Here is a 569,950-nt window from a genome sequence, read left to right on the forward strand (position 1 = left end):
CGAGGGGCGGGCCGCTGGCCGTGGGAGCAGTGAGGGAATGCAGCGCCCCTAGCGGCCACACGAAGGCACTCCCAAAGGCTAGTTCTCAAACCAGACAGTAAGTGAAGGGTTAGGGATCAGGACACTGGGGGAAGCTATGTCAATAACAGGTGATGATCCCTTTGCCCAGTTTTCAGACCCGGGAGCCGTCAACTAAAGGAGAGTCCAGGTCCCGTGAGGAAGAAACCGCAGCAGGCATAGATAATGACAAAACCCCCTCTCACTCCCCAAAGGCGCCTGTAGCCATTTACTCAGGTAGAACATCCAGACATCTCAAACCCAGGTCTAGACACCAGGTCTTTGGTACGACACCATCACAGTCTCCTGGGAGCGTAGCGGCAGCAGGCAGCCAGGTGCTCCAGGGAAGCCTGGCCCAGGCCTGGCTCATAGCAGACCCCAAGGGCCCATTCCCCTGGTTCCCAGGCATGTGAGTTGAAGGGGCATTCACTGCAGCCCAGAAAACCCCCACATTGGTCCCTCAACATGTGGGGGCTGTCTGTGTGCAGAAATCCAAGGTGAAGCCCCCCAAATTGCCCCCCATCCCTCAGCTAAGGTATTAAATCAAAAACCATATTGTACCCCAAGAAGGAGTACAAAGGTGTCCTTAAGGAGCCACCCTTAATGACCAAGGAGCAGGGGTGGTGGATGCTGTCATACTCCCACTTAGTTGGCCCGCCCAAAGCTCCCGGAACCAGACAGGCTCTGGGGGATGATGGTGGACCATCACAGACTCATGGAGTCCTCTCTAGAACCACAGTGGCCAGCCCGGATGCGGTTAAAAGGCTAACACAGCTCCAGTACATGGTACGCAGCCCTGGCTCCGGTAAATAAATGTGTTCTTCTCTGTCCCTGTCGAGAAAGAGCACTGGACGCAGCCTGTCTTCCCACGGACCGGCCAAGAATACAAATTTACGGTCTTGCCCTAGGGCGACGGTAACTCTCCCGCCCTTCTTCACAATATAGTCCGAAGAGGTCCAGACCAGCGGCATTCTGCGGAGGATCCCATGTATTTTTTTAAATATTTTATTTATTTTTAGAGAGAGGGGAAGGGAAGGAGAAAGAGTGGGAAAGAAACATCAATGTGTGGTTGCCTCCCATGCGTCCCCCACTGGGGACCTGACCTGCAACCCAGGCATGTGCCCTGACTGGGAATCGAACCGGCGACCCTTTGCTTACAGGCCTACACTCAATCCACTGAGCCACACCAGCCAGGGCAGATCCCATACATACACGGCAGCTATCACTACATCAAGGACATCACGTTAATCGAACTGGCTGAGCAAGAAGTGGCAAGGTTGCTGGAGGTCTTGAAGAGGCAGACACACAAGTGCCAGAAACTGGGAAAGTGACCTTGCAGAAATCCAGAGACGCTCGGCCTGGGCGAATTGTCAGGGGCTTGTGGTGCGAAGCATGCAAGAGCAGATACACCGTGGGAGGGGACGCCCCCCCCCCCGAAAAGGAAAGGGCAGCTGCTATGTTCTGAGACCCTGACAGTGAGCAGAATGCTGCGTCAAGGAAATGCATCCAACCACATGCCCACCCACCCACCCATCCATCCACCCACCCATCCATCCACCCACCCATGATCCATCCACCCACCGCCCCCCACCAAGAACTTGCTGAACACCCCTCTGCAATCTGCTCTGTGCTCGAGGCTGAGGTGGGGTGAGCTGGGAAATGCTGACGGTGTCATTGCAGGGGACCCAGGAACGCCTGGAGATCCTGCCTTTTACCACCACCACCCTCCCCACAGAGGAAACCAGAGGACACGGCAGAAGAAAACCACGGGGACCATTTCAGAAACAGCATCTCGGGCGACCCTTATAAAAGGCAGGGCACCCCAGACAAAGCCCCAAGGTCAAAGTAAGGCCACCTATCTCTGCTTCAAATCTTTCGGTTATCGCCTCCCTCCAGTGAACAGAGTGAACGTTCAATAAAAATCCAGACGGTCTGGAAGGGAAGAGGTTTTCCTGGGGTGGGGCAGGGAAGGGCATATTAATCAGGGGAGCTTACAGAGTCAGGCTGGGGTTTTCCCCCCCTGATTCACGGGTATTTTTGAAGTTGGTTTGTGGTGTGCACACACCCTGTCCTCTCAGGATACTTGGCCTCTGAGCGCTCCGCACCCGCTCCCTGAGTTCTGCCCAGTGGCTGAAACAACAGACACCCTCCTCTGGTACACAGTGAGCGAGAGAGGTGGGCCAGCTCTGACGGGCCTCTGCTGCTTCCAAAATTACCGGGCAAGCGAGCTGGCACCGGTTCACGTTCTTCCAGGTTTCAGCAGGGGCCAGAGGCTGAAAATTGGCCTCTTGAAGCACCCTTGGCTGAACTGTGTGAGTTCATGAAAAGAGAAAAAAAAAAACACCACGTGGAACAACTGCCCAAAAAAGATCCCCACTGGGCTGCAGTTGCGTCGTTGTATCTGACCTTTTCCGATGCAGGATAATCATCTTTATAGAATAAATTGCCCCGGAGCGAGGGCACACTGCATGGGGTCACGGAGAGTCCAGAGGCTATGGTATCAAAAGAAGCCAGATTCAAAGGCAGGCTTTGCTTCCGGGTGGTCTTTCAGCTGCCCCACAGAGCCCCTCAGAGCCTCGGTTTCCGCATCTGCAAAATGGGAATCCCAACTGGCTGCTCGCATGGATCAGAGGGGATAGAGGCTGTGCGGTGCCTGGCCCCCAGCACCGGCCCTTGGAATCCTTTTGCCGTAACTGGATCGGCTTTCACAGACTTCGAGTTTGTTGGGGTGAGAAAGGGCCAGAGGGAGCATCATGTCGAACTTGCACTTGAACGTGCAGTTCTTACAGCCCCGGGGCCCCATGGCCGATGGCTGACCTCACCCAACACGGGCACAGAGGCTTCGAGAAATCAAGACAGTCATTCTACTTAGAATGAAACACTGGAACATGTATCCCGCCACCCCAGTTTCTGACAGCTTGCTGCCTGCCACCTGTGGTGGCCGTGTGGGCCCGACCCATGGACTGTGGCAGTGGGGAGTGCAATGACAGGGGCTGGATGAGGCTGGTGCTTGGCAGCCAATCAGGAATCAGTGACCTCCCGCCCATGACGTCCCTGGGGCCCAGGGCACAGGCATCACTCAGGGACTGCCCCTGCAGGCGGGCCTGGAGGTGCCCCCAACAGGAAGCCCAGTGTGGAGGCCGGGGCTCTCCAGATCACTCAGGCACAGCTGGCTGCTGACACAAGGCAGGTGAATTGAGAGAACATATTGGCCCCTGCAACAGAGAAGTCCAGGGCAGGACAGTTTTTGGCAAAGCTCAGCTAGCAGCTCAGTGGAATATCCACACGCTTTTTCTCACCTCTGCTGCTGCCTTCTGCCCAAGTCTGCTTGAGTCAGGGCTGCCTCGCCTCCTGGCCACAAGGTGGCTGCCAGCAGCAGCGAGTGCATCTCAGTCCAGTGAGGAAAAAGAGCTCCTCCCACACAGCTTCTGTGAAAGGGGGAAAACAAGGCTTCCTTCCCCAATCACTGAGGTCAGGCTATTGAGCTGTGAACACGTGTTTCGGGCCGACCAGGATCCACTTCCCGGAGCTAGGACGTGGGCCTGCCCCGCCTCGAAAGACAAGAGCTACATGGGAGACAGCATCCAACTACCCCCACTGGGATGCCGACACCAAGATGAGGGCAGAGTGGGTGGTGGGCGGCTGAGAGCAGCAGGTACGCCCATCGCCTTCTACGCTTTGCCCGCCCCGTTCAACTCTTCCCGCCCCCCCCCCCCCCCCGTCTCTGCTCTCCTCTCTCGGGAAGGCAGACGAGCAGACCTGACTAGTTTGTGTCTCTGAGTGCAGATGGGGCTCCCTGACTGGCTGATGCTTTGGAGGAGGGGCCCAGGGCCGCCCAACAGCCTGCGCTTGGGGATGCAGGAGGGAAAATGGGTCAGGCTCTGGATTCCCTTCTACCTCAAGTTCAACATCGGACCCTGGTACCCCCTCAAAACAGGTCTCCGACACCCACTCATTTGCAGTCTTGACCCTGGTCTTCGACCCTAACCCCAGGTCCTATGCAAATGCCAAGCTGCCATCCAGAGGCCGGTCTCTTGCTCGTGAGCGACCTCAGTCCTCAGTCTGTGTCCCCGAGATTTGCCCCCCGTGTGGCCCTGAGCAGACCCCCAGCCTGTGTAGGTCACAGTGACACCGCCTTCACCGGGACGGTCAGCCCTGTCACTGAGCCAGCCTGGAACCAGCCTGCTTCCGCCATGTCCTACGCTGGGTGACCTTGGGGAGGTCACGTCACCTCTCTCAGCCTGAACTTTCCTCTCATTTAAATTGCAAGAACAACAAAACCAACCATTTATACCACCCAAATGCCACTTCCTGGGCATTGGGTTGACAGCTCCATTTGCAGAATCTCCCTTTTTCTGATCACTAATCACTGGAACCACTTGACCGGTTCAACACTAACGCTGACTGTGTCCAGGCTCCATGAGAGAGAAAGTTCTTTGTAAAGGGACTCAGAGGCCCCTAAAGACAACGCGTGCACTAAGCAGGCTGCGAGCGGCCCCGGGCTGGTTCCCCAGAGCTCCATAACTTTCTAGAGCCACTCCAAAGAGGATGCCGAAGCTGAGTCCCCATTCCAAAGCTGGGTCTGTTCACAAACCTGCCTGCCCCTCGGGACTGCTTTCCGCCACTGCTCCTGGCAGCAACCTTGAGCGCTGACTGTGAGGTGGACGCCCACAACTTTTCACTGCGGCTTCCACCCTCCTGCCTTGGAGCCCAGCTGCCGTGCTCAGCCAAGGCCCTGACAGTGAGCAGAAAGCTGCCTCGAGGAAATCCCTCCCTCCGTCCACCCACCCACCCACCCAACCTTGCTGGCGGTCACTCTGTGCAACCCGCTCCACGCCTAAGGCCAAGGAGAGCAGAACGGGGTGCTCTTTGAGGGTGTCGCTGCAAGGGATCCGGGAACACCACCACCCCGCTCTCCCTTGGCGGGAACCCAAGGAGCAAGGGCGGAAGAGAAACAGAGAAATCATTTCGGAAACAGCATCTCGGGTGACCCTTATAAAAGGCAGGGCAGGCTACGCAAAGGTCAGGGTCAAAGTCAGGCCCCCTGTCTCTACTCCAAATCTTAATCTTAATATCATCATAGCAACGCATGCTGAGAATAAGTACCAGAGAGAAGGGGAAAGATGGGGTGGGAGGGAGAGAAAGAGAACCACCAGGAGAGAGAACAAACCAGGCACCAGGGAAGGGCCTCGCGCAGGTATGGCGGCAGAAAGGAAGACAAGCAAGACTGTCCCCGATCCCTGGAGCCAGGCCGGGCTCACTCGGGAATGATGTGATAAGACTGACCAGGTGGGAGAGGCGGGAAGAGCCTCCCAGGACCCCAGCTCAGCATGTGCTGAGAGACAGAGGGTGCGGAGCATGTCCAGGGGGTGCGAGGGGTCTAGGGGGCTCTCGCAGAGATGCCAGGGAGAAGAGAGAAGTGAGGCGGCTGAGGGCTTCGGGGCCCAGGCAGCGGAGGGAGTATCCCCCAGCCCCACTGCGCCATGGCCCCGGGGCTCCCTTCCCTCTGGGGTTAATCAGGTGACCTGCTCTCACCTGCGGGTGCCAGCAGGCATGGGGGCAGCAGAGCCGAGAACTGTGCTTCCAGAATTAGGGCTGCGTTCCTGTCCCCCTGCCTTTCGCCATGAGAAGAACAAGCTTCAGGCGATTACTGACCCAAGCAGGAAAAGACATCTGGGACAGACCTGGGACTCGACGCACAGCCTGGAGGGGAACCTGTTCAGGCCCCGACAACAGCAGCCGCATCCCAGCCAACCCATGGATGCATGTGCAAGAATCGTTAACTGCTGCCCTGGCCAGGTGGCTCCGTCGTTTGGAGCATCGTCCTGTACACCAAAAGGTTGTTGGTTCGATTCCCAGTCAGGGCACATATGAGAGGCAGCTGCTTGATGTTTCTCTCTGACATTGATATTTCTCTCTCTCCCTTCTTCCCTCTCTAAAAGCAATAAACATACCCTAAGGTGAGGATTAAATAAGTAAATAAATAAATACCTATTGTGGTACGCCACTGAGATTTTTGTGGTTAGTTGTGATATGTAAGGCAAACACTGATTCAGCCTTGTATGCTTCAGTAAGACATGGGAACTTCTCCGGGGTGCAGAAGAAAATCATTTAACAGTGGTAGGCAGATGGTCCTCTCACAGCCTTCCCAGTTAACACCTGGGGTACAAGAGTCACTCGCTCCTCATCCCTGGAAGTGTTGGGCCCATGGGACCTGCATGCTGAATCCCTGGGAGGAGCCGACGGAATTGTGTGCTTTTGCTCAGGCTGGTTCCGCTGCCCGCCTGACACGCATTTTCACCTCCAGTGCCCTGTTCAGGCCTTCGGAGAGCCTTCCCCGAGCTGGACCGGGCGCTCCAGGTGGCATCACGCTGTTGATCTGGCTCCTCCTCCTCTGGACTGTGAGCCCCTTGAGGGCTGGGACAGTGTCTCTTTTCTCTTGGTCCCCCCAGTGCCGAAAGCAGGCCCTGGACAGAGTCCGTGCCTGCCAGATGTTGGCTGAATGAATGAACAAATGCACTTCCCGAGGGCTCCTAGCACGAAGCTAGGCCAGTGGCCCTCACACAACGAATACTCGGTGGCCGGGCTGCCAGCTTCTGTCCTCATTAACTCCCTCGCCTGCTATTTCCCTCTTCTCTCATCGGGCATCGCGCACGCCCTCCCGTGGGCTCCCCGGCCTCTGCTACAGTGGCCTCTTTATTCCCTTTCAACGATACCTAGACTACGGACAGAGTGACATAAAGGAAACCCGGGGAGTCAAAACATCCACGGGAGGAAAAATACAGGTGACCTACAAACCACTTCACCAACTTTCCCGAAGACTTTCCCCCGTTTGGACCTTATAAATCACGGGCGCCCGTCCCGCGCGGGCCGCCCATCTTTGAGAGGCCCGGAGACACAATGGCCTGTTGATGCCGCTTATTTACACAGAGTTTCCCACATCAATCTTGGGGTGAAAAGGGAGGTGATGTCATCCAGCGGCGAAACAACTGTCATGGGTGGGAAACGCCGCGCTGTCCCTGGGCCAGAGTCACGCCTGTTTACGTACTCGAAGGTGTGCGGACGGTAAGACGGATGGACGCCCAGGCTGGGCTACGAAGACCGGGAGCTTTGCCCAGGGTCATACCCTCCGACCCAGGAATTAGTCCCCTTCTAGGAATCTGTCCTAATAAAATCATCGGGGAGGGTGGGCAGGGAGTTACGGTCATGGTTTGGTTCCTGGGGTGGTACCCAGACAAGGAAACACACACACACACACACACACACACACACAACCTCTACTAAACGCAGCCGGAAGCGGGGAGGCAACTAGACTATGTCCACTTGGTGTCGTGGCTGGCAGCCATGAAGCATGATCATTAGGCCCTTTCCCCTTCCTTCCCCCTCCCCTTCCCTTCCCTTCCCTTCCTAGAGAAGTCTGTCTAGAGACCAGTAGGTGGGGCTGAGCAAGGCAGGTGCCTTCGGAACGGCTGGGTGGGGGGTTCCAGAGCTGAGTAAGGTGAAGAGTGTGTCTGTACAGGGTGGAGGCAGTGGCAGCGGCCCAGGTGTTGAAGCACAAGTGTCCAGGAAGGAAGGAGGGTGGCCTGGCACAAGGTATCTCACCGGGCAGGTCAGAAGGGGATCCCTGCCGGGAGGCGGCAGGGACAGCCTGGTGTGGGGGTTCAGACCCCGAAAAGGTGGAGGAGAGCAGCTGCCCATGGGCCAGCATGGGGTGGGGGAGCCTGCCTGGGGCGGGGAGGGCTTCCGTACGGGCAAAGGGAGAGGAGTCCTGGACATCAGGTCAGAACCCCAGTGCTTAGGAGGTCACTGTGTGAGGGAGGGCGAGGCGCGATGGCAGTGACGAGACTGCAGGAGCACTGGGCAAGTAAGTACGTCTGTTCTGGGTTCCTCATTGCCAGAGAAAAGCGTTATGGATATGAAAGGGCAGGAGACTAGAATGACGCTGTGGTGCGAGACTGGAGATATCGGTGTGAGTTCATGGAGACAGACAGAAGGACAGATAGGCATGTGCGTGTGTGTACACATATTTCCTAGCTCTCGTCTTCTGAGAGCATCTAAGAGCAACAACGGCCCAACAGCAATGAGCACACCTACCATGGGGTCATCTTGGTTTCTAAACACCGATCGCCACCGAAAGGAACCAGGGCTCTGTGGCGAAATGGCTGCTTGGAAGAGGCAGTTTGCTACAGGTCCGGGCACCCCTGTGCCTTCTTACTTGGCGTGCTAAGAAAGGCAGATGATTTTCATCAGTCACCCAACAGCCACTAACAACTCTTGTCTTCCCTGCTTTCCTCTTCTAGCAAAGCTAAAAACAATCCACCTTGCCAGCCTCCCTTGCAGCTAAGAGTGACCACGTAACCCAATTCTGGCCAATGGAATGTAAGGGAAATAATTGGGCTGGGCTTCCAGTGAGGCTTGTCAAGACACAGGCTCAGCTGACATCACGAAGGCGATTCAACTTTTTCTTTTAAAAAACATCAAAAATATTATGGACCAAGCTGCAGTTTCCTTTGACCATGCCTCAGCTCTAGCCTCACACCCTCCCCTCCCCTCCTCTCCTGTTATCCATTTGATGTACACCCTCCTGGCCCATCCTCATGCACCATGCACTTGAACGTACTTGTACTTGAACATATATGATACAGAATATCGTGTTAGGGGTTTGCATAAATGGTCTCATCGCGAGAGGATCATTCTGCAACTTGCTTTTTTCGTTCAGCAACACACAGCAGAGAGATTTTCATGCCTCGCTTATAGATATCCCTCATGCTCTTTACCCTCTTTGTGGTTTCCGTAGTGTGGATGCTCCACGATCTGTTAAGCCATTTTGAAAATGGACGAACATTTAGAATGTTTCCAATGTCACTTTACTCCTTGTTCGTAGGAATGATGCTGGAATGAACATGCTTGTCCACGGCCCCTCATGCACATGTGCGTGTATTTCTCTAGGGTAGACGCTCAAAAGTGTAATAGCTGGGTCATAGGCTAGGCACAGTTTTTATTTTTACGTCCTTTTAAAATTTTAATAGATCCTGCCAAATTTCCCTCCAAAGTGGCAGTACAAATTTATAGTCTCTCAGCCGTGCATGAGAATTCCCCACACTCTCACCAACTCCCCGCCCCCCACCCCCAGTCTGATGTGTAAGAAATGGCTTCTGGTTGTGTTGCCTTGCCGTTTTCTGGCGAGTGGTGAGTCTGGCTCCATTTTTCTGACTTCTGTCTCAGCAGGGCCTTGTCTGGGCCCCCGCCACCCAGCGGGTTTGCAGTCAAGGACTTGCACCACGTAGACCGAGGGTCTCTGGAGTGGGAACCGCCGGAGTGAGGTAACCCACAGAAGTGACGGAACCTCCCTAGTCCCGAAAGCGGAGTGGGGGGCTCAGTGAGATAATGCACAGAAGGGCGTTAGCCCAGGGCCTGGCACGACGACAGCCCCACAAACGCCAGCTATCCTCACCGGCCTCAACACTGGTGTTACGACGATCACCTCCCCTTTTCTGGGGTGCGACAGGCAGCTCTGACATGGCTCCCGGGGATCCCCCTGTGTCACCTGCTCTCCAGCCTGGGCTGGACCGAGTGACTTGCTTCTGCCCCGCTGGAGAGGCCCACGTGGTGAGAAACTGAGGGGCCCTCAGGCCCTGGGCCGGTGTGAAACTGGGGCAGACAGCCCACGGGGAACGGAACCCTGTCGACAACTGTGAGAGGGACCTTGAAGGCAGATCCCCCAGGAAGCCCTTCTGAGGACGACGGCCCCAGATGACACATGACGGGCCCTGAGCCAGGGGACCCAGCTGGGCTGTGCCTGGATCCCGGACCTACAGAAACTAAGAGAACGGATGCTGCTTTCTCTAGACACTACATTTTGGGGTAACTTGCAGCACAGAAACGGGTCCCGAATACCTGATGTAAGTCTCCTGAGGGGACAGGTTCCACGGGACAGCCTCCTCCATGAGGTACAGGAAATGCAGAATCTTCCCTAAGAACACGGCGATCAGCGTATTTGACTAAAAAGAAACCCATCGAATGGTCCCCTGGGAGAAGGGGATGCAGCGAGTTATTTCAAAGAAAAAGCTCCTGGGTATTTCTGTAGCCGTGAGCCTGACTGGCCATCCTGTGGTCACAGAGACGGACGTCCACGCAGAGAGGTGGGGGAGCAAGCACTTGACAGTCAGAAGGACTTCAACTTCAACTTCACCGCTTCCCACCGGGGCCACCTTGGGCATGTCACGTCTCCTCTCTGAGCCCTGTCCCCTCAACCATTAGGAGAAAGTGAGAAAAGAACACCACCACGCTGACTTCATCCAGTCCGGTGTGTGGACCCAGAGACACACGTGTGGCCTGCCCGCGCGCGCAGTAGGCACGCAATTATTACTCTCTTCTTCCAAGGCTGTTTTGGCCTTGACATTTCTGCACCTTTTACAGCCACGGAAAACACTAAAAACAACACCAAAAACCCACCCTTGTAATGGTGAGAAAGAAATACCAGCTGTGTCCACCTTGTACGAGTAGAAGGGAGGACCAGGGAGGGACGCTGTTGTAAGAGAACGTGATCGGAGTCACAGACGTTGGTCTTCTCTCCAGCCTTGGAGGGACAAAGAGAATCTGAGCGCTCCCTAAAAGGGTGAGTGTTGCCTGTTCTTTTAACTTCTCAGATCGTCTTTGCCACCACCTCCGAGGTCACCGAGGGCCGAGAAGTGCGAGTCTGCTGGCTGCGGAGGCACTTCTCTGGGCCGCTGTTCCTTCTTTTTTTTTTTCCAAAAGAAATCTCTCTCTAAAACCACAAGCCTGTGCCCATTTCTCTTGATGTCAGGACCCCCAAAATGATGTTTTTTTCAGTCAGCAGATACTCTTCTTTCTAACCTTGACCTGAGGCCAAAGCTTTACAGCTCAAAGACTCGTTTTCCCCTCACCCTCACCGCCCCCTCCCAGCACAAAAAGATAAGAAAGAGAAGAAAGCGTCCACCCTTTCTTACTTTTAGTCATGTTTCACTGTGAAAATTCAAGCTTTTCCTTCCGTGGAAGCGCGAAGCCTTTGAAAGCAAAGTGAGCGACAGCCCAGGCTGACCCTGGCTGTGACCCAGACAAGCGAGGCTGAGGGTGGCTCGGGGAAGATGGGCAGCGACGGCTCGGGTTTTAGCTCTGGCCAGCGCCCGCTTCTGCCTGCCCTCTGCCCGGCGAGGCCTCAGCCCGGTCTAGACAGGGTAAAGTCAGCCCAGTGATTATTTCCCCTCCGGCTCAGCTCCTTCCTCCACCTGCCCCTCGAGGGATGAGGGCTCATTGGTAGGGGCCTTTCAAAACGACCCCTGGGTTTTCTGCCTCCAGGGTGACCCCGTGGGGGAAGGGTGCGCAGGGGGCATCTTTGGCGCTGTGAAAAGTGGGCCCAGGAAAGGAGCTGGGGTGTGAGTCGGTCCTGCCACCCAGGCCCTCTCTGGGGAAAAGCAGCTACAAAAACAGTCAGGCAGGTGACTTTTGAAAAAGGGGGTGTTTTGAATCAACTGCAGTTGCTTTTCCCGGCGACTCTACGTCCAACAACACAATCAAGCCGGTCGCCCAAGGCTGGCGTTCTTACCGCAGAAATGGAACAAGCAATGCATCCGCCCACCGACCACAGGCAGAGCAGGGCCCTCTGGATAAAAAAAATGAAAACACAGGACTCCCCGTTAAATTGGAATAGCAGGTAAACAAGCATTTTTTCCTTCTAAAAACAATTTTTCAAAATCTGAGATTCAGGCTTCACTGGGAGTCCTGTGTTTTATCCAGCAATCCACCTGGTGGGGGGTTTGGCTCAGCAGCTGGTGTGAAAGGTACCATCACACCAGGCATGGTCTTCCCCCTGCCTCAGTTTCCCTCTTCCTGCCTAAGGCTCACCCTGCCCCCTTCCTCTTGATTCTCTAAGCTATCTGGGACTCATCCAAATTCCTTCCTTGCTTTTTTAAAAAAGATTTTATGTATGTACGTTTAGAGAAAAGGGAAGGGAGGGAGAGACACATCAGTGTGTGGTTGCCGCTCATGTGCCCTGCACTGGGGACTGGCCCACAACTCAGGCCTGTGCCCTGACAGGGAATCAAACCAGTGACCTACCTGTTCACAGGCCAGCCCTCAATCCACTGAGCCATACCAGCCAAGGCCTGATCACGCATTTTTTAATTGTAGTTGTCCCAAATGTAGATCCTTTCTCAATTAAAAAAACACGGCCTGGAAGATGTGCATGACCACTCCTGCTCCCAGTCCGTGCCCAGGGCAGTCGGCGCCCGGGCCCGCACTCCCAGCCCCTTCCTCACTCAGAGTCAGCACCGGGAGACATGGGCCATGCAGCACAAAGGCCCTGGTTGGCCGGGCCACCTCCTCCTTCGCTGTTCCTGGGTTCACGAGGAAAGAGGCCGTTTATGGGGTGGATTATAGTGCAACTGGGTGCTGCCATCCCAACACCAGCGCGTTTTATTCGCCTCCGAAGGCCGGTGCTGGCAGGGGCAGGGCGGGCTCTGCACTCCACCCTCTGCCTGTAAAGAGCCCCTCGGGTCCCCTTGTGACTAAGAACAGGTCGATCAAGCCACTTGCTAAAGAATTCAGTGGGGCACAGAGCAGCCGGGTCCAGCACCCGCCAAAAGTGAGGGGCCCCTCTCCTTGTGGCTCACGCTGGTGGCCGTGCCGCAGCTGGGGCTTGGGGATGGGGGGATGCAAATGCGAGTTTGAACATTGGCTGTGCTCCTCCATGGCAGTGTAACCTCAGTCACTGTCCCTCTCCGAGCCTCAGCNCGTTTAGAGAAAAGGGAAGGGAGGGAGAGACACATCAGTGTGTGGTTGCCTCTCACGTGCCCTGCACTGGGGACTGGCCCACAACTCAGGCCTGTGCCCTGACAGGGAATCAAACCAGTGACCTACCTGTTCACAGGCCAGCCCTCAATCCACTGAGCCATACCAGCCAAGGCCTGATCACGCATTTTTTAATTGTAGTTGTCCCAAATGTAGATCCTTTCTCAATTAAAAAAACACAGCCTGGAAGATGTGCATGACCACTCCTGCTGTCAGTCCGTGCCCAGGGCAGTCGGCGCCCGGGGCCCGCACCCCCAGCCCCTTCCTCACTCAGAGTCAGCACCGGGAGACATGGGCCATGCAGCATAAAGGCCCTGGTTGGCCGGGCCACCTCCTCCTTCGCTGTTCCTGGGTTCACGAGGAAAGAGGCCGTTTATGGGGTGGATTATAGTGCAACTGGGTGCTGCCATCCCAACACCAGCGCGTTTTATTCGCCTCCGAAGGCCGGTGCTGGCAGGGGCAGGGCGGGCTCTGCACTCCACCCTCTGCCTGTAAAGAGCCCCTCGGGTCCCCTTGTGACTAAGAACAGGTCGATCAAGCCACTTGCTAAAGAATTCAGTGGGGCACAGAGCAGCCGGGTCCAGCACCCGCCAAAAGTGAGGGGCCCCTCTCCTTGTGGCTCATGCTGGTGGCCGTGCCGCAGCTGGGGCTTGGGGATGGGGGATGCAAATGCGAGTTTGAACATTGGCTGTGCTCCTCCATGGCAGTGTAACCTCAGTCACTGTCCCTCTCCGAGCCTCGGCTTTTGCCTCCGTAAAACACGGGTGAGGAACGAATCCAGCCCCGGGGTGTGGGAAGGATGCAGCGAGATGACACACGCGAGGCGCTTCACCAGTGCCCAGGTCATGCCCTGGCCTCTGCCCGGGGCCTCGCTTGCGGAATCAGAACCGTAACCCATCCCAGCAGGCAGCTGGCTAAGGGATCCAGCCGAGCTGGTCTTGTTTTCCTCACTTGGACCACAGGCCCCGAGCCAAAAAAGCCTTAGGAGCCACACACAACAGTCAGCTGACACCGATGAGCATGAATTGCAATAATGAGGAGACTTGCCCCATTCATTTGGGGTCTTTGTGTCCCAGGAATTGCATCAGGGATTGAAATAAAACAAAACGACAAAACCCCTTGCCCTCAGGATGTTTACCTGCTTTATTTGAGCCTGTCCTCACTGTGGTTAAGTACAATTGCTATGCCCATTGTACAGACTAGGAAACTGAGCCTCAGGAAGGGGAAGTGACTTGCCCAAGGTCACACAGCTTGGAAAGCGAGTGAACTGAGATTCAAACCCAGACTCTACAGCCCACGCCTGCACTGCTGTTCAGTTTCCCTAAACCTCATGACAAGGCCAGGAGGTCAAGATCACCCGGCACCATGTGGCCAGTGGTGGGGATAAAAAAGGCTGAGCCAGGGTGAGTCACTCTCTCCAAGTCACCAGGCAGGCCAGGCCTGGAGCCCTGAGTGTACGTGGTGTGTCTGAATCCACAAGGCCACGGGGCCCTGATCTTACCGCCAGAAGGACCAGCTCACAACATCCCTAGAGCAGTGAGGCCTGGGGTGTAGCAGGGCCCTCAAAAACCCTCCTTTGCTGAAAGAGACCCCTCGATCCGGTGAGAATGGCAGAGATAAAAGCCAAGGGGAAGTCAGGGCATTCACAACCAAAGGAACTAGATGCTGAACACCCTGCTCACCCACTTCTGCCCTTCTCCCCGTTTCTGGGTGGCCGGTGGGGACCACCTCAGGCCCCCACCCCGCTCCACGAAGTCTCGGGAAGCCAGGCCCAGAGGAGTGTCCGTTCGGCGACTCCTGCCTGTCAGTGGCTGGAACAAAGCTCTGAGCCCTCGCGAAGCCTCTCCCAGGAGCACCTGCCCACCTGGGAAGCGGTACCTTGGGCTCCTTCTTCACAGCCCTTTTTGAAAGGATTTCTCCCCCTTTTGAAAGTCTTTTTGGACCCAGACTACCTTCTGCCTTTCACCTGCCCAACGCATTCAGAGTGCTGGGTAGAAGAGGCTTCCCCGGCTCCGCCCCGCTCGGCTGCGGAGACTCCTGTCCGCAGGGAAGGAGGCCAGCACCGACTAGGCTCTGCTTTGCCCGAGTCTGCCGCCTCTAGCTCTCGGAACTGGACAAACACTATCTTTGTGAGTTGCAATTTAATTACAGGCAGACTATATTTAATAGTTTACTAACTGGTTCCCCTGTGTACTGCTCAGGAATTTTAGGTGGAATAAGTAACAGAAATGCAACTCAACCAGTTTAAGAAAAAAAAGTGGGGAATGGGGCTTAGGTATTTACTGGCTCATAAAACTCAAGAGAACTCCAGAGTCCAGGAAAGTATTAGCTTCAGCTTCAGGCCCAGCTGGATCCAGGAGCTCAACTAAGTCAGGACACTGCGTCTCACTCTATGTATGTGTTTCCCTGTGTCAGCTTCTGTTACAGGCTGAATTGTGTGCCCACAATTCATCGGTTGCAGTCCTAATCCCCAGCATCGCAGAATGTGACTGTATTTGTGGCGGAGTCTTTAAAGAGGTCATTCAGGTACAATGAGGTCACATGGGTGAGCCCTAATCAGTGTCACTGGTGTTCTTATGAGAGGTTAGAACAGACACCAAGAGGGGTGAGCACGTGAAGAAACCGGAAGAAGACATCCATCTGTAAACCGAGAAGAGCAGCCTCGGAAGAAATCAATCTTGTTGGCCTTGGCCTCAGACGTCCAGCCTCCAGAACTGTGAGGAAATAAATTCCTGTAGTTTCAGCCGCCCAGCCGGAGGGGCTGTGTCATGGCCACGGAGGCCGACGGACACGGCTTCATTCTCAGGCAGACAGTGTGGCCCCTGCAGCTCCAGACACGCGTCCCAGCTCAGCAGCCTCAGTGGGAGGAGTCTCTCTTCCCTCACAAGTCTAACAAGAATCCCAGAGTTGCGTCTCATTGGCCTGGCCTGGGTCACGTGTACACTCCCGAGCCAATCCCTGTGGCCAGGGCAGTGGAAGAGGCCGACTGGCCAGACCTGAGTCATATGCCCACACTCTGGCCCCCTCCCTGGTCCGGCTGGAGTCCCCCAAACCACATGGCTTGCGAGTGAGGGTGGGCAGTGGTCCCTGGGGAAGAGCGGGGTGAACAGGTGAAACTTCAGGTGTCCATCCCACCCGATTCTAATCTGCCCCACCCACAATCCATTCTCCACTCAGCTGCCCGAGAGCTCCTTCTTCATTTAAAATCCGACCTCATCGCCCTCCTTCAATCCAGTTTCCTCATCCGGCCCCGCTGCCTCTCCACCCACCCCCCCAGAACACACTTGCCCTCTGCAGCTGCTGGCACGTGGCAGGCACCCTCCGCTCTGGGTGCCTCGTGGCGCCTCTTCCTCTCCTTCAAATGTCCCCCTACTTCCTCCAGACCAAGATTTTTAAAAGTCCTCTCTCTGGGACGCTTCCCCTTCCGAGGCAGGCCCACCCCACCTCCAAAGCCGAGCTGGGGAGCCCACAGTAACAGGTGAGACAGACCCTCTGATGTGGGTCCATTTGCTGTGTGGCCTCAGGCAAGGTGCTTGTATCTCTGTGCCTCCACTTTCCCAGGACCAGCTCCTAGCACTGAGGACAGAAATGAGTGGCTTCACTCCTGGGAAGTGCTTGGAGCAGCGTCTGAGGCATGGAAAATGCCTCATTAGCGAGAACCATTACTGCGTTGTGTTGTTTGGCCACGCCCCCGTGGGGATCCCTACACAGGCTGGGCTCTCCTGGGAAGGCGGCCATGCCTGCTCACCCCGCGGGTCCCCGAGACTCAGGGCGGGTGCTGTGTCCCCGGCACACAGAAGGTGTTCAGAATTTCGAAACCCTGAATGCAGATGTGGGTGAGGGAGCAGGTAAGCCAGCAGCGAGAGGACGCACACAGCGGAAGAGCCCCCAAGGTGAGATGGAACGACATCCCCCCTCCTTGCAAACCACCACCGCCGGCCCCTGGACTGGGGCTCCCCTCTGAGCCAACCCCACCCCTTTCTCCTCGAAGCCATTTTCACTCCTGCCCCCTCCTACTTCGTTCCGGCAAAGTTCAAGTGCAAACCACCAGGAAACCCCAAGGAACGTTCATCGGATAAATCACCCGATTACTAATCAAGTCCACCCGGTCCCCCACGCCCCTCAACTACTATTTTCCCTGTGAAAAGTCAACAGGCCTCCTCCCCACCGCCTGACAGCAAAGCCATTAAACCCAGGAAGGGTGGGGCTCCATGGCAGCCCAGAAACAACTTGAAAGTGGAAAAATACGGTGGATTCGGTGATTCAGTGGTCGTTAAGATAGCCAAAATGTTTGGTTTCAGCTTTGGCGGAACCAGTTCCTATCCCCTATTTTGTCTCTTCTCAGATCAGAGGGGCAGAGCCTGGGAAGACACCTGAACAGGTCTGATGCCCCTGTGTTCCCCTAGGTGGGCTTGGCCAGCCCTCCCGTTTCTTCTGGAATTGCCCCCTTCCCTTGGGACTGGGCCTGGAGGGGGCCGGAGGTGTTGACAAAGGCAGGTGAGCCTGACCAGCGCCCCCTGGAGGAAGCCAGAGAGGCCCTTGAGGAACCGGGGCCCCCAGCACTTGGGCGACACATTTGGCTCTGGCTCCTGGCAGCCGAGGCAGAAAGAGAAACACACTGGGTTGCATAGTTTTCATTTTCCGACAACAGAAAGCATGTTCAGACCTCGGCAGAGACAACATTTTTACTGGAACCAGGCTCCAGAAGGAATGTACTGGGTCGCTGCAGGGATAAAGGATGCTGGGTGACAAGGCGGGGGAGCCCGGCCATGGCGCTTTCACTGGTCTCCACATTGGGCCCTTCACTCTCAGCAGGAACACCTGCTGAGGCCGCCCACTGGGGCCCAGGGCCACAGAGAGGGCATGACATGACCCCCACCACCAGAGGCTTCGTGCTTTCTTGCTCCACCTTCAGCCCTGAGGGGGCCCAACTCCCAAGGTCACCTCCATCTACCCACCGGGAGGAGCCAGGACGGCCATTGCTTACTACTGTATGGGTTGGATCAGACTGCCTGCCTTGCTTCCAGGCTGTCCTTATTGGGAGCAAAGTAGTAGCCCACACCCCCAGGTGCTCCCCACCCCCCACACTTACTTCCTCTTTGCTAACAGAACCCCCATCTCAGAAGGAGGTGCCCAGCCCTAGGGGACATGCGGTGGACCTGAGAAGGCCAGGGTGCCCCCACTCCCCTCTGTTTCGTTAAACACTCCCTTTCCCATCCCCTGTAGCCAAGGCTGACTACGAACCCAGTTCTGGTCGGAGAGATGTCTGCCAAAGTCCTCTTCTCCCTAATACATGGAAAACCCCTACTTTCTGCCTTGAACATCCTGAAGACGTGATGCTCTGAGCTCTGGCAGCCACCTTGAGACCAGGAGGTAACAAGGCTGGAGTCTTAAAGGAATACACGGAGGACGGCGGAATAGAGAGAGTCCGTGGTGTTAACCACGGCTCACGGAGCGAACCTGGGGCCAGCGGCCTGCCTGCAGAGGTCTTCATCGCGCACAGTCCTGGCTGGGCTGGGTCTCCGCCAAGAAGGACCTCCCCTATGCCCTCCTAATCTCCGTGCTCCCCCAGAAACGCTCCCCTGTTTTCCCTCCCATCTCCACGCACAGTCCTGACCTCGATGAGTTCACTCTGTCCAGCTCCTGAGGCCATGCCCCTCCCCGGCCAGCCGCAGTTGCTGGTGCTTCTGTACCCTCCACAGGGCAGGGCCTGGAAGGGCCTCGCTGCCCGGTGAACATGGCCCTGAACTGGCACAAAGCTGCAGAGAGAGAAGTGGCAGCCTGCTTGCACACAGAGGGAACGTTTGGGGAAGAGTGTTTTTTAGACGTTGGGGGAAGGGAGCAGACTTGGGCCAGGCTGTGGGGAGGGGCCGCAGGAGGGAGAAGGGACCCGGTGGCCACTCCAGTCTGGGAGGGAGGAGTCCACCGGCCCCACCCGAGGAAGACAGGAAGCAGGCTTCGTGTTCTGGCTTTGAGCCAAAAGGAAAGGGTGAACACACCTGAGCACCCATTCACATTTCCTTATCCAAAAAGGGGGAGGATCCCTTTTTCCTGCCAAGGAGGAGGCCTCGCTGGCTTTTGGTAGAGAAATAATGACATCCAGTGGACGTCCACGTCATCCTCAGACTCGGCCGACGCCTTCCCCAGCCAGAAGGCCTCCCAGGGCTGGGACCGGCATCAGTGAACTGAACTCTGGGGAGGCAAGCTCTAACCCTGATTCTGCCTCCCAGCTGTGACCTTGGGTAAGTCACTTCCCCTCCCTGGGCCTCTGTTTCCTCCAGGAAAACGAGGGGATCCTGAAAGCCTTTTTTTGTGAGCTGTTAAGCATGTAAGGGTTCCCCTGCTCTCTGAACTTGAGTTTCTTGTAACAGTAGGTTCTAGGCACTACTACCAACAAGAAACAAGCATCAGAATTAGACAACCCTGAGTTCAAAGGCCAAACTCCTGAATGAATGATCTGAAGTGAGTTAACTATCTCCCTGAGCACTTAGTTCTGCAGAACGGGTTCCTGGCTGTTTCTGACCCCAGGGGTCATGGCCAGGGTGAAACCCTACTGTGGGTGCAGAGGCGACAGCACCTCTGGAATATGTGAGGCCACGGGTCCCCACCCCAGGGGCATAGGGAGGGCTATGCTGGTGGTCAGCACCCGAGAAAAGGGGGTAGAGGGTCAAGCCCCTGCAGCGCCTGGGCAGGCCCCGGCAGACCTCCAGCCACATCCAGCGGGTGCAGCCGAGATCCCAAAGGGCTCCAAGGTCAGCACTTGTTGGAGGGCAAGGATGCCATGCGGTAGAAGAGCCATCAGGCTGGAGAGAGGTGGGCAGAATCGGAGGGAGAGGTGGACCTTCTCCCGCCCACCGCCACCACCAGGAACCTGGCCGTGACTGATCTGTACACCCATCAAACAAGTCCGGGAGCGAGCCTGGAAAATGACTAGATTACGTGGTCTGCCTCCAGGCGCACGGGGGCGCTGGGCACCGGAGCGGTCAGCGTGCATTCAGGAAACAGAGCTGCATCATCGCATGCCTGAGTTAGAACCTCTGGAATGAATACGCTTCTCTTTTTTGTTCTTATCCTTACCCAAGGACATTTTTAAATCACTTTTATAAAGAAAAGAAGGGAGAGAGGAAAGGAGAGAGAGAAAGAAAAACATTGATGCGAGAGAGAAGCATCGACTGGTTGTCTCCCGCACACAAACCAAGCAGGTATCACACATGCCTGGACCAGCGATCGAAGCTGCAACCCAGGCATGTGCCCTGACTGGGAACTGAACCTGCAGCCTTTCGGTTTACGGGATGACGCTCCAATCAACTGAGCCACACTGGCCAGTGCAGAAATTAATCCCCTAAATGGAGGCAAAGCATGTGGACCTAGGTGGCTTGCCTCTCTCTTTCCTTCTTCCATTAAATTAGCTGCCGTTTGTGTAAAACCATCCCCCCTCCCCATCCCCCCAGCTACACAGGGCTGCAGGTGAGAATGGCTGAGGCCCCTCCCCCACTCAGCGATTTCCTGCAATAAGGGAAACAGGAGTGTAATCCGGACCCCTCAGAGTCTAACTCGGGCCTGGGCAAGAGACAAGTTCTCAGTACTAACAATGGCCTTCTCGAATGGCGCAGCCAACCCGCAAGGAGAATGTCACCCCTCAGTCCACCCAGGGTGGGGGGTTGTCCAAGTCACACAGGTAGGAAGCTGAGGGGCTAGCGTTCGAACCTGCCTCTGGCCATGGCCTCCCAGTAAGGCCTCAGGGCAGGGCTTCCTAGTGAGACAGAAAAGTCAAGCACTTACTCGACAAGCGTTACGCGCCATGCCCCACGCTCTACTGCGCTATGCCGTTCGCTCTTCCCTCTCCACACCTGTCTCCCATTTTGCAGATGAGGAAACTGGGGCTCGAGAAGGTTACCCGTGACTTACTAGGGGTCACTGAGCTGGTCAGCGGCAGGGCCAGGACTCAACCTGCCGACGGTGACGTCCCCAGGCTTAACCGCTCCGTGGTTCCAGGCGGGGTAGTGAGCGGTGACAGAGGATAGGTAACACCTTGCCCAGTGTCCGCACGCCAGGCCTTTCAGGCTGTCATCATCGTCACCATCCTGACATCTGGCACACTTGTATGCTTTGAACACGAGGAAGCATTTCTTTTCTCTTCCCTCCTCCGTTAGCTCTGTGACACTGAGCACAAGTGTCTACCTCTCTGAGCCTCGACATTGTCACCGCCTCACACGGGGCCAGTAGGTCCCATTTCCACACAAACAAGAGCTTCACGCACTTGTTTGTATCCCAAATCTCTCCCCTGCCTTAGCACACCTGTGAGGAGCCCTCTGCCCATCCCTCACCCCCAGAGCCTGGATTCCAACCACCAGCCCCTCCATCTTGGCCCTCAACGCGGGGCCCCTGCAACAGGCCAGGCCCTTTGCCTGAGAGTGCCCCAGAACCCTGTGCTGAGCCAGGGCCCCGCCAGCAAAGGGTTTAAACAAACNTTAGCTCTGTGACACTGAGCACAAGTGTCTACCTCTCTGAGCCTCGACATTGTCACCGCCTCACACGGGGCCAGTAGGTCCCATTTCCACACAAACAAGAGCTTCACGCACTTGTTTGTATCCCAAATCTCTCCCCTGCCTTAGCACACCTGTGAGGAGCCCTCTGCCCATCCCTCACCCCCAGAGCCTGGATTCCAACCACCAGCCCCTCCATCCTGGCCCTCAACGCGGGGCCCCTGCAACAGGCCAGGCCCTTTGCCTGAGAGTGCCCCAGAACCCTGTGCTGAGCCGGGGCCCCCGCCAGCAAAGGGTTTAAACAAACAGAGCCAGGCAGGACCAGAATGGGCTGTCAGCTGGAAAGGGCTGCGCCTCACGCTCTCGCGCTCTCGGGCTCGGGTTTCACGATAATCCTAGCAATGGCTCTCCTGAGGAGGGTTGGGAAGAAAACGGCACGGGGCTTGAGGGGAGGGGAAAAATGGCCATGTACCCAAGGCAAACACCACCAAGAAAGTGGGCCCTGAAGGTCAATAAACCGAAGTGGGGGGAGGAGGCGGTGAGTGGGGCGCTCACAAGAGGAAAGAAGTAGTGGGGCCCTCTCCAAGTCCTCCGGTGTCTTGGTCAGAGATCTCCCCACTGAGTCTGTGCAGAAAGACCACGAGCGGCCCTGTCCCACTGTGGGCAGAGCTGGGGGGCACCTTCTTGGGGAGATGGGGCAGCCAGATCCAATGCGCTCGGAGGCCACACACGGAAAGCACGAGAGAGGAGAGAAAACAGACCGCACACAGTGAGCCACGGCAATGACACTCGGCTTCGGTGGCAGGAAGGCAATAGGGAGTACTGGGGCCTGTGGCGCCGGGGACATCTGGGCCCGAGCTGCCAGCTCCTGCCAACCTCTGCCCAGCAGGAATGCAGGCCCAGTACTGCCGATCCCAGTTTGTTTGGTTGTTTTTTCAAGAGAAGTAGAATATAGCGGACTTTGTTCTTTAACGTGCAGTTTCCCAATTTTTAAACACGGCAACCAATACACACATATTTTGAAGGGCTATGTGGACCAAACAAAATATATCCGAACACCAAATCTGACTCACAGGCTGGAGGTTTGCTCATTACTGAAGTTCTGTGTCATGGTCGAGGCAGTGGGATGTGTCAGGATTCAAACCCCGCTTTGCCCATCTGTTGCAGGGTGGCCTAGCCTCTCCAAGTCTCAGTTGCTTCGTCTATAAAATGGGGGTAATAGTGGCACCTACTTGATATGATATGATTTTGGAGAAAATGATATAAAGTTGTGTCATGGACAGTCCTTGGAATAATGCCCAGCACATGTTAAATCCTGGAGAAATGTTAGTGCTTATTAGGAACGCACTCAGGGGGATGAGACAGGACAGCGGCAGCGAACAAAGGAAGAAGCCAGGGGAACAGAATGAGCGGGCGAAACAGGGTCCAGCCTGGAAAATACCAGTCACAGAGAAGGCAAGAGAGGGAGCAAGGTACTGCCTGTCTGCTGTGTCCGGATGGCCCTTAAGGGACTCTTGTCACAAACTGGCACCAAATTGATAAGAGTTTTGAATGGGTTGGACAGTCACCTGCAGAGTGATGGCCTCCCACTATCCCCCCACCTCCTTCCAGAATTATCACCCACGAGACCTTGCGAAAACTTCTAGATGGCTGCGGAGCGAAACGTGGTTAGGGAGGGTGCCCTGCAGGAGGCCAGGTGGCACCCCAGGTCTGTGGCTCAGAATCAGCCCAGCCGTGCGACCGTGCCACGTCTTCTGTCCCTGAGACCCCACATGCCCATCTGTAAAGTGGGTGACCACAGCCACCTCTCGGGATCCTTGCGGGAAACAGGAATAATGCAGCGTAGGGTCTGGTACGAAGCTCATGTTCAATAAGTGGGGCCCCATTAGTGGTTACTGTGGCTATAATCCGCATTATTCATGGGGCAGCCGAGGCGTCCGCCTGACCGGCAACCAGCGGCTTCTCCTCAAGTAACCGTCCCAATTTTCCTCTGGGGAGCCACCCCTGCCCCCTGAACGGTCCCACCCTAGGCTCCAGGGACAGGTGTGTGAATCGGGCACGACCAGGAGAACAGCTGAGTCTCCTGGACCAAGGGGGATCAGAGCCAGGATTTCCGTTCGAGCTGCGAGGGAAGAAAAGCTCTCCCATCGGGCCTACTGGAGCAATGACTAGGCAGGAGCGGCTGGCAAATATCTCACCCCGACATGGGAAGAGCGTAGGAATGAAGACAATATCAACAAAATCGGAGCAAAAACTGGGGGTGGGGGGGGATCTTCCTTCTTGACAACCTTGCTTAAGCACCTGGATCCAGCTATGCCTGAAGTTTACCCCATTCTAGACTATTCCATCACATGAGCCAAAAATTCCTCCTTTGCTTAGGCCGTTTTTGATCGGATTTTCTGGAACTGGAAACCAAGCCCCTCAACCGATACATAAGCCTTAAGGATGAGCGGTTGAGACGTGCCCCAAAGGGAGAGTGTAAGTGGTTAGCAGGTCTTACGGACTCACAGGCCATGCTCCCTGCACGGCAACACTCTTCTCCTCCTCCCCAGGGGACGGTAAGATACTCCAACAGCCTTTCGCACGTGCTAGTCAAGCTGTCCTCAAAGCCATGTTTCTCCACCTGGGGCTACTTTGCCCCCCAGAGGACACTGGGCAACGTCTGGCGAGATTTTTGGTCGACTGGGCGAGGGTGTCTACGCCAGCAGCATGAGGGAGGAGAGGCCAAGGATGCCGCCAAACGTCTCACAACGCACAGGACAGCCCCCCCTCTCCCCAACCGAAAATGACCCCATCCAAGCGTCAGCAAGGGAGGTTGAGAAACTCAGAAGGAACCCATCACCCAATATTGTACTCCTACCAGCCCCTCCCTTAGCAACCATGGCTTCCCGGGGGAAGGGGGCGGGTGAAAGTACCACACACACACACACACACACACACACACACACACACACAGTCGAAGGCAAAGCTGGGCTGGTGGGGGACTTCACACACTTTGTGGTGTTCTCTCGAAGCGGGCAATGCTGGGGCGCAGGCCCAGGTCAAAGCAGCAGCCCAGAGTTGAGAACAAGGCTTACACATGATCCCCTCTTGGGTCTGCAGCCCTCCCGTCACCATGACGACCACAGCCCGCCCCCTCCTAGACCCCCGAGGGGAGCAGGCCACCTCTCTGAAGATGAAGGGTCTCTCCCGTCCAGTGACACCTGTGTGTCCATCCAGCAGGGAGGGATCAGATAAGGAGGCAAATCGAACCGAGCTCACACACCCACTGAAGGGGGAGACGGCAGCTGGGAGAGAGCGGCATTCCTCGTGCCTTGCTCCTCAGAACGCTGGTCCCGCGAGACACTCGTGGGGGAAACAGCGACTCCCGGTTCAAACACAAACGCCTCCATGACCTCAGAGCAAAGGGTAGCACGTCAACGGCTCTGCTAAGTCCAGCAGTTCAAAAGAAAAAATCCCACTTCACTTTTTTAACAGGGTATTTCCCAAACTCACTTGGTCATAGACTCCTTTTCCACGTAGGATACTTTTTAAATATCCCATGGAACTATTGGCCTACAGGACATACATGGGGAAGCATTTCAGGGGAACCACAGAAAGATGAAACGGAAGATATTGATGAGATGTGAAAACTGACCCAGGGAAACCAGGTAATGTGGAGATAGACCGAGGCCCTTCAGCCTGAACTTGCCTTAAGCTTTTCGGAATGGCTCTTCCTGGTTTCCTCTGAGCACCCCCGCACTTACACGGCTTTTTCAAAAGCGACTCTCCAAGGTGGACCAGTGTCAGGCACTGGGATTGGGGGAACCTCAGATCCCTGCAGACCCTGCAGGGAGAGGCCAGACCTCGGGAGGCTGTGCGCGCAGAGAGAACACAGGCCCCTCTGGGAACACAGGCCCCTCCTGGAGAGCCATCTCGTGTGACAAAGAACAGGGCATTTATCCCTTCGATCTTAAGACCTCCAAGAAATTTCAGGAGCATGCAATTCCTACGGATCAGTCAGTCATATTGACCTTGTTAAAGTTTATGAAGGAGCTGGGCAGGGTTGGGAGCTGGGAGGAGCCACATGTAAGGGTCCTCCTAAGGGAAATGGCCCACCCAAGGCCACAGTGGAGGGAAATACCTTTAGGCTGTGCTTGAACGACGGACGGGCACGGATTGGACTGAAGATGGGCACCTGACCCAAGAGCACCATCCATTGGCTGATTGGTGACCCAGGCCAGAGCAAAAAAAAGTCCCGCCTAATAGTTTCAAGTAATTGAGCTGAGCAGCCTCGGTCCCTCTGGGATTTTTAAGTAGGTAAATTAGGACTAAATCAGCAAGCTGGTGGCAGAAGAAACAGAAGGTCATACTAGACAGACAGTGAGGATGGGTGACCTCCTGCTGTGAAGGGATCTATCAGCCAAAGCTGCCCAGGTCCTGACCTCAGAGCACTCACAGGCAGAGGCTGGAGTCCAGCCCAGGCTGGTGACCCAGCGACCCAGGGTCCCGGCTCCAAGGAGGAGGCCGGCACAGGGAGACTGGGATTCTGCTGTTCCGGCCTCAGCCGACCTTGCCCAGGGAAAGGCCGTTTGAAAGCCCACCGCCGTCAGGAGAGCAGGGACCGTGATGGTGACAGAGGTGTCCACATGGCAGCTGGGACGGGTCTGACCTCTGTCAGGAAGACCCTGGGCCTCTGAAGGCACCTTTGGAGTCTAGGGCCATTTGAACGTGAGTGTTCCTTCCTTCCCAAGAGAAAGTCTGCAGCCGTGACACAGGATGGCTGAAGTCACCCCAGAAGGCTGGCAGGACTGTCCCAGAAATCACACGGAGGGCATCGCAGAAACAATACATGAAACCTCGTTCCAAAAATAACGATGCTCTTGATGGCTGGGAGGCATTTGTGTTTCCATGGGGAGGGATGCTCAAGGTTATGCACTTGTCCTGAAAACGAAATTATGCTAACCACGACTCGGGAGAAAGGGGCCAAGGTCAACTTCACTTGCCTGAATTCTGCTTCGTAGCCAACAGGGAGCAGCAGCAGCAGCACCCCATCGCCTGCCCTTGGATTTTGCCCCAGGCTCGGGGACCTCAGCATCAGTGACCAGTGTCTTGGGCCAGGTGCGTGGGAGTCAGTTTGTTCGGCTGCCAGTAAGAGACAGAGGCAGCCAGGCCAGACCCCGTGGGCAGCAACGCAGGGAAGTGTGTCTTTGTCAGACCACCAGGCAAGACTCAGGCCGCGCCCCCACACGCATTGACCCCACCCCCACCCCGCATCACATACTGTCTTCGGCGCACTTGCACACCGGATCACGTCCGTGCTCTCACGGCAAACGAGTCTCTTGACACATATGAAAGTTATACAGTAAGGCTGCCTGCGAAGCCAGCATGGAGTGAAACTCACAGGCAATTTAAAATTCAGAATTTACCATTTTTGCTTCTCTCGTTTCCCCTCTCACCTTCCGAGAATCATTGAAAGCACAGAGTCAACTGAACGACCCAGTGTCTGCAGTGAGGCTTCCCCCCCTCGTCTCCCCTGACCAGCCGGGTGGTTCCCACGCCCTGAATGGGTGTCTGCACACGCTGTGTGTGCTCTACCCGGTGCACACGTCGGAGGGTCCGGGAGTCTCTGACTCTGTGGTGTTTCACTTGAAGCGCTCGCCTTGAACCTGACTGCCACGCAGGGCAGACCCCACGGTACCCGCACGACTCTGGAACCCGGGGGTCTGTCCGTTTGGCACACATCTGTCAGTACCTGTGGTGGGGCTGGTGGCACACCGATGGGCCAGATGGACCCTGGTGTGAAGGAAGCCCCCGGGAGCCCTGGCTGGGCTGGCTTCCTCTCACTGAAGGAGGCGCCTCGTCTGTGGTTACCCGACCAATGAAGTGCAGAAATGAGATGTGAACCCAAAGGCGGGCTCATTTACTCCCTCTTTCTGGGGCTCCTCAGATGTGCACATCGGGGGTGGGGCATGGGACAGCGCAGACAGCGGATTAGGGAGGAGGGGACATTCGAGCCGAAACCACAAGTCACATCCCATAGGGAAGTGGCATGCCTGGGGACAGGAACGGTGGACTCTGTGTGTTCCCAGCCCCCACCCCCCTCCTTGGTGGGCCTCTGCGCCCCGATCTTCCTTTGGGGATCCGCCTCCCTTCCCTTCTGATCTGCTTGGTGTGGGGTGGGTTCCCACCCTGGGGCTCCAGGGTGGCCATGTGGCCTGGACCTGGCCAATCAGAGCTGACACCTGGACAATGAGGAAGTGCCAGGAGAACAGCCAGGGCAATGCATGGCAAGCAGCAGGGGCAGCACATGCAAAGGTCTTGAGGCAGAAATAACAAAAACAGAAAGAAAGCGCGGTAGCTGGCGTGGGAGTCACAGAGGGAAGCGTGATACAAAATAGCCCCGGAGAGGCAGACGGAGGCTAGAGGGCTGCGAACAATTACAAGGAGTTTGAACTGGATTCTCTCACTAAGCACAACGGGCAACTACTGGAGAGTGCCAGGCAGGGCAGTGACCTACGTGTTCAAGAGATCTCTCCGTGCGCTCTGGAAAGACAATAACGCACAGCCTCTGGCACGTGAAGGTGTTCTGTAAACAAGAAGCCTCTTCTGCTACCCCATCCCCACCCGTGCAAAGGCCCGCCCTCCGTGCCAGGGTTCCCGGTCTGTGCCAGGCCGATAGAGGGGCTCAGACCGTCTCTCTCGCCCCCTCTGCGTACCATGAGGGGCCGAGGAAAGCCAGCAGACGAAGCTCCGGGGGAGGGGGGAAACCCTGTCCCCCTGACGACAGTTACCACCCAGGAGCGGAGATAAGGAGGGGCGGGCGGGGCTGGGAGCGGGAGCCTTCTGTGAAACGTGGAGTTGCTCCCAACACGCTTTTCAAACACACGTCTGCTCTTGCCCAGTCTCCTCCGTAAGAGACATGCTTTCGGATGTGTTTTGAAAAATATTCCATATGCTAATGGAATGTCACCATCTGCCAAAGAAGGCAGAGCTGTTTTTAAAGGAAAAACTATTACAGAACCGAGGTATTCACAGAGCGGCACTAAAGAGCCCGAATGTCTCTGACCCCAGCCTGACCTGGGCCGCCTCCTGTTACCAACATGAAAAGGGAGTGAGAAAATCTGAGGCCAATTACCTTCTCTCTCTCTCTCTCTCTCTTTCTCTCCTTCTCTCTCTCCCTCTCTCCACCCCCCCTCCCCACTTCCCCTCCCCTTCTTGGAGACATGATGAAATTTCCTGAAACAAAAACTCACAGCCTGTTCTATAAAATGCTTTCGCCTTTGGTGGGAAAAGCCCCGATGGTCCCTTTTATCTCCCCATTCCTGAGGCACAGACCTGGCCCCGGTCTGTTTGTGCAGATGGGCTGCAGGGAGCGCGCCCAAGGCCAGAGGGGCAGGGGTGGCGGCGGCGAGGGGGGTGCGGCGCTGGCTGGGAAGGGACGTGGGAGCGGGTGAGGTGGCCTGCGGCCTCCGATGAGTGGACAGGCATTGTTCCCCAGGAGGCCCCGACAGCCGAGGGATGGAGGGCTGGGGGGGCGGGGGGGCAAGTGTTTGGCAAGAGCGGTTTTCCAAGTCCAGGAGCGCCCCCCCTGGGCCCGCCAAGACCGTGGATTATCGCGTCCTTACCTTTCCAGCTGCGGTGGTGCCACCTCAGTCGCTGGCTGTAGTCCTGTGCCCTCTTCCTAAATTCGGTTGAGGTCCTTCTGGCCACAGTATCAGACCCCGTCAGCACCCCAGGCTATCTCTCCGGCACCTGCAACGTCCAAATCGAAATGCGTCACCGGCCACTGCCTCAACCTGCCCTCTTTCCCTTGGTGGGAGGTGGGGGGCTGTCCAAGCGCCCTCTGGCCACTCTGGTCCAGGGCATTCCCACTTCAAGGCCTTTGGGCCTCCCTGGCCTCTGCCTGGGACTGTCCCACTGGCTCCTGCTTGTCCTTGACACCTTGGCACAAATGTGCCCCAGGCAGCTGCCACCCACCACCTCGAGTCTCTGTTCACACCCTTACTTATCAAGACCCGTTTACCCCGTGGATCTGTGCGTGCCTGGACATGCTGGGTGTTACCTCTGTCCTCTGGAATGTAAGCTTCCTGAGAGCAGGGGCGGGCTCTCCTCCTCATCACAGCCCCCAACCCCACCCCACCCCACCCCCTAGTGGCGCCTGGGAGACACCCACTAAACTGTCCCTCGGAGCCCCTTGCCAAGTCCCATAGTTCCACGCTGAGGCAGCACTCCTCCAAACCACCCCGTGCTCCGCCTTCCCCAGACCTCCACGTTTCTCTCCCGCACCTCGACACTAGCTCCCTACCTGGCCACTTCCAGCGTAAGGCCCGCCAGTGGCTGCCCACAGCCACGGGACAGAGCCCTCACTCCTGGATCAGCAGGACGCACCGGGTGGCCCCAGGGACCCGNTGGCGCCTGGGAGACACCCACTAAACTGTCCCTCGGAGCCCCTTGCCAAGTCCCATAGTTCCACGCTGAGGCAGCACTCCTCCAAACCACCCCGTGCTCCGCCTTCCCCAGACCTCCACGTTTCTCTCCCGCACCTCGACACTAGCTCCCTACCTGGCCACTTCCAGCGTAAGGCCCGCCAGTGGCTGCCCACAGCCTCGGGACAGAGCCCTGACTCCTGGATCAGCAGGACGCACCGGGTGGCCCCAGGGACCCGGCCTGCCCAGCTCCTTGCGCGCCTTGTGCATTGCTGAAGGCACACCGTGTACATTTACGAATAACCAAAGAACATGCATGCAAGTGGGAGAAGACATGCAGAGGGTCTGCTAACGCAAGGGGGCCGGCCAGTAGGAGGCCTGGCTCCTCAGGGAACCCACTGGCATCTCTGTGCCCATGGAGCTTGGAGAGGTGGGGGTACCACCCTCTTTCCTGCACGTCCCTGGCCTGCAGCCTGCACACCCCCCCGAGGACTTGACAGTCTCTCCTGTCCACTCTGGAGACCTCCTTCTTCGAGGGTGATGGCAGACAGAGGTCTCAATCCCTTCCCAGAAACACACCCTGGGAGTATGAGAGGTTGACTGCTTTTAAAATTGAATTATTCTTAATAACAAATTAACCGAAATAACTTGGTATAAACACTGTTCACCTGGTCCATCTCCCTCCATCCCACTCCCTGAACAGCCCAGGTCCTGGTCTCGAACTTCCATCCTCCGGGACAGGCTCTCACTGGTGACCAGTGTCAGCTCCTGCCTGTCCCCTCAGCTCAGACAAGCCCCAGGCCACCTGAGCACAGTGAACATCGCACCTCACACCACCCTGGACCCTGCTAACCCTAGTAACGTTCTCTGGTCTGGCCATTTTGTTCCATCTGTTTCAACACCAGCGTTGAAGCTACCGAGTGCCTACTATGCACCAGGCACTGTAGGTTGTCATTCAAGCCCACCACCTCGGCGAGGAAGCTCGGGTTCAGGGTGAGGAACGCTGTCCCCCGTGGAGCCTGCTGCCTGTCTGGCGGCAGGATGCCAATCCGAGCTCGGTGTGCCAGCCCCGAGTCGTGCTCTTTCCCGCCATCCCGCAGACCAGGGACCCCCGTGGGGTGGTCTCCATCAGGACCTGACGGCTGCAGCGTTGTGAGAGCTTTCCTTCCCACCCCCCCCCCGAGCTGCAGGGTGTCTGGGAGTGAAACAGTCCTCCACAACGGAAGGGTCTGTTGGACTGAAGGAGGTGAAGGGCGGGGGGGGGGGGGGGGGGGGAGCTTACACTGCCCTCCCTGGAGGGCGTCAGAACAGCTTGAAGCTGTCCCTAAGGCGCGCCCGCTGCCGAGGACGGCTCTGGCTTCGTCCCTCCCAGTTTCCCCGAGCCCGACATTAACACACNGGCGGCAGGATGCCAATCCGAGCTCGGTGTGCCAGCCCCGAGTCGTGCTCTTTCCCGCCATCCCGCAGACCAGGGACCCCCGTGGGGTGGTCTCCATCAGGACCTGACGGCTGCAGCGTTGTGAGAGCTTTCCTTCCCACCCCCCCCCCGAGCTGCAGGGTGTCCGGGAGTGAAACAGTCCTCCACAACGGAAGGGTCTGTTGGACTGAAGGAGGTGAAGGGCGGGGGGTGGGGGGTGGGGGGAGCTTACACTGCCCTCCCTGGAGGGCGTCAGAACAGCTTGAAGCTGTCCCTAAGGCGCGCCCGCTGCCGAGAACGGCTCTGGCTTCGTCCTCCCAGTTTCCCCGAGCCCGACATTAACACACCTTCTCGGGTGTGCGGGGTGCCTCGTCGCACCTTCAGGCAGGTCAACACCTGGATGGTCACACACTCCGTCATCCCACAGACGTCGGTTGAGGTTTTCAACCCAGCTTTGAGCGAGAAAACCGAGCTGGAGCTCAGAGACCTAGGGGCTCCCAGAGTTCTCTGAGGCCGGAAGACCTCGTGATTTTAGGCCTAAATCCTGCCGAACGTGAAACCAATTCCAGCCCAATGAACAGCAGGCAGCTGGTTCGGGTGCCCAGTGATTGGAGACGGGCTCTTGGCCCCTCCTCCTGGCTTTTCAAACACCTTCCCCTTGCGGTCATTTTCACCAACCTGCTTTGATTGACTGACTGACATGCGCCGGTCCCTCTGTCCCAGGTGACAGAAATCACTGCTGGTCTTCAAGACTTCCGTCGCCAAACTCGGGCACCGTGCTTCCGTGGACCACTACTACAAATGGTTCAAATCACGTCAGTTCAGAGATGCAAGCTGGTGCCCTACAGTTTACTTAAAAAAAAAAAAGCCCTGGCTGGTGTAGCTCAGTGGAATGAGCACAGGCCTGTAAAGCAAAGGGTCACTGGTTCGATTCCCAGTCAGGGCACATGCCTGGGTTGCAGGCTAGGTCCCCAGTAGGGGACACACGAGAGGCAACCACACATTGATGTGTCTCTCCTACTCTTTCTCCTTCCCTCCCCCTCTCTAAAAAATTAAATAAATAAATTATTTTTAAAAACCCCAACACCCAACTTGTTCTAAAGTGGGTGTCTGCATAATGTGGGTCCCACCTTTCTAGAAAACGTGGACCTGCTGCCCCTGGTCTCCATTCCGCAAGGTGACACATCGCCTGGAGTTGGGGCATGTGCCCTCCACGACTTGAACGAGTGAAACCTTCTTTCACACACACAACTGCTGGGACCCCAAAAGGGGTGTGGTCACACAGCTAATGAGTAAGAGCCGGGCCGGTGGGCCCGACGGCCCAACTTCCTTTCTCCGTAATAGTGGGAAAATAAATAGGACGAAGGCAAAGCACCTGGCAAAGCACCCCTGGCCTCTGGTTGCAGATCCAAGTTCTCCAGAACCTCCATCATTATTGTGGGCTGCATTCAGAGCTGTTTGTAGTAATACCTCACCTATCCAGGAAGAAAACTGGTCTTTACCGAATAGCAGCTACACCAGGGTAGGAGGCGACCAGAGAGGCGCAGGAAGGTCCTCCCAGTCTGCAGCAAGGGGTCAGCCCGAGTCGCCACACTTACCTTGCCGAGCACGAGCAGGGACAGGAAGACCTGAGCAAAAGGAGAGTAAAAGGCAGGACGCCACCTAATTGTCCACCCTCAAGGAACTAGCTACATAACCTAACGGTGTAATCTTATAACCAAATACTAGGCAGCCATGGACAGAAATGACATCGAGGTACATGTACTGACGTGGCATGATCTCCTGAGGAGTATCAGATGAAAAAACACGGGACAGTAGGTGTGTACAGCACACTGCCATTAATGTTAAAAGGCGGGGGGGGGGGGCGCCACATATGTATACATATAGGTACATGCATAAACCCTATAGAGTATTGTCCATGGTAAGGTATGCAATGGTTAACACTGATTGGGAACTTGGGGTTACAGGAGAAAATCACTTTCACCCTTTTTTTGAAAGATTTTATTTATTTATCTTTAGAAGGGAAGGGAAGGAGAGAGGGAGAAATATCAATGTATAGTTGCCTCTCGTGGGTCCCCCGCTGGGAACTGGCTCGCAACCCAGGCATGTGCCCTGACTGGGAATCGAACCGTGATCATCCAGTTCCCAGGCCCGTGCCCAATCCACTGAGCCACACCGGCCAGGGCCACTTTCACCCTTTTTATGGTTTATACATTGATTTTCTTAACTAAATGCAAGTTTCATATTTTTAAAACATTTAACAATAACAAAAAATGGGTGGGGGCAATACTGTCTAGAAATACTTGAATTTCATCCCTGAAGTCCACAGCACTGAATCAGCAGACGAATGCGGGGCCACCTAGCTGTCCGGAAAACCCCAGCTCCCTCTCGGGCTGTGTGAGCAGAGCCCCCCAGACCTGCCGTGCTCCTTCTGACCTAGAACTCAAGCAGTGAGGTGTGAACCTGCAGACGTGAAGCAGCAAGCGGATCCAAGTCACACCTCCCCCCTCTCTGGTCAGGAACCAGAGATCGGCTCACGCCAGGGGCCACTGCCCTACATTTCCAGTGACTGGTGAAGAATCAAGGCAGTGCTCGTGGGAAGTGGGTTCCACCGGGGAGGAGCCCCGGGCCCCGGACCCCGGGCCCTGAGCCCCGAGCCAGCTTCCAGGAAAGCCCCCAGGGCACAGACTGTCGGCTGTCCTGCAAGTTCTCCCAGGCCAAAGGCAGTTCGCATTCAACCTCGTTTTATAGAGAAGATTTTTCAAGTCTATAAACTTTAACTGTATGTCACTGACTTACTAATAGCACACGACAGGGTTTTGTTTGTGTTTTGGTTTTTTGGAAAAATTTCTTAACAGAACATCGGGAGTATTGCAACACTTTATTTAAAGAGTATTGGCGTTGAATTAGTAGCTGAAGTAACAATTGCGTGAAGCCCGATTAGATGTACTGCATAATACTCATACTTGATTTATTGACATTACTTAGCAATTTATTGGACAAAGGTCAACTTTTGTTTTTTATTAAGCACATTCCACAGTACAAAGCTGTCATGAATAATATCTGTACAATTTAACAGCTTCAATAGCTGTTCAGACACAAATTTATTTCAAACAGATAATTGGCAAACATAATTAATTACAAGTTAGAATCAGACTATCCCAGTGCTTTAAAACATTAATATAGCAGTAATTTACACTTGCTCAATTATGGGTTAGCAAAATAAAGTCCAGAGTACGGCTGGGATTTACTACTACAATCCCAGAAGGTTGGAATTCCTTGGGTGCCCAACCCCACGCTGTAGTTGAAGTAGGCACGATTCAAAGGGTGTGTGCGCATTCGAAGGCCATGATCTCCCAAGGAACGAGAACTCTTGTATTAAACATGCAAAACACCAGGAAGTCCACTCGCCCAGAACTGCCCCCCCCCGCCCCCAGGCTCTCCTCGCTGGTCCGCCAGGACGGCTGCGAGGCGACGGGCGGGGGGAAGCCACACCAGTTTCACGACCGCTGTCCAGCTTACAGTGCCCACCGTACGAATGGAGGCCTAGCTTTTTACACTTCGAGGCTCAATTTCTCAAAAACAGAAATTCAGTCACGTGGGAGGGAAGGATGTAGTCAGAGAAGGGAAAAGCAAAGCCAACCCGATAAACAGATCACTCACACACACACACACAAACACACCCCGATCCCCACACCGTGCGTAGCGAGAGGCCCGGGCGAGCCGGGAGCCTGCCTGCGGCAGCAGAGTGTGCGTCCAGGGAAGAGGTGCATTGACAGGAGGTTCGCATTGGTCCTTTAACACGTCACCGACACCCCATGATCTTTGGAAACGATGGCGAGGGGCAAATCAACACCTGATATCGGACAAGGGAAAAGGGGTGCGGCTGCCGTCCTTTCCGTGCGTGGCTGGCACGGCAGCGCCACCCACACTCAGGCCGCAGACGGTCTGGAGTGCGGAGAACCTGCCGGGCCCACAGCAGCGAGGGACAGCAGAGACGGCGGGGTGGGATTTGTCAGTCTGAGGCTTCACCACATGCGGAGTCCCCTTCCACTCAAGACGTGCCCCTGAGCCAGCCTCGCCTGGCGCCTGGGCTGCCACGCGAGGCGGGGCCTGCTCTCGAGCTGAGGAGACCAGGGCGTGTGACTCTCAGGCCAGCGGGCACGGGCCTTCCTGTCTCCCCTCCCAGGGTCACTAACGCACAGAGTGATGGTTTCCACTGTGAAGCCAAGTGAACGCTATGGGAAGCGACCGCTAGGACTCGGGAGTACTTCTGAGGAAACGAAACGATGTTCAGGTGCCTCTCTACCGTATGTACTGCACAATGAGTTAAACGTTCTGTGTCAAACTTTAGAAATGACATTGTAAAACAGGAGTCCCATTAAAAACACACACCGCACGCACACAATGACAATGACAAAATAAAAACACCGTATGAATACTGCAGGAAGGTTCTAGGCAGTCCACACCAGCCCTGGCGCCGGGCCCTCGAGCCCAGCCCCCGGCTGCGTGCGAACACACTCTGAATTAGTGTCTCAGGCACGGGGCCCTGGCTCCAGCCACCTTGAGGTTAAACTGTTATGTACATTTTATCTACATGCAGATACAGGGTTTAAATTAGGAGGCGAGCACGTGTGTAAAGGTGTTACTCTACCAAATACCGGGAGATGGTTGGGGCCCAGAGAACAGTTAACGAAAGAGAGCTATGTTACCTGCTGGGAGGTAATACGACCTGGCTTACAGTCCTTTAAATTAAGAGAAATGGTACGGAAAGGAAGTGTAACCCCAAAATGTTACCAACACAACCCAGAGAAGCTTTCCCATAGTCCGCGCGGTCCTAACACAAGTCAGAACGCAGAGTGACGTGGACGGTGGAAAGGACCTCCTGCAAAGGAAAGCCCTGGACATTCTGGGCAGGTGTTTGGCACCCAAAATTTCACCAAAGGATGCTGTTTCTTAGTATCAGATCAAAGTGCAAAGCAACATAAATTAGAGGCCAAGTCTTCTCTTGACCGTCAATTTACTTCCGGAGAACAGCCTGCATGTTCCGTTCACACGGACTAGTTACACGGGAAGCGTTCGATTTTTTCACGGACGGGGAAGGAACGGGCTGCTGTCCTGCTGGAAGTCGGCGAGGCTAAGGTGTCCCTCCGGGGCGGAGGCCGAAGTCGGAGGTGGGGAAGGTCGCTGCGTGAGGAGTGGGCCGTTTGCATCTACCCAGCGTCTAGAACCAGCTCCGGCTTCGCGCCTCAGCCGTGAAGAACTCCCGCAGGCGTGTGGCAGCCATGTAGCCAGTAGTTCAAGACTAGGAGACCCTGGGGAAAAAACACCACGTGAGTACGACGGCCACGCTGGGCAGACAGGGAGCAGCACGCCACGGCCCACCCACGGGCACGCACTGCTGCGTGCGCGACCCAGGGCTGGCCTTCCCAGGGTCGGCGCCGGGATAGAGGCGGCAGCTGTTCTCTGTGTCCTGCAGGCCGGGTATCGTGTGTGCCTCGGCCCCATGGACACCCTGTCAGGGGCACACTCGTACAGCCACACCACCAAGCAGACCCCTAAGGCTCAGTTCAAGGCATGAGGGACGTTCATTGGTGAGAGGGGGGTTCAAAGAGATGCCGAGTCTATAACCTGCCGTCTCCCAGTGTGGTTGCCAAAAAGTGGGCCTCTCACAAAACATGCCTACTGTCACACTTTGTATTTAGCATCATCTTTTAGGACATTCAGAACCTACAAGTGCCTGTCCCATATCTTCCTACAGTGCTTACTATCGTTGCGGACAAAAATATGCAAAGCTAGTGAATGAAGTGACTGTCCTGCACAGAATGCTAATCATCAGAAACCACCTCCCTGTGAGATGAATCACTAATAAAAGGACAAGAAGGAAGACTGTCAAATGGTCCAGACATCTTGACCATGACCCTGAGTCAAGCACACATTTCAATCACGATCTTCACACTCGCCCACGTGTGTAAATATCATGCACACACCCCTAAGCAGAACACTCACGGAACGAGGCACATCACCGCGACACAGGCTGATGTTTTCCATTCAAAATTTCATCCAAGTCACGTTCCGTTAAAATGATTTCACAATCACTCACGCGTCACAACCCTTCCCAAATGCCGCACTGAACCACTGGTCTAGAAGATCTAAAAGTCACAGGTCCAAAATTCTATTGGGGGGCGGGGAATGGGAGCGAGGGGGAGAGAGAAGGGGGCAGAGATTGATTTTTTTAAGGGAAACTTTCCTAAAAGGTTGTCGGCTCTCATAGATATCAGGAATTCAAATAAGCTTTCTCAATGAGCTCAAGAAAGATTCAACTGCATTTGCCACTATTTCCCCAGGAGGGATCTTAAAGGCCCCGAAGGATTTCCGTCGCACACCCAGAGGTAAGAGGTGGGCCGGCTCACACGCTGTGGGCGGGAAGGCGCGCTGATTCAGCCCTTCCGGAGGACAACATGCCTCAGTGTGTCGGGAGTCTTCACATGTCTTATCTTTCCACCCAGATACTCAAGACAGTTCTAGAATTTTAACCAAAGGTAAAAGAGTTGGGCAAAGATTAAGCTAAAAAAAAAAAGCACACACACACAAAAAAATATCAGTAATGTGCTTTACAGCAGCTAAAAGCTGGATAGGGAGTCACCAAATATATAATAACAGGATATAGCCAAACACTCGAATGTTATTTTGCCATTAAAACGATAACTCAGGGAAACGCCAACGCGCAACAATTTCACAACAAAGAGAAACAAAAATATTTGAAAACCTGTGGTTATCAGCCGTATTTTTAAAAGCCTAAAAAGATATATATAGCAGAGTTAACAATGGTGAGCTGCAAATAGAATTTTATTTCCTTCTTTTGATTTATCTGGTTTTTTACCTTATTTTCTAAATGATCTTATATTGTCTGGTTATAAGAGAAATGAGAACTACCGTATCTGTAGCTCTTAGGAGCTAGAAATTTTTAGAACTGACTTGGCAAATACATCTGTGGCTAGGACTCCCGACAGAGAGGTGTTCTCACCTAACGTTCCGGGGGCGAGTGTTTTACTCCAAGGTTAAAGCACCATCAGGGCAGCGTTTCTCATGATGCACAAACCCTACAGCATCACATGGTAATAATTTTTTTCATGTTACAATAAATGAAAAGTATTTGGAAAAGAGCAATAAAAACCATGAAGTTAACTGCCAAGGTTGTCAAAAGTAATTTACTCTGAAGAGACAAACATGTTTGAGGTCTCACCGCTTGTGCTGCTTAAAAAGCAGATAAGGTTTTTCCACTGACTTGTAATCGTGGGTCATGACAAGGTGGCTGTTCCCTACACGGGACTGGGTGAAGGGCCTGGAAGAAGTGACACCGGGTTTCTTTCCACACGGCCGATGGCAGAAACAGCGCCGCTGATCACCATTGCATCCCTCAACCAAAGGCACCTGGAATCGGGGCCCTTTGACGTGACACGTACAAGCCGCCCAGCCTACGAACGTTCACTACGTGCGACGGTGAATGCGCTACAGCGCGTCACGTGCTCCCTGCACGGGGGACTCAAGCAGAGGCTACAGCTGAAGCGGGGAAAGAAACATATTGCTTATAGAAGAAACAATTAAGGATGGAATAAATTTCACAAAAGGTGTGCAAGACTTCGAGAAAACCTGTGCAAACCCTGCAGAAGAGACACTGAAGAAGAGAGGGGGGGCCGTGTTTACGGGCTGGGAGGCTCAGCAGGTGCTGAGACGAGACTCCTCCGCACAAAAGGGTTTAGCGCCAACACAGCCCTGACCCTCGCCCCGGCGGTCATCGTCCTGGATTTGACAGTCTGATTCAAAACTGAACGTGAAAACCTGAAGGGCCCTGAGCAGCTGAACAGCGCTGTTAAAGCCGGAAGACTCACTGCGTGGCCTGGCATTGGCGGAAGGAGGGCCACGTGGCCACTGGGCAGAGGAGAGTGGAGACGGAGCGGGACAGGTGAGGGGTCACCTGGATTCCGGCCGCGGTGCCGGAGCAAGTCAACGGGGCGAGGAGCGTCTCTCCGTCAGGCGGCACTGCAGTGGCCAGCCACCTGCACAAACACAGGCACAGCAGCGTCCTGACCCCGCGCCCCACGGAAATGAGCGCTGCGCGGAGCAGAGACCTGATGTGAAAGTGGAAACTCCCACAACGACACTGGTCCACCAACGGCCACTGGCTGCACTGCGCTGTCTAAATGTATGTTTAAGAAAAAGTACAATCAAATACAATCAAAAATCCAACTAATTTCAATTAAAATACAATGAAAATTTCAGTTCACAGGCGGCAGTGGCCGCATCGGGGGAGCTGCAGGGCCCCGGGCAGTCGGCGATGGTGCAGGGCACAGCGCGGCCCCGTGAAACGGAACCGAACCTGGTGGTGGGGCGCAAGGCGGGGTCTGCTGGGCCGGAGCGGGTCAGGCTGGGGCCACAAAGGCAACACAAGGGAACTTCTGGGGGCGACAGAAATGTTTCTATCCTGACTGTGCGGCAGTCGCCGGGATGGGTGCATTTGTAAAGACTTGTCGCCATGCAGCACACTTCCGGGGCAGTAAATCGGGGCAGTCTGCTTCACACACAAATCACGCCTCAATGAAATGGACTAGAAACACCTCGACAGGGGCCTGGCGGCGGTGAGGGGCAGGGCTGGGGGAGGAAGATTATATCCAGCAGCCGACTCGGCCGGTCTAGACACCTGGTTGGGAAGTCTCACTGAGTGACCTTTGTGTTTTGCAGTTTCACCTGTGCTTACGGAGGGACACAGGCCAGGGTGGCCCAGGAAAAAGGGCGCACATGCGGCCTGTTGGCCATGGGTGTCACCTGCCCAACAGACAGCAGTGAGAGCCTGGAGTACGGCAGACACTCCCCTCGGCACTGGGCTGCGGTGACGGGCGCCCCTGTGAGGGAGACGTGCCAGCAACAACCCCTAAATTAAGTCCCAGGAAGTGGAGGGGACGGCGGAGCACTGGGCGCATCTCCCCAGTGGGAGTGGCACAACAAGGGGTGGGGCGGGGTTGGGGGGGTCTGCACCACCCGGCTGTATGGGGAGAAATTCAACGGAGTTCCGTCGGGTGGGAACAGGTGAGTGCCGCGTGGCGGACAGCACGGGAGGGAGAGGAAGGCGCTGAACCCCGTCGGCCAGCTCTGCGGGGAAACCGCGGCCTGCAGACAGCAGGGCGCAGTGAGGCAGAGGGCAGCTGGTGGGAGTCGGGCTGGAGAGGAAAGAGCAGGAGGGAAATTCACTTTTCGTCTGGGTCTACCCCTCCTCCCATTTTCTCAGGCGTTTTGGGAAGGGAGGCTGAGACGGGAGGAGCAATCATTCAGTCACTTTCGCCTTCTTCCTCTGCAATTCCCCACGTCCAGTGAACGTAAGGACTGCACTCAGTAAATGTACAAGTCCCACCTAAGGGTTTTTCACCCGACTTAAGAATTTATCCAGAAAGTAGCTAGGGGTCTGGTCACGATCACAAGACACAGTGTGATCACACGTGAGACCAAGAAGAGTGATCATGCAAGTGGCTTACTGGTCACTACAGTGGCTGGCCTCCGCACCCAGGCAGGCACAGCCAACTCACTGTGGCACCGAGTCACCTGGGACCCACGTGGGTCCCCAAGTCCTTCCACAGGAAGCGCCCCACCAGCCACAACTGATCAGACTGAGCATGAAGAAAAGACTAATCTGCCATCCGGCTGCAGAACCCTTGGTTCGTCACTAGTGGATAGAACGGGGGCAAGGCCAGAGGTCAGCAAACGTTTTCTTAAAGGGCCAGATAAATATTTAGGATCGTCCAGGCCACCCTATGGTGTCTGTCGACAGTACTCAGCTGGGCCCCCGGAGCACGGGAAGTGCTACGGACAACACGTGAACAAGCAAGCACGCCTGTGCTCCATGCAACGTGGTTTACGGACACTGGGATCTAAACTTCATATAGTTTTCATGTGTTGTGAAATGGTCTTTTCATTTTTTCAAGTATTTGAAAGTGTAAAAAAACCTTCTCGGAGCTTGTTGTGGGGAGAAAAAAACCAATCAGGTGGTGGTTCCCCCCCTTCCCGTCAAAACATTCGCAACTCTGCACTTTGACTGTCCTTAGAGCTTAAGTAGGCAACGAACGGGCAGGAAAATTCGAGACTGTGAAAAGCGGCTAAGCATTAGGGAGTACCCCTCACTGAAAATGAATTGTGTTAATCACACACGCACGTACCTAGTACTACATGTACATACACATGCACACACGTATACACACTGCTACGCTTAGGTACATTTGATCCTACAACGGTAGCTATGCATGGAATTCACTGGCAGATTCTCAGAGTTTGGGGTACACCCCAACTAAGGGGGGTCGTCAGGCCCGAGGACACAGCCAAGTAAGGTTTCTCACTTGTCCGAGGCTGGACACCCTCTATTATCAAATGTGCCCCACCGCGGGCCCCTAAGTCTTCCCGGAGATGGGCGAAGGGCCTTGCTTCCGAGCACCATGTGGACGAGGAGTGAGCGGTGGGGGCCCTCGCACACACACCCTCTCTGAGGCCTCTCTTCTGGGGAACGGCGGGCGGGGTGGGGGGGTTGAAATGGCGGCGCGGGCAATTTTGAATGTTGGTTACGGTGTTTTCTTTTCTGATTTTAAATTAAAGACAGAAGTGAATGACAGGAAAGAGAAAAGGGAGATTCCTACACCCTAACGCAGAGGACTCTTCTGGTGTTAAGTTGGTGTGACAAGAGAAACCACTTAAAAAGTTTGCAGGAACAGGAGCAAACTTGTGTGTCAATACGAAAACCGACAACACACAGGATTCTGACACAGACTTCATTCAACGGGGCTGTAAAGACACAGCCTCGCCCTAGCCCTCTGTGAGGGGGCACCCGATACAGATGAACCACTGGGTCCCCATCACCGAGAGAAGAGCCTAACCACAGCCCCCCCCCAGAAGGTGACCCCCGACAGCGCCGTGGCACCGGCGCACTCACCTGGAGCGGGTGGGGCACAGACTGTTATCTGGAGATGTACGTGTACGTTCTGGAGGGCGAGCGGGTCTCACTCTGGGCGCTGGGAGGCACGTTTAAGAAATCCCAAATCAAAATAGTGTCATCGTGAGAGCTGCTGATGATCTGAAATTCATCAAACTGTAGCCGAAACACACGTCCAGAATGTTCCTGTGAGGCAGAACAGTGGGGTGAATGAAACGAGACCGCCAAAATCAGTCCCCCCGCTCTCACCACCAGGCGTGTGGCCCAGGTGGGAAACACAGTGATGTGTCCCGGCTCCCCGACCCTGAGTTTCCAGAGCTCACTGGGCCCTGTCCTTCGGCCCAGGGACCAAACACACTGCTTTTCCTTCTAGGTCTGATCCTGGCCCATTAACACCACAAAGAAAAACTGTGACTGTATCACAGAGGGTCTTAGAAAGGCAGACAACGCTTAATGCCCATCCTTGTTTGCTGTCAAAATGCCAGGACCGTGTCTCGACGTGACTGGGACTGTCTCCGACAACAGCCAGCACCGAAAGGAATGACGATGAAACATTAGACACGTGCCCGTTAAGACAGAGAAGAAAACAAGAACGGCCCTAACTGTAGTTCTGCACATTCTAGTCAATTCGAGAAGCAAACATACGGAAATAAAAGGTAAAACTATTAAAAACAAGAAAAATCTACCAATATTTTCAAGCAACCATCTCTCCAAAAGCACAACAAAAGCAAGCAGACTATTAGAAATGATGTGCTTGGCAAAGCTTCGACAGCAAGATTAACAGTTACAAACTAAGTTCTCCTGTACGTCAAAGCGGTAATCCACAGGACGCAGACTGAGGGGGAGTCGCACCGGCACAGCCCCGACATGTGCTGTCTGGGAAGTGCGCGGCACGACCAGATACCCGCATCAGGAATCCTCTGGAACCTGCGGGGAGGAAACCCTCTGCTTTCTGAGGATGTTGCCCCCGTCCCCCGTGAACGAGGAAGCCTGCTCTCACACCCCGCGTGGTGCAAACACTCCTCGGGGAGGGGCTCCCTGCAGGGGAGACGTGGAGAACTCCGAGTCTGGCTGAACGAAAGGACCACAGCAGTGCATTTCTCTGGGGACACAAGCTGCCGGTGACACACCCCGCGGGTCTGTGTGCAGGTGGCCACCCTGGCACAGGGAACCCCCCCGCCACCCACTGCCACAGGCCACTTACCACCAGTGTGCGCAGACACAGCGTGCTTGCTGGGGCCCGCGGGTCGAGAGCAGCTTGCAAGTCCCAAACTTTAATTTTCCTGGGAAGGACAGTGGAGCGCGATGAGCGGAACATTTTAAACACTGCTGAGCACGTCTGAACTGCCTATTATCAAGGTGAGTGGGGAGCTGTGTTCTTATCTTACAACCAAAAATGGTTCTTATCTTCAACCAACCAATTTTGAGAAAGATAAAGACCCGCACATTCTCTGACTTGCTGGAATTGTAAGGAAGCGTTTTAAGGCGGACGAGAAGACCGCTGCAGGTTATCTGAATTCAACCCTGACTTGATACTCCCCGTCACAAGTCCGTTCGCCAGGGCTCTCGGGGGCTGGGGCGGTGCTGCCGGCAGGAGTGAGGGCTGCCTCTGAACACCCATGGGTGCCTCCCTCCCAACGAGGCAGACGTCGAAGTCAGTAACAGGAGTGTGGGCAGGCCAACGAACCCGCTCGTGAAGTACACGCAAGGTCGTCTTGAAAGGTTTACACTTGCCATTTGCTCATTTAAGAAGCCACGAGGCTTTTAAAAGAGGTTGTTCGGTTCATCAAAAGGGGGAAGGAAATTTATCACTGAACTGGAGGGGAAAAGGGAAAAACCCACGCCTGGTTTAAGGCTCAAGGCAAAGAACTGACCTCCCGTACAACCCACCCCACGCCGCGTTCACATCGGTTAAAAGCACTCGTTTGGGGTCATGGAGGATGTCCCCGTGGGGTCCGGGGCCGAGCGGTGCAATGAGCTGGCCATCCGTCAGTCTCCGAAACCACCCAGCACAGGACCCGGCCACACACAGTGGCTCCATCCGCACACTTGCCCCTCTTGCTCTACGACAGCCGGGCACCTGCAAGGGGACACGCACCCGTCGTAGGCCCCACTGACGATCCTCTTGTTGTCGAAGCGGATGCACCGCACCAGTTCCTCGTGTCCCTCTAGGACTCTCAAGCAGGCGCCACACTCGATGTCCCAGAGCCTGGAATGCAAACAAATCTCTGTGAAACAGCCCCTTGCACGGACCCCACTGCCCCCGCATTCCTCACGTCTGTCCTTACGTGCTTCTCACTGCTCTGGAATTTACTTCCGTCCACACCACACATGTCTGTGTGGACACTCACACCGCTCGAGTGTTTTTAAGCACTCACTGGGGAGGAAGCCTTACATTTCATTTTATACATTTTGAAACTTTTAAAATCACATGTGCGTATTAGTAATTAAATAAGGTCAACAAGTTAGAGACTTCCACCCCAGGCACTTCTAGCCTGGAGTCCATGAGGCCCGGAACCAGCACGGCGGCCTCCCTCTCCTGAGGCGGCGTGGGGACGCCCCTTCTCAGACACAAGCAACGCGCTGGGCCACCAGGCTGCGCGGCTGGCGGGGCGGCTCATTAGGCACACGCAGTGTCTTAGGACCACAACCCCAGAATGCGCGCACACACCCCAGCCCTTTTCTTTGCATGGGATTTATATAACAATTCATTTATTTTAAAAACAAAATGTTTTCTGTTACTAGTAATTTTTCTACATTATTTACAAAAAGAAATCACAGCAACCTAACATGCACAGATGAAAGCCAGGGAGCAAATGCCGCAACGAACTCTCAGCCTCCCCACCAGCAGCCCCCAGCCCGCACGGACACTGCCCAGCACCACGCTGCCACTCTGTGAGGCCCCCGAGACCCAGTGAGGAAGCTGGGGGCTGTTCGCCGCGGAGACAGTAACACAGAGCACGATGAACACAACAGAACCGAGATCCCAGCACTAACGTGACTTTCATGATATCTTACACGAAAACTTAGAGCAGTCAGAGCCCCACCCTCCCTTTCTCAAATAATCCCGAGCCTAATCTTACTTTTTGCCCAAACACTAGGAGTTTGGTCATTTAAAAAAAGCTACCAGCACACACTGGGACAGGGTGACAATGACTCAGGATAGTTGAGCAGATATTTAAGGCAACTCTAATGAGATATGAAGTGTTTAAGGATGGCTATCTTGATCAGAAAGCAAGGACACTGAGTATTGGGAAGAAAAAGGGAACTCAAACCCACGACCAAGCAGGAAGAGATGACCCTGTAACCCAGGCCCGGGGGAGACAGAGAGAGCGGCCACGCCCCGCTCGCCCCCGCACTGGGTGGGAGGCAGGAGCTCCGGGTGTGGGAAAGCAGAGCCAGGCCAGACCGCGCGCCCTTCTGAGCTGCGCTGGTATCAGGGGATCCTGAGTAGAGCTAAGGTCATGGAACCTGTGTCCTGGGGGACTCCTGGCAGAATACACACTTTACCCACGTCAGAGCCAAACAGAGCCATCTGAAGTTCATCTGATGAGTTTCCTCATCTGAAGCTCCCCACAGACTGGGCTTCCAGGCATTAACAGTGGGAGGGGAGCAGACATCGTGGCAAAATCACCCTGCCGGCTCTATCGACGCCCCACCTCCACCTACCTGATGGTGTTGTCCGATGACCCGCTGACGACCAGCCGGTCCCTGTACTGCAGGCAGGCGATGCCTCGCTTGTGCCCGTTCAGAGTGCGGACGAACTCACAGGTGCTCGTGCTCCAGACCTGCAACAGACCATCAGCGTCCTATTTTATTTCGTTTCTTTAAGAGTTTGTTTATTTTTAGAGAGAGGGGAAGAGAAGAAGAGAGAAGAAACATCAATGTGTGATTGTCTCTCGCGCACCCCCTAGTGGGGACTTGGCCCATAACCCAGGCATGTGCCCTGCCTGGGAATTGAACCTCGACCCTTGGTTTGCAGGCTGGTGTTCAATGCACTGAGCCACACCAGCCAGGGCCATATCAGCAATATTTTAAAGAATGAATGCAGAGAAGTCCCCTCACAATGTACGTTAAAAACAAAAAGAAAACCAGAGCTTCTAGGAATGATCAAAATACTTGACTACGAGACACAGGCGGGCAGCTGGGGAACAGACTGGGCAGCAGACAAGTCTTGGCTGCTGAGCGGTCAGTAACACTGGGATGAAACCAGAGGGCGCTGTTGGGCTCCAGACCCTGCGCCCGCTGCAGAGAGAACACCTTCTGGGTGGTACAGACAGTCAGCTGCCCAGAGGGAGGAGTCTGGGCCAGGCTTCATGTTTTTTACCAGCTGACACGTCATGCCCAACGTAAGCGATGTGAGCGAGCGTCACCTTTCACACCTTCCTCTCTCCAGCAGTGTCTCGGACAGTTCTACTAACTCTGACACATCACCCCTGATACTGTCAATGTGGAATAAATAATCGCTCTTTCATGAAACCATCTGTGGGACACAGATGTGCACACACACACACAATGTGTAACCAGCCACATCAGGAGACGCAAAGCAACCGAAGTGGCCCATATTATTGTACCAGCTGCACTTGGTGGCTGAATGGAGAACTAGACGTCCACATGCAAAAGAACGATGGGAACCCCTACCTCACACTATGCACACAAATCTAATTCAAAATGGATCAAAGACTGGAACGTAAGAACTTAAACCGTAATGCTCTCAGAAGAAAACACGGGAGTAAGTCTTTGTGACACGGATGAGGCAATGGTTTCTTAGATGTGACAACACAGCAGCAAAAAGAATGAACTGTGAAAATGGACTTCATCAAAATTAAATTGTTCTGTGCTTCAAAGAAAGAACATTACAAAAAAGTAAAATAAAACTACAACACACAAGATGAAAGAAAACATTTGCAAATAATTATCTGATAAGGACCTTATAATCAGAACACATAAAGAACTTCATGTATGCAACTAAACAATAAAAAGACAAATAATTCAGTTCGTTAAATGAGCAAAGGACTTAAGAGTCTCTCCCACATAAAAATGGCCAATAAGCACATAAAAAGCACTCAACGTCATTAGTCACCGGGAGATGAAAAGCAAAATCACAGAAACACCACCACACACCCCGAGGATGGCTGCAACAGCAAAGACAGTAACAAGTGCTGACGAGGACATGGAAAAACCTTCCAGGCTGATAGGACGCCACAGCTCTTTAAGGCCCAGACCGTCTTGACTTCCAGGCACTGGCTGGTCTTGTACCAACTGGTGTGGCTGAGCGGTGAGTGGACTGTGACAAACACTAGCTGTTCAGCATCCAGGCCACCCAGTCTGTGCTGTCTGGGGTGACACACTAGAACGCCGCCTGGTGTGTCATAAAAAGGGTTTTGAGCCAAGTCCCAGCACTCATACACTGCTGGTGAGACTATGAACTGGCACAGCCACTTTGCAGAACAGTTTGGCAAAAGATGAAACACAGAGTTGCCATCCAGGAGAATTCCAAGTATGTGTCCACACAACGTTTACGGGAGCAGCATTCGTAACAGATACCGAGAGCGCCCACCAGAAGGCCCATCGGCTGATGAGAGGGCAAACACAACTCGGTGCATCCACCCACCCTGCTGCACGCAGTCACTGGGTGAAGTGAAGCCCTGCTCTCTGCTGCAGTGTCCATGGGTGGACCGCAAACAGAACACACTAAGTGAGAGGAGCCATCCCACAGGCTGCGTGATTCCATTTATACCCATTTATACCCAGAATGTCCAGAAGAAGCAAGTCCACAAACCGAAGGTAGATTAGGGACGGCCGGGGACCAGGGGAGGCAAACGGGCCAACTACTGATGGATAAGCTTTTTGGAGGGGGACTGAAAACGGGCTGGAGCTAGTTATGGGTGCGAGACACTGAGAACAGACTAAAAGCCACTGGACTGTGCGCTCTAAAATGCGGAATCTTAATGGTATGTGCAATATAAAGCTGCTATAAAAACTTAAGGAAGCCCGAAGTCTAAAAACTGAATGGATACTGGAATCAGAATGGCATTTACCGCACCCTGGGGGGTCATCCGAAGCTACAGACACGGCCAGCCACCTTGCTGCGGCTGGCCACGTGCGGAGTTTCTGAGAGACGGGAGGTAGGGTGCTGGGTGCCGCCTCTCTAGCCCAGGGTCTGTGGCCTGACAGGCTCTCAAAAACGAAGTGAACACATCGAATCTCAGCTCTGCCACTGGCGGGCGGCGAGGTCTCCAGTGCGGTTCTCCACTGTCTGAGCCACGCCCGTACACAGCGGGCAGGACCTACTCGACAGAGCGCCGGGGGGCGGGGGGAGGCACAAGGTGGCAACGGGGAAGCTCCAAGTGCACGGGACATGTTCAGTAGGTTAGTTCTCTTCCTCTTGCAAAGGCCGCCAACAGTGTCACTGCCTGAAACAGAGGACTGACCGCTCTGTGCCCCTGCCCAAGGCCCTTTCCTTCACCCGTGCCGTGACTCCAGAGCACGCAGAACGGCACGGCTTCAAGGGCTCCTAAGCGCGAATGGAGAAGCACCAGGTTGACAGAAACCTCTTCCGCTTTCTCTCCCTTCTAAGGGACANCTCTGCCACTGGCGGGCGGCGAGGTCTCCAGTGCGGTTCTCCACTGTCTGAGCCACGCCCGTACACAGCGGGCAGGACCTACTCGACAGAGCGCCGGGGGGCGGGGGGGAGGCACAAGGTGGCAACGGGGAAGCTCCAAGTGCACGGGACATGTTCAGTAGGTTAGTTCTCTTCCTCTTGCAAAGGCCGCCAACAGTGTCACCGCCTGAAACAGAGGACTGACCGCTCTGTGCCCCGCCCAAGGCCCTTTCCTTCACCCGTGCCGTGACTCCAGAGCACGCAGAACGGCACGGCTTCAAGGGCTCCTAAGCGCGAATGGAGAAGCACCAGGTTGGCAGAAACCTCTTCCGCTTTCTCTCCCTTCTAAGGGACAGGAGGAAGGAGACACACTCACCTTGATGGTCCTGTCACCAGAGGCAGACACGATGTACTTATCATCGAAGTCTACCACATTGACAGCAGCACGGTGGCCGACCAAGACGCGCCGCAAGGTGATGTCGGTGGCGGAAGCCATGTCCCACACGGCAATGGAGCGGTCCTTGGAACAGGTCACCATCAGGCCGTTGCTGAAGCGCAGGTGCAGGACGGCCTCGTTGTGGTGGATCAGCGTGTTCAGGACCTCGCCCGTGTTCACGTCCCAGACTCTGGAGAGCAGACAGCGCGACGCTGAGTTAGCGAGACAGAAGGAGAGCCCACGGTACCCATCTTTTCTTGGCCCTTTCTTTCTCTTGCTTGCCTATCGCACGCCCCCAGTTGCGAACCTGGCCAGCAACCCAGGAGCATGCCCTGACGGGGAACCAACCGGCGACCTTTTGGTTCACAGGCCGGGGCTCAGTCCACTGAGCCACCCCAGCCGGGGCTGGGCCCGTTCTTAGTGGTAGGCTGGCGAGGTGCGGACTTGACTTGCATCTGGTGACTGGGACCTGACACCTAGGTACAAGCTTTAAAGGAGCAATTTCTCTATTTGCTGAAAAGTGCTTCAAATAAGAAGGCCAAGTTTGGTTCTGGTTCAGGTTTATTTAACAGCCAGGTGTCCACGGACTGTGTTTGCAGGCTTTCATTTTTATTGGGAAAAAAAAGATTCTGTGAGTGAGTGGGCTTTGCAGTGGGTGTGAGATAACAGGGAAAAGGCGGCTTGGCGACTGGAGAACTGACAACAGCCNTGACTTGCATCTGGTGACTGGGACCTGACACCTAGGTACAAGCTTTAAAGGAGCAATTTCTCTATTTGCTGAAAAGTGCTTCAAATAAGAAGGCCAAGTTTGGTTCTGGTTCAGGTTTATTTAACAGCCAGGTGTCCACGGACTGTGTTTGCAGGCTTTCATTTTTATTGGAAAAAAAAAGATTCTGTGAGTGAGTGGGCTTTGCAGTGGGTGTGAGATAACGGGGAAAAGGCAGCTTGGCGACTGGAGAACTGACAACAGCCCCGAGCTTATGGTCCCTTTTCACCTTGGACAGGCCTCTGACTCCATGAAATACTAAGTCACAATGTCTCATCATTTCCCACACCCACCTATTCACCCGACTGCTTTGTGACGAAGCCAGTGTCTCCCAACTAGCTCACCCATGCGCCACAGGGTGCTTAGAGACAGTCCTTCATGTCACAGCTTTCCCGCAATCCAAGTCCCCTCCGAAAACAAGGTGACCCAGAGCATCGCCAAGGCGATGGAGAGGAGGAAAGACTCCAGCTCCTCAGGCTGAGACGTGATCTGGGCAGGAGGAGTGGCTGGGAAGTGCTGGGCCGGGGAGAGGACACTGGGCAGGCTGGTGACGCCTGTCCCCCAGGGGTGCCTGTGAACCTGTGGTCATTCTCCACCCCTTCCCCCTCCCCATACCAAGCTGTCCCTGAGCCCCCTGCAGTCCAGCTGAGGCATCGCCACACAACGCCCGGCTCTGACGCGCTCCTCTCCATGCCCAAACCAAAGCCAGCTGTGGGGGGCTGCGTCCTCGTCCCAGTGGTGTAGGCATGACGCCAGCCATGTTTCCTTCTCCTCTCCCGACTCCCACCCAGCAGGCACCGCTTCCCTCCCGCTAGGGAAGACCAGGGCCATTTCCCATGTCACCACTCTGTCCCAGGGTGGCGTCTGAAAACTAGTGTCTCCGTGACTGGAGAGGCTACGTAATACGAAGATAGTCTTGACTGATATAAACTCAGAGCTCAAAATTAACAATTTGAGCAAATTACTTACACTTTCTGCTCCTGTCTTACACCTATAACAAGGGAGATACTATCTCCCCACTTAGAAAGGCTGATGTGAGAATCCAATCAGAGAACATTCTGCAGAACACCCAGCACTCGGGGCCTCCGAAGGCTCCGCACACACTGCTCCTGATTCTTCCGTCTTTTCAGGGGACTGCCCACCGCACCTCACTGTGGAACACCCGGCCCTTCCTCCCTGCTCTGGAGGAGAGCACGTTGCCATCACCGTTCTGTACTGCAATGGGAATAGGTCCCACTGAACAGAACGAAGCTTTCCTACCTACTCGGCTCAGATGCACCCACACCCGCACCCGAAGTGGTTCTGAACTACAGCGTACAAAACCATCCGCAGAGAAGGTGGTGTGAATCTCACCTCCTCGTGGAAGGCCCCCAGTTCAGACCACCGAAGTCAGATCACTCACCTCACTGTTGAGTCTGAAGAGCCAGTCACAATGACGCGCTCGTCATACTGGAGACAGAGGACAGAGCCGGTGTGCCCCGTTAACACTTTCAAGCACTCCAAGCTGCTTTTGTCCCAAATCTGTTGAGACAAGACCAACCACGAACAGTGAGTTAGCATGTCGTGTCCCGATCAATGTTTCTGGCTCACCCCGTTTTCTGCATGGTAAGAGAAAGCCGACCTGCCACGGTGCTAGGAGAGTGAAACGTCAATCAGGTGGGGAAGGACAGGAGGGGAGAGGGAACAGGAATGACTTTCAGAACAGTTGTACTGTTCGGTTTACGGACTCGTACTCCACAGCCTTGCGAGGGGAATTTAAAAACAAACTCTGGGGAGAGTTGGCGCACCCTCTGGAAAACAACGTGACAATATCTATTAAGAGCCTTTAAAAAATGTGTACCCCTTACCCCTTTATGTTTGTTTACAAAAATATTCAAAATTTAGGAAAAAATTTCAATATAAACTATGAGGTTTTTAATGAGAAAATACTTTATTAGAGTTGTGTTTTTTAAAAATCACTATAGCCCTGGCTGGTGTGGACTGAGCACCAGCCTGTGAACCAAAGGGCTGCGGGTTCGATTCCCAGGCAGGACACATGCCTGGGTTGTGGGCCAGGCCCCCAGTAGGGGGCACATGAGAGGCAACCACACACTAATGTTTCTCTTTCTCCCTCTCTCGAAAAATAAATAAATAAAAGCAAGCTTTAAAAAAATCGTAATAAATTTGTCTATAACGACATAACCACTATGTAAGTTCAAAAAAAAACCCAATAAATTAAAAGCTAGTAAAATGTTAGTAAAAGCTGATTTTGTACCCTGAATACTCTTTTTCTCACTTCTTTTGGACAGTTAAAAAAACATTCTGTGGACCTGTCTCCTTCCTCATAAAACAGCATCACAGTTCGCAGCGTCCCTAAGGCTTGCTGCAAATGGCCACGATACTGCCAAGCGCTCTAGGTACTGAAGTGACTTTCAGTAAAATAGCAAGGCTAGCTTTCCTTTTTGGACCTAGCGGGACCACCGTGGTTTTGAAGAACTGATTAGTGATCAAGGCCCAACGCAGAATAAAGTACAAAGGTTTCCCACCGCTAGGACGACGGCTGGATCTAGAGACCTGGCCGACCCCTCCCGAGTACATTCCTGCTCTGCTGTTCTCTGTCTTACAAATCAAGCGTAAGCTGAATTTAAACATGGGTGTGCCTCTGCAAAGAGAATTCTTCAGAAACACATCCAGTGTAAATGCAATGCAAGCCCATGGCCAGCCCACACTCTGACGAGGTCCTTATGAGCCATTCCCATCCAGTTCTTCAAGGAGAACGGCCAAAACTAAACGGTAACCTTCCCAGAGCAGAGCCGTAGCCACGTGTTAGGGCAATCGACAACTGACAGAGACATCAGAGTTCTGCAGCCAATGCGTTTTGGAAGCCAGGAGACACGGGGTTCTCCGACATCGGCCTCCTCAGAGCCTCTCTATCCTGCACCCTGTGGGTTTCTAAGGAGCCATGCAGTGTTTTCTGGACTTTGAAGGGAATTACCCTTCAAATGAACGTTTGTTAGAGTCACAGTTACTGCCAAACCTAGGAAACAAGAGCAACACTCCCTTCACGTACTTTAATCCAGAGGGCTTTTTGCCCTTAGCCGTCTGATTTACTGTAATTCCACTTTTTTTGTATGTATGTATGTATGTATGTATGTATGTATGTATGTGTGTGTGTGTGTATATGAATGAAAAACAAACAAAAATACCCTTTAACTCACCCAAACTAAAACAATAAGGAGAACAGGGCCAAGATGGACAAAGCCTATTACAAACTATCTTCTCAGTTGATTATAACTAAAAACTTGAGAAAAAATACAAGGGCAACTAACTGGCTGAGGACGAGGGCAGGGGCAGGAGGAACGGAGCGTGTGGACCGAGGCCAGGAGCAAAAGCTTGAAAAGTGAGCCGTGCGGGGTGAGTCTGCCATTCTGTCTGCTTGTTTCTGCCTTTCTTTCTGTTGCGGCTTTGGCCCAAAGCTGGGTCCAGGTAGGGGCACTACGCAGGGAGCCAGCGGCTATTAAAATCCCGAGAGAAACCACTCTTTTGGGACAGAAGGCTGGCAAAGGGGATCCCTGGGGTCCAGAGAACACGGGAGGACCCCACGTCCCCACCCTCTTCTCGCCTGGCTACGACTCCAGGATGGGTCCCGGCCATGCAAACACACCACCGAAGAGCAGCAGCACGGGTGATGAGGTTCTAAGAAAAAAAAAAAACATTTTTCTGGCCAGAAGAAAAGGGAAAAAAGGATTCCCAAGGGCAGGAGAGACTTAGGAAAACCCAAGAGAAAAGACCTGGACAAAAAGGATCCCGTAATTCTGTGGAACGCCCACAACCACCGGATGCGAACTGTGCACACCCGGGCACACTGAGGCAGCGCGGCAGAGGCTACACACAGTGAACCGACATATAAGCTGCTGCTGAAGCCTCGGACCCAGCTCTGAAGCCTGCAAGCTCCAGACAGACCCAGAGTAGAAGGCGAAGGCTCTGAACAGCAGGGAAGAGACTGGAATCCCTCCCCAACTCCCTCTGCCGAAGTCACAACGGAACTTGTGTTCTGAACACAAGTAGATTAATCGCCCGCTTCAAAACATACCCACACATCTTGTCTAGGGAGTTACAACAGGTCCTTCGTCTTTACCGTGTAACACTCATAATGCCTGAGGTACAACCCAACCCTCCTGAACACCGAGATCAATTCTCAGGGGAAGAGACTCCTTAACACACAACAAGCTGGAGGTGAACCCGGCGTTGTCAAGGTCAAGGCTTCAGAGCAATTTCTGTGAATCCTCCTCAGGAAGTGCGGACAAACATGCTGGATGGGAATGAAGAGACTGTCTCAGCAAAGAAACAGAAGCTGTTGGTGAAGAAAAACTTTTTGAAAAAGTAAGCACCAGAAACGTCTGAAATTTGGTGACTGAAAGACATAAATTTACAGATTTAAAAGGCTCAGCAAGTCTTGGCTATGACATGAACATGATTTATTTTTTTAAAATTGAGACTTGATTTCACCAAAATTAAAGTCTACTATTAAGAAAATGGGACTTCCGCCAAGATGGAGGCGTAGGTGGAAACACTGTGCCTTCTCCCACAACCAAGTTTGAATACAACAAAGGTTTAGTAAACAAAGACGCAGCCAAAGAACAGAAAATTCAACTATACGGAAGTCCGACAACAACGAACCGTTCAAATGGGGCCAGTAAAAGGGGCGGAGCCAGCAGTGGAGCAGGGTCGGGCAGGAAAGATCCCCCGACCCAGGCAAGCAGGCAGCCGGGGTAGCAGCTCAGACCCAGTGAGGGTGTGGGGCAGGCTGACCGCGGTCACACATTCTCGCGCAGATAAACCAGCAGAGGAGTGCGCAGTGAGACGGACCGCGCAGGCCGCAGCGGGCGAACCCAGAGGCAAAGAGCTGACGGCGGTCGCACATTTGCGTACAGTGGGAGGGAACATGTGGGCTCCCGGTGACGGTGGCAGCTGCTGCAACAGCAGGAGGCAGCAGACAGGACCATCATTGCTCCTCTTTGACCCCGCCCCCACGTACAGCGTCACAACCCAGCAACTGAGTTGCCCTGCTCTGGTGAACACCTAGGGCTCCAATCCTGATACGTAACAGGCACGAACAGTCCAAAAGATGGCTCAAGAAGAACTCAAAGCCCCAGAGCCCATAACTCTAAGCGACCAGGAAATAGCGAACCTCTCAGATGCACAGTTCAAAACACTGGTCATCAGGATGCTCACAGAACTGGTTGATTATAGTCACAAATTAGAGGAACATATGGAGGCTAAACTAATTGAAATGAAGGGAGATGCACAGGAAACCAATAGTGATGGAAAGGAAATGGGGACTCAAATCAATGGAATGGACCAGAAGGAAGAACAAAACATCCAACCAGAAAAGAATGAAGAAAGAGGAATTCAAAAAAATGAGGAGAGGCTTAGGAACCTCCAGGACATCTTTAAACGTTCTAACATCCGAATTATAGGGGTACCAGAAGGGGAAGAGGAACAGCCATGAGTGGAAAACTTATTTGAACAAATAATAAAGGAGAACTTCCCCAGTCTGGCAAAGGAAATAGACTTCCAGGAAATCCAGGAAGCTCAGAGAGTGCCAAAGAAGTTGGACCCAAGAAGGAACACACCAAGGCACATCATAATTACATTCGCCAAGATGAAAATGAAGGAGAGAATCCTAGAAGCAGCAAGAGATAAGTGGACAGTCACCTACAGAGCAGTGCCCATCAGACTGTCAGCGGATTTCTCAAAAGAGACCTTACAGGCAAGAAGGGGCTGGAAAGAAGTATTCCAAGTCATGAAATCCAAAGACCTATATCCAAGATTGCTTTATCCAGCAAAGCTTTCATTTAGAATGGAAGGACAGATAAAGGTCAAGTTGAAGGAGTTCATCATCACCAAGCCCTCATTCTATGAAATGTTAAAGGGACTTATATAAGAAAAAGAAGATGAAAAATATGAACAGTGAAAGGACAGCAAACTCACAGTTATTAACAACCACGCCTAAAACAAAAGCAAACCAAGAGGACAGCTAGATCAGGAGTGGAACCATAGAAATGAAGATCACATGGAGGGTTAGCAACAGGGGAGTAGGAGGAGGAGAGAGGGGAGAAGGTACAGAAAATAGCATAGACAGTAGGTAGAAAATAGATAGGGGGGAGGGCAAGAATAGTAGGGGAAATATAGAATCTAAAGAACCTGAGACACGTGGTTATAAACTAAGGGGGGGAGAATGGTGGGGGAGGGAGTGTGCGGGTGGAGGGGAATGAAGGGGGGGAATAGAACAACTGTAATGGTATAATCAATAAAATATATATTAAAAAAAACAAAAGCAAACAAAAAAAGAAAATGAAAAGACAAGTCCCTGATTAGAAGAAAATATTTCCAAAACATATTTAACAAAGGACTTGCGTGTAGAATACATAAAGAACCCTCAAAACTCGATATGAAACTGAAAATCCCCTTCAAAAAACAGATAAAACATTTGAATAGAAACTTTACCGATGAATATGCTGATGGTGAGCAATGATGCCGCCGCTCTGGAAAACGAGTTTCTCGGCAAGTTCTGACGTACACTTACCCCACGAGTCCGTAATCTTACTCCTAGGTTTCTCCTCCAATGAAGCAAAAACTGACACCCTCACAGAAACATGCATGCATGTTTATAGTGACTTTATTCGTAACAGTGAAAAACAGGAAATACAAACGTCCTTCAGCAGTTAAGTGGACGAGCACACTGTGGGCACCCATAAAACGGACCATTACCCAGCAGTAAAAAGAATGGAATATTTGTAAATGCAGCAACACAGATGAAACGCAAATGCACTAATGTATGAGAAGCCAGACTCAAACGGTTCCATACCGTGGGAGTCCACTTTCCGGGTATTTTCAAAGCGGCAAAATCACAGGGACAGAAAAAAGCTCGGGGGTGGGAGGGCCCAGGCAAAAGGGCAGGAAGAGTGGGACACAAAGGCGCAGGACGAGGGGACTTCGGGGCACAGCCACACTCTTCTGCGTCCTGAGTACTGTCACAGTGACACGATTATTTGTGCTTGTCAAAACTCAAGCAAGCTTTTCACCAAAATAAGGACATTTTCCCATATGTAAATTATAATTTAAAAAAAACCCACCCTGCAGTGTTTTCTTAAATGAGAAAATAAGTTATAAACAAGGTAAAACAAAATCTGTCAGATCAGCTGCCAAGCATTAAGCACAGAAATAATCTAGTTGATCGACCACTGAAAAGCAATCTAAATTGCTCTTGCATTCTTTCATCTTGTCATCGGAGCCTTTCTCAGGAGCCCAAAAAGGTAATGACTTTGATTTACAGGCAAATCAGCAACACTTTCGCCAGCAAACAAAGTAACCATGATCCCACGGAGACACTTTTTCCTGGGCGCCCTGGATACAGAGTGTCAACACCAGCGGCTCAGAGAAGGGTAGGAAGTGGGACACGCCAGGGGCCTAGCGTCCGTGAAGGGAGCCACTCTGCCTCCGGCTCCTCAGAGCCATGCCGAGAGCCGCCCACCCCGGGAGGGACAGACAGAACGATCGGCGTCTGGCACGTGCACGGGCCGCTCACCTTGATGGAGTTGTCCCGCAGCCCACTGATGATTTTCTCGTCGTCATACTGCAGACAGTAGACGCCTTTACTGTTCTCCGAGCGGCACTGGATCCGCTGCAAGTTGTGCCGTCCGCACCGCCAGTTAGACTCTATGGTCTGGGGGAGGAAGGAGGCAACGAGTGAGTTTTCGGGAACCGACCTCAGACTCGGGCGGCTCGGCCCTGATGCCCCGTCTCCGTTTACCCAACGGTCTATGGGCGGGAACCACGCTCTCTCCAAGGAAGACGTTGGCCCATCGATGTTTCTCCTCAAACATCCCCGGCCCTTCTGGCAACCGCACAGGGTTTCCAATGAGTTTGGGTTGGGTTTGAGAAAAAATGGCCTAGACAGAACTCAGTTTGTTTCAAGAATGCCATTCGCATCCAAAAACATACAAATAAACAGTAACTCACTGGGTCACTCTAATGCCAATTAAAACATGCAGAAGACCCCCCCCAACAAAATTAAGCCTATACCGAGAATCTGTATACCCATCCAAAGTATTGTCTTGATCACTGAGAAACGGTACTGAACAATTACTAGAGGCCAAGTTCTATAGAAGAAAAATGTATTTGTTATCTGTTTTTCACCTCCCACCAGACTGGAGAGCCTTTGGAATAAGAACGCTGCCGTTCCGCCCTGGGTTCTTGTTCTCTTGTCACTCACACAACACCTGCCGACACGCTAGTGCCTCCCCAGGCCCTGGGCACGGACGAGTGACAGGACGCACGTTGCTCCCAGGGGCGCTGCTCCACTATCGGGCCACGGTGTCTAGGACTAGACATGCTCCAGACATGTTTATTTGGTTAAATGACCTTGGGAGGGAATTCTTATTACTTCCCTTTCTCAAACAAGGACGGAGTTTCATCTGCCTGAGCCCACAAAACCGGTACCCGGCGGGGCTGGAAGTCACACCCAGCTCTTCCCGACTCCGAGTCCACGCAGTTCCCACTGAGCTATGCAGCGTCTATAAAGAAGTGCAGTCTGAGCTGTCCAGGCAGCAAACACGAACCTGAGAAGACCAGCAACAATGCCAGACACAATTAAGTGCCAAATGAGTGTTCACAAAGTCGTCAGCGCTGCCGGCCTCGGGGAGCTGCAGGGCAGCAGGGTGCGAAAGCGGAGTGGCCACGCCCAGGGCACCGGAAGCCTAACCTCCGGTAGTGGGTAGAGGGGATTTTCAAGATCGAAAGACCACCAAGTCTCTACTAAGAGCAACTACAGTGCAAAGTCCTGATCCTTGACCATCAGGACCAGAATAACTGGTTATACCTGACTTCGGGATATAGTTTAAAAGATTAGCTCTCCGAAGTTAAGTATCTGAGCAGCTAAAAGTGTAATTAGCTGCTTTGCCAGAGAAAGGAGATAAATCTCACTTTCATTCACGGTAGGCACTAAAATACTGGCTCTGCTGACGTCTCACAAACCATGTTTCCTCTTCTTACGAAGGCAGCAGGCTTCCGTGCACTCCAGAGTGCTGATGGGCGCTGAGAGCCACGTGCTGGGGACTACTACGCTCCCATACCACCACGCTGCGCACTCTCCGTATCTTATAGCTAAATTCGAGCATCACAACTCTTGAAGCCAATCTACTGTTCTCATTTTACAGAAAAGGGAATGGAAGATCGGAGAGACCGATACACATACACCTGAAAAGGAAGATGTCTGACCCTTTGCGGCCTCAGTCCTTAGCACAGGCAGCCTTGAGAGAGGGCGGATCACCCATTTCCTGGGCCCAGCAGGTGCAAGGAGGTGCCACGGACATGCAAGGAGCAAGGAAGTGCTCGCCTGCCCACCTGCTACCAGGTCATCCCCTGGGCCAGCAGCGTCTCCGCAAGTGAGTCTGTGAAGTGTCAAAGCTAAGAGCACACGCCCAAACCACGTTCTTCCACCCGACCTCTGCCAGCGCTCCAGCGCAGGCTGGTTCACTTGTTAAACTGAACTCAGTGCCTGGAGTCAGAGAAACTGCATTTTCAGGTGTGACTGAGACTCAGGGTGCTGAAGCACACCGGAAGATGCTGACTCAGGAGGCAGGGGCGTTGGTAACAGGTCTCACTTGTGGCCAACGACTCTCGGCAATGGCCACCAGGGCCAGGCTGCACCTCCTGGGGCTCAGAGCTGCTGCGGGATGCACGTCTCCACAGAAACCCCAAACACTCCAAAGGTGCACATGTGACATGTCTGTCTGTCTGTCTCTCTCTCACACACACACACACACACACAGAGGGAGAAACACATACCAGGTGTTATTTTAAAATTCATATAGCCACTTAGTTTTAACACATACACAATTATTTTTACAATATTATTGAATTGGTAAGTAGCTGTTATTCTGTATGTCAATTAACAGAAAAGGCACATTTACCATCACATGGGAGTTTAAAAAAATTTTTAAGAGGGAGTAGAGGGCTCCTCGTGCCAAGAACCCCTACGTGTTATGCTCCCCTGCCCCGCATACCGTGTTCTCTAACCCTGGGTGACTTGGCTGTCCTTTACTGCAGCCAAGGCCACGCAGCTGAGGCGCCGGGGTGAGGCAGCACGGCCGGCCCACACCTGGGCAGGCGGCGCCCCCGGCTCGCACGGTGGAGCCCTGCCGCTCTCAGCCGGCACCGCAGAGCCCGACGCAGCCCCTCAGAAGCTCTGTAGGCAGCAGCCTTTCTTTCCAAGTCGAATGGGAGCCGGGAACGGCTTAGCTCCTTGGCACTTAGAACGGACCTAATTTTCTAACACACGTGTCTGAATTTTAAAAGAAGTTTGCCAAATAGAAGTTAGGAAGTTTGATGGATCATTACAGGAAGTCCCACTTAGGGCTGTTTCAGAAATTATTGGGTTTCCTAATCCCCAAACAAGTCTAGTTTGTTTCAACGCGCCAGGAAGACGACAGCAACCCAGACCAGGGAGCGGACTGCCTTGCGGCACACCGCCCCCGACTACTTCCTAACTCCCCTTCTCCATTCGCAAGGCCACCCACAGGACAAAGCGGCACTTCCTGCCATCGGCCCAAAGTACTACGTACCACCTCACTGGATGACCTCAACGCTTACTAGAATGCTCGTAAGCCAGGTCTTTTTTAGAAAAAATAGGCCCTTAAAAACGGAAGGCGGCCCATTGTGGTGGAAACACCCAGGTCAATGAGCAGCTCCGGCAAATGGCTTGGGCGCTGGAGCTGCAGTTTGTGCCTCTGGGAAAGTGGGGGAGGAAGACACACATACATCCTCACAACTGCGGATGGGATCGAACAGGGTGACGCAGGTAAGTGGCAGGTAAGCACGCGTCACAGTGCCTGCAAACGGCAGCAGTGACTCCTCACGTCCGTGCAGCACACTGGCCAAGAGGAGTCGGCTCCGACCCAAACCCCCCCATCAAACTGCGAGGAGTGGCTGTCTGGGCCAGGCTGACATTTAATGCTGGGAGCTCCTTGCCCCAGCCCCACCCCGGAAGGGGGCTCAGCCCTCTAAGGAGATCCATCTACTGTCTTAACTTCAGCAGCAGGCAGACAGGGGATGCACGGGCACACCTGGGCAGCGATGCAGGTCCCTGCCCTTTTGCCTGGACATCACGCCGTGCGGCTACTGTAGGGAGTACTTCGTGTTTTTGAGAACCTGTAAAATCCCCTTACCCTGTGCAAATTTTCAAAATACTGGGAAAGAGGCCACGATACACAGAGTACACAGCGGCATTTAAATTGGCGACAGAGTGAAAACAGATGTCTGAGTACGCAGGGATAACATTATTTTTAGAAGCCTAAACACAACCGGGTGGGTGGGCAAGTTTCAGTGTTCTCTGGTCGGGACAACGTTAATATCAAGTCTGCAAACCACGAAAAAGCTCCCCACTTTCCCCAAACAAAATGTGGTTTGCTGAAAGGTGCGACGCGACACGCCATGACTTCGCCAGTGGTCCCTTCCAAGGACAGCACCTCACAGGCTTCGCTCCATGAGAAACAGGAGGGAGAGGCTGTGGCACGGAAGGTCTGCCACTGCTCTGAGACAGCGACAGGGACAAATCCCTGCGCAGGACACCAGGACTCTGACAGGCTGAGAGACATTCGGTGGCCCGGCGCAGTGGAAAGAGCACGGGCCTTCGACTGGCCATCTCAGCTCTGACAGTTGGAGGATTAAATGACATCTCCGGGGCAAAGTACCTATTAGTAAGCTCACCATTAATAATAGCCCTGCTGATGATGAGCACCAATCATTACGGCTCTCGCTGGCAAAGGAAACGGAGCTGCTTCTTTAGGAACGGGCCTCGGGTTTCCCAGGAACGCCTCCTCCGTTCAGGGGCACCCCAACCCCCTCCCCACACCCTCTGTGGCAAGAACACCCCTGGGAGCAAAACCTTTGCTCTCAGAAAGCTAAGAATTCTTATTTATTCTCCCCAGGCTTCACTTCTCACATCCTTCTTTCCTGAATCATATGGGCTGGCCCACCTAGCCAGGTTCTCAATTTTCTCCTTAAAATTAGCTAGTTTCTGGTGGGTCAACATGGGAGTATAAGGGCAAGGTCATCCACTCGTGAAAACCAAACCTGGGAATGGCTGGAGGACAGAAGTCAGCACAAAAACCAGAACTGTCAAGGAAGAACAGGAGAGAAGGAAAACAGGTGTCACGAACTGGCAGCCTTGCGAAGCACACGGGGAAAAGGGACATTGTAGCTGTGGGGGGACACACGAGAGGGGCCCCAAATCCACTTGACATTCAGGGTACAATGCATCTTTCGGCAATGTGCTTCATTAACGTCCTTGAGAGCACTGCCCGTCCCGTAACTGAACTAAAGCCAGACCAACCACCTCCATCTTAACTCTCAGCCTCTTTACAACAGACAGTCAAGGACACTGAGCACTCTTGAGCCTGGAGAAAGATGGCTTCACCTTGAAGCTGTAGGACTACAACACCGCGCCCCTTTCTCCTTCACTTCTTGAGTTTTCCAGTTTAAAAACGACAATACTGAGCCCACGGCTTGCCAGACCTCAGTTAAAATCCCATCTCTCCTACAAAACTGTGTAGCAAATCCTGAAATTCTTAGTCTCGGTTTCGTTTTATTACAGAAGGGATCTGTCCCTTGTAGGAATTAAATGCAATCATCTTGTTACAAGTATAACAGTTACAAGTACTTTCAGTGCAAGGTACTTGTAACTGTTATATTCTGCTTAGGGGGGGGGGCGGGGGGCGGGGGGGGGCGGTTCCCATCGGCCACACGGACAAGAGCCAAGCCCCTGAGTCTCACTGGTTCAATCCAGGATCACTTGCCAGACTCTCGACCTGTGTGTCCACCCCAAACAGAACGAAACACCCTCCCAGAATAGGGGTCAAGGACACGGGTAGGAAGTGCAGAAGAGCTTAAGGTACACCGCAGACCCCGCTCCTCACTCACTAGCTGTGGAATCTTGGCCAAGCCACCGAACCTGGTGGAGCCCAGCTTCCTCGGCTTCAGTAAGAACACGACCCATCTTCCAGGGACTGTCCGGGGTGTTAAGTGAGAAAACACACCGTAAGTGCTTAACACCGTATGTAGCACAAGTCAACGCTCTGTACACACTCCATCACTTTTATTAGTATCACTAATGATACTAATCAGATCTAAGCAACAAACAGCACCCTTACCCCAAGAGGTCCCTCCCACTAAGATCTGGAGGGGACCCTGTGGCCGACTGGCGGGTTTCCAAACTGCACCTTAAGGACCCCTGGGCAGACCACCACGGTGTGGAGGTTTTGCGTCAAACAGAGTTTCCCCCCATGGCCCTATTTTCCCTCACATCCGCCTCCTCTGCTGCCTTACGAATGCTATTCCGGCCTGAGGAAACAGGTATGGCAGCTGGTGTCCCGCAGCGTCACACCACAGAATAGTAAGTTCACACTGTCAATCAGAACAGTGCTCACGGGGCTCGAATAAAGTAAGCCGAGTCACCAAACTGTCAACCCGATCAACGTCCTGCCAAAATTCCTGCTTATCAGCGACTGGTTTTAAACGTCATCTCTGTCATGGTAAAGGATTTACTTCATTATTCAAGGAAACTCAGAGCTACTTGGTAAAGAACGATGGGAGGGGCAGAAAGTCTCTGAGAGGAGTGGAGAAGCAGTGCCTGAGTGTAACTGACTGTCTAGGGTCACGAGTTGCCCTCCCCAAACACGCACCCACCGGGGATTCACATCAGCGCTCCGCCCCGGCCACTAGCGCTGCAGGAGCCTTTGTTCTAAGCGTCGCCAACGGGTCAATTAATTCCCACACTTGACGACTTGTCTGGCAGCAGTTCGAAATTATTTGAGCCTCCTTAACAGGTTACTGTAATAGCTCATTCTGGGGAGCCGGATGCTGAAGACAAGGGTTTGTGCTTCACATAACAATATTCCAGTCACACTCAGGTTTACTGGTAACCAAATGACTCCATTAGTTCACATCTGCCCCAGAGAGGGAGAGGGGGACTCTCCCAAAAGCACATGTTTCTCCATTAATGAATTTTGGCACAATAACTTTTACGTCCATCACCTGGGGGAGAGGATTACTTCACACGTGGGAAACCGAGTACAATTTTATGGGTGATACCGCACTGCCCAGAGAAGGCTGCATTTTTCTGCCAAGGAGGAAACAGTGGAGTAACCAGGCCCTGCCAGGAACACATGTGACAGAGTTAATGAGAAATGCCTGTGCGTGTCTTTCCTGGTTCGAGGCAAAGGCTAAACAGTGAAACGGCACCGATTAGAACACTCGGGCGGCATCAAACACCTCCGACGGCCTCGTCAAGTTTACAGAGTTTTTACTGGGTTGGTGCACTTACGCTCCCATCCAAAGTGGTCCAGAAGCGTAATTTGCTCTGTAAAACCCACTTAATTATTGCTTACAATCATAGTTGAGTCATTTTTATGAAAAAATATGGGAAATTTCCAGAGGAAGCTGAGACTGTGCCTTCTCTAGTCGTTAGACTCGGCTCAAAAACGTAAAACTATTTGCCTAAAACGCTGGGCCCTGGACTTGGGCGATTTTATCAAATTAGAGGGAAAGTTGGTTTTGGATGAAGGTTCTCGTTACGGCGGCCCCGCAGAAGCACTTCGTGACTGAGGAAAGTCGGGTCACTTTTCGCAGAAAGACATGATGTGTCCTGAAGAGCTTCGGTTATTCACTGATTGGGACACATTCGCTCCAAGAGTTCAACTTGGAAAAAAATTACTTTCCCCTGATTTCCGATCAACAGAACCCCGAGGCCATATAAGAAGGTGAGAACGAGACACAAAGAGCCCACAGAAAAGGATAAATCGTGAAGTTACCTCTATGTCCTGGATGATCTTTGGGTATAATGACCTATAAAATGAATTGGGGGGGCCGTCTGTAGGTCTGTTCTTAAACAGGTACTGGTCCCTGGCAAATGAAAACAAACACACGTTAGGTTTTTGCACAGAAAGGGGTGGATTCTATTTGAACAGGGCGCTCATGAGATGTCGTGTCCTTCAAGTCTTCTGACGTGCACGGAGCTGTGACTCGGAGCAGGTGAGAGGCAGGCTGTCTGCGTCTGAACACGTTGGACGCCAGTTCGCGCCGGTGCTCAGCCCCCTAACACAGTCCTGCCCTCTCCCCTCGGGAGCTCAGCGCACAATAACCCAGCCTTTCTTTCCTTCTCCAGTTTGATTAGAAAGTGCAACTGTGGCTCTGGGGAAAACCGGACTTAGTGCCACCAAACTCCCGTGCAGAAAACACAGCCCGCCCGCCACCGGTCTCCCGCCCGTGGCTCCTCCTCTGCGCTNATTAGAGGGAAAGTTGGTTTTGGATGAAGGTTCTCGTTACGGCGGCCCCGCAGAAGCACTTCGTGACTGAGGAAAGTCGGGTCACTTTTCGCAGAAAGACATGATGTGTCCTGAAGAGCTTCGGTTATTCACTGATTGGGACACATTCGCTCCAAGAGTTCAACTTGGAAAAAAATTACTTTCCCCTGATTTCCGATCAACAGAACCCCGAGGCCATATAAGAAGGTGAGAACGAGACACAAAGAGCCCACAGAAAAGGATAAATCGTGAAGTTACCTCTATGTCCTGGATGATCTTTGGGTATAATGACCTATAAAATGAATTGGGGGGGCCGTCTGTAGGTCTGTTCTTAAACAGGTACTGGTCCCTGGCAAATGAAAACAAACACACGTTAGGTTTTTGCACAGAAAGGGGTGGATTCTATTTGAACAGGGCGCTCATGAGATGTCGTGTCCTTCAAGTCTTCTGACGTGCACGGAGCTGTGACTCGGAGCAGGTGAGAGGCAGGCTGTCTGCGTCTGAACACGTTGGACGCCAGTTCGCGCCAGTGCTCAGCCCCCTAACACAGTCCTGCCCTCTCCCCTCGGGAGCTCAGCGCACAATAACCCAGCCTTTCTTTCCTTCTCCAGTTTGATTAGAAAGTGCAACTGTGGCTCTGGGGAAAACTGGACTTAGTGCCACCAAACTCCCGTGCAGAAAACACAGCCCGCCCGCCATCGGTCTCCCGCCCGTGGCTCCTCCTCTGCGCTGGCTGGGCCGGGCTGCTGACGAGTACACAGCCACAGAGCCCTGTTTAAGTTTGTGGGTTTTCTCTAAGACAAAAAAAAAAAAAAAAAGCCCGGCAAGCTGCCGGCTGTGCTACCCGCTACCCACTGCCTTCAACCAGCACAACCAGGAACAACCAGAGACAGGGCACTGTCTGCTTTTCTCCATCTCTTTCTTCTCACCTACCCCGTGGTGATGCTATTACCACTTAAGGAGAATGTGCAAGAAAAAGCGTGAAGGCACAGCTTTGAAAAGCCAAACCACTCACATGATACAATACTTCCTAGCATTTAATAAATATAGAGAAAACACACACTTCAGAAGGAAACATTCTTCCAGCTTTAACTCCACCCTCCCCTCCACCCGTTTTCTGCTCATTCAAAACAGGCCAACGCATTTGGCAAGTATAGCGGCCTCCTTGAGCCGTCCAAGTGACCCTAGGTCAAAGCCACCTCGTGACCCAGGGAACGAGCAGGCCCAGTACTCACCACCCTCTCCTTTCGGAAAGCCCCTTCCACAGGGGGTCTGTGCGCACCATCCGCTCGATGAGCTTCTTCCACAGCATCCCCTCGGAGATGACACGCTGCCATTCTTTGCACACCAGCTCCGCCGCGCACAGAGACCTGGCGTCCAGGTAGGAAAGAATGTTCTCTGCTATGTGGTCTAAGCCTTGCTCTGCAAAACAGAAAAGGCGGTGACGGGGCGGGAAGGGACACGACCTGTGCCAGTCACCAATCCTGAGACAAGAGGAATCAAGAGTCCTGAACCAGGCCACACACCTGAGTGACATCAGTCATTCTGCAGATACATGTGTGCCCATCAACATACGTACTTCATTTTGGTTCTGATTTTTTTTAAGATAAAGCAACTCACAGCAGCAGTTACTGGGTATAAAAGCTGATCCCAGACAATTCTGTATTTGTCAGCTATTATACTAAAATAATTTTACATAACTCAAATTTTTAAGCCACTATGAGGTACTGACTTCCCCAATTTTACAGATGGGGCACAGAGAAGTTCGGTGACACACCGAACCACAGAGCAGCGGGGCCAAGACCGGGACTCCAGTCTCCTCCTCCCAAGTCTGTGTTCTGTCCTCTCTGATTCGCTGTCTCTGGTAACAACCTGCCCCATTCCTCCCTGATCTGGGTGAATCCTTGGGGCCACAGAGACAAAAACATAAAACGCTGACATCTTTAAAGCTCAAAGTCAGGTGCACTTACACGTATTTTTGTCACTAATTTCTCCATCTCCTTCTTGTGGAGGTAAAGTTCTCAAAAGCAAGAGCCATGTGTTTACAAATTCCAGAACCTTAGGAGGTTTATCCCATACGATGCCAGGATCCCCTGAAAGGCAGGCAGGAGCCAGCCTCTGCCTGCCATCCGCAGCGTAAGCTCGCTGTGGCCAGCCCCGGGCTCTGCGGCTCCAAGGAGCACAGCTCATCCCCGGGTCTATGCTGTGTGGTGGTGGGAGCACTCAGCCTACAGGCAGCAAGGTCCAATTTCAGGTTCAACACATGGTAGTCCCATGACCGGAAACCACCACAGACACACCCTGCCCCTTGTCTCTTTCACCGCGGGGCAGGGTGATCACCAGTAACAACCGCCCTTTCCTTCTCCGTCTGTAGGAATCAAAGGAGTTTATGGAAAGATTCTGAAGACGACAAAGCACTGTACAAGCTTCATCTCTTCGCTTTTTCGAGAGGCGCAGCCGCAGTACAGCTCTGACCAGGCAGGGAGCACAGGAGAGGCACGAAACGTTCAGGGCCTCGCCCTCCTCGCCTGCATCAAGTGCGGGCAGCACTCCGCCCTGCATAAAAACTTCGGAACGAGATGATACATACACAAATGCCTTCAAACCAAGGCCCCCTTCGACTCTGCCATGACTGCGCACACGGCTGACCGTGGCGCACAGCCCTCCCCCCGTACCGGTGCACCCCCTGGACCAGCTCAAACACTCGGGTCCTGCCCCGGCAGTGAAGACCACGCCAGGCCCGCCGTCACTGCTCACACATGGCTACACTGCAGCGGACGCAGCGCCTTCATCTGGCAGCCCTGCCACAGCAGGCCCCTAAGGTGCAGTAAGCTAGAGTCTCCCCTCCAAAACATCCATTAAAACAACCCCCGAGTCCGTATTGGGTGGGTGGTTGAAGAGGTGGGGGTCGGCTTCGTGCAGGGGCTTGTAGCTCTCCTTACTCCAACCCCCCTCAACGCCGTAGCCGACAGCGCCACGCCGGCCTCCAGAGTTCTGGTCCTGCCATCCCCAGGAGTGGGTGCCCCACACCAGGCCTGCACGGTGGGCAAACGTAGGAAGTCTTCACCCCGAGTTCGTGGGCGAATGCTACACGGGTCAGAACCAAGGACAGCACCGTGATTCCAGGTACTTCCTCCAGGACACTCCCTGATCCACTGATGACGCACTCACAGGGGACCGACAGACACCGGTTCTGTGACCCTCCTCTGTACCGCTGTCCGTCTCTCTGTTCAGTCTCAGGGACGTTTGGAGAAACTGTCCCACGAGGACACTACCCCCTCCACCTCGTTTCTCTGAGACACCAGTGCGGTCGTCACTGTGCGTGGTCGTCACTGTGCGTGCTCCCTCATCGGGACTCACTGCACAGAGGCGGGCGCACTTTCCTCCTTACACGTCGGCACTGGCTGCTCTGTGTCCCTTTCTAACACACATGACCGTGTTCGTTACGGAACAGGAGGCGTTACACAGTGCAGAGGCCCTGCCACCCCCAAACCTCACCTCAGAGAAGACAGCTCTGACCATTCTGGGGACGCCCTTACACAAGCCTACGCAGTCTTCTCAGATGCCAATTCACTTTGAATAATCCATCTAATAATTCTGCTAGGGTGTGAGATCGAGTTCACCCACCAATACCCCCGACACACCTCCCACAGCTCTTACAACCAGCCAACCTGCTCCCTGGCCGGCCATCTCGGGTGCGGCCACGCACGGCCACCAAAGGCAGCCCACAGCTGCAAAGGGCACAGCTGGGCCTGCCCGCCGCCTGGTCCCAATGCCCCCCCCCCATCTGGAAACCCACTGCAGGCGCTGGCGCTGGCCTGAGTAGCACCGTCCCTCACCCTGCTTGTTGACAGGCGCTGGGTGTTTCCTAAGTGCCTTCCAAGCCTCCTGGGACTCGTGTTTCCCTCCCTCCTGGTGGCAAAACCACTCTTCTCAGTGGGAAAGAGCAACAGGTGAGTGAACGGGGAGTGAAAATCTGCCCCCTCTTGCCGCGATCACTGCATGCTGTCCCGAGGACACCGTCCCTCATCCTTCCAGCTGTGGCTCCCAGTACAGTTAATTTTCTGTGTTTGTCTCCCCCTGTCCCAGACCGCGTAACATGTTGGACAATCTCACATTATTCGGGGTTTTGCCTTCTTGGCACGTTCTCAAAGGTTCGGGCCACCTTTTCGTGTATCTCGGTGATTACGTGCCGCTCCCCTCCACCTTTCCGAGCTTGTTTACTCCTCGTCAGGGAAAGCCGTAGGTTACGATCGTGTGGGCTTCTCCCTGTGCTTCTCCGTTTCTGGGGCTGGCCGAGTACCGGTCAGAACTTCAGGTTTCAGAATCTCTCAGCCTGCTCTCATCATGTTTTAGAGCTCTGCCCATGGGCTGATAAACTTGGTTCTTCTCTGAGTCTCCCTCCTGCCAGAGTGCTTATCCATCTTCTAGTCCCACACTTGATGTTAGAACACAGCCACTTTGCAAGGTCTTTATTACTTCCCTGTCAACACCAGCTCCCCGCTGAGCCGTCCGCTCCGAGAGAGGAAGCACACACGAGGCCGGCAAGCATCTGCCGCTGCCTTCCCTGGCCAGAAGGGCTGCAACATCCCCAGTGCCCGCACAGCGTCCAAACCCCCCACCTGGCAGGGTGCTCTATGTGCAGGTTCTCAGAAGCCTGTGGGTTGTGGATGAATCACTCCGGGTTAGTGATTTTAAAAACCAGCAAGAACAGTGGTGACAAAAACCGAGTCCCAGACATTCTCCTGATCTACCCCTGAGTGAGCAGCCCCGGAGGGAGGCAGGAACCGGTGGTGAAGAGGAGCCCGCAGGCAATTCTGACGCGCTGGGAGCTGCTGCTGCTGTACAGCACTCACGCCGCTCGGGTCCTCCGTGACTGCCGCCTGCACTGGGGAGCTCGCGTGGGCTCCCAGTGAGTTCCTGCCCGAGAAGACCTCTTACTGACACACACTCCTCTCTCGGAGGCCGTCACTCCGACTCAGCAACAATCCGGTGATTCGGTGGCATTTACTCCCTTCGGATAATACTCTAAATTCACCCCATCCTTCAAGGAGGCAGCCTGGGCTGCAACAAATCAGTTCTCCTGTTCGGACTCGGTCTTCCATCCAACAGGCACGGTGTTAAACGCTCGCAACGGATCAGCCCCTGTAATGTGCCCACGCACCCCGTGAGAGAGGCGCTCTCAACAGCCTCGGTTTAGAGAAGGCACTTCCTAAGCCGGGCGGGGAGACTCACCCGAGGAGGTTGCTAAGGAGCCGGATACACACCAGGTCCTCTGTTAAGTGTCCGTCGCTTGCGCTTCCCTTGGTCCCAGTCCCCTAAGGCTGATACAGTTGATCAAGGACGCTAAGCAAGCAGCAGCGCTCCTTGCCCTTCCTTGTTATTTTCTGAGAGAAACATCACACACCTCCTCCAGCAAAGTGCTAACCCCTCTGACAGCTTGGTCGTAAGTCTCCGATTCCCTAAGTGCCTGAAACGAGCACTCACACAAACTCCCTCTGAGTGCCCGCGAGCAGCCGTCCCAGAAGCTGCGGCAGACTCACGAGGCTGTTTCAAGCCTATTTGGGATGAAGAAGTCACTGAATAAGGTGGTCCGTCGGCCCGGGTTAAAACGTGCTCTGAGGTGTTCCAACTAAGCATCCCGGTAAGTTCCAGTCCCTGGCTCTCACTTGCTCTGTGGTGCAGAGACTGCCCACCTCCCACCACCCCCACCCCAAGGCACCATGAGGACGCACTGCACCGTGGCCTCGGAAAGTACGGCAGAATCCTGCCCTCCCAGGGCTGAAGAAGGGCCGCTGTAGCTAATTACGGGCACCAGATGAAGGTCTGGAAACATTTCAACAATAAATTAAAACAATTAAAAGGCACGGATTTCAAAGCTCAATATGTAAATAACACTGTATCAAAATGAAACTCCAATGTGTAATGTCAGCCTGTGCCCGTGACTACAGCCAACTGTAACACAGCTGCTTCGCTCATACAATTACAGCAACTGTCACTGTTTCGGAGGCGCATTTCAAAGAGCAGCTGCAAAGAAGCTTCCTCCCCTCACCCCTGCTGTCCCTCCCCCCTTCCCAGTCTCGGAGATCTGTGCAGTTGTAAAATCTGAAGTGAGAAACCCAAACAAAACAAAACAAAAGGCAGTTGCTGACAGCAGTCCGTCAAGGCAGGCCTTGAACTTGGGATGTACGGGCCTCAGGAACCAGAGAGAAATGAAGTGACACGATGCCCGGGTCACAAAGTCCAACATCTTGTCGTGCCAACAACGCGACACACACACCTACCTCTATGACGTCAGGATGAATCAGTTCGGAAATTAGTGGGGGAATAATAAAAACTTCCTGGCAATAAATCTTATTACCTCTGGAGAAGCAGGTGTTTCCTGTCTCTCTGGGCTTTTTTCCCCCCAAGCTGCCATCCTCAGAATACCCACCCGATGCCAGGCATATTATAGACATTCTTTAATCTTCACAATATTCTTTGAGCTATTATTATTATTATTATTCCCACAAAGATAAGGGAACAGAGGGTCCGAAAAGTGGGCTCGCAGACCCACTTTTTTTTTCTGGGCTCGCAGGGGCCGGGGCTCGTGTTGAGGGCTGTCGAAATCCAACGAGCACCCCCGTGGGCTGGGCTGGGCCTCAGCCCTGCACCCTGCCTGGAGCCCTGGCCTCCCTCTAGTTCTCCCGCATGCCCGAGACCTCTGACCTAGTCCGTCATAGTTCTAGTCCATAACGATTTATCACCCTTACTCGGGGATATAACAACTGAGTGAACCATAGCCAAGAGGTGCAACGTTTCAAGATTCTTAATTGCTTGGACACCTCACCAAGTGGATCATCAACGCTTACCCTCCTTTTTAAAGCACAGCCCACCTCTACTTCAAACGGCATAAATTTCCCCTTTAACAACCGCCCTTACAAACCACAAACTTGGCCTGCAGAAACTGACATCGCAGACTAAACATTTACTACGACTTTTAGAAAACCGTATCATGATTATCACTTTCTCCACTGAACCAGAAGGAGCCAGAGACCACAGACATTCTTCCAGTCTCCCAACACTCCCAGGTACGCTGTTCGCCATAAGCATCCAACAGGCAAAGCCGTGGACAGTCTTTACAGAATTACTGGTTTTTACAACCAAAAGAGGTCTTGAGCTGTCCATTTCAGCAGAGTAAGAATTCAAACTCAAGATCATCTACCGCAAAAGTTAGCCATCAAAGCAGGACAGCGGCCAGTGAGCCGCTCCACACACGGTCCCGTCCACGCGTGGACGTGCGCTGGACCTGCTGCTGGGGCGTCTGGGTCTGTGCTCAGGAACTAGTGCTGGGTTCAATGCCAGTCTACTAGACACTAACTGACACCATCAACTTGGCCGGCTTGTCCCCAGCCATTGGGGTCCCGTGTATGATATACACTGACATATGTATATATGTTCAGATCAAACCCTGTTAAAACAAATCGCATTTTAACAAAAATATTTCCATGTCCCAACCAACGGTCCATTCCTTTCATGTAATACTTAATACCACAAAATTCCACTTTAACAGAGATACGGACAATATCTTTAAATTCGCCGTAATGAAAACTGGATTGTATGCGACTATACTAGCCATATTTATATACATAACACATGTTCATCTGTTCTGTCTCGTCTCCAAGACTGCACACTCCCAAGAAAAGGGGGTTGCCTCGGAACCATACTCTGCAAATCAAGGGAACCACAGTGCCACCTCGTGGATATTCCGTAAACATCAGGGGAGTTCCCTGGCCCTAAAATATTTGAGAAGCAAAATTCAGGGGAAAATAAAACAAGACCCCACCAGCAGAAAGCAAGCAACAACAACAAGACTCAGTGAACAGATCTGCTCAAGAACAATGGAGGCAGAGCTCTGTTTAGTTCAACGCTCTCACGAAGAACAAGCACAACTGCCAGAGTCAGAAGCTGCCCTGACTTTTCCTGGCGAGGTGCAGCCGGAGTGAGCGGGAAGGCCCCAACGACGGGCCTCCGGGTTCTGGCACTGCACACAGGAAGGCCTGTGTCCGTGAGCGCCCACCTTAATGCCACCTCCAGCTCTCCAAGCCCCTCCCTCTCACAATTACAAATAAACGTCACTGAACTGTGTTGCAAACCCCGTCTCTGTACTTAAGGCTGACGTGAGGAATTTTCCGAGTCATCTGACCCGTGGACAATTTCCGCCTCCGCACTGATTTTCGAACCGACCTGCAGTCACCACAGTGCCCCAGATGGAAACCCTGGGCATCTTACCCACGTTCTCTGATCCTCGGCTCCCTTGTCTACACCATGACAAAGAGAATCTGGTGACGGCTAAGATTCTTTGGGGCTATTAAATACTGTGATTCTTGAATGGCATTTCGCTTTTCTGGAAACACTAATGAACGAAATGGGACAAGCAGTGTATTTCGGCACAAAAACAACAACAGAGTCCAAGCACTCCGGGCTGCCTCTCGATATCCTTCAACACTGCCCTTGCCCTTGCAAGGACGGGCGGCGGGATCAGAAATCAGGAGCTGGGCTGTCAAGCTGCAGACCCAGGGTCTGGTCTGAGACCTCAGCCCAGGCCCTGTCCACTGTGGAAGCACCTAGAACACGCAGCCCTGCCACACTGCTGGTCCCAGAGAGGCTGTGTGAGGAGCTGCCCACCGAGCAGCTGCTCAGAAGCTCCGACGGGGGCAGGAGTGGTGGCAAGGGCCCCGGTCCCTCCCTGGCCATTTTGAGGCCAAGCCTGGCACGGCAGTTGTAAGCTCGGGACCACACTGGCGCTGGTAGAGGACACCGGCATTCTCCTCAGGAATGAAACCCTTCTAGCTTACCTAACCAGACAGAAATCAAAAATTTTTAAAAAAGAAAGGAAGAAAGAAAAACAAAAAGATGACGGAAAGCGATGGGAATAGAAAAAAAGAGAACAGAATGAATGAGTGATCGACAATCGTAGGGGGTGAACAGGCAGAAGACAGGATTCTCAGAGCAGGGAAACCCTCTGCAGGACACAGCAAGGGTACACACATGTCATTTACACATCTGCCAAAATCCGCCCAGTCAAAACACCCAAGGGAACCCTGAGGTCAGCACGGACTGTGGGGGACAGTGACGTGCCAGTGCAGGTCCGTGTGCGGTAGCGCATGTGCCACTGTGGTACTGAATGCTAATGGTGGGGAAGGCAGGGGTGACGACAGGAGGACTTTCTGCACACGACACTACTCTACCAAGTAGCCCATCTAACGACAACTCCAAGTAAACGAGCCAGAGGCGTGAGGGCGGGGACCGTGCGTGCAAGGAAGCAAGGAACCAAGGGAGGGCACAGACGTAATTTTGGAATGAGGACACGCTGTCAGTTTCCTGGCAGGTTTCTGCCATCCCTGTGGGTCACTTCAGACACCAATGACCACCCGAAACTTTCCAAGCACAAGGAGCAGAGGGAAAATGCTTCCACATTTTTTAAAAAATTAGTTATAAAGGCAAAATGCAGATTGCACATAGACTACATAAAAAAAACCGGCCGGCAATCACAGTCAGCCAGATCAAAAACGCAGCTCATCCCGTAATCAGAGAAACCCCCCGACTCCTAGATAGATGCTCCGTCAGAGCAGGCCCTCTGAGGCCGCTTGGCTCTGTCCCCATCCACTCTGCTCACAGACTCCGAGTCAGTGCCACCTGGGCCCTTGGGCTGGGCTCCCTCCGAGGCCTGGAAAGCCGAGCCGAGTTACCTGGTAAAGCGGTAATGAAGTCCCGCTGCAACATAGGCTTCAGGTAGGAGTTAATGTGTCCATGCTGGTAGTGACACATCCGGGAAATGAGGTGCTCCACAAACTCCACTTGATCAGACTCGGACCACTGGTCGAAATATTTAATACACAAGTCCTTTTCTTTTTGATAGTTTCCTTCTGACGGCCTCTTTCTGGAGACGATCACAGATGATGTTCCATTACTTATCTATTTTAGAAAAACAAAGAACTAATTAGTTTGACAAGCAAAAAAAGCTAGTGTGGTATTTCATTAGAAACATTGTTCACTCTGTGTATTTAATCTTAAAATGCCACTTTTACCCTAAAGCCACTCATTCCTTTAATAATTCATTCAAGAAGTAATTAAAAATGTATTCAGAGCTCATGTCCTCAATTTCGTCTCAGAAGTGAATGCCAAAGTTACCGCTCTTTCCCAAGCTCAATGATGTCTTACATCGTCCCTCTCCAGTGCGTGTTCCCAAACCACGCTGCTCCCAGAGGACTGGTGTGGGGGACGCCATCCACGAAAGCGGCCCGACTTGGCGAAGTGGCAACAGATGGTTCTACTTCCGCAAAGCCGAAAGGTAACGCTTTGCCTGGGCCAGTGGTTCTCGCACGTTAGGATTACAAAGGGCCTCTTCACACACTGATGAGCGGGCCCCACCAGAGATGCTCTGATTCTATGGGTCTGGAGTGGCGCCTGGGAATCTGCATTGCTAACGAGTTCCCAGTGATGCTGAGGCTGCAGACCACACTGAAAACCGCTGTCTCCCAAACAGAGACACCCGAAGGCAACTGCATCTAGAAAGCTTAATTTTACCCAACAGTCCTCATGGCCACCTCGTTGCCAGGGCTACAGAGTGCTGGCAGAACGCCGAGGCCTCTCAACCCCCTTCTCCTGCTCACCGACTCGGAAGGTGACCCAGCACACAACAAGGATGCCCGACAGCCCCTTCATTTATACGGGAGGTCTGCGCACACCCCACTCCTATGCTAACCACTTCTCTCATCAAATCTGCGTGGTCCACGTATAAAACCAGTATGTTTTTCAAAACTCTGAAACTACATTCGCTGCATCTGAACAGTAGCATCAACAAGGAAAAAATCTGCACCCTGGACCGAAACCACCAAGGCTACTGTCGCCACGAGGCTGGGCAACTCCCGTTACAAAATGAAGGCACCTTGACACTTGCCCCTAGCACTGGTCCAGCCACGTGGGCCGCCCTCTCTGACAGCCCCACACACGCGTCACACCAGAAGGAGTGACATGTCTGAGAGTTTTAAAAACTGCAGGGCTGTATCACACACACACACACACACAGCTCCACAAGGAGCCACTCTCCGAAGCTTCACACAGAAAAATCAAGAGCCCTGCCATCAGTCTGTCCCCTAACTGAAAGTGGGCCGAACCGGTCCGTTCCAGGAAGAGGACAGCCTTGGTAAATGCCTTCCTTGGCAAACTCCTGTAAGCCTTGCCTGTCGGAGGAAAGTTCTGATGTCCACATGGAGGGGAGAGAGCTGAGGGCATTTACCTCCCACCCCTTCTGTCTGACCCTGAACCACCACCACCGCCTTATATAGGATGGGTTTCGCCCTTGGAACAGGAGTGAGGTGGGTCCCACTGACACCGGGTACCACCAGAGGGCAGCACCAAACAGACGTTTTTAATGTTTATTCAGACCTCAAAAAAATCAATATTCCAAACCAGTCAGAGTACGCGAAAATTCTTCGCTGTGGTATCAACTGGGATAAGGAGCATCTTTGCTACTTTTACGCATAAGATCATTCATCATAATGTTTATAATAGAGAAAAATTAGAAATAACTGACCAATTACAGGCAACTGGTTAAAGCAACTTACAATAACACATCAACACAGTACTATAATACAGCCATTGAAATTAGGGTTATAAAAATAAGATTCAGTAACAAGAGAGCATGTTTATGAAATAACATGAAGAAACACAAGATGAGATTCAGGGTTTTATGCAGTCAGAGCACAAGCATCTGTGAAGGGGGCAGAGTTAAAAGTCCACACACACACACACGCGCGCGCGCGCACACACGCGTTCAAAGTGCCTAATCTGGAGAAAGAAAGCTATGCATGTTTTCCTCCCCTGCGTTTATTATGTTTTTTCATAATAACTTGCCAAAATACCACATAATTGTTTTCACAATGGGTTAGATAGAATGATGTAATAACAAAGTACATTTGCCTACTGCTTTATAATTTACAAAATACTTCCGTGGCCATCGGCTCATTTGATAAGCAAAAGGCTCCTACCCGTTCTGTTCGTCCACCCTGGGGCTGTGTGTACCATTAGCTAGCTGAATGAAGGACAGGGAGGAAAAACTGAAAGCCAGAGTGTTAATTAAGAACCACTGTGAACTGCAACATCCACAGTAAGTGAGGAGACTCCTGTAGCAAACACCAAATGGAAGGAGGAAAGGGAGGCGGTCTGCACACAGACCCCCAACCAGAGGCAAAGGCTGACTTCTAGAGCACATCTCCACTCCTCACCACCTGCCTGGCCCAGAAAGATATTCCCGGAACTGGTTTGCTTTGTTTCTTTTTTTAACTTTTATTTATTCATTTTTAGAAAGAGGGGAAGGGAAGAAGGAAGAGAGGGTGAGAAACACCAGTGTGTGGTTGCATCTTGCATGCCTGCTACTGGGGACCTGGCCTGCAACCCAGACATGTGCCCTGACCAGGAATTGAACCAGCGACCCCTTGGTTTGCAGGCCTGCGCTCGGTCCACTGAGCCACAGCAGCCAGGCCAAGCTTTGTTTCTTTTCATCTTAAATTTGTTTGGAATAATTCATTCTTGCTAACTAATCGACCCTTCTGTTTCAGATCAAACCTAGAGAATTTCACCATTCTTCTCTTCAGAGTTAGATGGTTCTACCTTCAAGTCGTCCCGAAGGGGAAAATGCTTTCTTTGCACCACAATGACTGACGACAACACCGAAGCACGACACTGTACATGCTCGTCCCCCCACCTCATAAAAACCTGGAGGGGGGGAGGAAAGTGGCGAGCTCAGAGAGCGCCAGGAGAGCAGAAAACCGAGTGGAAAAGGGCAAAGCCGCAGGAAGTGAGGAAGAAGGGTGGGACCGAGGAGAAGACTCATCGATGCACATATTCCGGTGCGTGGTATGACACCGTTCTGGTGACAAGAGACACCACCACTGTCCCTCTTTGGCTTAGACGGTGGACACAGAACAGTTTGGGCTGCAGGCACTGTGGAATCTTGGTGGCAATCCCAGTATCCATACTGCTCACAGCGACACCTCCCTAAGGTGCTGTAAGGTGAGGCCTCCAAAGTAGCTACGGCACCAACACCAACAACAACCACCTCCCCGACTGCTCGGCCCTTGCTCAGGCTGCTCCCACTGAGGTCGCGGCCGAGGGGCATCTGCTCTACAGGGAGGCAACTGCTATCTCGGCTGTGCGCGGTCGCTCCTACCTGCCAAAGAGTATTTTTCTTGGGGGACTCATCTTCATTTTGATCCTCCATAACTGAAGTGTTCTAAGGGGGGAAAAACAGGTTATTTGAATTATGCCAAGTTTTGCAAATCCTAAATAACTACATCAAAATATAGTTTTGAAAGCCCGCACTGGGGTGTACCAACACAGACCCGAGAGCTCATCTGGCCTATGGCGAACTCGTGCTATTTTGGGTCACAGAAGCTGTGCTCATCTGTCATAAATCCGCAGTCGGTGGTGGGACAGCAATCTTACTTCTCTGCAGGTGGGCCAACTGAGAAAACGGGCTGAACCAGGGCACTGGGGCTGGAGCTCCACCCCAGTTACCACCATTACTCTCTTACTTGTGGTAAGAGCCCCCGAGAGCGGCCAGTTCCCGGTGGCCGCACAACAGACCCACCAGCACGTCTGTGGTTCGGTGATCCAGCCCAGCTGGCCATCCGTCAGCAAGCAGGACAACAAAGCCCTAGAAGTGCCCCCGACCCCAGCCTTTCCCTCTCCCCCTTTGACGGGCCCGTTTTTCTGGACTGCCTTTGAGATCGCCCCTAGCAGGCATGGTGGGTGCCCCAGCCTTGTCCCTGGAGAGGAGGATGCTGCTGGCCAGTGACGATCTGGCTGGCCTTAGGGATGCATTAGCTTCTGAGTCTCTGTTTACCCACAAAGAGGCGCTGTGTACTTACTCTTCCTCGCAACCTAGTCGTTCAACAGACGCCCATTAACTGGAGGTTACACACGACTGGATTTTCCCTTCTCAGGCTCCTGTCTAGTAACTCCAGGGAAGCTCACTGAGCAGGGAAGTAGAGAAGAGCTGTGCCCAGGAAGGAGTGACAACTGTCTATGGTCGCAGTCCCTGCAGGACTCCTTCCCAAACCCCAACTCAGGAGCCTGGGGCAAAACGTTCAAACTGCAGCGCCTGTCCCACAGCACGGTTCAAAAGGACCCCCAGACCTCAGCTACCAGTGTTGACATGACCCTGTTACTGCCTGCTGGGGGGCAGCCTGCCTCCCAGACTGTGCCCATTTCTCCTCTATGTTCTTCAGGCCGTAATGTGCTGGGGCCCACGCAGCACTTCCAAACCACCGTCTGGAAATGCCCAGTGCAGGTGACGGCAGAAGGACCAGCACGAGCGCCAACGCTGATCAGGAGCGGGGTGTGGCGGAGAGGGAAGGCGGGACCCCGATCTGGTCACTCACTCACTCAGTGTGTGTGTGTGTGTGTGGGCGGGGCGGGGGTGCGGCGGTCCTGAGTGAGCTGTGTTGGGCACAGACAAATACAAACTGCACTGGGCTGAGGTGGGGACCGAGAACGCCTGGCGAGGTGCCGGTGTGTTTGTCGGCATCACACCCATTCACACTCCTTCGAAGATGCTCCTGCCCCGCGGTGGCCCCTTCTCACACTTCTCTGACCCCAGACTTTGAGGGGGTGGCTCCAGACGGCTGTCAACAGAGAAACCCCCTGCTTCCTCAATGGAACCTTGTAAACCCAGAGCACCCAGGTCTGCAACGGGGAGGGCAGGAGAGCGGGGCTGCCGCTGGGAGAACGAGCAATGAGCTAGTGAGGAAGGCAGTGCCCAGGTGTCCCGAGCAGTCCAGAGCGGCGGCAGCAGCGGGGGATCCTGAATGGGAAGGAGGGGAGAACAGGGAGATGGAGGCAGTGTTTGCCTCTCACTGCTGGCTGGAAAAACTCAAGGGATTCACGGGGCTGGCAGGTCTCACTGGGGGCATGAATCAAGTGGGAATGGTGACTCGGTGCGTCATCTCCTGCGCCTGACTGGTGGGCACAACTCCGTCCTTGCAATGTCATGGTGTCCTGGGTTCCACGAGAGTGGCAAGAAGAAACAACGACCACATGAAGAGCTGGGCGTGTGCAGCGGACGAGGGATGAGGAGTCCCTGCCTAGGTCCCCAGGCACCTGGTGCTGTATGAGAGGTGGGTGTGTGTGACCTTTTTGGCTAAGAACTCCTGAAATGCAGGAGCTGGACCACCTGGGCCACCTTGCTCACTCCCTCAGAGAGAGAACAAAAAAGGAAGTCCCTGCAGACCACACGAGAAACAACCGTCTTTGCGGTAAAAAACGCAGCTCCTCCTTCCATTCTTTCCACACCAGAGAAATGGTTTTCACTTAAGTAGTTGAGAGGGAAGCAACCCCTCTGACAAAAACAGCAACTATTTTCTCAAGGCTCGATAAAAGTGGACAAAGACACACCACTTAATAAAACTGTATTTCATGAAGCCCTGTGGGGGCTGGAGGAGTCCCTTACGTATTTTCTCAGCTTCTCCTACAAGCCTCCAGGAGGGGACGCCACGGGGAAGTGCTGCTCTCCAGCTGCACTGGCCAGAGGACCATGTCCACAGAGGGTTCCAGGCGACACCAGAGACGCTCGGAGAAAAAGGGGTCCCAGGGTCTAATGAGGTTTAACAAATGCCACTTGTGTGCCCCCCGTCACACACCCCCACAATATACTTTATTAACTCACTAAAGGTTCTGCAAGGCTCACAATTTAAAACCAGGATTTTAAATGGTGGCTGAGCCTAGCTTCCCCACATTTGTGGCGTATGGACACCCCCACTTCGCAATGACAGCTCGGCACATACTCGCAGACACTGGACCTCGGCAGCGAAGAGCACGGGGGTCCCCTCCCCCTCCCACTCCGCTGGACGAGCACCTCCGGAAACAAGGGCAGCTCTGCCCACTGCTGGCAAGTAAAATAGACGCCTTTTCTATCCCCATCATCTTTACCAAACTGCTAAGTGGGGTGGTGGGAGTAAAACCCCCTGATAAGGCCACAGTTTTTTAAATGCCTTTGGCATTTATTCTTGCAACACAGAGTATCACAGACAGAAAGCCACAGGTTCAAGAGTGAGGTAAGAGAAAGCAATGTGAACAAGGAGGTGGTTTCCTACATCCAAGCTGGCAGGCGGAAGCTCGAGGTGAGCTAATCTCAGACCTGAAATCCTCTTTAAACCCCAACACTTCTGGGAAAGGAAAGTTCTTTGAAATACCGAGCTGGCTTGTTCACTTCCTACCCATCTCATCATCGCCTCTTTCCTCCTACCCCTCTACCGAGAAGCATCACACGTAAGTAAAAATGCAGATCTCCGTATTCTTTTATCACTGCCGAAGAAAGATACAATCTAGGAGGCAGCAGCTCGACTCGGAGGCCGATCAGCCTCCGCACTGCTGACTCTGGGACCAGACCATTCTTTGCTGGGTGGGGCTGTCCCACGCGTTGTAGGATGCTCAGCAGCATCCCTGGCTTCTACCTACATGAAGCCAGTAGCATGACCCTCCCTTGCCTTAACGGTGACAACCAGAAGCGCCTGCAGATTGCCAAATGATGGGGGTCGGGGGGAATTGCCCCTTTTCCTTAAGAGCCATGCTCTAAGGGTGCCAGCTCCTAAACCTGCCACCTTGGGAAGAAACACGAAATGACCATCGTCTCAGGGCTGGCCGTGCTTCCTCTTCGGGCTTCTCTGGCCTGTGCCTGCATGCTACTTCTTCAAGTGTGGTACAGTCTGCTCTCCCCGTGGCCAAGCAATTCATGGAGTACACAGATGGCCAGACTCTGGGCTGACGTCCTGCTGGGCATGAAATTCCTATTTGGGGAAACCTAATTCAGGAGTTCTTGCTGGCTTAAGACCTATGGGCTTGGGGTGTGGATGAGGGCTGTTAAGTACCACGCGGCCAGGAACAAAAGTCAGTGCACGCGCATGCTTCCAGAGAGAAAATCCAGTGCTCTCATCAGGTTCTCAAAGGTGCCCCAAATGCAGGAAGACAGAAAACCGTGCCTTTGACCAAAAACCAGACCAGAGTGGATGGAGCCTAGCCGTATCTTTGGGGTTTTTTTAAGGTTCCCAGGAAATTTGTATCTGTTCTAAAATCACTGTTACAGCAAAACAGCGTCGTCTACGGGGTGGCACCACCCACAATAAGGCACCTGCATTGATACCATGACAACAGACTCCATCCAATGCACCATATCTAAGAACTACCCAAACCCACAAGCATGAGTAAGGCCTGCCCCTTCTCTTACAAAGCCTCCCGGTACTCTCCTGGAGGGGAGGCCACAGGGAAGTGCCCCTCTCAAGCTACACTGGTCAGAGGACCATCTCCACAGAGCCACTCCGAGGAAAAAGGGCCCCAGGGCCTAATGAAGTTTGACAAGTGCTGTGTACTGAGTGAGCGCTCTGCCCACCTCTGGCCACGCCCACGCCCACTCCCGCCCGTAATACTCTTCACTTAGACAGCAAGGGCTCTGGAACATCTCGAGACTTAAAGACCAGGTGAAGGAAGTTGAGCCTGCTTTCCCAAGTCTGGGGGATACAGACGCCCCCATTTTACAACATCTCTTCAGCACCTGCCAAACACCGGACCAGGGCAACGGCTCGGTGGAATTCCTCCCCTCTCCCACTTCCCCAAGCCAGTACACGCTTCTGGGGGGCAAAGGAGACAGCGCTCACTTCCGGGAAAGACAAGGTAAGCTTCCCTGTTCCCAGACTGCTCTGCGCGGTGGTGCGTGGGCAGGCAGAACAGGCTCTCCGCAGGGACCTCTCTCCGCCAGTGGGTGCCACCAACCGGCGCAAGCCACATCTCACTTAGGAAAGTGTGCACTTGAAGAGTTGTATGCGAGGAACAAATCCCTACTTTCAGTTTCACGATGAGAAATCCATGTACAAGTAAGATTTTCACACAAGAAGCACCTTTACTCCTGAGAGAAGGCAAAGGGAACCCCACACAGGGCCTGGAAAACAAGGAGGCATTCTGCCATTTTCTCTTGCATCTTTAAACTTTTGGATTTAAGGCATTAAGGATGACAGCTACATAATGCAAAAATGCTATTAGCTAACTTCCTTGAGTCTGTAGGAGGCGTGTTCACACATTGTCTTTTAATCTTCAGGAAAAAAAATAAACGTAGATATTCCAAACCTACAGAAGACACTGAGGATCAGAGAAGCAAGCAGTGATTAAGAGTCAGAGTTGGTGAACTTGACACTCAGATCTGAGTCGGTTCCACTCAGAGCTCAACGTACTTTCCATACTGAAAAATACATCTCAGGTGTTTTCCAACTGCCAGCTGCAGCCTAAGAAATCAACTTCATGGGCTGCGACCAGGTTTTTTAATAAAGCGAAATTGAATCTGGGCATTCCCCTGCCTGCGCTGATAAGCAACGATGAATCACACAAAAAAGGCTAAAAGGAATGAGTAAAAACATAACAGGAAAACTCAAATGAAAAGGACAGCAAGTCATCACTGCAAGGACAGCGATGTTCAAGTCAAACGACTGAACAGCCTAAAAGTTCTTTAAAGTCGATACAAGGCAAAATGTATAACGAGAATAGCATGTGCTGTATGTACTGAATAAAATGCCACAAAGTACACTGAGGAAAAACTGTCTTTCATTTTTTAAATACCTCTTCATATTTGACAGATCAAGTAGACCAAACCATCTGATTTCCATGGGCCATTTCAAAAAACCGACAGGGCTTCCTAGGACACATAAGAGATCTCAGATACAGTTAGAAATCAGGGAGAGATGTTGTACGTCCAACATCAGGCCAAGCAGAAAAGTCTAAGTCCGGTTTGCCAATTATGACTCGCCATAACTTCCAAAGGTAAGCACGCAGAGTAATGACTGGCGGAGGCAAGCCAACACCTTTGTTCGGTCACTGTTAATTCCACCAAGGCCCTGAACTCAGCCTAAAATTCTTTCTCCTTAAAATTAAACCTTACCAACACATCGCCAGGAAAAACGAGATCGCTAGAAAGCCAGAAACATTCGCTTTGAAAAAGAGACAAGCTTAGCCCCCAAAGCAGGCCCCGGTTCTCATACTAATCCTGCAACTCAGGGAAAAAGCCTTGAATATGCTGTGTACAGAGAGAGGACCTTTTAACACAGTGGCTCTGGCCACCATTAAAACACAGCTTAATCGGAAATTTCCTCTTCGCCTTCCTCCACATAAAATGTAGGGGAAAAAACAGCTGTTTACCTTCTATGATAACTAAAAACTAATACATTTTAAATCTACTGGGAGTTTGACTGAACTTGCTGCTACATGGTTTTTGTAACATAGTAAGTTTTCTCTAACTTAACTAACCTACAGTTCCACTCAAACTTCCAGCCCTGGCCCCTGGAATGTGGTGACGTAAGCAATCTTCATCTATCAAAAAAAAAAGACTCAAATGAACAAGTATAAAGGACACATGGACAATAACTAAGGTGGGGGACGGAGATGGGAGGGAGGTGGGGTGCACCTCGGGGGGCAGGGCTGAGAATGTAAGACAGAAAACTGTACTTGAACAAGAATTAAATAAAAATTTTAAAAAAAGAAAAGAAAATTCAGCGAATGGAAGAACCCCCACACATAAAAGAACAAAAGAGAGGATAAAGGAAAACAGTACCTCAAACCAGCCTTTCTTACCTGGAGCTCTGCAAGATGATTAAGAGGGATCCAGGAACTATTTCCTTCATTTTCCTAATGACAATACGTAGATACTATCATCCTGGTTACACATGAGAGAAGCTAACCTATGGTACACCACGCATGCCTTAGTGCGTCACAGCATCCTGCCCTTACGGAATCTGATCGAAAACGGTTATTCCCAGTGGAATTAAGCATGCTCAAGCATGCTTTCAATGTTATTTTGAAGTGCCTTGAATCAGATATTCAAAACTTAAGAACAGAAATATACCAAAAGCGGAAAGAAATGACAACACAAGGTTTAGCTCACACAAGAAATAAAAACAAGATTATAAAGGAAATGAAAATAAATTATAACGTCCAAGAAGGCTAAACGCAAATGAAATATACAATGAAGCACTGAAGAAAAGCAGGAAAAAAAGTGTCAGAGAATGAAAATGAGGTAAAGAAAGAGGCAAAAGGGGTCAGAGATAAAGTAGTTTGCATGAAAGACACAAAGATCCAACCTATGTATAACTGGAGCTTCTAAAGACGCACACACAAATAAAATCAAGGAAAAGAAATAACACTCAGAACTACAATCCAGGTGGTTACCAAGGGCTGAGTGAGAGGCAATGGGGAGTGACAGCCAAGTGTTTCATTTTGGGGTAATAAAATATTCTAAATTGATTGTAGTAACAGTTATACAATTCTGTGAACACAATAAAAATCAATGAATTGTATACTATGCCAAGTGTCCAAATTGTGTGATATGTAACTCACACCTCAATACAGCTGTACTTCTTAAAAAACTGCAATTCAAGAACACCTGCGAGAAAGAAAAGGAACTCAGACTGCATGGCAACAGGGCCTCTAGGTGTGGGGAGCACTGGCGACAGCACTAACCCAGGGACGTCAGGAACACGGTCAGGTTCTAAAGATAAAGAACACAGTCTCCAGTCCCAAGTAATTTAATTTCAAGAAGATCTCCAGGGAGTGAGCGAGCGTGTGAGGGGGAGGGGAGGGGTGGAGGAGGGAGGGGGAGAGAGGGAGAGGGGAGAGAGAGAATGCGTGCCCATTAGTTACACTGGCACCAAATGAGGTCCAAACGCTAGGGCATTTTTCAGAGCATTCTCCAGAAACTAGCAAAGAAAGTGTAAAGGAATGATTTTATAACCGAAGGCAGCAGAAAATAGTTTTAAATGAGTGACAAAGAAGGGAAGTTTGTATCCACCAGCCCTTCAAGAGTAACCAAGAGATGACTTGAAAAATTTGAGCAAAAAGATTAATGGTAAACATTTAGGATAATTACAAATCTAAGAATAGAGCAAAGACGAAAATGAAGGTAGAATAATATTTCATACATTTTGATAAAGTGCAAATAATGCAAATTAAAAATTGGAAGGAACCCTGACTGGTGTGGCTCAGGTCGCAGGCCAGATCCCCCACTGGGACTGTGAAAGAGGAAACTGATTAATGTATCTCTTACACATCAATGTTTCTTCCCCTCTCTTTAAAAATAAATACAATCTTTTAAAAAAATTCCTAAAAATTGTAAGGATAAAGGATCAGGAAGAGGAAAGAAAGATAAACTCTGATTATTGTTAATAGATGGGAGGTAAAGAATACCATTAAAGATAGGACACAGAATAAAGTTCAGAAGAATAAACACAAGCAAGCAGGTAGGCAAATCTTAGAAATGTCAAACTTGACACCATTAACTGAGACGAAACCTGCTTTTGAAGCCCATGTGAAAAATATATAAAATTGGTCATGTATTAGGTCACAAAGAAATAGGAAGTTCCATAAAGGAGAAGAATCAAATAATAGTCTCTGATCAAAAGACAATAAAACTAAAAATAATTCCTATAAAGAATTAAAAGTCTTCCTTTAAAAATCAATGCTATGGAACAATTTATGAAGCTTCCGGCCTGTATGTCCTTTGAAGATTTGGTGGCATTTCCCGGTGAAACCAAGTTGGTTTGATGTATTTTTGTGGATTAGTTAGTTCTTTGGTAAGTCTCTCTATTCTTTCCTTCATAACTTGTTCTTCACTAAGACAACGCCACATTATAAAAATGACAGTCTGCCCTGATTTGTAAGTTTAACACGTACCCAACAATCACACAAAAAGCTCCTTATGGAAAAAGACAAGTTGATACTCAAGTTCACACTGAAAAACAAACTTGTATACAGTACTCCGGAAAAAACACAGGGGAAAAAAAAGCTAGAAAGGGGATTAAGTCCTACAAGAAGAAAAAAATACAGTGAGATGCTCTAACTAAAAATGGGGTGCCTTTAGGGCACATATTTACACAATTACGTCAGTGCAGGGGTCAGCAAGCCTTCTCTGTCCAGAGTCAGAGGGAGAAGACTTCCAGCTCTGCAAGCCTCCCAGTTCTGGCCACAACCATCCACCCTCCTGCTGCAGCGCCCACTGAAGCAGCCATAGAGGATTTGCAAACGAGGGAGCCTGGATGCGCTCCAGCTCAACATCATTTACGAAAACAGGGCTGGGCCTGGCCAGGAGACCGCGGTTGGCCAAACCTGGTCCAACGGAACAGAATGTCCAGAAATAGACCCCAGTGCATATGGAAATGCAGCACACGACAAAAGTGGCATCTCGGATCACTGGGGAACTTTGTGACAGGAAGTGCTGGGGCAAATGGGGAGCCACTTGGAAAAAGATAAAATTAGATCCATACTTGATACAATATACTCAAATAGACTCCAAGTTGGTCAGAAATGTAAAGAGTGAAACCCTAAGTACTGCAAAAAGACACGTGAATTTCTTTAAAACTTGAACAAAGGGAAATGTTATTTAAATATGAGTCAATAAATTCAGATGCAATAAAAAATTGGGACAGATAAAAATGTTAGACTTTCACACACAGCAACATTTTTAAAAACACCATGAACAAAGCCATGAATGAAGAACTAGAAAAAATATTTGCAATACAGGTCACAGATAAAGAATATGTGTGCCTTAAAAACCTTCTTTTAAATTGAAGGAGGTAAAAATCACCAAACTCTCAATAGGAAAACAAGAAAAAGACATGAACCCTTTAGATATGAAAATGACCATTAAGTAAAAGCTGCTCAGATATATAAGTAAAGAGATGCAAATCAAAGCTAGACATCCCTCAGCCAGCCCAAGTCTCCAGAGGCACGACCACACCTCCTGTCTGTGAGTGGCCCTTTCACAGGGGAACCCGGCAACACACGACAGAACTACCCAAGCAGCTTTACGTTTTGGTGCGGCATTACCTTTGATCCGACGACCCCACTTCTGGGAACCTTCCCTGAAGATACACCATAATGAAACAATATGCAGATACATGTGTACACGGTTATTCACTAGAACGTTGTAATTTGTTTCACACACCACCCTGAAACAACCTACATGACCAGACATACGCTGCTGGCTGACTAAACGACGATATCAACACAACCCAGTGCTCCGTAGCCCGAGGCAAGAATAAGGAAGGCCACTGCTGGCTGAGACAGAGTGATTTCAGGGCTCATTTTTAGGTGAAAAAAGCAAAGTGCTAGAGAGCACACCTGTTCACAACGCATTAAAAAACTCAGGAAGGACAAAGCAGAAACTAATCAAACTGGTCATCAAGCAGAAGCTAGAAGGGAAGAATGAGAGAAGGGGAACATGACAGATGATAACTATGCCTTTTTGGGCTGCTTTAATTCTGAAATCTACGTTAAATGCTTAGTATACTCAAAAATGAAACCAATAAGGACTAGGGGAGAAAGACGGAATACGAGCAGAAACAAGCAGACCTAAGGATGTTTCCAGCGAAGACCAATCACACTTAACAGCAGAGGTGAACGTAGCCAAGTGACTGGAGCTCAGCAGTCACGCCACAGCCACCAACAGACACCTTTCAATTGGAAAGAAACAGGCAGCGTGGTCAGCACATTTACTTTCCAGTGACACGGGTGGGCAACTCTAAACTCACTTGATAGGTATCCTAGGACTGAACACACTGTGGAAACCAGGAGCTGGGTTCTCACTGTTAGAGAAGAGAGCTGGGGGTATGAAGGGTCCCCTTACAGAAGGCTGGACTGGAGATACCACCGTGAACTTGGTTGTTGGTACATCACCAAACGCAGTTTTTCATACAGAGAGACAGAATGAGACCACCAAACCGGACTAAGAGGGCCCAGTAGCAATGACACAGCAGGAGCACACCAGGCACACCTACCGCCCAGATCCCAGCACCTCTGTCCCTGGGAGAATGAGGCCTGCCGGAGAACCGCGTGACTCCAAGGCTGAGTATGGGGAACCGCGAGATGAGCCTGGAGCATTTCTGTTCACGCAGAAAGGAAGTGATTAAGGAATTGAGGACAGGCCCCAAGGATACAGGAGCCAGCTGAAAGGGCACCCAGTGGACAAACTGTGCCCATCAAAACAAATGATAAATACAAATTATGTCCCACTGAATAAAGTAGGAAACCACAAGTCTATGCTCACAGACCAAATGAATAAAATGACATTTTAGTGAAAAGAGAACATTTGCAGCTTCAACAGACCTCTCCACAAAACCAACCAACCACCTTAATCACAAAGGGAAAAAGCGTACCCTCACAGCTGAGACAGCTGCTGGACACCATGTAACTCAAGGAGTCGGAGGGACCACCATCAGCAACGAGACAAATCGAAATCACGCACCAGCAGTGAGAGCATGGCATTGCTTTCGTGACATTTCCATGAAGATGCGTAACCTAAATCTGATCACTCAGAAGATCTAGACAGACCTGACGGACAGGACACAAAATAACGGGTCTGTTGTCAGGTGTCTAGGCCACCAGAGATCAGCGAAGACTGAGAAACTGGTCCCGGTTGAAAGAAAGTACAGTATGACAGCTAAAGGCAACGCATCATTCCGAACTGGACACCTGTGCTACAAAGGACGCCCCTGGGACCTCCAACGGGACCGGACAGTCACTGTGGACTGGATGGAGGAAACCCAGAAATGGTCATTTACTACTGACTTGCTTCTCATCTTATCATTATGTAAAACACCCTCCTTTGTACACAATACATATTAAAACGCTGGAGGAAGCATCCAGTCCACTTTACATTCCAGTTATTTGGGAGTCAAATATTTCTTGGTATTGTACTTACAACTAGGCCTGAGACTGCCTCAAAATAAATAAAAAGCAATCTTTCAATGGCTGGTTCACATTAACAGCCAACACTTCCAACTGTGGGATCATATCCCCAGGAAAAAAATATGCTACAATCTTTTGCCCCCCTTTCCACCACCGCTGTCAGAGGGCCTCAGCGAACATCTCAAACTAGCGCTGACGGCTTTGTCTCCCCCAGGCCTCTCACTGCTCCTTGAAAATCAGGTTCATCCATCAACCCGCTTCCCGTGGACACTACCGGATCCCCTAGGCAACGCTGTTTCTGGCAAAGTCTTTTCGTTGTAAGTGACTAGGTAGATGACAGTTTCTCCTGCCTACCATTTCTCTAATCCTTACTCCTTCATTTCCTGTGGGCTTAAAGACGAAGGCTCTGACACTTGCCTTTTACTCCAAAGTAAATAACTAGAAAGCATCCTTTAATGTAGGAGATTTTACAAGGACTTCAGTAAGTGAAGCCTGGTTTTCTAAAGGGAGGACGGGGTAGAAAGAAGGTTCCTTGCAATAGGTGAATGATGGGTCTTTAGATACGATCCGCCTGCAGAGGTTGCCAGCTGGTTCTCTGTATCACCAGACCACGGCAGGGTGCACGGCACAGAGCTGGTGGTCAGTAAATATGTACACGATGTTCGAGTGAGTCTGTGCTTTAAGTAATCCTAAACAACCTCATTCTACCTGAATGATCTCGACTTTGAACTCTAGTCATGGCCCCAGGCAATTCAGCAGGGAGCACAGGCTGGCACCATCGCTGCTTGTCTCTGGAGCTCCTTCTGGCCACACAAGCCAGCAGGGCGAGATGGCTCCGCCCACACACCTCTCGGGGACAGCTGCCACTGGTAAAGAGGCTTGCGAATTCGCAATTACTGCTGCATCACGTATAAAAGGCTTGCCAGACTTTTCCAAAATAACAGTGTTCAACCCCAGTGAGTGTACAAACACTAATAACTGGACAAGATATACACAGTACATCTCCTCGAAATGTATCCTAAACAACTCAAAGAAGAGGCAGAGTCACACACAAAGACAGCGACTCATTTTTTTAACAATTAAAAACAAAGATTCCAATAACCCAGAAAAAGGACAAATTTGGGGATGTTCGAAAAATACACTATATAGTACTTTCACATGAGAAATTTTTAAGGATAGAAAATTATTAACTCAACCACCCTGAACAAGTGTACAAAGCGTATAAAGTAAAATCCAGGCCACACAACTGCAGTGGCCCTTGAATAACACAGGGGTTAGGGGCGCTGCCCCCCACACAGTTGAAGATCCATGTGTAACTCCTGACTCCCCCAAAACTTAATTGTGCCCGCATGGGATTGGCTCGAGGACCCCCACAAATCCCAAATTTGAGGATGATCAAGGCCCACGCAGAAAATGATGTGTGCGGATGAATGCGTACAGTTAGCCCCGGTGTATCTGTGAACCCCAAACCATGGAGAGAGCTGTACTGACTGGAAAACAATGCATGTATAAGGAGACCTGTCCGGTGGAAACCTGTGTTGTTCAAGGGTCAACAGTACATGTGCGTGAGTGTGTATATAAAATACATATGAAACACTCTCAGCTATGTAAAGCATATGCATAGATTAAAAACTAAAACTGTGCCAAAGTATTGAGTGGCAGTCCCTAAACAGAAAATTATTTCTCATTTTCCTTCCCATTCCTATCCAACATTCTACAATATACATACGTCATGTAATCGAAAAGAGTATCTTATAAGCAAAACGAAAACACAAGTTAGTCTTCAAAGCAAACTTAATTTTCACTCAAGGTGCTCTTCCAGCTCGCACGAATACTTGGACTCGGAGAACTCAGTCCAAAGTAGTTCTGGCTACGACAGCAAATACCGCCGCTCCCTTTAATCCTCACGAAGCTCAGACACGAGCCAGCCAGCCACTCCCTCCTCCTATTCCACTCCCCTACGCTTGCTTACTCAGGACCTTTTCTAGAAACAGGCGCATTTACCATGCATGGAACAACACGATCCCTTTCCTCGCGGAACTTGGATTCTGGGGGGGAGACAGACGAGGAAAACAAACACGCACGGGGTGCAGCCCCAGGCAGTGCCCAGTGCCATGAAGAAGAAAGCAAAGCCGGCTAAGGAACCGAGCGAAAAGGAGAAAGCTATTTTAGACCGGGTGGTTAGAGAAGGAAGGCCTCTGAAGAGATGTTTGATCGTGAGGCTACTGGCATAGTGACATGAATAGCATTCCTATTGCGTAATTGTCCTAAGACTTAGAAAACTCTGTTTACAACTTAAAATAATCATCTCTGTGAAAGTGAGTCTACTTTAAGAGGCAGCACGGCATCCTTGGCCTTGCCTCCCGGTAGGCATGTGCCCTCAGGCTGCCACAAGCTCTCCTCCCCCTCTGAATCCGAACTGCCTCTCGTGTAAAACAGAGGGGACAGCCACGAGGAGGCTGTTCGGATGCCGGGCGGGTAAGAAAGGCGAGGTATGGGAGAGAACCTCGCAGATGCGTCTGGCTCGGCCGTGCAGGACCTGCGCTCCTGGCTCCCCACACGAGTGCTCTGAACGAACAATGACCCCTCATGGAGGGTCACTGCTGCGAGCAGACAGACACACGTTCATCTTCTGACCACACCAGGGACTCCCGAGTCCAAATCACGTCTGTCTACACGCTTGTTAGACAATGGTGACATAAATGCTATCAGCCTGACAAGACTGGTATCAGCTTTACTAATGGCACACTCGCCTTTTCATCCTTCACTTGGTCATGAACTGCCTTTGACCCTATCTCTGAAGCCTAACTCCAAAGTCTGGCTGCCTCTATTCAGTCAACGACTGTGACGGCTGATTTTACGGGTCGGCCTGGCCAGTTGCTCAGTCGAGCACCAGCCTGGATGTCGCTGGGAGGGTACTCGTGATGAACGTCTACAGTTAGCACACCGGGGAAAGACCACCACCCTCCACCATGTGGGTGGGCCTCAAAAGTCAGTCCAAGGCTGCACCTCACACCCACAAGGCAGAAATCCTGAGTTTCCGGCCTGTGGACTTGCCCCAAATTCCAAACTAGCAGGTCCCCAGAATTGTGTGAGCCAATTCTCCAAAATGTTTCCCTACCTCCTACTTGGGGTTCTGTTTCTCCGGAGAGCTCTGATACCTGGTCAGCCTTCGGGCTGGTCCCCCTCCGTCGCTCTTCATTCTATCATCCTCACACTGCAAGACATCCTCCTGACCTGTTAGATGACCCCTCCCCCCGATTCTCTATGACGTCCCCACTTCATGAAAGCAAAACCCTCCAACTCGGCATGCCTTTGGTCCAGAGCACTTACTACCACCTGACAGATTATGTTATGTACTCATTACTCATTTTACTTCTATTTCCCCAAGAAAATTAGTTAAACAAAGACCGGTTTTCAATTTATTCTTTTGCCTTCCTGTTTTCTACACTGGGCATACATTTCTACTGTAATCATATATTGCTGAGCATAAACAATATAAATTAGAATAGCCTTTTTGACTGAATATTGGTCAAAGTTTAAAAGCCTTATTAAGAAAGTTCATGTCGCTCTGACCAGTGTGGGTCAGTTGGCCAGACATCACTTCGCAAACCCAAAGGTCGCTGGTCTAATTTTGGGTCAGAGCACATGCCTAGGCTGTAGATTGGGTCCCTGGTTGGGGTGCACATGAGAGGCAACCAATCCACGTTTCTCTCTTACATCGATGTTTCTTTCCCTCTCTTTCCCCTTTCCTTACCCTCTCTCTAAAAATAATAATAACAAATTTAAAAAATGGTTCATATCCTTTGCCTCAGAATTTTCCCAATGGATAAATATGACCTAACAAATTAATAAGCATACACGAAAATTTAATGACCTAAATAAACGTCTATCAATAAGAGACTGATCAAGTGACTGAATGCCCAGTTATCAAAAATGAAGGCGTAAGTTTACTAATGTGAACTACATTGATAAAAATTGGTTTCCAGTTCAGTATACAGAACATGAGCCTAAACTGAAACAAACACAAATATATATAATACATATGTAGAAATGTCAAGGAGAATGACAAAGAATGGACACTAAAATGAAGTGAGATTATAGCTGAATGGTTAATTTCTGTACTTCTTTCTGTCTAAAATTTTTATAATGAAAAAGTGTTACTCTAATCAACAAAATAATATAAATCAACAGAAATACCTAAAACCCACAAGCAACGCAACGAACACGGGTAGTACGAGCTATATCAACATCTTTGTTGAAAAAGGAAAGACTCCATCTTCTAATGTGGTGGGAACCCCATTTACCCACTTCCCTATCCTCAAATTACACCGTTGAACCTCATCCATCATACGGACTGCTCTGGAAACCGCCCACTGAGACTGTTGGTAACACCAGTCTTTGGTTTTCACTTTCCCACGGCTGAGCCCTCTTCCATGGGAAGGCGTGCGCTTTCCCGAGGGCCAGCCTGTACGTGAGGCGTGGTGCCGCCATCCGAGCTTTCAACAAGGTACGGGTTTACCTGCTGATCACGGAGTCTCCCTGTTTTCAGAATCTATGGCATAGGAATGATTAAGAACTTTTCCAATTCATACCAAGAACAAAAATCACTCTTTTAGAAAAATGTTACAACGAATCTCTGGCACTAACCTTTCAAAGCCTGTGGTCATTAATAAGACATTTTGACACCAGTGTTACAGGTAAGACAGCACAGCGTGGAGACCACAGGCCCTCAGAGGCTGCTGACCGACCCTGACACTAAGGAAAGCAAGGACAGCCAAAGCTTGAACGACACTCGGTGAGTGGGCATCACTGGACGCAGGGAGGTGAAATATGCGTGTGTGATAACGAGTCAATGGGATCACCGAGACACTGGATCACAAACCGTAAAAATTAAACGTAAAAAATAAAGCCATAAACCACCAGGGGAACGGCCAAGGAAAAGTAGTATGACTACAAAAGAGGTAAAATTCCTTCCAAAGCTTTCTTCAAGGCAAAAAGCCTTAGAAACCAAACCAAAATACAAATGTCAAACCAGAGAAAATATCTGCGATAAGAGTTCCTACAAATCATACTCTTAAAAAAAAAGCCATCAACAAAAAAATGGAAAAGAGGAATGAAGAGATGACTCATAAAACAAGAAATAGAAGTGGCCAATAAAGAAATATGCATGTACATTCCATCTCACTAGCTGGCAAATAAATGTATATTATGGCCTTATATTAATTTTACATTTTCATCCAACAAAACAGCAAAGAAATACAAGGTTAAAGTATCCGATGCCATCCAGGGCAAATGAAAGGGACTCTCCCCCACTGCTTTTAGAAGTGTAATTTGATCCAGCCTCTCAAAAGTACAAGTTAGCATGCTGCCTTCCGTTGGTTTTTCTTAATTTAAATCACCATCTGAGGATATGTTTATTGAACTGAGAGAGGAAGGGGTGTGTGTGTGTGTGTCTGTGTGTGTGTGTATAGAGCAGAGAAGTGGGGAGGGAGGGTGGGGGAGAGAGGGAGAGAGGTCAGTCGGTTGCCTCCCATCCGTATGTGCCCAGACTGGGGATCAAACCAGCAACCTAGGCATGTGCCCTGACTGGGAACTGAACCTGCAACCTGGTGGTGTTCAGGAGGACGTATTTCAACCACATGAGCCAACCAGCCAGGGGCCTTAAGTGTTTTAATCGTGCATACACGTTTATCTAAGGAAATAACCACAGAAGTACACAAAGACTTAGTTAAGTACAATAATGTTCTACTCAACATTACTTAAAATGTTTCAAAAATTAAAAGCAGTCTTTATATAGAAGGGAGAATTTCTTAAAATCAGTAATATAACTATTCAACAGAATGTGATGCAGTGATTTAAAATGATGGCAGAAGGTCTTAAGTCATCATGTTACTAAGTCACTTTTTATTAGTTTGGTTTTGAACAAGTTTTAGGATGCTTATTAATATTTTAAAAGTAAAATTTAACATCTGTAAGTGACATCCCGAGCTACGGCAATGCCTGGACTAAAGTGGCCTGCCCCCCATGAGGACGATTTAGCCATAACTAAGGCACTGCCCTATAATTGGTGTTAATCACTGAGCTACATACACTTATGATTTCTGCACTTTTCTTCACAAATGTTGTAATTCCAAAAAGAAAAGGAAAGGCCCTGGCTGGTGTAGCTCAGTGGATTGAGTGTGGACCTGCGAACCAAACAACAGCAGTTCGATTCCCAGTCGGGGCACATGCCTGGGTTGCAGGCCAGTTCCCAGCAGGGGACACACAAAAGGCAACCATACACTGATATTTCTCTCCCTCTCTCTTTCCCTTCCCCTCTAAAGATAAAATAAATAAAATCTTAAAAAAAAATAAAAAATAAAAAGATAGTGACTCCCTCACCCCTCCCAACCTACAAACGATCACAGACCCACTGGTGCGAGAGACAGACTTTACGAGTCTGGGGATACATGTGCAAAAACACAGCATGAAGTAAACAAAGGAAGTAGAGGGAGCTGCGGAGTGTTTTTTCTGGGCTGAGCTCAAAGCGGGGGGTCCCTGCGACTGCAGAGCCACACACCTTCCCGTGAACAGAGGAAAGTAACAAGCAGCGGTAGACAGCACACTGCTTACATCTCCTGCAGGCTGGGATGGGAGACTGGGCTTATCTGGACAGAGAACTGACGTAACTTGAAGCCCAACGTTCCCTGAACAGGGAACTAGCTATATTTTTTCAAAAAATGACAGTCCTATGATAGAATCCTGTTAAGTAGCTATAGAATAATAGGGTTTTAAATGCTGATATGGAAAAATGATCAATGTATATTATTAATCGAAGAAGTTACTGATTAAAAATAATATATATTTTAATACACATACAGTATGTATATTAAACAGTAATGTAGTAACAGTAACAACAGTTAATGATTAAAAATATATATTATTTTTAATATACAAACAGTATGGTTCTATTGGTTGTTTTTAAAACCCTTGTCTAAAATAGTGGGAAACCATTAGGAAAGACCTGGGGTCAAAGGAAACTATGTGTCTTTTATAACTTTCAGTACCGACCGTATGATTTTTAATTCTTTGAACCTTGTTTAAAGTTTTTAAATGCTAACACAAACTCCTTTTTTATTTAAGCCATCTTACATTTGCTTTAAAATGCCCCAGAAAAAAAAACAAAGTTGGAAGAGAAAGCTGACGTGAGAATAAGAATAGCATAATTTCAAAAACTGCTTGAGGTTGACTTGAATATTTTTCTCTTTAATCTTGTGTGTATATGAAAATGTTAACGAGAGTAAGAGTTCTATGTAAAAGATGCTAAGAGCGCTACTCCATAAAACAGACATGCGCAGAGCTGTACTGGGAGAGGTGGCGGTACGCTCAGCCCTCTGGTGACACCTGGGTCCAACTCAGTGACTCCCCAGGGCATTTAAACCACCACTGTTACAAAAATCACCGTCACCCAATAGCAGAGAGAACCTACACAATTTGGGGGTGCTTCCCTACCAAACAGGCAGGAAGAAGGCAGACCAAATGTCTCTCTGGGTGGCAGTGGGCAGATTACCAATGGTTTTTGGAGGTTTTTTTTTAAGATTTTATTTATTTACCTTTAGAGGGGAAGGGAAGGAGAGAGGGAGAGAAATATCAATGTATGGTTGCCTCTGGTGTGTCCCCTGCTGGGAACTGGCCTGCAACCCAGGCATGTGCCCTAACTGGGAATCGAACCTCGATCATGTGGCTCACAGGCCCACGCTCAATCCACTGAGCTACACCAGCCAGGGCCCAATGGGTGTTTTTTTTCCTGTAACTATATTTTGTGAAATTTCTTACAGAGAGAAAGTATGTACTTTTTAATATTCACAAAATATCACAGACTCCACCACTGAACAACCCAAAAGGACTCTCCAAGCCTTCCCATGACCAGACCCGAGTGCAGCAGGATAACCAACAAGAAACGACCAAACCCCAACGGCCAGCAGAGGAGACAGGAACAGCCGTGCAACCTGAAGCGGACAGGCCCTGAGGGATAAGAGAAGGGTCACCTGGCAGGAGGGGCCACGCCATTCGCACAGTCTTAATTGTCTTTTTTTAAAGTACTGACTTTGATTTACTGACTTATTGATTTTAGGGGGAAGAGAGAAAGATGGACTCGTTGCTCCACTTACCTGTGCACTCACTGGCTGCTTCTTACACGTGCCCTGACTAGGGATTGGACCTGCAACCTCGGTGTGTCAGGATGACCCCCTGACCACCACAGCCACCTGGCCAGAGCCACCGTCTTCATTTTCTTAGCCTCACCCTTCCCTGAAATCTAAGAATCTCAGACTGAAATTTCCTTTTCTTGAATAGAGTAGGAGCGAGCAATGGAAGAAGTGGATTTTTGTCCCCAAGAGTAGGCAGTCAGGAAGAGAGGTTGCTGTTACGGCCCTCTGCTTCACAAAACCCTTCAGGGCGGCTCAAACTACCTCCATTTTTTAGGATGAGGAGACTGAGGTTCCGGAGAGTAAAGTAACTCGCCTAGTGTCGGGGCTACAAAGTAGCAGGAACAAGACTATAACCGAAATCTCCAGAGCCGGGATTCTTCCCACCCAGCGACCTCCCTTCTCTAAAAAGCACCCTCTTATGTAAGGAGCCGTGGTAAGTTTTGACTGCACTGCTCTCAAACCACAGCGGCTCACTGTCCATATTGAAAGTAAGAAAAGAAACAAGAAAAGCAGCTGCCAAGAAGTTACACTGCTGTCCAGTTCTGTCTCGCCTGGAGCAAGGAAGGAGGCACTGAAACTTGATTCACATGACCTGCACTGTCCTTCCAAGTCATCAGTCCTGCCCTTGAAAAAACTATTACCGCTCTCCCCAGCGGGGAGCTGGCCGACTGCATTCCCTAGAAAAAACTGCCAGCCCACTCACACCGGACCTCTACACTGAAGAACACTAGCTTTAAGCTTTTAATACTAAAAATAAGGAGGAATTTGTTTCAGCCTAAAAATGGCAGTTGCCAAGGTGATGTCACTACAACGCGGTGACTAAAACACCGGCTCTGCAGTTACCCAGACCTCGATTCATACTCACTTCTGCCACTTGAAATAAATGCGGAACCTTAGGCAAGTCAATTCAACTTCACATATAAAACAGGTACGACAGACAGCTTCTCCACAAAGGGTTAATGAGAGAACCTCATGCCTGAAGCCTGACACACAGGAGGCGGAAAATAATGATCGATACTATTATGAACAGTGGTGCCACTCTTGTGCCTCAGCAGCCTCGGAGTCTTGGGAAACACCTGGTCTGAATGCTTGATCTGATGTTACCAGTCACCTGGCTGAACCTGGATATCTGAACCACCTGAAATACTGATCCAGTTTAGCTCGGTCCATGTACATCTAGATATTCCAGTTCAACTGTTCCAACAATGTGGAGGGTTTGCTCCTAGTTTAAAGTGGTTCACATTTTTTACAATGTACACACAGGTTTGGCTAACTTCAGAGTTTTATCATGCGTGCATGCACACGCGTGCACACCCCCTGCCCTGGACTTCGTGGTTCAGTCTGGATTTTTGCTCATGGGTCTGCTTACGACAACAGACTCCTTGAGAGCCGGTAACAAGTCTGTACTGTTCATTTTTATATGATCGGCAACAGCATAGGCCCTGGCACATACCAGCTGCTCAGGAAACGGCCAAGGAATTTAATCTACAGAAGAGCTACTGCGGAGTCTCACCAGCTTTAACATTCAGAAGGCTCATTTTGGCACAGGGAATACAGTCCCCCGCCCTCTCCCCCATAGGTATTTGGCAGGCAGTTCTTTTTTTAATTTTGAAATAAATAATGACTAAACAAGCTGTAGACCAGATTATCAACAGTAAAGATTTCACAAACAAAATAAAGATGGAAAACTCTAGAAATGGCAAAATTCCAGGGTAGAATTTTGGAATCAGGCAAATCCAGGGCTCATAGGCTAGCCCCACGACTGCACGACTAAGTAAATACTAACTTGGGTCCAATCACACACGTCACCTGAGACTCAACCTTCACATCTGAAAAATGGGGATAATAACGCCCACCAAACATGGTCATCACAAAACTCATGTATGTGAAGCACCAAGTACAGCTGGTGGTGAGTGTTTTTGTTTTTGTTTGCTTGTTTGTTTTTAACAACTTCATTGAGGTAAATGACTTTTATTTTTTAAGCCTTTTCCATTCTCACCAACAGCAGAAACTGGATGGATGTGGCAGTAGGCCTAAAGTTTTCCACATCTTTACTCCTGCTTTTCAGAAAGTACATTAATTCGGACATAGAAATAGGCTAACTGGCTAAAGTTGCAACTGTGGAGGGGGTCCAGGGTGATCATTTTAGAGGGACCCCTTCAGGCAACCCAAGAGCCGAAGCAAAGTTCAGTGGGCTCTTCAGTAGGCTGTTCCTGCTCACCTGGGGCCTGCTGAGAGGTGGATGCAGGTCAGGCAAGAGGAGTCTTTGTGATGAACCCAAGACACAGCATCTGAGGAACAGTCCTGCTTCGAAAGCTCAAACCCCAGTAAGTCACTGCATTTTAGCCCAGGTTAGAGAGAGGAGATGGAAAGGAGCTACACTGATGTTAAATAAAAAAACATATATATATAAAACCAATGAGAGGAGAGAAAGGAAGTCTCCCAGGTTCATTAATACATGTTTACTTTCCATTCACAAGTGGAACAAAACAGAGTAATGACTTTCTCATTTCAATCAACTTGGTACATATTTCATTTTACACACTAAAGAGGAAATAAAAAGCTAAGTACACAAAATTCCCTACACACCCCGAAAGACAATATTTGCTCTGTTCACATTACAGTATTTCACCTTATTTCAATCCAATCAAGGCAAAGTTTCCATTTTCTTCTCTTAAATGATTTTCTCTGGGAGAGATGAGTCAAAGACAAAATTTTAACACATGTGGGTTTCCATTTTCAACAAAGTAGGAACCCATACTTCCTCCCACTCACCTGACCTTGTGAATTCTCCACGCTGTTCAAAAACACATTGAGTGATGCCTTCCATCATCGGTCAATCACTCTAACCGGGTGCAATAAAAAGAGCCTGCGCTTCCAGACCTCAGTAACTACTAGCACCATTCTCCCCTACCTAAATTTCGGAGGGGTGCAGACAAACTGGGTCAGCCCACTAAACAAGCAACTGTAACATTCAAGTAACAAGCACTTTCAGAAAAATAGAGACAAAGATGTACACTATCACTATAATGCCAATATCCACTATTTAGCACCAAGGAGAGCACATGCAATAATGCCAGCCACTTCGAGAACATTCCTGTTAAAACTACATTGCATGCGGAGAAGCTGCTCTTCCAGAGACAAACACACACATGGCACTGGGGCCTCCCTAAAACCTCTGGGCCTGGGACTCCTCACCCACCTTTCCACACGGACTCTAAGACAACTGGATCCTTTCCTGAACTGACTCTCTAATTACGCTGGTGACATTACAGTACAATATCCTAGAGAAAGCAATGGGAATCAATAATCACACCAATGCTAATCAGAATGTTTGCCAACAAGTAAATAAAGTGCACAGTCCCAATGTGAAAGACATTTTCCTCCTTCCTGGCTGCCCAGCCCCGGTTAAAGACCGGAACATGAATAGAAAGATAACCTTGAAAACAGTGAAGTCACCCCTGACGTCAATGATATCCCTCTAACTCATTTCCTGATTTTTACTGTGTTTCCCTAGAACGGGGCAGCCTGGACAGGATGCCAGGGATTCAATAATGCTTTTTAAGGATATATCAAACTGTCTGGAATATGCAGCGATGGAACTGAATATTGCTACTGAAACCGTACTCAATTAAATACATGCTTTCTCCAAACACAGCTTCCCCCGTAAAGCCACGATGTCTTCTGCCTGGCACTCTTAGAATCTGCCCCAACCATTGAGATCGGTCCAGCTGTACTCCTGGTAACAATTTCTCATTTTTTTACCCCCCAGAGCAACCCCTCCCCACTCCCCCCCGAAACGTTTTACTTTTATCTGTGGAATTCTCTGCCGGCCTCGGCCTGGAAAGCTGGGTGGGCCCAGAGGACAGGTGTGCGCTCTGGCCTTTGGGAAGCGGCACGAACTGACAGTTGTTGGCAGCGTAAAGCTGTGATCTTTATAAACTTCAATTTGAAGCTTTCGACCATTAGCGATTCTCTCCCCCGCTCCTTTTTTGAAGGAGGGAGAGAAAGCAAGCCAAAAGGATGAGTTTCAAAATAGGAAAACAACCACTTTAATTATAAAACCCTCCCAACTCAACAAAGAACTGTTAAAAGTAGCCAAATGGAAAATGTCAGGGTTTTTTGGGCACATGCACAACTCTTAAACAGGAGAATCACAGCTTCAAGGTTGGGGGGGGGGGCGGGAGGATTAACAGCAGGAGCAGAAAAAGAGGAGCAGAACAGGGCCCAGCCGGAGGCCCATTTGCTCAGAAGGGCCCTTGGTACTAACGCCTCCACGTGGGGCACCCAGGCTGGAGGAAAGCAGAGGGTTACACAGAACATTTAGCAGACTTAACATTGGATTAAACACACTACTGCAAGTTTCAACAAATGTTCATGGCATACGTAAAAAACACATTTACAACAAGAAAGAAGAGAGGCACCTGGAGACATCTGACACTGGGCATGCTCTGCAGGCAACTCAGTGCGCACATGCTCTCTACCAGGTTGGCGCAGCCTAGCCACAAAGACCTTGGCACAGAACACTGCAGGATGACAAAAAGGAAGGAAGAGAAGAAGCAGTTAGAGGCCGCAACAAATCACTCCTTCACACAGGCAACTTGAATGTTAGTGGGGCAGGGGGTGCACCCTGGGCGGTCTGGAGGTCAGGGGTGGTGGTCGTGGACGACTACTGAAACCTTGGGAGAGGGCCCACTTTCTGTCCTAGTCAAAGGTTCCTGCTGCCAACCTCTAATCCTCCGGATACACAAACAGGATCAAGAGGGAGAGAAGAATGATTAAATGACAACCCACTAAAGGGAACTGTGAAAGTTTGTGTGCAAAACAAGATTAGCGGTGAGGCTGTGACTACAGCTTCATAAAGGGAGCTTCTGGTCCAGGTCACATAATTATAACTGCCATCAGTACATCGCCTGCTGTGTGCCAGGCACGTTAACTGTGTTCTCGAAACCCCACGCCAGTGACAGGAAGCGGAGGCTCAGAGGGTAAGTCATTCGCAAGGACACACAGCAGCCGGAGAGCCAGAATTTCAAACCTCGGTTTGTCTGCTATTAAAACCCACATTCACTCCACAAGACTGACACCTCCTTTGTAAAAACTTTGATCATCTGAATTTGTATCATGTGGTTACAGTTTTGCCCTCCCCTAAATAAAGTCACAGGAAACCTAGAGACACAAAGCAAAAGGAACAAGAAAGACGAGTGACAGATTGATAGATACAAGTAATAAAAAAAGAGCTGATTAAAAACATCTCGATTTCAGGGTCACCCACATCGTTGCTTTCCCAGAGGAAACACTTGGGAATAGACGATCTTCATGCTGGAAGATCTGTTGACAAAGTCCACTGGACGTGAGCAAGAACCAAAAGCTTGTTTCATTTACCTAGTCCCATTGCCTTTAAAAGCTTGCTGTTTCTCAGGGAATTGAAAAAGAAAAAAGCAAAATATAAAAATAAACACACATTATGGCTAGTATTTTAAACCATTAATTATCCATGGTATTATTCATAAGTACTTTTTCCGATCTAAGGCCAATTGACTGACTATGGCAAAATCAATAATCATGCAAAAAAACGTAAAGGTGGATGTCTGGGTTTAACCAAAATACTCCAGAAGTCTCCAACCCAACCCCATAAACTTGTTTATCCTTGTTATAATTAGCATGGTCAAGTCTGCTCATTTTCTTGGGAACATACAGGTTTACACTCATTGCTCCAGCATAACCTTCACTCCCAAAGTGCTCGGTTTGGTGGCCCAGTCCCATGCTCACGCCCACTGTGGCGGAGACGGGGCTGCTGCACTTGGCACCAGACGGCCCTGGCTTCCCACCCAGCACCTGCCGCTCCCCAGCTACACCCCACCTACAGAGTTATAGAATATCGAGATTATTTCGGAAAAGCAATCAAACAACACAAAACCAGAGGGATCAAATGGAGTAAGAGGAAAAAAGCCTACGCAGTTTTGGGGTTGTTTTTTTTTTTTTACAGGGGGCGGCAGGGGGGCAATGGAAAGTCCATACACTTCCGGTGAGTACCTCTACTCCAAAGCTAACTGTGGCCACTATGTGAGTGGACGCTCCGGGCACACGTATTCAGCCCCCCCAACACTTTCAGAGTGCGCCACAGAAGATGCTGAATAAATGTTTGCTAATGAAAATCGCTGCCATTTACCAAGCTCTTGTCGTGTGCTAGAGAGCTGGCACAGTAAACCCTCACGAGGCCCTCGAGGGGGCAGGTACTGCTCCATTTCACAGAGCAGGAGTCTGTGGGGGTCAGGAGAGGAGAGCCTGACTTGTTGACAGAGCAGCTCGTCACGGTGCAGAACGAGAGCGACCGCCGGCAGAACTAGGGCCGGAGGTTGACCCTGTCTGACTCTAAGCAGACTTGTCTTCTTCCCTCTACAACAAACTCTCTACCCAGAGGTATCTAGCAAACTCGCATGGAAAGAATACTGGCATTGGCATGTATGAGAAGGGGACGGGCAGAGAAAGGCCCCAGACAGCTCACGCAGGCACACACAGATCGCGCCAATCACGTGACTGCAACAACCCCTGCACCCTCGCAGTTCCGTTTCAATCTCTCTTTTGGATCTTTGCAGTTCTCCACAGAATCATTGGGGTCTAAGAACAGTTAGTTTAAGGGTCACAGGTGCGTTCGTCAACTAATTCCAAATTAACACCAGAGTTCACCTGCAAATCGAGTTTCATTTATTCAGTAAAAAAAAGCAGGTTCCCTCTGCCAGGTTCATATGTATTTGCCTCAGAGGCTAAAAACCACGAAGGCATGAAACTGCACCCTGACTAGACTCTGCTAATAACTGGGATCCAAAGCCTAAAAATAAAATTAAAAAAGACAAATCTTTACACTCAATAAATCAAAGAATCATGGACTACAAAAACTGGAAGACTATTTCCACCCCTGATTTTAGAAGCGAGGACGATAAAGTCCAAAGAAAAATAACAACCTCCCCGAGTTTCCCTAACCATCTAATGTCTGATCAATACTTATAGAAGTTTGGAAAGCAAATAAAATCCAGAAAATTTGGAGAATTTAAGGAAGTTCTAGGGAACTGGTCTCTATTGTTCGTATTTTACTTTCAAAATATGCACTGTTATGAGCGAAAATGTTAAGGACTTAGCTAAGGAAAACAATAGAGACCAGCGGCGTGCCTGGGCCGCGCCCCCCCCCCGCCGCCACGTGGACGCCCCCCAGCAGGGCCCCATGGACGCCCCCCAGCAGGGCCCCGTGGACGCTGCTGCACACCCAGCTCTGCGCTTCCTGGTTTTCACGCCAGCTCAAGACAGTGGGTCTGGCTCTCTCTCCTATCCTACCCATCTTTGCTTGCTTGCTCTTTCTTCCCTTAAGTGGTACATAAAATGTTGTCCAAAAATATATCTATATTAACCATTTTTAAATGTTTGGTATTGAACATCTATATTCAGGAAACAAAGTTTAAAGGACCTTTTGAGGGTCTAATTTCCAAGGATTTATCACTGGGCCGTCCGTGGAAAACGCCGAGGGGCGGAGGGAGCGGCGCCAGCGTTTACAAAAGGTACCGGCTCTGCCCTGACATCCACACTCCGTTACCTGGAGGCTAAGTGACCAACCACAGAGCTTAAAAACAGGCTTTTCAACAGAAAATGCCACTCTAGGAAATACACCCGTCTTTTAATACATGAGGCTATGCTGGGAGTCTAAATAAGGTTTCTCTTAGGTCTAACAGGCCAAGAGAAAGTAGACTGCATTTGAAAATAATAGGTAAAAATAAAAGCTTCACATTTATCACCTAAGAGCATTAAAATGCAGCTAGGAGCACAGAAGCAATTGATTCTTGAAGCTTCCAATTTTAAATTCAGGAACTAGTTGGAAACCCATGCTGACTATTGTGTAATAACTATTATCCATAATTCTTTAGCTGAATGATGTAAAGGTTCTTCATACTGGCCATATTCACAATGTAGACTGTCGTCTCTCTCTTTGTCTTTCTTTCTTTCTTAGCTAACTTTTAAGTCTACAGTGAAACTTCTAGAACACTATCTCATTGTTCAATGTGTCTGAAGAACTTACCCCAACACCCTGGGCACTTACCAATTTTAACAAATACTGCTTGACCTACTTATTAAGCTAAGAATACAAGCTAAGCCTCTTTCCTTTTGAGACTTCAGCTTTGGGCTCAAGAAGAACGCAGGGAGATCACAATGGAGACACTGAAGGGAGGCCTTCCACGGGCAGAACCCCCCAAGAGCTGCTTGTTCTATCTACGCATTTAGCTACTTGTAATGACCACTATTCTGACTTTGGAGTGTTTACAGAGCACAGGAAATGATTTACACAGGTTCACCTAACACCCAATCATACTGATCATATTGGTAGGTTCTATAGCCAAAGATTACAACACTAGTTAAGGAAACCAGCAGCTCATTAACTTTGTCATACCCGACTGTCTAACCGAAGTTCAAGATCAGGGCCACCGTGCTGAGAAATGCTGGGAGTCAGTACAGACAAGAGTAATAGCTTTTGGCATTTTTCAAAAGCAGAAAATTATTAAAAGAGGTAGGAGAGGAATACCCTGGGCTCTCTTCATATCGCCATAGGAACCACGAGTCAAAAGGCAAACCAGTTGCAGGCGACTTGTCTTCTGATTGGCTGGCTTGAAGAAGAACTCACAAAAGCTAACTTTGGTCTGTTTCTAGATGGAATTGTTCCGAATATTCTGCCCTGATTCCTTCTCAAAGAGTTAACCGAGTAAGTATTTTATATAAATTGTCCCTCCTATCATTCTGATTTAGAAATGTATTATTATATAGGTTTTCTTTCCATAAATCCCATATTTTAATTTGAACCACTTCCCACAGAATCCTTCAGCAGCTGCCTCATCTAACTCCTGCCATCAATGCCCGAGACCACCAAACTGAATGGCTTAAGTGCTATTTCCTCAACAAAAAATTTACCTGAACTCCTATCTATATGCAGACAGAAAAGTAAGACAGTGTCTCCATTCTCTGTCTCATCTAGCTCACAGGAGGGAATCTCGAGAATGCGCACTATAAACACACACACACACACACACACACACGCGCGCGTGCACACACCTAGACCCAACCACCCAAAGGAGGAGGGTGCCTGAACTAAGCCATGAAGGATGAGCAGGAGGCAACCAGGGGAAAAGGCAAGCAAGACATTCCAGGCAGAATACACAGCATTCGCAAAGCCAAAGAGCTGAGCAATGGCACGACCCATTCAAGGCCGCACACGATATTTAGCATGGCTAAGGTATTTAAAGGGGAGATTTCATTAACGTGTACAAATGCCCTCCCTGCAATTCAGCGGACACGCTGTTTGAACACCACCCATCAGAGGGAAGGAGGAGGTCCTGCACACCCTCGCAAGGGCAGAGGCGAGGTTCTTTGGCTAAGAGGCAGGGAGTAGAGGTACTCTCAAGCCAAAACCTTGCCAAGTTAAGCCAGCACCAAAGAAAGATGCCGTGTTTCCTAGGACACGTGGGGAACACCTGCCACATGCAAGGCAGAGAGAAAAGAAGTCTGCTCAACAGTAATGCAATAATAAAGCGAGGGAGTAAGCAGTACAAAACCATGTATTTCTATAGATATTGTGAAATAAAGTGTTTTGAACCTTTTAATTCCTTCAAGTGAGACACCAACAACATGAATATTCAAACCACTGCTAGAGGCAAAGATGAGACCACTATTAAACTGCTCGGAGCAGAGGAATGGCCCCCGGCAGCCTGAGCGACGCGCGGTGAGAGCTGTCTCTCCGCAGTCTCTCACTTGTGTCTGAGAGCCGAGGCGGGGTTCTTGCCGCTGGGCCACCAAGGGCAGGCAGGAGCACCAGCACTTACTTTCGGAAGCACACGTCCATAAGTAAGCAATTTGTAGCAATTTATATCCTCAGTCTAGGTTCTTTTTTCTGTCTGTCTTTTCTGTCAGCTAAACACTTTTACAGTGCCTACTGATCAGCTATAAAACAAAGATGCTGTGCCAGTGAAATGGGGGTGACCAAATGCAGAGGGGATAAAATAAAGGATCCCACTGGGCACTAACACCCTCTCCACGGGACTCTGTCTGGGAGTGGGGATTGGGGCCTGAAGAATCACACAGGAGGCGGGCTCAAGGACATGTCATGACCCCAGGCCTCCCAACCTAGGTGTGAAAGCTACAGAACACCCATCCGGTTTCTGTCAGGGGCTGTCCTCACCGCAAAGCTCACGAAGCAAGTGTTCAAGTTCATCCACGTCAGTTCATCCACCCTGTTGTGTCTGAATTCCCAGACTTGCTTTTCAAGAAGCAGCAGTAGCCGGACTGAAAATAGGGCCACAGAGCTTTAAAAAGATTCAGAACATGGGCTTCTGCTCTTTAAATGTTTGGTGGCAACCTATAAGAAATAGCTAACTCTCACCAAAATAGCTGTCTTGTTTTAAAAACGAATTGAGTTGTAGAATAAACGGATTGAGTTGTAGAATAAACGTCAATTCCCAATTTAAAAGCATTTTCCAAGACCTGTTAAAGAACTGAACAGTGGCCCTGTTTTAATGTAGAAACGACTTTCTCTTCTTTCCATGGTATTTTATTATAACAGTATTTAACAGTAACCACGTGACAGCATTTCTTAGTAACCACGTAACTAAGAAAGGGAACACACTTTAGTTCTTAGGGCCTGTATTGCAGAACAACATATTTGAAGACAATACACATAGGGTATTTTATTCAGGCTGGAATTTATGTTATGGGGAAAAAGGGTGTGGGGAGCAGGAAGCCATGGAAGGAGACAGAAAAAAGACTAAGAATGAAGAAAACTGGAGTTTGCTATCTGCCAAGTTTTAAGGACTCAAACACAGCCAAGTGGTAGTGAAAGCAGAACTCAGAGGCAGAGCCCAAACTTTCCTTAAACTCTACTATTTAAAGCAAAACAAAACTTTCAATGTGGGCACAATCATCTCATCTTGAATGATTATCTAAGATAAGACACCAGACCCCAAATGTTAACAAATGAAATCTTTGCAGAAGCTTATCTTTTTGGTAGAAGATGAAGGGTAATTTTTCTTTTTAAATTTTCACTCATCCCTATTACCTAATTTTTGTCAAATGAGCAATCTGGTACTTGTAGAGACATTTCAATACTACCTTGTGTAATTTTATGTGATGCTTAATTTTGTTTTATTATATAACTAATTATGTAAGTTGTTATAAGTCATAAATAGTAACAACAACTTAAATAAAAGCAGATTCTTTTCCCAAGAATTGAATTCACCTTAAACACTTATAATTTAAATGTGTTAAGACACTGGATACTAGCAGAATATTTTACCTAGTAACCCTCAGAAATGGCAGGAAAGATAAAAATACTACGGGTCCATTCGTGAGTAATTCCAAAAGGGCAGAAACGAAATCCTTGCCTGTTTCATGACTACCACCCATGAACCAAAAATGTCACCAGGTTAGAAGCTGGAGAGAGGAAGAATTAGATGTATCGGGGGAAGCGGAGTCTCTATTCTAAGAAACGTGGCAGAGAACAGAATGTCACAAAATAATCTATTTCTAGCACAGAGACAAAGCTCCTCAGTTGTACCAGGACCAGTCTGAGGTTCAGCTGCCAAGAAGAACAGCTTCCCCCAGCAACCTCCCGATCAGATCAGCTCAGACCCAGTTCCAGTGGGACTTACCCAAGCCCCACAAACCCTGAGACTGGAGAGAATTAAACAACAGTTCAATTAAGTACATCTGGGCCTTTGTCAGGTAACATCTGCGGCCCAATTAGGAAAGCAGTTCAGGACTAGGGGAGACCTGTCCATTTTAAGTTTCACCTCATTGTCAATGCAAATGATACACCTAAATGAAACTTTACAAAAAAGGAGGGGGCACAGACCGACCTTTTCCAAGCGCCTCCCAGGTGCCACACACTGTCCAGCTACGGTGACCTCATCAAGTGTCCCACCACCGCCTCTGGCCAGACAGGCACCCCTGTTTACAAAAAGGGGGCAACTGTGGACCACAGATGGCCTTAGGGGCCAGAGGTCAAAGGTGGCAGACTGGCAACCCTGCCTGATTCCACACCCCTGCACTCCTCCCTGCACTGCCCTGCCCGTCATCCCCTTCGCTGGACGTCAAACTCCCCAAAGCAGCAGCAATTCCCTCTGATTTATTTTCAAATTTCATCTCCTTGTCACTCAGCTATGCTGCCGACCGGAGTGGAATCAGGACAAGCTCCTGCACGCATCTCCTCAACACAGACTTGAGACTTGAAAAACATGTGCTTCGCTTGACTCAGCAACTTCATGTAGAAAATCAGACTAAGAGAATAACAGATACAGCCCAGAAATACAGCTAAGAAGATGTTTACCCCATCACTGTCATTAGAGCAACAGGGACTGGGAACATAAATTATCCAGAAGACGGAGTATTACATGTCCACCAAACAAAAAGCATGGCTGAGCACAGTTACTGACCCAGAGGAAGTGAACAGTGTATAAAAAGGGAGTTACAACACCCCGGGAATGTTCCAGAAACATTAAGTAAATAAAGGCTACAAATCAAGACATATTACAGTCCTACTTTTATTTAATTTTTAAAAACACACGCAAAATATCCAGAATTAAATACAAGTGATTTTTATTGATTCGTCTGTCCACTATATTTTTTTTCAGATGCAGCCAGTACAAAATTGACAATACAGTACCCAGATTTCTCAACCCTCCCTCCTTGGGGCCACCTCTGAGGAGAGTGCCCAGTGTTTCCACGCAGTCACTGGGGGATCTGGTCAGGGCGCCTTGCCCCTTGATTCGAAGCCATTTTCTTTCAATGTCATATAAAGTCTGGCTGCACCCTGGAGTGACAAAGATGCTACCCCAAATCCATTTTAATGCCCGTGGCTTCTAGGTAGCCAACTGAGGACACCTAGCCAGAAAGCTCTTAAGTAATGGTGCTGTGTCTAAGGAGCCTACAACTTCTAAATACCCGACACTCCCTACTCCATGCTGCACTGCACCTGAGAGCACTTCCAGGAGGCAACCCAAACAAAATGCTTCTTGTTTTCCAGATGCCATCTGAGAACTAGGAGACACCTGTCCCCATCACCCATCCGGGGCCCCCGAGGTGCTCCCACTTCCCTTTCTGTACCATTCCAGCACAGGTGCTGGCCACACCCCTCCCTACTCGACCCATTCTCACGAGCCAAAAGGATGTAATCGGAGAAATTCTGGAGGTGTCTGCACATGCTCTGACCGCCCTCTGATGCACGGAGCCAAAGCCACACCCCACTTCCATGAAGAGAGTACAAAGTTTACCAGGTTGTAAAAGGAGCAACAGAACACGGCGAAAACTTCTCTTCTGCCACATGGTGAAAACATTCTTGTTTTTTTTCTAGGAAGAGATATCATTTTCGGGAAAATGACTCGAGGAATATTATTGTATCTACTCTCTGTGGGTTTGACTCAATTAGAGTGAGATCACAGCTTCCTATTTTAAACTTTATCATTTTAAACTGCTTATTCTCTCAAAAATTTACTGAACATGTCAGTGTTCTAAATGTTTCCACAGATAACACAAGTTCTCAACACTAAATTTTCTGCATTAAAAATTGTTTCAGGAAATAAAGCTGTTGTTATTTCCTGGCTCACTCAAGGGAGTAAGATGACTAAATTCCCTAAAAAGTACAAAATCTTTTAAAGAATGTAGTTTCACTGTTTTCCAAAGTGTTAAAACTAAGCTCAACTAATGGTATTTTAAAAACCAACACCAGACCTCCAGAACGGCTGCTTTGTTAAGAACTCGGACAAGCACCTGCAGAAGGAGAACCAGTCCTGCTCCAGTCTCTCGGATTCCAACCTCACACCATTTAAACAGGCCCTCGACTATGTCGTAAACGCCGCTCACTTCTGAAATACATACTTGCTCTTTAAGTACATGACTGTCAAGAGCCAACCTACGACTCCCACAAAGACACCATAGGCCAGGAGGAAAGACCGGAGAGCTCTGGGAAATGAGTGACGGCTGGAAGGAGGCAGGGGAGGGCCGATGCGCGCTTACAGGAGCAGCGTGGATGGGACAGCGAACGCTCAGGTCGCCCTTTTCTTCTCAATCACCCCAAATACTGAGAATCTGCTGCTGCCCGCCTCGAACCTGGTGACCCTGCTGCTCCTGAGCCCAAGTTGCCACCTGCCACTCCTCAAACTAAGGTGACAGCCGGAGGAGCAGCCTCTAAAATAATCAGAAGAAATAATCCCCCAGGCAGGGATGAGAAAGTACGCAAGGCCTCTGCAGAGGCGGGGACAGAGTACAAGACACAGACAGACAAAATAACTGTGTGACCTTGAGCAAAAAAACAATCCCCCTCCAGTCTCCATTTCTGCACATGTTAAAATGTAGAAAATAAACCTGCCTTTGGAGGGTAGAGAGAAGGTTAAAAGGACTGGATGCGAACCTGGCACCACCGAGTGCTGGCCCCCTCCCTCCTTATTTTGGCGGGGTGAGAGGGGGCTCTTAAGGGAGTTGGGATGAAATGCGCAGAAACTGGAGAACAGCTCTCGGACTGTGTGGGCCTGGAACCAAAATCAAGGAGAGTAATTCCGGGGTTGCAAAGTTTTGGGAAATGCTGGGAAACACATTACTAAAGTGACAATTGTCAAGTGAATTTCCAAGAGAAGGAGATTACATGCAGCATCTACTAAATGTACTTGACTTAAGGAAGCACCATTCACGGGAACAGTGATCCTATTAATCACTGCCAGGCACAACACAAAAAGGAGAGGGAAAGACAGGGAGGAAGGGAGGGAGGGACAGGGAGGGAGGGAGGGAGGGAGGGAGGGAGGGGCAGGGAGAGGAAGAGAGATGGAGGGGAAAACAAAAGAAAGACAGCAGCTGGCAACCCCTTCCAAAGGACAGTGAAAGGGTTAGTGAGATAAGACAACCTGGACGGGTTTTAAATCTGGTTTACGGGCAGAGAGAAGGGATGTCTTTGATCTTCTGAAAGGAGTCTGATGCCAAAGCTTAATTTTCTGGATCAAGTCATTTTAAAATTAAGAGATGATACTGAGAAGCAGTACCAAGAGTTTAAGAAGTGAATGTGTCATTTTACAAGCACCAACAGACTTCTGAGACAAGATGGCAATTCTCATCTGCCTTCCCAAATTCATTCCCTCATTCAACTGGGCAACTGTGAGGCACATACCTACTATGCCAGACACTGAGAACACTACGAGCCGAGTAAGACATGACAGACATGATCTCTGTCCCCACGGGGGCTACCTTCTAATAAGGGATTACGCAATGTGTTTATCAATTAGAATCACATTGACAGCTGTGAAAATGAACTGAGTGCTATGAGAATATAACAAAGGAACCTAACCTGTGGGGGGATTTGGGGGGCCCAGACGCAACCCCTGAGGAATTCATACTTGAGCTCAGCTCTAAAGGACACGCAGAGGTTAACTGGGCAAGAAAGGAGGAAAAAGTGAAGCCACCCCAATATCAAGTAACGACAATGCTTGTTAGGTCCAGACAGAACGTGACGCACTGGAGGACAGCTGTGGGGAGCTGGGGTGGGGGGTGTGGATGGCTGAGACTGAGAGCAAAAGGCTAGGGTGGAAAAGAGCAAAAATTAATAAGACTCGGGAGGAAGACGGAGGTGTCAAGGTTGGGTTTCTGACTGGTGCCACTGAAATAACCAACAGAATATCAAAATACAGGCCGTCGACCCTGGCCCTGGAAACCTGGCGAGGGGGCCCTTCTGGAGGAGACAGGGCTCACTGCATGCGGACAAAGAACCGCCACCCTGCAAAGTGGGAGGGTTCCCAGCAGACCCTCACCGCCCAGCTCGAACGAGGCAACAGAGGCCAGGTGGAGTGAGGGTCCCTGCATCAGCCAGTGCGGCTGACCGGGCCTGAGCCTGAAGCGCTCCACCACGGGCGTGGGGAACCAGGGCCCAGCCCCAGCAGGGCTTCTGCCGCCTGCATGGTGTGCTGAGAGAAGCTGATGCTCTGCAGCTGGCCTCTGGCAGAAGTGACCACTTCAATCACAGAAGGGCGGCCCTGGGCCGGCCACAGCAAACTCGGAAGTTCCGTGCCCGGGGCGGGGGCGCTTCCTTTCACCACCCTCCCCAAATGCACCTGGACACAGGATCAGTAAAGCAGAACCACAGCTCATCTCAACATTTCCCTTTTTTCACAAAAGAAAGACAAATAACCACAAGCATAAGAGAAACGGGCCAAACACCACTAGTAATTAAACTGTTTTTTTTTTCATTTGTTTAGCCAAATTGGGATTTAAAAACTATTAATACCCTAAAATGGCATAAAGGTGGAGAAAACAAGCATCCTCATAAAGAGAACGTGGTCTGGCACGTCACCTTCATGAAGGTAACAGAAAGTGGGTGAAATCTTTGTATGAAATATGCACGCTCTTCAAAACGCACACACCCTCCAACCCAACCACTCCAACTCTTAGATCCCACCCCGAGGACGCACTCAAAGATTAAACTGCAAGAAGGAGCAGCCCAGCCACACAGTGCTGTCAGTCAGGTGACTTAAATGTCCAATAAAGGAGGGGTTTAGCTAGTTAGCCATTCACACGTTCATCGTATTAGACACCCCCTCAGAATATTATAAAGAAATATGTAATGGCTTAGGAAGATGTTACAAATATTGGTGAGTTTTAAAAGCAGTTAGCAAAACAACTGTAGGTAGAAAAACACAAGTATATATGAAACACACATAAAAACATACATGTATGAAGAAAGGGAAGTATGCCAAATAGTAAGTCACTAAGGGAAACTTATTCTTTTTGTTTATTATTTACATTATTTTTGTTTTCAATCTTCCTACCACATGAGGGAAAATAATCTTGATCCTTATCTCAACCATAAAAAACAATTTTTTTTCAAACGTTAAAATAAAGCTTCTAGGAGAAAACAGCATCTTCTAGACCTTGTAAGCAAAAAATTTCTTTAACAGGACACAAAAAAATAAGTAGGAAAATACTGATTAATCAGACTGATTAATCATACTGATTAATCAGTATGAAGACATTCTGTCCATCAAAACAATACAGAGATCTGATGAGCTCACTGCAGGAGGGGCCGCCTGAGGCAACGGGAGCCGGTCCAGGATGGGACTGGCTGAGACTGGGCTGCCTCTAGAGCGCATGGAATTATGGGCCAGAAGCCCCTGGGGAGCCAACAGGAGGCATCAATCCACACCCGTCTGAACAGCTGAGGTCGGGTGACAACACAGGTGCTGATGAGGACACAGAGCTACTGGAATGTCCATACACTGCAGAAGGAGCTGTAGGAATGTTCAACCGCTTGGGGAAATATCTGGTGGTTCTTTGAAAAAGTAAACATACATCTATGCTCTGTCCCAGTCCCCCTCCTAGGTACACCCAGGAGTCCAAACAAAAATCTGAACGCGCAATGTTCAAGCAGGCTTTGTTCCTCAATTAGCTGAACACTGGCAACAGCCCGAGGTCTCGTGAACAGGCGAACAGATAATCAAAACTGTCGTATGCGTGTGAAAAGGAACAACCAACCGACTGGACAAGGACGAACCTCAAAAATACTGTGCTGGGCAAAATAAGCCCAACACACTGAGTACATGCAGCACGTGCGTGCGGTACAATTCCATGTGTGTGAAGTTCTAGCACACGCACAACAAATCTGTAGTCACGGAAAGCAGGTTACTTGAGGCCAGGGATGGGGTGGGGGACTGCAAAGGCGAATGAGGGAAGTTTGGGGGAGGCAGAGATGTTCTACGCATTGATTGTGGTAGTGGCTATAGGAGCGTGTATAGTTCTCAAAACTCAAATGGTACATCTAAATGAGTGTGGTTTATTACAAGCTGGTTACATAAAAACAAACAAAACCACAATATAGACAGATGCTACTACACACCCACCAGGATGGCTAAAATTACAAGGACTGGGAAACAAGCGATGATAGAACCCTCTGAGTTAGAGGTACAAGCACTTGGAAAACAGCTTAGCAGCACCTACTGACGCTAAACATGCCTATCCCTCGACCCGGTAATTCCATTCTGGGTTTTATAACCAATGGAACGCACTGCTGACGTCACCTTGGTAGTGTTACTCATAACAGCAGCCAAAAATTGGAAACAACCCAACTAATTCATCAAAAGTAACATAAATAAACCACAGAGTCTACATACAGTGGGATCATTTACAGGGGAAAAACTAGTTAATGAAACAGACGAATTTCACAGATATAATAATGACAGGGGAGGGTCTACACGAGAGCACACGCTGCATGATTCCATTTCCACAAAACCCCGAAGAGCCCTAACTAACCTTCAGTGAAAGAGGCCAGAACAGACCTTTGGGAGGGTTTACTGAACAGGAAGGAGTGCATGGAGGCGAGGAGACCAGCGAGGGGCTCTGGGGACCAACGTTCCGCGCCTGAATCCGGTGGCAGGTACACAGTGTGGTGTGCACGTGGGTAAAAATTCACCAAGCTGTCCACTTAAGACTTGTGCTCTACACTCTCCGTAAGCTGTACACTACACAACACAAACACACACACACACACAAATACCCTGTTACCGACCCTGGTTCACCCCTCAACACTGGAAGCTTAGGTCTGACACAGCCAGGATACCCAGGAGTGCTTTCTGTCCCTGAGTCACTGGTGCTCCGTCCTTCACACCATCTTCGTGACTCAGACCGTCCGAGCCCGCAGCGCTACCGAGTCTCGGGGGTGAAGGCGCTGCCAGAGGGACTGGGTAAGTCATGCCCCAACCGGACGGGGCAGATCTGCAGAACGCCTATTAACAGTATGGACAGCCTTCCCACCAGTGTAACGTGAAGTGTGTGGGACAGCCCCTGTCCATTCACTATCCTTCTGACTGACTGCATAAAGAGACTGTGGGGACAATGATATACAAGCAGCCAGCTCTTTGAGATAGGTATATAGCTTCGCTAATACTTTGGCTGGAAAACATAACCCTATCATTACAGCCATGTGCCACTTAACAGTGGGGACACCTTTGGAGAGATGCGTCACTGGGCGATTTCATCACGGGGCAAAAGTCACAGAGGGTACTTGCACAAACCTAGACGGTCTGGTCTACACACACCTAAGCTGTGTGGGATAGCCGCCTGCTCTGCAGGGAGAAAAAGATCCTCCCTCCACCCTCCTGGTTCTTAGCCCGAGATGCCCCTACAATAAAAGACAGGTTAGCCAGAAAAACAAGCAGAAGAGGAACCAGTTGTACACTTCCCCACAGTTCCAGAGGCCCAGGAAGACCGCGAAACTTGTCAAAATGGCCAGAGTACCTCAGTGCCACCCGCAGCTGAAGACCGAAGGCCGGGGTGGGGGCGGTTCACCGGGGAGAGCACAGTGAGCAAAGGCAAGGGGGCCGAGAGGGCTGAAGTCCGCGTCCTCTGCACTGATGAGACTTCCTAGAGACGGAGTCCTCCTCACCTTCCAGGTACGGCCAGGGAGACACCCTTACCAATGTGTTTGACAAAAGGCAACTTCTATCTGGTGTTCGGAGCTTCCCCCACATCTGCAGTTTCTTAAAATTACCCAGCCCCAAATAACTTCATGCCAAACAGGCATATTTTGGGTGACATTCTGTGCCCCTGCAGTGCCTAGGCTGCAAACCCGCACGCACGGCTTGTTACCGCACTAAGTAGTTGTAACAGTAGCAGAGCGATACTCCGAGGTAATGGTAACACAGTGGTATTTGTGTCATGTGCGGCACTACATTATACTGGCTACAATGTCACTCAGTGACGGGAATTTTCCAGCTCCATTATAATCTGATAGGGCCATCTTCATATATGCGGTCATCGTTAATCGAAACATTGTTATACAGTGCATGACTATATAAGAAAAGTGATTTTCTGTAAAACAGTCACAATAAATTTTCACTTTACACACAACTTTCAGAAATGAAACCAGGCCAGAATCAGTCTTTTTGTCAAAGCATGTGATTTGCATATTGCAACACTAAATTCTGCACAATGATAACCACGAAACCATTCACCGTTTTCCAGGAGATTACAAAAACACGAAGTTAACGCCTAGAAACTTATTTCTGAATACAAAGCTTTTTCACACCAGAATTTCATGCTTCAGCGTAGTCTGATTTACATTATTGTCGATACACACACACACCCAGATCCATCAATACAATCCACCCACTCTATATTTAAGATGCCGCATTTCCTCCTCCTCGCGTCACCAGTCACCACCCTGTCACTTCTCCCCCGGGAGAGTCCAACGGTCCACTGACCAGGACTGGCCCCCCGCAGCAGCGTGCCCCCTCCAAACTAAAGGAAGCGCAGATCTCGCTCAAACTTCCCCAGTCACCCCTCTCCTCAAACCACACCCTCCACCTTCACCCCTCCTCCGGCCCCTGCACGGGTAGACGAGCTCAGCCAGTACAACCGCGAAGACAGCGGCGGGGCTACGCGGGCCCTGGTGACCAGGAAGGGCGGGCCCCGACTCACAAAGGCAGCTCCAACTGTCAGGTGAAACCAGAATTTAGTGTTTTTGCACAAAATGTCTCGATTTTTAAAATCTACCCAGACCAAAAAAAATACACTTGTGGAGTTCTATCTATCTACAGGTTGCTAGTTTGTAACTTATGACCTAAAGCACGAAGTCCAAGGTTTGGTTATAATCTTTTTTTTAATTTATCTACCTCAATGCCCTCACACAAGCTACCCCCCAACAATCTGAGATCTACTTAACCTGTCCCTCCTAAAAGACAATACCCTCCCCTGCCTGCCAGCCATCGTCCATGGGGTAACTAGGGAAAATCAAAAGGCTAACAAGTTCAGAAAAATACCCTGTGATATTACATTTGACTCAGAACTAACATGAACTGCTGGTTCTTTTTAGATGTACTTCATAGCTCTAACCGCTGAACGGGTTCTAGAAGCAACGACAGACAACCCAACAGCAATCGTTTCCATCGTTCTGCTTTCTAAGATACCATTCTCCACAAAAATGGAAGAAAGCTTCTTGGAGAAGCGGTTGATCCCTGTTACAAAGGGAAAGTAAAAAGCCAAGAGACACACACAGACTGATGAGCTCATGTCAAAAGGAAGCAGGAGCTGCCCCCCCGGGGGTCTCCCTAGCCACATCGGGACACCCTGAGCACCAACAGAGACTCTAACAGACTGGCGACACACTCAGTACACACACGTCCGGGGGAGTGGGGTGACGCAAACAGGAGGGAGAAAGGGTGTCGGGCTGTGTGAATGCCGGCTACAAACGTAGACGGAATGACGAACCACAATTTCGTAACTCCTATTGTAATGACTGATGTCGGAATCGGGATGACGAAACCACTGGGTGAAAGGTGACACTGGAACGGGGTATTTACAAGGTGCCCAAACACCCATGCGTGCGTTCCTTTTGCATGAGCTGCCTGCCAGGTGAAACTATGCCTTTGTAATGGGCATTGAGAGAACCTGTCGCCACCCGCCTCCGAGACTCAGTGCAAGGCACACTGCCCCCGTGATGGAGCATCCCAGCCAAAGTGTTTCACGGCTGCAGTCAGGCCTCTTCCAGCTTACAGGATGCGTGGGAGTTAGAGACACCAGTTCAACGACACAATGAGGAAATGAACAAGCGAAGACTGCTGCCCATCCTACAGGGCAACGAACCCAGCTGGCCTCCTCCCCAAAAATCAATGCCAGGAGAAGGGGGGAAAGGCAGAGGGGCTGTTCTAAACGAAAAGAAATTAAAGAACCGTAACCAAATTCAAAGGGTATATTTTGTTTGGTTCCTAGTGTTTTGTTTTTTTTCTTTTTTCTGCAGAGGAAGGAGACTTACTAGAAAAGACATTCTTGGGACAATTAAGAAAATTTAAATTTAACAGAATAGTTAATATTATACCATGCAATTAGGTTCATTTTCTTAGATGTAAAAACAGTATTGTGGTTTTGTATAAAAAATAGATGACTATAGCCCTGGCTGGTGTGGCTCAATGGATTGTTGGCCTGAGAGCTGGGGAAGTCACCAGGTGGATTCCCAGTCTAGGGCACAGGCCTGGGTTGTGGGCCAGGTTCCTGGTAAGGGGGGCTCATGAGAGGCAACCACATATTGATGTTTCTCTCCCTCTTTCTCCATCCCTTCCCCTCTCTAAAAATAAATAAATGAAATCTTTAAAACTACATGACTACAGCCCTGGCCAGGTGACTCAGTTGGTTGGAGTGTCGTTCCGTACACCAGAAGGTTTGTAGGTTCAATCCTCAGTCAGGGCACATGCCTGGGTTGTGGATTCGATCCCCAGTAAGGATTCATACAGGAGGCAACTGATGGATGTCTGTCTGTCTGTCTCTCCCAGATCAATGACAAAATATCCTTGGATGGGGGTTTTAAAAATGACTGTGTATAATAAGTGGTTATATAAAGACGTGTGTGTGTGCACACACAGAGCTCTGTGTCTGCGGTTTGAGAGAAAGGAACACACTGTCCTTATTCTCAGGAGATACATGCTGAAATGTTTAGAGGGTGAAGTAGCGTGTTTTCATCTTACTTTCACATTTTTGACAACAAAAGAGTATTATGTGGAGAAACACAGAAGAGGAAGAAGAGAAAGGAAGGGAAAATGGGAGTAAAAGAAGGGAAGGAAGGGGGGGAAGGAAGGGGGGAAGGAAGGAGGGAGAAGGGGAGAAAGATGGGAGGGGAGGGAGGGAAGGAGGAACTGTGGGGAGAAGAGAAATGATCCCAATATGCCAAAAATGTCAGTAATTGTTGAATCTAGGTGGAGGGTATATAGGGTTTGTTGTACTGGTTCCCCCCAACTCTTTAATATATATGAAATTTTTTAAAAGATATGGGGGATAAAAGAGAAGACCACTTAAAAAAGCAGTCAGCTGAAAACGCACGGAACACCCAAGAGCACTCTCCAACGGCCTGGGCGAGCAGGGACTGGACTGCCGAGGGGCGGTCGGTGGAGGGCCCTGTGGTGGTGTCCCCTGGAGTCTCCAACCCAGGGATGCTTACAGGTGGGAGTCTGTCCTGACCACCCCTCCATGGGACATGACATACACACTGAGCTACTCTTTACGGAATTAGGCATCATAGCAAAGACGGGAAAGAACCTACGCATGTGTGCACCGATCCACACTGCTTTCGCACACTGCTTTCGCACACTACAGCGCACGCATAGATCAGCGTGCACCTTGTCAATTTTTAAATCTGCTCAAAGACAAGAGAGCTCTTTGGGAACTGATATGAAAGATGGTCATGTCATATTTTACATTTTAAGAAAATCAAGGCTCAGAACAATGTGGTTGAGTAGCTGGAGCTACAAAGAAGGAAAGGGGCGCTTTATTTTCTGTGTACTTCTTTGGGTACCTTACGCAGTCTGACCACAGGCATATATAATGTATTCAAACAATTTTTTGTTAAGTATTGATCGACTGTAGCTGTAGTGAACTCTTCACATCTCCATGCTTTTTTTATTACCAAAACCTAATTACAGCGCCATTACAGCTCACCTGGGAATTGGGGGCTGAAGTCAGTGCGTACCGTGAAAGTAGCACATAGTAAAAATTGGCCCCGAAAATCCCTTAAATACGTGCCACTCTGGACCCACACCCCACCTCAGTAAGCCCAGCGCAGCTCATTTTCACTCCAGCACACGAATGCTGCACTGTTTCTTCAGCTGACTGGGGCCGAGGGGCGGGGGGCGGGGGGGGGGTGGGCAGTATCTGGTGGGCCTGGTGCGACGTTACAAACGCGTGTCTTTAAAACACCGCACTCACTCCCGTCACAGCGAGGTAAGAAGCACGCAGGACCCAAGACCCGCTCAGAGGAGCGGTTTCCATTTCTATCTCACACGTGACCCAGGACCTTCACTGTTTAGGTTTTTCCCTCGATTTTTGTCACCAGAGGAACTGAATTTGCATAAATGTACATAAAATGTATAGTGACAACACAGAGTTTTTAAAAAACATTTTGAAAAACGGTACCTGTGGTAATTAAACGAACCAGGACAGTGAGAAAGAAAACACTACCCAAGCGTCTCGGGCTAACTTGCAGGCTGGGACCCGGCTGAACTGAGGTCCCGGATCAAGACGGAAAGATGGAGCCGCAGGTTGTTCATCAGCATCACTCGTGACTCCCAAGGTCAGTGACCTTGGCCGCAGCTCGCTGCATCCCCATACACTGACAGGCAGAGTCCTCAACCCGCTCGCCGAGTCCCCTTCCACCCCCAGGTATCAGTGGCTACCACGGAGGCTAAATAAACACTCGAGAGTCTTCCTACCCCTGCTCTCTCTGGGGCGCTCTGGATCAACACTCCTAACCAGATTCTTCCCCTTGTAGAGGATTCAACTGTCAGGCAACTCAACTCAGATTCGAGATAAACTGAACTCATCCTTTCTCAGCCCCCCCCCCACCCCAGCCAATGTGCTCTTCTCGTATTCCAGACTAGAAAAAGCATCACTCCCGATGCCCAAGCCAAAATCTCAAAAGCACGCTACGATGCCTCGTGCCCTACCCCTACGAACAACCCCCAAGTTCTGCAGACGCTACCACCACGGGAGTGCACCCCCCCACGGCCACTGTCAGCACTCCGCTGTGCCTTCATCACTGACCTCCTGAACTAACTGGCCGCCCTGCCGTGGTCTCTTCAATCTATCTTGCACACACCTGAAAAGTCAACAGCCAAATACAAATCTAGTTACATTACTTTTTCTACCAGTATTTTAAAAACAGGAGAAGCAAGAACAAGCCCCAAAGTAATGACACAGTAAGCTAAAAACAAGCTCTTTTAATAGCATGATGTAATGCAAAGAGGATAGATCGCCAGGTGTATTTTTGATGAGTGTGTTCCTATTCTAACCCACCCTACACGGCCAAATTAAATAAGCGATTGTGTGTGTTTCGATAGAAAGAGGCCATAGGGAAGCCGGGAAAATTCAACTGCCTTCTTAGAGTTGAAAATGCACACAATGGAGCACAGCAGTGACAAAGTGACCTTGTGGAGAACAAAGGCTCCCAGACCTGGAAGGGCGCATTCAACCTGAATTCACCAGCACGTCTGAAAAACCAGTGCCTGATGGGAAAAGGATTTGGGAAGTGAAAGCAAGCAGAGGATGAAAGAAGGGGTTCTGTCCTAAGGAAAAGCCATCCGCCCCCAAAGTAGGCCGAATGAGGCTGCCTCAGTCCCAGCCCAGCAAACCCCTCAGTCCCCAGGTTGGGCCCACGCTAATGAAGGCGCCCTGGTGGGTCAGGTCCGCCTTTGTGAAGGGAGTATTCCACAGCCATTCGGCTTGAGTCTCGGGTTTCTTACTCGAAAAATTAAACTGGCATATTAATTAGAACCGAATAAGCAAATGTACTTATCAGAAAAGTTTGTATTAACCATGACAACAAGCACATATTATAAAACAATAAACTGGGATTCTGACTTCACACACCAGTCTCGCACAAACGTTAAGGTAGGCCCAACCCTGGGATAAGAGGTGCCTGGAACACGCTGATCAGGCCTGATTTCTAGGGGTGTTAAACCAAGGACCAGACCCAGGAAATTCTAAAACTGTATCTGTGGCTATTTGGATGTAAATTAAAATTAAAAATTTAGCGCCTCGTTTAGAGAAACACACTTCCAAACAGCCAGATGTGGCTGGCTAGCGGCTCCCACGTGGACCGGTCCAGACGCGGAGCCCGCCTACCATCGAGGCGAGTTCCACTAGCCAGCGCTGCTCTGGAAGGTGACCTTCAGTAACCCTGAGGGCAGGCCTCTCGGAAACGAGCTGACAGGAGGTCCTGGGTGGCTCACGGGGTCTGAGAGGTAGACCGTTTCTAAAGGAGGGAAGAGACGCTGAACAACTGTTTCCTTCGCCTATGCAGCGACTTCTCCAGGTCAGAGCGCACAGGCTGGTCTCCAGGGTCTGTGACCCTCTTTTTATCACGGGTGGTACTCTAAACTGGAAGTGGCAGGTAGCACGGAGGTTGGAGGCACCTTCTCTGAGGCCAGATTGCCTGGAAATGTGTCTCATCCTTGTCTCTTACTAGATGTGTGACCTCGAACATGTGATTTAGCGACTCTATGCTTCCCTTTCATCATCAATAAATAGAAATAATGGTGCCTCCCTCACTAGCTCACTGGGTTACTGTGAAAACGAGTTTTGACACAGAAAGTGCCTAGAACTGTGCTCAGTCCAGAGTCGGGCCCAGGAAGTAGTAACTGCTATTATTTCTGTCCCCACCACCATCCCGCCAGTTCTTCAGATGACAAGCACTGAAAATGCTCAACTAGGAGAGTCATTAGCAAATAGAAAGGAATTAAACTAAAAGGATCACAAAGTCAAACTATCAGTCTGTGATAAAAAGAACTTTTTAAAGATTTTGTTTATTTATTTTTAGAGAGAGGGAATGAGAGGAAGAAAGAGAGAGAAACATCAATGTGTGGTTGCCTCTTGCACACCCCCAACTGGGGACCTGATACAACCCAGGCATGTGCCCTGACTGGGAATCGAACCAGCGACCCTCTGGTTCACAGGCCGGCACTCAATTCACTGAGCCACAGCAGCCAGAGCGAAAAAGAACTTTTTAAAGATTAAAGGGAATGGGTAATCTGGAGAGAATATTAAATACCCCCCCAAAAGTCACATTTTCAAGACAACGTCCTACTAGTCACATTTTCAAGTTGCCTGACAACGTCCTACTTGTAAGGCTAACAACCCAGAGGTCAAAAGAAGTCTGCGCAACAAGCTACTGAGCTATTTAAATAACTAATAAAAATGCAGGAGGAACTGAAAAAAATAGAAGTTTGAGTTCACTAGACCAAACGGTACTTTACCGCGCAGACCATGTTTGGACCTTTAAATTCACTGCCCCTCCATGAACTGACTGAAGACCCCCTAGTCTTCTCACGGAGCTGGGAGAGCACCAGACGCAACGACCACGCCCTGCCGCACCGCGATCTACCGTGCGATCTACCGTGCGTTCTCCGAGAGAGCGGGAAGCCTGCTGTGGAACAGCACACCTTGCTCTGCAGAGAGGCCATGCCGAGAACCCGGGAGCTGAAGTGCACGCACAGTCCTGAGCTTAAAGCTCGGCTCTGCCATTTCCCTGCCGGGTGACCCTGGGCAACTCGCACTCGGTGCTCGCGAGCTTCACGCCACTGTCTGCAGAATGCGGTACAGCACGTGCCAGCTGAGCAGGAAGTGTGGGTAAAGAGCGAAGTCCCCGGCACCGAGCAGGTGCTCAATAAACAGCTGCTCTTAAGAAGACCTTCCGAGAGTCCCGAGAATAAAAGGCCACCACTTTAAATGGTAACTGCAAAACCTATTTTGAGGAGGTACTGACTATAAATCATGAGCTAGTATTAATACCTCAAAATCATCATTTGTTTTCCCTATTTTACAAGCTATTGCCCAAACCAAAGTCCCTGCTGGGCTATTCCCACAAACCGTCCAAGCCTTTAACAAAAATAACCGCGCCTCTTACACGGCAGCCCAGTGTTTGCCGGCCTGCTGCCCCGTCTGGGACCCGCGGCAGCCCACACCCACACAGGCACCGGAGTGAAGACACGCAGGTCTCCTCCAGAAGGCTGGGCTCCACCAAACAAACAAGACAGGTAGGGGCTTACCTGGGAGACAGCCTGTACTTCAGGTCCACCAATCCCGAATGAGTGGGGGCTCCCGCTCAGACTAGTCTGAGCAAAGACAGCGGCCAAGCAGCTTCCCAGGTGCTTTCCGTTTACCGAATCCAGCTTTCTTCAACAAAATCCCAAACATGCACTTCGGTAACTGTTGAAAGACAGAAAGCAGTCCATACACCCACCACGGCACCAGTGGCACAGGACAGCCATGGAGAAACGGAAGGAAGGGTCGGTGGGGAGGCGGATCTGAGGCACGGAGAGAGCGCTGCCACCGAGCGTGCCGTCTGCTCCGGACGGTCCCCGCAGCGTCCCCACCTCTGCCTGGAGAGGAGGGCGAGAAATTCCACATGGCAAAGGCTTACGTCCCTGATATTAGTATTTGCTAGGACGAATAACATGCAATTTCCAAACGAGAGCGGCTAAAAGCTTACACCATTATCCACACAAACTGTCCCGGACCATTCAGCAACAACCAACTCGCTTAGCCATTTTCTAAGACAGCCTTACAAAAAGGCTGTCAGCCACAGCCGAGGATGATGGGAGGGCTCCAATACCTCCCAATGAAGAAATTTATTTAAGCGCCCAACAAGGCATCTTTTGGTTTGCCACACATAAGACATCAAATCCGCACATTACCCAAACCTTCCCTCAGCTGAAGCACGGCCATTTTAAAACACACCACACTTTTAACAGTGTACTTTTGATTCAATAAAGGCCAGTCATTGAGTCAACTAAGGAAAGTAATACAGCACGCTAATAAATAATTTACTGGATGACGCCTCTAGTGACATAAGCCCAATCCACATTATATGAAAATTCTTTTACTACCATACCAACTTTTCTGTTCCATTGGAAATTCCAAACAAACTCTGAGAGAGAGAAAAAAGTATTCAACAGAGTGGCACAGATAAAAACTTCAAAGATTGTGACCTTTCTTGCACATAATTTTCTACTTCCTCACTGCCATGCTATTGCAAACACACCCCTGCAGCAATTAAAAAGTAATTAAAATGCCTACCTTGACTGAAGGGCCACTAATGGGCCAGGCCCTTTCCAGTCATTACTCACTTAATTCTCAAAAGTGATGAGAAGAAAGAACTTGCCAAAGTCCCCCACCTACCAGGTGGTACAGCCCCAAGCCCTTGACACAGAGCACAGTTGCGCCCAAGTTCAAGGATTTCAAAGGGCCAAAGATTCCAGGGGCAGAAGAAACCAAGCTCTACTCTCAAAGGTCCCCAAGCCCATCCACATGAATGGGGAATGGAAAAGAAAATACAGAAGAGTAAAGACTCCAGCCTGGCTGAACTGAAACACAACCAAGCCACATGAGCCATCCGCAAACAACTGCCTCCCTCCATCTCGCCACTTAAAAAGCATTTCGTTAATGAGGAGCCATGGAAGTCTACGGCCTACACAATGAATGTCACAACAAAACACAGTACGACGTTCCCCAACCAGTCTTTGTGTTTGTAAGCAAAGAGTGTCTCTGACGGGTGATCTCAGGTCTGGTTGAAACGGGGGGATTTTTAAATTCCAAGATATGTTAATAAATCATAGGCAATGACTAAAGATGCTCTGATTTTTCAAGCTGCAGGCAAAGCACCTTGAGTGAATGAAATAGCAGTTAGGGACCAGCCTCCCCAGAACAATCAGATGGAAGTATCTTAATGCCCAAAACAAGTAAAATCGCAAACCAAGCACTAGTGCCCACGTTTTCCCTATTAAGTGATATTACTCTGGAGCCTAAGAATAAATTAGAAGCCCAATTTCGATAAAAGCAGCTAAGGTGAGCTATGGCTGGTAGCTAACTAAAGCAATACAGCCTGTTCTTCAAAGCATACCTGACTGCTGTAATGAAAATGCGGAACAGTTAGAGCAAAACACAACCTCAACAACCCCACTGGTGAACTCATTTCTGAACCTCTTGAAATGTCAGGCCTCATCCCTGTATTACTGAGTCAATTTTCCCCTCTTCCCTCCAAATTGACACAGACTGAACGCCTCGCTGGTGGAAGGCCTTGCGCTAGAGACGCAGAGATGAACAGGTGCCAACCCATGAGTGTCAAGGTCGCAATCTCCCTGTCCTCGGTCCCTCTCTCTCTGGAAATCTCCCCAGCGATCATTTCGCAGAACCAAAATATGTTTGATTATGAGTTCTCATAAGTGGTTAAGTGTTCACAATGTAACTCTTAAAAAAAAGAAAAAGTACTCCAGTTCCCTTTTTCTCAGGAGCAGAGTGCTCACTTAGTTTTCCTTTCCCTTCTGTGCCCCAGAAGCCCGCCGTGAGAGAATGGTTTCCCGCACGCATTAGCATACTTATGTGTGCGCACCTCTCTACTCACAGGGACTTTTTTTCATGTTACATGTTCACGTCCACTGTTTCTACGTCACGGCTCTGTAATCAGTGAAGTCCTCCTGGTTAACTAACCCTGAGACGGAGTTTCCTAAAAACGCTTCCTGCTGACATCACACACAGAACTCCGCACTCTTTGAAGTTTGCTGAAACAATAGTAAGATCCAGTCAGAGATACCCCACTGGAGTGGCAGGTCTTCCTGGTTTGTCTCTCTCATTTGCCTACACAGACAAACTTCCTGTTGGGCAACTGTGATCAGCAGAAACTAACCGAGGGCGACTAGCTCACTCTGATCAACTGGTTTCCCCCTTTGTCAACTCTTCAATGAACAACTTGACTACAGCTCAAGAGGAAATCTTGTGTTGTGCTCACTGCTCATTCTGTTAAAGGTCAAAATCATCAGCTTTGCTAAAACAACCAGAAGTCAAAAATCCTAAACCAATCAAACATAAATCACAATGCTCAGTGTTAATACAACTAATTACCTGTCTCTTTCTACCAGGAAACCTCAAACGGGGCTGGGTGGGTTCCCTCTAGTTACAGTACAGTCTAATGAGGTCTAACTGGTAGTTCTTAGTCACCTGAACAGTACTTCCCAGATTTCCAAGACAATACTGTATGAGTTTGTCATTTTCCCCAAAGATCCCTAAATGAATGTATGCCTGAAAGCAAATGAACGATAGGTCTCTGTAAAGCTTCACCAATAAATACATACACAACTCAGGGGCAAAATTAAAACCTCTTCACACCATCTGTCTCGACTGTGCTTTCTTTACAAACGTGGTCCCTGAACTTGCGGGGAAAGTTAGTATGGCACGCAGGTGCTGAGAGACCAGCCTCGCAGCATGGCTAAGGCAACCCCTAATCCTCCCATGACTCGCAGCAGCAACTACATTTTCTTATCTTTCCAGATAATAAAATCCTTCGGCTGGCTTCCTTAAGTTCACACAGCTGGCCAGTGACAGAGCTGGGGACAAAATCCGGTGTTTCACTCTGTCACCCGTGCCCTTTCTGCTAAATCATGCTTCCGAAAGGCCGAGGGATCCTCAGAACTTACCGCCTGTCTGGCAAGTTCACATCAGCAGCCATAAAAGGAGCCTGGGTTTCCTCAGTACTTTGCCATCAACCGCACTCTGAGATAGATGCACAGAAGCCAGCCTGTATGTAAGTCAAGTTCTGTCCACACGCCGCCCTCCTCTTCCCCCTTACCAACCTTTCCTTCTCTATCCACGTCCACCCTTGTCGTGAAGTTGTCAAAAGGAACTCTTAAAACGGTTTCACGGCACGGGAGAAAACCCTAACATTAACTTAAATCAATAAATACCCACTGCACGCCTAAGTGCTCAGCATTAGGAAGGACCGATTCAAAAGACAATCGGACGCAGCCTCTGGAAGGGAAGCTTAGACGTGATCAGAAGGCTTTTGATATGCGGGGATTTCCAGAAAAGAGGGTCGGGTACAAGCAGACGGCAATAATGCATGCAACCAACCAACCGAAACTTCAACACGACATCTACCGAACACCTACTACAAGAAGACACTCGAGGAGCGTCTCATTTAACAGGGGACACAAACCGGAAACGGAGCCCTAGCCCAGAGCGTGTGGAGTGCCGTAAGACAAACCCCGAGGGCCAGAATGCGTTCGCTTCATTTGACAATGACGATCACGGAGGCGGTGCTACAGCCAGAAGTGCCACCTGCCACCCTAATACACGCTGACATCAAGAAGGGCACCTACATTGTTCTGAGGGAAGAGGACTTTTATCAGCACAGCTCAAAGAGAGAATTGCTGAGACCTGACCTAAGCTAATTTAGCCAGAGAGCCAACTATTATATTAGGTCCTTCCTGAAAATATGATTAGCCTTCAGTACATGGGCTCAGGTCAGTTCACACTGGTGCTGGCAAAAGAAACCGTGTGATCAGAATCAGGAGAAGCGGAGTCCTCCAAGCTCCAGCTGGGACATAGAAATGAGAAATGTGGGAAGCCAAGCCAGAAGGGAGGCTGGAACTGGAATTCCAGGACTTCAAATGCTTTCTTTCCCTCAGAAGTGTGACCATCACCAAGTAAAACCCAGGCCCCCAGGCACCTCACAGCACAGACGAGTTTGCTTCTAGAATTGGGAGGCTCAGACAGCTGGGCTCGGAGGGACACACGTGCTGTCCTGTGAGCCTGTGTGATGGGGTCCTGGGCCCACTCCCCATTTTCCAGGCACAGCAGTGGGGCCGAGACTGGTGTGCAGGATCACGTTCTCGTCCTCAGACCTGAGAGGACATCCAACCCACTCCGAAATCGGGGCCGAAACCGCTGTATTCCAGCCACAGGCTCTTGAGGCACGTCAATGAGCTCTATAAATATGTATACCGTTAATTCACTTGGACCCTATGTAAACCTTTCTCTATTTAATCTGTTCCTGGTAAGTCGGCACAGGGCCAGCCTTAGATGAGGCTAAGTGACAGCGACATCCAACTTTGCAAAGGAATCACTAAACAATCCCATTTGCGCCACTTTGGAAGCCAATGATAGAAAGGGGGCGGAAATCCAAAAAAAAAATGTTTTTCCCAGTATCTCCACTTGTTTCTTTCATCTCCGTGGCTTTGCGGCCTGCCTTTCTCCAATAGCTCCGAAAACAGCATTGATATCACACCTTCTTAATTGGGACCGATACACTTGACCTCATTACCGCATTCAACAGCGGGACAGCCACTTAGGCATAACACAGAAGGGAAATGGCTCACTTAAGGTCAGTTAGCAAAGAGGGGAACCATTCAACACATAACAATAGAGCACAAACTGCCCATTGGTTTTGAAAATGCGGGGAGAGGGATGAGTTCGCGCCCGTAGGGAAGGCAGGATTACCTTTCCTACACTTCTGCCACCAACTTCTGCCACCTTGTAACAGAAGGTTATCCATCTTTCTGCCCCAATCAGCAGCTCCGTGAGCGCTTTCTAGTAATGAGGGCCCGCATCCTAACTCGAGCCTTAATAAATATCATGTGATATACAATGCACGACTTTCTTTCCTTCCAGCGCAGTGCACCAGACACAGCCTGGAGAACGTGGTATAGTTAACATAGGTTACTGCTCTTATACCTCATTAATAATAACGAAGCTGATTTGCCGAAGGCAGAAGTCTGAAAATCAGTCCCACAAACAAGGTCTATATTGGACCAATATAAGGCCATAAAAGTCATTTGGCAGTTAAATTATTTACCATCAGCAATCGCGAGTACAATGATCTCAATCAAAAGTATCTAGTCCATACTAAGGACTGAATCCAATAAGGTTGCTCTGGTGGAGAAGCGCCCTTCGTGGACCCAGCCTCAGGCAGGAGTAAGAATCACAACATGGTTTTATTCTGGGAATTTTCATTGCTCTGTCGCCAGCTTTAATTGCTAGTAAACTAAAAAAAGTACAACAAAAAAGAAAAAGGAGGAAGAATCAAAATGAAAGAAAGTAAAAGAACGAAGACTAAGAAACTGGAGACACCCCAGAAGCCTGTTTCCTCTCTCTGATACAGCTCCGAAATACCAAGCACAAGTTAACCCTGCTGACCGCCAAGCACTGCGCTGGTACAGGCAGCACATCACAAATATTTGAGTACTCAATCTGACTCATAAACATCTAAAAATATTCCATGCTTTAGGCTTTCAAAACACCATCCGTTTAACCCCCTCCCGCTCCTTCCATCATTTCTGTTTTGAAACCAGTGTAAAATTTTATTTTTAATTTATTGATTTTGAGAGAGAGAGAGAGAGAGATGGCTTTTTGTTGTTCCACTTATGAATGCAGCCATTGGTTGATTCTTGTATGTGCCCTGACCCGGGATCAAACCCGCAACCTTGGTGTATCATGACAAAGCTCTAATCAACTGAGCAACTCGGCCGGGGCTGTAAAAATTATTTTTAACCTACTTCTGCACGCTGTAATGAAAATGCAGTGAACACAGGAAGCCACATGCAATCAGGTTTTAAAGCTTTATCATTCCTACATCTGATCCTGGATTTACTAAATCAGTTGTTAAGTATTTGTGCTATCTACTACACTAAAATACATATATGTTTATGAAACGGGTTGCCTAAGAGTCTTAACAGGTATCCCTTTGAAGGAATATCATAATCTGTATATAAAAAGCCACTTTAAAATTGATCTAAACAACTACTCAACTTTGTTAAATTTCCTAAGAGTCCAGTTTATAATGTCTTTAAAAGGCTGAAATATCTTTTGTGATCAATACAATCATGTAAAATCAAAACGTTTTTAAGTTATAAGGATAGAAAGCCAGTACATTTAGGCAAAAGATTTTTTTTACCACACACCCACACCCAGTGGATTACATTGTATTTCTTCTAATTCTTTGGGGAAAAAAGACATTTAGTTATTTTTTAAATGAATATGAGAGGAGCACAAAACAGCCAATGTCAGAGGCACCAAGATACAATTTTTCAATTATGAAGTACTCTTAAGTCTTAACTACATGTCCTGTAAGTGTGTCCATAAGAATAGATACATTTGCAATTCTAATTAAGGTATTTTACCAAAATAATCTACAAAAAGTTGCAGAGTGTCAAAGGCTTGACAAACTAAGAAGAAAAAATTTACTTCATAAATGAAAATGAAATAAAAACCCACTCGTGACACTATCCCTTAACAGGCAACCACACGTGCACAAACACACACACAAATTAGAAACTACTAAAGCTATTTTTTACGGGTCTCAAGAATGCTGGAGAAGTGTAGTTCTGCGGACTATGCAAAGGGCAGCAAATATTAACCTGCCTCCCTACTGTACTTCCATTTTTATAACATGTATCTCAACTCCCCAGATACCATCATCCACAGAAGCCATGCGGCTATCCAACAGACTTTCGGTGTCACCATTTATTATTTATAGCATTAAATGGGGGAAGTGGCTCTGATGTCACGGACCCTACCCAGTGGAATCACTGACTCAATAAGCATTTTCACACTGGAGAAAACCTGGCTAGGAAAACATTTCGCTGGGGGGAGTAGATTTTTTCACCTTCCCTCTGAATCCTGGGTAGAAGTTGTCACCTAGTTAGGAGAGATACAAAGAACCTGACGAGGTTTCTACAGGAAGACACCCTGGGCTTGTCCATTTGCTGAGGCAGTGACTTCCTCCACAGCCCACTCTGATTTTTCTAACGCTCAAACCGGCAGGTAACAGAGCTGCCGTATTTTCTTTCTCCCACCCAATCATCCACCCATTAGCAAATCCTACGAGCCGATCTCTCATGACCCTGTTTCTGAAAACCCCTGCTGGCTCCACGTCCTAAGGGGGCAAGGGGTTGGGGGTGTCTGCGGGGGCGAGGGAGTCTGGCCTGGCTGCCAGTGGTCTCTACCAGCAGAGTGACCGCTTCCCCAGGGGCTTAGGATTCTCCTTTTCCGTTTCTTTCCTTTATTTTATTTTATTTTTATTGTTTTGAGAAGAAAGAACTGGCGGCAGTGATGAGGACAACCCCTCCCCCCCTCCCCAATTTCCCAAAGCAGCTGTGGAAAACGTGAAGTTACGGTTTTCCTTTCCTGGGAGATGGAATCCAGAGTACCCAGGGCCTTGCTATGCGAACATCCCTCTCGGCCCAGTAGGAAACCCTTTGTCCCAGAAGCTGGACATCACTGGGGTCCGGGAAAGAGGCCCCTAATCCGTCAGAGCCTCCAACCCCAGAGCTTCCACCCCCACCCCTGGTAGGGCTTACCCAGGCATCGACCCAGCCCTAGACTGTTGGGGAGAGGGTGCTGAGACCTTTATTGGGAGGCGGAGGCCCGAGGCCCGGACCGATCTCCCCCAGACCCCCTCCCAACACCATCTCACTGGGCCTAAGTGGGGCTTGCAAGTGTGGTGCAGGCCTGGGCCGGAGAAACAGAGGACAGAAATAAATAAAGAAATCCACTTCTAAGAGGAGGACGAAATGCTAGAGCGAGTGTGAGCTAAGGCCACAACGTTAGCGAGCGAGGGTCGTTCCAGAGATGGGCCCGGAGACGAGACACGGGGAGGGAGAACCGAGGGGCAGGAAGGGGCCGGGCCAGCTCCGGCCTGAGATCCCTAGGGATGCGAAGAAACCGCGCCGGGCCCCAGGCCAGGGAGGGCGGGGGGCCCAAGTCCGGGCCGAGACGGCGGGGAAGGGCCAAGGGCCGGCCTCGCGCCGGACGCTGAGGTGGGCAGGCCCGCCCGGGGCCCGGCGGACAGAGAACAGACGGTCCAGCGGGCCGCACTCACCATGAGCTCGATGGTCTTGTCCTCAATCACCGAGTCGGGCTCCATGGCGGCCCCGGCGGCCCCGCCTCGCTCTCCCGGCGCAGCAGCGAACCGCCCGGGCGGAGGAGGCGACGGCGGAGGCGGCAGAGGCGGAGGCGGTACTCGCACCCACTCTAGCTGCCAGCCCGCCCGGGCCGCCGGCAGCTCCGCCCTCGTCCTCAGCGAACGCAGTACGCACAGCGAGGACTACAGCTCCCAGCAGGCGCCGCGGGCTCCGCAGAGCCTTGTGGGAGCGAGAAGCCGACGCCGGGCCCTTCCGTCCTGGCAGCGCGAAGCTGAATTCTGAGCCGAAAGTAGCACTGGAGAGTGAATGCGGGACGTGCAGACCTGAAGAAGTAAGGGCTCCCTCCAGGTAGAGCCTCGAGAGTTCCACAACTACATGTCCCAGAAAACCTTGCGCTCGGTTTCTCTTTCCGCCACTTTCGCCCGACTTCCCGACAGCCCGAGCCGACTCAGACAGGAAGGGAAACTCAGAGGCAACTCTTCACTTGTCAGAGATCTTGCGTGTGCGACCTATTTCCGCACATGCGCGGACGCGGTCCGCAGTGCCCATTAGATGCCTAGGTAGCAAGCAGCCCCGCTGGTCTACGAGGGTTTGGTAGTAGGGACACAAGTTGGAGACAGGTGGGTTCTGGGTGCTTTAGGAGGGAATGGTCTTGGGGCCCAGGTGTGGGAGAGGGCCGGCGCGCGAGAGAAGCTCGGGCAAAGGAAGAGGGTCCATGAGGGTGTCCTTTTCCTGCATCCCAGCGAGGGGTTTGGAGATTCAGCTGGAGAAGAGGTTTATGGAGAGGAGGTGTGGTGCTGTGTGTATGCACCACGAACTGGGAGGAGCCGAGAAATGCAAGGAAACCTGCGTATGTTGAGCCCCTCGTACTCATTTATTCGCTCCGAAAGTATAAACTTCCAACCCCTGCCGGGCACGGGGAATCAACTCTGAACATCCCAGAAAAGGCCTCTGTCCTCGTGGAGCTTAATTCTAGTGGAAGGTGCGGGAGGGGCACATGAACCAAAAGAGTGACAGGTGCTAAGATCACGGCCGGAGGCCTGGAGGCTCCTCCTGAACTCCGTCACCAAGCTCCGTGTGAACTTGGCGGGTCGGTCAGTGCCTTCAAAGCCAAGACCATCAGGGACACTAACAGTTGAGCAAGTTATGCTTATTACTCGTTACTGGAAGGAAGATCGCGCACCACGAGGAACCGTGGGGCGTCTCAGTGAGGGTGGTTAGGTGACTTGGAAGAGGGTTTGAGGAAGTAGGGCTGTACCTGGATTACTGTAATGGTGCCAGGAATCGGGGAATTCCATGATTGAGTATCTCAGTAAATCTTACCTGGAAGGGAGGAGTACTAGGCTGAGGGTAAGCTATTGGCAAAGTAGCAGCCCTGCCCTGGCCGATGTGGCTCGGTTGATTGGAGTGTGCTCCCAGAACTGAAGGGTTGCGGGTTTGATTCCTGGTTAGGGAGCATGCCTGGGTTGTTAGTTCGTTCCCCAGTCCAGATGTGTACAGGATGCAACCAACGGATGCTTCTCTCTCTCTAAAAACAATTTTTCTTATATCTCCTCGGGTGAGGATTCAAAAACATGGCAGCCCCTCATATTAGCAAGAATCTGGGGTGTTCATTTTGTGTGTGTGTGGTTTAAACAATCTTTTTGTTTTATCTGCTGCTCAGAGAGAACGAAGGAGTGGTCTTGCTGTGTCTTGATCTATCATGGTTACAGAATGTCCTTGTCTGATGTTTATGTATTTGTGAAATTATATTCAACAGAATACAAGGCCAGACTAAGAGAGGCTGTCATCATCTGGTAATGTAACAGCCGGGCTGCAATGTACCAGGTCAGCTTCCAAACGTCAGGGACTGCTTTTCCCTTTCTCACATGGTTTACTTGTTCTTTTTTTTTTTTTTTCATTCTCTGCACCTGTAAAGTGAGGGGACTAGATGAGCTAGAAATCTTCCCGTGTCTAGGGTCCAGGTTATTACAGTATTTTGTACGCATGCAGGACACCATCTCAGTTCCTTGCAGTTAGCGTTTGAAGTTTCATAGTCCTTATCTTGTGCTTTCCAACAAGAGAAGTAAAAGAAAAACAATAGGAAGACAGTGCACAGGATTGGAAAGTTCTTGCCACTAACTTGCTCTCTGAATTTCATCAGACCCCTTCTCCTCCCTGTGCCTTGGGACATCCATGAGTAAAACAAATGGGTTAGAATAAATGACCTGTGTTTCAGCAGCCTATTGCATTATAATAAAACACCCTTACGACTTAGTAGCTTAAACTGTTTTATTGTTGTTTTTTTTTTTACAACCGTGTGGGTTGACTGGGTTCAGCTGAGCCCACAGAGTGCAAGCCGAGATTACTCACGGGACTGCCATCAGCTGGGAGCTCATCAAAGTAGCCTCCAGGGCTTCCCTTTCCACGTGGCTTATCATCGGTCAAGCTCCTGCAGGATAACCAGCTGCCAAGAGGACATGGCCCCGATGAGCAAGTGCTTGTTAAGCCTTTGCCAGTGTCCCATTGGCCAAAGCAAGTTATGTGGCCCAGCCCAGAACCCGTGTGGGAAAGGCTGTACAAGGTGATAAACAGAGAGTCACGGTTCATTGAGGACACCAATGGAACAGCCAAGCAAGACTCCTGAGGCCCGCATGGGCCCCAGGACCTAGCACGTAAGGGAAGGGTAGGACTCACAAGCTAAATAGGCTACCTCAATGTGTATGTTTATCACACCATCTTTTTTTATCCCTTTGAAAATTTGCCAGCTTCACATTTTAACATCTGCATTTCGTGCTTCTCTCAAAAAATTAAACTCTCTTGACTATATTGGATCCGCAGGGCAACAATATGCAGGAGTTAGGCAGCAACCATCCAAAGTGTGTACTCTTGATTTCCACTGTCACCATGCCTCCCGGTCGTCTTCGGTCTGCGTGCTTCACTCATTCAAACTGCGTGCCCGACCCTCGTAGATATTTGCATTCGCAATCCTTAGCACTGGAACTGTAGTGGAGATAACTCAAGGTTTCTTTCCTTTTATTAAAGCCACATCCCTCCTTAAGGGGAGGAATACTAATGTTACTGGGTCAAATTCCAGGAGCCCAGCATGGTAGTCCCTGAGTCACGTGTGAAAGAAGTCTCTCCCGAGCTGCATGAGCAGCAGACTGAGCCACGGTGTGTCCTGGGCTCCCCTCTTCTCAAACACGAAATCCCGAATGCAGGTCTTTTTATGGCTCCCGGCTTCATGCCAGCCCGTGACTAGATCCGGCCATCTCAAGGCAGAGGACCTTGAGATGCACTTCCCCCCCGTCCCGCCCCCCGGCTTTTCAGATACCTCTGAACTGGGGTTTACAACAGAGTGGTACAAGTCCACAGTCCCTTAACAAAAATCATGAGGCCCAAGTAGGTTTCAGGAGTCAGAATTCTTTAAATTGTTTAAATTCACTGGTTGATTCTTCTTAATTTTTTTTAATTGATGGACTTTAGAGGAAGACAGAGAGAGAAACATCAAGTTGTTGTTCCACTTTATTTATGCATTCACGGGTTGATTCTTGTATATGCCCTGACCAGGGATTGAACCTGCAACCTTGGTATATTGGGACAACGCTCTATTAAACTGAGCTACCCGGCCAGGGTTCCACCCTTCTTTTCCATGCTTTGAAATACTGGAGTGGGGCCTGGAAATACCTCCTTTGCCAGCTGGCACAGTGGCTCCCTTTGTCAGTACAGCAGCCTAGAGGGCTGACAGCTGCCCAAAGGGGCCTTTCTTCCTGGCTCGCGCATGCGTTCTCTTCCTTCTTGCCTGTCAGGCTGCAGCCCCCACACGCACATACACACAGGTGGCTGGGGTGTCCAGAGGGTGTCCTCCCGGTGAGTTCATTGGCGCCTCAGCAGGCAGTTTCCTGCTGGCCAGTCCCAACCCGTGGCATGTTAGAGTGGTGTATTTTCACCTGTGATGATGAGATTTCTGAATTCAGATACATTAGAGAGAAGGATGGTGCAGAGAAATTTTGACTTAACTCAATTCCAGCTAATGTCGAAGAATGCAAGTCTTTTGAGGGAGAATCTTGTGAAACCGTAAGAGAGTGTTGGGAAGAAGTACTGAAGATAGCCCTGGCTGGTGTGGCTGAATGGATTGAGTGCTGGCCTGCAACTAGGGGGTTGCTGGTTCAATTCCTAGTCAGGGCACTTTTGGGTTGCAGGCCAGATCCCCAATAGGGGGCGCTCAAGAGGCAACCATACATTGATGTTTCTCTCCCTCTCTTCCTCCCTTCCTCTCTCTATAAAAATAAATAAAAAATTTTTTATAAAAAGAAGTATAGCCCTGGCTGGCGTGGCTCAGTGGATTGAGCCCCGGCCTCCAAACCAAAAGGTGGAAGTTTCGATTCCCAGTCACAGCACATACCTAGGTTGTAAGCTCGTGTTTCTCTCCCTCTCGTTCTCCCTCCCTTCACCTCTCTCTAAAATAAACAATCCTTTTTTGAAAAAAGCATTGAAGATAGGAGCTCCCTATTTTATCCACACAATGAGGCTTCCTGTCTTACCTTCCTATAGAATTCAGACAAAAAGTTATCACCAACTATATAGTCACACATTTACGACAAAAACAAAGCCAGGCTTTCTGACAGTCCAATCTGACTGACTGGTTCGATGGGATCGGCATTACCAATAATGGGCTATTAAATGAATTCGATCTTTAGTTCCATGATTTTAAGGAAAATATACTTAAAGCATATAAGTAAAAACATTCATGGATTTATGGCAAGCATGTATTGAAATTAATATTTGTATTTCCCCCCACCCTTTTTAAACTTACTGGGTTAAACAAGATACCTGCAAGTGATAGAGTAAAGTTGCAGTAGTCAGAATACAATACACCAGCGGTCCCCAACCTTTTTGGCCCCAGGGACCGGTTTCGTGGAAGATGGTTTTTCCATGGACCGAGGGAAAGGGGCATCGTTTCGGGATGATTCAGGCGCATGAAGTTCAGGCTCACCTCCTGCTGTGCAGCCCCGCTTCTAACAGGCCAGGCCCGCACCAGCCCGAGGCCAGATGTTGGGGACCCCTGCACTGTAGCAAATTATCCCCAGGTTTCAGAAAAGCAGAACCACTAAGAGTGAATGAAGGAATTTTTTTACAAGGAGTGGAAGTTATATAATTGTCCAGTCCAGTTGAGCGATGTCTGTAGGCTGTCGTCTTCACAGGCGACAACGCATCTTCAAGTCCACGGGGCAGGCCATCCGGAAGGGAAGCTGGACAGGAGGCGGGCAGAGCAGGCAGAGCCGAACCGGGGTCCATGAGGGCAACTGAAACCGTGTCAGTTCTCGGTGCCCATGACCTTGTGCTGTGGATGTCCTGCAGAGGCTGGAGCCCCAGATCACAGAGCTGAACGCCCACACCTGGCCCAGAAACTGGAGACGCTGAAGGAGGCTCTGAGGGAACGTGGGGCCATTGCAGACCCAGCCACCCCTCACACCCAGGACGTGAGTGAGCTCATCAACTACAACGTATCTGGGCTACAAAGTGACTACACTTTCACTTCCACCCTCCAAACCCCCGCACAGGAATCGGTCTTGCAGCCCATCCTAATCAGAGCCAGAGAGGAAGAGAATTCAGGGCAACGTGGTTCAGCCTAGCCACGCTGACACATTACGGAGTGCACATACACCTTAATACACACGCGGTTCCTGTGAAGTCCCGCGTGGCCAGCTAGCCCTCCACCTTCAAGTTAGACCCTCTGGAGCTGGAGGTCTGCGGTGTTGCTGGGTTGGAGGGGAGATAAGGCGTTAACCCCCCTGAGGTTAACGCCTTATCTCAGGACACCATCAGGCACACGCCTCACTGGTCAGGGCCCGGGCGCACAGTCAGTCCTCACGGGTTAGACAGGGTGCTGAAGGGTGCGCTTTTTTTTTTTTAGATTGATTGATTGATTGATTGGTTGATCTTCAGAGGGGAAGGAGGGAGAGAAACATCAATGTATGGTTGCCTTTCGTGCGTCCCCTGCTGAGAGTTGGCCTGCAGGGAACTGGCCTGCAACCCAGGCATGTGCCCTGACTGGGAATCGAACCGCGATCCTCTGGTTCACAGGCCCGCACTCAAGGGTGCGCTCTTCCTGTAAGCGTCCAAGAGTGAGGTAGGTGGAACTCGCTGAACAAACAGGGGTCTCTCTGCTGTACGGACGTAACGTACTCACGGAAGAAGTCGCGGTAGAGAGCTTTCGATAGGCTCCCCGGAGTGGAGAAAGTGAATTTCTCCAATGAGTCAATAAAAAAAATCCCTTTGCTGGTCAGGCGGTTCCCAACTTTGCTCTCCACAAAACTGACCGACTCGAGTTTCCGTTTCCTCGTCTATAAAATGGGAGCGACACGGTCTTTGTGGGTTGTTGAAAAGATTCAGTAAGTTATTAGGTGAAGACTCCTAGTAGTCGAGTGTTCGTAGTTAAACGAGAATCGTATTACATGTCTGTAGAAAAAGCGCCCAGACAGCCAGGCATCACAACTTTCAGAACAGAAACCTCGAGGTCGGACCTGCGCGATGACCCGGGAGGCACGCCTGGGCTCTGACGCCAGCGCGTCCTCTCCCGTCTGGCCAGTGTGGGTAAGTGTGCCCTGCCCTTCCCACCCCCGTCCAAGACAACAGCCCCAGAGGCAAGCCGAGTTTCTCCCCTCGTTATTTTATTAGAAGCATATTTACATTCTTACAGTTAACTTTGCAAAGAACATTTTACAAAAGTCTTGTATAAAGTTTGGAATCTACATAAAAATAACTAATATCCTTCATCAAGGGAAAATATAAGTTAGTTACATTTATTCCGCGATCAATGGACTGAAAGTGAGTAACAGTTTCATCTGTCTCTCCCAGAGGAAACATTAAGCACAGGGAACCAGGAATACTGTGTGGGCCTCCCAGGGACGGGCATTGCACACTGGCCCGATAGTGAGGCTGGGCGACCCACCAGACCCCATCCAGCGAGGACAGGGGACCCGTAAGGGCTCAGGCGGCACCGAGCAGGGAAGCAGCAAGACTCCAGCGTGAATGACAAGCCACACCAGAGAATGACCCAAGACGTGTCTCAGCCACAGAACCGGCACTTCGCCTGATCCTCATTCTTACATCCCAGGCCACAGAAGGCCCCGTGTTGTAAACATCAGCCCTGCCTGACCCCTCGCCAGCCCTGGAGGAACTGGCATGAGCTGTCCTCACGCTGCTGCCACCTCCCTTTTCCCAGCACCCACGTACCCAAGAGAGTCCAAAGGGACCATCAGTTCACGTTTCATTCGTTCATACCTGACAAGTGTCCCTCCCGGGCCAAGTACCGTGCAGGCACGCAGAATGCACGCTGCCTTCCCTCGGCCTCCAGAGCATCTCGGGTGCATCTGTAAGACTCAGGAACCCCAAGTCCCTTCTCCTTTTGAATGGCTGCCCTCCCTCTGCAAGATCCAGAAGGGCAGGAGGATAGCCAGTGCCAAGACGACTTCCAGGAAATCGCTTTAGAAAAGCAAAACTTCTAACCTAACCAACCAGAAGGCGTCAAGGAGAAGAAAGTCCTCCCCAGGTGTGGCAGCCACTCTGTCACCAGCAAAATAGCATGCAGACCCAGTGTACCCACTGGATTCCCCAAAACCACCTTCGCTTTCTCATTACTTTAAACTAGGTATCGTCCTGAAGAAATCACTCATTTATACTTGTTTCAGGTTAGAAACAAAGGTGACAAAGGTTTTCTTTGTGACTAGGCCAAATGCCGTTTGAGCTTTTGCTTCCACTGCATTGCTGACACTCTGCATGCAGCCTTGGGGACGGGAATCTGGGGGGCCAACCGCGTGAGCCGCAGCCCCAGGATTCTGTTCACGCTACAGAAGCTTTGCCGCTGCCATGCTGGTGGGAAGAAGCCTCATGTTTCTCTCTGATGCTGTTGCTTCCTGAACAAAAGTCCCAGCGACCTCCAGCCTCTGTCTGAAGTATAGGGCTGGACTCCTGGAGGTGGAGGGGCACAGGGCCAAGGGAGACAGCCGCCCCATACCCCCGGGGCAAGTATGAGATGGAAACAGACTGGGTTGTGAAACTGTGTGGTGAGGGGTTTATCCCCAACACAGGGCACCACCTGGGGGCCAAAAGGAATCACAGGCCGTTGGCCCTGTGCCATCAAGCCAGCAGGCCCCATCCCCAGGCTCTGCCCAGCAGGGCTCAGGCAGCTGATTCCAACCCAGCTGGCACAAGAGGCCCGGGGTGGGGGCAAGCCTGGTAGTCCCAGGGGCCCAAGCCGTTTGTGTGGGAGGGGCCAGGGGTGTGGCAGAAGGTGGCCCAAAACACCTGAGACCCGCAGAATGGACAACGCTGGCTCTCGCCCACTGCGCACACGGCCTCAAGAGCAAAGCACACTGGAGAAAGGAGGGCACCCCTGAGCACGACTGTTAGGAGCCATCATTCCTGTCTGACACCGCAGGGAATGGCTGAAAAGCCACCAAGAATGACAACAGACAGACGAGCCCACGGTGATTTGGGGGGCAGCACTGCGCCCACAGACAGCAAAACTGGTGTCAGGGCAAATGGGGGGGCTGGGGGCCACGGAACACACGCTGCTCTCAGACCCTGCCCCACCCACGGCCCAAATCTCTGACAGCCTGGAGGGGCCCGGGGTTCAAAGAGAACATATCAACATTAGGCGACACTTAGTAAAACCTCACCCTCCAAGAGTGAGTGAGAAGTCAGGCACATTGGGGTCGCACAGGACTGGAACTGGCAGGGAAGTGTGAGGGAAGGGGGTCCTGAGTTACTTGTTCACGGAGAATGGGAGGGCCCCGGAAGCCCGCCGACCTGCCAGCCACAGCCCCGAGCGGCCGTTAGGGAGCATCCGCGGAGCTGTGGGGGAAGAACTTGGTGGCCTTGTTTGGGGTGGTGGGGACCGGGCACTCGGTCTCCTCGTTCAGTTTGAAGAACATCTCCTGCTCCCGCTTCTTCTGGTTCAGATCTTCTTCCAGAGCCTAGTGCAGAGAGAGGGCAGGTGGAGCTCAGCCAGAGTCCACGGGACACAGGTCTCTCCACCCCAAAGTGGCTTTCTCTGGAAATGTCCCCCCCGGGCCTTAGTGCATGGGTGACTTGGTCTTCTCTCTTTCCTTTCACAGAGCTGTCACCCAGAAGGTAAGCACCCCCTCCCCCTCCCCACTGGCCACAGCCATGCAGGAGTTCCCCATGAGCCGAGGGCTACGTTCTGGGGAAATGCCAACCTACATGAGTCGGGGGAAGCAAGTCTGCTGGCACACAAACAGCCAGATGGGTGGAGAAAACCCCGAGGTAGAAAACGGAGAGAGAGATTAAATAGAGATTCTGCTTCTTTTGGGAGCAGAAATGTCCAAGTTGCAGGGTGTTCCTACCCAGGACCCGGCCCCACAGAAGTCACCAAGGGAGTTTTCGAGATGCGTGTGCTGTCACAACAGCCCCCGAGCTTCCAGTCCCGAAAACTGGTGGCCGACAGGGGTGCTCGGTGCTGTAAAAGCACATGAGGCAACACAGGGGAGCGTCTCGTCACCCAGCACCGCCGGGCCTCCCTGGGAACGTGCAGGTTCATCTAGACAGACGGTCCTAGAGAAAAACCTCCTGCGGGTTCTGCAGTCAGGCTGAATTCCGCGTTACCAGCTGTGTGCCCTGCACGTCTCCCTCCCCCTCTATTTCCGCCTGTGTGACATGGCAACGTTCCTCCTGCCCAGCAGGGCCACCCTGAGACTGAACGAAAAGCAAATGGTTCCTGAGGGTTCCTGCGCATCACATCTCATCGTCACCCTGCGAGGTAGCTGCTGTTATCCCATCTCAGAGATGGGGAAACTGAGGCTCAGAGAGCTTGGGGCCCTTGGCCAGGGCCACTCAGCCAGCTTGGGGCACAGGCAAGATTGAACTTAGGTCTGCCGTCAGCGCTCGTGATCTGAAACACTGCCCCCCCCACCTGCACAGCTGGGAACACAGGTTGTTCAGTTAACGTGGCTTCATTATAAAGAGGTATTTGATCATCAGAATTTCTCCTCTTTCCTCTAGAAGTATCTGTGGCCACAGGACTTGCCCAGCTTTCTATTATCTCTCTCTTTTTTAAGCCATTCTCTGCATGCCCCAAAACAGTCTCTACTTAACAATTACCAGAATCTTCCCTGACGCTCCTGTTCCTTCAAGAGTACTCAATTCTAGCAAGTTCTCTCCGCCTCTAAAGGAATGTGGGGAAATGACACTGAATCGCAACACCCATTTTTCCTGCCCTAGGACATCCACGTGAGGGGAGGCAAGGTGTTTCAAGTCATGTCTCATCATGGTTGGACATGCGTGACTTGGAATTTTGGGTCATTCACACAGACTCTTGACTCAAGCTCTCCTTGGCTGGATGCATTAGTATCAAAGTGTCTGTGACAAGCAGACACACATAAGAAAGACAAAAGCAGCACTGTCTACACCCCTGTAACAGAGGTCACAAAACCCAGGGCCTAGATCAGTGAGCCAGGGGACTGAGAGGGTGAGGGGCGGACAGGGAGGGTGGGGACTGCAGCGAGGGGGGAGCGTGCGCTGCTGCTGCTGTGCCAGCAGGGGGCAGTATTTCCCAATTCCCCCCTGGTCACCATCCTGTACTTTGATGGGTCCAGTGTTGCTGAAGCTCCTGGGTTTTCGAAAGAAACTTGGAAGTCCGGATTTTTATGTAAAATTTAGTCGGCAACTCTCAAGAAAAATTTAAATTGCTACGTATTGGCCAAACCTCACACCTGTAAGCCACTGTCGGCCCCTGGGCCGTCAGTGAGGGACTTCTGCTAGAGGTACAGCCCACAGTAATGCCCACAGCCACCACCGGAGGTGTGGTAACGCGCCGGGGCCTCACGGGTGGTCGTGGGGGAGCTGGGCCTTCACCCCACGTCCCTCGCTCCGGTGCCGGTGCTCCCCCGTTATGCTCTATTCTCCCGACCACCACTCCTCTGTGTGCCCCAAAGTAGGGAGGGCGATCCTATCTCAGTGAGGGCCAGTCTGGAAATGTTTTTGGCTTTGCCAGCTGTAGGGTCTCTGTCACAACCTCACCGCAGCTGCAGGGCAGTCAACCACAGACAATGTGTGAGTGAATGTGCATGGCTGTGTTCCAGTAAAACCTTATTTTCAGATACAGGTGGTGGGCCGGACTGAGCCCACAGGCAGTAATTTACGAACATCTGCTTCACGGGACTACAGGTTATTCACAGCCCAAAAAGCAAGGTTCCAGAGAGAAAACCGGCCTTGCCTGAGGCCCCGTTCTGTGTTGTCTGTGACCCAAGCAACACTTCACTGACGCTACCAGATACCCTGTGCTTGCCTGAAAGAAGCCTGAATGTTTCTAGAAATGGTCCCCAATGCCTACTCCTCTCCCCCTGCCCCACACACAGCAGCTCCAGGCTGCGGACTGTGATGCAGGAGGGTTAAAGGGCACTTATTCCAGAAGGAGAACCACCTCCCAGTCAGTGTTCCAGCAGGAGCCCAGGTCACCAACGACAGGACAGCGCTACAGGGACTTCCGCAGAGGCAGCTCCCCAAACACACACCTGCGGTGGCTCCCCCAGGTCCACGCGTGCCGTGGGGCGATCCGGGATGTGAGGCAGTTGCTAGCCACTCATTTCGAGCCCTCTCGGGATGTGCCAAGGGTACGCAGAACCCCCAGGTGAGAGAACAGGTTAACGTTTATTTCCTCTGTTAGAGTCAACCTGTGTCAGCAGGAGCGTTATTGATTTGAGTGTCAAGTACCAGAAGTCCCAGCAGGCCGCAGTTACAGAAACTGATGAGCACAGGCCTGTGAACAGAGTGTTCTGGGACCCTGGCCAGCTTCCAGCCAGGAGGCGCCATCAGCACCAGGAGGGAAGCTTCAGCCCAAGGACTTCCAAGGCCACTGACTTTTCCCATAACAGCATATAGTATTCATGTCACAACTTTACAAGGGACCACGCAGAGACCCTGGGGTGGCTAATTTGTTTGTCAACCATGGTAGTCAGTTGTTTGGTCAACCGCCAGACCAGATGTCACTGTGAAGGAGTCGTGGAGGTGTGACTCCCATTGACCTCAGTGGACTTTGAGTGAAGCAGATTACCCTCCATAGTGTGGGTGGGCCTCACCCAATCAGTTGAGGGCCCCCTAAGAAAAAAGGAATTCTGCCTCCAGGCTGCTCTATGGACCAAAGACTGCAACCTCGACTCTTCCCTGGGTTGATGCGGCCCGCGCTGCAGAGTTTGGACTTATCAACCCCCTACAACTGTGCGAGCCAGTTCCTTAAATTAAAGCTATATGTCTGCATCTGGCTCCTGGGCAGGCAGACACCTGTTGCACGGGCAGAGCCCACCGCTGAGCCCGCCAGCCCAGGCGTGGTTACCTTTTTGCGTGGCCGAAGCTTGTCCCGCCATTCCTTCAGGTGCTGGTTGTGGCTCTCGTCCAGGGCCTTCAGCTTCTGGGTCTCATGCTCCACCAGGAGGTGACACTTTTCATTCTGGAACAGATTCCAGGTGAAGCAGGTAAGAAACTCAGAAGACAGGGGCAGAGGGCTGAGACACACCTGCGCTGGGGCCCTGTGGGCACCACATCATCCCATTACTGCCTGTCCTTGGTTATAAACCCCATTTACAGAAAACTCCATGAACATTATTAATACATAGCGCCCCCAGAGGTGACTGGGGGAATAGTCCGGATTAGCCACGTTAACATTTCTCACTGTGTAGCAGGACCTACAGTCACGGCAACTTTTTGCTTTGCGCGCCGTTTCAATTTTCAATACAACAACGTCATTTTAACAAAACCACCAAACTAACAATAAAGATAGCCTGTGCCCCCTCCCAGCACACAGAGGCAACCACCACAAAAGCTCAGCTGGCGGGGTGTGTCCTGTCGAGCTCTGTCCTGCGTGTTGTTTGGCGGACGCTATACGCACAGCTCAGAGCTTGTGTCCCTCCCCACTCAGCACCAAGCACTTCTGTAAAGAAAGAACCGTTCTCGTAACCGTCGTTCATGGTGCCCAGAGTCTCCCATGGGGAGGATCCATCACACTTACTTAGATTGCCCCCTATTTTTGGCCACTGAAGTTGCTCTTAATTTTCACTATTTAGCATTGTTTCTGCAGACTGAGTGGGGTCTCCCCAAACTCACATGCTGAAGCCCTAATCCTGGATGCGACTGTATCTGAAGTGGGGCTCCTGGGAGATAAGTATGTTTAGTCGAGGCCATGAGGACAGGGCTTAGGACCCTTGTAAGCAGAGACCCCAGAGGGTTTGCTCATCCTATCTCTCTGCCTGCTATGTGAGGACACAGTGAGGAGGCCATCTGCAAGCCAGGACGAGAGGCTGCCTCACCAGCCTCAGACCGTGCTGGCCGGCTGACCTTGGACTTTCAGGCTCCAGGACGGGGAGAAAACGAAGCTTCTCCGTGGTGTGGCCGCCTGAGCTAACTAAGACACTCAGTATGCGTAAGGAGTTACATTTCTATACATGACGTGGTTTTCTGCGTTGCATCGCATTCCGTCGGGATAGATTTGTGCAGCGAAGGCTGGGGGCCGTGGGCCCGGCTGAGGCTCGGCCAGCCCCATTCTTCTCACTCCAAGATGCAGTGTCCACCTCCCAAAACCCGGCTGTGGTCTCCCACAGGACGAGGTGGCAAGTCCCCGTTGGCTCCTCACACAGGATCAACCTTGAGGTTTGCAAGGAGCTTGTGAAGCAGAGGGGGCGCCTTTATCCAGAGACCTCCGCCCCGCTGGGCTGGAAGAGAGGAACCCCGTGGGGGATTACTCAGAAACTTTTGATTTTTTTTTCAATTCGAGTTGGCACACAGTATTGTGTTAGTTTCCGGTGAACGAGGTAGTGAGTTAGACACTTCTGTAACTCACCAAGTGACTGCCCCCCGAGTTGGGCACCCACCCGACGCCACACACAGTTACGAGAACATTAGTGACTGCGTTCCATGCTGCACTTTAAACCACCGTGACCGATTTTGTAACTGCTCCTTTGTGCCTCTCAGCCCCTTCCCCTTGACCACCCCTCCCCTCGCCCGTCTGGCGACCATCAGTTCCCTGTATGACAAATTTGGTTTTTTTTTTAAGATTCCACCTATGAGCAAAATCATATGGTACTAACTGATGTCACTCAGCATCACACCCTCCGGGTCCATCCAGGTTGTCACAAATAGCTGAGATTTTGTTCTTTTTCACGGCCGAGTAATGTTCCGTCGTACATGTGCACCACATCACCTCTACTCATTCACTTGTTGGTGGCCACTCACTCGGGTTGCTTCTGTCCTCGGCTACTGTAAATAAGGCTGCAGTGAACAGGGGGCATGAATCTCTTGGAACTGGCATTTTGGGACTCTTCAGGCAAGGACCCAGAAATGCGACTGTTCTCATGTGGTAGTTCTCATCTTCGGTCTCTGAGGAACCTCGACACTGTTTTCCCTGGTGGCTGCAGCAATTTATATTCCGCCAGCAGAGCACAAAGGTTCCCTTTTCTCTGCATCCTCACAACATGTATTGTCTGTGGATTTATTGATGACAGCCATTCAGACAGGGGTGAGGCCGTATCTCATTGTGGTTTTGACTGGCATTTCCCTGATGACTGGTGATGTTGGGCGTCTTTCTGTGTGTCTGTTGACCGTCTGTATGTCCCCTCGAGAGAGATGTCTACTGCGGTCTTCTACCCATTTTTTAATTGGATTTCTGTTCTCAGTGTTCGGCGGCCCCTCTGCCACACTCAGACACTTCCTGGCTGGCTTTCCCCAGCAGGTATTCTGCGGACTCCTCTCCCCAGCACTGAGGCCTGGGCTGGGTGTCTGTCGCAGGGCTGGGACCCTGCGCATGGGACCCTGCACGCCCCTGAGGCGTACCTCTGCAGCGGAGATCTCCTTCCCGACTCTTAAGGACCAAACCATGAGCACGAGACCTGCCTGCTCCGTATCTCTGCCCATCCTGCCAGGCTCCATGGGGTTTCTCTACGTCTTCAGTCTGAGGGCTTCTGTTCAGCTAATGCCCAGATGTTTTCTAGTCAGTGGTTCTACAGGTTGATGTGGCCATGGGAGGAGGTGAGCCCAACACTGACCGACTCCACCATTTTGACCAGGACGTCCTGCTGGGGTTGGGGGTGGTGGTGTTATTACAGGGTTGAAAGCTCAAGGGTTCTGGAAGTTTAAGAAGCTGGATTAGTTGGAAATTATACTCACAGCAGCACTGAGCGCCTGGGACCTGCAAGGACCTGGGCTCCCAGCACTCAGTGTGCGTTTTTCCAGTTCATCCTTAGGTAACCCCACAAGGCATGGATGTAAAAACAGATGCAGGTGAGAGGCTAAAACTCACACAGCATTGAAGGGCAGAGCCCCAGCCCAGCAGGCCTCAGTGCGCATAAAGTGTTTCCTCCACTCCCGCCTGGCTCTCCAGAAATTGCCGGGTGCATCCAACAGCCTGAGCTATTTCCTGAGGTCACAGAGGTTGAGTTGGCCCACCTGTAGCTAAGAGGATGCCTCGATCCACCACAAGGGGACTCCCAGCACTAGCCCCTGGGGTGAGGCAAACTCAAAAGCCAGGAAACTAGAGGTGAGGTGTCTCCCGAGGGAAAGGGGACACCCGGGGGCTTGGCAACAGCGGGACACCTTGTGGGAGCTCCGTGGGAGAGCAGCCCTGAGGTCCTTGCTATCAGAATGACATCGGCTGTGTTTTGCAGATGCCCTTTACCAAGTTGAGGAAGTTCTGCTCTCTTCCTAGTTCGCTGAGGGTGCTTATCATGAACAAGGGGGCTTCTGTCAGGTGCTTTTTTCTGCATCCGATCGTGTGCATTTAGCCTGTTAATGTCGTGGACTGCATTAACTGATTTCCACAGGTCGAACCAGCCTGGGATAAACGCCCCTTGTCATGGTGTGTAATTCTTCCCATACACTGTGGGATTCAGGTTGCTAATGTTTTGTTGAGGATTTGTGCATCTGTGTTCAAGAGAGATACTGGTCTGTCGTTTTCCTTTCCTGTCTGGGTCTGGGTTTGGTATTAGGGTAAGTGGGACTCCCGTCCCCCAATCACGGTGATGACTGAGAAATCTAGCAGCGAGGCTCTGGGGAAGGTGCCCTCAGCTCGTTTTCATAAGCCTTGCTCCAACCCTGCAAAGCGGGACTTACCGCCCTCACCCCACGCCCATTCTATGGAGGTGGAACTACGGCTTGGGAGGGTGACGTCATTTGGCCACCATCACATGGCACAGTGGGTCTGAAGCCCTTCTCCCCTCTGCTTGTCAGACAAGAAGCTTCCCTGTGGGTCCAGCCTTTGCCCCTGAACTGACTGCCCTGGGGAAACTGAGGCACTGGGGGACAGCGGAAGGTCGGTACCTGCAGCTGCTGCAGCTCGTTCATGTTGCTCTCGCACTGTGCTGACATGTCCCGCATCTGGTTCTCGTGTTTTTGCTGCTGCTGCAGCCGTTCCGACTTCTGCCTCTTCTCCTCTTGCTGGGAGAACTGCAACAGAGAGAGAGAGCGGGTGCCTCGGGGCCCTGGGCTGGGCTGGGCTGGGGGCCCTCCGCGGCCGGCCCTGTCCCAGGGAGAACGCATCAGAGGGACTGGCACCCCACACCACTCAGGCTGTGCCCCCCCCCATTTGAAGTCCTCACCCTGAGCTGAGACCCAGCCCCCGCCCTCGAGGCTGGTGGGGACACGACACAGCGCTGGGATGTGTGCGAGGACAGCGTGGGTGCCTCACACGAAGCACAGAAGCAACTCAAGTCCCTGAGCCCCACTGGTGACGTGCAAGTAGGGTCTTGGTGGATAAGAAGAAGCCTCACCATCACAGGTGAGGCTTGGGTGGTGGTGAGGCTTGGGAGGCCTCCATCCCGGGGCTTGCACGCTCCCTTCCATGCTCCTCTGCCGCATCTTACATTGTACGTTCCCCAACTGGGTGAGGAACAGGCCCCACCACACCCGGGCCTGCGCCCGCTCCAGTGCACCGGGGACCCTACCTGCTTGATCTTCTCGCGCTGCTCGGCAGCGCTGCCCGCCCCGCCGATGTGCAGGCTCTTCTTGTACATGGCCATGCGGGTCTTGCCCTCGCTCCTCTGGATCTTGGGCAGCCGCGCCTTCTCCTGCTGCTGCCGCACCTTCAGCTGCTCCACCATGCGCTGGTTGTAGCGCTGCATCTGCTCCCGCTCCTGGCGGGGGGCGGGGGAACAGCCAGGCAGGGCCAAGGTCAGCTGCACTCCGGGCATGGCCATGTCGTCAGGGGCCAAAGGTTGCCGTGCTCCATGGGAAGCCCAGGACCCACGTGGCCCAGAATGCTCAGCAGAGCAAAGCTGTACCTCTTTGCATCTACTGTTAAGTACCACTTTCTGTTCTCACTTTAAGAAGTATTGTTATTGCCCTGGCTGGTGTAGCTCAGTGGATGAGCACGGGCCTGCGAACCACACGATCGCGGTTCAATTCCCAGTCAGGGCACATGCCTGGGTTGCAGGCCAGTTCCCGGCAGGGGCCAGTTCCCAGCAGGGGATACATGAGAAGCAACCATACATTGATGTTTCTCTTCCTCTCTCCTTCCCTTCCCCTCTAAAGATAAATAAATAAAATATTAAAAAAAAAGAAGTATTGTTATTAACATTTGGGTTCTTCTAAATGCCCTCTTATCTAATCAATGGTGGCATGCCGTCGTGAGCTCGTATCTCAAAGCCAAGTGTACAATAAAATGGTTTATTATTTCGATGACAGATGTCAATTCATTTTTTTAAAGATTTCATTTACTTATCTTAGAGGGGAATGGAAGGAGAGAGAGAAAGAGAAATATCAATGTATGGTTGCCTCTCGTGCGTCCCCTGCCAGGAACTGGGAACTGGCCTGCAACCCAGGCATGTGCCCTGACTGGGAATTGATCGTGTGGTTCGCAGGCCCACGCTCAATCCACTGAGCTACACCAGCCAGGGCTCATTTTTAAAGTCTTGATAAATCTGAATTTTTCGCTCACCTAACACTTATTTGTAAATATTTCAAAATTCAGTACAGGTGTCACCTCCTGCAAGAAGCCCACCCTGACTTCCTAACCAGGTTGGGCACTCTTACTTGGAGCCACGACAGCCCTAAGCTGACCGAGACAGACGATTACACAAAAGTGGAGGGTGCTGTGGCCACACAGCGGTAGGGGCCTCCCCTGCTCTGGGGAGGGGAGGGAAGGCTCCAGGCAGAGGTACTGTTCAGGTTGATACCTAAGGGTGTCCAACCCATGGCCCAGGATGGCTGTGAATGCAGCCCAACACAAAATCCTAAATTTACTCAACATCTTTCTTTGCTCATCCATTTTCACTAGTGTTTGGGGTATTTAATGTATGGCCCACGATAGCTCGTCTTCCTCCAGTGTGGCCCAGGGACGCCGAAAGGTTAGACACCCCTGCAAGTGGTCTGAAGAAATTGGTGGGAAAGAGACAATGGGAAGGAAGGCAGGCCAAAAGGATGGGGAGAGAGGAAAGAAAGCATGAAAGGGACACAAGCATCAGGTGTCACAGTCAGTGAGGGAGCTGCTCGGGCCATTGGCCTCCCTGCATAGTGCGCCCCGCCCCCCCGGAACCCCCGCCCCACCACCACGCCCAGCCCGACTCCTCTGGGAGCAGAGATGGCGCCCGAGCGGGGCGCCACCAGGGTGCGGCCTCACCTTCTCGTGCTTGCGCACCAGCTCGTGCCGCTGGAGGAAGTACTGGTCCTTGAGCTGCTGCTTCACCAGCTGGTGCCTTTCCTGCAGATGCTGCTCCTCCATGTCCCACAGGGTGGCCTCCCGCTCTGCCGAGGACGCGCGCCCGGTGAGGCGTAGGCGGCCAGAGCCCCGCCGGGCCCTCCCCCCCCCGCCCTGCGCCAGGCCTCCTCCCCGCGCAGTGGGTCACTGTACCTCGTGAGGCTGCACCGGAGGAGCTGACTGAGCCAACTCCTAGAAATTTCCCTAATACCCACGGGACGAGAGCGCGCTACAGCGAGACACGTTAGGAGTCAGAAGCCAGGGACACCGAGACCTGGGCTGGCACCCAGCTCCAACCGCCCTGGGGAGACATTTATGTTCCATCTGCACGTCTCCGCAGCTCTCCTGGCCGGCAAGTGGGAGGGGCTACGGAAGCCCCGTGAACCTGACCGCATGGCCTCCTCGGCCACTCTTTCCTCCTGGGGAAAACGGGCCGACCCTCCCTGTCCCTTATGCGCATCACGGGGACGGTAATACAGTATTCTAGCACCGAGGTCAATAGTAATCGACTCTTGGGCATGTCACTGAGCAGGTGGCGCTCAGCCCACTGCAAATGGTCGGCCCACTTCACTGCACTCCTGTCCTGTGAAAGCCGGGGCCGACCCACGGTACACCGGAGCGAAGTCAGAGCCACCGTCCCACAGGCAGGATGGTTCCGAGGGACATCACGGGACAGGAAACGGGGCCTCCCTGGGACATCCGGGGCTCTACAAGTCGGAACTTCAGGGGCCCCGTTTTGCTGGCCCGCACCGAGTACAGAGGGGTTTCCACTGTCCTATAGATGAGCCACAGACGGCGCTGGTATAATCGGCCCGGCATTTACTCCTTCACAAAAGGCACCCGTCCGTTTTCAGTGTGGCTCCCTTAACAGATTTCCAGCCATTTACAGCTCGCTTGCTTTGCACCCCGCAAAACTGCACCCAACCTCTGCTAACCTAAGACAAGAGCAAACCCAGGGCTGTGAAAGAGCCCCCCATCGCCCTTCGGAACTGTCTCAACCAGAGGCTCCCTGTTGGAGCTCCCCCAGGGAGCTGAGTGACAGAAGCCAGGCACACGCACACTGTCTCTGATCCCCTTCGTCCCCAGGTGTCCCTGGCCTCCTCTCTCTGGGTGGTGGCCCACACTGTTGTCCCTGGAAGGTCTCCTCTGGGAGACTGCCAGCGTGCAAACCTGTCAGAACACCACTGCACGGGAGGGAAGAGCTCGGCCTCAGGGAGAGGTCTGCCTTCCAGGCCCCTCGCACCCTCAGGAACTGCAGCCTCGGCCGAAGAACAGCCCCCCGCTGAGCCTCAGTTGCCCATCTATGAAACCGGGGAAAACGGCAGGACCAGCCTTGTACGCCTTGTGAGGGTAAGGGGAGGGCTCAGTGACGTCAAGATATGGAAAAGGCCCGGTAGAGCGGTCGCTCAGTATGGGGCAGCTGTTGCACGAGGCTCTGAGAACCGTCCACGCCCCCCACCCCACCCCGGCCACCTCAGCTCACTTAGAAGTCCCACCCATTCGATCACCTCCTGGTTTTCCCCCCGACAGGTGGAATAGTGTCAGACAGGCTGATGACAGCTGGTATCTTTGCCTCGCCCCTGACTTCGGCGGGGTTTTCCCCACGTTCCACCATGAAGGATGACACTGAGCTTTAGGATGGAGATGACCCAGCGGCTCTTTCTTGCCAGAGGCTAGATGCCCACTGGCAGATTCTGGGCCGGCACTGCCCTGCCCGCTCCCGGGCACGCACCTCGAAGGAGCTCCTGCTTCTTGGTGAGGCACTCACGCTCCTTGTCACAGATCTCCCGCCTGTTGTCAGCCGTGATCCGCTTCATGGCCAGCTCCAGGTCCTCCTTCTGCTTGGCGAGGAAGTCCCGGTCCTGCAGGGAGGGGGCAGGGCAGACCTCTACTTAGTGCTGGCTTTGGTGTCTCGACTCTTACACTCATTACAGAAGATTGCATGATCCCAAAGAAAACTTAGGAAATACACAGGAGGGAAATTCAAGAGAGATTTAGAGACACAGCAGCCAATTACGATATATAGGACCCTTTATATGGACTCTGGCACAAAATGATATTTATGAGATGATTGGAAATGTGAATACTGACTTGACTGCAAACGATGTTATTAAGCAACCACTGTGAGATATTTAAAAATGTTTAAAGACTTTATTTACTTATTTTAAGACAGAGAGGACGGGAAGGAGGAAGAGACAGAGAAACATTAGTGTGGTTGCCTCTCATACGCCCCCTACTGGGGACCTAGCCGGCAACCCAGGTGTGTGCCCTGACTGGGAATCGAACTGGCCACCCTTTGGTTTGCAGGCCAGCACTCAGTTCACTGAGCCACACCAGCCAGGGTGAGATAAATGTTTTAGGTGCGTTTATGAGATTGTGGTTAGAGATCCATGAGATCTGTACACCTATGTTCACAGCAGCAGTACTCACAACAGCCATGGGATGGCAACAACTCAGGTATCCTCGGACAAACAAATAAACAGATAAGCAAAATGTGGTCTATAAATACAATGGGATATCACTAGGCCTTAAAAAGGAAGGAAATCCCTCTGCAAGCTACCACACAAACGAATCTTGAGGACATTATGTTAAGTGAAAGAAACCAGTCAGAAAAGGACAAACACTGCATTTTCCGCTTATGTGAGGTCGAATGTGTAGAGACGGAAAGTCAAACGGTGTTTGCCAGGGGATCCGAGGGGAGGAGACGGAAGTCAGTGTGTGACGGGCAGAGTTTCGGTCTGACAAAGTGAGAAGAGTCGGCATAGCTGTACAACGTGAATGTAGTCAACGCACTGAATGGGGCGCTGGGAAGTGGTTGAGATGGCAGCTTTACATTGTGTCTATTTACCACAATTTAAAAGTATTATTTAAAAGACATTTCCATGTTATAATGTAACATTCTATCCAATGAGGCTTATCGGCTGAGAACCCTGCACGGCCAGGCCAGCCCCTAACTTATCTACCCAGCTTATAGCAGGCTGTTTCCAGGGTTCCCTACTTTAGACAGTGACACTCTTCACACTCTGGTAGCTAAAGGTCCGTGAGTCTCTGTGATGATTCATCCTCGGAATTCGTCTCTAAAAGCAGGAAATCCAGGCCAAAGGGGGTGCACGTTTTTGAGGCTCTCGACTCCATGACCAGATTGTCCTCTCAAAGGAAGGGCCAATCCGCTGTCCCTTCATGGGGGTGAGGGCCTGTGTCTCCCACCCTCCTGAGTCCTGCGTCCCTTTCCTAGTCAGAGAGTCAAGGGACAGGCTGTGGGCAAGGGTGGCGGGGTCCTGGAGACAGCGGGAAGCCTGCAGTTGGACTGAGTTTGAGGCCTCGGCCCCCACTGTCACCTCCACGGTGTCACCTCTCGGAGCCTCAGTCCCCTCCTCTGCAAAAGGGGCAGCGAATGCTAAACCAGACCGCGTACCAAGCACAGATGTCGACTCTAACCGTCAGAACGTGAAAAGGCTCCCCAGTGGGAGAAAATGTGCGCATGGCTGCCGGGGGCGAAAAGAGGCTGGTGAGGCCGGGGCAGAGGGACTTCGTCAGGGGGACAGGCTGGCAGGGGCCAGACCTGCAGGGTCTCGCAGGCATGTTTAGGAGGCTGGTCCCATCTCATGGAAAAAAGGGAAGCCACTGAAGGTTGTCAAGGCACAGGGCTGCGTGGGGAGGGTGACATGGTCACACTTGCTGGTGTGACAGAGGACTGCAGCGGGACAAGAGGAAGCTGCAACACTGGCTGGGAGGAGGCTGCAGATCAGGCAAGAGATGACAATGGCTAGTGGGTCAGAGATGTGCACAGGCTGATGGATCCAGAGTTTGGAGCTCAAACAAACAAACAAACAAACAAAAACATGCTTCCTGGGGTGATGAAGGACCAGGGGGAGAGGAGGTGTCAGGAATGACAGGGTCTCTGGCCTGACCACCGGATGGAGGGTAGGGCCCCCTTAAAACACAAGAAGAGGACCAGGTCCAGGAGACAGTGGGCCTGATGTCTTTGAGACTCCAAAAGATGCCAAGTGGACAGATGGATGTACTGGGTTGGTCAAGGAGACGTGACATACAAACAACCCCCAAAGGAGGCAGGAGGCACTAAAGGCTTGAGGAAAGGTGCATGTGAAGGGCTGGGGTGTCCAGAGATGGGAGAGCTCACTTCCAGCTGGAGGGAGGGCAATCAAGGAAGACTGCCTGAGAGAGGTGGTAACAGGGATGACAAAAGAATGGGCTGGATTTAGGTATTCAGAATAACAGACAGGCATTTGAGGGGAAGGGCATGGGGCACAGACGAAGGGGGGACCTGGTCACCATTCGGGGTCTCAAACCTGGGACCCCTGAGCCCTTCTACTGCCTGAGTGAGGGGCAAGGACTCACAAGAAGCTGCTTTTTCTGCGCATGCTCCTCCATCTTCTGCTTCATGCTCTCCTTCCGCTGCTGCCTGGGGAGCTTCTCCACCTCATTCTTGACCTGCACCAGCGACAGCAGAGCGCGGCCAGGTCAGGGTACCTCCTCACGCTCCCTGGGCGCGGGCCCCCAACCCCACTCCCCACCGAGCCACTCTGCCAGGTGGCACCTACGGGCCTGCTGCTGACTGCTGCTGACTCAGTTTCCAGACTCCCCAGGGTGCCAGGTGCTGGTTCTGCTGCATGCTGCCCTCTCCCTTCTGAGAACAGCACCTGGGTTTCCTTCAGGGCAGGTTTCTCAGCCCTGCTTTCCACTACTGTCCCCTCCCAACCCTTTCAGACATGTTCCTCCTCATTGCTCACCCCCACGAAACACCGACCCCACAGGTCCACTCTCGGTCTGCTCAAGGGTTTCCTTCGTTTTAACCCCACGGTGGTGACATTACCCGGGCTGAGAATGCATGCGTTAGGCATGTTCTCCCCTCGGTTCCTGGGGTGTGGTGGGGGTGATGCCCCAACCCCATCTGACTCCAGGCTGGGTCTGTGATCCCCACGCCCTGGACTCAGGGACTGGTGCAGAGGAAATACGTGGCCCGTACTGGGCCCATGAGGGCTGCAGGGTGTTTGCTGGAACCGCCTGGGAAACGCTGCTCTCTGGCCTCTGGGGCTGCTGAGTGGGAGGACACAGGCCAAGGTCCCCGGCTGGGGGTGTGCAAAGTACCTCTTGCACACCAATGCTTCTCTCCCTCTATTCTCCCTCCCTTCCCCCCTCTCTAAAAATAAATAAGTACAATGTAAATTTGAAGTAAAATAAATACACACTGATGTTTTAAATACAGACAGGAGTTAGCCCTGTGCTAGCAGGCTCAGCCTCACCGCCTCACCTTAAGGTCCCTCCCGTCGGATCCTGTCTTTATTTTACATAGGCGTTATTCTGTCGTTCATCACGAATACTGTGCGTGAATTTTTAGTTTAACGCATTGCATTAGAATGTTACTTATCTTGATTCCTGAGCTTCTTGGCGCCCTCTTGAATTTTGTGCCTGTGGCGAGTGCCTCCCTTGGCCCACCCAGCCCCAGCCCTGCCCCTGCAGGCCCCTGGAGACACCAAAGGCCACGCCCATCATGGTGAAGTCTGGGAGCCAGGCTCCGAGGTGGCCCCACCGTGGACTACCCCACTAGCTGTCATTGCAGATTGGGAACGGCCAGGATCGGTACAGCCACCCCCAGGACTTCCACCTCTGTGCCTCTCCTTCCTCTTGAGAGGCGGGAAAGCACAAGTGTCCCCGCCTCCCGGTGTCTGGCTCACCTGAAGAGGTGCGGGCTCTTCCTTGGGACCCCCTTCCCCAGGGCAGGCTGAGAGCCACGCCTCCTCGTTCCCCTTGTCTCAGGACCGTCTCCCCTCTTGGCCGCCTTCCCCTCCCCCTCCAGCTGCATGGGAGAAAGGGAAAAGCTTGCCTGGGTCCAAACTCAGGGACCTCTCTTCTGGCGGAAGAGAGCATCAGGCACAGACGACATGTACGTTTGTCCTGGCAGCACCCGCAGCCCCTTCTGGTGACAGCTTCTCAAATCCCCCTGGCCACCATCCTCCCTTCTCCCCTGCTCTCTCCCCTAAGCTGGAAGGTACAGAGGGAGCTGCCCGAGACCCCACGGTGAAGGCCGGCCTGGGAGCCAAGCCAACACAGAGGCAAGCAGAGCCCAGGTGACGGAGGAGAGGTTCCTGACGGTGTAGGCGGAGCCACAGATCCAGACACACCAGGACACGCGCTTTTTCAGGAAAACCAGCTCCCCTAAGCTCCCCATTGCCGAGGCAAGGCTGAGCTGAGGTTTCGACTGCTCGCAACCAAGAGCGCTCTAGGGCTCTCAGACCGCCCTGCCTCCACCCAGCACGCAGTCACCTCCTTCTTCATCAGTTTGAGCTGCTCCTGGAACTGGGTGTAGTCACGCTCCTGCTCCAGGCGGATGCGCTTGGCCTCCTCCCGGCGGCGCACGGCGTGGTCTTGCTCCATCTTCTCCACTTGCTGCTTTTGCTGACGCTCCAGGTTCTCCAGCTCCGTGTCAAAGGACTTCTTCTTGGCCTGGACAGGGCAGGAGGAGAGATTCAGCAGAGTCACTTTATACGTCAGCGGGGGGGGGGGGGGGGGGGGCGGGGGGGGGNGGGGGGGCGGAGACGGGAAGTGGGGATGGGAGAGGCCAGAGTTTGTCCCCAGACCTGGGCTCAAATCCCAGCCCTATCGCCTCTCCACTGTGTGACCTGAGAGAAGTCACTTAAGCTCTCTGAGTCTCTGTTCCCTTGTGTGTAGAAGGGAGACCAGACCATCAGCCTTGCAAGGTTCTTGCATGATCCTCAACACAGGTTACTTTCCCTCTAGGGACCCTCCTGCATAACTCAGGAGCGCTGTCACCTTCATGGAATTCACGTGACATTGAGNTTGCTCCATCTTCTCCACTTGCTGCTTTTGCTGACGCTCCAGGTTCTCCAGCTCCGTGTCAAAGGACTTCTTCTTGGCCTGGACAGGGCAGGAGGAGAGATTCAGCAGAGTCACTTTATACGTCGGGGGGGGGGGAGGGAGACGGGAAGTGGGGATGGGAGAGGCCAGAGTTTGTCCTCCGACCTGGGCTCAAATCCCAGCCCTATCACCTCTCCACTGTGCGACCTGAGAGAAGTCACTTAAGCTCTCTGAGTCTCTGTTCCCTTGTGTGTAGAAGGGAGACCAGACCATCAACCTTGCAAGGTTCTTGCATGATCCTCAACACAGGTTACTTTCCCTCTAGGGACACTCCTGCATAACTCAGGAGCGCTGTCACCTTCATGGAATTCACGTGACATTGAGACAGTGCCTAATGACATGGGGACACCGGAGGAGTCAGGCAACTGTGAATCCCTCTCCACCGCGCAGTGGAGCCCACTCTGCAGCTTCTGCTTAAGGGGCCCGACTCTTCTCGCACTCACGTTGACTTCTTGCTCAAAACGCTTATGCATCTGCTCCAGCTGCAGCTCGTGCTTCCTGCTCAGCTGGTTCTGGTTCCGATGCTCTTCCTTCTGCAGCAGCCGGAGCTCTCGGAGTTCCTGGCGCCTGGAGGGTTAAACGAGGTGGCCGTCTCCATCAGAAAGCGGCCCCAGAGATCCCGTAACCCACAGCTGGGGACACTGAAGGCCAGAGTGTGGAGCAGCGTCACACTAGCCCGGGGCTGAGGCAGGGTCAGAACTCAGGCTTCCGTTCACATGTATGGACAGACAAAACATCAATAACCTTCATATGCAAAGAGTGCTTCCAAATCGATAAAACAGGAATGTCCTAGTTTTTAAAAAGTGACACAGACAGGAAACAGAAGACAAATTTTTCAATAGCCTACGTGGACATGCAATGTCAATCTAAAAGAACCACCATGCTGATTAACGACACAGGTGAGATCGTAGGGGAAATTGCTGCTTTTGCACCCGCTGAGGTATAAACGGGTACAGCATTCCTGGAGGACAATTCGGAATAAGTTTATGCCTTTTGAGATGACGGTTCCTCTTCTGGGTAGTGATTCGAAAGCAGCGTGCACAGGTGCACAACAAAACCTAATGCAGAGATTAATAACAATGCTACTTGCCATCGGACAAAATTGGAATCAACTTACATGCCCATCAGTAGAGAGCTGATTAAATTCAAACGTATCCACATGATGTGGTTTTATAGGACCAGGAAAAACCAGATTTTAGAAGATACTTAATGACGTGGAAACCGTCTATCAGGGCAACCGCTCGTTCCGGCAGACACAGAACAATCTCTGAGTGGGCGGGGGGGGCCATTTGCTGTCCTGCCATCTGGGCGAAACACCAACATATGTGTGCCCAGGTGTCTGTGTGTGTTTACCCCCCTCTGTAAACACTGCGTGTTTCTGGGAGGATTACATCCCAAAACAGTAACACAGGGAAGGGGCTGGGCGCCTGGCAGAAAAGTAAAAGGGGGAGATTTTTCACTATTTACCCTTTTTTCTTTTTGAGTTTTTAAGGAGAATATCATATTACCTATTCAAAATGTAAATACAAAAAAAAAAAAAAGACAACTTGACCTGAACTGTAATTTTCTATAGAAAACACTGGCGGGATAGCCCCGCACCCCCCCCCACCCCCCCAACCTGACTGCAGCTCTTTCTGAGCGAGCCCATGGAAAACTGAGAGGGATCGTTTCTGTAATCAGAAAAGANTGTGTGTGTTTACCCCCCTCTGTAAACACTGCGTGTTTCTGGGAGGATTACATCCCAAAACAGTAACACAGGGAAGGGGCTGGGCGCCTGGCAGAAAAGTAAAAGGGGGAGATTTTTCACTATTTACCCATTTTCCTTTTTGAGTTTTTAAGGAGAATATCATATTACCTATTCAAAATGTAAATACAATAAAAAAAAAAAACAACTTGACCTGAACTGTAATTTTCTATAGAAAACACTGGCGGGATAGCCCCGCGCCACCCCCACCCCCCCAACCTGACTGCAGCTCTTTCTGAGCGAGCCCATGGAAAACTGAGAGGGATCGTTTCTGTAATCAGAAAAGAAGAACCTGGGCCCCCTGACGGACCGGGGGCTCCCCAGCAGCCCGTGTGCTGGCCTCGCTGGGGGGCCTGCAGCCTGCACCCTGGTGTCCCCCCTGTGCTGCCTGCCTCACCAGCCACTGCAGGGAGAGGGGTTGCCCACTCCGGGGTCAGAGGGACCCGGCTCGAGCCTCAGCCCTGCCGCCTTTGCAGCGGGGCCCCGGCCTCACCCAGTCTCGGCAGGTCAGAGCTCCTGCAGCTGTGAAACGGGGCAGAGCGTCTCTACCGCTCTGGTGCTCGGGCTCTCGGAGGGTTAAACCAGAGGGTGCCTGGCCTGCCACCTTGTCCTGCACCTGCTGGTGCAGCCAGCAATCCCAGTGGCGCCTTCTCCACGGATAATGAGGGAGCAGAGCTGATCTCCGGGAAAGGCCAGAGACGCCTCCTACAGCCACAGCAAGGCGCTTCCCTCTGAGCCTCTGCCCTCTGGGAAGCGAGGAGGCAGGAGGCACTTTGGAGAGCGTTAACCAAAAGATGGAAATCTTGACTCAAGAGAAACAGGCTTACAGAACAACGGACCAAAAGACACAGGAAGCCAGAAAGAGCCAGGTTCTACCTTGACCTCCCGACCTCTCCGCGCTCTCCGAAAGAACAGCGCCAGCACCATTTCAGGGAAAAAGAGAAGGAACTCTGACCTGGGAGCCTCAGTCTGGGAGAGTGGCTGTCAGTCACATGGTTCAAGGGACCGCCTGTGACCGGATCCTCTGGAAATGCTAGGACCCCAGTGTGGCATGGGCGGTGGGCCAGCTGTGGGTGGCCGGTCCCCGCCTCCCACACCCCTGCAGCCTGGCATCCTGGCCGGGCTCACAGGACACGGCCCTCGGGACCACGGCACCAAACAAGAAAAGCCTCGTTCCTCGTGAGCTCCTCTCCCGAACCTCGGCCCGGTTTCACCTCCCAAACCTGAGCAGCACACGGCGCCTCGGCTCCGGAGGAGGGTGGGGGCGGGGCCAGGCCGGAGGGCAGGGTTTCTCCACGGAGAGTGGTCAGTCTGGGATTTCAGCCCCGACAACCCGAGCGGCCCAGAGGGGGCACCTGATGGAAAGCCAGCCCTTGAGGTCTGACGCCTGAGGGACATGGGTCACCTCCCGGGTGACCATTTACACAGAAGGTGGTGTCATCTGCTGACAGTGACCCCTCCCTCCTCACTGCCCCAACCCACATAGATGACACCAAAGCGCATGCGTGTGCACACAGAACCATGCCAAGTGAAGGTCCAAGGCACCCCAAACTGCTTCTTTGTGGCTTTTGGATGTTCGTGCTTTTTAAAAAATATGGATGTGTCTGATGTTCTAGAAATATCCTCTACACCAAAAATAAATTTACCCTGCAAAGGCCTGGCCCCAAGGCGCTCCTGGGCTCCAAGGGCTCCCAACCTCTGAGCCCCTCGGCCCATGCCTGGAAGACCGCAGGAAGTTTCATGACCAGTGGGAGCCGCACAGAACCCCCTCTCCCCCCGCAGACAGGCCTGGCTACTGCAGCTCGACCCCTCCTCACCCGGGCCACCTGCCCAAGTTTCCTCACTTTTGAAGTGCTGAAAATAGGGTCTCCCTCGGGAGGGCTGTTGGGGGCCTGAGCACCCAGAAAGTACACAGGGGGCTCCCGGCTTCGCCTCCCCGCTCCTCCCCACACAGCCTCTCTCAGTTTCACCGGTTTGGCCTCCAAGATGGATGTTAGGTCTGACCACCTCCTCCTGGCCACCGTCCTGGACGGGTCTCTGCAGCCCAGCCTCACCCTGCAGGCAGGGCCAGTGTGTAAAGGGACGTGAGAGCTGAGCACGCTCCAGCAGTTCCCCCCCGGCTGGCGCAAAGTCCACACTCACCCTGACCCCAGCCCTGAGGCCTCTGGGGACCACACCCCAGCCCTGTCCTCCCAGCTCCCTGGACGGGCCTCGGACCCCAGACTGGCAGTGCCCCCAGGGCCCCTCTCACCCTCGGGTTCTGTTCAGGAGGCTCCCTCAGAGCTGCGACCCCCAGCCCAGCCTCTCACTCTGTTCATCACTTCCTTCAAGTGCCCACAGTTGGAGTTATCTTGTGTGCTGGGTATTGGCCCTTTCGGTGTAAGTTCTACGAAGCCGACAGTCTCAACTGCCTGGGGCACCACTGACATGTCCCCTGTTCCCCAACCTGGTGGGTGGGTACGCAGATAGATGGATAAAGCATGGATGGGTGGGTGAGTGGGTGGGGAGATATAGCATCTCAAGCAAAACCACTTTCCTTCTGCCACCCCGCCCTGTCCCTTTATGCTACACAGCTCTCCCACCAAAGACCGGCCCCACGCCAACCCCTCTGACCGCACCCCCCTCCCCGGTCCGTTGGCACTGCCAGTGACCCTCCCCATGCTTGCCTGAGAAATCTCATCTCCTCATCCTTCTTCTCATCCTCGCTGATGATCTTGGAGGTGGTGATGCTCACCTCCACGCCATCCACCACAAACTTGCGGGTCCTCTTCAAGGTTTTATTGTGCAGCCTCGAGTCCTGGCCGGGGAAGATCACCAGGCAAAGCTCAGCCTTTCAGCCGAGAGTCCGGGGTGGCAGAGGGTGCGGCCCACTGCCCTCCCGGCCCACTGCCCTCCCGGCCCCATGGCCCCACACCCGGGTGGGACATGGCTGTCCACGATCCCCTTGCTTGAAGCTTCTCAACCCTGGAGGGGGGGGACGGTCTGAGTGTCTGAACTTATCATCCCCTCTCCTCTCCCTGACCTTGGCCACCAGACACTGTCCACACTCTCACACACAGGACATTTCTAACCCTGTCACCCTCTGGCTCTGTGACCCCTGGCAGTCCCTTGTCCTGCCTGAGCCTCAGCTTCCTCAGCGTATCACAGGAGGAGAAAAATAGTGCCTGCCCTTCCGGGGAGGTGACAGAGGTTAGGTGAGAAAACAGGCGGGGCGGCATGCAGCGCAGCACCCGGCTCACAGCAGGGACTCAGTGCTTGGTGTCTATGTCTGCCAGCCGGTACTGCGGACTCAGTCTTCCGTCCACGGCGCCAAAATCCACAGAGCCCGGAAAACCAAGTTCATGACTGCTTTGGCAGCCGAAGCTGACCCTGACCTCCCCTGGAGGCCACACCCGTCTGGGGCACCACAAGGTTATTCACAGGCTTTACCTTTTCCTGTGAATAATCACGCATCTCACACACTTACAGAGAACGGCCAGGGCCCCGGAGGCGCCCTGATGCCCCTTGAAAGGCCTCCCTGATTGGGATGAGGGCCTGTGAGCCTGCACGGGAGGGGTCAGCACAGCCCCCCTCGAACCTCCCACTGGCTTCGGAGGCCCGTCCAGGAGTGGCCCAGCCCTGCCTTTCCGACACCGCCCTGGGACCTCCGGGTCCTAGAGGGAGGGGGAGAAATGGGGAGGGAAGGGAGAGCCGGGGCAGTTCCGGCCAGAAGTCTCTGTGTCCTCACAGTCGCTGTGACCCTAACTCCTGCTCAGTGGAGACCCAGGGGCTCTGGACGGCACCGGCACTGGACAGTCGCACCCGACTGTCCTCTCCCTGCCAAATCCAGCTCATGTGTCCTGGGACTCAATTCAAGACAGCCACAGAGCCACCCGCCTCTGAGGTTACTTGGCGTGCCCAGGGTGCCACCCCAGCCAGTGGACTCTTATCAGAACAGTCATGTGCCCGTCTCACTGCCAGTCAGCCAGCAAGACTCGCTGTCAACACCCTGGAAAAGAGGCGGGGCCCCGGCTCTGAGTGCACGGCTTTTCTTTATATTTTTTAATTATTTTTTCACTCTTTGAATGTCTTTTTAAAAAGAAAAGAGACAGGACGCCTCTAATGATAGGCCCACCTGTAACTGCAGGTGAAAGCCGCTGCCTCCCCCCGAACCCTATGCCAGGGTCCTGGCGGCCTGTTCAAACCGCCTCTCCCCCTGCTCCCAGGGCACCCTGCGCTGGCCCACCACCTCGCGCCCTTTCAGCCAGCAGATATTGGAGTTTCTACTGTGTTTTTCCCCAAGGGAACAATGAAAGGAAAAGCTAAAAAGATACAGTAACTTCCCTAAAACCGGCCTAGTCAAGATAAGTGACCAGCGGTGAAGTCCAGAACGTCCAAGACTTGTCAGAGCAGGCAGGTGACAAGGTCAGGACAAGGTCAGCCCCGTCGGCCCCTGGAGGAGGAGGAGGAGGAAGTGGAGGCCAGAGTCCCAGCGGGAAGGCAGAATGGCCTTTGGGGTCCTGAGCCCACAGTGTGGGGTCTGAGCAGCTCCCCACTTCCCACCCAGGCCCCTGCTTGCTCATCTGTACACTGGCGAAGGGGCCGCCCTCATTTTCTTTAAAGCACTTGCAATTCTCTCTCCCCAGTTTCACCAGGGCCTTTAACCAAACCCAATTGAAATGGAAACCCAGACATTTAAACCCAAACCAACTGTTTGACGTGACTAAACCCCAGAACGAGCTCAGATATTTTGGAGATTAAACTGCAAGTCAAACTGAAAGCCCTTTAAAGAAAGAGCAGTCCACCCTGGCTGGTGTGGCTCAGTGGACTGAGCACGGGCCTGAGAACCAAAGGGTCGCAGGTTCAATTCCCAGTCGGGGCACATGCCTAGGTTGTGGGCCGGGTCCCCAGTAGGGGGCACTCAAGAGGCAACCACACACATTTCCCTCTCTTTCTCCTTCCCTTCCCCTCTCTCTAAAGAGTAAATAAATAAAACCTTTTAAAAAACAAAAAATAAATTAGATAAGTTAATTACATTCAAAAGTAAGAAAGCAAGAGCAATCCTTGTGAGCCACTTAGAAATGGAAGGCAGTCCATCAAGCACTCCCCAAAACCCCAGCCCATGCACAAGAGGTGGCATTACCTTGATGGACAGAGAGCCCGTCTCCCTGTTCAGGGACAGGTCAGCAGACAGGGAGGCACCGTAGTCCATGCTGTCGGAGGTGGAGAGGCTGCCACAGTCTGAGTCCCTCTTGGCTGGGCAAGGAGAGGCCTGGGCGGGCGGCTCCAGGCTGCCGTTGGCCAGCTTCTCGCTGGCCAAGGCCTCCAGGGCACAGCTGTTGGGGCGGCTCTGGCTTGTCTTTGGAGCCCGGCTGGCTGCTGCAGCAAGGTCCCCACCCTGGTCGGCAACTTTCTTCTCCTCGGGCACCTGAATCCTGGCATCCATGGACACTGGCCGGGACTTGCGGAGGGACACGGGCACTGTGAGGCCGTTCTCATTTTCGGGGGCCACATCTCGGGGGCTGGTGGTTTGCAGCGATCTATCCCCAGAGGGCTGGCTGGGCCCATTCATGCTGTCCTGAGGCTGGCTGGGTGGCACTGTGGCAATAAGTGGCTCCTTGTCGGCACTGAGGCTCACCTGAGTCACCTTGGGAGACTTGGGTGTGTGGTTCCCCATAGGCTAGGGGAAAAGAAAAGGCAGTCAAGGTCAGGCTGCTGTGTGTGCAAGGCAACAGAGATGACGTGGGATGGCAGCTCAAACCCCGACAGGGTGACGTATGCCCCGGCCAGGGAGGCAGAGACGGTGTCACCCCAGTAAGCCGCAGGCCCCAGCACTCCCTACTGCCTAACCAACAATCAAATCACTACTTGTCTGGAGGAATGGGAACCTGCTGATTCTGTCTGATTGTAGTTCAATTCAGGACCTGTTATTCCTCCTAGGAACGCAGGCAGCTGTGACCCGCTGGCCGACCCCCACCTGTCTGAAAGGGGCACCAGCTTCCCTGCTCCAGTCAATAGCGACAACGTGGGGAAATGGGTCCCCTACGGCCAGACCTCCCACATTTTCCAAGACAAGCTAGAATCTGGATTTTTACACATCTGATTTTAGACAGCAACTACTTCAAGGGTTTTTTTTTTAAACAAAATTGCCTAAAACCAAAAAACATTTACCCAGGGGCAAGATTTTGCCTACCAGCCATGAACTGTTTAATGTTTTGTTTTCAGAGCTTTGGGGGAAAGGAAAGGATTAGAAATGTTGCTATGATGAAAGAGAACACCCATGTATCTGGCTAGCATGTAAGTGTCCAGCCTATTGAATGATGTGAGCCCCCATGCTGCCGCCCCCCCGGGTCAGGGATGGGACGGGGCCTGGCCCCTACCCTGCTGCGTCCATCCTTCCTGCTGATGTAACCGCTGTGCTGACTTCGATACCTACGTCCCGTAGGCTGGTCTGCCTATTTGCAACCTTCGTATTAATAGACTCACACTGGAAGCATTCCCTGCGGTCCTGAAGGCTGATGGTTTTCGACCTTGGATATGGAAGCTTCCAGAAGCAACTTTAATCTACCCTCTCTCAGCACGCAGACCGAGGGTTCAAAAACTCCGGTCTGATCCTGTCCCCACCCAGCAACGCCCGGCCCCTGCCTCACCAGGCCCGTGGCACCATCTGGACAGCAAATGGCCCTTCTGGCAGAGGCCACGCGCCCCCACCGCGCCTGCCCCACAAACCACTACAGCAGAGGCCCAAACGCAGCCGCTCAGGCCGGGATCCAGCCACTGACATGATTCCCTGGACCCACATGGCTTTACACTTTAAAAAAATCAGCTTTTGTTTACATTTCAATTCAGCCAAGTGCTGAAGCTGCAAATGAGTTACAAATGGGCCCAGACACGGGTCCCCTGTGCCCTCAGGGCAGCCAGGCAGGGTCCGGGGTGGCCAGAGCCCCTCGGCCCGTGGCCTCTCATCATATGCAGCCCCATGCGCACTCAAACACACGCATTTGGTACACACATTTGGTATGTGAGCCACTTGAGGAAAAGGCTGGAAAGCAAAGAGCCAGCTACCAACTTTTAAAAATTGTTGGGTCCCACGTTAAATTCTACACTCCTGGGAGCCCGTGATCCGTAAGCTGGGGAGATGCAAAAAGGAGGCCTTCCTGCCCCCCAGGCCCTCAGGAGCTGAAGTCCACGGGGCTCCCGCCCTCCCCGGCAGCCATTCCCCGGGGCCTTACAGACGTGGTGTCCCCGGAGTCCTCCTCTTCCCCCTCATCCCGGCCGTCTTCAATCTCCTCCATCACCTCGGCCTTGGCCTCCGCCACCAGCTCCCGCAGAGCCTTGTTACTGGTGATGCTGCGGACGAAGGGGTGCTGAGGGGGACAAAATACCCAGGTTAGAGCCACGCTGGACCGGGGACAGGGGGCGGAGGAGGCACGAGTGAGGAGGGCAGGCACGGACTTGGTACAGGAGACCCAGAGGCGGCTGGGAAAGTCCTGTGTGTAACAGAAAGAGGGCCAATCCCGACTCTGTGACACCAAGCATGTGACTGTCCCTGTGCGAGCTGCAGGCCCCTCGCCTGTGGAGGAGAGACAGCGACGGCACACCCGCAGGGAGGCTGTGACGGTTAGGAAGCTACTGCCCACGGAAGTGCTGCTCAGCCCAAGGCAGGAGCTGACGCAAGGGTGGGGCAGTTTCTTTGCGCACCATTTTCTTTTCAAAAGCAGTCCTGAGTCCACGAATCATTAAGCTCAGCGACTTTTCCCATATTTTTCGTATACACAGACCTGGAGGAACCCCCACGCAAGAGAGAGCACTCCCATCGCCACGGAAAGGCCCCTGCATCCCCCGCTGCTGCCGATGCCCTGCCCCCCCTCGTCCTGCCCGCCCTTCAGCTTCACACGGACAGAATCCGACAACACGTCGTCCTCTGCGGTTGGCTCTCTTCACGCCGCGAGGTGAAACTCAGATTCACCCACACAGCGCGTGCACTGGTACACTGCTCCTCTTGTGCTTGCACGCAGCGCGTCCTTGCACACACACGTCAGCTTGCTCACTCACCCTGCCACGCTGGGCATCCGTGCTGTTTCCTGTCTGTGCTGATGGTGACCAAGTCTGCCGAGAACACACGTGTGTGCTTGCAAAAGCTTGAAACGGAGTGGTGTGTGTTCTGTCCCAAGGCACAGAAATGTCACACCTTGCACAGACCTTGCAGAACACCATAGCTCTGACGGCCTCAGCAGATGTTAAATCACACCAGAACCCCCCCAGGTGGAAGGAGGTCTGTCCCTGGGTGTGGACAGGAATCAGGGCTCCCCAAGTCACCTCATTCCCCCGGGGTGGCTCACAGGGAATGCTGGGAATAGGGGCGGTCCTCATGTGGGAACGGGCCATCTGAAATTCACAGGAAGGCTCTGATGGAACCTCGCTGTCCTTACTGTCAGAAAATGTGTGCACAGCCCTGGCTGGTGTGGCTCGGTGGATTGAGCGTGGGCTGCGAACCAAAGGGCACATGCCTGGGTTGCAGGCCAGTTCCCAGCAGGGGATGCATGAGAGGCAACCATATATTGATATTTCTCTCCCTCTCTCCTTCCGTTCACCTCTGAAGATAAATAAAATCTTAAAAAAAAAAAAAGAAAAGAAAATATGTGGGCAGAGGAGCGGCGTCAGGATGGCAGGGAAATGTGCGAACAACTATGGAAAATAAATTTCCCCGCAGCGTGAAAACGCATTCACCACCTACAGGTCCACAAACGGCATTTTCATTTGCTCCTTCACCTACGTCAGTTTGCTTGTGGGGAGCCCCGAGGCAGCACCCTGTCCAACTCTGTCACCTCGCTTTGTACATCTGACCCCAACAGGCCTCGCTCCCCTTCAGGAGCCCTGGCGTTCGGACGACTCTCTCTAATTAGTCCAAATTAGGGGAGGGGTGAAGAACTGCCTCTTTTTTCCCTTTCCCATGTCCCCACTCATTCACTGACTCACGCCACAAACACACGGTGACACCTGATATGCCAGGGGCCAACATAAGGTGAGCGAGGAGGCGGGAAAGGTCCCGGCCCTCGGGGGCTTACAGTGGGGCGGGGCGGGGGTGGGGGGGGGGACAGGAGGTACGTCCCACTGAGTAACAAGCAATGTCACTGAAGACCTGGTGACAAAAGACCAGGAGGCTGAAACAGCCCGGTCTGGGAAGCAGAGGCTGCTTAGGTCTGTGGTCACAGGGGCCTCCCTGGGGAGGTGACCTTGGAGCTGAGACCTTGAGGGATGGGAAGGGGCCTGCCAGGGGGAAGATCTGGGCAGAGAGAATCCCAGGCAGAGGGCACAGCAGGTGCAAAGGCCCTGAAAAGGGACTGAGCTTGATGTGGGGAGGCTCCGGCTTCAGGAACTGTGGGAGGGGGGGGCGGAGCCTCAGGAGGGAGGGCGGGGTGGTGCGCACAGGGAACCCTGGGCGGGTGAGACGCTGAGGCTTTGTTCTCAGAAGCCACTGGAGGGCTGAGGCAGAGAAGTGACATTAAAGGTGTCAATTAAAGTGACACTGAAAGTGTCATTTGAAGGTGTCAGTCTGGCAGCTGAGCAGAACCATCAGTAAGGGTTTACTAATACGGGAGGCAGGGGAGAACAGCAGCGAAGAGCAAGACCACCTGGGGTAAAATCCTGCTTCCGCCACCAACCTGAGCAAGTCACTCACCTCTCCGAGCCTCGCTTGCTCATCTGTACACTGGGAACGAGGGTATGGTTGTTTCAGGCATTTCAGCTCAGACTATGAGAGTTATTATCTACACCATCATCAATACCTTCTCATCATCATCACCATCACCTCCATCACCTTCATCACCTTGATCACCACCATCACCATCACCTCCATCACCACCATCACCATCACCTCCATCACCATCACCTCCATCACTACCATCACCATCACCACCTCCATCACCATCACCTCCATCACCATCACCTCCATCACCACCATCACCTCTATCACTTCCACCACCTCCATCACCACTTCCATCCCCACCATCACCGCCATAACATCACCTCCTTCACCATCATCATCACTACCTCTATCACCACCATCATTACCATCACCTCCATCACCACATCATCACCACCTCCATCACCTCCATCATCACCTCCATCACTACCTCCAGCAGCAGCAGCAGTATCACAGTCACAGAATCCTCTGAGGTACCAGTTTTATACTTCCCACCATTCCTGTCCCCTCCTGCATCCCCACAGGGCACAGATTTTTAGAACAGAGGGTGAGAAGCAGCTCCCAGAGGTTCCCAAGTCTTGCGCTGCACAACCTCACACGTGGGAAGTTCAGCAAAAGCAGCCACAGGGCACGTCCCTCAGTGGCTGAAGCAGATGTGGCAGGAATAAATGAGGCAGGCACAGGCTCCGGAGAACGCCAGGTTTGCATCAGGGCACGCTACACACTGACCACATCAGTGGCTCTTCAGCACAGCCAGAAGCCTTGCCTTCCCGAACCTGACCCATCTGCTGCCTCCCCAGAGCCCCTGGGGTCCTCAGGAAGCAAGGGGAGGGGAAGCTGTGGGGAGGAAAGCCTTTGATGGAGGGGCAGGTGAGCTCCTGCAAGGGCAGGTGAGCAGAGCTGGAGGCAGGTGGGGCAGGCCCTCCCTGGCTGACGAGGCCCAGAACACAGTTTCGTCACGGCTCCAGGACCCACAGCACAGCCCGCCTCCCCAGCCCTTCCTCAGCTGCACCACCCCCAGGGGTTCAAGAGAGGCATTTCCTTGGCCATTAAACCATGAAGGCCCATTAGAGAGATCATGCTCTGCAGCCAAGCACTGCCCCAGTGGGGCCGGCATGGGGACAGACTGGGCTGCATACATGAGTCCCCAGGAAGTGGTCACACCCCTGCAGAGGGCCCCGATCCGAGGGGAACCCAGGTGTCTGCTCCTTCAGGAAGAAGACCAACTGCTCCGTGCCATCTCTGTGGGGAACCCCAAGATGTCACACAGCACGCCAGCTGGCTCCCGCCCTCTGGCCAGGACCCCTATGGCCATCCACACAGACTTCCCTTCCAAGAACCTGAGCCTATTTTCTCCTCTGGGCTTAGAAGCCACCAGGCCGGGAGTCCCCTACACCAACACTGGCCTTAGAAAATGCCTAAAAATGTGTCAGCATCTCCCCCTCAGCCCTCCCTCCTGCCCTTTCGACCCCTTCCCTCTCTCGCCTCCTCTTTCATTTCTGCCTTCTCTCCTCCATTCATTCGAAGGCAGCTTCCCAGAGCAGTCAAGAGAACAGGCTTTGGAACCAGACGACCAGGATCAGAATTCCAGCTCTGTTGCTCACCAGCTGTGTGACCTTGTGCAGGTGACCTAACCTCTCTGTGCTCAGTCTCACATCTGGTGGAGATATCTGAACAGGACCTACTTCCTAGGGCAGCTATCATGGTTAAATCAGTCAACATGAAACACTTAGAAAGCACCTGGCACGGAGAAAGCGTTTCCTAGCAGTGTGCTAAGTGAAAATGAGTAAATGCATTTAGCGAACTCTTTTAAGGGTCCTCGGCATCCAGGCACTGTTGGCATGCTTAGGACACATGAGTGAACTAAACAAAGACCACTGTGGCCCTGGCAGTGGCTCAGGAGGCTGGAGCATCATCCTGTAAACTGAGAGGTTGCGGGTTCAATCCTCAGCCAGGGCGCGTACTAGGTTGTGGGTTTGATCCCCAGTCGGGGCATGGGCGGGAAGCAACCAATCAACGTTTCTTTCTCATACCCATGTTTTTCTCTCCCCCTTCCTTTCTCTAAAAGCAATGAAAAAATGTCCTCAAGGGAAGATTTAAAAAAAGAATAAACTTAAGAAACTAGTAAATTATATACCCATGCTATGTGCCATGGGAAAATTTAAAGTAGGGCGGGGAAAAGAGCCGTGGGAAGTGGGAGAAGCAGCAGGTTTGCAGGGGTTTTTCTTTTCTCTTTTTTAAGGATAGTTTACTTATTTATTTGTGGTTTTTTTTTGAAGATTTTACTTACGTTTACAGAGATGGAAAGGGAGGGAGAAAGGGATAGAAACATCAATGCGTGAGAGATGCATGGATCGGTTGCCCCTCACACGCTCCCAGTTGGGGACCTGGCCCACAACCCAGGCATGTGTCCTGCCTGGGAATCAAACCGGTGACCTTTTGGTTGGCAGTCTGGTGCTCAGTCACTGAGCCACACAGGCCAGGGCAGGACTGCAGTTTTAAATAGGGTGGCTGGGGGAGGCCTCACCGACAAGCTAATGTTTGCACAATGACAAAAGGGGGCAGGCAGGGTGGGACAGGGAGAGAGGACAGAGACAGAATGACAGCCACAGAGGTGTCTAGGGGAAGACTAGTGCAGGCCACCTGGAGAGCCAGTCAGTACAAAGGTCCTGAGGCAGGATGTGCCTGGTGAGTCCTAAGAACAGCAAGCAGGCCGGGGTGACTGGCACAGAGTGAGGGGCCAGAGGGAAAGCGGAGGTCTGCGGGGGCACAGTGGGGTGGGCAGACTATGCAGGAGAACCTCGCAGGACGCTGTGATTATGGATTTTACCCAGTGGGGTGGGAACCATTAGGGGCTTCAGACCAGGCAGGGACCCGGTTTGCCAGGTTCGCTCCGGCTGCTGCGCTGAGAACAGACTGAAGCGGAGCAGGGCGCCCAGGGATGGGGCAATGTTCCAGTGAGAGATGGCGGCAGCTCAGAGGGGCGGTGAGAGGCAGTCAGATTCCAGCATGTTCCGAAGGCAGGGACCGCAGGGCTTCTCCGTAGGACGGGCAGGGAGTGTTCAGGAAAGCGTGGGGGTGCTTTATGTATCTCAGGATGCTTGCAACCCCTGGGGCCTGGCCACCAGCAGGGTGGGATCGCTGCTGCCAGAGACAGGGGAGCCGTGGGTGGGGCACCTCCGGGGAAGGATGCTCCGTGGTGCACATGTTCAGTTTGAGGTGCCGAGTGCACATCTAAGGGAGGCTGGGCGCGGGCTGGGTGGCAGAGTGGAAATGGGGGAGTCACGGCAAACCGGGTGAGGTCAGCCAGGTGAGTGCAGACAGTGGGGACGAGGAGGGCAGGTGGAGGAGGCTGGGGAGTGACCAGGGAGAAGGAAGGAAACTGAGAAGACGTGGGAATCAGAACTCAAGGCTGACAGCGAGGACGACCAGGGCTGGCCGTGGTGGCTGCTGCTGCTGCCTGAGCTGACTGTGCTGCCCAGCAACACAGAAGGCGCTGGTGACCTTGACAAGGACAGGGTGACACAGTCAGTGGGTTTAAAAACAAACTCAGCAAGTGTGGACTGCGCCCCTGATGGCCATTATGCTAAAAACGGCGCCTAGAGGATCTCATTCACTCCGTGTTCTGCGACGGGAACACCATCCACATCGCTCGGACAAGGAAACCGGGGCACAGAGTGAGATCCGGGTGGGCGAGCCTGATGTCAGAGCCTGGGCCACCACTTCGCAACACGATGTCAAGGAGCAACTGCACAAGTCAAACCAAACAGGCCATAAGCCAGTCACCTCGAGGCAGACAGCAGGAAAGACCAGGGACCAGGAGGAAGCTTCCAGGAAGCAGGCAGACGCGAGGGCCCAGGCGGGGCCATGAGCTGGCTCTGCAGGGTCTGCGGGGATCCGGAGCTCCCTCGGTCTCCCCAGGCCAGGTGACCTCAGCGAGCCTGCTCTAACCCCGCATCCTCCAAGGAGGGCACAGGTCATGGGCTGTGCCCTCCCTCTCTTGGGGAGGGGCGGGCCCGGGGGAAAGCCAACCTCAGCCTGCGCTCTGAGAGGTGCTTCATGTATCTCGAAGGGTGTCTCCCCTCTTCTGAGACCCTTTCCCTCTCGCACTGAGACGCCTCTGCCAGGACATTTTTCCAACCATGGAACAGAAATTATTGGCACAGGTCAGGGCTGTGGGGCAGCCACGCGGGGGTGGACTATCAGCTGTCTCTCCCCCCTGGAAGGTCCCGGATGTGTCAGGCCAGGGGGTGCCTGCTTACAGGAAACAATAGGCCCCACGCAAGCTGGAGCCTCTGGTCTCACAGGGACCGCAGGCCCGTCTCACCCGCAGCTCTGGCTGCCCCACCGAACATAATACCCAGAAAACGAGGCCTCGGACCCTCCAGGCATTTGCTTCAAATACACCCGTGACCCCCAGCAGACAGACCCGCCTGGGCAACCTGGTTTCCTTCCACTTTTTATAACTCAACACACCCAGCATTCCTCGAACACAGGCTTACCAGTGAGGCCATGCTCTGTAGAGCGTCTTCTCCCTCAGTCCTCACAGCCGCCTTGCCCAGGGGACATAAACATGACCCCGTTTCAGAGCGAGAGCCGAGACCGGAGGTTAAGCCACTTGCCCAGGGTCTCGAGGCCAGTGAGGCGCAGAGCTGGGGCTTGAACCCGGGACTTGACGACCCAGTCCACACACCTCATCACTGTGCTGCACACCCCCGAGGGCAGACAGTTCACACACAGCACACCCCAGCATGGGGGGAACCTCGTGTGTCCCCGCGCCACTCTGAAAGCTGGAGCCTGGTCCCCTCCCACGCGCCTTTTTCCCTGTGCTCTTCTCCTGTAACAGGTCACAATGGTAAGTACAACCTGCCGAGCCCCGCGTGTCCTTTTCATGAACCATCAAGTCGGGGGGTGGGACCCCATATAGCTCTGATGTCACCCCAACACCCCTGCCCTCACCCCAGCTCCCACCCCTGGGCCTCCTGGCTCTTCCAGGCTCATGCCGCTCACGCCCACATCCCAGACCTTGGCCTCCACCCAGGACTGGCTCCCTACTCACCTGTGGAGCCCTTCCAGGCAGAACAACCCCTCCCAGGCCTGCCACCCGCCCATGCTGTTTGCCGTAAAGCCCTCGTCTCCCCTGTCACACACGTGTGTCTGCTCGTCTGCCCCGTCACCCCCACTGGATCATCAGCTCTGTGAGGCTCTGGGGACTTCCTGCCCCGCGGCCCCCCACCAGGGAACGTCGGTGGATGAATGGATGGTTATACACACTATCTGTCACCCAGGCTGGGCAAGGAATGCGTCAGCTTCGAGGTCACACTGATCTCATCCAGAGCAGGGACAGGACAGGGGGCAGGCAGCCCTGGGAAGGAGGACCCACTCACCTCCAGGAGCTGCGCGGCACTCGGCCGGGTCTCTGGGTTCTTATCCAGGGCGATCTTCAGGAAGTCTCGGAACTCCACAGACCTGGGAGGAGGGGGCCGCAGTGAGCTCAGAGCGGGGTGAAGGCCAAGAAGATGCCGCATGTCACAGACCCCACTTTCCCGGGAGTTCTGTGCTTCCCAGACAAGCCCATCACAGGACAAAGGGCACCTTCACAGCCTAAAAGACAGAGGTGGCAGGGCCTTCAAGGTGAACTCATCAAGGACATCACTGTACAAGAGGGGACGTGGAAACCTGAGCAACAGGGGCTTGCTCAGGCCACAGAGCACAACACCGCGGTGCTGGGGCTCTACCCAGAGCCCTGAGTCCCCAGCCAGAGCCCCAAACCCCAGCCCAAGGTTGTGCCAGGTGGCTGACGGGCTCACTGGGGTGTTTATTCCCAGGGTGGGACCCGGTTCCTCCGAGTCACCAGGCTGCCCATGTGGACAGCACAGAGGGCCTGGGGAGCTCAGAAAGGCCCTCCAGCTCGCCCAGCCCCCCAGGCCAGGGCATCTGGGGCCCGGCCCTCCAGCTTCGCCCTGATCCTTACCACCTAGAGGGCGTGAGCAGCGTGGGGGGTTCGGACTTGGCGATCTTGAGCAGGACCCGCATGGGGTTGAGCTCGTGGTGCGGTGGCTCGATCTGCGCCATCTCAATCAACGTGATGCCCAGGGACCAGATGTCGGCCTTGTAGTCGTACGGAGTGTCCTTCATGGTCTCACACATCACCACCTCGGGGGCCATCCTGAACCAACCAAGGGACAACAGAGGGCTGAGGACCCGGCCTCCCGGGCGCTTCTCGGAGACTCGGGGGTCAAGGACCAGCACAGGCCAATGTCCAGGGCTGCCGGCACCACGCCCAAATCGCGATTTGCCTTCCTGTCCATCCCACTGTCTTCCTGCTGGTGGTCTTCACACAGAAAGACGCCCTCCACGCGGCTCCACCACCATGGCCTGCTGCAGTTCCCAATGCCTACCACGAGGTGGCAGCCACAATCCAGAACTCAGAGTCCTGGGAAGGTGGGTGGGGGCAGAGGGGAAGGGGCCCAGAAAAAACTGGGGACAGGAAGGGTGGGGGAGAGGATACAACAGCGCAGAGAGAAGGGATAGGAGAGAAAAGGAGGGAGAGGTATAAGAGGGCAGAGAGAGAGAGAGAGAGAGAGAATGGGTGAGTAAAAAGCAAGCAAGCAAGGAGCCCACCTCCACAAGGGGAATTAATGCACAGGAAAACCAGAAAGCAGTTAGGTGTGAAAGAACGAAAGAATTTTACGGGGTTTTTTTGTTTTGTTTTGAAGTAACAGTTTGGAAAAGGAAACACCAAGGATTCGAGAAGTCTGGGGAAACTACAGGGGAGGGTAGGAGCTGAACTTGACCCTTCGTCTTCACTGCTTCAGCCCCGTACTCCGTCCCTGTTGAACTGTCGAGAATGGAACCATTTTTTTTAGGAGTTCCAGTTAAAGCACGACTAATGGAGCATTTCCGATGTGCATCACCCCATTTAATCCTCACGACCACCCATTCAGTGGGAGCTATGGTGTCCCTGGTTTTTCAGGTCAGGAGACGGAGGCACAGGGATGCCAAGCAACTGGGCCCAGGTCACAGAGCCGGGCAGTGGCGGAGGCTGGGCTCAGCCCCAGCGGGCTGACTCAGGATCCCCCGCCTCCTGTCCTCTCCCCGCTGTACCGGTCAGAGGTCACCCTGGGGACTCTGAGGTCTGATGTCCCCTCTACCATCCCGTTTCTAGAAGCTACCCAACTCACCAGTAAGGCGTTCCAATGAAGGAATCTCGTTTCTGCAGGGTTTTCAGATTCTTGGCAGACACTCCAAAGTCAGCTGCAAGACGAAAATCTCCGATAAAGTCTTCCACAGACATTCCTCCTCCACCCACAGCCCTGGGGCGTGGACTCGGAGACGTCCGGCCGTTCCCCGTCAAATGCCATCTTCTACGTCACAAACCAGTGGTCACTAAAAGTGCATCTGCTGCTGTCAGGGCGCCTGGGGACACGCACTTTCCCGCGTGCTACTGAGAAGACGCACCGAAGTGTCTTTCAGCAAAGGAGTTTGATAATAAATCACAAGAAACTTCAAACAACCCAGCATCTTCTAACTCCAAATCTAGGAATTTCCCCTAATAAAATAATCTTCTTAAGTACAAGCAGGAATTACATCTAACGATGCTCATCAAAGTGCCGCTGTAAGAGTGACAAATTAAAAACCACCACAACTGCTTTGCTTTGAGACAGTTCTTTTTTAAAAAATATTTTTTTATTTATTTTTAGCGAGGGGGAAGGGAAAGAGAAAGAGTGGGAAACATCAATGTATGGTTGCCTCTCATGCGCCCCCTACTGGGGACCTGGCCTGCAACCCAGGCATGTTCCCTGACTGGGAATCGAACCAGCAACCCTTTGCCTCCCAGACCCATGCTCAATCCACTGAGCTACACCAGCCAAGGCTGAGACAGCAGTTCTGATTAAGCAATAATCACACCTCGGGTACACCTCACTGGCTACAATACTCTCACTGAGCAAAGCTCAGGAAGTGGTTTTAAGTGCCTGATACACAATATAGGACACGTCCTGTCTTTTCTGAAAGGATTTAAGACATTGCCCTCTCTCTCTCTCTCTCTCTCTCTCACACACACACACACACACACATGCACACTAAGAAATTAGCAGAGGTAAGAAAAGGTAACCCGTAAACAACTGGACAGGTTAAGAAAAGTGTGATGTACCCCCTGTGATGAAGTATTCATAGTCATTAAAATTACTTTTGAAGTATTTTATTCCATATTTTAATGTGAAATTATATATATATATATCATTATCAAATATTTACTATGTGTTTAACATTAATATTTACTGCATAGCTAAATACTTTGATACTTAATACTAATAGTTTACTTACACACTTATGAGATTATGCGGGAAAGGGGAGATGCATAGCTGACTATATTGTATGGTCAAAATCATGTCGCATTTCCTCCCTCCCTCCAAACAAGGGCAAAAATACATCCTGAACTGACTGGGAAGAAATAAGCAAACTGCTGAAATGGTTGCCTGTGGGCGGTGGGTAAGACTAGATATGGTTCCTTCTACTTTGCTGAGTCCCTTCAACTGTCTGTGCTGAGCGTGCATGATTTCAGGACCAACAAAGAGTAAATACATTTCTCTTTAAAGCCACGCCCGGCACCGCTGAGTGTGCGGGGAAGGATCCAGGGCCACCAAGGAATTCGGTCTCTCCCGTGCTCTGGGCCCTGGGCCAAAGTTTCATCCTGATTAAAAAATAAACTCAGGAGGAAGCGATACCCCGAGAGAACAGGTGATGGCCTGCTTAGAGCTCTGCCTCTAGAAACTGCAAAGTCGTTTCCACTGCCTGAGTCCCCAGGTGAGCTGGTTGGGGCAGGTGACGGTGGCTGTGTTCCATCACTCAGGATCTCAAACCAGGAGGGAGGTCAGTGCCAGGAGTAGGCCCCGAAAACAGGGAAATGGGGTCCTGACTCAGCCCTTGTATTTATCTCACAGCTCATTCCTCTCTCTGCCCATGCGGGGGCCACCAGGAGCCTGGGGCGGGGACTACAGCGGGGGCCACAGCAAACTAAGTCCTTGTCCTCGGGCAGCCCACAGGCTGCTAGTGGAAACAGATGCACTCCGGTGAACACCAATAGGCATCTGATATTCATAACTGTGTAAGCAATGGGAAGATAGGAGTGCAGGACTAGGGGTGGCTGGGGAAGGGGGTGCGACCTCCTGAGTGCGGCGGGGAGATAAGCAGGCAATGGAGGAAGGACAGCTGAGTGCCTCCAGACTATTCATTCACTCCGCAAACATTAACTGAGCATCTATTATGTGCTAAACACTGTCCTATGGGCAGAGATGAACCACACTCCTCACCCTGGTGTGACTTGTTCTTCCCAGGATAGAGACAAGCAGCCCATGATTCAGGGCTGTGAGAAGGACCAGGCAGGGGGAAGGCAGGGCAAAGTCACAGAGCATGCTGGGGGGGCATGGCAGCTACTGCAGCCAGGAGGTCAAGGTCCGGGAGACAGTTACCAAACCCTTGACCCTCGAGTTCCCTGCCTGTTAACACGGGGATCATGACACTGTAGAACTACTTTGTAGGGTTGTCATGAAGACTGCAAGACACGTGGAGAGCACTCAACTCCAAGACAGGCCCTCGGTAAACGCTCTGGGCACCTGAGCCAGTCGCCTGAGTTTCCAGGCTGAGTCAAGGCTGAGGCCACGAGGCCCCAAGCCCCAGCTGCTAACTAGACAGTTGCTCTGTCAGCTGATGATGTCCCACAGGGCCAAGACAGGGGAGAGGGCAGAGCCCCGCCCCCACCCAGCTCCTGCAGGGCAAGGTGCAAGTCCAGGTGAGGACGCAGAGACGCAGCTCTGAGGCTCCCTGCCTGTTGCCCAGCGTGAGTCACCCACCCCACCCCCGCCGGGCTTCCAGGTAACGGGCAGCAGAGCTCACTACCTCCCTGCGGGGTCCGTCTGGGCCCCAGCTGCCCTGCCAACACCGACACTGGATGGCCTGTCCCCCAGGAAGTCGTTCAAGAAACCCTTTGGGAACCATGCTGGCCTCTCAGACCCAGAGTGGGCCTCTGGCAGGGGGCAGCCACGCCCCACCACACCCTGCCGGTCCCTTCCAAAGAAGGGACAGGAAAAGCCAAAACCACTCACTTTCACAATGACACCGGTCGGTCTCCCGTCCCCAGGCCCCCCCGGGAGGCAAGCACTGCTGGCTTTCTGGGCAGCTGCTACTTCCCCTTCTGCCCCACAAGATGGGGCCTGGCCAGGAAGGTGGGGGCGGCCTGCTTGGGGGTTACTCTCTACCAGGAGGCTGGCTGCCCTCCGTCAGGTCAAGGCGGGTTTTCTCCAGGCCGCCTCTTGGGATGAAAACTCTCCTCCTTCCATTTGCAAACAAGCCTGAGGGACGGGGCACCAGTGGGCAGGGAGGGAAGGGGGGGCTTTCCCCACCAACCGTCAGTTCCGTAAGGAAGAGGCCATCTCTGCCTTGCCCACCGCACCCGGCACCTGACCCACTCAGTGGGGTCTCCTCGAATGAACAAGCGAGCAGACAGACCCTGTGAGAACACCCTTACTCCTGGGTCTTTGGGGAAGATGACAACGCTGGGTGTAAAGAAACACATTTGACAGCAATTCTCCTTGGAAACGATCCCCCAGACCAGATTTATAGTATGCATGGAAGCTTGCGAAAGCGTCACTCAGGAGAGTGAAACACTGAAAGCAAACTAAGCGGCACCTGGAGCCTGGACTGGAATGGGAAAATACACGCTGACTCACCCAGCCTGTGAAATAGTAGGTGGCCCCGAAAAAAGAATGGGTTCCAGGATCTATGTACCCACTTGGGACTCTGTTGGTAACACGGCGTCCCGAACAAGCTGCGACTGACCGACGCACATCACAGAACGTGCAGCGTGACGCCAGCAGCACCTTAGGAGAACGACACGGGCTGCTGTGTGTGTGCACACACACGCTCGCCCACACACGGACACGGGTGTGGGGGCTGCCCAGCGAGCTGAACAGCGACCACCTCCCTGGGAGCGGAACCTGCGTGGGGGCAGTGCACCGAGGCGCCTTCTGTTCTTTTACTTCATGCACTTCTCTTCTTTAAAATGTTTTTCCTAAAGCGCGTGCACCGCTTTTAGGGTTTAAAAAGCTGACAGGCATATGGGTTTCTGGGTTTTCACTTTGTCTCGTCTTTTTTGAAAACCCAGTGGGGGCCAGGATGTGGTGGTGGGTGGAAAGGGGCACAATGGGCACGGCGGGCACACCGGCCTCAGGCTTTCTCCAAAGCCTGAAACGCTGCACAAACCCAGTGGTCTACTTCGGAGAGCACCCCCTACAGGCGCTACCGGGAGAAACTCGGCTCCACAAACACGCGTTTCCATTGCAGCCTTGTCAGAGAAGAGTATGGGAAGCTCCATAAGAAACCTAAATACCCACCGTTCGGGGTTTCAGAGGTAAATTATGATTGATGCATATGACAGAATGCAAGAAAAACTAAATAATCACGCTCCTGAGAAATACTGAAGGTTTGCGGGGGGGAGGGGGAATATCCTGATATTATCAATTCAAAAAAGAAGCAAATGAGAAAACTGTATATATACCACAACACTGACGTTTATCTAACACGTATTTATCTAATAAAACCTAGTATTTACTGAGAACATTCTGGGTGCACAGCACTGTGCAGAGACCTGTGCATCTCACTGACAGCCAGCTCTGCATATCATCTGCATGTCATTTGCATATACAGTCCCCTGCATCTCATCTCTGTCTGCCTCTGTACACATTCGGTGTCACATCTGCACACATCTCCCTGTGCAGAGCCTTCCTATCCACGACCCTGTGGGCAGGGAAATGTACAGATGAGAAAACTCAAGTTTAGAGTGACTGAGTACCTTGTAGACAGTCACGCAGCTCTGAGGACAGACATGACGCTAAGACCGTGCTCTGCCACCAGACGGTCCCACCTTCTCTCGCACAGAAGACTGGAAGGAAGTCTACAGTGATGCGTTCTGGCGAGACGGGGAGGGACGTTAATTTTCTTCTCCGTCAGTCCGCTCATTCCAAATTACGTCTAGATAGCATTGTAGCCATCCCTATACTCACTGATATGTGATATAGGTCATTAAAGTGATACCATTTTCATGCACTTGCCACTTTTAAAGAACGAAATCAGATGAAACACAGCACTGTACATGATTTCCCTCCTCTCAGTGTGTAAAGACACTTGACCCTGGGACAACTCAGAGGTTAGGGGTGGGGTCAAAAATCCACATGTAACTTTTGATGTTTCAGTCAGCCCTTGGCATCCACGGATTCAACCAGCTGCGACTGAAAACGGTAACTGTGCATACTCTTCAATCCGTGGTTGGGAATGCTGTTTTTCATCCGCGATTGGTTGAATCTGCAGACGAGAAACCTGCAGATAGGAGGGACCCACTGTACTTGTTGGGGGAAAAAAAAAAACACGTCTTATGTGGACCTGCCTTGTTCAGAGCCGTGTCGGACATCTTTACAAGAGATTACATATTTTCTACTCCACAGCTGAGATGCATCGATCGTGTGACAGTATCATAACTTATTTAACCCCCTACTGGGGTAATTCTTGAATCATTCCTGACTTCTTGCTGTTATAAACATTGCTGCAATAAATATCATGCATGTATCTTTCCACACAGGTATATAAAAATATGACCTATATAATCAGGAAATTACACACACAGTGTAAAATGCATTATGTTATCACACGAACAACGAAATCAGACTGTTTGAAGACAGGAGAATCTCTTGTCTGTCCACTGAACTACTTAACTGTGAGCAACCAGAAGAAACCAAAATAAGAGGAGCCTTCCCCCCAGACAATCAATGCCAGGCCAATTAGAGCCAAACCACTCTCCCAACTGCAGTTCTGAACCCCCCTCCTCTCCTGGACCCTTCACCCCAAATCAGGCGAGTCCACGGTCCAGCTCGGTCAGGCCTTACCCTTGAATTCTCGGTCTAAGAAACTTCCAGGTGGCCCTCACCAGAGGCAGTACCATGTGCCCTGGGAAGTGTTTGGAAATGGGTGGCGGTGGTCTGCCTGTCATAATGATGAGGGTGCTCCTACCAGCCTGAGAGGGAGAGGCAGGGATGCTGGGCCTCCTGCATGGCACAAACTGTCCCATCCAGAGTGCCAGGTTTGGGGGCCCTGTGCACAAACACAGGCCAGGCCCCCACGGCAGACACGGAAGTGAAGCCCAGAGGTGGCTTGGGACCTGCTGAAACTGGGGTGGCGACAGGAGAAAGCAAAGGCTCACACCCTCCAGCCTGGAATCCCAGGGCTCCCCACCCCATCAGGTTACAGCAGCCAGTGCCAAGCCCAAGCCCATTAAGAGGAAGGCTTCCTCTGGGCACCCAAGTGACTTCTCCAAACGATCGGGGCCATCTGCCTGGTGTCACAGAAATAGCACCAGGCAGGGAAGTGAGAAGGTTCTACCGTGATCTGGGACAAACTACCTCATCTTTCTGAGCCTCAGTTTCCTTACTCCTCTATTAAACAGCCATCTTACTATCCAGCCAAAAGGAAGACGGAAAGAACTGTTCCACCCACTTTTCTGTTCCCTTTTTATTTTCTTGTTTTCTAGGCGGCTACCCAACGAAACCACTCATACGCATGGCCAGGAATGATGCCCCTGTTCTCCCATTCATTCCCGTTTTCCACCCCTTACCCTCACTGCCTTCATCAACCTCCATCACTCTTTTTCTCCTGTTTTCTCCCAGACCCCAATCATAAATTGGGTCCTTTGTTCTTGCTTCCCACCCCTCACTCGCTGCCCTTCCTCTGAGTCTCTCTTACACCAACAGGCTGCACCAGTTCCCGGTGGACAACCTCTTTTTCTGGCCAAGTCCAAGCCCTCTCTCCTCCTGGAACACCATCTTGCCCACCCCAACCACACTGTTCTGTGAGGGGCACGGGGACTTCCGCATTGCCTGTGGCCCCGCCCCTGGCCCCCAGATACTGACTACAAGCAGGGCCTATCAGAAAAGCCCTTCTCCCTGGGCCTCATTGATTGGTCTAAGGATCTGCCCCTGAGCCAAGCTGAACCAATCAGAGCCCTTTGTGGGATTATGGCTTCAGATCTGAAATAGTAAGGTTCAGCTCATCCTGCAGGCCAGGCTGGGAAAAGTAAAACTAGACCTTGGCATTTGCTTTGGAGAGGGGGTGGGTCTGAGAGCCTAACACACGCCTGGACACTGGAGGGCGTCTGCACAGCATCTGTGCTACGGGGTCCTGCCCCCCACCCCGACACCCAACCAGCTGTCTCTCTTCCCAGACCCATTGCATATACTTATATACACACACTGTCACGTTTGCCTGTCCATAGGAAAGGGCTTTACCTCCTTAGTTGCAAATCCTCTGTAAACTGCCCTCAGTCATGGTTGAGGATTAAATGAAATACTACGTATTGAACACTGGATCCGTGCATGGGAGCCATAGTGGAAGAACCAGGACCCCAGCCAGCAGGCGGCAGCAAAGAGGAATTCCAGGTGGGGGTCCAGGTGGGCCCACCTTCTAGGCTTCCTGTATAGCAGCAGACCTTTAGGAGTTAGGGACCTTGCAGAAATCATAAACTGGTAAAGTTATGAAATGCTGGAAGCTACGATTTATTGAGCCCCTACTTTGTGCCAGGCTCTGTGCTGGGCACTGATTTTTTAGAACAGGGCAGGACTCCGCTTAGAACTTGAAAGACCGAAAAAGGTGTGGAAGTCACCTCCCACCTTCCGAGAAGCCCACCTGGGGAGAGGAAACCTGGTTCTTCAGAGAACAGGGAACAAGCCTTCTCATGGGCAGCTGCTCTGAGAGAGCCCTCAGCGGAGGAAAGAGACCTCACAGTGCTAGGCCCCTACCACACACTGCACGCCCACAGGCGCTTTGCAGGCTCTGTCTTACCAACCCATCACACCAATGAGGCAGCAACTATTACCCTCATCTACATTTCAGAAACTGGTGCTCATGAGGTGACTTGCCCAAGGGCACCCAATACCAAGTGGCAGGTCCAGGACAAGAACACAGATCTTTGGACTTCGAAGTCCACACCCCACTTAATATCCCATCTATCTCGGGAGGCAGGTACCGCTCCTTTTTCTCTCTGCACGAATGGATTCCCAGCTGCCACGGAGAACAGCTTCACAGCGGCCCAGAGCAGCAACTTGGGCTTCTCTTAGCACCTGTCAAACGAACCCCTGAGGAAGCCTGAAATCCTAGACAGAAGTAAACATTTAACACAAGGAAGAAACAAAAGGCCTGGCAGCAGGGAGAGCTGTAACCCTGAGCCCCCGGGCTGTGCATACCACACCCCACAACAGCCCTGTAAGGCTGGTCTGGGGCTGTACCGATTGCACAAATGAAGGAACTGAGGTTTGGACGGTCCACCATGTTCCTCCAGCTCGGAAGTGGAGGAGCCAGGATCTGAACCAGGCCTCTCTGTGTTTCGAGCCCACACTCTGCTCGGTTCACCCTGCTGCTTCCTGTTTATTTGCAGCACGCTATTGAGAAGCACAGACGCGGTCTCCCTCGAGGTGAGGCCCTTGCTTGGGAGAAAGATGTGCTGAGCAATCAATTCTCTCTTGCCCCCTCTGAGCTGCTTAAGGACTCAGGGAGGGGATGCCTCCAGGGACCCAATAGGGGCCCCCCGAGAGGCAAGGAGCAGTGAGACAGGCCCCCTCTGCCAGGGCAGATTCCAGGGGGAGGAGGCTTTTCCTAAACAGAACAACAGGCCCCAGGAGGCATCTACCCCAAGGCTTCAGAGCCGGTGACAAATATGTCAAGTCACAGAGTCAACTCTCCCTGAACATTCTTCCTTCTTAATTGGCTTTCTGATGCTCTCGGCTGCGTGTGCCAAGTCATTTGGAGACCAGATGCACCCGTCTGTCCCCATCCATCCTCTGCTAGGTCTGCAGCGGGGTTCTGGGGTCTGACCGGCACCTCAGCACCCTCCAGGGCTGTGGAGCGGGGACAGTGTGGGAAATGAGGACCCTACTGGGCACGTCTCAGCCCGTGGCTGCTGGGGCTCTCCCTCCAACCCAGTCCACCCTGGGGCTGGCCCTGGCCCAGGTTCTCTGGGTTCTGCCGAGTGATCAGTTCTCCCAGGCTGAGCCTTGAATTCCCCAGAGCACATGAGACTGTTCTCTGCCCCTGGGTCCTCCGGGGCCTCAGGGTGCTCCCTGACCCAGCCCCGCCCCGGCCAACCACGCTCTACCCTCGGCTGAGTCAGGCCACTGGCAGCTGTGACATTGGGAAGACCAAACTCTGCTACTTCTTCCCGGAGTCCAGCCTTGATCTTGGGCACTTTATTTCACTGTGGGCCTCAGTGTCCTTGCCTGTGTTAGGTAACACGTGTACACACACACACACACACACACACACACACACATCCTGCAGTGCTGATAAAATGAGATGACGTCCAGCACATGCCTTTTCTAATAGCAGCAGCTTCATAAACCCAATGAAGGTGTGTTGTTACTTTTTTTATCACTCCCCCCAAAACCTGCTTCTCGCCTCCATGCCTCTGCCCACTAGGCACCCCCCTGCTGGACTGCCCAGCCCAAGCTAGTATACCTGGCAGATACCTGCCCACCTTGCACAGCTCACCTGAACCCACTCTCTCACCGAAGCCTCTTTTGCACCTGGGCCCCAGGCCAGCCGCCTGGGAGCTCTGGGCAGGAGGAGGACGGGGCCTCATTGCCCCCATCCGAAGCCAGGCACAAGCAGGCACCAGAGCTTAGCACATACCTGTGTTCTTGTACCTGGTGACACACTGTCTGGGGCAGGTTTCAGTATCACCCCGCTTTATAGATAAAGAAATGGACAGGCAGCAGGTTAGGTGACTTACCCAAGGTCACACAGAGCTAGAAGCTGCCTTGGGGTTTGAACCCAGGTCTCTCAGATCCAGAGTGCCTGCTCTTAACCCCTCCAGCTCAAAGAGGGAACGAGACAGAGGAACGACCAGCCTTGGGTCACAGATCAGGGCATGGCTCGGCTCCTGCTCGCATCCCAGAGCCTTCCTCTCTGCTGTTCAGGATGGACCCCACCCCACGCTCTGGACCACAAGCCCTGCTTGTGGTCCAGCTCCCAGGTGATACGGTGCTGCCGCGCAGCCACACTCAGGGTGGGAGGGTCTCGAGCCGTGGTTCTCTAAGGGAGAGACCAGACCAGTGGCCTCAGTGGGGGGCCTGGGTGAAATACAGTGGTTGGGCCCCAGCCCAGAACTGCTGAATCAGAAACCCTGGCAGCCAGACCCAGCAACCTGAGCCCCCAGGGGTCTGAGATGCACTAACTGCGGGCACAGACCCGTCTTGACCCCGTCTGGTAAGGCCCAGCGCTGCCCTCAGCCGGGAAGGCAAGTGCCGTGATGTGGGTCAGCGCACCTGGGTCAGCCCGGCCCTGGCCTCTCCGGCTCTATGACCCACGGCAGGGGCTCGCCCTCTCAGAGCTTCGCAGTCCTCCTGCTGCCGAGCCTGTGCCATTTTTGTTCCAGCCCCGGGACTGTCCCTGTAGTTCTCAATCACAGGGGCTCAATAGCAGTGCAGGTCCCTGTGGACGTGAGGAAGATGTTCCTGACGGAGGCAGATGAGGGCCACAGCCAGAGGAAGCCCAACAGGGGCACTTCTGTGTTGGAGGGACGGGGGCGGGCAGATGGAGGAACCGCATTACCATCAAAGGAGGGTGTTAACAGAAAGTGAAATTCAATGCAGCCCGACTGATAAACAAGAGAGCTCCGTCCCCCTAAACCCTCGCTGGCTGCACACCTCCCACCGGCAGAGCGCGCGCAGAGGTTCCTGGGATGACAACCGGGCCGATGTCAGGACAGGGAGATGGGGGCACACCCCAGCTTTCCCCGTTGAACCTTCCCGTATGATGTGAATTTTGTATAATGACCATTATTATTTTTCATCAAACAATAAAAACTGTTACTTAGAAATAGCTTTACAGGCCTATTATTTAGCAGTGCAGAAGACGAATGAGAGGGGTTACATGTGATAACCTCTGGGGTAGACGGTGTGGTGGGGGCACAGGATGTGTGTGTGTGTGTGTTGTTTAAAAAAAAATATTAAAACTACAAAGAGATTCTGAGATGTGCTAGGCCGGGATGAACCCTAAGGACATTATGCTCAGTGAGAAAAGTCAGATACAAAGGGACAAACACTGTCACTTTCATGAAGTCTAGAGTTGTGACCTTTGTAGAGAAGTAGGAGAAAGGAGGGGGCGAGGGCTGGGGGCAGGGAGTGTTTCATGGGGACAGTCTCAGTTTGGGACCATGAAATTCACCGTCCTGGAGATGATGGTGGGGATGGTGTCCTTGTGTCAAGCGCCCCTGAGCTGTCCACTCAGCGGTGGTACGACGATAAGGCTTCCATTGTGGGCATTTCACCACAATTGTAAAAAAAAATCCGAAGAGAGAGGAGACATACAAAAACGAGGTTCTGACGAGAGTCCTAACATACAGCTCCTCTCTAGGAATGGCACAGGCCTGGCCCGCCCTCTGCCCCCTCACTGGGTCCTCTCGGCCAATCAGACAAGTGATGGGCGGGACAGGCACCACTCCGGTATCGAGGGGCCCTGTCCTCCGTGGGGTTAGAGCATCCCTCACGCTTACACACCAGACACCAGTGTCTCTCCCTAAGTTGTCACAACTGTGGATGTCCTGGGGGACAAAATCACCGTCCGCTGAGAGCCCACGGGAACTATATGTGGACAAGAGCTGTCACTTCCTGGGTGGCCACAGAGTGAGGTTCCCACCCTCACGCCCTCCTGCCTGCAGAGGCCAAGGTGACACCCGCAGGCGGACGTGCCCCGCCCCGCAGGCTGGCAGCCGTGCTTACCCAGCCTGATGTCGCCCTCCAGGGTCATCAGCACGTTGCCGGCCTTCAGGTCCCGGTGGATGACCTTCTTGCCATGCAGGAAGTGGAGGGCTTCTAGCATCTGGCGACAAACGACCTGAATCTGGGGCTCGGTGAGGCCTCGGTCCAGCTCTGCAAACAGAAGGAACTGTTGTCAATTCAGCAGGCGCTCGCTGCAGGCCACCCAGTGTCAGGCACTCAGCAGGTGCAAGAAACACAAAAGCCGCCAACATGACCACACTTACCGTGCGCCGGGTTCATGTCCGGCACCTCACTCGTTACCTACGGCCTCCCCACAGCAGCCTGATGGAACAGGCACCCTTACTGCCTCATTCTACGGAGGAGGAAGCTGAGGCTCAGAGAGGCTGGGTCACCTGCTCAAGGTCACCAATCTGGGATTCCAGCCAGCCGGTCTGGCCTCAGAGCGTGGGTCTGTAAACACGTCCCTTCTGAGTGGCAGAGCCAGGGCTGTGAGCAGGACTGAATGACGCTGACTCCGTGCTGGGCTCCGTGCTCAGTGCATGGACACAGGAGGGGCATGGGAATGGTGAGCAATGCTGGGGCAGAGTAGGGTTCGGGTGCGAAGAAGGGCAGGATGGGTGGCAAATCCCTCCAAGTGGGGAATGGCAGGCTCCCCAGAGGAAAGGACATTCCAGCTGTGTCTTGAAGGAAGAAGAATGTCTGAGAGGAAAAAAGGTCACTCCAGGCCAAGGACCCTGCAGAAGCAAAGGCCTGGAGGCCGACAAGAGCTGGCGGCAGTGGTGCAGCTGGAGACTGGAAGGTGAACCAAGCTCTTCTGACAATTTCTGTAAAAACTCCTAGATTAAGCCATGCCTGAAGCAAGACCCTTTGGACTTTTCAGTTAGTTGTGAAAATTCCCCCTCCCACCAACTATTTTTCCCCAAGCCCAGTTTGAACAGTCTCCTTACAACCTGAAGACTCTGAACTAACACCAGACCGCCATTTTTATTTTGTTAGATTCTGTCCAAAACAATAAAAAGCTTCAAGGGCAGGACTCTGCTGAGAGGGGATGCGCCAGATGGCCATGTCACAAGTACCCCTATCCTGTCTCCCACCTGGGGACTCTGGGAGTGGCAAGGGGCTCGGCAAGGCAGGCCAGCACTTCCACAGCTTAGGTGGGGAAGGGCTGCCACAAACCAGAGACGTTACGGAGATAAACTCGGGGACAACACCTACTTCCCAATAAAAGAAAGTGGCTGAATGGCACTGCATTCAGTGTACGGAGGGCCTCTGCTCTCGTGAGCCATCCCAGAGTCCTGGACAGGTCATTTAACTCCCTGGGGCCCCAGACCCTCAGCCTCTCACCAGGGGGACGGCAAGCACAGGGGGTGATGAGGGGCAGGCAGCAGTTAGGAGCCAGGCCCCCCAGACCCGGGTGCACAACTCAGCTCTGCTGGCTGGCCCTGGGCCAGCTCCATAACCCCTGCCGTGTCGGTCAGGTCGAGGGAAACACAGCAACTCCGGGTTTTATACATGAGGATCACGCATGTGAAAGCAGCTACCACCACCTCCGGCATACAGTGTCTGTTCCCCAACCACGGTGATCCTCGTATATATTTTTGTCATTGCTCAAGCTTGCTGGGGGACATCACAACAACATCCCCATTAAGTTCTTACAAAACGGGGGGATCCCCACGTTTCAAAGAACCTCCCTCAGGTGTCCCCCTTTCACCTCCTGCGAGTGCCGTGGGGCTGGACAAAGGAGTCCTGGCGTCTGTCTCATGGCCACGGAGGCTCAAGGGGGTGGGGGACCAGCGCAGGGACACCAGGCTCTTTGGTCCCTGGAGGGATGCGTGGGATCTTTGGTCCCTGGAGGGATCTTTCCCCAGTGGGAAGACCAGGATGCGTGTTGGTCTTCCCACTGGGGAAATGCCTTCTCTCTAGGAACCCAACCCCTGCCTGCCCCCCACAGGAACAGAGTGGGAGGTGCTCACAGGCCAGGTGAGCTACTAGGTGGGGGAGTGAAGGACCCCTGCCCTAGACGGAGCTGACCCCGCCACCCCCACGCTGGACCAAGGCAGACTCACCCAGCATGATGGCGTCCACTGCTCCCCCAGGACAGAACTCAATCATGATCTGCAGAAAACACAAAGCAAAGTAATGGTGAGCTTTGCGCACAGCCCACGAGATGGGGAGACCCCCAGGGCTTGAGCAGTCTGTACCACACCCCCTGCAGCCCTCACAAGAGGCTCTAACGCCCAGGGGGGCTGCGGGGGCAATTTGCTTTCCAGAAAAAGCACAACCAAGTTGCCACGGATACCCGCAGGTCCAGGGAACAGCCTTTTCAGCCAAGCACACGCTCTCTCTTTCTCCCTTCTGGCCCGTCCTGCTCACCTGCCCCCCCAAGCCTGCTGCCTCCCTTTCCACGCTCCACAGCCAAGGCTCTCAGAGGACACCACACATACAAGCCATCCAAGGCCTTCTGGAATCTTGGCCCCTGTCTCCTATCTCCTCCCGTCTTCCAGAGCCCGGGGCTCCGGCAGCCTCGGAACATGAGGACGTCGAGGCCTCGGAGAGCAGCTCGGATAGAGAAACCGAGGCCCATAAAGGGGAGGTGACTGACCACGGTCAGACTGTTCTGTGGCAGGTCCCCGACTAGAAAGTAGATTTTCTAACCCTCTGGTCATTGAGGCAAATACTCATAACTTCATCCATCCATCCATTCATGCATGATCCATTCATCCATTCATTCAATACACACCTACCACACGCCCCATCCGTCGGTAGCAGGCCCTGGGAGAACCACCAGGCCCAGGCCCTCAAGGGGCTCCCAGCCCAGGGCAGGGGATGGAATCAGAGACAAAGTGTCCTGAGGACCGACACAAGGCCTCCCCCTCTGGTTCGCTCTTTCTCGGCCCCTCTGGGTTCATAATGTGCAAATGTGTTTTCTCTTTTCCCTTAATGTGGGGTTCAGGCAGGTGGAAAAGCTGGGAAGGGACACAAACCTGGAGACACTCCCAGAGTCCCCCACACTCCCCGCTCCTGCTGGTTGGAAGTCCCTCTCACCAAGAGGCAGACACACCACCTGCAGGGCGGCCAGAAGGGCCGACCCCTCCCTGCTCTAACGGGGGGTGGGGGGGGCAGCCGGAAAGGAGGAGGTGGTGGGCTTCAGTCCACCGTCTGGTGGTGCCACTTAACGGGCCACGTGACCTTGGGTCAGCCACTTGCTCTCCCCAATTTCCTCATCTGTGAAATGACTTCTACCTCCAATGTCACTGAGGCAGTTAAGCGAAAACCACACCAATGAGTACGGGCATGTTAAATCTCTAGCAAACAAAGTCACCTGCCAGGGTCACACCCGGGCTAGGTTACTCGGGTTTCCTGCAAAAAACGAGAACTGGCTGATCCACACACGCGCAGTTATTATCAAGAGGCAGTGTGAGAACTGGTCAAACCCAGCGGTTCCTTCCTTGTTTGGTGAAGCTGTTCCTTGCACCACACCCTTAACCCAAGGTCCCCAAGAACCCTGGTCCCCGAGTTCAGCACCAGGAGAGCCTGAGACCCCGCCAGTTCCTTTGCTTCCTCTTCTCCCATTCGAGAGCTCTGGGGCCCCTTACACTCCCCTCCGCTTTTTTGTTTTTGTTTTGTTTTGTTTTGTGCCTTGGCTGCTGGGAAGCTCCAAGCTTAGTTTTGGTTTTATTCCCATGAATACACGCACCGATGCTTGGTTCTAGGCCAGGATTGAACCCGCGATACTTCACAATCCATGTGTGGACTCTGATGAGCGCTTCCAAGGAATCAGTACCCTCTCCCCGCACTTAGCAAGTGCGAAGTGTTTTCAGACAGAGCAGTCCTCGGTGTCGCCCAGAGCGGCCCCTGAGTGGTGTTCGTTCCATCAACCTTTTTGTAAATGCGGCCCAGCAAAACGGCTTTGGCGTTCCCTTTTTTTGAAAGGGTTTTTTTTTTAACCCCTCCGTTTGCTTTTAAAGGTTTCACGTCTTCGGTCCTTTTTTGCATGATGCAAAAACAAACACAAACTGAGACACAAAACAAGAAAATCATGACTTGGTTCTTATCAGGCCCCATTTCAGGCATCTTAACGCTCCCCTTTCAGCCTCTCAGTGGCGGGGCTGCAGGGGCCTCTTACAGAAACACAGGGGGGGTAATTAACAAAATAATAACCTCGAAAATAAAATAGTAAGAAAAAGAAAATCATCGTCTTAGGACCTTAGGAAGTTACTAAGCACGCAGGCTTACGAAGGAGAAAGGAAGCACGCGTATCAATACCCAGGGGAGGGTCGGAGACGGCCTGTTCTGGTATTTCCCATGTTTTACTCGAAAAGCATGGGTTACAGAACTTTATGTGCGGCAGAAGCATCTACTCATGCCCGTCTGTAGTGAAAGCCCCAGCAAGCCTGTGACCCCAGCATCCTGGGGTGAAAGGAAGCTCCTGGGGATCAAGGTTTCCCAGGAGCAAAGCTCAGGGCCTCTGCACCCCAACTCCAGCAGCTCCCGGTACCAAGGTCCACCTCTCTGAACCCGTCAGAGGCTCCTCTGTGCGCCCTCAAAAGGAGGGCGAGCAGCTTGGGGTTCACGGTTTTCTCAGGACCTGGAGAAGTGACCAGTTATCAGCCAAGGGTCCAGCAAGGGTCCCATATTGCTCCGCTCAGTGGGCACCATAAAAGTAGTAGTCCGTCAATGAACACCATGTGGGTTCCTGGTCAGTAACAAGCCTAGGGACTGGCGACCTAAGACAGATCAGACAGGTACCTGCCCCAAGGCCACAGCAGAGCCAAATACAGAGGTGAGAGGTACAGGCACGTGGAGGCTGCGTTACCCAGAAGCCTGAAGCTGAAGTGGTTCCCCAGGCCTGGAGCTGTCCTGGAGGGCTTCCCAGAGGAGGCGGCATCCAACTGATTTTGGAAGGGCAAGTTTACCAAGTGAAGAGAGACAACGACCATTCCAGGCAGAATACCAGTGCAGAGGCAGGGCTGCATGGAACAGTGCAGAGAGGGGAACGGTGCTGTGGTCCCGGGGTGCAGAGGATGGGAAGGGAGCAGGGCCACGAAGGCGTGGAACACGAACATCTCAAAGCACGAACTTTACCCTGAGAGCTGTGTGTGTGTCTGGGGGACACACCAAAGGGTTTGTTGGGTTTTTTTACTTTAATTTTTTTAAATTTATTTTAGAGAGAGGAAGGGAGAGAGAGAGAGAGATCAATTTGCTATTCCAATTATCAGTACAGTCATTGGTTGCTTCCAGTACGCACCCTGAGTGGAGATCAAACCCACAACCTTGGTGTATCGGGATGATGCTCTGATCAACTGAGCTACCTACCCAGCCAGGGCCACTGAAGGGTTTAAGAAGGGGTGTTGTAGACAGGTTTCTGCTTCAGGAAGATGCCCCCTGGACGTGTTACCTCTGGAGGCCAGGAAAGCCAGGGATGAGTGGATTTGGGGCAGAAGCGAAAGGGCTGATTAACAGTCCTGGAGCCGTGGGCACCTGGCTGCCTTCGCCCTGCACACACAGCATCGCCTCCCTTCCCTGCCTGAAACAGCCATAAGAGCTGGATGGGACTCCTCTCATCCCCGGTGGGAAGGGGGCGCCTAACCCTATCAGGGCAATTCTCTGCCTCTTGCTGGACAGCCGGTTCGGGGCTAGTCCATTCAGAGCAAAGCTGGTGAGCTCTGCTTGATGCTGTGAGATGCTGTGTCATCTCCCTCTGGAGCAGATTAGGAAGCACACAGCCCTGACGGTTGCAGGCAGCCTCTTTGCAGCCATGAGGGAAGCCAGTGCGCAGATGAAGCTGATACACAGAGCACGGAATCACAGTGTGACCGAGCACTGCTCCAGCTTCCCTTCCCATCTGCCCTTCCTCTGGACTCTTCAAATAGGACGTGCCAGCCAATGAATGCCTTCCCTTGGGTAGGTGCGTGTCACTCAATGCTTTTTGTTACTTGTTACTGGAAACATCTGATCTTACATTTGGCAAGAAATAATGAGGCTGAATCAGGGCAATGAGACAGGAGGACAAGGACACCACTCAGCTGGGCAAGCAAGTTTCCTAGGAATCTCTAGGTGGGACCAGCTCAAAACCCCGCAGCAGAGGTTCCGAAACCTGAGCAGACGTCGCCTGTGCCCTGGAGAGCTGTGCCCCAGAGTTTCCGGTTCAGCAGGCGGGGGAGGGGGGGGGCGCGGCGGTGGAGGCCAAGAATCTTTATTTCTAACAAAGGACCCAGGGCTNTCTGCTTGATGCTGTGAGATGCTGTGTCATCTCCCTCTGGAGCAGATTAGGAAGCACACAGCCCTGACGGTTGCAGGCAGCCTCTTTGCAGCCATGAGGGAAGCCAGTGCGCAGATGAAGCTGATACACAGAGCACGGAATCACAGTGTGACCGAGCACTGCTCCAGCTTCCCTTCCCATCTGCCCTTCCTCTGGACTCTTCAAATAGGACGTGCCAGCCAATGAATGCCTTCCCTTGGGTAGGTGCGTGTCACTCAATGCTTTTTGTTACTTGTTACTGGAAACATCTGATCTTACATTTGGCAAGAAATAATGAGGCTGAATCAGGGCAACGAGACAGGAGGACAAGGACACCACTCAGCTGGGCAAGCAAGTTTCCTAGGAATCTCTAGGTGGGACCAGCTAAAAACCCTGCAGCAGAGGTTCTGAAACCTGAGCAGATGTCGCCTGTGCCCTGGAGAGCTGTGCCCCAGAGTTTCTGGTTCGGCGGGGGGGGGNGGGGGGGGGGGGGGGGGGCGGCGGTGGAGGCCAAGAATCTTCATTTCTAACAAAGGACCCAGGGCTGCTGCCGTGCGTCCCTGGACCAAACTTTAAGAACCGCTGCTCGATGGAATTCACAAAAAAGCGAAGGCCTGGACCCTGGGCCCCCACCTCTCCCGTCCCAGACAAAAGATAACGGAGGACGGTAGTAGAGAAATCCTGGAGCCCACCCTGCAGAATGAGCATCTCTTTCATGCTCCTTGTGAACCTGAACCTCATCACCAGTGCTCTGTTGACTTCTTGCCTCCGACCAACAAGGGGAGGGCTGGAGCAGGGGGCCTTTCCCAAGGGGGGGGGCAGGAAGAGCTGGGTGTCGGCAGAGAGGCATTAGGGGTCTGCATTATGCAAGATGGTCAGATTGGACCAGATGGAGTCTTTCAGTGAGTATTTTGAAAAAATAATGACGGGGGTGGGCCTGAGCTTGGACATGGCAGGGGGGGCACTGCAGGTAAGGGAGGAACTGGCTCGTTCCGGGCCCTCTAGCCAGACAGTTACCCTCCGCAGCCCCGGCCTCCTTCCTCAGGCTCACGGGCTCCATTTCCCTGGAGACCTCAGCCCAAACACACACGCAGACGTGCCCAACGGGGACCTGGACAGCAGCCTGTCCTTACCGCTTTCCTCTCGGGCTGGGGGCCAAAAATACTGGAAGCCTGTGTTTACCTCCATCTGCATCGTTTAGACTACACAGCTGTCACGATGCACGGTGAAGGTCAGGGCCTTGCCTCTTGCCCCTGGAAGGCCCTCTCCCATCATTCATTCATTCACTCGTTCATTCACTCTTTCCTCCATGGATTTCTCAGGCAGCTGGGAATACAGCGCTTTGCCCGCACAGCTCCGCTCAAGAAGCATTCTCTCCCCTCTGGTCCTGGGACAGGCTCCTTCCAACCTCCTTTGGGACCATGCGAACAGGGACTCAGATCCACACCCCTCTGCACTGACTTAACGCCTCTCTTCTCTGCCAGGTCGACCCTTCAGGACTACACCTTGACCCCAGGGTGCTGGGCCAAGCCCACGCCCACCCTGCTCAGTCACACGCAGAGAAAACGCCACACACACAGGCGCTCCCCTTCTGGGGTCCCATTCCACCCCTCCTCCTCGCGTGCTAAGTGGCCGCCCGGACAACCCTAGTTTCCCCATCCATGACACTTACAGGGAATTGAAAGTTCACTCCCGGCCCAGCCCCATGCCAAAGGCTTTGCATGGAGGATCTCACACGCGCTAGGTTGAGCAGGCGCCCTAAAAAATGCCTGTACTTCACGGGGTGTCTGCTGAGCAACAAAGCGGACTGTGCCGGGCGCTTAGAACATCACCGGGCGCGCAGCAAGCAAATGCTCCACAAACGCTACAAATTACTGTCAGCGTTCGGTGGTATTTTTTTCCCCTGTTTTACAGATGGGGAAACTGAGGCTCGGGAAGATTATGAAGGTCACATAAAGACTAAGTGGCTGAGCCAGGACCTGAACTGGGACCTCTATTTGGGTGCCATATCTGGGCTCCATTCATCTGCCTGATGAAAGAGACTGAGTGACCCCACCCCCACCCCCGCCTTGTGCCCCTTGGAGGGAGCCATGCACAGCTGAAGTCACACCCAGTCCGTGGCTGGGTGACAGAAGGGGCCCCTCTGCCTCCTGGCTTCAACCCTCCCTGGGCCCCAGTGATCCACTCACGCACACCCAGTGCTGGCTGCCCTGCAGATAAGGGAGCCAGGATGTCCCAGCCCAGATAAGAGCTCCTGGGGGCACCCACAGCGCGTGGACATCAAGCTCTACAGCCCACAGGCCAAGGGGCCCAGCGGCAGAACTGGGTCAGCAACGCCACAGCCCGGGAGTCCCCAAGAGACAGCGGAGGCACGTTCCGGCCGGAGGTGAGGCACCCACATCCTGGTGACGCCTCGGTGCTCTGGGCCTGGGGCCCTCGCCTCCGCAGCCTTTCCTGCAGCTGGTGTGGGTATCCGGTCCACAGAGGGGCTCAGTAATAAAGGTCGGCAACACTTGGAGCACTGAGGTTAAGGAAGCCCCGGGCGAGAGGTCTGGACGTGGTCCGGGACCTGCCGCTGTCCTTCCATGGGGCTGTCACGTTCCCGTTCCTGCCCTCAGCCTCAGTTTCCCCACCTGGACAATGAAGCTCTCACCAGCCGTGAAGTCGTTGGCAACAATAACATGGTAGGGTTCAAGATGACTAGAGTCACTTTATCACTGACGACGCAGTTTATATTTATAAAAGTCCATTCAAAGCCCTGGCTGGTGTGGCTCAGAGGATTGAGCGCCATCATAAGAGCCAAAGGGTCGCTGGTTCGATTCCCAGTCAGGGCACATGCCTAGGTTGTGGGCCAGGTCCCAGTGGCGGGCATACGAGAGGCAACCACACATTGATGTTTCCCTATCTTTCTCCCTCCCTTCCTCTCTCTCTAAAAATAAATACACAAAATATTTTTTAAAGATTTTATTTATTTATCTTTAGAGAGGAAGGGAAGGAGAAAGGGAGAGAAATATCAATGTATGGTTGCCTCTCATGTGTCCCCCGCTGGGAACTGGCCTGCAACCCAGGCATGTGCCCTGACTGGGAATTGAACCACGATACTCTGGTTCGCAGGCCCGTGCTCAATCCACTGAGCTACACCAGCCAGGGCCACAAAATATTTTTTTAAAGTCCATTCATATCATCCACTCGCTGAGCCTGGAACTTAACACGTGATCAATCAAGGTTTGATAAATGAATAAGAATGCAATGTTTCAGTGGCCTTAACATGCCCAGAAACAAAGGCAAAAAAATCCAGAAGGTGACTAAAATAGCCAATAGACAGACTCTGCAAAGACAGCCGGACCCAGCAAGCCTGTCTCTCGCTGTCCTGTCCCCCAAGAATCCAGCTGATGGCCGCCGTCACTGGGCCCTGAGGCAGGCCTGGCACCTCGCTAAGTATTCTGGGAGCATCCCCCCCGCACTCCTGTGAGTGGTTAGGTCTGTCCTTATTTTGCAGAGAGGGAAGCTGAGGTTTGGTGAGGAAAGGGCTTCCCCAAAGCCACTGAGTTTTTCAGTGACACACCCAGGTCTACCTGGCTCCAAGTCACGAAGACACAGAAGTGGGCAGCCCTGAGCAAACCCCCTTCCTTCCCTGGGCCCATTTCTTCCCGGGGAAGCAGGACACATGCTGCCTGCACCCCCCCCCCCCGGTCCCCTTCCCAGAGAGGCACTGTCCCCTGGGTGTGGGGACATCCCATCCGCACAGAAAACAGGCTTCTGGTGACTCGACCGAGCCCTGTAGGAAGGAGTCTGCAGAGCCAGCCACCAAAAACCACAACGGTCAACACACAAATGCCCACAGCGTCCCAGCCGCCTGCCTACCCCCCGAGGCAGGCCCCAGAACCTCAGCACCTCTGAGCTCCAGTCCAAACAATGTGGCCATTGAGCAGGTGGCCCAGCCCACAGGCCTCCCAGGCACGTGGCCTGGCTCCTCCACCAGCCCACTCGTGTACCCACAGAGGGCCTGGAGGGAATGCGGGCTCCCCATGTGCACTGAGTGCCCCCCCAGGGAAAGAGGGGCACCTGGGCACAGGGGGTGGCGTTAGGGCTCCCGGGAGACAATCCGGGAGCCTCTGACCCTGTCTGGCCCTTTTGCAACAACCCTTGAGGTGTCCTAGGTGGCTCCACATCTCAACGTGCTGGCCCAAGTCCCTGGGTGTCTCTGGGGTGGCCCTGAGGTGGTTCAAATTCAGGGGTGCCCAATTCCCTCTGACCCTGTTGAGCCCAGAGGTCAGGAGCACCGGCTTGGGATCAACATGCCCTAACCGTTAGGTCCCAACACCATCCCTAGGTGACTCTGGGCACATGCTTAACCTCTCCAAGCCCCCGGGTCCTCCTCCGTAACACGGGAACAGCATGCTCCTACCCTGAGGCCATCTCAGGGGACTGAATGAGAGGGCATGAGTGACAACAACATGCCTGACCCCCAGCCAGAGCAGGGCACACAAGTCACTGTCGTCACTCTGTCCCCACCACACTGCCCTCCGGGAAACACCCAGACCAGGGTTGGGACCAGACCCCAGGGGGATGCAAACTGGACTTTCTTCCCCGGAGCGGAGGAGGGGGGACACGGGCTGGTCTGTACCCACACGTTCGTGATCCGCTGGATCAGGTCCACCCACCAGCCTTCCCTAAAACCAGCTGTGTGCGGCCCGGGAGGACAGGGAGGAAGGAGCTAGAACCAGGCCGCTGCCCTGAGGGACAGGACCTGGCGGGACGGGCGCGATGGGCAAGTCAGGAGCCCGACTCCCAAACCCATGCAGAGTGAGCAGGGCCCAGGAAATCCAGTCACCTACAACTGTTCCAGGTTTGTGGCATTTGACATGTCCTCGGGGGACAGGTGGGACTTGCCACCGAGGAGGGATGGCAATGTGGAGACAGGGGCCAGGAGGCAGGGCCCAGAGATGGCGCAGGGCAGGAGGTCGTGTCCTAAGGTGAACACAGGACTGTGACCCCGGAGTCAGACCCACCAGGCTTCCGGTGCTTCCAACACTGACCACACAACTTTGGGACAAGTTCAGAGATGGGACCCTCAGTCCACTCCCCTGTAAAGTGGGGGTAACTGCAGGACCTGTAGTGACTCCAGGTAGTGAGCAGTGGGGATGTATGTGTGAGTGAGCAGGGATGTGAGGGGCACATGGGTGTGGCCCACGTCCCTGGCGGACGACGGGTCAGATGGCTCAGAGGCTTGGGAACGTGGCGGGACCTCAGGGTCACCCTTGGTCCTGTGAGTGTGACACAGACACCCCAGCCCGGCCCCTCCAGCAGCAGGACCCCAGGCAAACCCAGGCGACCCAGCCTGTCGGTTCCCATCCGTGGGTTTCCACCTGTTCCTGGATGGCCGGAGACACCAGCTGACCAGGAGGGGCCATGGTGCTGGAGGCTGGCTAGGGTCACGCAGCCAATCAGTCCCCAATCCAGGAAGACCTCGGGTCCCCTGGCTCCAGCCCAGAGCCCACCAGCCACACCGAGTGACTTTGGAGACACACACATGGCCACTGGCTGTTTTTGAGCGCTGATCTCCTCACAATTCTGGCTTTGCTTCAGACCACAGATACAATCTCCGTCAGTGACCCGCTGTCGGCTTCTGAGTCCAAGGCGACAAGCCACAGAAACCCTGGTTGGTGACATGTGGCCACGCGGACAGATGTGTCCGGCAGGCCCGCCCACCCACACCCTGCTGTAACCCTGGGACCTGCTGTTCCTCTGTGCAAAATGTGCACTTTCAGACAAGAAGTCACCCTGAGATGCCCACGGTCACCCCTCCAGGGTGACCCCCAGACACACACCCGCCTGATACACAGGTACCAGAAGTTCACAGACCCCTACGAGCCTGTTTTCGGACTCCTCAGGCCAGGAAGCCTGGCTCCTGTGTCCACGGCGCCTGAGCAGCAGCTCGCCTAGGAGGGGAGGCAGGCTGCAGAGGTGAAAACATGTCCCCTCACACGCTCTCCCAGGAACTCGGTCATCCCGGTTGTCTTTACTTTCCTCCTGGGATGGGAACTGCTTCATCTCTATTCTGCTTTAAGGGAAGTAGCACCACATGCGAATAGCAAACAGCCCCCAGGCGGGAGAGGCGGGGCACTGGGGAGTGGTGAGGTCTGAGGCTAACTGGAGCCCACACCCCTACCCGGGGGAGGGGGGGGCAGCTGCTGCTCAGCCCCGGCCACTGCAGCCAGGCAGTGGCCAGCATTGGTTCAAGATAAGTCAGAGGCCATCATTCTATGAGACATCTTCCGATAAATCACTAACAATAAATTTCTAAAAGCATTGCACATGCCAAACAGAATGCATCACAGGCCAAATCTGGCCTGAGATCACCCATCCGCGACCTGCTCTGAGGCTCACCACACAGGTGGGGGCTGGGCCTCACAGCGCCTGCCTGCCATGGGGACACCCTCCCACCCTCACTACGAGATCTGGGAGTGGGAGAGACCTGTGGCCCTCAACCTGGGGTGATGTTGCCTCCCCAGGGGACACTTGGCAACATCCGTTTTGGGCTGTCATGCTGAGCGGGGGAGTTCTACCAGGGCATCTGGTGGGTAGCTGCAGGGACGCCGCTAGAAACCCCTTAACATACAGGACAGCCCCCGTCACACAGGGGAGCCGAATCCTGGTGTAGACCACAGAGAACCCACAGGGCTAAGAGCTGTTCTGGGGCCACCTCGGAAGTGGGGGCACTGAGGGTGGAGGGGGCCAGCCATCCCATCACGGAGCAGCTGTTGATTTCCATGGGCCAAGAGGACGTCTGTGAAGATTTCGACAGAAGAGGACCCCACAGCTAAAAAGGATGGGACAGCCCAGACAGAAGTAGATGACAGGAGTCCAGAAGTGAGAGATGAGCACAAAACCACGGCCTCCTGTCCAGTCGAGATGGGGCCAAGCTCAGTTCCTGTCCCCTTGAATGACCCAGGACAAGTCACTGAGCCTGGCTGACTCATTCTCAACCGCTGACCTTCCGGGCGGCCAGCCCAAACATCCACCACACCCCGAGAGGCACACCCCCAAACAAGGCCCTGAGATAAGGAGCAGAGTCTGGGGTGTTGCCCAGCACTGGGGCAGCCTCCGGCCTCTGTCACCCCGCAGGTCCGCTCAGCACCCTTGTGCTGGAGAGCCCACCATGAGCTGGATCGTGGGGCTCCAGCTGGGAGCTCTGGCAGGCGAAGGGGTCGGGGCAGAACTCCGCTGGTTTGTTTTCTTTTATTTTCTTTTATTTTTTAAAGATTTTATTTATTTATCTTTAGAGGGGAAGGGAAGGAGAGGAGAGAAACATCAATGTATGGTTGCCTCCCGTGCATCCCCTGCTGGGAACCGGGAACTGGCCTGCAACCCAGGCATGTGCCCTGACTGGGAACCGAACTGCGATCGTGTGGTTCGCAAGCCCGCGCTCAATCCACTGAGCTACACCAGCCAGGGCTGTTTTCTTTTACTTTCTATTTATGGTGAGTGGGTCTTCGTTTTCCATTTACAGTAGTGAGACTAAAGCTTCCTTTTAAATAAATGGGTTTTGCCCTGGCTGGTATAGCTCAGTGGATTGAGCGAGGGCCTGTGAACCACAAGATTGCAGTTCGATTCCCTGTCAGGGCACATGCCTGGGTTGCAGGCCAGTTCCCGGTTCCCAGCAGGGGATGCATGGGAGGCAACCATACATTGATGTTTCTCTCCTTCTCTCCTTCCCTTCCCCTCTAAAGATAAATAAAATGTTAAAAAAATAAATGGGTTTTAATTTCTAAAAAGTGAGTCACCTTTTTAAAGTTACATGAACTATTACAGAGGTAAAGGAGGTTTGGGACAGGCGGCCCTACCCAGAGTGCCACATAAATAAACACTGTGGAACACGCAGCAACAAAAATAGTCATTCATGCCCCCCAGGGCGGGGGCAGAGAGCCGTTGGGGGGCCGGGACGACTCCGTGCCAAGCGAAGGAGTCACTGTTCCATTTGGCAGACAGCAAAGAGATTCCGGGGCAGATACGCGCCCTGAAAAACTTTCTGATCAGACTCCGTGGCTGGGGTGGGGGTGGGCAACACAACATTTGAACTTGACCTGTGCAGGCCTCCAGGGCAGGTTGGCAGTAGCCAGGCCTGCTGGGCCCAAGAAAGTCCCTCTCTCACTCTGTGCTGGTGTTACCAACCGCTCCCCCATGTCATCTTTCTTTCTGTCTAGGGGGTGTCATGGTCACAGCAAAGGCTCAGGAAAGGGTCACCAGGTAAAAGGCAGAGTCGCCAGAAGAGGGGGCAGCCTGGAAGAAGGCAAAGACCTGGAGGTGTCCGCCACACGCAGCTCGGAAGAGCTGGAGGGGAGGCCTGGGAAGGCCCCGAGGAAAGCCCGTCGGCAGCCGATGCGTCCCAGCCGATGGCCCTAGACTGGGAGGACGAAAAGGGGTAACTCAGCAAGCCTCGCAAGCTCAGTGACCAAAAGCAGTCACACAGGACACTCCGGTCACGGATTCCTAACTGGGCAGATCATGCAGGTGGTCACATCCCCGGCCCAGAGCCTCCTTAGCAAAGGTCAGCGTTTACCTCCAGCGAGTTCTGTCCATCGTTCTTACGCACATAGGGTAACATTACACCTTCGAAATGTCAGAATAACTTTCCTTGCAGGACCCTTTGAAGGCGCCAGAGCAGGAGACCACAGAAGCCCTCGTCACGAGGGGTGCCCGCACACCCTCTCCACGTGCGCGGATGTCCACTGTCCCCCTGCACCCGCCTGTGTCCAAGAAGCACATGTTCCTCTTTTCCCTTTTATCCGACCCTAGACAATTCCCGCTTTGCTGTCTCCCTCTTCCCTCACCTACGGCCAATGGACTTCCGGTACCTTCCTTCCATTCTCTCCTCTGAGTCTAAGTGTATCCGAGATGAACCGCAACACTGCCGTTCTCCGTGGCATTCTTCTCTGTCCCTGGGCGTCTTGCTTCCGGGCACATCCTCCACATTTTGGCTCAGATAAATTCTTTCTTTTTATGGTAATTCGGCGTTTTATTTGTTTTGTCCATTAATAACCAGTATTTGAGAACATTTACAATATTAACGGACCTTTATGTAACAGAAGTTCAACTTGTACTTTTCAAACTGTTTCTATACTGGGTGTTAACGAGAGAGAGATCCTTAGGGTCAGAATGACTATGTCAAAACTCACAATGCACATTTGATGGCAGGGCTACACACGAGTCGGCTGCGGGTGTCGCGCTCTTGGGCCATGAGGAGGGGCACTCGGTTTCCCGCACGAACGGGGACGTCCCTTCGCACGGGNAGGAGAGAGGAAGGAAACATCAATGTATGGTTGCTTCCTCTCTCCTTCCCTTCCCCTCTAAAGATAAGTAAATAAAATATTAAAAAAAAAAAAAACTAAGCAAACAACTAGAACAGGAACAGAATCACAGAAATGGACATCACACGGAGAGTCATCATCAGTGTGGGGGGATGGGGAAAGGGTACAGGGAATAAGAAGCATAATTGCTAGGTACAAAATAGGGGGAAGTTAAGAATAGTATAGGAAATGTGAAGCCAAAGAACTTATATGCACGACCCATGGACATGAACTTAAAGGTGGTTGGGAATACCGGAGGGGGGGGGTGCAGAAGGGGTTAAAGGGGAGGGGAAAAATGGGACACCTGTAATAGCATAATAAAATACACTTTAAGAATAAATAAACAAAATAGATTTCTGGTAGGTTCAGACAGTCTTTCCTTGACAAACACATTCTGTGGACGACATGACCTGCGGGAAGCCTCTGCTTAGGGAAGTGGGGTGTGAGTAGGGTCTCTCTCCCACGACCACTGAGGACCTCTGCGTGGGTGGCCTTGGGACTGACTTGCTGTGTGACCTTGGGTGAGTCCCAGACCCTCTCTGGAACCCAGCTGTCTCATCTCGCAAATGAGTGGTGGGCTGTGTGACACCCGGCAACAGCCGCCCTGTGGTCGGTCACCACTGTGCTGGCCCGGCTCTGGGTGGATTCTGGAGCCACCGGTCACTGGCTCATCAGAACCGACTGTTCAATTTTCAGGAATTTTTGTAAGCCGGTTTGTTAAACACGACCATTATTGAAAATTACATTGTGGAACCTTTTAGTTTTAAAAATCACACGAAAAACAAAGATGATACAGACTCAAAAACGCATCGCTTTCCTAATTGTTTTACCACCTTCTCCTGTCGTCTGTACTCCTGAAGTGATTCACAGCTACTGCATCAGTGTGGCAGAAATACGTCATCACAGAGGGGGCACGTCCTCCCCAACTCTGCCGTAGTGACGTTGCCCCGGCAGCCTGAAACTGACATCGCCCAAACTGGCAACAGGCTAGCAACCAGGGTTGTTCTCCCCAGAGGAAGGACTATTACATGTTTACCAGAAACGCCACACTCTCTCATTCCCATGACAAATGTAGGAAAAGAGACCCAGTCTTCAAAAACTTTCCCAGCCCTGGCCGCTGTAGCTCAGCGGATTGAGCACAGGCCTGCGAACCAGAGGATCGCGGTTCGATTCCCAGTCAGGGCCCATGCCTGGGTTGCAGGCCGGTTCCCAGCAGGCCAACTCCCAGCAGGGGATGCACAAAAGGCAACCATACATTGATGTTTCTCTCCCTCTCCCCTTCCCCTCTAAGGGTAAATAAATAAATAATCTTAAAAAAAAAAAAAAACTTTCCCAGAGGCAGAAATCTGGCTCAGGGCTGGGGCTTGGGGGCAGGGAGAGGGATGCTCGGGGCTGTGGGGGATGCTGGGGGCAGTTGGAAACCAGGGCAAATGAAGGAGGTCAGCCCTCAGTTTCTTGTATTCACCCCCCTCGGGGCTTGGGTGCGTCCAGAGCTACAGATCACACCCCCTCCCACACGGCGGGCCACTAACCATCTGTGGCTCCTGAGCACCTGAAATGTGGCTAGCACCGAAAATCGATCATTTTCTTTCTAAAACGAGGACTAGATGTCTCTCCCCTGGGAAAAATGCCACAGGGTCGCTATTACCTAAAACAGCAGTTCTCAAACTTAATCAAGCCTCAGAAGNAATGAAGGAGGTCAGCCCTCAGTTTCTTGTATTCACCCCCCTCGGGGCTCGGGTGCGTCCAGAGCTACAGATCACACCCCCTCCCACACGGCGGGCCACTAACCATCTGTGGCTCCTGAGCACCTGAAATGTGGCTAGCACCGAAAATCGATCATTTTCTTTCTAAAACGAGGAATAGATGTCTCTCCCCTGGGAAAAATGCCACAGGGTCGCTATTACCTAAAACAACAGTTCTCAAACTTAATCAAGCCTCAGAAGCCCGTAAAAGGTTCCCTAAAACACAGATTGCTGCCCCCCACCCAGAGTTCTCACTCAGCAGGTCTGCACGGGGGTGGGGGGCGGAGATTTCACATTTCTGACAAGGCCCCAGGTGCTGCTGCTGGTCTGAGGGCTGCATGTTGGGAACAGACCTAGAAAATCCACGGGCAACCCTTCACCTTGGCATTCAAGGCCCTGCACACCACGGCCGCCAACGACACTATGTTACTACCCTCGTCCTTCCCCGTCCGCCCCTCACCCCGACACGTGCGCCTTCCCTGCCTCCACACCGGGGCCCAGCTGTCCCTGCTACCTGAAACCCTCCGTTCCTCTTGATCCACCCAGTTCCAATACCACTTCCCAGACTTCACACAAGTCTCCAAAACGAGGAGGCAGCCCCTTTCGAGGCCAACAAAGTAGCCAATGGAGGCCGTCGGGCAGCTATAAGACAGGAGGGTAAGAAAACGGGTCCGAGACAGCCGCAGCAGCCCTGGGTGAGAACATACCGGCCTAAAGTGACAACTCGGGGGCCAGGAAATGCTGCTGTGTCTCTTTAAACAACCTCAGCAGTCACGGTCTAGTTACAAAATGTCCTTTTTCTCTATCTGGTTTCCCAGCTCCGCTCCTTGCTAGCAGCGGGGCCTTGGGGAGAAACGGGGCAGGCGAGGGACTCGGCCTCTTTGTTTCTCAAGTTCATCTGCAAATTGGAGATAACCACCTCACAGAGTGAAGAAGAAACGGGCAATGCAAGTAAAATTCGCAGCCAGAAGGCCTAGCACACCGCACGTCCTCGATGCACGTTGGCTGCTGTTGTATATCGTCTTTGGATCTGAGACAGTAATGACCTTGGTATCCCGCCACAATCGATCATGGGCACAGACACATGAAAGATGTTTTGCTTAATGGGCACATAATCAGCAGCCCCGGAAAGGCTGCGGGGAGGGGCAGCAGGGCAGACGGACAGATCAAGGGGAGGACGGGTACTGGGAAGGTGGGGAAACTCTTTTGCACCCTATCGAGCGTGGCTCTGTGGGGCCGGCTGCATGAGAGACGCTCAGAAATCTGAAGAAAAAAAAAAATCCCGAAAGAGGGTCTCAAGCAACAATACAAAAACTCAGAGCTGTCCACCAGAGTCGTTTATCACTGAAAACATACCAGGGAGGTGCCTAAATGTACATCAGTAGGGACCAGCGCAGTCAGGAGGTGGAATTCTACAGAAATAAACACAGAAAATCAGGATGCAGGTATTTCCTTACGGACACGAAAATTCCTTCTTAATATACTGTCCTTAAAAAAGAGTAGAGTAAAAAGTAAAAAGAAAAAGAAAAAAGAAAGAAAGTAAGCACATATGGTACAAATTCATTTTTTAAAAAAAGCACAACAGCCCTGGCTGGTGTAGCTCAGTGGGTTGAGCACAGGCCTGTGAAGCAAAGGGTCGCCAGTTCCATTACCAGTCAGGACACATGCCTGGGTTGCAGGCCAGTTCCCAAAAAGGGGGACACATGAGAGGCAACCACACATTGATGTTTCTCTCCCACTCTTTCTCCTTCCCTTCCCCTCTCTCTAAAAATAAATTAAATAAATAAATAAATAAAGCACAACAAACCTGTGGATATGGGAGTGTGCGTATATAAAAAAACCTAGAAAAAGACACTCTGAGCATTATCAGTGGTTATCTCCGGTAATAAAAATTTGGATGGTATTAATCTTTTTTTCTTCTTTTGCTTGTCTACATACTCTCACTCTCTGTGACGGCCACACACTCGCTGGTGACGCCTGAGCAACACAGGTTAGGAGTGGCAACACCACGCACGCAGCTGCAGATCTGTGTGTAACTTCTGACCCCCCAGCACGAGCTAACCCAGTTGCCCCTCGCAGCAGACTGGTTCCAGGAGGGTGCTCCAGTCCCCTACATAACAAGGCACAGAGCGGTGCACACAGTAGGCCCTCTGCGTCCTCGGGCCCCAGCCTCAGGTGAAAACAGTATAGGTATTTACCAGGAGAAATCCACACAGCAAGGGCCCCGCCCCGTTCAAACCTGTGCTGTTCAGGGGTCAATTGTAATTGCTGCATTTCTTAAAAGAAGAAAAAAACAGTCATTTCAAAAAGCATAAATCAAGACAGAAGAAACACATGGGCAGCAGCTTCCTGGGCCTCAGCTGTGTGACCACGAGCAAGAGGCCTGCCTCTCAGGATCTCTGTCCCTTCTCTGGAAAAGGATAACCAGTCTCCCTGCCCGGATCACCTCCTGATGGGGCTGGAGACCATGGACAAGGAGCTTTGAAACCTGCAGGTGACACCAGCTGGTGGTGCTTTTATTCCCCCAGTGACATATAGGAGAGCCCCAAGGAGCAGCTCAGAGAACCAAGGGGACCTGGCCCCTATTAGAGGGCGGGGGGCCGTCAGCTGTAGTGGACAGAGCTCTGAGGTTGGGCCAGGCTCCTGCCCAACCTCAGACTGGCTTCCTTCACCCCTGTCACACAAGAGGCGTAAACCTCAACCACGTCCCTGAACTCTCCTTGGGTTTTGGAGACAGCAGGACCCTTTTCTCAGATCTCCCTGTTAAAACATCAGTAGTTCTAGTCCTCAAAATCAGGCATTCTGTGCAAAGGAAAAAGCCAAGTAGGGCAACTTCCCATTATTTTGAGTAAAAAAATTATAAAGCTTCAGAGAGGTCAACCCCAAACTCCACACTGACTTCCTCAAATGAAATGGAAACACACTAATACTCTTTGTATACACGATAAACTAGGAGGTGAAATGTGTGTTAAAACAGCCCCTCCTGACCCCCAAACCGTCCCTGGCAGTCAGCAGTAACCGTGCCGTGTGCAGACCTGTGAGCCTGGACACCTCCAGTCCCACACCGTCGGCGACGCCGGCCCCCATGAGCCTGCGCAACCTCCGCGAAAGGTCCACGAGTGACCCAACAAGCCTCCCACCTGTATCCAGAAAGCACTAGAGACTTCCCCAGCACATCATTTTGTTACAGCCCTACTGAGTTTCGGAGACACAAACGTGTTGTTTTACATATAAAATACTGGCTGAGAAACGTCTGCAAAGACACGAACCTTCTAGGGACTCCGAGAGGCATGGATAGTAGGGCAAGGTCAACAGGGGAGACCCTGAGCGGGGCAGGGCAGGCCCAGAAAACCCAGGGCCCTCCAGAGAGCAGCAGGGGGGGGGGCGGGTCATAAAAGGGTCCCCTCCCCTGGTGCTGCCACTGAAAGAAATCCCCATGTGGTAGCCACCACACTGGTAGTGACAATTTTACTGCTCCAAGTCCCAAGAGCAGCCGACACTCACCAAGCTCTTACCTGTGCCTGGTGCCTAGCAGGGATTAACTCACTTAATCCCTTTAATGACTCTGTGAGCTAGGTACTGATAACATCCCCACTTACAGATGGAGAAACTGAGACACGGAGCGGGGAAGAACTCGCCTAGAGTCATGCCCCTTGTAAGCAGCGGAGGCGGGATTCGAGACTAGGCAAGAGCACTCTATAGTTCCTCCCTGCCCTGGATCACTGCCCCCACCCTGAACCCTGGGGGCGCTGTGCAGAAAGGGGGTACAGGGGACCCGGAAGCCCCCCTACTTCACTTTCTCCTTGCCTCAGCCCTTGCCCTCTAGGAAGACACTGAGAAAAAGCTGGGGCCCTCAGCCAGGCCAGAGGGGCCAGGCAGCCCTTACCCACAGCTTCCCGTCATAGTAATAGGCCCCCAGGAGCTTCACGATGTAGGGATGCTGGCAGGTGGCCAGGATCTCGATCTCCACCATGTAGTCCTCCAGCTCCTCCTCGCTCTTGGTCTCGATCACTTTGGCGGCAGCCAAGTCACCCGTCTCCTTGTGCTTGGCCTGCAAAACAGAGGCAGGAGGTCAACGAGGCGTGCTCGGCCGGAAACAGACCCCCGGGAGCCAGCTCAGAGAGGCCGGGCGTCCAGCTGGGAGACTGAGGGCCAGCGCGGGGGACACACCGTCCTTGACAATGGCCCGCGCTCCCAGCATGCGTGAGGAAACAGCATTCTAGGCTCGATGATACCCAGTGCATTTTAAAAGTCGGACACATGTGAGATAAATAAAAATACCCGAGCAGCTCTGCAAACACCAACAGAAAAAGACTGTTGAGTGGTTCAGTAAAAAGTCCAAGTCACTGAACAATAAACATGGCACTCTTACACAAAAAAGACGCTTTCACGAATGCTCACCTGCATGTGAATGCATGGAAAGATACGGCCTGACCGCAGGCCGGGAAGAGGCAAAGGGCCTTTCACTGCATTAACATGTGAACAGGAAGGTTGCNTATAGTTCCTCCCTGCCCTGGATCACTGCCCCCACCCTGAACCCTGGGGGCGCTGTGCAGAAAGGGGGTACAGGGGACCCGGAAGCCCCCCTACTTCACTTTCTCCTTGCCTCAGCCCTTGCCCTCCAGGAAGACACTGAGAAAAAGCTGGGGCCCTCAGCCAGGCCAGAGGGGCCAGGCAGCCCTTACCCACAGCTTCCCGTCATAGTAATAGGCCCCCAGGAGCTTCACGATGTAGGGATGCTGGCAGGTGGCCAGGATCTCGATCTCCACCATGTAGTCCTCCAGCTCCTCCTCGCTCTTGGTCTCGATCACTTTGGCGGCAGCCAAGTCACCCGTCTCCTTGTGCTTGGCCTGCAAAACAGAGGCAGGAGAGGTCAACAAGGCGTGCTCGGCCGGAAACAGACCCCCGGGAGCCAGCTCAGAGAGGCCGGGCGTCCAGCTGGGGGGCTGAGGGCCAATGCGGGGGATACGCCGTCCTTGACAATGGCCTGCGCTCCCAGCACGCGTGAGAAAACAGCGTTCTAGGCTCGATGACACCAAGTGCATTTTAAAAGTCGGACACATGTGAGATAAATAAAAATACCCGAGCAGCTCTGCGAACACCAACAGAAAAAGACTGTTGAGTGGTTCAGTAAAAAGTCCAAGTCACTGAACAATAAACATGGCACTCTTACACAAAAATGAAAAAAAAAAGACGCTTTCCCGAATGCTCACCTGCATGTATGTGAATGCATGGAAAACTCTGGAAAGATACGGCCTGACCGCAGGCCGGGAAGAGGCAAAGGGCCTTTCACTGCGTCAACATGTTAATAGGAAGGTTGCATGTGTGTCTTTGTATCACTTCATAAAATGATACACATTAAACACGAAACAAAAAAGGGTTTTAGTAAGTGCCCACCAGTGACATTTCACATGGGTGTTAACAACTGCTTCTCACTTGATGGAAGAGAAAGAATGTCACACCTACAGGGATGGCTATCTTTTTAAAAAATGACAAAGCAGTGTCGGTGATGATGTGGACCAACTGGAATCTTCGAGCATGGCTGCTGGGAGTATCAGGCGCAGGGGCGGGGGGGTGGGGGGGTGGCCGCCGCAGCCACCGCGGGCAACAGTCTGGCAGTCTCTCAGAAGGTGGAACACAAAACTAGCCGGTGGCCCAGCGGTGCCAGCCCTGGGTATATAAATAAGCGAAAAGCGGAAAGCCAGGGTGGGGACGACAGCCACCCAGCAGCACCGTGCATAGGAGCCCAGAGGTGGAAGCAACCCAGGTGGTCCATCAGCAGGCGAACGGATAAACGAAGCGTGGGCCCGACAGTCTGTGGAGTATTATTCAGCCTTAAGGAGGAGATTCTGACCCGGGCTACCCTGTGATGAATGTGGAAGACACGATGCTGAGGGAAACACGCCGGGCACAGAAGCACCAATGCAGCGTGATGCCACTCATGACAGGTACCCGGAGTCATCAAATTCAGAGCCCCAAAGTGGAACAGAGGTCACCAGGGGCTGGCTGCTGAGGGAGACGGAGAGTCAGTGTTTAATAAGGGCAGAGTTTCCGTCTGGGATGATGACAAAGGTCTGGAGGCGGACGGTGCGAAAGGCTGGGCAACACTGTGAAGGCACCTAAGGCCACCGCAGGAACAGCTCCGATGGCCACCTGTACGTTACACGTATGTCACAAGGACTTGAAAACCGAGGGCGAGAGAGAAATCACCGGGTAAACGACACAAGCAACTCCACCCACGCTGAGCTGGAGTCCGAGAAAAGGGAGCAGAAACCACGATCCCCTCCAGTGGTCCCGTGAGCCTCAGGGGCTGCTGCATTCGCCCCACGCGCTGCTCGGGGCTCCGGTGGTTACTTAGAGAGAGCGCTCCTTCTGCAGCAGGGGCCCGAAAAGTCGGACACTCGTCCGGCGTCTTTGATGGGCGATCTGCCGGGAAGCCACGAGCAGCCGCATCGGGCTCCATCCAGGTACCTCCCTGGGGACAGCAAGTGTTGGGAGGGACATGCAGTAAACCAAGACAGGGAGGAGGAGGAGGGCAGGCGCCTCGCCTGCTGACTCGGCAGCCCTAAGCCGGGCCTGATAAGATCGCCGGGTGTCCAGATCCCCACAGGCAGGGTGAGCGCAGGAGCAGGGGAGTCCCTGAGACTCTGTGCTGGGAAAGGGGGCCCCTGGGGCCACCTCGCTGAGACAGAGAGCCTTCCCTAGCCCAGAAAGCAAGCCTTCGTAGCTGTACATTATTCCCGACGTTTAGACGGGGGAGAGGAAGGAAGAACCTAAAACTGACGAAAGTACATGACCCCTGAACCCCGATAGTCAGCACACTCAGATCAGCTGAGTGTCCAACGTGCAGCCTCGGCTCAGGTGCATAAAATAAACTTACAAACAGACTTACTGATAGCTTTATTTCCTCCACACGTGGGGTGTTCAGACTAGCCGGGCACCGGCTTGCAGCTTTGTGCTCATGTGTTTTTCACAAATAAACCTGTTATCTATGTGTTGGCTCTTGTGTGAATTCATCTCTTGCGAGGAACACAGGAACGGAGGAGAGGCGGGAGGCCCCTGACCCGGGTCTCCCCGGTGACGGCAGCACAGGCCACTCTGGCCTTACAGGACGTGACGCCATCCACTGGAAACGCCCCTACCCAGCTCCCCAAGGATGACGATGGGCACCCACGTCACCTGACGTGATCGTCACGGTAATCAGTGCCTCGGTGTCCCCGTCCTGCAGACAGGCAGGTCCAGGCTTAGAGAGGGGACATGACTGGAACTAGGGTAGCGGTGTCCTAATGTGAATCTGGGCCCTGCAAGTCCCAAGACTCTGTGCACTTTGCACTGCTGTGCAAGAGCTCCCTGTCGGCCCCAGAACCCAGAAGCCTCCGAGACCAGATGCCAACAGAGACTTACAAGAAGCCCTGCCCCTGGCTGCGAGGGGTTCAAGGTCCAGCTGGAGAGACCCACCCCCCAGAGCCAGTGGGGAGAGACAGGGCACAGGGTGGGAACTGGGCATTAAGTCTCGCCAGGGAGCCTTCGACAAGGGAGTCATGCCAACAGGCAATTGTTACATTCGCTTGTAAATTTTTTCTCAGTTTAGGTAAATGTTCCGGTTAATTGAGTTGCAAAGTCCACACTTGTTCACGGGCCCACTCTACATGGGACCTCGGTTTACACTTCAACCTGGGCTAATTCGTTCATCTCAACAACCCTGCCGCGCAGACGCTGTTATTAGCTCCTGTCCAGACGAGGAGACTGCAGCAGAGCCCCCAGGGATGCTGGTGACACCGCTGGGTCTGGAACCCTGGCCGTCCTGCTCCTGGTCCACGCTCTCCCGGCCGCCTTCTTCCTCCGTCACCAAGAGTCTACGAAACCTTCCCCGTCAGGCCCAGGAGCCCAGTTCAGGACTGGGGTGTTCACATGGGGCCATTCCTCGAGCTCAGTCCTCATCCTAGAATTCACCCCGGGTGGTATGCTCTCCCCTAATTCAATTCTGGAAGATTCCTCAGAGCCCCTGAAAACCCCATCAGTTAGGCAGTCAGGTTCTCTGTCTCTCTGTCTCTCTCTCTCACATGTGTGCACACACACACACACCCTTAACTGCTTATGCACCTGCCCCACTTGAGGGCCCCAAACATGTCCTTCCTCACTGCACACAGCCCCACTGCAAACCCGAGACAGGCACGGAGGGCTCCCCCAACCACCCCCCTCCCTGCCGGAGAGCAGGCCGGGCAGAGCTGGGTAAAGCCCCCCTGCCCCCCGCCACCATTCACCTCTCACTGCTGAGGGCTGGCAGAGGAGCTGCCTGGCACCTTTTTCTGGGTTTCCTAACAAGGAAGGTCTGTCTTGTCCTGGAGGTGGGGGCGGGGGGTGCAGGCAGGGTCCGTTTTTTAGGACTGCACAAAACCCGCCTTATAAGACCCGCCACCCTGTAAGCCCGAGCTGACCACAGGGCCAGGCCTCCGGCAGGGCTGCTGCCGCCACACTGAGGGGCACCGTGGCCCAGCACCTGGCTCGGGTTCCAGAGGCCAGCGCCCACCGGGAGGGGTGAGCAGCAATGGTGGCACACGGTGACTTGACCAAAACCGAAGTCTTGAAAAGCCTGGCAGAGACAGCCGCCCATCACCTGCAGGCCCCAGAGGACGTCGCAACAACAGAGGATTAAAAACAGCTAAGGCAGCGTAAGCATTCACTCCCGTGTGCCCGGGCTGGCTGTACGTGCAATTTCTCACTTCACCTTCCATCCGGTGCTCAGAGATAAATGTTAGCAACATTGTAATTCAGAGACACACAGTGGTTTGCCTCAGGACACACAGCAAGTGTGGGAGTGGCGGTGAGGGCTGGATCCAAACACAGGCCCGCCTGAGCTCTGAATCGCTTCCCCATAGGCCCTGCTTGGCCAGTGCCCAGGTCCTGGCTCCGGCTCCCTTTGCTGAAGATAAATGACAATCACAGCGGACGGCGCACTTGGCAGCTGGGAGACTGCAACCGCCTGAACTCCGTCTGCCCACAGGCCAGCGAGGCGGGTGTTGGTCGTCAGGCTCCGAGAGGCATCGGGACCCCCCCAGGACTGACCTGAGGCCTCCACTAAGCTGCCACGAGTCAGCTTTTCCCCTCTCCCTTCACTGAGCGAGCCCAGGGAGCCCAGGTTGGTGTGAGGCAGTTTCCTAGTGAACAAGACGGTTCCTGCCTAGAGGGCCTTTGTGGCTGCCATTCGGGCCCTCCCCTCCGGCAGAGCTAACCCGCCCTCCTTCCCAGACCCCAGAAGGCAGTGGCTAGAAGTCCACCTGTCCCTGCCGTGGGCGGGTGACTCATGCTGGCCAGTCGGAACACAGTGACAGGCTGAAGGATGGGGATGGGAGCAAGTCAGCCAACAAAATGCAGAAAAACTGCTGAGACCTCCGTTGAGAGTGTCCCGGGCCCTGCTGTCCAGCTGGCCTCCCGCACAGCCCAAGGCCGGCCTGGAGCTGCCGGCCCATCCCTGCGCCCGGGGCCGCCTGGAAATGCAGCTGAGCCCAGAATTGAAGCAGCAGAGCCTAGAGAAGACAACAGAGGACACTGCTTGATCCCCTCCATTAATGGTTACACCAAGGAGATGCTTTTAGGAGCCTCGTGTTACATAATAAGAAAACCGATGCTCAGAGAGGTCAAATCACTTGTCCCAAGTCACACAGCAGGTAAACACAGAGCTGGGAGTTGAATTCGGGCCTCCATGTTCATGACCGCTTTGCCAGAGGTACCTGTAACTCTGCAAAGGTCCTCTCTGGGCCTCAGTTTCCCTCTCTGCACAGTAGGAGGGTTGGGGGCGTGATACCCAAGATCTCTGTGGTCACCTTGGAGAGCGGGTGGCTCTTGGAAAGCTAAGGGTGGTCCAAGCGGACAGGGCACCCGTGGGAGGCGACAAGCAAGGAATCACATCAAGAACAAGCAGCTGTCTGTGCCCTCTGACGTCCGTCTCTCCCACTGGCTGGGGGCCCAGGGAAGGGTGGGGGAGCGCCCACCCAGCTCTGCACCCGCTGGCCAGCAGTGACGACCGCCTCAGTCCACACCCCTGAGAGCAGACACAGTGGCCACTTGTGTTTCCCAGCCCAGGCACCTCTGTGGGAACAATCCTCCCCCTTGTGAGGCTCTGGGCCCAGCCAGGAGGAGGTGGGGACAGCCCTGCCTTCAGGCAGCTCTGTCCCACCCAAGGGGCCCAGCCCGGCAGGGGCTAGAGGCTTCCTGAAAGTCCACAGTGACAGCCAGCAGGGGACAACCCCCAGGCCCTCCCCTTCCCTCCTGGCTGGTAGCTGATCACTGTGTCCCCTGCCTCCTCTTCCTCCTCCTCCTCCTCCACCCCCTCCTCCAGGGAAAGAGCTGATATCACAGAACTTATGAACCTGAAAGAACACTGGCCACACTCCTAAACCCCAGCTGCCCAACACCCACTCTGCAGATGAGGAAACAAAGCCCACGAAGGGGACTGCAGGGGCCAGAGTCCAATCTGTGACAGCCGCCTCATCCACAGAACGGGAGAGGGGCTCCAACCTGAGTAGAGCAAATAAGAAGGCAAGAGCAAAGACCCCCCCAGGGACGGATTCTCGGGGACGGCTCAGGCCTGGGAGCCTGGGAAGCGGCTTGGAGATTAGGCTTAAAGAGGACAGCAGGGGGCCTGGACGGCACCCACCTCCTTGGCCACTCACAGCTCCAGTTTCCTCTGGGAACCGCCTCAACCTCACTCTGAGTGCAAGGGATTCCTGCGGGGCTGAGCTCACCTGGCCCAGGTGCGCGGCCCAGCCACTCAGTCTAGACCCTCTCGGTCACAGCCAGCAGTCCAGACATGCCATGTGACCCAAGGCAGGCCAACAGGGTTATTCCTATCAGTGTTTTGGTTTGTTAAGAATTCTGTTTTTTCTTCCTTGATAAGGTAGCTGCATTGGCAGAAGAAAGTCTGGAGGGTCTTGCAGCCTGTCTTGCCATTCCTTTAGACAGACTGCCTGAGGACGGAGACAAGGAAGCAGGGCTGACACTGGAAGAGGTCAGGTGCAGAGGGTCTGTGAACACCTGGAGCCAGCTGTACCTGAAGCTGCACTGCCCTCAGACTTTCCTGTTACATGAGCCCATCAGCTCCCTTCCTGACTTGTACCATTGTCCACCAAAATGGAAAGTAGCTCCTGATGATTTAAGGCCAGGAAATAAATTCAGAAAGGACCACAAAAACACGTACTAAGGTCATGCTCACATTAGTCCATTACACGGGCAAAAAGTGGAAATAACCTTGCTATTCAACTGTAAGTGGTGGAATTAAGTTGGTGGCATATCAAACAACCCTTTAAAGTAATAAACAGGAAGATACAGTAATGAGAAAAAATAATTAAGCCAACGGAGAATAAGTCAACAAAGCAGACTAAGGAAATTATAGCTCAGCTATAACTTTGGGAAAACTGTCGGCCACTGTGGACAGGGACGAGCTGAAAACACAGCAAAAGGAATGCAAGCAGTTTTCAGAAATTCGTTTCACCCAGTGACACCTGACAACTATCCACAGGGGCCCCAGGGAACACAGACTGGGGCAGTGCCACCGCACCTTGCCCTCGTCTGTCCCCTGGGGAACCCACACGGGCTGTGCTGCCCAATATGGCGGCTCCATTATGGCCACATTAGGGCAGCTACAGGCCACATTACAGGCATGTAAATGATACGAAATTAAAATGTTACTCCCCCAGTTGCATTCGCCACACTGCGAGTGCTTAATAACCAACCGCGTGTGGTTGGCGGCTGCCACTCGGAGAGCAGATACGGAACATTGCCATCCCTGCAGAAAGTCCCAGCAGGCAGCTTTGCACGCGAGGCAGTACCTAGCACACCCTGCACCCTCACCGACGGAAGGGAGCATCTAAAACCCACTCCCACGGCCCAGCCCCAGCCTCAGAAACGGGTATTTCCTTTTCTGGGAAGAAGCAAAGCCCTGGGTGCAGAGTGGGGGAAGAAGAGGCGCAGGCGGGATCGCTTGCTAGTGAAGTCTCCTAGCAACCAGGCGTGAGGGACGGCTCCCAGCTGACCTGTCAGATGAGCAGCCTGGGCGTGTGGGTCAGAGCCAAAGAATGGAGCAGTCAAGGCTAAAGGTTTCTATTTTCCCCGTCCTCTGGAGGCTGGACAGCTGGGCCAGCCATGTGTGAGATGCGGCTCAGGCCACTGGAACCCAGGAGGGGCTTGGTCCGTGTCCCAAAATATACAGCAGTGGCGTCCTGGCCGGTGACGGCTGTTACCAACTGCGGGAAAGGCTTGGCCTCTATCAAGGAGGGAGGAAATCTGGCCCCAGAGGAAACTGGGGTCACAGAAGAACTGGCCTCATGCAGGGAAGTCAGGCAGGGTGCTCCGAGGACAGCCAAGAGCTGGGATGGGCAGCCGTGTGTCCTGGGTCCAGGGCCCAAAACGCCCGGGTTGGCAGGCGTGAGTGAGTCCCAGAGGGGAGCTGCGTGTGCACCACAGCATGGCCTTCCAGACGCTGGAGTCCTTGTGGGCCTGAGGACGGGGCAGGCCTGCCAAGGCTCGCTGTGGTCTCTTGGGGCAGGAGAAGGAGCACCCCGCCCTTCCCCAGCTGAAGTCCACGAGGTAGAGGGGCCGCCTGCCGCCTCCTCCCACTGAGGGGAAACTGAGGTCCGGGTAGACAAGCCACCAGGTAGGCTTGTGCTGGGTCCTGCAGCTAGCAAGCAGTTTCCAGGACTCAAACTCTGGTTCAGCTCTTGGCCCAGTGCTCTTTCCCCTCAGTCGCCCATGANGGTCTCTTGGGGCAGGAGAAGGAGCACCCCGCCCTTCCCCAGCTGAAGTCCACGAGGTAGAGGGGCCGCCTGCCGCCTCCTCCCACTGAGGGGAAACTGAGGTCCGGGTAGACAAGCCACCAGGTAGGCTTGTGCTGGGTCCTGCAGCTAGCAAGCAGTTTCCAGGACTCAAACTCTGGTCCAGCTCTCGGCCCAGTGCTCTTTCCCCTCAGTCGCCCATGAGAATAAACATCCCCTGGGTCTCCTGCCCCCTAGAGGCTGGGTGTGCCAACCCCCCAGCCCACATCCGCCTCCATCACCTTCAACACTCCGAGGATGAACCTTCCATGGCTCCCAGCTGCCTACACGATAAAGCCCAAACTCCCTGGCCTGGCCCCCGCGACCCTGGGGGTCCGTGCACATCTGCTTTTTCGGGATTCCACTATCCGCCCCCTGCCCACCTCCATCTCCAGAGCCCTCCTGCTTCCCACTCCCACGCCTTTCTCTACACTGTCTCCTCCACCCGCACTGCCACCCCCACGCCTGTGTGTGACCCTCCCACACGGTCTAACTCAACCAGAGCCCACCCTCTGACATGTCCCCAGGGCTCCTTCCCACAGCCCCCAGCAGAATTTCTCCACACCTTCTTATCGCAGACCATCTGGTGCCTCGGTCACCTGTGTTCCTATCTTCTCTCTGACCTGGCTGTGAGCTTGGAAAGACTAAGCCCTGGTCTCATTCACTGCAGGCCTCCCCACAGAACCGGGCACAGAACAGCCAGTGGATGGACGGAAGCATGGGAGGGCGGGGAAAGGGGAAGAGGGGAGAATGGGTGGCAGACAGGCAGATGGGTGAGTGGACGGATGGATGAGAGGGGGGACGGGGAGTGGGGGGAGAATATATGGAAGGATGGATGTGTGAGAGGATGGTAGACCAATAGGCAGATGGGTGAATAGGTGAGTGAATGAATGGCTAGATAGGTAGATAGACATGAGTGAAGAGAGAGGTGAGTGAGCGGGTGGATGGGCAGAGGGGTGGATGAAGTGGGATTTGTACCTGCTCACAAACAGAGGGAAACGAAGCGGGGGGGGGGNACTGGGAAAAGAAGCCCCCCCCCCCCCCCCCCGCAACAAGAGGAGAAAGGAAAGGGACAAGAAGTCCATCTTCTCCTCCGCACATTAGATTCCTGAGTCTCACCCTATTCTCTGGTTCTGAAAAGTGGGTCCCCTTTATCCTGGAGAAGCCAAAGGCTTTGACCGACCAAGACGACCAAGACGCACACAGTTCACCAGCCCGCCCCGTGGGCAGGAAACACCAGGATCAATAACCACCAGGGCCAAGTTTCAGCTCAGCGACAACCAGGCCGCCAAGTTTCACAACTGACACTTGAGGATGACAAAGATTACAAAGCACAAAAGCACAGGAGTGACTCAGCTTCCAAGCTGGGCACTTAACGCTGTCACCCCCTCGGGGCAGAGAAGCCCAGGCCAGCCAGCCAGCCACCCTGGCACGGACAGGGAAGTGCGGAGCTCCAAAACCCTTCTAGGCCAGCAAATAAAAACTAAAACCCAAACAGATTTGGCCCTGAAGATCATCGCATCCAGGCCTTGGCCGCAAACCCGGGCAACCCGTCCAACTTGGCCGGGGGTGTGGGAGCCTGCAGAGTTCAGCTCGTCAGAAGTGACGTGGAACCCAAGCCTGCGTATCACTGNAGCTGGGCACTTAACGCTGTCACCCCCTCGGGGCAGAGAAGCCCAGGCCAGCCAGCCAGCCACCCTGGCACGGACAGGGAAGTGCGGAGCTCCAAAACCCTTCTAGGCCAGCAAATAAAAACTAAAACCCAAACAGATTTGGCCCTGAAGATCATCGCATCCAGGCCTTGGCCGCGAACCCGGGCAACCCGTCCAACTTGGCCGGGGGTGTGGGAGCCTGCAGAGTTCAGCTCGTCAAAAGTGACGTGGAACCCAAGCCTGCGTATCACTGATAAAGGACATGGGAGAGGTGCTGCCACCTCCTCCAGGGGCCCCCCAGCCGGAGGACGGGTGCCCAGTCATCACGGCAGGAGGACAGCCTGGGGTCAAGGGCAAACCTGAGGGGAGAGAAAAAGCACCCTTCTCCAGGCCTCCTCTGCTCCCTGCACCATCCAGGCACCTTGGGCTTGACCTCCCCCACCTCCACCACAACCCTGGGCGCCATGAGTCTCCACAGCCCCGCTTTCCAGGCCCCCCCAAACCTCAAAGGTTAAGGTTACGCAGTATTTTCCAGCGCCAGTACTCTCTGTCCTGTTTTTTATTGTTCTATAAACAACATGTACTCGTTAAAAGAATCTTGAAAATAGAATGCTACAAAGAAGAAAACCCACCCATAGCCCCAGACCATCTTGGAGCACCTCTCTCCCAGGGCCCAGAGCCACCCCACAATCCCTGTGTTTCCCAACTAATTGTGTGACCCCAGGGGACCTACGGGACCTCAATGTCCCTGACTTGCCTCCATTGTACAATAAAGAAGCTCGCAGCACCCTGGCTGGTATAGCTCAGTGGATTGGGCACAAACCTACAAACCAAACAACTGCGGTTCGATTCCCAGTCAGGGCACATGCCTGGGTTGCACGCAAGGAATAAACATCCTGGCGTGCAACCCAGGACACACAAGAGGGACACACAAGAGGCAGCCATATATTGATATTTCTCTCCTTCTCTCCTTCCCTTCCCCTCTAAAAATAAATAATTAAAATATTTTTTTAAAAAAAAGGATGCTCACAGCTAGGGCGATTGTGAGCAAGAGCTCGCTGAGTTAACCTGAGCTGTGGCGGGCACCCTACAAACGCTCGCTCACTGCTGTCTCCCCACGCTTTATGAGACGGGGTCCTGCGACACACGCTGACTCATCCCTTCCCCCTTCATTTAGCGATGTGCTGCGAAAAGCCCTTCGGGTCACCAAACACTTCCACAGCAGCCGCCGCAGCTGTCCCCACAATGGGAGGGTCCACCCAGGAGCCGACCAGTCACCCACCGTCAGCTATAACAACACAGGTCACCTGGTGCTGCATCCACAAGCCCGGACTTGACTGACCTGTTGCCAGGTGGCTCCTCAAATGCCCGGGCCCCTTAACATCCTCACTGGTCACCTAAGCCGGTCCCTCCCCCTGGGCCCACACTAACCCTGTGTATTAGCGCCAGCCAGTTCTGCTGCGGCCTGGGGCCAGTTCTTTGTCCTTGGGCACCAGCCTCGTATGGTCGCAGGTACAAAGGCACCTGTGCCCCAGCACTGGCTGGGTAGTTCAGTTGTTTGAAGCATCATCCTGAGACACCAAGGTTACAGGTTCGAACCCCAGTCAGGGCACATAGAAGCAGCAACCAATGAACAAATAAGCGAAATGACAAATTGATGTCTCTCTCCCTCCCCGCCATGTCCTCTCTCTCTAAAATCAATTAATAAATGTTTTAAAAAGACACCTGTGTCCTACTTGTCAGAGCTACCATGTCACCCCATTTTGCAGAAAAGGAAACAAAGGCCCTGGAGAGGGGTGACGTCCCTTGCCAAAGGTCACACGGCCATGACAGCGGCTGAGCTGGGACTGGTAGGATGAAGATCATTACCAAGTCCCGGCTCCGAGGGTGGCTCCTGTGGAAGGCAGGGCTTCACAGGCCTGCTGAGGGGCACCCTGCTGGCCGCAGTGGACGGTCCTGCAGACACCTCGGGGGTGGCACTGGCCCAGGTCCCTCATCAGCGGAGGCACACCAGTCGCCTCTCTTCAGCCCCAGTGACAGAGTTCCTGTCACCTCAATGTGAGGGTGGGGTAGTAAGGGCACCCCAGGGAGAAAGCGGCTCAGGAAAGAGCTCACTCCCCTGCACACCACCAGAGCCCCCCGAGGGGCGGGTCAGAAGCAGAAAGAATCTCAGGACCTACAGGGACGCCTGCCAGCTTCGCCGGGGTCGCTGCCTCGGCACCACAAAGCCAGCTTTGACAGCAGCAGCCCCGGAGGGCCGAGAACCGGGCCCGGGCAGCCGGATGAGCCAGGCTGGGGCTTTCCAGGAAGGGGGGCGGGGGGAAGGGGCCCAGAGATGCCGTCCCGTCCACCCAGAGGGACCGTCCCCAGGGCAGGCACAGAGCGGAGGCTGCCCTGCCCTGGCATGAACTTCTCAAGGGCTGGGCTGGAGGCTCCATCTTCACGGAATCACGGTTACCCTAAGCCAGCCAGAGAGCAGCAAGCTCCCAGCTGTCCCGGAGGAAGTGGACACACCAGTGTCCATCCGAGAGTGGCCTCTGGGGATCTGCCTCTCGCTCCTGCTTCTCAGGAAGCCGGGCCAGCCAGGAGCTCACAGAAAAGCCATCTTCACGAGGACAACGACAGTCACATACACTGTCCCCGCTCTGAGCTGGGCGCCGAGTCCAGGGTTGGCCACACGTCCCAATGGCTACAAAGTCTCTGAGGGGAACACTAGTTTGATTTCCCTTTTAAAACCACAGATACTGCGGCTCAGAGAGGTAAGGTGACTTTTTCAAGGCCACACAGCGGAAGGGACCCTGGTGCCCACGTCATAATCACAGCCGAGGAGGGGGAGGCAGGGCCTGCCATTTACTCAGTCTGGTCCACCCCGTTGGGTAGAGACTAGCCAGCACCAGCCATGAGCAGAACCAGCCCCTCACCCAAGTGAGACAGACAACTCTCTGCCCGTGGGGACCTTCCCTTTCCCAGAGAGGAAAGAAAATAAAGAAGGAAACACACAAGGAAATCCCAGTTTGGGGCACGCTCGGACGGAAATTAACAAGGAACTGTCACTGCAGCCAGGGAGGGGGGTCGTGGGAGATGAGACCCAGAAAGTGAGGAGGAGCGAAGCAGGCAGAAAGGGTCCCCCTGGGACTCCATCCGTCCTTCCCACTGTCCTTCCGCTGGACAGAAGCTGGTTAGAGTTAACTCTTTAGTCACCTGACTTGTGGTTAACCCTCATGTGCTAGGACCTGAATTCTGGCTCGGGCAGAGCCTGGCGGGGAGAAAGAAGTAAGCTACGGAGGAAGGAGGAGGGAAAATGTAGCAAAGGGCAAGGCCGAGAGAAAAGAGAAGAGAAAGAAAAGCCGGAAGGAGGGGAAGGTGAGGCCAGTGGAGGAACAGAGAAGGGGCGGGAAGGGCGAGGAGGGGAGGAGGCTGTTTTGGGAATGCCCCTCCCTGCCCCCCGCTGGCGGAGGCTCCCAGGAGCGCTGGGCACCTTGGGTGCAGCACCAGCAGCCCCACACCCACCAGAGCCCAGGAGCACCCCGCTTCCCCACCCTGGCACCCGCCCCCTTCCCCACCACTTCCTCTGTAAGCCCTGCCTTCACCACTTCCTCTGCCTGAGCAGTGGCCATGGCCCTCGGGGGCTCGGCCTCAGCCGAGGCTGGCGCAGACTTGGCAGGAAGAAGCGTCACAGTCTGGGCACAGAGACACCAAGGCTGAAGTCACCCTGGACCCTCCCCTCGCAATAAGCCCCTTCGTCTCCCCCTCCATTCGGCACAGTAGAAAAGGCCCTGGCTCCAGAGATCTGGGTTCCGGTCCCAGCCTTACCACAGAACAGCTGTGTGACCCTAAGCAAGTCACTGGACCTCTCTGGGCCTCGGCCCCTGCGGCTGGTAGAAGTTCAGTGATGGGCAGATAAGAATGGGGCAGGGCTCAATTGGCTATTTATTTCTCTCACTCCCCTCAGAGCCCACAGTGCCGGGCACACAGTGGGCACACAGTAGGCGCTCAGTGAACGATTCTAACGCCTGACGCTCAGATGAGCTTTCCCAGTGTCCTGGACCCAGTGGTGCGCGTGCGTCATTTCACCCTCCAGCAACCCGAGGAGGCGGGGACAGTTCCTAGAGCCACTTGGCAGCTAGAGAAACTGAGGCACGGCGAAGCCTCTGTCTCCAGACCACATGACCCGCCGGGGGCAGCGCTGGGTTCTGCCTCCGGCCCTCGCCCTGCTCCTGTGCCGTTGTCGGCCCTGATGAGCGAGAGCGTCCCGTCCCACCTCAGCTTCTCTGCTTCCCCTCCTCCTCCTGAGTCCCATGCCCAGCTCTCTAAAGCCTGGCAGGCCTCCCACCCATGTCCCACGCCTCCTTCTCGGGCTGCTGGCCTTCCATCAGTCATTTGTCCCCACCCGGGCTCTGACTTGGGCCCCGACCACAGTCGTTCCTCCTTCCTCTGCCTGTGCTGGCCACCAGGACCAGGCCACCCGAAACCAGGCTTCACTCATCAATGGCCTCGGGCTGCTAGGACGCCTGACTCTGACGTCCCCCTGCTCTCCGGGCAAGTCCCTTCTCCCTCTGGTGACCACAGAGAGCTCCTCTCTAACTCTAAGGGAAGCCACCTGCTCAGGCCTGGGGCCTTGGGACACATCTGAGCTCAAAACGGTCACACCTAAACTCCTTGACTTGGCATTCAAGGCTCTCCTGACCTGACCCTCAAACACTAACCTAGATCTGGCCCTACCCAGCCAGACTGCCCAGACCAGGCCCAGCGTCCAAACCCATTGACCACTGGGTTTGAGGAGGCAACAAATGTGTGCAGAGTGGGCTGGGGGGAGATGACAGTGACCAGCAGAGGCCAGATGCGCACTGCCCGGGGCAATAGCCACATGTCACTTCCAAGCCCCTGTGAAGCGGCTTGTCCAGACTGAGATTCGCCATGAAGGCTAAGGACACATCAATGTCAAAGACTTACCCCAAATAAGAATATTAAGTATCTCTTTCACTCTCTTTTGACTACATGAGAAAATAATAACAGTTCAGATACACTGGATTAACTGAAATATACTATTTTCAGGGCTCCTGTTTCTTTCCTGCTTTAAACGAGGCCATGAGGAAGTTGTCCGCTGCGTGTGTGGCTCCTTCGGCACCTCCTTGGGACAGCACCGGCCCGGGGGTCTGCCCCCCAGTCCCAGCAGACGAGGCCTGCAGGCTGGGGGCACCAGCCCCTCTGACCTTTCCGGGGAAGAGAGAAATCTGGGCTTTTGTGAAGAAGCACCTCCGGACAAAATACAGGCAGTCCCTTCGAACTTGGTTCAGCCACACGGGAGCCCCACAAACCCACACGCAGGTCACGCCAGGCTCAAGGGCCACCCACTGGCAACGTCAGGCCTCACAATCCGGCATCACTCTCGACCCGGGCTCCCTTCTCTCCAGCTTTCTGTCGCCCTCCCACCCACCCTGCCAAATGGAAGTCTTCCTGCTCACATTCACTGATCCCAGCTGACCTTGACCTTCCTGTCCTCCCCCACATGGTGTCACCATCCCACCCACCCTCCCTGCCAAGTGGGAGAAGTCTTCCCGCTCACATTTGCTCATCCCAGCCGTCCTTGACCTTCCCCTGTCCTCCCCCACATGGCAGTGAGAGCAGCGGGGGCGGCCGCCAGCCCACCCCAAGCACCTCCCAGGGCCAAAGTCCAGCCCCCGTGGGGGCTGCAAGCTTTAGTTCTCACAGCAGCTCCGTGGGTGAGGGGCAGTCTCAGCCCCACAGACACGGGGACGCCAGGGCTCAGAGACAAACCCCTGGCCTGACATCACACAGCTGTGGAATGGGCCAGCTGGGATTCAAACCCCGGTCTGTCTGGCTGCAAGGCCCAAGTCTCTGACCAAACACCCTGGGACCTGACACACAGCGCTGAGCAAGCACTGTGTGCCCAACGGAATCCGGGCACCTTCATTTGTATGAGGCAGTGGCGCTCCACGGGTGCGATTTTGCACCCCCCCCACCTGCCGGGGGACACATAGCAGTGTCTGGAGACATTTTTGGCTGTCCCAGGTATGGGGGGAGGCGGAGGGGTGCTGGCACTGGTGCTACTTCCAACGGGTAGAAGCTGGGACGCTGCTCACATCCCACCTTGCACAGGACAGCCCCCCCCCCCGCCCCCCAGCAAAGCCCGGCCTGCCCCAAACAGTGCGAAGGTGAGGAAGGCCAGTCCGAGGAACAAGCGACACACATCAGTCTTTGGGCCTTGTCCCCAGTCAAGCGGCGGCATCTGGCCAGGCCCTTCTCCCTTCCCTACCAAGCCCAGTGACAATCTCGAACTACCTTCCTTTGCTGCCCACTTCCTGGGGCAGGTCACGTGCCCCATGTACCTCCTTAGCTCCTCTCAGCACCCCCCCCCTCCCTCCAAACCATCACCTCCATTTACAGGCAAGGGCCTGAGGCTCAGACCCGGAGGCCCCTTGCTGGGTGGTTGAAATCCAGATTTCACTGGACCATTTCTTCTCTTAACCCCGACCCCCACTGCTCCAAGGCTCTCAGGGCCCCTCCAGGATGGTGTTTCTGGGGGCCGCCCGTGGGGACTTCCCCCTAGCTGGGGGAACCTCAGGAGGCCAGGGGGCCCTGGGTGAGCTTGCAGGCTGGGAAACCAATTACCGTTCAACTCACTCCACCCTGGCCCACGCTGCAACCAGCCAGAAAAAGTCTCCTTCCGTGTGGCAAGTGCTACATCAGCCTCCCAGACCAGCTTCTTGGCACCCACGCTGAACCCCCCTGGCAGGCCACATCCCCAGGAAGCTCAGGCCACCTAGGTTTTAGGACCCAGCCAGGAACCTGCTCACAATAGCAAGGATTTCTGTTTCAAAACACAGACTGAGAGGAAATAAGGTTACTGCCTGGGGCCGGATCTCCTTCCGGAGGGAGGAGGGGGCGCCCTGGATGGAATCGGGGCTTTCAAACTATTAGCAGGAGAGGAGGTGAAGGAGAAGGCCCTGGTGCAGAGGGCGGTGGCCTCCACCCGGCACTTCTGCTTTGTCTGAACTGAGCCGCTGGGCAGGATGCGGCCCTTGAAGGATGTGGGTTAACGAGCCATGGCCCTCGGCTCCACAGCTTGGCTGTAACACTTATTCTGGAAACAGCAACTCGGTCCCAACACCCATGGTGTGTGTCCTAGGGAACGAGTTCATTAAAATGCTAAACGTGCATTTGCTTATGTGCCGTCCAGAAACACAAGGTGGACTCGGAACACTGTACCCGGCCGAACCGGTGAAGGATGCCCAAAGCGCAGAGGCACGCGCCGCCATCTGTGGGTCCCTGAATCACGCCCGTCCACTTGTACGCCCCGCTCCTCTCCTTCCTCCCCGGCGTCCATGGCCACGGCCACAGGGACCCCGCAGGTCTTTTCTATCATAAGGCACCGTGTTTTTGTGCATTTTTTTTTGGTATTTCTTACCCAGAAAACTTGTATAAAAAGGTGCAACTAATTTTTTAGGTTCTTACCATTTTTAAGAACGCACTCCTGCCCTGGCTGGTGTGGCTCAGTGGATTGAGCGCGGGCCTGCGAACCACACGATCGCGGTTCAATTCCCAATCGCGGCTCAATTCCCCGTCAGGGCACATGCCTGGGTTGCAGGCCAATTCCCGGTTCCCAGCAGGGGACACACGAGAGGCAACCATACATTGATATTTCTCTCTCTCTCTCTCTCTCTCTCCTTCCCTTCCCCTCTAAGATAAATAAATAAAATCTTAAAAAAAAAAAAAAAAAAGAACGCGCTCCTGATGAAGTTTCTGAGCTAAGTCGTGTCCTTAGCCCTGTTTCTTTTCTTTTTTTTAAAGATTTTATTTATTTATTTATCTTTAGAGAGGAAGGGAAGGAGAGAAGAAGAGAAATAGTGCATGGCTGCCTTTCAGGAGTCCCCCGCTGGGAACTGGCCTGCAACCCAGGCATGCGCCCCAACTGGGAATTGAACCGCGATCGTCTGGTTCGCAGGCCCGCGCTCAATCCACTGAGCTACACCAGTCAGGGTCTTAGCCCTGTTTCTAAGGAGGCCCCTGGTTTTTACTGGGTGACCCTGCAGAGCTCAGGATCCACAGGGACACGCTTATGTTGTGGCAGAAGTGACTGTAGTATGTAAAGTGCTAAGCACAGTGCCCAGCACACGACAAGCACCGAATCAATTTTAACTTAACAGTAAAATGGAGGGAGAGGGAGACAGAGAGACCAAACATCTAATAAAATTAAGATAAAGGAGTGATGAGCCATTCCAGGCTTTTCGAATGATTCAGGAAGAGGTGTCGGAATGAAAGATGGCATAAAACACCGTGGGTGTGTATGATTACAACCCTGCTGTAAAATGTTTGGCCCCATAAAAATCTATGAAGTCCGGAAGGAAACACATAACATGCCCACAGCAATGGACGGGACTTAGAGAGATTGTTGACTTTTTAATTTAACAACGTGTTTCCTCTACTTTCAACTTTGCAAACTCATAAACCTTTTACAAGTTTAAAGACAACATAAGATCCAAACCGGAGCAATTTTCAAGAAGCAGACAAATCACCAGGTCTTCCTAACCCAACCTCACCTGGGCCCACACCCTCCGTGGAGCCTGTGGGTGTGGACCTGTCCCCTCTCCGCCCCCCCCCCGCCCCCCTGCCCCCCCTGCTGTGACAGGTGACAAGCAGGCACTGCTGAAGGCAGCTTTTCCCCCTCAACACAGTAACAAACACTTCCTCTCCTTTCCACCCTGTCTTCAGAATACATATGATTTTTAAGGGCAAGAATTGTGAAACAATTAGTAGCCTGTGACCTTTACTTTGGATCTTGTAATGATCCAGCAATGACTTTCTTTTGAAACTAATTTGCAATTGCATGAGGACTCTGTAAGAATGAGCTTGACTTTGCTCAAAAAATCACTCCTACCCTCTTCTTTTTTCTCCTGAGGCCAACTTCAGACTGAGCCTGGGCAAGACTCTCATCCCATCCGTCATCGGAGCCCTCTCCTGACCAGCGTCCAACAACTTAGGCAAGTCCTCAGGAAAGCTCCCACCACCTAGGCCGCCAGGACCCGCTGGCTCTAGGACAGGGAGAGAATCGGTGCTAGCCACACTCAGCCACTCACAGCCAACTGGTTCCCAGGCGCCATGTCAGAATGCAGGTCCTGGTCTCTGCCATCACACCGACCCTCTGCCCTGTGTGGCCCGGTGGCCACACCAGGGAACAGTGAAGGGGGAAGGAGGTACGGCCCCTGATGAGTCTTTAGTACAGCACCGCCTGCTTCAACTTCAACTCCAAGGGGCTCAGTCTGCTGCCCTCTTCCAGGGATGGAGGCCTGAGTGACGGGGACCTCGCATCCAGGATGGGGCTTCCTTAGCAGGCAACTAAGGGAAGGGTTCAAGTGAAGCCCAGAGCCTTGGGTTCCAGTCCCGTCCTCTCTCTGGACCCAATATCTCCCCACGTAACACAAGGTTGGGTTAGATTGGAGGGTCACACACTAAGGTCAGGCAGGTAATGGAATCAACTCTCCAGGTAGGCGTACCAGCTTTTGGTCTCGCTGTCCCTCATCTTAATGGTGAACCAATCGCAGGTTTGCAGGGGGAGGGGCGGGGGCTGCGGTGCAGCCAGATCACCACTTTGAGAACTAGACCCCCTTTACAAAGGGGCCGAGAGGAGACAGAAGCACTTGAGAATCTGATGAGTTCCTCAGTATGAAATTTCCAGAGTAGCTGGGGTGGGGGCGGGGGGGGGGGTACAGAGCTGAAGCAGGAAATGACAACGGAAACTCACAAGGGGGAAATCTGAGGGGCACAAAGGCAAAGTTCTGCATTTAGGTTTGAAAGAAAATGAAGCAGTCTCTGAACCCAGGACGCACTGGTGGGTGGGGGTGGAGGGAGGGCGCAGAGAGGAAGGAGGATGGATGGGACTGCGATTGAAAGCCAGCCCTTAGAGAAAAGCCATTCCTGACAGCCGACGGCATGCACAGAATACACCAAATGAGCCTTCTGGAGAAAGGGAAAGGGTACGGTCAACTGACCGAGGATCCAGCCGCCCCTCATGGTGGTCAGGGCACAGTGGAAGCACGGGCTGTCATCTCGGGAAGGGGGGGACAATGGCAGGGTGTCCACGGGAGCCACAAGGCTCAGCTTCCTGGTGCCACTAGGCGGAAGACGGAGCTCTGAGAAGGGTCAAGAAAGACGTGCCTGCTAGAGAAGGTGCCCATGGCTCCCCAAGACAGGCAGAACCCTCAGCCAGAGCAAGGTAGCAGAGAGCCACCAGCCCCCAGTGGGAGGGGCGGCACAGAAGCCCACCTCTGACCACAGAACCTGGACTCCCGTGGGGGTTCCACCCTGCAACAGGAAGTGCCAGCTTGCAGGGGATGTGAGAAGGCAAGGAAACAGGCACCCAGATGGGCCTAGCTGGCCCCCAAATCGCCTCTACAGCAGTGCTTGTCCAACTCCGAATTGCTTAGTTATCACCTGGGGATACTGTTCAAAGCCGAATTTAGTAGATCTAGTGAGGGTGGGGCCTGCAAATCTACTTTTCTCCTGCTCCCAGGTGACTAGGAGTCAGCTTCCTGCTTGGGTAACTAGGCTCTATCTAGACCACTTCAAGGCAAGTAGAGCGAGTGCTGGGGGGGACATGGAGCTGGGCAGAGAAGCCCTTTCTAAGGTCCAAACCTCCTAAAAGGGCAACCGTGGAGTCGGAGTGGCCTACAGGCTACAGGAGCCCCACGGAGGGTGATGAGGGCTTCGAAGGAGGCACCCTCCTGGCGAAATGGAGACCAGGGAGAGGGTGGAGGTCAAGCCCGAGGTCTCCTAGTGCCTGATACAACTCAGCCACTCGGAATTGGTTCACGGGAGCAGGAACCAGACAACGTCGTGCTGCAAACATGTCCAGAATCAATCAGCTCTGTCCCAACCACCCCTCTGCGAAAGCTCTGCCCCGCACTCCTCCAGGGGAAAGGTGACTGAAGGCCCGGAGACTCCCCAGCTGTGACTCATCTGCAGAGTCAAGTATGACCCCCACAGGGCAGCTCTCCTCCTCTGCCCAACCAGCCTTTCCAAACCTAACCTCTCACTGTGGTCCGATCCTGCCCTCACCCCACCCCGACTTTTCCGGTCTCTGGACCCTCTTCAGGTGTGTCCCCAATTCCACGGGTCCTAATCCTTCCAGACGTGGCCGAGTCTCTCTGCGGCATCGCCTCGGCATTCTCACAGCATATGCGTGGGCGCTCTTTACAAAGTTCGCCTGATATCACAGTTTTACGGAGGATGCCTCGGGTGGCCTCGGATGCTAAGGTCCTACACGCGCCCCTTTGTCTCCCCCTGCGGCGCCGAGCGCAGTGCCGGACGCACAGGAAGTGCTCGGCAACTGAGCGGTGTCCAGAGGGGGCGCCAAGTGCGCAGAGACTCAATGGGGCTGAGTGAGGGTCCCGCCGAAGAACAAGGGTCACCAGGACAGGCGCCCCGAACCCCGACTGGGCTGGGCAGCCCCTCTGCTCCCTCCGGAGCCGCGGTCGAAGCTGACTGGAGCCATCCACCCTCAACGCCCTCACCTTGTAAACCTTGCCGAAGGCGCCGTCGCCCAGCTCCCCCACGATCTCCCATACTTCGTTGGGGTCCAGGTCCCGGCGGACGTGCTCATATTCGCGGGACTTTCTCTTCTCGAAGGTAGACAGACGCAGGATGCGGCGGAAATTGGCGAAAGCCATGGCTGGGGGCGCGCGAGCCGGGGGGCGAGGTGGCGCTGGCTGCGCCTCCGGCAGTGGCTTCAGCGGCCGCCAGGAGGAGGGGCCGGAGGACGCCGCGGCGCTCGGGGGTTCTCACCAGACCCGCCCTTTCCCGCAGCTGGATCGTGATCAAGTGCGCCCCGGGCTGAGCGCCGCCGGAGCACCCGGAACCGCTCGCGCAGCCCAGGACCCCGCCCCCGTTCGGTCCTGTCCCCCGGGACTCCCCCCGCGTGCCGGCCTCTATCGCGCCGAGGTCCACACCCTGCCCGGGAGCTCCGGGACGCGGTCTGGGACACAGCCCGCATCCGCCCACCGGCCGGGCTCCACCTGCAGCGCCCCGGCAGCGCCCGCAGACCCCCTAATTGGCTGCGGGCGTTCCCGGGCCCCGCCCGTAGCCGCAGGGCACTCTGGAAACTGTAGTCCGCCGGGAGCGCGGGAGCTCAGGGCAGGGCTTTGGACCGTTTGGGGGACCCGCCTCGGGGGGGACCGTCGTGGGTCTGGGAAGCCAGCCGTGCCTTGTGGCTCCCAAAACTTCCACGAGAACGAGAGGGGAAGTGAATTGGCTTCTTGCCAGTACGCACTGACTGTCGTCCGAGGGCCAGGAAGGTGAACCGGGATGAAGCCCTGGATCTGTCCTGCGACGCCCCCTCGAGGCTGTTCTGCTCCCGCCCACTTTTCAGGTGGGGATGCCCGGAGGGCGAGGACGACAGCCTCGGGCGGCACCTCCGCAAGGCGGATGCTGTGTGGGGTCCTCGGCGCGGTGCTGCCCCCTACCGCGCGAAATGTTGCGCCCCTGCGGAGGGCGTCGGTTCCCGGAGGCCCCGGCTTGCCTGGCCGTTTCCTGCTTCCACGGGACTCCTGTACCCTAACCCAGAGCGGGCCAGGATCAGAGGGCTGGGGGAAAGAGCTCCTTTGGTATTTACTCTTCACAGGCTTTATGATGGATCTTCAGATATGTTTGCATATTAAATTAAAAGCTTCTGATTCTTAACTTCCCGCCTTAAATAAACTTGAACTCATTACAGATAAAAGGAAAATCTTCTTTGAGCACGATCACGCCGATCCCGGTCGTTCGACTCGCTTCGCTGTCAGTGCCTGGCTCGTGTCCTGAATACAGCTCTTTAAATAGGGAGCCTTGGGCTAGTCGCCCCACTTTTCCTGGACAACAGACGTCCTTTTGTCCCCCAGCCCTTCAAGGAAAACCAAAGCGATCCTCTAGCTTCCTGCCTGGTTCCTCCTTCAGCTGTTCAGGGCTGCAGTGGCTTTACCCCTCAAATCGTCAGTTGTTAGAAAGTTTATCCATATGAACACTGCCCACCATATTCCTAAACTCAGAACTGCTGTGAAAGTGTATGTAACACAGAAATTATTTGTTCCTTAACGGTCTTGAGAAACCTCCCCAGAAGACCATGTGGGCCCAATATCTTTTCCTAGCGTTTCATCATTGATTACTTTCTGATTATTGGTTATGATGATTGCTTCCCATCTTTAACTCCTTCGTGAATCAATTTTCCTAAATTAGTCTAAGTCTGTGCTATCCAATATGGCAGCCACTAGCCAGATGTGGCCGTTAAGCACTCAAAATGTAACCAGCTCAAACAGAGATGTGCTGCTGTGAGTATAAAATACACTGGCTTCCAGAGTTAGCATAAAAAAGGATTGTATGGGCCCTGGCAGGTGTGGCTCGTGGATTGAGCACTGGCCTGCAAACCAAAGGGTCGCGGGATCGATTTCCAGTCAGGGCACATGCCTGCAACCCAGGCCAGGTCTGGAGTGGAGGGCACACACGAGAGGCAACCCACACATTGATGTTTCTCTCGCTCTCTCCCTCCTTTCCCTTGAGTAAAAATGAATAAAATCTTAGGAAAAAAACAAAAGGATTGCATGGTTTCACTTATAGGTGGAATCTAAAAAAACAAAAACAAGTAAAAAACAGAAAACGGTAATTGAACAACAATTTAAATTTTTTTTAAAGTAGGTGTACAGTTGTCTATCAAAATAATATGATAACTAAGACAAGAATAAGTAAATAAATAACAAAAACACAAAACTGAACTCAGAGAGTAGCGTAGACTGGTTCCTAGGGGTGGGGAAGCGGGTGATGGGGGCTCACAAGGTACAACTTCCAGCTATAAGGTCACTAAGTGCTGGGCATCTAACGCACAGCCTGGTGACCATACTTAACAATACTGCCGTGTATACTTCAGCGTTGCTAAAAGGATACATGTTAAAAGTTCTCACCACAGACAAACAAACAAATGGTAACTCTATGAAGTGATGGATGTGTTAACTAACCTTCCTGGGGCAATTATTTCACCACCATAAGTTTAAGTTGTACAATGTAATAATGATGTCAAATTATTACATTGTACAACTTAAACTTCTACAATGTTTTTTTTAAGATTTTATTTATGTATCTTAAGAGGGGAAGGGAAGGAGAGAGGGAGAGAAATATCAATGTATGGTTGCCTCTCGTGCGTCCCCTGCTGGGAACCGGGAACTGGCCTGCAACCCAGGCATGTGCCCTGACTGGGAATCGAACCGTGATCGTAAGGTTCACAGGCCTGCGCTCAATCCACTGAGCTACACCAGCCAGGGCTCTACAATGTTATATGCTGATTATATCGCAATAAAACCGGGAGGGTTGTAAAAGGACTTTTAAAATATATTGATTACGAATTAAAATCTTTTGGATACACTGGATTCGTTAAAATGTCATCCAAACAAATTTTTTAAATGTAGCTGTTAGGTCAGAGTCGCTCAAGAAACTGGGCTGACGCAGCGAGGTAAGGAGAACAGGGTTTATTACTGGGGAATAGGAGGGAAAGTGGAGCCAACCGAGGGCGGTTGGGACACGCTTGGTTGTTCTTAGCTCAGGGTTTTTAAACGCAAACACCTGCAGCTGGGGTATTGGAGTCTGATTGGCTAGAGCTGGTTGCTGGGTGAAAGCTGCATCCTCCCGGTTATACCCGATAGGATAGGCCGGCCCCAGACCCTGATCTTCCTGGGCAGGGTCTGCAGGCAGCTTCCCACGGTGCCTTTTTCTCGCCTGGTGGTTTTGACCCCTTCTAGGCCTGTCTACATCTAACAGAAGCTACTAGAAAATGTAAAAGTACACATGTGATGTATTTGTGGCTTGCATTATAGATGTATTGGATGGAGCTAACTTAACATTCCAAATGACTGGCCGAGTTGTATATAGTCGTCTTACATGTATTTTTTATTGATTGATTTTTAGGAGAGAAACACCGACCTGTTGTTCTACCCATGGGCTGACTTCCAATATGTGCCCTGACCAGGGACCAAACCTGAAACCCTGGCCAATAGGGACACCGCTCCAACCACCGTAACGATGACCCAGGCAGGGCTGTGTGTATTTTTTTTTTAAGATTTTATTTATCTTTAGAGAGGAAGGGAAGGAGAGAAATATCAATGTATGTTTGCCTCTCGTGAGTCCCCTCCTGGGAACTGCCCTGCAACCCAGGCATGTGTCCTGATTGGGAATCGAACTGCGATCGTGTGGTTTGCAGGCCCGCACTCAATCCACTGAGCTACACCAGCCAGGCTTAGGGCTGTGTGTATTTTAATCACTTGTTTATCGTGAATCTCCTCCCTCATTCTGATTTTTCAAAATCTTTTTCTCTCCTTATCACACTTGCCAAAAATGCATGTTTTGCTCTCAGGGTAACACACAAATCTGATCTGTTTGGGATCCTGACTTAAATAATTCATCTATTAAAAATGTGTAAAGGTATACACATGTCTAATCACTGTTTTACGTATGAAACTACTAATATTATCTATCAACCACAACTTAAAAGCAAATTTAGAAATTTTAAGAAAGAATTAGGGAACTATGCATGCTGGCTAGATATTTGATAACATTAAGGAATGATCATCGCTTATTTTTAGGTATAATAGTATGCAGTTATGTTTTTGTTTTAAAGTCACTTTCTGAAATATATTATTTCATTTTTACAGATGAGAAGTCATATCTGAGATTTGCTTCAAAGTAATACAGTGATGGTTGCGGTGGGTGGGTGAGTATAGATGGAAGACCGGCCCTGAGTCAATAATTGTTGAAGCTGGGGGGCTGTGTGTAGGTTTATTACACTCATCTATGTTGAGATCTTTGAAATTTTCCATTCCAAAGAGCATGAAGAAAAACAGGTCCTGACTATGTCGGGCAGGCCAAGAGCCCATTACGTTTTTTCTGTAAAATAAGAAACACATTTTTCATCTTCACCAATAACTTGATTGATTTGGATATTTTGAGCATGTCAGCTATCTCCCGCTATTGGCTTCTAGTGGGTAGAGGCCAGGGGTGCTGCTGAATATCTTCCAACGCATAAGACAGCCCCTCGGCAAAGAATTATTTGGCTAAACCGCCAATGGGACCAAGACACTGTGCAAGCCACTTTTGACACGTTTGATCAGTCTCAGCACCTTCTCCATCCACTGCACAAATCTTTTTTCCTGTTTGTTGCATTCTTACCTTTCTTGAAATAACAAAGCCTAATACCCCCAAAATGTTGTGTATCTTCTTCCATCTTCAGTATTATAGTGGCTGCACAAAAACTCACCAATTTTGACAAGCTGTTTTTTAAATGCACACTGATATGACAGCTGGCACAACACAATGTAGTAAAATAGTTTCAAGTCAAGGTCAAGACAAGTAAGCACTACTAGAGACATCTCACAGGGAAAAAAACTTTTTGTCTCACCCAATACTGACCAAGTTTACTGTCCTATTCTCTGGTTCACTTATTTGTGTTTTGGTCTTTTTTTCTAAGATTTTATTTATTTTTCTTTAGAGGGGAAGGGAAGGAGAAAGAGAGAGAAATATCAATGTGTGGTTGCCTCTCCTGCGTCCCCTGCTGGGAACTGGCCTACAACCCAGGCCATGTGCCCTGACTGGGAATCGAACTGTGATCATGTGGTTCGCAGGCCCGCGCTCAATCCAATGAGCTATGCCAGGGCTGTTTTGGTCTTTTAGGAATTCCTTCTCGCCCTGGCTGGTGTAGCTCAGTGGATTGAGCATGGGCCTGCCAACCAGAGGATCACAGTTCGATTCCCAGTCAGGGCACATGCCTGAGTTGCAGGCCAACTCCCAGCAGGGGACGCATGAGAGGCAACCATACATTGATCTTTCTCTCCCTCTCTCCTTCCCTTCCCTTCTAAAAGATAAATAAATAAAATTTAAAAAAAAGAAGTAACACTATTTAAAAAAAAACTCCTTCTGCCCTGGCTGGTATAGCTCAGTGGATTAAGCGCGGGCCTGCAAACCAGAGGATCGCGGTTCGATTCCCAGTCAGGGCACATGCCTGGGTTGCATGCGGGTTCCCTGCAGGCCAACTCCCAGCAGGGGACACACGAAAGGCAACCATACATTGACGTTTCTCTCCCTCTCTCCTTCCCCTCTAAAAATAAATAAATAAAATATTTAAAAAAAAAACTCCTTCTCTTTGTAGTTTTATTTTAGTGATTCTAGGTTCTTTTTTCCCTGTTTTTATTGACTGTATTGGGGTGAGACTGGTTAATAAAATCGCACAGGTCTCAGGCACACCGTTCCACAACACATCATCTGTCAGATTCCTTTATTATGTGGTGTACTTTTCATTCTTTCTTGTTTTCTAACCCATGTATTCAGGCTATAACCCCTCCTGAGAGTCACGTCAGCCCTATAACATGTGTTGTGAGTTCATATGTGTACATTGTCATTGGTCTCCAGTCTGTGATTTCAGTGGAGAACTGGTTACATTTTAGTGCCAGAGAAGTCATCAGGTTTTGAGGTCAGGGCGAGGCTGCAGAACTGGGAAGAAACCACTGTCATTTCCTCCTTTGCAGTCGCTGTTCAGCATTCTGTTCATTTCAGGTGAACGGCACGGGGGTTAGACATGTCTGGAACTCACGAGATGATCCGGAGAAGTCGGCATTTATTTCTTGTTGACGATGTGGTTGCCTAGGAAGACCTGTTCTCCCAGAGGTTCTCTCTTTGGAACGTTCTAGTTCCGGGGCGGAGTTCTCTGCTCACTGAGGCCGCCAGAGCCGCCTCTGGGGACAGCAGCGCCACGATGACCCTGAGGCAGGGGTCATTCCTGTGGTACCTCTATCTGGACAGACTGTACTGCTTGCTGTCTGTGAAGAACGTGCGGGCCTTGGTGGAGTATTTCCACCTCCTGGACGTGCACCGCAACAACACCTTGAACGGTCAGTACTGTGGGAACTGGCTCCTTGGGGCTGTCCCCTGGTTTCCCTGCGCCGACGTGGGCTTCAGGCTGGTGGCGGTCGGTGGGGAGGATACAACGGCAGGTTCCGCGTCTAAATCCTGGCTCTACCATCTCGCCTCGGTGATCTGAAGCATGTGTCATCGCCCCTTCTAGGTCTGACTTTCCTCATCTGTAAATGAGGGTTCCGACAATGGAGTCCATCTCATAATTGGGCGGGGGGGGAGATAATCAGCCCTGAGGGGCAAAGCTCAGTTGTTTGGGTGTCGTCCTGCAAAGCTGAAGGTCGCTGGTTCGATTCCTAGTCACGGCACACGCCTGGGTTGCAGGCCCAGTCCCTCCCTGGTCACGGTGTGTGCGAGGCAACTGATTGATGTCTCTCTCCTCCTCTTTCCCCCTCCCTTCCCCTCTGAGGATAAGCTTTCAAAAAGAGATGATTAAATGAGGCAATGCATGGAAAATGCTTAGCACATGGTAAGGACTTCGCGTTCATTGTCATTATACCTTTTCCTGGGGGCTGAGACCCCCCTCGGGGTTCTGTTCTGTCAAACGGGGGTTTGAGTCACAGAGATGATTTGCAAGAGCTCTTTAATTCTCAGTGAGTGACCCGAAAAGTACTGACGACCTCGGCCCATCTTGGAATGTACAAACTAACAGACAACCAGTTAAAATATTTTAGGATTTTTTTTTTAAATTTTTTAAACATTTTATTTATTTATCTTTAGAGGGGAAGGGAAGGAGAGAGGAAGGAAACATCAATGTATGGTTGCTTCTAGTGCATCCCCTGCAGGGAACTGGCCCCTGATGGAAACTGGCCCCTGATGGAAACTGGCCTGCAACCCAGGCATGTGCCCTGACTGGGAATCAAACCGCGATCCTCTGGTTCGCAGGCCCGCGCTCAATCCACTGAGCTACACCAGCCAGGGCTAGGATTTTTTTTTAAGGACTGGGTATAGATAAGGTATCCTGTCCATTCGTTGTGACCTGAGAGATTAATGTCATTTGTGAATAATGGGGTTCTCCCATAAAGATTTTTTATTTATTTATCTTTAGAGAGGAAGGGAAGGACAGAAGGAGAGAAACATCAATGTATGGTTGCCTCTCGTGAGTCCCCTGCTGGGAACTGGCCTGCAACCCAGGCATGTGCCCTGACTGGGAATCGAACCGCGATCGCGTGGTTCACAGGCCCGTGCTCAATCCACTGAGCTACACCAGCCAGGGCCCATAAAGATTTTTAAGAGTTCATTCAATCTTCAACAAAAAATAACAGGGCACCTTCATTTTCTCGAGATTTCAGGCCCCAGGTTCTCTCTTTACAAATAGATCTGCCCACGGTGGGTCACCAGATCTTCACCAAAACCCAGTCCTAGGCAACCCAACACAGGGCACCGCTCTGTAAACAGAGCGCCTGGGACCAAAAGCCCGGCTCTCTCACTCCAAAGTCCACTCTGAGTCTCACCGGCATGTTTGCTGAGAAGAGTCCGTCTCCCTAGTAACCCCCTCCCTNTTTCAGGCCCCAGGTTCTCTCTTTACAAATAGATCTGCCCACGGTGGGTCACCAGATCTTCACCAAAACCCAGTCCTAGGCAACCCAACACAGGGCACCGCTCTGTAAACAGAGCGCCTGGGACCAAAAGCCCAGCTCTCTCACTCCAAAGTCCACTCTGAGTCTCACCGGCATGTTTGCTGAGAAGAGTCCGTCTCCCTAGTAACCCCCTCCCTCCCTGGTGATGCAACACCCTAGAGGGAGTCCTGCCCCTGCCTCCTGGTGGCCCAGGGATCGGAGACAGCGCAGGCACAGGGGACGTAGCGTGGCTACAGCCTTGGAGACTAGAGTGGGCCAGAGCTGGGTGGTTTAAAAACAGCATTTGCTAAGTGGCTTCTGAGTTCCACGTGAAAACCTCTCTCAAAAAGCAAACTACACAGGCATCGTTGTGTCTATATAAGGTGCGTTTTTCCCACATGTGCATACCCGGTGGAGTGTGGGGGAGGAATATCAAGAGGCCACCAGAAGCCCCCACCGGAAGTCACCATGACCTTGTGACAACTGGTTCACTGTGCTCTTAGCTGGGACTCCAAACTATGGAGATTCTTTATATTCAATGGAACCATATCTTACGGAGGAAAAAGCTTCTGTGACCAATGGGCGAGGGGAAATCACATGGAGACAAAGTAACATGTGCAAATCCCTGCCGGTTACCGTAGGCAGTTCGTGTACACAATCTGTACAGCCACACACCGCTGTCTAGCTGTCTAAGGTACCGCCAGGTTTGTTTCATTTCACACACCCTGAGACGGGAGGATTGGAGAGTCGAATTTCAGCACAAACCTCTCCTGTCCTCGGCCGCATTTTTCTCTCTCATTGTGTAGGACTGAACATGCATCACCAACTGATATACAAAAGAGAAGGCTCCGCCCAGGAAGGAGCAAGGCAATGGAGTCGGGGGGGGGGGGTCGGGGGGGCACATTCAGAGCCCAGCTCGGCCACCAAGTGTGGTCAGCAGTGGTCGCATCTCCCGGGAGCTTGTTAGAAAGGTGGCTGGGGCCCATGCCAGAATCCAAGGGCCCAAGTGTGTATTTCCACGAGACCCTCAAGAGACTGGGCCGCTCACCAGTTCCAGCAGCACTGAGCTACGTGGTCCTCTCCAAGGCTCATTACCGAAGGCTGCAATGCCACCTTTCCTGTAGGCTCCATTCAGTGACACGTGACCTTGAAAGTGCTCGGCACCTAAGGCAGTCATCTGCCAAGCAAATGTCAAACTCATTGTCACTGGGGAACCACATCAGCCTCTCGGTTGCCTTCAAAGGGCTGAATGTAATTTTAGGACTCTACAAATGTAACGACCCCTTAGCTAGAGGCAAGGAGCTGGGTGCTGCCGCTGGGTAGAGACAAGGAGCCAGGCCGGATAAAACTAGGTGGGGGCCTTGTTTTCACCACCTGTGCCCTACAGTGTTCCGTCTCGGCCGCTTTGTTCCCTCCTGGCCAGATGCATTCACTTGAATGTAAGCACGGGCAATAGTGATACTTTTATAGAAGAGAAATGATTTTTAAATTTCTGGTTTTCATGATCTCCAGCGAAAGGCCCGGGTGAAATGTCAGCTTCTCCAAGAAAGTGTCCGAGGTGGCCAGTGAGCGTGATGCTCGTCCTTTCTCCACACGTGAGGGGCACTCGGTGCCTTTTACTGGCTGTCCGCCGGGGCAGTGCGGGAGCTGGGGGGCCAGGAGCCAAGCCCTCTCTGCCCACCTTCTGCGCCCTCGGGATGCAGGGCTGCCCCGCACAGCTCGGGCACCACTGAGGCTTGGGGAATTGTGGAAGGAACAGCAGCGAAGCCGGAAACAAAGCAGCGCGGCTTTCTCCAGATCACAGGTTTCCGGCGTCAGGAGCAGGGAGTCGGCTCCCAATTCCCGAGCCTTTGGGAGGGGTCCCAGGATAACCCGTCTCCTCATCTGTCCCGACACAGACATGCTGTTCTACCACTTCCTCCACCACGTGACTGACTGGAACCGCAGACAGATCATGAGCGTGTTTGACATGCTGGACTGGGAGGCTGCGGGCGAGATCGGTTTCGACCAGTTCTACGTGCTGGTCTGCATTCTCCTGGCACAGCAGGCGAGTGGGCGCCGGCCCCGGGGGCAGGGGAGGCCGCGCCTGGCCGCTGCCGGCACCTTGCCAAAGGTAGAGCCGAACTAAGAGTCCACCAGGAATGTTCTTCCTTTCACGCGAAACAGGAAGGAGAAGATGCGAGGAGGAACGATTTCTGGTTCACAAAGGGTCTGTCAGTAACCTAGAAACTCCCAGCAGCTACCCAGCCTCAGCCCCTGCCGCCTGCCCCCCCCCCCCCCCCCCCCCCCCCCCCCCCCCCNCCCTCCCCCCCCCCCCCCCGTCAGCCCTCCCACCCCACGCGGCCTCCCTGAACACACCCCATGCGGCCCTCCTGGCATGCCCTGCCCCACCGGCTCCAGCTGGGGCTTCTCAGTCACCCGTGAGCCCAAGCACCTCGCTCCCTCCACAATCCCCTTTCCCAGAGAATTTTCTGGAGGGATGAAAGGTGGAGATGAGGAACACTCTTCTCTGGGTCCCCACCTTACCTCGCACACACACATCCAGTGTCAATTTACCCACTTCCCACTCCCCGAGGAAAGGGACCCGTGTCATTATTTCGCCAGCAGTGCCACGAAGCTCCGCGGGCAGGTTTCCGCTGGAGGAACCGAAACGCGTCCCCGTGGCTGGAGTTCTGTCCGCCGTGGACCGCGGCCTCGGTGCCCCTGCAGGCTGAACCAGGACTTCACCCACTGGCCACAGAACCCCTTCAGCCCTGGGCGTCTCTGCTTCGGCCTGCAGCTCTGCGGGGAACGGAGGAGGGCACACAGGGGTCCAGGCGCAGCGAGTCCTGAAAGTGGCACCCGCAACCCTGTTTCTCTCTCGTCTCACCCGTTTGTCCCCAAACAGAACCACTTGGAAGAGCAATTTATCTACCGCCACTCGCGGCCCGTGTTTGAGCTGCTGGACCTGGACGGGGAGCTGAAGATCGGTGCAGAGAACTTCCGCATGTACAACTTTCTCTTCCACATCAAGAAGCAGGAGTTCCGAGACTTCTACCGAGACTTGGACATCACAGGTGACCGAGTAAGTGCTGATCCCTCAAGCGTGGCCTGGCAGCCTCTTTGTCCCAACGTGGAGGACAGTGACGATGACCTGCGGTAGAGAACGGGGAGGAGGGGGGCGGGAAAACCTGCTGGAGCAAGGCACGGAGCAGGGGTGAGAAAACCTGAGTTACAGGCCTGTGGAAGAGAGAGGACTAAGGGACTGAGTGCTCTGTCGTGGAATGTGGGTACAGGACTACGGAAGCTCGGACAAGGACGTGAGGGAGTACGGCTGGAGATGGCGTTGGGTAGGGCAAAAATTCTACGATGGGAGCGCAGGAGCAGAGTCCTGAGACGAGTACGGTGCAGCCCGTACATTCAGCCCCTTTAGAGAGGAAGTCCACGTTGGGGAAGCAAGAGGGAGCTAAGGCTGAGAAGGGGAGGTCGCAGGACGCCAGGCTGAGCCTTTCAGGCTGGATGTAACAGAGGAGCGCGGCCCTCGGCCCCTGGGTCAGAGTCTGCAATAGACTCTCTGGCTCCCAGCCCACAATGAGATGCTAACTTAGTCCTAATTTTCGAGCCTCTTGCAGTTTCCAAGTTCTTAAATGGGAAATCATTCCAATCCTGATGTCATCTCAAACAAAGTATCAAGTCCCCCTTGACATTATTTTTCCCCCCACAATAGCGTCTTAATTACAAGGAATTCAAGCTGTTCACTATCTTCACCATGGACAAATACCAGGAGAAGCAGAAAGCAGAGATAGAGGAGAAGGAGAAAAAGGAAGAGAAAGAGAAGGCTCTGCTGAAAAAGAAGGTGTCACTCCAGGTTCACGTGACCCCGAAAGAGAGTCTTACTGGAATAAGTGAATCTGAAAGTAGAGTGTAAGTCATTACAACTTTTGACATGTTTCAAAATAAATTTGAACACAAAAGGAGGTGTCTTTACCTTGACTTTGACGTACGAAGGGCTCAAAGGAGTGTTCCCCAAACAGCAGGTTCTAAACTGGAATAACCTCGTGACCCACGACAATGTCACGGGAAGGGACCGCCCTCTTTTCGCCCACCCACGCGTCCCAGCTCTGCTGCTGCTTGTTGGACCAACCCTGCTCACTGTTAAGTCCCTGCGTGTCCAAACAATCCCCAACACCTCCAGGAGCCAAGCAGCTGAAAGAAGGTGACGCTTTCCCAACGTCAGTCACCAGTGGTCCAATACTTTTAGGGTCTTTTCTACTCCCCTGCCCCCCAATTCTTTGCAAAAACTACCTGGATGCAAGACACTTCGAAATGGCAAATGGTGACGTGCCTCCAACCAGAAGGGAAACCGACTTTTAAGGATATTTGGCCTGTGTTTTTCCAAGAACCAAACTCCTCTCTGATTCGTTATGTGTGCTTAAGCAAATGTATCAAACCTGCTCGGATAAAGTAATCCTGACAGGCCCCCTTTAACTTACCTTTTGTATAACCAAGGCAACGTTTAAATGTTTGGAGCAGGGGACTTAGGAACCCTCCCTGCCCGCCTGTGCTGTGATGCAATGACGACAGGCACCACTTAGTTGAAGAATTACTTGCTGTGGGTCATACGGGTGTGTTAGATGCATGGATTTATTCCTACTCATAACCCTGGGTGTGAGTCTCAACTTACAGATGAGGAAACGGAGGCCTACAGAGATAAAGAACCTTACCCGAGAACATTTGGTTCACTAGTGGGAAGACCAGGATTCAAATCCAAGGTCAATGAGATGCCAGGGCTTAGCGCAAGCAATCCAAGTAACTCATTTCAGTTTTAGCAGAGCAATCCAAATAACTCATTTCAGTTTTAGCAGATTCTAAGTTTTCAGCTAGCATTTCATGGGTTCGGAAATTCTTTCTGTATCATGCTAATAATTACCACATTTCCTTGTACCATAAATTTCTGAGGAACGAACTTGGCGAGTACAGAAACACAGCTCACTTAGTATAAACAAATGATTTCTTAAGACTACATTATGCAATCTAACTGTCCCTCAGGCAACCCAATGAGTTCCAGATAATCATTAAAAACCACTTTCTCAAGGTGCGACAGACAAGAACGCTGCTCACCTAAGACTGTCATTTAGAACTCAAATCTCTGTTTACAGTAGAAATCACGTTAATTACTATGAACACTTTCTATATTTACTCTAACAGACGTGGGATTTTGATGACATGCTTATGACCATGAATCATGTCCAGCAGGCAAAACCCAGGCTTCTGATTTCTGAATTGCACAAGGGTGTCACGGTAGGCACCTCAGAGAGCGCTGGGAAGGTCAGAAAGAGGCAGAGCTCCTCACCTAGAATGGATTTGGTGAGAGGTTCACAGTCACTCTCCCAGGAGACCCCCCCTGACGGACCAGGTGGGACATGACCACATGGACGCAGAGGGCTTTGCTGAGAGATGAGGGCTGGCTGGCTGGAAAGTGACAGCTTGAGACTGGCCGTCATTCCAAAGGGTCTCACCACTAAGCTTACCTTGGAACAGGTCTCTCCTGTCTCTCTCGTGCTTCTTTCCCATGTGTTGGGACACATACAAAGGTGACCGAAGCAATAAAGAAAGCAATGAAGATACTCTGCCCTTTACCATGTCAGAATGGGCGCAGTGGGGGAGCAGGGAAGAGCCCAAGGTAACAGGTGAGCAGGTGAGGTTTTCATGTTGGCTAAATAAATTGTAAACAAAAATGCAAATGCTTAAAACTACTCAAGGATTTCAAATGAATTTAGATCAGTTAATACGAAATTTAATAACTGACGTTTCACACAGGAGTGGGTAGTGTGGTCTTCCCCTCCTCTCTAGGAATCATTGGGGTCACTATAAAAGGTATCCAGACCCAACTGCTGGATTCCTTCTAAGAGCATGCTTACAAACTGTGTGGTTCTGCAATAGAATCAGGAAGCTGGGCATTTACCTCCGATGGGCCCACACTGACAGTATAAAAACCAGTTGAAGCCCTGGCTGGTTGTAGCTCAGTGGATTGAGTGTGGGCCTGCGGACCAAAGGATCGCGGTTCGATTCCCAGTCAGGGCACATGCCTGGGTTGCAGGCCAGTTCCCAGCAGGGGATGCATGAGAGGCAACCATACATTGATATTTCTCCCTCTCTCTCCTTTCCTTCTCCTCTAATAATAAATAGAATCTTAAGGAAAAAAAAAACAGCTGACTTGTCCCTTAGTAAAGTGACACTCTTTCGGGACTAGGAGCACAACAGAGAAAATCTGTCAATGTCCACATTAGGATTTTTCCCCTCAATGACACTCTGGGACTTAAAAGGATTTTAAATGTGTTTCTGAGCACCCTTCAATTGAGTTTCATTATTTCCACTCGGAGGCAATCTACTGCGCTTTCGAGGGTCGGGCTTATCCGACGGAGTACCGCTCGCATGCTTCAAGCGCAGTGTCACTGTGCGATGGCTCCATCAGAGTCCCATCAGAACCCCCAGGTTGACAAGGCGCGCTCGGTCAGGGGCCTGAGCAGCAGCAGCCCCGGGCCGGTGAGCAGCAGGCTCCACTGGGAGGTGACTGCAGTGTCAGCCCAGGACCGCGGGACTGGGTCCTCCACCATCTCCACCGGCCACGAAGAGAAGAGAATTGGAGAGGAGGCCATCTAAACAAAGCGAAACCCGTTCTCTTCTACTAGTTCTCTGCTCTCTCGTATCATCGTCACGTGCCTCCCGCCAAACACAGAGACTACTAAAAAGGCCAAATCGGTGCTGCTGACACCTGCTGGAATAGGCGGTCACCGATAGGGCCAGCCCCCCCAGAGCCAGGGAACGGAAATCCCGGGAAACCGCCTGCAGCGAGGGCGCTTACCGGCTGTGCTCCTCTTTGCTCTTTACCGGGTCAATGTCAGGAACCGCGGAGCAGGGAGCGGAAAACAGTGAGTCTGGGCCGCCACTCCCATTCTTGGACCCAAACAAACTCCATATAATGAAACCATTAAAAATGAATATTTTTTATAATCTAGAGTGGGGAATGCCTTTTAATGTTACAAAAACCAAGAAGTCGTAAAATCCAAGACTTATAGATCCGACCATGAAAAACTTAATATTTGGCCCTGGCTGGTGTGGCTCAGTGGATTGAGTGCCGGCCTGCAAGCCAAATTGAGTGCCGGTTTGATTCCCAGTCAGGGCACACGCCTGGGTTGTGGGCTAGGTCCTCCGTGGGAGGTGCGCAAGAGACAACCACGCACTGACGTTTCTCTCCCTTTCTCTCTTCTTCCCTTCCCCTCTCTCTAAAAACAAGTAAATAAAATATTTTTGAAAAAGAAAAACAATATTTACACATGGAAAATTATATAAAACCAATGTTAACACATGATTAAAAATGAATAATGTCATTAATATAGAAAGAATGTTTGCAAATCAGGAGGATAAGGACCGAAAGGCACTAGGAAATGAGCAAACCTAAAGAGAATTGACAGGGGGAAAAAAATACCCATGGCCTTAAAATAGACAGTAAAACGCGAAACCGCGTGTGAAGAAAAAACACTAGTAAAGACCAGAGGACACAGATTTTCACCTAGAATGTCGAAGATCAAAAAGTTGGTCAGGGCAGGGGAAATCGGAGCAGGTGTACCGTTCCTGGTATTAGACGGGTCACGTCCACAAGGAGGGCCATTCAGCATCTGCTCCCTAAACGCACATGCCCTCTGATGGAGCAATTCACCCTCTTCAGGAGCGCGTTCAGTAGACGTACACCAAGACGGAGCTGCAGAAAAGGGCATTTCGTGGCAGCACGGTTCGCAGTGGCAGAAGCCCGGAAACGGCCACACTGACCAAGCTGAACCGTGGCTGGAAAAGGCTGGAAACCCTGTGGTGCTGCGGACCATGGGATGCTGTGGACCATGGGATGCTGCAGCCACTGGAGAAGGCATGAAGCAGATCCAGCTCTGTTTACACAGACAACTTCGATCCACCATTTTAAAGAAAAACCAAAGGTGTAGGGGCCTGTCTATATTTACGGGAAAAATGGGGCAGGGTGGGTGCCTGTACTCACCCACCCCGGAACCGTCCTCGGCCTGGGGGCCCCAGGCAAGCAGCCCAGCAGCACCCCCTGGGATCTCCTGGAAATACAAATCCCTGGGCCCCACCCAGACCTGCTGCCTCGGAGCCCCTGGGAGAAGAGTCCAGCAAGCCGTGTTTCGATGCAATGCGGCTTCCAGGTAATTCTGGCGCGTGCTCAGGTTTGAGGACCACTGTGCCAGGCTATCTCCAGAGATCCCGGAAAAATGCTAACAGTTGTTAGCTCTGGGGAGAGGAGACGGGACAAGGAGCAGGGGTGAAAGAGACTTTTCACTTCCGTATTTTGGGTTGTTTTTTTTTTCATCATGTGTATGCATCACCTATTTAAATAAAAATTTAATCATCAAACCTGCCACTTTGATCCAAAATGGTTATAAATGAGGCTCAGCGCTTTGGGAAAACTGAATTAAAGTTTTGGTTTATACCATGATTCTTAAAAAAAAAAAAACACAACCTACTTTAGACCAAGATTTCGGTGCAAAAGATCACGCATCTCTGTAAATGACCCTGTAGGGTGTGGCACCACAGAGCCTTGGTCTGGGGCAATAAACTCCTCCTGCACTGAGCTCAAGTTTCAAAAGGAAGGAAAACCTTTTTAGAGGTTTTATTAGGCTGAGGCAGATTACCCTTACTGTGAGAATAACAACTAAGAAAAAAAGAAAAAAAGGCAAAGACAAAGAGAAAAATTGAACAATTTTTTTTAAAAAAATGCACAAAAACCCTACACACTAAAATTGTACATATCAAGTATCGGTCCAATCTCGTATCAATCTATTTACAATTAAACAGCACCATGGTTTCCTTACCTAGGTTTCTTAAACATGCCCAGAAAATTGTTATTCAAAGTATATGTTCCTTTAAAATAAATTACTGAGAGCTCACATCTTCAACAAATAAAAAAGACCCTCTACCAACCATAGGTTACTGATGATATCACCAAGTTTACTTAAGAAAAATAAGTTTAAACACCTTTTGTCCCCGTTGACAAACCTTATGAGATGTTGCTATTCGGGGGGGCGCACAAATTGACAAGAACTTTTTGACGATGGGGCACCGCACTGAAAGACCTTCACCCCCCCCCGCCCTGTGTATAAAAATACTCCTTTGGAATGGATGCTGTTGTATCCTCTTGGACTTAGATTCGATTATCAGCAAACCTAAATTAAATGTAGCCATAACCTTTCAAATAATTGCATTACAAGGGGAAGTAGTTAAAGCTCTCAGAAACATGTTACAAGTATAAATATTATTATATCGAACAGGCTATAGGAAGTTTAATACCGTTTCAAACATTATCTTTAAACTAATTAGCAATTTCATTTTGCCATTAAAACCAATAATGGCGCTTCGCATCCACACAGGTGTGGAGGTCTGATATTCCCCAGCTGCACACAGCCTAAGTGCTTTCTTCCTCTGGTTTTCCATCCCATGGACCCCCAGGGGTGCAGTGGTCACGTGGGAGCCCAACCTTGAAGAGGCTCCAACTTAAACACAACCCTCCGCAGCTTTGTTCCAGCCACGGCACAAGAGAATCGGGTTACCTCACCAATCTGTTAGTCTCGTACAATCAAATCTATGATGGTTCTTAATCTGCCTCTTTGCTAGGAGACAGGAGAGAGGAGAGCTGTCACCCCCATAACTAAGGTAACAGGGAACTGGAAAGCGCTGGCGAATAAAGCAACATTTCACCATTTGGTCTCGCCGCTAATGTTTAAGTGACATCGGTAAATCTGTCCTATTAGTCAGTCACAACCTGAAATCTTCTCTGAAAGATTGAAAATAGGCACAGTTCTCCCAGGCACAGGTGGAATGGGCTGGCTTGCACCCTCCCTGCAAATTGGGGGAGAAAAGAGAAGGACTTTATTACCCCACAGTGGGAATAGCTGCCCTTGACCCCTGGCATTCCCTGGCCCAGTAGCCGTGCGTTTGGCGGCAGTTAGCTCTGACAGTTCTGAGGAGAGCAGGGGAAACAATTATGGTATTATATAGTAATGACCTTCTAACCTGGGGTACGAAAACAATTTTGTTATACAGACACCTCAAAATACCTATGCAGCAAGAGAACAAGTCGCTTTCCAACTGAGTATCAGTTGAAAATCAGAGCTCGGATTGCACCGATTAAACTATTGCCTGGTGTCCCAGAAGGGGGCCTGCCACCAACGTGCTGGAAGGCACGGGGATTTGGAGGGAATACAATGAGCTCCACACATGGGCGNCCCCCCCCCCCCCCCCCCCCCCCCCCCCCCCCCCCCCCCCCCCCCCCCCCCCCCCCCCCCCCCCCCCCCCCCCCCCCCCCCCCCCCCCCCCCCCCCCCCCCCCCCCCCCCCCCCCCCCCCCCCCCCCGCGAGCAGCTCTGAAACACAATTTACCGGCCTCCAACCCTCTCGGACTAAACAGTAATCGAGCAGAGAACTAAGACCAGAATAGAAGCAAACCCCAAATACTGCTCTTTCCGGCTTCCATTCTAAAAAGCTCAAGTCTAGTAACTGTTATTGATGACTTCTGGAAATTATCGCTTTTATAAAAATTCTGGCTTCACAAGGTGCTCGGTGCTGTTCCCCACGGATGCAGTATTCTATTTACAGTCCCGACCATTTAGATACAGCCATTACACAGTTTCTGGGTGTTTTAAAATAAATGGTCATCTACTTTCTTAACTGTCCCTCCAGTTAGAAATCGTAATTACACAGGTCTCAAAGGCTAGCTCTTTGTGTTTTATTAATTATTTTTGTTGGTCTCCATCACAGATGGAATTTTTCACTGATAATTCCTCAGAACTAAATCCATTATACGGAATGCAGAGCAGTGAAAATAAATTTCACGCCACAGAGTAGGAAACAGCAACAGAAAGGCGCGGGAGGGGTCCGGGGCCCAGCGGCAGAACCAGCTCAGTTCTCCACTGGCGTCGGGTTCTGCAGAGGCTGGCTCATGATAACCTGCACGACGTAGTCCTTCGGGATCTTCAGCTCTTCCAACCTCATCCTGTCGGTGAGGGGCCTGCCGGAGAAGAACCACCGCTGACTGCTCGGCTCCACGCCCTCGGCAGCGTGGAGGCGTCTCTTCATGCGGTGCACCGTGTCCGTGCTGCGGACCACGAGTTTGAGGTCTTTGCCAGTGGAGAGGCGCAACCGGAGCTGACACTCGTACCCAGAATTGGGGGGTGGCTCGGGGATGTCCAGGGCCTCCACGTCGCTCTTCTCCTCTATCATGTTGATGGGCGGTGCCAGGCAGTAGACCGGCAGCTGGTACCTGCTCCCCAGCTCGTCGTAGCACTCGGTAAGGGCACCTTCGGGGACAAGACGGGGCACGGGTTAATCTGGACGAACGAGTTTTTGTTCACACCTGGCAAAACACTCGAGCATCTCTTGCTAGCTTGCCATTGTAGAGAAAAGTATTCCAATAAGGTCAGTCACTGTCACTGTCAACTGACCATCTGTGATAATCATCAAGGTCCACAACAAATTGGTTGAATGTTTATCTAATTTTATGTTAATCAGAACTCTCACTCACTACCCTCATGTCTTCTACTTCATACCTAACTCACACTTTCATGGAAAGACAAAGGAAAAGAAAGCACACGAAATTAAAATTCACTATTATCATTAATGCTTAGACCAAATTAAGGAGAGATTCAAACTGCATTGGGATATCTTTTTAAGAAAGACTCGGCTAAAACAGCGTCTCGGAGCCCAATGCACCACAACACAGGGTGAGAGTGGTTTCCTTACTGCGCAGACTCACCACAACGAAGGGCTTGGCCCGAGGCCCTTCAGTCCAAGGGCATCACACACGCGGATGCCACTGGCCCTCGGCTCACGTTCCTGTAATAAGATTCAGGAGCCCAACGACCACAGAAGGGACCGAGGTGTTTCATCAACCCCAGCTCGTCAGTGTCACAGAGAAGTTACAGGTTAAAAAGGGAAAACGAACAAGGGATTAAGTTCATAACCAGCTGGCTCAGAGGAAGGAGAAAAGCATTTATGTTTTAACAGAAAGTATTGTTGACTAATTTTTTATGTATCATAAACAGCATCGTAATTTCCAGGACTTCCCCAGGGAGGTTAAAAGCTTACTGAACAAATGTTTTATTGTAGGTTATCCATAACGTGTGCCCTCTACACAAACCAGACATTAACCAGACATGTCAGCTGATTCTCAATTTGGATAAAAAGCAAAAACATCTACCATACTCAAAAACTCCTACAAGCAACCTAATAAAGATGGGGAGTGGGCAGCTTAGAAATGGTTATCAATGAACAAACCAGTTAAGGAGCTGGTCTCTGTGGTCGCTATCAACAGGCTGAAAACACAAAGCATCGGAAATGGGAGTGAACAGTCTCCGGGGACCTGGGGTCAATCAGGTCCCCCCCCCCCCGCCCCCGCACGTCCCAGGAGCTGGGGTGAGTGAGAGCTAAGTCACCAAGCGCAACACACACCAAGCTCCCCATCCTGCTTAACGACACAGCTCAGCCTGTGCCGCTCACAGACAAATCAGACCCTGCAACGACACGGCAAGCGGACCGAGCCCGAGCACAGCTGACACCAGTCCCCCACCCTGGGAACTAGGAAGCACCACCAGGCCGTGCCAGTGCTGTGTGTAGAGGCACGGCCCCTTACCACTGTTCAGATACTTTCCAGAGCCTACGGCAGAGACACCTACCAGCGTTGTTCGGACGGACTGGCTGACAGGATAACAAGAGAAAGTGGAGAGGTCACTAAAACCCACCGCCTCACTAAGTGAACACCCCCAGAGGCGCAACCCACTGGTACCGAAGGGTCAGTCATGTGGGCCGGATAAGCACGAGAATGTGTTTACGTGACTGTTCTGCTGCAACAACATTCTCTTAGGCACCATTCCAAATCACCACCTTTGGAACCAGGAGACCAAGACGAAGCTCCCAGCCTCGTCACTAACTAGCTGCACAGCCTTGAGCAACGTTCTTCAACCTGAAATACTGTTTTGATCAGCAAAATGAGGCAGGACCACACCGACCTCTAACGTGGTTTCCACATGCGTCTCTATCTTCATGTACCACAACGAACAGAAACAGCAGCCTGTAGCCCCAGCTGGTGAGGCTCAGTGGACTGAGCACCAGCCTGCGAAACCAGAGGGTCACTGGTTTGACTCCCAGTCAGGGCACATGCCTGGGTTGTAGGGCAGGTCCACAGTGGGGGGTGAGTGAGAGGCAATGACACATCGAGTCTGCCTCCCTCCCCCTCACTCTAAAAATAAGTAAATAAAATCTTGGGGGGGAAACCCCAAACAAACAAAACCCAGCAGGACTGCAAAACAAAGTCGTCTGTCAGACAGCCTACGTTTTGGTTAGGCTCCCTGGGAACTGGGGTGAGAAGGATCACGTCACAGCAGCCTTTCTAACCACGCTGACCTCAACCAGACGCACCACCCACCAGCAGGCCCTCTGGCTCTTCCCAGGTCCGACTACCCCTCCCCCACCGCCACGGAAAGCCGAGCCTTTTCCCTCTGCCTTCAGCCCGACAAGTCAGGCTCAGTTCTCAGGTCTCACGGGGTGAGAACAGAAACCCCGCAGAAGACGTACAGGTGGAAACATGTAACTGCAATGCTGGATACGCTACCCAGACTCTGTGTTGCTAAGAAGCGTCCACGTTTCAGTATTTTCAGGAAAGATAACTTGCATTATTTAACACAAAGTTTGCTGATTTACTCTTTTTCTCACTTCTGCCTGTTGAAATATAAACTGAAATAAATATGCTCTAGTATTTTAAACTAAAATCTCTATAAAGAGGGGGAAATTCCAGACCATGAAGTCAATATGACTTAATCACATTTTAAGGCTATGGTTTTATGGGCTATTCTCACCCCAGAATTAAATATCTGTGATCATAAAGTACCAATGAAAACAATCTGTGCTTACCGTAGAGCACACAGCTGAACACACCCAGAACTTAGTCCCAGCGAGGACCCCTCCGCAGGCCCAGACAGGTTTGAACGTCCTCCCGGCCCCCAATGGCTCCACGTCTCTAGTAAGGACAGCGCTCTCACCACACAGCCCCTCAGGACCCCACAAGGACCGCCAGGAGACAACCCTCATACACAGTCGCTGCAGGAAGGTTTGCTGAGCACCTAGAAGCATGCAGCGCGTGTCACTGGCACCGAGGAGAAGTTATAAAAGAACCAAGATTGTCCTTGACCTCTAGGAGCTTATAATCAAGATGGGCAGGTCAACCTAACTACCAAAGATTTAAGTACAACTGGGACACTAAAAATCACACATAGAAGCTGAGGTATCACACAACAGAGAAGCGACTAAAGCTGGTAGAGCCGAGGGGGAGAAATTCTGGAGATACGGTGCATTCTGGGTGTGACACGGAATATAAGTAAAGGGCACCCCAAGAAACAGGGGTGACATGGACACAGGAAGCGTTACCAGTGGGGAGCAGCAACCGGCCCTGCCGAGCCGCACACGGCACTGACGATGTTTAATGCTGAACAGGCAGCGAAGGCGAGAACCTGACAGAGGAGGTCAGGAGTTCACAGACGGTCGTGTAAGAAATGACTAGAAGGGACCGATGCAGGCACACGGGTCACCCATCCAACAAATTCTGACTACCAGTGACACGCCAACCACTAGGGTCACATTAAACAAGACAAAGCGTGAAGATCACCTGTGCATTTGCACGAAGGGAGAAGGACTGACTAGAACCAGGGGAACCTGCTGAAATAACTGTCTGACTAAAGCAATAGAAAGACACAAGTCTAAGGGAATCAATCAATCAACGGTGACTTGCGGGACCTAATGATAGGTTATATATGCTGGACAGCAAAAAGGAAAAGACTCACCTAACCAGAAAAAGAGTAACAGAGAATTTCGGACCACAAAATTCTTCGCTCAGTTTTTTTCTAATTGGTTTTAGAGAGGATGGGGAAGGGAGGCAGGGGGAAGGTAGGAGGAGGGGCATAGGGAGGAGAGAGGAAGAGGAAGAGGAAGAGGAAGAGGGAGAGGAGAGGCATCGATTTGCTATTCCGCTTATTTGTGCGGTCATCGATGGCTTCCGTGCATGCCCTGACCACAGACGGAACCTGCGACCTTGGTGGGTGGGGCTGACGCACTAGCCCAACTGAGCTACCCGGCCAGAGCTCTTTGCTTAGTTTTTTAACTGTGTCAGGTTCAGTGAGATAATTCAGTTGAATTATCTGCAGGTAACTGGAAAAGCACGGTATCGGGAAAAGGGTAAAAGCAGTCGGTAGAGTAATCACCCCAAATGCACACATTTAAACACAAAGGCACCATCTGAGAGTGCCTGCCACTGTGTCTGAGATGAAGGGTGTGAAGGACACTGACCGCGGGAATCATTTCGTAACGTATGTAAATCGAACCATTACGCTGCCATATCTTACACTACACAGTGATGGGGGCCCATTACACTCAGTGAAACTGGGAGAGCAGAGTGCTTACTAGTTCCAGCTCTGACTGAGCACGTCACATACACTACGTCCAATCCTCACCACAGCCTTTACGTCACTCGTTTTATACATGGGAAAACTGGAGCAGGAAGAAGGAACTTGTCCAGGGTCATAGACAGCAGGTGGAAGAGTGAAATAACCTGAGTCGTGAAGAGGTAAATGCATAACAGGAATGAGACAACGGGGCTCGGTTCCCAGGTTAGGCATATGGTTAATGGGAAGGACACAATGAGCTTGTTGGGGGGTGGAGAGGACAAATACCAGAGGGATGAAAAACCAAACATGAATGACAAGGAGCAAGAAACCACCAGTCCAAACGGAGCCCAACAACGTATTTCCCAGTGATGTTAACCATTGGTCAGAGAAGGAACCGGAAGGTAAGGCAAAAGAAAATGGTGACTGAGAGAGGCTTCGGTGCTGTGAGGCCACCACATGTATGACAAAATGGACATATTACTGTCACTGTCTCATCCACGATATTTGCCAGGAACGTGCGAAAAATAAAGCATAGTTGAAAGATGGAGAGTTCTGCTTTAAAGAAACCCCGTGTTTAAACACAAAGAAAAGGAACCACCCTAAAAGTTGATAATGTAGGGATATTTCTACCTGTCCAAAACCACTTTCACCTATATCTGCATTTGCAACATATAAAAGGTTTGAATCACCCGCACTGGCCACTGAGGGTGCAGCTCACTGAGCAATTCTGCACTAGTTCCGAAGGAGGTCTGGCCAGGCTCGCTTACATCGCGCACCAAACGTCCTCTGAGGAGGGAAGGACACACTCGTCTTTCCCTCCTTGTCCTCGCAAACCCACTGCAGACCTCAAGCCCGGGGGAGACAGATGGCCGCCAGGGAAAGTGACTGCCAGGCCTCACCTCCCAGGTCAGGAAGCCCTGAGCGCGCCCCCCGGGCAGGAAGAAAGCTGCCCAGACGCCACCTTCTGTTCTGGTTTCGTACATAATTTCCTGAGGTTGTTTTTACTTATTTTCTACCTATATGAATGGCTCAGATATGTTCTGTTTTCCTTGCTCAACTGTTTTCTATGGCTGTTTTTAATCAGGCTTCAAAATACTTCACCTAAGTATAAAGGTAAAACTAAATTACATGCCCAAAATAAAATATATTTACTAGCCCTGGCTGGTGTGGCTCAGTGGACTGAGTGCTGGCTTGGGAACCTGAAGCTCGCAGGTACGACTCCCAGTCAGGGCACAAGCCTAGGTTGTGAGCCAGGTCCCCAGCTGGGGGTGTGTGCAAGGCAACCAACTGATGTATTTCTCACACAGTGATGTTTCTCTCCCTCTCTTTCTCCCTCCCTTAACCTCTAAGTAAATAAATAAAGTATTTTAAATGAATAAATGAATGAATGAAAAATACGTTTACTAAATGCCAGGAAGCTGAACACTTGACTCCTTCTCAAGCAGTCTTTCACATTAGAAAGGAACCACCTTTTAGGCACTCACAGGCCTCACTGCACAGCCCTCCTTTCTCATGGCTACTAAGGCTGCAGTTCAGCCTTGAATTTTTTACCACTTGAAATTTGTATAGCTACATAAACAATTACGTAAAAGTTTAAAAATTATGAAAATGTTGTCTTTATTGTGGTGATGGTTTCATATACACAGGAGTGTATATATGTCAAAGCCGACCCAACTATACACTTAAATATGTGCTGTTTCGCACTCATCAATATGCCTCAACACAGCTGAAAAGGCAGCATTTAAAACGCACTGGCGGTCTGCTATCAAAGCTGCCCTCCCAAAGTTACTTAAGCAGGCAGGGTCCTAGAAGAACCCTGGGGGGTTCTCTCAAAACCTATGGAAATAGAACCTTTATTCTTTTAGTTTTAATTTTTTTAAGATTTTGTTTATTTATTTTTAGAGAGAAGGGAAGGGAGGGAGAAAGAGAGGGGGGGAAACATCAATGCACAAGAGATCATCGATCGGTTGCCTCTCACATGCTCCCAGTGAGAGACCTGGCCCGTGACCCAGGCATGTGCCCTGACTGGGAATTGAACCAGTGAACTTCCAGTTTGCAGGCTGGCATTCAATCCACTGAGCCAGCTACACCAGCCAGGGTAGGATCTTTAGTCCTGACTTCTTTTCTCTAACTGATCTAGAAGGTACAAACTCTACTTTCCAACACATGTGACTTCCTTTGGCACGGGGCGATCCATCTACAGAGTTGGACACACAGCCACCAGGACAGACACTGAAGGAAAGGAGTGAACGTGAAGGAGGGAAGAGCGGCTGCACCTGGGACCCGCGCAGCCCGCCGGGAGCCCGATGGAGGCGCAGGGGACCGGAGGGGCGGGGAGGCCGCCTGAAGGAACAGCGCCACTGCACTTCGTCACCCCTCCGTTTTAACGCAGACCCTAATTTCGGATAAACTGGTCCATTTCCTCGAGGATTACAGTACCCACCTCACAACACTGCTGTAAGGATTAAATAATGAAACACGCAAAACTGCTGGGCATATACAACCAACATGGAGAAAACACTCGGTAACGATGCCTCCTTCACATCTCAGACCCAGGCTTACGGGGGAGAGCTCACCAACAGCAATTCCCACCGCAGACCGAAGGTGCGTCAAGTCCACGGTGTCCACTGCTTTTGGCTTCATCAGGCTCTCCACGCACCTGAATCACAGTGATGCCAGAGGTCATCGAAATGACCCTTCATCCTGACAGTGTGAGCAGTCTTTCAGGACCAACCAACCGCAGGCTCTCCCATGCAAGCGCTTTGCTGGGAATTACGCCAAGCTTAGACCGGGTAGTCAGGCTTTAAGAGAAGCAGGGTTAGCTGTCCCATCCTACCCAACAGCCGTAAGACTGGCATTCAGAAGCACCAAATCGACTGCCTCTTCCAGACAACATAGGTGAAAAGCGGCTTAGCTTGCATGTATTGGTCAAGTCATATACTGGCTAGCCCGTGAGTAACAGGTTGTATAACGCTTTGCCACATTTCTAGGGGGACAGTGAGTTTTCATTCCAGCTCTTTAAAAGGACAGAGGAACAGACCAAAAGTATGCGGACACCGTGGTTTGTTTAAAGCTGACCTGGACAGCCATGCCGGTGTGGCTCAGTGGGTTAAAGCACCAGTCCCATAAGCCAAAAGGCTGTGGGTTCAATCCATTGCGGGATGCATACGGAGGCAACAAATCGAGTTTCTCTTTTCCTCTCCCTCGCCCTGTCCCTGAAGTAAAGAGGAAATATCCATTGGCAAGGATTTAAGAAAAACTTGAGCTTATCTGGCTTTACAGAAATAGAAGTTGATATGGTACATTTCCTGGGACCATATCAGAAATCCTGATGCCCTGCCCCACCCCCCCCAGAAGGGCAAAGAAAGGAGGTCCTCCACAGAGAAAAGCCCTTTGATTCAGGGACGGCCTCCCAGCTCAGCGATGTCGGGGGCTTTGTTCCTCTCTGAAGGGAAGGGAAGCAGCAGCAGAGAAGATCAACTCAGACTTTACAACCCCGAATCGCTGTCCCCTCGGGGAGGGAGACAAAGGGTACCACGGTTAACTCATGATCAGCCACCAGGTCCTGTATTGAGGCTGCTCCACTTCTCAGCCTGGGGGAACTCCGCTGTCTCCCACACACATGCAGTGTCTTCACATTTTCACTCCTAAGTTTTACATTCGTAAGTTATCTTCTCATTTAAGTCCAGTAAATGACGAATTCTTACAGTGACCTTTAAAGAAACCAGAAGCCATGGCCTGTTTCTTAATGGGCCTCTGACACACTGAAGAGAAACAGAAACAACGCCTCCACGTATGGGTCTCCTGACAAGCTGTGTCTTAGGGAACTCGCTTGTTTCCTAAGTCGGGGCTGGGGGCGCCGACTCCCACGCAATCAAACACCCACATGTAACTTTTGACTCCCCCAGAACTTTGACTAAATAGCCTACTGTTGACCAGAAGCCTTACTAATCACACAATTAATAAATATTTTGTATGTTGTATGTATTATATACTACATTCTTGCAATAAAAGAGAGAAAATGTCATTAAGAAAATCAGCAAGAAGTCCTGGCCGGGTGGCTCAGCTGGTTAGAGCCTCATCCTGATACGCCAAGGTCGTGGGTTCGATCTCTGGTCAGGACACACACCAGAGCAACCAGTGAGCATGTGAATAAATGGAACAACCAAGTTGATGTCTCTGACTGTTTCTCTCCCCCTTCCTCTCGGCGCTAATATCAATACAGACACTTTTAAACATTAAAACAATAATGGTAAGGGAGACAGCATATTTTAAGGTATTTACTGGTAAAAAAATCCGCATGTAAGGGCACCTGCGGAGTTCAAACCAGTGCTGTCCAACGGTCTGACCTGATCATGTCATGAAGCTGCCTTAGTTACTGTTAGGTTCAGGACTTAAGTTCTATACATAATTTAATTTATTCACATTTGATAGTTTGACATAAGAAATACCAGGAAAAGGGGGAGAAAATTCTGGGCAACGCCTATCCTACCTTTATTCTGAAGGTGATTTTTGAAAAGTTGAGTTTTTAAGAACGACTGTTTCTGCCTCCCGTATCCCTCAGCATGAAAAGGGACAAAACAGGCCTTGAAAAGACCAGTAGAGAACTTTCTATGTTTAGCCACAAAAAGCAAGAAGGTCGGAGTTGAGTCTTCAAGTCTAGAAAACAGTGAGCAGCAACGTCTACACAAGGAAGGGGGAGGCTTTATACTTGGATTCCAGGGAGGGGGAGAACTAACTGTAGACGCTAAAGAAGTTAAAACAACCTTTCTAGAAAATGAGAGGGTAGGAAAGGATAATGTTTAAAATCCTTTTTGATCTGCTATATAATAATCCCAAGAGGCATTAAATGCTCATCTTTACAAGATGAATAGACACTGTTCCCAAATAAAATGAAAATACCCACCTTTGGGGTGGGGAGAATAAGCCACTTAAATAACCTGGTTTCACTGGCAAAACTCTGTAGTTAGGAATTTTGAAGGACTTTCAGTTAATGGCGAAATAGCAATCAATTACGGCCCTGGCTGCTGTGGCTCAGCGGATTGAACGCAGGCCTGCGAACTTAAAGGTCTCCAGTTCGATTCCCTGTCGGGGCACGAGCCTGGGTGGAAGAGGCAACCATGTGATGTTTCCCTCCCAAGTCAGTGTTTCTCTACCCTCTTCCCCTCTCCCTGAAAATAAGTAAAATAAATCTAAAAAAAGAAAGAGAAAAACAGCAATCAATTACAAAAAGACAGTAAGATCATTAAGAAATTTAAGACCACAAGTAAAAAAAGGAAGAAAAGTGCTGCTTAACTCACGAAAAAGAAGCCCTTACAGAACGCGGAGGTGTTGGAGAAGGGATAACAGGCACCAGAATCCCCCCGAGAGCTTTTCCACAAAACATACGTCCAAACTGTCCTCAACCGGAATCGTAGTTCCCAAACCAAAATATAAATACACACATATAAAGTGCCTATGTAGTTATGACACTAACTTGCCTTTTAACAATTCCTATTGCCATTTGAGAATAATGAACTAAACAATTACCACTGATATTAATAGAGAAAGAGAATTAAAAAGTACCAAATTATTCTGAGTGTGGACAAGGCAGGATTATAATGAATGACCGCATGCCTGGGACTGAGATAAGAACACAATTATCAATGGAACCACCATACGAAAAAGAAAGAACGAAATGTGGTGAAAGTGTTTTTTGCTGTTTGTTTTTAAAATAACTGATGAAGGAAAGTACCTATCATCATATAGGAAAAAAGGCCACCAACACACGCATAATTTTTATGCATATAGCACTGATTCTAAATACAATTTAAACCAAAAAGGACACAGCCATTGCTTATTTTGAGGATATGATCTAAACACACATAACAAGACATGTACAAATACATTTACGGAGAGTTTCATATCGTTTTCAAACTTTAAAGAACGTTTTATGATTCTATTGGGAAGATAAGAAGAGTAGGAGATGAAAACAGTGTGGGAAGAGAAGACAGGGATGAGACGAAAAGAAAGGAGCGTTGACTGAGAAAGCTTAGAAAGGAGTGTATGTCTCGGGATCTCTTCTGCTCGTCGATCTGCGTTCAGTTCCATGGAGATGGAAGGAGACTCAAGGGAAAGGATGGCCTGGGGATAGGAGGACGTTTACCTAGGTCCTCACTGCTTCGCATCCGATTAATGTATCTACTACCGCTGCTGCTACTGAATCAACACAATCCCAAAATTCCACCAGGCACATATATACATATATACATATATATACATGCATACATATACATATACACATACGTATGCATATATATATCTCCAAGGCAAAGTCCCCTAAAAAGTCAAAAGAAAATGTTACATGCCCACAGAAAAAGTCAGTAGACAATACATCCAGAAAATGATCAAAATCTGAAGATTTTGGTGCAAGGAATTTACTTGTTAATGTCAGAGCCTGGTGTGGCTCAGTGGACTGAGTGGATTGGTAACCAGTTCGATTCTCAGTTAGGACACATACTTGGGCTGTGGGCCAGGTCCCCAGTAGGGGGTGTGCAAGAGGCAACCGATGTTTCTCTCCCCCACTCTCTGAAATAAATAAAATCTTCAAAATAAAACAAAAAACACCATCATCAGCACTACTACTTATTAAATGCTTACATCCAAAAAATGATCAAAATCTCTAATTAAAGATTTTGGTGAAAGGAATTTACTTGTTAATGTCAGAGTTCAAAAAATACAATTAGCACTACCATTCCTTAAGTGCTTTTTGGACTAGCGAGCAATCTCCATGTGCTGTATTACATGTAACCAGTATGACCACCCTATGGGGTAGGTGGTTGCCACCCACATTTTAGAGATGAGAGAACTGAAGCTTATAGAAAAGAAGCAATTTGTCTAAAGCCACATAGCTGTAGAGGCAGGAAGTACGGCTAAGCCTGATAGCAGGGCCTGAGCTAAAGACTATACAATATTTTAAATTCAAAATAGTAAGTACTGTCAGATGTTTAGGGTATATAATACAACAAAATGTCCAAAGTAAAATTTCAAATACGTAATTATACCAAAAAGATGGAAGGGACTTCAACAATATCAACAAGTACAACAAGTCTAAGTAAAAGCATGTAACTAAACAGTGGTTGTCAAGAGATGGTGAGTTAGAGTAGATACCAGGATATAATTCAAAAGTCTACTTCAGAAATATTATTGGTAAGTTTCAGATATGAACAAGAGGATTCAAGCAAGGGTACCAATGACAATAATATCAATACCCAGAAAGTTACTACAAAGTTTTGAAAGAGGAAGGCTCGAAGAGTTTGATTATTTCATGCTAAAGTAGAATATATTCCTCAAACATGGGGGAGGGGGGACGGGTAGAGGTTCATCCAGTTTTCTCAAATTCCCAAGAATAAGTGTCCCTAACCTGTTAGTTGGTGGGGCTGCCAGCAAGATGACTTTCCCCGGCATTCACACACAAGCAGAAACGAGAGACTGGCGTCTGCAGAGAGCTCCACAGACACCCACGAGGACACGCACGGGCCCCTGCCATGCATGAGAAGAGCTCCTTTGCCCCCACGGACCTGTGGAAAGGCCACACTGTACAGAACCCAATCAGGCATTCCTACAGGCAACTAAGGTAAGTCGAAACGAGGACGTCAGAGTTCCGAGGGTCTCCAGAACCCGAGGCTTCTAAAAAAAGACTATCACAGATAAACAACTCTTCTTACAGCTCCGTCCACTTACAGGTCCATACAACAACAAATATCAGTACATTCTGTTTTTAAAATATAAGATATATAGACTTCCGCCAAGATGGAGGCATAGGTGGAAAGACTGTACCTTCTCCCACAACCAAGTTTGAATACAACAAAGGTTTGGAGAACAAAGACACACCCAAAGACCAGAAAATTGAATTATACGGAAGTCCAACAACTACAAACCGTTCAACAGGGACGGTAAGAGGGGCGGAGCCAGCAGCGGAGCAGGGTCGGGCAGGAAAGATCCCCAGACCTAGACGCGCAAGTGGCCTGGACCCAGGGTGTGGGGCAGACTGACTGCGGTCGCACATTCGCGCACAGTGAGACAGACCACGCAGGCCCCACGGGGCGAGGGCTGACGGTGGTGGCACACTCCAGTGCAGAGGGACGAAACGCATGGGCCCGGTGACAGTGGCAGCTGCAGCACCCGTAGGGGCTGAGGCGGGAGGCGGCAGACGGGACGCCACTGTTCCTCGTTGACCCTGACCCCACATACAACATCACAACCCAGCAACTGAGTTGCCCTGCTCTAGTGAACACCTAGGGCTCCGATCCTGCTACAGGACAGGAACGAACAGCCCGAAAGATGGCACAAGAAGAACTCAAAGTCCCAGAGCCGATAACTCTAAGCGAACAGGAAATAGCAAACCTCTCAGAAGCACAGTTCAAAACACTGGTCATCAGGATGCTCACAGAACTGGTTGATTATAGTCACAAATTAGAGGAACATATGAAGGCTAAACTAATTGAAATGAAGGGAGATGCACAGGAAACCAATAGTGATGGAAAGGAAACTGGGACTCAAATCAATGGAATGGACCAGAAGGAAGAACAAAACATCCCACCAGAAAGGAATGAAGAAATGAGAATTCAAAAAAATGAGGAGAGGCTTAGGAACCTCCAGGACATCTTTAAACGTTCCAACATCCGGATTATAGGGGTACCAGAAGGGGGAAAGAAACAGCCACGAGTGGAAAACTTATTTGAACAAATAATAAAGGAGAACTTCCCCAGTCTGGCAAAGGAAATAGACTTCCAGGAAATCCAGGAAGCTCAGAGAGTGCCAAAGAAGTTGGACCCAAGAAGGAACACACCAAGGCACATCATAATTACATTAGCCAAGACTAAAATGAAGGAGAGAATCCTAGAAGCAGCAAGGGATAAGGGGACAGTCACCTACAAAGGAGTACCCATCAGACTGTCAGCGGATTTCTCAAAAGAGACCTTACAGGCAAGAAGGGGCTGGAAAGAAGTATTCCAAGTCATGAAATCCAAAGACCTACAGCCAAGATTGCTTTATCCAGCAAAACTTTCATTTAGAATGGAAGGACAGATAAAGTGCTTCTCAGATAAGGTCAAGTTCAAGGAGTTCATCATCACCAAGCCCTTATTATATGAAATGCTAAAGGGACTTATCTAAGAAAAAGAAGATGAAAAATGTTAACAGTGAAAGGACAGCAAACTCACAGTTATTAACAACCACACCTAAAACAAAAACAAACCAAGAGGACAGCTAGATCGGGAGTGGAACCATAGAAATGAAGAACACATGGAGGGTTAGCAACAGGGGAGTGGGAGGAGGAGAAGGGGGGAGAAGGCACAGAAAATAGCATAGAGGGTAGGTAGAAAATAGACAGGGGGGAGGGCGAGAATAGTGGGGGAAATATAGAATCTAAAGAACTTGAGACATGTGGTTATAAACTAAGGGGGGGAGAATGGTGGGGGAGGGAGTGTGCGGGTGGAGGGGAATGAAGGGGGGGAATAGAACAACTGTAATGCTATAATCAATAAAATATATTAAAGAAAATAAATAAAATAAAATATAAGATATAAGCATTAAAAGAGAAAGGCAATAAAACTATTTGTAAGGGAAGGCCTTTCCCTTTACACTATGTGAAGATAGTATTTGAAGACAAAATTATGGAATTCTAAAAGGTAATGGAGCAAGATGATGTTCACCTCCAATCATATAAGAGACGAAGAATTCGGAGACTGTCCATGAAAGTAGGGACTACGGTCACACTGACAAGGCATTCTACTATAGACTTGTCAATGGAGAAGGGACATTTTTGCACCTGTGTAGAAAAAATTGAGCGCCCATTTATACACAGTGAATGCTCAATAAAAACTGTTAACACAAGCCCATACTAATAAGCTTTCATAATATAAAACAGGACAGCCATGAATACATAGTTTTAAAAACTTTCTTGGGCCCTGGCTGGTGTAGTTCAGTGGATTGAGCACAGGCCTGTGAACCACGTGATCGCGGTTCGATTCCCAGTCAGGGCACATGCCTGGGTTGCAGGCCAGTTCCCAGCAGGGGACTCATGAGTGGCAGCCATACATTGATATTTCTCTCCTTCTCTCTTTCCCTTCCTCTCTAAAAATAAATAAATAAAATTAAAAAAAAAAACTTTCTTGGAAGCACAGTTAATTCAGAAAAGCAATGGAGCCCTGCCAGTATGGCTTAGTTGGTTAGGTGTCATCCTGCAAAGCAAAGGGTTGCTGGTTTGATTCCCAGTCAGAGCACATGCCTGGGTCCCCAGTCCAGTCCCCAGGTGCGTACGAGAAGCAGCTGATTGATGTTTCTCATATGAGATGTTTCTCTCCCTCTCTTTCTCCCTCCCTTCCCCCTCTCTAAAAAATAAACAAATAAAATAAAAATCTTTTTTAAAACAGAAAGAGCCCTGGTTGATGTAGCTCAGTGGATTGAGCTCAAGCCTGAAAATCAGATGATCGCGGTTCGATTCCCAGTCAGGGCACATGCCTGGGTTGCAGGCCAGTTCCCGGCAGGGGCCAGTTCCCAGCAGGGGATGCACGAGAAGCAACCATACATTGATGTTTCTCTTCCTCTCTCCTTCCCTTCCCCTCTAAAGATAAATAAATAAAATATATTTTAAAAAAAAGAAAGAAAGAAAAAAGCCCTGGCTGGTGTAGCTCAGTGGATTGAGAGTGGGCCTGCGAACCACACGATTGCAGTTCAATTCCCAATCAGGGCACATGCCTGGGTTGCAGGCCAGTTCCCAGCAGGGGACGCATGAGAAGCAATCATACATTGATATTTCTCTCCCTCTCTCCTTCCCTTCCCCTCTAAAGATAAAGAAATAAAAAATCTTTAAAAAAAAAAGAAAGAAAACTAATGGAGATTTTAAACATTGGGAAGAACACGAGGTTAAATATCTTTTATCTGAAAAACAGGCAAAGGACATGAAGCAGGTGATTCAACAGTGAAAAGCACGGCTCCTCTGAAAATGCAGACAAATAAGAGAAAATAAAAAGACACAATGAGGGTACAGTAACAAGCAGAAGACAATGCACACCGGGGAATATATACATGGGGCTAAAGGGATAACTTAGAAAAATATTAACTTGAAAAATTGAAGAGAAAAAAAATTTACAAATACAGCAATCAAAAAAAACAAAGAATACAATTTATTTATTTATTTATCTTAGAGGGGAAGGGAAGGAGAGAGAGAGAGAGAAAGAAATAGTGAATAGAAACCAAAGTATGGTTGCCTCTCATTCGTCCCCTGCCGGGAACCGGGAACTGGCCTGCAACCCAGGCATGTGCCCTGACTGGGAATTGAACTGCGATCATGTGGTTCGCAGGCCCGCACTCAACCCACTGAGCTACACCAGCCAGGGCTCAAAGAATACAATTTTAACACCTAAATCTGAGTACAGCATGAGAATTCATGGTACGCGTCTAATCAAGGAAACCGAGCAAAAGGAAGTCTATGGGTCCCACATACCTGTGTCCCTGGAAATAGTCAAAGCTTTCACATTCCTGAGCAAAGAAGAGACCTTTCCAGTAACGCTCAGAGCTCCAATCACAGAAAACGGTGGTTAGGAAAGTATAATGAGGAGGAAGTACAGTGAGTAAACAAACAGCCACTGGGTCTCTAAGGACTTTTGTCTAAATTTGAGACTCACTCTGGTGCTGGGAGGAAACCAGCGAAGCAGAAGCTCTAGGAGCCTGGGACCTTCGTGGAGAGCTAGGTTATGTGAAAGTTAGAAAATACAGCTAACAAGGGAACAAGAGTTCTCATTCTTGAGATTAAACATATTTTAAAAAACAGCCCTGGCTGGGTAGCTCAGTTGCTTGGAGCATCGTTCCGTACACCAAAAGGTGGCAGGCTCAATTTCTGGTCAGAGCACATACCAGGCTGCTGGTTCAGTCACCGGAAGGGGCGCATACTGTGAGTATGGAAGGCAACCAATAGCCCTGGCTGGTGTAGCTCAGTGGATTGAGCACAGGCCTGTGAACCACATGATCGCGGTTCGATTCCCAGTCAGGGCACATGCCTGGGTTGCAGGCCAGTTCCCAGCAGGGGACCCAAGAGAGGCAACCATACATTGATATTTCTCTCCTTCCCTCCCTCTGTAAAAGATAAATAAATAAAATATATTTTTTTAAAAACTGGAAGGCAACCAATAGGTGTTTCTCTCTCTCTCTCTCTCTCTCTCTCTCCAACCCCTCCCCTCTGAAATCAATGAACACATCCTTGGGTAAGGAAAAAAATGAAACGAAGAAGAAACAAAAACACAGACACACCAAGCAAGCCTACCCCTAGTTGAAAGACGCCCACTTCCCGTTTGGCCTCCTGCGTGAGGTGCGCTGCGTTGCGCTTGGCCCCCGAGGATCACCTACCATGCGGTAACGTGATGTTGGCCCCATCGATGATGGCTTGCGCCAGTTCATGATCGTTGCTCTCGAAAGCATGCGCCGCGGCCTTCAGGGCGTCCCAAATCTCCTTGCGGCCTTCAAAAGCCGGTGCCGTGTCCCAGAACTCATCCCTCTTGCTGCGCAGTTGTCCATCTGTCATGGGGTAGTCGCTTTTCCATTTGGGCTTCTCCTTTTTCAGAGGCTGGTTGCGACCTAAAGCAACTGAGAAGAAAAATAAAAGGCTGACATCAAAACCAAATTTTATCAAAGGTGTATGAAAAACTATTATGAAAAACTATCTGGTCCCTCCTCTCGGGGTCTTCCATCAACATTACAGCCAGAGGCTCAATCAGAGCGATGAGAACAAACGGAGACATCAGATGGCTCTACCCGGCACTTCCAATGACCAGTCAGCAGACCTTTTCCACTCAGTACGCCTTCTCTAGGTGATTTTAGAAATCACCTAGAAAAATAGCATTTAGTGTTTCACCTGACAATAAAGACAGGATTTAAAAAGAATCAAAGGGTGCCATCAAAGAGAGACTTTGAGAAGATGTCAGGAAAAACCAAATGGCAACAATAGCTTCCATCGCAGGACCCCCGGACGTGTGAAGCCAGCAAACACAACTACGCAGGAAGCCCGAAGAGGGAACACTGCTGTGTGGGGTCCAGAGAACAGCAGCTGACCCACCAGCTCCACGAGGAAAACTGGTCCCAGGAATGCCCTCTCCAGTGTCCCACTCGGGACTTCAGTCAAGGAGCTGGGGACACCCTGCTCTGAGACTCATACAAGAGCTAATCTAGAAAGTGGGCAGGATCAATGCTTCGCTCTTTGGAGAAAGCAGGATTGAAACAGGTGACCCTCGAGACTAAGCCAAGGGAGGTAAGGAAAGCGGGTATAAGTCCACTCCTGTCACCCTCAGTGACAGCACAGCTCCTCGGAGAACGCTGTACCTCGGAAGTGCGAAAACAAGACCGACGCAGCTTCTCTGCCCTCGGATACTTACCTGGGGCATGATCACTGACCTCACACTGACACGCAGAACCGTTCTTACCTTACACAGTGCCACAGACAAGACACAGTCTGGTGGATGGATGGAAGAGCAGGTAAAAGGATGATGAAGCTCACCGAAGTCTGGTAAGAGTGGGTAGGACATAAATGACAGAGCAGGTGGGAAGCAGAGGGTGTGTGTCAAAATTCAGTGTTCTATATTTAACTGTAGGAAGAACACTAATTTAAAAGAAATTACTCATAAAGTAGTTTCAAAGAATCCATGAGATTAACTCCTCCCTCACTGACCCAGAGCCAAAGGAAATGTGGGCTATTCATTTACAGAAACGAAACAAGGTTACTCCAGCCCCTAGGCAATGACTGTGTTCCCAGAAGACAGGACCAGATCTAACTAAGGCTGCAAAGAGTGCCTGGTTCAATGCTAGGATCGAACCACGCTCTCTTGCCCGGTCCAGCCCCTTCATCTGCACACAGCTCGCGCGGGATCTCCCCCTCTCCCCTTCGGAGTGGCACACCCTGCGGCGGCCAGTGTTTTCCTTTTAAAACACTCAGGACCCTGACTCACTGTACTTTTTGGCCCTATACGTTGTCCTGCTGAAATGTAAACCAGCTGAGTTCTAAAAGGGAATGGGTACCAGAGAAGGACAACTATTTAGTAGGAAGTATAATTCAAACGTTGAGAAACACAAGCTACTAATGACTTCTCACTGCGTTTTCCAAATAATGCAGATAAGTGGAGGTAAAGCATCACTCTCCAAAAGGTGTTCTGAACATGTGAGATCATCGCAATCCACCCCCTACTGATTCTACCAACAAGGTGAAATGAGAGGTAAATTTTACTTTCTGCTACATTAACCTTTAGGTGAGTCAAAAATAATTTAAGGAACGCACCACACTAAGCATCAGTTCACTGAACAGGGCATGGAAGACAGGACACAATGGGCAGACACCTATTTTCATGGAAGTTGCAGGCCTACCTGAGTAGTCCCAGAGAACTGTCCAGATGTGTTGGAGAGAGAAGTCTGGTATGATCTGTCATTGTGAGAATCACAGGCAAAGGCAAAAACAGCAGCAAAACCCGCGCCACCTCAGTACTTACACACCCAAGAAACTGAAAGAGGCCCTCGAACAAGAGCCCAACAGAAAAACTACCTCATAGGAAACGCAGAAAATACTTCGGAAAAAGTAAAAGCGTTCATCTTCTGTACAAATACGAGGGAGCTTATCTACATCCCCAGGTCTATAGAAGCACGAGAACAAAGTCCCACAGAAAGGACAGATAATGTATTAGGTTGCATAAGGATACTCATCACTCCACATCCATTTTAAAACCTACAATGCTGCCGAAACTTCCAATGTAATTACTTTGTGCAAAAAGTAAATAAGACAGCCTGGCTGGTGTGGCTCAGCGGACTGAGTGCCAGACTGTGACCTGGGGGTCACTGGTTCAATTCCCATTCAGGGCACATGCCTGGTTAGCAGGCCAGATCCCTAGTGTGGGGGGCACAAGAGGGAACCACACATTGATGTTTCTCTCCCTCTCTTTCTCCCTCCCTTCCCCTCTCTCTAAAAATAAGTAAATGAGCCCTGGCTGGTGTAGCTCAGTGGATTGAGAGCAGGCCTGCGAACCACACAATCATGGTTCGATTTCCAGTCAGGGCACATGCTTGGGTTGCAAGCCAGTTCCCAGCAGGGGACACACGAAAGGCAACCATACACTGATATTTCTCTCCCTCTCTCCTTCCTTTACCCTTTAAAGATAAAGAAATAAAATCTAAAAAATAAAAATAAAAAAATAAGTAAATGAAATCTTTTTTAAAAAGTAAATAAGACAAAAATCAATGTTTGTGGCATGAAGTAAACTTGGTTTTATATGTCTGGATCTTCCTTATTTTTCCCTACGTCACAAATATATGAGTATGTAATAAAGAATATCAGACTATCAAATGTGCATTATTAAAATACTTAAAACTCTGCAACATAAAATATTGTTTTAGAGAAACTACTGAGCAGTGCAGGAATTTTCACTGCAAAATATGAGGTTAAAAGTTTCATGTTAAAGAAATTAAATGTAGTTTATTGCCTAACTTACCTTTGCTAAATGAACTGAGGAAATAAAAAGGAACATTTAGCAAGACTTTAAACTTATGCTTCCATGAAAACATAAATATTTAGGGTTGTTATGAGGATTTAATAAGTTAGTATTTGTGAGGTACATAAAATAGTGACTAGTATATAATAAAACTATAAGTAAATATTTAAGTAAACCTTCCTTAATCTTAAAAAGAATTGTTTGTAATTATCATGCACTTCCTTTGCATTTATCAGCCTACATTTTCTAAGAATTTGCTCACCAAATCTTGCATTTTGATTTAGCTGATATCACAAATCTGCATTTCTAAAAATGACTGGATACGAACATTAGCCTAGAAGCTAAGTAGCTAAGTTTGCACCAAGTCATCCGTTTTCAATTATGCAGAAACAGATGTAAAAGACGTGCACTCCATTAGATTGTATTAACGCTCTGAAACTTTCAGATGTGTCTGTTTCACACATCTGACTCCTGACACCAAAAGAGATGCTCAGTACCACTCGAATATCTGGGACTCAGCACTGAGCTCTCGAAAGGAACTTAAAGACAGGAAATAGCTCTTATTCCCCAAATATGTTTCCGAATCTTTAAATTGCAGGCAAGCAACCTTATACTTAGTTTCTATGGTTTAATATATAAGAAAGCAAACTAAAGAAATCTAATTTTTAGAAAGCAGTCTAAGTTCCTTCAGAGAACACCATTATGTTGCTAGGTATAATGTGCTCACCTGCATAAGGCACACCCGTGTTTCTGTACACAATATGGGATCATTATATTCATCATTATACCCATGTTATAATTGGCATCCTTCCTTTTCCCTAAAACTTGGGGGCAAAAAAGTGCACAGCATACATGGCAAAATAAAGTGCTTTTTCTACCAAGCTATATTAACTTCGAAAATTTTACCAAAAACTCTTCTCAAAAGCCCCTTAACCACATTCACTGTCTCCTCATCTTCCCTTGTAACCTTTCAACACTTCTCCCCACTCTATGACAAATAAACAGCACTAACATGGGGGGAAAAAATCAAGAAAGGCTTGCTTCTGCCCTGGCTGGTGTAGCTCAGTGGATTGAGTGCAGGCCTGCAAACCACACGATCACGGTTCGATTCCCAGTCAGGGCACATGCCTGGGTTGCAGGCCAGTTCCCAGCAGGGGACACATGAGAGGCAACCATACATTGATATTCCTCTCCTCCTCCCCTTCCCTTCCCCTCTAAAGATAAATAAATAAAATCTTTAAAAAAGGCTTGCTTCTCAGATCTAAACAGCAACATAATCTTCAATATTTTTACTGCACAATTAATGCATTTTAAAAATAAATTTTGACATTTTATTGATTAAAAACAATGATTTCCAAAGTGAAATATGTTTGTAGTCATTTTCCTGCTTTTGGCCCCTCTTTGAAAACCTGTTTTAGTAACTGGACTCTGCAAATGAAGAAACAAGAGGCCATAATGCACAGATAAGGTAAATACCAAAATATGACTCAAGGAATAATGGTTTCAACCAGCAGAAAACTGGAGGCATAGGCTTCCCTAACACATCAGCCCACAGAGGGGAAAAGGAATATTGAAAGAGACCACCATCAAAGGACAAGGCATTGTTTCAAAGACTTCTGAAGACGTTACAGCAGTAAGCACTAGGAGTGAGACGATGCTCCTGCATTAGAAAATGACTCTTAAGACCATGAAGATGAAAGGAAAAATTTCCTGACACTCTTAAGAGTTAAGAATAGATTCCCACAGAATCATTCCCCAACAGATTGTGCTAGCCTAAAAGGATTCTCGTAAAATATTTTATTCTCATGTAAAATTGGAATGCACTATATATACACATTTCGAACAAACTGCTTCTCGAACAGTTTTCTGGAATGATGTAAGTTCAAGAACTGAGGCTCCACTTGCTGGCAGCTGACATGTGAACAGTGTGGGGGTGGGGGTGGGGGTGCCAACCTCCACGCAGTCAAAAATCCACATGACCTCTGACTCCTCCCAAACGTAACTATTAAGTAGCCTACAATGACCAGGAACCTTTTCAGTAACATAAACTATTGATTAATACATATTTGTATATTATATGCATTATGTACTGTACGCTTACAATAAAGTAAGAAAAAAATGTCATTAAGAAAATCAAGGGAGAATATACATTTACAGTATTTACTGGGGGAAAAAAAATCTATGTACAAGTAGACCTGCACAATTCAAACACACATTATTCAAGGGTTAACTATATGTGTGTGTATATATGTGAGTGTGTGTATATATCTGGTTATCTATTTTTTAAAAAGCACATACACTGGAAGAAAAAACCAGAAACTAATGAAACTGGGATAGAAGATTTCTGAGTATAGCTTTTCATATAAATCTGACTTCTGAAAAGGTGAAAATGTTTTACATATTCAAAACAAAATCGAACCAAAAAAAGGGCCCTAGTGGTGTGGCTCAGTGGACTGAGTGCCGGCCTGTGAACCAAAAGGTTGCCAGTTCGGTTCCTAGTCGGGGCATGTGCCTGGGTTGCAGGCCAGGTCCCCTGGGTGGGGGCGCAGAAGAGGCAACCAATCGATGTTTTCCTCACATATCGATGTCTCGCTCCTTCCTTCTTCCTCACTTCCCTTCTCTCTGAACATAAATAAATAAACAAGCAAATCCTAAAACTGAAGATAGAAATAAATGAACCTAACTGTATATCATGTTAGCACAACCACATAAAAAAATTGTTACTTCAAGTTAATTTTTAACATGATACTCTGACTATACATCTTTAGTGGGATAAATTTTAAGGCAAAAAACAAACTGTAAGGACTCCTGAAACTCAGCAGGTTAAAACACTAAGAGTTCATGCAGAATGCTAACTGTTATAATTCAGAATATTGCTGTAGGGTAAAGCAAGTAGGAAACTATATTAGTATCAGTAGGAAGCAAGATTTTGAATGAGGAAAAAGCAAATATAAAATAAGAAGAGGGAAAAACCAGGTTACTGTTGAGGTGGAAACATCAGAATGCATTCATAATCTAAAGGTGAGAAGGCTCTGCCCTGACCAGCGTGGCTCAGTGGGCTGGGCCTCCTCCTGCAAAGGCAAAGGCCATTGGTTTCATTCCCAGTTGGGACAATAAATACACTTTTTGCTGTATTGTTTTTTAAAAGACTAATGAGATCACTTCAAGGGCTCAAGAGACAGTTTGAAGGAAACAACAAGTGCATCGATTCTTGGAGCATAAAAATGAATGAAATTGATTTTAATATCCTGAAGAAAGAAAAATTCATGAATCTCTACCATTACTAAAAGGGGGAGATGAGAGAAAAAAGGCCAGTAATTTTAAAAAAAAGAATGACATATTTAAAAGAACTACTCTTTTACAAACCTGTAAACTCAGGTAGGATCATCCATAGACATATGACAGCATCATGATAACGCCATGTATATTAACTACCAAGAAGAAATTACAGTGAATTTACAGAAGAAATTACAGTGGGTATGAGATATATCTCATACCCATTAACCAATGGACCAAACTTAGCCTCTTGGTGTGGCTCCAACACATAGTATACAAAACAAATGTAAAGTATTCTTATCCAAAATACTTGAACTTGTAAACCCCCTTGTTTACAGAAAACACAAGGATAATGGGAAAAGTTCAGACATCTCAGAAACTTCCAGGTAGTCCCTGGATACACAACCGCCCCCAGCTGAGAACAACTCTTCCATTATACCAGGTGAGACAAAACACGAACTTCGGAACCTCCCATGGGAAAAAGTTATAAAAGACATTTTGGGACAACTGGATAAATAAGACTAGATAACAGATGTCATAAAATTAAACTAAAAGTAATTTAAAAAAAAAAAAAAGACCTGTGACCCTCTGATAATCCCTGGCACACAGATTTGGGTTAGGGAGATCGATTAAGGTATTAACCCAGGTCCTGTAAGGGTGCTGTTTGGGTCTGGACAGATTCAGACCCCTTGAGACTTTCCTTGATAAACTCTAAGTTCTTCAGGAATATTCCTGGGACCATTCCTGTGACCTTGGGAGTGATCCGACCACTCTGGCTGTCACATCATGAGAAAACGGTAGCGGTTTCTCTCAAAATGTTGCTGTTCTCAGAGAAAAGAGTAAGAATAATCAACAGAGAATGCTTACTACGGTCCAGCTACCACGCAGAGTGCTATCTACATTCTGTCCCACTGAATCCAATGGCCCCACCCTAAACTGAGGACACTAACTAAAAAGGTAAAGTGCCTAGCTGGGGAAGAGCATTAGAGAGATGGTAACAATAACGTCTACTCCACAGAAGTGAAGCATATAAAAAACAATACCTAAATGTCTGGTAAAAGAAAAAAGAAAAAAATCTCACAAAAATCATACAGCTAAATGGTGTGGCTAGGATTCGAACCCAGACTGACTAACTCCAAGGTTCATATTCTTAGCCACTAGGACTATACTACCTCATGGCTTTAAGAGTTACTAGAACAAATTTTCAACACAGTCCCACACTTCACCAACCCTCCCAAAGTGAAACTACCTGATCAATCCATCTGTAAGGTCTTGGGGCTCCGTGAGGTCATTTCAAAAGTCTGAACCAGAGCTTAAGGCGGCAAACCACGTTGGCGCTGATCCTAAGTGCCTGAACAGCACACTGTTTCCCAGCACACACCAATTACCAACAGTGTGCTGGTGCCAGGCCCGACCCCACTGCCGGAGGAGTACTAAGTGTCCCTGAAGAAAAGGCATCAGCAGTCCGTCAGTTTCTTTCTTCGAAATGGTCTCCCTTTTCAATGTGAAAAGTCTTCATTGCTTTAGAAATTCGAAGGTTTGCTAAGAGCCTGGCAAAAATGTAGGTAAACACACTTTACTTGAAATTTTGTTCATTTACCGAGTCCTTCCCCTTGAACGGGTTTCTAAGTGCAGTCAAAACCCTCCTGCTTTTAAGAACAGATAAGAAGCAGAGCAGGCTCAACAGAACCGGAGAACATAATGATACTTCGGCTTGTCCGAGATTTGACACAAAATCCATAGAGCAGAATTGGGACTTCAACATCAAATTCTCCATCTCCCTACCAAGTTATAAAGAGCCTCATATTTGATGCAAACATCACAGCAGAAGAACTGCCAGAAACTGTACTGCCCTTCGGTTAGATTCGTGGGAAAAGGGAACTACCTTGGATGTCATTTAATCCTTTGAAATTCCACCTTTGGCTCTCGCCATCCCCGAATCCCAAGCCTACCCGTTAGGCTGCTTAGCTGCACTGTCAGCAGGAAGTGCTCCCAGTGGGAAATGCTGGTTTCTTGTGGAGCGCCCACACAAAGGCCTGGAGGACTGGCGGGTACCGCGGGTACAGTGGGCTCCCCTCACTCCGGCTGACCCGGTTTGAGTCCGGGAATGTGCATCTCTCACATTGTGGCGACTCTACTAAGTCCTAACTTTTAAGACAGACAGCCAGGTCAATTTTAGAAAAATACTGACCGCCCATCCAAAACCGAAAAGCTAACAATGACACTCACGTTACATCCCAAAGAGAGAACATCAGGAAAGCCAGACAGCCCAGGGGTGTGGCTGCAACGACCTCGGAAAGCACTCCCCACCTCACTGAACATAGCAACCCATTTGCGCTCTCTCATATACAGCCCACGCTCCGAGTCCACAAGGCGCATGCCAAAGTGTGTATGTTAGGTGGTAGAGTAAACATGACTTACATTTTCTTACATATGCTTTTTGACCTTTTAAATTTTTTCAGAGTTTTTTAAAAGCTTTAAAATAAACATAAGGTTTAATTCCAAACAAGTTTTCACATAAAACATTATACATTAATAATGAATCTATTATATGCTTGCTGGGCTGGTATAGCTCAGTGGATTGAGCACAGGCCTGCAAACCAGAGGGTTGCAGGTTTGATTCCCAGTCAGGGCACATGCCTGGGTTGTGGGCCAGGTCCCCAGTGGGGGCCATGTGAGCGGCACCCACACATTGATGTTTCTCTCCCTCTCTTTCTCTCACTAAAAATAAATAAAAAATTAAAAAATATATATATTATATGCTCATCACATGCATGTATGTATATGTTGCACATGTGTGTACACATACCGTACGTATGTTGTGTATGAGTGGAATACTACTCGGCCGTAAGAAAAGATGAAGTAACTGCCATCTGCAAAAACACAGATGGACCTTGACGACCTTACACTACATGAAATCGGTTAGTCAGAAAAAGCTAAGAACCATACGATTTCACTCGTGTAGGACGTAAAACTGCAACTCAGAGACAGACAGCAGTATGGTGGTGACTGGAGGAAAGGAAGTGGAGGGCCAAATATACGGTGACAGAAGATGATTTCACTTTGGCTGGTGGGCATACAGTGCAATATATGGATCAAGTATCATAGAAATGTACACTTGAAACCTACATAATCTTATTAATGTCACCAAAAATTTTTAATATAAAAAAGTTAAAACCTATCTTTAACACCGAAATGTAAGTTCTGTTCCTACTTACTATTCCCTCATTAAAATGCCTAAGAATCATCTATCATGGAAAAACAGTTTTCTTTTTCAGTTGCTTGCTCGATGCAGTTCCGCCGCGACTTCCAGCCTGCACATTGGGTGTTGCCGTGTGGAAAGCAAACATACACGGGAACCCTTCTCCCGCCCCGTGATTGATCAGCGCCGTGTCCTTGCGTCCTTTCCGAGAGTGTTCCATTTCATTCAGTAACATAAGCAATTCTCCCCATTCTCAGATCTTGTTGCAGCTGAAGTGTTTTAAGAACTCAACGTTCATTCCAAAAGCATCGGATATCATTTTACTGTTTCTCGAGTTACTTTGCAACATGCCCTACATGTTACATGTAGTGGTGCAGCTCACGTTTTCACATCGGAACTGTGAGAATGTAAAGGGCACGCAAACCACTGAGTCGTTCAGGAAGAGAGTGATGACCTGTGACATGGCGCAGCCAACGCAGACCCGGAGCGGCAGAGCCAAATCCACAGAAGGGCTTAGTCAACAGGCCTCCTACATTAACTTTTGGCAACACAACGATGATCAAAGGCCCAAAAAGCTTTTAATCACCATCAGGGTAAAATAATTTTTTTCCAGGGTAACTGAAGTCCAAGGCAGAAATTTATTGGTGACTAACAGAAACAGCACAAGCTGTTCAATAAAACCACACTACGGGACCACCTAGGTTCCCCAAGCCCGTGCCCCCCTGAGCGAGCCACGCCAGAAGGGGACAGTGTCTGCTCCGTTAACCTGGTGCAGAACAGAGGGTGGTGCCGAAGGCCCGCGTGCTGGCATCACAGTACAGACAGCTCTCCCCCTTCACTTCTGGGCTCCAGCCCCCCTTCCGGGGCTGTGGCTACACCAACTAGAGAGGACGTCCAGGTAATCTCCTTCAGTTCAGCCCTCGGGACAATCACCGCTTTATGATCTGAGGCCGATACATTTTTCTAACACTCACTAAGGGTGGTTTACAAGCACAGACCTAGAAAACCCTTATGACACTTTCTCCCAATTAGACAAAGCCTTCTTTTCTTGTACTTTAAGGACCTCAATAAAACCAGTTTCCCCACACAGTTCACTTCAACTGCTAGCTAAATTCAAGTTTGAAGATACTGAGTTTTAAGCTGAACACCTTACAATCTGGGAGAGGTAGCAAAGGTAATGATGGAAGACAACTGCGTGAAAAGACACAAAAGAAGACGAGCAAGATTATTACTTTCTTCCATTTGCTCCAGTTAGATAACCAAGATCTCAGTTCAAAATTTCTATCTGGAGAAATGCAATATAATTATAATTAGCTAAGACCGAAGATAATCACCCACCTCATTTTTTACTGCTGCCATCCCCATTTTGGAGTGTGAACACAAAGAGGCCTTAAGAACCACACTCCAGCCCTGGCTGGTGTAGCTCAGGGGATTGCGTACCAGCCTGCAAACCAAAGGGCTGCTGGTTCAATTTCCGGTCAGGGTACATGCCTGGGTTGCAGGTCAACTGATGTATCTCTCACACATAGATGTTTCTCTCTCTTTCTCCCTCCTTTCCCCTCTCTCTATAAATAAATAACTTAATAAATTCCTTTTCTTTTTAAACCACACTCCATTACTTGAACTCAACTGTGCTTACTGCCATGAAAGGAAACTCTCATGCACACTTCTGCTGCAAGGAAAGAAAAGGAAACTCAAACTCCAATCCATGTGTGGAGAGAACATCGAATTAGAAAACAGAAGACGGAACTTACAGTTTGGGCTACTCTCTTCATTCATTATTCAGATCAAAACTTCTCTATGCCTCAGCCTCCTACTTTGTAACATGGCAATATCAATATTGGCCTTCCTTAAAGTCAAAGAGTCCATATAAAAAAAATCAAGAAAGCGGGGAATAGAACAACTGTAATGGTATAATCAATAAAATATATATTTTTTAAAAAGCACAAAGATTTTTTAAAAGCCAAAAAATAATAAAAAGTGTATCACTATCATGATTCCTTTCACGGATTTAATTATATATATTTGTAAACCTTAAATGACTGAAAACCTACTATCAAATCACCATGCTGTACACTTTAAGTGTATATAATTGCATTTGTCAGTTATTCCTTAATAAAAGAGTACCTGTCATCTGGCAGTTGTGGAAAAGTGGGACAAGGAGTAAGTACTCTAAGAAGTTTAGAGGGTGGCAGGAGCCCTGGTGGTGTAGCTCCGTGGATTGAGCACGGACTGCGAACCCAAGGGTTCGATTCCCAGTCAGGACATATGCCCTGCTTGTGGGCTGGGTCCCCGGCGAGGGCCATGTGAAAGGCAACCTCACACTCATGTTTCTCTCCCTCTTTTTCTTCCTCCTTTCCCCTCTCTCTAAAAATAAACAACTAAAACCTTTAAAACATAAGAGGATGGCAAGATTACTTCTGGATGGGAAAATGACAGAAAGTCTCAGACTTGTTTGGTAATAAGAAAAGTTATCTCGGCACTGAAAGTTAGCAGAAAAGAACCGATAAAAGTTTGGATTTTGGAACCATTACAGTCTAGAAATGAAAGATCATATTCTGTTATGGAATTAGATCTACTTGAGTTCCAGTTTAAACAAAATACAGAGGCTAGAATACTCTAAATGATCCCACAGAGAAACAATCAGATAAATTCAGGACGTGGTACACCCTACAAGACTCTTCAAAAAGTCAATGTGGGGGTGGGGGGAGACAAAGCCACAGGGAAAAAAGGGAGGGGGAGTTATACTAGATTTTATAAGATTAAAGAGACAAACAGAGCAATAAATGCTGGTTAGAACCTAGTTTGAAAAAAATAGCCATAAACACTTTTGGGATGGTTAGGGCATTCTGATTGTGGATTGGGCCTTCAGAAATAGTATTCATCCTCTGGGGAGCGACAGCGGTGTTGGCTGTGATGTAGAGGACTCATTCTAAGAGGTGCGTGTTGAAGTGGCGTGATGTCGTGCTCACTCCCAAACACTCGAGCAAAGGCACCGTATCTGTGTGCGCAGGTGCGTGTGTTTTGCTTAACCTGGGTGATGGGTATTCAAGTGTTGGTGGTGCTAGCTGGTCTTTCAACATCTCGAAGTACACTTGAAAAGTATCATTAAAACATGTCAAAAAAGAACTTGAGCCCTGGCTGGTGTAGCTCAGTGGATTGAGTGTGGGCCTGCGAACCAAAGGATGGCGGTTCGATTCCCAGTCAGGGCACACGCCTGGGTTGCAGGCCAGTTCCCAGAAAGGGATGCACAAGAGCCAACCACACATTGATATTTGTCTCCCTCTCTCCTTCCCCTCCCCTCTAAAGATAAATAAATAAAATCTTTAAAAAAACAGAATTTGATATAACCTTGACAGAGACCTAATTCACTCTCTTTTTCAACAATGGAAAAACCAGAGCCCGAAGCACCACAGCTAATGCCGGCCTCTTCCCAACAGAGACTGAACCTCAGGTAGGCCTGCAAACCTCAGCCCGGACTCCTGTCCTGTGCCAGGAAACTAGGACCTGAGACACAAAGAATGAGCTGGAACAGACATGGACATGTGCATGGTAGAAAGTTGAACACAGTTTTTAGGTTTTATAAGTGACAATCCATTAAAATTACAGGAGAATGAAAATCTGTTAAAGACTAAGACAACCTAGTACATCAGAAACTTGTATACAAGTCACCTCGGTACATAGCAGTGAACGGGAATTAGTTTGTCAGATGCACAAAAAGCAAAAAAAGTTTTTAAAGCACTGAACCAGTATCACCTCTACTTACTGTCTCACAACTTCGTCTACTGATTACGGTAACTGTGCCTCCCAAAGTTTGACAACATACTTTAATAACTTCACATTTCACCCACCCGTTCCACAAGCTACTTGCCAGTTCCGCAAAGTACCAGGTTTTTTTGTATTTCTATAAAAGTAATTTCCTCTGCACCCAGAATGCCCTCCTATCTTTTTATCATCTACTCCTCTTTCAAGGGTAACTTCTTACGCCACCTATTCTTCAGTGAAGGTTTCTGGCCCGACTCCCCATCACTCCTTGAACTTCCATACTACTTTCTGCACTGCTGTAGAGACTTAAAACATTTCCTGGCCCTGGCTGGTGTAGCTCAGTGGATTGAGCACAAGCCTGCAAACCAGAGGATCGTGGTTCAATTCCCAGTCAGGGCACATGCTGGAGTTGCAGGTCGGTTCCCTGCAGGCCAGTTCCCAGCAGGAGACGCACAAAAGGCAACCATACACTGATGTTTCTTTCCCTCTCTCCTTCCCCTCTAAAGATGAATAAATAATTAAAATCTTTAAAAAATATTAAAAAAACATTTCCTAATTACTTAAATATATGATTCCTCCATTAAACCACAAACTATTGGATTTCACAGAGCAGCAGCCAGAAATAAGGGAGGCTGGCTATTTTTAGAAGTTTCAGAAGAACCATCTTACTTCACTTGAAAAATGAAGTGTTTAACCCAAGTTGGAAGGGAGTTTATCACAACTTAGAGTCCTAACTTAAGTGACCTGAACTATCTGTGACTTTGCCACTTCGATACTCTTGTCCCACAGCACAATCTGGAAACTATCTGAAGTAATGCAAAGAAGCAGTCCGACCTGCTCCTACCTACAAGCCAATTATCTTAAATGCAAAAAAAATTATCTGGAGAGTTACCTGGGAGGGTAAGAACTTAGAGAAGCTCAAAGGTCACCAAGTCCTTACTCACTTAAATCTTCAGCAAATATACAACATTAATACCCCATACAAATAAAATTCATTTAAATGCTTTTCCCACATACGTTTTCTTAAGACATCTAATTTCAACAGAAATTTCATGACTGAAAACTGCTATAATGGAAACTTTGGAAAGTCCTTTTGCAAACATGCAAAAATATGGCATTACAATACCCAGTGTGTACTCAGCAATATTTAGCCTCCCAGCTCAATATATGGATGGGATACATTCAGAAACAAATTTGATTCTTGCTGACGGCCCATCAAACAGCTGACGCAAGACGAATACACGCTGATGGCTCGTGGCCAACACTCATGCATCTTTAAGCACATATGCGTTAGTAAAGTCTCAACCTATGGCCCTTGAACTGCCAGTGAATCATGAGGAGCTTGCTGGTAGCCTAGCGCTGCCCGATGGGCAGAGGCAGAAAGCTGGGCAGGGATGGAGAGGGGCGGCGGGAGAACCTGCCGCAGTGGTCCACCAAATGAAGATAAACCATTCGGGTGGTCTGCAGTAAGGAAGAATGAGAGAATCACTGAATCAGCAAACCCCATTCATATGATCGTGCTGCCATTCATATGATCGTGCTGCCAACCCAAACCAACCCACTGCCTTCTAGCAACCAGAGGAGACTGTGCTTTGGTCACGAGCCACAGGAGAGACAACTAATCAGTAAGACCATAGAGGCAAAAGTTCCTGATTACTGGTGATTAACACTCAATAACCAGCCTCATTAGAAAACTCCCTGAATATAGTGTTACTCCCAGGTGCTGCCAAAGCTTTGCACTTACTGTAAGCAAATCAGATTTTAAAATAACATGTATTAAAATTTATCCATAAGAAAAAGGGGCGTTACAGGCTATCAAAAATCAGAGGAATAAAGGTTCCTTACCTTTCTAATGGCTTAAAGTTGCTGTCCACGGTATACAGCACTAGCTACTGATTCCTGAGTTAAACCAGAGGGGAAAGAACAGCACATTTAATATCCATAAGGAGAATCTTCTTTAAGAATGCCTTTCCAACATAAATTCCAAGATAATTTTTTAAAAGATTTTATTTATTTATCTTTAGAGAGGAAGGGAAGGAGAGAGGGAGCGAAATATCAATGTATGGTTGCCTCTCGTGAGTCCCCTGCTGGGAACTGGCCTGCAACCCAGGCATGTGCCCTGACTGGGAATCGAACCGCGATTGTGTGGTTCGCAGGCCCGCGCTCAATCCACTGAGCTACACCTGCCAGGGCCCAAGATAATTTTTAACTGGAAAAAAAAATCAACGTTTTATGTTGAAAATGTAAGACAGAGTGAAAATACACAAATATACATATTTATATAGAAATACATTATACTTTATAGAAAACAAAAATTTTCTACCAATTTTTTGGTAGGAAATTAAAAACAGGTGGGACTAGCCCAATGGAAGGTAGCTCATTAGGGCAACATTCCATGTCAATTTTTAACATAAATTCAAGTGCTTAAATCTCTTCCGAAAGAGGATTCAGCTTCCCACATAACCCAGCATTTTCCAACTCAAGCTTTCCCACCTAAACTGTTCTCACACCTACCACACCTACCACACCTACCACCCAGAGTATCACTGTATTTCCCAACCAACACCTACTTGCTCCCCAGTAAGTAGGGTCTGCTTCCTTTGGGTCTGCTCCCCACAAACCCACTCCTCCTGGTAGAATCAGCCTCTCTCTGCTTCACATCAGGCAAATGCACGTCTTATTGCACAGGACGTCTCTCTCCAACTGGTACAAAACTGTATGCATCCCTCTCATAAAGACGAGAAACCACGAAAGATGTGTACTCCCCGTCACACTAGGGACGAAAGGAGACTAAATCTGCAGCCCTCCTCCTGCACAAATCTGCTTTATTCTTTATCACAGGCACAGACCTAAGAGAAGATGCATAGGAAAATCCAATAAACAACCAAGTTAGATGGTGTGTAGAACTAATACACAGGACACTGAAAATATATAAGGAAGAGATATGCAAGACACTCTCGAAGAAAGTGACTCACGTCTCACTAGAGAATGAGTGAGCTCTAGAGAATGTGTTTCTTCTAGAGAAATGTGTTTCTTCTACAGTAACACATTTCCAGAATGGTGTGCTCTAGAGAATGTGTGCACACCGACCTCAGTATGCAAGGGCTGCTGGCATAGTATGGGGTTGCATGCCCAGCAAGTCCACCTTGTATCAGGATATGAATAACAAACTACAGCTAGAATTTCTGCAAATACCATATTAGAATGACATTAGTTAACAAAATTGAATTATTTCCTGAAATTATAAGAAGTTTTTTCAAATACAGTCAGATCTATGAATTTCACAGTCAGACCTATTTTCCTATGTTTCCCAATAATTCAACAAAATTCAGTATACTAAGCACCTACTACAGTCAGGCCCTGAGAAGTGATTTCTCATTTCTCCACCTTTTATGAAATTTTCATGGCTAAATTCTTGGCACTTTCCTTCTTTTCTCACTTATTTATAGCGGTCATTCACTTTGGAACCTTCAGTTAGGCCCCTGCCGATGACCCCAAAATCGAACATCTCAGAGTTCTCTACCAGATCTGAACCCCTGCACCACCCCAAATAATGTTGCAACTTGAAAGTCCTTCTGTCCACTAATCCTTAACATACTGAAAGTTGAACGAGGACAGTCCCAGATTGCTTCCTTATTCCCCAAGACCTGCCAAGCCTCCTCAATATTCCTGGTCATCCAGGTTCAAAAATACGAGATTACTTTTTCTTTTCTATTTCTACATACAATAAACCAACAGGTGCCATTTTCCCCCTTAATGGGTTCCTCACTCTAATCTCTTCCCACTGTAAGCAACCCTATAATAGTGCTTCTCAAACCTGCATGTATATGAGAATCATCTGAGAATCTTTTTAAAATGCAGACTGACTCGGAAGGCCAGGACAGGGGCCTGCCACTCTGCATTTCCAACGTGCTCCCAGGTGCTGCTGATGCTGCTGGTTGGCTGAAGGACCATCTCACACCTTTGAGCAACTGAGAGTCTTCTGTCGTCTTTTTTACCTTTGGCACTTTCACGGTTTATCCCATGATGTTTTTATATGTCTATATACTGTTTTATAGTTGTTTTATGTGCACATATTCTATTATGCCTTCCTTAAAATCAATTTTGACAGAAGAAATAGGACCATTTCTTTTTTTTTTTTTTGGAACCACAGCAACCAATTCACGAGGCATATTGTGGGTATTCAATGCTTGTTGATTGTAAAATGCTTCCCTAGAAAATACAACAATCGTCTCTTGATTAAGAAGACGCTGAAGTGGATTTGTAAGTTACTTCTGTCAACATTTCAAATCCCATTTCACTGCTAATCAACCTTTTTACCAGATTAGACAGAGGAAATAAACTTAAAACAACTCTTTATTCACCGTTAAGATGGCAAATGTTACTTAAGAGTTGTGAATAACTGGTTATAGATTTGTTCTTTCTCCATCAGTGAAGAATTAAATATATACATATGTATTTAAAATTGAAGCCAGAAGCACAAGGTAACAAAAGGAAAACTGAATTGGACTTCATTGAAAGTGAAAACTTGTGCATCAAGAGACACCATCAAGAAAGTGAAAAGCCAACCTACAAAATGAGAGAAAATATCTGCAAATCATATTTCTGATAAAGGTTTAAATACAGCAAATTTTATATTTTACAATTTAAAAAAATGAAACTAGGGAAAAAATTAGCACTTTTTCTTTTTTAAAGATTTTATTTGTTTTATTTTTAGAGAGATGGGGAGGGAGAAAGAGAAACATCAAATGGTTGCCTCTCACACGCCCCCTACTGGGGACCTGGCCTGCAACCCAGCCACGTGCCCTGACCAGGACTCAAACCAGCGAGCAACCTTTCAGTTCACAAGCAGACGCTCAATCCAGAGCCACACCAGCCCCAGAAACTAGCATTCTTTACCGCAGCCCTGAGTTCAAGTCCCGCCATTTATCCAATATGCCTTACTAAAAAAGTTATTTAATTTCTCCTGGCTCCCACCATATCTAAAATAGAGATATTATCCACCTCCCAGAATTGTTGAAGACTAAATGAGAGAAAGTAATCACCTAGGACAGTACCTGTTACACAATAAACACTGGATTGATGGTAGCTATTATTATTCAAAAAAAAACCACTGTTACTCATCAAGTAGGTGTCTGCAAGGCTGCTTATAAATGGATATTCAAAAGAACTTCATGATATCCTCAAGACATTCTGAAATAAAAATAATTTTTAAAAAAGACATTCTGAAATAAAGCAATGAATCACCAGTATTCAGAGTTATCCTCCTGTAAACCTGGAAACTGGTGACCACGGTCGGTCTCCTTAGAATGTCACAGCGCATGGAAATCAATGACATACCCAGAGAGTGAAAACCTTTGGACATCACTATGGCTGGTAAAGGGAACAAGGTAAGAAGCTGGCTGGCTGTCTTCAATTACTTTCATTTTATTCTTTTTCTCCACATATTTCTTATTTTAAAAAATCCTGAGAGTAATTCCTTAGCGAATGCCACGAGCTAAAACCCCGTCTCGAGGTGACAACCCCGGCACCACAATGTCACCCTAGTTAGGAAAAGAACCACACTGAACTGTGCTTTCTAAAAATGTCAAAACAACAGAAAATGCTAGAAGCACGAAAACTTCAAGAGAACTTAAGTAATCTACTATAATATACCTGTCTTGATTAAAATTAGGATTCAAGGATAGTCAAAGTAGCTGAACTCAAAAACTGAACTCCAGGCAAGGTATGCCAGTGGAAGACACTACAATTGATTCCAGATAACACAAACCTTATGTGAATTAAGTCATTTCCGCATCTACAGTCTTTTGCAAAGATTTCCCAAATTCCTTCAAACAAGTAATCCACCTAGTAAGGAAGTTTTTCTCAATATATATACACTTATCTGCCATTCTGTGGTGATGTTTGCAGGACACCGTGAATGTAATTACATCTGTCACGAAAATACAGACGACTGTACTTCACTCCATGTTGGTAAAAGAAATTTTCATAACCCAATGTCCAGATCCCGACTACTAACCAGTACTGCATGTTTGAAAGGCAAAGGAAAAAGTTTTTTCCTGCCCAACAGAAACCTACTGTAATAAACCAGAACTATGTAACTTGTTAACCTGGAACACTCACCTGAGCTAATTCCTTTAAACCACAATTAACTGGTTTAAAGGAAGAATAAAAGCTTCCATCATTACATTTCAGAAACAACCCTTTTACCCCACACAGCAACATCAGGGCCATGCCTTCTCTCCAGAAGAAAATAAAGGGGTTTATGTTCCTTTTTTCTAAACTTTAATTCGGAAAGGTATAGCACAGCGTAAAGTCCAGAGGACACAGCTCTCCAAGAAACTGATACGACGGCTATCTGACTAGATAGCACTGGTAATAAATTACCAAAAGCGAAGACTTCATGTTTTTAAAAAGCCCACACGAAAATGCCCAGCTGGTCCTAAACCACACCACCAAAAGGCTTAAATAAATTGGCTCCAGTTCATTACCGAGAAGAGAAGATGTTTATGAGAATTTTAACTTGAGTGTAAACCAAACACCACCTAACACAAGCACTAATGTACCTGGGTAACCTTAACGATCACCTCCACAGCAGGAAGAATCACTGTGACCCTGAATTTGACCTTAACCCAAGGCTGTTTTAAGCCCTTTTTAGCGCTGACCAGCATCTTGGTGTTTCTCTCCATTTCTTCCTCCCTTCCCCTCTCTCTAAAAATAAATAAGTAAAATGTCTTAAAAAATAAATAAATCATGCCCCTTTTCATGTTCCTGCTGTTGTCACTGAGGATCTCACTGTTACTATGCCACTCAGGAAGAATGCCATGACTTGACAAGCACAATAAAGTAGCTTCACGAACGGTTTTCTCCAAGAAACGTTTCCCGGAGCTTCCAGCTATGTGCCTGGGATTTAGCCACACGGGACACCCATAGATGTTAATGAAGTGGCCAGGCTAACTAACCCTCGGGAAATCCAACCACCAAAAGTGAGGAGCTATAGACGGAGTTTGGGTGACAGGGTAAGCGACAACTTTTAGCATAAGAAAACGTTGTAAACTCTTTTCTCTCCAAACAATCTAGTTTAGGAATTTATAAATAAGCCCCACAGCTTGACATAAGTTTGCAACAGAACCCATCCCGCATGTCACCTTCGCTGTTCCCAGAAGCTGCTGCTGCCTGAACTGCAACATTCTGACCTGCACACCGGCTACAGAATGAACTCAGTAAAAGGTCATCGAAGAAAAGGCCGGGTTAGTTTTACTGTCATACTGCTGTCCTCCAAAGCTGCCTGAATTAAAATACCTTTCCTAGGCAATAGGATTAAGAAGTGCGCTCCCTTGTTCGAAAACTTTTAAGGTACCGATCTTGCTGGGAAGTCGGGCTCTCCCGTTGTATCTGCACTTTCATCCTACACATTTTCCTTTACGTAAGACCGAGAGGAATTTGACTAGCCCACCCCGAAGGCCAGCGGGCCCGACACCCCCGTGCAGCCGCGGGAAGCCACGTTTTACTCGGGCAGCCCGATTCCCCACCCCTCGTGAAAATAATGCCTGTGGCCACTGGAGACTTCCCCGACCGGGCTCCAAAACTTGCAGGTTTAAATGGCCAAACTGGAACCAACCAGGGCAGCTGTCATCTGAAACTCGGGAAAGCTGAGACCAGCCAACTCCGCGGAACAAGGAAGGGTGCGGAGAGATGTGGCGGGGCCCACCGGAGGGAATGCATTCGGCTCCCCTCCCCAACCCCCCATCGGTTCGCTTTTCTGCAGCCCCAGCGCCGCCATCCTGCTCCTGAATAATTAAACGAGCTGGGAAGGGAGGGAGGTGGCCAGGGAGGCAGTTTCTCGCCCGAGTTTCCCGGGCCGAGGGGATGCGGTCGCGAGGCCGAGGGGCTGCATCCCCTGTGCACCGAGGACTTTCCTCGAGGGCCGGGGAGAGAAGGGGGCGACCCCGCGGCCTGCAGGGCGGCCGGAAACGGGGCGCGGGGCGTGACGTGGAGGAGGGGATGACAAAGGGGCGCGGGGGCCCCGGCCGCGCTCCCCGCGGGCCCGCAGGGGCCGGGACAGGTGGCCGGGCCTGGCCGGGAACAATGGGGGGGCCGAGGCTGCCCCCTGGCGCTCACCTACCTCCGGTGCCCTCCGAGTTCTCGTTGAGGCTGCCCGAGGAGTCGTGCTGGGCGCCCACACACCCGCCCATGGGGGCCCCCGGCGCCGCGTCCGCCACCTCCGGCTCTCGTCCGGGCCCGCCGCCGCTCGCTCAGCCTCCGCAGGCGCCGCCGCCGAGCTCCGGACAAGCGCGCCGCTCCGCTCCTCTCGCCCGCCGCGGCCCAGCCTCCGCCCCCCTCGCCGCTCCACCCACCGCCTTGGCTCGGCCCCTTCCTCCGCGCCCACTTCTACCTCAGCCCCCGGGCCGCCCGCCCCGCAGGCCAGACCCGCGCCCCGCTCGCCCCTCCGGCTCGGCCCCGCCAGGCCCGGGCTGGCCCATCCCGGGCGGGCCGCAGCGCCCGCCTGGCCCCTTCACGGCCCCGAACACCCGCGTCCCGGCGATCCCCGCGCTCGCGCCGCCCGCCCGCGGCGCCCCATCCGCCCCCAGCGCGGCGGCGCCGCCCTCCGCACCCTTGGCCTGGTCTCGGTCCGGCCCGCCCGGAACCGCCGGGGGGCGGGGCCACGGGGCGCGACGCGCTGATTGGCTGGGAGCGGGCCGCGAGCGGAGGAAGCCGAGAAGGAAGAAAGGCAGGGAGGGGGGGTAGAGGGGAGCTCCCACCCCAAGAGGAGGCAGAGCGGGGCCGGGGTCGGTCAGGGGAAGAGGCAGGAGGAGGAGGCGTGGAGGAGAGAGAAGGGAAGACGCAGAGAAGAAAGGCAAGGGAAGAAGGGAGAGGGAGCAGGAAAGGAAGAACAAAAGTGAGAAAGTGGAAAGGGGCACGATCGAGTTTCTGGCTCCCGCTCCGGAGTCAGCTTTTTCTGGTGGGAGCGAGGCGTGGAAGTCTTGGAAGACCCGCCGGCGGGGACCGGGAGGCTCCCTAAGTAACTGGCAGAAGGGGATCCCGGCTGAAGGTGGAGGTCCCAGCACCTTCTGGACTGTGGAGAGCACCGTCTAGGCTTCCCCTTGCCTGCCCCACCTTCATGCCCCCTAAAATCACTGTGCCCCATTATTAGAAGTAGAGGGGTCACTTGTGGCTGCAGACTGAACTCAGATTAGAGGCGAAGCATCCTGCGTAGGAAGAGATAAGACCTGCCAGTAGTTCGAGGGGCGTGGGTTTGATCGTTTTCATGAAATTGATTACTCAGACACAATGCTACTTCTCCTGCCTTAGGTATCTTAAACGGTCTTTAGACCGTGACGTATACTGGAGTATAAATAAATAAAATACTCTGTTGTTTCTAAACTGGAATTTGGTACATTGACCACACCCGCCGTTCTTGGCAGCTGCTATCCCAATCTAAGCCAAATTGTTAATGGTCCCGTCAGAACTGTGCTTCTTGCGAAGATGCCTTAAAATTTTTACCGTCCTGCTTGGGCCTTTCTAAAGCTTATTTCTACCTAAGAGCTGTTTTTTTAAAACTATATGCTCCATTTTTATATCAGACTTTTTTTTAACATCCTGGGTCAGTTTTTGCCTAGCATTAAAGATATGTAAGAAGGGAAACATCCAAGCAGGAGCCTCGCTGCCGTTTGGAATTTGCATTTAAAATATATTTTCATCCACTGCTGGTGGGGATGTGAATTGGTTCAACCTTTTTGCAAAGCAATTTGGCAATGAGGTTCACGAGCCTTTAAAAATATTCACACCCTTTGACATGGGATCATTTCATATATGGAGGAGGGCGGGGGTTTGGAAATAGTCCAAAATGCAGAAAGATTTTGGTCCTCGTATTCATCGGATAATCAGATAAAACTGAGGGCTCAACCAACAGAACCCTATGCTTAAAGCACAGAAATGTGAGCTAGAAGTCTGCGGTATTAAATGTATTAAATTTGTGGGTGGTCGTGAACGTTCAAAAGAGCCTACATATGGATGTCTTTTCTGAGTCCGCACAGGTTGCGCTGGCATTCAGGCACTATGTCACAGAGCCTTCTAGCTGATCATTCTCGGCTGAGTATTCACGTAGGCAGACAAGACAGCACTTCTCTGAAGGAGAGCTGCATGCTGAAAAATCTTTAACGGGATTGCTTTGTCCTGAATTTCACTCTGGAAATTGCTGAAACCAAGACTTTGTGATGTCTATTAAACAGATGGTAGGCTCCCGAGGGATGAGTGCTTTCTGATGAGCACTGTGGAGCTGGCGCTAGGAAGGGAGCAATCTCGCGGAGATTCTCAGCTGTGGATCGTTCTCCATCCTGCCTTTTTCTCAGAGCAAGGACCCAAGCTCTGCTATCCACTTCTTGGGCTGGACTCTGGCTTCCATCCTGTGCTAGCTATGTGACCTTACGTTTCTGTGTAGCTTGGTTTCTCACCTGTAAAACTGGGCCACAACTCTTCTCTTTACATCTCACTTCACCTAAACTTAATAGGTGAGGCCTAATCTGTTTAACACCTACAGAAGTTGCCTTCTTGGTGTGTGTGTGTGTGTGTGTGCGTGTGTGCGTGTGTGCATGCACTTTACTATATTGTATTGCATCTTTATTGAGATAGAATTCATATTAAAATGTATAATTTGCCCTGGCTGGTGTAGCTCAGTGGATTGAGCGTGCGCCAGTATGGGGTGCGTGAGAAGCAACCACACATTGTTATCTCGCTCCCTCTCTCTAAAATGAATAAATAAAATCTTCTTTTAAAAAAATTAAAAATAGCCCTGGCTGATGCAGCTCAGTGAATTGAGCGCGGGCCTTCGAACCAGAGGATCACGGTTCGATTCCCAGTCAGGGCACATGCCTGGGTTGCAGGCCAGTTCCCGGCAGGGGACACACCAGAGGCAACCGTACATTGATGTTTCTCTCTCTCTCCTCCCTTTCCCCTCTAAAAATAAATAAATAAATAAATAAATAAATAAATAAATAATGTAATTTATGGAAGAACCACCAAACTGTTTTCCACAGCGTCTAGATCACTTTACCTTCCCATGAGCAAAGTATGAGGCTTCTAATTTCTCCATATCCACCTCATTTGCTGCTTTTTGAGTTATTATTATTACTGTTATAGCCATCGTATTGAGTTTGCAATGGTACTTCATTGTGGGGTTGATTTGCATTTCCCTAGTGACTAATGATGTTGAGCATCTTTACATGTGCTTGTTTGGCCTTTTGTATATCTTCTTGGGAGAAATGTCTATTTAAGTCCTTTGGACCTCTCTTTAATTGGCTTTTTTTGTTGTTTTGTGTTGTAAGAGTTCGCTGTAGGTCTTTACAGATGCCCTTTATTAGGCTGAGGAATTTCCATGTTATTCCTATTACTGAGAGTTCTTTCTTTTTTTAACTCAAGAATGGATTTAGATTTCGCCAATGCCTTTTTGCATCAGCGAGATGATCATATGCTTTTCCTTTTTTAGTTTGTTATTATGATGAATTACACTGATGGAGTTTCAAGTCTTAAACCAATCTTGAATTCCTTGGATAAGTCCGACTTGACCGTGATATTTGTCCTTTTTAGCACACGGCTGGATTCAATGTGCTAAAATTTTGTTCAGAAATTTTGCATCCACATTTATGAAGAATTGGTCTGTAGTGTTGTTGTTTCTTTTTCTTTAAAGCTCTTTCTATAGTTTTGGTGTCTGATATCTCAATTTTCTGGAAGTGTAAAGGAACTCCAAAGAATAGAGGATGGAGGAAGCAGCCATGCCCCCAGCGCTGAGTCAGTACTGGTTAGTACTTAAGGAAGAGGTTCCTCTAGGGCTGAGAGCCAGACCTCATAGAAGACAGAGCCCTGGTTTGGTGAACAGGAGAGGGGTTACCGTTGTGACATATCAGCGAAGTGGCTGGAGATCCATCCTGTGAGGTGATGGAGGACGGCTCTTCATAGGAGCCATTAGGCTGTGAAACTGCTATGCAGGGGGATGGCTGGGGAAGCTGGGAATTGGGCGGTGGTGCTGGCTCTTGTGTCTTGCAGGAGTTGGGCCTTGGAGAAGCTGCTGCCACTGTGGGAACCTGGTGCTGCCACATACCCTGAAGTTGCTACATGAGAGAAGCTCTCCGTGCTGCAGAAGCTAGGCAGTGGACAGGCTGCACACCTCCCAGGAGCCTGGCCTCCGAGAAGCTACCCATGCTGTGGAGGCCTACTGAGTGAGCAAATGGGAATTCCTCCAGCAATGTCTCTCCAGTGCCCTCTGCTGTCAAAGTGACACATTGTGCCAACTGGCAAAGGCATAAAATTTAAAGGGCCCATATCCATTTTCACAGAGCAGGCAATGAAGAGTGGGTTTGGATCTGAAGAAGTGCTGGAGTCGGAAAATCATCATTTTTCGACTAGTTTCAGTAGTTTCTATGGACTGAATATTTATGGCCCTGATGTGATACTATTTGGTGGCCTGCTGCCGGAAGGTAATTGGGTCAAGAGAGTGCAGCCTCCATGTTGGAATTAGGGTCCTTAGAAGAGGAAGAGAGCTAGTCCTTTCTCTCTCCATCTCTCTTTCTGTCATGTGAGGATACAAAGAGAAAACAGCTCTTACCAGAACCTGACCACGCTCACAGCCTGACCTCAGACTTCTAGCCTCCAGAGGTATGAGAAATAAAGGTCTGTGATGATATTCTGTTCTAGCAGCCTGATCTAATACAGATATAAAGATTGGTTCAGGCAAAAATCACCAATGGATGTGAACTATATGAAGAAATTTTGATGAGGAGGTGGATGGATATTGGCATTGTCTTTTTTTTTTAATATAATTTATTTTTACAGAGAAGGAGAAAGAGAGGGAGAGAAATATCAGTGCGTGGCTGCCTCTCTTGCACCCCCTACTGGGGAACTGGCCTGCAACTCAGGCATGTGCCCTGACTGGGAATCAAACCTACCACCCTTTGGTTCATAGTCCGTGCACTCAATCCACTGAGCTACACCAGCCAGAGCAGAATCCTTATTAATTAAAAGTGGAAAACAGTAATAACACAAGAAAAATACACAACAGATAAGGAGTAACTGGGAGCGCTTTAAGCCTTAAAAACACGTGACACATTTGTGTATCAGAACTACAGGTGGGTAGAGCTTGATATTTTCGCTTCTTTTAAAAGCAAGCAGTGGCGAACAGAAACCCTTTATACCTCGTATGCTACCTAGCTGAAAGTACATACCTCCTGATAGCGAGACAGAGCCGGACCTGAGTTCTCCGCTCCCCTTACAAATATGTGAGGGATAGGGCTTCAGTTTGTGGTTCCCCACTGCCTCAGAGGACCGCACAGGGAGACTTCTGCACCCACAAGGTTCAGACTGCCTCGTAGAAAAGAGTTCCTTTCCCTCAAGGACCCGTTCTGAGGTTGAGTCTCATTGGCATGGATTATCCCACGTGCCCATTGTTGAGCCAATGGTAGCCAGAAGTCTAAGCTGCCTTGATTGGCCAGGTTCAGGTCACGTGGCTGTTGTTTCCGCCAATGAGTGAAACCCGTCCCATCCAAATTTTGTGGGTTGAAAGGAAGAGAACGGTGGTTCCCCAAAGAAAAAGGAGGGCGATACTACTCAAAGGAAGGAAAGTAGATCACAGGCAGCTGAAACTCACAATGACCGCTATGTACAAAAGTAATAATTTATGTGTGGTTATGTCCGTAACAACAATAATAATGATAGCCGCCGTCAACTGCCTGTTTACTATGTGCTAGCACTGTTCCAATCGCTTTCCATCTATGAACTCATTAAATCCTTGCACCAACCCTGTGAGGCAGACGCTATTATTATCCTCACTTTATAAGTGAGAATGTAGTTCTGCCTAAACTCAAATTAATTACCATGCTACATTGTCTCACATTAAGAAAATGTGTCAGACACATACTATAGTGTTTGTTTGATTTTTTTTTCTTCCCCTCTCACCACTCTAACTGGGTGGGCACATTCACCAGCTCGACACAGAGCAGGATAATGAACACCACCCCCACCCAAGGCTCTACCGCAAACTCAGAAGACAGAAAAGCAATAGATTCCTTGCCTACAGGGGTCCCAGCCTGGTGGGGAGACAGACATGTAAATACAGGATTACTGGGCATCACAGCAACATTCTCTATAAAGAAACTTCCTTTTGTTTCCTTCCACACAAAGAGTTTTTAAAGTCTTATAATTTAGTCTTATGACGGGAGGAGGATCCAAGTGTGGTAGGCGGCTACACAGACATGAACAGGGCAAGGCCCACAGGCCCTCTAGGGCAGGTCACCAGGGTGGACAACTCCTGGTGCCTAGGAATGGGCGAAACTCAGCTGGGACTTCAGCCCCAGGGTGATTTTCCTCCCCTTGTGTACTGCTCACTGGTCGTGTGGTCTAGACTCCCTGACCTTTCCTATGCTGGCCATGGCCATGCAATCTGTTCAGGCACCCCCCTGATCTTTCCTACCTTGGCATGCTGCTAGTCATTCAGGTTAGCCCCGACCCCGCACCCGCCGCTGCCCCCGCCACCCCTTAGAGGGGTGGTGGAGCATAGCCCTTAAGCATTAAAGGCCCCAGCATGATGAGGTTGTGACCCACATGAAATATATCCAGGCCTCAGTTGTTTGAGCACCAGGCCCAGGAAAACTCTCTCCCTCCCCTCCCCTCTCCTCCCCTCTCCCCTCCTCTCTCTTTCTCCTGCTCCATCCTGTACTTCTGAGAATCTCCACAGTTCATCCCCTATGGGGCAACTAGTTTGGGTTGAAAAGAAGGCCAGTGAGTAGAGCTCACTTAGAAAGCTAGCCTCTCCTATTGGGCTTTGCTGTACTTGCCATGGGCAGGAGTGATTACTTAGTTTCTCACACTTTACTTACTTACTCACTTCAGCAAGGGCCTGGGGGCCTGGGGCCAACCCGGAGCAGCCCATTGAAACTATTCCTTCCAAGTCCGTGGTTTTATCCTAAAGGTGCGGGCGAGTTTTATATTCTGCTGCCCAACATGTTTGTGTTTGTTTCAGAATTGACACATGTAAAGCAACTTACTGGTTAAATTGCTTCAGTTTCTACTGCTAACCTCCCTCCCCCCATAACCAATTTTTGGGTTGAAATGAAGTTCCAGAAGCAGCTTTGGGTACCTCTCAATACCGTGCTGCTGTGCACTCCCGAGGAACCAGCCCAGGGGTGAAAGTGCACCCCTGGGTGACTCCACCACTTGCCAAATGCCTTCCAGACAAACACAGAGCGTCCGTACACCCTCCTCTGCATGCTGAGGGTGCTGATGGGGACCGGAGAGGCTGGTGGCACAAAGACTTTCCAGCTGAGAATGTCTGTCTCCTCAGCCCCAGGGCCTGGCACAGTTTAAAGGGATGGTTGCGATTAAACAGGAAAGCAGTGTTTCCTTACCTGGGGATAAAACTTCTCTGCGAGAATGTTTAAATTTTGCTTTTCCATTTGGGGGATATATTTTTGAAAGATGGGTAGACATACAAATGTTCACCTCAACAACTGCAACAACTGTGTTCTGTTAGCAGGTTGAACTGGAGTCCCAGGCTAGTACTTCCGGCATCATGGGCTAATGAGAAAAGAACAACCTTGGACTTGACACATGGTATGGACCGAATGCTTGTGTCCCTTCAAAACTCCTATGTTGAAATCCAATCCCCAAGGTGATATTTGGAGGCAAGGCCTTTAGGGGTGATTAGGTCATGAGGGTGGGGCCCTCACGAAAGAGGATAGTGCCCTTATAAGAAGAGGCCAGATTAAAAAGAAAAAGAAAAGATCCAGAGAACCAATTTGCTCTCTTTCCACCATATGCGGACACAACAAGAAGTGGACGGTTGGCAATCCAGAGGAGGGCTCTCCCCAGAACCCAACCACGCTGGCACTCTGGTCTCAGACTTCCACCATCCCGAACTGTGGGAAATCAATGTTTGTTGTGTGCAAGCCACTCAGTCCATGGTACTTTGTTACAGCAGCCTGAGCAGACTAAGACAATGTGTGTCAGTGATGCATTTGCACCATGTGAGGGCTGAAAGCAGCACACTGTGTGGCTTTAACAAAGGAGCCAAGGATAGATGGAGGGGAAAGCAGAATATTTTCAATAAATGACGCCGGGAAAACTGGACAGCCAGGTGCAAACCAATGAAACTGGACCACTATTTTACGCTACTCACAAAAATTAATTCAGAATGCGTTAAAGATCTGAATGTAAGACCTGAAACCTTAAAACTCCCAGCAGAAAAACATAGGCAGCAAACTTCATGACATCAGCCTTGGCAATGATTTTTTTGGTATTTGGCCAAAGCAAAGGTGAAAAAAAAAAACCTAACAAACAAACAAGGAGGACTATGTTAAAACCAAAACACTTGTCCACAGCATAGAAAAAAATCAATAAAATGAAACACAACTGATCAAATGAGAGAAAATATTTCCAAATCACATATCTAGTAAGAAGTTAATATCCAGCCCTGGCTGGTGTAGCTCAGTGGATTGAGCGCGGGCCTGCGAACCACATGATCGCGGTTCGATTCCCAGTCAGGGCACATGCCTGGGTTGCAGGCCAGTTCCCGGCCCCTGGCAGGGGACACACAAGAGGCAACCATACATTGATATTTCTCTCTCTCTCTCTCTCTCCTTCCCTTCCACTCTAAGATAAATAAATAAAATCTTTTAAAAAAAAAAGAAGTTAATATCCAAAAAGTATAGAGAATTCATATAACTCAAGAGTAAAAAAGCACACAGTCTGATTTAAAAGTGTGCAGAAGATACGAATAGATATTTTTTCACAAAAAAGACATACCGATGGCCAACAGGCGCATGAAAAGGTACTCAGCACCAATGATCAGGGAAACATAAATCAAAACCATAATGAGGTGTCGCTTCACACCTGTTAGGATGGCTGTGCATAAAAAAGACAAGAGACGGGTGTGGGGAGGATGGGGAGGGGAGGGGAGCATCGTGCCCTGTCGGTGAGAATGTGAACTGGGGCAGCCACAGCGGAAAATGATACGGAGTTTTCTCAAAAAATTGAACATGGAATTACATACCCAGCAGTTCTATTCCTGGAATTTATACCCCCAAGAATTGAAATCAGGGACTCGATATTTGTGCACTCACGTTTCCATCCCTATTCACAAGAGCAGAAAGGTGGAAGCAACCCAAGTGTCCACCGACGGATAAGAAAATAAAATATGGGGACTTCCGCCAAGATGGAGGCATAGGTGGAAACACTGTGCCTTCTCCCACAACCAAGTTTGAATACAACAAAGGTTTGGAGAAACAAAGACACAACCAAAGGACAGAAAATTGAATTATACGGAAGTCCGACTACATCTAACCGTTCAACGGGGACGGTAAGAGGGGCGGAGCCAGCAGCGAGCAGGGTCGGGCAGGACAGGGCCCTCGACCCAGGCGCGCAGGCAGACGGGAACCAGTTGGGGTGCGGGGCAGACCGCGGGCGCATATTCGCGCACAGTGAGACAGACCACGCAGGCCCCAGGGGGCGAGGGCTGACGGCGGTGGCACACTCGCGTGCAGTGGAACGAAACGCGTGGGCCAGGTGATGGTGGTGGCTTCGGCGCGGGGGCCGCGGTGGCCACGGTGGCAGCGGTGGCAGGCGGCAGACGGGGAGCCATTGTCCCTCTTTGACCCCGCCCCCACATACAACGTCACAACCCAGCGACTTAGTTGCCCTGTTCTAGTGAACACTTTAGGGCTCTGATCCTGCTATGGAACAGGCACGAACAGCCCAAAAGATGGCGCAAGAAGAACTCAAAGTCCCAGAGCCAATAACTCTAAGCGACCGAGAAATTGCCAGCCTCTCAGAAGCACAATTCAAGACACTATTTATCAGGATGCTCACAGAACTGGTAGATTATAGTCACAAATTAGAGGAACATAGTCACAAATTAGAGGAACATATGAAGGCTAAACTAATTGAAATGAAGGGAGATGCACAGGAAACCAATAGTGATGGAAAGGAAACTGGGACTCAAATCAATGGAATGGACCAGAAGGAAGAACAAAACATCCCACCAGAAAGGAATGAAGAAATGAGAATTCAAAAAAATGAGGAGAGGCTTAGGAACCTCCAGGACATCTTTAAACGTTCCAACATCCGAATTATAGGGGTACCAGAAGGGGGAAAGAAACAGCCACGAGTGGAAAACTTATTTGAACAAATAATAAAGGAGAACTTCCCCAGTCTGGCAAAGGAAATAGACTTCCAGGAAATCCAGGAAGCTCAGAGAGTGCCAAAGAAGTTGGACCCAAGAAGGAACACACCAAGGCACATCATAATTACATTAGCCAAGACCAAAATGAAGGAGAGAATCCTAGAAGCAGCAAGGGATAAGGGGACAGTCACCTACAAAGGAGTACCCATCAGACTGTCAGCGGATTTCTCAAAAGAGACCTTACAGGCAAGAAGGGGCTGGAAAGAAGTATTCCAAGTCATGAAATCCAAAGACCTACAGCCAAGATTGCTTTATCCAGCAAAGCTTTCATTTAGAATGGAAGGACAGATAAAGTGCTTCTCAGATAAGGTCAAGTTCAAGGAGTTCATCATCACCAAGCCCTTATTATATGAAATGCTAAAGGGACTTATATAAGAAAAAGAAGATGAAAAATATTAACAGTGAAAGGACAGCAAACACACAGTTATTAACAACCACACCTAAAACAAAAGCAAACCAAGAGGACAGCTAGATCAGGAGTGGAACCATAGAAATGAAGAACACATGGAGGGTTAGAAACAGGGGGGTGGGAGGGGGAGAAGGGGGGAGAAGGCACAGAAAATAGCATAGATGGTAGGCAGAAAATAGATAAGGGGGAGGGCGAGAATAGTGGGGGAAATATAGAATCCAAAGAACTTGAGACACGTGGTTATAAACTAAGGGGGGGAGAATGGTGGGGGAGGGAGTGTGCGGGTGGAGGGGATTGAAGGGGGGGAATAGAACAACTGTAATGATATAATCAATAAAATGTATTAAAAAAAAGAAAATAAAATATGGCATAAATATACAGTGGAATATTATTCAGCCTTAAAAAAGGAAGGCTAGTCTGGCACACACTACAAAATGTCTTGAAGACGTCAAGGGCAGTGAGTCAGCCACCAAAGAACAAATACTGTACGACTCCACTTACATAAGGTGCCTAGAGGAGTGAGACTTAGACAGAAGGTAGCTTGGTGGTCACTGGGGGCTGGGGGAGGGGAGAATGAGGGATCGTTTAAAGAGTGCAGAGTCACGGCTGCGGAATATGCAAAGTTTCTAGACATGGACGGTGTTCAGCAAGTCCATCCTCACAGCAGCCAAGACAGGACCTGGTTTGCAGGTCTCCTCCAGGGCCGCCCTGAAGCCACCGCTTATTCCCAAAGGGGCACCAGTGCTGTACCAGGCATCCCGATCCTTCTACGGGGGATTTCCAGGGGACCCTCCAAGGGAACATTCTTCTGGGCCTGAGATAAACACAAGGAGAAAAATCGGCCAATCTGCAGTTCTTTTAAACTGAGGACCAAGCTGGCCTGGTTTACTCTGCTGAACATACTCGGACATGCCATCCGAGTCAGGGTCCTTGAGAAGCATCGTGGGGCCCAAACCCAAACGAATGCTGTGACATTCTGAATAACAGTTAAATTCTAGGAGCTATGATGGCGTTTTCCAAAGTATGTTCTCTGGAATGTTCATGAACATTATATGAAAAAAAACCCAACAACCCTGTTGTCAAATACGGCTTGGGGACGCTGGATAAAAGCAGGGCAAACAGCTTCTTCCCTGCAGAATTCTCAGCGCCTCTGCCGTGCGCTGGGCGACAGGGGCCCCCAAGGGGGGGAGGCTTGGATGACACTCACACAGCGTCTGCCAAGGGGACTTGACCACACAGTGCTTTGTCACGATCATGTGAGGGACTGATATTCTGTAACCACACTTTGGAAAAACTTTCAGTGGGAACAAAGTAATAAACTAGGAGATACACCAGGCCAGGGGCTTGGCAAACGATGGATCTGGATTGCCTTTGGGCCTGACCCATCCAGCTGCTTGTTTTTGTACAGAGCTGAGAATGGGTTTGCTGTGCTCAACGGTTACATTTTAAATAGTTGTGCAAGTCCCTGCATGACCTTCTGGGTTTGCCTCTTGGCTCCCAAGGCCCAAAATATTTAGTATCTGACTCTTTAAGAAGTTTGCCAACTCCTGCATTAGGCAATGAAAATATTTGAAGGCCATAAATTCTGTGGGTGAGGCATACATTATTTTTATTCATCTTCCCAACTCTGTTGGAAGGACTTTCTTGTCCCCATTTTACAGGAGAGGATGCTAAGTATCACTGAGGTAAAGTGTCGTCAGAGCCGGAACTGAAGCCCAGCTCTGTCTAAGCCCGAAGTCCATTAATTGGTCCGTTGTCAAGTGGGGTTCCTGCATCCCAGGGCCCAGATAAGACTTGTCACTGAAGCACAGGGAGAAATTAGATCTTTTAATTATAAATTCTTTAGTGTACCCTTTAGATCATTTTAATTTTGTGTATATATACAAGGTCCAGCAGAAGTAATGCCGTTGAGTACAGTTGGTAGGGTACTTGAATGTCTCACAGGAGATGGACAGCATTTTGAACCTTTCACCTAAGATGTCATGTGGTGTCCTTGAGTGTGCTATTGTTATGTTGAAGAATTATATGCTTATGATTTGGTAATAAAAGATTTTGTAATAAAAAAGAAGTGTTGTTTGTGCCAGACCCTGTATTTTATTATGATAAATCAGCTAAAATTAACCTAATCAGCAGCCTATAGACATTTTTTTTTTAGATTTTATTTAATTTTAGAGAGAGGTAGGGAAAGAGAAAGAGAGGAAGAGAAACATCAATGTGTGGTTGCCTCTTGAGCGCTCCCTACCGAGGACCTGGCCCACAACCCAGACATGTGCCCTCACTGGGAATCCAACCAGCAACCCTCCGATTCACAGGCTGGTGGTCAGTCCACTGAGCCACACCAGCCAGGGCCCAAAAGACAGTTTTTTTTTTGTTGTTGTTTTTTTAAAGGTTTTATTTATTTATTTATCTTTAGAGGGGAAGGAGAGCGGGAGAGAAACATCAATGTATGGTTGCCTTTCGTGCGTCGCCTGCTGGGAACTGGCCTGCAACCCAGGCATGTGCCCTGACTGGGAATCGAACCGTGATCCTCTGGTTCGCAGGCCTATGCTCAATCCACTGAGCTACACCAGCCAGGGCAGAGACAGCTTTTCAGAAGCCTACAAATTGCTCCCTTTTCTCCTCACCTGAGTTCAAAACTGAGAGAGGAAGAGAGGGATCTGGTAAATGGAGAACAAGATGTCACCTTTATCCTCGAGACAGCTACGGCTGCGTCCGGCTTAGGTGAGGTGGGCTGCAGTCATGGGTTTCCTGAGCCTACATCCCAGAATCAGACATACTGACCCAGACCCAGGCTCCCCTGAAGAGCACAGGACTCCTTTGGGGGCACCTTTTACAGTGAAGCCTCCCCAATTAGGGGCTGAGTGGGAGGTGTGCCCCTGAGGACACTGGACGCCCCCCACACGGAGGAGATGGAGGGGCTGAGCTCTGCATGCCCCATGCCTGAGTCCTTCTCCCCTTAATATCAGTCATTGAGACAACTTCCTCTTCTCCCCCAGGGAGACAGGGAGGGCCGGAGCGTAGGGCTAATGGAGCTCTCTTCACATGGACGGGAGCCCAGGCATGCTGTGTAAACATCTCCCCCCTAACAATCTTGGACATGATATATTCACTTAGTAAACCTAAAAATGGTATTGATAGCATACAATAACAAATGTCTGAAGACCACTTTTTTTCCCCCTAAATTATTTATTTACTTTTTAGAGAGAGGAAAAGGAAGAGAGAACGGGAGAGAAACATTGCCTCTTGCATGCCCCCAGCTGGAGACCTGGCCTGCAACCCAGGCATGTGCCCTGACTGGGAATCGAACCAGTGACCTTTTGGTTCACAGGCCAGTGCTCAATCCAGTGAGCCACACCAGCCAGGGCTGAAGACCACTCTTTTATACAGTATTGTACAAGTGTGTGGCCAAGTCTCATCACTTGAAAGGAATTAGAAAACATAACTTATTGTAGGGCCTGGGCTTCCTGGGTCCTTGAGAGATGAACCTGGGCTTTATTAATTTGAACTTGAATGCTCTGAACAGCACCAGGAATTGACAGGTTTCTCTCTGAAGGAAAACTTATTTGTGAGGAAGGAAGCAAATTTTCTTTCCTGGCATAATCTCTGAATGGTTTCCTACCTGTGGCTGTCTCACAGCGGGGAAGTCCATTCAGATTTGGACGCGTTAGACCAATGGCAAACGGGAAACTTCCAAGTTCACGTGTAGCCCTCCAAGCACAGAAGTACCGTGTGCTCTGATACCGCCGACATTAGCACGGAAGACTGGGTGGCACTGAGCGGGGACTTACAACTGGAATTAGGGTCAGGGGCCAGCTAAGGGTGTGTTCAAAGAGAATTCAAGGTAGGCCTGAAATGTAGGATTTGACATTTTCCAGGTTTATTCTTTTCCGCGTGAAGCAGTGCTTCTGCTGGATGCTCTGTGAAGTGCGCATGCTCTGGTCAAGTACGTCTGGACCAAATCTAAACTCCTTCTCATTCTCACTGCACACTATTATACAATACGCTTCGGGAAGTCCTGCCTTGAAGACACTGTTTATATCCCCCAGGATTTATTGAACTAACGTGTCCCCTGAACACTAATTTCGAAATATTTATTGATGTTTGTCCTGGAAAACACACTTTGGAAAATGGTGAATGAAAATTATAGATTTGGGAGTCTCCAGATCTTTCCATGTAAGGGGCTTTGGAGTTAGAAACCCAGGTCCATCCCCAGATTAGCTGTGACCATGGGTAAACTTAGTCTCTCGGACTATTAATTTCCATCCACTAAATGGGTATAATTTCTACCTAGAACTGTAGCAAAGATTAAATAGATACCTACAAGGTTTCCAGCCGATAGCGTGTACTCAATAAAAGTTAGCCCTTTTCCTTAGGTATGGACTCAGGTTTTAGAAAGAGGAAGTATTTCTGGAGGATGATCTTGAACCCAGGAAGTAATTACACCAGGCTGAGATCTGTACGTGATTAGCATTTGGAAGGGGGCACAATATCAGGGAAAAGAGCTTGCGCAGGACCAGACATGGCACCAACTCTGGCAGACTTCCCACTGCCTTCATATGTAAAATGCAGACATCAAATTCACGGAGAATTTTTAGGATGAAATAGTGTATGGAGCATGGCCCACAGTAAATGCTCAGAAAATTTATGGTGACACAGACAGTAATAGGCACAGAGCATTGTTTTTTGAACACTTTAAGAGTACGCCAGGCAAAGTGTTAGGTTGAGTCTGGCCATTTCTCGGAAGTGGAACACGCACACTATTTCCTCATAATGGTTTTTTTAAAATTAATTTATTTATCTTTAGAAGGGAAAGGGAAGGAGAAAGGGAGAGAAATATCAATGTATGGTTGCCTCCTGTGCATTCCTTGCTGGGAACTGGCCCACAACCCAGGCATGTGCCCTGACGGGGAATCGAACCACGATCCTCTGGTTCACAGGCCCACACTCAATGCACTGAGCTACACCAGCCAGGGCACAATGGACTTTTTTTTTTTATATTTTATTTATTTATCTTTAGAGGGGAAGGAGAGAGGGAGAGAAACATCAATGTATGGTTGCCTTTCGTGCATCCCCTGCTGGGAGTTGGCCTGTAGGGAACCGGCCTGCAACCCAGGCATGTGCCCTGACTGGGAATCGAACCGCGATCCTCTGGTTCGCAGGCCTGCGCTCAATCCACTGAGCTACACCAGCCAGGGCCACAATGGACTTTTTTAAGGGTGCAGATGTCTGCTGATTTCGACTTTCAGGGGGGTGCAGCCCAGGAAGAACACCTGACAGCTCCCTGCCTAATTCTCATGGTCACTAAAGTTTGGGGACTGCTGCCTGGGCACCATGGGTAGCAGGAATGTGAGGACCAGATGGACACTGGGCTGGAAGAGGCATGGACATTCAAGACCCTGGGCTCGGAAAAGAGTGGCCTCATGACATGAGTCTCAGACCCACAAGTTCACCGTGACCCTTTAGAGGAGGGTGTTGGCCGGTGTGTGAATGGGAGCTGGCTGGTGTTCGGTGTGGCATTCCTGGGGCGGTGTAACGGGAGTGATGGGGGCTGGTTCCAGGCCTGCAGGAAAGGGATGGGAGAGAGCCCCTAAGAGCAGGCCAGTTCTGGTTCCTGGCCACGTCCAGTTCCCATCCCTTCCCGTCCCATGAGGCCTGTCCCCTCTGCACTCACCAGGGAAGCCCAGGCCACTGGCTCAGGTCATCTTATGGCTAAGCATTCTCGGTTTGGAAGAATTGGGAGAAAATGTTCCCAAGGCGACCTGACCCACATGATTTTGCCTTCTCATGGGGACAGATACAATACAATGTACGAAACACCAGTACCTCTAAGCCAGGTCTGCCAGAGTGCACTGCCTTCCTTCCTGTCTCCTCCAAGGGGGATGAACAGTGTATTTAAATCCCCCTTGGCACTTCTTCCATTGTGGGGCTCTGCTGGTCTTCTTCTCTCCCTAGAGGGTGGGTGGCGGTGTCATTTTGTTTGAAGACTCACCTGGGACACAGAAGGCTCCACGTTGGGGTTGGTTTTGTCTTAGCTCTGCCCTTGGGGAAGTAATAAGAGGACCCGCAATGGCCTCCACCTCTGGGCAGTGGAGGGCTTGGGCGGTCCCTGCGGAGCCCCGCCCTCCAGCACGCGCCTGCCTGTCCTTAGACACCAGGGACCCACTTAAGACTCCCGGGCCATGTGAGTTTAGGCGGAGCTGAGAACATGTGGGAGACGCCCAGCTTTCCCTTGGTTTCTGGACCCTGTAGTTAAGAGAAGCGAGATGCACTAAGGCCAGAGGAGAGAGGTCACTCCCATTTCTGGGCAATGACCAAATATGAAAGCTCCCATAGGCCTCTGTTCTCTGATCTCAAAAACTCCAGGCCAAGATGCTAGGGCACCAAGCCATGCGTCCTTCCTTCAGCCAAATCAAGTTCACAGACACCGCATTTTCGCAATGGGGCTTGAAACCAGTCAAGCATGTTTTTATTTAAAAAAAAAAAAAAAGAAAGGAAAAGTCTAATGGTAAGTATATAGTCTATACATGCTACAGCTAATTGTTCATCACCCCTCCCCCTCACATTATAGATCCTCATGGATTTTTTTGTGTGTTCAAAGGAAACGAAAACCACCACTGGAATCTGCCTGTTTGCTGAGGGCAGAGGGAGCGTTGAGCATCCAGGGGTCTCCCGCTTCACCCTGCGAGCTGACGCACGGTGGTGGGCTGATGCCGCTGGGGCCCACCGTTCCTGGAGGGATGCAAGCGATGACCCACTCACTCGGGGGCTCGTGGCCATTGCTCCTCACCACCCCTGGGAGAGTAAAAGGGGCGCTGCTGACCATCAGAGGCCACACATGGGGGCCACATGTGGGCGCCTTCGGGGTCCTGGAATTGCTCGCCACTGCAACGAGCCTGGTGGGCACCTCCTCATGGGTGTCTACAGAAGAGCCGAAAGAGAAGGCTGCTGGCCATGGCCCTGGGTTTGGCTTCTCCAGGGAAGCAGAGACTGAGTCCCCGTTTCCCCGCCTGGAGCTGGGAAGACCTCCTTCGGAGTGAAGGGCAGACATGGGAGGGGGGGGATGCTGCAGCATGGTGAGCGGCTCAGTGACCCGCAGGGTAGCACCAGAAACCGGACGTCACCCCACTGAGTGGACGGTCACGCCCGTGGGAAAGGTCCTCAGCAGCTGGGGAGCCTCCTGGTTTTAGCTCCGCCGAGTCAGAACCTTAGCCAAGTTCAAAGCCATTCCTCTAGGCTGAGGGAGGGCACCCTGCACCCTCAGGCCTCGGCGTGAGCCAGGCGCCACCCATCCAGGCCAGTCTGACATGAGGGAATCCATGGCGTGGCTGCTGGCAGCAAAAACCCTGAATGATGAGCCTGGACAACCGAGGGGGACAAGACTGCCGTGCGTGGCTAAGGCTGTGGTGTGCCCACAGTCACAGTTCAAAGAGAAGGGCGAGGCCTCCCAGGGGCAGGCAGACCCGGCACTTAGAGACTCAGCACAGGGAAAGGCTGGGAGGCAGGCCACAGACCTTCACCTTCTTGCTGGTCCAGGGGCCAGCTGTTGGAGGACCGGAGCAAATCCTTCTTCCTACCGCTGCGTGCTGGCATCGGTACAGGCTGAATACTAGGCTGGTCTGTCCCTCAGGTCCTTCCAAACCTTGGGGAGATTCCACACCTGCCCTTGAATGTGGCAGGTTTGTTTTCCTCTGTTCCACCTGGTGACGCAATCCCAGAAAAGTTTTCAGGCCTAGAATGTAGCCTAAGAAATCGATGATATGACAAGGCCTGTGGTGGTGGCTCCCAGTGTCAACTGGAAGGCTGGCCTGGGCCCTCGTGATTCCCCCAAAGGGACAGCAGCCCAAGCGGTTTCAGCTGGAGCCCAGCTGTCCCCAGGTCCCAACCTGGGACAAGGACCTAACCCCCCACAATGGCAAAGAACGTCCGAGTGACAATTTGAGCAAAGGCCTGTTTCAACCAGTGGAGGCCCTTAAAACTCATATTCTTCCAAAGATCTGGGGGCATCACAGCTGCGGTTTTACTTTAAGACGTAAGGTAAGATACAGGAAGTCAGCAGGGAGGAGGAAAGCAGAGAATCCTGCCTGCGCCTGCCGTTTAGACACTGACAGGTTGGATCCTGGGGTGGGGGGAGGGGAAACTCAAAGTCAGAGGAGGGCCACCTGCCTCCCTGGAGGCCCGGAGTACGTTTCACTGCTGGTGGCAGAGGACGTCTCGGACATTGGGTTGGGGACAATAGCTCAGTCACTGCCACTATTCAGATGAAGCCTCATCTGAATAGGAATGGGAACTGCCCCAGGAATGGGGCCTCATCACCTGGGCCTGTTTTCTCACTACAGATCGGGGCTGACCGCACACCCCTCACAGGGCTGAGTTAAAGCAGGGACCCACCAGAGCCTGGCATAGGGGGTTATTCCTACGGCCCAGGCCATTTCCATGGCCGTAAGTCCAAGCCAGTTTTGCACCTGCTCCGTCAATTGTTCACAAAGAATGGCCACAATCTGGGATAGTGTAACCCTACGTCCAAGGCAAGACCCGCCCCCACCCCAACTTCCAGGTGCCTGGGGGAAGTGCCCACCGCTGTGGCAGAGAAGTTCAAGAGAGGAGTGCTCGGGACGGAAAGTATCCTGAGGAAGAACAGAGAATGTGGCTTCTGTACCTTCACTTCCCGTCAGAATAATAATAATAACAACAACAACAACAACAATAATAATAACAACAATAATAATAAAGGCAAGTTCTTTCATTTGCAGAAAAACGTTCTGGCCAGAGAAAGAAAGAACCAGCCCATTCCCACCCAGCTGACTCCCAGGAGGAGGGAATGAGGTCAAAGTCAAACCCCTTCGGTGGAATCAGCAAACAGAACCACGGCTCTCCTTCCAGCCAGGCAGGCAGTCGCACGCAGCCTGGCCCACCCGGCGCCTAGCACGGGGCGGGCGCTCACCAAATTCTTGGAAAGGTCAATGAAAACACAAAGTGAGTCAGAAGAAAAAAAACCCCACAAACTTAGAGCTTTGTCTTTTGAAATGTATGAGTCAAACCGTGCCTCACAGCTTCATAAAACCAGTTTAAACCGAAGTGGATTCCTCAGGAAAACACGCGACAGGGCCTCCTCCTAAGCAAGGGGACCGTGAAGAGGTGGGTGGCCCTGCTCCCCTCCCATGAACGGTTCTGGGCACAGGGCCAAGGGGCGAGTGGGCACAGCGAGGAGCACCTCAGGGCTCTGCCCCAAGATTCTCGGGGACGGGACCCACAGACCCACTGAAGGACAAGGACAGGACTGTATAGGTCCAAGGAAGCTCCTTCTCCTGCAGACACGTCCAGCATCCACATGGTAGGGTGGGGGGAGGGGAGAAGACCACCCCCAGGAAAGCCGGCTTTGTGGTTCCAGAAGCATTGCAGCCAAGGGAGTCTCTGAACGGGGGACTCCGGGGCAGGACAGGGCGGGAGGGGAGGGGCGCTGCCCTCTCACCCCCAGGCAGCCTGGTCCTCCTGCAGAAGCTCCCTGTGGGGAGCTGGCAACCCAGGGGCCTGGTTCTGTATGTGACCACGACTCTAGGTGAACTGCACCCTCGAAATGGGCAGGAGGGTTGCCCTGGGTTCCTCCCAGTGAGACAGAGAAGGAGAATGCCAGGGGGGAAAGAAAACTGTGAAAACCAGAGCGTAGCAGCAGCAGAGTGTAACAGGAGGCATCTGCCTGGCCCTTGGGTCCCTGTCACCTGAGGGGACCACTGCTTGCTACGCTCAGCTCAACGGGAGAACTATCATCTGGTCCTAGAGCCACCAGGGCCCCTCAAGGCAGGCACTAGGGACCACCTCAGCTCCCTCAGTGCCCTGCGCTCTCTCCCTCCAGGATACCAGCGTGGGAGCAAAGCACAGGGCTCTGACTCCCACACTTCTCCCTCCCCGTGCCTGGTCAGCCTGTTCCACGGTGAAGGGCACAGGCTTGGAGGTCAGGCTGGCCTGGATTTAAACCCTCTCCCCTTCTCCCCCTAGCTAGTGTGCCCAGGGCACCCTGAACCCCAGGTTCCTCCTCTAAGGAAGGAGTGTGCTCTCAAAAGAGAGGGATCAGTGTGAATGCAAAGTGCCGTGCAAGGAGTTTGCCACTGACTAGCTACTCGGCGGAAAGGCGGGGGGGGGGGGGGGGGGGGCACTTGACAGGAGCATGGCTTGGGAATGGTCCCCCTTTCAAACAAACACTGAGATTCTTGCTCCCAGTAGACAGAGTGACATGCCCCAGGGTGGGGCAAAGATGGCTGGAATGAGGCAGTACAGCAGGCTCCAGGCTGGACATACCCCTTCTGGACCCAGCGGGCTCCGGAGACAGAAGACGGGAGGCAGGATGGGCCGCATCTGGTCAAACCTGAGAGCCCCAGGGGCCTGAGGGCTTGGAGAGGAGGACACCGCTTTTGGGACCGGCCACAGACCCCACTTCTATGGGGTGAAGTCCTTTTTGGGCGCCATTTTGGAAGCTGGGTGGACAGAAAGGCACCAGGCTTTTCAGCACGTGGAGGAGTTGGTGTAAGCTGTCACAGACTGCCGGGGACTGCCCCCTCCTTCGCTGGGTCCAAGCAATGGGAAACCCTTGGTGTGGTTTCTCCAGATGAGGGGGTTCTGGTCCTGGAGGCCTTGGAGAGTCACGGTGGCGCTGCTGGGCGGGCAGGGAAGGTTGGTGGCAATGCCACTGGCCTTAAGGCAGGGACTGTGAGTGGAGAGAGAGCAAGTGCGTGGCCTCTGAGCCCCCAGGGGCTGCCCTGGTGGGAGGGCCGACTCTACCCATAGGAGGGAAGAAACCACAGTTCTCCAGAGCCTTCTTTCCTCCGGGGCTGCGTGGAGAATGATAAATTAAGAGGCGAATTAAATAGGTGGGCAAAACCAGCAGGGACACACAGGCCCTCCCGACGGTGGGGAGGAGGAGGCGGCTAGGGCTTCTTTCTGAGATAGTTGGAAGGAATCCATCCTTCCCAGGAGGGCGCCCCGCTGAGGACATGGCAGAACCACCAACCGCTGCTGTTCTTCTCTCGGACCTCGAACACTGTCCCCTCCTGGAAGCTGCTCGTGTCTTCATCGCCTTCGAAGTTGGCCACGGCCACATACAAGTCCTTCGGGCTGTCGGCACTGGGGAGGGGGACTGTGGCCACCCTCTCCCTGTTTTCTCCCATCTTGCCCACCATCCTTGGCCCCGGCCCCGGCCCCGGCCCCAGCCCGCCTTTGCCTGGATTGTCGTCTTGGCCCCCTGAGGAGTTGGCAAGGAAAGGTTTGGCTTTTGGAGGCACCAGCAGGGCGCGGCCTGGGGCAGGAGCTGCCCGGCCTTCGCCGGCCTCCCGCTGTGGCCCTCCAGCCTCTGGGAGCGGCCTGGGTGAGGAGGTTTTCTTGGGGGGCGGTGGTCTGCGGGGCGGGATCATGGGTCTCTGCTGGGGAGTCTCTTGGAGAGGTGCGGGCACGTTCTTAGGCACAGGATCCGTGGCCTTGGCTGGCCTCGGAGGGGCCCTGCAGGGTGTCTCCTTTGGGCTGAGCCCACCCTGCTTGCCTGTCCAGTCCTCTGCACGGCCAGGCCCCTCCCCGGGGAGGAAGCTGCGGCTGACGGGCGGGTCTTGGCCCCCAGCGGCCTGGTGGCTGCTCTCTCCATCGAACAAGGGCCTGTCTTGGGACTTGGCAGGCCTGAGCTTGCTCCTGAGGTTGCAGATGTCCACTTGGTCTTCGCCCTGAGGTGGCTCTGTCCTGGGGGAAGAAGCTGGCTTTGGCCTAACCTGAGGTTTGGACTTGAAGAAGGGATTCTGGGGAATGGCTTCTGGTCTCTCCTCCGGGGGGTCAGCTTTGGATTTGGAGATGGGCCGGAGGATGGGCTTCTTCACTTCCTTGGCCAATACTTTGTGGCCACATTCCAGCCCCATCTCGTTTTTCAGCTGGAACAACTTGCTTTTGTCGGGTCTGGGCTCCGGCCTCCTGCCGCCGTCCCGGGCTGGGGGGTTGTGTTTGGCCGGGATCATGGGCAGCATGGTGCCAGGGGGCTTGGGCGAGGAGCCCCGGAGCTGCTCCGTCCTCTGCCGCTCCCGTTCCTGCAGCTCCCCTTCGGACTTGATGATGGATTCTTTCCGGGGAGGCAGGCTGGGCTTCTCCTCCAGGTCGCGGTCCGAGATCTCCTCGTAGCCCGCACACAACACGTCTGAAGACCCCTTTCTCAGGCCCTCCTTACCCGCTTTCCAGTCTTTGGACCATGGTATCCCAGGGTCCGCGGCACCGAGCGGGGCATCGGGCAGGGGCCGAGAGGGGCCACTGGCCTCACTGCCCGTGTTGCTCTCCATTGCTGCTGTATCCCCCAGCCGGAGCTGGGTCACCTCGCTGGGCAAGGGAGCCAGGAAGTTGGGTCTCGAGGCATTGCTGGTCTTCTTATACTTGTCAATGAAGGTTGCCGGGGCCCATCCTTCCTTGTCTTCGATCTGAATGTACCACCAGCCACTCAAGTTCTTCTCGATCACCTGGACGGAAGGACAGAGGAAAGTACTGAGCAGGTTAGGGCTCCAGAGCCAGAGGACCAGGATGCTGGACGAGACCCACATGCAGCTGGACCTCCAGAAGTGGGGCTCTGCACTCAGCAGGCTCCCAGACCACATGTCTGGTGGACTGTCTCCAGAGACCACCACGTACCAGGAATACCTCACACACAGGAGAAGCTTCTTGTCTAACTTTGGAGTTCCCCAGAAGTGGTCTCGAACACCTGGACTTGCAGATAAGTGGTCCGTGTGAGAGATGACTGCAGGAAGTCACAAGTGAGGGGACAGGGAGTGCGAGAGCCGATTGTGAGCGGGTTATGGCTCTGGGCCACTGGGGCTTAATCCACTAGGGGTCCTCCGAGAGGCCATGCAGAATCAGACTGTCCCACTGGGGGTGGGGACATTTACCCCTGGACTCATAGTTCTGCCCACCCCCGAAGGGATTAATCCCGCTGCTTTCTGGATAGTGTCCACAGGCTACAGAGGAGGAGGGAAGCTGTCAGCTGCAGAGACCTGTATGCAGCTGCAGGTCAGACACTCAGGATGCAGTGCGGGCCACTAGCAGTGTCCGCTACGGTTCTAAAGACGTGCTGATGAAACCCGTATGCAGCCCAAACTAGCCCTGGTGGCTGCTCCTTTGGCTGCACATGGAATAAAGGGGTTGGCTGGTGTTTGCAGGCCTTGCTGGATGAGAAATGTGTACCCTTAAACGTGGGAACCCCACTCAGCTCACGTTTACATTCAGGGGAACGGATATGGAAGGAGGTGAAGCAAATGTCCACCTCCTCTCCTTCTCCCTCTGGGATACACACCCACTGAATGGAACAGTGGGTGGAACCACCCAGGATTTGAAGATGTCGTTTTACCTGTTGCCTTTCGTTCGGGACCATGTGTCTAAATTCACACGGGTGAAAGGTGTGCATGCTTCATGCTATGAACTGTATCTACCCAAAATTCCTATGTCCAAGTCCTCGCCCCTGGACCTTAGAATGTGACTCTACTTGAAGAATGAGCCTTTGAAGAGGTGATTAAGTTAAAGGGGGTCATTATGGTGGGCCCTAAGCCTATGAGTGGTGTCCTTATAAGAAGGGATTAGGACCCAAGGGAACATACAGAGTGAGGGACAACCATGTGAGGACACAAGGAAAAGATGGCCATCGACAAGCTGCGGGGAGGAACTCCAGGAGAAACCAACCCTGCTGACGCTTTGATCTTGGACTTCCAGCCTGCAGAACTGTGAGAAAATCAATCCCCACTGTTTAAACCACCCAGTCTGTGGTACTTTGGGATGGCAGCCTGAGCTAATTAATACCTGCCGATCTCTGGTGGGCTCTGCGCACAGGAGGTCTGATTAATGCTCACAACTGCCTCATGACAGGGGGATGATGACTCCATTTGACAAGAGCACTGGGGACTCCCAGAGGGTCGAATGACTCCGTGGTGGAGGTGGGAGACAAAGGCAGGCTGGTGGGCTCTGCAGCCGGAGCCTTCCCCCTCTCTGCCCCTGTTCTAAAAAGGGCACTCTGTCTGGGGAGGAGCTGTGCCTGAAAAAATAAAATGCTAGGAGCAGAGAGGGTTGAGGGCGCAGCTCTGCACCCAGCTTGGAGAGGAATGGCAGCCACAGACCCGGTGCGTGCAGGGGGCAGAGGCTGGGCTCCGGGGCCTGCATGAACCACATTCCCAAGATGCCACACCCCCCAAAAAAGATACTGGTGAAAACAATCACCCCCACTTGCAGGTTTTTGTGATGATCACATAAGCTAAAGCATACACGAGCACTTGGCAGATGCCAAAAGGTAAATGTTACCTATTATTAAATTACAGCGAAGGTTACTGAGAGAGCAAGCTGCACGTGACAGGCATATACGTGAGTCCCACTGGACTCTCTCTAGGAAAGGGCGCGGATAAATGTGAGCCCTTCACCTGAGGGCGACCAGCATCTTACCAACCCTGGGTAGCTATGGTAACAATTAAAGGTGATTCGGGGCATACAAGTCATTGTGGGCACATCCATGAATGCAACAGTTCTAAGTAGGAACAAGAACCAAAATGAAAAATATCAATGAAAATGTGCTAAGCTCACACTCTATGCAACGTGCTATGGCAGGAGCGCTAAACATCTGTGCCAGGAGTCATGATTTATGGGCATTTTCATTTACTAGAGAGAACCTATGAGTTATTCTGAATAAAAGCAAATGCAAAATCAATGGAATGAGGGGGAAAGAAAAGAGCCGGGGCTTTAAAGCCGCAGGGACCTGGGATCATATCCCAGCCACACCACTGACTACGTATGTAACCGTGACCAATCTACCTAACCTCTCTCTGCCGCAGGCACATCTAGGCTGAAGACGCTGACCTCTCGGGACTTGGATTAGTTACCGAGTATGTAAGGTACCTGGTACAGAGATGCCTGCATCCCCGCCGTCATCAAACGTGTTACAAAGATACACAGATGAGGCAAGGAATTAGGTGAGCCGCGTAACTTTGCCGCGGGAACACTGCGGCTCCCTTAATGAATTCTGAAGGCTCACGCGATGTTGCAATGAACCAGGAAGCAACGATGGAGAAGAGGAAAAGAGACTACACAAAACGTATCACAGGAAAATAACAGTTGGATAAGCCAAATATGTTATATACTGCTATTAACCGATGTAACCACAGTAAATTAAACAAAAAAATCACAGGCAAAGGGACAGCAGGTCCACTCACCTCGACCTTCAGGCCCGCCTGGAAGCTGATGCCATCGGGGATGGTTGTCTGGAATTCGGCGATGGTGTAATACTCTTCCTCCACTTGGGGTGGGATGGGGGGTTTGGGCAGGTTGAGACCTCGAGGCTGGTATGAGTAAATAAAGTGCTCAGTCCAATGTAAGTCCATTACCACGGCGCTGAAAGAGGGGAGTGGGGGCGTGTGCAGGGACAGGGGCACACGGTCGTCCTCAAGGGGGCGCTGATGGGCCCATGGGACAAAACCAAGAGGACCGTTCGGATCATGACCTCCTCGACACGTTACTGGCCCTTCAGCTTTAGAGCAAAGAGAAGAAACATTTGCCAACAATCATGAACGTGTGAGGCAAGACCAATATTCTCTGAACTTAAGAGGCAGCGAAGGTTGTGGAAAGGACACAAGTTTGCAAACCACACCCATCTGGATTGGAAACACCGATTACACGTGTGACCGCGGAGCCTCTGTTTCCTCTCGGGTGGAATGTGGACACAACAGGACACCCCCCGCGGGGTCACTGTAAGCATTCTGTGAGTGGATGCAGTGAAGCGCCCAGACAACCCATTTATCAACGTACTGGTCAGCAAGGTACCAAAGGAATGAAAAATGCATGAAGTAAAACATCAGAATGGCACCACAGATGGTTTTTGAGCCTCATCCCAGTTTCAGTGTCACGTCACCTGGTCTGAGAAGATTGACCTAAGACAAAGGGACATGGGTTCAGGAAGCACAGGGCACACCCCGAGGTCTAAGTGTCACAAAGCCACGGGCAACTTGTTCTTCCCTCCCATTAACGGGACTAGCACTTGTCCGGCCTGCTGCACGGGGCCGCTGGGTGGACAGGAAGAGAGCTTCTTTGGCAAGGTCCAGGTTCATGTGAGAGGCTGGTGTCGGGTCAGGGGCTGGCTCCCCAGTACCAGGGGCCCACTTACTATGGTCATATCCCGGCGAGGAGGGGGTCTCTGCCTCATCTTGGGTGATCCTGTGAAAAGACAAGACATTATTTCACATGTGTGAAGAATTCCGCAGGTGAAATTCCGGAGGGGGATACCAGGAAAGACCTGTTCCATCCTGGACAAGATAAGGCACAGCGCTTCGCGCAGACCCTAGCAAGCTGCTGGGAGCCTTCCCTCGAGAACGGCTGGATCAGGAAGGCCACGACTACAGCGCTGGAAAGCTTTCCAGGGAGGGCAAAAGTGTAGGCTTCAGGATAACGCAGGGGTGGGCTGCAACAAGCTTTCTGATTCCCTGAGCCACAAGGCCCTCGTCTGCAGAGGGAGATCACTGCCTGCCTCCCAGGGGCAGAGGTAGAGATGAAAGTAAACAGTATGTGTGAGGCTCTCGGCCCATGGCAGGTATGCCATACATGTTATTGCCTCTGGCTTTGTTTTCTAGAACAAATCTAAATTGAACAACACGTAAACAGAACCGAACTTGGGCTGATGACTTCAGGAGTTTTTGCTCTGGAGTGGGGTTGCCCTTACTGTGGGCCTCGGGGTCAGGAGGAAGATGACTCTGCAGAGGTCCAAGGCTAAAGGCAGAATGTTGAGAAAGGCACCCTATGTGTTGTCAGAGCTGGTTTAGCACAGGTCTGCACAGAGGCATAGTTTGGCAGTCGGGGTGTGGAGATGACTGCTAACCTCTTCAATAACCACTTCTCCTGTCTCCCATTAGCATAAATAGCAGCAGTTTTAGCCAGACAGCTAGCTGCCTATATAAAGACAACATGTCCTAGACTCCCTTGCAGCTAGGTATTGCCAGGTGACAAGTGCTAGCTAGCCACAGGATGTGAGCAATTGGCAACAGTGTAGCTTCTGGTCTAGCCAGCCCCTTCTCTCTGCCTTGTTTCATTGACTGGACTAGCCATGAGCCGTCTGAGACTAGGAAGAGGAGAGCAACACACAACAGATGCAGCATAACAAGGTCCTTCACTGCACACGGCAGCCATAGTGGCCCTGGACATTATCTGAACTCTTTTATAAGAAAGAAGGAAATATCTGAATGATCTGTGCCACTGTGACCGGATGTATGTGTGTGGTGGTGGGGGAGTGTGTGTCTTTCTTTGAGCATCTGAGCCTGTCTTAACATGGGGTTTCAGACCTTTGCTCACTCCTCTAGGTTAATGAGGATCGTACTGTGCTCTTGGCCATGACAGATTAGAGCCACAGAATCTAGGGGCTGGAGAGAATCCTTGCCACGACTTCTCAATGCTTTCTCAGAGCAGCTCAGCAGAGAAGGTGAGACTCAAGTTCTTGGGCTAAAAGAGCCCTATAAACAGCTAGAGAAGCCCAGCTGGGGACAAATGACTTCATCCCCATGGCCAACAGGAAGCTGGGCACTTGAGGCTGGAGTCCTAGGAACACAGCAGACAGTAATGAACCCTAATCTCGGTGGACTGGGCACATTAAATGGTAAAATATATACTTGCTTTGAAAAGCAAGATGGATAAAGAACTGTTGTTAGAGTAAAACCAACATAAAATGGTCAACTTTTTCTTCCTCTGGCTCAGAAACAAGGCCATGCAGAGACAGCCCTGCTACTGGACTCAGGCGGGCCTGGGTTCAAATCCCGACCCTACCGTTTACTAGCTGGGTGGCCTGGGACAAACCACTTGACTTCTCTGTTTTCCAATCTGTAGAAGTAGTTAGTCCCTCCAAGGTCGTTATGCAGAGTCAGTGAGACTAATTCTAACGTTCCTGGCACGCAGCAGGGGCCTGAGGGGCAGTCGCTATCTGATCATCGTGAGATGGTGGAAAACGTGGCCTGGAGCAGGAAAGCAGCGTCTCTCCACCCAGGCTCCGCAGCTTGCTGGCGGAACGATCTGCAACGAGTGACCCAGGGTTTCTGGGCCTTCACTTCCTTATCTACAGCATGAGCAGCAGTGTATGAGGAGCTCTGAGCACAGAGCTGGTCCCCCCGCCTCTGGGACTCGGGTGGGTGGCACTCACTCGGCTTGACATCGCCATCTGGCACTGGGCGGCCTTCAAACCGGACGTCCCTCTGGTTGCCCAGCAGCTCCTTCTCCCTGCCCACTGAGTTCTGTGGCCGGGTAACTCCATCCAGGTCAAGGACGCCGGCGTGGGCAGACGAGCCAGGGCCCAGCTTCGGGGGTAAGGGCTCCCCGCTGCTCTTCTTCAGGTACGAGGCTGGGGCCCAGCCCTCTTTGCCCTGGTACCTGCGAGGAGGAGGAAGGACGCTGGTCAGGCTGTTCTGCCCCCCGCGGGAAGAAGCCACACTCCCACTGTGAATCACATCTGGGGGCCCAGATGGCAGGAAGGACGGGGCACAGGTGCCCAGGGCCAGAGTCTGGCACGGCGCTTGCTGCCTCCTGGTGAAGCCTGAGCCCTCAGAGCTCAGCAGTCAAGGCTATCCATGGCCTCTGCTCGCCCCCAGCCTCATCTCGCACAGCAACCCCCATGTCCTGCCCACCCAGCTCGGCCTGCAGCCTCCCAAACACGCTGACGTCTTTCAACCCCCTCACCCCCCAGCTCTTGGAGATGCTGTGCCCACAAAGCCCCTTCCCCCTCTCCTTCCTGCTCCTCTTTCCCAGCTCTGCTTAATACCGTCTTCCCCCTCGAGCCCTTCCTGAGACTCACCGAGAACGAAGCCCTCTCTCCAGGGCGCCCCGCCGCCTGTGCGTACCAGTCCCCATACCCACGACACAGACACGCCCGGCAGGCCTGTCTCTCCACACAGAACGTGAGCTCTGGGGCATGGCCATGGCCGATCCAGCTGGGTCTCAGTGCCAGTGAAGTGCGGAAAGAAAGGGACAAGTGGGCAAACTGCAAAGGGGCCTGGCAAGGGGGGGCAGCCTCTGCTATAGTCGCTGTGCCCTTATAGCCACTGCTACGATTGACAACAGTGATAACTGTTGTCATTTACTGTTCTCTTCTGGGTACGTTACAGCCATTGATGACTTTCGTCCACCCAGTCCTGGAGGCGGCAGACAGGCACTCAGACCCAGGCTGCCGCCACCTGTCTTTGCTTCTACCTCCCAGGCTCGGCTGCCTCTTCCCGGCAGCTCTGGCTCTGAGCACAGGAAGGGTGGGGCTCCGGGCAGCAGGGTCCATGCGCAGTGACAGAGACCCTGACAGACCAGCTCACGGACTTCCGACGGGAATCCAGGGAGTACAAGGGTCACTTAACTCTCTGTGCATGGAACTCAGTTCACGGTGACAACCCAAGGGGCTGGGCGGCACCCCAGAGCTGCTGACACTGTGTATGACGGCCAACAGCGCCCGTCTCTTTTGAGCTCCAGGTTCAAGTGACGTCATACCAGACACTTGAAGCTGGCCAGGGTGGGAGTGTTTACACCACGGAAACTGGCAAACTCGGCGACTCAGGAGCGTTTTCCCCTCGGAGAGTAGCTGTCACACATCTCCCTGCCCCCCACTGGTCTGGCCTGGAGAACAGGTGCCCACGCCTTTGGGAGAGTTGGACACACCTCACTGACTGGCAGTGATACAAAATAGGGCCAAGCATCTTGCCAAGGACTACTTTAAGAACTAGGAGGCACTGTTCCAATGAAAAGAAAAAAAGGTCCTCTATAACTGAAAGCAAATTTATAAGAATACAGGAATCTGCAGAGCTTGGCGGCCACCAACCTTAAAAGACGAAACCTCTGAGTAGGAATACATCGTGTCTGAGTTGGAAAATGCCATGTTCCCTGCACCCCTCAGCCTCAAAACGAGACAGTTTGTTAGGTACAAAGCCATCAGCAGATAGGCCACACAGGCAGTGGTGAGTGGGCTCTGGAGTGAGAGGGGTTCCAATCCTGACTCTGCCCCTTTCTCCCTTCAGTCCGACCTTCAGGTGACCACAGACCTCGCTGACACCAGGCTGCAGCCTCAGGACGGACCCAGGGCCAAGTAAGCCACTCTCGAACTCCAGAGCCTCAGGTTTGGGGATAATTTGTTACGCGGCAAGATAGCATGTGTGCTCAGAGTGCTGTGCGTCAATCACTGTCGTTATTCCTTCGGACCTCGGTTCTGCGGACCCCCTCCCTCAGGGAGCCTTCCTGACCCCGGGGCTCAGAAGCCTCTGTTCTGTGCTCCAAACTCCCCTGTGCATCCCCTGTGACCCATCGTGGCCTGGGATGGTGTACGAGCCCGTCCTCAATGCCTGTTGCCGTGAATTGCAACAGTGCCCGGTGCGTGTTTGCTGAATGAAGGAAGTCCCACACACTCAGCCCCACTTGAGTAGCCTTCGTGTCCTGCCTCAAATCACAGCACAGACGCTGGGTCACAGGGCCCTCAGGCTTCCTCTCTTGCCCCAACACCCTGTGGTCACTGGCTGGCTTCTAGGGGGACTGAAGAGGGGGTTCCCAGGACTCGTTGCGACACCCGGGAAAGCACCAGGCAGACCAGCATGCTGAGCTGGCACCCTACCTGTCTATGGGGGTTCCGATCTCATGACACAGGGGAAGGAGCAGTGACAACGTGTTTGCAAGGCCTTCACCGCTGAACTCGGAGAGACCTGTACTGGCCTCAGAGCCGCCAAAGAGGGAAATCACACACGCCGCAGCTCCGCCGCCAGCTCCTCGTTAAGAGGAACATCTGGAAGTGGAGGCCAGTCTTGCTCAATAAGGTCACTGCTCTCTGTGGTTCGCTGTGTTTGGAGAAGGTTTTGCTTACTACGGATTTTTAGAGAAGGATCTGAGTAGGGAGTGAAGCCAAACAGCCCAGAGAAGTGTCCCTTTATGGCTTGGGCCAAAACCCCACCCCATCTGCCATGGCTCACAGACCTCTGCGCGGCTGGAGCCCACGTGACCTGACACCCACCCACCCGCAGCGAGTACCTGATCTTCCACCAGCCTTCGAGGTTTTTCTGAATGACCTCCACCACGGCCCCTCTGTCCAGGTTCATCTCATCCTGGTCACGAGCTGTGTATGGGTAGATGACTGTGTACTTCTCCTCTGCAGGCACAAAGGGGTGCTGGGTAAGTCAAGGCCACTGAGGTTCCCCGGACATCAATGGCCAAGGCTGTGATCTGTGAGGTGTCCTTGCCCATCAGAGGGAAGGATTTCATCTGAGGACTTCTGTGCACCCCCCAGGCCCACACTTGGCCCTGGATGACCGTGCACAAGCAGCAATAGCATAGGGACCGAGGGCAGGTCCAAATCCCTCAGCACCCCACATTCCTCTCGCCTCCTTCAAATGTGTGCTTCAAGGTCACCTTCCCTGACCTTGCCTCATGCCATATTCAGACCCATGGCGTCCTCACTGCCCTTACCCAGGCTTACTTCCCTCCCATACCAGGGATTACGTCTTATCACATCATATAATTCACTTATTTATTGTGTTTTGTTTGGGGACCATTTCCCCTTAAAGGCAGGGGTCTGTGTCTTTTCTATCCAATCCTCTGTCTCCAACGCTGAGTATTGAGTAACTGCGTAGTAGATGCACAGGTCCTGGCGGCCTGGTGGGAGCCGCCCTGATCACGCCAGAGGGGGCTAAGCCCTCTGTGTCCCCTCCACAGTCCTCACTGGGGGAGGGTCAGGGACGAGCTGGATCGGGCAGCGTGTGGTCTCAGGCTGAAATAACCACCGAGGAGACAGCTAGCAACTGTCATCACCCAGCTGGTAACTGATCTTCATTTGTCATTAATTACTTTTGAGGCCCTGAATCCAACAGTGCCCGAAGCTCAATTTTACGTTTTAAATTAATTTTTAAATTAAGATGTAACTGACATCTAACAATGTACTATTTTTAGGTATAGAAACATAACCATCTCTATAGCTACATACAGGTGTATCTCCCAAAATGATCGCCTGCTTCAGTTTTCATGAATGGGACCGGGGTGCCTTTCACCCCACTCTCCGGTCTCCTGCCCCCTGCCCCAAGGCCAGGGGACCATCCTCAGGGCCCTAGTCTCCTGTGAGAGAGCTGCCTCTAGCTGTGTCCCTCCCACAGCAGGGGCCTGGGCTCTGCTCGGAAGGGCTGCTTATTGTCACACTCAGGCAGGGTCCTCCAGAGGGCAAGAGGGTGGCCCCCATCCCCAACGCTGTCGGTAGTGACTGCTGAGCCAGAGAGCAGCTGAGTGTCCCAGGGGAGCCCAGAGCGGAGGGGAGAGGGCTTTCCTGTTTGGGTTACATCCCGGCCCTCAGGGGGTGAGTGAGCCAGCTGTGGGCTGGTGCTGACGGTTAGCATGCTGGGGCCGACTCTCCCTTTGGGAAAACACCACTGTCTGTCTGTGGCCTGCCCGGCTGGGGCGGAGGGAGGCGGACAGCACGCAGGGCGTTTATTTATTTATTGGTCTAGCCCACTGACCTGCTCCGTGGGGGGCGAGCTGACTCAAGTTGCACATATCCTGTGTACAGCAGCGTCAGCTGTTCCCTTGCTCAGGCTCCGAGAGGCTGCAGGCTCGGGTGTGGGGTTAATGCAACCCGGTCTGCGCACAGAAGGTCTGTCTGGCTGGGCCCCAGGCCACGTACAGGTCACCCTACAGGCCCTGGACGCCTGGGGCTGGCACCCCCTAGATGTCTGGTACGAGGGGATTCTCTAGCTCAGAGGTCTCTGTGGGACCCTCAGTGACCCCCTAAGGAAGTTTAACGCAGAAGACCTTGTAGACCGCACGGTGGGCGCTGCCTGAGGGAACTGCCACTTAGCACCTGCCTGCCCTTCCTGATGGCACTGCCGGCCTCCATCCACATGGTCTGGGTGAGGCTGGCTTCCCCACCTCCTGGAGGAAGAGGAGGGTTTGTCGTCCTAGCCTGGCATCCCCCTGGCCACCAGGATTGGACCAGGGATGGCGTATGACCCACGTGGGTCCGTTGGAAGCCACCCTGAGATTTGTGTTTGGTGGGTGTCCCTGGAAATACTCCTGCCATGAGAGAACAGCTCCAGCAAGGTAGAGGGCAGAGCAGAGAGGTGGCAGGAGCGCCTCGGGCCCCCAGGATGCTTTCAGGCCCCTGGATCCACACATGCCTGCAGCTGTATCTACTCTTGGCTTTTTAGTGCTATGAATCAATACACTTCCCTTCTTTGCTTAAGCCAGTTTGACATGGGTCTCTTTGCCTTGCAACTCAAACGTGCCCGATGAAAGGAACAGGTCACTAGCTCAGTGTTAGAGAGACCCCAGACATCACTCTTTAACCCAGGAAACTTTAAGGCCCAGGATCTGTCCTCCCAAACCCACATGCCAACACACACACAGCACCGACAACGCACACGGCACAGACAAGGCCACTGTGTCGCACATGCAACAGGCACAGAGCAGGCAGGTTCGTGCAGAGGCAAGGACCGGGCTCCCAGCCCCGAACGGGGAAGCGGACTCCAAGGCAGACACCTGGACGCCAGCTGATGGCATACAAGTCCCCCAAGGTCCGGCGGCGGCCCACGGGCCGGGGCAAAGACCAGTACCTCCACGAGACTGGACGGGCAGCATGTGGAGGGGAAGGATAGAAGGCAGAGGTGAGAAGAAAGCACTCCCAGAATCTCCAGGTAAAAGGAACATGTCCCCATCTCAGAGAAATTATTTCTGAGTCTATGCCAAACCCAGGTGTCTCAGAGGGACTGGGTTCCTGAGGATTAACCTTGCACTTGAGTGAAGAGGCACCCGGGAGACATAATTCTACCCCCGGCACGATCTTAGGCACTAAGAGAAGCTTTTGTGGCAAAAGCTTCAAATGCAAGAAAAAGTGCAAGTCCTCGGGAAAATGCGGTCTCTCTCCCATCTACTAGCTGTGTGACCCTGGGCAGGTGTCTCTACCTTTCTGAGCCTGTTTTCTCATCCGCAAAATGGGGGCAACAGTCAGCCCCTTAACCAAAGCACACCTGTGTTGCCATTAACTGTCTAGGGCAGCAGTAAACACCACTGCCCCCTGTTCTGAGCAGACTCCGTAGTATTCCCGTGTTACCCTAGTCCCCCCCCCGCCCCCCGACTCCACAAACTTGGAGCAAACCAACCGACATTGACTCTGAGGGCTGCTGGCCCTGATAAAATGGAACACAAGACCATATATAATCCCTGAGCACAGAAACATCCCCCTTCCTCTCGCTCTCTGTTCTGATAGATACTTCGGTGGTGCTGTGCTTCCCCAGAACCACTAACTAAAAGGCCCAGAGGCTCAGCCCCAGGTAAGCATGGCTACATGATAATAAAAGGTCCTCCTTTGTTATTGTTGAGGGTCTTTGTCAAGGGCTTTGCCTGTGGGATCTCATTTGATTAAAAAAGAAATCCCATGATGCAGACATCGTTTCCATTTTTTGAGGGGGTGGCTACGTTGTAGAGGTTAAGATGCCAGCCCAGGTTCACTCAGCCAGTAAGCAATGCAGATGAGATTCAAATCTCTGTCGGTCTGACCTTAAAATCCTTCTGCTCATTAGCTAGATGGACGCACACTCTAGTTTTAGGAATGCTTCTGGAGGGGAGGGAGGCCGTTGGGCCTTAGCAGTTCAGACATGGCCAGAGCGACCCCTTCAGGACACCGGTGGGGGGAAATTCTCTGGGAATCAGAAGTGTGTGTAGACCAGTGAAGGGGGTTGGCTCTGACCCTGACACCCACTCGGGGCCATTAAGCCAGCCCAGAGGGCAGAGGTCTTTACAAGTGGCTTTGGTTGTCTTGCAGATGAGCTGGGTGCAGCAGCCCCCCATGGTGGCTGTGAGAATGATTCAGGGGAGGATAAGGGACCCTGTAGACAGGCTGGGGCCCCATGGGGTTCCATGCAGGTATCAGGGCTCAGCTCCCTCCAGGCCCCCCTGGGTTGGCTCCCAAAGGCCCTTACGAAAGGGCAGGCTTGCCCATCAACCCTGACCCCACGGCTGGCTTCACGTCCGCAGGCTACTCGGAGGCGGACTTGAAGAGAAGGGACTAAGTGAGGAGGTACCCACCAGGGTGGCCAGCCAGCCCCGGTCTCCCCGCAGGCCCGAGGCTCGAGCTCCGGCTTACCTTCCTCAGGCTGCAGGGAAAATTCATCCTGCCCACCGTCCTGCCCTTCGAGGCAGGTCGCGGGGACCCAGCCTTGCTCTTCAGCGGTGCTGACGAACCACCAACCTGGGAAAACGAGAGTGTAGACCGATGTCGGCTGGGCCAGGGGTGAGGTCTGGGTGAGAGTAACATATTCAGGCACTACACGCGTCACCCCTGAGGTAAGCAGGCTACAAAGGCCCCTTTACTGGAGGAACACACCTTGCCACATCAGCCGACTGCCACCTGGTGAAGAGGGATAAAACCAACCTGACCCGAGAGGTCATCCCGAAAGATGAGAGTAAAGAACACAGCTTCCTTCCCTAGGGTGTGCAAGGCACTCACTATTGCACTTGCGTTGTCTTACAGATCTTCACGTCACCATCCTCACTGTACCAATGAGGAAACTGAGGCTCCACCAGGAGAACACACCCGTCCAGGTTCTCCCGGCTGAGGGCAGAGCTGGGCGTGCACCAGAGCCATCTGCTGCTGAAGCCACTGCCCCCAATAACTCACCTGATCCTGCATCGGTCTCTGCATGGCAAGCTCAAGCTGGCTGCAGATGGGACTGCCTTAGAGGCCTCTCCCCTAGACTCAGGCCTACCCTTTTCAGAGGAAAGTCTGCATGGAGCTTGTGGTGGGCGGGATAATGGCCCACCAAAGATGGCCACAAAATCCCCATGTGGAACCTATGCATGTGCCAAATTACAAGGCAAAGGGCCTGAAAGTTGCAGATGGGATTAAGGTTGCCAATCAGCTGACCTTCCAACGGGGAGAGAGATGACCCTGGATTCCATGGGTGTACCCATGGAGTCGCCGGGTCCTGAACTACCCAAGAGGGAGGCAGGGGAGTCAGGGGACATGGCTGTGGAAGGAAAGCACAAAGGGACAACACTGCTGGCTTTGACGATGGAGGACAGGGACATCACACACACACACGCACACACGCACACCTCACTTTATGGAGCTTTGCTTTGTTGCATTTTGGTGATGGTGCATTTTTTACAAATTGAAGGTAAGACTCCCCCCCTCACACCACCAGCAAAAGATTATGACTCGACGAAGGCTCAGGTGATGGTTAGCATTTTGGCAATACATTGTTTTTAATTGAGTTATGTACTTTTTTTTAGACATAAGGTTACTGCACACCTAATAGGCTGTAGTATAGTGTAAACAAAACTTTTATATGCTGCGGGAAACCCAAAGGAATTCGTGCAATCTGCTTTACTGTGATGTTTGAAGTATTTGCTTTACTGTGTAAAACCAGACCTGCTATGTCTCAAAGGTCCGACTTTACGCACACGCCTGTGCACACACGTGTGTGTTGTGTGTATACAGTTATCATGAAGAATTCATGCCAACCGAATGGAAGAGCACCTTTGAGGTTTGGGAAAAGGACTAGGGTTGAAGTTAGCGGGAAAAACAGATTTTTAACTTTATCACGAACGTGTTAAGAAGCATGTATCCATATATATTGCTTCAATAAGTAAAAAATATATAATTAAAAAGAGATGTGGCTAGTTGGTCGGCCACTTGAAGGTTTTGACTATCTGTTTCCCCCTCCACTACCTAGCCTCTGGATGGGCCAGGCTTATCCCTAACTCTCCACCCTGGCTCCTCCCCTTCCCCTCCAATGCATTCTTTCTGGCTTCACTCAAGCAGGTGGCCTGGAGGGTGGGGGGACTACTTTCTTTGGTCCCCACGGAGCATCCTAGCCACACCAATAGTCTGCATGTACTCATTTCCAGAAACTAGAAGGTCACATGGCCCAGGGGCCAGCTGGAAATGGTTTGGAATTCCAGCTCAGCAGGCTGTCGGGAGACCTCAGGTGAGTGACCCAGTCCCTTGGAATCTTGGTTTCTCCAGCTCTGAATCAGGAATAACAACTGCTATGTTGACTGATCAAGGACATTTGGTTGGCTAACCCCAATCTCATGACAGACGGGAACGGGATCCACGGGCTGCTGAACACCCAGTCTTTCCAGTGGTTATTAAATCTCAACTAGTCATCGGGGCATCACAGACATGGGCCTGCTAATGACGTTGCAGCCGGTGTCCCATTTTTGTCACCACAGAGCCAGGGGATTTATGTCACTTTTTTTCTGGAGAGGATGGGCTCACCTCCGGTGCCCTATTCTGTGCCTTCGCTGGGGCCAACGGCTGCTGTGTAGCTAAGGCAGACAAAAGGGAAGGAAACGCACTTTTTTGAGTACCTCCTGTGTGCCCAGCACAGGCCCAGGCACTCTCCCTAGGTCCTCTCCTTTCATTGTCACACCAGCCCTCAGCAGCAGAAGTGTCCTTTATTTCGCAGACAGAGAAGGGACCGTCAGAGACAAGCCAGGGTGGCTGTGACAGGCAGCACTCACACGGAAACCCGGGCTCAGCATCCCGAGGGTACCCCATTCCATCCCAGACCTGGCCAGCGCACGTGACCAGAGGTCCCTGCAAGGGCAGGTGCACCAGGGAGCCCGGCAGTGTGCCCAGCCCACACCAGAGCCCACGGCGGACGGACCCTTCGTGGAGACTCCTGTGGGGATCAAAGAAAACTCACAGAGCATGAACCTCAAAACCAAATCAGCCACATCTGACCTGCTGATCAGTGATGACACGCTGGTAACCTATGACCCAGTAGGATATCCGGGCCCAGTAGGCCTGGATTGGCTACAGCGCTTCCTGAGTCTCCAGGGGCCTCCTGTCCTCCAGGCTCGGNTGTGTCTTCGCTGGGGCCAACGGCTGCTGTGTAGCTAAGGCAGACAAAAGGGAAGGAAACGCACTTTTTTGAGTACCTCCTGTGTGCCCAGCACAGGCCCAGGCACTCTCCCTAGGTCCTCTCCTTTCATTGTCACACCAGCCCTCAGCAGCAGAAGTGTCCTTTATTTCGCAGACAGAGAAGGGACCGTCAGAGACAAGCCAGGGTGGCTGTGACAGGCAGCACTCACACGGAAACCCGGGCTCAGCATCCCGAGGGTACCCCATTCCATCCCAGACCTGGCCAGCGCACGTGACCAGAGGTCCCTGCATGGGCAGGTGCACCAGGGAGCCCGGCAGTGTGCCCAGCCCACACCAGAGCCCACGGCGGACGGACCCTTCGTGGAGACTCCTGTGGGGATCAAAGAAAACCCACAGAGCAAAGTTTCCGTGGAACGCCAGACTCCGTGCCTCCAAGCGCTTTGAAACCGGAAGGGACGTTCACGAAATGTGAACCTCAAAACCAAATCAGCCACATCTGACCTGCTGATCAGTGATGACACGCTGGTAACCTATGACCCAGTAGGATATCTGGGCCCAGTAGGCCTGGATTGGCTACAGCGCTTCCTGAGTCTCCAGGGGCCTCCTGTCCTCCAGGCTCGGCGAGGGTGGGGGGCACGGAAGGAGGCGGTCCAGTGCCTACCTGACTCGTTCTTCTCAATGATGTCCACCACCTGCCCCACGCTGAGGCTGATCTCCGAACTCTCCTGCTTCTGGTAGTTCGCTACCACGACATACTGCTCCAGGACCATGGGGTCCACCGAGGTCAGGTCGCTCCCTGTGCATGGAAAACACTATCAGGGGTCACATCTGGTCACTCCCCATGAGGGAAGGAGCAGTTGCCAGGGGAGGAGGCCCCTTCTTTCTCTAAATAGAGAAGCTGCGACAGCACTAGCCTCACCCTTTCATGCTTTCATTCCTTCGCTCACCCACCACAACGTACCAAGTGGCTGTCCTGTGCGGGCATGGGGCTCGGGAACGCAGGTTCAGATTAAGATACGATATTTGCCCTATTCTGTTAACAGTAGCTTTTAGACTGTAGTTCCCTGCTGTTAAGTGGTTCAAAAGAGAGCGCGTGGGGTTGATTTTTCTGCACCAGTTCTTCCGGAGCAGGTTGCCTTCAGCACCCACACACCCACAGCACCCAATTTATCAAGACCAGGAATACCAGGATTTGAAACGCCAAGATTCTCAAACTAGGCTTCAGGTCAGTTAGGTGTTATGTGGGGACACCTCCTGGTGGACTGTGATATTGCAGCCAAGCTCTATAGTGCACAGTTAAGGGCCAAACCCTGAAGTCGATGGAGGCTGGTTGGCAGCTAACGCTCTAGGAGCCTCGAGTGTGAAAGGAAAGTATTTCTAGGCAAGGAACATCATTCCTGTGGTCCCCGGAAAAGAAGAGAGAAGAGCAGAAAGGAAGGGAGATTTTACCATGGAAGCAATTGCTATGGAGTATTCTCAGGATGCAAGTGCCTAATGGACCATAGACTTTTCTAGTTGGACCTGTCTGTATCCAAGATGACATGTCTTAACATTTAAAGGTAACTGCTATGGACAAGCCTGCTGAAGCCCTGGCGGCCGTGTGATGGCACTGGAACACGGTGGACCAGGGGGCCAGAGGCAGCAGCCCAGAAGCCAGGCAGGGGGCTCGTCTCTGCAGACCCCACCCATGCCTCCACATCTGGGCTAAGACAAGCCTCTCAGTCTGTAGCCGTTAGAGCAGCCCGCACAGACCCATACCAGGAATAACAGTGAAGCAGGGTTTGCTTCCCAGAAAGCCACTATACGGCCAGTCTTGCTCAGACTCAGGAAAGGGCAGAAAATCAGGGACAAAGATGCTTCTTCCATCACCATTTATCCCCCTTACCCTCCCCTCGCCCCTAAGATCACCGCACTGCTGTCCGTGTCCAGGGGTCCTTTTTCCTTTTAGCTCGACGCCTCCACCCCCTAATCCACACCCCCCTCCCATAGCTGTCGTCCTGCTCTCTCTCTATGACTCTGTCTCTCTTTTGCTTCTTAGTTCAGTTTGTTCATTAGAAAGTTGCTCTTAAACAATCATGTGACCTAGTCACTTCTGGTCTAGAGTTTTGTTGTTTTTTTATTCCTGCAGGATGAACAGAATTTGAGACCACGGTAGGCCAAAGTCTGCAGGAGCCAGCCAGCCCGCCGTGGCTGGGAAATTCTGGAGACAGATAAGCCTTCTCCAACTCAGAGCTCCGGTGCAGACATCTCAGGGAGTAGCTGTCAATTTTAAATCCCTTTCAAATTCAATCAAGAGGGCCGATTCTAACCTAAAGGAAGTGTGCAGAGGTCAGGCAGAAAATGAGGCCAATCCCAGCATGGGCGCTTCCTGGGAGAAAGACGCTATTTTCCACCCGGCCAAACTATAAATAAGTCACTGCAGGTGGGTGACAGACCAGTGGCTGCCACAAATTAGAGCTTCCTCTCTCTTTTCCAGACCAGTCCCCTCATCAAGCCCGTCTGCTGGGACACTTTTGTTTTCACAGACCAGGGCTGTCTCTTTCCTCCCTGCCTCCCACCCGTTCCTTCCAGGAAAGGCTCAAAGCCAGAGACCCGTGACCAGCCCGAGAGTGGCCACTTGGCTCTTTTCTAAGAAACGTATCATTATCCCCAGGGCTCAAGAACTATTTGCAGCTGTCGCAGGAAGCCAGGGTGCTGGCCAGTGCCCATTAAACCAGAAAGTGGGGCTGTAAACAGGCTGCAGGGGCAGGGGCCGGAGTTCATTTCAGAGCCGCACCTTGAAGCAAAGAGAAGCAGGGCCTAGCGCTCTTCCCTGTAGGAATGGCATCGGGGCCTGGCGGGCGGACCCCTGGCCTTGGACCCAGGGGTCCGGGACTGTTGAAATTGTTACTGATGCTGCCGAGGCACAGCCTCAGTTAACAGTAGCAGAATAAAAGCAGCAGCAAACGCGTATCACTTACAACATGCCGGGCACTGTTCTGAGTGCGTTATACGTATTGTTACAAATTGCACAATCATCCTGCAAGGCAGGCTACTGTTATTACCCCCATTTTACAGACAAGGAAGCTGAGGCCCGAGAGAAGAGGCATCCTTTTTGACGTCCGGGGCCCCTGCTGGGGTGCCCCTTTCCCCAACCCCCTGACCTTCCCAGGGTCCCAGATGAATAAAAGAACTTAGAATTCTGGAAGCTCTGAAGCCCATTTGGCTCCAAGTGTGGTGCCGGCAGGGCCTTTGCAGATGTGGGGGGGGGGGTAAGGTTGGGTCATGGGCAGAAAACGGCGCTGACTAACCCAGGCCTGTGAGAACTCAGCTGTTCCTTTGTGCGTGCCCAACGCCGCTTCTCATTTTCCACGACTGCTCTCCAGAGAGTGGCGGTGCTGGGCGGGGAAGGGCGAGAGCGGTGGGAAGGAAGAGAACTGACTGTGGGGGAGTGAAGGGAGTATGGGAGCTGCAGGAAAAGGCAGCTGTCAGAGCCCCCAACGGTGGAGACAGGAGGAAGTACGGTGGGCCTGGAGCTCGGGAAGGCGAATGGATGGGGGCCCAAATCTCTGACGGGCCCCTTGGCCCCGAACGCCCCTCGCTGGGCTCCCTCTTCAAGACCCAGGGTCTCTCCTTTTTAGCTCCTTCCAGACACCTGAGAAGGATGCTGTTAGCTCTGGGTACCATGTTCCTTCATCCAGAATAGAAGGGCAGTGAACACCCGTCAGCATGGTTAGGAAGCGGTCACGTGACCCCCTCCCCGTGTTCTCTGGGAAAGACACCGGGACTCAACCACTTTGTAATTTTTTAGTGTAAGATGAAACAACCTCCAATCATTTTGCAGGGGAAAGAGGGCGGGGTATCGACCAACCAATCAAGCGATCAAGAATCCATCCATCCATCCACCCATCCATGCGCATGGCTGGACCCCCAACGTGGAGCCCAGGGCCTGGCACACACATCCTAGATGCTCAGCAGGGGCATGATGAACACGGAATGAACAGGAGAAAATGGAAGGTATTCTTACCAGACTTCTTTTTCCCAACATGCTCCCTGCACAGGAAAGAAAGGGGGTGAGAAAGAGTAATGAGTCAGGGCCTGTTGTGTGTTGACGTAAGTTAGTCTGTTAGGAAACTGAGATTCTATGTCTCACAACATGTCTAGTCAACAAATAAAATTGAAGCCAGCCCCAGGGACCCAGATTCCTTTAAAAAAATCTTCTTAATTTTCTCCCTTTCCCGGATAAGTGCTCTGGTGCCCCTAGGGAGGAAGCGGTGGCGGTGGGGGTGGGGGTGCCTCCACATTGCACCGAGCCTGATGCCCACCTCACCAGGCACAGTGGAGGCCCTGCTCCATTCTCGGGGTCGCCCGAGACTTAGACCTGGAGCAGACGGCACTTGGCTGTAAACAGAACGTGCTAAGACTGGGTAGAAGTGTGGAGAGCAGTGAATGAAGTCCATCTCCCCCCCAGTAACATGGGGACACTACTGCGGGCACACAGAATGCGGCGTGATGGTGACGCCCTCACCCTTGTCAGTCAGGTCAGAGTTCACACATGCAGCTGCATGACAAATATGGTATCACGACACAGGGTCTGCTGAGTGCCTTTCGGGGTAATTATCCCATCAGTAAAAAGGTTTCCAGCATTACAGAGAGAAAAGTGAGGTGACCAGAGGTCCGGTGGGGACAGGTGTTGTGGCTACAGTGACATTAGCTACTTATTACTGAGTAATTTCCCTGTGCTGGGATCCAGCCAGGTCCTGAAGTTAATTCACTCGTTTACTTCTCATAAGAACCCTAGGGAATTGGTGCTCTTTTTATGCCCATTTAACAGATGAGGAAAATGAGGCACAGAGAGGTGAAGTAACTTGCCCTGGGCTACACAGCTAGCAAGTAGCACAGCCAGGGTTCAAACTCACGCCTATCTAATTTTTAAAAATGGAGATATAATTCACACAGTGTGCAATTCATTCTTGTAAAGAGTACATTTCACTGGTATTTAACACACTGACAAGGTTCTACAACCATTACCAGTATCTAATTATCATCACCCCCAAAAGAAGCCCCCCTTCCCACTAGCAGTGACCCTCCAGCCCCCCTCCGCCCAGCCCCTGGCAAGCGCTACTTTGTGCGGTGTCTGTAATTATCTGTCCATCATGGACCTTTTATAGGAATGGAATCAGACAATGGGTGGCTTTTCGTGTCTGGCTTCTTTAACGTAGCGTCCTGTTTTCAGGGTCCTTGCGGGACAGCCTGCATCAACACTCCATCCCCCTCGGGCTTGTCTTTCTTGGGCTTTCAGCGTGGGTGCCTGTTGCTGGGGAGGAATCTGGGGGACGAAGGCATGTGCACAAGCTGACGCTGTCTTTGTAGGGGCGGGGAGGGAGAAGCATCTGGAAGGCCTGCGACTCTGGTCTTCCTGCCTGTGAACAAGCATCTCCACAAGGTGCCCACGCCTGCGAGACTGCCAGCAACCAAACAGACCCATCAGTACCTCTGCCGCCATCCATGAGAGACAGCAAAACCCAGGTGTCCCGGGCCCTGCCAGCCAAGGAGAACCAGCCACGTGCCTCCCCGTGTGCCAGGCAGTGTGCTGAGTAAGGACTTCACACACACCCGCCACCCCCAGCCTCTCCGGGACCCCACGGCTTCCATTTAAGACGTGAGGAAGCGGACTCTCCTGGTAAGCGCCGGAATAAAACTCCAACACCAGGAAGCTGCGGAAGAGGCTCATCCCTTGAATTATCAAACACAATGGCCGAGGTGGGGGGGTGTCGCTCCATCTTGGCCCCGAACTCAGAAAATCCCATGTTGACCACATCCTGCTTTTCCTCTCACAGCCTCCCAGTCACCCCAGACTGTGGCCGGGGCAGGGAAGTGACCTCAATCCACAGATGAGGACACTGTGGCAGAAAGGGAAGGAGGTGACGCCTCTGTCCCAGGGTGAGGGGGTCCCACAGGGATGCTTCCCTCACCTGTGAAACTTGACTGTCACTACCCACCTACAGTAACGATGGAGGCTCCGTCCACGCAGTGAGGCCCGCCCTGCTTGGGGGAGGTCCTCACACCAACTTACTCTTTGGGGGGATTCAGGTCCTCGGGTCTCGTCTCGAAGAACTGCAGCACTTCGTCACACTGGGAGATGTAGGGGGGCAGCTGGATCAGGGCCTGGAGAAGAGGCACAGGTGAGAGCGAGGAAAGGCGGGCAGCTTGTTAAAACACGTTGCTTGGGCTCCCCCTGCCCAGATCTTCTGATTCAAGTCTGGGGTGGGGCCTGAGAACAGGCCTAACACTCCGTGGCGCGGCTGCTGATGTGGGGACCACGCGCACGTGCACACGCGCGCGCGCGCGCACACACACACACACACACACACAGTATGTACGGGGGCAGCAAAAGTTAGGTTTACAGTCGTGAGCACGGGAACAGTTTATTCCGTATTATTACATATTGCACTATTTGCCACTCAAACAACTGTAAACCTGTGCTGGCCGCATCCTGTATGTACACACAGATATTACAGGCATATCTGTACAAAAAAACACGCACGGGTTTAGACAAGACCACAAACTGTGATCCTCACGCCACGCCATTCTTCTACTGCCACCACCTTCGCCAGATGGTGGGCGTCTACTGGTAAGTGCGTCCCACTCCACTCAGCGGGCTGCCCGTCTACCAGGAGGAACATTTAGGCTGTTTCTAACATGCCTGTGCCCGTGTTCTAACTCATGGATCTGAAGTGGTCAAGGGGAGGGGCTGGTTTTTAAAAACATTTATATACATACATATATACATACACACACACACACACATATACATACATATATATAGTTTTTAGAGCAAGAGGAAGGGGGGAAGACGAGAACCATCAATGTGAGGGAGAAACATCAACCAGTTGCCTCCCGTATGTTCCCCAACTGGGGATCAAACCCACAATCTAGCATATGTCCCGACCAGGGATCGAACTGGCAACCTTTTAGTGCATGGACAATGCTCCACCCACCCCAACCACCGGGCCAGGGTGCCCAGGGTGGGAAGGGCCTGTTTTATGAGTTAGGCAGAGGTGAGAGGTCCCCAGCTTTACAGGGTTGAAAATGCAGGACCTCCCAGTGCAGGAGTGCGGGCTGTTTTGCCACCTGGGCTCACCAGTTAAAGGAGCCTCAACCGCCTGCTCCGGAAGGAGGGTCCGGAGGTGGGCGGGGGCACAAAGCGGGGCTGGGTGTGGTTGTGCCGGTGTATCCACCAGCAGCTCTTCACTCAACGATCCGGTGGACGTTTTTCATGTCCAGCACTGCACTGGATTCTACACCAAACGGGAGAGAAGGCGAGGGCGGGTACACGTGACCACGAAAGAATCCGAAAGGAAGACCGGCTTCACCATAAACAAACAGCTCTGTTTAACAAACATTTACTCAAGCCGCCTCTGACCCTGTCCCGAGGACGCAGACCTGAGAGCCGCTGGGTTATTCCCTGCACACACTTCTTCACCAACTTGTACGGATCTGAGCAGCACAGGCGACTCTGTCGGCCATCCCACCCCTCAGGGGAGGCGTGGGGGGACGTGGGGCCGGCTCTCTGTGCAGAAGGCCTCAGTTCCCTGGTGCCCTCAGTGTGAGGCTGGGCTGGAAAGGGCAAGCCCTGAATTTTCTTTCCAACCAGCCTATCAAAGGCCCTCCCCACCCTGCAACACGACGCTGCTCCTGGACTGCAAAGGGTTAACAGAGAGATGGCTGGGGGGGGGTCTCCAGCGGGGCACCTTCTACGGCGTTTCTGGGGTATTTTGACCATGTGTAATTTATTTTTCCAGCCTATAAAAATTTTTAATTGTGGTGAAATACACATAACCTAAAATTTAAGTCTTAACCATTGCTCAGGGTCCGTCTGGCTCAGTGGCATTCAGCACACTGACACTGCTGTGCGGCCGTCCCCACCGTCCACCTCGAGAGCGTCTCTCGTCTTGCAGAACTGCACCTCTGTGCTCATTAGCTCTCTACCCCTTCTCCTAGCTCCCGGCACGCACCACCCCACTCTGTATAAATCTGACAACTCTAGGAGCCTCGGGCACGTGGGATCATCCAGTATTTGTCCTTTTGTGACCCGCTTACTTCATTTAACATAAGGTCCCCAAGGTTCATCCATGTTGTGGCCTGTGTGGGAACTTCCTCCCCTTTCAAGACTAAGTAATATTCCATTGTGCGGCTAGATCACTTTTGGGTTGCCGACCCCATATGACCTTGGAGTGAGGCTCTGAATTTAAGCCCCATCCCTCCCCACATAAGACCTGCCCTAGACCTCAAGTGGGCAAACTGGTGAGGTGTGTGTTATTTGTTTTTTAAAGATTTTATTTATTTATTTATTTAGAGAGAGGGGAAGGGAGGTAGAGAGGGAGAGTAACATCCACGTGAGAGAGAAACCTTGATCGTTTGTCTCTCGCATGCCCCCAATCTGGGACCTGGTCCACAACCCAGGCATGTGCCCTGATTAGGAATTGAACCTGGGGCCTTGTAGTTCGAAGGCCAGTGCTCAGCCCACTGAGCCACCCCAGCCAGGGCGGAGGTGGGTGCTTCATTAAGGTCCCTCCCCTGGTCACTGGCCGCTCTGCCCTTCCAGAGTGAAGGCTGCTGACCTGGTGCTTGCTACTCACTGAGTTTTTACATTAACCTCGCAGTGACTGTGGTTCTGCAGCAGACCCCCAGGACCCGAGCTTCTCCAGGCCGGGGCCCGCCAGCCCAGGAGGGAGAGTGCAGGCCCGCCTCCCCTCCCACTTTTGGCCGCCTCTCCGGCTGGTTCGGAGCAGCAGGAATTCCTTCTCCAGTCCAGGCCGTGCTGCGGCCCCCGGCCCCCGTGGGTGTCGTCCTCTGAAATCCTGCAGCTCTTGCAGTTGGAGCCACATTCTGAAGGAGCCGGCTACATACTGGACTGTGGTGTGTCCTGGCTGCTTCGTGTGCAGAAATCCTGTGGCTTCCCCCAGACTGCGGTAACAACATCCTAACTGTTGGCTCAGCACTCAACGGCCCCCTGAAATGAGGTCCGTCTGTGCCGCCGCAGGTACTCCTATGACAGCTGGCCCATTTTAGAGGCGGGGAAATGGAGGCTCTGGGGAAGTGCCCCGGCCTTCCACCCACACCCACAGAGGGCAGGGGCATGTGGCTGCTCCTCCTCCATCTCCCCTCCACATCCAGACAGTGCTGGGGTGACCCTGACACCTGGTCAAAAAAAAAGAGGCCTAGATGTGGCCACATGTGACTCTGGGGTGGGCGGGGTAGGCCCCAAGGTGGCCTCCCGGGGTGCTCCTTGCTGAAATAGGCAGAAACCCTGAACCAACCATGGGACAGAGGTCCATGGAAACCTCCCGACAGTGCCAAGTTCTCTTTCGGTTTTGAGCAATTCCTGGGAAGTCAACGCCAAACCAAACCCCCAAACCGTAACATACAGCCAAGTCGCTAATGCAAAGCAGCACTGAAGGCTTTGATGTCTGCCCCTTTCATTTGGGAAGGACGGGCTCACCGTAAAAACGTGACCTGGGGCAGGGAAATAATTCTGCTTCTGAAATATTCCAAAACTGCCTGGTGCTTGGCCCGTGATGTCCAGCAGCCACACAGGCACGAGCAGCTGGTCGATGCAAGGAAAAGGGAAGAGCAAGTGGTACTTGCTGAGGGGACTCATCAAAGGTCAGACAGGCCCAGGTCCAGGTTCTGGCTCCGGTCATGCCCATCTCCTCCCTGCCCATGGGTGCCCATGGGTCAAATGGAAATAACGAACACCCACCTCGGAGGGCTGTGTCACAGAGCAAGGGAGCCAGGGGCTGGAAGGACCCCATTGTGTGCGAGCTGCTTGGGATAAGCAAGAAGTCAGCCCTTTGGCTTTCTGTACTGTAGCCAGCGCAGTGTTGTGGTGATTTCCAGGGGTGAGTCTGGAGTCAGCAAGATGATTACGCTAAATAAGGGGCCTGGGCTAGAGGGAAGGCTTTGTGGTTTCCCAGCGCTCTCTCGGTCCTCTTTAACTTCAAAAGAATGTCCCAGAAAGTGGACGCTGCTCTCTCTTTATACTTTAAAAACTATATTCCACTGGGGTAAGAATGCTTACCATGAGACCCCCCTCTTGACAAATCTGCAAGTGCCCAGCACGGCGCTGTTGGATGTTGTATGGCCGGCCTCTTCCTGCTGACCTAAACGTTGTGCCCGCTGGTCAGTAACTCCCCATTGTCCCCTCTCCCCAGCCCCCGGCCCCCCATTTCACTCTTTCGTCCTACGAATCTGACTCTTTCAGGTCCCTTCTACAAACGGGATCGTCACAGTATTTGTCTTTCGGTGGCTGGCTCATTTCACTCAGCATGATGTCCTCAAGCTCCATCCAGGCTGACACATACGGCCAACGCTCCTTCTTTTTAAGGGCCGAGTGGTATCGGAGTGTTTGCATCTACTGTGTTTAGGTGGTTCCCGCATCTCAGCCACAGTGAACAGTGTGCAGGGAACGCGGGTCAGGAGCACACTGAGGGATGGGAGGAGGTGGGCACGGGAGAGCCGGGGTCACGAGCACACTGAGGGATGGGAGGAGGTGGGCACGGGAGAGCCGGGGTCACGAGCACACTGAGGGATGGGAGGAGGTGGGCATGGAAGAGTCAGAATCAGAGCTGACCTGCGACACGAACCCTCAGCAAGTGTCATTGCTCTTCGAGATCCTGACTTCAATTCTTTCGGGCAAATACCCAGAAGTGGGATCGCTGGCTGGTACGGCAGTTCTGTTGTTAACTCGATGAGGAACCTCCACGTTGCTTTTCGCGGTGGCTGTGCCATCCCCCTTTCCCACCAATGGGTGCTCAAGGGTTCCAGTTTCCGCACATCCTCACCAACACTTACCTCCCCCCCCCAATAGTAGCCATCCTATCAGGTGTGAAGTTATAGCTCATTGTGCCTTTTTTTTAAAGATTTTATTTATTTATTTTTAGAGGGGAAGGGAAGGAGAGAGGGAGAGAAATATCAATGTATGGTTGCCTCTCATGCGTCCCCCGCTGGGAACTGGCCTGCAACCCAGGCATGTGCCCTGACCGGGAATCGAACCGCAATCCTCTGGTTCGCAGGCCTGGGCTCAATCCACTGAGCTACACCAGCCAGGGCCTCACTGTGCTTTTTAAAAAAGACTTATACATGATTCTTTAAAAGAATTTTAAAATAAATAAAAAAGATTTTATTTATTTTTAGAGAGACAGGAAGGCAGGAAGGAAGAGAGGGAGAGAAACATCGATCTGTCACCTTTCACACACCCCCACCTGGGGACCTGGCCCGCAACCCAGGCATATGTCCTGACTGGGAATCAAACCAGTGACCTTCAGGTTTACAGGCCAGTGCTCAATCCACTGAGCCACACCAGCCAGGGCTCACTGTGCTTTTGATCAACATTTTCCTGATGATCAGTGACACACTGAATATTTTTATGATCGGGTATATGCACCTGTTGGTCATTTGTGTATCTTCTTAGGAAAATGTCTATTCAGGTCTTTAGTCCATGGTTTCAATGGAGTTATTAGTGTTTTTACTATTGAGATGGAGGAGTTCTTTTCTATTTTAGAGACTAACCCCTTATCAGATGTGTGGTTACGAGCATTTTCTCCCATTCCGTGGGTTGTCTGCTCACTCTGCTGTTTGCTTTGCTGTGCAGAGCTTTTCACTGTGACGGAGTCCTGCTTATCTATTTTCACTTTTGTTGCCTGTACTTTTGATATCGTATCCACGAGAGCTCGCTGTCAGGAGCTCAGAAATAAATCCCTACGTATGGTCAACTGACCTTGGACAAAGGCGCTGAGAATACACAGTGGGGAAAGTACAGGTCTCTTCGACAAACGGCCGAAGGGCAGCTGGGTATCCACGTGCAGAAGAATCACACTGGGCCCGTATTTCATGCTCTCCACAAAAATCAACTCAAAACGGAGTAAAGACTTAAACATAAGACACACTCCCGGAAGAAAACACGTCTCTAACCCGCTTCCCAAGAGCAGGACCAGGCTCTGCAAAGCCTCAGAGGATGGAAAGCCTTTTAAAACATGTTCCGTTGCCGCTGCTTCATTTTTATGTATTTTTACTTTTACGGCTCATGACACCAGTTTTACCTTCTGGTTCTAATACACAATCTCCTCCAGAATAGCTACTTTTCGAAGGTTAACGAAGGGAGTGCAACATTGAAAGGAAAGTATTCATGACGGTACATACAGAGGTAGCATGTGGTAAAAATCTTGAAGGGAGGTCACCAGGGACCGGAGTCTGGTAAACACTACTATACGGCCCAGAGTGCGCTTGAAACGTATGACGGCAGGGCGGACACATTCACAGATTCGAGTGTGAGCGCAGGATTTAAGCTGTGCCCTAACGAGGGCCCGTTAATTACTGAGGTCCGTCCCGCACCCGGAATGCCCATTTCAGCAAGTAAAGACGACTCACTGGTGCCCACTTCAGAAAAGGCTCCTGCATCTTTGGTGATCTTGACCTCTGACCACAGCCCTCACTCACCAGCATAACAGCCGTCAGAAATGACTTTCTTTCCTGGTGAGGGAGGGGTGTTCTAGAAATACTCTCTGACATTCTACTCAGGCCCTCCTGTGAACCGGACTCCATGTGCCCAGCACTGCCGCCCGGTGGCGGAGGGGGTGGCGCCCCAGGCCTGGATCCCCGAATCTTCTGTGTTCAGCCCCTTCTTGAAGACTTTACATGGTTAGGGTGAGCTGGTCCTGCATCTGTCTGGAGGAAACTTCCACCCAAGTGGGGTCAGACAGACAGCTGGTATCACAACGGGCTTCCGGGACCACTTGAGAGGTTGTTTGGGGAGCTTGTAGGTGGGGCCGGACTTGGCTGAGCCTCGTTTTCATCACATTTTGATGAACAGATGTTCTTCAATTTAATGGAGTAAATAAGTCGATCGTCTTGTGGTTGGTATTTTTGGTGTCTTTAGACATTCCTCTATACCTAGAGATTATAAAGACATCTTCCTATTTTTATCTTGTAGAACCTTTTATAGCTGCCTCTTACATTTCGGTCTTTCATTTCCTTGGAAATAATTATATGGGTGGTGTGAGGGAAAGGTTCATTCTTTTTGGGGGTTTTTTCACATGCGGATATCCATTTACACAGGCACCCCGTCTCCCCTCAGGGATCTGCAAAGCTGCCTTTGTCGGTAACCTCTGTGGCCAAATGCACGCGGGTCTTTTTCTGGATTCTCCGTTTTGCCCCGTTGGCTTACCTCTCCTTGTGCCCACACCACACTCGGTTAAACTCTGTACTTTACAATGGATCCGGTACCGCAGGAAGCTTCTTCCATTGCGATGTGTGCACACCTGGCAGCTCACTGTGGGGGGGTGTCTAGGGCACTCACCTACTTTTACATGGTGGAGACCACCAGTTTCTATTCAAATAAAGGTGACAGGGATAGATCGAAGTGGCTGACCACAACGACAGCGATAGACAGAAATGCTGTATAAAAGCCCACGCAGTCTGAAGGAGACTTTGCGGACGTTGTGAAAAAAGGGGCAGGGTCACCTCCTTCCAGGAGGGCAGCTCCCTCCAAGCCAAGCCCAGGGGATGTGGCGAAAACCAAAATCCCACAATACCTGCTCTGTCTCTGACGCTGCATCCGTAGCCGGGACGGTCACTCCCACCCCGTGCTCGGAGAACGCACGCACAGTTTCTTCCCTGGGGTTAATCCAGGCAAGGTCAAGGTCTCTGCACACTCCTGGTCAGATGCAGGCAGCTGCTGCTGTCCCTTCTCGCTCCAGGACTTTAAACCTCCCTTCCCACATCAAATGTCCAGCACTTGGGACTCCCTGGACCGGAGGGAGTTGTGACTGGAGAGAAGCTGGGTGGCTGGGAAAGACACAGGAGGGTGCGCTGGGGGCTGAGAGACGACAGCTTGTGGGGAAGGTGCCAGCTGGCACTTCCCAGCTGCTCAAGGTGACCCCAAGGGTCCAACGTTCTTGCCAACGGCTTGGACAAAGGAGTTTTAAGCTTTAGATGTTTAGACAGGGACAAAGAGAGCTGGGAGACGGGAGTTCTATGTTTGCGCCTGACTGTCCCTGCCGCTTACCCCTTTGTAAGGATATCCTCAGGACAGAAGAGTTGGAGTTGTATCTGCTTCTACGAGATACACACTTAAATATTTCGGCCTCTTCAATTTTACATTCTTAGAGAGGCCGTGAGCAGCAGGGGAATGCCAAGGCCTAAGAGGCCTAGTTCGACTCTCAGACTTGCTGATAACTATTCCCGTGGGCAGCTCTGTGGGGCCTTCCTGCCTCACATACACAGTGGAACAAAAACCCTAATATCCAGGTCACTGGAGAGATGAAACGAGGTCACGTGTGGCAGAGAAGACACGCTGTGGGGAGGGACGGTCTATCCCTCCGTGAGGTCTCCTGCTGTGAGGAGGGTCACCCATCCCTCCTCTGCCCCTTTGGCATTTTTTCTAGATTTGCTAAAATATAATTTATGTACCCTAAAAGTCACCCATTAGAAGTACGCTAAGCTCGATGATATTCAGTAAATTACGGAGTTGAGCAGCGGTCACCACAGCCTACTTCTAGAACTCTCCGTCACCTCAAAAACTTTCCTCGGCCTCATTTGTGGCGGATTCCTCCTTCCAGCGCCCCAGGCCCGGGAAACCACTGCTCTGCTCTCCGTTTCTGTAAATCCGCCCTTTCTGCACATTGCACATAAATGAAATCATATGTTATGCAGCCTTCTTCATCTGGCTTTTTTTCCATCTAGCATCCTGTTTCTTGAGACTCATCCACATGGCAACATGTATCTTTACTGCACTGCGTTGTATTGCAGAATAATATTCTACACTCCAGGGACATTCTGTATTTTCTCTGTTCACCCAATGACGGACACTTGGGATTGCTTCCGACTGTGGGCTGTTACGAAGTGAAATAATGACTCGCTGGGCTACGAACATTTGCATCCAAGCCTTTGTGTGGACGTAAGTTTTCAATTCTCTTGAGGACATACTTAGGAGCGGCCATATGATACATTTCACTTCCGAAGACACTGCCCAGCTGTTTTCCGATGTGGCCCCCTGGCCCATGTTCCCAGCTCAGCGAAGGCTCCACCCCCCCACCCCTGCCCCGCACATGCTCAGTAACTCTTGGTCTTCTCTGTCTTGCTGATTACGGCCAGTCTAGTGGCCATGTGGGCATCGCATTATGGTTTTTTATTGCACTGCCCTAATGATGAGTGATTAATGATGTCAAGCCCCTTTTCACGAGCTTGTTGACTATTGCCTATCTTCCTTCTAGTCAAGTCTTTTGCTGGTTCTAAGCTGGGCTGTCTTTTTATTACTACCTTTCAAGAGTAGTAATAGTCTTTACAAAGTCTCAATACACAGTAATAGACTTTACATAGTCTCAATACAAACCCCTTATCAGACATATGAATTATGAATATTTTCTCCTAATCTGTGACACATCTTTTCATTTTCTTCATGGCATCAACTTACAGAAGTTTGTAAGTTTAATGAAGTCATATTAGCAACTCTGGCCCTTTGGCGTCCTATTTGAGAACTCCTTGCCCAAACTAAAGTCACGAGGATTTTCCCCTATGAAGGTTGTCTTCTAGAAGTTCCACAGTTTTTGTTCTTATGTTTAGGTCTACAATCCCCCCCTTTTTTTTTTTAAGTTTTATTTATTTATTTATCTAGAGAGGGAAAGGAGAGAGGGAGAGAAACATCAATGTATGGTTGCCTTTTGTGCATCCCCTGCTGGGAGTTGGCCTGCAGGGAACCGGCCTGCAACCCAGGTATGTGCCCTGACTGGGAATCGAACCGCGATCCTCTGGTTCGCAGGCCTGTGCTCAATCCACTGAGCTACACCAGCCAGGGCTACAATCCCCTTTGAGTTGATGTTCTGTGCAGGATGGACCCAGCTTATTTTTTGCGTGCGGATGTCGTGTTAACCCACACTGTTCGTTGAAAAGACGGTTCTTTCCTGTTGAATTTCTTGGTACCTTTGCTGAAAAATCAGTGGCCTGTAAATCTGTGAGACTTTGCTCCTAGACCCTCAGTTCCGTCCCACGGACCTGTGTGCCGATCCTTGGAACAGCTCCATGCTGTCTGGACTACCGCGGCTGCGCAGGAGATTTTGAAAACGGGCAGCACAAGCCCTCCAATTCCATTCTTCTTTTTCAAAACCGGTTTGGCTATTTTGGGCTCTTTGCATTTCCCCAAGCACTTGGGGATCATCTTGTTAATTTCTAAAACCCGAAAAGCCTGCTGGGGTTTGGACGGAGATTGCACGGACTCTGTAGATTAGTTTGGGGGAAACCGCCATTTGAGCACTGCGGAGCCCTCCATGCCATAGACACGGATGTCTCTCTCTTAAAGCAGAACTTCTTCAGTTCCACTCAGCAGTGCCCTGGAATTTCAGCGTTCAAACCCTGGACTCCCTGTATTAATGTATCCCCAAGTATTTCATTCTTTTCGATGCTACTGTGAATAGCACTGTTCTCTTCATTTCATTTCTGGGTTGTTTGCTACGTGTGTATAGACATCCAATTGAATTTTGTGTACCGATCTCGTATCAGATGACCTTGCTAAGCTCGTTATGAGTTCTGACGGGCTTTCGGTGGGTCCCTTTGGGTTTTGTCCAATAGAATCACGCCATCTGTGAATCACGGCGTTTTTACTTCTTCCTCTCCAACCTGTATGCCTTCTATTTCTTTTTTTCTTTTTTTGCCCGCCCACCCTGGCTAGAACTTCAAAATAGAACAGAAGTGACAAGAGCTAATGGACTAGCTCAGTGCCTGGTCTCGAGGGAGAGAGATCATTAGCTGCTCTATTTTTTAAGGCATTTCTCGCGATTCCTCCCATTTTCCCATCACCAGGGCTAACGATTTTAATTTAGAGAAGTAAGTACTAAAGATAAGGGAAACTACGCAAACTAAAAAATATGCTTCTTTCCTGACCACAGCCCCAAGTCAAACAAAATGTAACCAACAGCTGGCCCCTTGTTTTTTTACAACGTTCAAGAGCTTGGACACCAGCTGCCCTGGGCACTTCTGGACCCTTCATGCACCGTGGGACACTGTCCAGCCACTGAAGGTAGGTTCGAGAAGATGTTTTAATAGCATGGGAGATTCTTACATTATAATATTAAAGACAGCAACCAAAATAACACCGGATGCTCTCAATGCCATAAAGAAACGCACGGAGGAGAGCTAGGAAAGAAAATGTATATAAAACTCTCCCTGATTGTTGCCTCTGAGTTGAAAGATCACGGACCACTGTTTTTCCCTCATTGCTTTACCTTGGTTCCAACTGAACAGTGTTCCGCAATGCGCATCCAGGAAAAGAGAAGGGAAAACCGGGCCCCCGGGGCAGACACAAGCCGAGGAGAGCTGGCGGCCTCCAGCCTTACCTTACAGTACTCGTCGATCGGGATCAAGCGCTTGACGGCCACGTCCCGGATGTGGCTCCGCCGGAAGAGAATTTTGCCTGCACGAGAGAACACACAGCATCGTCAGCGGGCGGCGACGAGCTCTCAGCCAGCTGCGGGGTGCGCTGTGGGTGTCTCCGGGAGGCCTGAGTGGGACCCAGACTCCGGGCGGTCACCAGCGACCCCTGCTGGACCTGCACAGGGCCTGGGGGACCCCGTGCTTGGTCCTCCAAAGCCCTGTTCACAGCTCTAGTGCAGAGGCTGGAGCGCGTGGGGCCCGGTGGGTAACTTTTGATGAGTTAAGGGAGGCTGGCACCGACCTGTAGAAGGAAGACCCTCCTGCTCCTACCTGATGGTCTCAGGAGCGATGTCCAGCCCCAGGGTTCTCACGCTGCCGGGACAGTGCAGCGGACACTCAGACATGGCCCAACCTCATGGTTCGGTCTCCTTTCCTCGTCCACCTTCTTTCCGCTCGAGACTTAAGTTCCTCAACGCGCCCTGGCGTCCCACGACTCTGTGCTTTTCCCTCTGCCCGGGACACCCAACGTCACCCACCGTCCCTGTTGGGAAACTCGTACCCACTGCACACGGTCACGAGTTTCTGCCCCTTTCTGACAGCGCACCTCTCATTACCCATTTGCTGGTCTTCCTTCCTACCCATCATGGGTAGATAGGGACCATGGGTCTCTGCGTAGATAGGGACCGACTGGGTCTCAGTTTGTGCCCTCACCAGTGGCACTAACATGTGATCAATGCATCTTCCACATGCAAAGATGACACATCCCTTGAATGTCTTCCCCGACTGGTGTCTGCAGGAGAAGGATGCTGAGCGTTCCTCCCTCCCTGAACACCGAGGGTCTATCCGCTACTTGGCCGGTGCCACCCTGAGCACTGGGGTGAAGGACCGCAGCCCCCAGCACAACGTACAGGTCAAGGAAATGGGTCACAGGCAAACACAAGTATGTACATTTACCACCCAGCGCCCCTGGAAATACCTAAGACGCTGAAATGTTCTGGGCAAGGGTTGTTTAAAGCCAAGTTTGTGGGTTCCCAGGAGTCCCGTCAGGAGAGGGTAGCCAAGCGCATGCGCCAGGCTAGCCTGGGCTCAGGGTTCTGAATGTGTCACACACCGGCAGGGACAGGGAAAACCAGAAAAAAGACATCACGGAAGGCCACAGGGGTGGGAGACAGAGATGAGTCTCTCTGCCATGCTTATGGAGAGCTTCTGGGGGGTGGGGTGGGGGCAGGGTCTAGAGGCCCAAGGCACAGGGAGACCACAGCTGTCCAGACGGCACAGCGCAGAGGCCCGCTAGAAGCTTCAGCAATCCTGGTCTGAGGTCAAGGAGCAGAGTCTGGGTCATGAGGCTGGCGGGGCAAGGAGAGATGAAGCGCTGTTCTGAGATCAAGCCTGGGCGGGTGGGAACGGGATGGTAGGCAAGGTTCACGTTCCCACGGCAGGACAGAATCGAAAGGGGTGCCGGGAGAAAGCCGACTGATTTTTTGAAAGATTTGCAATGCAAGCTGGCAAGGAAGACTGGAAGCCAAAAAGACCATTTAGCTAATTCAACATTTAAAAATAATCAAACAACTTGCTTCTGGGTAAAAAAACACCATTAGGCAATTAGGTAGCTACAGTCAGCATAATTGAGCTTGCTTTCTCAGGTCCACCAATTAAGTCACAGTGAGATAAAATACGCATTCCTCATAGTCCTTAATAACTAGGAATCTCCTTTCTTGATGATGGTCATAGGTTTAATTCTGCTTAGGAGTCGATCCCATTTCTGATACACCATGATTAGAAAAGAAAAGTCTAGAAGGAAGTGCACCCCAGGGTTCAGAGTGTTTGTCTCTGAGGAGTGGAAGAAAGAGACTTTTGTCTACCTCTTTATACTTCTACCAAAGTTCCCACCACAGACATTTAAGGCTTCTAGACTCAGAAAATGTGCATGTCATTCAGAACAACAACAACAACGACATAAAAGGCCAATAATACAGCCACAGGGGAAGGGGCTCTGGCTTTCCTGGACCGGTCCCCCCTCACCCACTTGGTGGGCGCGGGCTCTAGGCAGACCCTCAGTGTGCCCGCGCTGGGGGCCTGCCCTCCTAGCACTGACAGAGGGCGCTCCCCAGCAGGCAGGGACCCTGCTGGCATTTTGGGTGAGGCCAGAGGGGGAGTGCCCCACCCTCGCAGGATGTTTGGCATCCCGGGCCCAAAGCCAGAGAGGGCTTATAGCCCTCTCACCCGCCTCCCTCTCCCACCCCCAAGTCTCTGTGAGAATCGATCCACCGCCATTGTGGGTGGGAATTGGAACCCTTAGCCTTGTCCCGCCCTCTAAGCTCCCTCTCAGAATGGGAGAGGAGTCCCTTCCAAAAATGTTTGGTCCCATTTGGGTATAACTTCCCCTTCTGTAAGCCACAGGGAGGGTGCGGAGTGGGGGGCACGGGCTTCTTCCAGAGAAGGTGCCAGCGGCCAGCTCCACAGGCCTGGGGCTGGCAGTGCCGGTGCCCCTCCTGCCCCGCCCCCCGGCCCCCAACATCGAGGAGGCCGCCCGGCGCCACCCCCAACAGAGGGGATTCACCCACCACCTGGCCTGCAGGGGCTGAGAGACACAGACAGAGAACTCGGGTGCCTTCAGTGTCCCCACAGGGTGTGACACAATGACAAAGGCATCGCTTCCCTCCCTGTGCAGCCTCAGTGGGACGGGAAACCTCGTGTATATCCAAGAGCTGCCTCTTACAGACAGTGCCGCCTCGGGAGACGCGCTGCCACCAGAGGCCAGGTCTCCTCATCTGTCACGTGGGTGCACAGCCCCTTCTCTTAGGGGTCATCTCTGTCACACACCCCGTGCAGGGCCCTGGCCCTCACAAACGGGCAGTGTCTTTCCCTTTTGCTCCGACCTTTTAGAAGACGCTGCCTTACATGCTGCACTGAAGAAGCTTCATTTCTTAAGACCTGCCTCCCGCTGGCCTATTCGCCATTCGCCCTCCGCAGAGCTGCAGTTACTGCTCGGAGTGGGCTGGGCGGGCTGTGTGGCCCGCGTGTCCACACCTGATGTGAAGTGTTTCCGCGTGAGTCGTGGGGAAGAGGGCGAGCCAGCCTGCACCCATCCCTCGCTAGCCAGCCGGGCCAGCCCATCTGGGGTGGAAAGGGCGCTCAGTGTGGAGAACAACAGCCTTTGGTGGGAACGAGCAGGCTTTTGTTTTCCACAGTGGACGAAGGCCAAACTGTAATTTTTAATTTGCAAGCTGCGCCCTCTGCCAAGTTGGCCTCCCCAGCTCTTACCAGGGTGGAAAATTGCAGAGGGCGGCTCTCCCCTCCCCCTGCCTTTGTGCAGAGCTGCTTTTGTTCTGCTGACGTGGCAGGCTTGGCAAGAAAAGTGACCCCTAGGAGAGGGGCCTTTCTCCCGAGAGTCCCTGACCTTGGCCTAGGCTTCGAGGAAAAGCTGGGAGGTGGCCTGGGAAGGGATGCTCCAGGCGTCCTGGGGCCCAGCAGGACCTCTCCAAGCGACAGTGGGTGTCCTAAGTAGGGAAGTCGGCTGAGTCGCTGAGAACGGTATTTTCATGAATTCGTGGGTGGAAAAGAATTACGTAACCACAAAAGCTTTCAGGGGCTTGGGAGAGGGTCGGCTCAAGTTCCTCCCTGTCCTGGGAAGTTTCCCCAGAGCCAGTTTTGCCTTTCATCCAGGAAAGACTTAAAACTCACTGCTTTCCTTTCCTGCCTTGGAGAAAATCTTACATTTACAGTCTAGCTCAACATGAACATTCAGACTGACCACTGAAGTCCGACTCCATGATAGGAAACACCAAGCAATGCCAAAGGAATGTCTCTGAGCCCGGCTTCTGCCTTTATGGAGAACCTACTACGTGTCCCGGGGAGAAGCCCGTGCAGCAGGGATCATGTCCTATTTGATAAACGTGGAAACTGAGGCTCAGTGGGGGGTGGGGTGGAGGTCACAGGGCCAGTCTGTTTGACTCCAAAGCACGTGCTGGGAGCAATGACATTTGGCTGTTGCAGTTGGCACTCCCGGGTGTCTCCAGTAGGGAAAAAAAATTCCAGTGTGATTGCACACTTTCCTCGTGGAAGAACTAAAAACATTAGCTCTTTTAGGCAAATGACCCTCCCAGTGGATGGGGGTCTGGCAAACACACCTTCCCTGTCCCTAAACCCCAGCCACAATGACAGTATCTGGAAGAACCCTGGAGTGGAGGAGGGGGGCCTGGCTCCGGGGTGACCTGGGGCGTCTCCCCCACTGCTCGCTGGGCCTGCTCCCGCTTCTGCAAAATGAAAAGATCCAAAGGGCCCTTCCAGCTCGAGGTGTGTGTGATTTAGGGCAACCACCGATTTGCTAAGGGTGCGTGTGTAAAAGCAACAGGAAGCACTCGCCTGCCGCCAGCTCCGTGCCCAGGCACTCACCGACCCTGGCCACCATGCTGCTATTTATGTGCCATCGTCACCTCCAGGTTGCAAATGAAGAAATGAAACTCAGGGTGCAACCAAGGCAGTGCACCCCAGGCACCACGGTGGATGAGGAGAGCGCTGGGGTTGGAACCCAGGCTGCGAGACTTCGGGCACGCATTTTGGAGCCGGGCCCTACCTGTGTTTGGACCCCAGCACTGCTATTTGCGCGAGTGATTATAATTTCTCTGAGCCTCGGTGCCTGCAGCTGTGAAATGGGCACATCAGTAACGACTAACCTGCAAGGCTGTTCTGAGGACAAAGTGAGGGAATGAACGCTATGTACTTAGCCCAGCAACAGGCACACAGTAGACAGACACCCAGTCAGCAGTCGCTATGGTGACAGCAGCACTAGTTCTGGTAGCCTGCTTTCTGAGCTGAGGCCTGATGCTATTCCTTCGGTAAGGGATTTTTCTGGGAAAGGGACAGGAATGCCTCAAGAGCAGGGGCCCTTGTCACATTTACTGCTCCACGGCGCCCGGAGAGCTGTCTGCTACACAGGAGGTCCGAGGTAGGTAGGCTGGTGGAATTTCTAAAATGCCCACCCCAGCCCCATGATGGTGTCCCACCCTAATCCCCAGAGCCTGGGCCTGCGATGGGATCTCACGGCTGTGGTCTGTTACGTCGCAGGCCGTGGCTCCCTTTCCAAGAGGGAGACTACTCTGCATCAGCCAGGTGGGTACAAGGTAATCACAGGAACCCTTCGAAGCAGACGGCTTCCTCCAACGGGTCACAGGAGGGGCAGTTGCAGACGCTGAAAGCCCAAGAAGGATTTGCTGCCTCGCTGCCAGTCTGGGGGAGGAGGGATGCAGGTAGCCCCCAGAATCCCTGGCTGGTGGTGGAGCAAGGAAACAGGCTACAGACATCTTGGTTCCAGAGCTGCACATCACTGAATTCCTCCCCAGATCCTCCATGTAAGAGCCCAGCCCAGCCAAGGCCTTGATCTTGGCCTCCTGAGACCCTAAACAGAGGGCCCCACTGAGCCCACTGGGACTTCTGACCAAGAGAATTGTGAGATAATAAATGCATGCTCTTTTAAGTGGCTAAATTGGTGGCAATTTGTTAGGCAGCCATAGAAAACTGACGTGGCAGCCGTAATAGATGCCACTCATTATAAAACCTTACGAGCTGCGTTATTCCCATTTTAGAGGAAGGAGGAACCGAGGCCTAAGCTAGTAAATGGTGTAACATCTAACCCCAAGGCACATGCTCTCAGCCACTAAAACCCACAAATGACTGACACTCTGCTCTTTGGGACAGTGCCCCAAGGAGGACGCATGGAGAGACCCAGGGGCTACCCCGGGCACTACCCTGGGCGCCGCCCCGCCCCCGGCCCCGTCTCACCTACCGGGCAGAAAGGGAATGATGCGCTGTTTGGGGTCCTTCTGGCCTCCCTCCATGGGGAATTTGTCCAACATCTGCATCTGTACAGGGGAGGACAACAAAAAGTGTAAATGCATCTCTGACATTTAAAGGAAGAATCGGGAGTACGCGACCTGATACACAAAAGCTCACATTGTTCAGCTTTCCAGAAGCCCGGACAGATGGGGAAGATGACGCAAAACGAGACCCAGGATCCCCGTGAAAACAACCCTTTATGTCCAAGGCTGCCGGATTCGGGAAGGCTCAGAGAGCTAGGAGAGACCCTTCCCGGTTTCCCCAGGGGCCTCCCACCCCAGGGTCTGAGTGCGACAGCACCTGCAGGGCCACCAGAATTTCCCGGGTGGCAGGTCATCCTGTTTCCTAGGAACTGTGGGGTGGTGCCAAGGAACAAGCCACGGAGACCAGTCATTACACTCGCTGGCCCCACGAAGACCCGCCCCGCGCTGGGCAGGTTGGGGTGGGCTCAACAGGCAGCTCTGTGCCTGGCTCCGTGCCGGCCCGTGGCGCATAGTGACGGAGAACTCACAGTCTGGAGAGGAGGCTGGAAAGGCAGCTGACCACTACATGTGTCAGAAGCGCCCTGGGAGGGAGGTGCGGGTGCTGTGGGGACAGAGGAGGAGCGGAAACAGCACAAGAAACACCTCTCTGACCTTTGAAGGAATTAACGAGAAATACCTGATTTGATATACAAAACCATAGAGATGGGTGACTGGTGGTCTCGGGGAAGTGAGGCCCTGGGCCTCATCTTTAAGTCAGTCATAATGATACCAGCTTGCAGGGTTACTTTACAGATTAAAGCTGGGCTGTGGCATCAGTAGCGCTGCCAACCGATTTCTGGTCCTACACTTGTGCGTGTGGTAGATTTGAACCTCTCCACCCCCTTGAGGTGGGATGTGGTCAATTAAATGTTTCCTTCTGCCATGGTGAGTGGCCACATTCCAGACGGTGGCTTCTCTGAGAGTGAGGGTCCAGAGCCCCCGAGAACCTTTGATGGACAGGGAGCCTGAGTGAGAAATAAACCCTTATCATGTAGCAAGGCTAGCTGTCATAGCAGCACACCCTAACTCGTCCTGACTAGTGCATGGGCCCAGGACTCTAGCAGAGAAAGCTGCCCTGGCATTCAAGATATGTCCCTCTGACAGAATGACAAAAGCTTCCAGTAGCCCAGGAGAAATAAGCACAGCTTCTGTGTAAGCATTTAGGGGGTAAGAGAAGATGTGAAGCAGATGAGAAGAAAAACATGTATGTGTGCCAAGCATGGACTAGATTCTTTAGACATGCTCTCACTGAATCTCCAGAATGCTCCTTCAAGGTGGACATTACTATTCAGGAAGTCAAAGCCTAGGGAAGTGAAAGAATGTGGCCAGCAGGAGGTGGGGCCCGAGACTGAGGCCCACATGCTTCTCTGTCACCGTGTCACCCCAATCTGAGGTGCTGCGAAGACAGTTAAACAGGACTCTCTTCAGTACTCAGGGAACAGGGCCACCTACCCTGGCTGGAGCTCCCTGCCTCCTCCGTGCTGCTGTGTGACACCCCTGGGGCGGGGTCAGCCTCAGCATGGCCAGCACCCTGAAGGGCTGCCCACGGAGGCTGTGGTTTTATCTGTGCTGCGGGGCGATGAGGGAAATACTTGGTCTACATTGTTTAGCAACTGGTGAGGCCACAGCGGGCCTGGCTGGAAAAGGCAGACTCCCCTTTAGGAATCCAGGGACTTCCCAACGCTGGCACACAGTAGGCCCTCAGTACAAACTGACAAAAGCGATGAATGCAACTGAGTGAGATGTGGCGGCGAGCAGCTTCAGATGTTTGCTGAGTACCTCTGATTAATAATATTCATATTACTAATCTTAAATACTAACGAGTAACCCCTACCAACATGATTGGCAGTTGCCTGTTCTCAAGCCTTCTCACACACATGATTTTACCTGACCTTCATAAGAATACCGTGACATAAATGCAGGGTCTCCACATCACAGACGGGGGCGCTGGGGAGCAGAGAGGGACAGTGCACTGCCTCGGGCCACTCGGCTAGGTGGTCATGTAGCCAATTCAAATACCTCAGTCTAAACTCAATTCTCCTCCCCACTCTCTTAGGTGGTCTCGGAGGGCGACGTGAACGTGAAAATCAGCCTGCGATGGGGAAAGTTTAAAATTCCACGCACAGGTACACAGCACACTTTCTTTTCAAAAGCAGGGTGATTAGCCAGTCTCTGCTGTAGAGGGTGTTAAGGATTTATCGGTTTTGTCTAACACTATCTTCTTTTTCCCTTCTCAACTTTGTTTAATAAGACAATGTCGGAACACCGTGAAAGGGAACTTAAAAAAAAACAACAACAAACGCACGCACCAGTCATCCGGCCACCCCGCCATGCCTGTGTCCGCTCTCCTGGGTGCCCGAGGGCCCATCTGAATGTGCACACCCGCCCAGAGGCCCCGTGCTGTGCTGTCGTTCAGACCTCCCCGTGATCTTCACTGCTCTCTCACAGGAAGTTACTCTCACACTTTGTCCTGACTTGCTTTTACCCAGAGGAGTGTGGCCCAAAGAGCGGAAGTTTTATTTATTAATTTGAGGCAGCAGATGTGGGCTTAATGCTGCAAAGTCTAACCACAGGTATTTTACCCCCGTGGGCCAACAGCCCTGAGCTTAATCCCTGTACTTCCTCCTGCCAGCTGTGCACCCTTAGCCAGATACCTCGCTTGTCGGGTCTGATTTACCGTCTGCGTGATGAGGAACACAGAATGCAGGGGTCGTGGGAAGGAAGGCTGAGTGTGAACTCTTTGGCGGCATCGTAGGTGCTTAAGAAGAAACCTACTTACTGTCCTTGCGCTCTGCCCATCAAGAATATCTTCTTTGGAAAGTTATTTGGCCTGGCTGGTGTGGCTCATTGGATTGAGTGCCAACCTTTGGACCACAGAGTTGAAGGCTCCGTTCCCAGTCATGGCACACGCCTGGGTTGTGGGTCAGGTCCCCAGTAAGGGGCACGTGAGAAGCAACTACACACTGATGTTTCTCTCCCTCTTTCTCCTTCCCTTCCCCTCTCTCTAAAAGTAAAAATAAATAAAATCTTTTTAAAAAATTATTTGGGAATAATTTTTAGTAGTTTGTGAGGTGATGTGGGTTTTTTGTGTTAAGTACACATAACATAAAATTTATTATCTCAACCATTTTAAGTGCACGATTAAGGGGCACGAAGAGATTGAGAGCGGGCCTGCGAACCAGACGATCGCGGTTCGATTCCCAGTCAGGGCACATGCTTGGGTTGCAGGCCAGTTTCCGGCAGGGGCCAGTGCCCTGCAGGGGATGCACCAGAAGCAACCATACACTGATGCTTCCTTCCTCTCTCCTTCCCTTCCCCTCTAAAGATAAAGAGGCACGAAGAACGTTCACACGGATGCAACCATCCTCACTGTCCAACTCCAGAACCCAAGCTGAAACTCCGTGTCCATCAAACACTAACTCCCAGACCCCTTCCCAGCCTGGGGCACTTACCATGCTACTTTCTGACCCCATAGACCTGACTGTTCTCCGTATTGCATGTAAGTGGAACCATTCAGTACTTGTTCTTTGTGGCTGAGCATGTCTTCTAGGTTCATCCATGTTGGATCCTGTGTTGGAACTTCTTTCCTTGTCAAGGATGAACAATATTTCCTTATGTGGCTGTGGCTGTGTGTGTGTGTGTGTGTGTGTGTTTAAGATTTTACTTATGTATTTTTAGAGAGAGGGGAAAGGAGGGAGAAAAACATCTGACGTGTGAGAAAGATATTAATCTATTGCCTCTCGCACGCCTCCCACTGGGGACCTGGCCCGCAACCCAGGCACGTGCCCTGACTGGGAACTGGACCAGTGACCCTTTGGTTCACAGGCCCACACTCAATCCAATGAGCCACACCAGCCGGGGCTACGAGGCTGTGTTTCAAGGTTGGCAAAACCCAGCCTATCCAGGGCCCCTCAGTGTTCAGTGCTGGGCTGTCCAACGGGACTTCCTGCCACGATGGAGAGATGCTGCAGATCTTGCCATTCCTGACGGTAGCCGCTGGCCCTAGACAGCTCCACTAAGCACTTGAGATGTGGCACCTGCGACTGAGAATGTCAACTTTCAACTTTATTTCATCTAAATCACGTTTAAATCACCTCACGTGATTAGTGCTGACCACACCAAACAGGCCAGGGCTGGACTATGATACTCACCCTCCACGTGGGGCCATACCCAGTTTTCCTTCATTCTCTTTATCATCCTCATGGTCCCTGCTGTTCGCAGGGACAGGAGATCAGGGGCCTGGGAGCTGTTTTGCTTTTGGCTTTAGTGTGTCCGCGTTCACAGGCCCCAAGCAGCTTCTGTCCAGGGAACGGTGGCACTCGGCAGCCCCTGACTTTGAAGCAGACCAGGCAGCATTCCAGACCCTCCATGGGGACCCCAGACCCAGGCTGTCTGCAGCGGCAGAACCAGAGGCAGGCCCAGCGAGGCCCAAGCATAGACAGTATCCTTGGAAACCAGAAAAACCACACCTCTCCCCATCCCCCACACTAAGAGGAAGTGGTACTCGGGGTGAGGACTAGAAACTGGGGAGGAAAGTGAGTCAGTTTGGGGGGAGGGGGGAGCCACGTCAGACGGCCACATCACAAGCCTCCAGCCAGCAGGAGAACACTCCCTCAGCAGTTTCCAAGCCCCCAGCTTGTGGCGGAGGGAAGGGAGACGCGCTGTCCAAGGAAAACACCGTGGAGGTTGGCGCGGAGGCCCACACGTGGTCTGTGTTAACGGCAGGCTGGACTGGGAGGGGCTGGCTCACCCGCCCCGTCTCACCAGAGCCCTGTGTCCCAGAACAGCCGGAGCAAGCTGCGGAGAAGGGCCGGGGTGACTATCCCATGCAACTGCTGATGGAAGGGAAGCCACGGGGTCCCCAGAACAGGACCTGATAATGCACCTGGGCCTGCTCCGCAATGTGTGGTGGGCTGTGTTTGGGGGTTTTGTCCCCTGATGAGCCGATCTAAATGTCGGGGTGCCCTGGCATCCTGGTGGACGTGCCACACAAAGCCTGCACCCCACCAGTCTACCCCCTCTCTCACCCTTACTGCCCCTCCCCTATCCAGGCCAGCATTTTCTCAGTCAGTCCCTTCCACCACCTCCTCCCTGGTACAACACGTGGGAGACACACCGCAATTTCATAAGGTAACATGGCGGGGGAAGAGTGTATCTGAGGTCCCGGCCAAAGCGCTCTTTGGATAAAAACGGTTGGTGCAATCCTAGCAAGCATTGGCTGGGGTCTCGCTGGAGGGGCCTTCGCAGCTGGGCTAAGCCCACATGGGGAGTGAGAACCCTTGGGTCACCACCCCTACACGGGCCCCCAGAAAAGACGGGGGACCACACTCCCTTCCCTTCAGCTTCTGGGGTGGAGCACAGGGGCTTCTGGGGAGACAGGTTAGTCCTATCTCCATTGAAAGGAAACACGTGGTGTTGGCGGTGCAAAGTAAGACAGTCTCTCCAATCACCAGGTCTCAGATACCTTCTCTGGGGAGAACAGTAGGCGTGGCTCCAGCTTGCCATCCGCTCTGTGATTGGCTGCGTCTACAAAACCACGCCTCCTAAAAGCTGCAATGCTTGCCATCTGCCCTGGGATTGGCTGCGTCTCAGAAACCACTCCTCCTGAAAGCAGCAGTGCTCTCTGGATCTACAGGGCACGCAGGGTTCCTGCTCACAGGACACGTGGCTCTAGCGCTTCCCAGGAGAGCTCCCTGACAGGGAGAGGGACCCAGCTGGCTCCATGCCTCTGTTGTCAGAATTCTGCAAGACGCCCAGCTAAAAGTGCAGCTCGCTCACGCCTCAGCACCTTTGCACATCCGGGTTCTTCTAAAGGGAATGCCCTCCCCCGTCTTACGCAGAGGGTCAACTCCTTACTGGCTGTCAAGACCCTGCTCAAATGTCACCTCCTCCAGGAAGCAGGCCCTGCCTGAGCTCTCTGGCTGGGACAGAAGTCCCCTTCTGAACACCTGGGGTCTGGCTCAGCCAACGTGTAACTGTGTTGGAGAGGCTGTGTTGGAGAGGTTTCCCTGAGGGAAGCCAGGCCTCCCGCCATGGCCATGCCTCTCGGCCTGGGGAATGCAAGGAACCATCGGGAAAACTCAGAGGGCAACATGTTGCAGGGCAGTGTGGACCCCTCAGACACCTGAAGCCTGTTGGTGAAGGAATCGTGTTCTGCTTGGAGCGGCCCTACACAGGGTATACTGCCTGCATCTTACAGGGATGCCTTCACCACAGGGTGCTCCCGACAGAACTCTAACAGGCAAACGTATCTTTGGAAAAACAGATTCGACGGTAGTACTGGACCCCAAAGAGGCAGTGGGGTTCCGCTTTCAGACTCGGCCACATCTGGGCTTGAACCCCAGCCACGCTGCTCTTTTCCCCAAGTCGCTAAGCAGACCTGCTGGATACAGCTTGGACCTGGGGCTACCATCATACCAGACAATACCTGTCTGGATGTGAAGGTCAGGTGGAGAAAAGCAGGTCCTACTCACACTGTGGCCCCTAGATCCAGCCATACCTGAAGCCAAATACCCGTCATCTTCTCAGTTACTGTTAGCTAACCAATGTTCTTTTTGAATAATCCATCTTGACTGGGTTTCTGTCATCTGCAGCTAAAACAGTTCTGGCTAAAACGAGCTCTCACGGTCAGAAAGTAGCAGCATTGGGATGAAAGCCCAGGGTCCTACCCACTCCATGAAACTGGCATCACCTCTTGCTCTAAACTAGGCCAATTCCTGATTCTCCCAGCAGCCGACATTTACACAGGGCTCGACGGCCCAGAAACTGCTCTCATTCACATCATCACTTCAAAAAAAACCACACCAATAAGCCCCAAGAAATTCAGATAGACTTCATGTACCATAGAACTCACCCTTTAAAAGTATACAATTCAGCCCTGGCTGGTGTAGCTCAGTGGATTGAGCGCGGGCCTGCGAACCACATGATCGAGGTTCAATTCCCAGTCAGGCCATATGCCTGGGTTGCAGGCCAGTTCCCAGCAGGGGACTCACGAGAGGCAGCCATACATTGATATTTCTCTCCTTCCCTTCCTCTCTAAAGATAAATAAATAAAATCTAACAAAAAAAAAGTATACAATTCAGTGGTTTTGAGTTGACTTACAAGGTTGTGCAACCATGCCCACTGTCTAATTCCAGAACACGTTTATCACCGCAAAGAGATACCAGTACTCATCGGCCTCTCCCACCTTCCCCCCCCCCCCCCGCTCCCCCGCCCCCCATCCCAGCTCCTGGCAACCATTAATCGGCTCTTTCTCTCTGCAGGTTGCCTCTGCCCATCACACATCAGCACTTTTAACTCCACAGGACCCTTGTGAAGTAGCCACCAGACAGCAGGGCGCTGGACAGCAACGTGGCTGAGACTGGGGGCCCCGGTGTCGCCTGCCAGCCTCACATCCACGTTCTGACGCTCTCTAGCTGTGTGGCCTAGAGCGAACGACTCAGTTTCTCTGCGTCTTGGTTCCATCTGTATAATTTGGTTAAGTTTGATTTGAAGACCGAATGAGTCACTGCATCTAAATGCTGAGCAGTCCATGCTCCAGGAAGGCCAGGTCTTTCTAGTACCATCGTCCTGCGTCACTGATGAGGGCAGTCAGGCACAGAGGGGTTAAGGGGTGTGCCCAAGGCCACACAGCCCAGGTGGCTGGGCCCCAAGTCTCCTGACTTTTTCCATTACACCACACTGGCTTAGCTGTTCCCCCACGAAAGCTTGGCCCTCCCCAGACTGTTTAAGCCAAGTTACTTCTGCAAAAACGAAGGCTACTCGCCAGACAGGAGGGAGGGGAGGCTGGGATCATGAAATCATCTAGGTGTAGGGTACCGCAGCCACACACAGGCTGGCCTCTGCCGGGTCCTCAGGAATAGCTGACTCTGGGTCCTGCCCTAACTCCTTCCAGCGTCGCCCTTGGGGCTGCGGGGGTGGAAGACAGGCCATTTCCAGGACAGCAGGACCCTCTGGAATCCCACGACTTTCCCACACCAGCTGCCCATCTGGGACTCCTTAAAGGCGGCCGAAGCCCTGTCTTTGGAAGACTTTGTTTCAGGAGGGCAGTCCAAGGCAGTTACTGATGTTCCAGCAACCTTGCTATTATTACCAAGTATGCTGAGCGGGCCAGAGAACCTCCTTCCTAAGTTCTGGTCAAAATGAGAAAGTTGAGTAAGAACAGGAGAGTGGAGGGAGCAAAGGCTCTGGGCCAGGGAGCCCGGTGATCAAACAGCGTCACCCTGGCCAAGTCCCATCCGAGCAGAGGGACGGCAGATGACAGCTGGCACGCTTACAGAGAAAGGTACGACTCTGTCACACCAGATGCATGAGGAAAGTGCTTTCATCCTTAACATGCAGAGGGGGAAGCTGAGGCTCTGAAACACGCAGAGGCAACACCGAGCTGAAACCTGGAAGCAAAAAGCTGAGATTTGAACCCAAGCCTGTGGGACCCCAGCAGTCAAGGTCTGAGGCCCTGGGCTATCCCGAAACAGGAAGCTGATGACACAGTCAAGTTCCTCGCGGTCTGACATTTCCCTGCGTGCTTCCGGGGCCTCCTCCCCACACCTTTCCTCGAACCTACCCCTTGGCTCAAGCTGTACCAGTGACCTCACTTCTCCAGCCACAGCTGGCAGGCTCAGGGTGCTTCTAAGTCCCGGACACCGGAATCTGCACCCGGAAACTCCAGTTTCCACCTCGAAGGTGCTGTCCGGGGGATGTGGGCCAACAGGCAAGCGGAGGAAGCTGGTCTACAGAGGCGGTTGGGAAAAGGAAGCAGGCTCGATGGCAGATCTGTGGTCACAGTGACCCTGGCCAGGGAGCTGCCAGGCCTCGTTGAACCGGACCGTCTGATTTTGTTACACAGTGAACACAGAACATGACTAGCTCATTATGCCATAAAAACGTAGGTACCTGGTAGCTCCATTCCTTCACATTACGCGGTGACTCTCGGCAGTTAGGTAGGCGCCTGTGATTGTTTTAGTGGTAACTGCTGAGGAGTGTGGTCTTACCTATCTCCCCACCCCCCTTGGAAATAATAGAACACAAGCCCTGAAAACCCTGTTTGACAGTTTCGGGAGCAGATGAGGTCCTGTGGGTAATATCACCCCACCTTCCGAGAGCACAGGTGAGGCAAGGAGGCAGGCTGGCATGTGGAGGACAGGCTGTCTTCTGCCGGCCCAGCAGCGCCTCCTTTACCTGGGATCCCAGCTGTTCCCTCCAGGTCTCGGGCTCCACCCCCCACCTGTGGGGGCAGGGCAGGGACCCAGCTAAGCCCACCAGCCATCGCATTCCTCAATTATCTCGAGGCTGAGATGCGCCTATGAAACACCGCCCCGTGTCTGCTGGAGTATCTGGGAGGCGACCTTTCACTCTTTCCAGCTCAGTGTGTCTGCCTAGAGCATTCTGCAACCTCCTGGGATCTGAGAACAAAGCCAATATGATGGAAGCAGAAATGCAGAATGAGAGGAAGAAACTGGGTGAAAGGATGCAGTGAAACACGCTGGATCAAGCTGTGCCTGAAGCCCACAAGGCTTCTTCTCCGGGAACGTTCAGTTACACCGGCCAAAAAAAATCCCCATTCGCTGAAGCTAATTTGGGCTGGGTTTCTGTCACTTGCACCTGAAGTGTCTTATCTGGCACACAGGGTGAGTCCCTCACTACACAGCAGGGAGGACTCAATGGTTCAGGAAGCCAGGCAAGTTCCTATCTCCTCCTGAGGCCTGTATTTTTAGAGAACTTTATCACGTCGTATTAGGCACTGTGACTTCTGACGCACACACACTTGCTCTGAGTTGCTGGCCTTTGGTGACATCAAGATACAGCTACTGCCCCACACTATAGTTCTCTGACCTCAGTGCAGGTGAGACTGCATGGACCTGGCCACATTTGCCAGGCGCCCTATCAGACTGGTGGTGCTCCTGGTTGCTAGCTCATTCATTCATTCATTCATTCATTCACCAAACATGACTGGACACATCTGTGTCCTTGAATGAAACACAAGTTCAAGATCTGCACTCCAAAGCCACCCAGACTTCCAGTCTGGGCCCCACTCTGGAGCAGTCAGCAAGGCAGCCTTTCTTTAATTTGGAAAATGCTGACCATGAAAGCATAAAGCAAGGAAGCACATTACTTAGGTCCCCAAAGGAACGGATGTTTTTTAAAAACAAAATTGAATTCCCCACAAATACGCATGTCACCTGTGGGCAGGAGCCACACCAATCTTTTCTATATTCCAATTTTAGTATATGGGCTGGTGTGAGCACATGGACGTCTTTTTTAACTGTAGGAAATAAAAAAGAACACTGTCTGTCCACAGGGAAGGGGAGGGTCTGGACTCTGAAATCCGGACTGGAAAGTGGGTCCAATTACAGTCCTTCCCACCTGCCATCACTGGAGACCCGAAGGCCTTACCTGGAGGTCGAAGAACTTGCTGTAGCGCCGGTAGATGGCCTCCGTGGAGCCGCTGGACCATGTGACCCGGATGATGTAGACCTGCAGAGAGGGACAGAGGATGCAGGAGTTACCACCAAGCGAGCCCGTTCCATCTCCAGGACTTGGGAGCAAAGCACAAGGTTCAGAGTCAGGACGACCAGGGTTGGAATCCCAGCTCTGCCGCTGACTGGCTGTACGACCGGGAATATATTACCTGTTCTCCCCGAGCCTCAGCTTCCTCCTCAGGAAAATGGGTATAACTATCTCCCCTTCTGAGGGTTGTAAGTGAAAGAAAATCAATTCTGGGAAAGTGCTAGCACCCTGGTCCTCTCAGGAGGTGCTGCCGTTTTTCACCAGGAAGGATCTCTTGATTCCCACAGGTCAGAGAGCCAGGGGGCTATTTATTTGGCCAGAGTCATTCTCAAAACTTTGTTGCCAGAAGTCAGAGGGACCTGCAGCTCTCAGCCTCCTCATGCTTCACCCAAGCTAAGCCACTGTCTCCTCCTGCCGGGTCCGGGTCCAGTCCTTTCCTCCTTCCGAGTGCCAGTTTCTCCGCCTGTGAAATGGGCCCCCAGCACCTGCTTGGCGTGACACAGGAAGGAGCCGATGGGATTCCGAAGGTGGAACCACTTTACAAACCACAGGACCACGTTCCAACCTTTGTCACAGGTTGGAACCGCACCGCAAATGACATCGATGACGAATACAGGCAAACTGGGGTGGCAGGATTCGAGCACGTCGCTGGGGACTCTGGTGGGCTTGGGCCCCGCCCCCATACACTCAAAGGCTGTGATTGGCACCCGAACCACCCAGTCCTGTCCGGCACTATCATCTATTGTTGCAGGGTACTTTTGACAGTTACAGAATAGGGGCGGGGCAAAAGTAGGTTTACAACCGTGAGCATGGGAAACAGAGTTTACACTTATATTACTTATTAATTATTTTGCATATAAACAACTGTAAACCTAATTTTTGCCCCACCCTGTATGTAGGTGAAAGCTCTTTGGAGGCAGAGAAATGCTGTTCAGACACGAACTGCTCCGTGTTGTTCGAGGCCCTGGGGGCGCACAGGCCGGCGTCTGCCCTCCCTGAGCAGAGGGTTAGCGGGACAGAAACACAGACATGGACGAAGATAAATAACCTTCGGCCGTAGGATTTAACCTTCCTCCAACCAGAGCCCTTTGACTCTCCTCTGGGAACCTCCTTCCCCACCTCAGCACAGGTCCTCAGATACAGAGGCGGGCATCCATTAGCCATGGTGACTAGCCGGAAGGTGAGCACATGACCTGCGCTGGGCCAATCAGAGCCAGTAAGAGTCAGCCTGGGACTTGAGTTCCAACTCTCAAGAAAGAGGCCGAGAAAGGAACATATCAAAGATCCCCATCCCTGGGGGATGTTTAAGCAAAGCCTGGGTGGCCATCGACCTGTCAAGAACAATGCCAATACGGACTAAAGAAAAAAGGGGGGGGGGGAAAGGAACGCTCACTCAAGATTTCATTTTTGTCTTATAACCAACCAAAAAGCCCACATCCATAAATGGGAAAAAAACTTTGCTTACACGATCCTTGATCTCGTTTACGGTTTTTAATGATCTGTACGCACAGTACAGGATGCTGCGGCAGGTCTAATTGGATTATTGGAACCAACCCCTGAATGCGAGTCGCTGTCTGCGTTCTCATTGGCTTTTGAATGAGAAGTGTCCCCGTACAGGGCTGTGGCTCTGCCGGGGTTTGGGGGCCGGTGGAGCAGGCGCCGGGCTTCCGTGCCAGCTCTGCTGCCGGGCAAGACTCACGAGGTGCCAGCCTCTTCGGACACAGTGTCTCTCTCTCTCTAACTTGGGGACAGTGACCTCCCCTAAGGACTCACTGCAATGACTGACTTGCCCTGGTAGCAGTGGTCCGGTGGGTCCGGTGTTCCTCCTTATCCAGTACCCACCCCCACACCTTTCGGTAACAGCATCTGATTTCTTTGCAGGATCACCCCCGCCCCACCCCACCCCACCCCACGCTGTCGTCGCCTCTGTGAAAGGGAGTGGGCACGTGTCCCAGGACTGGCCAACCAGAGCACTGCCTGAACCTGGGCCAGCGAGACTCCGGGTGGCCTGACCGGAATAGAGACCCCCGGCCCACTTCAGTGGCTGTGGGAGGAGTTACCAGGTGGGAAGCCCCTGGACTCAGGAGCAAGCGGAGCGAGAGGGGCGGAAGGGCTGAGTCCCACGACATCATCACAACAGAAGCCCAAACTCTTCCTTTTGTGTTTAAGCCACTCTGAGTTCGTTTCCGCTCCTCGGGACCAAGGTAGCCCAGGCTTTCAGATAATGTCCCAGATCCACGCTTCATAGACAGATAAGGAAGAAACCAGAACCCAGGTGGTCGAGCCCTCGAAGCCATGATGCCTGGGGTCTGTGGGAAGGGAGCATCGTCCCATGTCCTCCTCCCCCAGCCCCTCCCAGACTGGGGAAACTCAGGGGGCAGCTCGGACTGCTGTTCTCTGCAAGCGAGAAAGGACAGAGCCCACACTGGTGTCTGGGGGCCACAGAATCTTCCCCCTTCTCCCCGACCGGAGGCTCTGATCAGGAAACGGCCACGGTCGAAATCACTTCTTACGCAACCTCAGCACACAGCTGGTGTGCTTCAGGAAGTCCAGACTCCTCAGGCCTGGGTCCCCCCAGGGCCCCGTGTCCCCAGGGCCAGGAGTCCTGGGTCCCTTCACTTCCTCTAAGTCCTTGGGGAGACGCAGTGGTGGAGACAGCTGGGCTGGGGGGTGGGGCTGCACCACAGCAGGGAGCTTGGGGGAGAGGCAGGCCAATGACCGGGAGATCCCCAGGAACCTACCTGCAGGCTTACACGGCCCAGTTCTCCCTCCTAGTGATGGATGGGCGTTCAGCAGGGCAGTGACTTGCCTGAGGTCATAGGTTACGAGAGCAGAGGACCTAACCCAGGTTACCTCCAACCTCACTGGCCTTGCTGCACCAGGGCATCACGCCCCCCACCCCAGCAGCTGGCCGCAGCTGGCCAGGGGCCAGTGGGGAGATGCCCGCTCGTTCTCCTAACTGTTCTGAGAGCATGCTGGTGCTCTGCGGGGTTCAGGGGTGAAGAAGGCCTAGATTCTGCTTCCACCTGAACTCGCTGTGTGGTCTTGGGAAAGTGGCCTAACCTCTTTGCCATATAGCTTCCTTCTCTGTAAAAACTGGGGAACGTAGTCGTTTCAACCTCCAAGTTGAGGGGACAATGAAATGAGAACATGCATGTACAGGGCTTAGCGCGGTGTCTGGCCCCTAGTAAGTGTTCCGTAAAGGGAAGCTACCGTTATCCTCACCACTGTGAGCCAAACACAGGTACTCAGAGCTGAGGGAGCCTCGCCTCTGCTCTCTGCCTCTACAGGTGGGCTTCCCACAGCCACCCACCTGTCCCCACAGATGTGCAGAGGGGCTGCCCTCCACGGTGCTGGGTACGCAGGCCCAGGTCATCTGAGCCTGGAGCACAAGTTCTTGAGCTGCAGGAAGACTCAGCACCTGTCCCCTCCCACCCCCACCCTTGGGCTTCAGCCTGAGGGGAGGGGAGCTCCGGGTCTGGTCCAAATGCCAGGTGTCACCACATGGCCGTGAGCCAGCGTGGTATCAGGACCTCACCCGCTCTGGACTTCCTGCCTGGGGTTGAGGACTGTGCCTGAGTCCCAGGTCAGTCTGCCTTTGCCAGGAGAGACCACGGAGAAGATGGAGAACCCCACCTGCTCATGCCTGGTATTTGGTGTCCTGCAGCCTGAGCCACAGTGACCCCTGTCCTGGGGCCTCCAGAAACCCCTTTCTTTAACTCACACTGCTTCCAGAAGACAGAAAAGAAAGAAAAAAAGACTCCTGGCAGGTGCAGAGAGTCCATCATGGACCACCCCCCTCCACTTCGGAAATGTCCCCAGTCCTGCCTGTCCCATGGCCACAGCTGACTGGCCTAGAGGAAAGCTGCCTGATCCAGGCTGGCCAATCAGTCCTTCTCAGGCATCTGGAATCAGGTCTGAGCATGCTGGCTCCATCCGGGAGGATGGCTGCAGTCAGGACACCTCCGCACTTTGGGACAGACGTGTGGCCTGCAGAGAGAGGCAAGGAGAGCCCTCCAGTTCCTGTTTCCAGAGCCCGTCCACCCACCCGTGGCTTCTGTGACGCATGAAGAGGGCCTGGGCCTTCCTGTTAATTCCCCTTTGGGCGTGACGAGGGTTTTTGTGTAACTACCAGAATTCCGTGATGTACAGGGGGAAGTTCAGGCACTACAGCAGGTAAAAAGAACAGGCTAATGCAATGTAATGTCAATCTCAAAAAAACACATACATTGTATCTCAATATAAGTGTTTGCATAGTTACATTCTGTAAACTCATCCTGAACACTGATTTAGAGAATACTGGACCATTGCTTCTAGGGGAAATAGGAGGTTAGGTTCCTACGAGCTTCTGGTTACATTTTCATCACAGTCTTGCGTGTTTCCGTTTAAAGAAACCTTATTTAAAGTACGTTAATTCAGTAACATGGAACTCACGGCCAGTGGGACTCTAAATCACACCTGAATGAAGGGTACCCAACCCTTGTATTTTCTCTGTCAGGCACAGCCCAGCCCTCCTGAGCTTAGAAACAGCACGTCAGTGCTACGTTTGGGGGCCCTTTAAACTCTAAAACGACCAAGGAAAAGCACATAGATGTTAAAACACATGTGGCATGAAGACACAGCATGAAAAAGACACCTGCCTGGAGCCAAAGAGCGAACAGGGAGAAAGAGCGTCACCTTCCTCAACCTCAGCCAGGAACGGGCACCTTGGACGCAATGGCTTTGCTGCTACGTGCACACGCATGTTCACCAGCGACCGTGAAAGTTGCTAGAGCACCCGTGTTGGATGAGAAACAGATTTCAGAAGGCAGGCAAGTTCCCGAATACAGAATCTGCGAATAACGCAGGCTGACCATACTGTACGTACATATGGGTGTGCACGGATATAAACCACTGAGATGTATCTTTTTTGCTCTGGGTTAGTAGGAATAAGCAGCACTGTCTAAAAAAAATTCTGTTCTTGAAGATTTCTTGTACCTTCCAGATTTTCTACAGTGAATTTTCTTTTATAATCAGGAAAAAAGGGATGTCACTTTCCTAGGAGGACAGAAAAAAACGATGTTTGTGGCCTTGAACTCCAGGCCACCTTCTTCCCCCACCCCGGCTCAACCGTGAGGCCCCCACTCTGGAACATCCTTCCGGGTCACGGAGCACCTACTGGGCGTGGTTACAGCTGATGGGGCCAGTGGGGGTGGCAGAAAGGGGCGTGGCAGTGGGGCCTGGGGCGTGGCAGTGGGGCCTTGTGCCTGAACTCACTGAGTTGGGGTGAGTCCCTTCCGTCTTCTACCTCACGGGCAACTGGAAAGATCAAACGAGATTTATTTTGAAAGCTTCCGAAATGGAACCTACACTGGTTAGAAGCTCTGCTTCCGGCCAGATGGCAGAGAGAATGCTCGATGAATGCGTCCTAACCCTTCATCCCCAGCGCCCTCGGCAGGCCCAGCCTCTCCCAATGGTGTGGGGGCTGCCAGGGCCTGGAGGACCCCCTGTAAGCCCGCAGGAATTTAGGTCCCATTTCCAAATGACAACCACCTAGAAGTCAGTTCATCCACGAATAAAAATTTCAACCAGAATGAAGCTTAGAGGCTAAGCTGAAAAACACCAGCAGCCAGGCCTGGGCAAAGCTAAGTGGGGGCTAGAAGGGGGCCCAGGCCCCACGCGCCCCTGACAGCCCTGTGCCTGCAGACCCACTGGCCCAGATCTCTGCCCGTGGCCGAAGCTCTGGACAGGCCCCAGAACTCCATGGTTACTCCATCCCCAGGGCAGGAGAGCATGACACAGTGGCTGCCCCTCCTTCAGAACGCTGTGATCTCATACTTTCATCTTGTGAACTTGACAACAGGAGAAGGTATTTTTGCCCACGAATAAAATCTCTGAGGCTCAGGAGAATGCCCTCCAATCTCACTCTGCTTTGCAAATGTACCTGGTGGGGTTTCCAGGGTTGGCGAAGACCTGGCTGCCGTTCCTGGGTGGTACCAGTGAGAAGGGTGGGCTGCTGCGGTGGCCACACGACACTGGGGTTCCATTTTGGTCTGGGTTGCAGTGGCCAGAGGCTTAATTTGGAGGGGAGGACTGGAAGTGGAGGTGCGGGAGGGTCTGGTCCAAGGGCTTTTTGAGGTGATGGTCTTTCCCAAATCTCTGTGTCTCTAGGAATGCAGGTGTGTGGGGTGCAGGGGCCACTTTCGGGCGACACAGGGTCTAGGGACTAAGACGCAGGGACCCCACAGTGAGAAAGTCAGCTCCTGCCAGTCCCTACACATCCCCAGGAAGGCTGCGAGAATGGCTTTTCAACACCCTCGCCACCACTCACTCATCTCTTTCCTTCAGGAAGGGACGGAAGACCTCCGGGCAGGCAACGCTAAGCTAGGAAGAGCTTTACCACACCAATTTTCTTTTTCCTTTCTAGTTAGTTTCCTTCTCTTTCTGGCAAGCGCTCTTGGTTTTCCATGTATGGTAGACAGCTCAAGTTTCCCTTTAAAAATAATTTAAGTAAAAAAAAAAAAAAGGGAATCCACTGGAAGAAAAGCATGAATTCGGAATGTGTCAAAGAGGGGTCTGAAGAGGCGGGAGCAGGCTAGGGGATGGATAAGGACAGGGTTCTCTACGTGGAATTCCGTGCCATTCTCACTCCACGGGGAGCGCTGTTGTGGACAGGTCAGGGAACCTACAGTTTGTGTCCAGTTGTAAGCCCTCCCCAGCGCTACACGGCTGGTGGGCAGCCTGGAACGACTTGGGAGACAGAAGCAAACGTCTCGAGAAAGCACCAGCGGGGCAGACGGGCTGGGGTTGTGAGACACAGCACCAGCAAGACGGAGTTCGGAGATCTGTGAGCAATGTCTGCCAGGAGCACCAGAATGCTGGGATGTGTGCTGAATACTGGGCATCCTTGACCTAGACCAACCTGTCCACTTTACAAATGGGGAAACAGAGGGGGCTGAGAGGGGTGGGGACTTGCTCGGCGGTGCACTCTCTGCCGTGGACTCTTGCCACTTCCACGACAGGGTTCAAATTTCCTTGCAAGATCCTCATGCCCCTCTGGGCCTCTGGCACAATGATTTGCCCAGATGACTTTAAATCTGGAGAGTTCTTAGAAGTGATTAGGCTGGCGGTCAAACTGGCTTGCAAGGAGCCCTGGGATCCTGACGAGGGGGCTGGGAGTCTGGGCAGTCTTCCCTGGTTCCCGCTGGGCGCCACCGCTTGGAGCGTTCTGTATGTGGACGAGGGTGTCACCCAGCAGCCTGCAGGCCCCATCACCCGACCTCGTGGGTCCTCATTGCCACAGGCAGCCATCCGTGGAGCTTTTAGATGGGGCCTGGGCTCTTGCACTGCCCACAGCCCTCCTCGGCCTGCACAGGCCAACAACTGCAGGGGGTTCCAGGCCTTTAAAAGACTTGAAAGGCCTGCTCTAGACCATTGCTGATTTTATGGTTGGGATTATGAGTTCAGGGAGGCCACGCAGACAGCAGGGAGGAGGGCTGGAAGCAGCCTGAGAAAGAACAGAGCCCTTTTCAGGTGGAGGGAGGGTAACAGAGCCCACTGAGGGGCAAGGGCTTCTGCTCACGGGCCACACAGCACCAGCAGCAAGTCCCCAGCCCAGGACAGCGAAAGCCATCTTACCCTGCAGCGGCCAAAGCGACCATGAACCCCAAAGCACACACAGCCCTGAAGTTAGCAGCCGCGCTAGTTCCAAGTTCCAGACAAACCTACTTCCTGCCAAGGTGGCTCCCAGGAATACATCTGAGGGTGCCCAGGAGTCTAGAGCCCCCGGTTTAAAAATATCACCTTTGAAAGATGGGTGTGACCCTACCCCATCCCCATCAGGTTCCGGGTCAGGTTCTGGCTGGGTTTCTGGGTTGGTGGATCCTGGAAGCAGCTTGGGAACAAGTTGGCTGGGCTCCAGATCACTTCTCTGGCAATAGGCTGCTCCAGCCAAAGGTGGTGAAGCACAGACAGGGGGTGGGGAGCGGGGAGGAGAAGAAAGAGCAGAGAGGAGGAGAGAGAGAGAGGGAGCCGAGAGCACCAGCAGTTTGGATGGGCTCCGCAGGCTTAACTAATGGGAAACATGATTCTGCCGCTCTTCGCAGAGCCTACACGCTGAGCTCCCTCTGGTTCCCATCTCTCCGCTCTCCCCAGCTGTCTGCCCAACATCTGGCCTATGTAGGTCAGCACTCCACTCCGGAATTGCAACACCCTGCCTAGCTTGCACTCCCAACGCCGCAGAGTGGCTTCGCCACCGGAAGTGCTTAAGTGCACGTGCTCACGTCTTAAAGTCATTCCCAGACGCACGCTGACAAGTGTCACAATGCTTTTGAGACCCAGGAGGGAATCACAGGATGTCGGAGTGAGGCCAGACCCAGGTGATCGAGGGCCCAAGACAGACGCAGCCACTATGCTGGGGAGTGTGTCCTGACGCTGGCCCGGGGCTGGGTGCTAAATGAAGAAAGATCGTGCGCAATCCTCTCGAAAGGGCTGCCAGGATGGAGGGGTGGAGAGGCGGAGAACCAGGCACAAGGCGGTGACGCCAGGCCTGAGGTCATGCAGCTGGGAAGCAGGTGACATCAGATTCAATCCCAGCCCTTTTGCTTCTGAATCCTGTTTCTTTCTCCCGTTCTCCGAGGCCAGAGCTCTGCTGTCTCATCAGCCTCAGGGATCACCAACCTCAGGCACCACAGCAAGTGACACACTGGGAGTAGCCGGTTTCTTCTTTTTTAAAAAAAATCATTTTATTTATTTTAGACAGAGGGGAAGGAAGGGAAGAAGAAGGGGAGAGAAACATTAATATCTGGTTGCCTCGCCCGTGTCCCCCGACCCCGCCCCACCCAGGGACCTGGCCGGCAACCCAGGCATGTGTGGTGACTCAGACTCGAACCGGCGACCCTTTGGTTCATGGGCTGGCACTCAATCCACTGAGCCACATCAGATGGGGCCCAATTTTTTTCTTTTCAAGTAAGTGAATGCTTGGAACAGGGCTTGAACACAGTGCTTGTGGCAGACGAGACGCTTTGGCTTAGGGCTGTGTTGTCTCAGCACCCAGCCTGTGGGACATGCTACGAAGGCGCAGGTGGACACTGGAGCCGAGTGTCTCTGTCTGACCCACTCCCTGGTGCAGCCGGGGGCCTGGCCGGAAGGTGGGAGCGGGGAGCACTTTCTCTAAAGTGAAAATCGAATTGTGTCTCGGTGCTCCACTGGAAACATTTCAGGCCACTCATTCATTCACTCAGCAAATACAGACAGAGTGCCCCCTGTGTGCCAGGCTCCCTTCCGGGGGCTGGGGATATGGCCGTGAGCCAGGCAGACAGAAGCCCCTGCCCGCCCGGAGCTTCCAGCCTTGTCCGGGAGACCACAAAGGCACGTCGTGCAGATTCAAGGGCCTCTTCCTGCTCCCACCTGGCCAGAGTCTCTAGTGCCAGCCAGCCAGGCCCAGGCCATTGGCTCGGATGGGACCGCCCCTCCCTCCGCCTGCTGAGCAGGTAGGTCTTCATTTCTCAGAGATCGGCTTCTGTTCCTTTGGTGTGCTGTTTGGGGGTCTGTCACCCCCACTCCCCTGGGAGCCCTGAAGGGGCAGGGATGGGGTCTGCCTAGTTTGCCACAGTCCTCCCCATGCCCGGTGACACTGGGCTGGCAGGAAGCAAACAGGCTGAAGGACGGACAGGCAGATGGACAAAAAGCCAAGACGGGGGCCACAAGGTCAGAAGTCCAAGGTGACCTCCCTCAAGTCTCTCGGGGTCTGGAGAGGAACCACGCACGCTCCTGCAATGGCTGAATGAACCACTCCGATGCCAAGGGTATGGGAAACAGAACTGGCTTTGTCACAGAGGAGAATGTGGGCCTGGGACCCGGCCCCAGAAGACAAGTTCATGTTTCACCCCAGGGCTCCTCTGAACCGGCGCAGGAGAAACAGAGCAGCATGGAAGCCTCTTCCACTGCGGGCGGAAGCCCCGGCCCCCCACATTCAGAGCCAGGCCAGCCCCAGGGAATTCTGGGGGGCGATGGACTTGCTCTTTCTGCTTCCACTGCAATTGTGCGGGCGGTCACAAGAACCTGCATTTGCACGGAAACCCACGGAACGCTAAACCAAAATAGGGAATTCTCCTGCACGCGTGTACATCAAAAATTTTAAATAATCCTCACCTTTTATTGTCATTTAGAAGAGGGGGTAAAAAAAGATGAGCACTGGGATTATAATAGTCGGGTATCTCAGCTTTATGGTTTGAAGCGGCTGTGTGACTTTGTGGTCACTTCATGGGCCCAAGCCTCCATTTTCTCATCTGTGCAATGGACAGAATAATAGTACCTGCTTTTCCAGGCTGAAGGTAAAGAGATCTAGGGCACAACAGGTGACTGGCACAGCGCCTGACCCCAGGAAGCTGGCCGTGCTATTCCTGATAGCCCCACTACGGCGATGAGCCCCGCAGGCTCAGACAGAGTCCGTCTCCCCAGGCCAACTCCAATCTTTCGAGGTAAGCCGTGTGAACAGGCCAAGGCAGGAATGTCACACTGTGAAACCGATCAACTGTCCCTGCCCATGTGCCCCCACACGCAGGGGTGCCCACCCTTGGGGCCCCTCTCCCCCTCACTGCCAGAGTCTTATCCAGAGGGCTGGCAGCAAGAACCACTTGCAGGGGAGGCCGGCTGAGCACCTCCATTCTTCTAGATGCGGAACTGGTAGAAACACGTCCCAGTCCGGGTGTGTATCTCCAGCCGGAAAGTCCGGCTGCCAGCTCATGTCCGTGCACACATCTGGCCCAAAGCGGCACGGGGAACTTTCCAATGGCAAGCAGAGGTGCTGGCAGCTGGAGCCCAGGCTCGGCCGAAACCAACCTGAAGGCTGGCTTTCTAGGAAAGCCTCCAGGGCGGTGGCACTCCCTAAGGCCGCCAGGCCTCCCTCTGAGGAGCCCAGAGCAATGCAGGAAACAGAGGTGAGAGATCTCAAGTCAAGTCCGGGCCTTGCCCATGCTCACAGGGCTGCCTACAGAGAACTGGGCAGCCAACACGAGCACCCACTGTGTGCCAGGCATGCAGGCCCTAGGGGTAAAGCCAACACCCAGTGCAGGCTATGACATAGTGGGGAAAAGTCCAGGACATGGGGTCATATGGGTCTCGGTTCTCACCCTAATGGGCCCATCTCAGTGCCTGGTGCGCAGTAGGTACTCAAGAGAGAAGACATTAGAATTCTCTCATGGGCCACAGGTCCCCCAAGAAGCACTTCACGGCTGCTGCGAGAGCACAGAGCTGCTGAGGAGAGGTCTCCCAGAGTGGGCAGAGGTACTCTGGGTCTTCAGGAAGGAGTCCTCCAGCCCAGGACCAGCACCTAAGGAGCTGGACTAAGACTTGCTCAGTCCCCAGCCCTCTGCTCTCAGGAAACCCTCTGGAGCGAAGCTTATTATCCCGCCCATGTCACCGCAGAAAAGGGACGTTGAGAGAGGTGGAGAAGCGGGCCCAAAGCCCCACACAGCTGGTTAAGGAAGACGCCAGAATTTGAACCCAGGTCTGTCTGACTCCAGAATGCCCCTTCCTCACAGACGAAAGAAACGAGTCGTGCGGACTGTTCACTGGCCCTGGCTCTCAAGCACAGCGGAGCTGAGTTCAAATCCTGCCTCCACCACTAACCAGTTGGGTGACTTTGGGCAATTGCTCTCTGTTTTGAAAAGTAAACGTGAAGCCAGGCACAGCCTGGGTGAGCAGCAGGTGCTGTCCAACGTGGAGAAGAAAGAGGCTCAGAAGCTGGTGCCTGGCGCCAACCCCCTTCGCTGTCCCCGCTCCCTGCAGTGGTTCTCAAACCTGGTTGCTCAGTACATTGCAAGTAGGGTGCTTGTCAAAGAGAAAACAAACAAGAGTTTGATCCTAGCCAGCCCTGCACACTGCCTGGGTTCAAACCCTGGTCTTTGATTCCCTGGCTGCACAGGCCTGGGCAGGTTCTATCTCGGCGTGTGACCTTGTCTGTGAAACTGGGTCACAGTGGTGCCTTCCTCGAGGGGTGACAGTAAGGGCCAGATGACTCAAGCATGCCAAGCCCTCAGCGCAGCACCTGACACACAGTAGGTGGTACTCAACAAAGGGTGACTGTCCCATCTCCCACCACTGACAGCCAGTGGGGATACTGACAATAAAGTGTGTGCAGAGGCCTGGCTGGTCTTGATCCTACCAGCCAGGGGTCACCAGACCGCCCAAAGCCCAGCACCTTGGAAAACAGGGAGGTCAAATGGGCTTGGGCTGGGCCTCCCAGTTGGAGGGGGCTCAGTGGAGAAGGAGGTGGGGACCAGGGTGGCTGGGGAGGACAGAGCAGGGAGTCCCAGCAGCTGACTCTCATCCTGGGTTCCCCGGCCCCCAGGCTGCCTCCTCCCCAGCTCTCCCCAAGCTGCAGGGCCCCAGTGCAGGCCCAAGCCAGCCCTTTCTAAATGCTGGACGCACCCTCCTTCAGGCCCTCCTGCCTGCTCTGCACGCCCTGATGGGGATATTTCTGAAACACAGCCTCTGGCCTGATTCTCCTCCTCCTTCGAATCTCCCAGGGGCTCCCTTTTAACAAAATGAAAATCGGCAAAACAACAGGGACTCACCTTTAACACGCACTCCCTCACTTCTTGCCCAGGCTCAGGTCGATCACCGTATTCCGCCGTGTATAATGCATACCCACGTTTTGGAGCGCATTATACACAGGATGAAGCATTCGCCATACTCATGTGTAATGCACCTCCTTACTTTCTCTCAAAAATGTGGGCAAAACAGTGCACGTCCTACAGGACAAGATACGGTGATCCACACACCCTTCCGAGGCAGGTTCTACTGTCCTCCCCATTTCACAGGTGGGGTAACTGAGTCTGGAGAAGCCAATGCCCTTGTTTCGTGCAGGCTAATGCAACCACCAGCCCAGGTCTCGGCAACAGCTCCCTGCCTGGCCTCCCACCCCCAGGGGTCACTTCGGTTCTTCCTCGGTGGGGCTACAGGCAAGGGCTGGAGGGTGGGGGTGGGGGCTGTGTCTGGGTCTACAGCTTGGATGCCAGGACGTGGACTCAACACATGAACAGGAGGGCTTGGGGAGACCATCCCCCCAAAGTCTGGAGTGAAAACATGCACAGGTCCCCACTGTCACCTTCCATCCCCTCAACCAAAGCCACCAACACTGCAGCAGCACCCCGCAGAAGCCGAGGCTGTCTAAACGGGGCCAAGAAACGTGAGTTCCCCAGGTGGCATCTTGGGGAGCCTCAGTCCACAGTCACCAGACCCAAGGGGCCCGAGAGAAGGCCGGGAGCTCTCCCAGCCACAAGGCGAGGCCACACCACGTGGAGTGGGCAGCCCAGTCTCAAGAGGGAGCAACAACGCAAACAACACAGACTCCGGGTTGGACAGAGCTGGGTCACCACCCCCCCCCACCCCCGCTACAGCGCCTCCTCACACAAGCTACTCAGGAGCCTCAGTTTCCCCATCAGTGGCACGGGGGTGCCAAGAACAGTGCTACCTGTCTCTCGGGGCTGTTGCAAAGTGCAAAGGGGACAAGTGTCCATACGGTGTCTAGTACAGCGGTGGCCCCTGGCCCCCCTCCATGTCAGCGGAGTGGGTTCCTCAGGCCCAACTCCAACCCAGGCCATTAGACTGAACCAAGGGAAAGTGCCCCTCGTCAAAAATCGGTGATTTCCTACGGTTCAAACTGAGAGCATCCCGGGGAGTCAGAGGGTTCCACCTGTGCCCATCGGCCTACACGAAGAACTACAGTCGCGGTACTTTTTTCTAAGTGTTTATTCTGTATCATCTACTGGGATACTCCGCCACCGATAGGGGAAAAATACAGGGAGCGGTTAAGCACCTGCCCCAAATGGCACAGCGAGAAAGTGCCAGCTCCAGGATTTGCACCCAAGTTGGGGTGTCATTCGGGGAGGGGGGTTCCTGCCCCAGGTAAGGTAGAGGGGCTGCCTAAGCGGGTCCCAAACTTTGCACAGCCAAGGGGTCCCTTTTTCCTGCATGAAATCACGCGTGGCTCCTCGGGGTCAGGTTCTGCGGGTCCATGCCCCGCACGCCTAACCGCTGGGCTCCCCGTCTGGCACGGGCGATTTTCCCCGCCTCAATTCGGGGCTCGGTGCAGACTTTTGTGCCAGCTTCTCGAGCCCCGTGCACAGATCCTTGAGACAGGGAAAGATGGAGCAGGGAAGCAGGGTCCCCTCCTGGAAGCTTTCCTGACCCCACCACCTGACACGGTCCTCGCCCCCCTACAGAAGGCTGGGATAACACACAAAAATATAACACAACGGAAAACAAGGCAACTGCTGGCAACAACCAACTACGCTGTTTCCGCCGTGCAGTGGGGGAAAGTAAGGCCCGGGCAGGTCACGTGAGGAGTTCAGCCCAGCTGGTGACAAGCAGGCCACGGTCGTAATGACGGCCCACGCGACCACCACCAGGGAAGAGGCCTTGGCCCTGTTTCTCCCCAGCCCCCTCTTCTATACACCAGCGAAGTCGTTTCGAGGGGAAGGTCCCATTGTTCGTGCAACTTGTCTTTTTCACTTGCATTATACAGTGAGCATTTCCCGTTTCATTGCAAGTTCTTTGAACAAACCATTTTTGAAGGATCCTTACTAGTCCCCTGTGAGGCTACATATCACATAGTTAACCATGCCTCCAATGATAAACATTTAGACTATTTTCAACGTCGTTTTTAATCACCCCGTGGCTGCATATCCAAATCTGTAAGTCTTCGGGGAAAACCAGTTTGGATCTTAGGAGCGCACCCTGGGCTGGTCCATTCAGAGCACGTTTCTCAATGTGTGGTTGCTCATTAAAAACAAACATCCCCAGTCAGAGCACGGTGGTGGTGATGATGGTAAAGGTGATGCTAATAGGTAATACTTATCCGGCATTTTTGTGTGCCGGGTAGTGCTCTAAACCCTTTTTGTGAAATAGGTAGGTACTATTCTTCCCTTCATTTTCCAGATGAAGAAACCGAGGCACAGAGAAGCGAAGTCACTTAATAAGGTCACGCACTCGGCTGGGAACTGGCAGAGCCAGGTCAACCCCCCGCCACCTGGCTTCCACGCGCAAATTCCGGGACTTCTTCCCAGCACGCTCATCTTTTCTCTCCACCACACACCCTTCTGACGAAACCCACGGACCCTTTCTTTCTCAGAATGACTTAAAACGAGTGAAATAACACTCACCGGGTTCTAAGGGAAACTAATTATATTACGTCATAATTAAAATGTTTCCAAGATAAAATCATATACACCTGTACGTATCACGGCAATACACAACAGAATCTGTCAGTGTGGGTCAAGGAACCTCACGATTTTGAAGCAGTGATGAGTAGAAAGGACCTGCTAGAATCTCTGCGAAACTAGATAAAGTGATAGGAGTATTGGTGAATTGCTACTGGTGACGAAGTCACGGGAATCACTAATGTCACCAAGGGGTGTTGGCTTCACTGAGAATGAAGGTAATGCTAAATTACTGTTGGAGGTTAGAATAAAACTGTACTCTCCCTCTTCCAAGTTCAAGGCCTCTGAGTTCTACCCACATAGGAAGACCTGGGCTAGTCAGCTTGCCCTGTCCCATCGCCTTCAGACCCCGGCTCACAGCACACCTCCCTGTCCCAGCAGCGAATGCAGAGCCCAGGCCTCACACCCTGCCCTGCGCCCCAGCCCTGCACCAGTCCCTGTCACAGCCCTTAGGCTGTGGTGACACGGTCTAGATCATGACCTCTACGAGGACAAAGGCTTCCTGGTCATCTCAGTGTCTCTTGGGCTCAGGGCCAGGCCTGGCTGAGGACAGACAAAAAACCACATCTGTGCAATTGACTGGCAGCCAAGGGTGGCCCGAAGCCACAGGCTGCTGATTCACACCTTGGCTGGGAAGGAGGAAACGGTGACGCCACAGCGTGGGCTTCGAGCTTCCTTTGCCAGAGCACTGAGCGGGGGGCCACGCAGTGCTGCTTCACTGAGTGGAACAGAAAATACTATCCTCATGCGCTTTGGGGCAACGTTTCTCTTTGAGTTTTGGGGTGAGTTGACTGTACCCTATTTACAGTCAATGATAGGCAGCAGAGCCAAGTGTGATCCTGCGCAAATCTCTCTTTTTTTTTTCCTTCCTTCTTATTTCCTTAGTTATTTAGAAAGACGGAGAGGAAGAGAGAGAGAGAGGAACATTGATTGGTTGCCTCTTGTGCACACCCCGACCTGGACCAAACGCGCAACCTAGGAACACACCCTGACCAGGGGATCGAGCTGGTGACCTTTAGGTTCGCAGGCCGGCACCTCATCCACTAAACCACACCAGCCAGGGCCCCTCTCCCTCTTCCTAATCTTAATCTTCTCTGTCCTCACACAGCCCTCCTTCTGGACAGACACTCTCTTCCTCCATCCTCTCTCGTGTAGGTCGGCCCTCTGCCCCTTCCATTCTTCTTGCAAAAGGCCTTCCTCTCCACCCATCGAGCCAAGAACCGGCTCCTCTCAACCACTCCTGTGGCACCCATCTTGGACACCTGTGGCCCTGAGCCCCGTCCCAGCCCATGCGCACAGGGGGGCCCCTAGCCCTCCTGCGGTTCTTGGCCCAGGCAGGAGCCCCAGACACCACTGGCCCTGCCTACCTGTCAAGTCTCAGCTCCATCACTCAAATCTCTGCTGCTTTTCTCAAACACACCACAAACCAGACTTTCCACTTCTCTGGCCTCCTGTTATATCCACCTGAAATTCCTTCATGCTTCTCCACTTGGCAACACCCCTCCTGTGCTCCGTGATTGCCGCACGTCACCGCTGCTGGGCCATCTTCTTCAAGTCCTACTTCCCAGAGCCCACGGACAGGGGCCTCTGCTCACTCCCCAAGTGCCAGGCTAGCCCCGAAATGCCCCTTGACCTGTTTCCTTTGGCCCACTAACCTTGAGGTCCAAATCCCTGGCTCCCACATCTACAGATCACCTGGCCCTGGAGGGACTCCCGTCTGAGAACTCTCAAGAAACACTGTTGACATTAAAAAGTACAAAGGGCCCTGGCTGGTGTGGCTCAATGGATTGAGCACCGGCCCGTGAACAAAAGGGTCGCTGGTTCGATTCCCAGTCAGGGCACATGCCTGGGTTGCAGGCCAGGTCCCCAGTAGGGGGCTCGAGAGAAGCAACCACACATTGATGTTTCTGTCCCTTTCTCTCTCTCACTCCCTTCCCCTCTCTAAAAATAAATAAATAAAATCTTTCAATAAAAAAAAAGAAATATTCCACAGAAAACTATAATGCTCATTTAAAATTAAAAATAAGGTACAGAGGTTTCTTGGTTGTTGCTGGCTTTTTGACAGTGGAGGTCCCGGGAACATAGGATGCCCATTAAAATCTGAATTTTGAACAAACAACGAAGACTATTTTTTAGTATGAGTATGCCCCTAATTGTGCATGGTTGGGTGACAGTCACATTTAACTGGGCTTCCCGCATCTTCAGGTGGGGAACCTGGCAACCCTAGGCCCTGGGATGGCCTGAGAGCAGCTGTGGAAGCGGGAGGTGGAACTCTGCCCCCACACAGCAGACACACCGCTAGTCCCTTCTCAATTCTCCACGAAAAAGGCCCTGGGCTCGGGCTCACCGCCCGCAGGCTCGCATCTGGGCCAGCAAGTTCGGGAACGGAACACCCTGCAGGGTGGAGAACGAAGTGGGGGAAGGATTACAGCTTGTGGCAGAGCGCAGGCCTGCGGGGCTCCCCGCCGAGGCTGAGCCCCAGAGGGAGCCCCAGCGGCCCCTGCCCCCTGGTCCACTGCGGGAGACACTGAGCCTGCTGAGTGTATTACAGCAACCAGTCCCCACACCACGATGTGGGGCAGGGATGCCAGGTCCGCCCAGGGACTGGCTGACCCCACCGAAGGGTCCCAGTTGCTGGGCATTACCGCCAGCCACGAAGCTCCCAGGACAAGCACCCACCCTTGGGCGTTTTGCACAAAAGCTCCTTTCATTTCCTCCTGAAGGCCACCCAGGTCCCAGAGGAGAAGGCTCAGTGCCAACAGCGAGTGAGTGACGGAACCGGGCGGGAACCCAGTCTCTGGGCGCCAAAGCCACGCGTGCAGCCCTCTGGCCACACAGCCTCCTTAATGAGCCTGTCTTTTCTCCGGCCACGGTGGGTGCTCACTGCTTGCACCCACTGGGCTGACCTGATGCTCAGCGGCTGGCTGGGGCAAGAGAATACTGAGTCACGCAAAGCAGCCCCGCTCTGCCGACCACAGCTTTGTCTCCAAGGGAAGAGCGTGCCAATTTGCAATCAGGACACAACTGTCCTGGGTGAGAAGTACAATCAATGATTAGGGGGCAAGGTGCCCCTAGTCCTTTCGGGCAGTGTGATAACGGGCCACTCGCCGCCTCCCTTGCACCTCCAGGTGGCTGGCACAGGGATGTCTGAGATGCCCAGGGCAGTGGGGTGCAGGGCACCACTCTGCCCTGGATGACCTTTCCGGTGCCCCTGTGACCTTGGCGGGCAGAGCACTGAACTCAGACCTGCGATTCTTTCCAAACCCACTGAGCTGCAGGAGCCAGGGACCAGGGCCCGGGCTCGCTGAGCAAGGAGCATTTTAACTAGAAAAGCATCTGAGGCCTTCCCTCGTGGTATTTTAAACTCATCTCTTTCCACTTCTTGGGCTCGAAGGCTGGAAAGCGAGGCAGAGACCTCCCTCTGCGGCAGGGAACTGGAGGAGCTGGGGAGGCCGAGGGCAGGCTCTCCGAGGAGGAGCGGGGCGGGGCCAGCCCGCCGCTTCAGCCCAGGCCCTGGGCAGAGTGTGGGATCTGGCCGCAGCCACCACAGCCGGGCAGGCTTTTTTTCAAATGAGCCCATGCTGGGTTTTTTTTTTTTTTTTAAGTTTTACTAAAAACAGGAATATGTGTCCCCTGCAGGACGTTTGGGAAACGGAGAGAAGCACAGACAAGTAAAACAAAACAGATGACAACTATTTTATCAGCTGTACTTCTGTGCTCACACGGACACGGATTTTCCTCCTCAATTTGTAATCAGGTGGAAATCGGCCTGAGTCTGCTGTTTGGCAACCAGCGTTTACTATTCACTGTTATTCCCAGGACAGAGCACAGAATACACTGTTACCATTCTGATGGCCCTCTAGCACGGGGCTAGAGTATAGAACAGGATATTTCATTCATCTCGTCCTCTGCTGAGGGGCGTTTCAGTGGTTACCAACTGTTTACTGTCGTAAACGATACTACGTTTGTACACTACATTTGTGTGCAAAAGATACTAAATTAAGATACTATGCTAGGATAGCTCATCATTATTCAGCCCTTACTATATGCTGGCCCCATTTAATCCCCACATCAGCCCTACGAAATTGGGACTATCATCCTTCCCATTTTAGAGATGAGGAAACTGAGGTGCAAAGAGGTAAACAGTTTGTCCGAGGTCACCGAGGTCACTGTTGGGAAATGGCAGAGCGGGGATTTGAACCCAGGCCGTCTGGTGTACTTTCTCTGCTTACCAGCAGCACAGACGGGCACAGAGTCAAAGCTGGAACTCCAGTGACATGTAAGTAAACTGACGATGTGAAGGTGCCACCCCATTTGATCTTGAGACAGCTGCAGGAGCCCCGAGTGTGAGAGAAGCAGGCTGGGACAGCCACGGAGGACGGTCCCTCAGGTGAGGTGAGGGCAGGCCTGGCCCCTGGCACCCCCACACCAGGGAGGGGGTCAGGAGGGTGTGTCCCCATTGGACGAGAGCCACTGCTTTTCAATCACAAAAACCAATCACCATTTTTGAATAAACCCGCCCAGGGGGCCTTCAGGCCCACTGAGGGCAGCATCTCTCTGTGACCCAGACAGAGCCCAGGACAAGAACACGCCCTCGGAGCAGGTAGACAGGCTCTGCCTTGCTCGGGGTCTGCCCCAGCAGCAGCAGCAGGGGTCCGGCTTCAAGCAGGCACTCCACAAACGCTTCTCAAGTGAAAGACTGTGGAAAACTCGCAGCACGGCCCTGGGGCAGATGGCAGGAAAGAGACAGAGGGGCTTGGATCTGGGCCACTGTCATCATCACTGGTCCTCGTCAGGACAACCTCCCCTGAGCGCCTCTTACACAAGAGGCATCGAGCTCAGTGCTGAGTGAGAACAGCTCGCCCTCACAGCCGGACTGTGGGCAAGCACGACGACCACCCCCCTTTCCCAGACCCCAGACGGCAAGGTCGCCCAGCTCAGGAGAGCCTGGAGAGGACTCCAAGCCAGGTCTTTTCATCCTGAAGGTCACAGTGGGCCCTAGGAACTATGTATGTGGCTGGCATCCACCCCCGAGCCGGAGGGGGGAAGCGCAGACTGGGAACACGTGTTGTCACAGACGCGCACAGGGGTCCTGGAGGGGAGGCCCTGCACTCAGGTGACAGACACAGCAACCAAGCCTGAGGGCCGAGTGCCCGGACCTGTTGTCTCTAACCCCCGAGTTGTCTCCACTCACGTTTGCGGCCCTGTGTGTTTCTGCAAAGTGGGGTGCCGGGGACGGATGGGGCGAGGAGACTGGGGGCTGGAGAACAGAATGCAGCTCATGTGGGCGGCAGAGTCACAGCCTGCTCCAGACCCCTGAGCTGGCTGGCCAGGGGCCTCCCACAGGCCGGCAGTGAATACCAGCAACCCCTAACAAGGCACATCCTACCCTGCAGATCTCAGCTGCTCACCACGGCGACCCCTGGGCTCTCAGAGCCTGGCGGGGGGAGGAGGGAGGTTTCAGGGTGGGCGACACAGGGGCTGCCAACCCATTACTCCAGGGGCACGACGGATCCAGAGAATGACGAAGGGATGGCAGCTACTTGCATTTCAGGTATCCAGGTGCTGGGCACAGAGGGACGAGGGAAGGGCCAGGATGGAGGAACTGGGGGCCCAGAAGCTTAAGTGGCCCACTGAAGGTCACCTGGCTCAGGGGTGGGCTCCTAGGGCTGCCGCCTCTCCCAGACCCAGAGGCACCTAGCTCAGTCCCCACACTGCCATTCCTTGCTGTGTGACCTCAGGCAGTGGCTCCACCTCTCTGAGCCTCCAGTCACAAGGGGAAAATGGAATGCTAGTGCAATGCTCCGAAGGATCAGGGCCCTGACTGTACAAACACATTGTACAAACTGATGGAAGACAACTCCATACACCCAAAAAGTGAACAAAAGATCAAACAGGCAATTCAATCAAGAGGAAACTCAAATGGCCCATAAAGCAGACACCACTAAGAGATAGTATTCTGCACCCCCAGGCTGGCAAAAATTCAGAATGTGAGCAAGAACACCAAAGGTGAGGTCGACTAAGAACTCCCACAGGAGCCCAGATAAACACCAGTGGATTCACACGTGGAGTATTAACCGGCCGATAAAAAGCACCGGAGCCAGAGGAGCAACCGAGATCTCCAAAGTGCAACGTTTTTATACAATTTTAAACCATTCCCTACAAGAGTTGTGGGAATGTTAAAAAGGTAAAAACATTAAAGGTGAATGGGATGGAAGGGGGAGGGGATCGGTCACAAACAGGCATGCGGGATCTTTTTTGGGGTGACAGAAACTGATCAAACTGGACTGTGGATGACCGCACAGCCCTATACATTTACTTAAAAAAATCAGCAAATTGTACACTTGTAATGGACGAATTTTACAATATGGAAATTATACCTGTATAAAGTTGTTAAAGAAAAACACCTATCTAAAAGTCTATTTTTAAAAAGTGTGTGGGGCCCTGGCTGGTGTAGCTCAGTGGATTGAGTGCAGGCCTGGGAAGCAAAGGATTGCGGTTCGATTCCCAGTCAGGGCACACCTGGGTTGCAGGCCAGTTCCCAGCGGGGGACGCAGGAGAGGCAACCACACATTGGTATCTCTCTCCCTCTCTCCTTCCCTTCCCCTCTAAAGATAAATAAAGATAAATAAATAAAAATCTTAAAAAATAAAAAGTGTGTGGGAATGACAAACAGCAAAGTCAGGACATTGGGGTTTTGGGGGGGCGGAGTGGTGGGGAGGGTGCACAGGGGCTTTGCATCTGTTCACACTCCCTCGGGGGTGGCTGGGCCAGGTTTTGAAAGGAGGGCACCAAGCCAGATGGAAGCCCAGACCCATGCCAAGGGCTGCCTCACGCCCATTCCTCCCAGAGTGGTGGGGCGGGTACGGCTTCAGGACAGGAGTGGGGGCTGCTGGCAGTTTCGGGTGGGTCCCGATCTCCTGCCCTTGCAGCATTAAATCTGCCCAGCTGCTGTGGATGACTCAGGCTTCAGTTCAACCCGTGCCCCTCTTCCTCCGATGAACCAAAGAGGCTGGATGGAAGAGAGGCTACCTTGAATCACAAGAGTGACTAAACCCACACACAGGAAAACAAGTTCTTGGCGAAACCCCGCCCCATGTGACTTCGGCGTGTTCCCAACCAGAGTGACACGGACACCACACGGGGCAGGGAGGCAGGCATGGAACAGCGATGGAAAGCCCACCCTGCCAGGCACATGGTCCCTCCCCCTAGGGAGTGGGCACCATCACCCCCAGCCAACAGATGAGGAAACCGAGGCTCTGAGAGGCCACACGGCAAGTTGTGAGGCCAAGACTGGAACGCAAATCCATAACTGAACATTTAAAGATCTGTCTTAAGAGCCTCCTAAAAAGGGGTTGAAAGCTTAGAAAGAGGCCTCTCAACGCTGCCGCACCTTCAACAGCGGGCAGAAAGGGGTCTGACCAAGCAGAGAACACAAGCCTCAGGTGGTCACACAGGGTGGCAGACCACGCCGTTTCTTAGGTGGTCACTTGGGGAAATTCTGAGGGTACCGGATCTGGGAGGTGGTGTGGTTTGGCGGAACGCCACTTCTGGGGTCCAAGGGACTTGGATTGACCACCCTGCTCTGCCCCTGACTGTGACCTTGGGCGTGGGACCTCACCTTTCTGGGCCTCAGTTTCCTCATCTGTCCAGTGGGCTCAAGAACCTCTGCTTGTTCCGTGTGGGACGGGAGAGGGCAGGAGACAGCAAGGGGAAGACGGTGCCGGTTCTCGGTGGCCAGTTCTCCGTGCTGGTTTTGCCAGCTCACAGAGTGGGCAGGAGGCAGTGGGGGGCATCTCAGACACCCGCCTGTGGCCATGTCAGTGAAACTGTCTCATACCAAAGAGGCAGCTCAGTTACACACTCAACAGGCTCAAACAAGAAACCCAGACTTGGCAGCATTGGAAACAGTTCACAAGAAAGAAAGAGAGAGAAGCAGAAGGAGGGGAAAAAAAAGACAATTTAACCTAGTTTTGGAATCAAGGGAAACTTCACTCTATTTAAAGATGCCACAGGTCCAGGAAATAGCTTCCCACCGCCTGGCTAAGGGCTGGATAACTAGCTGCCCAGCCAATAACAATGCAGACACACACAGCACACCCTTCCCCGTGCAGTGCGGAGTGGATTCCAGCTCTCTCCTCTCATAATTTTACAGGCTACTCAGGGAGGGCACGTCGATCTGCTTTACAAGAAGGAGGCTCTTAAGAAAAAAAGACCCAAAGGCGACGTGTGGGGAGGCCAAGGAGCTGAATTTAGCCAGCCAACGCCCTTTGCTATTCATTGTTCTACTCTTCTTTGTTGGTTTTTTTTTTCCCTCCCTCCTGCTCTTTTTTCCTTCCTGGTGAACTTCCCTGCAGCTGGGCGCTGCCAGGGCTCCCTTCTCTCCACCAGAAACACAGCCCCTCTCCCTCCAGCAGGGACGCCTCCCCAAGGCCTCCCTCGGGCCCCACATCCCACAGCCCCATTATCCATCTACCCCAAACCTTGGGGCCCCTTGAAGCCCCCGGATTCAGCTCCGAGGCTGCTGAGGAAGCCATTTCCCACCTGCAGGACACTGCCGGCCCCAGGCACACCTTCCAGAGGCACAGGGAAGACCCGGGCTCAGCCCCACCTTCCAGAACCTGCAGCCTCTTTGAACCTCAGCCTTCCCATCCACAAAACGCAGCTACTGGCCCATGTCCTCACTGGCACCACACAAGATTGCCATTCCAGAGAGAAGACCAGGAGAAAACTTTCGCCCATTGTAAAACAGAAATCACTGGAGAGAGGGGGTAGGGACTTTTTTTTTTTAAAGCCTTTTGAAGATGCAGACACTCAAAGGATCCGTTCTCAGAGACCACCTCCCTCGCTCAGGCCGGCTCCTCTCGGAGGCCGGGGCTGAGCTTGGCGGTCCCCGGAAGGGCTGGCTACCTGTGGCTGTTCACTGAGGTCGAGTGCCTGTGGCCTGGGGGGTAGGGGGGTGCCTGAGACCAGGCGCCCCTTTCTGTCTGTCTGTCCTCTACATCGGCTGGGGCCAGACTTTTCCGCGGATGGGTAGGACAGGAGTTGGGGGGGGCAGGGGTCGTGGAAAGGGTAAGAGAAGCGGCACGGAGGCGAGTAGGGGCGAGGAGGGAGGATGGGAACAGGACGACTGCGGGGCAAAGGGGGGGAGGGGCCGGGAGAGACCCGGGCGGCGCGGCGGCCGGGCGGGGGTGGGGTGCCGAGGAGGGGTTTGGGGGGCCGGAGCCGGAGGCAGAAGTTTTCAGAGCCCGGGGGCTCCCGGTCGCCGCCGGCAGGCGGGGGCTGGAGGGGGCGTGGGGCCGCGCGGCGACACTCACATAATGCTTGTTGGGCACCCGCCGCTTCTGCACGTCCAGCACCTTCACCTCCACGATGCTGCGCCGCGGTGGCATGGCCGCTGCTCCGCGGGGCCGAGCGCGGGTGCGGGTCGGGAGCTGGGGACCGAGCGCGATAGGGGGGCCCAGCGCGATCGGGGGCCCGGGCCGAGCACGAGACGCCGCTGCCGCCGCCGCCCTCCGNCCTCGTGCCCCCTCCGCCCCCCGGCCCGCCCCCGGCCCGCCCCCCGCGCCGCGGCCGGCCCCGCTTAAAGGGCCCGGCCCGCACCACCGCCCCGCCGCGGCCCGGCTGGCCCACGTCCGGCCTCCGCCGGGCCTTTGTCCCGCGCCCGGCCGCCGCGACGGGGGAGGGGGCGGGTGCGCATCCGCCGTCCGTGCGCCGCTTGACTCCTCGGCCGAAACCGGCGCCCAACTCGCGGGAGGAGACGCGGCCCAGCGCCGTATTTGAGGGCGGTACTCCCGGGTTCAAATCCCGGCTCTCGGACCTTGGGCGCGTGGCTTAGCCTCTCTGGGCCCAGCGCTTATCTATAAAATGGGCCGAATTGTACTGCGTACCGTCCAGGGCTGTCCTGACAATGAAGTGCCCGTGAAGCCGCTGGCAATGTGCCAATGCTGCCAGTTGTAAACCCAGCCTCAAGCCCTAAGGGTTCAGGGAAGGGCAGGGGACCCGCGGCCTCGCCGGGGCTTACAGTCTGAGAGACAGGGAGGAAGCCAGAGAAAACCCGCCCCAAGTGCAAGTACCATATAATATATTGCAACAATTCCCTGAAACAGGGTAATAGGGTGGTGAGTGAAGGAGGGCCCTGTGGGTGCTCGTTAACCAGGCCATTAGCCCCCAAAGATGTGGTGCCTTCCTGTTTGCAAAAAACATTCTCTGAGTTCTCAGGAGGGCTCTGGGAGGAACCCATGGTAGGCCAACCCATCTCACAGGGGAGGCAACTGAGAGCAGCCTGAGACCCCCCACAGCTGGTGGGGGCATGTTTCACAGGCTGCTGCTGAGGGTGGTGGGGCCGCCTCACGCTTCACACAGTGCCTTCCAGTCGGGGCTGGGCCCCGGGTCCTTTGCAGGGAAGGTGAGCTGAACGAACGACTGAATGAATGCACGCAGCATGGCACAGGCAGGGGGTTTGGGCCCCTGGCCATTGCTCTCACACACTACTAAGTAGGGCTCTTTCCAACATACCACGTAGCTCTACTCCAGGCCGGTAAGAGCCCAGGGCTGCCTCTAATCTGGGGTCTCTGGTCAGCCTTTGGTGGATCACCCAGGAAAGGAGTCCTGGCCAGGCCGCTGGGTGTTCTGGTGCTGACGCTCTTTGGATTGGCCCCTCCATTTGCCCCTCTGACTCCTTTGCCGGGTCTTGCCACCCTGTTCTGGTCCCAAGGCTCCCCTCTGGATTCCTGTTGGGTTTGTTTGGCCAGGGGGAGGCCTGGGCAAGAGACTGAGAGCGGGAGGAGGGAGGTCTGGGTATTTCTTTCCCAAGCTCCCTTCCTGCAAGGGGTGTCCTTACCAAAGGCACCTTCCCCATGCGGGCTCCTTCAGGGTTCCCTTGCCTGTGCACACCACCATCCCCTTTGGGTTCCCCACCCTCTGCGTACACCTTTGTAAATAGACTCTGGGTAAACTTTCCTTGGTGACCCAGTTCAAGTGCAGGATCTGCCCCCTGCCAGGACCCTCAAGAATTTCATTCCCCTCACCCACATTCTTCTGACGCACCCTCTTAAGTCCAAGGATTAGAAATGTCCAGTATGATGAAGGCCGGGCTTTTCCATGCCTTTTACCTCACCCTCGGCCTGAGTCGAGCCTTCCTAATAAGGCAGAACCACAGAATGCAACCGCTGTGGGAAATCTGTGAATCAGCCAGCTTCCTCGTTTTTTCCAGAAAGGCGGTGAGACCTGCCCACCAGGAGCTCACTGAGCAGGCAACAGAGCAGGGTCCTCCACCCCGGTAGGTGGGGTCACCTCCCCTGCTGCCACAGGCCTGGCCTGCGGGGACAGGCCTCCCTTCCTACCTGCCCAAGGCTGAAGATACGATACCTATGTGCTTCCAGGCCCTTCCTATGCCCTTCTTTTTAAATTGTAGTAAGATATACGTGACCGAACATGTACCTTCCTAACCATTTTTTGGGGCACAGTTCAGTGGCCTTAAGTACACTCACTTTGTGGTGCAGCCGTCCCTGACATCGATCTCCAGCGTGTTTTGATCTTCCCAAACTAAAACACTCTGTCCCGGTTAAACACTAACTCCCCATCCCTCCTCCGCTTCCGGCCCCGGGCAACCGCCACATTCCAGGCGTGGGACCTAGGCCAGGTCGCAGTCCTCTCGGTTTGTACCTTTACATCCCCATCGGTAAGATAAGATATGATAAGGATAAGTCTGACCTCTTGGGCTTGTTCTCAGGTCTAAGTGAGATAATTCACAAAAAGCACTCATAAATCAGCTAAGGCAGTAGGTTTACATCCGCCTTAGGGAAAGAGCATTTTTGTGTTTTGCTATTAGCCGATCTGATACAGTCAAATGCTCTCTTTAACTGCAGGTAACTCCCAACCCTAATTTTAACCCTAGCGCTGCCCCAAAGCGCTCCCACTCTTTCCTAGTCCGGACCTCCTCTTCAGCCCCTGATTGTGCGTGTGCGGCCTCATCTCCCACCAGTGGCCTCCGTTTCCCTCCTGTACCAACAACAGAAGTGACTTGTGATCTCCAGAAGAAAACGCCTTCTGTGTTTATTCCCTTATCCCCATGCCTTGGCGTAAGCTCCTTATTTCCCCCATTTTGCCGGCTGGTGACCTCTTCTATGTGGCCTTCGAAGCCCCGCTTGGATGTCACTTCCTCCAGGAAGCCCTGACTCCCAGAGAGATCATTGCTTCCTCCCCTGGCTATCACCTCGCCTTGTCACGGTGCCTTGTCACCGCCATTATTGCCTTTTTGTTGAGCTGACTCCTCTGCCAGGCTCTGAGCTCCCAAGGAGCTGGCGTGGGTCTTATTGGTCCCAAATCTCCCAGCATCTGGCACTGCCCCGCACAGAGAGGCCCCAGGGAAATGCTTCTGAGATGAAGGAACCCACCTCCAACCCCACAACTCTGACCGAAGTCCTCACCCACGGTGAGTGAGCCTCCAGGGCTGGGCCTGCGTGTGTCCCTTTGCCTATTCCCCGGGGTGGGGGCCTTGGGGCTCCTCACGCCAAGCTTCGCTGTGTCCACCGTGCTTCTGGGAACGCTGGCATTTTCCCTGATTGGGGTGTGGGGAGGACAGGGCAGAGACGTAAATCTGTTGCCTGAGCTGATTTATTCTGCTAAATTCCTGTTCCAGAAGTGCGCTGCGCAGGCTCGCAAGCTGCCGACCGTAGAAAATCGATGCTGGAGTCGATGAAGCACAGAATTCCATATGGTGGGTTCCGTTAGGAGGGGGGGCCGTGCATTCAAGGGGCACCGAATCCATCAACCTGCATTCGATTCTGGCCTTTTCTGTGATTTCTGGTGTCTGCCAGGCTGGCGGGCTGCACTTGTCCCAAATCCCAGGTTCCCAGGATGACAGCCAAGCCCAGCGAGCTGAGTCCTGCTCCTTTTCTGCCTGTCTCCACCAACTGCCTCCAGAAGGAATTAGGCTTGGTTCCAGGACAAAGGCAGGGGACTTGGAAAGAGACTCTCTCCCTCCAAGACTTTGCCGTCTGATTGGCCGGTTTGGCAAGATGCTCCTCGTTAACACGGCCAAACCTGGAACTACTTAGTGGTCCTGAGAAACAGATCAAGGCGGTAAGAAACCCCGTCTAAAAGCAAAGTCCTAGGTACCCAGGCTGCAAGGCAGAACTCAGGGGCTGGGGAGGGGGGTGTGAGAAGCTACGTCTCAGGGGCGGCAAGGAGGAGATGGCAGTTTTCTTCCTTCTATCTTCTCCCGTTTCCCAGCAGCCACTGCCAGTGTGGTCTTCCTCCTACAAGGAAGCTCTGTCCAGAGACCCTCCTTGGCTCAGAAACTCTCACTGGCTCCCCCTACTGCTCACAGAGGGTCACGTGCTCTAGGTTAGCCTTCAAGGCCTGCAGGGCCTGGCCCCTTCCGCACTGCTTTCCTCTCTATCTACTTTGTATGTCTAAATGGTGCCCCTGTCTGTCTTCTTCCTACTTTGTATGGGGAGATGTGTGTGTTATAATGTGACTTTTACTGAGTGCCTACCGTGTACCAGACATTCCGTATTTATTTCTCTACCTAATTCGCCCAGCACATCTGCTGTGTCAACGTTGTTCTACCCGTTTTTCAGTGGAGGAAAGCAGAGCTTGGAGAAGTTGCCCAGGGCCACGGCGTGGGGGAGGGGTGAAGCTGGTATCTCAACGTGGATGGACTAGGCTGCCTGACCCACGTTTTTCCCATTGAAACAAGAGCCCCCTTGAGGACAGACTGCTGTCTTCTGAATGTTTGCATTCACTCCCCTCCACGGGTAGGTGTCCTTGGCTATAGACCAAAGGTTCGTGTCCCCACCAATTTCACGAGGAAATCTAAGCCCCAGTGTGAGGGCATTGGGAGGTGGGGTCTCCGGGAGGTGATTAGGTCATGAGGGTGGGGCTCCCACACATGGAATTAGCTCCCCTAGGAGCCTCCAGAGGGCCCCCTGGCCCCCTCCACCACGTGAGCTCGTGGTGAAAGGATGATCATTCACAACCCATGAAGTGGGCTCTTACCATGCTCCAAAAAATGCTGGCACCCAGATCTTGGAATTCCTAGCCTCCAGATGGGGAGAAATACACTTCTGTTGCTGATAAGCCAGCCAGTCTGTACCATGCTGTTGTAGCAGCCGGAACAAACCAACCTACCCTGTAAAGCATCCGCTACCTCCAGCTAGATGGGCCATGAGAGAAGGCAAGTTAGGGCAGGACCTATGAAGGCCAAGTCTTCTTGACCCCATCTTGCCGCCAACCCCCGGACAGGGTCCCCCGCAGCCTCCCCAGCCTGAGCTTCATCCCTGCCGTGCTCACCCCTCAGCGCCTGCAGTTTCCTCTGCCTGGAATGCAGTTCTCCCCGCCGGCCCGTTCTGGCTTTCAAGGCTGTAGTTGAAATGCCATTCTTCTGAGGCTGTCTGGAAAGGAGCCCCCTCATCTCTCCCCGCTGTGTATTTCTTCACAACATGGATTCCTGTTGTCGGCCTCTTACTTAATCTGTTAATGAGAAAATCGGCTGCGTGAGGGCAGGCTGGTCTGCCAAGTTCGTTATCACACCCCCGTGCCAGCTCAGGGCCAGTGGGCTCTTAGGATACAGTTGTGGAATAGAGGGATGCTGCTTTTTTTCTGTTATGTGCCCAAGAGGCAGGGCCTCTTCCTTCTTAGCATGTCTGACCTCCACCCCAACTAGTAACGATGGGGCAAATGTTTCTCAAAGGAACGAATGGATGAATGGATGGATGTGTGAGTGTATGAACGACCATGTTGGTCACAAAGATGTTCGGGTTACATTTCAGGTCAGTGGGCACACATGCCGTAAGACTCCGCGAGGGGCGCGCTGGTGACTCCCATCTGGTTCACCGAAGCCGGGAGAAACTTGCAGAGTGACCAAGGGTGTTAAAAGGTAGCGGACCCCTGGGCAGCTTCTGCAAGCCAGACTGGCTGCACTTCCTCATTATACCACTAGGTGGCAATCCATCGGGGCTCCCCCTAATGCACTTCCACCACAGCTTCCCCAAGGACCCATTACTGTTTAATCATCTCCTGCGCGTCCCACCGCCCACATTCCCAGGCCCCTCTAACTGCTGAGTTATCCCGTAAGTTTGTTCTGTTGGATATAAAGGTTTAGGTTCAGCCTTGCCTACTCGCACGAAGTGTATCAGAGCATGATCCCAGAGTGTTCACTGGTATTTATCTCCACAAGTACTGACCACACGTATAAATGTTTATTGAGCACCTAGTATGTGCCAGGCACTATACTAGGGATACACCGGTGGACTAAACAGGTAAGGGTGTTTTTTCTTGTGGCTCTCACATCCTCGTGGGGAAGACAGACAATAAGAAATAAACGTAGGAAGTAAGGGCATCCTACAGCACGGTAGAAGGCAAAAAATGTTATGAATAACAACAAAGAAAGTAACACAAGCTAATGGGGACTGGGAGGCCAGGGTAGGAGAAACAGGAGGCAGTTTTAGATGGCGTGGAACAGCTAGGCTTCATGGAGAAGGTGACTTTGAGAAAAGGCTGGAAGGAGGAGAGGCAGTGAGTTGCAGGTGCCTGGGGGAAGAACCTTCCAGAAGGAGGGAGCAGCAGTGAGAAGATGGGAGCGTGACTGGCACATCTGAGAACGGAACGGAGGTCAGTGTGGCTGGAGGGCAGCAGGGAAAAGTAAGAAAAGCAGGGCAGGAGGGGTCAGACAGGTAATGGGCCCCTGGTCCCACAGTACCTTGTAGGGACCGTGGCAGCTCTGGCTTTGACCCTGAGAAGATGGACAGGGGCAGTGTGATCTGATGTGCTGTATGTTGTACAGACGTCACCCTATCTGCTGGGATGGGAGTAATTTCCAGTGCCCTTGGGTGCATGCTCGGGTTGCAGCCTTCCTCCTCCTGGAGTTGGAATGGGTCATGTAACTTGCCCAGCCATTGAAATGTGAGCGGAAGCACAGCGGTTCACTTGTGCAGATGGGCCGAAAGGCAGTTTGGCCTCGGCTGTGTGCCTGGCCTGGCTCCAGGTGGGGGCTGCTCTGCCAGCCTGGGTCTTGCAGACACTATGGCGCTGTTGCGGTCTGAATGTGCGCCCCGCCCTAAATCATATGTCGAAACCTCCCCGCCCCCCGGGGCTGGTACTAGGAGGGGGTCTTTTGGACGGTGATTAGGTCATGAGGGTGGAGCCCCCACAAAAGGGATCAGTGCCCTGACACAAGAGGCTCCAGTTAGCTCCCTCGACCCCTTCCACCACACGAGGTCACAACAAGTCTCCTGACCACGCCTGCATCCTGATCTTGGACTTCCCAGCCTCTAGAGCTGTGAGAAGAGAAATTTCCATTACTTATCAGCTACCCATGTTTGTGATATTTTATCTCAGGCCAAGTAGCTTAAGAGAAAGGAGCAGGTCCCCTCTCCAGGCCTGTGTTGAAGGTGAGTGTGGAGCAAAATCTTGGCTGGTGAAGTGACTAGGCTTCCGGGTGTTTCCATTCCTGCAGGATAACCTGGCCTGGCCAGCCTGCGAGAAGCAAGAGGGGAAGGAGAAGACCTACAGCAGGTTACCTACCAGCAGGTGGTCCAGGTGGGAGGTGGTGGCGGCCTTAGCCAAGGGGATGCTGAAGATGGTGGATTCTATACATGAGTTTCACCTCCTTGGGTGCTGGATATTGTCAAGTTCATTCACATGTTCTTGGGCCTTGTTCTGGGGTACAGTTCTTTGGAAACCCTTTGATCCAAGTTTCACATCTTGTCTTTATGTGTCTTAGGCAGTAGCAGGCTACATTTAATCTAGGGTTAATTTTTCCCCACTCCCGAGGCCGGAGGCTTCTCAGACGTTCGAGGATGCTCTGTGAGTTAGGGAGGTTTTGCACTCTTGCTGCCGGAGCGGGGCTCTACTCCTGGCCCTGTGTGAGCTCTGGGCCCCTTTCCCCCTCATCTCTGCAGGAGAGTCTTCTCGGCCTTGGGTATTTTCTTCACGTGCGTGTGCTGAGAACGTGCCGCTCACCACTCAGAGGGGCCCTCTGCAGATGGCTAGCTGTCCTGGCTTCTGCTATACTCCCACCCCTTTTCAGCATCTCAGGCCGGTGGCCTGTCATCAGGGAGTGGTAGGGCTCCTCCCACTTTTTTTCCTTGCCAGAGATTTTATTTGTTTCTTTTTTTAGAGAGAGAAGAANCTTGGGTATTTTCTTCACGTGCGTGTGCTGAGAACGTGCCGCTCACCACTCAGAGGGGCCCTCTGCAGATGGCTAGCTGTCCTGGCTTCTGCTATACTCCCACCCCTTTTCAGCATCTCAGGCCAGTGGCCTGTCATCAGGGAGTGGTAGGGCTCCTCCCACTTTTTTTCCTTGCCAGAGATTTTATTTGTTTCTTTTTTTAGAGAGAGAAGAAAGGCAGGGAAAAGAGAGGGGGAGAAACATTGATGTGCGGTTGCCTCTTGCACCCCCCCCACCCCCACTGGGGGCCTGGCCCACCACCCAGGTATGTGCCCTGACTGGGAACCGAACCAGCGACCTTTCAGTTTGCAGGCTGGCACTCAATCCACTGAGCCACACCAGCCAGGGCTCTTTTCTCCCTTGTGTCCTTCATTGCTTGTGTTCACTGCCCTGACTGCCATTGTTCTGACAGGTGTTACTGATATTCCCATTGTACGGACAGACCGAAGTGCACGTTCAACCGTTCAACAGCTGACGGGCGTTTGGGTTGTTTCCACCTCTTGGCTGTTGTGACTAGTGCTGCTGGTGCCACCAGAGAGGCCAGAGCAGCTCTGCCTCCGTAGCGGGTGGGCCCTTGACCTTGTGCAGGAAAGATTCCACAGCGTGAGCGCAGGTGGTTTTTGAGAGTACCTTTCTTCAAGCTGGAGACAGCGAAACCAAGGGAGGCCTGAGGGCAGAAGCAGCAACAGGAGAGAGACTAGGAGGGGCTCCGCTTGGGCTCCCTGGACGTGTCATAGGAAAGGAGTGAGCGAGGGCGGGGCTGCTGTCGGCTCCCTGGGAAGTCAGAGAAAAAAGGGGGCCTTGGGGGCGAGGTCAGCCCAGAAAGGGCTGCCGCTGCTCACTGCTCTCCTGGTGACAACAAATCTCACGAGGATTCTTAGAGTGAGGAGGGAAAAGTGAAGACACAGGCCTGTCGCATCCTCTGTCTCGAGGGTTTATATCTGTCTTCTGCAGGCCTGGAATCCTAGCGGAGGCCTCACGGGAGGGTCTTACCAGAATATTCATTAGGTTTCCAGGGCTGTCCTTCAGGAGGTCAATTCGCCCAAATGAGCATATAGGGGAGTTCAGGGTCATTCTCTGGTCAGCGTCACTGCTTCTCTTTTATTTGGGGTTCGTCTGGCTCTAACCAGGTTTTTTGGTATTGGTTTCCCTGACTTCACCCGTCCTTGGGTCTGGCTGGCGCAGACGCCACGAACTGGGTCTCTCTCGCCAAACTCCCCGACCAAGGTGTTTAACGCTGTGTCCTCGCTGGTTAGGGAGGCGAGGAACAAGCCATTTGCTCGCAGGAGTCTTTGGTTAGGAAAGACGAGGTCTTGCGATTCACTAGCTGGCCGCACGCTGGTCACATTGTTCGGCCCCGTTTAATGAACTCGTCTCAGTTTCCGCCCATTCCGCTGGCCAAGGAATTTTCCTAGCTTCTCCCTATCTCGCCTCACTACGAACGTAGGCGTAGACGTTTTGTTTGAACACCCGTTTTCCATTCCCTGGGGTCCGTACCCAGGAGTGGAAATGCTGGGTTGTATGGTAACTCTGTGTCTAAGCTACTACGCAGCGGCTGACTGTCTTCCCCGGGGGCAGCACGGTTCTGCCTTTCCATCAGCAGTGCCTGAGGTCGCCGCTTTCCCCACGTCCTTGCTAACATCCACCGTTTCCCGGCTTAAAGAATTGTGATCGTGTAGAGACTGTGTTGTGACATCTGGCTGTGGTTTGGACTGGCGCTCCCCCGATGGTGAGTGACGTGGAGCATCTTTTCGTGCGCTTGTTGAGGGTATGTGTGCGCATCAATGCAGGTCCTTTGCCCATTTAAACACTGGCTTGTTGGTCTTTTTGTCGTTGAGTTTTAGGGCTTCTTGATGTGTTCGAGGTATAAGTCCCTTCTCATAAATGAGGTCTGCCTGGTACAAGTTCGACCACTGTTAATATAAAGGAAACGGTTTGTGTGACATCGATGTAACCTGGCAGCCAAGGAGAGTGGACGGGAATGTGCATGTGTGAACAGTGATGACTTCACTGTGCTAGTCAGTGGGGGCGGTAGATACCAGTGAGTGAGCATGTGTACTGTGTGGCCATTACATTCAAAATGACCGAGTGAGTAGAGCAATGAATCTGAGTCAAATTTTGCATTAAGCTTGAGCATTCCTCCACGGAAACTATCGGGATGATTCAGAAGGCCGTGGCTATGGGCGACTGGTGATCGGCAGCTTCATCAGGACCGTATGCCGGCTCATGCATCACGTCTCATGCAGAGTTTTTTGGTGAAACATCAAATCACCTAGGTGACTCAGACCTCCTACAGCCAAGATTTGATGCCCTGTGACTTCTGGCTTTTCCCCAAAACTAAAATCTCCTTTGAAAGGGAAGAGATTTCAGACCACAGATGAGATTCGGGAAAATATGATGGGGCAGCTGATGGTGACTGGGAGAACTGTGTGAGGTCCCAAGGTGCCCACTTTGAAGGGGACTGAGACATTATTGTCCTATGTACAATGTTTCTTGTATTTTGTATCTTTAATCTTCTTTAATAAATGTCTCTATTTTTCATATTACATGGATTGATACTTTCTGGATAGACTTCATACATGATTTGCTAATGCTTTCTCATTCTGGAAAACCAGAAAAAAAGAAAAGAAGGCAAAACCTATTTTTCTAAATAGATTTTGGACCCAGGAGGAAATCAATAAATGTGCTCTTACTGTGATTAAGAAGCCCACGATGTTCCTGCCTCATGCCCCAGGGCCCAGGGCCACCTCGGTGTCAAGAACAGGTTGGGGAGGCTCCTTCAGGCACTGAGAGTCACCGAAGGGCCAGGGGACAAAGGCCAGGGGGGAAGAGCCACCTGGGAGTGGAGTCAGGAGCAGGGTGGCTTTGAAGGTGGCAACAGGCCCTCCTGGAGAAGCTCATGGAAGGGGAGATGAGTTCGGGAGACTGAAGCTGTACAGATGGATGCATTAAACGGCCCTGGAGACAGTGGGAAGTGCTGTAGGGACTGGAGATCAATACGTACTGCTTTCCATTGACCAGGCCAGGAAGTGAGAGAGTAGAATTGGACCTAGAACATCAAGATTCTGAATGAAAAGCAAGTGGGAATGAGATGGGAAATGGAGGGGAGGGGAGATGAATGTATCGTGAAGTAAGAAAGGGAAAAGGAGCAATTCAATTAGTGAGGGATGAATAATTGAGCTGGCTGTAAAAGGCAGCTGGCACCGGAAGGGGCTGGACAAGCTGAATGAGAGATGCCTGGCTCTGAGCTGAAAGGGGCAGGACTGGAAGAATGAAACGGCGGGAAACCGGGCCCTCCTGGCCTCCGGTCGCATACCTGGTGCAGTGTGGATATGCCCGAGGACATCAGCTGGGACGGGCTCCCACTGGAGGGTGAGCCCTCCGCTGGTTCTAGGCAAGGCTTGAGGTGTGGCTGCGCTGGTCCTGGGGGCCGAGCACCTGCAGTGCCGTGATCCAGAGGGTGCGCCCACAGCAGGGAGGGGCGGGGCCCTGAGCTCAGTAGGCGGGGCTTCCGGTATGAGTCAGAGGCGTCTGCTCTCAGGGGACAGCCTCTGGGGGGCCTTGCGTGTACAACGGTGGGTTTTGCTGGCCACTTTATAATTTGAGCAAATTCTTTTGTGTATTTTCTTCTTTCTATAATTTTTGGAAAGAAGAGGCACATAATATATATTATAGCACATAATATATATAGTATATGATATATATTATAGTATGTATAGTACATGACATATACTATAGTATATATGTAGTATATGACATATACTATAGTGTATATAGTATATGACATATACTATAGTGTATATCGCATACATGTGTACTTAATATATACATATGCATAGTAATATATACATAGTACTCTATATACATAGTACTCTATATACTATATACACATATGTGCATGTGTATCTATAGTCTGTATTTCTCTATATCTAGTTTACATATTAGGCTATTATATATAATAGTCTATATATAAATATATAGATGATATAGACCCATATATACATATGCGAAATATGCATCAAATAATGTATACTTTTTTTTAAAGAGTGGGAGAGAAACATCAATGTGTGGTTGCCTGTCATGTGTCCCCCACTGGGTACCCGGCCTGCAACCCAGGTATGTGCCCCAAATGGGAATCGAACCGGCGACCCTCTGCTTCACAGGCCCATGCTCAATCCACTGAGCCACACCAGCTGGGACCAAATAATGTATACTTTTCTCACATAACAAAGGCACTCTCTGGAGCACCAAACATGTACAGCAAGTACTAACAGAACTAAAAGAAGAAGTAAACACTGAGGACTTCCACCAACATAGAGGCATAGGTGGAAACACTGTGCCTTCTCCCACAACCAAGTTTGAATACACCAAAGGTTTGGAGAACAAAGACACAGCCAAAAAACAGAAAATTGAATTATATGGAAGTCCGACAACCACTAACCGTTCAACGGGGACGGTAAGAGGGGTGGAGCCAGCAGCAGAGCAGGGTCGGGCAGGAAGGATCCCCAGACCTAGGCGCACAGGCAGACTGGACCCAGTCAGGGTGTGGGGCAGACTGACCACGGTCGCACATTTGCGCACAGTGAGACAGACCACGCAGACCCCAGGGGGCGAGGGCTGACAGCGGTGGCACACTCGCATGCAGTGGGACGAAACACGTGGGCCCGGTGACAGTGGCAGCTGGGGCACCTGTGCGGGAGGCGGCAGACTGGACGCCATTGTTCCTCGTTGACCCCGCCCCCACATACAGCGTCACAACCCAGCGACTTAGTTGCCCTGCTCTAGTGAACATGAACAGGCACGAACAGCCCGAAAGATGGCTCAAGAAGAACTCAAAGTCCCAGAGCCGATAACTCTCAGTGACCGAGAAATTGCCAGCCTTTCAGAAGCACAATTCAAAACACTGTTTATCAGGATGCTAACAGAACTGGTTGATTATAGTCACAAATTAGAGGAACATATGAAGGCTAAACTAATTGAAATGAAGGGAGATGTCCAGGAAACCAATAGCGATGGAAAGGAAACTGGGACTCAAATCAATGGAATGGACCAGAAGGAAGAATGAAACATCCAACCAGAAAGGAATGAAGAAATGAGAGTTCAAAAAAATGAGGAGAGGCTTAGGAACCTCCAGGACATCTTTAAACGTTCCAACATCCGGATTATAGGGGTACCAGAAGGGGGAAAGAAACAGCCACCAGTGGAAAACTTATTTGAACAAATAATAAAGGAGAACTTCCCCAGTCTGGCAAAGGAAATAGACTTCCAGGAAATCCAGGAAGCTCAGAGAGTGCCAAAGAAGTTGGACCCAAGAAGGAACACACCAAGGCACATCATAATTACATTAGCCAAGACCAAAATGAAGGAGAGAATCCTAGAAGCAGCAAGGGATAAGGGGACAGTCACCTACAAAGGAGTACCCATCAGACTGTCAGCGGATTTCTCAAAAGAGACCTTACAGGCAAGAAGGGGCTGGAAAGAAGTATTCCAAGTCATGAAATCCAAAGACCTACAGCCAAGATTGCTTTATCCAGCAAAACTTTCATTTAGAATGGAAGGACAGATAAAGTGCTTCTCAGATAAGGTCAAGTTCAAGGAGTTCATCATCACCAAGCCCTTATTATATGAAATGCTAAAGGGACTTATATAAGAAAGAGATGATGAAAAATATTAACAGTGAAAGGACAGCAAACACACAGTTATTAACAACCACACCTAAAACAAAAGCAAACCAAGAGGACAGCTAGATCAGGAGCGGAACCATAAAAATGAAGAACACATGGAGGGTTAGCAACAGGGGAGTGGGAGGAGGAGAAGGGGGGAGAAGGCACAGAAAATAGCATAGATGGTAGGTAGAAAATAGATAGGGGGAGGGCGAAATAGTGGGGGAAAGATAGAATCTAAAGAACTTGAGACACGTGGTTATAAACTAAGGGGGGGAGAATGGTGGGGGAGGGAGTGTGCGGGTGGAGGGGAATGAAGGGGGGAATAGAACAACTGTAATGGTATAATCAATAAAATACATTTTAAAAAAGAAGTAAACACCAACACGTTAATAGTTGGGGACCTTAATACTCCACTCTCAGCATGGCTAGGGCAGGCAGACAGAGAGGCAATGGGGAAACAGGGGGGTTGATCCACACCATACGCCAGACGAGCCTAGCAGGTGCACGCAGAACATCTTCCAAGAGAGGTCATCCCTCAGGCCACAAGACATGTCTCAACAAATTCAAAAAGATCAAAATGATCTTTTCCGACCATAATAGTATGAAACTAGAAATAACAGGAAAAAGGTTAAAAAATTTACAAATGTGAAAATTAAAAAACAGCCTATTAGTGAACAACCAATGGATCAAAGGAGAAATCAAAAGGAAAATTAAAAAAATATTTTGAGACAAATGAAAATGGAAACATGACATACCAAAACATATGGGATGCAGCAAAAGCTGTTCTCAGAGGACAGTTTATAGCAATAAACGCGTACATTAAGTAAACAACCTAGCATTACACCTCAAGGAACTGGAAAAAGAGACTAAACTAAGCCCAAAGTTAGCAGGAGGAAGGAAAAAATATAGGTAACTAGAGAAGATATAAACGGAATAGAGAACAAAACAATAGAAAAGGTTTATAAAGTGAAGAGTTGTTTCCCTGAAAAGATAAAGTTGACGAAGCTTTAGCCAGACTAACCAAGAAAAAAGAGAGAGGAATCAAATAAGTAAAATTATAAGTGAAAGAGGAGACATTACAATGAATACCACCGATATACAAAGTATCATAAAAGACGACCACAAATAATTATGTGCCAACAAGTCAGACAACTTAGAAGACATGAATATATTTTCAGAATCATCCAACCTACCAACACTGAATGGTGGGGAATAGAAAATGCAAACAGACTCATGGTGACTAAAGAGTTAGAAATGTAATAACAATTTCAAAGTTCCTAACACATAAAGTCCAGGACTTTTATAATTCACTGGTGAATTACGCCAAACATTTAACATGGAATCAACACCCATCCTTCTCAAATTCTTCCAAAAAAATCAAAGAGATGGAGACACTCCCAAACTCATTTTGTGAGGCCAGCATTACCCTGATACCAAAGCCAGATGTGGACACCACAGGGAAAGAAAACTACAGGCCAATGTCCCTGAGGAACACAGTTGAAAACGTTCTGAACGAAACGCCAGCAGACCGAATCCAACAGCCCAATGCCACGGATCATACGCCGTGATCGAGTGGGACTCATCTCTGAGGTGTGGGATGGTCCAGCACAGACAGATCAATACACAGATGCATTGCATCGATAGAGTGAAAGATGTAAGTCACGTGATCATCTCAACAGCTATAGAAACAGCCCTCGACAAACTCCAACATCCTTTCATGATAAACACTCTCAAGAAAGTGGGTACATAAGGAACGCTCAACGTCATGATGGTCATTCACGACAAGCCCAAATTAATGCTGTGCTCAAAGGTGGGAAGTTGTAAGCCTGGGCTTTGGGACTCAAGTCTGGGTTTGACCCTGTTTCTGAGTGTCCTTGGCCAGAGTAGCAAACCTCTTGGACTCTCATATTCTCTTCTGTAGATGGGTCTCCCAGGGTTACTGTGAGGGTTAAATGAGCCAGTCTATGGAAAGAGCCTGGCACATAGCAGGTGATCATTAAAAGGTAGCTTTACCAGCTGGTGCCCCAGCCTGGGGCTGTTGGGGCTCTTGGCTCTTTAAGCGTGAGCCCTGGCTCCTGCCAGATGGGGGCAGTCTCTGCCTTCTTATTCTCCGTGTGCTGGGGAGGCCCTCCTCCAATAGCAAGCTCACTAGCCACCAGAGGGCTTTGTCACCTCTCCTGAGAGCATCCTCTGGTGGACAGATAAGACAGCATCTTGGAGGCAAGACAGACCCATCGGGTTCTAATTTGTTTCTCGCTTGATTGCTCCCCCATCTGAAATGAGGGGTCAGGTAGCCCATCACTCCACGCTCCCCAGGATGGGGACTGACACCCCCCTTCCAGGCCCCCCGCCCCACCAGATACTCCATGTGAAAAGGAAGTCGTGGGGCGGCAGGGCCAAGCTTCAAGCTGCACAGTCAAAGGTGCGCCTCCGCCCATTCATCTGCCTTCTGCTCCGCCAGCCCACGTGGATGCAGAAGGTGCGGTGGGGATGATTCAGCTCCAGCCTTGGTAACTCATTCACAATTCGTGGTGGTTCCATTTGGGGCCAGTGGGATGAGAGCATGCTGCCAAGGAGTGCCAGAATGCAAGGTGACGTGGGTGAGTCCAGGGGAGGCATTGGGGGTTTGCATTTAGTGTAATGAGAAACTGTCGCATGATTTTAGAGTAAGATGTTACCCACACTTGCTGCTCTCTAAAGGGAAGTCCCTCTCTGAGCTCTAGGCGGTGGGGGCTACGGGGTCCAGCCCGGGGCCTCGGTGTTGCCCTGGTGCTCACCCATCCGCAGTGAGCCCCGCTTCGGGCCTGGCCGGGCCTTTCATCCCACCCACTGCACCCTCCACACTGCTTCCAGAAGGGTCCTTGTGAAAAGTAGCCACACCACTCCTTATGGTACCCATCACCTGCTGGATGAAGCCCAGCCACCTAAGCCTGGTTGGTGGGGCCCCTGTGACCTGGGCTCTGCTCCCCCTCCAGCATTACCCCTTGCCTCCACCACTTATTCTCATGTGTCTCCTGGTCTGGGAACAAAGGGACCCCGTCCCTTCAGACCTCTGGGCCTCTGTCATGCTCTTCCCACGGCCTGGAATGCTTCCTCCCTCTGGCTGATCTAGTGAACTCGTCACTCACAGAGGCCCAACTTAAAAACACCTCCTCCCAGAAGCCTGCCCTGGTTTCCCCATGCTTGACAAGGGGCTTGTTTGTATTGGCACGCTTTTGGTAGGATGCAACAGAATACTCAACAAAAAGCGGCTGAAGCACGGAGAAGCAATGTTTTGTTGAGCAAGCAGCAGTCTGGGTACAGCCCAGTCCCAGAATCGGTACTTTCTCAAGAGCTCCCCAGGTTCCCTTGGCCAGGATTAGGTCCCTGCATGTTCTACAACAACCCCAGTTTAGGGACATGAGGTCACCTGGTGCATTCCAATCAATCCGCTTCTCTTGTTAGAGCTGGTGGGAAACCTCCAGTAGAAATCAGATTTTCATTAGCAAGGGAGAAGGAAAGGCCGTCACTTAGTGTGGCATCTGCCTCTGAGATGGTCTCAGTGGTCCCACCCGCTGGCAGGCACACCCGTCCTGCATGGCACGGGCTGGTCCACGTGACCAAGTGCATAGGGCAGAAGTGATGGCGTGTATGTCTCTTCTTCCCCACAAGCTTGCAATGCCTTGATTTTCTGCTTGCCTAGGCCCAGAGGTCAGTGCGTGTGTACACATGTGAGCGTGTGCACGTGGGAGTGTGTGCAGTCTAGTTGCTAGTCTTCTCCTCGAGGCTCCTTCCCACCAGGCTGCACTCAGGAGTGTCCCCTGTCCTCTGTGTGTCTGTGTGTGGCTGTGGCACAAAGTGGCCTGAGAGAATGCGGAGGGAATCAATGAAATGAACAGGATGCTGGGGTGTGTGAAACCCACTTGGCTGCCATGGCAACTGAAGCATGGAGAGCTCTGAGCAGCCTGGGCCCCTCTGAGGAGCTGGGATGTTTGGAAGTAATTTTTTCCTGTGAAATGACTCAGGAAGGAGAAGGCAGTTTCTGTTCTTGCCACCCTGGAAAGAGGGTACTGGAGCAAGGGGGTGGGTGGGGGGAGGCAGACGAGTGCAGGCGCCAGCTCAGTGCACCCCCAGGTACACAGCCTCTCCTCTCCATGTCCTCAGCTACACCCACCATAGCCCCTCCAAGTCTGCCTTTTGCTTACTGACCACCTACTGTGTGCTAGTCTCTTGGCTGACTGTTTTCTGCCCAGCTCCCGTCTATAAGCCTCACAAGGGCAGATGCTGTATCTGTCTGTCTGTCTTGTCAACAACGTCATGCCTGGCACGTAGTAGGCACATGCATTGTGTGAGTGAAAGAATAAATAATATGAGTGAGTGAGGGATCTGACTCCTCACATAAGAGATAAAAGCAGGTTGGCCATGGGAAGAACCAGGCACCAGGGGTGGAAGGGTGGGTAGCATGAGAGAAATATTCCAGGCACAGGGAACAGCATGTGCAAAGGTCCTGGGGTGAGAGAAAGGTTGTGGTCAGAACCCATGCCTGCCTCTTAGGCTGCATAAATGGCTTGTCCCTTCTACTACATGGCCGTGGGGGGTATGTTCTCCTGTTAGCATCTCTCTCAATATGAAAAGTTCTTCTATCCCCTCCAAAGAGGTGGTGATGATGAATGCAGAAGGATTCAAAGGCTGTGTATACTGTCGTGGTTTGGAGAGCAGGCCACCTGGGCATGGCTCTGCCACCGAGTCACCGTGCTCACCTGGGGTGCTTGCTTCGGTCTCCTCTCCTGCCAGACGGGCATTACAGCAGAACCCACCGCATAGGGTCTCTGTGTCACACGCGAACTTGGGGACGTAAAGTACTGAGACGATGTCAGATGCTCCCTCGTGGGGAATGGAGCTGTGCAAAGGCAGACCATACTGGGCGTGTTGCTGGGGCAGCCAGGGCAAGACGGGGGTGGTGTTGAGCAAGCCCCTGCTGGGTGGCGGGGGAGCCTCCTCCACGCCGATCCGAAGGAACACGTAGTCTAAAGGATCTGTCCCTTGGTGTGAGGCCCCCAGCTCCGGAGGGTTGGAAACGGTGTGCAGGGCCCAGTGCCTCCATTTCCAGGCAGTTCCAGACAAGACCAAGCACGGCTGCTTTATGGGAATGACACACAGCTACTATTTTGAGGCAGCTGCGGGTTCTCTGGTCCTGGGCCCGTCGGAGGAGCAGGAGTGACAAAGTGGCTGTGTGATGAGTGGGACCCTCCCCACAGCTGACTCCCCGCAGACCCCCAGAGAGGCGAGGTTGAAGAGGAAACCGGACGAGACAGGGGGCCCCCAGGGGGGCTCCTCACAGGACAGAGAAAATGTTTAAAATCAGAGGCTGTGCAAAGCCCACAGGACGTTAAGTCCAGCAGGACGGTTCCTTTCCTGAAAGAACGAGACGGGGCGTGCGGGCCAGAATCTCAATTTCATCAGGCGTGTTTGAAATTTCGAGCAAATCTTTTTATATATTACTTGTGTCATTAAAACACAGAATAAAAAAATGTTTTTAAGAACATTATGAAAGGCTTCTTTGACCTTGGGTTGGATTGGACCAAAAACCATTTCTCCTTTGGGCTCAGACCTAATGAACCTTGACCTCTCCTCTCTGGGGCTTCATCTCCCCACCCCCCACCATGTGTTGGATTTTGTAAGATACCCAAAAAAAATGATGACAATTCGAACCAAAAGACACCCGACTCCCTTTGCCCAAAGGCCGTGAGAAGAGGCTTGTTCTCACAGATGTCTCAGCCTTCCAGGAAATTCCCGAGCAAAGCTGGTGGGTGCACCGCCCCCCGGCGGTGATTAGAGGTAGTGCCCCGGGGGAGTCGGGGTGTGTGGGGGGTGTGGATCACCCCTGGGATGTCTTTTTATTGTCCTGGTGGCCAGGGGGAGGGTGCAGGGAGCAGGCTGGACCCTTCCCGGTCTGATGCGGCCCCACTCCCTGGCCTGATAGACTTCCGGTTACTCCCCAGCGTCAATCCCATAAACTTTCCCCAAAATCTTGGTGTCGTCCCTCCGGCGTCATAGAAAGAACGTGGAAGAGCCAGGCAGATCTGCGCTTGCTGGCTCCGTGACCGTGGGCCAGTTACTTCGCCTCTGTGTTGCCTTCCGAGCTCTATAATGACACTAACCACCCCTGCCTCTTCCAGGGGTTCAGGGAGAAGGAAGGAGACAAGAGGTGTGACCTGTCTAGGGTCAGGCCTGCCCACGGCCAGGGCCCAGCATGTGTGCCTGGCTCCCGGTGAGGTCACACAGATGGGCCATCCCCGGGCACATGTCTGTCCTCAGGGCAGCTGCAGGCTGAGTCCACAGGCTTCCTCCTGGGTGGCAGGCGTGTTCTGCCTGACGTCTGCAGGTGAGCTGGGATGGTTTTTAGAATGGCCCAGGTCAGCCTGGGCGCTCCACCCTCCGGGCCCTACCTGCCTGCTGGGGAGGCAGGGGGAGGCCTCCAGCTGCCCTCCCTCTGAGATGAGCTGCGGGAGGAAGACTGGATGACTCGTCAGACAGAGGGAGGCCAAGTCAGGGGATCAAAACAAGATGGAGAAAGACTCCCCTCCCCTCCCCCAGGGATTATGAGACGCTGGGCAAGGGACCCAGACTTCATCAATTATTCACTGGGCCTGAAGGGACCTCGCAAAGACCCCCAGCTGGGGAGCAGGGCGGAGTGTGGGGTAAGAATGGGGGGAGGCCTCACTCCGTGGCAGCCCCTTCCAGCCTGGGATAAGCTAAGCAAGGCACTTTGGGGCGTCGACTGTCCCCCTTTCCCAGAGGCTTCGCACTGGGAGGGGCCAGCAGTAGCAGGCCCACTGAGGGCCAGGCCTTTCCACAACCTTGGTGCTGCTGTTGTCCGACAGTGCTGGGTATGACGGGTGGTTAGTCCCCCTGTGTGGATGGGGGGCAGAGAGCAGGGACTTGCCCCAGGTCACACTGCTTTGAAACGGCCGAGCCAGGAATGAATGACAGGAAACCACTCACCTCTGTGGGGCACCTGCCGTGCTGGGCGCTGGGGGAACTACAGGAACGAATGAAGCGCAACTCTGTCCCGTGGGCTTGTGTTTTGTTTGTGAGGTGAGATGCCATAAACGATAACGAAAAGTGTGCAATAGTTTTGAGTAAGGAAACATGCCATGTGAATCAACAAATGGGGTGGCGGAAATGGAGGACGAGAGACGGGATGGTGTGTAGGGACTAGGAAGGAGGCGGTGACATTTGAGTTGACCCCCTGAACACCCAGAGAAGCCTTTCCGGTGGGGAGAACAGCAAGCACAAACAAAGGCCCTGAGGCTGGTGGGTACTTGATGCCATCGAAGCATTGCAAGAAGGCTGGTGCTGGGAGGGAGGGCAGGGTGGCAGGGGACAGGGCTGGCAGGGGGAGTAGGAGCCAGAACGTGGGGGACCGTGAAAGCCATGGTGAGGATGGATCCTTATGGAAGAATAAATCCTAGGTGCTGTGGCCGCAAAAGGCAGATGGGTACTGCCCAGTCGTGGTCTCCCCGCTGAGCCCCAAGAGGGAGCCAGGAACAGAACAACATTAGGCGTCCACACGTCTGGCTTCACCACCATCCTCTGCCTCATCCCTGTTTTTTCCTTAGCGTGGCAGCCAGTGCCAGGCCCGGCGCATGCGCACATCGTCTACTCTCACGCATGCTTCACGGTGACTCCGGGGGTGGCACCCCTGTCTTGCACGTGGGAAGCTGAGGCGCACCCGGGATGGACTTACTCAAAGCCCCACAGCTGGAAGTGGGGCAGATCTGGGCCCAGACCTGAGAGGCGATGCTTTTAACCCAGGGCAGGTCTTTGAGGGCCCTGACATGTCTGCTGCTGTGGGGTCCCCGTCCCCAGGCCACGGGCCCCCTGCCCCCCTTCCTGCTCAGGCAGAGCACCGGATGCTCCAGTCTCCAGTCTCCCTCGCCATGAGCATTATCAGCCTCTGATAGGGAGCCACCAGCCCCACTGGGCAGGGGGGTGGAGTGGAGGGGTATCTGGTGAGGAATTCCACCCCAACACCTCCCTGACCCACTGCTCCATGCGTAGCTATGCGGATGGATGCTGAGCCTCCTTCGGAGTGAGAACAAGGCTGGAGCCATTTAGAAGCAGGTGTCGAAAGTCTTAAAGTGTTCTCTTATCCTTTGGGCCACCCAGGAATTCCGCTTCCTCACACTTCTCTGGGAGCCGTCGAAGGTGTGTGCGAAGATCATTGCACACTCAGTGGGGACACACACAAGAGCCCAACAGCTGTCTGTGACCACTGCCCGTTCCAGCCAGTTGGAGCCCACGTCCAGACCTCTCCACTTGTGATATATGTTGAGAGTCAACCCTGCATATAACAAAGTTCATTGCATTCCTGATGTCCAGAGGGAAAAACCCAGAAACAACTTAAGTGCGCAATAAGAGGGGATTGGTGGAATAAGTGGTACCGACATCGTTTTAAATGCATAGCAATTAAAAACTGCGCTTCTGAAGAATAGATAAGGCTCGGGGAAGATCATTCTAATCTATCATTAGGTGGAAAAGGGTTACCAAAGAACACGTCCCTGGCCTTGAAGAAACAGTATCCATTTTTCCAATCCTGACCACATGGTGCACTGAGCTGACACTTCTCCTCCCTCACCACAACCTGTGGAAATGTCTAGAAGGGCTGGATGATGTAAAACAAAAGTAGTAAAAACACTGTGCTGCATTTAAATAAAGGGGCACCCCCTCTGGGACCCGGGATGTGGCCTGACACTCCTGTGGTGGGCAGGTGGAGCCGAGAGGCCTTGACAGGGTGGGGAGCTCAGCACCTGAGTCGCTCAGACCGGCCTCTGAGTATTTCTGGAGTGTTGGCAGGTCTGTGCATGTTGTCCAGCCCGGGACGCTGAAGAGAGTGGTGGTCCCCTCCCCCCGGGTCCCTGAGTGAGGGCGCAGGGAACAGAATTTCCCTCTGATCCCTGACAGACACAGAGAGTGAGTAGGAAACAAACCTCTGTGCTCGTATCAATCTGCTGAGAGTCTGGGCATGTTTGTTGCCACGACATTACCTTGCCTCTCCCGACGGCCCCAGCCCTCCATGGGAACTTCAGTCCAAACACATGGGAAAGCGTTGCCTGAGAACCGGAAATCTCAGGTCCACACCAGGTGATCGAGCGGAGACTGGGTTTATGCCCTCCGACGAGCACAGGACGCCCAGGCCGGGGAAATGTTGTGAAAACCGGTCTTGACTAGAGACATCGCAGAAATCTCCTGAAAGGACACTTGGAAACCTGGTCGAAGACATTTGTCTGGCCCAGGGCGCATGAGAAGCCACAGAAACCACAGCCCTGGGACTAGACAAGCCTGCGGTCAAAAACTACAAACTGCACGAGGAAGATGGTCAGGCACAGAGCAGAGGCGGCCAGGAGAGCACCCTGGGAGGTGCGGCTCGCTCTGTGAGACGGCAGAACGATCAGACAGACACTGGAACACGTCTTCCCCCCAGAGGAGTTTGAACAGTGTAGCCTTAAGTTATTTTAGGTCATGAAATGAAGAACATCAAGTTGAAGACATGGTGAGCTCCTTTGGTCACGTTTTGGGCTAAAAATTCCAACCTACACTCCCCCTTGGATTCATAAATCCACTGGGAATCGATAACTCCCTGGCATTTCTATGCAAGGTTTCAGATTCGTACTATTTCTAGTTTGTCGATCTTTTCCTACCCACTAAGGAGATATTCATATCTCCTGATGTTGAGAACAAATAAAATAAATATGTCCGAGTGTACATATGTGTGTGCAAATGCCTAGCAAACATGGTAGGTATATGAACACACAACTAAGTATGCATATGGGTGTGGGTATAAATGGAATGGTGTGAGTGTGTGTGTATACAGTGGTATATAATACTTGTATAGCAATGTGCCATTTCTACAGGCATACGTGTGTAGATCATACTTATCTGTAGAATGATTTAAATGGTGGCTTTCGGAACAAATGAGGAGCCATGAGAGAAGACACAAGACGCCCTGAAAGCACAGCCAGCCGCACAGAAAAAAGACTGGAAGGAAGTCTGTCCTCATTCCCCTTCTAACGTTACTTCTGGGTGGCCGGAAACTGGGTGGCTTTCGTTTTTCTCCTTTCGGTTTTTCTGTTGTTCAAAATGTTTATTATGGCCTAAAAGGATGTTTTTCTTTTCAATGTGGATTAAAAACTGACTTTCTTTAACCGCACAGGAAATACCTATGTACAATGAAAAGAAGTAAAGCAATGAAAAAGAAATGAAAATATAAGAAAGCAAAGGTTATTACTTAGGAAAAATATCTTTTTAAAACTCAGGGTTGGAAGGTTACCTTTCCATTTTCCAGGGGGCATATTTGGGGAGGGGAGTGAAGGAGGGTCTTCTTAGCTAAGCCCATCGCCAGTTCCCACGCCGAGGCCCGTCTTCATCTCTGGGGCAGTCGGTGACCACAGCGGGGGAACCGCCAGGGGAGCCCCACACCTCCTGAGTCGGGGGTTGGGAATCAATAGTCACCTCACGGTACTTTTTGAGGGCTGCTTAGCTTATTTCTTTAGGAAAAAACAAAGCAATACAAATCGACTGTAGAAAACATGGAAATGGACCCCAAAAATGCATGGAGGTACTCTAAGGATGGTTGAGAGTTGCCCTGTCCGGGGCTCCACTGTCGCTCAATTTCTTAGATGTGTGCCGGCCGCCTTGCTCAGCACCAGGCGCACAGGGAACACAATGGGAATGTGAGACGCACTCCTGGCCTCAAGGGTCTTATCATCAGCTTGAGAGAAGTGGCCACCGAAACGGACTGTCCAACTTTCACATGAAGGAATGTGCTGGGAGAGTATGGTGTGGCCCCCAGGCTCCACGGAGCAGTCAGGGGCTTCAGAAAGGGCGGGAACCCAGGCAGCAGGGATAAGTGGGCACTCTCCCAGGAATGAATCAGTAACAACTGTCACCGGGGCACTGTCCCTCTGCTAGGAGCATCGGGGACAGCAGTCAGTCTGGGTCAGAGGAGGGGGAAGCACCTGAATGGACAGCCCCGCTGGGCTGTGCCTTGGGGGTGGGTAACCCCCACAGGAAACCAGGCTGCAGGTACCAGGAAGAGGGTACTAGGCACAGGCAGGCCACCTGCTCGGCTTCCTCGACCCGGCCCTGAGTCCGGGCTCTGCTTCCCAGTAGCTGTGTGGGGCTGGGCAGTGTGCTCAGCCCGTGGACCCTTCTGCTCTCTGATTCCTAAAATGGGAATGACAACTCCAGCTCTGGGTTGGGATGAGGATGAACTGGGCGAGCTGTGCAATGAGATCAGCAGGAAGAAGAGTCGTGGGTTGGAGGCCCAGAGTTCAAGAGGAAGTGGGGTGGGGAAGAACCCTTGACCCCAGGCTGAGTGTCACACCCGGGCTCCCGAGACCACAGCTGCCTCAGGATCTGTCCGTTTCTCCGGCTGCAGCGGCTCAGGCCAGTCACATCCTTGCCTTGGGCTTCCGTTTCTGTAGCTAAAATGCTGTGGCTCCACCCGGCCCGTCTCCCAAGGTGGCTTCGAGGATCCAAAGCGAGGAGAGCCTTGTAAATGGTGCCAGTTGGGGTGGGCCTCTTGGGGGCACAAAAGAGAAGAACATGCACAGGAGGGGCACCCGCAGGAGCAAGGGAGAGAGGGCACAGTGCGCCAGCTACTACTGCCGGGCTGGTGGGTGCGACATTTTAATAAGAACTTCCATTTCTTCAGCTCCTGCCCTGTGCCAGGCTCTGCATAAAGTGCTGAGGCCACAGAGGCAGCACAAGGGACACAGCTCCTGGCCACTTGGAGCTTAGGTATGGGACTGGAGTTCAAATAACCTGGGAGGTGCCCTGAGAGGGCAGTAACAGGGACTTGAGTTGGTCTGGCGTCAGGGAAGGCTTCCTGGAGGAGGCAGTTCTAAACTGAAAGCCGGGCATGAAAGGGGGTTACTGGGCCTGTAGGTGGAGCAGTGGGGTGATGCTGCAAGAGCCCTTTGGCAAGAGGGAGGGTGTTGTGCTGGGGAAACCAGTTCAGGCTGAAGAAGTGCAGGCTGGGGGTGTCAAAGGGACAATCCACACCAAGGGGCCTGTTCGGAAGCACATTCTGTTCTTAGGACCCCAAGACAAGCCAGTGAAATGGGAGTTCTCACCCTCCCCGGGCACTGGCCCTCGGGGAGGTCGGGTGCTTCACATAGGGGCACTCAGCCCACAGGACGGAGAGGGAGGATTCCAACCCAGGGGAGTGTGGGAGAAGACACCTTGAGCTTGGTGGGAATGTTGCAGAGATGAGGTGGGCCTGCTCCTCTGGGGACTAGGGAGCCACAGAGGTCTTAGAACACAGCAGCCACTTGGCTCTGGTGTCAGAAGGCTCGTGACAGTTGGCAGGGACAGTGTGATCAGGGCCAGCCACGGCATATGCCATGTTTGGTCGTGGTTGGCAGTGACCTCAGCCCTCTCTCTAAACAGAAAGCGCTGCTGGTCAGGGAATCAGAGTTCAACTGGAAGTCGCCGCTGTGGCCCCTCGGCCCTGTGGAGGAGGGCGGTTGCTTCCCGTGACATGTCTGTGCCAGGGCAGTCGGGCCAGAGAGAGGGCCCAGGGTTCAGAGCACCCACTGCTCACCAGCCCAGGACATCCACTACCTGCCTGGGAAAGGTGACAAGATGCCCTGAGCACCTCCTGTCCTCCGGGCCTCCGCTGACCCACCCTAGAGTCCAGAAGGGCCGAGAAGTGTCCCCCACCCCGGCCGACCAGTGAAAGTAGGTCTTTACCACTTTTCTCCTTGCAGGATTCCCTGCATTAACACCTTCCGTGTATGGCCGATGTGCTTGGCTTTCTTTTTAAGGTGGTAATAGGAAGTTAATTCCAATACATTTCTAATAAATAGATTTGAATATTAAATCAGGACCCATTTAAGGAAAACACCCTTAGTAAGGAATGTGGAGGATGTGGGGGTGTGGAAACTGCCCTGCAACTCAGGAACGATGGGGGTCTGGGAGTGTCACCTCCTGTGAGGCCCATGACAGCTCTAGAGTAGGGACTGTCATGCCCACTTCATAGCTGGGAAAGCTGAGTCCTGAGAAGCGAACTTCTGCTTTGCCCCATCGCCGGCAAGGGACAAGCCAGTTCTGGAACCTGGGTGTCCCCTCCACCTTCCTCCACCCTACTCCACCCCAGAGTTCAGCTTGTCTGGGCAGCAGGAAGCCTTCCCCAGGTCTCCAGGTTGCTCCTGGGCAGTTCAGAGCTCTCCTGACGACAGGGGTTCAAATCCAGGTCCTGGCTCCACCGTTTACCAACCTGTGGCCTTGAACCAGTGCCTAACTTCCTCTGTGCCTGGTTTCTCATCTGTAAGAAGGAACCATGTCTGTGCCTTGGAAGACTGTTAAAAGGATCGAATGAGATGATGTCTGTTGTTATTCCCCACTGAAAAGTGCGACAGCAGAATCCAGAGCCCGGAAGTCACTCGCCCAAGTTCACACAGGACGATGGACCAGGAGCAGGGCATGAATGTAGGTCGGTCGGGCTCCCCAATGGCTGAGTTTGCTGACCCCCACGGAGGGAGACGCTGAGAGGCCCTACCATGGATGGAAAAGGTACCTGAATGGCATGTCCATGGGGAGCCCGTGGACTCTGCCAAGATCCCCAGGGGCAGTGGGGAGTCGGAAGCGAGGGAGGGCGATTTCCTGTGGGAAAATGTCAGGCGTTTCCACTTATAGCCTGATAACTGGGCTGTGCACGGTCCGAAGGCAGATGATGTCACCGATCCTCCGTGGCCTTTGGGGTTAGGAAGCCTCTGGGGAACGCGGGTGGGGGAGGAAGGGCTGGAGCCTGGAAAGACAGATAAAAGGGGACCCAGAGTTCTGGGCGCCTGGCCGGTGGCCGAGGATGCGCGAGCCAGCTGTGCTGCAGGCGGGGAGGCACAGGGGACCCAGAGGCAGAGGCTGGCGGTGACAGGAGGGAGGGGTGGTGCCTGAGTGCACTGGGGGAGGCACTGCAAAGCCAAGGAGTGGAGATGGGTTCTTCCAAAGAATTGTAACTAGGACTAAATTAGAAATGTATGTAGAATGCAAAAGACACCATGGGCACCCTGAAACGGTAGCTCGTTGTCTTTTTACCGCAAAACTTTGGGGTGATCCACAGGAAAGGGGGAGATGATCATAAGAATGGCTGTACTTCCCACCGGAGCAGCCAGGGTACATCCCAAGACAGCACGTGGTAAGGACCAAGGAGGGGAGACAGCCCAGGGAGTTTGGACCTCAGCTAATGGCTCAGACTGATGCGGAGGGGGGGGGGGATGTCGGGGGCAATGCATGTGGGGAGGAAAAGGCCAGGATAGAGAGATGGTTCGGGAAGAAGCCAGACTGTGTTGCATTGTGACAGAGACTGGGCACCATCCCACCCCCAGATTTAAGTAAGGCAGCAGGGTAGCCATGCTGGGGACCTGGAAGAGGGGCGGAGGCAGGGGAGAGGATGGCTTTCAGGGCCTTGGGGTCCTCTAGGGTCTCTCCTTTGCCACACCCCTTCTTGTTGATTTTTTTCCCTTGAGATAATTACAATTCGCAGACAGCTATAGGAAATCATTCATAGCGATCCCTTGTACATTGTGTTCATTTTCTCCGTAATATAATGTTAATTTACAACATTAACATGTTGTAAAACGAGTCCTTTGTCACTTTTGACCTGGAGGGTGGAGAGGGTGATGCGGGCACCAGTATGCGGACAGACAGGTGCTCAGGGAGCTCTGGTGAGTGGGTGCCTCCTTACCTGTCACCTTCTCTCCCTCCAGGAGCCAAGGTCATTTTACAGGTAGTTTTGGAAGCCTTGCAACAAAAAGTCACAAGTTCATCCTTACAGACCTCTTCAGATTCTTTTTCTATCTCCTCACAGGAGACCAGGCCGTCCCCTTGGGCAGCACCCTTGACATGGCCATACCCAACACACAGTGTAGCTGAGACGATCAGCTGACCAACCAAGGTTCAAGTTCCCTTTATGTTATAGGGTGGTGGTGCAGGGAAGTACCTGCCCAGCCAGGAACTACATTTCCCAGCACCCCTTGCTGGTCATGTGACTAGTTCTCACTAGAGCAATGTGAGCAGAAGGGATGATTGGCACTTTGAGGATTAGGTGGGAAGTGGTGGCAATACCATCTTCCATCTTCTTCTTCTTCTCCTAGTCTGTTGTTCGGATGACACCAGGGTGACCTTGCGACTACAAGATGGCAGAGGAACCATAGGAGGAAGGGGCCTCTGTCCTGCAACAACCATTGGAGAATAGCCACCCAGGAGAGCCAGGGGCCAGGGGCATGAGCATCGGACTTCGTAGGAGTGAGAAATAAACATGCGTAAATGTGGCAAATGCACAAATGTAGTGGCGAACACAGTCTAACAACCCACTTATTCTTCCATCACTCAGCTTCCAAATTCTCAGCGTTTTCCCAGTTTTTTATCCACCGCTCTCACCCTACTTTTCCATTTGTTTGCTGGCGTTTGTAGAGCCATTTCCAGACATGCAAAAAGACAGACCAAAACAGAACAAAATCTCAAACATCCATCAGAGCGCTAAGCCACCGGGGTGGAGGGCCGTTGGTGACAGCAGGTGGCCCTGACTAGTGCAGTGGACACTGGGTACCCAGCTGTTGACTTGAACATAACTGACCTGTTTTCTAGACTGCACAGCCCGGAGGAATGTGTCTGGGCCCAGAGCATCGAGAAAGCCAAGCCTTCTATCTTTCTGAGAAGTAGTTCTCTTTGTTCTCTGGCCCAGCTGTACCCAGCCGCGCCCACCCACCCTACTGGCCCCTGCCTCCTACCGGCTCCTCCCCTTTCGGGCCTTGGACTGCTCAGAGGACAAGCAGACCCTAGATGGGATCAGGATCGGAGGATCTTCCAGGCCATTCCTCGGCTGGGGCTAGGCTGGGTGTGGCGGGGTGAGGCTGGAACAGAGAGTGGGCACAGGGATGGATGCTGGAACCCCAGAGCTTATTAGCAGCAGGGGCTGAATACCAGGACAGAGAAGACTTTGGCGCCTTTCAGCCAGGCCTGTGTCCGTGACCCTGCAGCACAGAGGAAGGACGGCGGTTTGCGGTCAGACCTGGGGTGGAGAGGGGCGAGCCCATTCCGAAAGTCATCATGATTGAGCGCTGGTGGGGCAGCCCTGTGCCTGGCGCTGGGACGAGCTGGCGGCCTGGATCCTGGCTCAGCCCCTCCCAGTGCTGTGACCTTGGCCATATTCCCTGTGAGCCTCAGATCCCCCTGTTGAAAATGAGGATGGAAATATCAGCCTCCCAAGGCCCCGGGGAAAGCGGCTGTGATAAGAGCCTGGCACCCCGTCTCTATGACTCAGAGCGATCGCTATTGATTTCTGTTAACAATAATGATACGTACAAGGAGCAGAAGCAGGCACCCATCCAGGGAGTGGATCAGGCTGCGAGGATGCTGAGCCCCTCCCTCTTGGGAGCTGTTTCCAGATGGGGAGAAATGGAGAAGGCAAGAGCCAAGCGCCTTCTTTGGGAGCGGCCGGCTCTAACTTTGTGCGTCAGAGGAGTGAGGCGGGAGGAATCCTGCGATTCAGGGGCTCTTTCCTGGAAGGGGCTGGGCTGTCCGCAAAATGCTTCCTCCCTTCAAGACAGCCTCACCGCTGTCAGGAAAAAACAGATGCGTGGCTTCCCTTCAGAGAGGGGAGCCCTCAGTCCCGGGATACAAGGGCAAGACACGACAGAAAACAGGAATGCCCAGGCAGGTTCTCTTGGGAGGGGTGGACTGGTTTCCAAAGCCTGGGTTTCNCTCTATGACTCAGAGCGATCGCTATTGATTTCTGTTAACAATAATGATACGTACAAGGAGCAGAAGCAGGCACCCATCCAGGGAGTGGATCAGGCTGCGAGGATGCTGAGCCCCTCCCTCTTGGGAGCTGTTTCCAGATGGGGAGAAATGGAGAAGGCAAGAGCCAAGCGCCTTCTTTGGGAGCGGCCGGCTCTAACTTTGTGCGTCAGAGGAGTGAGGCGGGAGGGATCCTGCGATTCAGGGGCTCTTTCCTGGAAGGGGCTGGGCTGTCCACAAAATGCTTCCTCCCTTCAAGACAGCCTCACCGCTGTCAGGAAAAAACAGATGCGTGGCTTCCCTTCAAGAGGGGAGCCCTCAGTCCCGGGATACAAGGGCAAGACACGACAGAAAACAGGAATGCCCAGGCAGGTTCTCTTGGGAGGGGTGGACTGGCTTCCAAAGCCTGGGTTTCTGGCTGTGTGACTTCGGGCAAATCCCTTCACCTCTCTGAGCCTTAGTGGTCATGCTTTAAGTGGGTATACTGAAGCTTATCCCACAAGGCCATTGTGAGAAGAGGAAAAGTCAGCGGTCTAAACTGCCTTGCACAGAGCCTGGTCCATGGGAAGCAGCTGAAAAAGGTTCCTGCAAATCACTCTGGCCCTCAGACTAAATGACACTCCTCTCCTTCTCTCATTTGTCCGTATCTGAGGCCCCATTGCCTCTTTCCTCCCCTGTGTCGACTCTCTGCACAGGCTCGTCCACTTTCACAGTGGTACACCCGCTCCTAGGGCATTGCCTCTGAAGATAGCGCTGGGGGCTTCCAGGCCCGTGCTATTGTTGCTCACAGGCTCCTGCTGTTCTCCCGAAGCTGCATCCCCTGTGCACCCCCCACCCCGCCACCCGGCCTTTCCCATCCTGGGAAAGAGCCTCCATTCAGCTGGAAGGTCGTGATTATTCTCTCTCAGCCCCCAAGTCCCACCCGTCAACAAGTCCCGATGCCTCTACCTTCAAACCCCGCCCCCACCTCCACTGCCACCCTCTGTGGACCAGGCCACCCTTTCTCCTGCTCTGCCATGCAGCCCCCTCCCACGCTCCCGTCCCCACGGTGCCTCTCCCACAGCCAGCTCTCCACACTGCAGCCCCCTCCCCACTCTTACTTTTAACTGTTGATTTTGACATAAATCCTAGGCTTCAAGAAAAATTGTAAGAACAATACAAAAATTTTCCATATGCTCTTCAGTTCCCTACAGTTCATTTATCATTGTCACACACACATATATGCACACATACACACACAGAGATTTTTTTCTAGAAAGTCTGAGAGTAAGTGGCAGACAGGATGCCCCTTTTCCCCTAAATATTCCAGCGGGGATTCCCCATAAATGGGGCTCCCTCTCACATCAGCGGGGGGTTGGTGGTTGAAAACTACGGATACAGCACGTGAGTAACCTACACACCTCACGCACGCTCTGCCTGCTGTCTCAAAAGAAAAGTCTAGAGCGTGCATTGCATTCTGTTGCCACGTCCCTGTAGTCACCTTTAACTGGGGACACTCTGGGGCTGTCTTTGTCATGACCTTGGCGTTTTTGAGGAGCCCAGCCCAGTTATTCTGCAGCATGTCCTTCAGCCAGGTTCTGCCTTAGGTTTCCTCCCGCAGCGAGCTTTTAAAAAGTGAATGAGACCTCCCCTCCCTCCGGCTCCCAGGGGCCCGTCCCTCAAACTGGGAGGAAACGAACGAGAGCTCCCCACCGGGCCTCTGCCTGACTGCCCGAAGGTGGGAGGTCAGAAGATGGAGTGGGCGGGACCCGCCTGCTGCCCCACCCACTGCCCCGCCCACGCCATCTTTCAACCTCCTTCCTTAGTGGCACCCGATCTCCCCAGCCCTTCCAGGTTACATACTCTCAGGCCCCAGCCCTGCTCGGCCTCTCTGCACAGTTCCACCCGCCTTCAGACCTCACGTCGCAGCCTCCGCCGCTGGCACGTGGGTCCTGGGAGGCCAGGGGATTGGCTGGTCTCGGCCACTGCTGGCTACCCAGCACCCTGGTCCCAGCACTCCTCCTGGGGCCCACGAAGGGTTTGGGGGCTCCCTGTCTTTTCACTTGGCCCAGGGGAGTGCCCCCTTTTCTCCAATAAAGCATCTCCCGTAACCCGTCCCTTCAGATGTTGTAGGATTTGGCTGAAGCCCGTGTGAGTGATGGGAGAGACCCTTGAAGGGTCCTGTGTATGACACAGACAGACCTGGTGACCGAGTGCAGTGCGTTACTTCCGATTGTGCGGCTTTGGACACGCTACTGAACATCCCTGCACTCTGCGTTCGCACCTGGAAAGAGGAAAAGGGAATACTCAGCCTGGCGAGCCGTTAGGAAGAGTTAAGGTACTGAATGGAGTGGCTGGTACACAGCAGGTCTTTTGCCCCGTCTCTGTATAGCTGGGGAAATGATAAGACCCACGACGTCTTCGGGAGAAATTGGAAAGGGGCTGTAGCGGGTTGAATGGGGCCCCCGCAAAGACAGGACCGTGTCCTGATCCCCAGGACCTGTGCATGCGACCTTATTTGGCAAAAGCCAAGGTAATGAAGTATCTTGAGCTGGGATCACCCTGGATTGTCCAGTGGCCCCTCAATCCAATGACAAGCGTCCTATTTATGGGAGAGGCACAGAGCACAAGACAGAAGCACCGAGGAGATGACATGAAGAGGGAGGAGGGACAGGAGGATGTGGGACAATCCAAGAGACACCCAGGACTGCGGCAGCTGCCAGGAGCCGGCAGAGAGGGCAAATGTGAGAGATGGCCTGGCCTCCGGGGTCTGTAGGCTGCTTGGAGCCAGGCGGAGGGAGTCGGTGCTGGCTGTAGACAGGCCTCTCAGATGCTGACCAACCCCAGGGCTCCTGGGGCCTCAGAGGCCAGTGGGATGTCACCGCTCCTCTTGGTGGTAGTGGGGAGAGGGGGCCGCTGGCTGGTAGGGGCAGGCTGCTGCCCTAGATAGCCCATTGCTCAGACAGCACAGTACAGGGTTGTGGGGCCCTGCAGACTGCTCTGCCCACTGCACCAGTCAGTCTCCCAGCTCACACGGTTTTGACCACATCTCGTGCTTCCCTGGAGGCCTTGGCAACCTTCACCAGAGTCTGACACACAGCACCCGGCTCCTGCCCCAGCTCAGCCGTGTCCACGATAGCTCCAGGAAGCACGCAGGCAGCACAGAGCCCACGGTCCTCGTAAGACTAGACGCCAGCCTTACATCTACTCATCCCCAGAGTCTCTGCAGCCCCCAAAGGAAGGCCACGCCTGCTGGTGGGTCTCGGGCAAGCTGGAGCTTTCTATCACACGTTGTGAGGTCCCCTGCTTGAGCTTACTCCTGGGAAAAGCCATCTCCCCATTGGGGACAGGGAGGGCTGGGGTGCCCAGGCCACCTGCATGCTCTTTGCACTGCACGGCCCCCCATTAGCCCCAGCTCACAGGGCCATAATGGTGTCTCCGGTGTGGCTCACGTCCTTGGCAGGAAGAGGAAAGCTGCTCTGGGCACCACGCATCCTAGGGAGCGCGGACCCCAAGAGACATGTGGGGAGGCAGCTGAGGTGGCTGTTTCACACCCTGTCACAATGGAGGTAGCAGTTTCCTTTTTGGGGCCTGCCAGTGTGACCTACATCCTTCTAAGCAGGATGCTAATTCAGCACTTGGATGAAAAAGGCAGGTGGGGACGCGCTCCGCCCAGACGGAGCCAAAGACAGAAGGGTTCCTGCTCACGTGTTCCACACACTGCTCCCCCCGCCCTCCACCCCAACCTCCTACTCAGCTGGTCCTCTGGACCCCCCCGCCCCCGTGCTTAGTAAGCCAGCCGGGGGACCCCCGCTCCTGCCAGCGGGCAGCCTTCCACCACTCCACGCTGAGCTGCCCCTGCTGGGGGTGGTCCCAGCCTTTTCAGTTGGATACCGGGCTCTGTATCTGGATGGGCCCAGGCTCCGCCCACAGTGTGAGGGACCAGAAGGAGGATGGGGCCTTCTAAGGCCAGGGAGAGCCTGAGCAACCACCCGCGGTTGTTGGCTTCCTTGACCACTCCTTGCCAAGGACAGGCAAGGACCCAAGGGATGGGGTGGTGGGGACAGAGCAGAGGAGGAGAGAACAGGGCCCTTCCCTGGCTTGTACTGCCTGGCCCCAATGTGCTGGGGAACTCCTTGGGCCGTCCTCTGGTCTGGGGTGGCCTGGTGCAGTATCACGTGACCCTCCCAGCAGGCCACACCCTGCAAACACAGGGCCGTGGAATGGAAGGTGTGCAGGACGGTCTCCCCTGGAGTTCATGAAATGAGGGGCCCCCACTAACTCCTGACCTGCAGGGGCGATTGGGAGGAGATGGTCTGTAATTAGACCAACCAGAGTGGGGTTTCCCTGGACCTGGAGTTCCCATCAATAGTCTCCACTCTGTGGTCCACAGCTGCCTACCCACCCCTGTCCCCGGTCCGGCGTGGCCACAGCTGCTGCAGGTTGGGGGGTTTGTACTATGGAGCCCGTCCACTCAGACCAGCTGCTGGCCACTTCCTGCCGCTTCGAGACACAAGAGTGGAACCGGCGGGGGACGTTTTATTTGTTCTAGTGATACCTGTCGGGTGAAGGTGAGGCACCAGTTCCCTCCCTCCCTCCCCCTCTCTCTTCCTTATATTGTCCACATGAGGACTTTCCGTTGCCAACAACGGAAATCAATCTTGGCTGACTTAAGCAGAAAAGGGGTCTATTGCAAGGACAGCGGGGGGCAGTCTGCACAGTGGCGCAGACAAGCCACTCCGAGGGTGTGGTCTGATAAGAACTCTGTGCCTCAGCTTCCCCGTCTGTAACATGGGAGTGGACGTGACTGACCTCACAGGGTTGCCGCGGGGATTATGTAAGGAGCACGTCCAGGTTTCTGATGCGCAGTACCTGGCAGGCGGCTCCGGTCTCGGAAAGTGTTAGTAATTTCTGTCGGTCAGAGGTCTGCTGCGGGCACGGAGCCCTGAGAGACTGCAGAGAACTCTCCGTTTCAAATAGACAGTGTTCGTGTGACGACCGAGCGACCATGCGGCACGGAGCTGTTAAAGGCCCGAGGAAGCGGTTCAGACTCTATGTCAGCAGTTCCCCCTGCTGCAACGTCACAGGCTCAGACCCTCAAGTTCATGGGCTGTGTGAGCTCAGAGCTCTCTCAAGGTGACCAGCTCCCGGCCCCGTTCCTGCTGGTCCCCAAGTCCCTGCTCCCCCGTGGAGCCTGCCCTCTTGCCGTGGCTGCCTCCCGGTTTGCCACAGCACGCTTGCTGTTCCTCAGGGTTTGAACTCCGCCGAAGACTTGAGGGGTGTCGGAGGCGAGTATGAATGTGTCCCCTGAGCTCCCATTCCGACTCTTCCGTGGGAACACCTCTGCCACCCAGCCTGCCTGCTCCTTCCTGTAGGAGAGCCGTTCTCAACCAGGCCCCATCCTGCCTCCCCAGTGACGTGGGGTGCAGTCTGGAGACACTTTTGGTTGTCACACCTGGGAGGGGGAGGGGAGCTTGCTTCTGGCAACCGGCAGGGAGACGTCAGGATGCTGCCGAACACTGTACAACGCACAGGCCAGTCCTGTACACCGAAGAACTTTGCAGCCCCATAAAGCATTTCCCAGTGCTGAGGACGAAAAATCTCGGGAGAATTTTAGGAGTCCTGATGAAAAGCTGCTCTCTATGTTGTACAAAAGTACAAAGAGGAAAGCAAAAAAAAAATCACTGCCCAGAGACAGCCGCAGTCTGCATTTTGGAGACCTTCCTTCCCAGTTGCGCTCTCTGCGTGGGTACCTGGGACATCATCTGATACAAAGATGCTCTCTCCACCCGGGCTATTCTGCAACCGTCCCCACAGCGTTTCTCGCTCAACAACCCAGCGCGGGAATCTTTCTACTGTCAACAAATGGAGATTTGCAGCATCCTTTCTAGGGGCCTGTGTGGCATTCCGTAGTAGGGATGTCACGCTTTATTTACACAATGCCTTACTGATGGATCTTCAGCTCATTTCCAGCATTTTGCTGTTATAAACACTCCTGTGATGAATACCCTTGTATATACATCTTGGTGCGCTCGTCTGAGTAAATCCTCAAGATGACTTGGAAGAGTGGAATTGGTGACCAAAGAGAAACATGTCCTTTTAGAACTTGGGGTCCTTAGGGACGAACTGCCTCTTGGAAAGGAAGGTTGGTTTACACAGCGTCGCACAGGGCACAGGAGTGCCCTTCTCCGGGCCTTTGGGCCCACTCAGGATGCTATTAATGGCCTTGAACAGCGAAAGGATTTTTTAAAGCACTGGCAGAGAACAGCCAGAAACGCTCGGAGCTGAGAGCGTTTCTCTTTGGCGGCTGATGCTGGGACTTGACGGGCCCCTTCCGGAGCTTGATGTCATCTCTCCTCGCTGGTCCCGCCTCTCCTGGGGGGGTCCTCCAGAGGCCGGGGGGTGCGGGGACTGGAGAGCAGACGGGGCTCCCCCGCCCCCCTCCCCCCACTGCGGTTCTCTCCGTTTGCTTGGAAATGCTCCTTGATCTCCCTTTCAGCTGTGCTCCCTGATTTTTAAGGACTCAGGAGTGTGCTCCAGCAGGGTGGTCTCTGTCGATGACCTTGACCTGAAGCCACCTGCCGTGTGTGCTCTGAAGGGGGTGTCTTCTCCTCCTAGCGAGGACTAACCCAATAACAGTTCACGGACAGAGTGGTGTCACATTTAGCGAGTGTGGGTTTTCTTTTGTTTGGGGTTGACATCATTCCTCCAAACGACCCCACAGAGCAGTTAGTGTTCATCTCATCCCTATTTTTCTCCACCCAGCAACCGAGGCCCAGAAAGAGACAATGATGGGCCCCCATCCCACGGCAGGTGAGTGGCAAGGCTGGGATTTGAACCCAAGACTTCTATCCGAAAATGCCCCCAGGGATTTGTCTTACCCAGGCACAGTAAGACATGCAGACACAGGAATGATTATCATGGAAGAAGCAGTTTACACTCACATATTCCCCAGAAGCAGGAGGGACTGCAGGCCGTGCAGCGCTACCCAGGGAAGCCCCAGGGCCGGTGGGGAGGCAGAAGGAGTGGGGAACAGCCAGGGCAAAAGCCGTTACTGCCAGAGGTGCCTCGCCAGCAAAGCGTGTGGCGTGCATGGGCTGCATTTTCGAACGGCGTGGGGTTTTAGGTTACCCAAACCAGCACGTGCCTTGCAGTTGAACTGCACATTCCATACGTTACCAGGCCGCGGGGTGTATCAGGTAAAAGAAAGGGCTGTTATTGGATGACTGCAGTTCAAATCTTTGTCCCATCAGTTCTCAGCTGTGTGATCAAATTATTTCACCTTGCTGCAAAACGGTGCAAAAAAACACGCCATTGAGCGCGTCTGGTTGTTACAAGGATTACGTAAGAAAATGGCTCTGATGGCGCACAGAGCGGGCTCAGTAAGTACTAGCAAGCTGTTGCTTTGTTTGTAACCCCAAAAGCCCAAATGAAATGAACGGCTGTAGAGTTAGGGGCCCTGACCGGAAGTCACTGAAATGGTCTCTGACAGACACAGGGGACTTTGAGGAGAAGCGTTAGGGCTCAGGGAAGGGCTGGGAGACAGTTCTCCCTGCTGGGCCCACCCACTCCCAGAGCGGGCAGCAGCAGCAGTGGGCAGGGGAGAAGGGGTGAGTGGGGAGGGAGAAGAACGACCTGCCTCCCTCTCCTCACGGAAGGTTGGCAGCTTCCCGGCAGCAAACATGGGCTTTCATCCAAGCCCCCCGTAACTATTTCCAAGGCACCGATTTGGAGCCAGGCTCTGGTTGGGTGCTGGGGGTAGGGTCAGGGGTGGCGGCGACATGAAGGTGAGTCCAGAAGAGACCCCCGCCATCTAGAAGCTCCTATCCTCATGTAAGAGGGTGGCCTCTGAAAGGTAAGTGCAACATGGTGGGAGGCACAGAATATAAAGACAAACTTTTACTGAGCGCCAATGTGCTGGGGCTTTGCCTGACTGATCTCGCATCGTTCTCCTAACGACCCTGGGAGATGGCTGTTGTGAGGCCCATTTTCCAGATGAAGAACACGGAGCTCAGAGAAGTGAAGCAGACTTGAACTCGGGCCTTTGCTACTCAAATGGCTGAGGTGTGGAAAACAGGGCTTGGGAAGGTGTGCCGAAAAGAGAAGTACATTCCGGAAAGACAAACCAGCCCTTTCAAAGGCTATTATGTGTGTGGGGGGTGCAAGACACTGTTTAGCTGCTGGTTAGCACTTTGTGAGCACGTACGGCATCCCTCACAGCTTGCTATATATTCTTATTTTAACTTGGATAAAGAGAGGCCCAAAGCTCACGGAGCTGTGGCCCGCAGACCCACTGACCATAGAGAGGCTGGAACGAGAGCCCGGGTTCTGGCTCATCCCCGAAGGGTGTTCTTTCCACGACACCAGCCCTGCGGCTGGAAATGAACAGCAGTGGGACCCGCGCCCGGCCACCGACCTGCCAGTCCCTATACTGACCTGTCCTCCCACAGCGGCTGGCCTGGATGTAGGCCTGTGGCCCACGCAAGCCCAATCAGAGTGGACTCTTGGCTTTGAAAGATGCTTCTGGAAAGAGGCCTTATTCCTGCCTGCCTGCCTGCCTGCCTGCCCTGGACCAGGAAGGCCGGGCAGAAGGTTTGGTCTCGGAGGAAGTGAGATTGGACTGTGGCCTTGGTTTTGCACCACAGGGGCCAGAAGGCAGACGGGGGCGGTGGGAGAGCCAGTGTGCCCCAGGCATGGGAAGAGGTGGGGGGTGGGGCTAGGAGGGTGGAATCTCTGCCCTAACTTGGCATCTGGTGGCCAGCAGAGTCCCTGACTGAACCTGGCAAGCACAGCCCATTGGTGGAGGAGACCAAGTGTTCTGTTTACCGTGAGACCGCGCCACAAAAGACCCTGGGGAGGAGCAAGCTCGGCTTGTACTTTCCCTGATAGCCGCCCACCAGTGTCCCACGTGGGTCCTCAGGCAACGGCGTTCATGTCACAATAACACAGAGACTGAGATCACAGTCGCAAAGCAGCTTGGCCTCCGTGGGATGGCGTGGTGCCTATGTCTAAGGAACGATGTGTTCTTTCGGTACCCGCTGCATGCCAGGCTCACACCAGCCTCTGGCTCTGGCCCACCGGTGCTCCCACTCTGCCCCACCCGGTGCTCCCCTGACATGCTTTTCCCATGGCCACCTTGGCATCCAGGTCCCAGTGTACACGCCACTTTTCTCAGAGGCCTCCCTGGAACCCGGAGGTTGGGCTGCAAGTGCCTACCCATCTCTCACAGTTCCAGTCTACCAGGAAGGGGTCAGCCTGCCCAGCCGCCGGGCTGGAACTTCCCAAGGTCAGGGATGCCTTCCTGAGAGGTCTTGCCTGTGACCCTCACAGTCACACTGGACTCTGGGTCAGGAGGGCCCTGGGCTTGGGGTTGAATGCTCCATGGTCTCCATCTTGAAATTCTCATTGACTGTATCTTTGAGTTTATGTTTTATAAGTGAAGTGTTGGGGGGGACCATGGAGCACGCAAGAGGGACTTGGAGCCTCAGCTCATGTACCGTCCTGACTCCCATCACCTTCTCAGGAGGGGCTCTGAGAAGGATGCATACTCTTCAGCCCTATGGTACCCAGGACTCTGCCTGGCCTCCCCCTTGCACCCCAGTCCCCTGGTCACTGCTGCCCTCTTGGTACTGTCTCGCAGCAGGCATGGTCCCCACCCCGGGTTAAGCACAACAGTGGTCTGGTGGGTGGCCAGCCGGAGGCCATGTGTCAGTGAGGTCCAGCCCGATCCAGGTTCCGAACGCCCTTTAAGCATCCTCCAGGATTGCCTGTTTGCTGTGGGGAGGGGCAGCGGACCGTGGGAAGGAGAGGTGTCTGGTTGGATGTCCCCCGACCCTACCATGTGGGGTCTGGCCAGTAACTGCAGAAAGGGGAACCCTGCATTCCTCAGACCCAAAAGAGAACGCAGGCACCTGTGAGCCCCTGTGCTCGCCCTGCTGGTACCCAGGGACCCAGAGCGCCCCTGCGGCTGACTCCATGCCTGGGGGAGCGAGGGTGAGGGAGGGGATGGGGAGGGCTCCAAAGCTTCCTTTTCTCCTTTTAACCTCCTGTGTCTGGCTTGTTTATCTCTGTGGCTCACTCACTCCGGGCACCCTCCTGGGAGGAGCCACAAAATACAAATTAGGTAATTGCATGTAATTTCGTTTATGCATTGAATGCCCTAGTATATACATGTAAAGCTGGAGTCACACAATATAAAGATGAACAGTAAATTTATGCTGATGGTTTAAAATGTGCATCTTTCTTTACTTAGATGACACTGAATGACAAATGAAAAGCACCGTAAGATGTCAAAGTAGACCATGAAGGAAAGAAGAAACTTATCTAACGGTCCTTTTTGCCTGCTCTTTGAACACGGAGCTGGGTTTGTGTTGCACGGTTGCCCCAGTTCACGTTTGCTGAATGAAAGACTAAGTAAATAAATATTTGTTATTAAAAAGTGGGGCACGCTCATTATCTTCTACTCCCAGCAACACTGGATGTCATGGGAACAGCCCGCGCCTGGTGAGAGCCGGGGCATGGGCATCTGAATGATACAAGTGCCCGTGAATCACCCGCGCCTGTCGTGGGGTTTATTTGCCATGCGTCTGCGAAGTCTCCACGATTTTCTCAGCAGCGACGGCCTTCTAGTCTCACTGCCCGCCGGGCTCTGTTGGAATAGCTTGTATCAGACCAAGCCTTGCACAGACGGCAGTTACAGACTCTGGGCAAAAATTTAAAGCTACTATTGAAAGATGCCAGACGGCAAACAAGAGTAGACAAAAACTAGAGGGACTTAGCCAACGAAAACAGTACCCTTACCGACGGCGACAGGCGCGTGCACGTGCGTGCACAGGTGACAGAGGGGCTGAAGCTGCGGCGGGAGGACCTCGTCCGTCCAGGGGTGGTGCTCCATGGACGCCCAATCCATTTCCGTTGTCAGGTGAATGTTTTGTTTGGCGTACATCTTTCTCAGTAGGTCAGGTTCATTGAAGCCTAATTTACGGAAAGAAAAATCCACGCTTCCATTGTGCCGTTTGATGAGTTTGGATGCACGTTTACAGCTGTGCAACCTCTGCTGCCCGACTTCCGTCGCCACCGGAAGTCTTGGCCTGTGTTGCCGAAAGAGAACCGGCTCCGGGGTGCACTGGTTCCGGGCTCTGCCCTATACTCGCTGGGACCTTGGGTGTCCTTTCTGTGGAGCGGAGATGCCGCGGGGGGTGGGGTGGGGGGGGGTCTGGTCGTGTGGCTCCCGCCTTCTGTGCACACCGCAGGATGGTGCGCTCTCGGGTCCGCGATTGGGTGGGGCCCCGTAACTAGTTGTGGCCACTGAGCTGTGAGCTGCCAGCAGAAATGTCACGTGACACCTNCCGGGGTGCACTGGTTCCGGGCTCTGCCCTATACTCGCTGGGACCTTGGGTGTCCTTTCTGTGGAGCGGAGATGCCGCGGGGGGGGTGGGTGGGGGGGGTGGGGTCTGGTCGTGTGGCTCCCGCCTTCTGTGCACACCGCAGGATGGCGCGCTCTCGGGTCCGCGATTGGGTGGGGCCCCGTGACTAGTTGTGGCCACTGAGCTGTGAGCTGCCAGCAGAAATGTCACGTGACACCTCCAGGCCCCTAATGACTTGAATCCAATCTAATGTTTTTGTGCCTTGCCCACCTGCACGTAGATAGGGTCTTAATCTGGGTCACAGCTTACTAGTCAATAGTTGTCCCTCCGCTGGCCCTCGTCTTGCGTCATCTCGCCCTTTGCCATATGTTGGCTCTACACCTTGAGTTGGGGAGCTCACCCCCGGGGGCCAGGAGTAGGGTGAACTGGGCGAGGTTCGGAGGCCCTTCTCTTCCTACCACAGAGGGGGAACCACGACACAGCTGGGCCAAGGGGTCACTTCCTGATCTGCTGTGGTTGGTGACCCCGCTGGGGCAGGATTTTGCTCTTTACACCCCCAAACTGCCCTGCCCCAGCGGGAGAGGCCACAGGCCTGCTGGCAACCGGCGGGCCCAGGGCCGCCCGCCTGTGCTTTGTGGCAGGAGCAGCTGGGCTCCGTGGGCCAGGTGGCTGAGGGGCGCGTCTGTCCCCTGGGCATTGGCAGCCACTCTGGTTACCCTCTTGGATTTCCTCACTCACCCGGCTCTGCACAAGGTGGGCGTTTGGGGGCTGGTAACACGCTCAGCACCTGCACTGCACCCTGCTGCTCCCAGACCCCAGGGCGCTGCCTGAGCCGGGGCCCTGACCAAGGCTGCTATGGAGAGAGCACGTCTCCAGAGAACCTGTCTCCAGAGGCCACGGGGGGTTTTCGAGACCCTGTCTCTGAGGAGTGGGCTGAAGGCCGGGAGCTGCCAGCGGCTGCAAGGTAGGGAAGGCTTCACCGGCCAGGGAGCACCCCCACCCCAGCACATGGCCCGGGGCGGGGATCGGGCCGGGGACTTGCTGGAGGCTGTGACAGGGCCCACTTGTTGAACTCATCCTGCCTAACACCGCACGTGGATCCAGCCCTGACTCGGGCCTGGCCTGGCGCTGAAGCCTCAGCCTACCTCCAAGCAGAGTTGCCAGCTCCTCTGTGGCTCAGTGGATTGAGCACTGGCCTGCAAGCCAAAGGGTCACAGGTTCAGTTCCCAGTCGGGGAAGGCGTTGTGCCCAGGCCGAGTTCCCAGTGCGGGCACGTGGGTGGCAACCACACATTGCACATTGATGTTTCTCTCCCTTTCTTTCTCTTTCCCCCTTCTCTGTGTCTAAAAAATAAAATATTAAAACACAGTGCACCCATTCCACAATCAAATTGTGTAAATTGACCATGAGCCGACCCCCAGTGCACCCATTCCACAATCAAATTGTGTAAATTGACCATGAGCCGACCCCCCTGGATTTTCTCACAGCCCGCTTCCTGGCTGTAGACGGCCACACCACCCTCTTTATCTGTGCACACGCGAAGAGACAGTGTAAACCCCAATGGGCGCGAGGCCTCCACCCTTAGGACCTCATTTCACTTCCGGCCCCTCTACAGAGAATAAACTAGAGGGGTGTCAGGAGGAAACAGAAAGACCCATCAGGAGACGTGTCAATCATGCCCCAGAAAGGCGGTGGGTGCTTGGGGCAGGGTGGTAGACGTGAAGAGGTGGTAAGAATGGCTAACTTCTGGACACATTTCAAAGCAGAGCAGATACGGGTGGGAGAGAGAAGTCAGGGTCGGTCTGAAGAGTGTTGGCCTGTATGGGAGCCTGGGTGCCGTGGGCCTGGATGGGGAAGGGGGAAGGGTGTAGTTGGAGGAGCAGATTGGGGGCAGGTGCTTGAAACTGATCACTCAGCCTGGCGTGGACCGAGTGTGAGTTGCTTATGACGTCATGTAGCCAGGAAGCCTTGACCTTGCTCAAAGCCTGGTATTTCCAAACCTTTTGTTTTAGACATCCCCAGGGCTGACCACTCTGGGGAAACTGAGGCAGAACATCCACTTTGCTCCTTGGAAGCGTGGTCCAGGGCAGCTTTCTCTCTGCCTCCCTAGCACTGAATGCAAGTCCCTCATCCATGCATGGGGGGTGAGGGGCTCTGCTCTTGGGGGGTGATTACAAATTTGGGAAGGGAAGCCTCTCCTTTGCCCTCTGGTACCTTCACTCTCTGGGCCTTGCCAGCTGCAAGACCGTTGCACCAGCTGGCTGGCTTAGCCCTCCCCTCTGAGCAAGGTTCGCCAACAAAGTGTGTTTGTGGCTACAGAGAGGGCATGCGCGAGATTGCAAGGGGCGAAAGAAGAACTTCTCTGTCTGGATCCGGTGTCTTGAAGAGACGTGTAAGCCGTGGCTCTCCACCAAGGACACCTGCCTTCTCCCCTGAGCGCAGGGCTGCCATCCAGCCTCCAGCAGGGAAAAAAGAGCCCTTTGTTTCTCCTGCACCGGACAGAGGGCTTTCTTGTCTGTTTGTTCAGCTAATAGGTTCTGACTGATTGTGGGCCATTAATAAAGGCATCTGTTTGGGTTTCACGAGTGTATTTGAATTCCCGAGTCTTCCAGGGCATTCCAGAGGCAAACACAGCCAACCCCCTCAGAACTCACAGGCCAACAGGACGAAGCTGGAAGCTTCTAGCATGAATATGTGTGCAGAGCAAGCGCCTGGCATGGAGTGAGGACCTGCTGTGCATTGGGGACGGTGGCACGTAGGAAGCACCAAGCTTTGGCCTCTCCTCCCACTCTGGACACCCCATACCCAGGTGGGAAAGTTCCACAGCCCCCTACCCCGTCCAGAACAATAATGCGCCTTAAACAGTTGGCTAGTGATTTAATTAGATGCTCCCGCCTTGCAGGCATCTCTCTGCACGTGTGAACGGTGCCATCTGTCTTTTCTCGGAGGAGCCTCACACAGGGTTATGAAGCTCTAGGTGGAAGCCCCTGGAGACAGGCAATTGCTACAACTATTTATTAGACACGTGCCTGCCGGCCCCTATTAGGACCTGTTCCAGGTGCCAAGGATGAGGCAGAGAACAAGGCAGACCCGGGGCTGCCCTCGTGGGGTTTGCTGTGACTTACCGACATGCCCCGCACCTCCCTGGGATTAAAGAACACGCCGCGGCATTAACTCCTTCCAACATCGTCGTGCTCATTTCTCAGACGAGGAAACTGAGGTTCCGGGGAGAGACAGCCCTTCAGGGAGGTCGACCACTCAGCAAGCCAGCAGCAGGCATGAGAATTGGCTTCCCAATTCCTCCCCCGACTCAAAGCCCAAGTCAGAGCTCGATGAAGGTTAATTACAGCACTTGTAAAATCAAGCGGGCCATCTTCCAGGAAGCCGGCAGAGAGAGGGAAGGGAGACAGCTGTGTGCAAAGTCAACCTGCAGTCTGCAGGAGCCGTGTCTGGTCCCTACATGGCGATCCATGGCCCCCGGGGGTGGTCCTCCCAGCAGGCTGGCCAGCAGGGGGCCCCAGCGGCTCTGTCCCACCATGACCTGTGGGCACACAGTGGCTGAGCGGCCACCAGGCCCAAACCCGCACTTTGGGGCAGGCCTGGAGTCCATGGGGAGAAGGCTCACGTCCCGCAACCCGCCCGCCAGCAGCCACCAGCCAGGCCAACCAGCAGGGTGAGGTCATGCCTCTCCCTGAGCGCCAATCGCTGAACAGGCAATGAAGATGTAAGAGTGAGCCTGACTAAGGTCCCAGGCAGACGTCAGCGGTTCACCCAGCCGAGCTCATTTCTCAGCAGTGTGACATCGCCCCCCACCCCTGAGCCTCAGCATTCTCATCTGCACAGTGGGGACGTCCAATCTCTACACAGTGAGGGGTGAATGGGGTGACGATACCGCCACTCTGCACACATCATACCACACAACCGATGCAGTTAGCAATTCAGCGCACACGAAGAAACAGGCTCAGAAAAGGGGAGTTGCCCCGGATCACACAGGTGATACACGTCTGTCTGACTCCACCCAAGGCTTTTTCTATACCCAAGCTGGTTAAATCCTCTCAAACATTCCTCAGAGTGAGGCTATCAACCCCCCATTTTGTAAAAGAGGAAATTGAGCATCAGGAGGGGATTTGTCCAAGGTCACACAGCAGAGATGAGGGTGGCAGCTGGATACAGGCCTCGGAGTGCAGTTCAGTTTCTTTCCTCTGCTCTCTTCCTTGGGCAATGGGACCTCCATTTTTCTCTGGGGAAATCCCATCCCCTGTCCCTGTGACCCCGACTTGGCTGCCCCAAGGGCCCGCCCGCTGCTCGCTGGCTCCGGAGTGGATCCCAGAGACAAGCAGGACCAGGAGGGATCTACTGGGGGAGCAGGGTGGTCCTGGGTGGTGGCAGCCCTTTTGCCCCTGGGAGCAGGACCTCCTAAGACCGGAGTGGACCCAGAAGATAGCAGAGCCCCGAATGCAGTTCCCGATGACACGGCTGAGACCCTGAGGCCAGCTCTACCCTTGGGCTTTTCAGTCTTGGGAGCCCCTGAGCACCTGCTGTGGCTGAAGCCAGCTGAGTCGGGTCTCTGCAACCGGCCACCCAAACCATCTTGGCTTGTATGGCCTGGTGTGGGAGGCCAGACGAGCCCTGGAAATGCCAGACCAGGAGAGGGGGTGACCGGCGTAGCTGAACTGGAGAAAGGACTTCCTGGGTGGGAGAGTATTTGAACTGCCCCTTTAAGGGTCAGGGGAGTTCACCCCGCCGAATCGGTGCTGCTTTGATCTTTTCTGTCTCTCACTTTCCCTTTTTCTCGGTCTCCCTCTTGTCTTCTCCATTTTCTTCCCTGTTTCTACCTCCCTTTCTCATTGGGGCAAAGCCTGGTGGCCATGGACAGTGCGCAAAGGTCTCTTCCTCGCCTCACTGTGGAGCCCACCCAGCTAACACCCTCTGGGTTGAACGCAGAGCAGTGGGAGCAGAAGTGGCATCTTCCCTCTTGGGCGGAGGACCAGGACGGGAGCGTGATGCAGCATTGGCAAGGGCTTGGGGGCTGGCGGGTCTGGGGGCCGGTTCCAGAACCACCGTTCCTCATAGCTGCGGGACTTGGGCAGCCTCTCAGCCTCTCAGCCCAACTTCCCGGTGCCTCCATTGCCATGTCTGTGAAATGGGCACAAGCTAGGGCTCCTAGGATGTGAGAGCAAACCCCACTAGGGCAGCCCCAGGTCCACCTTGTTCTCTGCCACATCCCTGGCACCTGGAACAGGTCCTAACAGGGCCCGGCAGGCAGGTGTCTAATAAATAGTTATAGCAATTCGCCCTGGCTGGTGTAGCTCGGTGGATTGGGCGCCAGCCTGTGAACGGAGGGGTCACTGGTTCGATTCCCGGTCAAGGGCGCGTGCCTGGGTTGCAGGCCGGGTCCCCAGTGGAGGGGCTCAGGAGAGGCAACCACACATTGATGTTTCTCCCCTCTCTTTCTCCCTCCCTTCCCCTGTCTAAAAATGAATAAATAAAATCTTTTTAAAAATAGTTATAGCAATTGCCTGTCTCCAGGGGCTTCTACCTAGAGCTTCATAGTCCCAAGGAGAGACAAGTATTGGTCACTTCTTTACCAAACTGGAGGTCAGGCTGAGAGCCATTCGTGGTCTCCCATCTTGAGGGTTTCCCACCCGGACAGGAGAGGAAAGTGCCTGGCATGGGGGAGGGCCTGGTACCTCGTGTCTCCTCCTTTACCCTTCCTTCAGAATTGACTGAGGAATTAACTCGGGGGATTTGAGCCAAGCCAATGGAACGAAGAGCCAGCAAGTGCCTCCGGAGCCAGGGCCCGTCCTAAGCTATTGGCTGAGCAGAAGGTTGGGTGAGGTCACGTGTGGGCTCTGCAGTTGGGGCCAAATCCTACAGGGCTGCCCCACTCCCTGGCCCTGAATCCCTGAGTGACTTGTTGGACCTCTCTGAGCCTCAGTTTCCACATCTATACAGGAGGCTTGTGTTCGCCTCTTGGTCATTGTAAGGCGGAAGTGAAATGGAGTCTCACTTGATAAACATAAGATAAAAAGCCAACTACTCATTATTTTTCTTATTTAACCCTGACCACCATTTGGGGGAGGGTTAGCTCTTATCAAGCCCATTTCATGGATGAGGAAACTGAGGCTCAGAGAAGGTTCATGACCCATAGGAATGGTCTCCTTGTTTGGATCCTCCCCGCAAAGGAAGGGTGCAGAGCCCGGCTCGCCATTCCAGGGCCCTGCTAGGACGAGGGGTGGTGGGCTGTAGCCACGGGCCTGTCCCTTGAGCCAAAAGCTCATCGGTTTGCCGGCTCCCCACCCCTGCCCTCCGTTTGCCCGGGACTGCTAGTTCTCTGCGAAGGGGCTGGGCTGAGCTTGCCTCCCCGCCCTGGCCCCAGGATCCCCCCGGCGGGGAGAGCTGATGGGTGTCAGGAGACTCCTACCTCGAACCATGCTTTCCCAGCGCCCCCAGCCAAGGGCAGGGGGAGTAACAACAGCTCAGAACACATCTCAGAACACATCAACCCGTCCCAGGGCTCACACCCGTGGGGGAGAGCTCTCTTCTCTCTTCAGAGCCCGGAAAACGCCAGGGCAGCGTTCTTGGCCCGAAAACCCCTCTCCACGCCTCCAACCCTCCCTCATTCTTTGGCCGCTCCTTCCCCATCCCTCAGAGGACAGAGAGCAGCGGTTCTCAGAGTGTGGTCCTGCCCCGTGGTAGCAGGGTCACCTGGAGGCTCGTCAGAGATGCCAGACTCCAGCCCGCGCCAGCGACCATCTCCGTTTGCTCTCTTGCCGGCACAAAAGCCCGCGGGCTGGGCTGCTCAGACAGCAGCTATGCACTGTCCCGCAAGGCTGGAGGCTGGACGCCCAAGACCAGGGTGTCGGCAGGACTGGTTTTTCCTCAGCTTGCAGATGGCTGCTTTCTCACCGTGTCTTCTGCGAGGTCTCCCACTGCGTGCCCGGTGTCTCTCACTGTCTGTGTCCTCTGTCCTCTTCTGAAAAGGACCTGGTCAGATAGGATGAAGGCTCATCTTCTTGAACTCACTCAAACCGAATGACCTCTATAAAGGCCCTTCTCTAAATGCGGTCATATTCTGAGGACCTGGGGGTTAGGGCTTCAATATATGAATTTTCAGGGGACCCAGTTCAGCCCGTAGGACCTATTGAATCAGAAACTCTGGGGCGGAGCAGCGTGAGTTTTAAGGAGCCCTCGGGCGACTCTGGGGCAGGCTCAGGGGTGACCTTGGGCAGCCCAGGGTGTGTGCAAGGCAATTTCTTGGGGTGCAAGAAGAAAACAATAAAATTCCTATTTATTTTTTTACCTCATATTTAATTTATTTAAATTACATTTAAGTATGTTTTTTCCCCAATTTTTTTAATTTAATTATTTTTCAAGTACAGTTTTCTGTCTATTACTCCCATCCCATCCCACCCGCGTGCTCCCCCCTCCCTCCCATTTCCACCCTTCTCAGTTGTTGTCCATATGTCCTTTATATATGTTCCTCTAAATCCCTCCCCTATTTCCCCTGAAATTCCCTCCCCTCTCCCCTCTGGTCACTGTCAGCCTGTTCTCTATTTCCGTGTCTTTGGTTATATTTTGCTTGCTTGTTTGTTTTGTTGTTTAGCTTCCTGTTAAAGGTGAGATCATAGGGTATTTGTCCTTCAACACCTGGCTACATTTAAGTATGTTTTTCAATCCATGCCACAGGTTAGCAAAGTAGCACACTAGTGATTTTTATGTTATTTTGTGTATTTTTTAAAAAGTTGAGTCTTTTTAAAAAAAGATTTTATTTATTTTTAGAGAGAGGGGAAGGGAAGGAGAAAGAGAGGAATAGAAACATCAATATGTGGTTGCCTCTCACGTGCCCCCACACTGGGGACCTGGCCTACAACCCAGGCATGTGCCCTAGACTGGGAATTGAACCAGCGACCCTCTGCTTTGTAAGCCCGTGCCCAATCCACTGAACTACACAAGCCAGGGCTAATGATTTTTTTAAATTTTTTAAAATATTTTATTTATTTATCTTAGAGGGGACGGGAAGGAGCGAGAGAGAGAGAGAGAAATATCAATGTATGGTTACCTCTCATTCATCCCCTGCTGGGAACTGGGAACTGGGAACTGGCCTGCAACCCAGGCATGTGTCCTGACTGGGAATCGAACCGCGATTGTGTGGTTCGCAGGCCCGCGGAATGATTTTTAAATGAAAAAGTATACAGGCCTCGGGGGTGTGCAGAAAAGTTTCTCTGCATGGGGTGCATGCCCGCAAAGTGTGGGGGTCACAGGGGTGTACACACGAAGGCAGGGAGGCCAGCCAGAGGGCGGCTGGCTGGTGTGGCTGGCGTCCAGAAAGAAGGGGGACAGTGGGGAGCCACTGAAGGTGTCTGAGCAGGAGAGAGCCCAATCAGATTTGGGCTTTAAAAAGGACAGCCGGGCTTCTCTCGGGAGAAGGATTCGAAGGAGACAGGACGGCAGTTCCAACTTACGTAGCTGAGGCCTCTGTGCTCTTGGGAGCAGCAGCTTTGAGGAATAGGGGTGGGGGGGTGGAGAAAAGACACGTTCTGGGGGCCCACAGCCTTGCTTCAAACTCCTTCTCCGCTTCTTGTCAGCTGTGTGATCTTGGTTACAGAGTGCAACCTCTCTGGGCCTCGTTTTCTCATCTATAAAATGCAAGTCCCCCTAATAGCCCACAGGGGGCCGTGGTGAGGATGGAACGAAGTCACCCCAGTAAAGGACCGATGGAAAGCAGGGCCTGCCCAGAGAAACCCGCTCTGTGTGCCTGTTATTGTTATTGCTGTCGTGATTGTTGCCTCTGCCATTTGCCTGAGTGCCCCTGTTGGGCGGGACACCTGTCTGACCCACCCTGGGTCTCCAGCAGCTGGGCCCGCCTGGCTCTGCTCCCTCAGGCAAGCCCCTTCTCGGTTCGGGGACTCTGTCTCTCCTTGTGCATGATGAGGACCGTGGCTCAGCTCCGTGGCTTTCGCACGGGGTTCCTGGGAGCCCTGGGGTTCCACGGAGACGCTCCCAGGGAGGGGCAAACTTTATTTCCCTGTATCGTATCGACTAGGATAACCTTTCGGATTTCATTTGAACAAAGGGATCTAGTGCTTGGACAAAAGCTTTGAAAAAGCGTAAGTACCAACAGAGGAGACCTTCTTGAAGGGCCTCCCAGGCCCAGAGATGAATCTTGCGAAACCCTAATGGGCCGGCAGTGGAAGCCACCCATTATGAATGTCTCCCTGGAGTTCAAGTTCCCTGTGTAATCCCTGCCCGCATTAGGCCCGTAATGCTGCCACCCAGGATGTATGGTGCCTCTCAGCCCAGGCTGTGGGCCGTCCCCGGGATTTATGTGTGGCTGCTGCTTTCCCTCACACAAACACTGCCCCTCCGTTCCTTCCATCTTGCCTAATAAGTCATCTCCCTCACCCTCGGTAATCTCTCTCGCTTTTTCTTGGACCGCCTCCAGCTGGCATTGGTTTGTGCCACGGGCAGGTGCCCATCAGGACAGTGGGGGCTCCACATGAGAGGGGCCTCAGCACGAGGGAGCTGCTGGAGCTCACCTTACAGCTGCGGCTTTCAGAGCCTTGGGGAACGTCAGAGTCCCCTGGGAAATGCGTCATAAATGCAGTTTCCTGGGCCACAGTTCTTCTGATTCAGGAGCGGCCAAGGGGTTCAGGAATCTGAAGGTTTAAAGAATTCCACACAGGCTCCTGAAGGAGCGGAGACATTGGCCTGGGCTTGGATCAAGCTATCCAGTCCCTTTCCCTTCCTACCTCCTTCCTCCCTTCATCTCTCCCCCCTCCCTCCCTCCCTCCCTTCCTCTCTCCCCCCTCCCTCCCTCCCTCTCTCCCTCCCTCCCTTCTTCCCTTCTTTCCGTCTAGCCAGCCAGCAGACCCTTACTGAGCACCACTCACGCTGGGCAGCACGCAGGGAATAAGACAAGCCCAGCTCTGACTGCTCCCTGGCCAGGTGCACACAGTACCAGGTGGGGAGCCTTTGACGTTACATCTCAGAGAACGAGGTGTTCGAGGCAGCGGGTTAAAGAGGAGGTGACCCAGGCTTTGGAATGAAACAGACCTGCCGCCCCACAGTGACTTAGCGACCTTTCAAAAATGAAACCTCCCCGAGTCCTGTTTTCCTTGACCGTACAACGGTGACAGTGACCGTGTGTGCTGCTCGGGGCACTGGGAAGGTTGCACAGGGCCAGGTGGGTGAGAAGCCCTGTTCACAGCGGTTCTCTGTAAACAGTAATGATTTCCTTTCAGGTGGCATTCACTTTCGATGCTTAGGTTCCTCTTTAATCTCCCAAGGGATTTCCGTTCCAGAAACACATATTTCTAAACTCTGGTTTTTGTATCTCTTTTCAGATCCAGGTCCCTTTTCCCCAGTACACGCCCGGGCTGGGGTGTGATTAGTTCTTCTCAAAACAAGTCCACGGCCAAATCCGCTCTTGGGTGGTGGCCGAGCGCTTGGGCCCTGGCACGCGGTGGGTCCTATTGCGGATTCCAGCTGGTGTGGCCACGGGCGAGGTGGTTCGCCTCTCTGAGCCCGAAGAGGGTGTCTACGCCGCAGTTGCATTGAGGCGTCAAATAAAACTAGATCATCGTCGCTGATCTAGGCACAGAGGAAGCCATCCTGAAAGAGTAGCTTTCCTCAATCATTCCCCAAACAGATACTGACTGAGTGTTTGCAGTGTGTCTCATGTCGGGACACACAGTAGGAATATAGCAGTGATCCCAAACAGGTCCAACAGTGAGTGAATAAGTAAATACGTGGCTATCGTGGCACTGGTGACTTTGGAGACAAATGAGGCAGGGGAAAGAATCGAGTTGGATGGAGTATTGTGTATGTGGGGAAGGGGGGTGGTTCTAGTCTAACTAGGATGCTCCAGGAAGTCCTCATGGGAAACGTACTTGAGGAAGAGGGGAAAGCAAACTTATCCATCGGGAAGAGCATCCCCAGCAGAGGAGACAGCACATGCAAAGGCCCCGAGGCACAGGTGTGTTTGGCAGGTTAAAGAAAAACCTAGGGGGCCAGCATTGCTGGAGCTGTGAGTGATAGAAAGAGACTAGACCAGAGAGGCAAAGAAGGGGAGGGGCTGAGGAAGGGGACCAATGACTGATGGCATCACCACGGGTGGGTTGGGGTGGCACTGTGGATCTTACTCTGGGCCACATGGGGTGGACACGGGGAGACCACTCTGAACGCTGCATTCCGGCGAGCTGTGACAGTCAGACCAAGGTGGAGGTGGCCACAAGGACTGGACTCTGGTTCCATTTTCAGTCTGTCTTCCTCCATTGTGGCTGCTTCTTCCCGGCCCCTCAGTCTCCCGGCTGTGCTTCCCTGTGGCTGAGAACATCGCTAGGCCAGGGCTGTCTCCCCGAGCAGAAGTCCAGCCTGCCCCAGCCTGCTGTTCCCAGGGGCTTGCAGCAGCATTCCCTAAGAGTTGCAGAATAAAACACCCCAGGAGTTAACTGAGGCTCTGAGCTCCTCTCTCCACTCAAGTCGCATGTTTAGCTTAACCTGTGACTTCTCTCTCTTGACCTCTCCTCCAGCCAGGGAGATAAATGGCCTCGCTCTGTTTGGCGCGCGGCTCAGGCCACCATCAATCAGCTGGCCGCATACGCACCCACGCTGTCTCTCCCCAGCTGATTCGAGCCTTCCGAGACAAACCGCCAGTATTGACCTCCGCCTGTCTCGGGTGTGTTCCTGCAAACAGCACTGGTCCGGGGTCGGGTGTGTATTCAGAGTCATGGTCTGTTCCTCTCGTCCCCCAGAGACCGACAGGCCGAAGCCAAGTCAGGGCGAGGTGGACATACAAACCCAGGTCGTCTGTGAATTGGACATCCCGTGAGGATGGCTGAGAGCCATTACCCCTGACCCAAAGGCACGCCCGTCTTCCTCCAAGTGAGGGTACCTACTGTGCGCCAGGGGACACCCAGGGATGCTGACAGGATTAAAGCCCCCTCCTGCCCTCACAGAGCTTACAAGCCCATGGGGGGAGGGAGGACTGGCAACCTTAACCCAGGACGGAAGTTACCGCAGTCACGACAAGGAGACCTCACCGGGTACCAGGGCTGTCCCGAGTATCCAGGGAGCGTCGACACATTGGAGTCACAGAGTAGCTCCACCCAGCAGGGGCGTGTCTCCATCCACCATGTGCACTGACCCCAGACAGCCCTAGGGAAGCTGAGGGGACAGAGAGGGGTGTGACCCAGTGGTCTGGGGTCCGGCAGCTTTCCAGAAAGAAAACACTTGATTGAGCCTTGTTGGGGCGAAGAGGCACTTGATGGGGGGACATTATTTCAGGCAGGAGGACCAGTGTGGGCTAAGAAAGGCATATGTGACCCCACCGAGTACTCTCAGTCACTCCAGTCCTATTCCTGTGCCCATTTCCAGAGACCAGGGAGGCTGATCGAGTTGCCCAAGGACACACAGAAGACTGTTCGGGGTCCCTACATCTGGTGGGTCACTACCAGATCCTCTGCCTCTAGGTAGCCTATACTGCAGCCACACTATGTATAGGGCCTCCTCGTAGGCTAGTTCTGGGCTCCGGTGTCAGGAAGATTGGCCCAGGACATGCAGGGCCCTGAGAGTTCTTCTGAGAAGCCTGGACTTGTGATCAAGTGGGCAGACATGCAAGGGCCAACGCTGGAAGGCTTGCTCAGGAGCTCCGGCTCCGGGGGCCCCCAGTGCAGGCAGAAAGCCCAACTCTCCCAGGCCGCAGCCCCGCACCCTGCCAAGCTCACGTCCAGACTCCACACGCCTGGCCTCTGCGAGGGGCAGGACGTGACGCCAGGGCCTCCAGACACCCTCCTCCCTGTGGCCAGAAACCCCCACATCCTTCCTCTCTTTCCAAGGGTCTTCCTCAGGAGGGAGAACTCTGCTGCTGGAGCGGGCGGGGGCGGGGGGGGCGGTGGCCAGCCTGCCCTGCCTGGTCGTCCTTCTGCACCGGGGAAGGTGGGGGCCTCAGAGGATGTGGGGTTTGAGGAAAGGGAGCTTAGAGACTGTTGGGATGGATGAGGTGGGCTGGGGGCAAGGTCCTGTCTGCCACGGAGGACTCTAAGCCCTCCAGCTTCCTGTCCCATGGGCCATGCATTTGTCAGAGCCTCAGTTTCCTCACCTGTGACTTGGGCACGGCAGGAGGAGAAAACCAAGAGGAATGGGGAAAGGGCCCAGCATCGTGGCTGGCGCACAGGGAGGGCCTGTAATCACTGAGCCACCATGATGCTAGCTGCCTCCAGGGGCAGGAGACCCCCAACAGCCAGCCTGGGGTGGAGAGAGGCAGCGCTGAGTGCTGACTGTGCTCAGCCCCAAGGGCTGTTTTCCTTCCCCTGGAGGCTGGGGCTGCGTGGGGGTGGGGACGCTGAGCTCAGCTCTTAGCCAGAGACACAGCTTAGCATTTGATGTGACACCGCTGTTGTTTTTGGCTCTCGGGCCAAGACTGCTGCATACTAATTACTCATTGTCTTGGGAGTCTGGCCCAGGAGCCTGAGAAAGGGGTGAGCAGCATGTGCTATTCTCCGTGTTAAGGAGGCAGCCCCAATGGGACAGGCAGGGTTGAGTCTTTCAGGTGCTCTCAGCTTTACTGGGAAATAATCTACATACAATTAAATGTATACGTTTTCAGAGTGTGAGTCAATTAGTTTGCATAAATTCGTAAAACCATCTCTATGTCAACTCCATGAACATAGAGAATATTCCCTTCCCCAGATAGAGTGGCCTCCTGCCCCCTGCCTGCCAGTACCTCCGTTCTGCTGCAAGCAACTGCCTATCCTCCTCTGTCACTATCACTCGGTTTCGCCTTTTCTCAGTTTCACAGAAATGGAGCCCTCCCATCACAGCCCTACTTCCACGTGACATGATTGTCATGTGGGTCAGAAGTCCATTCCCTCTTAATTGCTGAGTTGGGTTCCATTATGTGGCTATGATACAATGTATCTATCCCCTTGTTTATTGTTAAACACTTCAGGCTGTATGAATACAGCTACTGTGAATGGTGTTGTACACATCTTTAGGTGAGCTTACGTTTTCATTTCTCTGAAACAAATACCAGCAAGTGGAGGTGCTGGGTCATATGGTTTGTGTACATTGAATTTTATAAAGAAACTTCGAGACCTTTTCTCAAACTTCACATGCCCATCAGCTAGGTTTCAGAGTTCCAGATGTTCCATTTCCTTGCCAACACTTGATATTGGCAACCTTAAATTTTAGCCATTCGGGTAGCTGGTAGTGGTATCATATCCTATTTCACATTTGTATCACTCCTGTGGTTAATAATGTGAAGCACCTTTTCATAGGCTTGCATCTTGCATGGGATTTTAAAAATGAAAGGTGGGGGGCCCTGAATTAGGTCCTCTACCTTCTCAGGAAGAGATGTTGGGAAGAGGGGTTGGGATTAGAGGACCCCGAGCCATCGTCTCTGTCTACTGACCTAACTTCTGTGAGTAATGTACATCAGTTCACACTACATGAGTATGAATACTTTTTGTATAAGATTGAGACCCCCTTACTGACACCAAGGGCTCCCTCTCCACTCCCTTCGTCTCTCCTCAGAGCTCTTTCTTCATGTTTGCAAATAGGTTCTCACAGAACATATCCAGTGTTTATTTTGACGCGTGCTCTTACATGAATGGTATGACACTCTGCAAATCCTTCTTCAGCTCGCTTGCTCCGCTCATAAAACTGTCTTCGAGGCCTTGTGATGTCATGACAGGGCATCTGCCCCACGCTGTGTAGTTGCTTGGAATTCCATCGGGAGGATGCCATGGTTTATAAATTGATTCCCTACTGCTGGATATTTAAGTTTGCTTGTGGCGTTTTGCTGTTTCGAGCAAGGATGCCGTCACCATCCTCATCCTCACCTCTGTTGTTGCCGATTCCCAGCAGGGGGACCACCAGGCTGCTGTAGCAGTCAGTCCCCTATTGCTGCGATAATGCTGCCTAACAAATAGCTCAAGACTTCATGGCTTACAGCAACGGCCATTTATTCCCTCTCAGCAGTGCGGTTGGGCAGTGCTGCGAGTCTGGTCCCGGCTCCGCTGAGGATGCTGAGACAACCTCGGGGTCCCAGGTCGGCTGGCAGGAGATCCCTTTGAGGTTTGTTTTGGGGCTGCCTCTGGCAGACAGGGCCTGGAAGGGGCCACACGACTCCTGAAAGATAAGCTGGACCCCTTTCCTAATCTATCTCCTGAGCAAAAACATCACCTGCCACACTGGCCGGTGACCCAAGGTGAGCGGGGGCCTGAGGGTGGCGTCACCAAGACACACTCTCACACGTGCAATGCCAACACCTGTCTTACACAAACACGCGGCTTGTCTGTTCGTGTTCCAGTGCTGAGTGAGCACCTGCTAGGTGCCTGGGCCTCTCACCGCGATGTTTTGTTTGATGCATTGTCCCAGAAGGGTTGGGGAGCAGCTTGGCAATGGGACACACTCTTTGTTTGTTTTCTAATTCCAGCCAGCTACCAGGCAGCTTCCTACCCATTCCCTCATCCAGTTGCTTCTTGCCCTTTGAGGTGAGGATTTTTATCCCCACTGTGCAGAGGGGAACACAGGCTCAGAGGGTGGGGTGACTTGTCCAGAGTCACGCAGACCTGGGATTCGAACCGAGGCTTTTGATCTTGTCCTTTCCATCCGTCTTTGCCCCTTGGGTGGGTAAGAATCGTAAATATAATAGCGACCATTAGAGCCGGGCTGCAGGTACAGCACCTGTCCCTAGGGTGGGAGACAAGGCCCGTCCCTCCCAGGGGAGGCTGGTGGAGCAGTTCGTGGGACAAAGTGCCACAGACGGAGTGTTTTGACCACAGAAAGGTGTTATCCTGCAGCTCTGGAGGTGAAGTCTGAGATCAAGGGGTCACCGGGGCTGGGCCCTCATGGGGACCGTGAGAGAGAATTGGCTCCAGGCCTGTCCCCTCGAGGCTGGCGGTTTGCTGGCCGTCTTCTCTGTGCCTCGGCTTGTGCAGGCCTCACCCCAGTCTCTGCCTCCATCTTCCCGTGGCGTCCTCCCTGAGTGTGTGTGCGTGTGTGTGCGTGTGCTCACACCTGCATCTTCCTAAGTGTCTGCATCTGTGTCCAAATCTCCCTTTCTCTAAGGGCATCCGTCGTAGCTGGGCTCGCAGTAGCTGCTCAGGAAATGCTGGCGCTTTTCCTCCTTGATTAATTGGATGGACAGACGAAGGGAGTCTCTGCCCTCCATTTCTCGTGCTTCCTGGTCATTCCCTCCTTTGAGAACTCACGAAACCTGCTCCCGGCATCAAATCCAAATACCAGCCCCATCACTTACTAGCCTGGGATGCTGAGCAAGTTCCGGCCACCCAGACCCTCAGCTTCCCATCTGTAAAATGGGAAAAAGGAGAGGTCACCCCAAGAGTCGGTGCCAGGGTGAGATGGTGTGGACGCAGCGGTAGCGCACTGAACCCTGTGCCGGGCCACGGGCGCTCTCAGGAAGCGCTCAGGAAACGCCGGCTCGCCCTCGCTGGCCGGGTGGGGGCCGCCTGCACGGCACCGGGGAGGCAAAAGCGTTTCCATGGCAGGCCACACTGTGTTTCTATTTTCAGATGACACTTAGTGACATCTTAACAATGCTGGAACGAGACAGGACCTGGCAGAACCACCATTTCCTCCCAAGGATCCGAGGATTGATGGGCAGAGAGGGCGGGGGCCCTGACCCCAGCGTAGCCCTGAGCTGGGTTTTGGCTGAAAGCTGGAACAGGGCCCGTGGAAGGGGCCCTGTGTTCTCATTTCTCTCCACACTCCCTTTGCTGCTCTGGACCCCCCTCTGCCACCGGAGCTGGCCGCAGGAGGTCCCCCCATAGACTCCATCAACTGCTCCCCACGATGGCTTCCAGCTGGGTCCAGTCCACAGGAGCGCAGTGGGGGTCCAGCCCTGCTTCCCCAGCTGCCTTCCTGCAGGCCTCCCACCCGGGCAGCTGGGGGAGCAGTAACCCTGTTCCCCTACCCCTCTGGCCTAACTGGCCACCCCAGTGACCAGCACTGGGCCAAGTTGGTTTCCCACGCTCTGCCCATACCTTTGGAAACGGCCTCCAATTGCCCAGCTTGAGGGGACCGTGGGTTTTCTTCCGGGTCTTTTCTGGTGCACCACCTTCAACCCCATGTCCTCTTTCCCTTCCTCCCTCCCCCAGTCCTTCTTCAACAAACATTTATTGAGCACCTACTACGCGTTCAGGCAGCACGGCACAGCAGTGACTAGACCAGGCCCCTGCCCCCATGGGGTTTACGTGTTAGGCCATAAACCTGTAAATATACAACTAGAATGTCAGAGAGGAGATGAGGCAGAGAGGTGCGGTAGTGGGTGGGGTCAAAGAAGGCTTCTCGGAGGAGGAGGGGATGCATGCGAAGGACAAGGATCCAGTCACCTGGGTGGCAGGGGGCGGAGCTCCGAAGGAAGGGCATTCCAGGAAGGGGGAGGTGGGGGTGAGCTCGGGGAGTGCCACCTCCACAGAGCTCTGCCCTTCCCCCTGGGCCTTCGCCTCAGTTGTCCCCTCATGTTTATAGAGTAAGGGGCCATGAAAGCAAAAGTCACCTTGTGGCCTTGACCCTGGGACACTGAGGCTCAGACCGGGCTGGCCCCAGGCCACACAGCAACTGGGTGTTGGAGCTGGAGTCTGAACACAGGGCCGCCTGGTCCCTAAACATCCTCCTTCGTCGGTTGGTAGTTTTCTTCAGGGGGCCTATCAAGACCCCATGTTCCGGTCTTTGGGGAGGTCTCAGATTTCTGGGTTCCCATGGTCAGGAATTTGATAGACAGCTCCCTTCTATAACGCGCCCCGCCACCCGTGAAGTCGCCCGTGCCCTCCTGCCCTCGGTGCCTCAGGGGCAGAGCTGGGAGGGACCCTTCTGAGGGAACGTCAGGTCTACAGTTTACAGGCTTAGTTTACAGATGGGCCCTGGGGCTCAGCAGGAGAGGTGCTGCTCAGGGTCCAGGGCTGGGGCCCTCCCCCAACCCTCCTCCAGCCCCCGATTCATCATCCACACCCCCACGCCCACTCCACCTCCCTCACACCGAGCTTGACTTAGACGAGAATCTGACATTGTCCAGATGGAAAAGTCCCCCGGTTTTTGGCTGAAAAGCTCCTTGCTCAGGGTGCGCTACAGCCCGAGCCCTGCTGGAAACCCTCCCCCAGGTCGGAGATCTGCTTTCTCTCCTGCCCCGACCCCAGCCCCATCCCACCTGCCCTGTCCACACAGCTGGAGCCAGCCAAGAGGGCAGGCCTCCTCCCCCTCCTTGGGCTGGAGCGGGCTGGCTGTGTCTACTCAACAGTGGGTTCTTCTTGAACACAGTGGGGGGAGACTTCTCAGAGGTACCCCAAGCTGAAGACACCCCCCTTCCAGTGCCTGGGATCCCAGCAGAGTAGAAAAGGCTGTTTACTGGGCACTTCCTTTAAAGGCAAAGAAGTGAATGGCCATGTCAGATCACCGTTCACTGTGGCGGCGCGCCTGGGCGGCACGGGGGTGCTAAGGTTCTGAGGGTTTGTACAGGGAGGGGGGCTGGGGGGCGTAATCCCCACCTTGGCCCTATATGGCCCTTCAGAGTCAACACCCTTGACCTGAGCACAGAGCCAGGAATTCCGCCTGGGTTAAGGGCCAGGCATGTGCGTGTGTGCGCGCGCGCGCGTGTGCATGCGCTGGGGCAGGGTGTGTTGGGAGTCTCAGAAAACTAAGATGAGAATGGCAAGATGTCAGCTGAACTGGTGGACCGAGAGGGGTGGGCTCTCCAGGCAGAAGGCGCAGCAGAAGCCAACGGTGAGGCAACCAGAGAGCTCAGAGGGTGTGCGGAAGCAGCTGCGGCTGCAGGGCTGCAGCTGGGGGTGTGTGGAGGTGGTAGGGGGTCAGAAGGGATGCTGAAGAGCCTGGCTTCTGAGACAGGAAGCCTGGCGTTTGGAGCCCAGGAGTCATCTGTTTCCAGTCAGCAGCCAGGTGTTTCCCACTGGCCCGGGGCTGGGAAGAAAAGACGGCATAGCTCCACACGGAGCCAGAAAGACCTGAGTGCCAGCCCAGCTGTGGCATCTTCTGGCCGCGTGCCCCTGGGCAAGTGGCATTGCCTCTCTGGGTCTCAGGCTTCTTGCAGGCAATAGGCATATTTAATTTCCAAGGTGCTTATGAGCGCTGAAAAAGATCACCGGTCACGGTGCCTGGTGCATAGAAGGCACAAGCAACATCACTCCTCTCTGTCTCCTTCTACAAGGTGCTTTTCTCCATTATGTTAGCAAAACACAGTAACCATGTGAGTTAGTCAGCTTGGCTCCATTGTCAGAGATAGAAGCCAACTCAAGTTAGCTTAAAGGAAAATTGAAGAGGCCAATGCCCAAAGTCCCAGCACTGAAGGAAGCAGTGTGGGTGCTGGCCACGGAGCTTTCTGTCTTTTCCTCTCTTTGCCCATCGGCCTTGGTCTCTCTTCCCGCTACTGTGCCTTGTCCAGGGGGCCAGGACAGAGGCCCTCAGAAGCCCCTGCTCAGCCATCTGGGGAGTGAGTGCAGCTTTCTCCTGGAGACTGTAGCTCAGTCCCAGGGAAGGACTGTGATTGGTCATGCTTGGGTCATGTGCCCATTCCTTGGCCAATCACCCAGCCTGGAGTGGAGTATTTTGAGTGGCCAGGCATATGGCCATATGGGTGCTGACTATGATCCGAGGAATAAGGAGCCCTCACTGGACAGAAAAAAGCAACCAATACAGGATCATTGTACAAGAGAGGAGCCTGCTCTGTGCAGTTATCCATCTCCCAGTCTCCCTTCTAGAACCAGCTCAGGTGTCCCCCATTTCTATGCGTCCCTTGCCCCGGACAGCACCTTCCGCACTGAGCCTGCCCCTCCTCGGAGATCCTCGAGGCAGGAACAGCTCTGTACCCCCATGGCCCTGCTGCCCGGCCTGGGCTGGACACAGAGCAGGGACCGGACCCAGGTCTCCACTGTCAGCATCCTGTATCCCCTCCATGGCCTCCATCTGAACCACCCCTGCTTTCCACCCACCCAAGCCCCACCTTCTCCTTGGGGACATCTGACCTCCGTGCCCTCCGGGTGGGGCCAGACACCCAGCCCTTCCTTCCTTCTGAGTCCCGGAGGGGCTGGCTGGGATTCCCCAGGGGCCAGCACCCCAGGTCACATGGTCACTTAACCTGCCTAATGATGCCTGTTCTATCTTCCCCTCCTTTGCTTAGCTGTAGAAGCTCAGCAGCCCTTCGCAGAGGGACTGGGCTGCTCCAGACTCATGGGCCCCCGGCTCTGGCCATGGAGGAGCTGAGGAGGGAGGGGCTGCAGCTGTTTGCACTGGGTTAGGCTGACCTGGCTGAGAATCCGCGCCGCTGACTTCCCCTAGCATGGGTCCCCACAAACACCACTGGTGGCCACTGTACCCCCACCCCCTCAGTGGTTCGCACGGCTTTTCTAGAGGCGTCCTTTTTTTCCTTTCTTTCCTTTTTTGGGGTACTGTTTAAAAGAGAGTAATGGAAGTCTCAGATCCCCTCACATCATGTTAATGTTAAAGTAGGACTAAAAATAAATCTTGGGTTGCCATAGGAACCCTGACTGTTGCTAGGTTCAGTCTGTGGGGGATTGGGAGCCCTGCTTTTTCTGGCCCTGCATCCAGGGAGGCCTTTGTGGCTGTGCAGAGCGCCCGGGAGGGGCCCCGAGGGCCTCACCACCCCCCACCACCAACCCCTTCACAGTGGCCTGAGCGTCAACTCTCCGATGGGTGTCCTGTGGGGTGTTGAGACCTGCCCTGGAAAGGGGACAGGGGCTCTGCAAAGGCTCTGGAGAGAAGTTTCCAAGAAGGGGGTGGAGAGGGAAAAAATAAAGGCAGGAAGAGAGCGATACAGGGAGGGTGGGAGGGCGGGCAGACACAGACGGGGTAAGGGTTTGCTGGCTCTTGAGGCAGGGCCGGCCTGGGCCTCCCCACCCGCTTCCTGACCCACTCAGCCCTCTCCCTGGCTGGCCGCACCCCTTCTGCGGGCACAGGCCACTCTGACCCTGTCCGCCCTGGGGCCCCCGTGGACTTCCCAACCCCTCTCTCTTCTGATTTGGGCTCACAAGGGTGCTGTATGCCAATTCCTGGCTGTGTCCCATGCATTGTGGGTGTCCATCCCTGTGTCCCTGCTCGGTCAACCTCATTTTCTGCAAAACATGTGGTCAAGGGGACGAGCTTGAGAGTCAGGCAGGCGGGAGTTCAAAACAGCCTGAGCACTTACAGCTGTGCGCCCTCCAGCCCTCTCCCCACCTCTCTGGGCTTCCCTTTCCTCCTGGACACAATGAATGCACGGCTCCCTCCCTTTCGGGGTCACCGTGGGATTGTGAGGATGTGTGTGGCCGTGGGCGCCAGGCCTGGCAGGCCGCACAGCGGGCAGCTGCTCGGATGATCTCAGAGAACTGTCCCGCATCTGCTGAGGCAGCCGTGGCACTGGCTCAGGTCCACTTTTGAGGGTCAAGTTTAGTTTGGGGGAGGGAGGTTCTATTTTGGTAGCAACGGGACAAATACACAAAGGGGGTTAGAGATTCAGCCCCTCGGGTGAGGTCGGAAGGTAGGCTGAACCTGGGATTTCGGAGCTGGGGCTGTGACCCCAGGGGAGGTCAGAAGAGCCCCACAGCTCAGGCAGGACCCTCAGAGTAGCTAAACTTGACTCATATTTCTCATCCTCTAGGAGGGGAGTTCCTAGTGTGCAAGGACTTCCTCAGAATCCCCTTTTCCTTTTTACCTGTCTCTTCTATGCCCCATGGGTCCTCCAGGGTCTCCTCCCCCTCCCCTTTTTTCTCAAATCAGCATCATAAGAACAGACAGCTGCAGAGCCTTCTGGGAGGGGAGGGGCATGGAGGGGAGGGAAGAAGAGGGAAGTTGAGTGCCCATCCGTGCAGGCCCAAGGAAAACAGGCCGTTCAAGGAAACTGAGTCTCCATGGCGGAGTTCATGCCGTCTCTGTTCGCAAAGGTGCAGGCAAGATGCTGGGAGCCATGGCGTTTGGACTTCCGGGCTGAGGCGGGGAGCCACCGAGCGCTGCTCAGAGGCTGTGGGGAGAGAGCCACCCAGGGGCAACCTAGGCCGTTAGTCCCTGCCTTCACTCTCTTGCACCCTGCCCAGTGCTGCCCATCGGGCCACCCAGATGGAAGTCAAAGGACGCGAGGGCCTTTGATGAGGTCCAGGGCACTCAGGTGCAGTCCCCGCCAGGTGGGGAGGGAAGGGGGACCTCCAGGTCAGGACAGTCGAGTAGCCCGGACACTCAGACCTCCCTCATTTTTGCTTGGCACAAAGAAACTTCTTAAGAACAGATTTAATTCTTTACAAGAACACACGCCCTTCAACAAAACACCAGAAAATAGCCAAGTCTAAGAACATGCCCTGGAAGGTTCTGGAAGATGATACCGTGTATCAGTCAGCTGAGAGGAACCCAGAAAAGCCTTTGAGGATATAACTCTCTAGAGCACAGAGCCCCCTGCCTGGCACCGCAGAAGCCCTCGAACGGACGAGAGGCTTTCTAATCGTCATTCACTTACACATCCCAGTCTGAGGTCCCAACCTCGAATCGCAGAACCAAATGAAAATAATGAGTGCCATCTCCTGCAATTGTTTTTGAGCTTCACATTCCGCCTAGAACCTGCCTAGGGAAATGTAATTGCATTTGAAACCACAACACGAAGGAAGGTGAGGCCAGACGGTTCAAGTGTGGGCAGAGGACCTCCACTTCACAGCTGAATCAGAGGCGACCCGAGGGGACCAGAGGCGGAGGATGAGGCCTGGAGGCACAGCGGCTCCCCAGGAGGGTTCCCCACAATCGAGGTTAATGAGGGTGGGCCAGTGAGCGAGGCAGGAGGGCTCCAGCGGGAAGCCCTTCCAAACCCAGAGTAGCAGGGGACAGCCAGAGACTGACCCCTGGGCACACAACGGAGACTTACGAACCGTTCGAATGAGCCCCGCTCAGCAAAGCTGATGGACACTTCATTTCCCACTGTGTGTTGTTTGCCCTGCGGGCCCCATGAGATGTTTTCGGAAAGGGAGGTTGCACGGTGGGGTAACTTAGGCAAGAACCGTCTGCAAGCCACGGGGCTCGCCAGGCGGCTGGAGCCCTTGAGGAGAAACCCAGGCCCAGCCTTGCTTACTCCTGACAGTCTCGTCGCCATATTGAACACGGCCCACTGTTTACGTCTGAGGCACGGCCTTGAGTGGAACTCGAGGGCCGATGTCCCTGGGCAAGGAGGTCCCCTGCAGAGGCAGGGTGTCTTTCCTTCACCAGGGTGAGACGGCCCGATATAGCCCCCCCCCGAAAAGAGGGCTCATCTAACACCACCTCTTCATTTGGCAAAGACCAGTCCAGATGTCGGGGTTCATTCATTCTGCGAACAGCCCCTGGGCGCCTACTGGGTGCCAGGTGCTGTTCTAGGCACCGGATGGGTCAGAGTGCAAAACACATGCAACCCCCTGCCCCTGCGGAGCCTCTGTCCTAGGGAGAGCCCCGTCCCCTCCCCCTTCCATGGCCCGTGGAGCTCTATGGAGTTTGCTGACCAGGCCGGGAAGGGACACCTGGTTCGGGAGAAGCCATCCGGGTGCTGAGCGGAGCCAGTCATCCTCAGGCCTTGGAGCTGGGCTGCCTGGGTTCAAGTCCTGACTCCCTGCTCACATGCTGAGCCATTCCAGGCAGGTTACTCAATCCCTCGGAGCTTCTAGTCCCTTCCACGGTGAGAGCAGTAATAGCCCCTGCTTTGCAGGGTCATTCTGAGGATTAAATGAGAAAATTCACATAAAGACCTTAGACCCCTACATGCATCTGTTGCTGGCGGTGGTAATTCTTGCTCCCGGGAACGAAGAGACTGGATTGGTTGGCTGGGCCCTGGGCCGGTAAGGTTTGAGAACAGAGGCTGCCCTGTGGGGTCCCCAATCTCTCTCTGCAAACAGAGAGAACAGACCTGCAAAGTGCATCAGAGAAATAGTGCAGGTGGGCCAGGTAGAGAGACACAGAGGGCAGCACCTTGCTGTGGACAGTGCCCTCTGGGGCTTAGTGGCCTGTGTCCCATGTCGTTCCCCACCATCCTGCTAAGTTTTGCTCTCTCCATGGAGTTTTCTCCTGAATAGCAAGCTCTCCCTGACCAAGCTGAGGTCTCCTGGAAACCCTGCCAGGAACATGACCTTGCCGGGCTCACAGAGAACTATTTACAGCAAACCCGAATGAGGAGCAGAGGGGGCTTCCTCTGCCTGGTTTCCCCTCGCTCCCTGGAGCCTTTATTGTCATGTATTCCCCCCACTCCTGGAGAAGGAAAAGGAAGGGGTCATTGGGGAGGCAGAAGAACAGCCAAGGTGTCTAACGAAGGGGACCCCAAGGCGCCCAGGCCTGGCCAGGCCTGCAGAAAGACGTCCAAAGCTAATTAGCAGATCCCAGAGCACTTCCTGCGATTCTTCCAGGCTGGCGGGGTCACTCAGGAGAGCAGAAGACACATGATGTTCCTTCCCTACTGGAGACAGAGTCCCTGCCCAGCTTAGGAGGAGCCTGGATGCAGGCCAGCAAAGTGCCCCCTCTGATCCCTGTTCCTGGAAGGGACGCTGAGCAAGACCGTGACCCCCATGGCCCACTGATGGTCATCGGATGATGCGTAGAGGAGGCGGGAGGGTACCACTGGGACAGTGTGCAGGTGTGCCGATGCAGGAGTGCTGGGCAGGGGGCTGCAGTGGTGCACCCTCCCTTCCTCCCCCGCCCTTGGTTCCTGGTGGTGCCGGTGATGCTCGGAGCCCCTTGGCTGTGTGGCTCCAGTCTCAGCCTCCGCCACCATGTGGCAGTCTCCCTGGGTGTCTCTGTGTCTCTTCTCATCTTAGAAGGATGCCAGTCCTATTAGATTAGGGCCTGCCCTAAGCAACTGTGACTCATCCTAACTGGATTACATCGGAAAAGATAACTGATTCTGAATATGATTCCATTCACAGCCCCTGGCGAGGGGGTAGGACTTCGACACGTCTTTCAGGGGAACACCATTATCCCTCAAGATTCGTTATAGGGAAAAAACACAGGAAATATAGGTAAGGAGTAGATAAGTGAAACCACTAAACATTTGCACTGCACAGTCATAACCGTTCTAACTTTTGGGGGTGCCTGCCTCCTTCTGGATATTCTTCCCTCAATCAGAAAAGTGTTATTGTCCCAGGCACAGCACTGGGACCTGTTGGTTCTACCCAATGTGTTCTGGTGTCCGTTCTAAGCACTGGTTTTCATGCCCTGGATTCAATCTTCCCTGTTACATCGAGGAATCCACCACCTGTGTCTCCTTCTGGGGACAGAAAATAACATTGGTGTCACAGCTACAGCTTTTCAACTTGTGGGGGACCTTCCCATGGCAAGGTCAAGTCCATGCACACCTCAGGTCATGTTCACGTAAATCTCATGACCACCCTGTGAGGTCAATATCATTGGCCCCACTTTGTAGATGAAGAAAGAGACTCAGAGAGGTTAAGTGCCTTGCCCTAGGTCACACAGCCAATAATCAGTGCACTTGGGTTTTGCACCAAGGCCCATCTGATAGCAGATAACACTCGGTGCTGCCTCCTTTAAGGAAGCGCAGGTGGCATTATGTTAGGGGCGCTATTAAGATGCACATTTGATGGATGCGCATGAGGGAAAACGGTCCAGGTAAAAAAGCGGGTGGAGGCTATGGTGCATGCAAGGGCACAAAAGCACGGCCCCGCTGTCCCTGGGCGGGAACGCGTGCTGTTTGTCAGAGTGTGGCGCATAGCACAGGGAGTGGCCGGGAGAGGTCAGCTGGAGCTGTGTCCTGTTGGAAGTCTGGGCATCATCCAAAGGGCCACAGGGAGCCCCTGGCAATGTAGCAGCAGGAGAGAGGCTGTGCTTTGGAAAGTTCCCTCTGGCTGCAGCGTGGGGCATGGACAGGAAAGTCTGCCTGAGGCTGAGAGACCAGGGAGGGGAAAAAAAAAAAAGGAGGCAGGTTGACCAGTTGTACGAGGAGCGGTGGGGGGTGGGGAAGGCAGAATGAGGCCAGTGGGTCCACAGTTGCTCTATCAGTCTCTGAAGGAAGCTGAGGTGTGAGCTGTGCCTTGGGTGGCCCAGTCAGCACCAGCTGACAGCTGCCCAGGGGGCACCTACTGCCACACATTCTTTTTCTTGGCAGGAGACCTCCCAGGGGGCATCAGGCTAACCCTCCGCCTTGCTGGTGGGAAAGTTGGCTCCTTGCCACAGGAAGGCACAGAGATAAGTGGTGTGTTGAACCTTCTGAAAACACAGGATTAAACACTTGGGAACTGACACAAAACTGCCCTTCACGGGGCAGGAGACGGGGACCAGGACCTCCTCCTGCTCGGGCAGGCTGGGCAGCTGGAACCTTCCTCTGGGTGGTGGAAGCAGGCCTGCCCACCCCATCTCTTATGGAGGCCCCTCTTCTCTTAGTCTCCTCTGGCCCCTCCCGTCTCCTATGGAAGGTCTCAGGGTGGGGGTGGGGAGAGCCTTTCAGGAAGAGCAAAAAGCAAGATGTCTCAGTCAGCTTCAAGGTCAGGGCAATTACCTAAGGAGCAGCTGGAAGGAGAGGCAAAGGTGTCCAAAGAATAAACCTGGACAGGCCAGAGCATAAAGAGTGAATAGGGGCTGGGAGGGAACCACACTGATTGATTGATTGATTGAGGTAAAATGCACAGAATGTAAAAATTGCCATTGAACCCCCTTCGAGTGTACAATTCAGGAGCAGTCAGGACCAGTGTTGTGCTGCCGCCTCACCACTAACCAGCTCCAGGACTCTGCAGCACCCCAAATGGAAGAAGCCCCACAAGCTACCACTGATTGAGGGCCTACTATGTGCTCTAATTCATCAGCTCAGCTCATCCTCCTGGTAGTTTGGAGAGAAACCCATTTTACAGATGCGGAGAGTGAGGCTCAGGAGGGGACTGTGACTCGCCCAAAGCCCCGTGAGTTGTGTTTGAGTCCAGGCTCGTTAGCTCCAGAGCTCCCCATGTCTGGGGTGGGTGGCAGTGGAGGATGTTGCGACTGGAGGGTACCGGTGGGGCAGCTAGCTCAGCCACAGGTGCTGGGGGTGCAGCTGGAAGATGGTTCTAGGGAACCGTCTGCATAAACGAGGGCTGGCAGGCTGGGGGCCAGGCTCAGTGAGGGCACCAAGGGAGCAAGGCATGGTGCCAGGGCAGTTACCTACTTAGGGTGACCCCAGTGAGGGGCAGATGGTAGGGACCTGGTCCTGTCACGAGGAGAGAGCGCTGGCCCAGGTGAGCAGAGGGCCAGAGTCCCAGGAAAGACCCACCACCAAGGGTGTGCAGTGGAGAGCAGGCTGAGGGATTGGAGGAGAGAATGGGGGGCAGGTCAAGGTCAGAGAGGGCATACGGGCCAGAGGGGCTGGCTGGCAATTGCCCAACTCCAGACCCCAAACCGTCCTTGGTGGGGATCTCAGTCCAGGGCAGCAAGTGCCCATAGAGTCTCTTCTCCAGCGATGCTGAGATTTAAGTTCAAGACTCGGTTGGTACAAAGGCTTCAAACTGGCCAGTGCACAGAAAAGCAGAAAAGCAGAAAAGCGTCCCCTTCTCCCTCTTACTCTCTTTCCTCTACATGTGTGTGCCTACAAACACGCACACACGTGCAAAAAGGAGCTTTAACAGCCAGGTTTGCACTAGTCTTTTTCGTACTCAGAACTGTCATGGAAGTCTGCCCAACCTACTCCCACACCATCGATTTTAAAGGCCTCACGGTGCCCCAGGGTGTGGCTGCCTCTCAGTTCGCCTAACCCAGAGGTTCTCCTTTGGCCGTGTCTGGGGACCTCTGCGGCTGTTACAGCTTGGGGAGGGGGATGCGACTGGCTCGGGCTGGGGAGAGGTCAGGGATGTTGCCGAACATCTAACAAGGCACAGAAGAGCCCCCCACCCCAACCAATAACAAAGAATTATGGGTCCTGGAAATGTCAACAGGGCTGAGGTTGAGAAACTCTGGCCTAACCAGCCCCTGCTAACGAGCAGTTAGGCCGAACGCAGGGGTTTTGTCGTTATAGCGTCTCACCAGCGGCTGTGGATACGGAGCTGAGCGCATCCGTGAATATTTGCGAGTACATCCCGCCAGCGTGATGACGGCTGGTTCGGGGGGCGTGGTCCCTTCTTTCCCTGCCTTCACTGGGTATGACTGACAAATAACAGTTGCATGTATTCAAGGCGTGCACCATGATGTTCTGATGTCCATTCATCGTGAAATCGTCGCCACTCCACCATCCAGCTCAAGAACATGCCCATCAGCTCACATCCTTCTCTTTATCCGTGTGGGGAGGACACTTATGATCTATCCTGGAAATTTCAAGGACCCAGTGTTGCCAACTGTGCCTGAAACCTTGTACCCCCTGACCAGCCCCTCACCATGTCCCTGTCCCCCTCGTCCCAGCCCCTGGCGGCCTCCGTTCTCACCTCTGCTCCTGCCAGTCTCACGATCAGGGGTTATACCCGGAAGTGAGGTCACACAGCATTTGTGCTTCCGTGTCTGGCTCACTGCGCAGCCTCCACGGTCATCCATGGTGCGAATGGCAAGAAATAAGAGGCGTCCAAATAGGAAAAGGAGTACAAGGACCTCTGTTTGCTGATGATACGATTATACATGTAGCAAATCCCGACGAATCAACAAGAAAAACCTGTTAGGCCCTGGCTGGCATAGCTCAGTGGATTGAGCGTGGGCCTGCGAACCAGAGGATCGCGGTTCGATTCCCAGTCAGGGCACATGCCTGGGTTGCAGGCCAGTTCCCAGCAGGGGATGCACGAGAGACAACCATACATTGATATTTCTCTCTCTCTCTCTCTCTCCTTCCCTTTCCTTCTAAAGATAAATAAATAAATAAAATCTTTTAAAAAATCGGTTAGAACAAATACACAGATTTTGCAAAGTCGTCGAATTCAAAATCAGCATACAAAAATCAGTGGTGTTTCCACGTCCAAACGGTGCCGCTATCTGAAAAGGAAGGATCCAGAAGGATAAAATACTGAGGACCAAAGTTAACCCAAGAACATGACCTCCTTGTACACTGAAAATGGTAAGACGCTGATGAAGGAACTTAAGGCACTCATGAATGAAAAGACACCCCCTGTACACGGGCTGGAAGAGTCAGGATTGTCAGAGTGCCGTGTTGTTAAAGTGTCCCCATCTTTGCCCCCAACGAAGCTGGTTCCTTCGGGTGTTTTCACAGCCTTAATCTTTTTCTCAAAGGGACAACTGTCCCCGTTACCTTCTTGCTAGTGGACGGCCCGACAAAAGCCATCTTGGCTGTTGTTGGTTCTGAATGGTCTATCCATAGAGCATGCCTGGTCGTGAGGCCGGTCGCTAATGGTCTCTTTGGAAGGCCTGTCTGTGTTATATGATGCAACCTGCGTGGTTTTACTTTGTAACTGCTTTCTGTGAACGCGGCCTGATCTGATCTGGATATGTCTGAAGCTTGCGGTTCTTTGGATTCCAACTTCTCTTTCTTACCCACCACAGAGACCTGTGGCATCCACACTAACCCAGCAGCAGCCTGTGTGGGGGTTTCCTATTGTTCCATCATGGGGGTGTATTCGGTTTTGCTTCACAGTTAAGCAGTGGGGATTGTGTGGCCTTCAGTTGCTGCTGGTCTTCCGTTATTATAGTCGGTGCTGCTATGAATACCCAGCACCTCCATCTTTCTGCATTCGTCCACCTGTTCCAGGAGTGGAACGTACTAGGTCGAATTTTGAAGCAGCTGATAACAATAAGGAAAAGCTGAGGTCAGACTGTGAAGGACAGGTGGGGCCATCGGCTGCCCAGACCCTTCCTGGGGGCAATGACGCCTGCCTGGTGGCCGCCGGGCCACCGGGAGCCTTGCCGGCTGTTCCCCCGGTTCGTGAGACCCCCCTGGCTTCTGTAGGCTCTAAGTCTGCACGCTCTGGCTTTAATCTTTGCTGATATGATAGGCTTAAAATGACATCCTCCTGATGTTTGAATTCACATCTACTTTATGATCAGTGCCAGTGAGCCTGTCTTTGGGCTTTTGTTAGCCGTGGGTGTGCCTTCTTTTGAGACTTGCCTGTTCCTGCTCTTCGCTCCCTTTTCTATTGGGTTGTCTAAAAGAGCTCTTTATCCATGTGAAGTTTTTTGTGTGTGAAAAAGAAGAAAGCATCTCTGTCTTGAAGGAGCCTGGCCGGGGCATCGGACAGACAGCAGCTGCCTTCCTCGTAGCTCCCCAGGAGGCTTCTGAGTTGCCCGAGCCCAGGGTTGGAGGCAGCAGAAGCTGACAGGTGGGCAAGCAGGTGAGTGGCCTGTCACGCCATTAGCCGGGCCTGGAGGTGGCTTGGACAGGAAAGGAAACGTAGACCGAGGCAGAATCTAGGAATAACACTGTTGTTGGTCAACCTCCTGCCCTAGACGTGAGCATTACTTGAAAGCCTATGGACAGGCTCTGGAATCAAAGGGGTCTTGGTTTCGGCCCCAGCTCTGCAATACGGGGTAAGTCACTTCCCCTCTCTGAGCTTTTCTTTCCTCTCCCATGCTGCCTTGGGCCGGGGGGCTTGGTGGAACAGCCAGTCCTTGCAGCCACGATTTCAAATGAAAAAAAAAAAAAGGAAAGTCCTGTACTGGGAGAAATAAGTTTGAGGATGATGTCTGAACTCCGACATTTAATAGCTCTGGGCCTCAGTTTTCCCCTCTGTCAATGAGGGGCTTGGGTACCACGAGGACCCAAAATGAGGATTAAAAACTGCCTTCTCTTGCCTTATCTTAGGGCCAGTCACGTAGACTGGCTTCGTGGGGCTCTCAGCTTTGCTCAGATCAATAGCCGGGACCTGAGCCTCTTGGACGCGCCAGGCTTGTGTTGGGTCGGCAGCTTCAGAAAGAGGCAGGAGAGGTTTCGTCCCTTCCGCGTGGCACCCGCAGCTACCGCAAAGGAAATGAACAGACTGTTAATTTGGGGGGGTCCCAGAGTTGTTTACTGAGCCTGGGGTGGAGGAAGGTGTCCTGGAAAAGGAGCGTCTGACCCAGGGGATAAATAGGAGCTACCCCAGGAGGACAGGCAGGGACAGAGTGAGTGAAGGCTCGGTGTCAGAGGGACAGGGTGCCGTGCCGGGAGGAACTAAGTCGGGAGCAGGCTCTGGCTAGGGGAGACACAGAGGTCTGCAGGGCCACATCGCAGAGGGCTGTGCGAAGAACCTGGGTTTCCTTCCAGGGAGATGCACGTTTTCATCAGAGCACAGACGAGGTCCAATCTGCGTCTTCAGATGAGCCCCGTGTCTGCAGAGAGGTTGCCGAGGGGGATGCTGGAGGGAGGAGGAGCCGTGAGGAGGCCGGCAGGGGAGGGGAGAGGAGGAGGGAGGCGAGGAGGGTGGCAGCCGGCTTCTAGCAGGACGTGGGAGATCGGTTCTGGAGGGAGGCACGTGGTCTGGAAAATGGGGTGGCTGAGGACATCAGGTGGGCACGACCTTCTGAGGCCCAGGAGGATGGGTTCCTGCATCCACCGGCTGCACATGGTGCACACTGTGTCGCCAGGCTTGTGCTGGGCCCGAGGGTGAATGAAATGCCTGTGGGGAGTGGAGCATGGGCATTAATGTGGGAGAGAGGCACTGGTGAGCAGAGCGGGTCTGAGAGGCCTGCGGGATGTGGAAGGAGACAGAGAGAAAAGAGAGCGGAGGTGGGGACCGCCATGATGGGGGAGGTGTGGCAAGTCTGCTGGGGTGACCAGGGAGGATATCCCTGGGACGGGGGCTTGTGAGAAACCTGTCCCACTGCCCTTGCTTCCAACCATCCATTCAGACCCAGGGGGAGACCCCAGAGAGGGCAGCTGAGGGGGCCACTGCAGAGCTTACCCTGGAACTCGGTGGGGACATGTGTCTTCTGAGGATGAATCTAAGGAGAAGCAGGGGGCTATGCCCCTGCCCAGGAAAGGGGGCACAGTATAGAGCCCCCAAAGCTGGCAACAGCCCCCACCAGCTTGCTTTTGGGAATCGCCAAAGCTACAAAAAAAATGGGAAGAAAAGCAAAGCAGGACAACAATTACTTGACTTGGGATTTTTTTTTTCTATTTATAAATCAGGTCTTGTTTTCAACTCCATTTCAAAGGCCTGTGGTGCATTGCTCCCCAGGGCCTCGGCCCTGGCTTGCCATCCTGTCCCCTCCCTGTGGCCTGGCTGGCCCCTCACTTTCACCATTTTCAGAATGGCTGCACGCAGGCCTGTCCCTGCAGCGAGCAGGCTGGACCCCGAGTTGGTGAAGTACAGTCACCACCAAGAAAACATCTGCTGATTTCGGGGCTCAGGCCTAGATGCCACCTGACCCAGCACGTGGCCATGGGACGGCCACCTCACTTCCCTAGGCCTCTCCTCTCCTCTCTGTAAAAAGGGCACAAGACTCCACACCCACCTGCAGGCAGCTGGGGGTAGTCAGGAGTAGCCCAGATGTGTGTTAAGCACCAACTCTGTCCCACTCTCATAGGACGTCCAGTGAATGGAGCAGACAGATGTTAGTCAGGGGAGGCCCAGGCTGGACGCTGCAGACAGGCAGACACGGGACACAGACATCCAAGCCACAGTGCAGTGCTAGACCAGACGGAGATGCAGGAAGCCGACCGGTCACAGGGCCTGGAGGCAGAGTCCAGGGGGAGGGCTTGGCCCCTGCGGAGGGGCTCGGGCGGGGCGGCAGGCTGGGAGCCGCCGAATCAGCTCTGGCCGCTGGGCTCGGTGGAGGTTTTTCTGCTGTTCAGGTGTGACGAGGGCAGCAGGTCGGGAGATGACTGGCCGGGAAAAGTCATTGCTAAGGTCGGTCCAGCACCAGGATTCAAGGCTGGGGGGATCCTCGAGTTCTAGAGCCTTCCGGTGGCCAGGTCCTTTGTGGGCAAGGGAAGACACAGGTGTCAGGGGGAGAGGACACTGTGGACGTGGGAAGTGGTTAGAGTGTCAACCTGCCTTTTCTTTCACTTAGTGTGTCTTGGAGGCATTTTGCTGTCTTAGACCTGTTTCGATCTTTCAAAACCTACGCAGTATCAAATAAGACTATATTTTATTTCATCGCTCCCTAGGGAGGGACACTTGGAATAATTCTTGTCTGGGGCTGCACTGAACACCTCTTTGCTCTAGGGCGGGGAAGTGGGTCCGGGCAGGTTCTGCCCAGGCCTTGGGCAGGTATCGGTGGGAGCCCTCGTTGCCCCTGGCTGCTCCCTCCTCGGGGGCAAGAAGAGCGCTCCCTGTGCAGGTTGAGCCCAGGTTCTGCCCCAGATTTGCTGTGTGACCTCAGGACAAGTGACACAACTCCTCTGGGCCTCCTTTGGCTCACCTTCGAGGAGCGAGGCTGGACTGAGTTCCCCTGCACTTTTCTCCCATCCCCTCCGGACCCACTGGTCACCCTCATCCCGTCGGTAGCTTCGTGGAACACAGTTGTCCCTGCCCTCCCCGCTCAGGACCCTCGCCGCCGTTCCCCGGCCCATGTGGAGGGTCCCCGGGTTCCTGGGCGCCGTGGGTTGCCTACATGAGTGCATGGGAATATCTCCGTCTGCAAGGAGAGGTCAAGAAGTCCTCCCTCCTGGGCCGGAAATAGACTTCCCGTTAGAAACCTAGCAAAGAGACTATTTTTGGGCGCCTGGAGGGTGTGAGTGCTGAGTGGGGTGCCACACCCAGGCTCCAGGGGTGGCTGCCCCAGCTCCCAGCAGCCAAGGAGCCCCAGTCCAGGGAGTGGGATTCCAGGGGGCCTCTCTTGTGAGCCCAGAAGCAGGACTGGTCTGTACCCCAAGGGCTAGAGTCCCAGAGCAAGGAATTCTGGAACCATACTTGGTGCCAAACCTATGGGTCTCTCCCAGCAGCCCCGTCTAGCAGGGGTTGTCGTCATCGTCTTACAGGTGGGGAAACTGAGGCTCAGAGGCAGACGCCACCCACCCAAGATCCCACGCCTGGAGCTAGGTCTCAGACCCAGGTCTGTGCCTCGCCCTCCTAGGCCACGCCCATCATTCAAAGCGGCAGAACCCCCAGCTCCAGCTCATGCAGACCAGCCTGGCCACACTCAGGGTCCGCTTCTGGCCCAGGGGGCTTAGCACGGATGAACTTTCCTGCTTCCTGCTGACCCCTGGGAGAAGCTTTGAAACCGGAGGGGACCGGCAGGTGGGCCCTGGCCCTGCAGCCTCAGGGACCAGCCTGGCAGGGTTTCTGAGAGCAGTTCATGGCAACTCCCAAAAATAACCACTGTGTCCATCTTGTTGGCCTCACGCTGTAGATGCTTAGGATAAACTTGAGTGAATCTCCATCCAGGGCTGTTAGAAAAATGCCAAAAATCAGAGGAACGCAATGACGGCCACAGTCTCGCAGCGTCCCTTCTCTCTTTCTCTGTCTACATCTCTTCAGGGTACACTGTCTGTGTTCCGTCTGTTTCCGAGTGTTCTCTTTTCTGTCTGTCCCTCCCATGTCTCCCCTCCTCAGCTCTTTCCCCCGAGTATTAAGCTGAGAGCAAGGCCCCAGCCTACCAAACGCCCACAGAGCACATATTTCAATGCGGCTTCACAGGCTTCCAGAAAAACAGATGCAACAGCTATGACATTCTTCCTGCTCCCTGTAACAGCAATTAAAGAGAGAGGCTTGGGGGAGGGGGTGGAGTGAGGAGGGGACCTGGGAGAGGAGGGCAGGGAAGGGAGAGAGATGTGAGTGCGCTGCTCCTCGCTCCCTCCCAGCAAAGGCAGCCGATGGTTGGGGGGGAGGGGGAGGGTGCATTTGTGACCATCCAACGCTGTGACATCTTTCTCCTTTGGATGGCAGCTCAGGGAGGGTGGCCAGAGTGAAGGGGGGCTCAGTGGGCTAAGCCTGGCATTGGAGAGGCAGTCAGGGGGAGAGCAGGTGGTCCAGGGGCCGGGCCAGAGTGATGTCACAGGAGCACAGGACTCTGAGTCCTGCATCCAAATGTGGGCTCTGCTACTCCATCCCGCACAAACTCAGGCAACTTCAGTCTACTCACTCATGCTTTGCTTTATTACCTTACTCACTCACTCATTCATTCACTCACTCATTCATTCACTCACTCACTCACTCATCCATTCACTCACTCATTCATTCACTCATTCACTCAGTCATTTGTTCACTCACTCACTCAGTCATTCGTTCACTCACTCACTTACTCATTCGTTCACTCACTCACTCACTCATTTGTTCACTCACTCATTCACTCACTCATTCACTCAGTCATTCACCCACTCACTCATTCACTCACTCATTCACTCAGTCATTTGTTCACTCACTCACTCAGTCATTCGTTCACTCACTCACTTACTCATTCGTTCACTCACTCACTCACTCACTCATTTGTTCACTCACTCATTCACTCACTCACTCACTCATTCATTCACCCACTCACTCATTTGTTCACTCACTCACTCACTCATTCATTCACTCACTCATTCGTTCACTCACTCATCCACTCACTCATTCATTCACTCACTCATTCACTCACTCACTCACTTACTCATTTGTTCACTCACTCACTCATCCATTCATTCATTCAACAAGGGTGTTTTGAGTCTGTAGGTCTGTGGGGATGTTGGCAGGACCGTGGATAAATAATTGCCAAACAACCTGCGGGCATGAACTAGGGTGACCTGGGGCCCCTGGCGGCCCTCCCAGGGAGGAGACAGCTCAAGTTCAAAGGACAGGAAACATCTGGGTGAACAGTAGGGGCTGGAGATGGGTGTCCTGGGGGATGGAGGTGCCCCAGAGGGGACTGTGAGTTATAGACGGGAACACCGAGGATACTTAAGAGGACCAGGACCCACGAGGTTGCATGGGGTGGCAGAGGGTCTCCAAGTGGGGCAAGAAAGGCTGCCCAGGTCCCAGCATTATCAATGTTACCACCAGCCAAGGCTCAGCCTCAGACCCAACGGGGGCAGGCAGAGGTCAGAGGTCAGGGAAGCAGGCAGGGCTGCGGAGACCAGCTCAACACTCATGGATTGGTGCCCGTCAACATATTCCTTGGTCCCTGACCTTTCCCACGTGGCATTGTTTTTAGCTTCATGGACACTTGAGAGAACAGAGAGCTCTCGGCCCAGCACAGCCTCTCGGTGGCCAAGCAGAGAGCTTCTCTGAGTTCCTCACCCTTCTTACGTTTCATCGACTCCTCCCCACCACTTAGAGTGCACGCCAGCAGAGGGGAAGGTGGGCGCGAGGTAGTCCCCCCCTTCCCAAGGGGTCCTCTGTCTCACAAAGGAGACAAAAGTAGCCACGTGCAGGCAGAAACTTATACAAGATAGCTGATCTCATGCTGGGAAGACTACAGACAGTTTCCAAGGACATGCACATGAGAGTATGCTGCATACATAAATAGTAGAGGGACTGAAGAAATTAATGACAGAGTTAGACATAATGGAGCCATGAATACAGCCTATGCACAAAAGGCACTTGATATCCTAGGTATGTGCTATGGTTGAGTGGCAAGATCAATGCCGAGCTTCCTAGCAGTCGGTGTGAAAAGGGAAAGTTGGACAGTTATACAACAATGATCGTGTCATTTGAATAAACGAGTTATAATAATAGCTAGCATCTGTGGGGTGTTTTCTAGTCCTTATGTTCCTATACAGCGGAGGAGCTACCGTTGTCCTCACTAATTGGTTAAGGAACTAGAAGGTCACAGCCTGCCCATGGTCATACCCCTGGTGGAACGAGGACTGGCCTACATCAAAATTCAGTTCCTTGGCTCTAATCCTTCTCATGGTCCTGAGACAAGAATCCCTCTCAAGGGCCCTCCCAAGTGTGGACACTGTAATAACCAACATCCTTGCTGCGGACACAGGAGAGTTCTCGTCCCGTCCCTACAGACATCGTCTGCTTCCCTGCCAATGCCCATTCCGGGTCCGTAGCCCGAGTTCCTATGGTGAGTCTTCATTCCCAACTGGCTGCCATCTGGCTGCCGCCAGCAGAGACTGGAGAATATCTGGAACGGAAAGTGGACGATCTGTCTTTTAAGCAGTCCTTACTCAGTGCTGCTTCTCTCCCTGAGCTTTGGCTAAATATTGCCTTGCTCATTCAGCAACTTTATCCCAAGTGTACACGTGGCCAGGCATGACTCTTAGCTCCAGCCGAACCTCCAGGAGCGCAGCAGCCAAGACCCCCACCCTCATGAACGTACAATCTTGCAAAAGAGACAAACATTAAATGAGTCAAAACACAAAGGGAACACACCTTCGCGTGTTATGTTAAGCCTGTGAAGGGAGCATAATGAAGGGGGCGTAATTTGGGGTGGGGGTGGGGCCGTGCAAGTTCCCTGGGAGGAGAGAGCATTTAGCCTGGAAACAAAATAATAAAAAGGAAGAGGAAAGCCCTCCAGGCCCAGGGGCCAGCCCTGGGCAAAGGCCCTGAGCAGGGAAATGGCTCCCCGTAGGGTTGAAGGAATTGCAAATGGTCTGAGTTGCTGGCAGGTGGTAGGTGAGAGGGAGAGCGGGAACAGGAAATCCGAGAGATGGGCAGGCTCGGGTAATGAAGGTCGGGGTCAGGAGGTTTTCCATTTTAATTTGCTTGAAATTAGACTCCTTGGCAAGAGTGCGATTTCTGTAATCCTGTGTTGTTGCTGAGAATGGGCCTGAGCGCCAGTGCGTTGGGATGAAAGGATGATGGACGGAGGAGTGGACAGGTGGATGGATGGATGACGGGTGGATGAGTGGATAGGTGGGCAGATTATAGATGGGCGATGGATGGATGGATGGATGAGTGGACAGATGGATGACAAATGGCTGGGTAGAAGGCTGTGCACTGGAAGACTCCTGAAGCCAGCCTGGGCAGGACAAACCGTCTGTGGGAGAGACAGGAGGCACGAGCCCTGTGAGGACACTTTTGTCCACAGTCAGACAAGCCAGAAGGACCTGTTGGAGGAAGCTTCTTGGAGAAGACTTCAGCCCCACTCTGAGAAAGTCACTGTGCTGGGTCCAGTGCAGACACTGGGCTCTGAGAATCTGAAGGGGGGGGCCCAGTCCACTCCAGGGAAGACGCGATTGGCGCTGGCCTCCTAAGGTCTATGGCGACCTTCCGGGTCGCAGCAGCGCGCCTGGAGGAAACGGCTTTCCACTCTCGTAGAATACTGTGGGTGACAAAACACCTGGACTGTGCGATAATGGTGATGGTGATGATTGTCACGTGTTGTACACCTACTATCTGCCAGGTTCCGTGCTAAGCACTTAAAATGCCTGTGCTCAATTAATTCTCACCGTCATCTGGCCCAGGCTACACTATGACCACCCACCCTGACTTCCATTTTGCAGATGAGGACACTGAGGCTCAGAGAGGTGAAATGACTCACCCAAGGCCACACAGCTGCTTCCCCAGGACACCCCCCTTTACTTGTGAAGCACCTGGATACTCCCTACGGCCCAGCTCCACCTTCCCTAAGCACAGGTGGCGGTTGGTACCGGTTCCCACAGCGTGCTAGGTGAGCACTGTGGCCTCTCTGGGTGTATTTGCCTGAGACAAAGGTAGGAGGGGGGTGGTGGTATAAGGGGTGGGGTGATTGGGAAAAGGTTGAGCAACACAGCAAGGCACCTTCTGGGAAAACCTTTGATGCTGTTGAGCAGATGAATTGATCCACTACTTGATCTATGGATAAGCAAAGCCGTGCCCCTGAACTGTGATTCCCAAATTGTTCCTTCGATACCTCTAACCCCCAGAGGCTTCCTGAAGGGTTCTGAAAGTTGGCCAAATGAAATTTCAGTTGACTGTGAATGTATTTTTAAAGTCATTCGCCCAAAGTGATGCAAAGGAAAATAGCCCTGAGCGTACCAATAGCCTGTCTACCCACTGGGTGAGATTAGAAAGCAAGATAGATTAGAAGGGGTGATAACAGCCACCAGGGGAGGGATGGGGAGGGGTGAAGAGACGTGGAGCAGGAATTGATAACATCTTCCCCAAGGGCGATCTGGAGTCACTCATCAAAGGCCAGCGCCGATGTTTTAACAGCCATTTCCCTCGGGGGAATTTGTTCCCAGGGAAAAAGGGGCCCAGATATTATCACAGTGGGGGGGGGGCACTGTGCTCACTGTGTGGCGTCACGTGCCAGGAGCCCGTGGAAAAGGGCAAACAACCTGCCGCAAGCTGTCCTTCGGGGCCAGCAACCGTCCTGGGAGGGATCACCTTTCACAGCTGAGGAAACTGATGTCCGGCGCTGGGGATGGGGTCCCTGGCCCAGGGTGGCAGAATCTCTAACAGGAGCCTCTCTAATGAGAAGGTGTGACTCCTTTGGGGCTTCAGGGACTCCTGGGGGGGAGTGGTCATGGCTAAATGATAATCATCCTTCTTTGGAAATTCGCCTTCTCTTCCTTCCTCACTCTCCCAGGTAGCAAACATGGCAGCATTTAAGGGGAAGAGGGGTACTCTGACCTCATCAGGACCCTCACACAGGCCCCCAGGAGGACCTTGGAGATCAGCTCACTGCCCCTTCAATGAGCAGATGAGTGAGGAGGTCTAGAGAGATGGGCCTCCTTCCTTCTCCTCCCAGCCTGCAGCCTCACAGGGCCCGGAAGGGGTCCTGCCCCCCAGGTGAGGGCCAGGGCAGCTGCCACACAGCCCCTGCCTCTGCCCTCACCTCTGCCTGTTACCCTCCCTGCGAAGCCCACCCCAACTGCTGAGGCCTGCAGGGCCCCACTCCTGAGCCCCGACCTGTTGCCCGTCAGACCCCCCACCCAGGGACTGATGATGGAGCGAGTGGGCAGAAGAGTGAGCCTGGGCTGTAGGTCCTGCACAAAGCCTCTTCCTGCCTCGGCGTGGCCTTCAGTCCCGGCCCAGGTTCCAGGTGGTGACTGGGAGTCTCAGGGCTTGAAGCACAGCCTGGCCTTTTGTTTCCCATGCCTGGCCACTCCTGGCTCCGGCCAGCTGCCCGCCCAGAGGTGGCAGAGAGAAGGGACTTTGCATCAGCCGAGCCTTGTGCCGATCCCAGTCGTGCCATCCTTGTGCTCCTTCCTGCTGTGCCATCTGGGCAGGTCACTTTACCTCTCTGTGCCTCACCTTCCCAAAGATCTCAGGCCCTGGAAAAGGCCGCAGAGCAAAGGGGGGTTAGCGACCGTCATTAATGTGGCTGAGGCAGGAGCCGCTGCTTCCGAACACGATGGAGTGACGGGATCTGGGTTTACCCTCCTGCGGAAACAGCCAAAAACCAGACGTGATGTACAAACTAACAGTTTCCAAGACACTGGGCATGAGTCAAGGAAGGACAGGGGTCCCGAGCGTCAGGAAACAAAGGGTGCGGCCCAGGGTGCAGGGAGGTGGGGGGAGCCAGGCAGGTCTGAAGGTCTCCCAGTCAAAGGGACAGAACTTGAGTCCAGAGAAGCCAAAGTGGCTAAGTTTGCAGAGCAGGGTACTGGGCAGGAGAGAGCTGCACACGGAGAGCTCCAGGGAAACTCAGAGCGCCCCCCACTGGCCCACAAGTGCTTGGGGCTGAGTACTGACCTGTGTGCTCAAGAGAGGAAACGGTCTGAGCTGGGGAGAGAACCGAGCGAGGGGGTTAGACAGAGCTGTGCCAGGTGCTCGCACGGCCAGACAGGAGCCCCTCAGGACTCTCAGAATACCAGGTAGGACTCCAGACGGAGTGGCTCACCTCCAGAGTAAATCACTAAGCACTACTGAAAGCAAGACTTGAACTGAGTAAACTGTTTCTAAGCAATTTAATTTCAGCCTAGAACACAGGAATGCAAAAATATCCAGTTTGCAACAAGGTAAAATTCATATCTAATCAAAATTTTCCAGGCAGCCCTAGTTGGTGTGGCTCAGTGGGTTGGAATGTCATCTTGTAACGGAAAGGTTGTGGGTTCGATTCCCAGTCAGGGCACATGCCTAGGCTGCAGGTTTGATCTTTAGTCTAGGCAGTTACGATCCCCGGTCTGAGCATGTACGGCGGCGGCGGGGGGGACGGGACCACGATTGAGGCTTCTCTCTCTCATCAGTGTTTCTCTCTCCTTCCCTCTCTGCCTTCCTCTCTCCCTAAAAGCAATGAAAAAGTGTTCTCGGGTGAGAATTAAAAAAAAATTTCAGGCATGCAAAGAGGCAGGAAAATATGACCCATAATAAGCAGAAAAATCAATCAATGCAAGCTGACCGAGAACTGACATGAATGTTAGGATTAGCGGACAAGAACGTTCAAACAGTTATTATAACTGCATTCCATATGTTTAAGAAGTTAAATAGAGACGTGGAAGATATCTAGAGATGGAAACTACAGTGTGTGAGAAACGACACATCGGGATTAGTGGGAGAAGGTTAGTGAAGTGGGGCGTAGCAATAGAAACTTTCCAAAAGGAAACACAAAGAGAAAAAAGATTTTGAAAACGGAGCCCCAGCGAGCTGTGGGGCAGCTTCAGGTGGCTCACCGCATGTGCCTCGAGGGGAGTGGGGGACAGGGAGAGGGCCCGAAGGAATTCTGGCCCCCAATTTCCGAACCCACTGATCTAACAGCCTTTTTGGTTTGTTTGCTATGTGCCCGCTGCTGTCTCCAGGGCTCCCGCGTGTTCACTCATCTACTTCTCGCTGCTTACAGAAGCCCTCTCGTTCTTCACTGCCCCCATTTCAAAATCAATGAACAGGCCCAAGTGGCCCAAGTCACAGAGACAGTGAGGTGCTGAGCCAGGACTAGAGAGTCCTGGGGCTTCACAGACTGTTCAGATTTTGGCTCTGCCCCCTGTAAACGTTTTCAACACCAGCAAAGAGCGGCCATGAGTTACTGTTAACGGCTGTGTAGTATTCCACGGCTAGAGTTTGCTTAACCCATTCTCGATGGTTGAAATGCGGCTTCTAGCTTTTCGCCCTGACGGAGGATGTGCCCAGGCCATGCATGGACCTGAACTGTGGAGGCTCTTGCCTGATTATAGAGTTCCAGTTGCTAAAAGCAACTGGGTCAAAAGCAGGCACATTTTTTTTTTAAAGATTTTATTTATTTATTTATCTTTAGAGGGGAAGGAGAGAGGGAGAGAAACATCAATGTATGGTTGCCTTTTGTGCATCCCCTGCTGGGAGTTGGCCTGCAGGGAACTGGACTACAACCCAGGCATGTGCCCTGACTGGGAATCGAACCACGATCCTCTGGTTCGCAGGCCCGCGCTCAATCCACTGAGCTACACCAGCCAGGAAAAGCAGGCACATTTTGAGGGCTTTTGCTGCCATTGTCAAGTTGTCCAAAGAAAGTCTGGACGGGCCCCAGGGGCCTCACCAAGGCCTCCCTGTGCTGCCTCGGGCAACTGTCTTAACCTCTCTGAACCTCGGTGTCTTTCTCTGTCCTCTTCCCACCACTCATGGCCATAGTGAGGATTAATGAGACACCAGGTGCCAAGTGAGTGTCACGTCTCCCTGTGTGGCATGGACTAGGTGACCCCTGCTTTATGATGTGAATGGCGTAGCGGGAGGGGGTCGGCACTTCCTGGAGGGCTGGGTCCTGTGGGGGATGTGGGAGCGCCCCAGAGGGGGCCTCGCAGCGCTGAGGCTGGCCCGTGAGTCTCCCTGAGAGAGCCGTGGGCTGCTTGAGCGTCTCCAGCTGGAGCCTGCCGCCTCCTCATCCGCCCGCTGACTCACGGTCTCGCCCAAGCCGTGGAAAAACAAACGCTCTCTTGTTTCTTTGCGTCGTGGGTCCCTCCCCGCTCTTCTACAAGCTTCTTGCAGGTACCGGAGGTTTACACGAGTGACAGCTATACACACAATCCCCCCACTCCACATGCACATGCGTGCACACACACACACTGTCTCCCCACCCTCAGCTTCACCTCCCCCACCAGGCATCCAGTAGGACCACAGAGCTTTTTTTTTTCATGGAGACTTCTGGAAGGCCCAGTTAGTAAATGCAAAGAGGGGACATGAATGGGGGAGCTGTTGGTGTGGGGGTGCTCTGGCTGCACCCACACCCTACTGCATAAACGGGCCCTGGGCCACAGGCCATTCCCAGCACGCCTCTCCACTGTTCACGGGCCTGGACCCCAAACAAGCACCCCGAACTCAAACATCACTTCCCACTCAACCAATCTCAAAGCAATGTCTTCACTTCCTTTTCCCGTGGACACAGCTCTTAAAAGTACAGTGTTAGAGTGGGTTTTCAAATACGCACACTAACACGGAGACCAGAATCCGGCGAGAATCCCGTCCTCTTGACCAGTTGAATGACGGGCTCCTTCGCTGAGAGGATGGAATGGGCGTTCATTGAGCGCCTCCCGTGCGCCAGGCGCGGGGCCTGCCACTGCGCCACCAGCTCCTCCCCTCACCCTTCCACCACGCGGGGGCAGGTGTGGTCATTTCCCAGGTGAGGGACCTGAGGCCCAGAGAGGCTGAGGGACTTGCCTCAGTCACACAGCCAGTTGTGCGTGGGCCAAGCAGAAGGGTCCGGGCCTCTCAGACCCAGACAAGGGGTGGGGATGCCCCCATCTCTGGGCCGCGAGGGTCGAATGAGTTCCTGTGGAAGCGGCTAGCCCAGGGAGCCAATGCCGGTCTCTCCCCACCCTCACCTCACCCACCTGGGTCCCTCTGCTTGACTGAGCTCGGCACACACACTAGGTCCTTCTTCCCCAGGACTTCTGTGCTTCCTTCATCTGTCCTTTCATACACTCAGCAAGCATTTGCTGAGCACCTACTATGTGCTGGTCCCATGCGGGAAGCCAGGGATATAGAGGTGAACAGATGGCTCTGGTGGCCGTGTGTGCGAGCTCACAGTGTAGGGAAAGAGGAAATGACTCAGTGGCCTTGGAAATAAATGTACACTTGCACCCATGAAAGGTTTCCACAAAGGAAAAGTGGGGGGGGGGTGGCTGTCCATGATGTCATAGCAAGGGGGAAGGGAAGAGGGTAGAGGCAGGGCCTCCCCGAGGTCTGGAGGATGTGCTAGCCTGGGGTGGGGTGCAGGCGCGGGGGAAGCCTGCCCACTTGTGAGACTCTTACACCCGCTGAGGCCTGAGTGTCCCTGATATGGAGGAAGGAAGCTCCTCAAGTGACACTCTCCACATTGCCACCGACAGTGGGGGGAACAAGACTCTGCCATGGCTCTGGCCGAAGTGGGGAACCCCTTTCCAGGCCAGGGACTGGTCCACAGAGCACAGAGGCCAGAGAGTGCCAGAGAAGGGGCTGGCGGTGTCTAGGGGGGCGAGGGAAGGTGGATGGCACTGGGCTGAAGCAGGGCAGGTGACCCAGTGGGGCACTGCAGCAGGGGGGACTGTGTGCAGAAGACCTGGGGGCAGGAAGCACCCTGGAGGGTGTGGGAACCTCGACCAAGCAGTTTGGGGGACCCCCATCGCAGGTCACTGATAGTCCTCTCTGAGCCTGAGGCCTTTGTTCAGAGAACGATGGCCTGTACAGGTTCCATCGGTTGCGCACGGTTCCGCAGTTCGCATTTCGGCACGGCTGACGTCAAGAGGGCTTTTACTCAGGCGGCGTCTTCGGTCGGCCGGCAGCAGTGCACCTCCCACAGTCTCCAGAGGGCTGGGTGGGAGAGTGTGAGGAAAGCACCTAGTGTGGCAGTTGACACACAGTAGGAGCCCAGGAAATGTGAGCTTCCCTCCCTCTGAGCTGGTCAAAGATTTTGGAAGTTGGCTTGAAGATTGGGGCAAAGGCTCCTCCCCTCCCCACTCTATTCCAGGTTACTCGATGGCTCCCGTCATGCCCTGTAATGACCTATGTGACAACAAGCTCCGGTGAGCTGCTTGTCAGAGCTGCTGGCCTGAATGACACAGTTGTCTTGGTGTGGGTGGAGACTTCGCCTGCCCTGTCACCTGCGGGCTGTGATCAAAGGCCCGTCCTCTCTGGCCAGCACAGCACCCCCGCGCTGGGTAATTAGGCGAAGTTTGCCCGGCCTTTCGCTGCAGGCCCCGCAAGGCTCATTGGAGCCTTTCGCCTCCATCTCTAGTGGAGGAAGGCTGTGTTCAGTGCCGGATTCCCAACCCCAGACCCACTGTGGGGCTCGTGGGGCCGAGAAGGGTCCCCACGTACGGGCCGTGTGACGTTCACTTCTTTGAGTCTGTGTCTCCACCTATGAAAGAGGAAAACTAGCAAGAGCGTTGCCGAGGGGGGTTGTGAGAAATCATTCATTTGTTTGGCACCTACTGGGCAGCCGCCCCCTAGGTGCTGATGGTGCCGTGGTGAACGAGGCAGGCAAGACTCCTGTTCTCAGGCTGCTGACCTTCCAGTGGGAAGGAAAGCAGCACGTGAGTCATCCTACCAGTATAGTTTCAGAAGCTCTTTGAAGGAAATAAAGGGAAAAGTGGAGATAACCTATCCTTGAGGGAGGAGGGGTGGGAAGGTTAAGTGTAACTAGTCGGCGCGCTAAGGATCCAGGAATCCTCTCCGAGGGGATGACACTGGAGCTGACACCCAGGTGATGAGATGGAGCCACTTAGGGGCCCTGGGGAAAGAACCTTGAGGGTGAACAGAAGGTGCAAAGGCCCTGGGGCTAGCAGAACGCTGGTGTGCCCAGGACCATGGTAAGCCCCAGCCAGCCTGGCAGGAGAGGTCCACAGGAGCCAGATCAGGGAGGACCTTAAGGCTCTTACCCACTGCAGAGGGGCCACCCTAGGAGGGGTTCAGCCAGGGGCATGTCATAGAATGAGGACTCTGGCTGCTATGAGTGGAGTGGACACGGGAAGCCCAGCTCAGCAGCTGGTAGGCCTCACCGTGATTACTGTCCCTGCCCTGGGGGGTCAGGACAACCCGGACTGCTCACACAGACCACCAGGATTGAGCCCAGGGACCACCCCACCCCCGACATCCACTGAGCCCGCCAATCTGTTCCCGTTATCCTGACACCCCAAACAGTGACTCACATACTAAGGCGGTCCACGGCCCGTCACTCGGGTTAAAATTATGCAGGCTGCGTGCGATATTGAAAATCCAGGGAGCGTGTATTTGAGCACAGGGGATGCCAAAATGTAGCTGCTTTATTTAAGGCATTATTCAGCTGATGTGAGCGGATGTTCATCCGAGCTTTTGCTCCTAGTGGGGTGGGGGGAAACACGTACGTGTGGCTCAGTTGCTAAAAATAGGTGGACCCTCCGTCTGTTTTCGTGTGACGGGTCCTGAAATACTGACCCCCCCCTTTCCCACCCCGACCTTGGGCTGTGGGTCAGAGCAGCTTCACAGAGACCCGGCTGGGGATGGGCTTTGCCTTGTGAAGAACCTGTGGCCCTGGGGCCTCTGGGGTCCACAGCTGGGCTTGGTTCTGGCTCCTGTGTGACACCAGGTCCAAGTGGCTGCTTGTGCCCCTTGAAGACGGGGACAGTGCTGCCCACGGTGAGAGCTGTCAAGAGGCTCAGATCTGTGCTGGGCTGTCCTCGGGTGGGCGGCCGGGTTCGTGTCAGGGTGGGGACCCTCCGGGCCTGACTGCCTTTGACCAAAGGCCAGAACTGAGGCAGGGAGAGGGAGAGGTGACCGCTGCCTGCAGAATCCATGATGGGCCCATTTCACAGGTGGGCACATCAGCCCGAGGGGCGGGGACATAGGAAGCCCAGCTGAGTCTGGCTTCTCCCCTGAGCCTTATGTCAGCCACCATTCCCTGTGCCGCCGGTCTGCTTGGTCCTCCCTTTCGTTCCATCAGCTACTCCCTTATTCATTCATTCATTCACTCACTCACTCACTCATTAATAGTTAGAAACTGCTCTTGGTCCGTTTCACGAATAGGTTCATGGCCTCAAGTGCCTACCTGGGGGCAGAGTGGCCTGCGTTGACAGGCCTAGGGGTCAGTGAGGGTGCAACCCCTCTGCTGCCTGGGTTCCAGCTGGGCTGGCAGGAGCCCCACTCTCTGACAGAGTGGCTCAGAGTGGCTGGGGTGGCACAGGGCCACGTGAGGGTCTTCCACCTCCTTCCCCTGCCCCCTCCCACCCGGTGAGGACAGGGCAGCGTTGGAGGAGGACCCTGACAACAGTGGGGGCCGGGAGCTAGTGGCAGATGGGTGGGCACATGCCCTTTTCAAGGCAGGCGCCAGAATACGGGGCCTGCATGGTTGGGTGTTTTCAAGAGCTGTGGCCACACACAGCGGGGGCCAAGGATGCCCCCTTTCCAAGCCTTCTTCTGTTACATCTGCGCAACCACCTATTCCTCAGGAGGCTCTCAGCCCCTTGCCTTCTCTACCTGCTCCCCCCCTTGGGGTGACTCTTCAGGGCTCCCTGTAGGCCAGATGCCCACTCTCCCTCCTCCGCCCCCCCCCCGCCCCCGTGTTTCCCTGCCTTGGCCTGTGCTCCTCCTCCCGAGGGCCCTCCTTGCCTCTCTCCTGCTGCCTGTCTACTCACCACACCTGAGAAGACAGGGCTCTTCAAATAGGGGCCCCACAGAGCCCCCGAAAGAATTTTGGAAACTGCAGACGATGCACAAACATTTTTAGTTGGCATCTAAATGTTTTCATCGCAAATGTAAACAGTCGCAAAGGAAGTAATTGCCAACCATCCCTACCCGTAACAAGTGCGTTAAATAAAGTCTCGTCACTGAGTTGGAGCTACGGAGTCGGCTCGTTCATTTTCCCAAAAAGGTCCGTCATGTAGACCACATGGCAAAGCCAACCCTCCCTGCCAGCCTGCAAAGCCAGGTCTGCCTGACGTTCAGTCAGGAAACGACGTACATGGGCTTATTTTTCCATTTGTAAAGCTGCTACCTTGCGCCTTTGCCTCTACGCTCTCTCCCTGAATTCTATTCTGGAAGGGGGGCGGTACCCCCGGATGCAATAAGGCTCCGGTGCCTCTGTGTTCCTGACAGCCCCATCTTGCTTTTCCCGCCTCAAGATGTTCCCTTTGGTGCCCGGGAAGGTTTTTTTTTTTAAAATCTTTTCAATGTTTTATTGTGAAATAGAACACACAGAGAGAAGCCTGTTGTGTGTGGCTAAAGCTTGCATCAAAACTAGAATGTCCAGCTCAATAATTTATGGCAAAGCAAACATCCAGGTCAAAAATGAGAACACGGTCCTGGCTGGTGTGGCTCACTGGATTGAATGTGGGCTGCAAACCAAAAGGTCACTGGTTTGCTTCCAGATCAGGGCACAGGCCTGGGTTGCAGGCCAGGTCCCCAGTGGGGGGATGCATGAGAGGCAACCACCCATTGATGCTTCTCTCTTTCCCTTTCTCCTTTCCCTCCCCTCTCTCTAAAAATGAATGAAGTCTTTAAAAATTAAAAAAAAAATGAGAGCATGTCCCCAGGAGCCCTGTCTGGGCCCCTCCCAATTTGTACCCCTCTGGCCTGTTCAAAAGTGACCACTATCCTACATTTTACGATGGTCATTTCTCGCTTTGCTGCGTGGCCGACCCCTGCCTGGTTCTGAACGTTTTATAGGCGTTTTATTCTGCATTCCCACGGGTGCCGAGGGAGGGTTCTCACTGCTCCACATCCTTGCCGATTCTTGGGATTGTCAAAATGGAAAATTTTAGCCAGTCTGGCTGGGGAGCCATTCTTATCTCGTTGTGGCTTTAAATCCCTACTTCCCTGATTACTGAGGAGACTTAGTACTATTTTACATGTTTGTCAGCCACTGGAATATTCTTGTTGTAAAGTATTGGCCTGTTTTTATAATGAGTTGTTGGTCTTTTTCACATCAACTTGTGGAAACAAGTTCTTCATTGGTTGTATATTTGCAATACACCTTTTCCCAGTCTGCAACTTGTCTTTCAATATCTTTAACAAAAAACGAATGTTAAATTTTAGTGAAGTTAGTTTTATACATTTTCTCTTTACGGTCCACACTTTCCGCGTCTCGTTAAAGAACCTTCCTACCACTCCCAGGCCATGAGGACATTCTCTTATTTGGCTTCCCAGAAGTTAGACCGCTCTCCCTTTAACATTGAAATCTACAGTTTCCCTGAACTGGATGGTGCACACGGTGCAAGGTGAGGATCAAGTTTCTTCCTTTTTTTTTTCTATGTAAATATCCAATTGGCCCAGCACTAGTCACTGAAACGGAGTGTCGTCTTCCCCCAGGGCTTGGTCGTGTCACCTCTGTCCTCAAACACACGTCCATTGGGGTCTGGCGTCTCTCGTCCATCCCATTGGCCTTTGTGTTCAGTCTGGACCAATGCCACAGCCTCACTCACTGAGCTGCACAATAGGCATTGTATCCAGTAGAGAAAATCCCTCCACCTCGTTCTTCTGGTTAAAAAAAACCCCTCATTTTCCAAACATGGCTCCCCTTCATCTCCCGCGTATCCACACAGACGTTATCATCTGTTTTCCGAGTTACACACATACATGCCTGTCAGGGGTTGGGTTAGGGCTGTGTGTATTGAATCCGTAAATCAGTTTGCAGAAAACTGACTTCTCTAACACACTGAGTCTTCCAATCCATGAATATGGTATATCTTCCATTTAGGTCTTGGGTTCCTCTCAATAATGTTTTGTCGTTTCCTGGGCATTTTTTTTTTAGACAAAGTCGTTTTTTTAAGTGAGTGATAGTCCAGGCCACATTTGGACACAGCGCACTCACGATGACGGGAATGTCCCCAGAATGTTTCTCTGTAGCCCCAGCAGCCAGCGTGGTATCAAAGGGACTTTAAGCTCTGCCTGTTCCTAGGCCCTTCCTCTACACCCACGTCCCCTGCGCACTGGAAAGCTGGTTCAGAGCTGGGACGTAATACCTACTGATGGAGTGAACACTTTCCGTCACACTCCCTGTCACAGGGCGCTCAGCTCCTTGCTAGAAAATTGGCGAGCCTGTCCATGCCAACATGCTCGGGACGGATCAGGCAACGAGGCCGCTCCCAAATAAGACTCCATTTCTGCAAAGTGCTTTAGTGAGTTCTTTGCCATTAGAAAAATTTCATACCTGCTCGTTACGGAATATTTACAAATTGCCGACAGACAGAAAAAGGGAAACTAAAACCCACCCCTTTTCCTCTTATTCAAAGGTAACTGTTGGTCATGTTTTGACAGGTTTCCTTTCGTTTCATTGCTCGACGGATTTTGTGTTTGTTTCTTTTGTCTTGATAAGCAGCGCGTTCTGCGTTTATGGTTCTGCGTTCGGCCGGTCTCGCTTCACATTAAAGCGGAATCCTTCTCCCCTGTCACTCAGAAGTCTTTGGAAAGGGCAGCCCAAGAGTTCTGTGAGGCTCTGCTGCCTGTCCCCTGTTTACTAACCCTGTTGTGGGGGGATGTGTGATGCCGGTGGGGGCCAGAAATTGTTGGGAGGCAGAAGAGGACACTTACCTTTCTGCACCTGGGACCTCATTTATAGAGAGTCGAGAACCTTCTGAACGCTGCCCTCTCCTCGGCCGTGAACTTGGCAGTTCCTTTCTCTGCGCTTTGGTTATTGTGTTAATAACCAGGCTGCCAGATTGTGAGGACGATCACTCAGAAAGCCTGGTGCCCACCCTGTGGTTGGTGCTTTGTTACCAGGAACCAAAGAATATTGCTTTGGGGGGTGAAGACCCACAGGATGTGGCAGTTGAAGGTTTGCTGGGCAGGGTTTGCCGAAAAGAAGGGCCTTCCTGTCGCGATTGTCAGACCGAGCTTTGTGGCCGGACTGCAGCCTGGATTCCCAGTTCTCCAGTTACAGGGAGGAGGCCAAGCTCATTCCCTGGGGTTCCCAGAGAAGGGGTCTTTGCCCCCAGGTGTCCGCGGTGGGCACACTCCTGTCAATGTGGGCCCTCCCTCCGAGGTGCACCTGACTGTCTGCTACTCTGGAGGGCAGGGCCTGCCAGGGCACGCCTTGAGAGAGCCAGGCCAGGGAGCCCCGCCAGGGCCCTCCCTCTGCCCACTGCCCTGGAGGCTGCGCCAGTTCTGCACAATCCAGAGACAGCCCCACCCAGGGGCCCTTGCAATCCAAGCCTGAGTCCTTGTTCTGAGGAAGGGCAGCCCAGTCTCTGCAGCTCTGACGGTGGTTAAGGGGAGGGGGTGGAAGTGAAAGTCAGGACAGGTTATGGCTGGAGCCTGCTGCCTGGGTCCGGGGTGTCCCCGTTCCCTACTTCTGTTTGCACGCCTCCTGTGACAGGGATCTCCCTCTCTCCCAAAGCCACCTGCCTGACTTGTGTTCTAGAGACGAGACTTCTGTGAGTGCACCCCTACGTGGTTGCTTTGTTTGCTCGTCTGTCCCAGCACATGTCCCCATCGATGACACCAGAGTCCAAGGTTACTGTCAACTCAAGCTTATTCCTTTACAATCCTTTCCTGGCCCTTCCTTCTTCCCTCTCTCCCTGCCTCCCTCCTTCTTTTCGTTCTTCTCCCAGTTCAGAGCAATCCATCACCGTGGTCACTCTGCTCAAATGTGTGTATTGGGTACCAGTGTGGGCCAGTGCGGTCCTGAGCACTAGGGATTCACCTTTGACCGTGGCCTGGGCCCTGCCCTTGGGAGGCTCCCAGAGGGGAGCCCAGAGGGGTAACAGCCACAGCATCTGCCCCAGGGGTGCAGCGGAGGAAAAAGCCACAGTATGGTGGGCCCTCGGTGGGGGAAAGCAGCTACTGTATATGCCCCGGATTAGGAAATCCCAGTAAAGGTTAAGGCCAGACCCTATTCTCCCAAAGAGAAGATGCACCATAAGGTTGAATACTATAAACTGTAAGGGGCAGGGATGAGTGAGACATTGGTTTGCAATACCTAATTTATTTCTTGACTGGGACATACATATTTTAAACCTTTTTTGGATAGAAAGTGATTAATTTGGAAAGACTGCTTTTGTCTGGTCTCAGATTACAAGAAACGATTGGGTTCAAGTTCTTCGAATGTGGCTTTGACACCAGAGTCACGGTCATCCGGTGGTGTGGGGGCGGGGGGAGGAGTTGTACTTTTCCAGAGCAGGTTTTATGCACAGAGACCAAGATGCTAAAACATAGCCAGCTATTGATTGATTGATTGATTGATTTTAGAGAGGGGGGAAGGAGGGAGAAAGAGAGGGAGAGAAACATGTGCAAGAGAAACAGATCAGTTGCCTCTCACACATCCCCAACTGGGGTCCCACCTGCAACCCAGGCATGTGCCCTGCCTGGGAATCGATCCTGCGACTTTTCAATCCACGAAGCCACACCAGCCAGGGCAAAAAAGAGAGCCCTTTAGGATCCATGTGTCAGGTGGCCACTGGACACTGTATCCCCTCTGCAGGTGCCACCGGTGTCACACGAGGGCGGCGGAGGCTTCCCTGGCTGCAGGTATGCGCATTTGCGGTCTGTAGGACACTGTCACTCATTGCAGTGCTCTGATGGTGACCTTTAAAAGGCCTGTCTGCGACAACCCCCATCCCTCGCAGTCACAAAGACCCGTTGCTCCCTGTGAGGGAAACTCCCTCCACTCCTTTTATGAGGATGCTGACTCTTGTGCCTCCCCAACTCACCTGGACTGAGAGCAGCTCAAACTCCCATACCCTTCCCAGACAGAACTTTGTGTTTAAAAAGAAAGCAACTGAAAGAACACCCTCCACACAAGTCAGGAACACAAAGGCAACCTCGTGTTCAGACACATTTGATGACTCAGGGCCTGGTGGGGAACACGGAAGGCTTCCTGTAGGTGGAGGCTTTGAGCTGATCTTGAAGAATGAGAATCTTCTGGGCTGGGTCAGACTCTCCAGGCTGAAGACAGGGGACAAACTGAGCTGAAGAAAGAGGGGTGTCTCTCCCAGATACCCCTCTTTCATCCACACAGCTCCCAGCCAGCCTCGCCCCTTCCTGGCTGGGGAAGCCTGGGCATCTCTTTTCCACTTTCTGAGCCTCATCATCTATCCATGAAGTGGGGGTAATGACAGATTTCATAAGGTCTTAACGAATACGAGAGAGCTCGGAAAGGAGAGCCAGAAAAAGCATGGGTTTGAAACTAGGTCTCCTGTGTTCTGATCTGCAAAATAAAGACCAGTGAGGGTGGTGGCTAGCAGGCTTCATTCCCTGCCAGGGGCAGTGTGGGTTCCTTCGCAGACAGGAAAGGTGCTCTCGGAAAGATACCTGTGGGGTAAATGAATGAATGAATGAATGAGGGATGCCTGTCACTCTCTCTGCCCCACACATAACGGATTCCTTCTTGCCCATCAGATGGGAGCTGATGTACCTCCAGCTTCTCCCAGAGACCCTCAAAGTCACCCCCTCACTCTTGCTTTATTTTCTTCCCGGCTTTGATCATTTTATTGCATGACCTTCATTGGTGATCATTTCTGTCTTCACCCCTAGCATGCTTTGTCTGTATCTACAGTGCCCGGCCCAGTGCCTGGCACATAAGATGTGCTCAGTAAATGAGTGAGTGAATTCATGAACGTGGGGTCCCTCCTCCCTACCTTTGGGTGCTGCCTAAGTTTATCCTAATTGTAGGTGCATGATCCCACTCCGCAATCACCTGGCTGAACTGTCTTCCTCAGGCCCTTCAGCACCTCGCCCGTAGTGGCCTTCTGCCTGTGTGTGTCTTGCTAAGACCTGGGCTAAGACTTGGCCTCCTGGGGCCAAAGAAGCGCCTGGAAGAGGGCCTGGCACACGCAGAAGGGTTTTTCAAAATATTGGATCAAATGAGGGCAAGGCCAGCAGGCTGACAAGCCTGGCAGGCAGAGGGCATCCAGCTGCGTGGCGTGCCTGCCTGTCCCGGGCGCGGGAACGGCGAGGGCGGGAGTCTCCGCGATTCTGCTCCCGCCACCGGGTGCAAACTTTCAAAAGATGCGGCGTCTGCGGCCCCGCCCCCGCCCCTCCCCGCGCGGTTGGCGGTGGAGGGAGGCGGGGGCGGAGCCGACGGGCCCAGGCCGGTGGCTCCGCCTTCTCCGGCCGCGGCCGCCTGCCTCTCTCCCGGCGCCTGCCCCAGCTGCCGCCCGCAGGCTCGCCTGTGCAGCCGCGATGCCCCGCGGTCCGACCCCGGCCCGGGTCGCCGGCCCACCGTGTAATTAGCATTCGTGTGCTCTAAGCGCGCTGCCGCCAACGCCGCGCCCCGAAGCAGCGATGGGCAACACCGTGCACAGGACCCTGCCAGGTACGCCGGGGAGCCCTGCCCCGGAGGCGGGCGTTGGGGTGCTCCTCTCCCTGGGGAACCTCTGGGTGACTTCCGGAGAGCTAACCCTGCTTTGGAGCCCTCGGCGACTAGCGGGCTGGAGTCTACAATGCCTCTCGGACCTTGGATCCGCGTGCGCCCTGCGGTTGGGCTTTGCGCTCCGGGAGGGCGGGTACCGCGTCCTGGTTACCTTGGGGACCCCCGTTCTCGTTCTCACGGCTTTGCCAAGATGAACGAAGGGGCTTCTGGGGCGATGCTGTGCGCCCCTTTGCCTTTGTTCCAGCCTGAGGGCGCTGATGAGGAAGCTCGGGGCGCCCCCGGGATGGGGCGGGGAGCGGTTACTGGAGCGGTCTCCCAAGAGCTTCCGACGGCCAGAGCCGCCCTTGTGTGGAGACTGCAGCAGCTGAGTGGTGGGGGTGGGAGTGTGCTCTCAGGGGTACCCCAGTTTACAGCCGCCCTGCGCCCCCGCGGCACAAGCTGCCTTGGTTTGGCCAGGTTCCCACGCGCACCCTGGCTGCGCCCCCCTCTGGTGTCCGCTCAACTAGGGACTCTAGCCCCTCGGAGTCACCGCTACAGAACGCATCGCCCCCTAGTTAAAACCGCCGCAGGCAGAATTGCCGGGGCCAGAGTAAGGGGATGCAAGAGGTGGGAGCTGGGAAGCAGTGAAGGCCTTACTACAATATACCTGACAATTACGGGAAGGGGTTGGCGTGAGAATGCGCTGTGCCCCACATTTTGCATACCCTGGACACTTTCCACACCCCGGACTTTGCATACCCCGGCGCCTTTGCGAAGGAGATATGCAAAGAAGCTTCGTGGGAAAGCTGTGTTTTCCAATTTTACAAATGGAGAAATTGAGGCTCAGAGGAGGAAACATGACTCACCCAAGGTCAGGCCACTAACGGGGGGGGGGGGCGCGGGGGGAGGGGGAGAGTCCGGGTGGGGACCCCAGTCTGTCCACCCGCCCTCTTCCCACCTCCCATGTCTTTCGAATAAGGCTTTATTTGGGCTGAAGGCTGGGCATTGGTAGCATCCTTTCTGCAGAAGGTGACAAATGTGTGCGTTTAGGGTACAAAAGCACAGCTCAGTGGGGAAGCCAGTCAGCTGTGGGTAAATTTACTGTGACGTTTTAGGAGAGGGGCATAGAGCCCCACCTTAGAAGCCTTTGGGCACCTTTAGGGCCACTCAACCCTCCAAAATCTCAGAGAGGTGAGGCCACCAGCCAGTTAGTGGCAGAGCTGGGATTTGAACCCAGGTCCGCTTCCCAGGGAGGGTGTCCTCCACCTCCTACAGGTGGAGGGCTATGACCCCATGGAGGAGAACCCACCCACTCAGTCAGGAGGTGTCCAGGGATGTTGGCAAATACGACAGCATCTCCCAGCCAAATAGATACCGTGTGAAGGCACAGGCTCCTTTTTAGAATTCCTTAATTAGGAAACGCTTACACTGGTCTAGTAAAAAAGCCATTCTGCCACCTGTGGGTCAGGTTTGTGTGGGTGAAAGTACAGACACCAGGTGAGCTAAAAATAGCCAGAAATTGCTGTAGTCTCCATCCCACTGGGCCTCGGCTCCAGCCTGGACCGCCCTGCGTGGGGAGCCTGGGGTTGGGTCGCGTACCCGCTGCAGGAGCTAAGGGCGGACAGTTCCGACCCTCCACTGGGGCTGAAGCTGGCACTGAGGCTGAGGAAGGGGCCAGAACTGGAATCCCTGAGCTACATACAGTAGGTGGCAGCGGCTGAGAATGGGAAAGGCTGTTTACTGTTTTCCGACCGGCCTCGGATTCATTTCTCACCTACACGCCGTTTTTCACACCTCCAAGCTCAGCCTGCGATGCTCCCCACACCTGGAATATCCTTCCTGGTCTGGTCCAACTTTCCAAATCCGACTTAGTTGTCACCTGCTCCAGGAAGCCTCACCTGACCCCCCCACCTCTGACTCCCGCATCTTTTGCTCTGCAACCTAGATCCCTTCTTAGGCCTCTGCTTGTTCATCTGACCACAGCCCACTGTGGCTGCCCATCTTGCCTGGGGGCCGCGTGAGGACAGAGACTGTGTCTCGATCATCTTGTACTGTCGCCGGTTGCCCAGCCCAGAGCCTGGTGCTGGCAGGGACTCCAAACCCGGCGGTGGAGCCCTGTTGCCGGCATCTCAGGCTGAAAGAACACTGGGCTCCGTCTCGCCCTGTAGAAATCCTTGCGTTCGTTCCCAGGAAAAGGACACACGCGTGGGGTTTCTTCTACGGATGGAAATAGAGAGCTGGCATTTGCCGAGCACCTGGATTCTGTGCCAGGCTCGCTGCATATGTGGCTTCTTTTACATGCCAAGCACGCTTCTTCTTAGGGCTCCTGCGCTTGCTGAACCCTCTGCCTGGAACCTTCTTCCCCAACATGGCTTTCGCCCTTGCTTCCTGCAGGTCTCTGCTCCAAGGCGGGTCCTGCCATTGTTCCTGTCCCCAGGTCTCCCCTCTCCCTCCACCTTGCTTCTTGTTTCCCCTTCGCCTGGGTCCCCATGTGCTGTGCTGTGTGTGTGATTGACTGTTTATTGCCCAAAGAGGGAGGATTTTGTCTCTTTTTTTCACTGCTGTATGGTCAGCACCAGGAGCAGCAGCTTGTACATAATAGGTGCTCAGGAAATATTTGTTGAGTGAATGAGTGCGTTTCCCCCCTCTCCCTGCGGAGAAGGGATTGCCATCTTCTGAGACAGACGAGGACACCACACCTTGCTTGGCTCCTCCAGTCCACAGAACCTGATTGAAATCCAAGTTTATTTGGCTCCAAAGTTCCTCCTCCACCATGCAGTACCCTCCCTATCCGTGGTTCAGAGAACATTTATGGGCACCCCAAAGTCCACCCGGCATGCTATTGTGTATAATAAGGAGACGCCGAAGAAAGGGATGTCCTTTATGACTGATGGTGGGGATGCCCCACAGCAGTTCAGGTGAATGCCCTGTGAAAAGAAGTGGGCGGGGCCCCGCATGGAAATCAGCACATGCTAGTCTCCTGCTTGTGCACGATTCGCTCGCTTTCTAGCTGCCATCCTGCCAAGTAAGCTGCCGGCCCCATTTTACAGATGAAGAGACTGAGGCACAGAGGTGAAGACACCTGCCCCAACTCACACAGCTAGGCAGTGGTGGTGAAGCTGGGCCTGGGAGGCCCAGGTCTGCCTTACTGCTAATACCACCCAAGCTTCGTCTCTGGACTCCATTAGCCTTTCTCTGGGTTTTCTAAGGAGGGAAGAAAAGTGTAAATGCGAGAGGCTAGGGGAGGGTGGAGTTACTGGGTGTGGGGGCGGGGGGGGGGAGTTCTTTCCCCTTTTCTTTTTCTTTCGTTTCAGACTCTTCCCTCAGCATACCTCTGGGGCACACTCAGGTTCTGGCTGGAGAAGAGGCTGAATTCAAACTACCCGTTGGGTTGGTTAATCATTAAGTCGATCCATGCTGGGCAAGCCAACCTCCTCTTTAGTGTTCCATCACTGGGCAACCTGGAGCTTTGCAGCACGGGAGGTGTGTTGGCACTGCTCTGTGCCAAGCCCGGGTGGTCCATTTTAAATCCTCATAACCACCCTTTGGAGGGGGTCTATTTATCACCGTTTTCCAGGGAGGCAAGGGGAGGCCCCGAGAGGTAAAGGACAAAGCGCTCTCTGGAGTCAGGGGGAACTGGGCTTCCTGATCTAGGTGGACAGTCTGCAAATGCTGTGTCCAGAGCAAAAGTATCTGCACCGGGCCTGGCCCCTCGGACACCGTCCCCGCGGGGCTCCTGGAGAAGGAGAGTGTGGGTTCAGGGCCCTCGTGGGGCAGGTCTGCTGCTCCCTGTAGGGAGGGCGATGCTCCGAGGGCCTGAGGGCCACTCTTTGCCCTGGATCTGGACTCTCTCGGCCCTTGGGAGAACAGGGACCTTTGTCACTCTCTTTACAGCTGTGTGGCTGGTCCACCCAGGGACATTCTCCTCTCTCCACACCTCTCTTCCTCCCCTACCTTGTCGCAATGTAAAGCTCAGGTAGGCTTGCCTGCCTTATCCCGCCCGTCTGCCTCCCTCCCACCCAGCTGAGAGAGGAGCCTCTCTCCCTCCCACCCAGCTCCCGAGCGGAGCCTCTCAAACTGATACCATTCCCCCCAGGAGCCCTGAAACCCACAACCCTGTCAACATCTTGTCAGGGGCTCGGTGAGTCAGGGCCCCTGGGGGGACAGGTCATGAGGGGGACAGGCCATGAGGGAAGCTAGAACGGGGGGTGGTCCCGCCCATCAGGGGAAGTGAGGAAGAAGGAACGGGTCTGTCAGGGCACGGGACAAGTGGCAAAGGTGCCCAAGGAGAGTCTGGAACCAGAAGGAACGAGGTCTGTCCTTTGTTTGTACCCTCTTCCTGCTCCTCGCTCTGCCCTCTTCACCCTCTCTCTCTCCTAGCAGGAAAGGAGGAAGCTCTGGGAATATGGCAGTAGCGGAAGGCTTCCTGGAGGGGGTGACATCTGAAGTAAAGTTCAATTGGATGTTTACCTCACCCCTCGAAGGTCATCTTTTTCTGTCTGCCTTTAGGGTCTTCTGTGGCTCTGTCACCCTAAGGTCACCCTGATCTGCACTTAAGTGCCACATGCCCAGGCTGGGGTGGCCCTGTATTTTCCTGAGTGTGCACCTTCATTCATATAGCTGACATCTGTGGGCACCTGTCGTGTGCCAGGTGCGGGAAGGTCAGCCGTGAATGAGACCGCCAGCCACAGGCGGCGCTCATGGAACTGGCCCCCAGTGGAAGGGGAAGAGAATGCCCTAGTACAAGGGGACCAGCAGCTGACTAGGTCGCCGGAGGGCACAGGTGCCGCTGCCCTGCACCTCGGAGAGGGTGGGGTCCATGTCCAAGGCCTGGCTGCCAGACCAAGTGATCTATCTACAGGGGGTTGTGCGCAACCAGCTATTTAAAAAAACTGTGTTGCCGAACAATAGAGTAAAAAATGAAATATTGAGGGCACCCCTGTAGTAAGAGTATTTTTGCTTCGTGCACTTTTGTTTCAGGTGGGTGTGGCGTGCGCGCTGCAATGTGAAATGCGCTTCTCTCCGTGGGTCGCCCTGGGGAGGGGTTGTGATGAGGCCACCCGAGGGCCAGTGCAGCAGCCGTAGGTCTGGTGCCCCGGTCTAGAATGTGGCTTTGGAGTCAGGCCGCCTGGGTTCAAACCTCAGCTCAGCCATTTTGCAGTGGAGTCACTTTGGCTGAGGTACTTCCCACCTCAGTTTCCCCACTGTGAAATGGGGAGCAGGGATGGCTCCCCCATGGGTGGAGGTGGTGAGAATGAACTGGAACGGACCAGGCAGTTTTCAGCACAGTGCCCAGGGTGCTGGCTGTCTCCAGGGGCAGGAGAGGCCTGCCCCCGGGGGGCCTGGACAGGCCTGGCTGACAGGGTCCTCACTTCCTGCCTTCAAAGCCCAACTGACCAGGAACCTACGGCCCAGGGCTGGCCTGCAGGGGGGTGTCCCTTCCGTGCACGCTGACAGCAACCCCCAGGGATCCTCGAGCTCTTTCAGAGACACCTGCTGTCTGATGAGGAGAATCTTCTCGGCAGATTGAATTTTCCAGTTTTTCTTTGTCCACCGGGACTTCCAGGCCTGGCCCTGTGCTGGTCCCGGGGTCACAGCCTGGGTGCAGGGACTCAAGGTCTATTGGGAAAGAGACGGCCAGCCACAGGTGGCACTCGTGGAACTGGCTGCCAGTGGAAGGGGAAGAGAATGCCCTAGTACAAGGGGACAGGACAGGACAGGCAGTTATAGCAGTAACTGGGAGAGAGGGAACTCAGGGCGGTCGTGAGAGCCTAGAGAATACAGGAAGGCTTCCTGGAGGAGGTGCTGTCCAGCTGAGACCAGAAAGCAGAGAAGTTAGCCAAGAGAAGAGACCAAGAATGGCTGTTCAAGGCAGAGGTGCAAGATGCGTGAGATGGCCTGAAGGGAGAGAGAGCTCTCCATATGTGGGGAGCTATGGCATTCTGGGGGTCTCAGGACAAGTGGAGGTGGCGTGTGGGGGTCAGAGGCCAGGTCAGGGCATGGGGTGGGGTGCCTTGCAGGCCAGCGGCCACAGTCCCTGCCTGGATGACATGCTGTGTTTTGCCAGCAGGGACGTAGCATTGGCGTGGGGCTGGGCCTCGAGGACGGCTCATGACAGGCTGTGTGATCTTCCCCAGGGGCAAGAAGTCAGCTCTGCCCTCTCCTTTGGACCAAAGGCTTTCTGTACTCAGAGGCGCTCTGTGCTGGCTTAAAATAGAAGCCCAGAAGGCAGGTGTGCGCTTAGAGCGGGGAGCAGAGAGGAGAAAGGGGGCAGGCCTGGTACAGCCCTGCAGGCAGGCAGCGCTTGCTGGGCAAGGGGGCGAGTGGTCAGAGCCTCAGCATGCCTGCCCCACACCAGACCCTGCGTCTGGTTCATCCCATTTAAACCATGGGGACCAGCCTTCCAGAAGTAGCCTTCCATTTCACAGATGAGGAGACTGAGCTCAGCGCGGTAAGGAGAGCTGCCTTGAGTCAGGCGGCCAGGAAGTGGCAGAGCAGAATTCGACCCCAGGCCTGCGGGGCTCCGGGGTCCATTACCAGGGGCCCTGCCCCTCTCTCCCTCCCGAGCCCCGCCCCCCTCAGGCAGTCCGTCCCACAGGTGCACCTTCTCGTCTTCTCCCTCCTGGGAAAGGGGACGACTTCCATCCACAGCAGCCAGAATGAAGCTGCCCTGGTGAAAAAGTCGGTCCCCCACCCGACTCACCCCAGGCCTCTCCCTTAATCCGTAGCTCAAAAGGTGGAGAAGGCCCTGGGAGTCCCACCCTGGAGAAAGGATGGCCCCTTCCTCCTGCCCAACACGGGGTCGGCCTTCTGAACTGCCTCCCTGGTGGAAGCTGACCCACAGCCGGCCACCCACACTCGCCATGGCCGGGTGTCACACCCGGTACATCCACACCCTTTCCCCGGAGCCTGGAGGTCCTTCCACCCAGAGCTCCAGGCAGTGCCCACCGGTCAGTCGGCATGGGCAGCAGGCTGGGGGAGATGCCACCGGCGTCCCGCACACAGCTGTCCTGCAGGTGAAGAGCGGGCTGTCCCCCCCTGCCCTGCGCTGTCCTTATCAGAAAGCTGGTGACAGCACAGGCTGAGCTCCTGGATCCCGGGTCTGAGTCTCAGCCCAGCCCCGTCGTTAGCCAGATAAGCCGCTGGACCGTGCTGTCAGCTCTGATTCCCTTTTCTGCAAAAAAGGGGACAATGACGTTGCCTCTGAGGCATGCGCAGCGTCTGACACAGTAAATGCTCATACAGGGCACCCGCTAGGACTTTGCGTTCACTGAACAAACAAGCCCCCACCCAGGCTCCGAGGGAAACACACACAAGAGAAGCATGATAACCACTAAGTTGTACCCTGTGGCCAGTCTGTGCCAGGTGCTGGTCGCAGCGGGTCCCTGCAGGTAACGCTCGGGACGAGCCCTGTGAGACAGCTTCAATGATTAGTCCCATATTATGCTGACAGAGCAGAGAGAGAAGCACAGAGAGGGAAAGTCACTTCCCAAGGGCACACAGCTCAGGCATTCTGCTGGACGGAAGGGGGGTAGGTGTGGGGTGGATGGCGGCCAGGCGGGGGGCCGGGGTCAGACTGGGGGCATTTCACATTTGCCCTGGAAGCTTTCCCCGCATTGAGTAGGAATCTGTCAGCACTTGGAAATCCTGGAGATTTGTTTTTAGTTGCTCCCCTACTTTTGTGCTTTGTCTCGCACGCCACCTCTAGGGCCAGGCCAGTCTCCGGGCGGCTGTGGGGACCCCGCTGGGCATTCCCCAAAGTCTGGTGTGTAGCTCTCCCACCGCCTTTCCAAGTCAGTCGGTTGATGATCCGAGGTTTCTCTGGACAGCAAAGTGAGGGCCTTGTCATCCCCAGGGGAGTGACAAATCCCCAGCAGCATGGCCTGGGGACCCCTGGAGCCGAGAGCTGCCTGCCGATCCCAGAGGCCAGCGAGCTGACTTGATGGGGAAAGGCACTGGGGACCCAGGGCAGGTGTGACCAGTGCGTGGGCATCCTGTGGAGGCAAATTTCAGCTTAGTCAAAGCAAGTGGGGGCTGTTGGGAGGGAAAAGAGGCCAGGGGGAGGGCAGAGGGTGCACCCTCGGCTGGGGCCGCACTGGTGTTCAGCCCAGCTGGGGCCAGACGTGGACACTGTAGAAGCAACTGGAGCATCAGGTGGACCTGTGGTGAATTGCCCGTGAAGGTGCCTTTGACCCTGAGGTTCACGAAGAATGCTGTTCGGCGCTCACCTGCTGAACACCTGCAGGGGCCTTCACGTGCTTGTTTATGTAATCCTGCGGTTGGTTCTGCGTGATGCAGGCTTTTAGCCCCATGGTTAGAGATCAAGAGACGGAGGCATGGAAGACGAAGCCACCTGCCCGGGCCTGTTCCCACCTCCGCAACCCCCCAGCCTCAGCGACAGGTGTTTCTGTGTGGGGTTTAGGACAACCATCCTTGGGCGGCAGTCCCAGCTTCCCCGCTCCCTCCTCCTCCCTTCACCCTTATAACCAGACTCCCGTTCGGCTCAGCTTCACCTCTGGGCATGGGGGGGGGGGGGGGTAGTTCTTTAATGAGTAAGCCATTTGGGGGAAATGGTAGGGTGGGGGTGTCTGGCACTCGGGACTGGCAGAACGCCCATCGCTATTAACAAGTGTATTTCGTTTACATCCTCAACATCGCACATTGTTTATATCACAATTATATCCCTCGGGCATGTGTTTTCTTTCCTTTCCCCCCAAGGACGATGGATTTATGAGATGGGTGGGCACATGCGTGCTCTGTGTCTGCAAAGCCTGCTGGGCCGGGTAACTTTCCACAGAGGAGAGCGGCTCTCCTCTCTGAGGCCCTGGGCGATTCCAGGGCAGAGAACGGGAGAACGGAGTCCCCACGGACCCTCGTCCCTGCATGCAGGCCACCCGGGGCTCCGCTCCCAGGACCAGGGAGGGTGCGGACTCGCCGTGTCCCACCTCCCACTCTATGGATGGGGACTCTGAGGACCAGAGCTGTCTGCAGGGCCACACGAGGATGACAGAGGGCATCCTTGGCTGGAATCCCCAGAGAGGTGGCTAGATAAGGGGCCCTGCTTTGGTGGCCGTCTCCATTGCCAGTCTCAGTCCTGTCTCTGCTGTGTGACCCTGGGCAAGTCTCTTCCCCTCTCTGAGCCTCCATTGATTGCCTCATCTCAGGATGGGGATCGAGACAGTCCCTCCCTCATGGGCTGTGACGAGGACTAAATAGAAGGCTCCATGAGAAGTCGCAGCCCAACACGAGGCAAGGAGTCCACACATGGCCGCTGAAGGCCAGGCAACTGTGCTCCCGAAATGCGTGCGGGGTGGGGACTGCTGGGCCCAAGGACGGGGTCCAATGGTCCCACCTCTCCAGGCCCTGGGGCAGATTACTAAAGTAGGTGCTGGCTGGCTAGCCATCGAGCACTCAGGCCCCCTTGCTTCGTCCCACTTTGCTTTATTGCGGTGGTCTGGACCTGACCTTCAGGAGGTCCCACCTGTGCCCGTAAGGGTCAAGGGCCCACGTGGGCATTGGCTTCGGATCCCAGTTGAACCTGACCCAGCCAGTGACCTGCATCGTGGTCTCGGACCAGCCCCTCCCCATCCTCGGTGCCGAGGGTCCACGGGGTGGCAGAGAAACGCCAGTGCGCCATCTCTCCGGGCACCGGAGCTGAGGAGATACAGGTGGAGATGCTCACCGGGCGCCAGAGCTTGCATTTCCAACACCCGTCTTTCCCCCCTTAGGTAAGGGGGCCGGGGTCTGAGCAGACTCCCCGCAGGTCTCCTCGGCCCACACCCACGGGCTCCCGTGAGCCCTCAGGCATTTGGAGGAAGGCCAGCGTGACCCAGGAGGGGACAGAAAAGAGGAAGTCCTCAGAGTCACTTCTCGGTGGGGCTCAGAGCCAGATGTGGCAGGGGAGAAATGGGCGCTAGCTGAGGACCTACTGTGTGCCAGGCGCTGTGCTCTCCTGTGCTCTCCTCTGTTCCCTGCAGGGGTGACTTCCCTGCTTTGCCTGAGGCAGCCATAGCCTCTTCTTCCTCACTGTGGGAGCTGGGCTGGTATGGGTTCAAAGGCCAGCTCCACCACTTCTAGGCTGTGTGACCTGGGGCAGCTCTGCTAACCTCTCTGAGTTTCCCTTCCAGTCTGCTGGGGGGGGGGGTGTCACAGGGGGTGTGGCAGGTGGGGGCCGTTTACAGTCTCTGCCTCTCAGGCCAGGCCCTGCCCCCAATTTCAGTCCTTTTTCAGACCTAAGGGACGTCAGGCACTTGGGCTCCATTCTCCCGCCCCTGCCCCCGTAATCAGTCACCCACTTTCCTTTTTTAGATGCTTTGTTTATTGTTCATCCCAAATTCCTCCAAACCAAAGCCTCTGAGCAGCTCCAAACAAGCTGACTGACAACACCCCCCAGGCCCCCTCCTCCTCCCTGAGACCAAGCCAGGGCTCGGCTTGCCTCCTCAGCCAGAAGGTGGCCAAAGCTACTTGTATGGTTGTTGTCTTGGCTTTTTCCTTGCAGGCAGGGGCTGAGTGAGGGCCTTGGGGAGGAGTAGGTATGAAAAAGGAAGGACACAGCCTTGGGGATGAGATGGGACCAGACTCAAACAGCCACTGCCTTCACGGAGGCGGGGTAGCCTCCGACGAGAATCTCCGGCCTCTCTGGGCCTCGGTTTCCTCGTCCGGAAGCCACCTAGCAGGAATGGTGATGAGGCCTGGGCTGTGTGGCCGGCACCCGGCACACGCTGGGCGTGCCACAAGGGTGGACTGGTCGCCCCTTGGGGCCAGCACACACTGCCCAGTGTGGGGCCTGGGAAACACTCCCCCGGCCCCAGGAGGGAGGACTGGGATGTTCGAGGGCGCTTTCCCCTGCTCCTACGCTGCTTCGGACCCTGGAACGCAGGGGCAGTGGACCTAGTGTTCCAAAAAGTCAGGACGGGCCCCGTGGGAGCTCCCCTGGGGCTGAGGTGAGTGAGCAGCAGGGCTTCTTCGGGGCAGCACCTGGCTGGGGGTGTGGCTGCCCTCCCGGCAATGAGAAGGAGAAAGCTGGCAGCCTGGGCCCTTTTTCAGCAGGCAGGTGCCCAGGCTGCCTAGGGGAGAAGGAGGGGGGCTGGGCCAGCCGTTGGAAGCAACATTTAAAACCCAGGCTTCTGTTCTCACTCCCACTGTGCTTGCTGGGTCATTCTGATAGGCAGGGGAGAGCAGAAGGGACCGTTTCTGCGGTGACACTCAGGGCTGGGATCTTAGCCTTCAGAGAGGTGGGTCCCTGAGGGTCCCTTCCCTGCTCCAAAGGATGCAGTGACCCCCAGGGCCTGCCTGAGGACCCCAACCCCCTCTGCATTGCCTCTAAGGTCCTTTGTGATGCAGCCTCTGTCCCCTCTCCGGCCTCCCCTCTCCCTTCTGCCCTGAATCCCTTGCAGTTCCCCAAGTGCCCTCAGGTGGTCCTCATCTTGACCTGTGCTGCCCCCTCTGCCTGAAACACACCTTCCCATTGTTTCCCATCCTCCCGCCCGTCGTCCTCTGTCTGCATAGTAGCTTCTATGAGAAGCATCCCCTTGGCTCGGGGACCACCCTGTGCCGTCAGGGTGTCTGTACTGTCCCCCTGCTCCAGGCGAAGGGGGGGCAGGCAGGGACTGTGTGCAATTCTTCAGGACCCATGTCCCTGCAGCCAGCTAACATAGGCCCTGGCATGGAGGGATGTTCCGTAAATGCCAGCTGAAGGAGGCAGTGATGTGCTCGCGAAAGAATGAGGGCACATTTCCACCCCTACCTCCCACCCTTGGTGGGGCCCCAAGCCTAGGAGCTGGCGCCTCTGAGGATGGAGTTTCCTGGACCTGTTTATCAGGAGACCTCAGCTGAGGGGCCCAGCAGGGGGTCTGGACAGGCCCGGGAATCCCGGTGCCACTCAGCACGCTTTGAGGGGGCGCTGGGATGACCTCACCCCCCGGGCACTCAGCACACCCGGCCCACTGGAGCAAAGAGGGCTGCCACACCGGCCTGGAAGGAACCGGCTTTTCTCCCAGCGAGCAGTGTCTTGTGACCTCTGGCCTCCCGCCAGGCCTCCTTGTAGCTGGTGACAGGAGTGTCACTGGCTGCACCGAGGTGACCCGATATTGTTTGCAAAGAAACGGGGAGGAGAGCGGGGTGGCGGTTTCCAAGTGTGGGCTGGCCCCTTTCCATTCCGGGTGCTGGCTGAGCAGGCCTCTGAAACAGAGAACAAAGTCCCATTAAGCTGGCGTCTGTCCCCTGGATGCATGTCGCTGTCCCACTTGGCAGAGGTTAGAGAGCGTCAGTTACTGTTTTTCTAGCCCACTTTCAAACCCACCAATGGAAGAGGCGCTCTCTGATGCCGAAGGAGACGGCAGCCTGGCCCTGCCGGGGGTGGTGGGAAGGCTTACCCAGTGCCAGCCTTGCCTTTTCTCCCCAATGCACACGCCACCACATGCATGCACTGTGTGGCTTCATACCGCCTACAGTGTTGGTCCGAACTGTGGACTCGGGCACACGTGGCTTGAATCCGAGACTTCTCACTTGAGGTCCACAGTCTGAAGGTGGACGTTAGCTGGGCCCAGGAGGCCCCTGTCAAATGGTGTGTATGGAGTGCGGGTGTGTTTCGGAGAAACAGGACTTCTTCCAAGGTCCAGGCCCTGGGCCCCGGGCCCCCAGGGACTACAGGGCTGCCTTGGAGAAGGGATGGGTGTGGGACATCGGCCCGAGCCGGCCCTCCCGCCGCTGCCCCGAGGTGCTGCCTCTCAGAGCCTCACTTTCTTCACCTGGGAAAGGCAGGGGGTGAAGCTGACTGTGCGGGGTCTTCCTGAAGCCCGTACCCCACACGCAAGGCCCGGGCCAGTGCATGGCAATAGGGCTCTGTCGAAGGCTGGTCATGTGGGGAGCGTGCGGAATAGACGGGGTGCCCGCTGGCGACCCCCCCTCCCTGTGGGGCAGCATCTGCTGGACATCTCAGCCAGATCGCCATCTGCTGAGTTGCCAGCACCCTGACAGCTGCCATCTCAGCGGCCGGAGGAGCCAAAGTTGTTGCTTTCTGCCGTCGTTCCGGTGGTAACCGCCATTTCCTCGGGCTCTGTGTGGAGCAAAGGAGAAGCTGGGCTGAGCCGATGAGCGGGCTTTATTCCCATCGGGGCGGGGGTCAGTGCACACTGGAGACACTGCTGGGGAGGCTCAAAAATAGGCCTCCATCTTCCGACATCAAGGCAGAGGAACCCCAGGGTTTTCCAGGGGCCTTTCCCGGCCAAGGTCACTGGCCCTCCACCAGAGAAACTTTTCAGCATGCGTTCACCCGAACCCACAAGCAGACATCCCCGACCTGCGAATAAACCTCTTCTCTAGTGTGATTTTTAAAAGGGACCAAGTGTTTAGTGAACACCTACGACGTGCCACGCACCGAGTGCCTGACGGGCTTGCCTCCTTCGTCCTCGGTGCTCTTGCCGGGTGCAGATGACTCTTACCGGTCTTCCAGGTCCAGCTGGGGGGACCCCGAGAAGTGAAGCATGCCAATGTTCAGGCTCCCCGCTGACATCTCCGAACTAGGATGTTCTCCGGGGCCCATGGTTCTGTTCCTTCTAGAAGCCACTTCCCCCAAGCCGAGCTAAAAACAGATGTTCATGTGCAAGTTGGAGGTGGCTTATTGTTTTTTCATGTTAAGCATTTTCAATTTGTGTAAATAACACATCTTCTTAGAGACTCTTTCACTCTGGTTTTCTTTAACTCACCTCAGGGCTCTGGCCTCAGAGGGGGGAGAATAGTGTTGATTCCTCATTCCCTCAAGGAAGTTGGATCATATAATCAAGATTAAACAAATATGTAAACTTCGCTGGTTACTTGGCTGCATTTTATCCTAACGTATAGTTGGTTTCGCAGGAAACTTCCCCTTATAGTAACAGAGCGGTATTTCTCCCCACCCCGGCACCCACTTGGGTCACGAGGGCGCTCGGCAGGAACATCTGCTTAGAATTCCCCAGCCGTTTGGGGTAGAAACTCGCTGATGGAGAGATAAGGTTGGGAAAGCAACAGCCACGGCCGGGCAGTTCAAAATAATCAAATATGGGCGGCTTGTGGTCTCTGTCGCTCAGAAGGGCTTTCTTTGATCTGTGGTCATATTTAATGTTTCCTGGCGAGTTGGCCAGCGCCGGGGACCTTGGAGAGACTCCGGCCTGCCGGACACTGGAGGTGGCTGCAGCCCAGAAGCTGGTGGCTTGGACAGGACATGGCATACGTGTGTGCATGTGTGCGGGCCGGCAGAACATCCGCTCTGCAACCCTGGGGCTGCCTTTCCTGAGTGTCTGCACCCACTGCCGTGCCCCACCCGCCTGAGCTTTGCGTTAATGAAGCAGCTCTCCAGGGGGCCCTTGCTCTTCTTACCTTCCCCGAGATGGCCACAGCCCGGCTCTGGGTACCCACCCCTGGCTGCCTCTTGGCCCCTCCCTGGCAGGCAGTGCTGGCCTGCCTGCTGGAAGCCCTCCGTGGCTCCCTGTCCCCTACGCTGTGCAGTCTGAGCCTCTGGGGCTGGCACACTGGGCCTTCCTGTCTGGTCCCCATGGTATCCATGGCAACCTCACCCCCTACCCCCCAAGAGGCAGTGGCTGCCCAACCTCAGACACCGTCTGCCACACCTACCCTAGTACTTGTCCACCCCACCGAGTCCTGCTTCCCCCTTCTGCCCCTCGTGTTCCCTCAGCCTGGGATATTCCCTCCCCTCCCTCAAGACCCGGCTCTGTGGGCGTCACCTGCTGTCCCCAGCCCCTGGTTGAGTCTGGGGCCCCCTCTGCGCCCTGTGGTCCCCCTGTGTACGGCAGTCTGGAACGGCAGCAGCGCCGAGTGGGCACCTGATCCGTCCCAGTGACTGCTGCATTTCCCGTGTGCGGACTAGGTGCTCACTGAACATGTGACAAATGGACGGGTGAGAACTCGCGTCCCTTAAGTTCCTTTTCTCACGTGAGACCTTGGCTTTATTCCTTGTGTTTTGCCTCCTGTGAGTCGGGGTCTTCTTCTTGGAGAGAGGCCCCCCGGCTTCTCAGCATGGTTCCCTCCTGCAGTGCCTGGGGCCTTCCCCTCGGGCCTGGGGAGGGGAAGCCATGGAGCACTTGCCTCCTCATTGCCTCTCCCTCTTCCTTTTGTCCCGCCCTCACTCCCAGTAGCCTCAGCATTAATGGACACCCCCCCCCAGATATGCCCAGAGCACAGTGACCCCCAGGCTGGGCATGGGAGGAGTGGTCCCTGCAGTGGCCGGTCCCTCCCTGGGGCGCATTCTTCTCCCGTGGATGACACCAGTGTGTGCCAGGGGCGGCCTGCGGTTAATCAGCAACAAGCAGCAGAGACACGGGCAGTACTTACCCACCCTTCTCCCCTCCCAGGCTGCAGAGCCCCCCAGGAACTGCCCCTGGGACAGAGGAGGGAAGGTGGGAGGGATTAAGCGTTCATCTCAGTCCCAGACAAGCAGGGTTCAAGGCCAGCAGCTGCCAGATCCTTCAAAAGAGACCATCCCAAGATTCTCTAGGTCCTTTGGGGCAAAGTTCTCCTAGAAATGAACCCTGAAAGGTGTATGTTCTAGCAAAGCCACCTTGCTTATAAAGAATGCCTTCACTGTCTGTGGGTACAGGGAATGGGAAGTCACCGAATTCTAGCGTGGGTCGCCTCGGAACCTCAGCATCAGGACATCATTAGTTGCCTGTGAAGCACGTACCTTGTGCCAGGAAGCATTCTAGAAACTTCATCCACATGATCTTTCGGCAACTATGAGCTCAGTACTGGCCCTGTTTTCCAGGCAAGGAGACAGGCTGGGGAGGTGCCAGGAAGGAGGGGAGAGCCGGGCTCCCCGGCCACCTTCCCTTCTATTGCCAGGGGCTCCCGAGGCTGCACTCTCTCTGTTGCCTTTCCTGCCTTGCTTTTGAACAAAACTCACGCAGAGAAAAGCAGCCAAAGACCCCTTACTCCCAAGAATCCAAGGCCCCGGGGACCTTTGACTAGACCGTGCAACCCGAAAGTGTCTGTTGGAGGAAGATTTGGAAAGATTTCATGGGGACGGGAAGTCAGGGGACCCCAGCCGGACTGCTGTGGGACAGGCTCATTGGTGCTGGTTCGTCTGGGAGTGAAACAGCTCTGGACAGGGCTACACACACACACACAGCCTCCACTTGCTCATCTGTGAAGTGGGCACAGTGACTTTGCTGTGGTAGTTCTGGGCTGATTGGGGTGGCTGGAACCTTCTCAGGTTTATCAATTACTGGTCTAATTAACACGGTATTAGGTAAAACGGAGACAATTATTAAAAGGCGAATAGGGGCCGCACAGTTCCGAGATGCCCTAACCCTCCTGCTTGTCTCTTCCCGCAGACTCGAGCCCCCCAGCGCGCCTTCTGGCGACCCGGCCGTGCTGTGGGCCGGGCCTCGAGCGGCGCCCCATCCTGGGAGAAGCCCCGCGCTTCCATGCACAGGCCAAAGGCAAGAACGTGCGACTGGACGGGCACTCGCGCCGGGCCACACGGCGCAACAGCTTCTGCAACGGGGTCACGTTCACGCAGCGGCCCATCCGGTTGTACGAACAGGTGCGGCTGCGCCTGGTGGCCGTGCGCCCAGGCTGGAGCGGGGCGCTGCGCTTCGGCTTCACCGTGCACGACCCGTCGCTCATGAGCCCGCAGGACATCCCCAAGTACGCCTGCCCAGACCTGGTCACACGGCCCGGCTACTGGGCCAAGGCACTGCCTGAGAACCTGGCGCTGCGCGACACCGTGCTGGCCTACTGGGTGGACCGCCACGGCCGCGTCTTCTACAGCGTCAACGACGGCGAGCCCGTGCTCTTCCACTGTGGCGTGGCCGTGGGCGGCCCACTCTGGGCGCTCATCGACGTTTATGGCATCACCGACGAGGTGCAGCTCCTGGGTAGGTCCGGTCAGGGTCCCCGCAGCAAGGGGGCGGGGCGCCGTATCCTCCCGCCCAGGCGATGGTTCTCTGTCTGCCTGCACGGGTAGTTCTTGAACGTGACATTGTGGGCTTACTTTGTCATGCATAGTTATAAGCAACTGACATATTTTAGCATTTATTTCCCAGGACAGCTGGCCACCCCTGTGATACAAACTGAGAAAACTGAGGCACGGAGAGGTTAAATGACTGGACTCGGAAAGCCGAGTTGGCCCAGAGTGTGTGGTCTGGCCCATGTTCCTCCGCTTGCTCCTGCGCTTCCTGCGCTCGGCAATTTGCTCATTCCCAGGCTGATGCTGGCATCCATTCCCTTGCTCTTCCCTCAGCTCCCCTGCCCACTTGCTCCCTTATTCACTCATTCACACGTTTTTATTCAGTCGCTCCTTCATTCATTCACTCACACATCCACTCACTCACTCAGCAATCAAACTCATGCCCAAATCCTCGAGTATCCACAGTCAGGCAGTGAGAAGTGAGCCCACGTTTAAGAGGCTCAAGGTCCAGGAGGGGCGGGAGCGCAGGGAGGCAGAGACGAGTGTGGCGCTGGCTCGGACGGAGGAGGCGGTGACTAAGGCTGCATCCTGGCGCTGAGGGCTGGTGCGGACAGAATGTGCTGCCCTTCTCCAGAGGGAGACGCTGAGATTTTTGCAGATGAAATGGCACGCCTGGGACTTGCTTCAGAATCATGGAGGAGGGGGAGGTGGTGGAGGTGCCAGGGAGACAAGATTGGTCATGAATCGGTTGTGGTGGAATCCCATTCATTATACTAGCTGGATAGGTTAGCTTTTCAAAAAATGCCGCAAAAAAAAAAATCGATAAAACACCAGGAGGCCAACCAAACAGATCTGTGAGCCAGCCAGTCTGCAGCCTCTGCCCTATAGGGGGCGGTAGGAGTGTGGGGTAACAGACCAGACTCACCGGGGCTGGGGCAGGCTCTCTGAGAACGCGTGTCCTTCCATGATCATGGCTTCCTTTTATACTAGGAAAACTGAAGAGGGAGGAGATTTTTTTCCATGTTACAGAACGCATTACAGAGTGGTAACGTTTAACAAACTCTTAGCCACAGGGATTTGGTTTTAAAGTTTGAGGAACATGCTTTCTTGCTTTGTTTACTGAGGGTTCAGAAGAATTTTTTATCACTTAAAAAAACCTAATACTTTAATGACTTTCTTTTCTTTCCCATTGGATGGATCTTATCTATCCAATAAACTGCATGGTAATGAGGGCTATTTGCCAAGTACAGGCGAAGCCCTGAGAACACACTGGTGAGTGGTCGAGCCCAGACTCCGCCCCCAGGACTCACGTTCCCGCTGGGGAGACAACCAGTCATTACTTTACCAAAGTATAAGAGCCTCTATGACCCGAAGGATAAATACTGTTGATTTGCCTTTTTACTTCACTATAACAGGTAGCATTGTTTTCATATTCCTAAAAATGATGCAAAAATATTTTCACGCTGTGGCTTTTAAGAAACTCCCCCTTAGGGCCCTGGCTGGGGTGGCTCAGTGGATTAGGCACTGGCCTGAGAACCAAAGGGTCTCAGGTTCAATTCCCAGTCAGGGCACATGCCTGCATTGTGGGCCAGGTCCCTGGTAGGAGGCGTGCAAGAGACCACCGCACAATGATGTTTCTCTCCCTCTCTTTCTTCCTCCCATCCCCTGTCTCTAAAAACAAATAAATACAATCTTTTAAACATAAAAAGAAACAAACTCCCTTTTAATTTTTTGTGTGTTTTTAGAAGCCCACCCCTTACAGAAACCTTCTATGTTCAGCATTTGAGCATGACCCGGGCGTGTGCTCCAGGCGGCCATTGTTCCGAGTCAGCCCGTGTGGGAGAGCCAGCTCTCAGGAGCCAGACTGCAGAGGTTCTTGGCCTGGCTTTGCCACTTACCTGCCCAGTGACTTCGGTCATAGTCTCGAACCCCTCTGTGCCTCAACTCCCTTCTTTGCTCCATGGCACGAAATAACAGGACACACCTCACAGACCGAGCGAGGACTAAATGAGCTAACTCCTGGAAGGGGCTTAAAAATAGCACCTGTCACTGTGTAAGGCCACAGACACAGGGCAAAAAGGGGGACGGTCCCTCTTTTTCTGGGAGCTTGTGTTCCAGTTGGAACAGACAGTAAAGAGTTTTCAAATGCCCTTTCAACCTTTAAAGGTACAACAACCTCTGAGGGAGGGGAGGAGGAAGGGAGAAAAAAGGAGGGAAGAAAAGGTGAAAGAGAAGAGGGCTGAAGCGAAGGGAGGGAGGGAGGAAGGGCCGTATCTGCCCACTCCAAAGGTAAGAATGTGTCCAAGGATGAATCCAATCCTGTGCATCCCTGATTCTTAAATCAATTCACAAATGAACCAAAAAAATAATGGAGCCTGCTGACAGGCAGCCGGGCAGGGGGCTCAGGTGACCCCGAGCTCTGGTGGGCCCAGGGCCCACGTTCTCACTTGGCCTTCCTCTGTCCCGGCACAGAGAGCGCATTCGCCGACACACTGCCGCCCGCGCGCATCAGCCAGGCCCGCTTCAGTGCTTGCCCGCCGCCAGGCAGCCTCGACGCGGCCAACTTCGACAACAACGAGCTGGAGAACAACCAGGTGGTGGCCAAGCTGGGCCACCTGGCACTGGCCCGCGCCCCGGGCCCTCCACCCGCCGACAACGCAGTCTCCGCCATCCCGTGCGGGCCCCGCGAGCGCCCGCGTCCCGCGTCGTCGCCCGCGCTGCTCGAGGCCGACCTGCGCTTCCACGTGATGCGCGGGCCCGACGTGTGCCTGTCCGCTGACCGCAAGGTGGCCTGCGCGCCGCGACCCGACGGCGGCCGCTCGCTCGTCTTCTCGGAGCGCCCGCTGCGGCCCGGGGAGAGCCTCTTCGTGGAGGTGGGCCGTCTGGGGCTGCAGGCGCCCGGCGCGCTGGCCTTCGGCATCACGTCGTGCGACCCGGGCGGGCTCCGGCCCACGGAGCTGCCTGCAGACCCCGACTCGCTGCTGGACCGCAAGGAGTACTGGGTGGTGGCGCGCGCCGGACCGGTGACCAGCGGCGGCGACTCGCTCAGCTTCACGCTACGGCCCGGTGGCGACGTGCACCTGGGCGTCAACGGGCGCCCACGAGGCCGCCTGATGTGCGTGGACACCACGCAGGCGCTCTGGGCCTTCTTCGCCGTGCGCGGGGGTGCCGCCGGCCAGCTGCGCCTCCTCGGTGAGTGCCCCGACCGAGCTGCAGCCAAAGCCGCCACTGCAACCCAGACAGCAGTTCCCAAACGTGAGCGCGCATCAGAAAAACCCACCCCTACCTAGAGCTTCCAGTAGGGCGGGCCTGAGATGATGTCTTTCCCACGCGTGCCCCTGGGCACCCTTTGTCCACACCCCGCTGGACAAAGTACCCGTCGCTGTCAGGGCCTGGGCAGTTGATAAATGGCCAGTGCAGTCTTTAATTCCCGTTGTTGTGACCGGGGGGTGGGGGGGGGGGTGTTATTTCTTTACCTGCGTAAATGCATATGAAACGTAAGGGGAAAAGGACATACAACTACACTTAACAGAGGAAAATAAGAACCGCCTCGTCCACGGAAAATGGCACGGAGGCCTGAGCCACCCTATTTGGAGGTGATTCTCGCCTTCATGCATGCCCTGAGCAGACACCCAGCACCCGCCAGCTGCGGGCCAGGAGAGGTTGGTCGGAGGGCAGGGCACAGGCTCTGTTCGAGAGCGAAACAGTGAGTTTAGTGAGTAGCGACCTTAACAACGGCGACTGCAGTTTCATTGAAATGTTGAAAGGATGCCGTGAGGAGTTGGTCCCTATTTCCACCTGGACGTTCACGGTCCCCTGTGTCGGCTAAGGGGGAGGCCCTGCAGTGCCAGGCTAAGCTCCTGGCAGAATGAGCCCTTTCGTGAGAGTTGGAAGGGACGTTCACGGGCAGCGCCTGCTGGCCTTTGTTGGGCTCCGTGGCCTTCCCAGAACTGCCACCGAAACCGAGGGATAGGAATTCTTATTGGCCCGGCCTGGACAGTGTGAGCGACGCAAACCCCAGTGCTGTGGCCCAGAAATAAAGGGGGATGGTGGCCGGGCAGGCAAGTAACCGATGTCCACCATGCCTGTACGAGTCCATCAGACCCTGCAGGGTAGCTCTCGTCCTCCCGTGAGACAGCCCGGGAGGCATAGGTGCAAAGCAGCGCAGAGCCGGGGACCCGCAGAGCAGCGCCCACCTGACGGGGTCTCTTCGGTCTCAGGCACCCTGCAGTCCGGCCCTGCCATCCCGTCGCCGTCGGGGTCCCTCAGCGGCTCGCAGGACGACAGCGATTCCGACATGGCCTTCAGTGTCAACCAGTCCTCCTCGGCATCCGAGTCATCCCTGGGTAAGGACATGGAGACCCTGGAGTGGGTGGGGGCAGGGGCTGGCCCGGCTCTTTGGGCTGTGCCGGCGCCTCCCGCCCTGCATTCAGCTGGAGGGAGGAGAAGCATACTGCACCCCAAAGGGGGACATTGGTGCTTGAGGCTCAGGGGTAACAGGGTAGGAAAAGAGGCAGAATCCAGAAGAAAACCCAGCATCGGTACCTCCCAAGGTTGTTCCCTGTGGGTTCCGCCATTGAAGCTTTGCCTTCATGGGCAGCCCCAGCCAAACCCACCCTCGAGCCCCATGACTCAGGTCTGGCCTGGTGTTCCCCCCTGCAGTGACAGCCCCCAGCTCCCCGCTGAGCCCCCCGGTCTCCCCCGTGTTCCCCGCCCCGGAGCCAGCGGGCAGCAAGAACGGCGAGTGCACGGTGTGCTTCGACGGCGAGGTGGACACGGTCATCTACACGTGCGGACACATGTGCCTGTGCCACAGCTGCGGCCTGCGGCTCAGGAGGCAGGCCCGGGCCTGCTGCCCCATCTGCCGGCGGCCCATCAAAGACGTCATTAAGATCTACAGGCCGTAGCCCGGCCCTCGGACAAGCCTCGGCCGGAGCAAGGTCACCTTACCGAAGCCCCTCGGGGCCTGGCAACCACCATGGCCACAAGGGAGTCCAAGGGCAGCGGTCATCTCGTCTGCCACTCCCCAGTGTTGGGCAAGAGGCATGACAATCATGGAGACGGGGCCCCGGGGGTCTGGGGCCCAGCGAGGGTTGCTTCCAGCTCCAAAGTGCTTTGTCCCCAAGAGCAAGCTCAGGAACTGCCTGGCAGACCACCCATCTCTCTGGTGACCTCCCGGCTGGGGGACAGTGTCCTCTGCACAGTGCTTTTTGCTGGGGGCAGGTTGAGTTGTGCATGGTGCTGTGTGTGTCTGAGGAGGGGGAGGGGCGGGAGGGCGGCGGAGCAGGGCGAGGGCATGTGTGCGGGAAGGAGCGAGGGGGCGCGTAGGTATTTCCCTGGGGGTCCTGGCCCCAGGAGTTTACGTGTGCGTAAACACTAAGGTGTGTGCGTTCTGGAGGCCGGACATCAGCGGGACCAGAAGTTGTTCACTGTCTGGGGCTGTGACGTCAGCTGGTCTTGAACGATGCAGCCTGACCCCCCAAGCAGGACTCCCTGGGGTGGTACGGAAAGGGGACACTCAGATTTTCTAAGAGGAGGAAAGCGTGGCTCCCTGTTTACCAGCACAGCGACTCCTTGGGGGTTAGGTGGGCGGAGAACACGAAAAGAACAATTTGCGTCTTCGGTTTCTAACTCCGACCTGGAGAGGCGGTTTGATGGGTGCTGCAGCCACCGGGGAGGTCTGGGCAGGGCCGCCCCCAGAAGCCTTTTCACCCCCCATCCCCACCCCAGGCAGCCTGATAATAAGCACACTGCACTTGACCCTGTGCCCTAGATGCTTTGGGTCCACACTGGCCCACCAGGTCCAAGGAGAAGATGAGCAATGGGTCTGTCTTTTCCTGGGGGCGGGCGGGGAGGGGAGGGAAAGAAACCCAGAGGTGGGGACTCACCTGGAGCTGGAGAGGCCACTGCAGGGCACGGCCAGCTCCCCACCCTTCTGTTGTGACCCTGTGCCTGCGGGCATCCCCGGGGCGACCTGCTGGCGAAGCAGGAGGAACCAGGGCTTTGCAATCAATGGTCTTCGTTCTTAGCTTATGCTCTTCTGCTGATCGCTAAGATGTTCACTGATCCTTGAGATGTTAACTAGTAACTGAGATATTAACTGAGTATCCTGACCTTGGGTCTGTCCCCTTACCCAGGGCGATTTGCTAGGCATTTCCTGGGCCCCTGGCCCTGCCCTCGCCACCTCCTTCCTTCTTGCCCCCCAGTTCTGGGCCCCCCGTCTCCGCCCTGTCCTGGGCTGGGCCTTTGGGCAAGTCCCCAGTCTGACCCAGAGGAAGCCTGGCACCTGCCCACCCCGGAGCCCTTGGGAGGACCAGCACAAAGTTCTGAGTGTCTGAGACGCCTTGCAAAGAGCAGGTGTTGTTTCCATTAGAATTCCTAACCTGTCGTTCACCTGCTGAGGGAGGCGGGGGAAGGGGAACGTTCAGAGCTCAGGCCCTCACGTTTGCCAGGTGTCTGGGGGCTCAGAGCCCAGCCGGGCCACCCCCTCGGCAGGTCCCAAGAGGCCAGTAGGCAGCGGCCTGGTGGTGGTGCTCAGCCTGTTTCTCTGTCTGGGCGTGGCCACGGTGTTCTGAAGCCAACGATAGAAATCCTGCTCTTTCCCCTGCAAGAACCCCTGGGTGGTCCTTTCTCCCCCAGGAAATTTGGGAAACATGCCCCTATTTTAATTTTTGCAGCAGAATCTTTTGGGGGGGAGCTGCCAAGATAAGAGCCTGAGAATCCAGATGTCACTTGAGGCCCCACTGAACCTGCTCAGCTAGATACTTCTGGAGCCTTCCGCTGGCCCCGTGTGCTGGCTGTGGGCAAAGGCCCTGTGTGGGAGGACTTGTTGCCCCTGCCCCCCCCCCCGGGAAGGTAGTTCTCCAGGCAGCAGGCCCCCTGACCAGCCAGAGCCACAGTCACGAGCTCCGGTGGTCTCGGAGGCCTGGGGAACCAGCTCCTGTCACTTGCCCTTCCTGACCCCTCCCCAACTCGGGTTCCAGCCAGGATCACATACAGACACCACCAGGAAACCAGTGACCAAGGGCCTGGGCCCAGGGTGGGTCAGGCTGCACCCCTGGCAACCTGTCACCTGGGTGAAAGGAGTGAGTGGCCTGTTTGACTGGCTCTTCAGTTGCTATAAATAGTTCCCTGCCTCCGCTAGGAATTAAGGGCGTGTTTATCTCCTAAAGCAGACATTTCCTGATGCTCTGAACTGATTTCTTAAGCCCTCCAAAGGAGCTGCTGGCCGCGTCCTCCGGCTTTGTCTTGAGTCGGGGGCAAGAGGAAGGAGAGGGACCCTCGGGTCCCTTCTGTGCCTCAGCGCCGGGAGGGAGGTGTCACAACACGGCAACCCCCAGAGCCAGGGCCCGTTGCCGTCCGGGGTCATGTCTACAACAACAGCGGGTACAAGACACAGCATTTTGGGTTCCTCTAAGGAAAAACGCTGCCAGCTGTAACTGAGATGCCACCACCAGGCAGCGCATCCCCACCAGAGCTGTTGAAATGTGGCGGGGAGCCCTGTTACTTAGAATCCGTGAAAAACGGGGTTATGCCCATTTGGCAGGTACAAAAACTAAGGTCCCAGGAGTGACGTGGAATCCCAGAGCAGGGTGTGGCAGGGCTGGGATGCACACCCAGGGGTGGGCGGTGCTCAATCCCCTCTTCGGTGCTTGGCCTGGGTTCCAGGAGGGTGGGGCTGCCTGAGTTTTCTTCCTGGAAACTCGTCCGAGCGACCCCTGGAGAGTCTGGGCACCTGCACCTGGGTGGAGGGTCCCAGCCCCGGACTGTGGCCCCCAGGCCACCCACAGTCCAGAAGGACAAGTGTCCTTCCTTTTAGGCTCATCTGTCTATTCCTCGTCTTCTCCGAACCAAGTTGAACTGTGTGGCAGCTTGGGTCCAACTCCGGGGCCGCCACCTGTTTTCCTGGGGCACCCATGTGGGGCAGCTTTGGGGAGGGCCAAACGCCTTGTCCCAACACCTTCCTGGGCCTCATGAGCTCCGGCAGTGGGTCAGGGGAGACCAGAAGATGCCCCTGTGTTGTGACCCCGGCCGGCTCTTTTTGAATTGTCAGAGAAACTGGGCTGTTTCTAAGTCACAAGAAGCGTCTTTTTCTGGTCCACTCCCAGAACTGGGAGTCTTCTGGGACTCAGATCCCCCGGGCCACGGCTCCCCACAAACCGCATCACTTCCCAGCCATTCATCAGTCACGGGTTGGTGTGGTGCGTGTTTGGGCACAGGGCTGGGGACTGGGACTAAAGAAAAGGCCCCCAGGGAGCTCTCACTGCAGAGCAGGAGATGGACCGATTTCTTGAGTTGGACTTGATTCCTCCAGTATCCGCTCCTGCGCTTGCACGTAGTAGGTACTCATGAAAGTTTTGCTGAATAAGTGAGCAGCCGGGTTATGAGAGTTCAAGGGGTTGCTAAGACAGGTGTACGTGCACACGGAGGCATTCGACAAACATCTGCTGAATGCCTACTAGGGGTGGGATGCTCCCAGGACGGAGCTGAGAGGTCAGCACCTTAGGTCTGAGGCCAGAGGGGGAGACATTAAGGGGGGATGAGACATTCGGGGCGGACGTTGCTGGTCTTCATTGGCCACCCTGTTCCCTCGGGGTCTGTCTTGGCGAGTGCCTGACAGCTGCTCTTTGGACCCAGGGCCTCCTGTTCATTAGGAATGCCGGGCGCCTCAAAGTTGGTGAGCTGCTGCCAGACGGCCTGGGGCAGAACCCCCAAGGTCCCCTCCGGGGGGATGACCATCCTCGGGTCCTGCCAGGGACATGCGAGGAGATGGCTGCCTGCTCCTCTCAGGCCTTGGGACTGGTTCCTGGAAGTCAGTCCCCAAGTCCCTGGAGGACCCCAGGGCAGTTCCAGGTGGCAAGGGGTTGTGCGAAGTCTCGGAGACCGGGAGGCGATGCCCTCCCACCAGACCCCCTCTCTGCCCCCTTTCTGGCAAATGGGGCCTCTCGGCATCTCTCTCGGCATTTCATTTCCTCGCTGTCTTTTCCAAGTCCCTAATGCAGTGACTTGTACGACAATCTGTCTGTGCCTTATGAAAGTGTCTGTGCACTTTTTATCCTTTTTAAAAGCGACTTTCAAAAGCGGGCAGGGGACCAGCGTGCATTGTAGTGTTCTAGAAACCTGTGGTAGCCGCTGAAATCCCTCCGCACCGCGTTCCTGACGGCGGAGCGGTCTCTTCCCCGCCAACCCCACTACCTGGGTGCGGGTCTTTTTAAAAAATGTCTCCTGCTCTCCTGGTCCATATTTTTCTGATTCAATACTGTGACCTCTCCAATACAGTCTGACCTTTGGGGCACTGTCATCAAGGTGTTAAAACTGGGGGCAAAGTGTGTCGGGAAGGGTTTGCACTGGTTTCTGTGTGTTGTGCTTTCTGTGTGATGTGTGTTTGGATTTTTTTTCTCTGTTTTTCTCTGTTTTATATTAACACAAGTTTTCCTGTTTAAAAAAAACAAAAACAAACAAACAAAAAAAGAAAATACAACCTGGCTGGTTAAAAAAGAAAGACTTTCAGCGCAGTTTTTCTCCGCGCAGTCGTCTGCACCACTGGGGCGTGGGGGTGGGGGGCCCCAACCCCCACCAGCCTGGAGGAAACCATTTGCAAAATGTCCGTAGGCGCCTGACAACGTCTGGTCTTTGTGCCAAGTGACTCCTGCAAAAATATCGCAAGGAAGTAACTCTCATCAAAGGTTATTTTGTATGTGTAGGTGTTCACAGCAGCAGCATTTATAAGGGTAAAAAACTAGGCGCAAATGCCACTGTCCCGTGACCAGAGATCCTGGTTACGAGGGTTGGAAACCAAACTTAAAAGGTTTTTCAGGGGATTAAAAAGCTCAGGTAACAAGGAAGTCCAATAGCAGAACTCAAGAACCTGCTTCAGGAACAAGGGGATCCAGAGTCGGAAGGGTTGCGACAGGGCTTGGTTTCTGCCCTTTTCGTTCTGCCCTCTTTGGTGTGCGGCCTGTTCCCAGGCAGGTTCTCAACACAGCGGGCCTGTCAGCAGTCCCCACGTGGGCCAACCTGGATCACCTGCTCTATCCTGAACCCATCACAGGCCGGGGAGGCAGGGTGCTCTGATTGGTCAGACCCAGGGTAGCGTGCTCTCCTCCACCCAATAGCGAGCTGCCCTTCATGGAACTGAGAGTGGGAATCACGGTGCCTGGGAGAAACTGGAGCAAGGAAGGAGCGCAGGGCAGGCAAGAACTACAGGCATCTCTCCAAGGAAGCCTAAATAAACCACAATTACTGATACAGGCCTGGTGACTAGCGTGGGCTGGTGAGCCAGACACCTGGGCCTCCCCGCCACACTGGGCCAGACACTTCACACCTCTTTGTGCCTCGGTTTCCTCATCTGCAAAGCAAAAACAAGGGCTTCTGATTTCAGGAGGGGCGTGAACATCGCTGAGGTCATTTGCTAGGCACAGGGTCACTTGGCAAAGAGTTCTTTTTTAAAAAAATAATTTTCTTTTCATTTTTTAAAGATTTTATTTATTTATCTTTAGAGGGGAAGGGAAGGAGAGAAGGAGAGAAATATCAATGTATGGTTGCTTCTCATGAGTCCCCTGCTGGGAACTGGCCTGCAACCCAGGCATGTGCCCTGACTGGGAATCGAACCACGATCATGTGGTTGGCAGGCCCGCGCTCAATCCACTGAGCTACACCAGCCAGGGCAAAGAGTTCTTAATATAAGGACGTCTTTATGTTAAACCGTGGTGGGAAAAATCAAGATATGAAACTGTACACACACTCTAATCATGGGTGGGAAAAGAAAAAAAGAGAAAAAATAGCCCCCAAACCCTGAACATACATCAGAATGAACAACAGAAAAGAAGCTAAACGTCCACGGGCTGGGGCTGGGTGATGATGGGGTTACCGGTGAGTTTTTCCCCTGTGCTTTCCAAATTTTCTATAACAACCAATTACTACTTTTGATTTAACTGTTACTTGAAAAAAAAAAAGATCTTCCTATTCTGTGAAGCCCAAGGAGCACCACTGGCCCTTGCTGGAATCCGTCAGGAATTCCCAAAATGATTGTCTGGGTCCGGTGTCCAAATTTAGTCCCCGGGGGAGATAAGGCCCAGCGGGGTTCTAGCCAGGGCTCGGCCAGGCTGGCCAGTTTGGCTGGGCTTCCTCCAGGCCGGGCTTTAGGGCCCAGATTCCTGGGATGAAGTCTGGCAGTGTTATCAGGAGTGGGGAGCCAGGGAGGCAGGGAGAGGCTGGAGGGCCTGCCCAGGCCTGTCCCGTGGGCAGGTGACACTGTTTTGGCAGCCTTAGGGTAACAACAATGAACAGCATTTATCACCCCCCCCCCGGGAAACCCCAAGGTAGAGGCGGGGTCTTCCCAGAGCTGGGCCTCCTCGCTCCGCTCCTAGGTGTCCTTCCTGTGCTATCACCCACTTCTCCAGGGGCCAGGGGACATTTCTGTAGGTGCCATCTAATAAGCAAGACTTTCTTTTAAAAAAATGATAAAGGTTTGGGAGACGGGGAGGAACCATATTAATCTAGGCTCTTTGGGTTATAAGAGACTAAAAACCCAGTGCAAGAAAAACCTAGCTTGAGAAAGAACTTACACAACTAAACAGGTCAGGTCTCGCTTCAGGAATGGCTGAATCCAGGTGCTCACATGATGTCACTGGGCACGTCTCTCAGTTCTGCTTTCCTCTCTCACTCGCAGGCAGCTTCTCCCTCTGAGGTAGCCAAGATGGCCTCATGGCTCCTAACATATCACACCAGTTTAGTAACCCTTTGGAAAAGTTTCAGGAGCCCTGACTGGTGTGGCTCAGTGGCCTGGGTTCTGTCCTGCAAAGCAAAACGTCACCGGTTCAATTCCCGGTCAGGGCACACGTCTGGGTTTGGGGCCTGGTCCCTAGTTGGGGCACATGCGAGAGGCAACCAATTGGTGTTTCTCTCCCTCCCTTCCCCCCTCTCCCAAAAGAATTAAGTAATTATTTAATTAATTAATTTTTAGGGGAGTTTTGGAAGTCCCAGGCCTAACTTTCTTGGACCCTTGGATCGAAAGCCCAATCCCTGAGCCGATCTTGGTCACATGCCCGCACTTGATTTAAAAAACTGGATAGGACGTGGCTTTTCCCCTCCAGAACCGCCTAGAACCATCTGTCTGGGGTGGAAGGCAGGCCCATAAACAGGGGTAATGTGCTCGGATCAGCGAAGTTCTAAGGCTGCTGGGACCAGACCGATTTCAAGGCGTAAATAAATGTTCTGGGTCACTTAGAGGCGCATCCTTCTTTCTCCCGGCTCCTCTTACCAACGCCTGGGCTGCGCCCCCCGGCACCTTCTACTTCCCCCCTGGTGCTGCAGTGCCCAGAGTCTGTGCCCTGGCCCTCCCCAGCCCTCACTCACTGCCCTGCTGCCTGAAGCTCAGTCTGGGAAGAGCTTTGTCACAGTGTGTGCATGTGGAGACTTCTCTTTGCCTCATTCCTTGTGTTCCTGCAAGACAAATAATTATCCACTGTGATGACCACAGATCACTCAGTGAGCACTTACCGTGTGCTGAGGGTGTCCACTGTGTCACTGAGCCCTCACGACCTCTCTCTGAGGCAGGGCCAGCACTCCTTTCATTTTATAGGACAGAAAACCTCGACTCGGAGACATTTAGTACCTTTATCCATGTACTAGGGCCTCGCAAAGACAAAAGGACTTCTTCTCTTTCCTTTTGAAATTTTTTCCCAGGACCTAGACCCAGTGGCTTTCCAGGGCAAATGGGCCTGTCCCCTGTGAGTTCACTGACCCCACACACAGCCCGTCAGGTTGGTATTATTGTCTCGTTTTACAGAAAAGGGGGAAAAGGCTCAGAGAGGGCAGCGACCGGTCCTGAATCACACAGCTCGTGCGCTGTGGAGCCAGGATTCAAACCAGGTCTGACTCTTTCCTCAGCATCACAGCTTGTCTGTGGGCGAATTTTCACAAGGAGGAGGCCCAGGAGGAAGAGGAGAGAGAGGAAGGGGGGAAAGATGGGGAGGGGGTCCCACGCAGGGGCATGGAAAACATGACTTTATTCCAGGCATCCACTATGGGAACATAGCCGCAACCTTGGCTGTTAAATGCACCCGGGGGAAGCTTCCANATTGTCTCGTTTTACAGAAAAGGGGGAAAAGGCTCAGAGAGGGCAGCGACCGGTCCTGAATCACACAGCTCGTGCGCTGTGGAGCCAGGATTCAAACCAGGTCTGACTCTTTCCTCAGCATCACAGCTTGTCTGTGGGCGAATTTTCACAAGGAGGAGGCCCAGGAGGAAGAGGAGAGAGAAGGAAGGGGGGTGGGGGAAAGATGGGGAGGGGTCCCACGCAGGGGCATGGAAAACATGACTTTATTCCAGGCATCCACTATGGGAACATAGCCACAACCTTGGCTGTTAAATGCACCCGGGGGAAGCTTCCAGAAGGCTGGGGGCAGTTGCATCGACACAGAGCCTCCGGGCCGCCTGGCCTGCTGTCCTCAGCGCCCCCCCCGCGCCCCCCCCCCAGGCTGCGGCCTGACAGGTCTAGACCTTTCTGTCCGAATCAAGGGCCTCAGACTCTTCAGCCGCTGGGGAGGGCGCCTGCCTTCAGAGGGGTCCCAGGAGCCTGCACAGGAATCTGTGTCCACGCCCTGTCCCGAGCAAGAGGGGGCACTTGACCTTTCCAAGGGGCCTAGCTTTGGTGTGGCCTAGCCGTCCCCCGGGAGTTGTGGGGCCTGGAGGCCCCCCCTGCCCCTGGGCGGAGCCTGTAGGAGCCTCAGAGGCTGTGTCCTGCGTCTGAGGTCAGCTCTGTGTCCTTGTCCCCAACGTGATGGAGCCCGGCCTCAGTCATGGAGCCCCAGGCCAGGCCCTGACCCTCTCTGAGTGTCAGTTCTGGACCTCTGAGGTGGGAGGGGTGTCGGCCCCCTCGAGGACTGGGTCAGGGGCAACAGTGTGGGGGGGCGCTGGCACTACGAAGGGCCTCGTGCTGGTGGTTCCTGGTTTTGGAGGCATCCTGGGACCTGCTGCACCACCCCCATCCCCGTCCCAGTGGGGCCGGGCTGCCCCTCTGCCCCCCACAGCCCCCTGCCCCGCCCAGGCCCTGGGCTGCCTCAGCAAGTCCACCCGTGACACTGTCTGCAGTGACAATGCTAACATCACCACCCGTGACCGAATCCCCAGACCTTTCTGCGACTCGGTCTCCCATCCTGCTCAAGCACCTAGGCCGTTTGGGTTGTACCGGACTCCATCCACCTGACCGACTATCTCCTTTGCATTGCCCCTTTCAGTGGGGGGGTTGTGCTGGTTTATTCTGCAGACCCCAAGAGACACTGAGGCTTGGGCCCCGCCCTGTGAGCCCCCCTCTGCTGACCAATGGGAGCCACCCATTGCTCTCATTGCACAGCCCCACCTGCTGACTCCTGAAAGCCCAGGTGGCCCCCCCAATCAGATGATGAATGATGGCTGTTTATGGTCTTGTTCCCCTAGCAACCACCTTTTGACCTGCTGGCAACCGGCACCTTTAACACCCTTGCCTCATCCTTCCCACCTTAGAGCAGGTCTGCGGTTTAGGCCGAAGGCCACACCCTCTGGTTGGCACATCAGGTCAGAGTGAAACTCCCCTTCACCCCTCAGAAGTGTCCTGTGTCACTTTCACTCACAGCAGCATGCACAGGTGACCAGCACAGCGTCTCCCAAAGATTGGAGCCTTGGTATTTACGTCCTCTCCCCGCAGCGTGGAATTTCTGGCATTAGACACCTTCTTCCCGAAAGGAACGAAAGCGAGGAGCGGTCAGATGGTGGGGGTTCGGGGGCCCCTGAGCTGGCCCTGGCCCCTCACCCCTTGCTTGTGTTGGCTCCCGGTCAGGAATGCTGGCCCAGGCCTGGGAGGCTGGCTGACCTCGGACTCTAGAGGGAAAGTCATGCTTCTGCTCAACTCCCAGGAGCAGCCCCGCATTCCAGGAGGGGCGTGGGAAGGGCCAGGCCTTCCCCAGGCTGGGCTGAGAACTGTCTGCAGCCTGGCCGTCCCCACACCCTCGAAGCCGAGGGCCACCTCAGTGTCCCCAGGGAGATCCGTCCCACCCCACAGTCTAGGAAGAGGCTCTCGCTGCTGCCCCCCAGGACAGGAAGCAGGGTCTGGCCTTCCCCGCTCACCCCCAACCCAGGGCCCTTGGATCTGCCTCTGCCCTCCCTGGTGGCATCTCCCACTTCTGTGAAAAAGATCCCTCTTTGTTATTCTGAGCAATCGCAGCTGCCTTAGGCCTCTGTCCCCCGAGGTCCACCACTGCCCGGCCGTTCTGTGTGTCCACCCTGGCGTTGCTGTAGCTCTGGGCACTAGGGAGGCTTCCTCAGGGGGGTCACGCAGAGCTGGGCCCTGGAGGGTGGGCAGTAGCAGGCAGCAGAGAGGGGGCAGTGTGCCCGGCACAAGGCGGGGCCCAATGTACAGGTTGCAGGGCTGTGTGCCAGGTGAGCTGCCCGGGGTGAGGGCCAAGGCCCCAGAGACCCTTCCCTTCTGCTATAGCCAGCCCCTCTCCCTCCAAGAGGTTCCCACCACTCTGCCAGCTGGCGCAGGCCACATTCAGGTGGGCCAAGGGCAGTGGGAACAGGTAGGGGGCTGGGGAGCAGGTGGGGTCTGGAGGCAGGATGGCCAGGTGATACAAGCTGAGGGTCCTGTCCCCCCAGCCCTGCCTCCTCCCCTGTTCTCGCTCAGGAGCAGTGAACCTGGACCTGGAAGACCTGAAGTCCAGAAAAAGGAGCTTTCTGGGGTCTTCCTAGGGAGGGCTCCGCAGTTTTTCTAGAACATGGAGCACTGCCGCCCTCTAGTGGTCCTCATGAGATACAGCAAAGACCGGAACAGAAAGAAAGGCTGAGGGCCATGGTCCAGGTACCGCCTGATCCACTGCCTGCCTCACCTCCAGCAGAAATTCGATGTCGCCAGGTGGCCTGGGGAGGCAGAATGGCCTCGGGGATCTGGGTAAGCTTGAGGAGGCCATGTAAGGCTGACACTGGGCCTGGCTTAAGGTGGGGAAGGACAGGGACCAGGACAGATCCTTCCCCAGGGACCAGGACAGATCCTTCCCCAGACCCTGCAATGAGCCTGGAAGATGGCACCTGGCCAACACTGGCGCCCGTCTGACCGGCTCAGCTTAACTCACACGTGGAACCCTGTGTCGGGCACACTTAAAGACACAAGCAGCCCTGGCCGGAGTGGCTCAGTGGGTTGGGTGTCGTCCCCAAAACCAAAAAGTCACAGGTGTGATTCCTGGTCAGGGCACACGCCTAAGGGCAGGTTCAGTGCCCAGTCAGGATGCAAATGAGAGGCAACGGATCTATGTTTCTCTCCCTCTCTCTCTCCCTCCCTTCCCCTCTCTCTAAAATCAGTAAGCATGTCCTCAGCTGAGTGTAAACAAATAAAATAAGCAGGGAGGGAGAAATGCCATGAGAAAAAGCTCTCAAGATATTATGCTAATGACATAGTCACTCAGGAAAGACAAATGCATTCGTTTCCACCTCCATGAGGTCCCGAGAGGAGTCAGATTCATGGAGACGGAACGGAGAGTGGTGGGCACCAGGAGCGGTGGGGGGGGGGGGGGTTAATGGCAACGGAGTTTCTGTTTGAGACGATGAGAAACATTCCGGACACGGACTCCTGTGAATCTTGGAACTATTATTATCATTGTTTCCCGGAGAAGGGTCTGGAGAGTGGGCGTGAAGAGAACTGACAAGAGACAACCTTCTAAAGGGAGCAAGGCTGAGTGGAGCCCAGTGAGGTAGCGGACTAGCCCGACACCACACTCTGCCCGCAGCAACGTCCCCAGCAGAGAGCAGGGACAGAGATGGAAGCAAAGACTACGACAGAGGGGCTGAGATAAGCCCAAGAGAGCACAGGGGCTCTGATCTAGGCTGAGAGAATCAGGGGAGGCTTCCAGGAGGAGCGAACCCTTGAGGAATAGACGGGCTCCATTTGGAGAAGAGGAAGAAGGGCTTGCCAGGCAGGTGCAAAGTCTTCAAGACGTCTTCACTGTAGCCTGGGGGACTGACCGAGCCAATAACAACAAAAAAAGAAGAGAAGGAAACCCCAGTTGTACGCATGGTGCAGTCCACCTTGGGGATAGCTTTTGAATATTTCTTTGTAAATAGCCCGTCTTAGTCTCCCTTCCACCTCCCCATAAAGCAGAAGACACTGAAGTTGCGGTCTCCCCTGTCAAGCCTCTCCCCAGGGCCCTGGTTTTCCCGACACGCCCCCAAGTTGCCCAGCTACTACGAGGACAAGAGCGGCGAGGCAATTAAAAGAGATGAGTGCATCTCCAAGGGCTGATTGCCTTTGTCTGCTTGTCTGCCAAGGTAGGGGTTGTGTCCGGGTGGGGGTTGAGACGTAGACTCTGTCACCTCTGGGACCCCCAGCAAAGTCATGTGTCACCCTCGGTTTCTGTAGTTATGGAGTAGGTTTGCCACGGCCCCCGATAAACCTAGGAGACCTCTCGCTGCACAATCTGGGCAGAGGGAAAATGTGAGCCCCCCAGGTGGCCTTGAAGGACCCACTCACTCACTCACTCGCTCTGTGGAGAGAGCAGGGACACCGGTCCGGCGCAGGCCACTCCCTTCGTCGTGGACAAAGGAGAGGGACAGGGTTGCTGTGCTTCCTTCCTCCCCCCCAGAGCTCCCAGCACCTTGCTGTGCACCACCCAGGGCGCACTCCTTTCCCCGCGTGGGCGTCTAGTCATTTCCAAAACGCTAACTGTGCCTCCCTGACCCCCTGCACCTCCCTCCTTGCCTGGGATCTCGCTCCCTCCACCCCAAAAGGAGAGATGCCACGGGGCGGACAGCAAACACGCTACAAGGACCAAGTGCATGATGGACATTCCGGGGCCGACCTGAGTCGCCACGTGGACAGAGGCTCCATGGTCTGCGACTGCTCCCCATCAACTTCTCAGCTCCTGGAACTTGGCCATGGCCTTGGGGGAAAGCGAGGAACCAAATGGCAATGAAGCGGTGGGAGAAGTGAGTTCACATCACGGGTGGGTGCCTGTGTTTATGGACAGAGATTCATTCGCGTTGTGCGCATCCCCTGCCACACCCCCAGTGCACACTCACACACACACGCGCACACACACACACACGCCTCCTCACCTGCTCTTCACTAAAAACCTCCTAGTCCCGTGTGACTCCTCCCAGGGCCTTCCCCAGCAGACCCCAGCCCTGACCCCTGAGCCACCACACTGGCTTGATCTGCGACCTTTCGCTTACTTCTCGGTCTCCTTCAGTAAACTCTCAGCTTCTGAGGGCAGACACTCTTGGATGCCTAGTGCTCAGAACAGCGCCCCCCTCTTTGTAGACCCCACAGAGGGTTCTTCAGGTAAACCAGCGACTACTGGGTCAGGGAGGAGGACAGGTTTGGGGGGCGCTGTCCAAGAGGGAGCTGTCCCTGCAGGCATCAGGCCACGCCGTGGGACAATTGCTCCTGAAGGAACGTGTTCTGGGCCTTCCTGGTCTCCCTCCTCTGCCTTTGCTGCCCGTCTCCACTGCTGGGGAGAGTTCCGAGAGCAAAGGCAGGCAGTGGGGGGAAGCACTCGAGACCCCTGCAGGCTGGGCTGGGAAAGGAGGCTGTGGAATTTGGAAGAGAGGCTCAGAGCACCTATGGGTGGGGGAGGGAGGAAGGACCTCAGTCCTCCTCCTGGTGACCGAGAAGTACCCGTGGGGGAATTGGGCTGCGCTGACCCCTTTCCATCCCCCAACTCCGCTGGACTGTGGTCTCGGTCCCACAGGGTTTTCCTCCGACTGGACCACGGCTTTATGAGCCTTACGCCCTGGAGAAACCACAGCAGACAGTTCCCGCCTCTTCCCTGTGTGTCTCCTGCACTAGTGGGAGGGCTGAGCACTCACTCCCAGCCCGCACGCCCTTCCCATTTCAGGCCCTGTCATCTCCTGGTGCAGCCGAGGACGTTCGCTGAGCCCCTGTGTGTCCCAGGCTGGCAGGTCCTGTCCTCCCTCACGCTCTTCGTCTCTCAAACATTTCCCTTCATACACCCCACCTTGCTCTCTGATGCGGAGAGCTACTGGGTTCTTTTTTTTTTCTTCCCAGCCTTCATTTTCCTTCTTCTGGGATCAGCACCTTTCCTCCGGGCAGCCAACCACCCCTCCCCACCCCACTCCAGAGGGTCAGGAGGGAGGCTGATCTCATCCTCCCGCTGAGTGAGAGCCGTGCCCATGACCTGGCCGACCAGAGCCTTCCTGCTCCCCTTGACCCCACCCCACCCTGACCTATTGTCCACACGGCAGCTGGAGGATGTTCCTTGAACAGAAGCCAGATTACAGAATTCCTCTGCTTAGAATCCTTCAAAGAGTCTCCTATCAGGCCCAAAGCTCCGCACGCCAGGCCCTGCCAGCCGCCCAAGGCCCAGCCTGGAAAGACCCTTTCCGCCCGGGGCATGCAGACCTCCGTCTCCTTCAGCGCCGGTTCATCTTCTTCGCAGTCTTGTCCATTTGCTTTCTCTCTCACTCGGTGAAAAGGTGAGTGGAGGCAGAGGCAGGTCTACCTTACTCACCTTTTAGCCCCAGCACCTGGCACGTGGTAGGCGGTCGGTCAGTCTTTGAAGGAGGCCGTGGGCAAAGCCTGCAAGTAAGGGAGAGGCGGATCGGGGAGTCGTGCGGGGCTCCCGCACGGGTCCAGGGCAGGCGTGGACCAGGGGTGCCTACAATCAGGGTGTGAGCCAGCAGACACAGTGCACGGAAGGAGGGCGCGTCCTGGGGGCCGAGAAAACAGAAGGTGCTGATGGGTCGGATCGCCACCAGGGGGCGGCTTTTAGGGGCCACGTGGTCAGGTCTGCGGAGCCCTGAAGAGGAGGCATCGCCTGGACAGCTTGCATGTAAGACAGGGATACAGCCGTCAGCGACGTGGGGAAGGGGTTTAAAACCACGGGACGGTGTGCTGGGACCCCCGGGTCTGCGGTCAGACAGAGGAGGAGCGGCTGGCGGAGACGCGGGCCAGTGCAGGGTCCCCGGCAGAGAAGCCGTGTCTCGGGGAGAGAGAGGCCAGCCGGCCAGCTGTGCGGGTGCTGCGGGAACGTGCGGTGCTAGGAGAGCAGGGAAGCGGCCATCAGAGCAGGAGGCCCCAGGGAACCTGCCGAGAGCGCTGTCAAAGGAAAGGTGGACGCGTGTTTGAAGGAGGGGAGGGGGGAGTCCTTCAGAACCTCCAAAAGGCAACAGCGCTGCGGACAGCCTGCTTTTGGACTTCGAGCCTCGGGGGCTGTGGGAGAATAAACTTCTGTGGTTGTAAGCCATCCGCTTTGGGGCCCTTAATTATGGCACCCGAGGAAACTGGTCCAAAGGGGAGAGAGAGAGAAAAGAAAGAGAAAGAAAGAATGGAGAGAAAAAGGAACATAGACTAGGACAGAACAGGTAGGAGAAATAGAAAACACAAAATAACGTGGTAAACATAGACAAAATATATAGGTAATTTGAAGATGTAAAAACAGGCTACTACAATTAAACAAAGAACTTGAGACTGTATTTCTTGTTTTGTTTCGTTTTAATTTTTAGGTAGGGGAGGGAAGGAGAGTGGGAGAGAAACATCAATGTGTGGCTGCCTTTCCGGTGTCCCCCACTGGGGACCCAGCCCACAACCCAGGCACATGCCCTGACTGGGAATCAAACCAGCGACCTCTTGCTTCCCAAGCCTGCGCCCAATCCACTGAACTACACCAGCCAGGACAGAGACTGTATTTCTTAAATCCACCATTTAAATATAAGGATAAGAAAGGTAGACAGTAAGCCCTGGCTGGTGTAGCTCAGTGGATTGAGCGCGGGCCTGTGAACCAAAAGATCGTGGTTTGATTCCCAGTCAGGGCACATGCCTGGGGTGCAGGCCAGTTCCTAGCAGAGGACGCATGGGAGGCAACCATACATTGATATTTCTCTCCCTCTCTCCTTCCCTTTCTTTCTAAAAATAAATAAATTAAATTTTAAAAAAAGAAAGGTAGACAGTAAAGAGATGGAAAGAATCACATCAAGTAAACAGAAATAAAAAATATAGCTGTACTATTATCTAAAAAAGTAGACTCGAAGACAAGCATCGCTAGAAATAAAGATTTTGTAATAATAATAAATTATTATGAAAGATGTCATCAAATTAATAAAAGGTTGATCCACCGGGAAGCGATGACAACCCCAAGTTCTTCTGTTCTTCTGAATGTGGCCCCAAGAGGAAACGTCAAATCCACAGTCACGGGAGGGGGGGATGCGGTGCCATCCGACTGGACCCCCTTCGCTGGCGATGCAAGTTCCCCAAGAAGACGAACCACTGCAAAGCTTGGGCCGAGCGGGAAGAGGCAGGTGTGAATGGGGAGCGGGTGGGATGCGAGTGAACGGAACAGATGCTGGACCAGCGGGTGGGCTGAGCAACGGGGACCTCGAAGCAGCGGGGTGTTTTGTGCAAGAAGGTGGAAGGTCCCCAACAGGCTCAGGGGGGTCAAGGAAGCCGCCACTCCACCGACTTGCCGCGGGATCCGTGAGTGCTGAAAACTCAAACCACCGGCATCTGAGGGACCCCAGGGAAGAGGTCTCCTCAGGGCACGGACGCCACGGGAGGCTTGGGCAGGGGCTGCAGGCAGGGGGCCCTGGGTGGTTTCTGGTCCCGGAGCCGGGCTCCGTGCCTTCGCCGCCTTCGCACGCTGACCACCAGGGGGCGCCGCAACCTGAGAAATCGCCCTGCAGACTCGAGTCTTCGGCGGACACCCGCGGGGGTGCCCACGCAGGGGACTGACTGAGCCGGGTGCCTGGGGTCTCCTCCATCAGGAGTGAGTGCGGTGATGGAGACCTGGTTTGACTCTCCCGTTGGTTTCCCAGCCGTGTGAGCCTCCGTGTCCCCATCTAATAAATGGGGTTGTTGGACCAGCAGCGCCTGCCCGGCAGAGCTGGTGCTTCCCCGCCCACGGAGCTGGCGATGATGACAAAAGTCCTCACTGCCCAGGCCCAGTGGGAACGGGAGCCCAGGAGTCCCGGAGAAACTAGATGTATTTGCTGGGAACGTTCATGGAAAGAAACAGCCGGAAAAGGGACTTCTGGGTGGGGAAGAAAAGCAGATACTGGCCCTTTATTCTCAGGTGCCTCTCAAACCCCATTGCAACCCTGAGAGGTACGTATATTTGTCCTCGTGTTTGATGAGAAAACTGAGGCACAGCTGTTCTGGTAGAGGGACACCCTGGCCACCCCCTGCCTGGGTGCCCCACCCCACCACCTGGCATCTGGCCCCTCCACGCCCGTGGATCTCCAAGTGTGGCCCTCTGGCTGCAGCCTGGCCAGGACTCTCCCACCCGCAGGCAGGTGAGGCCCCCAGAACCATCCATCTTTCCAAACCGGCTCCCTTAGTGGTGCCCACGGTGATTGCAGGCGAGCGTGCAGGCCCCTGAGACACTGTGTGACACCAACGGAGACTTCGAAACTAAACCCAAGAGTCCTTCCTGTATGGGGATTCATCCCGACTGACCCAGAAATGGCCGTTTTGTGCCATCAGCGATGCCACTGGGGATAAAAGCGATTCCGCTGGCGGGGCAGCGGGGGTCCCTTCGCTGCCTGAGAGCAACGCTGGACGTGTGTGCAGCATCAGGGTTTGGAGAAAGACGCTGTGCGGAAAATTCTAGAAGAGACCCAGAAAGACACCCTCAGCACAGCTGGTGGTCAGTTAGTGCTAAAGGTATTCAGTACGACAGACTTAAAGGTCCTCATTTAAGAATTTGGAGAATTTGTGCTTTTCGTGGAAGGAATTTTAGGGACCTAAGATAGCTTCAGAGAGAGAGAAAGAGAAGAAAGAGAGAAAAGGAAAGGAAAGGAAGGAAGGAAGGAAGAAAAGCTCAGTGGATTGAGCCCAGGCCTGCGAACCACACGATCGTGGTTTGCTTCCCAGTCAGGGCACATGCCTGGGTTGCAGGCCAGTTCCCAGCAGGGGACCCACGAGAGGCAACCATACATTGATGTTTCTCCCTTTCTCTCCTTCCCTTCCTCTCTAAAGATAAATAAATAGATAAATAAAATAAGCAGCTGGAAATGTGCCTGTGGGGCAAGTCACTTTAAAAAAGAAGAAAGAAAGAAAGAAAGAAAGAAAGAAAGAAAGAAAGAAAGAAAGAAAGATTAATTCATGTTCTGAGGCCCCACCCTAACCTCCAGATCAGAGATTCGTAGGGGGGTGGGGGGACTGGGCCCCCCCAAGCACAATCAAGCATGACAGTCCCAGGCTGCACCAGCCTGGCTTCAAGTGTGGGGAGCGTCTGCCTTGGGATGGTGAGGACGGTGAGGAGGGAGGCAAAGAGCAGCCACTTTGGGAGGAGCGAGAAGTCCGGGCTGCCATTCGGAGAGGTGGCCCCTGGCTGACATGAGCCCGGGGAAGGCAGGGAACACCAGCTGGAAAGCCCCGAAGGACGGGCATCTCATAGCTTCTGTGAGAACTGGAACCCCAAAGACAGCGCCAGGGCTGCAGAGGATTGGGGAGCAGAGGGGCTCAGACTCACAGGGGAGACGGCTAAGAATTCAGGCTCCCAAGCCCCGCCCCCTTCCTCTGAACCATCACATTGGGGAACCTCAGGCACAGAGGCTTTGGACCAGCCAGGCCCAGTGGGCGTTCCGACTCTGCCCCTCGGCGGCCTGTGACCTGATGCCAATCCTGCCTGCTCTTTGGCCCTTGGATTCCTCCTCTGTGAAGGTGGTCATAACGAAAACAACGAGGTCGGCTTCCAGAATCAGAAACGGCTCGGCACTTTGCAAACAGCCGAGCAGGCCGGGAAGTCGGGGCAGCAGGAGATAAAGGGCACAGAATGGCACCCCCAGAGCAGCCATTTTTGTCCCTGGGCGGGGGGGGGGGGGGCTTAGTGCAGGAAAGACGAGATCAGATTTGCCACGAGATGGGGAGGAGGCCCTGCTCAGTGTGACTCTGAGTGTCAGCTCTGGGCCAGACATCTGGGTCCAAACCGCTGCCCCCTAGGCACAGCTGTGGGGCTTTGCGCAACTGATTTAACCTGCCTCAGCTGCCCCATCCGGTCCAGGAAGATAAGAGGATTGTTGATAAGAATCAAATAAGAGAACCCTGGTAGTGTAACCAGCGAGATTGATCTTAATTGATGAGTGCGTGTCACGGTTTGTGACTACGGATAGGGATGACAAAGCTCAAGGCTCTTTGTAAGTGCCTTAGGGACAGTGTATGCCTGGTGGTAGAGGCATTAAATGGGACCCCTGGCCCTTCCTGGGTGTCAGGGCCAGGTAGGCACAGGCTGGGAACGGACGTGCGATTGTTAGACTCCCGCCCCCTGTCCGGAGGCCTGACTGGGACCCACCCACTTGACCCAGCTTCCTGTTTGTGATGCCAGCACTGGAGGGAGGAAATCGGTGCCCCCACCCTGGGGCTCGGGGCAGGAATGTGGACGTGCTGACGTCAAAGCGTGTCCTAGTTCAGGGAAGTCGGGATGGGAAGGGCTTCCTGCTGCACAGCCTTTGATCCCAGGCCTGAGCTGGGGCGGAAGCCGGCCCAGTGGGAGCACAGAGCCTGAGCTTTCTCTGACGGACACGGCTGGGGGCGGGCGAGTCAGGGTCCTACCCCAACACGGCGGTGTGACCCTACACAAATCAGGCCCCCTTCCGAGCCTCAGGCCCCTCCAGCATAGAATGGGGGTTGATTGCACCTCGAATATCATTTAGTCCTCGGATACATGCTACAGCCCAACTGCGACGGGCTCTGCACCTCGAATATCATTTAGTCCTCGGATACATGCTACAGCCCAACTGCGACGGGCTCCTTCCCTCCATGGGCCCTGGCTGGGGGCCTAGGGAGGGAGAGGCGGCCCTGGGGCCAGCAGAGGCACGAAGCACTTCTGGAGGTGGCTGCAAGAGAGTTTCCCAGCATTAGGCCGGTGACTCAGGCACTTGCTGGCCCGGTGACTGTCCCCGACCCTGCATTGCCACCACACCTGTACCTGCTCCTCAGCCTTGAAGAGGCCGTGAGGCATGCCTGGTATGTGTTCATGGGGGTCCTAGATACCATTTACTGAGGGCGTACTCAGGGCTTTACGTGTGTGTTTTCACTGGATTCCTGACTGAGCCCAAAGAGGTAGGGACGATGACCGGCCCCTTTTTACAGAAGGGTAAGCTGAGGCACAGAGAGCTGGAGGAAGTTGCCCAAGATCGCAGAGCTAGAAAGTGGTAGGGCTGGGGAGAGAGCCCTGCGCTTTCCGACATCAGACAGACCTCCTACGGCGCCAGAGAGCGCCCTTGTCCACCGCAAGGCCATCATTTCAGTGCGCATGCCCAGAAATCTAGCGGGCCCACTCGGCCCCACCTGACCCTCGGGCCCCCAGCACGTGAGGAGTTAACACAGACCATGGAAACCTGTGGGCAGACTGGCTCTCCTTTCTCTGAGTGGAGCACGTGGGCGCCAGAGCACCGGCTGGAGGCCTGGGGTCCCTTCCGCGCCTCGCTCCCTGGACGGCCGTGGTCTGTGCTCTCCACGCCCGCCTGCCTCGGTTTCCCCAGCTGTGATGTTGGGCGAGGGCCTGCACACCCAGCACAGCTGGGAGGATGTCCTGCGCAAGGCTCGGAGCAAGGCCGCGGGACTGCACGGGTGCCCTGCAAGGTGAGTAATGGTGAGGGCGCCTTCCTGAGACGGGCACGGGGAGGAGTGGCCGAAAGACATTGTGCGGCCCTCCGCCCCTCTCGCCGCCTTTCCAGTCTGACACGGAGTAATCATTTAAGAAATCATGGCTGTCGTTATTGCTGTTGTTGGCATTTATTTTTAAATGTCCAGACAACGGGCTGGCTTCTTGGGTGACTGTAAGAGGTTTTCCCCCAACATGCCCAGTAGGTGGCGACAGAGGCCCCTTGTAGCGGCTCTGTGAGCGCTCGCTTCTCCGGTGAAACCTACCCAGCACACAGGTGAGAAACCACACCTAAAAGTTAAGGTGCCCGGGAGTTCCCTGGCCTGTTAATCCCATCAGCAAATGCTCCCAGAGCACTGCCACGACGTGCCCAGGTCCAGGAGCAGTACGGCTGGGGGAAAGACAGTGACTGCCGGCCACTGGACACCTGGGAAGGAGACTACCATCTTGAAAGAAAGCTTGGTTTTAATTCCGTTGGATGGTGCCCACAAGTGGGATTGCTGGATCCTTCGGCAATTCAGTTTCAACTTTTGGAGGACCCTCCTTACTGTTTCCCACACTGTGGCTGCACCATTTTGCATTCCCGCCAACAGCGCCCGGGGATTCCGGGTTTTGCACATCCTTGCCAGCACACGCTGTCTTTTTGTAAATGTAATAATTATCCCGACGGGTGCGAGGTGTTGATTTGCGTTTCCCTGATAACTAGTGATGCCGAGCATCTTTTCATACACCTGTGGGCCATCCGTGAGTCTTCTCTGGAGCAATGTCTGTGAAGTGTCGTGTCTGCAGCCCGTGATTTAATAGGGTTATTAGTTTTCTTGTCATTGAGTTGTAGGAGTTCCTTTCGTATTTCTGAGATACAGCTCCTACAGGTATATGGTTTGCAAATATTTTCTCCAGCCCTGCAGGCTGTCTTTCCGGTCTGGCCACTGTTCCCTTTGCTGTGCAGAAACCTCTTAGTTTTGATATTCCCGTCACTATTCACAACAGCCCAATGTGGAAGCGACCACAGACAGGGGGACAGGTTCAGAAAACAGGGTCTCTTCCCACAGTGGAATGTTATTCGGCCATTAAAAAGAAAGAAGGAAATCTTGCAATGTGCAACATGGATGAACTCGGAGGCCACTGTGCAAAGTGAAATAAGCCAGGCCCGGAAGGACAAATGCTGTATGGTTCCACTTTTGTGAGGTCCCTAAGATAGGCAAACTCACAAAAGCAGAGAGCAGAATGGTGGGGGCTGGGGGCCAGGGGCGCAGGAGGAGGGAGGAGGGAAGTTGCTCAGGAGACCTGCTGGACAGCATGGTCCATGTAGCTAGCGATGCTACCCTGGCACCTGGTAGTCGGTGGGGAGGGTGGACCTCATGTCGAGTTCTTACCACAATAAAAGCACATTTACAGAAAGAGAAAGAAAGCTCAAGTGAGAGTCAGCATAGAAACCTGAAAAAAGATTGTGGAGAGAAGCAGAGCAAGGGGGGTCCCCCACTGCCAGCTCCCTCTACCTGTCACCTCCATAGGTCTCCCTGTCCCCTCCACCATCTCTTCTAATGCCTCCCTCCTCCCCTCCCTTTTTTCCTTCCTTCTCTTAACACTGTGCACCTACTATGTGCTGGACTCTGTACCAAGAGCTGGCACACAGTGGGGAGCAAGACAAAAGCTGTGCCCTCTGGAACCTCCAGGCAAATGGGGACAGATAATACACTGATAAGTAGGAGGAGTAAGAAAGGTCCTTCCAGATGTTGGCAAGTATCAGGAGAAAATAAAAACAGATGTGATCAGAGTGCCCAAGATGAAGGGGTGAGGCAGGCAGCGGGAGCAGCTTGAGCAAAGGCCCTGAGGCACACGAAGCTGGGGTAATATCTCTATCACGGGGAGGAGGCGAGAGGTGGCCACGGGGTCAGGGGCAGACTTGGGACGTGAAATGCAGTGGACACCAGACTGGGAAGGGCGTCTACAAGGCACGGACCACAGGGTCACTGGAAGGCGGCAGCAGCCACAGTGGCCACTCACAGTGACGCAGCACTAAGTACGTGCTGGGCACTGTCACCCTCATTTCCCAGCCGGGGAACCTGGGGGAGGAGCCCAAGCAGGGTCCTCAGGGTTCCTGGAACCTCTGGGGCCACGGAGGAGGGGAAGGAAAAGAGAGGAGACAGCAAAGCGAACAGTTATTGGGCACCTCCTGGGGGCCAGGCCCCCGGCTGGGCTGTGGGGTGTTATTTTTAAGTACATTGTCATCGTCGCACAAAAGGACAGTGCCATTGTGATTCCCATTCTAGAGATAATGACCCGGAGGGTCCAAGAGGGGAGGTGATTTGCCCAAAGTCGCCCAGTCAGTGATGCCAGACCCGAGACTTGAGCGCAGGCCCTCCCGCCTGGGTGCCCCGTGTCCCGAAGCCTTGGAGCTGCCTGAGGTCCGTCCTTCCTCAGGCCGTATGAGCTCTCTGGCTGCAGCTCCTTGGGGTCCCTTGAGCCCACCCGTCAGCGAGTCCAGCCCACACTCCACCGCCAGCCCTGCAACAAACTCCATTATTTCTCCCCAGGTGGTCCTGTTTCCTCCCACCCAAGGACTGTGACCGTCTAAAAGGGTCTTGTTTACCTGTGTGCGGTCATCTTCCCCATCAAACTACACGCCTCGGACCTCTCCAGTCTTGTGCCTGAACCCCCCAGGCCCTGGGCCCGGAGTGCCGCCACTCTGACGTGCTCCGTTTTCCTGAACAAATGCACTGTGCAGGAGAGGAGGGGCTGGAGAAGATGGACAGATGGACGGGTGGACGGATGGGTGAAAGACTGTTTGTCCTGAGCCTGTTTTGTCCCTGTGACTCCCAGGAAGGAGGTCAGAGCAAAGATGGCACCAGTGACCCAAGTGAAAGGGTCGTTCCAGGGTGGTGCCATCCGGGGTGGGGCAGGTGCCAGTGCTGGGGATGGGCCATCGGCGGGTGGCGGCCACCTCCTATGCTCGCAGAGCAGTGACAAGTGTCCCCCACAACGTGACCGAGCGCATCTTCTGGAAAGGGCAGGAGAGGCAGAGTCCCTGGAGGTGGGAGCAGGGGGGAGGAGCACGTGGAGGCTCTGACTCAGCCAGGCGTTGGGGGGAGTTTGAGACCCTGAGTGCAAATACCCACCCCATGCTTGAGCCCAGCCCCACACCCAGCCAGAAGGACTGGGTGGCCTTCACTGGGTGGCCACAGCGGAGCTCCCCCGTGTCCTCAAGCAGGTGGGATTCTGCCCACGCGTGGATGACACAACCGAGGCTTTTAAGACCGGCCGGCCAGGGAATGGCAGAGCTGGGTTAGGGGACCGGTGGGGTGACCCGGATCTTGCCCAGTGTGCCTGCCCTCTGTCGGGGACGGCTCCATGCACGCTCGCCTCAGAGTCTTTGCTGGAGATGGGTTTGCTGCAGACGTTTATCATGTAGTGAATGGGCCATAAGGCAACTTTGCCCTAGGAAAAGATACAGTGACTGGTTGACGGTCTGGTTTTTTTGTGTTTGGTTGGGCTTCATTTCTCCATGGACGAAGCTCTCGAAGGTACTCCCATTTTTTGTGTTGTCTCTGAGTCTCAGCCCTCCTGACAGCCTGCGCAGTGACGGGTGGATGTGGTGGTGATGACGGCCTCAAAATAGTTGGCATCGCCCTGGCTGGCGGCTCAGAGGATTGAGTGCCGGCCTGCAAACTGAAAGGTCACCGGTTCGATTCCCAGTCAGGGTACATGCCTGGGTTGCAGGCCAGGTCCCAGGTTGGGGGGTGTGTGGGAGGCAACTGATCACTGTTTCTCTCCCTTTCTTTCTTCCTCCCTCCCCCCTCTCTAAAAACAAATAAATAAAATCTTTAAAAGCAGGTTGGATTGCTTCCAGGTGACGGTGATCTGCCCCAAGAGTCTATTTCTGATTTTGAATCCCTTCCACACTGGGAAAAGAAAGCAGGAGGGTCGAGGACCCTCTTTGAGGGTGCAGAGTTGAACCCACATCTCCCGAAGAACAAAGACATGTGCTTAGGTACTGTCTGCAAAAATGACATCAGCTGCATGCACAGCATTGCCGTAAATCTACACATTTCAAATGTATTCATATACTTTGCACGTCACAATAAAGTTCTTTTTAAATTTTATGTTCTTTTTAATAGCCCTTTCTATAAAACAAAGGTTTTATTTATATATATATTTTTTAGAGAGAGGGGAAGGGTAGGAGAAACATTGATCAGTTTCCTCTCGCAGGTCCCCTGACCAGGAACCAAACCTGCAAGCCAGGTGTGTGCCCTGACTGGGCATCGAACTGGTGACCTTTTGCTTTATGGGATGATGCCCAACCAACTGAGCCACACTGGCCAGGGCTGTCCCTCTTTTATTTTTTGTGATTTTTATCTTTTTGTCGGCACAGTTGCCTCACGGCAAAGGTGTCCACAGCCAAGAGGCTGTTACAAAAATGCTGGGCCCTGTCGGGAACTCCACCCCCGTCCTCTTCACCCCGGCGGTTCCTACATGGTCTTCAAGACCCAGCTCCGGCCTCGGGAACAGAGTATGCCCCACCCTCCGGCACCTTGGCTGCCCTACGAGGCCGCCCCTGTCCCCTCTGCCCCAATTACATGCTGCGTGATGACGTCAGGGTGGTAATTATCGGCTTCCTCATCTGCCTCCCCAACCAGACTGAATTCCAGGAGGACAGCTTCGTGGCTTATTCACCACCCTCCCCACCCCCCCACCCCAGTTGCAGTGCCCAGCACAGCACGGAGCTGGGATCTTTGTTATCTGTGGGAGGGAGGGAGGGAGGGAGGGAGGAGAGCAGTTTATAACTTGCAGAGTGTCTTTTCCTCTACATCATTTTATTAAAATGCCCCAGCAAGGGAGCCTTCGGGGAAGGGCCCACCCTGCACCCCGCAGCGCTTTCATCATTGTTGCTAAGTCCGCAGAACCCTGGTTTTTAAGCTGCATCTTTGTTTCTCGTCGGCTCGGAAACGTTGCCTCACTGTCCTGAAGGGCAGACTAGATCACTTTCCATCAACAGAAGGTCATTGTCAAAACGGATGTAACTGGTGCTATCCATGCTCTGGGCACTGTGCTCGGCCTGTTCCTAACAACAGCTTGCCTGTCCCATGATGGGGTGCCACTGTGGCTCAGGTATACAGAGGGGGGAACGGAGGCACAGAGGCCCTCTGTAACCTGCCCAGGGTCACAGCTGGAAAGCAGCAGGGTTACCGTGGGAAACCAGGCAGGCTGGCTCTGAGAATCAGTGGGTCGCTGAAACAGTGCTGTCTTTGGTCCAAACATCGCTGCCCCCTGCAGGCTGTAGGCCTGAAGCCGCGTGGTCCTCTTACAAAGGGAGACCGGCCACGGCCATTACGGCCCCAGCAGCACCATCCGAGGCTTCCTCCTGCCAGGACTCAGAGGATGGAAGGGGGTTGAGAAGAATGGAGGTCTCACGTGTGGCTTGCTGTTCTTTCGTACCATGGCTGTGTAAATTTGTCTCTGCTGGGGTTGGTGGTGTGTGGCCCCGTTTCGGGAACCCCGAGGCAGAAGTGGCTTCCAGCGTCCCCTGGCATTTTTAGCTCTGGGTGCTATCTGACATCGCAGGGGGCAGAGCCAGAGAGTAATCAAACAGGGCCTTAGGTCAACAAGAATAGGAAAGGCCTACAATGAAATACAAACAGAAGCAAATTAATATAGCTGGTTATAAAGTTGATGCCCTGTCCTGGCTGGTGCAGCTCAGTGGATTGAGCACCCGCCCCGCCTGCATCCTGACAGGTCACCGGTTTGATTCCCAGTCAGGACACATGCCTGAGTTTCTGGGTCAGGTTCTCCAGTAGGGGGCACTCAAGAGGCAACCACACATTGCTGTTTCTCTCTTTCTCCCTCCCTTCCTCTCTCTGAAAAGAAATACATAAAATCTCTTTTTAAAAAAAATTAATTTTTTCCATAGAAAAATAAAGAAAAATTGGATATCCTATGAGTGTGATATCATGATACCACAGAGAAAGGACAAAGAACAGATTCAAGCCACCTCCTAACGTGGCCAGAAACTTATGTCCCCCTCAATCTAAAGGCCATGGAGCTGGTAGGAAACCTGAACTCCATCTGGTAGGTTCCCGTCGTTCGCCAGGTCAGAAGCAGGTCTGTAGCCCCGAGCGCATACGGCACTGCTGGTAGGAACCAGGGCATTCGGCAGGGGAGTCACAGACCTGGGAGCCTGGGAGGGGCGAGGAGAAGGCAGCCCATGGCTTTGGACTGGAGATGCTGTAAATAGATGTAAACACAGACGAACACTGGTGTCTAGCTCTGTGTGCTGAAAGTGCCCAGGACCAATGACACTCCAATAATAATAAGCCCCCCCTAGGTTTGTAAGTATCATTCCCTGATGAATAAAACCAGGGCAATTTGGGGAGAATGGATGAGTCCAAGCCTGGAACAGAAAAATACAAGATGAGCCTGGAACCACAAGTTTGGGCAAAAGATAAGGTACATGACCGAGGAAAGAGGGGGACCCCTCGAGAGGATTCAGGAGCAGCTCGAAGAGGCCACTGTTGCCACCTACGGACCAATTTGAATATTGGCTTATAGGTGACAGTTGAGTACTGAACCATGATGCCAACGGACTAGGACATACTGAATAAAGAAGAATCCATGAATTCACCCCGATAGACACACACAAAGGAGACAAGGAGGGATGGAAAATGAAAGAAGAAGGGAGAAAGGAAGAGAAGACGTGATGGAGGAGAGAAAGCTCTTCCTTACCCAAGAATGCCAACTGATACGTGAAGAGGAAGTGATGAATGTTTGAAATCATCAGCAGCTGCCGTCATTGTAAAAACTAACTCATTTGTCATCGATGGATGCTGGGGAGTCGTCAGATCGGAATCACCCAGGAGGGATTATGGAGTTAGAAAATCATTTGGCTCCAAACCGTACAAACTGATTGAGGTAAGAATCATGGGGTGGGGTTTTGTGGGGGCAGCAAGCTGGGGGAGGCAGGATCCATACTCAATCTCGAAGCATCAGCCTCAAGGTTACCTGTTTTTCTTGCAAGGGAGAGTGTCTGTCACAGTGGAGCGACCTGGCCAACGCCAGCTGAGTCCAGAGACCATTTGGGACCATCCATGTCACCTGTCTCCTGTACGATGCACTGAGGACTCTCAACACGGCAGGGGAATCCTGCCCCCAGCCCAGCACCTGGATCTGATCGGAGCAACCTGACAACCCACACAGAGGAGGAGGGCGTCCCCCAAACAATGGGCCGGCATCCTGCAGCAATGTCAAGGTCACGGAAGACAAAGAGGGCCGAGGAACTAACCGTTCCAGATGAAAGCAGAGAAAAGAGACTGGATGGCTAAATCCAGGCCTCATCCTGGGCTGGAGTCCACCTGGGGGGAAAAATGGCCTCAAAGATAATAGTGGAACGAGGGGCGACATCTGCCTATAGTCACTCATACATGGGGAACAGCACTGTAGCCATAGGGAACGTAAGAGAATTGTATAAACTGGGCCTTAGATAACCGTATGGTGTCAGACGTGTGTTGTGATTATGCAGGGGGTTACTGAAGTATTTGGGGGCAAAGAGTCATCATGTCTACAAGGTACGCAAAGGGTTAGGCAAAACAAAGATGAGAAAGAGAGAGGGAGGGAGGGAGGGAGGGAGAAAAGTGGGGGCCGTGCTGAGCATTGGGGTCGAGCCAGGGGGAAGGATGTCATTGGATTCCAGGTGCGTTTGGAGGTGGAGCCACCTGGGAGACGGGGTTTCTGGGAGGCAGGTGTTGGGGGAAAGGACACACCTGAGGTGTGGACCTGAGCCTCTGGAAGGACAGGAAGGCTGCTGTGTGGAGGCCCAGCGGTGGCTGCGGTTTCCTGTGAATGACATTGGCCGTGGCAACCAGGGAGCGCCAGGCTGTTTCCTGTAGTGTCCCCGGGACTGAGCAGCACCTCAGGGTGCTTGGTACAGACACTCCCTCCCCCCAGTCCTGCTGAGGGGGCCGTCGCCATGGAGAGACACCAACAGGCCTCCACAGTGTCTGGGCAACAGAGGCTGCAAGGGCCCCTCCTCCTTCCTGGCCCTGGGTCAGGCATGTAGTCACTGTGTGGGCGTGGGGGTGGGGCCTGGGGAATTCTGGGGTGCACTGACACCCCAACGAGAGCAGAACCAGAACCAGGGCTGCTCCTCCTGTATGCCCAGCGCCCTTCCTCTCGGCGCTTCCCCCTCCGCCCCAGCTGGTGAACAGCTGCTGATTCCAATTTCCAGATGGGGAAACTGAGGCTCAAAGAGGCAAGGTCACCTGGCCGGAGTGAAACAGCCCAGAAGTGATAGAATAGGTTCGACGCTGGGGGCTCCTGTTCTTTCTTTCTGTCACAGCCTGTCACTGAGCCCAGCTTGAGCGCAGTTCATTTCGCAAATGGAAGGGTTTCCCATGAATTTGACCCCCAAACTCCCAGCCCCACTGGTCTGCTGCAAGGCCATGTCACTGTCCTGAGCCTCAGTATTCCGTCCCAGGTTCTGTTAAATGGGAGAGTGACCACGCCTTCCCCTCCCGCCAAGGGGAACCCAGAGCAGCAGTGAGTGGACCCTTCCATGGCTCCCCACCACCTTCTGGAAAAGTCCAAGAGCCTCAGCATGGGAAGCTCTTTGCAAATAGTCTTTATTATTTGTACTTTGCAAATGTGCACATTTTGGTGCCACAGACCCCCCCCCTTGTATATGTTATATAACACATGGTGTATTTCTTTTTAAAATCTTTCAGATTCTCAGACTGCTGAGAGCTCCGGCCCCCAGGGGTGGGGACAAAGAATTGAGGACCCAGGGCACCTGCCAGGCATCGGGCTGAGCTCTTTGTGTGTGTGGCGGTGCCGAACCCTCACTGTGACCTGAGCAGACAGTCTCGCGGTGCCCGTTTGGTGGACGAAGCCACTGTGGCTGGAAACAGCTCAGGCGACAGTAGAGCGTAGGGCCAGTCCCTGAGCCGCAGGCCGCCCCTGGGAGCCACACGCAGTTGACACGTGTCACTGGCGTGTTCTCTTGCCCTCTCCTCAGTCTGCCAGCGGCTGGGAGCCAAGCACGCAGGATGAGGCACCAGTCACAGCGCTGTCCTCCAGCTGCCTGTCACGTGATGAGGGCGGCAGGCCGGGCTCTGCCCCACACTGGGGGCCATCAGGACAGGGCTTGGAACACGGTTGGAGCCCTTGGACTTTTCCAGAAGGCCATGAGGAGCTCATGGAAGGCTCTAGAACAGGAAGGTGACCTGGTCAGGGGGAATGGTGCACAAACATGGACCCCTGGGCCTACCCTGGAGCCCCTGACTCAGCAGGTCAGGGGTAGGTGCAGCCTGGGAATTTTCATTACTAGCAGGTGCCCCCTGGCTGGTGGTGCGGGGACCCCACTTTGAGAACTGCTGCTTTGAGTGGCACAGTGCTGTGGAGGGGGGAAGGAGCACCCCAGTATTGAGATGGGAATAAGGGCTGTCATGTATGGGGTACCAGGAGCGTGCCCCATGGGTCACTGAACCGTCACAGCTCACAGATAACGAAGCAGTGAGACTCTGGGAGGAGAAACTCCCTGCCCAGGGCCACACAGCTGGTCCCTGGTGGGGCAGGGACTTCGCCCTGGCAACCTGGGACTTTACAGGGACCCCCGCTGCCCTGCCTCTCAGGTCAGGTAGGAGAGGGGCCCTTGGGGGACAGAGTGGGCCCTGAGTAAGCTTCTCTGAACAGTCACTAAGCCAGAGTCCACGGGTCAGGAGAACAGACAGGGAGGGGGTGCTGTGTTTCCTTGCCCTGGCCCTGCACGCCCTCCGCCTGGGCCCCCAGCTGCCCCACGCCGGCCCTAACTTCCTGCCCCTGCAGCCCGGCAACCAGACTTCCAGACCCCACCAGGCTGCTGCAGCGAGAGATAAAGGGTCATCTTGGGGAGTCCAGAGCCCCCCATTCCTGGAAAAACTCCACCTCAAGTCGCCCGAATGACTGCATCTGGTGACTTCACTCAGTCCCTGTTCGCCGGCAGGTTCTCGCCCTCAGCGCCCCTCAGAGGGGCCTAGCCTGGGGATGGCCATTCCCCCGGCACCCCCCGAAAGCGGTGGCCCTGGGGGACCAGTGGCTGTCCTTTCTCTGCTCCCAACATGGCTATTGGTCCTGGTCCCTTTCCTGGCCGAGTGGCCTCAAGCCCTGGCCTGGCCTTCTCTATCCTCGTTTGCAGACTGCCTGCCTCACAGGCTGCAAATGGAGGTGGGGATGCAGCCTACTGTGTGCCAGGCTCTTGTCGGGCATCTGCCAGCAGACTGTCGGCAGAGAGCCCTGACGTAGACCACGCTCCTCCCTCGGGGTCCCCTGTCCACCTCCACCAGCCTGCTTGTCTCCCCGCACAGGCCGGGGACACCCCCCCACACCACGCCCCCACCATCTGCGGTGCCGTGCTCACAAAAGTCTTGGACACCTGTCTTGTCCTTTGGAGAGAAAGTGCAAGTTCAGAAGTCAATAAGGCAAATCGGCTTAAACAGCAAGGGGTGTTTGTCCGCAGCGTGATTTTCTGAACTTTTCTGTATGTTTGAGACATTTTGGTATGGTCCCACTGGCCTCTGAGCGCGAGGCTGGCCTGGAAGGACGGAGACGGGACTGGGGAGCTGGGTCTGGGGTGGGCCGAGCTCCAGCCGTCCAGATGCCACGGTGGGGCAATCCAGAGGCAGTGAGTCACCGAGAGAGGCTGGGATCATAGGAATGTCCCTGAATCCCTGAGGGCCCCCCCATGCCCTGGGGAGCCCATCACCAGGCAGATGAACCAGGAGGCCCCAGGCAGCCAAGCCTGGGGACACCTGTCAGCAGTCCCTCGTTAGGCTCCCTGTAGACAGCAGAGTGCAGGGGGGGGGGGCGGGGGGGCGGGGGGTAGGGGGTTGCTGCAGCCATTCCTGGGAGAACCCTGTAGTTAGTTCCACGTCCAGCACAAGACCCAGAGTGTCCTGCTGATGACCTGCAAGGTGCCCCTGGGCCCTGCAAGGCCGCAGGGCAACCTAGCCAGCTCCCAGCTCCCAGCTCCCAGCTCCCAGCTCCGGAGCCCGGGCCAGGGAAAGCACCACAGCTGCAGAAGCAGCTGGCGACGGCCTGTTGTGCTGTTGCTAGGTCCTGAGCGGACCGGTGTGGGCCTCGCGGGCTTTCCCTCTGGTTTCATGCGCTGACGGGAACCGAGTGGGTCTGGAGTGAGTTAAGGGCAGCCGCAGCAGCATTCCAGAGCGGGTGACGCCGCGGTTCCTCCCCGCCCCCCACCCTCCTCCGCAGTCCACACCCTCCCTGGCTCCCAGCAGGGTGGTCGGGGAGCAACCGGGGCCAAGGCCCGGAGGTGACCCATAGGACTCGACTCTATCTTTTCTAGAAACCAGCTTGCCCTCCAGCGGGAAGGAAGAAGTTGTAGGGTCCCTTCTGATTTCTGCTCCTTGGTTTCAGTTAGTTCCCGTTTCTGGTATTTAAAGCTCTGTACATTTTGTTCCAAAAATCACGCCCAGCCCCATAGGCCACAACGCCCTGCATGCTGTCTCTCCAGGCCACCCCCTCCCCCAGTATTCTTGCACCTGGACTCACCTGTCCCTCCTTCCTGTCTCCACCCTTAATCCTTCCTCTCTTCCCTCCCTCCTCCCATCCTTGTTTCCTTCCTCCCCTCCCTCTTCTGTTCAGGCAATAATCATGTTCTCCTAGTGCCCACCCTTTAGAGAGAGAATACTGCAGCAATGTAGAATTATTTAGACGTTTCACGAGTAAAATGCGATGTCCGGGAGCAATAAGCCCTTGGAAGTAGTAAAGGCAGGAAATGGGTGAAGCGGAGACAGGGTGCGTGTGTGTGACAGAGGCCAGGGGAGGCTCCGAGGGGGTGACATCCGGGCCAGGCCTGGAAGGGAGATGGGCCACCATGGAAGCTTCTGGAGAAGGGCACACAGGGCAAGTGCACAGGCTCTAAGGGGAATGACGAGGAGGCCTGTGTGAGGCGGGAGGGGACCTGGGCCCCGAGGGCTGGGGGTTGAGGATCTGTGAGAATTTGGGGGTTTCTTGCAAACAGGTAGGGAGGCTACTAGGGAGGGCAATGCTGAGCGGCACACATATCAGAGTCGTGTTTTGAAAGGCCCTCTAGGGCAGCCTGTGGGCCGAGGGTGTCCTGCCACAGAGCCCCCAGGCCTGCCTGGGAGAGCGCTGGGGGGACCAGGAGAGGCGGCGGGCTTAAGGAGACCTTGTGGGGGGCCACCATGAGATGCAGACTGTGAGGATGAGTGAAAAACAGCACCAGTGCATGGGGCTGAGCCGAGGTGGGGGGTCGGGGACGGTGAGGCCATGGTGGGGAGGCCGTGAGCAGAGCACGTCCGTGCAGACAAGATCAAGTGGGTAGTTTGGGTCCCAGACGCCGTGGAGCCTTACAAGCCATGGAAATGATAAACAAACCCGCCCCCGCTGGTCCCAAGGACAGGAGAGGGGCTGCTGGCCGCTTGGGCAGAAGCAGTCCAGACGGCACCCTCTCTGGGGGCCCTCCCCAGGCCAGCAGTACCCCCTTGTCACAGAGTCACTTCATCTGCCAGTCCTGACTCGGTTTCCCCGATACTGTGCGTCAATCTACAACCTTTGGCTAGGTGCGGGGCCCTGTGTCTGTCAGGAGGTCGGGGAGGAAACCGGCACAGAGAGGGTCGGTCACTTGGCCAAGGTCACACAGCTGCGAAGCTGGAACTCAGACCCAAGCAATCTAGCGCCAGGGTCTTGGTGACAAGCCACTGCACCCACACTATCTGACACTCCTCTCGCCCCTCCGCCCTGACCACCGCCACCAGCACCCCTCAAGGGGGCTTGTGCAGCTGTGCAGCGACAGACAGGCCTCCAAGAGTACCTGCCCTGGTGGCAGCTTCTCCAGCCCAATTTCCTCTGCAGGCCTCCTCTCTGTGTTTATTCGTTCCCTAGATAAATATTTATACGGGAGGGCCAGGGCTGGGGGCTGCTGGGAGGCCTGTGTTTCTGCGGGCGCAGTGATGGAGGGAGGAGGGGAGAGTGGGTGGAGGCTGGGACTCGGGCGATTTATCCTGCAGGATGCTCAGGGCCCGGGCCAGCCGGGAGGGCAGGAGAGCAGAGCGGTGCATCGTGCCCATCTTGCAGTCAGCCCAACCCCTGTGCCCCCGAGGCCAAGACACCTGTCTCTGCCTGGCTGTCAAGGAGACAGTGGGACCACGTCCTAGGGTTATCACGAGGGCTCTGGTACTATTCAGACTATTCACAGCACCCGACCTCACCTGGTCGGTCTTTCGGTCCTAGTTTGGTGAAGCTGCCTGTCACCGTGCAATCGGGAGGAGGCGGACCTCTGGTTCCCAGGCTGGGTTGAGAGTTTCACGTTTCCGCGCACCTTCCTCCGAGAAGTTCCCTTCTCAAAGGGGCTGGAGGGCAACCGAAGGTTGGGTGGTGGGTCTTGGCCCTCCAGTGCCGTCCCCTCCACCACCCTGTGTCACTCTGGGGCTGCGTGGCAGGGGACACTGGGCCACATGGATTCTCAGCTGTCCCTTGACGCAGCAGATTCCGGGGCCTTATTTAGAACCTTTGCTGGGGTGGGGGACCCACGCCCTCCCACAGAATAATTCACCTGCTCTCCCCACCCCACCGACGCTGGGGTGCAAGCAGGGGTTCCGGTCTTGGAGCTAGACTGACCCCCGACCTTGGGCGCTGTCTCAGAGCCGTTTTCCCAAGTCTGCCAGAAACGCTCCCTGCCACGGGGCTGGCTGACTGTGCACCGGGCTGCTGAATTTAGCACCCACACTGGGGCGAACTTGAGACCCAGAGAGGGAGAAAACCGAGGCCTCCCTCTGGGAAGCGAGGTGCGATGCTTCGTCTTCTGAGACACCTGCGCCCCTACCAAGGTCATTAGAGTGAAATAGCACGTAAGACTGTGTAGGTCCTAACAAGAACATGCACGATGTTACATGTCACCCAGAAGTGAGAACAGAAGGAAAGACAGCAGCAGGTCGATGATTCCCGTCTCTGGACCGCATGAGATTGTGAGCCATTTTGATTTACGCATTTATTTCTTCTATAGTTTCTAAATTGTTCTCCACTGAAAGCACACTACCATTGAAATCATGAAGGGGGGGAAAAGCACCTTTTTAAAGAGACAAAATGTATTGCGTGAGAAAAGAAACGCAACGATAATAGTCAAGAGACATAAAATACCTTTTTTTTGGAGGACCCAAATAAAAGTGTCATGTTGAAAAGCAAAAATAACATAATAAAATTGCATACAACCCAGATGAGGACAGAATATAGGTAAGACATGAGACTAGAACAATGTAGAAGCTGTGTGTGTATTTGTATGTTCTAAATGAGAAAGCGACATGAGACAGGCTAAAAATAATACCATTTTTGCCCAGTGCCCCGTCCTGCACATGCCCAGGCCTCTCCCATCCGCCCGTCTCTCTCTCTCTCTCTCTCTCTCTCTCGATAATGAAGCCTTGAACGGGGAGAGGAGGTCAAGTTTGACTTGTCTCGGTCCCTCTGAGGACCTGGCCCATAGTAGGTACTTGATAAATGTCTGTCTATGAACAGATGAGTATCTTCTTTAAAATAACGACACACGTTAAAACCCTGAGAACATGGAGTATACCAGGAAGAGGGAGGGGAATGTGTCCGACCAGTTAGTAAAGCACAGAAGGCTGCAGATTCTCACACAGGAGCCCCCAAGAGCAGTTCCAGCACCAGTGGCCGCCTCTGAGTCCTCTCATCCCTCCGGGTTGCTTGTGGACCCTGTGTCCCACCCACCCGGTTGGGGGTCCAGGTGAACTTGAACTGTCCTTGTTTATCTCTTACCCCAAGCAACCTGGAGTGCCAGGCACATCCTGGACTGGACTTGAGAATCCAGTGGAAATATTTCGATCAACAGTCAGGAAAAGGCACTAGGCAAGATGTTCTCTGTTCCCTAAAAGGGCCTCGATATCAGACAGACAGACGGGAGCAGGGGGTCCCTAAGGATGGGGCCTTAGAGGCAGACCTCGGTCCTCCTGCAGACAGACAGAGCCTTCTGTCCCCTCTGCTGCCGTGCCCTGGGGACAAGAGGAGTCCCACACCGGGAGTCTGGGGGGCACGCTATTAGCTTGGGAAATGAGAGGGCAGAGAAGTGTCCCCTTTCTCTCCATGTTCCACAGATCTGCACGCTCCCTCCTAGACCGGGTTCCGCACCCAGGGGCTGGAGCTGCTTCCCGATCTCTGCCCGGGAAGCTCTTCACGTGGAACAGACTTGAATGATGTCGAACTCCTCTGTCCTGCCCTATCTGCGGCATAAATGAATGAACAGATCGAGGCCCATTTTTGTCGCATTCCCACCCCTGAGCCTGTTCTCTCTGGGGACACCAGGACGCGTAAGAATTTGGGCACGCCTTCCGAAATAGTCCCAGAGCCTCCGGGATGTGCCCCACACTGCTGCTGCCCCCCCCCCCGGGGCTCGTGAAGGTCCCTTGCTGCGTCACAGCCACGAGTGGCATTTGAAATCCGCTCCACGCTGTATGTATTTTGACTCGGAGGATTTTTTTGTTCTTCCTTTGAGAAGCAAGATTCCACACCCGGATATGAGCCCAAGGGAAATGAAAATGTGTGTCCACGCAAACCTCGCCCACGTGCGTTCGCAGCAACGCTCTTCAGAAGACACCCCCAAAATGGAAACGACCCAAATGTCCACACACCGACGAATGAAGAAATAAAACGTGGCCCAGCCAGACACCGGACTAGGAAACACGGGTGAACCTGGAAAACATTGTGTTACGTGAAAGAAGCTGGTCCCAGAAGGTCATGCGTGATTCCATTTCCATTGCGTCCAGAAGAGCTCGGTCCGTACAAGCGGAAAGGAGAGTCACGGTGGCCGAGTGCTGGTGGAACAGGGTGGGGAGCGGCTGCCAAAGGGGCAGGGGGTTTCTGTTTGGGGATGACAACAGTGTTCTCACACAGTTGCGATGGTTGCGCAACTGTGAATGTACTGAGAACCACTGAGTCATACATTTTAAGTGGGTGAGTTATGTGGTATGTAAAAGATATCTCAGTAAAGCTGTTAACAGACCGAAAAAAGAGCCCTGGCTGGTGTGGTGCAGTGGTTTGAGCGTCGGCCTTTGAACCTAAGGGTCACCAGTTCGATTCCCAGTCAGGGTGCGTATCTGGGTTGTGGGCGGGGTCCCCATTTGGGGGCATATGAGAAGCAACTGATCTATGTATCTCTCACATGTATGTTTCTCTCCATCTCTTTCCCCCTCCCTCCCCTTCTGTCTAAAAAAAATAAATAAATAAAACATATTTTTTTAAATAAGAGAGAATTTCCCCTTTCAAGCATGCCGAGTGTTCTGGAAATGGATTTCACAATCCAGTGGTCTGCTTTGGTTTATGAGTGGAATTTTTCTTTTTGAGCAGCTTTGAGCTCATTTTTCAGAGCAACTTTTCTCAAGGTTGATGCTCAGAAGTCCTGGCCTTACTGCCCCACCCCCCATAACCCACCCCCACCCCTCACCCCCATCATCGCCCTGACCATGGCCTGTCCCCAGCCCAGGAGACCCTCTGCATGGCCCTGTGCTTAGCCGGGCCGCACCCCCACCCCACCCGCTGTGCCCGCAGCGCACAGCTGCTGCCAGCTCCGAAATGCCGGAGCTGCCACCTGGGGCCCTGGCGACGCCAGGGCCCGCCGTGTTGTGGTGTGTTTGGATGGGGAGTGTATTCGGTGCCAGCGTTGCCAGGCTCCCGGGGTGACTAATCCCGCCTGCATTTCTGGTTTCAGTTGCCTGTGCGGCTCAGCTGGAGGACCTGAGGCCTCGCAGCTGTTTCTCGGAGAAGCTGGCCTGCCCGTTATGGGTGCGTGAGCTCCACTACGCCCAGCCTCCGGCTCCCTCGGCCACACGCGCAGGTGCCTAACAAACAGGCTGAGAGCCCACCGCGTGTCAGACACTAATTCTGGGGCCACAACGGTGACAAGAAGAGCTCTTGCTCTAAGGGAACAACAAAAGAAACACAATTTCTTTTTTAAAAGGAAAAGAAAAAACATTAGATCGTGGTAGAAGTGTCATTCAGATCCAGGAATCAGTGTAAGGTGGTTGTATTTAAAACAGCGCTTTCTCGTCGTGGGGGGTGGGGCGGGGCTCCTCTGGGGAGGTGGCTGAGAAGAGGCATACACGTGAAGAACTGGGGGGAAAATGGTCTACGCTGAAGAGACAGCGTGTGCAAAGGCCCTGAGGCAGGAATAACAATGAGAACAACATGACCAGAAAAGACCCAGACTCTGGAGAAGATGGCCGTGACCTGGAAACCTCTTTTCACCAGTGAGAACTGGGGCCCCGGCTTCCCTCATCTGTGGAATGGGAACAGGGTACGTGCAAGGGGAGAGTGACATGAGACAATGAGACGGGAGGGCCGGACACAGGTCTGGCTCACTGTAGGTGCCCCAAGCAGGGCTTCCAGGTTCCGGCTCCCCCCGCCCCCCCAGCAGTATGCAGAGAGCGGGGCCACTCTGCTGCCCGTGGGAAGGAGTCTCCCAGCTGTCAGCATGCCCCAGCCCAGCCGGTACCCAGACCGGCTGAGCCAGCCTGCCTGCCCCTGCCCTGCACTGCCCTGCCTTCTCCCACACCCAGCAGTTCCCAGACTGACTGGCTGGACCTGACCCCAGGAGGGAGGGTCATGGCAAATGAGGGGCATACACATCACGGAGGAAGCTGAGTGTCCTGTGCACTCAGGGCTCAGCACACACACTCCCCTTTCCTTCCTCCAACATGCAGACAAGAGGCCCAGCGTTGGAGATGGCCTTGCCCAAGGTCACACAGCAAGGGTCTGGCTCTAGACCCACATCAGGGATTCGAGAGTCCCTTCTTTGCCCACTGCACACACGTGTGCATGTGTGTGTGTGTGTGTGTGTTAATTCCCTCTCAGGGCTCCCACCTGCCCCCCACTTCCCGAGTCATGGGAAACCACGCTCAGTTCCGAGTCTGCTTATTTCACACCCATTCCTTCTGCTGGCTGTTCCCTCTGCTTGAAATGCCCTTCCTCCCTCCGTGCTGCCCCCTCACCCTGCTCCTACCTGGCGAACTCCTACTCATCCTTCAGGGCCCAGCCAACTGCCTCCTCCGCCAAGAAGCCTCCCCTGATCCTCAGCCCAGCATAGTCAGTCTGATTCTGCTCCTTAAAAACAAGCTGCTTTTCAATCCCAGTAACTGAGAGCGCCTGGAAGGCAGTTGCATACGGCCTCTCTCTCAGCTTTAATGGGAGTCACTTCTTAACGAACACACAAGAGGACATATCCGTGAACCAACTGGTTTGCTTGTGCGTGCTCTTAAAGGCAGCCCTGTGTTCCATGATTGTGTTGCTGTTGAAAGCAGAGCTCGGGCACCCCGCGACGTTGCCACGCGTGGGGTCAGGCTGGGCGCTGCGCAGTGCTGAGGTGCCAGGCACACAGACTGTGATGTGAAAGATACCCTTTGGAGATGGATGACATGCCAGCCTGGTCCTTGGCCATCCTGGAAACATCTGCAGCCTTTCAGGTGGTGAGGAAGACAAGACAGAAGCTTTGGATTCAGACTCACTTGGGATCAAATCCCAGGTTTGCCACTTCCCCACTGTGTGTCCCCGGGCAAGTGACTTAACTTCTCTGAGCTTCCGCAGTGGAATGGGAACAAGTACCCACCTCCCGGGGCTACGGAGAGAATGAAGTCAGGCAACATGGAAATGCCTGACATAGGAAGTCGCTGAGCACCTGGAACTCTTGTTCCCCTCATCTAACTTCCAAACCGTTTGCGCATCTAGGAAAACTTCCTCCCAGACCGGATGCAAAGCTTTCTGTCCCCTGTCCCAGAAGCCTGGACAGTAGGACCAGCTCTGAAACAAAACGGGAAGGTCCTTTCTGCTAGGAAAGTGTCCAACGGGTGCCTCATGAGGATAAACGCCGCAGCATCGGGTACATAGACACCAGAGACCGGAAACCGCCTGCACGCCCATCAGAGGAGGCAGAACCATGGAGTCTGTGTATCCATGTGGTGGGGTTACCAGGCAGCGGAAACAAAGAGATGGTTTTCCACCTAGTAACAATAAGCCACCTCCAAGGTCAAGTGAGGGGAAAGAAAGGCATGGAACAGGTTGTTTCATGGACCCGCTGGGGGTCAGGCTCTGAACCACGAAACCCAGAAAATAACATGAGGGGCAGATTTGCAGTTCCTTGGTGAGTGACCGGCACCACTCAGGGTGCAGGGGAGAGAGGTTAATGCATGCCACACCAGGACCCCATGGGGCCGTAAGACCTAGTGGAGCCCACTGGCCAGGCTGACCCTGGAAACATGAGAGGCCTGACACGTGAGAGACTGACAGTCCCTCACATGGAGAATTAGGAGACCGGGGCGGGCGTGGAAAGAATCACTTATTGTAGTTCAGACCCTTGGGTACTTTTGAACTTTTGTCATGGACTTGACTTTGTTAAAAGGACCACAAGCCATTTTCAGTAAGAATTTTAAAAGCCAACGCGTATGAGTTAATCGTAGTAATAACGTGTGTGACCTGAGGCAAGGCTCACGGTGACCAAATTTCCTCATCTTTAAAATGGAAAGAACTTCCAGAGGAGCAAACAGTGCCCACCAGGCCAAGGGCCACCCCACTGGGTTTCTGTGGGGCTGTCCCCAGAACTGTGGGACCTCACCGTCGCGGGCCACCCAGATTTGGGCACACCCTCCCTGTCCCAGCACCCGGAGTTTGCTGTGGGTGCCATTTCCCAGGGAGCAGAACCTCAGCAGCCCCTGGCTCAAGGAGTCTAATTTTAAACACAGGGTTCTGGGCAGATGGGTCCCGGCCCCCTCCAAGGGGGTGCATGTCCTAAAGAAAGACCACCCTGAGTGTGGAGGACACAAAACACTCAGTCTCTGTCCACTCCACCTCTGTCTCTCCCTCTTTCCACAAACCACAGGGAGCGGCCGTCCCAGGAGTGGCCGGGGAAGGGGATGCAGGCAGGTGTCCCTGTTTGCCCCATTGGGCGTCTCAAGAGCGGTCCTATGCCAAGGCTCCCACTTCCAGCATCGTATTGGTTCACTCTTGATCACTGGCCCCTCCCCCCCATCCCCCACCGGGGGCTTCTTAAGGATCTAGTCAGCTTTCTTCACACATGGTTTTCCTTAATTTAGAATTTTTTGTGTGTTTGTTTTGCAATTTGTTTAGTTCAGGACCCTGAGGTCTGTTCCTGGCGATTGGTTGCTGTCACTCAGAATCTCCCTTACCCTGCTGCGTCCCCTTTGTCTGTTCATTCATTCACTCGTTTACTTAGTCACTGACCTTCTCCCCCGGCCCTCTCCGAGTGTGTCTGCAGGAGAAATCAGCTGTTTTGTCCATAGCGTTTCCCACATCTGGAGTTGGCTGACTGCATCCCTGAGGGGCCGCTGAAGGTGTTCCCCTGGCCCTGGCTGTTCCTGCGGGTGTTGGTGGGGTTAGGAGCTGGGTGAGATTCAGGTCTGAGTTTTGGGCAAGGTGGCCCCATGGGGGGCGGGGGGCTCACCCCATCTGCCTCTATTCTCTGCGGCGTGAGCAGCTGCGGCCGGCCAGTCCATTCATGGGGGGGACCGTGGTTGGGGGGCAGGCAACAAGGAGTTGCCGATTCTATCGTTCCTTCTACGTTTTTTAAAGCAGGTCTAAGTCTATAAATAGGAATATCCTTCATCAACCAGTTGATTAGCCCCCAAACACTATTTATAAAGAAAAGGTAGAATTAATTAGGATTCTTTCCCTTCCTTTAGTCTCAGGAGTGTCAGACTCATTGTCACCGGGGGCCACATCAGCCTCCTGGTTGATTGCCTTCAAAGGGCCAAATGTAATTTTAGGACGGTATAAATGTAACTACTCCTTCGCAGTTAAGCAAGAGCTCGGGGCTGCCACTAGGCTGAAACAAGGGGAAGGCCCGGATTCGGCCACCGGCCTTGTGTTTGCCACCTGTGCTTTAGGGATGTGAATGCTTCTTGGCACAATAAATATGTCCTTGCAGTGTGAGTGGGCACACTGCCCTGAGCCTCTGTCTCCCTGGCTGTGCAATGGCGGTGCTGGTGCCCTCCCAGCCTTTCTCAGGTGTCTGGGGAGAGCCGGGTTCTCTGACACAGGCAGCTTCCGGGCACCGCCCAGCCTGGGCACGCAGTGAGGCCCCTCGGCCTCTCCCGGCTCCAGCCTGGGGCCCAAACCCACCGCTGGAAGGCGGCTGGCTGGAACGTGGCGGAGCCAGCAGGGCCTTCCAGTGCTCCTTCCTTCAGAGCAGCTCTATTGTTCGGCCACTTCCCCAGCCCCCGGGGGACCGCTGGGAACGAGGCCGCCAGGCCCTTCNGTGTTTGCCACCTGTGCTTTAGGGATGTGAATGCTTCTTGGCACAATAAATATGTCCTTGCAGTGTGAGTGGGCACACTGCCCTGAGCCTCTGTCTCCCTGGCTGTGCAATGGCGGTGCTGGTGCCCTCCCAGCCTTTCTCAGGTGTCTGGGGAGAGCCGGGTTCTCTGACACAGGCAGCTTCCCGGCACCGCCGAGCCTGGGCACGCAGTGAGGCCCCTCGGCCTCTCCCGGCTCCAGCCTGGGGCCCAAACCCACCGCTGGAAGGCGGCTGGAACGTGGCGGAGCCAGCAGGGCCTTCCAGTGCTCCTTCCTTCAGAGCAGCTCTATTGTTCGGCCACTTCCCCAGCCCCCGGGGGGCCGCTGGGAACGAGGCCGCCAGGCCCTTCCTGCTGGGCGCTGACGGAAGGAACAGCGCGTCTCGGGTGGCCCAGGCGCACATTCCATTCGTGCCCGGGCGCCCTCACGTCCGCACCTGGGCGTCCCTCCAGCACAGCCGCCCCCATCCACCCACCCCAGCTCCAGACCTGGCTGGGGAGGAGGCAGGTGGGGTGGGGAGCAGAGTCCCAGGTGATTGCCCAACCTCCCCCCCCTCCGCGAGGGCGGGGCTCCCTCGTTCACTGTAAACGGAAAGTGGAGGCCGGTGGCCAGCAAGGACACTGAAGGCGAACAGGGCAGAACTGGGTCTCTGTCCCCACACCGTGTTGCGCTGGTCCTCACTACCCTATGAGGGGGCCCAAGGGCAGCTATGGGATTTCCATGGCCAGGCCTTACATCCCAGAGGGGACAGGCAGTGGGGGTCCGAGCCAGTATTTCTAAGCACCTGCTAGTGTCCAGGCCTGTACAATGGCACTTCTGCATTTAACCCTCATGACATTTCGCCCGAATAGGTATTATTTATGCCAAGTTAAGTGCCGTTCTTCCTCCCCTGACCCCGCGCCCTTCCGACCTGCCCACTGAGAATTGCAGGGGTCAGGGATCAAAGCCTGGCCCCACCACGCAGCTAGCTGTCCCATAGTAGGCAAATTGCTGTCCCTCTGTGCTTCAGTTTCCTCAAGTGTAACGTAGAGAAGACAACAGTGCCTACTGCGCGGGATGATTGTGGACATTTGGGACGATCGCGCATGTAGCTCGGTTCTCATGCTTCCTGTTGATTTCACCTCTAGAACTGAATGGGGCTGAAACAGGGCTCGGGTGGCCAAGCCTCCCAGTTCGCCCGGGTCTGAAGCGTGTCCTGGATGCCAGACTTGTTGCTAAAACAGAGACGTCTCAGGCGAAGAGGGAGGGAGAGTCACCCATAATGATGCTGGTGTTTTCAAAAGTCTGTTCTTGTCTCCAAAGGGCAGGAAGATGGCCAATTTCAGGCTCCCAGCGCTGGTGACTTTTCCCAGCAGCCCCTGGGGCTCGCGCCCTTTGCCCTGGCCTCCCTGCTCTGCCCTTGCGTAGCCAAAGGGAAACCAGACATTCCTAACGTGAAAATTTTCCACATCCTTCAGGGCAATCTTCTGGTGCCAGAAATAGTCAGCAGGATTTGGGAGTCAGCCCGGGCCACTAAAAATAGCTCCCAGGCCCCCCCCCCCCCCCCCCCCCNNNCCCCCCCCCCCCCCGATGGCCCTCACCATCTCTGCCCTGGGTGGCCTGCTGCCCAATAAGCTGCCTGCCCTGACCAGCACCTTAAATGACCATGAGCTCTGCTGGTCTGGCCGACCAAGGGCAACGGATGAAGAAGAGGCTGGCTCCTACCAAGCTTCCGCAGGCCAGCTGTCCGGCCTTCCACCCCGAGTAGTCCCTTCCTCGGCCCTATGGTACATCCCTCCCCTCCATCCAGACCACACAGCACATCACGTGGGCTCACGCTTGGACAATCCACACACGGGCCTCCGCAGCGTTCCCGCAGCGGCTGGTTCCCTGCCCAGCTGCCCCTATGCCCCCGGGTGCATGCAGAACAGCCCCCGCCCCCCCCCCACATAAATGCACACTGGGCTTCTCCCCTTTGCGGCCCAAATGTCTCTGCACTCTTAAGGTGGTGTTTCCGAATCTTCAGTACCTTTGCCTCGATTCCTCCACAACCCCACCCCACCCCCAGGAAGATTTTTGTCACATTTGCTTTGCGTTGCTGTACCCGGGGCTGTGGTGGGAGAGGAGAGGGGCGGTTGAGTCTGCACTTTCAAACTATCTCCAGGATCTGATAGCTGGCCCCTACCTGCCTCGCATCAGGTTGGTGAGAAGCCAGGGCCAGCAGACGGGGAAGATGCCTGGGCAGCGCTGCGGGGGCTCAGATTCCTGCCCAGCCTCAGGCCAGGGCCGCGCAGCCCTGGCATAGGGCAGAACAGGTGTAAAGGGGCTTTGCGCAGGGGCAGGGCTCGGGGCTGGGGGCCAGCACACCCGCAGTCTCACCACGTGCTGGGGCAGAAACATGGCCCGGGCTCCTGGTGCCCAAATCCCACCCCAGCCTGCCGGCCGGCCGGCCTGCTATCTAGTGGGGAAGTGGAAGTGGAAGAAGTGGGTTCCAAAACCAGCCACCAAGAAGCAGAGGCCACATCCTTGTCCCAGAGAAAGCAGAAGGAGAACCACCTGCCAAGCAAGGCCAACCAGTCCAGAGCATGGAGGCAGGCACCCCAGTCGGGCAGCCCTGTGCAGGCTGTGGCCCGGGCCAGGTCCCCGCCTCTGGCTCTACCTCAGCTCCACCGGTGGCTGGTTCGCACAGGGCGTCTTCCTGAACAGACCACCTGCGGTCCTGTTCGTTCATTCATCTCCCAACGTATTTCTTGAGCACCTACTACGCCCCAGGCCTGTCTTGGAGCCGGGGATGGGAGTAAGATCAGCATGGCATGGCCCCTGCTTGACAACAGATGCTCACACCCCGGACAAGGAGCCGCAATATAGACCACTGCCAGCGGGGTCCACCCTTTTGGCGTCTCTGGGCCACGCCGGAAGAAGAGCTGTCCTGGGCCACACATGAAATGCATCGCGACACATAATCACCAAAGCATCTCATAACATTTTGAGTAAATTTACAGTTTTGTGTTGGGCCGCATTCCCAGCCATCCTGGGCCGCATGCAGCCCGTGGGCCACAGGTCGGACGCCCCTGCCAAAAGCTAGGACCGCGCTTGTGCTTCTCGCTGCTCCAAGAGTGGAGAGTGGTATGACGTCTGTGAACCAGACACAAGGGGAAAGAAAAGGCGGGCAGCCTCCCCTGGCTCTGTGTGTGCGTGTGGGGGGTGGGGTGGGGTGGGGATTAGAGTTCCCGGCACACAGAAAGCCCCGTTTATTGGGGTAAATTAAGGAAACCAGTGTGGTTCACTGCGGCGGTTGGGGGAACGTTACTATCTGCCAGTTATGATGTGTCTCAAGCAGTTCCCACGGGCCAAACTGCGGTCACTCGTTGACCCTCACAGCATCTCGGGGAGGTCGTTCTGCTGTCGACCCATTGTGCAGACGGGGAAGCTGTGTTTGGCGGCTTCCCCAAGGTCACAAAGGAAGCATCAGCGCCAGCATTGGAATCCCGGAGCCCTTGTTCGTCGTTCCTGTCAGGGACCCGCAGAGGCACAGAAACAGAAAGAATTGGGCTTTACTCTGGGTGTGAAAGGCAGACACGGGGAGGGTCTAAGCAGAAGTGTGACTTCACACATTAGAACGAGGTTCAGCTGCAAGAAAAGCCCGGCATTAACAGTGGCTTAAGCAACATAGGAATGTGGAAATAGAGTTTTCTTTCTCACCCCAAAAAGGCCCACCAGATTCAAGAGAAAGAGAAGCCGAACCACAGAGTGGGAGACGGCATTGACAAAAGGCAAATGTGATGAAGGACTGTGGCCCCAAAAATATGCAAGGAACTCTTAAAACTCCACCAGAAGAAAAAAAAACCCTGGTTTTTAAAATGGGCAAAAGACCCAAAGAGACACCTTGCCAAAGGAGACATAAAGAATAAGCACATGAGCCCTGGCTGGTGTAGCTCAGTGGATTGAGTGCGGGCCTGCGAACCACACGATCGCGGTTCGATTCCCAGTCAGGGCACATGCCCGGGTTGCAGGCCAGTTCCCAGCAGGGGACACACCAGAGGCAACCATACATTGATGTTTCTCTCTTTCTCTCCCTCCCTTCCCCTCTAAAGATAAATAAATAAATAAAATCTTTAAAAAAAAAGAATAAGCACATGAAAAGACGCTCAGCATCAACGGTCATCTGGAAAATGCCTGGAAAATGCCAATGAAAAGGAGACACTGTTACACACCTGTTCGCCTGGCCAAAACCGAACCCCCCCCCCCCCGCCGACACCACCCACTGCAGGTGAGGGGGGTGGGGGGACCCTGTTCACCGCTGCTGGGCAAACAAAATGGTACAGCCAGTCTGGAAGGCATTCGCCCCCTTCTTACAAAACTAAACATGCTCCTGCCGGACAACGGAGACACTGTACTCCTTGCCATTTACCCAGAGAAGCTGAAAAGTTATGTTCACACAAAAACCCGAACGTGGATGTTTGTAGAAGCTTTTTTCATAATCGCCAAAATTCGGAAGCAACCAAGGCGTTCTCGGGAAGGTGGAAGGATATCCCCACAGAAGGACAGACCCCCGGATAGCCCCGGGGGTCACTTCTGTGGCCTCGGGGCACCGCCATGCCCACACTTTGAAATGACCACACAGGAGGCCCAAGGCTCGGTCCCTTTGAATAAGAGCAAGGCACCGACAGGGACTTATACAAGGGCTCTTGGCAATTCAATTCTAGGGCAAGTAGGCCTGGGCAGGGACAAGTCCGAGGGCCTTTCTTCCTCTCATAAAATCTACCGAACACCCCTGGCTGGTGTAGCTCAGTGGGTTGAGCACCAGCCTGTGAAGCAAAGGGTCGCCGGTTTGATTCCCATCAGGGCACACGCCTGGGTTGCAGGCCAGGTCCCCAGTAAGGGATACATGAGAGGCAACCACACAGTGATGTTTCTCTCCCTCTCTTTATCCTTCCCTTCCCTTCTCTCTAAAAATAAATTTTAAAAAATATTTTTTAAAAAATCTACTGAACAGCAATAAATGGGCTTCAGACCACTCCCTGGGGACAGGGGTCCTTCCTGTGCCAAACTCTAGGGATCGAGGGCCACCTTCCCCAGAAAACCTTCCCACCTCTTTTCCTGTCTACTCACTCCTGCCCGCACCTCGCCCACTCCCAGATCAGCGCACTGGCCTCGGGGGTCAACCCATCAGTCTCCATCACTTGCCGGGAGAGCCCAAGGCCGAGTCTTCTCCATCCCTGTGTGTCCTGTGTCCGGTGTCCGGCGCAGGGCCTGGAACCAGGTGGAGCTCAGTCGGGGGTGGTTTCATGGCTGGACTGTGGGCTAAGGCACCTGTCCGACCAGGGCCACCCGCCTTAGCCTCTCCGGTGCCAGCCGCAGTGGACACCAAACCCCAAACCAGCCAGTTCTGATAACCCACACACACACCACCTTGAGACTCTATCGGGCTGGCAATATCCTAGAATGAGGCCCCTCATGACATTCCACCCCCAAATATTTCTTCATTTATTGAACCATTCACTACCCCAGCGTTACGCCAAGCCGTGCATTGGAGGCTGGGGACCCAGGAATGACAAAGGCATGAACCTACCCTCAGTGGCTCACAGTCTGATGCTGTCTCCCCCCCCCAGCCCCTCCCTCCTAGCCGCCCTTCCTTCTCCCCTCCACACACAGACCTTACTGAGCACCAGACAGGCGCCTAGGCGGGTGCCAGGAAGGGGCTCTAGAGAGCTCCGTGGGGGAGACTCCCTGCTGGTCACTGGAGAACTTGGCATAGGCCATTTCCAGGACACTCAGCGTGGATCTCTAACCCTCCTCTGGATGAGAGGCTGTGAGTCATGAGCCCAGAGCGACCCTGCAGACTTCCCCATGAATCACCCACTGCCCCACTCTGCGTGCTTGGGGCACCCGCCATGGGGAATTCTCCTTCATGGGAGGGAGGAAACGGAGGGGAAGCAGTGGGAAGATGGGGGCCCAAGGGGGGTCCCAGCACCGTCCTGTCCAGACTGCCAGCGTGGCGCCCCAGAACGGCCGATGTGGGCAGCCCAGGCCATCACACAGCTTCCTGCTCACGAAGTGGTTTTATGCACTTTCTTTGCACACAACTGCGTGTTACGAGAACGTATCCAAGGGAAATTGCCTCATGCGGAAGGGAAAGAGGTTGGTTGAGCAAAAAGAAAAAAAAAAAGAATCACTTCCCCCTAGCCTGAGCCCAGGGTCCACGCCGAAAAGGCAAAATTGTTCAACATGTTGCAAGTTCTTTCGTGGTCTCGTCACATTGATTGAGTACCCACTGCATGCTGAGGGCAGGAGACCCCCGCCACTCCAGTGAACAACACAGACAAGGGCCCTGCCTGCAGGCCCTCACACGCTGGTGGGGATCCAGACCACACACCATCAATGGCCAGGCAGTGGTAGGTGCTGTGCTGAGAAATAAAACAGAAGAAAAGCTGCCGGGGTTGGGGCAGGGGGGTTCGCTCCTGCACATGGTAGATGGTCAGGGAACGGCCCACTGATGAGCTGATGTTTTAACGAAGGGGGGAAGGAAGGTCAGCCCGGGGCCGAGGGAGAAGTGTGGGTCCCTGAAACAGGTGTGAACTTGGCTTGTGCTGGGCAGAGCGATGGGGCCCGCCTGACTGGAAGAGGGGAGCGAGGGGGAAAGAACGGTGGGAGATGTGGCCAGGGACATATTGGCAAGGCCAGGCGTGTCGCGCAGCCTGCACAAGACGCAGGCCTTCATTCCAAGGGCGGTGGGAGCCTCGGAGGGATCTGAGTGGAGGCGGGACGTGGCCTGAGGCGTGAGAAGTTTCTCTCTGGGCTCTGGAAAGTCTAATCCCGGCCGGGCAGGGCAGGCCACATAATCCAGAACCACCCCCCTGCTGAGCACTGGGAAAGTTGGACCAAATGCTCAAGAATATTTCAGTTTGAAGGCATTGGAGCGCCGAAGGGGCAGCGAGGATTGAGATCTGAAAGAAGCAAGCCCAGAGGGAAGAGCACAGTGCATCCAGCCTGTTTGCCCAAAGGGCACCCGCCTTGGGGCACCTGAAGGGCATCTGAAATAGAAGACTGAACTCAAAGAGGTGGAGCCGAGCTTTTAATAGACATGAGTCTAAAGGGACAGAAAGCGCAGTTCAGGGCACAGCAAGAGGGAATTGGGCACCACCCTGGGATTTTTTGCACATTGTCCAAAAAAAGAAGTCCAGACGGGGGTGCCTGATAAACTCCCCAAGCTTCTAGTTGGACTCCCCTACCCCGCAAAGAATGCACCCTTAGGGCAAGAATAAAGCGGTCCGCACAGAGCCCGGAAGTCCTCTCCAGCCGTCTCACTGTCTGGCCGCATGAAGCCCGCTCACCACCCACAATCCAGCAAACCATCTCTAGAGGAGGGTAACACCGCTCGGAGCCAAATGACCTCTACAATTTTTCCTATGCACTGCCTGCCCGTGGAAAGTAACCAGGGATGTGAGGGGATATGTTCTAGTAAATCATGTTTTGACTTTTTAAAAACAAAAGAAACAGTAGGCCATAGATGTAAACAGGAGGAGATCCAGATAGGTAGGTATTGGTCACGGGCACTAAAATAACTGTTTGACATATAAAAGAATGAAATGGAGATCTAACTGAGAATTTTCAAATGAAAGACATCAAGCCACAGATTCAAAAGCACCACAGATCACAATGTAAATAGGAAGAAAACAACAGCTAAATAATAAAACTGCTAAAGAAAAAGACAAAGGACAAAGCAGCCCTAACGGGTGTGGCTCAGTTGGTTGGGCACCATCTTGCAAACTGAAAGGTTGCTGGTTCGATTCCCAGTCAGGGCACATACTTGGGTTGTGGGTTTAGCCCTGGTTGGGCAGAGGCAACTGACTGATGTTTCTCTCCCTCTCCTTCTTCCTCTCTTCCCCTTTCTCTAAACAAACAAACAAATAAATAACAAAGCAAAAATTCAAAGCAACCAGAAAAATAAGAAAAACATTACCCTCACAGGGACCACACTAACAAGCAGCTTCTTAAAACACAGCAGAGGTCAGAGGATCACGGCATGTATCATCCAAGTGGTTAAAAAAATAAGATTGAGACTGGAATTTTTTTGTCGAGGGAAAACATTTTTAAATAATAAAAGTAAATAAAAACATTTGTAGGAAAGCAAAAACCAGGAGAATGTGTCCTTAGAGGTGCCCTGTCTGTGATGCCCAGGGGACAGCTCCGGCCTGGCCGGGCTGGGTGCAGCCCCAGGCAGGACAGTAGCCTTGAGGCTTTATGCACCTGACCGGGAATCGAACCAGCGACCTTCTGGTTCACCCACTGAGCCACACCAGCCAAAGTTCCAGAGGTTTTTTAGCTGAGTTCATGGAAGGATGCAATGGCTGTTGACAAAGGCAGGAAGACTGCAAGAGGCGGTCTGGGGTTTAAGGGGACGGTTTTGGGGTTGCCAGGTCTGGAAGTCTATGTGAACAACAAATGGGTATGTCAAGGAGGCTGCTTGGATGAACAAGTCTGCAGTGAGGGGAGAGGCCTGGGCTAGAGACTAAAATTTCATGTTCGTTTCAACGTCCCTATTTCCTCTTTAAAATATTTCCCTTATAATAATAATGATGGTGAGGGAGACGATAAAACTGGTAATGTTTATTGTTCACTGTGTGTGGAGTACGGTGCAAAGCATTTTAGGTACGTTATTTCATTTTAAAAATCCTGTCATCACTCTCTTATTAAAGCTAGGGAAACTGAGGCTTTGAGAAGTGACCCACCAAGGTCATGCAGATACTAGCTATCAGTTTCGTCCCAGGCACTGGCATCAAAGTCTCAGAATTTTCTTGGTAGGATGTGAACATCTACTGAGCACCTTCCAAGAGGTTACTGTCACTCACTCTTTCAGTCAGAAGACACATGTCTGTGCCTGCTGCTCAGTCAGCCCTGGGCTGAGTCCCAGGGACCCAGAAACACACAAGGGGTGGGGCGCTGACCTTGAGAGACGAAAACAGGTGGCCAGTGGCAGTCACACTCTCCCCCCACTGGGCCGGATCAGGGTCAGGCTGCGGATCTTTTGTTTGGCCCACACGCAGCTTCTGAAAGCAGGAGATTTTACACAAAAATACAAATTCCTGGCTTCTTGAAAAAAATAGGAAAGTCCGGCAACACTGACTTACATTCCCATCTTGAGTGGCAGCTTCCCTGGGGTGCATTTCCTCGGTCTCCACGGTCTCCAGTGACCCAATCCCCACTTACGTGACCTGCTTGGCCCGGGAGGTGGTTGAATTTCCATCCCTTGGGTTCAGCCGTGGGGTGGAACTAGAGGCACAGACCAGGAAGTCTATCAGTCAACGAAAGCATCACCCATCTGTTCAGGTTTTGAGTGGGGGAAGGGTATTCAAGCCACAGGAACAGCATGTGCAAAAGTGTACGTAGCAAGAGAGCATACTGTGCTGTGAACACTACAAGGCTCAACCTCTGCGGACAGGAGTGGTGACAGGGAGAATGACACTGAAAATGAGGGCAGTGGTCACATCCTGGAGGGCCTTGGATTACGGGCCTAAGTGAGTCTGACCTGGAGAGGGAAACGAGTTCACATAGAGACAGAGGGAGAGAGAGACAGGCTCTAAAGAGGTATATACTGAGTGTATTGAAAATCAAAGGTGGCCCTGGCTGGTATGGCTCAGTGGATTGAGGGTCCACTGAGGGCTCAAGGGGTCACCAGTTCGATTCCCAGTCAGGTCACATGCCTGGGTTGTGGGCCAGGTCCCCAGTAGGAGGCGTGAGTAGGAGGCAACCACACTTTGATGTTTCTCTCCCTTTCTCCTTCCCTTCCGCTCTCTCGAAAAGGAAATAATTTTTAAAGAAAGAAAAAGAAAAATCAAAGGTGACCTGCTTGGCTCAGGGGGTGTTGAATGACTCTGTTGAATGAATGAATGAATATAGAAAGAATAAAGAAGGAGCCAATGTCAAGTGTCCATTGGTGGCTGCCCGGATGAAGCTTCTAAACCTGAACTTCGCACAACACAACAGAGGATGGCCCAGGGTCGGAAAGAGAGGTGGGCTGAGGAGATGGGTGTCTGTGAGGCCCCCACAGAACACTGTGGCAACCCAGTTCCGCAGGGACCAGTGACATTGCCATTACACCACCTGCTTTCCCAGAGACCCCTTGCTGCCCCTTCCCAGAAGGTGTCTATTTCCTCTCCCTTCTGCCTCCCTAAACAGCCCAAAAGAACCCCAGAGATTCCAGAGCCTCCCCAGGTGTGGGTGAGCAGGGGCTTGAAGCTGACAGCCCGGCTGGGAAGACAGACGTGGCTCCAGGCACTTCCTACAGAGGAGAAAACCGGGCCCAGAAAGGGAACCCCTTTCACAGGCGATGGGGCGGGGCCGGCGGTCTCCAAACAAAAGCTCCTACCAAGCCAAGCGCACCCCATAGGAGTGTCTGCATGGGCCAAGACCACACTTTTCTCCAGGGGCACTGTTGCCCAAGTGACAGAATGGGCACCAGCTGAGTCACTTGAGGACAAGGGGCCTTTCCCAAGCCTCTCCGATGTGCTCTGAGGTGACTACCTTCCATTTAATCCTTAAAGAGCCTTTAAAAGTCAGAGGTTACCGGCCTGCGTCTAAACGGAGGTTCAAAGACTTGTCCGAAGTGAGTCCCAGCTACTGAATGGCAGAGTCAGGACTTAAACCCAGGTCTAGCTGACTCCAGGTCAAGCTTGCTGCCCTCCTGGCCTAGAAGCCTCTTCCCAGCACCTGAGTTCTAAGCATTCAAGTTTTAACTTAGCCACCCCTCGGCCCAAAATCTAAAGGAGCCCCCCTTTTTATTATCCCACCTTCATAGCCCTCACCCTTATCTGATTTCCTGTCTTATTTATATGACCCCCCCGCCCCCCATTGTTAGCTACTAGAGTAGAATCTTTGTGTTGCATCAAAGAATCCCTGGGCCTGTAGACACTCAATAAATATTTGATGAATGGATGGACGGATGAATGAAAGGGCCTGATGCTCGGCTTAAAAACCCACAGTGAAGAAAGGGGTGGTTTTATGGTATTTTCCTCAGTATAGCAGCTTTTGTTCACTGTGGTGCTAGCAACATGCACACCCTTTGTTCTCAGGGGTCGGGGGGGGGGGGGGGGAGCAGGGAGCAGACGCCAGGCTGGCCCCAGAGGCTGTTCTCCAACAGGCCTGCCCGGCAGAGTCCCAGGGAAGTCCCCAGAGGTGGGCAGCCCTCCCACCTGCTCCCCAGAATGCGACCTGCAGAGAAACACAGCGCGGGGTGACCTGGATCCACGGGCCCGGGCAGGTATGGGAAAGCGAGGCGGGGCTTCCCCACGCGCTGGGCTTTGTTTGCCGTGCGCATGGCAACCAGAAACCACCACGGCCAGCACTTCTGCGGAAACCGCCGGGCCCCGCCCCCCTGCGTTTTAATCTCCTAAACTGATTTGTCAGCAGCAGGAAGTGACATGACAGCTTTCCTCACAAAAGGGAAACTCCTCCGCGTTACCATGGGGATGGACTGTAGGATCACAGATCTATATCACCTTAAAGGTGTACACACCAATAGGGCACCCTCCCTCCGTGGGCGGGGGGGTGGGAGAGAGGGAAAAGGACGCCGGAGGCTGCAAATTCAAAGCGAATTAGCCGCGATTTGCACAATTTCCAGGGAAAGGAGAGGATGCTGTGGAGACAGGCCTTCAGGGTGGGGAGTATCCTGGAGGGATAATGGGTGCCTGGAAACCACAGAAAAACGTCAAGTTTGCATGGATGCAGTTTTCTTGTCCTAGAATTAGAGGGTTGGGAGTAGCCTTGACCATCAGATACAGGGCAAAGTGGCCATTTTAGGGGAAGGAGGACTGAGACCCAAGGTCACAGGAGGTCACAAGGAGAGGGGAGTTTCTTTTCATTTACAGATGAGAAAACTGAGGCCCCATTTCATATAAATGAAATGATAAATGAAATGATAAATTTCATTTATATGTAATTCTGGGGCCCCAAAATTACATGTAAAGACCATGGTGATGCCTGGTTGGCTACAAAGCGCATCTTTACCCCACTCTCTCAAGCTGTCTTCTGGGCTGAAGTAAGACTGGGGTCCCCACACTTCTTACAGACCCAGGTTCCAGTCTCTGCCATGTCCTTGACTTGCTGACCCTTGAACTAGAATCAGAGGGCTGTTGCTTCCCCTCCCTGAGCCTCCTCTGTCCGATGGGTGTTGGCATTACGGGTCTAATGGGAAGGTGGCTGGCAGTCATCACCCCACTGTCAGGATTCAGTGATTGGCTGGTCTCTATTTCAATCTCCCACGGAGAATCAGCCATTTTAACAATGAAGGCATCTCTTTTTTCAACAGGAGGCACATTTCTGTTTCCCTAAGAAACACCGTGTCAGGCCACAAGTGACATTTTCTGCAGGGCCTGAAGACCAGGCGTCAGATACCTGGGGAGGAGGGCGGTGGCGCTGGCTCTTCTGGGGTGGGGAGCGGGGGAGCTGGAGCTGGGGGAAGTGAGCGAGTCCTTTGCTCTGCAGGCTCCCCAGGCGGCCGCTGTATTTTTCCACTGCACAGATCACAGTGGAGATTAATTTTGGTTCAGCCGGAGCCTGCCAAGCAGAAAGTGATGGCTGGAGCCCACGGGAAAGTCAGCCGTGGCATCTACCACAGACTCGAAGGCACTGGTACATTTCCACAAAGGGTGAGATGGGCAATAGTCAATGTCTAGGGTTTGATAAAAACACGGGGAGGGTTTGTTTTGAAAGGCACGAAATCGGAAGCCCAGCTGAGGAAATGAGCTCGCCAGCCCAGGGTAAGTTCTCAGACCTTAGAACACAGGGATCTTTCAGGCCCTGGAAGTCAGGTGGCAGATGGTGAACTGATTGGGAAAAGGTCAAGGACACTGATTCTGCGTCAAGCCCTTGAATGATAGGGCTGGACCCAGCCCACCCCTCAGGGTGCTACTGGAAAAGCCTACTAGGATGTTTTCTTTCCTGCTCCTTACAGCCCTCTGTGCAGAAACAAGGAGTGGGGGCGGGAGCTAAGGGGTCAGGAATCCAGGAAGTTCACGGCTATTTAACTCAACACTATACACTGGCTAATGGATTAGTGGTCAAGGACACCTTCTCTATTTTGGACTGTTTGGCAAGAGGGAGTAAAAATCCAGAATGTTGCCCTAGAGCAAGTCGGATTTCATTGCCGAGCTTCTTGGACAAAACTCTGAAACCAGAGCCACGAGTGAGCTGCGTGAGCTGCAGGCAGCCACCAAAGGCGCAGGGCACCAGCAGGCGGAGTTTCTGGCCCGGCAATAATGGCCAGGTTGGGGGTGGGGCATTCAGGTCATTTGTCTGTGTTGTATTTGCCTATAGTGCTTGGGTTTTTTAACCATCTGAAGTAGTGTTTTCACCAAAAGACTTTTAAATGGCAACAAGAGAGCCTGTGAGAGGTAAGTGCAAAGTTCTTAGAATCAGAAAATTAAGCAGAGGGGGCCCAGTTCCCCCACTCCACCTCTCCGGTGGCAGATCTGGTGGAGTTGCCTGGGGCACAGGGAGCACACACATCGCCTTGCCCACCCTAGCAGGAACTCACAGACGTCCAGTGTTTTGGGAAACAATCGTCTTCAAAACTAGCACAGCTCCCAGGGAGAAGGGAGGCCTTTTCTATGGTCTCGGGGAAGGCAACCCAAGCAAACGGCCATCTTTCCAGCTTTGGCTCTGGGGACACAGGCGCCCTGGGTGACGTGGTAGGAGATACATGGAGGGACACTTGGATCCAATATTAACAGCTCAGCTGCAGCACCTGGCTTTTCCGACAGATGGTACTTCTCTACCTGAATTACAACCCAGACCCCCACAGTGTGGCATCAGATCCCCAATTTCATCACTAGAGGGACAGGGAACAGGGGGGCCGACAAGCAAGCAAGCATCGCCCTGGCTGGTGAGGCTCAGCGGGTTGAGCGTCAGCCTGCAAACTGAAAAGTTGCTGGTTCACTTCCGGGCACGTGCCTGGGTTGTGAGCCAGGACCCCAGTTGGGGATTGCGATGTTTCTCTCCCTCCCTCCCCTCACCCTATAAGTAAAACCTAAAAATAAAAGTAAAAAGCAAGCACTGACAATTCCATAGAAATGCCATAATTTATTCTGCTGTATAAAAAAATGTCATCATTGTGTAACAAAATGTCTTCTTTGAAGAAGAAATATATTATTTCAGGTCATAAATAATCGGCAAATTTACAACTGTTGGCAACTAAAAAAAACAAAACACTGGTGCTTTCCATCAGTGCTGGAGACAAACCTGCTCAGGGTGTATTTACAGGGCGTTACAGTACTCGAACACAAGAATTGAGGTATTTGGTTCTTCTAGGAGTCGACGCCAACCTCTGGGAAGGCAGCCCACCCACACAAAAATAAATAAGGTATGTTCTCATATGTATATGTGTCGTCGGGAATGATAATACTGGTATGTATGTCAAGCATGAAGTTTCTACAAAAAAAATAAGAACGGGGGCAAGCGAAAAGAAACCAGCTCACACGGAGTCCTTTCTCTTCTGCCCCTTGTTGTCAGGGTGACTTGGTGTACCCACAATATATTGGTCCCGAATGTGCTGAGTTCAGCAAATGCCTGGACGCTCAGTCATCCTGTGACCGCTCGGGAACCCAGTGGAACTCGGGTGAAATTAATAAATAAATAAGGACCAGCCCTCGCGGGCCCCTTCCCTGGAGTTATTGCCTTTCTCCTCTCAAGAAGGGGCCTGGAGTCCCGGTGGGTTGTGCAGATTGCCTCCCGTGGCCATTCAGCAGCTGGGAGAGGTCGTGATAGGGCTCTGAAGGTAGCTCAGTGCACTGTTCGTGGAGTGGACAGGGATGGAGACAGGAAAATTGAAGACGGTAGTGGTGGAGGTGCCCCGGTCCAGCACAGACATGGCCGGGCTGCCGGCCTCTGCCGAGCAGTGTGGGGCCAGGACCTGGGACTCAAACTGCAGCAGCTGGCCCATGAAGCTGAAGTTTGGGGAGATGATGCTTCTTCTCTGCTTCACAAACTCAAAGGCTTCGTCCAGCTTGACTCGGTTAGTCCGCATGAGATACGCCAGGCAGATGGTGGCCGAGCGGGAAATGCCCGCCTGGCAGTGGACAAACACCCTTCCTCCAGCATTCTTGATGGAGTCTGGAAAACAAAGGGCAGCTGGTTACTCAACAGCTCAGGAGAACGACCCCAGCCCCTGGCACAGGGTATCTTAAGAACTGCCATGTGCGTCTGGTGCAGAGATGGTCAACGTCGCCCCAGGCCATCACACTGTTTGTGGAGGCCACGTGCAAAGCAAGGAGGCGCTGTGCAAAGCACGGAACTTAAACCCAGACTGGCTGGCCCTCCACTAAGCGAACAGATGCTGGGCAAATCAACTCAACTTTCTGAGCCTCAGTTTGCTCATCTGAGTAAAGTGGGACATCAACATCATAGTTCGCAGGGATGTTACCCATACCAGACTGATATATGATGTCTGGAGGAAGGACTAGAAAAATGTCGTTTAAGTCCTGGCAATAGTATTGGGCCCAGTGGCTAAAACAGGGGGAATGAGGCAGAAGCCTCTGACATCCATCTGACTTACCTATGAAGTCAATCGCCTCATTGAACCAGGAACTGATGTCCGCCTTGTGGTTGTCCTCCACGGGGATGCTCTTGTACTGGTAGTGCCCCTCAAAATGGTTGGGACAATTGGCTGAGACGTTGATCAGGGCAGTGATGCCCAAGGCATCCAGCATGTCCTTGCGGGAAGCGTGATAGGCACTGCCCAGGTACAGGAAAGGCAGGATCTCCACGGGGCCACCCTGAAATCCAGAAGGAGCCAATATTTGTCAAGCTTTGGTCAAAGTCCATGCTGGTCCCCACACCCACAACAACTCCCCACTGGGAAAGTCAGTTTCAGACACTGGGTGACCTCTCTCAGCACGGTTGTTGGGAGTATAAATAAATAGGGGACTAAACCCATTTGCCCAGGCAAGGCCAGTGGTCATTTCTGCAGTGCCAGCAGTTAAGAGGCTCAGCTAAAGCAGACCACTTAACCGTGGGATAAATCATATCCCTGTTGTCCCCTCCGTGACAGACACAATGGCAGGTCCCTTTCTATATTCTCACTAGCACTGCTCTTCCAGGCCCCTGTCAGCTGTTTCTCCCCCCTCTGGTATGACCCGCTACTAACCTGATCGTAAAGCGGGGTGCTGCAGGAACTGCACCCTGATTCAGCGCTGTCCGGGACATTAGTACTCAGGGGAAGGCTGAGCCCCATGGAGGTCGACTGTTTGCTGCACAGCTCTGGGCAGGAAGCCGAAAAAGCTTCATATCCTCCTAGGAATACAAAGAGATTTCTTTCCATTAGTACCGCTGGGATAGAGCACCTTCATACAACTCCCCCACCCACCACCGGGGCTGGAAGTTTACCCCAGAGTCTTTGTTCTGGAGCCGAACAAAGCCAATGTCAAGCCCCCAGAATACGAGTCGGGCGCCCCTGAGCTCCAGGTAGGGTAGGAGGTGAGGGTCAGCTCTACTCAAACCCTTCCACCCCGCGGCAGGGGGCTGGCAGGTCTCCCCCGAGGGCGCACCTTTGAGGAAGAAGACTTGTGCGGCGCGCGCCTCGCGGCAGAGCGCGCCAGCCGCCAGGGCCAGGGTGCCGTCGCGCTTGGCGGAGTCCAGGGCGGCGCTGTGCTCGTCCAGCAGCACCACGGCGTGGTAGGCGCCAGCCAGCAGGCGGCCGCGCAGCTCAGCGTTCGGCACGATGTGCTCCAGGCCCATGGCGCCCTTGGCCCGGCGCCGCACGATGGTGCTGAAGCGCACGTTGACCGAGCCAGCGATGTGGCCGGCGTTGAAAGCGAAGAAGGAGCGGCAGTCGAGCAGCAGGCACTGCGCCGCGCGCTCCCGCAGCAGCGTCCGCAGGTCTCCGGCGTCCAGCGAGCCCACTTCCATGACCATGGCCGGTCCCAGCGCCCCCAGCGTGCAAGCCTGGCTGTGCTCTTTGTCCTCGGAACTAAGGGCAGGGAGGCGACGGGTTTCCAGGAGAAGCCCGACGCTGGTGACCTTCTTTGCGAGGAACGCCAAACTACCTTTGAACCGGGCGAGGGGCTTTGGTGCGGGTTTCCCTGACGCTCCCCTGACTGCCCTCTAACTAGCTTAGCAATTTAAGTCCCAATGTCCTTCGCAGCGAACCCGGCCCGCCGGAGTCGCTTATATGTAGCTTCCCCGGGGGGAGGGACTAAGTAAGCGCGGAGGGGGAGGGGGTTTGTTTGTTGAATGGCAGTCACGTGACCGGTGGCGGTGACGTCACCCGCCCTGCCCAGCTTGGCGCCGGCGGAGCCAGAGGCGAAGACGTCATCGACCTCGGAGCGAGATCCGCTGGCCGCGCGCTGGCTCAGGTCCCGGTCCCCCACCCGGCCGTCCGGCCTGCGCCCGGCGTGTCCCCGGGGACCTGGCCCGCACCGCTTAGCCCCAAAGGGGAAGAACGGAGAAGGACGTGCTGCCAGCGGAGGGCTGGCGGCGAAGAGAGCAGCGGGGATGGGGTGCGGCGCGGAATGGGGCGTACCACCGGCCTCTGCCTCTCCTCCCCCCTTGCTGTGCCCCCTCCCCCCCTCGGTCCTCAGCGGAAAGGGGCTTCCTGCGCTTTGGGGTACGCGTGTGCCCGTTTTTTCTCATTTCCTCGTCCCCAACTAGGGGCAGAATCCCGAGGGAAAGCGAGTTACTCGCCCAGCATTACACTGCTGGGGGGGGGGGGGTGGAAACAAAGAAGAACCTGAAATGGGAGTTGGAGAACATTTTAAGAAATTTGTCCATAGAAATGCTCTTACAAGAACAACCGAGGTGAAATGGAGTGGAGGCTTCAGGGAAATGTTTTCCTGTTTCCCAGAATTTCCTGTTTGAAAAAGTGTACATTTAATAACTAAAATGCCTCTCATTCAGACTCTGTGTGGGTGGTCCCTAGAAGCCTTAGCGGAGGAAGGCAGTTCCTGGGGCTGAAATCTGAGGGTCGCAAGGTGCTCTCGTGGATTGAGGGATTGGGCGTTGGGGAAGGTGATAGCGCCCTCCCGGGGGGCCATTAGACACATACAATGGAAATCTTGCTTAAGACAAATAGAACTGCCCCATCTCAGTTCCAGAAATATGTACAGATTGGGGGCTCCACCTCGGAACAGAATCGACCCCGACACCCTCACCCTGGTTCTCGTCATCCATATGGGCCGGTTTCGAAATCAAATCCCAGGCTGTGCAGGACCTGGACAAACGTTTGGGAAGACCCCATTGGGGCACCCGCGCCCTGAGCCCCAGTGACGGCCCGTGGACGGTGGAGTCCGCTGCGGGAGCACCGACGTGGTGCTCAGTACACAAACATAAACATTGCGCGACCGGGTCGGGGTGCGGAGTCAGGAACATTCTGCGGTTTCTTCCCCGCTTGGAGTGGGTGGGGCAGGGGGGATTTCACTGCCGCCCTATGTCGTTAATCTGTGATTGTATCAGCAGAGGCAACTTCTGCATTTGCTTTGCGTAGCTGGTGTTCACTCATGTCCAGACCTTCTGCCTAAATTCTAGAAGATATCAGGGCTGTTTTTTTTTCAAGGGCGTTTTCCACCTTCAGATAAACATTGGCTGAGGGCCGCAAAGAGATCCTCAGAAAATGGCAACACCCAGCCGGTATCTTTTAAAAAAAAGAGAGAAAGAAAGAAAAGAATTTGTTTTGTTTATATTACTTATTCAGCTGAGGAACTCAACATGTTTTTTACATGAATCATAAAATGTTACAGCTGCTGACTTTTCACAGCATACACGAATTCGATCTGCCACAATGTGTTTTTTTTACCAAGAGCATTCATTATACCTTCCTCTCTCTACATTTCTTTAAAAAGAGAACTTTTGAAAATTAAAAAAAAAATGTTTTCCTTAAAAGAAACTTTAATACATATATTTGGTGGGGGTGGCACAGTGGGGCCCCGGGGTCAGCTGTCTGCTCGGTACTGTGGGGTTTTCCTCTTCTTTTCTGGAACTAGCATAGATTGAACTGCACGCACATGGTCCCTTCACTGCTGGGCGATCCCAACCACTCTTTCCCCCACGGAGCTCTGAGCACATACCTGAACAATGGGTTTAAAGCTGCCTACTTCTCCATGGTCTGAGGCCTGGGTGAGAGATGGTGGGTTTAAGGAACTGAAGCCCTCCACTCCTCATCTTGTGAGTCACTAAATCTCTACCCCCACCCTTCCCACAAGCACAGTTGGTGCAACAGCATGCCTCTTTCTGTGGGTTTTGGGGTCTGGCACAGACATTCTGAGGGAAGTCACCACAGGACACCAGAAGGTGTGGGGGCAGAGGCTCAGCTCAGGGAAAGGTCCCTCCTGGAAGCCAGCTAGCGCACAGTGACTGGGGTCAGGCCCAGGCAGTGGAGATGTTGCTTCTGGCTGGAGGTGCAACCTGATCTGCAGTGGCTCCGGAAAAAGCGAGGGGCTGGGATGGTAGGCCTGGCAGGCAGAGGGCCACCAGGGAGGGTGAAGACAGTGGTCATCAACTCAGGACAGAACTGGGCCTCTCTTTGGTTTTAGATGGGCCTAGGAATAGACCGGGAGACAGTGTCCGGTGGGGGTGCCAGGCCAGGACTCCCCACCCTTCAGGTGCGGCCTTGAGGAAGTCACTTTTCCTCACTGAGTCTCCGTTCCCCGTTTCCTGGGATGGAGACGACAACATGCACCCCTATGGGCTGTGGGGAGACTCGGTGTAGCTAAGGTTGGCGTTACCAGACACACGGTGTCCGAAACTGCCCTTAAAGTCACCTTTGGATCTGTCCTGGGGTCACTTTTTCTCGAGAGTGGCCCTGTCACAGAGCACAGGAAGTAGCCCCAGCTCACCGTCCGCTCTCTGACCTTGGGCAAGAGGCCTTATGAATCTGAGCCTCAGTTTCCCCATTTGTGAGCTGGGAATATGATCTGATCCGTGTAGGGCTCAGTAAGACCCTGTGTGAGAAAGGGCCTGGTGGCAGGGGGTGCCCTGAGGAGAGGGAGCTGGCTCCCACAGTCAGGTCCATCACCCCACCCTCCTCCTACCTGAGGTGCAGCCCTGGCACATAGTAGGTCCACAATTTGTGGCACAGTGGAAGAATGTTTTCACAGTGCACTGTTGAAAAGTATGAGAAGAGAAGGGGACAGAAATGGCCATTTATGCCTTTCCCCTGTACTACGGGTGACCTCTCATGAACTAATCACAATGGGATTCTGGACTACTCCTCCGAGGTGGTCCTTGTCCCCATTTCACAGGCAAGGAAACAGACTCAGAGAGGGGACATGCACATGGTCACATAGCTGGTACTCATCAGACGCAGGTACAGGCCCTGGGCCTGTCTGCTGGAGAGATGGTGGGGTACCCAGCCCCCCGGCCGTAGGATCCTCAACCTGCCTCTGCACCCTTGGCTGTGTTTGGCCAAGTCCCTGATGCCCAGCGTGCCTGGGACTCTGCTCTCTGGGTAGAGTGGTCCCTGGCACCAGCCTTAGAAGAAGGCTAAACTTCCTGGGACTCCCCACTCAGGTCACAGTGTCCCTGCTGCCTCTCCAAAGTCGCTCACTGCTTGGGGTTCGGGAAAGCCATAGGCAGGGAACCTCAGCAGCCACTTGGCCCACCCTGTGGGGCTGGCACGAGGTGACTTCACCCTCCACACCCAGGGAGTTAGGACAGAGCCAGGGCTCTTGCACAATCCTTACAAAGCCTGCAGAACTGTGTCCTCTTCGCTCCTTTGAGGCAAGGGCCCAGAGAGGCTCGGCAACCTACCCGAAGTCACACAGTGTTCAGAGCATCCTAGCCCTAGTCTGGGTCATATGAGCTGTGTGTTTGAACCATGAAGCAGTTATCCCTGGAGGGTGGGGTTACTTTCATTTTCTTCCTTATAACTCTGCTTGGCTTGAAGTTTTCAACCCAAATGTGGAACTTTTGTAATCAGGAGCAAAAGTTAAAAATATGACCAGGCAACCATATTTAGGCTGAACCCTATTTCTATTTAGGGTAACTTAAGTCACAGCGCCGGACTGCCTGGGTTGGAAGCCCAGTTCGGGCACCCTCCTGCTGTGTGGCCTTGGGCAGGTTACTTGGTCTCTCTGGGACTCAGTTTCCTCCCGTGTGAAATGAGGGTAGTGTTGCGTGGAGCTGCCACGAAGACCGAGTCCAGGGTCGTAAAACTACAGCCCACGTGCCAAATGTAGCCCCTCCCTTGTCAAGACACACAACCCACACGCTCAGAATGGCTCATACATTTTAAATGGTTACGGGGGAAATCGAACGGGAAGTTTCTGTGAAATGCTCAAGTTGCACACAATTCACATTTCTGTGTCCGTAAATAAACCCAATTTCATCCCTTCGTTTACTCTCTGTCCGCTGCGACTGCTTTGGCATTACAATGGGGTGGGGGGTGAGTTATGACATTGCGTGGTTCACAAAGCCTAAAATACCTACCCCGTCCCCTTACAGGAGACGTTTGTCACACCCCGATATCAGGTGACACCAGGTCACAGATGGGAAGCACTTTACAACAATTCCTGGCACAGGGTAAGTGTCCAGTAAACTGTTATTATTGGTGTATGGGTGTTCCTGAAAATCCCCTTCCCCTAGAATGTGTTTAAAAGCAGTAATTGCTTTCATGGTGTATTTCCTTGGTCCTAAGGCACGCGTTATAAAACAGAATTCGGTTGCGTGCATTGGAAAATCTAATTGGCTTTGTTAAGCTGTTCGTGGATCTGGCAACACCCTCCTTGGGCAACGGGAAGGGTGTTGGTGGGGGGCAGTGTGCCGAATGGAAGGTGTCAGTAGGCAGAACAGGGTGGGACAAGGACGTTGGGAAAGTACGTTATTTCAAGCAAGGACACCTTCCCTCAGGGGAAGGCTGGGGTCTCCTCAGGTGGGTCAGCTCTCTAGTGGGGGTCGGGTCGGGACCCTGCAGACTGATAGGTTTAACATCTCCCTGCTGGGAGAGACTACAACTGCAATAGGGTCGTTAAGTTTGGGTTGGTGGTATGGCTTCGCAAAAGTGACTCCATTTTGTCGGCTTCCTCCCACTCTCTTTTTTTTTCTTTTTATAATAGGCACATTTTTCATATTTGAACATTCCTCAAGGTGGAATATCATAGTTAATTTACAGGGTTTTCCTTTCTTCATGGTGCGTGTGTTGGAGGGGCCTTGGCATTGCTGCTGTCCTCAGTCCAGTAGAATAAGTAATGTAAAAAGGTTTAAGGTGGCCTGGCTGGTGTAGCTCAGTGGATTGAGCATGGGCCTGCGAACCACACGATCGCGGTTCAATTCCCAGTCGGGGCACGTGCCTGGGTTGCAGGCCAGTTCCCAGCAGGGGACTCACGAGAGGCAACCATGCATTGATGTTTCTCTCCTTCTCTCCTTCCCTTCCCCTCTATAAATAAATAAAATCTTTAAAAAAAAAAGGTAAAAAAGGTTTAAGGTGGGCAGGAGTTAAACTAGCCATCAACTAGCAGTCATTCAAGTAGTAATCATTCTAGCAGGGGACAGCCTGACTAGTGAACAGGGACAACCCAGGTGCTGAGTGCCAGGGTAGATGTCGGGGAGGTGGGACGAGGGGCCCTCCCTCGGCTGGGAGGGGATTTTTGGGGAGAGATGCTCTGAGGAGGGGATGTCTACCAGAGACAAAGGTGGGGGTAGGGTGGAACTGTCTGTATGAAATACTTCAGAGAGGGAGGCCTGTCATGTACCACTTTCCCCTGAGAGCCTTCATTTCCTCCCCTGTAAAATGAGACAGTGGCTGGTGTGGCTCAGTGGATTGAGCACTGGCCTGCAAACCAACGGGTCACTGGTTCAATTCCTGGTCAGGGCTCGTGCCTGGGTTGCGGGCCAGGACCTGGTAGGGGGCACAAGAGGTAACCACACATTCATCTTTCTCTCCCTCTCTTTCTCCTTCCCTTCCCCTCCCTCTAAAGAAAAAGGACAAGAAAAAAAATGGAACAGTAATAACCCCAAGACACAACTTTTGGATTCACTGTGGGACCCCAGGAAGGCCCGGCAGCTTGTGCCACCAGTCCCTGGGGCTGACCCCTTCTGTCTGTCCCACCAGTCTGGGAGCAGGGACTTGGTGTCCTGCCTCTCTGATCCCCAGCACAAACCTCAGAGCAGGTGTGTTTGGGCAAACACTGACGAGCCC

At 53.0% G+C, this 569,950-nt stretch overlaps 8 protein-coding genes and 2 long non-coding RNA genes across 16 annotated transcripts; 3 read left to right on the plus strand and 7 right to left on the minus strand.

Annotated features, from left to right (window-relative positions):
* Positions 1-34,042: 34,042 nt before the first annotated feature.
* Positions 34,043-134,919, minus strand: FBXW11 (F-box and WD repeat domain containing 11). Of its 5 annotated transcripts, none has more exons than XM_037057764.1 (14): positions 134,439-134,919; positions 102,676-102,777; positions 78,514-78,576; positions 75,032-75,257; positions 66,536-66,722; positions 65,559-65,649; positions 57,527-57,664; positions 51,359-51,477; positions 49,131-49,380; positions 45,820-45,938; positions 44,249-44,359; positions 43,355-43,433; positions 42,151-42,336; positions 34,043-36,493 (listed from the first exon to the last, which is right to left on the minus strand). In XM_037057764.1, exons 1-13 carry the CDS (start codon positions 134,481-134,483, stop codon positions 42,175-42,177), a joined length of 1,692 nt encoding a protein of 563 aa, XP_036913659.1. In that variant the 5' UTR covers positions 134,484-134,919; the 3' UTR covers positions 34,043-36,493; positions 42,151-42,174. The 5 variants fall into 5 exon arrangements, with proteins under 5 accessions (XP_036913659.1, XP_036913662.1, XP_036913661.1 ...); XM_037057767.1 differs by lacking the exon at positions 102,676-102,777 and adding an exon at positions 125,836-125,995 and having other exon boundaries at positions 134,439-134,918; XM_037057766.1 differs by lacking the exon at positions 102,676-102,777 and having other exon boundaries at positions 134,439-134,918.
* Positions 134,920-141,120: 6,201 nt separating this feature from the next.
* On the minus strand, positions 141,121-234,271 carry STK10 (serine/threonine kinase 10). Its single transcript, XM_037057769.1, has 19 exons — positions 233,633-234,271; positions 212,326-212,490; positions 192,371-192,419; positions 190,305-190,454; positions 178,671-178,743; positions 177,461-177,655; positions 176,874-176,955; positions 169,013-169,147; positions 166,924-167,460; positions 164,468-164,598; positions 160,501-160,624; positions 159,446-159,625; positions 157,520-157,612; positions 154,893-155,022; positions 153,083-153,207; positions 151,410-151,598; positions 150,787-150,912; positions 146,816-146,929; positions 141,121-143,441 (listed from the first exon to the last, which is right to left on the minus strand). The coding sequence occupies exons 1-19, from the start codon at positions 233,786-233,788 to the stop codon at positions 143,301-143,303; spliced, it is 2,895 nt and encodes a 964-aa protein (XP_036913664.1). The 5' UTR covers positions 233,789-234,271; the 3' UTR covers positions 141,121-143,300.
* Positions 234,272-239,880: 5,609 nt separating this feature from the next.
* Positions 239,881-245,504, plus strand: EFCAB9 (EF-hand calcium binding domain 9). Its single transcript, XM_037057719.1, has 4 exons — positions 239,881-240,016; positions 243,496-243,644; positions 244,485-244,661; positions 245,304-245,504. The coding sequence occupies exons 1-4, from the start codon at positions 239,881-239,883 to the stop codon at positions 245,502-245,504; spliced, it is 663 nt and encodes a 220-aa protein (XP_036913614.1).
* A 6,848-nt stretch (positions 245,505-252,352) lies between these two features.
* On the minus strand, positions 252,353-291,113 carry UBTD2 (ubiquitin domain containing 2). The gene is made up of 3 exons (XM_037057770.1): positions 290,947-291,113; positions 269,460-269,696; positions 252,353-252,938 (listed from the first exon to the last, which is right to left on the minus strand). Exons 1-3 carry the CDS (start codon positions 291,014-291,016, stop codon positions 252,541-252,543), a joined length of 705 nt encoding a protein of 234 aa, XP_036913665.1. The 5' UTR covers positions 291,017-291,113; the 3' UTR covers positions 252,353-252,540.
* Positions 291,114-292,986: 1,873 nt separating this feature from the next.
* On the minus strand, positions 292,987-387,788 carry SH3PXD2B (SH3 and PX domains 2B). 3 transcript variants are annotated; one of them, XR_005068170.1, is made up of 14 exons: positions 387,601-387,788; positions 362,967-363,047; positions 352,501-352,576; positions 346,679-346,755; positions 335,365-335,456; positions 333,316-333,341; positions 329,971-330,105; positions 326,562-326,666; positions 322,469-322,586; positions 319,620-319,846; positions 317,604-317,653; positions 316,657-316,782; positions 311,208-313,932; positions 292,987-292,997 (listed from the first exon to the last, which is right to left on the minus strand). XR_005068170.1 is itself a non-coding variant. In XM_037057771.1 (13 exons), the coding sequence occupies exons 1-13, from the start codon at positions 387,673-387,675 to the stop codon at positions 312,376-312,378; spliced, it is 2,745 nt and encodes a 914-aa protein (XP_036913666.1). In that variant the 5' UTR covers positions 387,676-387,788; the 3' UTR covers positions 307,888-312,375. The 3 variants fall into 3 exon arrangements, 2 of the variants coding, with proteins under 2 accessions (XP_036913666.1, XP_036913667.1); XM_037057771.1 differs by lacking the exon at positions 292,987-292,997 and having other exon boundaries at positions 307,888-313,932; XM_037057772.1 differs by lacking the exons at positions 292,987-292,997; positions 326,562-326,666 and having other exon boundaries at positions 307,888-313,932.
* A 26,636-nt stretch (positions 387,789-414,424) lies between these two features.
* Positions 414,425-416,447, plus strand: LOC118994919 (uncharacterized). The gene is made up of 2 exons (XR_005068164.1): positions 414,425-414,685; positions 416,266-416,447. It is a non-coding gene; the product is annotated as an uncharacterized LOC118994919 (long non-coding RNA).
* Positions 416,448-482,798: 66,351 nt separating this feature from the next.
* Positions 482,799-509,380, plus strand: NEURL1B (neuralized E3 ubiquitin protein ligase 1B). Its single transcript, XM_037057773.1, has 5 exons — positions 482,799-483,009; positions 499,371-499,916; positions 502,421-503,140; positions 504,169-504,294; positions 504,611-509,380. The coding sequence occupies exons 1-5, from the start codon at positions 482,979-482,981 to the stop codon at positions 504,853-504,855; spliced, it is 1,668 nt and encodes a 555-aa protein (XP_036913668.1). The 5' UTR covers positions 482,799-482,978; the 3' UTR covers positions 504,856-509,380.
* On the minus strand, positions 494,530-496,646 carry LOC118994955 (uncharacterized). The gene is made up of 2 exons (XM_037057775.1): positions 496,488-496,646; positions 494,530-495,225 (listed from the first exon to the last, which is right to left on the minus strand). Exons 1-2 carry the CDS (start codon positions 496,586-496,588, stop codon positions 494,694-494,696), a joined length of 633 nt encoding a protein of 210 aa, XP_036913670.1. The 5' UTR covers positions 496,589-496,646; the 3' UTR covers positions 494,530-494,693.
* A 42,602-nt stretch (positions 509,381-551,982) lies between the features above and the next one.
* Positions 551,983-558,124, minus strand: LOC118994920 (uncharacterized). The gene is made up of 4 exons (XR_005068165.1): positions 558,040-558,124; positions 555,960-556,101; positions 555,777-555,878; positions 551,983-552,081 (listed from the first exon to the last, which is right to left on the minus strand). It is a non-coding gene; the product is annotated as an uncharacterized LOC118994920 (long non-coding RNA).
* A 2,757-nt stretch (positions 558,125-560,881) lies between these two features.
* On the minus strand, positions 560,882-563,978 carry DUSP1 (dual specificity phosphatase 1). Its single transcript, XM_037057776.1, has 4 exons — positions 563,370-563,978; positions 562,970-563,115; positions 562,379-562,598; positions 560,882-561,936 (listed from the first exon to the last, which is right to left on the minus strand). Exons 1-4 carry the CDS (start codon positions 563,734-563,736, stop codon positions 561,566-561,568), a joined length of 1,104 nt encoding a protein of 367 aa, XP_036913671.1. The 5' UTR covers positions 563,737-563,978; the 3' UTR covers positions 560,882-561,565.
* Between the last annotated feature and the right edge of the window lie 5,972 nt (positions 563,979-569,950).

Source organism: Sturnira hondurensis, unplaced genomic scaffold (genome assembly GCF_014824575.4).
Source record: "Sturnira hondurensis isolate 20B ecotype Veracruz unplaced genomic scaffold, ASM1482457v3 Scaffold0009733, whole genome shotgun sequence".
Classification (NCBI taxonomy): domain Eukaryota; kingdom Metazoa; phylum Chordata; class Mammalia; order Chiroptera; family Phyllostomidae; genus Sturnira; species Sturnira hondurensis.

Coding starts and splice junctions, on each gene's coding strand:
- FBXW11 (XM_037057764.1), bottom strand. CDS start 134,483: ATGGAGCCCGACTCGGTGATTGAGGACAAGACCATCGAGCTCATG. Junction 45,939..49,130: donor CTGGTGACAGGACCATCAAG/GTGAGTGTGTCT, acceptor GGTCTGTTGCAG/GTCTGGAGCACGAGCACCTG. Junction 42,337..43,354: donor TGTGTCTGCGCACACTGGTG/GTAAGTGGCCTG, acceptor TCTGCCTCACAG/GAACATTCTGGACGTGTGTT.
- STK10 (XM_037057769.1), bottom strand. CDS start 233,788: ATGGCTTTCGCCAATTTCCGCCGCATCCTGCGTCTGTCTACCTTCGAG. Junction 155,023..157,519: donor CGCAGAAAAAGCAGCTTCTT/GTGAGTCCTTGC, acceptor CCCTCCCTGCAG/GACCGGGACTTCCTCGCCAA. Junction 143,442..146,815: donor AGCTTCGGCCACGCAAAAAG/GTAACCACGCCT, acceptor TCTCTGCACTAG/GCTCTGGAAGAAGATCTGAA.
- EFCAB9 (XM_037057719.1), top strand. CDS start 239,881: ATGACCCTGAGGCAGGGGTCATTCCTGTGGTACCTCTATCTGGACAGA. Junction 243,645..244,484: donor GCATTCTCCTGGCACAGCAG/GCGAGTGGGCGC, acceptor GTCCCCAAACAG/AACCACTTGGAAGAGCAATT. Junction 244,662..245,303: donor TGGACATCACAGGTGACCGA/GTAAGTGCTGAT, acceptor CCCCCACAATAG/CGTCTTAATTACAAGGAATT.
- UBTD2 (XM_037057770.1), bottom strand. CDS start 291,016: ATGGGCGGGTGTGTGGGCGCCCAGCACGACTCCTCGGGCAGCCTCAAC. Junction 269,697..290,946: donor GAACTCGGAGGGCACCGGAG/GTAGGTGAGCGC, acceptor TTTTCTTCTCAG/TTGCTTTAGGTCGCAACCAG. Junction 252,939..269,459: donor CAACATCACGTTACCGCATG/GTAGGTGATCCT, acceptor TTGTCCCCGAAG/GTGCCCTTACCGAGTGCTAC.
- SH3PXD2B (XM_037057771.1), bottom strand. CDS start 387,675: ATGCCACCGCGGCGCAGCATCGTGGAGGTGAAGGTGCTGGACGTGCAG. Junction 352,577..362,966: donor GCAAGTTCTTCGACCTCCAG/GTAAGGCCTTCG, acceptor TCCCCTGTACAG/ATGCAGATGTTGGACAAATT. Junction 316,783..317,603: donor CTCGCCGGGATATGACCATA/GTAAGTGGGCCC, acceptor TACTCATACCAG/CCTCGAGGTCTCAACCTGCC.
- NEURL1B (XM_037057773.1), top strand. CDS start 482,979: ATGGGCAACACCGTGCACAGGACCCTGCCAG. Junction 483,010..499,370: donor CGTGCACAGGACCCTGCCAG/GTACGCCGGGGA, acceptor CTCTTCCCGCAG/ACTCGAGCCCCCCAGCGCGC. Junction 499,917..502,420: donor CGACGAGGTGCAGCTCCTGG/GTAGGTCCGGTC, acceptor GTCCCGGCACAG/AGAGCGCATTCGCCGACACA.
- LOC118994955 (XM_037057775.1), bottom strand. CDS start 496,588: ATGGGCCCCGGAGAACATCCTAGTTCGGAGATGTCAGCGGGGAGCCTG. Junction 495,226..496,487: donor CAGCTGGACCTGGAAGACCG/GTAAGAGTCATC, acceptor TCTCTGTTTCAG/AGGCCTGCTCAGCCAGCACC.
- DUSP1 (XM_037057776.1), bottom strand. CDS start 563,736: ATGGTCATGGAAGTGGGCTCGCTGGACGCCGGAGACCTGCGGACGCTG. Junction 563,116..563,369: donor ACAAGTCTTCTTCCTCAAAG/GTGCGCCCTCGG, acceptor TTGTATTCCTAG/GAGGATATGAAGCTTTTTCG. Junction 561,937..562,378: donor TGAGGCGATTGACTTCATAG/GTAAGTCAGATG, acceptor TTTGTTTTCCAG/ACTCCATCAAGAATGCTGGA.